General features: G+C 36.8%; 2 protein-coding genes and 6 pseudogenes across 5 annotated transcripts; 2 read left to right on the forward strand and 6 right to left on the reverse strand.

Moving 5' to 3' along the window:
* Positions 1-64,616: 64,616 nt before the first annotated feature.
* On the forward strand, positions 64,617-356,646 carry LOC137243728 (transient-receptor-potential-like protein). Of its 3 annotated transcripts, none has more exons than XM_067771751.1 (9): positions 64,617-64,904; positions 80,092-80,251; positions 86,152-86,282; positions 110,653-110,890; positions 130,946-131,088; positions 139,654-139,834; positions 139,906-140,097; positions 140,186-140,420; positions 356,409-356,646. In XM_067771751.1, the coding sequence occupies exons 2-9, from the start codon at positions 80,204-80,206 to the stop codon at positions 356,612-356,614; spliced, it is 1,374 nt and encodes a 457-aa protein (XP_067627852.1). In that variant the 5' UTR covers positions 64,617-64,904; positions 80,092-80,203; the 3' UTR covers positions 356,615-356,646. The 3 variants fall into 3 exon arrangements, with proteins under 3 accessions (XP_067627852.1, XP_067627854.1, XP_067627853.1); XM_067771753.1 differs by lacking the exon at positions 356,409-356,646 and adding an exon at positions 248,289-248,500; XM_067771752.1 differs by lacking the exon at positions 64,617-64,904 and adding an exon at positions 64,912-65,046.
* On the forward strand, positions 312,733-485,648 carry LOC137243727 (transient-receptor-potential-like protein). Of its 2 annotated transcripts, none has more exons than XM_067771750.1 (7): positions 312,733-312,882; positions 477,573-477,965; positions 480,351-480,546; positions 483,672-483,836; positions 483,897-484,116; positions 484,180-484,519; positions 484,579-485,648. In XM_067771750.1, exons 2-7 carry the CDS (start codon positions 477,622-477,624, stop codon positions 485,453-485,455), a joined length of 2,142 nt encoding a protein of 713 aa, XP_067627851.1. In that variant the 5' UTR covers positions 312,733-312,882; positions 477,573-477,621; the 3' UTR covers positions 485,456-485,648. The 2 variants fall into 2 exon arrangements, with proteins under 2 accessions (XP_067627851.1, XP_067627850.1); XM_067771749.1 differs by lacking the exon at positions 312,733-312,882 and adding an exon at positions 459,725-459,992.
* Positions 338,456-339,083, reverse strand: LOC137243730 (uncharacterized; annotated as a pseudogene).
* Positions 338,832-342,218, reverse strand: LOC137247260 (amino acid transporter heavy chain SLC3A2-like; annotated as a pseudogene).
* Positions 358,000-358,627, reverse strand: LOC137243731 (uncharacterized; annotated as a pseudogene).
* LOC137245888 (amino acid transporter heavy chain SLC3A2-like) lies at positions 358,369-361,685 on the reverse strand (annotated as a pseudogene).
* On the reverse strand, positions 406,737-407,364 carry LOC137243732 (uncharacterized; annotated as a pseudogene).
* LOC137245889 (amino acid transporter heavy chain SLC3A2-like) lies at positions 407,113-410,781 on the reverse strand (annotated as a pseudogene).
* Positions 485,649-487,587: the final 1,939 nt, after the last annotated feature.

Genomic DNA, 487,587 nt, shown 5'->3' on the forward strand with positions numbered 1-487,587 from the left:
GTGTTTTTATTGTTCAAATTCTTGGAATCTTGCAGGAAAGGTGCTTGCTTATTTTTTATTCACACGAGCCAACTATGTATAAATAAAACCCATTTTAAAAAGCTGTATAAATATTTTGTGTTTTTCAGTATTAAAGGCATTGCAATTTTAATTAAGCGCTTCTATCCAAAAATTTACTCAAGGTTAAATGGGTTGATTGGAAAAAAATAAAAACTTTCCGTTCTATAAACTGCTTCAATTCAAATGAGGAAGTGTTTTTTTGTTCAAATTCTTGGAATCTAGAAGGAAATGTCTTTGCTTATATTTTATTCACGCGCCCCAAGTATGTATAAATAACGCGTATTTTAAAAAGCTGTATAAATATTTTGTATTTTTCAGTATTAAAGGCATTGCAATTTTAATTAAGCGCTTCTATCCAAAAATTTACTCAAGTTTAAATGGATTGATTGGAAAAAAAAACTTTTCGTTCTATAAATCGATTTAATTCAAATGAGGAAGTGTTTTTATTGTTCAAATTCCTGGAATCTAGAAGGAAATGTCTTTGCTTATATTTTACTCACGCGCCCCAAATATGTTTAAATAACTCGCATTTTAAAAAGCTGTATAAATATATTGTGTTTTTCAGCATTAAGGGCATTGAAGTTTTAATTAGGCACTTCTAATCAAAAATCTACTCAAGGTTAAATGGGTTGATTGGAAAAAAAAAACTTTCCGTTCTATAAATCGATTTAATTCAAATGAGGAAGTGTTTTTATTGTTCAAATTCCTGGAATCTAGAAGGAAATGTCTTTGCTTATATTTTACTCACGCGCCCCAAGTATGTATAAATAACGCCCATTTTAAAAAGCTGTATAAATATATTGTGTTTTTCAGCATTAAGGGCATTGAAGTTTTAATTAGGCACTTCTAATCAAAAATCTACTCAAGGTTAAATGGGTTGATTGGAAAAAAAAAACTTTCCGTTCTATAAATCGATTTAATTCAAATGAGGAAGTGTTTTTATTGTTCAAATTCCTGGAATCTAGAAGGAAATGTCTTTGCTTATATTTTACTCACGCGCCCCAAGTATGTATAAATAACGCCCATTTTAAAAAGCTGTATAAATATATTGTGTTTTTCAGCATTAAGGGCATTGAAGTTTTAATTAGGCACTTCTAATCAAAAATCTACTCAAGGTTAAATGGGTTGATTGGAAAAAAAAAACTTTCCGTTCTATAAACTGCTTCAATTCAAATGAGGAAGTGTTTTTTTGTTCAAATTCTTGGAATCTAGAAGGAAATGTCTTTGCTTATATTTTATTCACGCGCCCCAAGTATGTATAAATAACGCCCATTTTAAAAAGCTGTATAAATATATTGTGTTTTTCAGCATTAAGGGCATTGAAGTTTTAATTAGGCACTTCTAATCAAAAATCTACTCAAGGTTAAATGGGTTGATTGGAAAAAAAAAACTTTCCGTTCTATAAATCGATTTAATTCAAATGAGGAAGTGTTTTTATTGTTCAAATTCCTGGAATCTAGAAGGAAATGTCTTTGCTTATATTTTACTCACGCGCCCCAAATATGTTTAAATAACTCGCATTTTAAAAAGCTGTATAAATATTTTGTATTTTTCAGCATTAAGGGCAGTGAAATTTTAATTAGGCACTTCTAACCAAAAAGTTACTCAAGGTTAAATGGGTTAGTTGGAAAAAAATAAAAACTTTCCGTTCTATAAATCGCTTTAATGCAAATGAGCAAGTGTTTTTATTGTTCAAATTCCTGGAATCTAGAAATAAATGTCTTTGCTTATATTTTATTCACGCGCCCCAAATATGTTTAAATAACTCGCATTTTAAAAAGCTGTATAAATAGTTTGTATTTTTCAGCATTAAGGGCAGTGAAATTTTAATTAGGCACTTCTAATCAAAAAGTTACTCAAGTTTAAATGGATTGATTGGAAAAAAAAACTTTCCGTTCTATAAATCGATTTAATTCAAATGAGCAAATGTTTTTATTGTTCAAATTCCTGGAATCTAGAAATAAATGTCTTTGCTTATATTTTATTCACGCGCCCCAAATATGTATAAATAACTCGCATTTTAAAAAGCTGTATAAATATTTTTTTAATTTTCTGCATTAAGGGCAGTGGAATTTTAATTAGGCACTTCTAACCAAAAAGTTACTCAAGGTTAAATGGGTTAATTGGAAAAAAATAAAAACTTTCCGTTCTATAAATCGCTTTAATGCAAATGAGCAAGTGTTTTTATTGTTCAAATTCCTGGAATCTAGAAATAAATGTCTTTGCTTATATTTTATTCACGCGCCCCAAATATGTTTAAATAACTCGCATTTTAAAAAGCTGTATACATATTTTGTATTTTTCAGCATTAAGGGCAGTGAAATTTTAATTAGGCACTTCTAATCAAAAAGTTACTCAAGTTTAAATGGATTGATTGGAAAAAAAAAACTTTCCGTTCTATAAATCGATTTAATTCAAATGAGCAAATGTTTTTATTGTTCAAATTCCTGGAATCTAGAAATAAATGTCTTTGCTTATATTTTATTCACGCGCCCCAAATATGTTTAAATAACTCGCATTTTAAAAAGCTGTATAAATATTTTGTATTTTTCAGCATTAAGGGCAGTGAAATTTTAATTAGGCACTTCTAATCAAAAAGTTACTCAAGTTTAAATGGATTGATTGGAAAAAAAAACTTTTCGTTCTATAAATCGATTTAATTCAAATGAGCAAATGTTTTTATTGTTCAAATTCCTGGAATCTAGAAGGAAATGTCTTTGCTTATATTTTATTCACGCGCCCCAAATATGTTTAAATAACTCGCATTTTAAAAAGCTGTATAAATATTTTGTATTTTTCAGCATTAAGGGCAGTGAAATTTTAATTAGGCACTTCTAACCAAAAAGTTACTCAAGGTTAAATGGGTTAATTGGAAAAAAATAAAAACTTTCCGTTCTATAAATCGCTTTAATGCAAATGAGCAAGTGTTTTTATTGTTCAAATTCCTGGAATCTAGAAATAAATGTCTTTGCTTATATTTTATTCACGCGCCCCAAATATGTTTAAATAACTCGCATTTTAAAAAGCTGTATAAATATTTTGTATTTTTCAGCATTAAGGGCAGTGAAATTTTAATTAGGCACTTCTAATCAAAAAGTTACTCAAGTTTAAATGGATTGATTGGAAAAAAAAACTTTTCGTTCTATAAATCGATTTAATTCAAATGAGCAAATGTTTTTATTGTTCAAATTCCTGGAATCTAGAAATAAATGTCTTTGCTTATATTTTATTCACGCGCCCCAAATATGTTTAAATAACTCGCATTTTAAAAAGCTGTATAAATATTTTGTATTTTTCAGCATTAAGGGCAGTGAAATTTTAATTAGGCACTTCTAATCAAAAAGTTACTCAAGTTTAAATGGATTGATTGGAAAAAAAAACTTTCCGTTCTATAAATCGATTTAATTCAAATGAGCAAATGTTTTTATTGTTCAAATTCCTGGAATCTAGAAATAAATGTCTTTGCTTATATTTTATTCACGCGCCCCAAATATGTATAAATAACTCGCATTTTAAAAAGCTGTATAAATATTTTTTTAATTTTCAGCATTAAGGGCAGTGAAATTTTAATTAGGCACTTCTAACCAAAAAGTTACTCAAGGTTAAATGGGTTAATTGGAAAAAAATAAAAACTTTCCGTTCTATAAATCGCTTTAATGCAAATGAGCAAGTGTTTTTATTGTTCAAATTCCTGGAATCTAGAAATAAATGTCTTTGCTTATATTTTATTCACGCGCCCCAAATATGTTTAAATAACTCGCATTTTAAAAAGCTGTATAAATATTTTGTATTTTTCAGCATTAAGGGCAGTGAAGTTTTAATTAGGCACTTCTAATCAAAAAGTTACTCAAGTTTAAATGGATTGATTGGAAAAAAAAACTTTCCGTTCTATAAATCGATTTAATTCAAATGAGCAAATGTTTTTATTGTTCAAATTCCTGGAATCTAGAAATAAATGTCTTTGCTTATATTTTATTCACGCGCCCCAAATATGTTTAAATAACTCGCATTTTAAAAAGCTGTATAAATATTTTGTATTTTTCAGCATTAAGGGCAGTGAAATTTTAATTAGGCATTTCTAACCAAAAAGTTACTCAAGGTTAAATGGGTTAATTGGAAAAAAATAAAAACTTTCCGTTCTATAAATCGCTTTAATGCAAATGAGCAAGTGTTTTTATTGTCCAAATTCCTGGAATCTAGAAATAAATGTCTTTGCTTATATCTTATTCACGCGCCCCAAATATGTTTAAATAACTCGCATTTTAAAAAGCTGTATAAATATTTTGTATTTTTCAGCATTAAGGGCAGTGAAATTTTAATTAGGCACTTCTAATCAAAAAGTTACTCAAGTTTAAATGGATTGATTGGAAAAAAAAACTTTCCGTTCTATAAATCGATTTAATTCAAATGAGCAAATGTTTTTATTGTTCAAATTCCTGGAATCTAGAAATAAATGTCTTTGCTTATATTTTATTCACGCGCCCCAAATATGTTTAAATAACTCGCATTTTAAAAAGCTGTATAAAAATTTTGTATTTTTCAGCATTAAGGGCAGTGAAATTTTAATTAGGCACTTCTAATCAAAAAGTTACTCAAGTTTAAATGGATTGATTGGAAAAAAAAACTTTCCGTTCTATAAATCGCTTTAATGGAAATGAGCAAATGTTTTTATTGTTCAAATTTCTGGAATCTAGAAATAAATGTCTTTGCTTATATTTTATTCACGCGCCCCAAATATGTTTAAATAACTCGCATTTTAAAAAGCTGTATAAATATTTTGTATTTTTCAGCATTAAGGGCAGTGAAATTTTAATTAGGCACTTCTAATCAAAAAGTTACTCAAGTTTAAATGGATTGATTGGAAAAAAAAACTTTCCGTTTTATAAATCGATTTAATTCAAATGAGCAAATGTTTTTATTGTTCAAATTCCTGGAATCTAGAAATAAATGTCTTTGCTTATATTTTATTCACGCGCCCCAAATATGTTTAAATAACTCGCATTTTAAAAAGCTGTATAAATATTTTGTATTTTTCAGCATTAAGGGCAGTGAAATTTTAATTAGGCACTTCTAACCAAAAAGTTACTCAAGGTTAAATGGGTTAATTGGAAAAAAATAAAAACTTTCCGTTCTATAAATCGCTTTAATGCAAATGAGCAAGTGTTTTTATTGTTCAAATTCCTGGAATCCAGAAATAAATGTCTTTGCTTATATTTTATTCACGCGCCCCAAATATGTTTAAATAACTCGCATTTTAAAAAGCTGTATAAATATTTTGTATTTTTCAGCATTAAGGGCAGTGAAGTTTTAATTAGGCACTTCTAATCAAAAATTTACTCAAGTTTAAATGGATTGATTGGAAAAAAAAACTTTCCGTTCTATAAATCACTTTAATGCAAATGAGCAAGTGTTTTTATTGTTCAAATTCCTCGAATCTAGAAGGAAATGTCTTTGCTTATATTTTATTCACGCGCCCCAAATATGTTTAAATAACTCGCATTTTAAAAAGCTGTATAAATATTTTGTATTTTTCAGCATTAAGGGCAGTGAAATTTTAATTAGGCACTTCTAACCAAAAAGTTACTCAAGGTTAAATGGGTTAATTGGAAAAAAATAAAAACTCCGTTCTATAAATCGCTTTAATGCAAATGAGCAAGTGCTTTTATTGTTCAAATTCCTGGAATCTAGAAGGAAATGTCTTTGCTTATATTTTATTCACGCGCCCCAACTATGTATAAATAACGCGCATTTTAAAAAGCTGTATAAATATTTTGTATTTTTCAGCAATAAGGGCATTGAAATTTTAACTAGTCACTTCTAATCAAAAATTTACACAAGTTTAAATGGATTGATTGGAAAAAAAAACTTTCCGTTCTATAAATCACTTTAATGCAAATGAGCAAGTGTTTTTATTGTTCAAATTCCTCGAATCTAGAAATAAATGTCTTTGCTTATATTTTATTCACGCGCCCCAAATATGTATAAATAACTCGCATTTTAAAAAGCTGTATAAAATTTTGTATTTTTCAGCATTAAGGGCAGTGAAATTTTAATTAGGCACTTCTAACCAAAAAGTTACTCAAGGTTAAATGGGTTGATTGGAAAAAAATAAAAACTTTCCGGTCTATAAATCGCTTTAATGCAAATGAGCAAGTGTTTTTATTGTTCAAATTCCTGGAATCTAGAAGGAAATGCCTTTGCTTATATTTTATTCACGCGCCCCAACTATGTATAAATAACGCGCATTTTAAAAAGCTGTATAAATATTTTGTATTTTTCAGCAATAAGGGCTTTGAAATTTTAATCAGGTATTTTTAACCAAAAACTTAGTCAAGGCTAAATGGGTTTCCGTTCTATAAGCTGCTTTAATTCAAATGAGGAAGTGTTTTTATTGTTCAAATTCTTGGAATCTAGAAGGAAATGTGTTTGCTTATTTATTATTCTTACGAACCAACTATGTATAAATAACGCCCATTTTAAAAAGCTGTATAAATATTTTGTATTTTTCAGCAATAAGGGCATTGAAATTTTAATTAGGCACTTCTAACCACAAATCTAGTCAAGGTTAAATGGGTTGATTGGAAAAAAATAAAAGCTTTCCGTTCTATAAACTGCTTTAATTCAAATGAGGAAGTGCTTTTATTGTTCAAATTCTTGGAATATAGAAAGAAAAGGTGTTTGCTTATTTATTATTCACACGAGCCAACTATGTATAAATAACGCCCATTTCAAAAAGCTGTATAAATATTTTGTGTTTTTCAGCATTAAGGGCATTGAAATTTTAATTAGGCACTTCTAACGAAAAATTTACTCAAGGCTAAATGGGTTGATTGGAAAAAAAAAAAACCTTTCCGTTCTATAAGCTGCTTTAATTCAAATGAGGAAGTGTTTTTATTGTTCAAATTCTTGGAATCTTGCAGGAAAGGTGCTTGCTTATTTTTTATTCACACGAGCCAACTATGTATAAATAAAGCCCATTTTAAAAAGCTGTATAAATATGTTGTGTTTTTCAGTATTAAAGGCATTGAAATTTTAATTAAACTTTACTCAAGGTTAAATGGGTTGATTGGAAAAAAAATAAAAGCTTTCAGTTCTATAAACTGCTTTAATTCAAATGAGGAAGTGTTTTTATTGTTCAAATTCTTGGAATCTAGAAGGAAATATGTTTGCTTATTTTTTATTTACACGAGCCAACTATGTATAAATAACGCCCATTTTAAAAAGCTGTATAAATATTTTGTGTTTTTCAGCATTAAGGGCATTGAAGTTTTAATTAGTGCAGTTCAGATACCTAACATATAAGCTCAGAAGAATTAAGCAAGGTATGACACAGGGCGGTGCCTTATCACCGCTTTGATTAACTTCAATATATCGAAGCTTCCTTCGTCACATGAAGGGGCTACCACTGTATTCAACGCCGCTGACTGCACGATATTGGCAACAGGTTCCTGCTCACTCATTGATGAATTACTTACTTAATTGGCGCTTAACTGTTTAAACGGTTATGGCCGTCCAACAAGTCGCACTAGTCACTTCTCCGCTCTATTAACTGGCGCCAATTGGTTACAAAAAGCGAATTTAAATCGTTTTCCACCTGATCCTTCCAGCTAAGTGGGGCCCGGCCTCTTTCTGTACTTCCTTAGGCCGAATACGACAAAAAAATACTTTCTTAGACGGAGCGTCATCTTTCATTCGCATAATACGGCCGAGAAAGCGTAGCTGCTCTGTTTTAATTCGTTGAACTGTGCCGATGTCTGCGTAAAGCTCGTAGAGCTCATCCTTAAATCATCTTTAGTGCACGCCGTCACCATAGCGTAGAGGTTCCTAAACCATTCGAAGAAATTTTCCCTCACCTATTAACGAGATATGCAATAAAACAAACGACTGTCTCCCTAGTCTCTCCAGTTTCTTCACCCCGCGAAAACTGACTTTGTTACCCACCAAATTTTCGGTGACCTGTGGACAAGACAAATATCAACCATATTAGACACCCACGTCGATGGCATTATGTTACAGACTATCTTACACCCAAAGATACTAAGTGGGACCTTCCATCAGGGTCCACATTTTCCCGAGTGTGCATCCATAATTGTACCAACAATTCAGAGCTGTAACAAAATTTTCAAATCTCTTGCCGTCAGCACATGGGGAACGATACAGAAACACCCATTGCCACTTACAAAGCTATTAGCCGACCGCTTGCATGCTACGCGTGCCAGAATTGGTCACCGAGCCTAAAGGATACATACTGGATGATACTACAGACCTGTCAAAGCACCGCTCTGGGCATCCGAACAGACATCTGACTGAAGAGGCCCAGAACCCCAGAGACCTAATAAGTCATCTTTGCAAGGATTATGAGAAAATACGGTACCTTAGAACTCATTCGTATGTAGAAAGCAAGCACAAAGAGGAACACAGAGACATCTACAAAGAAATCGTAAAATTACCGTGCCAACAATTTCCCGGTGAGCCCCGTTCTTAAACACAAATATTCCAAACTCGCAGTTGAGGGAAGCAGCCTCCGAGGATCTAACTAAACTTCGATCTGTATAACAAAACAATTTCACCGAAAGGTCAGGTTAGGTTGAACTCGCTGGTCAATTAAAACATCACATAGACTGTATGTGCCAAAGTGTTACCATCATTTGTTTGGCAACCTAACGTAAGAACCCCAATAAGGTTCCAGGACGTATGTTATGGAAAACCTTCTCTCTTCATAGATATGAGCCACTTTGTGAGTCTAATATCGCAGGCTTTTCACATCCTCTCGCTTTTGTCCACGCCTTTCCTGCTTAATGTATCATATGCAACTCCTGTCTTCTATTTGTTGGGATGCCTATCGTAGTTTCAGCGAGTTTTGCACCCTCATTTGCCAACAAATCGACCTTTTCGTAACTTTCTATCTCTTTATGACCGAAACCCCAGTATAAATGTATGATACAGCCTGAGTGAAATTTATCCAATGCTTTTTTGCATTTCAGGACAATGCTTGTTGTTGTTGTTGTAGCGATAAGAACCCTCCCCGAAAGTCTTGGGGAGTGTTATCGAGTTGATAGTACTGAGCCGGATGCAGTCCGATATGTTTCGGTACCAAGCCCGACCATCTCGAGAACGCAAGATTGTAGCCTAAGCGCGCTCATCCACAATTTCTGCTGCTTTCTTTACGGATATAATTTCCGCCTGATAGACACTGCAGTTATCTGGCAGCCTGTAGGATCTACCAATCTCTGAATCGAAATAGTGAACAGCAGACCTGACAACCTCCGTTCACTTGAATCCATTCGTGTAAACGTAAATTGTATGTTCTGCTGTTTCTGCACCGTAGCGTCAACCCTCTGGCTCAATTGTGGCCCCCAGAATCCTTTGAAGCTCAGACACGGGACAATATATTCCATTTGGCCGATTTTATAAGGCGCTATACTTCTATGACAATACGGGCTGCACTTAACCTACCCCGAGGCCTTAAGCGTTGTTGCAGTGGCTGAACGCGAAATTGTTGGCCATGAAGTCTGCAGGCTGGATGTGTAGAATGGCATGCAATTCTGCTGTCGTGGTAATTTTTAGGGCTCCCGTTATGCTAATCACTGATACTCTGCAACCCTTAAAGTATTTTAGCATACATATTTTTTTGAGAGGCTGCCCATCAAACAAGGACACCATAGGAAAGTATGGGTTTGACAATTGTCGTAAATATCAAATGACAGCGTTTGGGTGATAGGCCACATAGGGCGAGTTTTCAGAATAATTTACTATCTAGGTTCACTAATTTTTTTGCTACATTTTCATGTAGAATATCTGAGAACCTAATATGAGAGAATGTGCATGAAGCCAGTAAAGAGAGTATAACTTTAGAGCTATATGTATGTATGTAATTGTATGGATTTAATAACTTAAGACGTCCCAAGATTATTTCAAAAACGTTTGCTCAGAGACCATTTTAATGCTTATGTAAACATATGCTTCATATATATACGTAAAATTTCAAAGAAAATTGTTTATATATGTACATACAACAACATGTAGCATAGTAAATATTTAGGAAGCACCACAAAGCAAGCAGACAAGATTTGTTTATCCACCTGGCTGTGTGATTGGCATTGATGGTCTCGTGTGAATGTCATGATGATCCTTAAATGCTCATGTGCACATACATAAGCCTTAAAGACAAGAGATCTTTCTTGAAAACCCCCTACGCCCTACGCAGCTAAGCTGCACAAACACATGCATATACGAGTTCATAAGACTATTAAAGCGCTTGAGAATAGAAATTGTGTTAAAAGGTAAGAACTTTAAATCTTGAAGAATATTTAAATGAGCTTGTTACATGTGTATGTATGTGTGAGTGGCTTAGAAAGGTTATGCGATAAAATTATTTTAATATTTAAATATTTTTATTTATTTTATAGTAAAAAAAATTTCCCTTTTTTCGATAACAAATCATAAACAGCAACACTCGTGAAACGATTTAAACAACAACAATCACATACAAGGGAGTAGGAAAGAGTTTTAGCTTTTCTTTAGAGGTTTTCATATGAAATCCAGATTTATAGTTTTTTTTTATATTTCTTATACCATTGGGATAAAGTGCATAGACTTTTCAATTTAAAGGTGAGTGATTTATGAATTTGATTTTTGAGGCTACAATCAATTAAATAACAACAATAAATAACCTGAGTTAAAGACTTACATAATTGGTAGGAAAAGGTAAACGATTTTGGGAACTATTTAAAGTACTGACGTCATAATTTTATTGACATCCTTCTGGTAAGGAAGGGGAAGTTGAACTTGTAAGGACGGATTACTGCTAGAACGATCTCTTGTGATGCAGAATGTATGGTTTTATACTAGCCAGAACCGGGGGATATCTTTATACATCTGTGCTCACCCAGCGGCCGAGTTTATGGTGTAAAAGTAAGTGTAAGTGTAACCAAAGTGTTTGGAATTGGCGTAACGGCGTATTATCAATTTGTAATCGAAGTGCTAGCGATTTATAGGTATGTTTTCGATGTGTGTTGGCGACGAGATATAAAATGCTATGAGCTTAGGTTAGGTACCCTCACTAGGGTAGGCAACTTGTCGTTGGTGTGAGGGCTTAGCCGAACTCCATAGCACCCGACTATGAGGCGGAACTGTTCAGGACTGACATCTACGCCATTTCGCCTCATACGAGGGCGACGGGATGTCGGTGACCAAGAACTGCCAACCCCCTAATCCAGGGTGTTATGCGGACCGTGCCTATTGGACGATTTGCAGCCAGGGGATAAATTCGGCTGTATTCGAACGGAGCCTTCCCGATACCGGGCCACCTCGGGAAGTAATAATGGCCTTACCACAGTAAGGGGCGCTGCTGTGGCGGACGGTTCTTTCCCCGTATATAATACTGGACCGCTGAGCCCGCTTTGTCGGGCAGGTGGTCGTACGACCAAGATGAACGACTCATTACCTGATTGTAATAAGGATGATGTAAAGAGGAGGACTGAGTCGCAATCCGAGGACGAAAAATACGAATTAAGCGATGTGTCGGACTCGGGGAGCGAGAGTAGTGCTGATTCAATGAACTCCGTGTTGGAGAAGCACACAAATGAAAACGGAGTAGAGGAGTGGAGAAGGGTATGGAGCAGAGGAAGTAAAAGAGCTCTCTCGCAGTACCGTGCAGCACTAAGTGTACAACGCTTGGGAGCAGTGGTCGACCCAGCATAAGTGGAGATTGAGGGCATGGAATGGGCCCGTGAAGCGGTAGAAGTAGGTCCAAAGCAATTCAAAAGGTTTGCTGCGAGAAACCCTCGGTTCTGCAACCGGTACGAGCAGGAAGAAGCATCGAATAGCAGAATGAAGAGGCAACGTTCGGCGGAAGGCAACAAGCCTGCTTTCAAGAGACAGAAAAGACCCAGTCCTAGATCCGCGAGGCAGGGCAGTCGCATAGACAAGACAAGTAGGCCCAAAGCTGTAAGACAGATGGGCTCCAATAGCGAGGTAGCAACTACTACGAAAGCTGCGAGTCAGAGGAAGTTCCACTTAAGGAAGTGAGAGATAAGCCAAAGGGAGATAACGCTTAGACTCAGACTTTCCCGGAGGCGCTAAAGGGAGATAACGCTAAGAATCCGGCTTTCTCGGAGGTGCCAAAGGGAGATAACACTAAGACTCCTGCTTTTCCCTAGAAGATGAGTGATATGGCAAAGCAGTCACTGACTGTGGCGCTGGTTGATCGTAGCAGTCCTTTCGGACAAATGACTACTGAAAGGTGGAGATCTGTGGAAAGGGCGTATATTAGCTTAATGCTTAAGATGATGCGGGAACAACCAAGTAAGCCCCTTTCAACCTTTGATTCGGGGGATGGTATAATGGTGTGAAGATGATAGCGTGCGACAACATCGCGAGCTTGCGGTGGCTGAAGGAAGTGGTTCCAAACCTCCAAAGGCAAGGCACGAACGCGCGGTTTGAGGTGGTGGATAAAGCGCAAATCCCCACGGAACCAAAAGTTAAGGTATGGATACCATGCGTGATGAAGTCGGAGGATACACTGCGACTTCTGCAGAATCATAATCCGAACATACCGACACAGGATTGGAAGGTAATTACTGTATCTCGCCCTACCGAGGATGGTCAGTTCTACATCTTCCAAATAAACAAGTATGTGGAGGATATTTTGTACACGCAGCTTGGCAAAATGTCCTTTGGCACTGGCAAAATTTACATGCGACTCAGGAAAAGAAGTCCCGAGGATAAAAACCCTAACACGCTAGAGGTGGGCGATGTCGAAAAGGACCTCAAAAGCCTAAGGGCAAAAAGACAGGTGGAGGTCCGACGTCACCACAAACGTCCTAGAAGAGGCCATCCGCTAAATGGTGCTGTGACTCGCACAGAGGAACACCAGGCACAACAGTCACGAGAGGCTCAAGTGGGTCTCGAATATTCTAAACCAAAAGGGCAAGGGGAGGACGACGACGTCAAGACGAAAGTGCTGGAGGGGGACAAACAGCCCAATGGTGCTGCGAGTCCTACAGATAAACCTCCAACACAGTAAAGTGGCGTCGAGCGAACTCCTCCTAACCCTTGAGGAGGGTTCGTTTGACGCGGCGCCGATCCAGGGGCCGTGGCTCTCATCGGGTTGAAAAGTTTCTGGACTTAGCGCGTGGGTTTGGCGTTTATTATGCGCAAACGGAAGGAGGGGTGCGAGCTGTAGTAATGGTAAGGAAACAGCTGCATTCATATATGCTGCCTAATTGCACCACTGAGGATCTCGTAGCGGTGGCCGTTGAGCAAAAGAATAAGCAGGCATTTATTCTGGCGTCCTGCTACATGGCCCATGCTGCGGAGGTTCCAACGATGGAGTGCAAAAGGCTAGTACAGGAGGAAGGGCGCAAAGGCCGGTTGGTCATAGGCACAGATACAAATGCACACCACAATGAGTGGGGAGGAGCAGATACGAACGAGAGAGGCGAATTTCTGTTTTGGTACATCCTGCAAACCAATTTGCAGATAGCCAACAGGGGAAATGTCCCTACATACATTGGTCCAACATCCAGCAATGTTCTGGATATTACATTGAGCTCCGAGCGTGATATACCAAGGTATGATTGGATGGTTCTTGATAGACCATCCTTCTCCGACCATGCGTATATCAGTTTCAGCATCCCCCTAAAGAGGGTAGAGAAGATAGGAACCTTTAGAAACCCTAGGTCAACGAACTGGACTAAATTCCAGAAACATGTAGAAACAAAACTGGGACAACCCAAAGAGGTTGCTAATGTAGAGGAACTGGAGGAGTCGAATGAATTCCTAACAAGGACGCTTATGACCGCGTATAACAAAGCTTGCTCTCTAAGAAGATTCAGGGGAAAAGCAAAGCCGCCATGCTGGAGCAATGAGCTGAGTTTTCTAAGAAGACAGGTAAAAGAAATGTTTAAGCTCGCAAAGACCGCGGAAAGCGAAGCGTGTCGGGACAAGTACAGGGATCTACTGCGGATCTACAAGCGTGAAATTACCAGGGAGAAGAGAAACTCATGGAAAAGTTTCTGTACGGACATAGATTGCTCCAGCGAAACAGCACGGTTGAAAAAAGTCCTAGCAAAGGGAAACATAGTCCAGGGACTAATAAAGAAAGAGAACGGGGAATGGTCACGTAATAGTGAGGAATCCCTTGAGGTGCTTCTCGATACACATTTCCCATCGGGAGACGGTTTAGAAGAGCCAGCAGACACCACTTACACTTCGATCACGGAGCTAGTATTGCCGGGCTTGGTGACCGATACCAAGATCGAGTGGGCAGTGAAGACGTTTTCTAAGTTTAAATCGCCGGGGCCAGATGGTATATTCCCGGCCATGCTACAAGTCTCAAGTAGGGCGGTCGTAGAATGGCTCAAAATAATATCCGATGGGTGCATACGACTGAATCATGTACCGCACTCTTGGAGATCTGCTCGTGTAACTTTTCTACATAAGGCGGGGAAGATCGGCCACGTGTATCCCAAAAACTATAGACCCATTAGCTTAATATCATTTCTGCTCAAAACCTTTGAGAGGCTGATAGATGTGTACATAAAGTCCAACGTGGATGAAAAGCTGCTCTCCACAACACAGCATGCGTACACCAAAAGCAAGTCGGTAGACACCGCATTGCATAGGGTGGTAATAAGCATAGAGACAACCCTGAAATATAAGGAGTATGCTCTAGGTGTCTTCTGGGACATTGCCGGGGCTTTCAATAATGTTGCAAAATGGGCGATTATGGATGGTCTTAATTACATTAAAGTGCATCCTGCCTTAATCAGATGGATCGGCTGCATGTTAAATTGCAGAAATGTTACATCACAATGGGGATTGTACGAGGCCACGAAATCAGTGGACAGGGGCACGCCGCAGGGAGGGGTGCTATCACCTCTGCTGTGGACGCTGGTCATCAACCAACTGCTCAGGCAATTCGATGAGGGACCCGTAAAACTTACGGCTTACGCAGATGAAGTTGCAATTGTCATAAGTGGAAAGTGCCTTCCAACGATTAGTTCTTTGATGGATCGGGCGCTTCGGGATATTCATACATGGGCATCTAATGTCGGGTTGAAAATCAATGCAGAGAAGATGGATATGGTCTTGTTTACAAAGAGGTACAAGGTACTAAATTGGAACAGGGTTAAGTTAGGAGGGGTGACCTTACAGGAGAAACCTTGCACAAAATATCTAGGACTCATCCTAGACAGTAAGTTGTCATGGAAGCTCAGCGTGGAGGAGAGGGTCAAGAAGGCCCCAACGGCACTCTATGCATGTAAAAGAATGCTGGGGCGTACATGGGGCCTATCGCCCTCTTTTCTCATTGGGTTTTTACAGCGATTGTAAGCCCTATTCTATACTATGGAGTTCTTGTTTGGTGGAAAGCCACACAAAAAACAACATACCTCTAAAAATTAGAGGGGGTATGCAGACAATCGATGCTTAGCATTACGGTAGCCCTGAAAACAACCCCGACGGCTGCACTGTATACCGTTCTGCACATCCCATCTGTAGACTTGGTCGCAAAGAACAAAGCGTTAACGACCGCAACCAGGCTCAGTGCTTCGGGGCAGCTTGAGCGCCGACCATATAGCCATAGTAGTATAGCGTCATGAATCACAAGACGAACAGACTACATGATTCCCTATCTGCGCTTCGAGGGAGATCTTAAGGCCAAAATAGATGTGGACGGTTGGCGCAAGTGTGCGCAAATGGCGGACGAGGCGATACATGTGTACACCGATGGTTCCAAAGTGGTGGAAAGAGTAGGGTCTGCGGTATACTGCGCTGATCCGGAGATAAGCAGATCCTACAGGCTGCCGGATTACTATAGCGTTTACCAAGCGGAAATATTAGCTGCAATCAAAGCAGTAGAAACCCTGGACGAGAATAGGTTAAGCTGCAACCGCGTTAACTTTTATATTGACAGTCAATCAGCAATTAAGGCAATAATCTCGCATAGCACAGCATCCAAATGCGTGTTAGAGTGTAGGAAGTCTCTGCAGAGAATCGAAACAGGGAGAAGCATACATCTATATTGGGTCCCAGGGCATATGGGAATAGATAGGAATGAAAAAGCGGACGAATTAGCTAAAAAGGGCGCATCCCTTGAAGCTTGCTCCGTAGATGTCCCAATTAGATTGGGCGAGATTAAGCGAAGGCGAGAGGTGCACATGATCGACCAAGCGGGAAAGGCGTGGGTTGTAAAGTGTCGAAGATTATGTGTAGGTCTTACAACCTTTGACTAACACAGTGTGCTCCTATCATTAAAAAGAGAGTACTGGAGACTCATGACGGGTATTCTGACTGGACACTGCCTTCTGGCGTCACATGCCTTTAAATTAGGCTTGGTCAGTGATAGCAGATGCAGGAAGTGGGGGTTGGAGGAGGAAACGATCGAGCACGTTCTGTGCTCGTGTCTTACACTTGCCGGGCTAAGACTCCAGCTATTAGGAGTGATACAGCTGTCATATCTAGAAGCTATTTGCTGAAGTCCTAGGAAGCTTCTAGTATTTGCCAAGAGGACGGAGTTATTTTATAACATAGGTCCTGGTTTTTGATAGGCTTTTTCAGTTTGGTCGTTAAAACAAACTTCTGGTAACACTACGGACTCAATCAGTTTATGTGAGGTCCTCATGGACCGGCCAGTTCAACCTACCTACCTAGGTTAGGTAAGATTAAAGTAGCCGCCTCCGCTGCCCAGAGACTCACCTAGGCCACTGATGTCCCTTGTGATATACCACGAAGGAGCCCGTTTTTATCTTCTGTATAACGTGGTTTATACGCCCATGAAGCTAAACCAGATAGCTCCGCAATGCGCCCAAAAAAATGTCTGTACAGACATTGGTAGCTGGTTTTCGACAGGGCGGGATGGGTTAGGTTAGGTGGTAGATGCCCTGATAGGAGAAGCTCACTTGGACAACATGAAGGTCCGTTGTGATAACATATACAATAAAATAATGGTCGCGTAGCTATAGCTACTTAGAGAATCGTTGCTTAGCAACGATAAAGTTCCGAATGATACCGATCTCATTCTTGGATAAATCCTCCGGAGATTCAAGTGAGTCGCGACGGAAGTACTTTCGCCTAGTTCTGGCAAAAGCTGAGCAATCAAGCATTTGTGATTCGATGATTCCACCTCATCGTCCTCCATAAAGCTAGAGCAAGATGGAATTGCCAATATATTGAGACGTACTGCTTGGATTACCATAGGGCAGTGCCCTGTCAAAACCCCAATAACTATTCAGATTATGTTAATTGTAATTTAGTACGATGCAATCGCAAGCACGTTCAGGTACTCCAAGACCACCCTCGATCGCACTTTAGTTGAAATCATGGCCATGATAACCACTTGTCTATCGGAGTAGATATTAAATACTCTAACCGTAGTAACACTGGATAGGATTTCATCTACCGCATCCTTAATCGCTGAAACTTCCGCTTGGAAGACGCTGCTGTGATCAGCCAACTAAAACGTGCGGCTTACATTCAGATCTTGATAAAAGACGCCCCACCAACCTTTCCGTCTAACTTTGACCCATCCGTGAACAAGTTAAATAGCCCCCTGCCAGATGAGCCACGAAAGGGCGGGACAATGGTATAGATCGTCGATGTCTTTGCAAAACCATCTATCGACCAACTGAAAAACCGTCTATCTAACAGTGTTTCAATTTTACAGGAGAGAAGTAAAACTTATTTAGACCCTTTTTTTTTCAGGAAGTTTTTCCATGATAAATTAAAGTAAAACTTTTTTCTATACAGTTTGTATATACTTAAAAATGATTCTGTTTTTCACCCGTAAGGCGCTTCATATGGAGTGTTTAGTAATTGGTATAGGCTACGATTACGCTTAAGGCTTAGATTGTGGTTCTGGCTAAGATTCCAATTATGGTATCCGTTACTGTTAAGGATATTGTTACGAATATTAGCAAAACTAAGGGATGCTGCTATCTCTAGGCCAATGCTAAGCAGTGACGTGAATTCACATCAATAATTCAATCATTATGTATCTACATAAACGAATCAATAACTGCGTCTACATATATGTACCATGTACGTATACAAGCAGCGGAGAGTCAATGCAGAAACACATGCATATATCTGAGATACTCCTGAAAGTATGCAATGAGAAAAGCTATAAAATCGTGCAATTGTAGTTACAGCTGAGAAGTTTGAGAGCTGATGGCAACTAGTAGATCCTGGAAGCGCCTAGAAGATGCGAACGTTGAAATCAGAGAGTATATAAGGCAGCAAATGTAGAGGCGCTGGAATTCAGTTTGAGTTGAGCTATCAAGCAGTTATTGATTAAGCACGCAATCTGGCGGGCAATAGTAGAGTTTCATTTGAACTATCAATCAGTTTGGTTGTTAAGCAAGCTAGTTGCAAAGTATAAGTTTTATTTGAAGTACCTTAATAAAGGCCATTTTTCCACCATTCAATATTGGAGTTATTTATTCAACAGTTTAGCGATACGAACTTAGCAAAAGGGCAAATAAGAGGATTTGCAAGTAAATTCGTTACAATATGATTACGGTTAAGTCTAGGATTACGCTTAAGGCTACGATATGGTTCTGGAAAAGATTCCAATTACGATTACGCTTATGGTTATGGTTATGATTACAATTACGGTTATGCTTACACTGTAACGGTTATGGTTATGACTACGTTTAAGGCTACGATCACGTTTAAGTTTACGATTATGGTTCTGGCAAAGTTTCAAGTTTGTCACATGGTGATATTTGGTTTTTTTTGCAATTTGCCGATAGGTGGTTTTGCAAAGCCATCGACGAGATAATGCTCTATGCTTTCTATGTCTTCCTCGTACCTACAGCTGCGGCAGAAGTCATTTGTTTGCAGGCCCATATGAGTCCAATAGGCGCCTATAGGCTCAATAACCTGAAAGAATATCCACAAATGGGCTAATAGAGAGGCGATTCAGAAGTATGAACGATTCCTAACTCTTTTCGTTCAGCTTAGACCAGATTTGCCTCGCCCTCCTACATGCTTAATGAGCCTGGCACCGGCGCCTTTTTTGTCCAAGCAATATCTTCCGTTTTTGGGCCGCAACTGTTGTTGTTGTTGTGTTAACAATGCATCGCCCATTCCAATGGGCACGACCTCGCACAAATTGTCATCAAACACCTCTAATGGGAGTCCAAGGAAATTGGCGGTTTCAACAGGGGAGTACCGCGAGGAGATTGGTGTTAGAAGCGTAGGTTCCACCTTACAACAGAAAGCATGGTTGGTGTCATGCGGGCACAAATTGCATGCAGGACATTAAGTATGTCGGGGTGGGGCCGTAACTCAAAGTAAAGTTCGACATTTACATAAGTTGGTACATACATCCCTTACAAGAAAAATATTAGTTAATAGCCACACCCTTTTTATACTCAGATGAGCATAGCTCACAGAGTATATTAATTTTTTTCGCACAACGGTAATACGTAACGGCATAAACTAATGGAGATAGATATAGACTTATATATATCAAAATGATCTGGGCGTAAAAAGGAATTCATCTAGCCATGTCCGTCCGTCCGTCTGTCCGTTCGTCTGTCCGTTAACACGATAAATTGAGTAAATTTTGAGGTAACTTTATGAAATTTGGTATGTAGGTTCCTGGGCACTCATCCCAGACAGCTATTCAAAATGAACGAAATCGGACTATAACCACGCCCACTTTTTTGACATCGAAAATTTGGAAAAACCAAAAAGTGCGATAATTCACTACCAAAGACGGAAAAAGCGAATAGAAAACTAGTAAAAGTGTGGACAATGGGAGTGGCACCGCCCACTTTTAAAAGAAGGTAATTTAGAAGTTTTGCAAGCTGGAATTTGGCAGTCGTTGAAGATATCATGATGAAATTTGGCAAGAACGTTACTCCTATTACTATATGTATGCTTAATAAAAACTAGCAAAAACAGATGACGAACGCGCCCACTTTAAAAAAAAAAAATTTATGAAGTCAAATTATAACAAAAAATTTAATATATTTAACAGTATATAAATAAATTATGTCAACATTCAACTCCAGTAATGATATGGCGAAACAAAATACAAAAATAAAAGAAAATTTCAAAACGGGCGTGGCTCCGGCCTTTTTCATTTAATTTGTCTAGGATACTTTTAATGCCATAAGTCGAACAAAAATTTACCAATCCTTGTGAAATTTGGTAGAGGCTTAGATTCTAGGACGGTAACTGTTTTCTGTGAAAAAGGGCGAAATCGGTTGAAGCTCGCTCGGCCGTTAACATGATAACTTGAGCAAAAATCGTTATATCTTTACTAAACTTAGTTCACGTAGTTATCTGAACTCACTTTGTATTGGTGTAAAAAATGGCAGAAATCCGACCATGACCACGCCCACTTTTTCGATATCGAAAATTACGAAAAACGAAAAAAATGCCATAATTATATACCAAATACGAGAAAAGGGATGAAACATGGTAATTGTATTGGCCTATTGACGCAAAATATAACTTTAGAAAAAAACTTTGTAAAATGGGTGTGACACCTACCATATTAAGTAGAAGAAAATGAAAAAGTTCTGCAGGGCGAAATCAAAAGCCCTTGGAATATTGGAAGGAATACTGCTCGTAGTATTACATATATAAATAGATTAGCGGTACCCGACAGATGATGCTCTGGATCACCCTGGTCCACATTTTGGTCGATATATCGAAAACGCCTTCACATATACAACTAAGGCCACTCCCTTTTAAAACCCTCATTAATACCTTTAATTTGATGCCCATATCGTACAAAAAAATTCTAGAGTCACCCCTGGCCCACCTTTATGGCGATATCTCGAAAAGGCATCCACCTATAGAACTGAGGCCCACTCCCTTTAAAATACTCATTAACACCTTTCATTTGATACTGATATCGTACAAACAAATTCTAGAGTCACCCCTGGTCCACCTTTATGGCGACATCTCGAAAAGGCGTCCACCTATAGAACTAAGGCCCACGCCCTTTTAAAATACTTATTAACATCTTTCATGTATTACCCATATCTTACAAACAAATTCTAGAGTCACCCATGGTCCACCTGTATGGCGATATCTCGAAAAGGCGTCCACCTATAGAACTAAGGCCCACGCCCTTTTAAAATACTCATAAACACCTTTCATTTGATACCCATATTGTACAAACGAATTCTAGAGTCAACCCTGGTTCACTTTTATAACGATATTCCGAAAAGGCGTCCACCTATAGAACTAAGGCCCACTCCCTTATAAAATACTCATTAAGACCTTTCATTTGATACCCATATATTACAAACAAATTCTAGAGTCACCCCTGGTCCATCCTTATGGCGATATCTCGAAAAGGCGTCCGTCTATAGAACTAAGGCCCACGCCATCTTAAAATACCCATTAACACCTTTTATTTGATATCCATATCGTACAAACGCATTCTAGAGTCACCCCTGGTCCACCTTTATGGCGATATCTCGAAAAGTTGTCCACCTATAGAACTTAGGCCCACTCCCTTTTAAAATTATCATTAACACATTTCGTTTGATAACAATATCGTACAAACAAATTCTAGAGTCAGGCCTGGTCCACCTTTATGACGATATCCCTAAATGGCGTCCATCTATAGAACTATGGCCCACTACACATGTCATACAAACACATTCCAGGGTTACCCTAGGTTCTTTTTACAACATGGTGATTTTCCCTTACTTTGTCTCCACAGCGCTCAACTGAGTATGTAATTTTCGGTTACACCCGAACTTAGCCTTCCTTACTTGTTTTTATACTCAGTTGAGCAGAGCTCACAGAGTATATTAAGTTTGATTGGATAACGGTTGGTTGTACATATATAAAGGAATCGAGATAGATATAGACTTCCATATATCAAAATAATCAGGATCGAAAAAAAATTTGATTGAGCCATGTCCGTCCGTCCGTCCGTCCGTCCGTCCGTCCGCCCGTTAACACGATAACTTGAGTAAATTTTGAGATATCTTGATGAAATTTGGTATGTAGGTTCCTGAGCACTCATCTCAGATCGCTATTTAAAATGAACCAAATCGGACTGCAACCACGCCCACTTTTTCGATATCGAAAATTTCGAAAAACCGAAAAAGTGCGATAATTCATTATAAAAGACAGATAAAGCGACGAAACTGGGTAGATGAGTTGAACTTATGACGCAGAATAGAAAATTAGTAAAATTTTGGACAATGGGCGTGGCGCCGCCCACTTTTAAAAGAAGGTAATTTAAAATTTTGCAAGCTGTAATTTGGTAGTCGTTGAAGATATCATGATGAAATTTGGCAGGAACGTTACTCCTATTACTATATGTACGCTTAATAAAAATTAGCAAAATCGGAGAAGGACCACGCCCACTTAAAAAAAAAAATTTTTTTTAAAGTAAAATTTTAACAAAAAATTTAATATCTTTACAGTATATAAGTAAATTATGTCAACATTCAACTCCAGTAATGATGTGGTGCAACAAAATACAAAAATAAAAGAAAATTTCAAAATGGGCATGGCTCCGCCCTTTTTCATTTAATTTGACTAGGATACTTTTAACGCCATAAGTCGAACAAAAATCAACCAATCCTTTTGAAATTTGGTAGGGGCATAGATTTTATGACGTTAAATGTTTTCTGTGAAAATGGGCGGAATCGGTTGATGCCACGCCCAGTTTTTATACACAGTCGTCCGTCTGTCCTTCCGCATGGCCGTTAACACGATCACTTGAGCAAAAATCGACATATCTTTAACGAACTTAGTTCACGTGCTTACTTGAACTCACTTTATCTTGGTATGAAAAATGAACGAAATCCGACTATGACCACGCCCACTTTTTCGATATCGAAAATTACGAAAAATGAAAAAACTGCCATAATTCTATACCAAATACGAAAAAAGGGATGAAACATGGTAAGGTAATTGGATTGTTTTATTGAAGTGAAATATAACTTTGGAAAAAACTTTATAAAATGGTTGTGACACCTATCATATTATGTATAAGAAAATGAAAAAGTTCTGCAGGGCGAAATAAAAAACCCTTAAAATCTTGGTAGGTATTAGATATATAAATAAATTAGCGGTATCCCACAGATAATGTTCTGGGTCACCCTGGTCCACATTTTGGTCGATATCTGGAAAACGCCTTCACATATACAACTACCACCACTCCCTTTTAAAACTATCATTAATACTTTTAATTTGATACCAATATCGTAGAAACACATTCTAGAGTCACCCCTGGTCCACTTTTATGGCGATATCTCGAAAAGACGTCCACCTATAGAACTAAGCCCCACGCCCTTTTAAAATACTCATTAACACCTTTCATTTGATACCCATATTGTACAAACAAATTCTAGGGTCACCCCTGGTCCACCTTTATGGCGATATCTCGAAACGGCGTCCACCTATGGAACTAAGGATTACTCCCTTTTAAAATACTCATTAGCACCTTTCATTTGATACCCATATTGTACAAACAAATTCTAGGGTCACCCCTGGTCCACCTTTATGGCGATATCTCGAAACGGCGTCCACCTATGGAACTAAGGATTACTCCCTTTTAAAATACTCATTAACACCTTTCTTTTGATACCCATATTGTACAAACAAATTCTAGGGTCACCCTGGTCCACCTTTATGGCGATATCTCGAAACGGCGTCCACCTATGGAACTAAGGATTACTCCCTTTTAAAATACTCATTAGCACCTTTCTTTTGATACCCATATTGTACAAACAAATTCTAGAGTCACCCCTGGTCCACTTTTATGACGATATTTCGAAACGGCATCCACCTATAGAACTAAGGCCCACTCCCTTTTAAAATACTCATTAACACCATTCGTTTGATGCCCATATTGTACAAACAAATTCTAGGGTCACCCCTGGTCCACCTTTATGGCGATATCTCGAAACGGCGTCCACCTATGGAACTAAGGATTACTCCCTTTTAAAATACTCATTAACACCTTTCATTTGATACCCATATTGTACAAACAAATTCTAGGGTCACCCCTGGTCCAGAAAGGCCCACTCCCTCTTAAAATACTCATTAAATCCTTTTGTTTGATACCCATATTGCACAAACGAATTCTAGAGTCACCCCTGGCCCACCTTTATGGCGATATCTCGAAACGGCGTCCACCTATGGAACTAAGGATTACTCCCTTTTAAAATACTCATTAACACCTTTCATTTGATACCCATATCGTACAAACAAAGTCTAGAGTCACCCCTGGTCCACCTTTATTGCGATACCTCGAAAATGCGTCCACCTATCCACTCCCACTTAAAATACTCATTGACTCCTTTCGTTTGATACCCATATTGCACAAACGAATTCTAGAGTCACCCCTGGCCCACTTTTATGGCGATATCTCGAAACGGCGTCCACCTATAGAACTAAGGCTCACTCCCTTTTAAAATACTCATTAACACCTTTCGTTTGATGCCCATATTGTGCAAACAAATTCTAGGGTCACCCCTGGTCCACCTTTATGGCAATATCTCGAAACGGCGTCCACCTATGGAACTAAGGATTACTCCCTTTTAAAATACTCATTAACACCTTTCGTTTGATGCTCTTATTGCACAAACGAATTCTAGAGTCACCCCTGGCCCACCTTTATGGCGATATCTCGAAACGGCGTCCACCTATGGAACTAAGGATTACTCCCTTTTAAAATACTCATTAACACCTTTCGTTTGATACCCATATTGTACAAACAAATTCTAGGGTCACCCCTGGCCCACCTTTATGGCGATATCTCGAAACGGCGTCCACCTATGGAACTAAAAATTACTCCCTTTTAAAATACTCATTAACACCTTTCTTTTGATACCCATATTGTACAAACAAATTCTAGGGTCACCCCTGGTCCACCTTTATGGCGATATCTCGAAACGGCGTCCACCTATGGAACTAAGGATTACTCCCTTTTAAAATACTCATTAACACCTTTCTTTTGATACCCATATTGTACAAACGAATTCTAGAGTCACCCCTGGTCCACCTTTATGGCAATATCTCGAAACGGCGTCCACCTATGGAACTAAGGCTCACTCCCTTTTAAAATACTCATTAACACCTTTCGTTTGATACCCATATTGCACAAACGAATTCTAGAGTCACCCCTGGCCCACCTTTATGGCGATATCTCGAAACGGCGTCCACCTATGGAACTAAGGATTACTCCCTTTTAAAATACTCATTAACACCTTTCATTTGATACCCATATCATACAAACAAATTCTAAAGTCACCCCTGGTCCACCTTTATGGCGATATCTCGAAAAGGCGAACACCTATAAAACGAAGGCCCACTCCCTTTTAAAAATACTCATTAACACCTTTCGTTTGATGCCCATATTGTGCAAACAAATTCTAGGGTCACCCCTGGTCCACCTTTATGGCAATATCTCGAAACGGCGTCCACCTATGGAACTAAGGATTACTCCCTTTTAAAATACTCATTAACACCTTTCATTTGATACCCATATCGTACAAACGCATTCTAGAGTCACCCCTGGTCCATCTTTACGGCGATATCTCGAAAAGGCGTCCATCTATAGAACTTAGGTCGACGCCCTTTTAAAATACTCATTAATACCTTTCATTTGATACCCATATCGTACTAACGCATTCTAGAGTCAACCCTGATCCACCTTTATGGCTATATCCCTAAATGGCGTCCACCTATAGAACTATGGCCCACTCCCTCATAAAATACTTTTTAATGCCTTTCATTTGATACACATGTCATACAAACACATTCCAGGGTTTCCCTCGGTTCATTTTCCTACATGGTTATTTTCCCTTATGTTGTCACCATAGCTCTCAACTGAGTATGTAATTTTCGGTTACACCCGAACTTAGCCTTCCTTAATTGTTTTTTTTAATTTTAAGCGATGCAACTTTTTTGACCTAAAAAATCTATTTCTGGTAATTAAGTGGGATAGCCTGTTTCACAACTTAGACACTAACAGTTCTTTAGAGATATTTAAACTACTGTTGTGGAAATTTGTAAACGGTATATTCCTTTGGTGTCCAAAAAGAAGTATAAAGTTCTTTGGCATAACGCAGCCTTGATGAAAATCTGAAATTTGAGGAATACATTTTTTCGTAAGTTCAAAAATAGTAAAAATATGGTGTTCTTCGACAAGTATAAAGAGTTTGAAAGGAAGTTCACGTGCCTAGATAAATGTTTGCACAGAATTACATATTAGGTTTTGAAGAAAACTTAAAAACAAATCCACAATCCTTTTGGAAGTTTGTTAACCCGAAAAAATCTGTGTCGAATATTCCCTCCTCTCTCTTCCTTGGCGATAAAGCTTTGGATACTCCAGCTGATGCGGCAAATCTGTTCGCTGAGTTTGCCATGGCCAACTTCGCGTCCGACCCTGATACTAGGGATTACATTAGTTTCAACATACAACCATCGATACATTTTGGAAATCTTGCACTGCCTTTTGATGATGTCGTTTGTGGCATTTCTCGACTTAAACAGTCATCAAATACCGATGTTGATGGTCTGTCAGCAATTTTATTTAAGCAGTGCGAAGCTCTTGTTTATCCACTTTTATTAATATTTAATAGCTCCTTTTCCTCGGGTACTTTCATTGATGCGTGGAAACTGGCTTTTATTACACCTATTTTTAAGTGTGGCAATAAAAATGATATTAGTAACTATAGACCCTTGCATAATCCAAGAAAAATTACTTTTTTTTTCGTTAAGAATATTGCGTGTCCAGAGCAACATGGCCTTCTTCCCGGACACTCAACTTTGACTAACTTAGCTATTTTTTCTGATGACTGCATCGCAGCTTTTCTGTCTCGGTGGTAGGTTGACACAGTATATACGGCCTTTGCTAAAGCTTTTGATCGGGTTTCTCATGTAGTCCTGGTTAAGGAGCTGACCTGTATGGGTCTCCACTCAGTGTTTCTAAAATGGATTGAATCATACTTACAAAATCGCAGTTGTAGGGTTGTTGTGGACAATGTGTGGTTTTCCCTTTCGTTGCCTGTTCTGGTGTCCCACAAGGAAGCAACTTACGACCACTTTTCTTCATATTGTTCATTAATGACATTCGCTCTTGCTTCTCTGCAGTTAAGTTTCTACTATATGCTGATGATTCAAAAACTTATTCACTTATTCACAGTCAGTATGACTCTGAATTGATGCAATTAGATTTGGATAATTTAAGTACATGGTGTAATAGCAATCGGTTAACTATTAACTTAAAAAAATGTTTTCATATAAATTTACCAAAACGCGTTTATGTCATAGATACCTCATACCATTTACCTAACTCGCCCCTTACAAGGGTTAGTGAAATAAAAGATCTGGGAGTAACTTTTGACTCCAAATTTACTTTCGCGAAAATATATTAACTTTTGCATCTCAAAATCGTATGCTATGCTTGCATTTCTTAGGCGTCATAGCTCGGAGTTTACTGACCCTGTTGTTGTTGTTGTTGTAGCAATGCTAGCTACACCTAATAGCCGCGAACTATCACAAATTTTCATCAATATCCTCTAACGGGTGTCCAAGGAAACTTGCCGTTTCAACAGGGGTGAACCATAAGGAAAGGGGTGTTAGAGGCGTTGGTTCCACATTACAATTAAAGAGATGGTTGGTGTCATGTGGGGACACATTGCAAGCGGGGCATACATTTTGTATGTCGGGGTTGATTCTGGATAGGTAAGAGTTTAACCTGTTACAGTATCCAGAACGAAGTTGAGCAAGAGTGACACGCGTTTCCCTGGGGAGTATGCGTTCCTCTTCCGCGAGTTTTGGATAATTTTCTTTAAGTACTGGATTCACCGGGCAATTCCCGGCATAAAGGTCCGACGCCTGTTTATGGAGTTCACCAAGGACCTGCTTGTGTTTTTTCACTTCATACGTCTGGGTTCTCAAGTGCCATATTCCTCCAAATGCTTACGGAGAGGACTCCTTAAGCCCCTAGGCGGTGCTGGTTCATCAATAAGATGTCTGTTGGGCCTCATACGCTAAAGCTTTTGTATACAGCGTTTGTGCGCTTTAAACGTGAGTATGCCTGCTTCATTTGGTCACCGTATTATCAGTGCCATATTGCAAGAATCGAGCGGATCCAGAAAGTATTCTTATATTTTGCTTTACGCTTCTCTGAACCCATTCCGACCTATGAAGCTAGATGCCTATTGATTAATTTAAAGCCACTGCTGAACAGGAGAATAATTTTGTCGCTGTCGTTTATTTTTGACGTTTTTCGCGGTGTGACTGACTGCACAATACTCCTTGAGAGGATTTTCATAAACATTCCCGCCAGAGCGCTCAGGAACTCTGAATTCTTCAATGTTTGTCTTTTCATAGCTCTTTATGCTATCAATGCTCCAAAGAGCGCTTTTTAAGTACAATAAACCCTTTTATAAGTAAACCAATTATTTATACTAGAAATTTGCCTACTGTTACGACATATCTCTACTTAGCCTGTAAGGTTTTGTATTCTAATTGGCTTAAATAAATAAAATACAATAAAATCGAGCAAAATCGGATGATTAAAAAAAGTTTTAAAAGACAAATTTTAACAAAAAATTTCATATCTTTAGAGTATACTAGCAGACCCGACAGACGTTGTTCTGCCCTAAATTTGGCCTAACTGCATACATTTTAATAAGCTTTTTCCGTCTAACTTTGACCTGCCACTCTACACTTTTTCCCAATCTTTTTATTCACTCCTCCCTCCGTCTTTTTCGCTTCATCCTCATCTTCGTCCCATTCTATCTCTTTCTCAGTCTCCTTCTCTCTTTTCTCTTCTCTCAAGTTTTTCTCCCTCTTCTTCATCTCTTATTGCCAGTCCCAGAGGGTGGTATGTATTTTGTTCCAGTCCCATTTCGAGTCTCAGTGCCAGTCCCACTCCGAGTCTCAGTGTCAGTCCCATTCCTCGTCCAAATCCCAATCCCAGTCCCTTTCTGTAATACTTCCCGGAAAAAAGAATCGTAAATACTAATATAGGCAAATTTATATACGAAATTTCAGGCAAATCGAATAGGACGTATATAAGTAGGTATGTGGGTATTATTAATTCTTGTCTTTATTTCGGCTTCGCATGCATATTTATCAGTTTTGCCAGGTTGATGCGACTAAATCGAATATCACAATGAACTTTAGCCACTCAGCGGTGTAAAACCTACTCTGTATTATAGCACACATCAACAACTTCAATTTGATTCCATAATGTAAAAACACATTCTAGGTGTATCCGGGTCCACGTTTTGGGCTATATCTCGAGACCCTAGCCTCGCAGTTGTATGAAAATTATACTGTACTATAGCAATCATCAACAGCTTTCATTTATAAACACATTCTAGGGGTACCCGGGTCCACGTTTTAGGCTATATCTCGAGACCTTAGCCTCCCAGTTGTATGAAAATTATCCTGTACTATAGCACTCATCAACAGCTTTCATTTGATATTCATATTGTATAAACACATTCTATGAGTACCCGGGTCCACGTTTTTGGCTATATCTCGAGACCCTAGCCTCCCAGTTGTGTGAAAATTATCCTGTTATAGCACACATCAACAGCTTTCATTTGATATCCATATTGTATAAACAGATTCTAGGGGTACCCGGGTCAACGTTTTGGGCTATATCTCGAGACCCTAGCCTCACAGTTGTATGAAAATTATCCTGTACTATAGCACTCATCCATAGCTTTCATTTCATATCCATATTGTATAAACACATTCTAGGGGTATCTGGGTCCACGTTTTGGCCTATATCTCGAGACCCTAGTCACCCAGGGGTATGAAAATTATTCTGTACTATAGCACTCATCCATAGCTTTCATTTCATATCCATATTGTATAAACACATTCTAGGGGTACTCGGGTCCACGTTTTGGCCTATATCTCGAGACCCTAGTCACCCAGGGGTATGAAAATTATCCTGTACTATAGCACTCATCCATAGCTTTCATTTCATATCCATATTGTATAAACACATTCTAGGGGTACCCGGGTCCAACTTTTGGGCTATATTGAGACCCTAGTCTCCCAGTTGTATGAAAATTATCCTGTACTACAGCACTCATCAACAGCTTTCATTTGACATCCATATTGTATAAGCACATTCTAGGGGTATCTGGGTCCACGTTTTGGTCTATATCTCGAGACCCTAGTCACCCAGGGGCATGAAAATTATCCTGTACTATAGCACTCATCCATAGCTTTCATTTCATATCCATATTGTATAAACACATTCTAGGGGTACTCGGGTCCACGTTTTGATCTCAAGACCCTAGACACGTAGCGAAAAAAAGGTAGACGTGGGCTGATTCTCAGACCTACCCAATATGCTCACAAAATTTCATGAGAATCGGTTCAGGCGTTTCGGAGGAGTTCAGCCTCTAAAACCGTGACAGACAAATTTTATATATTAGATATGTAAATTGTGCCAACATTCATGGTGCAATAAAATACAAAAATAAAAGAAAATTTCAAAATGGGCGCGGCTCCGCCCTTTTTCATTTAATTTAATGCCATAAGTCGAACAAAAATTTACTAATCTTTGTGAAATTTGGTAGGAGCATAGATTTGTTGACGATACCTCTTTTTTGTTAAAATTGGCGAAATCGGTTGAAGCCATGCCCAGTTTTTATACACAGCCGACCGTCTGTACTTCCGCTCGGCCGTATAACGATAACTTGAGCAAAACTCGATATATCCTTACTAAGCTTAGTTCACATACTTATCTGAACTCACTTTATCTTGGTATAAAAAATGGCCGAAAGCCGACTATGACCACTCTCACTTTTCGATATCGAAAATTACGAAAAATTTAAAAAATGGCATAACTCTATACCAAATATGAAAAAAGGGATGAAACATGATAATTGGATTGGTTTGTTGACGCCAAATATAACTTTAGAAAAAACTTTGTATAATGGGTGTTACACCTGCCATATTAAGTAGAAGAAAATGAAAAAGTTCTGCAAGGCGAAATCAAAAGCCCTTGGAATCTTGGAAGGAATACTGTTCATGGTATTACATACATAAATAAATTAGCGGTACCCGACAGATCATGGTCTGGGTCACCCTGGTCCACATTTTGGTCGATATCTCAAAAACGCCTTCATATATTCAACTACCATTATTCCCTTTTAAAACCCTCATTAATACCTTTACTTTGATACCGATATCGTACAAACGTATTCCACAGTCACCCCTGCTCCACCTTTATGGCGATATCTCGAAAAGGCGTCCACCTATAGAACTAAGGCCAACTAACTTTTAAAATACTCATTAAAGGCTTCCACTTATAGAACTAAGACCCACTCCTTTTTATACCTTTCATGAAAATGAAATGGTATATTAATTTCGTCACGAAACCGAAAATTGTAAGTCCTTAAAGGAAAATAGACAGACCCACCATTAAGTATACCGAAATAATCAAGTTGAAGAGCTGAGTTGATTTAGCCATGTCCGTCTGTCCGTCTGTCTGTTTGTATGCAAACTAGTCCCCCAATTTTTGAGATATCTTGATAGAATTTGGTGGGCGGATGTATTTGGGTGTCCGATTAGACATTTGTCGGAACCGACCGGATCGGACCACTATAGCATATATCCTCCATACAACCGATTTTTCAGAAAAAGAGGATTTTTGTAATATCTTACCCAATTTAACAGATTGAAGCTTCAAACTTCACCATATACTTTCGTATATTGCACATATTGTTGCCTGAAAAAATTGATGAGATCGGTCGTATACATAGTATATATCCCCCACAACCGATTGTTCAGATAAGGAACTTTTCTTAATTACTGCCCTATTTTAAGAGCTAGAGGCTTCAAATTTCAACGAATGCTTACGTATATAGCATATATTGTTGTCTGAAAAAATCATAAAGATCTGTGGTATATACATAGTATATATATGGTGGTATATATAGTATATATATATATATTTTCGCAAATTTTAGCCCCATTTTAACAGCTAGAAGCTTCAAATTTCACCGAACACTTACGTATATAGCATATATTGTTGTCTGAAAAAATAATAGAGATCGGTTGTATATATAGTATATATCTCATACAACCGATTGTTCAGATAAGAAATTTTTCGCAATTTCTACCCCATTTTAACAGCTATAAGCTTCAAATTTCACCGATTGCTTACGTATATAGCATATATTGTTGTCTGCAAAAAGCATAGAGATCGGTTGTATATATAGTATATATCTCATACAACCGATTGTTCAGATAAGAAATTTTTCGCAATTTCTACCCCATTTCAATAGCTAGAAGCTTCAAATTTCACCGAACACTTACGTATATAGCATATATTGTTGTCTGAAAAAATCATAGAGATCGGTTGTATATATAGTATATATCTCATACAACCGATTGTTCAGATAAGAAACTTTGCGCAATTTCTTCCCCATTTTAACAGCTAGAAGCTTCAAATTTCACCAAATGCTTACGTATATAGCATATATTGTTGTTTGAAAAAATCATAGAGATCGGTGGTACATATATTATATACCCCATATAAACTGTATTTTTTTGCTCCTTTATTACGGCTAGAAGCTTCAAAATTCAAAACATTTCATCAAATAGTTACGTTTACGTCATATATTGTTGAAATACGTGATTCGTAGTCATAGTTTTTACACGCAGACTACAAGAAACCTGAAACTTTGCATCCCCACACAAAGTACCTACCTATTTTTTATTTTATATTTATCTTAAAAGTCGTTTAGGTATGTAGATCTGTTCACTATATATTTCTTATCTTATACATCCGATTATTTGGAGATTACGAACGGGATAAGATTATTGTTCAGCCCCATTCATGAAAGGTATGAAGTCTTCGGCATAGCCGAAGACAGTCCCGTCCTTACTTGTTAAAATACTCATCAACACCTTTCATTTGATACCCATATCGTACAAACACATTCTATAATCACCCCTGGTCCACCTTTATGGCGATATCTCGAAAAGGCATCCACCTATAGAACTAATTCCCACTCTATTTTAAAATAATCATCAACACCTTTCATTTGATACCCATATCGTACAAACAAATTCTAGAGTCAGCCCTGGTCCACCTTTATGGCGATATCCCAAAATGGCGTCCACCTATAGAAGTATGGCACACTCCCTCTTAAAATACTCTTTAATACCTTCCATTTGAAACCCATGTCATACAAACACATTCCAGGGTTACCCTAGGTTCATTTTCCTACATGGTGATTTCCCCTTATTTTGTCTCCATAGCTCTCAACTGAGTATGTAGTGTTCAGTTACACCCGAACTTATCCTTCCTTACTTATTTAAATTTTGAATAGCAAATGAACAGCTGTCAAAACAGAACAAAATATGCAAAGAAAAAATTTAAAACGAACAAAAGTTGTTCACGAACGACAGCTTTCATTTGCTATAACAACGTTTCCAACACCAAATACACAAAATTCTGAACTCCCTTAGTATTAAAAAAATTTATGAAATAAATTTAGTTTTTTATTGTGTTAAAATCGCGCTCTTAGGGTGTAAATATAAGCAACTGGTGCGTACAATTTTAGGCATAAAGTGTCTAAGGTATTACACATTTTTTGCGTAAAATTCAACAAGAAATTTGTAAAACTAAAGATGTGTAATATTACACATACATAGTGGTTAAAGTGTTTCTTACCATTTGGTAGTCAATTTACGATTTTCGCTTTAGAGTGTATAGAATGTTCGGTTACACCCGAACTAAGACACCTTTACTTCTTTTCGTTCTATTTATTTTTACTTTTCTATTATATTTTTCCAAAAACTACCTACATAAAGCAAATTTGTTATCATTTTGTTTCTAAATATAAAGCATATCGTTAGCTTTATGTGAAAATGTGCTAAGTCAACTTTTACGAATTCTACAGGAGACGAAAAAAAAAGAATAACTTTTGAAATAACCTTCTTTGTTCAAAACTGTGAATGAGGATACCTTAATTACAATGCTTTTGAGTATAGAAGCTTTGAAAAAGATAAATTAGCAATCATGTATTACAACCCAGCAGCTATTTTATGATTTAGCACAATTTCCTCACTCAAAACTAATTTTTTCTCCTGACTTAGCACTTTCTACTCAGTATGTTTCCCCATCAGTCCTCCCCTTTAATGTTTTAAATATAACACTAAAACTACATATTTCACAAAAAATACTATTTATTTGTCAAACTAACGGCTCTGATCTCGACTCTTTTGCCAGATGGTGCGCAGACAATCATTTATTTTTAAATTCAAACAAATTCTGTGTTGTGTCTTATTCCATAAAGACATATGCCACATACTTTATCTACAAACTAAATGCTAAATCTCTTAATCGTTGTCAAGAGAGTAAGGACTTGGGTGTAATTTTTGACTCCAAACTCTCGTTTTCTAGTCACATTGACTTCATTGTTTCAAAACTTGTTGCAATGGTTGGGTTCAGTAGACGTAACACCAATGACTTTAAGGACCCTATGACGTTGAAGGCACTTTATATATCCTTGGTCAGAAGTCGTCTTGAATATTGCTCAATAATATGGAATCCTTTCTATAAAATTGAGAGAGTTCAAAATTTTTTTACAAAAATTGCTTTACCTCTGTTTGTGCAAATTACTTGGTCTTCAGGCTTTGCTTGACAGAACAACTAGAATCTCAGTCATGATTGCCTATAATGTAATAAACGTTAGCACGAATTGCTCTGATTTATCTAATTTGTTCATTCCATATATTCCAATGCGTGATCTTCGGCATAATATATTATTTATCGAAATAACTCATAAAACGGATTAGGCTATGAATGGACCTATAACTAGGACTATACTAATATACTATAGCAAAAAAATAACAGCTTATATAGGATTAAGCTTGAATTGTTTTCTATTTTTAACTAGTCTGTAACCGCATGTAGTTATAGACATGTAAGAATTGAAGTAGATTATGGTCAGCGCAAAGCATTTATCATACACAAAAGGCATGTCTCAATTGGGTGAATCCAATTTCAAGGAGTTGTGTAGGCAACCCTCTTAAGGGGTTCCCAGCGCAATATATAGATTCCCCAACCCAATTGCCAACCTCACCTACCGGATGCGAATGTTTCATTGACAGCCGCGGCTCCGGCAACCCCAAATTCCTCATGGAACTAGCAGGGGGGGGGGGGACGGATGGCCTAAAATTCGCGCACAAACAAATGGCTAGTTATTCAGATTGATATTATTGACTGGTTGACTTAGCACATTTTTTTTTTGAATAGTTGACGACTTATCACATTTACACATCATTGCAAACAGCACGTAAAAACTAAAAATTTAAATATTTTTTTCTTGTGATCGATGTATTTTGAATACAGTTTTAAAACTGCATTAATATACAATTTAAAAAAAAAAGTGGCTTAGCACATTTTCACATTAAGCTAAAGATATATTCGCTAATATTTTTTGGAACTTTTTTAAAAATATCGCAGTTAAACTACTTAACGCTTGCGCACTCCAGGCGAATGACCTCCACTAAGCAAATTCTGCTTGAGCGTCCATTGAACGTTGTTGACGAGACCCATCACCTAACCATTGACCATAAATAACTCAAGTATTTGTAATGGAAAATTGAAAGAAAAAAAAACAATAATGTAAAAAAGCAACAAAGAACATAGCAACCAACTTGTCGCGACAACAAATTGTATTATTTTAGGTTCAACAAATCACAGTTATCGGCAAGCTCTTGGAATGCTTTTTACTGCTCGCTAAGTTTTCACAAGTGCACGGCCAATGTCCAGTGTTGCTTTCGTGTAATCGTTACGGATATTCATTTTTTTACTTTTCCTTTTGCTTTGAACTTTTCGTTTTTTATCTGTCTTGTAATTTGTTTTTATACCTTTCATGAAAATGAAATGGTATATTAATTTCGTTAAACCCAAAATTGTAAGTCCTTAAAGGAAAATAGATAGACCCACAATTAAGTATACCGAAATAATCAGGATGAAGAGCTGAGTTGATTTAGCCATGTCCGTCTTTCCGTCTGTCTGTATGCAAACTAGTCCCTCAATTTTTGAGATATCTTGATAAACTTTGGTGAGCGGGTATATTTGGGTGTCCGATTAGACATTTGTCGGAACCGGCCGGATCGGACCACTATAGCATATATTCTCCATACAACCGATTTTTTTGAAAATGAGGATTTTTGTCATAACTTACTCAATTTAACAGATTGAAGCTTCAAACTTCACCATATAATTTCGTATATTGCACATATTGTTGCCTGAAAAAAATGAGATCGGTCGTATATATAGTATATATCCCCCACAACCGGTTGATCAGATAAGAAACTTTTCGTAATTACTGCCCTATTTTAAGAGCTAGAGGCTTCAAATTTCAACGAATGCTTACGCATATAGCATATATTGTTGTCTGAAAAAATCATAAAGATCGGTGGTATATATAGTATATATATGGTGGTATATAGTATATATATATTAGGGCGGGTCGATTTAAAAATCGCTCATTGCCCTGTGAAAATCGTATTCTAGGGATCAAAATAAGAAACTTTGCCGAAGGAACCATACCTCTAAAACGAATTCTGATGTCCCCCCCCTTTGGGTCGAACTTTTGGGTAGGGGCAATTTCAATTCTATCTGCTGTGTCGTGTGGTGGCTTAAAAAAACAATACAAGCAATTTTACGATCTGCAATTGTGTCACAGTGATGCCTTGGTTTTAAAAGGGGGTTGTAAAAACGCTAATTTCTAATAATTTTTATTAATTTCTTTTCTATTACTAAGTTAAATTCATTTTTTCATTTACATATGTTCTGACTAAATAAATTTCTAAAGAGAAAAATAAACTCCAAAAAGAAAAACATAGGCATTTCAAAGTGGGATTTTTCAAAATTTGCCCCTACGACGCAAAGGGGGGAACATCAGAATTCGTTTTGGTTCCTTCGGCAAAGCTTCTTATTTTGATCCCTATAATATGATTTTCGCAGAGCAATGGGCGATTTTTTTGCCTCCCCACAAAACGACCCGGCCTAATATATATAGTATATATATATATTTTCGGAATTTTAGCCCCATTTTAACAGCTAGAAGCTTCAAATTTCACCGAATGCTTACGTATATAGTATATATTGTTGTGTCAAAAAATCATAGAAATCGGTGATATATATAATATATATATGATGGTATATATAATATATATATATAGTATATATATATTTTTTTTGCGATTTCGGCCCATTTTAACAGCTAGAAACTGCAAATTTCACCAAATGCTTACGTGTATAGCATATATTGTTGTCTCACAAACTCATAGAGACCGGTGGTATATATCTATCTATAAATCTTATAAAATAAAGTCGCTAAATGCCATGTATGCACATAACTTCACACAGAATGCTCCGATTTTAAAACGGTTTTTTGCATTTGAAGGCTTAGCTACGTGAGATGGTACAGTTAATATAATTTGAAGATATATATTATAGGGACGTGGCAAATTGCCAAAATGTAGTAAAAAATCATAACATTTTTGTTTGCACAGCTATAACTCATAAACGGATGGATAGATTTAAAAAATTCTACTTTTCCGTAAAACTTTGAAATATTTACTTTCGATCTGCATCAAAAAAAAAAAAAAATACTTGATTCCTTTCTTGTATCAGCCAAATTGTTTAAACAAAAGTAACATTTTTATCAAAAAATGCGTATATGTGTTTGTTCGCTGTGAACTGTCCGCGCTAATTGCTTTTGAGTGAGGATGATGCGACATATATATACGTACATATATAGCATTCGCTGCGTTATTTAACTTCGGGCGTAGGTTTATAGGTATGTATGGATGTACATCACTACATAGTATAAAACAAAGTCGCTTTTTCTGTCCCTATATCCATTTGAATGCTTAAACATTTAAAAATACGCAACGGATTTTGATGCGCTTTTTTAATGGATAGAGAGTGATTGAAGAGGAAGGAATGGATTAACATATTTGGCTGAAAATTGGTGGAGGGGTAGCTTAAAACCAGGAGACAGACATAGGATAATTTTTATCCAGTTCTGGCTAGGGTCTTGAGATCAAAATGTGCACCTGGGTAATCCTGGGATATGTTTGTACAATATGGGTATCAAATGGAAGCTGTTTATGAGTACTTTGATACGGGGTATTTTTCGTACCCGAGGGTGACTAGGGTCTCGATATATAAGCGAAAACGAAGATGTGGGTATCCCCAGAATAGGTTTATAGAATATGGATAACAAATGAAAGCTGTTGATGAGTGCTTTAGTAAAGGGTAGTTTTCATACCTATTTGTGAAGGGTCTCGAGATATAGGCCAAAACGTGGATCAGGGTAACTCTAGGATGTGTTTTTACATTATGGGTATCAAATTGAAGCAGTTGTTGAGTGCTTTAGTACAGAGTAATTTTTATTCCGCTGGGAAGGTCCCAAGATATAGGCCAAAACCTGGACCCGGATATCAAATAAAAGGTGTTGCTGAGAGCTTTAAAGTAATTTTCATTGTGATATTCGATTTAGTCGCATCAACCTGGTAAACCTGATAAATATCCATGCGAAGCCGAAACAAAGACATGAATTAATAATACCCACATAACTATTTATATACGTCCTATTCGATTTGCCTGGCAACAAGGAATGAAGAAGAATGGGAAAAACTTGAGAGAAGAGAAAAGAGGGAAGGAGACTGAGAAAGAGATAGAGTGAGACGAAGATAGATGAAGCGAAAAGATGGAGGGAGGGGTGAATAAAAGGATTAAGAAAAAGTGGGGAGGGGGCAGAGTTAAACGGAAAAAGCTTATTAAAATGTATGCGTATAGACCAAATTTAGGGCAGAACAACGTCTGGCGGGTATATATCTCATACAACCGATTGTTCAGATAAGAAACTTTGCGCAATTTCTGCCACGTTTTAACAGCTAGAAGTTTCAAATTTCACCAAATGCTTACGTATATAGCATATATTGTTGTCTGAAAAAATCATAGAGATCGGTGATATATATATTATATACTTCATATAAACTGTCATTTTTGCCCCTTTTTTACGGCTAGAAGCTTCAAAATTCATCAAATTTCATCAAATAGTTACGCTTACGTCATATATTTTTGAAATACGTGATTCGTAGTCATAGTTTTTACATGCAGACCACAAAAAACGTGAAGCTTTGCATCCTCACACAAAGTACCTACCTATTTTTATACTCATTTGAGCAGAGCTCACAGAGTATATTAAGTTTGATTGGATAACGGTTGGTTGTACATATATAAAGGAATCGAGATAGATATAGACTTCCATATATCAAAATAATCAGGATCGAAAAAAAATTTGATTCAGCCATGTCCGTCCGTCCGTCCGTCCGTCCATTAACACGATAACTTGAGTAAATTTTGAGGTATCTTGATGAAATTTGGTATGTAGGTTTCTGAGCACTCATCTCAGATCGCTATTTAAAATGAACGATATCGGACTATAACCACGCCCACTTTTTCGATATCGAAAATTTCGAAAAACCGAAAAAGTGCGATAATTCATTACAAAAACAGGTAAAGCGACGAAACTTGGTGGATGAGTTAAGCTTATGCCGCAGAATAGAAAACTAGTAAAATTTTGGACAATGGGTGTGGCGCTTTTAAAAGAAGGTAATTTAAAATTTTTGCAAGCTGTAATTTGGCAGTCGTTGAAGACATCATGATGAAATTTGGCAGGAACATTACTCTTATTATTATATGTCTGCTTAATAAAAATTGGAAAAGTCGGAGAACGACCACGCCCACTTTTTAAAAAAAAATTTTTTTTAATTCAAATTTTAAAAGAAAAGTTAATATCTTTACAGTATATAAGTATATTATGTCAACATTCATCTCCAGTAATGATATAGTGCAACAAAATACAAAAATAAAAGAAAATTTCAAAATGGGCGTGGCTCCGCCCTTTTTCATTTAATTTGTCTACGATACTTTTAACGCCATAAGTCGAACAAAAATTAACCAATCCTTTCAAAATTTGGTAGGGGCATAGATTTTATAACGTTAACTGTTTTCTGTGAAAATGGGCGAAATCGGTTGAAGTCACGCCCATTTTTTATACACAGTCATCCGTCTGTCTTTCCGCATGGCCGTTAACACGATAACTTGAGCAAAAATCGACATATCTTTAATGAAATTAGTTCACGTGCTTACTTGAACTCACTTTATCTTGGTATGAAAAATGAAGGAAATCCGACTATGACCACGCCCACTTTTTCGATATCGAAAATTACGAAAAATTAAAAAAATGCCATATTTCTATACCAAATACGAAAAAAGGGTTGAAACATGGTAAGGTAATTGGATTGTTTTATTGACGCGAAATATAACTTTAGAAAAAACTTTATAAAATGGTTGTGACACCCACCATATTAAGTAGAAGAAAATGAAAAGTTCTGCAGGGCGAAATAAAAACCCTTTAAATCTTGGCAGGTATTACATATATAAATAAATAAGCGGTATCCAACAGATGATGTTCTGGGTCACCCTGGTCCACATTTTGGTCGATATTTGGAAAACGCCTTCACATATATAACTACCACCACTCCCTTTTAAAACTCTCATTAATACCTTTCATTTGATATCCATATCGTACAAACATATTCTAAAGTCACCCCTGGTCCATCTTTATGGCGATATCTCGAAAAGGCGAACACCTATAGAACGAAGGCCCACTCCCTTTTAAAAATACTCACTAAAACCTTTAATTTGATACCCATATCGTACAAACACATTCTAGAGTCACCCCTGGTCCACCTTTATGGCGATATTTCGAAACGGCATCCACCTATGGAACTAAGGATTACTCCATTTTAAAATACTCATTAACACCTTTCATTTGATACTCATATCGTACAAACGCATTCTAGGGTCAACCCTGATCCACCTATATGGCTATATCCCTAAATGATATCCATCTATAGAACTATGGCCCACTCCCTCATAAAATACTCTTTAATGCCTTTCATTTGATACACATGTCATACAAACACATTCCAGGATTTCCCTCGGTTCATTTTCCTACATGGTTATTTTCCCTTGTGTTGTCACCATAGCTCTCAACTGAGTAAGTAATGTTCGGTTACACCCGAACTTAACCTTCCTTACTTGTTTATTTTGTATTTATCTTAAAAATAGTTTAGGTATGTAGATCTGTTCACTATATATTTCTTATATTATACATCCGATTATTCGGAGATTACGAACGGGATAAGATTATTGTTCAGCCCCATTCATGAAAGGTATGAAATCTTCGGCACAGCCGAAGACAGTCCCGTTCTTACTTGTTTATTTTTTGCACTTTTGCTTTTTTCTCACCTCGCAATGGTAATGGCATTAAATAATTTCAGCAGCAAGAACAAGAACTGCCTTTAAACAAACTGTTTACGTTAAGTCTTTTTTATTTATTTCAGCTCAATTCATGGCACAACAGACAATCGAAGCACAACAGACAATCGACGGGTCATTGACGAAAGTGACCATGAATGAAGGTGGAGGAAAATATAGGTATTGCGGCTTTATTCGTTCGAGACGTACTTTTGGTTGGTAGACATTTTTCCTCACGATGCATATTGCTTCATTATAAAATCTGAACTTATATTTCGTTTTTTGAATTAGTATTCTCAATTACAAAAGAAAAGAAGGAGAAGAAGAAGAAGATACCTACCCAGATAACTTCGATCTTCCTACACAGTTACATCGAAGATAGAGGATGACTGCATTGAAATCCTTAATGACTTGGGAGCCAAAAACAAAGTTTTGTTAGGATGGGTTTCCGGAAATCAGGGACATGACAGTAATGAATATGCAGATTACCTAGCAAAGCTGGTGTGTCTCTTATTTACTATGTGATATGGAGTAAAAAGCCTGAAGACGTACTTAGATAAATCAAAAGCCTCCACATACAAAATTAGGCTGAAAGGTCTTGAACAATAGATATGCATAAAGTTCGCAGTGCTTTCAGGCCTAGTAATAATAATAAAATATATGTACTATGGCTTTATTCGTTTGAGGCGTACTTTTGCTTGTATACATTTTTGGCCACGGTGCACAGTAGTTGATTTCTAAAGCTGAGCCTATATTTCATTTTTGAATAAGTATTCCCAAATACAACAGAAAACAAGAAGAAGAAGAAACTACCCAGATAGCTTTGATCAACGCAATGAGAAGAGTATAGAGTAAACAGGAAGTTTATGTGTTTGTTTCTTCTTCGCCGCTTAGGTCTTTTAACAACAGTGCGGCTTTCGGGCGGGGTCTACTAATTTTGCCTTTTATGTTATCATTGTCTCTATGTTTCGGTATGCTTGTAATGGCACAGCGTCTGACGTTGTAAACTGTAGGAAACACTACGAATATCGGCAAATGATGTTTGCGCATATTTTCGAGTCCAACAAAACTGTTTCGAATTTGAAATGCCCTTCACGACCCTCTAAGCTGTATGCTGTTGTTGTTGTTGTTGTCGTTGTTGTTATTGTTGTTGAAGAAGTGCTTCGCCCCATCCAATAGGTGCGACCATTCACAAATTATCATCAATGACCTCTAATGGGAGTCCAAGCAAACTTACTGTTTTAACAGGGGTGGACCGGCATAGCGGTCCGACGTCTGCCTCTGCATCGACGAACTAGCCGAAGACTTGCGTTTAAAAGGATGGAGGCAGAACGGTTTCCAACGTCTTCACTACTGACTAAAGGAATGAAAACTACTCACCATCGCTAGGTGTGTTTCTAGGCTGTGGTAGCTGGATTATCCGTTCGATTCTTCATTATTCTGCAATGGAAAAGGCAAACATGACAAGTAGATAACATGCGTCAGTTTGCTGATGTCCCTTATGCTCAGTGCTCTAGCATCAGCATAGCTATTCCGTCTGGCCCTATTGATTTAGAAGGTTGGGCCCTTTTAATGGCTTCATTAATCTGCAAAGGTAACGGAGAGGTATGCGCTGATCGTGTTTGTTTTTATGTTTCCGTTTATTTGTACGGCGCACGGTAGGGTATATGATCAATCTAGCTGGGCAAAATTAAAACAGCAGTTATTTCTGTTCAAAAGGTGGTTGTCTGACTTCACTGTTATGAAAGGAAATATCTGACAGTAAATACACGGTGTTCCGCGTATAATTACTATGGATCATGCTCCCGATTTCGGATGGACCCGGGGTAATTTTTTAGCACTACATGAGATATGTCAATATGGATATCAAACGAAAAGTATATTACTCCTCATTTCTATTGACATTTCTAAGAAGGGTTGCCACTTAGGGTTGCCATTTTTTATATTTCTTTGTATATCCGATTTGAATCAAATTTGGTACATCGATATATTATTACATTTAAAGACTTTTCACCTAGGTGTTGCCACTGAGGATTTTTCCACAAGGTTCCCACCTTTTGCCGAAAAGGGTATCATTCTCTTACAAAATGGATCACCACTCAAAAAATCGCGGCCGCTTTTGTTATTAAACTTTGAAACAAATACAAGCTTATATATTGCCCAAAAATTACTGACATGATATGCCATGAAAAAAGATATAACTTTTTGTTTGCAAAGTTTTTAAAAATTTTGATATTAAAAAGTAAAATAACTCAGTTAAAACATGCGATATAAAAAGTCTAAAATCTGAATTAAAAACACATTTACCTGTCCTAAAAGAAAATGTAACAAGTAGGGACGGGACTGTCTTCGGCTGCGCCGAAGACTTCACACCTTTCATGAATGGGGCTGAACAAAAATCTTATTCCGTTCGTAATCTCCAAATAATCGGATGTATAAGATAAGAAATATATAGTGAACAGATGTACATACCTAAACGATTTTTATGATTAATATAAAATAAAAAATGGCAAAAAACCCCCTTATCTGAACGATCGGTTGTATGGGATATATATTATATATAGCTCCGATCGAATTGATTTTTACAGAAAATCTTCTATGATATATTAGAATATATATCACCAAGTTTCACGTTTTTGTATTGGAAACTAAGGGAGAAATTGCCAAAAATCTTTCTATTTGAACGATCGGTTGTATGGGATAGGTATAAACTATATACGTATAGCTCCGATCAAAGTGATTTTTTCAGGAAATCTTCTATGATATATTGGAATAAATATCACCAAATTTAACGTTTTTATATTGGAAATTAAGGGAGAAATTGCCAAAAATCTTTCTATCTGAACGATAGGTTATATGGGATATATACTATATATAGCTCCGATCAAAGGGATTTTTTCAGAAAATCTTCTATTATATATTAAAATATATATCACCGAGTTTCACGTTTATACTTTCTAAATTGCGGCAGGAATGACCAAAATCGTCTTATCTGAACAATCGGTTGTATGGGAGATATATGTTATAGTGGTCCGATCCTACCGCATCCGACAAATGTGCCAAATTTCATTGAGATATCTCAAAATAATATTGAGGGACTAGTTTGCGTTCAAACAGACATACGGATAGACGGACGGACGGACAGACGGGCATGGCTATATCAACTCAGTTCGTCGCCCTGATAAATTCGGTATACATAATGGTGAGTCTATCTTCTATATTTCTCAACGTTACAAACATCGGACCAAAGTTAATATACCATTTCATATTCATGAAAGGTATAACTAGATTTGATTAAGGCTAAACAAGTGAACAAGTATTTAGGTTAGAAGGGTATATTGCTTTTTAATCCAAAATTACATCGAACAATTTTTATACAACTTTAGATGTACGCGGCTAGCTCCGTTGACATCGCAGATAGGTTTTGGGGTATGTGTACTCATTGGATATCTAGAAACGCCAGGGAGTATATTAAAAAAAATTGGAATATTTTTAAAAATCGACTTTTGGTCAGATAGATTGATGAAATACCCCACCGTACGACGTTTAGCCTTGTTAATTGAAGTATGCGTTGCAAAATATTCAAAAACTGACTAGTATGAATAACCCTACAAAATTCTAGTGAATAAACTAGAATGTTTCCTACTTTGGCTTTTGTCAGCAGGGGTGTAGTGAATTACTTTATTCGTGTATTGAAGTTGCTCATACGCACTGTCGCACCATATTCCCTTTAAAACTATACAGACATCAAATAATGAATTAAAAACAGCTTCATCTTACGCAAGCTTAAATTCTTATCAATTTTATTATCTTTCTAGCATGCAGAAAATTCTGTCCAAAACTTAAATCTGCTGTGCAAATATGGATTCATTGAACTCCTGTACATTTTATCCATCTGCCTTCAACCAAAATAAATTTGTTAATGTTGACAAACAATGAGCAAATTCAATTTAAAACAAGTAAGGAAGGTTAAGTTCGGGTGTAACCGAACATTACATACTCAGTTGAGAGCTATGGTGACAACATAAGGGAAAATAACCATGTAGGAAAATGAATCGAGGGAAACCCTGGAATGTATTTGTATGACATGTGTATCAAATGAAAGGCATTAAAGAGTATTTTATGAGGGAGTGGGCCATAGTTCTATAGGTGGACGCCAATTAGGGATATAGCCATAAAGGTGGAACAGGGTTGACTCTAGAATGCGTTTGTACGATATGGGTATCGAATTAAAGGTATTAATGAGAGTTTTAAAAGGGAGTGGTGGTAGTTGTATATGTGAAGGCGTTTTCCAGATATCGACCAAAATGTGGACCAGGGTGACCCAGAACATCATCTATTGGATACCGCTAATTTATTTATATATGTAATACCTGCCAAGATTTTAAGGGTTTTTTATTTCGCCCTGCAGAACTTTTCATTTTCTTCTACTTAATATGGTAGGTGTCACAACCATTTTATAAAGTTTTTTCTAAAGTTATATTTCGCGTCAATAAAAAAATCCAATTACCTTACCATATTTCATCCCTTTTTTCGTATTTGGTATAGAATTATGTAATTTTTTTCATTTTTCGTAATTTTCGATATCGAAAAAGTGGGCGTGGTCATAGTCGGATTTCGTTCATTTTTCATACCAAGATACAGTGAGTTCAGATAAGTACGTCAACTAAGTTTAGTAAAGATATATCGATTTTTGCTCAAGTTATCGTGTTAACGGCCATGCGGAAGGACAGACGGACGACTGTGTATAAAAACTGGGCGTGACATCAACCGATTCGCCCATTTTTACAGAAAACAGTTAACGCCATAAAATCTATGCCCCTACCAAATTTCAAAAGGATTGGTTAATTTTTGTTCGACTTATGGCGTTAAAAGTATCCTAGACAAATTAAATGAAAAAGGGCGGAGCCACGCCCATTTTTAAATTTTCTTTTATTTTTGTATTTTGTTGCACCATATCATTATTGGAGTTGTATCTTGACATAATTTACTTATATACTGTAAAGATATTAAATTTTTTGTTAAAATTTTACTTTAAAAAAAAAATTTTTTTAAAAGTGGGCGTGGTCCATCTCTGATTTTGCTAATTTTTATTAAGCGTACATATAGAAATAAGAGTAACGTTCCTGCCAAATTTCATTATGATATCTTCAACGACTGCCAAATTACAGCTTGCAAAAGTTTTAAATTACCTTCTTTTAAAAGTGGGCGGTGCCACGCCCATTGTCCAAAATTTTACTAATTTTCTATTTTGCGTCATAAGTTCAACTCATCTACCAAGTTTCGTCGCTTTATCGGTCTTTTGTAATGAATTATCGCACTTTTTCGGTTTTTCGAAATTTTCGATATCGAAAAAGTGGGCGTGGTTATAGTCCGATATGGTTCATTTTAAATAGCGGTCTGAGACGAGTGCTCAGGAACCTACATACCAAATTTCATCAAGATACCTCAAAATTTACTCAAGTTATCGTGTTAACGACGGACGGACGGACGGACGGACGGACGGACATGGCTCAATCAAATTTTTTTCGATCCTGATTATTTTGATATATGGAAGTCTATATCTATCTCGATTCCTTTATATATGTACAACCAACCGTTATCCAATCAAACTTAATATACTCTGTGAGCTCTGCTCAACTGAGTATAATTAACGCAAGTAAATAAACAAGGCAATCAGCTTCACTTACTGGTAATTCCATTCGGTGAGCATGATTAAATTACCATTCAACTGTAAAGTGGCTACGAATTTGAATTATTTGTATAAGATGTTGAATAATAAGTAAATAAATAAGTATGTATATTAGGGTGGTCCTTATTTGTATGGAGAAAATTTTATCATCAGATTTCCAAAGTCTCAGCCCCTAAATCGATAGTAATAAAACCGAAGATATCACACAAAAAATGTTATCCCGATTGGAGATGGTTTAGGCGTGTCACAGGGGGGCCAAGTTGAAATTGCTCTATGGAGATTCGCAAAATAAAAGTGATTTTTCTTTTTATCTAATACCCGAGATAGATAGCACTGTGGTCGTAGATATCACATACAAATATTGGTTTGGAAAAGCCTAAGGCGTGTCGCAAGGGGGTAAAAGATTAGATTACCCTATGGGGACTCGCAAAATAAAAGAGAAAGAGAAAAGAGAGGAATGGTCTATATATAGTAATTTATGGGTTTTTTGTCAATATTATAAGCAAATTAATTGCATAAAATAAATTACGTTTTCAAGTGGTCAAGAACTGGAGTTAATATTTCAATATGGTATCGCGACAAAAAATTAAGATTTATTTAGTGGGCCTCATTGAAAACCAAATTACGGGTGTCAAGTTGCCTTCTAATGGGCAAATGTTACGGTTTTTTCTGCAATATTAGAAAAATAAAATTAAGTGTTCGCGAGAGTGCATATCTTGTGATAAAAGAAACGGAAAGCACGCATCCCTCTCAAGCCTAAACATCATAGTGTTGTGAAGTTAGAAGCGTTATATATGAGATGATGTTCGCTTTTTAAAAGCAGTAAACTCCGTACTCCGCGGCCACCGTGGTGTGATGGTAGCGTGCTCCGCCTATCACACCGTATGCCCTGGGTTCAACTCCCGGGCAAAGCAACATCAAAATTTTAGAAATAAGATTTTTCAATTAGAAGAAAATTTTTCTAAGCGGGGTCGCCCCTCGGCAGTGTCTGGCAAGCGCTCCGATTGTATTTCTGCCATGAAAAGCTCTCAGTGAAAACTCATCTGCCTTGCAGATGCCGTTCGGAGTTGGCATAAAACATGTAGGTCCCGTCCGGCCAATTTGTAGGGAAAAATCAAGAGGAGCACGACGCAAATTGGAAGAGAAGCTCGGCCTTAGATCTCTTCGGAGGTTATCGCGCCTTACATTTATTTTTTTATTTTTTTTTAAACTCCATTCTGCACACCAAAAAGCGAAAGAGTCGAGATTTTGCGAAGAATTGGAAAATTTATTTGATATATCTCAAGAAAAAGCATTGAACATGATCAAAAACCAAACTGATAATGAGTTTCTTATCAATCAGAGGAAGAAAGGATGTTTAGGCGCATTTTCAAGAATAAATTGTACCGGAGATAATAAAGAAGTGCTTATAAAAAGCTGCGATGTAGACTCTCCTGGAGGTAATAAACATTCTTTGTTACTTTTTACAATTATGTAATTCCAAATATTATATCAATACTGCGTTAGAAGAAGCCGCTGAAGAAAGCGAAAATGAAGATTTTGATCGGGGAAGCAATTGCTCACTAGAACGATCAAGTCGAAAAGTGGCAAAAAACAAACGAGGGCAAACAAATTTTATTACACCCAAACTAGTATCAGTTCTTGACAGTTGTAAAGTAAGCGATCGAAATGCAGTCAGAATACTAATAGCAGTATCCGAAGCCCTTGGTGCAAATGTTAAAACTCTAACCGTAAACCGGAGTAGTATCCGATGATGTCGTCTACAAAAGCGCCGATACATAATGAAGTAGCTAAAACGATTGTTTGAATCCAAAGCAATTACGTTAGTTACCGTTCACTGGGATGGGAATTTGTTACCTGCAACAGAAGGAACAGGGAAAGTAGACAGGCTTCCAACAATTATTTCCTGGGAAGATGGAGAACAACTACTCGGTGCTCCAGCAATTTCGAACGGAAGTGGAAAAGCACAAGCTTCTGTAGTAAACGACTTACTTGTTAGGTGGAAAGTACACAACAAAGTTGAAGCGGTATGTTGTGATACAACGGCGTCGAACACGGGCAGGTTACAAGCAGCTTGCGTTTTCTAAAAGCTTGTTGCGTTTGCCGTGTCGTCACCATATATACGAAATAGTGTTACGCAGCGCTTTCGAAGCAAAAATACCCTTATCAAATGTTGAGATTTTTAAAAACTTTAGAGACGCCTGGTCCAATTTAGACAAACGTAATTTCAAAGCTGGAATTGAGGACGGCTTCGTCAGAACAGCAATACCTAATAAAGAAGAGCTTGTAGATAGCTTCCATCACATTTTAGTATCAAGACAGCCTCGTGAAGACTATAAAGAATTTGTAGAACTAGCACTTGTTTTTCTGGGTTGTTCTCCAAAGAGCTATACATTTTCAGCACCAGGCGCCTTCCACCACGCTCGGTGGATGGCAAAGGGTATTTATACTCTAAAATTATATATCTTTGGAGAGGAGTACATATTGAAAAAAATTTAGGAATAGCACTTCGGGATTTATGCATTTTTATAGTTAAAATGCACGCCTCATACAATTCTCTAAATAAATTTTAACTATAAAAATGCATAAATCCCGAAGTGCTATTCCTAAATTTTTTTTTCAATATGTACTCCTCTCCAAAGATATTTAATTTTAGATATAGTTTTAGATATAATTTTAGATATAGCCATAGCTGCGCCAGGCGCTGACTTCTGTTTTGTTAATGAGTTATACCAATACAAAAACTTTGACAAGGTGATAGGTGAAGCCACGTTCTCGAAGTTCAAAAATCATTTATGGTATCTCTCACCGGAAATAGTTTGTTTGGCACTATTTGATGGAAAATTTTTAAAAGAAACAAAGCAAAAATGGTTGCAGCTCTAGGAAGAGACAATTAGTTTGTAGGAAAAAAGTATGACTTTGTAATAGGAAGTGAAGAAAGGGTATTTGCCAATGATCTAGCTTAAATCAGCTTAGATTTTTTCGATAGGTTTTGCATAAATAAAGAGTTTCTTCATTCAGACCCAAATTGTTGGGCAACGAACGAAAATTATATTAAAGTTATTGATAGATTAAAAAATTTGAAAGTCGTAAATGATACGGCAGAGAGAGGAGTTAAACTTGTAGAAGAGTACAACAAAATCTTATCCAAAAACGAAAAGGACAAACAATATATATTGCAGGTAGTCAAATAATATAAAGAAAAATACCCAAACGCTACAAAGCAAGGCTTTTCCAATCATAGCCAAATTTTGTATGTGATATCTCCGACCATAGAGATATCTATTTCGGGTATTAGATAAAAAGAAAAATAACTTTTATTTTTCGAGACTCCATAGAGTAGTCTGAACTTCACGACACCCCTTAGGCGTTTCCAATCGGGACCAGAATTTGCACCTGATATTTTCTACCATAGTGCTACCGATTTCGAGTATTAGATAAAAGAAAAATCACTTTTATTTTTTGAGTCTCCATAGAGCAATTTCAAATTTGACCGCCCCTGCGACATGCCTAAACAATCTCCAATCGGGATAAACATTTTTGTGCGATATAGTTGACCGTGGTGCAACCGATCGAGGGGGTGAGACTGGAAAAAATACTACATTAGATTATAAGGACCACCCTAATGTATATATATGGTTAAGTAAATTGATATGAGTCTTATTGGCAGGTGAGTTGTGTTGGTCAATTTATTCGGAATTTCATTAATGTTGTTGTTACCTAATTTTCAAATTATGTATTCCACTTCAATGTAAGCCGTTGTATGGACTAAAGGAATACTTGTAGAAGATATCCACCAACATCTTTTGAATAAATTATTCTATATTTATGAATATGTACGTATATATGAATATATGTGATGGTTTTAAATAAGCTTGGAAGTTTATTTCTGTTCTTTGTATCTTATGTTGAACTGGCCGGCCAATAAAGACGGTATATAGACTGAATTTCTCCATAGTGTTAACAGAATTTGTTCGACAACCACACGAAAGAACCCCAATCAGGTGTCATGACATATGTTATAGAATAGCTTCGTCCTCTTGGCAAATACTAGCAATTTTCAAGCACCCAGCTTTATTGCTGCCTCGAGATCTGGCAACTCTGAAGCCCTAACAGCTGGAGACTAGCGTGCTCAGGACACGAAAACAGAACGTGCTCAACCGTTTCTAGCTGCCGCTCACACTGCACTAACTATTTCTGACGAGATCTAACTTATCTGCATGTGTAGCTTGTGACGCTAGAAGGCAGTGTTCAGTCAGTATGCCCATCGTGAGCCTTAGGTTTTCCCTCTTCAGAGATATGAGCCACTTTGTGAGTCTAACAGCGTAGGCTTTGCACATGATCTTAGACATTTTTTAGCGCACGGTCTTTGTCCACGCCTTTCCTGCTTGATAGATTATATGCAACTCCTGTGTCCTTTTGATTACTCCCAAATGAATTGGAACATCCATCGTCGATTCTGCGAGTGTTGAACCCTCCTTTGTCAACTTAACGGCCTTTTCGTTACCTACTATCACTTTGTGACCCGAGAACCCAGTAAAGATGTATTGCCTGAGCCAAGTTTTCCAATGCTTCTTTGCATTCGAGAACACTTATTGATGAAGTACTGTGTAAGATTATTGCCTTAATCGCAGCCTGACTATCAAAATATAGATATTTATGTACCCGACTGCAGCTAAAGCACGCTTCCTCCAGAGTTTCTGCTGCTTTCTTCACTGTTTTCGCCTGAAAAACGCTGCAGTAATCTGGAAGCCTGCAGGTTTCTCAAGATCAACTTATTTCTGGGTCAACACAATAAATAACAGACCCAACACCGTCCTTTAATTGGAAAATATTCGTATATCCGTGTATAGTATGTTCTGCAATTTCTACACCCTGGCACCACCCCTCCTTAATGTTCCTAAAGTAGGTATGCAAATTTGGGGATTAGGCTTGAATCATTTTATGGAAATATGTTATAGGGAGATATTTCAGTAGAATTCTTTTCCCCGAGATATATCTAGTTCCCCCTCTATGAACCGCATGCCAGCAAAACCACATTTAAGGATACCAAGCGCTCGAAATGGTACATATGTTGGAATTTTTTGATGGTCTTTTAGATGCTGTTCTTTTGGCAGGATTTAAATTTATCTTAAGCCGAGTGAAGCTTTGATTGACAATCTTACTTTAGCATGTAATAGTGCTAATCAATTCTTTTGCCCCCTGTAAACTCACAGTTGTAGGCGAAAACTTTCATGCGTGGACAGGTGTAATAAATGAACTAAGAACTTCCAGTAGGCGGCATTTCAAATAAGGCTGCGTGGAATAAACTACCATCAGACTGAGAAACCTACAAGGCTGGGATTTGTATCAATAAATTATAGCTGACAGAGTCAAGCCTCACTCAGGAAGTTGATTGGGAAAAATGATGCAATTAGTCCACAAGGCTTGGTTAATCTCTTTCTAGAAAGACGGCTCCGTTGTGTCCTATGAGAATAGTAAATGTTGGTTAGGTATTGCGCGTTGAGGAATCACTAAAGTTTCTCATGAACGATAACTTTCTCGGTAGCTCTGTTGTACAGGGTTGTGGCCTACAAAAGAATGAGAAGAGTTTCACAGCATATGTTATTTTGTGTGCACTTACTTTGGTATATGATTACACAATGCATCACTACAAGACCTCTTGTTATCGCTTCACCCTAGAAAAACACAACACACTACCCTAAGGCTAGGGAATATTACGAATACGGAATATTGGGATATGAGTTCGGTACGGCAAGTTACTAGCACCTTCTGGCATTAGCGCGGGTAACTTGAGAAAGTTTTTTCATACCTAAAAATTTCCGATATATAAAACTCAGTCGTCTCTTATGACGGGCAGGCCTACTGCGGTAAAAAAGCATTTTTTTTGGCAAACTGACAAACTTTAAAAAAGGTAAATTTCCAGACAGCCATTGAGACACCACAGGGCTCACGCCAAATTCGTCGCTATCAAGGATATGATGGGCGAGGGCCAGAACAGCCAGAAGTTGCACTCGTATCAAAGTTATCTGGGTGCTTGCGAATCAGAGAAGAATAGCAAGAATAACTCCAGAACAGCGCTGCACACTTGCAGGCACTGCCTATTGGGAGTATATGCGTTCCGGCGCAGTATTACGGATAACACTCGCTATGTTAATTGAATGGCAGATAACAATGTGGAATCGTGTGCTCTCTTTACGATAGACTAACTAAGTTTTCTAAGGATAATGCGTTAATATAACGGCGTGCATGCAAAAGAGGAGCCGTAGTACAGATAGGGTGTCGATGTTCACCCTATCCCGGGGTATATTGTTGCTATGCAGTGACTTACTTAAGTACGCTGTTTAAATCTGGTTGTGACAGTGGCCAACTTACCTAACGTTCTCTAAGCGGTTGAGTGACATAAGGTCAACGGCCATAAGACCAATTAATCTAATGATCCCTAAAAATGATTTAATGGGCACATTAAATGGCAAAAAGTAATCTAGCCGGTAGGTTGACAATAGGTCAAGGGCCATAAGGTCAGTGGATATACTAACCTTTTCAAATGTTCACAAGGTTAAATGGTTCAACCGCCACTTCAAATGGTCAAAAGCTCTACTTACTTTATGAATACTTAAATTGAATTTTAACTTTGATGTTATGAACATTTCGGGAAAAAGACCAAGTTTGGTTGAAAATAGTTTTCGCGGAATCAGTTTTTATACTCAGCTGAGCAGAGCTCACAGAGTATATTAATTAATTTTGTTCGCATAACGGTACCCCGTAACGGCGTAAACTAATCGAGATAGATATAGACTTCTATATATCAAAATGACCTGGGCGGAAAAAGAAATTCATATAAGTCCGTTCGTCCGTCTGTCCGTAAACACGATAACTTGAGTGAATTTTGAAATATCTTAATGAAATTTGGTATATAATTTCCTGTGCACTCATATCAGATCGCTATCTAAAATTAACGATATCATACTGTAACCACGCCCATTTTTTCGATATCGAAAATTTCGAAAAACCGAATAAGTGCGATAATTCATTACCAAATACCGACAAAGCGATGCAGCTTGGTAGGTGAGTTGACCTTATGACGAAGAATAGAAATATAGTAACATTTTGTACAATGGGCGTGACACCGCCCACTTTTAAAATAAGGTAATTTAAAAGTTTTTCAAGTTGTAATTTGGTAGCTGAGTATGTAATGTTCGGTTACACCCGAACTTAGCCTTCCTTACTTGTTAAGCCGATTCTTTACTGCGATGGAATACATAATCATCCTTAATTGGCGCTTAACCGCCTGATTTTTGGTGATTTCATAATAATTCGCGCCAGCTGTTCCTGTTTGGCGATTGCTGACGCCAATCGGGAGCACCAAGGGAGGTCAAGTCCTCCTCCATCTGACTTTCGAAACTCAGTTGAGGTCTTCCACTCGCTCTGCTTTCAAATTGCGGTGTCGACTGAAATATTTTCTTAGCGGGGGATTCTGTCCACTCGCATTACCTGATCCAGCCAGCGAAGCTTTTTGGATTTTATTTGCTGCATTATCATCATATCTCCGTAAAAGCGATGCAATGCAGGTATTGGAAAATAAGTGGCGTTGGTGAAAATTTGAATAAAAACGTTGCTCTTTATATTTGACAGAACATAGATATAGCAAAAAATTAAAAACGCGAGCATGTATAAATTTAACGATTGCTAACACATTAATACGTGGGGAGCGAAACGAAATAGTTGAATGACTTTAGACTCTTTCCGAAAAGTAGAATGGTCATAATATCAATATCGTTACATTGTAACCAATTGAAATTTAGTAGTATGAGCATTTCTTAGCGTGTCACAATTTCACTTAAACTTGTGGCTTTTTAATACGGCCATAAGGTCAAATGGTCGTTGCGCTTATGTCACACCTCTAATCTAACCAATAATAATCTTGTTATATACGTTCTGAAATCAGTCACCATATTGCAGCTGTAGAATAAATTGACATGACGTCAACAGTCGCTGAGCTTATTTCAATCTAATAAATATGGAAAAATATTCCTTAATGCGTTATTATTACTCTAATTCTCGAATTTAGGTAGAACCGTTGACGTTATATCATACCTCAAATCTAAACAATACATAAAAACATTACTTTGAGATATCATTATTCCTAATTGAAGTAATGTGGTTAGTTGACATTATAGCCATTGACCTTATATCACCCCTTAAATGTAAATAATATGAAAAACATTCCCCAATGCGTTGTGATATCAATTTGCAAATTGAATTTACTATGCCAATTGACGCAACGGCCGTTGACCTTATGTCACCCTCCAATCTAGCCAATATGAAAAAACATTCCTTTATGATATAAATTTCTATATTTCGTTTAGTAACTTTAAGTAGTACAAATTTAACTTAACAATAAGTTCGTTGTTCTTTATGACTTTTAGAGTGCTTGATTGCTGTCACAGCTCATTTTACTACTTTTGCTAAGAAAACAATAAATATTTTGTGTAAACAAATCAAATAAATTTTGGGTAAAATGTTTTGCATACAAATGCAATTTTAGCGATATTTGTAAGTTTTTGCTTATAAAGAACTAGAAAAGCCATTTGTCTTCAAAAGGTTTGCTGAGATATAAAAAAAAAACTCTATTGAAACAAGTAAGGAAGGCTAAGCTCGGGTGCAACCGAACACTACATACTAAGCTGCCAAATTACAGCTTGCAAAACTTTTAAATTACCTTCTTTTAAAAGTGGGCGGTGCCACGCCCGTTGTCCAAAATTTTACTAATTTTCTATTCTGCGTCATAAGATCAACCCACCTACCAAGCTTCATCGCTTTATCCTTCTTTGGTAATGAATTATCGCACTTTTTCGGTTTTTCGATATCGAAAAAGTGGGCGTGGTTATAGTCAGTCCGATTTCGTTCATTTTAAATAGCGATCTGAGATGAGTTCCCAGAAATTTACATACCAAATTTCATTAAGATACCTCAAAATTTACTCAAGCTATCGTGTTTACGGACAGAAGGACGAATGGACGGACGGACATTGGTAAACAAATATCTTTTTTCGCACAGATCGTTTTGATATATAGGAGTCTATATCTATCTCGATTGTTGCGGGGTACCGTGTGAGCTTGCTCAGCTGGGTATACAAATATATCAAATTATTTACATTTGCAACAAAGTTGAAGTGGATGTTCAGAAAGTTTTCATGGAAGCTCATTGAGAAGGATAATGTGCAGGAGGCGCTTTGTGCATGTAAAAGAATGCTGGGGTGTACGTTGGGGCTAGCGCCCTCTCTCTCTCACTAGGTATTTGCATCGTTTGTAAAGCCTATCCTTCACTATGGAGTCCTTGTTTGGTTGACAGCAACACAAAAAATTAGAAGGGGTATGCAGGCTAGCAATGCCTCAAATTACGGAAACCATCAGAACAACCCCGACTGTTGCACTGTTCTGCACATTCCAACTGTAGACTTGGTGGCAAAGAACATAACGTTAACACCTGCAATCACTGCCTAAGGGCAGCTTCAGCGTAGACCATATGTCTATAAGAGTATAGCGTCATCAATTACTAGACGAGCAGACTACCTTATTCTGTACCCACCCTCCTAAGGAGTTCTTGCAGCCAGAATAGAGGTGGATGATGAGGCGATACCCATGTACACAAATAGTTACAAAGTATTGGAAGCAGTAAGTTCTGTGTTTAACTGTGCTGATCTGAAAATAGACAAATCCTACAAGCTGCCAGATAGACCTTTTCAGGCGATAGTATTTGCCGAAACCATAGTAGTAAGAACACTAGAAGAAAATAGCGCTAACTTTTATATTGCCAGCCAAGCAGTAATTAAGGTAATAATATCGCATAGAATATCGCTCGAAGCTCGTTTCTTAGGTATCCCAATTTGATTGGGAGAGATTGAGAGAAGGCGAGAGGCGCTTAAGATCGGCCAAGAGGAAAGGCGGTGACCGAAGAGCGGGGTGTGTAAAGTGTCGTACAACTTTAGATTCACAGAGTTATTTCTATCATTCAAAAGATAGGACTTAAAACTTATGACGCATATTCAGACTGGACACTGCCTTCTTAGGCTTGGTCAGTGATAGCAGATATAGGAATTGCGGGTTTGAGAAGGAAACGATCGAACACGTTTTGTGCTTGCGTCCTTCGTTTACCATACTAAGACTTCTGTTATTAGGGGTAATAGAGCTGCCAGATTTAGAAGCAACAAGTGGTAGTTGTCTTAGAAATCATCTAGTATTTGCCAAGAAGACGGAGTTATTTTATAATGTAGGCCCTGGTTTTTGATAGGGTTTTAAACAAACTTCTGGTAGCACTATGGACTCATTCAGCCCATGTGGTGTTCACAGGGATCGGCCAGTTCAACCTTATTGTTACGTGCCTGATTGAATGGGTGGTGAGGGGCGGTGGTAAGTAGGTATATATGAATCCCAGGCTTGTTCGTTGTCTTGGGTGGGGTATTTCACCACCGTCCTCCCACTCAGCTATAGGAACAATAAGAGCGTTCATACCTCCAACATGCCCGTGCTATTTGGCTGACTAAATGGGTTGTGAGGTGCGGCGGAACTTAAGCTTACCTAACCTTCCGACCTCTGCCTACTTTAAAACGATTGTAGTGTAAATTTACCATACTCTTAACCATAGGAAAATAAAACACAAGATCAAGAACAACCATTGTATACAAACTAAAAAAGTATCAAAGCATTACTTGGCTAAGACTGCCATATTTCCAGCTTATAAACATAACAATAATAATAACAATAAAAGTATATAGCCAAAGCAACAACTAGCAGAGCACAAAATCCTGTAGCAGCAACGCGGACAAAACTTGTAGTAGAGCAACACACAAGCGTATGCGAAGAAGATAAAAAGTAGCCAATATAAGTAAATAGAAGCCAGCAAACCCTAGCAGTACCCTCAAGGCAATAACTCTGTAAGTGAATTTTGAAATTTTTAGCTGAAATCCATAGCAGCTCAGTAAAGTTAAGTCAAAGTCATAGAACCCATAACAATGTAATCCAACGCTAATACGAGGTTAAGAGCCGAGTTTGATATGCAATATATATTGCCATCAAACTCGTGATACAAACACACGTATGTATATGTCGCGATGTATGTATGTATAAAAAATATTGAGATATGTATGGTTGAATGGTTTGGTTGAAAATGGGGTTAAAAGGCTCATATGAAAAAATGCGATAAGAGGAAGCTGAAAGTTTTGTTGGGAAGAAATAAATTTGCAGTCTTCAACATCTGAATTCGAGTTGTCTGCAGAAGGCTTGGAAAATAATGTTGAGGAACATCATCACATCGGTAACAATTGTGGACAGATCGAGCCATTAGAAACCAATCGAGAGTTTAGAGAAGACGTTACAGGTAAATACTTAAAATGTCACTGGCTTTAGGTAGCTAGGTATAATGGTTGCGTCGCGACGTTGGTCACCGAAATAGTCAATGAAATGCCTTTTTGATACCGTTTGAACCTACTAAATACTACATCGGATATTTACAATAAGCACGATTTTTTATAAAATCAAAAATATTTGAGATCCCCGCTTCCGATATTCTACCCAGATTTTCCAAAAATGGCTTTCAAAGGATATTAGACGTGTTCTAGCTAGAGCCGGGCATTTACACCAAAAGCGCTCAACAGTCTTTTTAGGACTTAATCCAATTCGCAGCTCTTCGTTGTTATACTCAGCTGAGCAGAGATCACAGATTATATTAATTTTGTTCGCATAACGGTACTGCGTAACGGCATAAACTAATCGAGGTAGATATAGACTTGTATATATCAAAATGGGTGAAAAAATAAATTCATTTAGCCATCCGTCCGTCTGCCCGTAAACAAAACAAGTAAGAACGGGACTGTCTTCGGCTGTGCCGAAGACTTCATACCTTTCATGAATGGGGCTGAACAATAATCTTATCCCGTTCGTAATCTCCGAATAATCGGATGTATAAGATAAGAAATATATAGTGAACAGATCTACATACCTTAACGATTTTTAAGATAAATATAAAATAAAAAACGGGTAGGTACTTTATGTGAGGATGCAAAGTTTCAGGTTTTTTGTGGTCTGCGTGTAAAAACTATGACTACGAATCACGTATTTCAAAAACATATGACGAAAACGTAACTATTTGATGAAATTTGATGAATTTTGAAGATTCTAGCCGTAAAAAAGGGGTCAAAATGACAGTTTATATGAAGTATATAATATATATACGACCGATCTCTATGATTTTTTCAGACAACAATATATGCTATATACGAAAGCATTTTGTGAAATTTGAAGCTTCTAACTGTTAAAACGGGGCAAAAATTGCGCAAAGTTTCTTATCTGAACAATCGGTTGTATGAGATATATACTATGTATATCACCGATCTCAATGATTTTTTCAGACATCAATATATGCTATACACGTAAGCAGTTGGTGAAATTTGAAGCTTCTAGCTGTTAAAATGGGGTAGAAATTGCGAAAAGTTTCTTATCTGAACAATCGGTTGTATGAGATATATACTATATATAGAACCGATCTCTATGATTTTTTCAGACAACAATATATGCTATATACGTAAGCAATCAGTGAAATTTGAAGCTTATAGCTGTTAAAATGGGGTAGAAATTGCGAAAAGTTTCTTATCTGAACAATCGGTTGTATGAGATATATACTATATATACAACCGATCTCTATGATTTTTTCAGACAACAATATATGCTATATTCGTAAGCAATCGGTGAAATTTGAAGCTTATAGCTGTTAAAATGGGGTAGAAATTGCGAAAAGTTTCTTATCTGAACAATCGGTTGTATGAGATATATACTATATATACAACCGATCTCTATGATTTTTTCAGACAACAATATATGCTATATAAGTAAATATTCGGTGAAATTTTAAGCTTCTAGCTGTTAAAATGGGGCTAAAATTTGCGAAAATATATATATATATACTATATATATATACTATATATACCACCATATATATACTATATATACCACCGATCTTTATGATTTTTTCAGACAACAATATATGCTATATACGTAAGCATTCGCTGAAATTTGAAGCCTCTAGCTCTTAAAATAGGGCAGTAATTACGAAAAGTTCCTTATCTGAACAATCGGTTGTGGGGGATATATACTATATATACGACCGATCTCATAAATTTTTTCAGGCAACAATATGTTCAATATACGAAAGTATATGGTGAAGTTTGAAGCTTCAATCTGTTAAATTGGGTAAGATATTACAAAAATCCTCTTTTTCTGAAAAATCGGTTGTATGGAGGATATATGCTATAGTGGTCCGATCCGGTCGGTTCCCACAAATGTCTAATCGGACACCCAAATACACCTGCTCACCAAATTTTATCAAGATATCTCAAAAATTGAGGGACTAGTTTGCATACAAACAGACAGACGGACAGACGGGCATGGCTAAAACAACTCAGCTCTTCAACCTGATTATTTCGGTATACTTAATGGTGGGTCTATCTATTTTCCTTTAAGGACTTACAATTTTCGGTTTCGTGACGAAATTAATATACCATTTCATTTTCATGAAAGGTATAAAAACTTGAGTAAATTTTGAGGTATCTAAATGAAATTTGGTTTGTAAATTCCTGGATAGAGATATACGCCGCCGACAAACGCCTCCGCCGATTTTGGTCGTTTTTCGCGCGCCGCCGCCGAATGTCAAAAATATCGGCGCGGCGGCGACGGCGTCCGGCGCGGTACTATATTTTCTACTCATTTAAGACTGTCGAAAATTGGTCGGATATGGTCGAAAGTGGTATCAACGGATGCGCATCACTGCCAGTTATAAGAAACTAATTGCTAAATTTAACTCTTTCTAACTGTTCAAAAATTATTTAAAAAAACAGGCGCTTTGGATGTCAGCTTAACACGGACGTTGCATCACCCAATTCACCAAGTTATTAAAATAAAAGACTAAAAGAAAAGTTGTATAATAAATTTATATGCTCGCATTGCATATTTTTTTCAAAAAATGAATGAACAATGAATTCAAATAAAATGACCCAAGGCGAACATGTTTTCAAATTGTCCTCAAGTTTTTAAAAAAAGCAAGTTACCCAAAAAAGGTGCCGATTTTTAAAAAAATTTTGTATTGCGATTGGCTCAAAAAATAAGCGAAATCAGTGATGTAAAATCCCTTAATAGGTTCTAAGGGCATAAACACTCCTTTGAAATGTTTCTTACCTCAAACTTAAGTTAAGGATATATATACGTATGAGAAGGGTTTGAAAAATACTTGGGCTTACATTCAAACATCTTTTGTTTATATGCGAAACAATACAATAACGTCTGAAATGTTAATTTTGATTTTCACACTTCATCCTTCAACACACAAGTCTCTCGGTTTAACATTTCTTAAAGTTGGCGGCCCTATCCAAAACTAGTCCCTTGGAGTGAAACACATTGATTATAGCCTATCAACCAAGTTTAAATATCACCACACGTTACGGCTCCTTTTACAAATGTGAATACGTATTTACATATATTTACTAGGTGAGGCTTTGTCCTTCGCAAGAACACTCAAAGTGGTGAAGCAAAAGCTTTCCCAAGACAGTCGAACCAATGACCGTGTGTGCTACTTCCCTAATGTAGGTGACAGTCGAACTAGTCTGAAAACTGAATCTACGCGGTCATCGATAACGAGCTCTTATATCATAACGGCGGAAAACAGAAGTTTACATATTTCAACTTAAAATCGGTTGACTTTCATCCTAAAATATCGTTTTGATTTAAAAAAGACTATTGAAATAAATGATGTGAACACAGACGTCTGCAAAATTTGGTCTACATTTTAAAAATTTTATCCAGGGTTTTGGTAAAATTTTAATTATGTAGATGCGCCGAGGATTATAAGATTTTCACGATGAGTTACGCATTGACATCCACTTAGACTGCTTATGATTTCGAAGACGGCATCCTTGGCCGCATAGTCACTCCCTAACGTTTCAAGGTGTTTCTCTGGTGAAGTTCGGCAGCATAGCGCGACAAAAACATCCGTTAGAAATTCTTCGGAGCTACACCTAGATCTTGTAGGAAAGTGACGTCGACGAAGGTATGAGTCGCAGTCCTATATCTTCTGTGATGGCATATGGTATGAGGGTCAGGAGGCGTGGTAGCGACTGATGGTTGGGATTGCTATTGTTCGCACATGATTTAAAGAAATTGTGTTCGCGACGATTGTTAGGAGTTAACCCCAGGTGAAACCACGCTTTGCACGAGTTATATGTATCTCTATTTCTTTTCAGCAAACGCAGTAGTGCCAATTCCAAAGACCGGGGTTAGGTTCGAAGCCTCTCTGAAGTAAGTGAACTAGGCACGATCCCTCCGCAAGGAGCTACTCCTGAAAATTTTTAACCGATCTGTGAGATTTTGACGCAAAAACCCCGTATCTTTCCGAAACGGTCAAAACGTTGATTTCCTTAAATACATACAAACAAAACCTTGTAAAAGTCTAGTTGAGGGGTCGACTGCTGATACGCTACCAAAAATATCGAGAGAGGTGTCAAAAACGCGTATTGACCTCGAAAATAATAATCCTAAGGCGGAAAATAAAAATTTTAACTCTTTCAAAAGATATTAACGAAAAACCGAAAAATTACCATTGGGTCCCTCCGAAACCGGGGGTGGGATCCATAGTACTTTTGCGCAGAACACCTTCGGCCCTTCGGCCGTGCTTATAAAAAATTACCCTGGGTGGGTCCAACATAGATTTGGAAACCAAAACTATATCCGCGCAAAACACTTCTGTTCACAATTTTTTTTTTTGGTGTAATGTAGAACAACTACATGAAAATCGCCAACATCAACTGCAAATATCCCCGAACAGAGATACGTTTTTTCTTTTCCGCCTTCGGATTATTATTGTCGAGGTCAATACGCGTTTTTGACACCTCTCTCGATATTTTTGGTAGCGTATTAGCAGTCGACCCCTCAACTAGACTTTTACCCAAAACCTTTTTTTATTATTTTTCTAACTTTCCAATTTACACAGTTAGTATTATACTCCACGTTAAGCAGTACAAACGTGTAAATAAAGTTTGTCCTGAAGACGATTGCCGACGGTAATTCGAAATATATTGGCAGAACGAAAAACTTGTGTTTTATTAGTTTTTGCAAGAAAAAACATAGATTTCGAGCCAGAAAATTGGAAAGTTAAGAAGAAAAGGTCGATAATTCAGTTTTTTTTTTGTATTATTTTTTTTTTTTTAAATAGAAAATCAAGCTTTTTAAAGTCAGAATACCGGCGTATGCCGGCGCGCCGCCCACGCAGCCGCCGCCGGTTTATAACAGAGTCTACGCCGGCGCCGCCGATAAAGTGATCGGCGTAAACATCTATTCCTGGGCACTCATTTCAGATCGCTATTTGTTATGAACGAAATCGGACTATAACCACGCCCTCTTTTTCTATATCTGAAATTTCGAAAAACCGAAAAAGTGCGATAATGCATTACTAAGGACGGATAAAGCGCTGAAACTTGGTAGGTTGGTTGACGTTATGACGCAGAACAGAAAATTAGTTTAATTTTGCACAATGGGCGTGGCACCGCCCACTTTTAAAAGAAGGTAATTTAATAGCTTTTCAAGCTATAATTTGGCAGCTGAGTATGTAATGTTCGTTTACTCCCAAACTTAGCTTTCCTTACTTGTTAAAAATTACTTGTTGCGTTCTACCGCAGAGATATGAAGCCAAGTCGCTCCAGCTTGTGTATAAGCTAGGAGTGGGAAACTTTATCAAATGCTTTATTGAAATCAGTGTAAATAATATCGATGTGAAAATTGTCTCTAAATCCATTAGAAATATGAGTTGTGAATTCAAATAGGTTGGTAATGGTAGATTTGCCGTTACAGAATCCGTGTTGGGAATCTAAAATGTAGAAATGGAAAATGTTAGCTGATTGGTAACAACGGCTTGAAATATCTTTGGGATTGCAGACAATTTTGCAATTCCTCGACAATTTTCTCCACATGACATACTGGCGTTTTTGTGAAAGGGTACGAGAAAAGTTGCCTTTCAAGCACCATGTACATGTTGAATAAATCAGTTAGGGCTGGTAAATGTGTTAAAAAGTATTCCATTTTTCATATGTTGGTATATATATCAGATGCCACGCCCTCTTAACACAAAAAATACAAATTCGTGCATATATCATCCAACGAACGGTCGAACGGTGCGTTCAAAAAAGGAGTTGAAAAAATTTGCTTTTGGCATAACGAAATTGCTATATCTACGACAATTCATAATAAGCATTTATGTATGTATGTATTCGTGTGTGCATTTGAATGGAGGTACGCGTATTTACATTTTTACACCATCACTCTCTACGATAAATATTTAACGTTTTAGTCTAATTAAATTAGGCACATTCAATATGATACCTGCACTGTTTTGTTGTTATTGTTTCAACAAAGGTCGTAGTGTTGGTAATATTTGTGTCTATATAAATTACAGCGCACAATAGCCAAAGCATTTAAAAAGCAACGGTATTTGAGCGTAAATAGTAACGTTTAGCGGCTAAATTCATTAAATTTTACAAAAGTTTGTAAAAAGAATTTGTATTCGTTCTGAAAGCAGCGGAATTTCTTTGAATAAGAAAGTCGCGTATCGCGCGCTATACTTCAGTGGAACGTGAAAAATTCGTTAAAAAAAAAAATAAAAACAAAAAAAAAAAACCGGATAAAAACTGTCGCAGGTGTCCTCGTGAAAGGTTCACATTTGTTGTGGCTGATATATTGTGGTATATTAGTGCTTCAATTACAATAGAGAAAGGTGATCCCACAAAATATCTTAAAAAATATTATGCTGAAATTCTTAAAAAAAAATTTAATAAATAAAAATATAAGTACTTTATTGAGTGGACGAACAAGGACCAGAGCCTTCATAGGTATTCAAAGAGTATGGTATTAAAAAGGTGTGCATAACCAATAAGAGCTTAAATAACATTGAAAAGTGATATGACATGAAAGCAAAAATTACTGAGAATTGATTGAATTAGTTACGCTGAAACGAGTTATTTTTTGAAAAAATTTTGGTCAAATTAATTGAAACGAAAATCTGATCAAATATAAAAAATGTGTACGATAATGAATTTCTACAGTCATTACAATATTGTGTAATACCTACAAATTTACTAAATTACAAAAAAAAAATATATATATATATATATATATGTGGAATTCTTTGTCAAATCAGCCACCCCCCTTCCCATTTCAATTTGAGGAAAACATTTTTTTGAGCACACGAAAAAATTCGTTAAGGAGTGTGGTTTTTATGCCGTTAGGTGTTTTTATACTCAGTTGAGCAGAGCTCACAGAGTATATTAAGTTTGATTGGATAACGGTTGGTTGTACATATATAAAGGAATCGAGATAGATATAGACTTCCATATATCAAAATAATCAGGATCGAAAAAAAATTTGATTGAGCCATGTCCGTCCGTCCGTCCGTCCGTCCGTTAACACGATAACTTGAGTAAATTTTGAGGTATCTTGATGAAATTTGGTATGTAGGTTCCTGAGCACTCATCTCAGATCGCTATTTAAAATGAATGATATCGGACTATAACCACGCCCACTTTTTCGATATCGAAAATTTCGAAAAACCGAAAAAATGCGATAATTCATTGCCAAAGGCGGTTAAAGCGATGAAACTTGGTAGATGGGTTGAAGTTATGACGCAGAATAGAAAACTAGTAAGATTTTGGACAATGGGCGTGGCACCGCCCACTTTTACAAGAAGGTAATTTAAAAGTTTTGCAAGCTGTAATTTGGCAGTCGTTGAAGATATCATGATGAAGTTTGGCAGGAACGTTACAACTATTACTATATATGTGCTAAATAAAAATTAGCAAAATTGGATGAAGAACACGCCCACTTTTTTAAAAAATTTTTTTTTTAATTCAAATTTTAACAAAAAAGTTAATATCTTTACTGTATATAAGTAAATTAAGTCAAAATTCAACTCCAGTAATGATATGATGCAACAAAATCCAAAAATAAAAGAAAATTTCAAAATGGGCGTGGCTCCGCCCATTTTCATTTAGTTTGTCTAGAATACTTTTAATGCCATAAGTCGAACAAAAATTTACCAATCCTTCTCAAATTTGGTAGGAGCATAGATTCTGTGACGGTAACTGTTCTCTGTGAAAATGGGCGAAATCGGTGGAAGCCACGCCCAGTTTTTATACACAGTCCACCGTCTGTCCTTCCGCTCGGACGTTAACACAATAACTTGAGCAAAAACCGATATATCTTTACTAAACTTAGCCCACGTACTTATCTGAACTCACTTTATCTTGGTATAAAAAATGGCCGAAATCCGACCATAACCACGCCCACTTTATCGATATCGAAAATTACGAAAAATGAAAAAAATGCCATAATTCTATACCAACTACGAAAAAAGGGATGAAACATGGTAACTGGATTGGCTTATTGACGCAAAATATAACTTTGGAAAAAACTTTGTAAAATGGGTGTGACACCTACCATATTAAGTAGAAGAAAATGAAAAAGTTCTACAAGGCGAAATCAACAGCCCTTGGAATCTTGGCAGGAATACTGTTAGTGGTATTGCATATATAAATAAATTAGCAGTACCCGACAGATGATTTTCTGGATCACCTGGTCCACATTTTGGTCGATATCGCGAGAATGCCTTCACATATACATCTAAGGGCCACTCGCTTTTAAAACCCTCATTAATACTTTTAATTTGATATCCATATCGTACAAACACATTCTAGAATCACCCTGGCCCACCCGAATGGCGATATCTCGAAAAGGCGTCCACCTATAGACCTAATGCCCACTCCCTCTTAAAATGCTCAGTAATACCTTTCGTTTGATACCCATATCGTACAAACATTCTAGAGTCACCCCTGGCCCACCCTAATGGCGATATCTCGAAAAGGCGACCACCTATATACCTAATGTCCACTCCCTCTTAAAATGCTCAGTAACACCTTTCGTTTGATACCCATATCGTACAAACATTCTAGAGTCACCCCTGGCCCACCCTAATGGCGATATCTCGAAAAGGCGTCCACCTATAGACCTGATGCCCACTCCCTCTTAAAATGCTCAGTAACACCTTTCGTTTGATACCCATATCGTACAAACATTCTAGAGTCACCCCTGGCCCACCCTAATGGCGATATCTCGAAAAGGCGTCCACATATAGACCTAATGCCCACTCCCTCTTAAAATGCTCAGTAACACCTTTCGTTTGATACCCATATCGTACAAACATTGTAGAGTCACCCTTGGTCCACCTTTATGGCGATATCTCGAAAAGGCGTCCACCTATAGAACTAAGGATTGCTCCCTTTTAAAATACTCATTACCACCTTTCATTTGATACCCATATCGTACAAACACATTCTAGAGTCACCCTGGCCCACCCTAATGGCGATATCTCGAAAAGGCGTCCACCTATAGACCTAATACCCACTCCCTCTTAAAATGCTCAGTAACACCTTTCGTTTGATACCCATATCGTACAAACATTCTAGAGTCACCCCTGGCCCACCCTAATGGCGATATCTCGAAAAGGCGTCCACCTATAGACCTAACGCCCACTCCCTCTTAAAATGCTCAGTAACACCTTTCGTTTGATATCCATATCGTACAAACATTCTAGAGTCACCCTTGGTCCACGTTTATGGCGATATCTCGAAAAGGCGTCCACCTATAGAACTAAGGATTACTCCCTTTTAAAATACTCATTACCACCTTTCATTTGATACCCATATCGTACAAAAACATTCTAGAGTCACCCCTTTCCCACCCTAATGGCGATATCTCGAAAAGGCGTCCACCTATAGACCTAATGCCCACTCCCTCTTAAAATGCTCAGTAACACCTTTCGTTTGATACCCATATCGTACAAACATTCTAGAGTCACCCCTGGCTCACCCTAATGGCGATATCTCGAAAAGGCGTCCACCTATAGACCTAATGCCGACTCCATCTTAAAATGATCAGTAACACCTTTCGTTTGATACCCATATCGTACAAACACATTCTAGAGTCACCCCTGGCCCACCCTGATGACGATACCTCGAAAAGGCGTCCACCTATAGACCTCATGCCCACTTCCTCTTAAAATGCTCAGTAGCACCTTTCGTTTGATACCCATATCGTACAAACATTCTAGAGTCACCATTGGTCCACCTTTATGGCGATATCTCAAAAAGGCGTCCACCTATAGAACTAAGGATTACTCCCTTTTAAAATACTCATTATCATCTTTCATTTGATACCCATATCATACAAACACATTCTAGAGTCACCCCTGGCCCACCCTAATGGCGACATTTCGAAAAGGCGTGCACCTATAGACCTAATGCCCACTCCCTCTTAAAATTCTCAGTAACACCTTTCATTTGATTCCCATATCGTACAACTAGAGACACCCCTGTTCCACCTTTATGGCGATATCTCGAAACGGCGTCCACCTATGGAACTAAGGATCACTGCTTTTCAAAATACCCATATCGTACAAACATATTCTAGAGTCACCCCTGGTCCACCTTTATGGCGATTTCTCGAAAAGGCGTTCACCTATAGAACTAAAGCCCATTTCCTTTTAAAGTACTCATTATCACCTTTCATTTGATACCCATATCGTACAAACACATTCTAGAGTCAGCCCTGGTCCACCTTTATGGCGATATCCCTAAATGGCGTCCATCCATAGAACTATGGCCTACTCTCTCTTAAAATACTCTTTAATACCTTCCATTTTATACACATGTCATACAACCACATTCCAGGGTTACCCTAGGTTCATTTTCCTACATGGTGATTTTCCTTATCTTGTCTCCATAGCACTCAACTGAGTATGTAATGTTCGGTTACACCCGAACTTAGCCTTCCTTACTTGTTTTAAATAGAGTTTTTTTAACACTCCAGTAGGCGCGCGACTTTCATTAGTTGATTTGAATCCACTTGGAACTTTTAATAAAACTCCGATTTGAACTTACTCGTTTGAGGTTTCATCCAAGAAGAAGCTTTTTTATTGAAAGTAATGTTTATATACATATATAAAGCCTTACTTACTAACATTAAAGCTAGGATTAAGAGAGTATGTAAAAGAGAGTATTTTAAAGAGAAATGGTTTAAGTGGGTGGTGTATATTCGTATGTAACTCGCGTTCTACAATGGTAGAACGCTTGTGCATTTTGTTGAATATTCTCGCTTACCTTATGTCACTCACGCACACAGTCTTATTACTCTTCTATTACTAGACAATAAACTTTGCCAGTGTCATTGCGGCGACCGATGCGTACGCATCTTGGAGAAATTTTACGGCAAAGGTTCATTTCTACAATTGTAGAACGAGCGCCTAATCGTGTGACATTTTTTTATACATGTAAAGATACATGCTATACATGTAACAAATGGATTTGCCTTGATCAGCAGGTTCTTCTGTGTCCGGACTGCGCTAAATATGAAGAATCGGAGGTGGAATACATAACCGATTAAAAAAATGGGCCTTTTATTATTATAAGTTAAAATTTTGTGTTTTTTTTTTTTTGGTTATGTACAAGAAGTCTGATTTTTGGTTCCCAATGTGTTTAAATTGGTTATGTTTTATTTGCTTTAGTTTTACAATAAAATTTGTTTTATTATTACCAAAAAATTGTTTTCAATTTATAAAGATTTCCTTTGAAAACCTTGTATTAAAAATGTTCTACATAAGTAGAGCGCGCGACTACTAACGTCCCAAATAGGGGCGCGCCTACTGGAGTGTTAACCTGAAAAAACTGTCTAAAGTGAGGCATCTCGCAACAAGTGCCATTTTTTAGTAAAAAATGATCGAAAACAAGTAAGGGCGGGACTGTCTTCATACCTTTCATGAATGGGGCTGAACAATAATCTTATCCCGTTCATAATCTCCAAACAATCGGATGTATAAGATAAGAAATATATAGTGAACAGATGTATATAACTAAACGATATTTAAGATAAATATAAAATAAAAAATAGGCATGTACTTTTTGTGAGGATACAAAGCTTCACGTTTTTTGTGGGCTGCGTGTAAAAACTATGACTACGAATCACGTATTTCAAACATATGTGACGCAAACGTAACTGTTTGATGAAATTTAAAAAAGGGGCAAAAAGACAGTTTATATGGGGTATATATTATATATACCACCGATCTCTATGATTTTTTCAGACGTCATTATATGCTATACACGTAAGCGTTTGGTGAAATTTGAAGCTTCTAACTGTTAAAATGAGGCTGAAATTGCAAAAAAAAAAAATATATATATATATACTATATATATCCTATATACCATCATATATATATTCTATATATCACCGCTCTCTATGATTTTTTTACACAACAATATGTACTATACAGGTAAGCAATCGATGAAATTTGAAGCTTATAGCTGTTAAAATGGGGTAGAAATTGCGAAAATTTCTTATCTGAACAATCGGTTGTATGAGATATATACTATATATAAAACCGATCTCTGTGATTTTTTCAGACAACAATACATGCTATATACGTAAGCATTCGGTGAAATTTGAAGCTTCTAGCTGTTAAAATGGGGCTGAAATTGCGAAAATAATAAGTTAATAAGGTAGTCTTAAGCTAATGACTAATGATTGATTTGATTCTCAGAATTTGAACAACAATCTTTTACTTGATTTGTTAAAAATATCGTTTATAGCAAAAAAATATATGTCGCAGAATTAGGATCCTTTATTGCAATTTAAGTTAGTCATATGTCAGTATGTTATATCATATACATACGTGAGCATTTAGTGAAATGTGAAGCCTATAGCTTTTAAAATGGGGCAGTAATTACGAAAAGTTTCTTATCTGAACAATACGTGCAATATATGGAAGTATATGGTGAAGTTTGAAGCTTCAATCTGTTAAATTGAGGAAGATATGACAAAAATCCTCTTTTTGTGAAAAATCGGTTGTATGGAGGATATATGCTATAGTGGTCCGATCCGGCCGGTTCCGACAAATGTCTAATCGGACACCCAAATACACCCGCTCACCAAATTTTATCAAGATATCTCAAAAATTGAGGGACTAGTTTGCATACAAACAGACAGACGGACAGACGGACATGGCTAAATCAACTCAGCCCTTCATCCTGATTATTTCGGTATACTTAATGGTGGGTCTATCTATTTTCGTTTAAGGACCTACAATTTTGGGTTTCGTGACGAAACTAATATACCATTTCATTTTCATGAAATGTATAAAAATATAATTCCTCAATAATTATGGCCAAATTAATTATTAGAAATATTGTGAGGGTCGCTAAACAAGAATCCGATGTCAAACGTCAAATTCAAGATGGCGGACAGTATTTTTCTTACTGTTGACCCATTTCTACTAAATTCTGTATGTTGGGCGCCATTTTGAATTTGAAATTTGATATCGCATTCTTGTTTAGCGACCACCACAATATTTCTAATAATTTTGGTGATTATTATTGAGGAATTATAGTTTTTTCGATCATTTTTGACTAAAAAATGGCACTTTTTTGCGAGACGCCTCACTTTAGCCCTTTCGAACCTGAAAGCAACCAGCAAGAAAATTCCTGGTTTATTGATTATTTCAGCTTTACTGTAGGCCTTAAAAGTAGAAAATTTTGAAGTGGAGTATCTACCCCCTCCAGGGAGGTCTAGGTGGTGGGACATATGTGTCACATTCGGTGTTTTGAGCGGGACGTATAGGTCCCGTTGGGACAGGAACAGGCTTATAATACATTTTTTTTAATTACTAAAAGTTAGAGAATGTCGGCAAGCTCCAAACGGGACATATTTATACCAACAAATAAACCTACAGTTTTTTCTGGTGTGTAATGTAATTTTTAAAAAATACCTAATGGCATAAAAAACTGCACTTCTTGGTGAATTTTTTCGTGTGGTCAAAAATTTTTTTTTCCCAAAAATTGAAATGGGCAGGGTGCCTGATTTTACAAAGAATTCCCCATATATATATAGTTACTCAACAAAATAAATACACACTTGATTTATGCTGAAAAAACTGAAATGCAGTGGCTCATAGCTTAAATGATAATTTTCATTTAAAACATCGCAAATTCCCCAAAAGAAACCACATTCAAAAAAATGTCAAAGATTATTCAAAGGTAAGGAGAATTAATCAAAATTTCAAAAATGACCATCAAAATTTAAAAAAATTTTTTCAGACTTTCTAAAAAAATTTTGAGTATGTATTTTTGTAGCCCAATAAATTTTAGTATAATAATGTAAATAAAAAAAAATAAATGTAAGGCGCGATAACCTCCGAAGAGATCTAAGGCCGAGCTTCTCTTCCAATTTGCGTCGTGCTCCTCTTGATTCTTCCCTACAAATTGGCCGGACGGGACCTACATGTTTTATGCCGACTCCGAACGGCATCTGCAAGGCAGATGAGTTTTCACTGAGAGCTTTTCATGGCAGAAATACAATCGGAGCGCTTGCCAGACACTGCCGAGGGGCGACCCCGCTTAGAAAAATTTTCTTCTAATTGAAAAATCTTATTTCTAAAATTGATGTTGCTTTGGCCGGGAGTTGAACCCAGGGCATACGGTGTGATAGGCGGAGCACGCTACCATCACACCACGGGTGCTGAGCAATTTCCCACATACAAAATGCCTCATGCGATGTATGGAAGAAATTGCTCAACACCCTCGACGAAAAATATTCTGAAAATTCAGGAAAATTTTTGAGCTATTTCTATCTTGCACATTATTATATTAAAATTTATTGGGCTACAAAAATGCATACTCAGAATTTTTTTAGAAATTCTGAAAAAAAAAAAAAATTTGAAAATTTTGATGGTCATTTTGGAAATTTTGATTAATTCTCCCTCTGTGGTTTCTTTTAGGGAATTTGCGATATTTTAAATGAAAATTATCAATTAAGCTGTGAGCCACTGCATTTGAGTTTTTTTCAGCATAAACCAAGTGTGTATTTATTTTGTTGAGTAACGTATATATAAAACACTAGCAGACCCTGCAGACGTTATTCTGCCCTAAATTTGGTCTATCTGTATACATTTTAATAAGCTTTTCCATCTAACTCTGCTCTCGCCTCTCTACACTTTTTCCTAACCTTTGTACTCACTCCTCCCACCGTATTTTTCGCTTCATCTATCTCCATCTTCGTCTCATTCTATCTCTTTCTCTTTCTCAGTCTCCTTCTATCTTTTCTTCGTTTTTCTCATTCTTCTTCATCTCTTATTGTCAGTCCCAGAGGGTGGTATGTATTTTGTTCCAGTCCCATTCCGAGTCTCAGTCCCAGTCCCATTCCGAGTCTCAGTCTCAGTCTCTATCCCAGTCCTAGTCCTAATCCCAGTCCCAGTCCGTCTCTGATCTACTTCCCGAAAAAAGCATCGTAAATACTAATATAGGCAAATTTGTATACCAAATTTCAGGCAAATCGAATAGGACGTATGTAAATAGGTATGTGGGTATTATTAATTCATGTCTTTATTTCGGCTTCGCTTGCATATTTATCCGTTTTGCCACGTTGATGCGAATAAAACGAATATCACAATGAAAATTATTTTAAAGCTCTCAGCAAAAGCTTTCATTTGATATCCATAATATACACACATTCTAAGGGTATTCAGGTCCATGTTTTTGCCTATATCTCGTCACCCAGTGGTGTAAAACTTACTCTGTATTAAAGCATACAGCAACAGCTTCAATTTGATACCCATAATGTAAAAACATATTCTAGGTGTATCCGGGTCCACGTTTTGGCCTATACCTCGAGACCCTAGTCACCCAGCGGCATCCTAGTATTACTCTGATCCACGTTTTGGCCTATATCTCGAGACTCTAGTCACCCAGGGGTATGAAATTTACCCTCTACTTAAGCACTCATCAACAGCTTTAACTTGTTATCCATATTCTATAAACATATTCCAGGGGTACCCGGGTCCACGGTTTGACCTATATCTCGAGACCCTAGTCACCCAGGGGTATGAAAATTACCCTCTACTAAAGCACTCATCAACAGCTTTCATTTGATATCCATATTCTATAAACACATTCTACGGGTACCCGGGTTCACGTTTTGGCCTATGTCTATGTTTTGGCCTACGACCCTGTGCGTCGAACCTGAATTTACTTTGCTATAAACCTCACGGAGCCCGAAACCTTTCCAACTAATGCAAAATCGTGAAAATCGGTTGGTGCGTTCTGGAGTTATAAGGTCAAGAAAGAAAACCCGACTTATTTTTATATTATAGATTACAATAAAATGTAAAACATGTAAGGTTGTCTAAGTTCGAATGTAACCGAATATTATATACTCAGCGTGAGTTTCAATTATACAGTTTATTTCAGATAAATTAATTTCATAATCCTACTGAGGCATATTTTAAATACAAACTATACCCAAAAAAGTAAGGGAGTATAAGTTCGGGTGCAACTGAAATTGTATTTGCGCTGCTGTTTCTTTTAATTATTTATTTACATACCCACATTTTAAGGAAACATACCTGAATCTTGAAGCTTTCAATATGTTTCAATATTATTGACTTTCTTAACATAATTGTTGATCGTAACGGCATAAACGAATCGAGATAAATATAATTTTCCGTATAACATGTTCGTCCGTCCATTCATCTCTCTGTTATCACGATAACTTGAGTAAATATTGAGATATCTTGTTGAAATTTTGTATATGGGTTCCTTGGCACTCACTCCCAAAGATGCTACTTTTTTTAAACACCGAATATGGAAGGCATATGTATAAACACTCGCATATTTAAAGTACATTTTTTTAAGTTTTTTTTTAAGATTTCTTTAAAAAATGAAAATAATATAAGATCGCTTTGAAAAACTACAAGCTTTTCTTTGTAATAAAATTCAAAGGGTGAGTTCACGATCAAATATTCGTTAATTTGTATGTTTTTTTTTTTTGTGATACATGTACATTAGACTGGGTCGAAAAAAAAGTTGCTAATGTCCGCCCCTAAATTTGAAGATTATGTTGAGAGGGTTTCAGAAAAATTTTTTTAAATTTTTTTGATACTTCGAAATACAGCCGAAAAATATAATGCGTTTCAGGTCTAAGTATAATACGACTCAGGTAAAATAACTGTTGAAATAAATATTGAAAGTTCTATAACTTCTTTGTTTATTATTTTAGTAATATGGTTTGAAAGCAAAATTTTCTTGAATTTTTAAGTACTTTCGTTTGGTAAGGAAAAAAACATACATTAGGGGAGGGGGGTAAAATTTTGTTAGCTTAAAAGGACATTAAACGGAAATGTGAAGCTTCTCAAGGCCAAAATAATGACATATCAATTTTAAAAATCGGACGTCAAATAACCAAGTTACAACGAAAAAACCTTTTCGGCTGTATTTCGAAGTATAAAAAAAAATTAAAAGACATTTTTCCGAAACCCTCTCAACATAATCTTCAAATTTAGGGGCGGACATTAGCAACTCTTTTTTTTTTTTGTATGGGAGCCAACCCAGTCTAATGTAAATATTCCAATATCATGATTCAATTACTAAAGATTTGTTTTCTAATAACAGCAAAGTTTTAACACTCCCAAATTTAAAAGCCAGGACGGGATGCTCTTACGAAAGAAGGAAAGCGGAGAATAATTTAATCCACTTCAGCGAAAATTGTTGTAGAAAATACCTTAAGTAGTAAATTAGTAGTGATAGTATTTTGTAAATACCAACCCAATTCAATTTTTACTTATTATTTACTTAATATTTCGTGAATTGATAAAGAGTTATATTGCTTTTGTTATTGTTTATTTATTTTTTAGTTATTTGTTTTAAGCACAGCGACTTAAGAATTGTATTCAAAAATTCAATATTTCAGAATTTTTTCTGAAGTGCGTTTCAAAATATTGAAAAAGCGTGCTTCTGGAACAAATCCCGAGGTGGCGAATTTTTGAAAAATACTTGCGACCATTGATCTCCCTCACAGCTACTCATCCAAGCCTACTTCCCTGAAGAAGCCTAGAAATTCTTTTTGCTTAAGAGTTTCTACGTCGGAATGCTCCGGCCAGGGTGAGCCCACAAACTTTGTTCTAAATCTTGAGGTTTCGTCGCATTTCACTCCGCTGAACGATTACAGAACCGGTACGTGTCACTCGATTGTTTTACCCAGTTAATGCATGTGGCTTTTGAGTCTGTAATTTTTGGCAAGAACAGCTGTTAGCATTTTTAGGTATTTTTTCAAAGGCCAATGAATAACCTAAAGCGATTTGTACTATATTCTCCTAACAGTAGGATAAATTGTCTTTAACCTGGCGCAATGTGATAGTATCTTCCTCCTCTCTTCTAAAAATAAATGCCTCCTATATTCCTGTGGGCTTACTGACAGAAGCGGCTCAGCACCAATCAGTCATGCAGTCTCGGCCTCTCTGGCGCCTTGCACCAATATTCGCTCTTCAAGCACCTCATGCCTCCCTAATTCCCTGAAGGCCATTTGCCACATGCGGTTGAGACCCAATGGGCCGTGCAGTCGCTTCCACTTTCGCCGGTGTGCATATCCGCCTATTACCCTCCACTCTAATGTTGTCTGGTACCCAGGCCGGTAGTACTACATTCTTTGTACCTATTTCTTTAGATTTTCCACGCAATCGAAAACTAAAAAAAAAATAAATGTAAGGCGCGATAACCTCCGAAGAGATCTAAGGCCGAGCTTCTCTTCCAATTTGCGTCGTGCTCCTCTTGATTTTCCCTACAAATTGGCCGGAGGGGACCTACATGTTTTATGCCGACTCCGAACGGCATCTGCAAGGCAGATGAGTTTTCACTGAGAGCTTTTCATGGCAGAAATACACCAGGAGCGCTTGCCAAACACTGCCGAGGGGCGACCCCGCTTAGAAAAATTTTCTTCTAATTGAAAAACCTTATTTCTAAAATTTTGATGTTGCTTTGCCCGGGAGTTGAACCCAGGGCATACGGTGTGATAGGCGGAGCACGCTACCATCACACCACGGTGGCCGCCGAAAACTAGTCTTGATTTTATTTTGAACTCCGAAATTGCCTTGAGTGCGGATTGACTATCGCTGAATAGGGCGATGGTTTAGTCAGAGTATCCGCATTGAAGATTGAGCTTAGCACACTGACTGTAGCAGGATTAGGTTGAGAATAGTCTCTGGCGATTTATGCTGTAGTATGCATCCCAAAAACAATAAATACAATTTTGTGAACAAATCGCACCATTTTCTCTCTTCAAGCAATTTATGCCCCTTATTCCTTGCGGGCCAACTACCACAAGCGGTTCAGGCTCAATAGGTAGGGCGATGGTTTAGTCGGAATATCCACGTAGAAGGTTCAGCTCAGCACACTGACTTAAGGCGTAGACTTCTGCTTAAAATATGCTCGGGTATTCTTTCAAAGGCACTGACATTCTGGCTCTGGGTTCAAAGAAATCAGCCCGCATCTTCTTTGGAGTTTACCAGCCATTTGTATATCATATGATCTTACGTAGGCATTGGATACTCTCTTGTCTGGCTGCATTCCAAGTTATCTTGCCTCCCTGCTTCTACATTATATCTTTTCTAAAACACTACCTATCTTTTCTAAAAGACTACCTCCTGGGTGTTGCGAGATTGGTTTACTCCCTTTCATTTGCACGAGCGCATCTCTGCAATACTCAGGAGTGTTCGCTTGGCTAACTACTCTATCGTTACGCGTGGCGTGGTTAGGTTGGGAGTAGTCTCTAGCGCTGTATGCATCCCAGAAAACAATATAAAATTGTATTATGAAAAAATTATTTTTATTTAGTTATACTCTACTAAATCATTCCACTAATCTGCTCACAACAACTCGACCTTTTTTATTGTCTAAATAAAGAAATCTATTAATCCACCATTCTTTGTGCACAAAACTCTTTCCGCTTAATCAAAACGCACAAAATGTCATTTATTGTTGTTGCCTTTTGAAACTTTTTCTGAGGGGCATTCAACATGTTTATGGTATCCATAACTACCTATTAAACTATACAAAAACAATGGTCTTTTATGAAAATATGTTGTGAATTCATAACGATGCACTCTCAACTATGAACTTTATAAGCATCTCCATATGTATATATGTCTGCACACGTCTATGTTGTAAAAACAAAGTTCTCACACACCCTAAATACCACAGCGCGCATAAATAAAATATGTCAACGCTTCAGCAAAAAATGTTTTCAACGCCAAAGAGAGCAACAACAAACTGGGATTCATGCATTAAATATATGTGGGATTTGTCGTTAGCTTTGGTTCACCTGCGAGGCACTTTACACACTATTTTTGCCGCTCAACACCCTGTTGCCACAACGAACGCACAACTTTCGTACAACTTAATGAAATTGTACCGATGGGAATTTGGAAAACAAAAACTGAAGCCATAAAATCTGAATGCTTTATATAAAACAAAAACAATGTGCGCATTTTGCTATGATACTCACAAGACCGTTATTGAAATATGTACCTATTATAACTTAAATAAATTCTGAATGTAACTAGTATAAGTTTTTAGAGCTTGTGTTTGTGTGTGTGCACAGAAAATATGATTATTGCAATTTGTAAATATTTTTTATTAACATTTTATATTCTTCATGCAAAGTTACTATTTTTCCAAATATGAAATATGTAATTAAATTTAAAACAGGCGTGAGTACCAAGTACTCATAAAGTTCAATGTGTAAATATGCGTGGGTATGTTTGGAAAACTAATGTTTTAAGTTAAGTAAAGCTCATCTAGAGTACGAACTTTACCCGAAAAACTAATTTCGGGCGCTTTGAGAAGAGTTTCATCGGCTTCGCCTCATTAACTATCGGCAAAGAGTTATATGTTTGTTGTCACCGAGTCATTGGCCGATTATTGGTTTCTTCTTGGCTTTTTATCGATGATCTGTTGAAGTTTTATCGGTATTTGTACGATAACGCTCCGATCAGTCATTGCTAAAAAATCTATAACGCACCGATATCAAATTGGTTATACGCCGATGCGAAGTCGATAAATTTTCGTTACCAACTTTTTGATAATAAATAAAGAAAGCGCTTCTTATAAATAAGTAACACTCACATTACAAATCCATAGATTTTCGAAAATAAATTGATAACTTATCGATAAACATTCGATTAATAGTCGACAAATTTTCGATAACAAACCGAACATTTTTCGACAACGCTCCGATAACAAATGGGTAGATTATGTTAGGTTGTAAGCGCATGCGTGGGAGTTTCCCACACTTCCATTCGAAGTCATTTGTGTCCAGGGTGTGAGTGCCCTTAGTGAGTGCAAGGTGACGGCGTATTCGTTCTTCCCAGTAGTCCTCATCGAACCACTTGCTTTCTTAATTAGCCCAAGCACGGGTGAAATATCCTACTTCACAACATCTGCCAGACTCATACAAAGCTGTCCACCTCGCTGCAGGCACCAAGCACAGGGAGATATTCAGGTGGGATCTCAATGCCTTTACGGCGGCCTGGCTGTCGAAAAATTTGGTTACGTTGATATCTGGGAGCATACTATCCACACAACTTCTATACTGGAGCAGTGTAGCTGCTCTCTCCCTATTGCATATTACTCCGCCTCTAAGACACTGCGTTGGTCTGGAAGTCGGTGCAATTGGTTTACCTACAGATGTTTTGAGTCGAGTATAAAACCAAGATATTTCCTTTTGCAAAATATGGATAACTTTTCGAATAATAATCGATAACTTTTCGTTAATAAATCGATAATTTTTCGTTAAGAAATCGATAATTATTCGAGAAAAAAGCTATACATTAACGATGACAAATTCGCGCCAAGTTTTTATTTTTTTTTTTTGATCAACCGCGACTAAATTACTGGAAATAGTTTAAAAAAAATTTAAAAAATTGAATTCGATAGTATGAAAAAGTTATGCCCAAAAATTAATTCTTTTATACACATACATTTTTCGTTATCACTAAACACATAAAACATATTTCTTTTCCTTGTACTTATCAGGCTTTGCACAGCTTTTGATCACATCAAAACAGCTCCAGTGAAACTTTATAAAATGCGCATCGAGAATTGAAAATAAACTTCATTTGCTCATTGGAAAGCTTTTGTACTAAAAATGAGTCAACAAAGAAACCTAAGCATACAAAATAAGACGCAAACTGGTGTAAGTTTAGGCAAAGTTTTTTATGGCGACTTAAATAAAGTAATACATCCAAATTCAAAAAGTAATAAAAAGTAGTTATTTGCTAGTATTAATGTATTTGTCAGCGTCATAATATCGACAAATTTAAATAAAATGAAAATTTAACTTTAGTTACAGCTCAGCTGCAGACATTGAACTCCATTTATTTGTAACGTGCCGGTTGACATAACTACTGGAAATACAAAGTAAATAATGGCTTTTACATATCGCTTTTCATTTTCCTATTTCTTCTTGTACTCCGTCCCCCCTCATTTCCTCTCTTGTTCTATTTATTTTTCCCGTTCCTTCCATATCACATGCTTAATCATATTTTCACATACGCGGCAACTATATGAACATATTATAATTAATTTTGGCAAATTCCTGCTTAGTTTACACCTTCTGCTAACTTCGAATCGCTGAACTGTAGAATAAATATTTCAAATATTCAGTATTGCAAAATGGTCTTTATTTAGACTACTTTGGGTGTAGTACAATTATACTTCTCTAAAAGCATGTTTAAATCAAACTGATTACTGATTCGTCAGGTTACGCTGCTTTTATACTCTCAGTCGCCTCGTTTCGCTCATCCCAAGGTCTAGGTGTTACACGAACATGCCTTCTTGAACAGTTGTATCTCATGCTTGGTTATTTAGCTATATACATGTATATCAGTAGCTTATATTTTTCTTCTAACAATATGCGTGTGTATGTGTAAGAAACAAACTCTGCTCTTAGTTGACTGCTATATATGTGGATGTGAGATATCTCTTCACTTCGAGCTGCTGGTTATGTATGTAGAATTTTTTTTTTTTTTTTTTTTTTTTTGCGGGGAGGCTGAAAAATGCCTAATGCACCATAATTGCTGCCGTCGCAGCAACCGTGTGTCCGTAGGCTAAAAAAACAGCCCCGTTCCGCAACCGTCGCCCACCCCGGCACCACTTTCGCATTACTTCAGGGTGGCGTTCCATTTTTTAACCCATTATTGCCCAGAGAGATCCAGATGGGTTAGGAACATACAACTTTGAGACAAGAATTTATTTGCTCGTAGAAGCAAAATATGAAAAAATAAAGTTTCTACCTCTGCTGGTTTTGGAGTTATGAGCTGTAACATATGTGTAACGGTGGGCACTACTCAATACATTTTGACTGCCTTATTGGTAACTGACAATAAACGAAAATTGTTGAACTTTAAGTAACAGTTGACTGGTTTATTGTATTTCACTTATTTATGTAGAGAAAATAAAGAAATTCAGGCAACTTTCGAAACAAATATATAAAAACTTATAATAAATACATATGTATATGCTCCATTTAGGAATAAAGATTTAGTTAGTATTGAAATAATGATATTTCTCGAAACATTTTATACATAAACCAACGTTAAATTTTTTACACATAGAAGAAGGGTGAGCTGCACAATTCAGGCCAGTGCAGCGTCGCCTTTTTTGTCTATAGTTTCGACCACAAAATGATTTATGCTGTCAAAACGGCTAGAATATTGAGATTCATAAGTAGCAACTCTCCGGTAACTTTGAGGATGTTTTGTTACCCCGTAAGTTCTGCAATAACGATGTATAATCCAAGCGTTTTGTATTGAAACATCTATTAGCCAAGTAACAATTGAGCGCCACAATTTTCTACCACGTACTCCAATTCTATAGGCATTTACATTTTCGTCCATTCTATCCGTTCCACCCATGTGTTTGTTGTATTGTTGAATATAATTTGGCAAAGGTAACATAATACGTTTCCTTTCCAATCGCGAATACCTACCAATGGTGGTAACAGGTAGTTTGCCATGTATAGTAGAAGATACACTCACCACTGCATTGTCAACCCATTTAGTTATTTTAATATCGGTTGACTCCATCTTCGCGTTTTCCGTGTAACCACGTTCATTTTTCTCAATTCTTCTTTCGTCTGCAAAATACATGATTTTGGAATTATGTTTGGTCGAATGGTTCCGGTTCCATGATAACCACGTTGCTTAGTCCAACTAAGGCTGAGGGTGACGTGAATAAGTTGTCAAAGTAAAAACTGAATTCTAAACTCTTGATACTTTCGTCAAACGCGTCCAGCATGCAAAATAGCGGCGTTATGTTTTACCCGTATTGGAATGCATACTCCTCTTTCATACGAGGATTCCATTCTGGGTACATCTCGAAATTTACTAAATACCCTAAAGGAGTATTCAGGCTCAACATTTTGTATCCAAATCGTAATGGCTTACTAACTTTTCTATGCCTTACACATAAACAAAAACAATCGAAATATAAGTGCTGAGGAGTGCCCACTGTTACATATACGTAACGCTCCGATTGTCGGTTATCCCTAGAAGCCTACCGCTACCAAACATTTCATTTTTCATTTGCATAATTCTATGTATATATATATCTAAGTAAATAAACACAAAACTTTCACTGCTAAAATGTTTCTTTACTATTTTAATATTTGTTCTTACCTTCGTCTCGTTGTAGTTTTGCGTTTCGCCTCACTTTTAAAAAAGTCGTTTTCACACAACGACCAAGCGCGATGAAATAAAAAGTGCAACTGATTCAGTGCTTGATTGACAGGGTTATCTAAATTTTATTATATTTCTCGGAATGCAAAAATTTGAAATTTTACTAGCCTGCTATGACTAACGGGTGTTTCAAATTCAAACGGGCTGCGTTACGCATATGTAACAGTGGGCAGTATTGGGTTAAGAGCCTACTGTTGTCCCTGCGTCCAGGTTCCCGCTATTTGCTCTGAGTGTCCATTTAACCGCCACTGCTTCGCGTGCGCATTTCTCTGCGCTCCCTCTCAGCATCCATCAGGCGTATCATTACTATAAATGCCATTTTGCTCACTGCAGTCCAACACTCTTTCCTGTTGCACATATGTGATACTAAATTTCTCGTGGTAGGTTCCTCCCCAAAGACTCCATGCATGGTGAGTCTTTCTTCGTGGAAACGGGGGCAGTGGAATATGACGTGTTCTGCGTTTTCTAACTCCGTGGTACACATTGGGCAATGAGGATCTTCCTCTATCCTACGCTTCCATAAATAGTCTTTGAAACCGCCATATCCACTCATTATCTGCGTATGGTAATTCAGTTCGCCGTGCTTCCGCTCATTCCATTGAGCTACGTTCCAAACTAGTGTGAAAGTCCAACGCCCTTTACTCGAGGCCTCCCACCGTTCATGCCACTTAGCTATTGTTTGTGTCCTTGCTCTTTTCTTGTCTTCTTCAGATGGTCGCTCGATATTAGTGTTATACAGATCGGCCATTTCGCTTGCCAGTAAGGACACCGTCCGATAAGCACTTGCTATTCTTAAAGAAGCAAGTCAGTACGCTGCTAATATATATTTTTGATGGGTCTGTTTAAATCCATACCACACTGGTGCTGCGTATAGTATTATTGAGCTGGTTACTGTGGACAATAGCTGACGTGTAGCTTCGCTCGGACCACCAATGTTTGGCATTATTCGCATAAGTGATCCATTAAATTTGGTAATTTTCTCCCCCACCGCTCTGAAGTGCTCTTTGAAAGTTAACTTAGAGTCAATGTGCACTCCTAAGTATTTTAGGGAATCCTTTGGGGTGATTTGATTATCCCCGACAGTTAAGACTAACTCGTTCGCCGACCGATTGGAGCTTACTAATACCACTTCCGTCGTTTGGCTAGCCAACTCCAGTCCCGTATTGGTCAGCCATTCCTTTATTCTTGCTACGGCGTCATTACATAATGCTTGAAGCAGGTCCAGTTTCTTGGCCACTACTACCACTGCAATATCATCAGCATATCCCACAATTTGCGTGTTTTCTGGTAGATCAATCTTTAGCACCCCGTCATACATTACATTCCAAAGCGTTGGACCGAGAACAGATCCCTGTGGGACGCCTCCTGTGATTTTGTACTCTTTTGCTCCTTGATCCGTGTCAAAAAGAAGTACTCTGTCTTTAAGATAGCTACCTATTATTCTGCGTAAGTAAGCTGGAATGCCGAAGCTTTGCAGCGCTGCCATTATCTGCATCCAGTTCGCAGTGTTAAAAGCATTCTTGATGTCCAACATAATCAGTGCATGTAGAATATCTTCGTTGCCTTGTTCATAAGTAGGACTATTTACTTTGATATGCACAAGTGCATAAGTGTGGCTGGTTGCTGCTTTTGTTGTTGTGATTATTTACTAACAGCATAGCGATGCCAACATTCGCCACAATATATTAGTTAGCTCATACAAACAGTTAGGGAGATATAGAGAACTTAGCTTAATTTTTTTCCTGAAGGTTGTGTGAACCGAGCGTTCGTCAAACTATGGTCTAAAGAATTCGATGATACATATATAATACTAAAACTCTCTTTATATGTTTGGTGAGGCCAATATTGAAATACGCTTCGATAATCTTGAACCCTCGTTACCGGACCCACTGCGACAAATTAGAATCAGTTGGCTTCGAATCACACCCTTTCCAACCTCTCACTCTTATCACCAGATTGAGTTTCTTGGTATCAGAGCCATGAAGGTAATGACTACTAAACCATGTAGGCTACTACAGAAGCATTCCATTGTTCACAGGCAAATGGGGAACAAAGCACTTCAAACAATACGGGATTAAATATCCAGGTATAAGACAGGCCAAATAGTTTATACTCCCTGCAACGACTGTATTTGCCAAACTCATTAATCTTAGCAAAGAGGAATTATGAATCCTCACTGTGTATTATACGAAACACTGCAGTCTACAATATCATCTCAGTAAGTTTAATCTATCAGGTACATAAATCTGTAGCTTTTGTGAGCTTTAGGTTGAAACGCCACATTCTCTGCGGATGCAGCTTCCTTAACCATGCTCTATTACAAAAAAATATATATATACCTGAGATCTTGAATTGTTGTTGTTGTTGTAGAGATAGGGTCACTCTCCGAAGGCCCTGGGGATTGTTATCGCTATTGAAGGTCCTTTGCCGGATGCAGGTTCGGTACTTTCCTATAACAAGACCCACTCAGGTACTAGCCTTACCATCTAGGGAACAATTTGGTATGACCACATGAAACCTTCTAGGCCATAACGCACTTCCACCCCCTTAATCCATGAGAAACTTGGGGTCGCCAGAGCCTCGGCTGTTAAAGAAAGGATTCGCCAAGGGTAGGTGGGGTTGGCAATTGGGTTGGAGACGATATATATTGCGCTGTAAACCCCTTGAGAGGGGTTGCGCTACACAACCCCTTGAACCAATTTGGTAGTCACCTCTTACGACAGACATAGCTGCCGCGGGTATATTCTAAGCCTTCTAAAACACTGAGGGTTGTTCATTCTGTTAGAACTCCTTGCTACGCTCTCGACATTTTCCTAATTAAGTTCTTGACAAGCTAGTTCCATATTTTGAGATTTAAACGAAATTGTTACTCCTGATAATAACAAGAATCTCTTCATATATTTACTTTTTTTCAGCCTAAAAGCCCCTTAATAAAATAAAATAAAATATACCACAAAGCTTTTCCCACCCAAACTTTCACCACAAAAGAAAAAATAAATTGAGTTTACCCTTTATCCAATTTCACGTAATTTCTTTTATGCTTCTTTACTGCTCCCAAATATGCTTCTTGATAACCTTTGTAAATATATAAGCAACTTGCATTTCAGTTTGTTGTTGTTTGTTATATTTGCTTGTTGTTGTATTTTTGATTATTACACCCAAATAAACCTTAAACTTATTATATTGTCATTCTTATTACATTTAATCTTATATCAACACTTCTTTTCTGTTTTCTTTCCGAAAAAAAAAAAAACAATATATATCAACAATCACTTCCGCTTAACATACAAAAAATATTTGGTTACGTATCCGCCATGCCCTTCACTTGTATGCAAATGGATGTTCGTACGCAATGCAGGTGCCAGCACACGGCTTACCGGCTGGCGCACGTAAGGGCTGTTTACCATTGGGATTGCCACAACCACTTTTGTTGGAGGAGAAGAAATTTTTGTTGGCAGTCGAACGTGGCGATATTAGCAATGTACGCAGGTGAGTACTGAAACGGGTTAAGGGTGTGATGTAGAGGAAAACAAATTTTTGGTATAAACATAAAAGAGTGTGTTTATTACAAAAGCAAATGCTGATAGACTGCACTCCTTGTATCGAATGTTTTTTAATACGTTTTGGAAATTAAATTTGGTGCACTAAAGAGGCTGTGTTGTTAACTTTTATTATCAGCTCACTAAATCTTAAGAAAATCTGGTGGAGTATCTAAAACGGCCGCGAGGACATATAACAGAGATCGATTTACACTCGCTTGCGATGCGAAATACAAACCCCAGCGGGTTAGAGGGTTAGAATACACTCGCGGTAGGTATGGCTGACGTAAGAGATATGCCTGACGTAAGAGGAGGTAGATTAAAGGGGTTGTGTAGCGCAACCCTTTCAAAGTGTTGGTAGCGCAAAATATAGCTTCTCCAACTCAATTGTCAACCTCACCTATACGTGGCGAATCATGTTTCATTAACATCCGAGGCTCTGGCGACCCCGAATTCCTCATGTATCTAGGGGATGGGAGGGCGGAATAGCCTAGAAGGTCGTATGTGGTCATAACAAAACTTTCCCGAGATGGTCGGGCTTGGTACCGGAATGTACCGGCAAAGGACCAACACTCCCGAAGGCCTTCCGGGAAGTATCCTTATCGCTACGACAACAACAACATACGAAATCAAATTTATAAAGGGAAAAAAATACAGAAGCCGTCGGTAGAAGTCTTCGAAGGTGAGGAAATCTTCTGGCAGACGTTTTCTAGAGAATGGCCAAAGCGATTCTTTTGCATGCGGTTCAAGCAGCTCACTATTTTCGTTAACTTTTGGCCAAGTATACATTGAGTCGCCATCAACAAAACGCCTGGGACAAAAATACAACCCTTTACTGATAACGAACTATGCAAGAAATATTGAAGGACTATAATTTGAGGGCATGCTCCTCGAACGTTTGCTCCCTTAATGGGATTGGTGCAGATTCCCATCTCGTTGACGTCTTCGAGCAGGCAAAAGCTGACATCACCGTCACCGAAGAAATGCGTTGGACGAAGCAAGGAAGGAAGAAGATTAAAAATGGTGACAACTACTGGAGCGGCCACACAAACAAGCGCAGTTTCGGCGCAGGGATTGTGGTGGGAGTGAAACTTTGTCGCCAAACACTGACGTTCCCTCCTGTTGACGAACCTCCCGCGGCTATCTGAATAAAAGCGCAAATGTTTAATGCATCAGTTATTTATGCTCATGCACCAATAGAGAAGAAAACTATGAAGTGAATTGAGCCTTTATGAATGCTAAGAACGTATATTCAAGCGCGTTGGTCGGCTTCATGCACCACTCAACATGGAGGCTCCAGTGTTTTAGATGTGCGCACGAAACGATAACCTAAAATCGACTCTAATTACTATCACGTCGTAGCTTAAATACGTGCCCGCCTCTGCGCAGCTGAAAGAAAGGAAAGACCTCGAGAGAGAACAATTCAACCCAACGGAGTGAAGATGCAGTTTGAATAAAGCTCTACAGCATATCGTAACGCAGCCGAGGACAAAATTGGTTACTGTTGACCACCAAAAACAACTGGTGGGTTAGAGGATTAGAATAAACCCGCGGTAGGTATGTATGTCTTTAGAGGTGACTAAAATACCAAATGGCGCTGCGGCGGCGAGGAGTTGATAAGGCGCGTGCATAAATCAGCCTCTTTGAAAAATATGTTCGAAAAAGTGCACGCCTGACGATTGGAATCTAATCTTCTTTGCCAAGTCCTGCAAACTGTACCAACTATCGGGGAGTCGGCCTTCTTAGTATCGAATATAACGTCCTGTCAAGCAAATTGTCCAAGTTGGCTAACTATTAAAGCCAACCGTGAATCGGCTGATTGGAGCTTATAAGTGATGCTTCATAGCTGATAAATCTACCAACAATTAGATCTTCACAACGCGCCAAATCTTGGAAATATCTGCCTTCGAGAGCACGAAAAGGAGCTGGCTATACGCCGCTATGGCTGAATTTGGTTGTGTATTGGCTTCTTAACAAAGTTTTGTGTCGGTGTAATATTTATACCTACACTTTTGCACTAAAACGTCTACTTATTTGCTTATTGATATGTAAACTTATTATTTTTTAAACTGTTATTGTCATTGTTCTTTCTCTCTTTATGTTCGCGTTCTTTGTACTGGTTAGCTTTATTGTGCCGCGCCACTTACTTGGCTCCCTCTGACTTATAGCAACGAAATATTTTTCTTGTTTGAGGGCATTGACGACAGGCAATTTACTTGTGTCAGAACAACAACAATGCCAAACAACAAAAAAAGTTATTTAAAAACTTAACAAAGGAATGATTTTACAAACCCAATGGAGGGCTGCTTGAGTGTGATATTTTTCCGGCGCAGATCATTGTGCGAATTTCAAAAATATATGCGTATTTAAAAGGAATTATTGTTCGTAATTCTGGTTGGGATTTTCGTTAGATTAGAAAAGGTTGAACTGGCCGGTCCTTGCAGACTTCACATAGACTGAATAAGTCCATAATGTAACCAACCAAAAGTTTGTTCAGTATCCAAACTCATAAAACCTTACCTTGGCAAACACAAGAAGCTCTCTGGTACCAAGCCACGCCTTTTTGTTTTTTCGATCAACTACGGTGCTCATCTTCTTTCAATCTCCCGCAATCTAATTGGGATGTATAAGGAGCACGCTTCAAGGGATCTTGTTGTTTTAGCTAGCTCATCCGCTTTTTAATTTCCATCTATTCCCATGTGCCAAGGGACGCAATATTGACGTATATTTCTCACTAAACTGGCTCCATCCAGGAATTTCTTAAACTCCAACATACTTTTCAATGTTGTGCTATGCGATATTATTGCCTTAATGCTGCTTGGCTGTCAATATGAAAGTTAGCGCGTCTGCAGTTTATGCCATTTTCTGACAGTAGTAACACAAGTACTACCGCCACACTTTCCTGCACCCTTGCACCAACCATCCACCTCTAATTTGGCTCCAAGAGTCTTTTCGACGCGTAGGTACAGAACTATGTAGTCTGTTTGTATAGTAATTGATAACGCTATACCACTATGAACATATGGTCTGCGTTCAAACTGGTCCGTAGCACTGAAAGTGGCATACCGTGCAGCCGTCAAGGTTGCTTTCAGGGCTGTCGTAAAGCTGAGCATTGATAGCATGTATGTATACCCTTTTTAATTTTTTGAGATACGCTCTTCTTGGTTTGGCTGTACATCAAACAAGTACTCCACAGTATAGGATAAGCTTTACAATCGCTGAAAATACCTAATCAGAGAGCGAGCCCGTAGACTCCACGTATACTCCATAAAGTGTGGTCGATGCTTTCTTCCACCACTTTGAGCTTTCACGACTACTTATGGTCTAGAAAGATTCCTAGCAATTTTGTGGATATATAGTCCGCATTGGCAGTCAAAACAAAGGGCCCAATACTTTAAATACTTAGCTTATTACTGGAAGTAGAGCTTACGATTTCTTCTCGAACACAAACGAGATTTTCGAGACCCGAGATATGGAGAACTCAACTTCTCGCGAGATTCTCGTAACTCGAAATACTCGTAAATCTCTCGAGCTTTTCGACATGCAGTTATTCGCTGTATGGACAGTATTTATAAAGTTTTTTTCCTTTTGGTTTTTTTGTTGATTATATTGCTTTCCAATGATGCTTCACTCAAAGCATATTTATTTATATAATTTGGTTCAAAATATTTTTTTTTTTACGAGAATTCGAGAACTCGGCTTCTCGCGAGATTCCTGAATAATAATAATAACTAGTATCGCCTGTGGTCGAAATTCGACCAACTTGTTTTTTTTTTTTTCAAAAATTTTTTAAGGATTTTGGCACAGACCAATATAGATAAGTGGCAACAATGGGAAACAGTATTTTATTTGAACTGAAAATGAGTGAGACAGTAGTTCTTCCACCGTTTGGCGCGTACGAATATGTACATATGTAGAGATGAAACATTTTAGCAACGCGACAGTGAAGCTTTTGGAATTTCGAATTCAGGGGGTTTGTGAACATAATGGGTCCTACAGATGGCAATTTCGATATTTGCACAGATTTTCGAATTTACAGAAAACTTTTTCTATTAATTATAAACAAATGGAGTAATATTTGTTAACAAAAATAGGCCTATTCATATAACTTGTATATGATTTTACGTAAGCTAACTATGCGAAACAGTGCGTCAATTGATTGTATGGAAATTTTGTTAGCGTATTAATATATAGACACTCTACGGGTTAATACCCTCCAAAGCCCGCCCGACCGGCGCGAGGCGTGACGCACGTATTTGTTTTTGTTTTTGCCGAGTTGTTGACAGGCGGAGGTTTGTTAAGCGTCGAGATCTAAAACTGCTCAGCTACAGAATAAAAATCATCAGGTGAGTACTATACATAACAGTTACAAATTACATAAGTTAGAAATTATACTTATACATACTACATTGTTAACCATAGGACTTATACCCAAGTACAGGTTTGGCCAGTAGCTATTTTGGAGTGATGTAGCTCCTAAAACACTAAAGATATTGAAATGGAAAGAGAAAGAGAAAGAATTTTTTGATCTAGGAAAACGAAGTAAATCTACGTCGATTGGTGTCTTATTTGTCATGCTAGGTCCATGTATTGATGAGATATAAGCTTTTAAAGTTGACACCTACGACTTCTTATACCCGGGTGCAGGTGTGGCCAGTAGCTTTTTTTCTCGTTTTTTCTCATTTTTTGAAGGAAAAAAAAAATTTATTTATTATTTTCTTTATAAAATATTATTTTATTGATTATTTCTTATAACTAAATATGCAAAAAAATTTAAATTATTCAATTGTCTTCATTATTTTCACAAATATTACATGTAAATGTATATGAAAAATGCTGTATGCATATTGGGCGCTGACATATTCTGCACATGTTACGCGTTCGTCTTCTGTGTTGGTCATGGATGTAGCAGAGAAAACAGCTTCCAACCTGCTGTTTCTTTGGTTTTGCACTAGCAGCTGCAGATGTTGATGGCCTATTGTCAGCACTTCCTTGCAAGGCCGTACTTATGAAACTCGCAACTGAAGTTCCGCATCACTTGCTGATTCACCGACCGCTCTTCAATTATGCGCATAGACAGTCCCTTGGCGAGCTGGCGAAGAAATCTCTTACGCTTCGCATTGGTGCATCTGATGTTGGGATTATTCTCATAATATATGATGTACGCTGCCAATGCCGTCAAATCAATCATATTGAAGAATAGGGACAACAACCAACGCTTTGTCATCCTTTGGCAAGTATATTCTCCAAGCAATTGGTCCATCACGTCCACTCCTCCTTTTGTCTTGTTATAAAACTCGATCATTTCTGGTTTGCCGCTTTCGCCAATGTGATCATCGCCATGCATTGATGATAGTAATATAACTGCCTCGGCACATAGGAGCAAATGGATATGTTGGGCCCAAAACCGAATGTAGTTGACCTCTCTGCACGATCTTTCTGTGCCAACATCTCCTTTGGTATGTAGGGCTTATTTTTCCGCAGAGTTTCAACTGCCGTCAAATTCAAGGATGACAAGCTTTCCAGTAGATTTAGGGATGTAAAAAAATTGTCCATCGTTATATTTCGGCCGGTTCCATGAAAGCGGCTTACTAAATCCTTGACCACGCGTTCACCCTGGTTAGTTTTCCGTCCCGTAGGTGCTTGGCCAGTATATATTTGTCCATGCAGTGGATATGCGTTTTTGCCATCACATACCCACCACACTTTGATGCCATATTTTGCCGGTTTCGATGGGATGTATTGCGTGAAACGGGTGGGGCCACGATATGGAAAGAGCTGCTCGTCTACCGTTAGATATTCACTTGGCTAATATGACTGCTCAAAGTTGTAGTTCATCATGGTCCACAGCTCGGATATTGGTGCAGCTTTGTCAGTTACCAAACGTTGTGCCCGTGTGTTGCCATCGTCAAACCTTATAAACCGTAGTATGGCCTGAAAGCGGTTAATGCCCATTGACGCACGATATAATGGACAATTTTCCACCGACCACAAGTCCGGCGCACATTCGGCATTGCTGCGGTTAGCGCCAGTCATAACAAGCACTCCAATGAACGCATATATTTCGCTCAAAGTAACCTTCTTCCATGTTTTTGGTTCCGCCTCTGGATGTTTTGCGTTTAATTCCGCATATGTAGCTTCTGCTTTTTTGTTGGTGTAGCGTACTATAATACTCACCATTTCCGGAGTCAAAAAACTTTTATATATATTGTCTATTGACATCATAGTAGTTGATCTTGCGGGCCCACTTCGCTGTCGCAAAATATTTTGTTGCCTAGTTTGGCGTGCAAGTCGTGGCTGAGAGCTACATATGGTACTATCACGTGCTACGAATTCAGCTGCACGCAAATTAATCTCCTCAGAATCATCTGCAGCATCGAATTCATTGTCAGATTCTTCGTAATCAGCCTCATCTACCTGGGCATTGTCAATTGTGTAATCAGGGTCTTCTACATCCTTCTACTTGTTCGCTTTCATCCCCTTCAGGGTCGGAAAATAATTCATCATCTGAGATTTCGTCAAACAGGTTTTGTATGTACTGCCCTTTTTCAGCGTCAGATAATCTATATAAAAATAATTAATTTTTATTCCATTTATGAAATTATATTTGAGTTATTTGTATTTACCTCATATATTGATTCGAAGACAAATATTCCATGTTCCTTCTGCTATCCATGTTGTAATATTTTAAATTTTTTCTGACTTGTTATTTTCACAAATATAAATCAACTTCACACCTCAAAAGAACGCTTTACAATGAATATAAACTCGCAAAACTGCCGTTTATATAGCTGCAACCCTTAAGTTTCTGGAAGCATTTCTTACCTGCCAGGTAGCTGGATTATATCAAGCGTTGTTTGTCAGCAAATTCTAGCAAGGGTACAATATAATGTCTTTTTCTAAATAATTAAGAGTGCGCGAAAAAGTTGTATTCTAAAAATTCTTATTTTTTGAATTTATACAAAAAATTCTCTGGAAATAGGCATTAACTTGTTGTTTTCAGATATCAAAACGAAACATTTTTATACACAGCTGAGCTTAGCTCACAGAGAGTATTAATTTTGTTCGCATAACGGTACCCCGTAACGGTATAAACTAATCGAGATGGGTATAGACTTCTATATATCAAAATGATTTGGGCGAAAAAAGAAATTCATTTAGCCATGTCCGTCCGTCCGTCTGTCTGTTCGTGAAAACGATAACTTGAATAAATTTTGAGGTATCTTAATGAAATTTGGTATGTAAGTTTCTGGGCACTCATCTCAGATCGCTATTTAAAATGAACGAAATCGGACTATAACCACACCCACTTTGTCGATATCGAAAATTTCGAAAAATCGAAAAAGTGTGATAATTCATTACCAAAGACGGATAAAGCGATGAAACTTGGCAGGTCGGTTGACCTTATTAAGCAGAATAGAAAATTAGTAAAATTTGGACAATGGGCATGGCACTGCTCACTTTTAATACGAGTTGATTTTAAAGTTTTGCAAGCTGTAATTTGGCAGGCGTTGAAGATATCATGATGATATTTGGCAGGATCGTTACTCCGATTACTATATGTTTTCTAAATAAAAATTAACAAAATCGGATGACGAACACACCCAATTAAACACAAAATTTTCAAAGTCAAACAGTATATAAGTAAACTATGTCAAGATTAAACTCCAGTAATGATATGTTGCAACAAAATACAAAAATAAAAAAAAATTTTAAAATGGGCGTTGCTCCTCTCTTTTTCATTTAATTTGTCTAGAATACTTTTAATGTCATAAGTCGAACAAAAATTAGCCAATCCTTGTGAAATTTGGTAGAGGCTTAGACTCTAGGACGATAACTGTTTTCTGTGAAAATGGGCGAAATCTGTCAAAGTCACGCCCAGTTTTTATACACAGCCGGCCGTCTGTTTTTCCGCTCGGCCGTTAACACGATAACTTGAGCAAAAAGGATATACCTTTACTAAACTTAGTTCACGTATTTATCTGAACTTACTTTATCTTGGTGTACAAAATGGCCGAAATCCGACTATGATCACGCCCACTTTTTCGATATCGAAAATTACAAAAATGAAAAAAATGCCATAATTCTATACCAAATACGAAAAACGGATGAAACATTGCGATTTGATCGCTTTTTTGATGCAAAATATAACCTTAGAAAAAACTTTGTAAAATGGGTGTGACACCTACCATATTAAAGAAGATAATGAAAAAACTCTGCAGGGCGAAATCAAAAGCCCTTGGAATCATGACAGGAGTACTGTTCGTGGTATTACATATATAAATAAATTTGCGGTACCCGACAGATGATGTTCTGGGTCACCCTTGTCCACATTTGGGTCAATATCTCGAAACCGCCTACACATATACAACTATGGCCCACTCCCTTTTAAAACCCTCATTAATACCTTTAATTTGATACCAATATCATACAAACACATTCTAGAGTCAGCCCTGGTCCACCTTTATGGCGATATCCCGAAAAGGCGTCCACCTATATAACTAAGGACCACTCCCTTTTAAAATACTCATTAACACCTTTCATTTGATACCCATATCGTACAAACGCATTCTAGAGTCACCCCTAGGCCACATTTATGGCGATATCCCGAAGTGGCGTGCACCTATAGAACTATGACTCACTCCCTTTTAAAACACTCTTTAATACCTTCCATTTGATACACATGTTATATAAACACATTCCAGGTTTACCCTAGGTTCATTCTCCTATATGGTATTTTTCCCTTATTTTGTCTCCAAAGCTCCCAGCTGAGTATGTAATGTTAGGTTACACCCGAACTTAGCCTTCCGTATTTCTTTTTGTCTGAATTTTTGTTTTAAAGTTTCCAAAATAACTATAAAATATGTACGTTCTCTCTCTGCTAGGGTAAACTACTCATTCTCAAGCTTTCAACTAACACTTTTAATAGTTAGGAGCTTACATATCTTTGCTTTGTCTTACTACTTTAGCGTCATCATTGTCTATCAAATAAAGTTGGCTACAAGTTTCCTTACACACTTCCTGTTGTCCTGTGTGATTGTCGGTCATCCATTTTTTTTCTTGACCACAAGGCAAGTCGACTCAAACATTTTTTTTAGTTCTTTGTTATTTATAGCGCACTTGCCAGAGTTTTAATTCTTGACCCAGCAATGTTTTGTATTTTCTTATATTCCGTGAACCTCAAATGATGGGCGCTCACTTCCTATTTGTTTCCGTATGTTTTGCTAGAAACCAAAGACAACAAGAAGGCATAGCCTCCTCAACACAATTTCATTGTTTGCCTTTTCTGCTTCTCCACAACGTTCTTCTCTGCAAAGCTTCATCCTTCTTTTCTATATTCCAACCATTTCTTCTCTCCAAAAATTCTACAGTCAAGACAAAAGTTTGCATCGATTTGTTTTTTTGTGTGCCTTTTGCAGGTAGTTCTGTGTTGCTTGTTCTGACATATTCATTTGATTGTTAAACTAGAAACTCCAACTGTGCTAGGTCATCTGTATGCGGACTTCATTCATATATGCAGTTATTACTTACTTACTTACATACAGACGTACTTATTTAATAATGTAGCTGTAATTATTTCGCTGTTTGCTGGACTCACTTCGCATATCCTACTGAGTCATTGTACTCTTAGTACATACAAATTGTTTGCTTTTGGATCGAAGGTTATATGTATGTCAAAAGTTAAATATGTATTGCTTATGTTGTGGAAGGATTCAAGAGTGTATGCTTAGTTATTTGTTGGTGGATTGAGAGTTATAATTGTTCCGAAGTGAAAATTTCGACACAAGCTCAAGACACTTGCGACTTAGGAAACGAACGAATTGCCAACTGCAAGTTTTTATAAACGTTCAAGTCTCCCCTATTTCTATTTCTTCCTTTTCTCCATTCTCATCCTCTGTCGTTCCTACTTGGTTGTCTTCACTTTCTTCTACCTCTTTCTCTTTATATTCTCCTTTCTCTTTCCCATCCTCTTTGATTACCCCTTCACATCCCATTTCCCTTCCTCTCTCTCTTGCTTTCTTTCCTTGCTCTTCCTGTTTCTACTTCTATTCCAATTCCAATTCCTACTCCAATTCCAATTCCGATTTCTTTCCTAATGCAACTCCTATTCCTATTTCTATTCCTATTCCTGTTCCTATTTCTATGACTATTCCTACTCCCATTCCTATTGCTATTCCTATTACTATTTTTATTTTTACTCCTATTCATATTACTCTTCCTACTCCTTTTCTTATTCCTATTTCTTTTCTGTTCCTATTCCTATTATTAGGCCTGTTCGTATTCCTATACCTACTTCTATTCTCATTCCTATTCCTATTTTTATTCCTATTTGTATTCCTGTTCAAATTCGTAGTCCTATTCTTTTTGCTATTCCTATTTCTTTTCTTATTCCTATTCCTTTCCTTTGATTTTCCTATTCCTATTATTATTCCTGTTCCTATACCTATTCTTATTCCTATTTTGTATTCCTATTCCTATTCTTATCCCTCCCAGTCTCTCTCTGTCTCTATATATATTTCTCTCCCCATCTCTCCTATCCCTCCTATTGTGCTCCCTCTCACTACTCCATATTAAACTGTTTAGTCCTTATAATAGTTTCCAAAGACGCTTTTGCACTTGCTGGAGCCCAGATCTTGTTCTGAGGACTGACACCGAAACTTAATAACAAACGAACACTTCGCAGGTCATTTTCTGCAAAACCTACCACCATCCCTGTATGTGTGATATCACAAGTGAGTCATATTGAATGCATGCTGGAGCAATTACTCTCATCTAGCTTTTGGTCTTATCTCTCAGGTTTTCGGTGGCAAAGCCCTGATAACAGAACTGTTTACGACTTATTACTATAGTGAAAACCCTTGATCTAAATAAGGTTTCGTTTTAGGCTGCCTATTCTAGGCACCAAATGACTCGCAGTGAACAGTAAGGTATTTGGACACTTCCATTCAGGTTCAACAAGAAAAGTTTCGTTTGAAAGCGAGTGATATGAATCACGTCCGTTCCAACAAAAATAATATAAGTTTTATGTATAACAGGAATATTATGAGTAGATTAGGTTAGATTTAAAGGGATTTCGCGGGAACTTTCCGCACTTCCACTCGGAGAAATTTATGTCCATTGTGAGTGGCCTCAGTGGGTTCCGGTGGCTGCGAACCAGATTACTTTCTTGGTGGTTTTCAAGAAACCATTTGCTTTCTCTGATGCACCCAAGTAGGAGTTAAACATCTACATTTTCAACCTCTTCCAGACTGTCCAAAAATCAGAAATTTTAGTCACCTTTTTTGCAGTCCTGGACATCGGCAGAGAAAGTGATAAATCGATTCCTCTTTCTGTAATGATACCCGTAAATACTATCACTGCAGATTTGCTTGGCCTGAGGAAGGAAGCGAGTTTCCTTCTATCCAAACGTAGTCGTAAGTACCTTGAAAACTCTCAATCATCGTGGTTGGTGCACAGCGAGTCCGTTGCCTTAATCGCATTTCCTCAATTTGGGCTGGAGCTCAGTATAGGCAGAACTTTATGCGCCTTATAGACGCAAGCGAGGCTCGACACCTCTGCAAGGTATTCGATTTTATCGCGTGGGCCCCTAATACTCTTAAGGTGGCCTAGTTGATGACAAAGATCGTTACATTGATGTCTGGTTCTGCACTATGCTGGAGTAGTCTTATGGCTCTCTCTATTCTCCAACCTCCACATTGTATGTTCCCGGAATTAAGTACAATTGCAAACTGTATGTGTAGATTGTAGTACGTTTACCACTGTTATGGCCTTTCTCCCATTCCTCCCTTCAAAAATTATGTTTAATACTTCCTGAAGTGCACTGCCCACTGCGCCCGACATATCCAAGCATGTTGGCTTTTGCACCTTCCCAACCTTATGTTGATTGCCCTTTTTGTCCAGCACCTTCCACCAGACAAGCGCTCCATGCGTTAGTATCACTCGAATCACTATATTGTACATGGCGTGAACTATTTGCGTTGACAGTCTTCAGTCTTTTCCGAAAGCCCTTTTGTAGGTGCAGTTGTCAGAGCTTTTTTGGATCTTACCTCATAGTTCTTTTTTCAGCTTGATTAACATTATGAGTCACCTTGGCAGTGTATGATTAGGAGTAGGTTATTTTTTAACTTTGCATTAAGAAAGGATATGAAACGTTGCATCTAAAGCTTCCAGTGTTTCAGCTGGTTGGAATTGCATAAATTCTTTCACCTATTCTACATCTGCGGGGTGCGTCTATCATGTTAAGCACCAAATCAATAATTTGTATTTATGGGGGCACTAACGGGCATTGCCTTATAGGTAGGCATGCAGAAAGGTTAGGAGCGTCTTATCGTCGATGCTGCAGGAGCTTTAAAGAGGATGAGGAGGAGCAAATGGTGGTTCACCTCGTCCGCAACTGGGTACTCCATTTCTAGATAATCTGAGCTAGGTTGTAGAGCATGACGTCAATGCCCCAGTAGCTGTCATCAGGTCCTCGAAATGGTTCGAAGAGGAAATATAGTGATGATTTTTGTGGTATCATAACGGGCCTTATATCACTGGCCTAAGTTTGCAATCGGGCAGCCACTCCTACCTAACCTATTCCGAAAAACGTCTCGCTGGGGCTACTCGCTGTGCTCTTAATTCCTTGTAAGGGTTTTTATGATTCTATGATTCTTAATTGGCCACCGTGGTGTGATGGTAACGTGCTCCGCCTACCATACCGTATGCCCTGGGTTCAAACCCCGGGCAAAGCAACATCAAAATTTTAGAAATAATGTTTTTCAATTAGAAGACACTTTTTCTAAGCGGGGTCGCCCCTAGGCAGTGTCTGGCAAGCGCTCCGAGTATATTTATGCCATGAAAAGCTCTCAGTGAAAACTCATCTGCCTTGCAGATGCCGTTCGGAGTCGGTATAAAACAGGTAGGTCCCATCCGGCCAATTTGTAGGGAAAATCAAGAGGAGCACGATGCAAATTGGAAGAGAAGCTCGGCCTTAGATCCCTTCGGAGGTTATCGCGCCTTACATATATTATTTTTTTAATTGCCAATATGTTCGTAATTAATCAAAATACATACAAGGTTACACCTACAATCACATTATGTTTATGTGTCTATGTATATCTTCGCACCCACAAGTTGTGCTTTTGTATTCCGGCACCATTATTTATCTATTTGTTGTTGCTTCAATTGTACGCATGTCAACCATGTGTTGCTTCTGACAGCTACAACTCCGGTCGTTTGCGTGTCAAAAGTTGTCATACACTTACATATATCCTTTGGTTGGCTAGTTTAATGCAACAACAAATAGTGGTAGTGGAAATAATTTATTATTTGGTTTTGATGAACTTTAAACGAAAGCTTCAACTTTTTTATGAAACTTTTTGTGAAGGACTTTTTTGTCCCCATAAATTTTCTAAAAACAATTTAGAACTTTATATTAGTAAGTACAATACCAATTGTAAATTTAACTGCGGTGCGACTCCAGAAACTCTCTCTAGAGTTCACAGAAATGTAATGGTAATCCGAAAGACACTTAGAGACTTGTAAGTTCTGACCTAAGACTCACATTAAGAACTCCCATATAATGGGAGGCTTGCCAATCATAAGTAGAAGAGAAAAAAGCCTAGCAAAAAAAAGCTTACTTTTCCAACCGCATGCAATGAGCTTTGTCTACTTTCAGACCATCCAAGTCACAGCATCGGATAGGGTTTATCTCTGTCTGTTGCTGCATAGAATAAACAATAGAGCCCTAGCCTTATCCAACCTTTATAAGGCATATCTATTGCTCGGCTACATTCCAAAGAGTTGGAAAGTGTTTGAATTAGTATTCGTACCAAATCCAAGAAAACCCGAGCTATTTCTCTCCTCGTATAGACCAAATAGCCATAGTTTGTTTCTTCTAAACGGTATAGAGAAAATTTTGGATCATCATATTAGGGAGATCAGCTCTGTGTAGGAATCAATTTGCCTAATAGTCAGGAAAATCCGCTGAGACGGTCATTCATAGCGTCACAGAAAAAAATGAAAAGGCTTTAAAGTTTTTTATTGACACGTGGGTGGCTTTTGGTAACGTGACACATCAAGCTATCGAAAAAATACTATGATTGGCAATCATATGAGCCCAATGATCGGCCGCTGGTTGCTAAGGGGAACAAAAACTAGTTTTGAATTGGTGGAGACAACTGACTCCATTGCGGCCATCAGAGGATGCCTTCAAGGGAATCATAGTCGTAGATAACCTCCTTCAGCTACTTAAATCCATTGGATTTGATAAACAATTGTATAGAGATAAATTAGTATGTAAAAAGCCCTGCAAGTCATAGAAAGTTGGTGTGAAACGAAAGGCTTATCTATCAATCCTTACAAAACTTTCCTTGTGTCTTTTACCCGGAAAGGAAAACTGTCTATGTTAGAACATACTGGGTGGCACCAAAATCCGATTTTTAATGGAAGAAAAATACCTAGGGGGTTACATTGGACAGAGCTCTCAACTGGAATGCTCATCTGAATGCTATATTAAACAAAACAACATGAGCTTCCTTCGCCTGCTTTCGACTCAATCGAAAAACATGCAGTTATTTCCCAACACATTTGGTTTGTTGGTAGCTGTGCTGCCCGGCTATGGTAAGTAGCGCTCTAGGAGCCATTTTGATGCACTTAGTCCTGGAACCAATTATATTATGGCTGATGTACCCTGCGTATTGTTTTACTCAAACCACTTGGTTAAAACAATAAACCTACTGATGTCCTTGATGGGGCAATTTTACACCGTCGGGAAACACATAGTTGCCTATAGGTCAGGACCGAAAGTTTGCGGGGGCTAGGCACTCACAGAGGAAGTGAGTAACCGATTCCTCGGCACCCTCCTGTCTACAGCTCCTACACCTCTCATTGTGGGGATACCCATTCTACTCGCGTGCGGGCCAAACGGCCAGTGCCCTGTAATAATCGCCGTTATTCTGTATATTTCCTGCCTAGACCTATTTAGTAGATCATCGGTTCTTTTCTGGTTGTACTCTGGCCAGATTGTTTGGTGAGTAGTCGCTGTTTGGTGATTCTACAGGTGCCCGTAGAGTACCAATGACGGATTGCTATTTTCCTAAGATAGGAGAGAATATCTCTTTTAATTGATGCGAGTGGTCGATGAACCGCGACTGCTTCCATGATGTCTAATAATGCTCCTGCCTTTGCTATTTCATCCACTTTTTCGTTGCTGTCAATGCTCCTGTGGCCGGGTGCCCAGCTGAGTGTGATAGCTGCCTGGTTAGCTGCTTCAAGTAGCACCCTCTTACAGTTATCGACGGCTTTTGAGGATGTGTACGGTGATTCTAGCCCTTTTAGCGCCGCTTCACTGTCGGGGTATATGAATGCCTCACCGTCTATCCGGTTCTGCAGCAGAAAGATGCAGGCCCTCTCTATTCCTTGCAGCCCTGCTTGGAAGATGCTAGCTGTGTTTGGAAGGCGGATGGGGATTGCGACCTATAATTGGTTGGAGAAGACACCTGCGCCGACGCCGCAGTCCATTTTGGATCCGTCAGAGTGAGGTGACCCTATCCCTGCCAACTTTCTCGGCCGACCAATCAGTTCTCGAGGGTATCTGCACCATGTAATTTCTGTCGAAGATCCATTTACTGCACATTTAATTTTGTTTTGAAGCTACTGGTCACATATGCGTCCTTAGTTTGCATCGACTAATTTGTGATAGCATAACTGATGCGATGAAAATGTCCCCTGCTGCCGCCTTAGTGCTTTTGTGGGAATACCTCCCTTCCTTATTCTAAAAAGGAAACAGGAAACACTCGCTGACAGCACTTTAAAATATAACTGAGCTAAAGAGTGCTAATATTAAAGGTCATATTAAGGTAACAAGATAATAAATACGAAATTTCGTATTGCAACTACGTAATCCAATGGCCCTCCACTTATCCTGACTCAGAAGTCTGGTCACAATTAATCTTACACAATTGCTTCTAAACTAGTGTGTGAAACATTAAATTCCTAAATGATTTGGATAAAGTTGGTTTTGTTAGGACGGATTCCCGGAAAGTAGAGACATAAATGTAATGAACAGGCATACTACCTAGCCAAGCAGGTTGGTTATGCAAACTTTTATGGTAGAGCCTTTCTGTCGACTTACAATGGAACACCCTTGGAAAGCCATAAGTAAATTCGAAACAAAGCAGTTCAGACGTCACTTAGGCATTTTACTTAATTACAACTTTTATACTGCGTTTTCTCCGAATTTAAACTACTTTTCGACTACCCCTTCACTTCCGTTTTTTAAAAACTTCATTTTTTTCTTACATTAAAAAAAAAAAATAAATTTAAGGCGCGATAACCTCCGAAGAGATCTAAGGCCGAGCTTCTCTTCCAATTTGCGTCGTGCTCCTCTTGATTTTCCCTACAAATTGACCGGACGGGACCTACATGTTTTATGCCGACTCCGAACGGCATCTGCAAGGCAGATGAGTTTTCACTGAGAGCTTTTCATGGCAGAAATACACCCGGAGCGCTTGCCAAACACTGCCGAGGGGCGACCCCGCTTAGAAAAATTTTCTTCTAATTGAAAAACCTTATTTCTAAAATTTTGATGTTGCTTTGCCCGGGAGTTGAACCCAGGGCATACCGTGTGATAGGCGGAGCACGCTACCATCACACCACGGCAAAACTTTCAATTGCTTCCACTTCTACAGCTCCCTCTCTCTCTACCTCTACTTTTTTCTTTCACTGACATTTTTTCTTCCTCTCGTTATCTCCATTACTCCACTTTCCTTTCCTCTCCCTCTTCCTATATCTTTCCATGCGCTGCCCCTCTCTTCGTCCCTAACCACAACCTTGCCAAAATCTAACGATTTACAAAACTTGAAGCAGACATCACTATGAATAAGGTTTTTTGAAATAGGTGTATCCCTGGAACACTGCTCAGAAGAAAAAGTGTGCTAAATATATTCCAAGGCTAAAAGCTTTCGATGTATTAAGTTTCAAGAAAATCGTGACACTTTCGATTTTGTATAATAGGTTCGGTACTGATCCTCTTCCGAATCAAACAAACCGACTAATTTGTGAACCTTGACAATTTCAAATGCCCCTGCACATACGCAAGAAATTTCATCAACATCGGTCCAGTTGTTTAGAAGGGGTTTACTGATTTACACACGCACACAAGAAATATATTTTTATATAAAGACTATCAAACCCTCCTTTTTTGTGTAGTACATAAAACTCGGATAGCTCTCCATCTCCTTTCCCCTACTCTTTTTAATAGTTCTCTTGCTTTTACTTATGCTCGAGGTTCCCATTCTTCTTCCTCCTATACCTTTTCTAAGCCTTCTGTCTTGTTCACGCCCACCTTGTTTGGTCTTCACTTCCCATTCCCATATTTATTTTCTGCCGTTCCCTTTTTTCTCACTTTCTCTATCAGCCCAATTCTAAACGAAAATTCCGTGCGAGTTTTTTCCCTTCTCCCATTCTTCGTATTCTAAATAAAAATTCCTTGTGAGTTTTTTCACTTCTCCCTTTCCTCCTATTCTGAACAATGTTCGAAAAAGCGTAAACCGGTTATGGGAGAAAAGTAGGTATTATTAATGTGAGGGAGAGGGAGATTTCTCTGCCATTTCATAGGAGTTTTTTCACTAGTTAAATTAAAGGGCATATATCAAAATAGTTAAAGGAAATTGGTTATTTTAAGAAAGAACACTTATTTGTACAAATTTGTGCTAAAATATATATTTACATTCTACCACAATATTCTCACTGTTAATACAACAACAACTACAACCACGATATTCTTTATTTTAAGTCGAAAAGTATATCATAAGCAACGGTAGAGCTCTTGGTATACATATTTGATGCAGCCATCCAGAAATTGTGCAAGGATTTTTTAATAAGGCTTAAATAGATTTTGGCATATGACGAAGGACGAATTCAACTCAACTTGGCCGCCAGAAAATTGCTTTGCTGAATGTAAGCAGGCAACTCTGGCAGATTTGTGTTATGCGGCCGTCTTCTTCTTACGTTCCGTTGTTGATGTTGCTGTGGCACCAATTCATTACTCATTTCAGTGAATACATGAAATGCTATAAACACTGTGCATTGTTTATATTTTATTTCTTAATTTCCAACAAATTTGCAACAATAATTAAACTTTTAAATTTTTTAAACATAACAAGAAATGTGCAACGAAATTTCAATTGACAAAACAGCTGACTTCGAAAATTCGAAATTCCTATTCCCCAATTATTGTTCTCCCTAGCAGAACAGAATTGTAGGAATTTTTCCGCGGGAATAAAAAAATCCGCGAGAACAAAATTGGTCTGGTTGGTTTAGAATTGGTCTGTATATCATTAACTAATCCCCTTTTAAATTTCCTCCTTTTCTACTTCTTTCCCGATATATTTTTTTTTTACCTTTCTCTTTAAAGAACTTTTGCTTATTGCTCTCGCTTTTCCGGCTTCCTGCTCTTGCTGCCTTCATTTATTCTTTCCCGTATCTCAAACCCTTCCTCTTCGATTCCCCTGTCTCTTTTACTCATTAATGCTAATCGTTTCCAGTTGCCCCATTTCTTTAACTTTAAATCCTTGCTCTTTTACTCGTTCTCTACCTTTTTTGTTGTTGTAGCGATAAAGATACTCCCGAAGGTTTTTGGGAGTGTTATCGATGTTGATGGTCTTTTGCCGGTTATAGATCCGATACATTCTGGTAACAAGCACCTTTAAGGTAGAAGCCTGACCGTCTTGAGGACTATTAAATATGACCACATTGAACATTCTAGGCTATCCCTCCCCCATACAGTAGTTCAGTTAGGAAGTATGGGTCGCCAGGTTCCCGGCTGCTAAAGAAACAGGATTCGCCACGTGCAGGTGTAGTTGAAAACTGGGTTGGAGAAGTTGTAAATTTCGCTGGAAACCTGTTTAAGGGGTTGCTCTACACAACTCCCTAAATCATTTGAGTATTTGAGTCGCCTCTTAAGTCAGGCACTCTTGCCGCGTGTATATTCTAAGCTCCCTAACACTCCTCTCCCTACTTTCTCTCTTGCCTTCACAACTCACTGTTTCTGCTTTCCACTGCCTATTTTCTCGATATTCCTCGGTTCACTATCGAGCATCCCAAAACTTCACATAAGTTTTTTTTTGATATACCCGAATTTCAATTTCTTCCACCTCTGTTACTTTATATGACCCTCCATCTCATCACATTCATCACTGTCAATTTTACTTTTTACCATGCATTTTCATTTTATTCGCTAGATTTTCATTTAAATGTATCACCGTTTGATCTCTATCTTTTCCTTTTTTCAATTCAATTATTAATTAAATTGGATTGGATTCTTTTACCGTTCTTCTACTTTTATATAATTTAACTTTTCAAATTGTTATTCTAATTGTTATTGAGTTTGGCACTTTCGTGGTTATTGTTCATAGTTCATCCTATTGATTTGAATGGATTAGTTTTTTTTTTGAAACAGCAAAGAAAAAACATCGAATATAATCAGACATAATGGTTTGTGGTAAAGTTGGATATTATTGAAAGGCGGAAGCTTATGGCCACTAGCAAAGTAATAATGACAGCTAAAAGATAATTTTATGTTCATATTAATTGCTAAAGTTTTTAGTGTTTTGAGCTTTGAATTGATTTAGAAATTTCGGATTAATTTTAGCTAGGTTTTTTTGACTCATTCATGTTAGGGGTTGGTGGATGCAACTTAATGTAGCGTAACTTAACATTTATGTTTGGCGACACACAAACATACTAGAGTTTGGCAACTACAGTTTGATATTACAGTTTGGAGATTACAGTTTGTAGATTACAGTTTGTAGATTACAGTTTGGAGATAACAGTTTGGAGACTACAGTTTGGAGACTACAAATTGCAGACCACATTTTGCAGAGTGCATTTTGGATACTAAAATTTGGAGGCTCCAGTTTGGGGACTACTGTTTGGAATCTACAATTTGTAGACTTTAGTTTGTATACCACAGATTAAAAGTAACCGGTTAGAGACTACAGTTTGGAGATTAAAGTTTAAAGACTACAGTTTGGAGACTGCATCTTGTATACTAGTTTTTGAGGCTACATGTAGGACCCTAGAGTTTGAAGGCTTCAGTGTAGATGTTCAAGTTTTGCGATTACAGTTTCGAGATTACAGTTTGGAGATTACAGTTTGTAGATTATAGTTTGTAGATTACAGTTAGGAGATAACAGTTTGGATACTACATTTTGGAGACCAAAATTTGGAGAATCCAGTTTGAAGCATATCGTTTGGAAAATACAATTTGCAGACTTCAGTTTGCATACCAGAGATTAAAGGTTCTAAACGGCTACTTTTAATCTCTGGTATGCAACTAGCGTTTGAAGATTTCAGTTAGAACACTTTAGTTTGAAGAGTACTTTTGAATAGTGCAGTTTGGAGGCTACAGTTTGCAGGCTTAAGTTTAGAAGCTAGAGTTTGGTAACTTAAGTTTAGAGACTTATGATTAGAGACCAGAGTCTTGAGATGGGAGTTTGTTGACTTAAGTTTAGAGACTATAGCTTTAAGACTAAAACTGGTTCAGTGAAAAGTCTGGAGATTGAATTTTTCAGATTTGAAATAAATAGAGTTTGAGCTTGAGGCTTTATTTGAGAGCAGATTGTGTAGGTATATTGAAGCTTTACCAATGAAGCTGGGAGATAAGAAAATTAAACTAAAACATGGAGCGTTTTAGTCAACCTAGGAACACGGAAAATTATAGATGAAAACGTGGAGATTTTCGCAAAGCGATGATAAAAGTTTTCAGTCCTGATAAAAGGCTAGGGACTTTAGACTTAATGGATGCGGCTTTAAAATCAAAAGTCGGGAATCCTTATCAAAGCTGAGAGATTTGACATTGAAAGATAAACACTGGAGGCATTGAGAATGAAGTTTAGTTTTTCGAGATAAGGCTTATAGGCTGGAGCGTTTTAGATAGGGTTTAACGGAGTTTAAGGGCTTTAAGCACAATATAAGGCTTTATAGCTTCAGAGGTTCCGCAACTCAGTGGTCAGCCTCACCTAGGCGAGGGGAATACTGTTACAAATATGAATGTATAATACACATATTTGGCAGGTTGTGGTGATCCCAAATTCCTTATGGAACTAGGGGTGAGGGGCGGTATGGTTTAGAAGCTTTACGCGTTACCGAGATGGTCGGGATAGTATCTGAATTGTGCTGTTACCGGAACGTACCAGATCTATATCCGGCAAAGGACCATAACACTCATTAAACCTCAGGGTTGTCTTTATTGTTCATACGACAACAACAACATTAGTTATTAATAATTGGGCAAATGAAATTTCATAATTGAAAACTTAGCGTGTAGGAACAAATAACCGTATTCATGTTCTCAATGTAGGACTCAACGCCATATTATGTATGACACCGTAACACTTTGCATCGGAGTCATTGACTTTCGCGCTCACCACAATGTTTTTATATCGTATGAATTATGGTACACACGAGTAAAAATTACTCGTTGTGTTATACATAATTTGCCCCTAAAGACACTGAAAGCGTGGATCTTATGCTTCGCTTTTGAGTAAAATTTAAATGTTTGAAGCTTTAGAATATGGACTAAAACCTTTAGATGTGATAATATTGACCTAAAATTGAGTACACAAGGCTGAAGTGTTCACAGTCTATATGAGGTCAGCCCAGTTGAAGATATTTAAGAAGGAGTTTGCCGAGCAATGACGTGACACTGAATACTTAAGTACGGGGAGAGTTTGAGTAGGACTTGTTGATTGGAGATGAGAAAAAAACCAAGTGAATTGTAGATGCATAAAGGAAATTAACAGTTGAAGATATACTTAATTGACACGCATGGAGAAAGAAAAGCATCATCGAAATAATTTAGAAAAATGTTTTTCAATAATTCAACTGAAATTTTTTTCACAGATAGCCAATCGTAGGTAAGAATATATTTGGTATCTGGGAAAAGTAGATAAAATTCTATGGAATTTTAGAAAAGTGACCAGCGGCGTCGTGTTCTTTCCCCACCTCCTTCTATATAACAGTTTTTAAGAATAGTGATAACTTTACGTAACTTTATCCTACACCAATATTATTTGAACATATGAAACCGAGGCCAGGGAAGTTTTGGAAAATATAGCAGAAACACCTCACGATCTCCGTTCATGGAACATTTTAAAATAACTAATAATAATAATTCCTCACCTCTACTTGTCTTTGTCATATACCAATATTTGTATGGTATTTGGGTCCTTTAGATCATGGATATCCAAAAATTTTGAGTTTTTTCCCTATTGTATTTGCAATGTGCTATGGAATGCAGAAACCTGAATTAGACAGAATTTTATACAATGGTGAGCTGTGGCGTAGCTCTCGGGGTCATGTTCTTCGTGGGTTACCAATTTTTGGTAGCTAAGTAACTTAGATTTCTGGTTCCGGTTTATTTCCGGGCTATTTGCCGATCATTTTACGGCTTCTCCAAGATTCTTTCCAGGTTGCTTTGGGGGCTATTTCTACTTTACAACGGGACTATTTGGGTTCCTTTTTGAACCAGTTCGTATTGTTTTTGGAATCATATCGGGGGTCTTTCGGAATTATTTCGGGACTATTCGCGACTATTAAAACCAGTTCAGAACTGTGTCCTGAACAGTTTCGGGATTGTTTTGGGAACCTTTCAAGACTTTTTTGGCTGATTTCGGCACAGTTTTGGGATTGTGATCCAGATTTTCTTGCGACAGTTTTGGAGCAGCTTCTTGGTTACTTTCATAACAACATCACTAAAATTATTTTAGGACTATTTTGGTATCATTTGTTTATAATGCGAGATTGTTTTCGCGATCAAATTGGGACTATTTTGGACTATTTCGGGAATATTGTAATTTCAAAATATTGTTGGAACTGTTCATGGCGGTCGCCGTGGTCTGATGGTAGAGTGCTCCGCCATCCACACCGAAGATCCTGGGTTCACGCCCCGGGAAAAGCAACATCAAAATTTTAGAAACAAGTTTTTTCAATTAGAGGAAAATTTTTCTAAGCGGGGTAGTGTTTGGCTAGCACTCCGAGTGTATTTCTGCCATTAAAGCTGTCAGTGAAAACTCATCTGCTTTGCAGATGCCGTTCGAAGTCATAAAAACAAGTAGGCCCTGTCCCGCCAATTTGTAGGAAAAATTAAAAGGAACACGACGCAAATTGGAAGAGAAGCTCTGCCTAAAATCTCTTCGAGAGTTATCGTGCCTTACATTTATTTATTTTTATATTCATGATTATATTCAGAATCATATCGCGGTATATCGCAATCATTCGATGTTACTTTGTTCGGGATTGACCCAGGGTCCTAGGTGTGGTAGAAGAAGTACTCCACCACCACAATATAGCGGCCGCCTGGTAACACTATGAAATCATTCAGTCTACCCCTATTGGCTTTGGCTCTATCTACGAAAAAAATCCTTTCACAAATATTATAAGCCTGACGTAGACTTTTATCCCCATCATTATCTTTTTACCAACAATATAATTTCTTACGTTGGATACTGCTCTTGTCCCCATTTCCTAATCATTTGAATCAATAACTAACTTTTTTCCCATTTACAAACTTTTTTGCTTGCCATTCTATTGAACTTTGAACTAGGAATATATGCGCATTAGCAAAATATACTCAGCAAATGTGTCTGGCCAGTTGAGTGCGCTAAATTATCATGTGTGTGTGTGTATGTTTTAAGTAGCCATGGCAGCGGATGTATGCAAATAGCGCCTCAATTACTGCTACTTACCCACAAAAAGTTTTCTTTTCCTTTTTTTCACAAATAAATGTCAACATTGTTGACCAGCGACATCAATGTGCTGACATTTTGTTAGTACTCATAATGGCTTGACAACCTTCATGGGTTTGTTCCCATTTGGTAATGTCTTTGACAACGTCATAGACTAGCTTGTTTGCTTTAACTTTTCACTTTGCTGCTACTCAAGTAATTAAAAGTTTCTTTAAGTTTCTTTAAATATTTTGCTTTCCACTTGCAGTGATTTTCCAATTTTTTACTACATTTTGTCTACTTAAATGACATTGGCTTGGAAAAAGGGTATTATGCCAAGAAAAAAATGGATATCACATAAAAATGGTAGGAATATGAAAAAAAGTAGTATGAAAAAACGTTTACTGATTTGTTATTAAAAAGCGGTCAAGGATTAAATACTTTTATTTTCGGTTTTTTCATATTCTTTTTGTGATTTTTCAATTATATACTATTACTCTTTTCATTTAAAACTTACTGCTTATAATCGTTTTCATTTTTATTATACCAAGATTTTCAATTCCCTTTTTCATTACAATTATAAATATTTTACTTTTTTTTGCATTTTAGAATCCTTCAGAAAGCGCATCACAGTCGCCATGTCAACATCAATTGTATGGACCCGTTGGGTCGTCGCGCTCTCACTCTTGCCATTGACAATGAGAATCTTGAGATGGTTGAGTTATTGGTGATAATGGGCGTTGAAACGAAGGATGCTTTGCTGCATGCCATTAATGCGGAGTTCGTTGAAGCGGTTGAGCTGTTGTTGGAACATGAAGAGCTAATCCACAAAGAGGGTGAACCTTATGTGAGTATGAAAGACATTTTTAAGATTTTATAAAAGAAAAAGCGGCGAGGTGCACGCATAGTAAAGTTAACTATATATATAAAAATTATTTGCTAATAGGAGTGTGAGTTGGAGTTAGAGTGGGAATGACAGTTGGATTGGGAGTGGTAGTGAGAGTTGGAGTGGAAGTGAGAGCGAGAGTAAGAGTGAGATTCGGAGTGAGGATTGGAGTTAGAGTATGAGTTATAGTGGGAATGGGAGTGAGAGTTGGAGTGGGAGGGGGAGTGAGAGTGCCAGTGGGAGTGAGTTGGATTGGGAATGAGGATTGGAGTATGAGAGGGAGTGGGTGTGAGAGTGGCTGTAGACCTAGAGTTAAAGTGGAAGTGAAATGATAAATGGAATAAGAAATGGCCAGAGAAAGAAAAAAATGGAAGATAAAGTGAAGAGAATGGTATAGAAAGAAAAGAGAGGAAGCGAAGTTTTATTTTTGAATGTTGGCAGTGACAGTTCGATTGGGAGTGGTAGTGAGAGTGGGAGTGAGTGAGAGTTGGAGCGGGATTGACTACTATTTTCGTCGACTGCTTCTAGTCATATTTTCTAAATTACCGCGCTTTTCACACGTTTTATTAATTTTTCAACCGTTTGGCAATACCGACTAAACATTTCATTGACATACTTAACAGTTTTTGAGTTCTTCCTTGCATATGAGGATGTAAAATATATTTTTTATCAGTTGCAATTAGTACTTAATTTTTTGAAATTTTTGATGTTCCCAGTACCGCAATAAAAAGTTAAATGCATTTATTTATGAGTAATGCTGATAAAAAATTTGCATTTGCAGCCGCCAGTATAATAAAACATGAAAAAAAAAAATAAATCGCAGTAAATCGGCCGGTTTTAAGCAATATGCAAAAAATATTTGTGAGACAAGAATCTTGCCACCTACTTAGTTTGTTGTTGTTGTTGTTGTGTTAACAGTGTTTCGCGCGATTTGATGGGCCCGACCACTCATAAATTGTCGTCAAAGTCCTCTAACGGGAGTTCAAGGAAACTGACTGTTTCAACCCGGAGGACCGTAGGGAGATTGATGTTAGAGGCTTAGATTTCACATTACATTTGAAAAGATGGTTGGTGTCATGTGGGGACACAACGCATGCAGGGCATACATTACGTATATTGGGATTGATTCTGGACAAGTAATGCACCTATTACGGTATACAGCTCAACTTAGTTGGGTTGTAAGTAAAACAACTCAACTTTCAGACAACTCAACTCCCGCTTGTTATTACGAATTACAACTTATTTCAGTTAAAGTTGAATTGGTGTTGCCAACCTTAGAAAGTGATGATTTGACAGATAAATGAACAGCTGATCAATTTGTGACGAAAATTTAAAAATTTGCAAACGTGATTTTGTTATTAAAAGCAAAACGATTGTTATATGAAATCTATTTTATAATGGCGAAAATGTTGGTGGTCGATATGTCGCGAATACGAAAAACATTCGCGTGATCATTCCAATTCCTTGGAACTACCAAGCACCAAGTAAGAAAATGTTTAGGTGACAAATGATGAGCTTTATTTTGCAGATTTGAAGGGAAACATTTTGCTCATTACTAAACAAAATTAAGGACCATTTCCGCAAACGCTTTCGAGGGAAGGCCGTGCCCCTATTTTATAAGCTTTTATTTACTTTTTAAAATTATGCATCACACTCAGATTCCTTGTTGATGGCAGCTATCAAAAAATGCTGTGGAAATGATTTTGGTGTTGGACTGGTTTTATATATTATTGAGGAGCATATTTGGGCGAATTGGATTAAAACCCAAGCAGCAAAAATAGTATTTTACTCTAAAACAGGATTCCCAGGAGTAGTGATTAATATCAATGGGACTCGCGTTCGCATAATTTCACATATTTTGGTTGCATTCGAATTGCGCTCCATAAAGTCAAAAAGTTATTCAATGTAATCCTTTGTTTAAACGTTGTTTTTTCTATAAATGTGTACAAAATGGTTGATTATTGTTTGATTAAAAAAGGTCTAACTACCGGCTTTAAATTGTTTTTGTTTATTTTTTGGCAAGGTTTTATGAGCCCGTGCACCATCTAACTCTTATCAAAGGTTGTATCAAAAGACGCGTTTCGATCTCTGTGTTTAGGATTCGATAGCGGAAATTAAAAATTTTATTTCTGTCGCAAAATATTTAAAAAAAAACCTTCAACATGGCCCGAGAGGGTCTGAAATAGGAGGCCTGATCCCCAGGCTTTTTCCACAGAAGATCTTTCTGTGTTGGCGGCCCTTGGCCGCGATTTGTAAAAATAACCCTGGGTGGGTCCAACGCCTTTCTGCATTAGTGTGTACAAAAAATCTGGCAAAATACAACCACATGAAAATATGAACCGCAATGATATGACAGAAATTAAATTTTTAATTTTTGTTTTTGGATTCTTAAATCGGAGGTCGAAACGTGTCTTTTGATACCAACTTTGAGATTTTTTTTTTAAATTAGGTGGTGAACCGTCTTCTAAAACGTTAAATTTTTTCAAAACAACTGCAAACATGTATGAGACAACTGCTAGTAATCAGTTTTAAGATTTTGACGTCTTTGACAACTACACCAACACAAGGTTGTAAACGGTAATGCCACAAAAAGTTGTTACACTGGACAACTCAACCGACATTTTTTCTGACAGGTTGAGTTGTAATCAGCAATACCAAATTGCAAAATTTCAACCCAACCAGAGGTGAGTTTTAAACGGTAATAGGGGAATAATTGTTTAACCTGTTACAGTATCCAGAACGAAGTTGGGCAGGGTGATTGGTGTCTCCCTTGGTAATGTGCTTTCTTCTTCTGTAAGGGTGGGATGTTGCATACTAATTACAGGGTTCACTAGGCGCATCCCGGAAGAAGCGTTTACCGATTCTATGTGGAATTGGCGGTGGGGTGCAATAACACCATACAAAATAAGGTCATATGGCATTATTTCCAATTGGTTTCAAAAATAACAGCATTTTTATTTATTAGTTAATTCATTTATTTATTTATTACAGCTTATAAGCCTAGATTAATAACTCCATATCACATATTACATATTATATGAGATCTCTTCTATCTATCTTATTGCAGTTGTACGACAATATGATATTAATTTCTTTTTAAATACATTCAGCTCTTCACAGTTTCTTATATCTATAGGAAGTTCATTAAATCTTTTTAATCCTTTGTAAAATAAGTTGAGCTGTCCGCTTTCTGTGGAAAAGAGCGGAAGCCTAAAATTATTCTTATTTCTAGTATTAATATTGTGAATATCTTTTTGGTATGCAATATTATTGCTCAAATACTCCGGTAAATTCCCTTTTTTAATATTAAAAACAAAAATCATTACAAAATAAAGTATACGCTGTTTAACACTAAGCCATTGTAATATGTTCAGCATATCACTTGTCGGAGTATCACGTTCTTTATTTAATATAAATCTCATCGCCTTATTTTGCATTTTCTGTAAACTATCTATTATGTTATCTGCCACCAGAAACAGTATGGTAGGGCAGTAAGTAAAATGGGGCTCCACTATAGTTCTATATACTAAGATCTTGTGCTTCTTCGATACGTATTTACATGACCTGTACAGGAAACCTATTTTTTTAGCAATCTTTTGCTTAAGACCATTTATGTGGTCTTCAAATTTCAATCTATTATCAATAACTATACCTAAATAGTTTAGTTTTGACACTTCCATATGTACACTGTTGTCTATTTTTAGTTCATAACTGTTACTAACGGGGGTTCTACTCAGAATCATATACTTGGTCTTATCGGCATTTATCTTTAATTTGTTTTGGCACGTCAATAGGTATATATTATCTAGGTCTTATTTTATTTTTTGCATAGCTATATTAAAATTTTTATCGCTTTTCAAAATGAGAGTATCATCTGCAAACAACTTTAAGTTACAATGCTTTACTGATTTAATTATATCATTTATATATATTTTAAAAAATATTGGTGCAAGTACTGATCCTTGTGGAAGGCCAATATCGACTGGTGTTTCATTTGAGAGAAATGTTCCATTTACTAGTGTTCTTTGGCGGCGATTTGAGAAGTAACTTTTGAACCATGCAAGCGCTTTATCTCTAACTCCAATGCTGTAAAGTTTTTCTATCATAATTTGTTGAGATATTGTTTCGAACGCTCGTTTTAGGTCTAAGAATACCGCAATTACAGAATTTTTTCATAAAGTTGGTTTTTCCATTCAAAAACAATTAAGTTTAAAACAGACTCGCAAGAATATTTTTTTCGAAAACCAGATTGCTCTGGTATTACAATTTTGTTCAACTCCAGGTACTGTTCCAGCTGTTCTTTTACAATTGATTCAATGATTTTTTCATCGGCCGGCAAGGTATTTATGGGTCGCATTTCATTAGATTTTATAGTATTTTTAACTTTTTGAATAGGTATATCTGTTGTTAGCTTCCAAAAGTCTGGCATTGTACCAGTTCTGAAGCTTTCATTAATAATATTCGCATACAAGTATCCCGTGTACATAACAGAGTCTTTAATTATACCTTCCGCAATAAGATTATTTCCGCCTATCTTATGTTTAAACTTCTTAACAATTTGTGTCACTGTATCGACAGTCACTTCATCAAATTCGAAGTAGCTGGTCACGTTGTATTCGTGGTTAAAGCTAATTGTGACTATTTCAATGTCATTGTTTATATCTTTTATACTCTTAACGAAAAATATATTAAGATTATTAGATATATCTTTTCCATCTTCATATACTTTATTATCGATTTCGATCTTTTTAATTAGAGATTTTTCTTTTTTCAAATTTACAGTATCTTTTAGACATTTCCACATTTGTTTACTATTTTTGCTATTTATCGAATTTTATTTTCTAGGTATTTAGTCTTCTTAATTTTAATACATTTTTTGTATTGCCTCTTTATAGTTTTATACTGCACCCAGTCACCGTTTATTTGACAAATTTTATACAAGCTATTTTTACACTTATTTAAGTCTGTTAGCTCTCGATCATACCATTTGTTCATGAGTTTTACTTCAACTTGTTTTTCAAAGTTAAACATTTCATGGCTTGAGCCATAACATCATTTATTATTCGAACTTTTTCTTAGCATGATACCATATTCATTAAACTCAGGTTATAGTTTCGGAATATATTCCAAAAATTCTCAGCACTGTAGTATTCCCATGAGGTTATACACTTTTTTAAACGCATTTGGTATTCTTTCTCTGATATCAGATTAAACCTAATTGTTTCGTGGTCAGATATTTTATTATTTTCAAGTCTCTCACAATTAATGTTATCACTATTAGAGTATAATAAATCAATCCTTGTTTGGGAAGTTTCTGTGATTCGGGTATTGAAATCTATTTTTTGGGTCATGCATACATTTGCTAGAGTGTCATTTAAGCTATTTCGAATTGTAGTATTTCTGTTCATGTCTATATTGAAATCTCCTAAAAGAATATTACTCTCAGTTGGTACAAATTTCACTAAAATACTTTCATTTAAGTAATATATAAAATCAATGTCATTGCTATTGGGTGAATGATATAATACTCCGACACACCATTTTGTACCACTGTTCCTTATTTTAATAATTATACACCACACATTTTGGCTTATACTGCTGTTGTATATAACCTTATATTCTATTGTTTCATGCACGTATATATGTAAGTACACCGCCAGTATGTCTGCTGTGCGAGTCACATCTAACGATATTGTAATTATTCGTTTTCTTCTATATTACATGTAGTTCTAGATTCGGAACATAACACAATAAACGGATTTGTTTCATATATTAGCATTTCAAGTTCATATTTGTTAGCTAAGATGCTATTTATATTAAGATATATGCCTAATAGTTGCTATTTAAGATCGCGGGTTCGAATCGAGCTCAAGGCCTAACAATAATTTTTTATCATTATTATTGTTATGATAAATTTTTTCTTAATTGAAAAAAATTTTTTTTTTAAATTAGAATAGAAGAAAGAAAAAATTTTAGACAACTGCCAAAGCTCGTTGTATAGATCCATTTCGGGAACTGCTAAATTCCTTCATCGGCAACGTTTAGGCGCCGCTGCTATAACCATTCAGCCATCACAGCGGTTTTTTGTTTGTCTTCATTAATCCTACTTCTATTCTGTTTCGTGCCAATTGATATTCACAACACTGCGACATCTGTTCGCAGAAAAAATTTATCATAACAATAATAATGATAAAAAATTATTGTTAGGCCTTGAGCTCGATTCGAACCCGCGATCTTAAAATCAGTAGGCCGATATAACAACAAAAATTGTTAATACATCCCAGAGCACGGGGAAAAAAAGTGTCAATAAATTATGACACTATGGCGGTATTGCCAACAAACAAGTCCAATTTTCACAGCCATTCTGCAACAGATGTCGCAGTGTTGTGAATATCAATTGGCACGAAACAGAATAGAAGTAGGATTAATGAAGACAAACAAAAAACCGCTGTGATGGCTGAATGGTTATAGCAGCGGCGCCTAAACGTTGCCGATGAAGGAATTTAGCAGTTCCCGAAATGGATCTATACAACGAGCTTTGGCAGTTGTCTAAAATTTTTTCTTTCTTCTATTCTAATTTAAAAAAAAAAAAATTTTTTCAATTAAGAAAAAATTTATCATAACAATAATAATGATAAAAAATTATTGTTAGGCCTTGAGCTCGATTCGAACCCGCGATCTTAAAATCAGTAGGCCGATATAACAACAAAAGTTGCTATTTACGGTTTGGCTTTTTTTGTTGGCAGTATTTTGTATATGCCGGGCATTTAACACTAAATGCAGAATGATTCACGTCAACGTCTAATAACTTTTTTTGCATTAGTTCGTAGCAATTAACACATTTTATTACTTCAGACTTACAGTCTTTTTCTTCATGTGCATCACCGCACTTTACACAGGCAATTTTGTTCGTACATTCACTGGCTTTGTGTTGAAAGCCTAAACATTTAAAACATCTTAGTGCGTTGTAATATTCGAACACTCTGGCTTTATTTCAAATGCAGATTGGAAATAATCGTACTGATTGGAAATAAAGCCATATAAAAATGCTTTCAAATGAGTAATAAAGTCATAATTTATAATCATACCCGCTCAAAATCAAAACAGATGGTTGCGCATCCGGTCCAAACCGAACTCCTATCTGTAACAAATGATAGAAAGAGACGGGGGATGAATGCCATATAGTTACTTAGGTAGATAATCAGGTGATCACAGCTGTTTATAGTTTTGACGTTTAAGTCTCATATATCACGCTTTTCATATCCAAAATGCACGTGTTTTCCGTAAATTTTGAAGTATAATCTTTGATCTCGATTCAACAAAAATTTTGTGCAAATGGGAAATAATTTAATATTCGAAAATGTGCTAATACCCGGATTAAGAAAATCTTGTAAATTATAACAATAGCAGCAGAAAACCAAATTTTACAAGTACTCTCGTGAATTAGAGTGAGGCAATTTTTTACCAATAAATTAAAAGAATTATAGTTTTTATTTCCCGATTTTTTGGATAAACTAAAAAAATATTTTATATATGTACATATAAGCGTAACTTGGCAGATCAGCGTTAATTCGACTGCCGCGTGGCGCCGCTCGGCGCGAGTTTCGCGTCCCACGCCGTGCTATGTTGGCTGGTGCCATAGCTGGATCTCGTCATACTGCTTATGGCGATGTTCCCTTAACCCCGCGGAGGCGGCGCTAGATCAAGAAGTTGTTTGCTAGGATGTTCTGCTTTGTGAAAATTTAGCAAAACTGCTTATTAAGCATTTCGTTGTGCTCTTTAATGTTGAGCTCTTGCCTCACTATGTAGGTGGTGTTTGGGAGTCATAAGGAGTTTCTTGTTGCAGTAGCCTAAGGTGATAAAAATATCACTTTCTGTTTAGACAAGCTGTTAAGTAAACATTTAGTAACTGGAATATCTAACTGAGATCATGAAATATGTCTACCTAGCTTATAAGATATTCAAAATTTGTGTACAAATTATATCATGTAAAATACTTTTGTGAGCCACTGTATGTACATGCTTTGTAGTCTCAGACTTATACTAACAATATTATAATGTTAATTTATGTATGTAAATATGTACGTTACTAACAAGAGACAATTGACGTTGGCAGTCAATAAACTTTATTAATATAACACTTAAGTTTTAAGCTGATCGAGTATGTTGAAGAGGAAATAAAATGAGCTTTTTACACATACCATATGTAAACGTCAACGTATAAGCTGCATCTTGCATTGAAATTCATTTACAATCACTTAGACCTCCATATTTGCAACAAGAAACATTACTAACAAATGTGTTTGTCAAGAAATCGATATGTGTACAAGTACTCATTGTTTGTGGGTGTGTGTGTAAGTGCATGAACACTTATGTAACAGGAAATATTACCTACATTCAGTGCTTAGCGTACATTTGCCTCGTTAGTCACGTATTTATCACAGATTTTTTGACCAAAAGCATTTTATACTTACATGCATAGCTAAAGGCAATTAAAAGTGCTTACATACATAGTTATATGAGAAAATAGACTCAAATATGATATCACTTAACATGCGAGTGAAATATGTAGAAATTGAAATTATCACCTTTAACTTAATTAGCAAACGGTTTGGTTATGTTAGGTGTAACAAATAAATAAATAAATAAATAAATAAATAAATAAATAAATAACTTCGCCCTATTAGCAAGTACTAGTAGTTTTCTCGGACCCATCTTAATTGCTGCCCCCAGATCTGGCAACTCTGCCGCTCTTAATAGCTGGAGCCTTGGCCTGACGAGCGCAGGACACGAACACAGAACATGCTCAACCGTTTCTTCCTGCAGCTCACACTTCTTGCATTTGCTGTTACTGACGAGGCCTAACTTATAAGATGGCTAGGGCCAGTCAGTGTGCCCATCGTAAGCTTTAAGCCTTGATTGCACCAGTTCCTACAAACCTAGTTTTGGTTAGGCTACACTGGTTGCCCTCAAGCAAACAGAGGTGCACTTTTAGAAAGATTCGTCCATATTACTGGATGTGTTATAGGCATTACTTCCCTCAATTTCTATAAAACTGAACTAACTCGCCCGAAATTTATGTGCAGCAAAGATTGACATGACACCTTACATGTGGGTTTTAGTGTCTATCCGGCATTGGCTTTCTCGCAGCTTGAAGAGGAGTTATGCAAATATGTATATTTAACTCGGTCTTTTCAGTGGTCTTCATAGTTTTTAGGTACAGATATTTTATGAGACTTTGAAACCATTTAATCGTTATGACGAAGTGAGCGAGCTATTCGCTTGGCAACCGTCTGCACTCTATTGCTGCCTTTAAATGAAGTATACCTGCTCTAGAGCGATTTGATCGCTGCTTTATTGTCAGTGTAATAGATGTGGGATTCTTAGAAATCAGCCAATGAAAGGTTTTCTTTGTGGCTGTTTATTGCATCTTAAATACGCTACAAGAGCTCTGCAGTTCCACACTGCAACCCTACACTGCCCACAAAGCCATTAAGTTTGAAGCCTGCTATGTAGACGGTGAAGTGTTTCTATCGGAACCCGCCTATGGAAGCAGGCGGCCCCACTCCGTTGGGAGCGCTAGGTGGAAAACGATTTAAACTCCCTTGGTGTGACCAATTGGCGCCGGTTGGCGGAGCGAAGGAGCGACTGGCGCACCTTGTTGGACGGCCATAACCGTTTAGACGGCTAAGCGCCAATTAAGTAAGTAAGTATGAAGATGGTTATGGCATGAGTCTCTGAAGAAGAAGCTCCTCCATTTTCTTCACAGTTTCTTTAGAACAGCGTTCTGCAATCCATAACAAAATTCTGCTCTCATTGATTATGCTAAAGGTCAATCATTTTAAATTTTTGGACATCCATGCACAAGAAGCACATGACCCAGTTTTAGCCTTCTTGGTTCTTCCATTGACATTTTTGCTTCGGTTAAATTTATTGTACTGAGGAATGCGTAGTGCTTTACTGCCGGTGAGACTATGAGCCGCACTCCAAAAGCAAAAGCCCTGAAGATGGTACTTTCTAGCGTGCTATGAAATACGTTTTGGCAGGTATGACTTTGAGGAAGCTTTCGCGTGGTTAAATGCAGTAGATCTTCTAAGGTTTAGTGTTGCTGTTAAAGTGATGTAATTGGAATATCTAATGATTTGACAACCAGTAATTTTAGGCTGGTGGCCACCGTGGTGTGATGGTAGCGTGCTCCGCCTACCACACCGTATGCCCTGGGTTCACACCTCGGGCAAAGCAACATCAAAATTTTAGAAATAAGGTTTTTCAATTAGAAGAAAATTTTTCTAAGCGGGGTCGCCCCTCGGCAGTGTTTGGCAAGCGCTCCGGGTGTATTTCTGCCATGAAAAGCTCTCAGTGAAAACTCATCTGCCTTGCAGATGCCGTTCGGAGTCGGCATAAAACATGTAGGCCCCGTCCGGCCGATTTGTAGGGAAAATCAATAGGAGCACGACGCAAATTGGAAGAGAAGCTCGGCCTTAGATCTCTTCGGAGGTTATCGCGCCTTACATTTATTTTTTTTTTAATTTTAGGCTGGGTGTGAGTTCACCTAAAGTTTAGGTACCTAAACAATTGTTCCACTGGAACTTTCCAGCACTGCAACAATTTAGGAAAAAATTGTCAAAAACTGTGCGAGTTCATTTGACAGTCTAAATTGTTTGTTTATGCGGGGAAAAAATTTCAAATATTTAAATATCAAACTTTATGGTATTTGCAGTGGTTTTACATACTTAGAGAGGCCATAGGTCAAGGGACATCTATGGTTAGTATTACTGGATAGCAAGACAAAGGCAGCGGCTCCAGCTTATATGGGTATTTTCGGCTAACGTCGTGGCGTGGAGTAGATGCCAGGGACAGGGACATTTGCCAACATTTGTAGAGGATGTAGGTACGATTACATATGCATGCAACCAATAACCTACATATATTGGACCAATAAGTATACACGTCTGCCAAAAACTTAATACCGACTTACAAAATCCCGAAGCACTAAACCCCGAAACACATAATCCCGACATGATAAAATCCCGACATCTCATAATCCCGACATGATCAAATCCCGACAACATGTAAATTGGGGACTTTGATATTTTTTATATATTTTGTCAGTATTTTTGAATAAGCTGGATTTAGTTTTCACTCAGTGATAAAACGATGCCATAAAAAATAAACATCTTCGGTATTATTCTATTATTTTAGGCGCCCTTTTGCGGTTCATAAAAATAATCCTTAGCCGATCCAATCCGGCTGCGCCATGCACAGTATATCTGCGTAGAACACTTTACTGCGTAAGCGGGCTTCGGCCGCGCTTCATAAAAATAACCCTTAGCCGGCCCAAAACCGGCTACGCGATCTACAGTATTTCTGCGTAGTCGGCCCTCTTTGATTCCACTGGCGTTATTGCACTTCGCATAAATTGTTACTAGTGTTACTTACTTTCTTACTTACTTACTACTAGTGTTACACTTTGCCCTAAATCACTGTATATAACTTTGTAATTTTATTATACTCAGTTGAGCAGAGCTCACAGAGTATATTAACTTTGATTGGATAACGGTTGGTTGTACAGGTATAAAGGAATCGAGATAGATATACACTTCCATATATCAAAATCATCAGGATCGAAAAAAAATTTGATTCAGCCATGTCCGTCCGTCCGTCCGTCTGTCCGTTAACACGATAACTTGAGTAAATTTTGAGGTATCTTGATGAAATTTGGTATGCAGGTTCCTGAGTACTCATCTCAGATCGCTATTTAAAAGTGAACAATATCGGACTATAACAACGCCCACTTTTTCGATATCGAAAATTTCGAAAAACCGAAAAAGTGCGATAATTCATTACCAAAGACGGATAAAGCGACGAAACTTGGTAGGTGAGTTGAACTAATGACGCAGAATAGAAAATTAGTAAAATTTTGGACAATGGGCGTGGCACCGCCCACTTTTAAAAGAAGGTAATTTAAAAGTTTTGCAAGCTGTAATTTGGCAGTCGTTGAAGATATCATGATGAAATTTGGCAGGAACGTTACTCCCATTTCTATATGTATGCTTAATAAAAATTAGCCAAATCGGAGAACGACCACGCCCACCTTTAAAAAAAAATTTTTGTTTAAGTCAAATTTTAACAAACATTTTAATATCTTTACAGTATATAAGTAAATTATGTCATGTTATGGGTAATGATATGGTGCAACAAAATGCAAAAATAAAAGAAAATTTCAAAATGGGCGTGGCACCGCCCTTTTCATTTAATTTGTCTAGGATACTTTTAATGCCATTAATTTACCAATCCTTGTGAAATTTTGTAGGGGCTTAGATTCTAGGACAATAACTTATTTCTGTGAAAAAGGGCGAAATCGGTTGAAGCCACGCCCAGTTTTTATACACAGTCGGCCGTATGTCCTTCGGCTCGGCCGTTAACACGAGAACTTGAGCAAAAATCGATATATCTTTACTAAACTCAGTTCACGTACTTATCTGAACTCAGTATGTATTGGTATAAAAAATGGCTGAAATCCGACTATGACCACGCCCACTTTTTCGATATCGAAAATTACCGAAAATGAAAAAAATGCCATAATTCTATACCAAATACGAAAAAAGGGATGAAACATGGTATTTGGATTGGTTTATTGACGCAAAATATAACTTTAGATAAAAACTTTGTAAAATGGGTGTGACACCTACCATATTAAGTAGAATGAAATGAAAAAGTTCTGAAGGGCCAAATAAAAAACCCTTGAAATCTTAGCAGGAATACTGTTCGTGGTATTATGTATTTATATAAATAAATTAGCGGTATCCAACAGATGTTCTGGGTCACCCTGGTCCACATTTTGGTCGATATCTGGAAAACGCTTTCACATATACAACTACCACCACTCCCTTTTAAAAGCCTCATTAATACCTTTAATTTGATACACATATCGTACAAACACATTCTAGAGTCACCCCTGGTCCACCTTTGTGGCGATATATCGAAAAGGCGTCCACCTATAGAACTAAGGCCCACTATCTTTTAAAAGACTCATTATCACCTTTCATTTGATACCCATATCGTACAAACATATTCTAGAGTTACCCCTGGTCCATCTTTATGGCGATATCTCAAAAAGGCGACCACCTATACAACTACCACCACTCCCTTTTAAAACCCTCATTAATACCTTTAATTTGATACCGATTTCGAACAAACACATTCTAGAGTCACCCCTGGTCCACCTTTATGGCGATATCTCGAAAAGGCGTCCACCTATAGAACTAAGACCCACGCCCTTTTAAAATACTCACTAACACCTTTCGTTTGATACCCATATTGTACAAACGCATTCTAGAGTCACCCTTGGTCCACCTTAATGCCGATATCTCGAAAAGGCGACCACCTATACAACTACCACCAATCCCTTTTAAAACCCTCATTAATACCTTTAATTTGATACCCATATCGTACAAACACATTCTAGAGTCAACCCTGGTCCACTTTTATGGCGATATCTCGAAAAGGCGTCCACCTATAGAACTAAGACCCACGCCCTTTTAAAATACTCACTAACACCTTTCGTTTGATACCCATATTGTACAAACGCATTCTAGAGTCACCCTTGGTCCACCTTAATGCCGATATCTCGAAAAGGCGACCACCTATACAACTACCACCAATCCCTTTTAAAACCCTCATTAATGCCTTTAATTTGATACCCTTATCGTACAAACACATTCTAGAATCACCCCTGGTCCACCTTAATGCCGATATCTCGAAAAGGCGTCCACCTATAGAACTAAACCCCACGCCCTTTTAAAATACTCATTAACACCTTTCGTTTGATACCCATACTGTACAAAAAAAACAGCATACCTCAAAAAATTAGAGGGCGCCCTGAAAACAATCCCGACGGCTGCACTGTATGCCACGTTCCACCTGCAGAACTGGTAGCAAAGAACAAAGCGTTAACGACCGCAACCAGGCTCGGTGCTTCGGGGAAGCTTGAGCGCCGACCATATGGCCATAGCAGTATAGCGTCATCAATCACAAGACGAACATAATAAATTATTCCCTATCTGCGCTTCGAGGGAGGTCTTAAGGCTACAATAGAGGTGAACGGTTGGCGCAAGTGTGCGCAAATGGCGGACGAGGCGATACATGTGTACACCGATGGTTCCAAAGTAGTAGAAGTAGTAGGGTCTGCGGTATACTTCGCTGATTCCGAAATAAGCAGATCCTACAGGCTGCCGGAGTACTATAGCGTTTTCTAAGCGGATATAGTAGCCGTAACCAAAGCACTAGAAACCCTGGAAAAGAATAGCTTAAGCTGCAACCGTGTTAACTTTTGTATTGACAGTCAAGCAGCAATTAAGGCAATAATCTGGCATAGCACAGCATCTAAATGCGTGTGAGAGTGTAAGCAGTCTCTGGAGAGAATCAGGACAGGGAGAAGCATACATCTATATTGGGTCCCATGGCATATGGGAATAGATGGGAATGAAAAAGCGGGCGAACTAGCTAAAAAGGGCGCATCCCTTGAAGCTTGCTCCGTAAACGTCCCAATTATTTTGGGCGAGATTAAGCGAAGGCGAGAGGTACACTTGATCGACCATCGGGAAAGGCGTGGGTTCAATCGCGGGGCTGTAAAGTGTCGAAGATTGTGTGTAGGTCTTACAACCTTAGACTAACACAGTTGCTTCTATCATTAAAAAGAGAGGACTGTAGACTCATGACGGATATTCTGACTGGTCACTGCCTTCTGGCGTCACATGCCTTTAAATTAGGCTTGGTCAGTGATAGCAGATGTAGGAAGTGCAGGTTGGAGGAGGAAACGATCGAGCACATTCTGTGCTCGTGCCCTGCACTTGCCAGGCTACGACTCCAGCTATTAGGAGTGATACAGCTGTCAGATCTAGAAGCAGCAAGTGGCTTAAGTCCTAGGAAGCTTCTTGTATTTGCCAAGAGGACGGAGTTATTTTATAACATAGGTCCTGGTTTTTGATAGCGTTTCTCAGTATGGTCGTTAAAACAAACTTCTGGTAACACTACGGACTCAATCAGTCTATGTGAGGTCCTCGTGGACCGGCCAGTGCAACCTAACCTAACCTAATGGCAATTAGCGAGGTGGCTGTGCTATGTAATTTTCGGAAACCATGCTGATGATTGGCTAGCTGCAAATTTGCATTAGAATAAGGAAGCAGGATGGCTTCAAGTGTTTTAGCTACTGGCGATCGGAGTGATATCGGACTATAAGAATCTCTTATGTTAGCTGGTTTCCCAGGCTTTATTAGCGGGATCACCTTGGCCATTTTCCCTTTTTCGGGAATGAAAAATGTGACCCCATTTAATTTATTGCGTCCCTCCCTCAAATTGCTTCATCCCATCCTTGTGGTATGTGGGTGAGTCTTAGGTATGCGATATATATTTCCTTCAGAACTTGACAACGAATAATTTACAAATTGAAATGCAGAAGGTCTTAATAATCACAGCAATAAACTTTTTCAGTAATATACGTTCTTCATACATACTTTTACTTATAAATACGCTCACTATTATAAAAAACGGTTGATTAATCAATAAGTAGCTACCTATTAGTAACACCTGAGTGCGCCTTGCAGTCATGCGTGCTAGTGAAAATGAATTGAGCGAAAGTGTAAGGCGATATTCTTGGATATCAAATTGGACCATCTATATATATGGCGAATTTAAGAAACCAAGTCAAGGGCGATTCGTTGACATTTCACTGTTCCGACAGCCTTGACGCATCACTCAATCCAACACGTTTTGTATATAAATTTTCTCCAATAGGTGCGATGACCCACTTACTCGTGTTCTTATGTTTAATACCGAAACCGTAGGCCCATTAGCTATTTAATCAAGCGTAAAGTAGCACTTTTTTGCTTTAGCCAAATGAGAAGGATGTAAGGAATAAAGTAACAAATATGGTATACATTTGTAACTGAATACTTAGTCAACTTTTTGCATCTGAATTGATATATGAGTGCTTTTTGTTGTTGTTTTGCATAAGCAAATGAGCATATTTGTTTACACACCAAACAAAAAAGGGTTAATTTTGTCTTACATTCAATGAAATATGAATATATGTGTTTGTTTGTAATTTGGTCATTGAATTCTTGACTGCGTTTACATGAATGCATAAATGATTACTAAATGAGGCAGTGAAGTGCGTCTGAAGTGGGTATATAATCATTGTATATACTACTTATGAATTATGCATATATGAGTCTGAGTATTTAAATATTTTGTGAACTAGATCTTTAATTCAGTGAGCGCTAATTGTTTTAAAACACAATCATGCATTATATGTAAAGGATGCCTAGGCGTATGAGTAACATTCTTCCACCACCTAGTTGGAAATGTATGCATGCGACATCAATATTTGAGGCATGAATTTGAGCATGTATGCATGCTAGTATAAATGAACGTTCACTTAAATTTAACATATGTAGTTTTTCGGAAGCATGCATACTCTATTACTTCTTTTGTATTACTTCGGTATGTATATGGCTGCATTAATGACGAATACATACAAAAGCACAAGAAAAAGATGCATACATTCATTGAAGGACGCTATCCTTTCATTGATGAATAGGAATATATACTACATCCATACATACATATATAATAACAATAGCATTGATATGATGGTATATGACGTAACTTGGCTTATATAAACCATTAATACCACCACGATTCTTACCGGTTTGGTTGAACTCTACCATCCTGAAAATTGTTTTCGCAACAGTACAATGACGGTAAAGCATCGTGGGGCCAAATGAACGGCGGTCGTTATTAATCAACGATATATTACAAGTTTCTTTTGCCAAGATGCCAAATCTCTCATAATTTATTCAAATCCTCGAATTTCCTTCGAAAAAAAGCATTGTTTTGTACAAACATTTCATAAGCACGAATAAATTTTTGAAGACAATATATAAAAATTAAGGAGTCCTAAGTTATATAAGTGCGGACAAAATTTAGAATAGTTTATTTTAACAAGCATACGATCGTTGATATAATATGCATATTTCATGCATGCATGAAAGTTGTTTCCCCTCCGTTGCTAATGAATTGTTCATACATTATCACTAATGCAGCACGCATACTTTTGGTATGAATAAATATATTTTCAATTCAAAAAATATGAATGTTACATACTTTAGCACGCATTGAGCATACATACCTCCTGCATGCCTACAATTTATTTCCACTGGACAGTGTATGCCCAACGGAGGGCGAAGGTAAAATATGATTTATTATTTAACAACTTTTAGTTTTTTTTTTGGCTTTGATAAATCTAAATTGCATATATTTTATTTGTTTATAATAAAGTCAAAGACGTCTATCAGATGGGAGAGCTTTTGCTTCTAAAAATAAATAATTCCCTTTAAATTTAATTTCATTTGTAATTTGCTAACCTTTCAGGAGAATATGATATAAATAAGTGTATATTAATTATTATATGCAACTTGTGTACATTTTGGTGCAAATGGTTTCGAGAATTTACTCAAAAAGGTGACGTCTGTAAGTGACTTCTCTAAAGGGCTCATAAGCCACGACTCCAGAAAAGACTTCAGACTACATTTTTTTGGTCTTAAATCAAAAGCTGTGTTTGAAATTTGCAGTCATTGATTTCGGCCCAACTGAATTTCATTCGCATATTATGCATTCTTTTCCAACCCTATTTGGAGACAGTTTGGAGCTAAGAAAAATATCGTGGATTGACAAGCCAGTTCAAAAGCTCATGATATCATAGTGGCTAATAGTACTTTGAAGAAATTTGGCACACAAGAAGTCATCCGTATAAAGAAAAGGAGCACAACGTCATGCTCCACAATTTGGCTATCTAGAAATGGAGCCACCCAGAAAGCGCTGCCGTACGCCACTTAGTGTCGGGCATGCAGATGAGGTGAACCACCGTTTGCTCCTCCTCATTATCTTTACAACTCCTGCTTGATAAGGCGCTCCTAACTTTTCTGCATGCCTTCTTATAACGCAATGCCTAGTTAGTTTACAAGTGTCGAAATTGTATCCCTACTTAGGTTGTACACTTCACGGAATCTTTTAGGATCCCATTTTGGCCAGGTTGTCTTCGATGTCTGACACCCCGGTGTTAGTAGTCTAGCGAGTTCATTTGCAACTTTTTGAAATGGCAAGTCTCTTAGAACTCCCGTTGGAGGACATTGATGACAATCTGTAAGGGATAAAATAAAAGATATAGGTAAACATGCTGGTGATGTGATCCGAATCATGCGTGCTGGCTTGTACCCAAAAGAGAATGAAGCTGGTTTTATTAGCGACAATATAAAACATTGCCGAGCGCAGAAAATCTACAGTTTGGAATCAGATATTTTCCTACTTATTAAATATTACTATACGGCACTTGCCCTAAATATTTCTTACTCCTCTTATACATTTCATTAAAGCGAAATTGGTCCGATGCCCGAAAATGATTAATCCTTAAAAGAGATTAGATAAGTATGCCGAAATGATAATGATGAAAAATTAAGTTGACTTAGCCATGAAACTCGTTTGTTTGTCTGTCTGCATGAACGCGAACTTGAGATATCCTGAAGAAATTTAGTGAGCTGGTTTTTTTGAGCATCTGATTAATCATCGGTCCAATCTAACCCAAAAAACCTGATTGTGCAGATACGAGAAATTTGGCATAGCCGCAGACAGTCTCTTTCTATCTTGTTATACTTGAATTAGTCCGATACATCTGAGGCTGAAGAATATCGAACATCCTCACGAATATTAAAAAACCGAAATCCTTTTTACGTTATTCATCTGGCAGCAGGAAAGCATTCAAATGATGGCTCGGAGTCCAGCTAATTGAGCTCTTCCTACAATATCTATTCTAGAGTATGACACACAATATTAATGCTATGCTACCGCAGTTCGAATTTTGGATTAGGTTAGGTTAGATTAAAGTCTGTGGTCCGCAGAAGGAGGAGGGATAAACTTAGACTCACTGTGATTATAAACTCATAGTTATTCCCATGTATTCGCCTTGTACTCCAATCAGATACTCACCCCTTATGTGCGAGCTTCAGTTGCCATCTGGTATCGATAAAAGCATACACGATCCGATATTTACATGCTGCTAGAGGGGTAGCAATGCCACTCAGCGGATTTTATTCAGTAATAGTATGTTCATTGCCCTTCCTGGCTAGCTCATCGCTAGTATAGTCCGCAAGTACACCACTGTGACGCATCGAGACGTTTGACTCTCAGAGTAAATTGTCATGCATATGGGATTCTTAGATAGCAGCTAACGAGTGGCCTCTTCATTACATATGGTTGTTTAGAAATATATCCTGTGTGTGGTATGGCTTAGAGGAATTAATTTGTCATGTTAATCGTTCCCGAGACCGGAACTTACCGGATCTGTATTCAGCAAAGGACCATCAGCATCGACAAAGCTTCCCAAAACCTTCGGGGTTTGTCTTTATCGTTAATATAACAACAACAATAGTCCCCAGAATACTGACTGACCAAATAGTATATCGCTTCCGTGCAAAACTGCACTTCAACTTGATCCGTGGTTACATAATTGGTCTATAGGGAGCAGGTTGAGGATAAAATACGGAATCCCTGTAGATGTTGAGCGAAGTGCCCCTGATTTAAGCATTATGTCTGACCGCTCAACTCTTGCAACCATGCTGTTCCGTGGAATACCAGCCACCAAACCTTGATGTCATAGTTAAGCCATATGACCGCGGTCTACAGCCCCTAGAGTGAAAAATGAGCAACAAACGCTATACGGCAGGTTTGCCGATCATTGTCCTATCTGTTATACTAAGCTCAAATTTAGCTTTCGGAGAGAAGTAAATAGTCTTACATTAGAACATGGATGTGCGGGTGTAATTTCTGTAAATTGAAATGATTTTGAGTTATTCCATTATAAATTTGGTTCGCAGATAAATCGATTCATCATTGTGCTATCTTCAGTTTAATTTTTTTGTAATATACTTTTTTTCAAGTTGCTGCCCTTTTTCTTTACAGAGCTGGCAAAAGGTTGATATGAACACGGGACTGTTTTCATCGGATATAACGCCATTAATATTAGCAGCTCATAAGGATAATTTTGAAATTTTAAAAATCTTACTAGACCGTGGTGCAGCTGTACCGGTGCCTCATGATATACGGTAAGTATGAAAAGCATTCCAACTATAATGAATTCAAACAAAATTTTAGTGATATATTTGTACTAAAAGGTAAGCGAATATTTCAAGACAAAATAGATTTCATTCATAATAACTCATCCTAAAATAGTATCAAATTGCTTCCGAAATTATTCTGAAACCATGCTGTAATAAAACTTAAATAGTCCCGAATTGATCGCGAAGCCAATTTCCTTGTTTCTTGATATACAAAGAAGTAAAGACTGTATTAAAATGATCCTGAAAAAGTAAGAAAAGGATCCCATTGCGATACCTAGATGGCCCAAACTCTTTCTATTATAATCCCGAAATAGACCTGAAGCAATCCTCAAATGATCTCGAAATAGTCCGGAAATGATGGTGACAGTTCCAAAGTAGTTCCTGTTTAATCGAGCACGCCAACTCAAATGATTATTACATAGTGCCATATCGATCCCGAAAGCCATTCCGTTATGATTTTTAAAAAGTTTGGAATTGATCGCTGACGCAATCACGAAAAAAAATCCTGAACAAATCTGCAGTTTTTTTAAATAATTCCGGAATTGTCCTAAAATTAACAAAAAACAAGGAAGGAAGGCTAAGTTCGGGTGTAACCGAATATTACATACTCAGGTGAGAGCTTTGGAGACAAAATAAGGGAAAATCACCATGTACAACAACAAAATGAATATAGGGTAACCCTGGAATGTGTTTGTATGACATGGGTATCAAACGGAAGGTATTAAAGAGTATTTTAAAAGGAAGTGGGCCATACTTCTATAGGTGGACGCCTTTTCGAGAAATCGCCATAAAGGTGGACCAGGGGGACTCCAGAATGTGTTTGTATGATATGGGTATCAAATTGAAGGTATTAATGAGGGCTTTAAAAGGGAGTGGCCCTTAGTTGTATATGTGAAGTCGTTTTCGAGATATCGACCAAAAATTGTCATTCCATTTTCGTACTTGGTATAGCATTATGGCATTTTTTTCATTTTTCGAAATTTTCGATATCGAAAAAGTGGGCATGGTCATAGTCGGATTTCGCCCATTTTCAATACCAAGATAAAGTGAGTTCGGATAAGTACGTGAACTACGTTTAGTAAAGATATATATTTTTGCTCAAGTTATCGTGTTAAGGGCCGAGCGGATGGACAGACGGTCGACTGTGTATAAAAACTGGGCGTGCTGCAACCGATTTCGCCCTTTTTCACAGAAAACAGTTATCGTCATAGAAGCTACGCCCTTACCAAATTTCACTAGGATTGGTTTTGTTCGACTTATGGCATTAAAAGTATTCTAGACAAATTAAATGAAAAAGACGCCCATTTTGAAATTATCTTTTTTTTTTTTTGTATATTGTTGCACCATATCATTACTGGAGTCGAATGTTGACATGATTTACTTATATACTGTAAAGATATTAAATTTTTTGTTAAAATTTGACTTTAAAACATTTATTTTTTTAAGTGGGCGTGATCGTTCTCCGATTTGCTAATTTTTATTAAGCATACATATAGTAACAGGAGTAACGTTCCTGCTAAATTTCGCCATGATATCTTCAACGACTGCCAAATTACAGCTTGCAAAACTTTTAAATTACCTTCTTTTAAAAGTGGGCGGTGCCACGCCAATATTGTATATTCGCAATATGTTACTGATAAGGATAATTTTAAAGAGCTAACTGATCAAGTGAAAAGGTTTGTGATTGGAAACGGATATTGTAAATCTAAGGGCCCTTTCTTAAAAGATAGTGGCAATAGATCTAGCAAAACATTACTATATTGATTCCAAGTCTGGCGTGAAACTTGAACGTATATGGCTATCCTATTTTTGATACTTCAGAAAACGTATTGTGAACAATGTTGGTTATTCGTAGATCGGACATCTAAGAAAATACAAAATGTTTGGACTGAGGGCGATGACGACTGGAAACATGTTGCAAATGCCACACAATGACAAGAGACATCAAAAATTCGTCTGGATTCCTGTCTTACATATCAACAGTGGCGGCTACACACTAGAACACTCGATGAAGAGCAAGAGCCTATGATCAAAAAATAAAAATTGGTTCTAGGCTCCTTGATGTTACTCTGACACTTTCAACGTGTCATGTAGCCTTTCGTGGCCACAGAGAAAATGCAGATAGTAGTGATCCGAGCTTCAAAGGAAGCTTTATGAGTATTGTTGAGTTATAAGGAAAATGCGTCCCGGTTTTACAAGAATTGTTAAGTAAACCAAAGGGCCAGAAAAATACTCCAAATCCAAGAATACAAAATGAGATAATATCTATCATGGTTATAAAAGTAAAAAATGCACTTATAAATGAAATAAATCATATTCGATAAAGATGGTTATTGATATGCAAACTTTTTTTGAAACAACTCAACAAATTTATATTTTTTTTGGGCGTAGTTTCAAAGGATGGAATATGTTATCAAGTTTTATATATAATAAAGAAAGTGAGTCCTCAACTTCAATCACATTAAAAACATTAAACTCTACTAGATTGGCAGGACGTTATGATACCGTTTTTTGCTTTAAAAGTTCGGTTTGTTGAAGTGCAAAAAGCGCTAACGAAAAAATTCTGTTAAATTGCAAATCAAATGAAGGAAATAAAGCAGTTTCATTCAAAAAGAAAATCGATAACTACAATTTTGTTATGTTATTGGTTTTTCATTGCAAGATCCTACTTAGTATCGATGCAGCCCCCAAAGTACATCAGTATAAAGCCACCGATTTTTCAAATTCCTTAAAATGTTTGAAAATTTGTGTAGAAGAATTGAAAAGTTATCAAAATGAATTTGAAATTTTAAAAACTGAAGCAAAAAGTGAGCAGAAAAATGGCAGATCACCTCTGAATCTTCTAAAGACCGTCAGAAGAAGGTAAAACGCCATTTTGATGAGCTTTGCGAAGATGAGTCACTCCAAGATCTGAAAATTTTGTTCAAAGTGAACATATGTGATCGAGTATTGGAAATCATTATAAAACCAACCGAAATCGCGTTTGAATCCAATGAACTAAATTGTTTCAATTCCATTGTTTTGTAGTCTCCCAGCCTTTAAAATGGCACCGAAATAGAAAAGTCGTCGTGTGTTATAGACTTTTCTGATTTATCTAATATATAACATTCTTCTGTCACGGTGTTAGAGGCTTAACTCCTCCGAAACACTGAACCGATTCTTATGAAATTTTGTGAGCATATTGGGTAGGTCTGAGAATCGGCCAACGTTTACCTTTTTTTGCTACGCGCATAGGGTCTTGAGATCAAAACGTGGACCCGGATACCCCTAGAATGTGTGTGTATTATGGATATCAAATGAAAGCTGAGAGCTCTAAAGTTCATTGTGATATTCGATTTAGTCGCATCAACCTGGCAAAACTGATAAATATGCAAGCGAAGTCGAAATAAAGACAAGAATTAATAATACACACATACCTACTTATATACGTCCTATTCGATTTGCCTGAAATTTGTTATATAAATTTGCCTATATTAGTATTTACGATGTTTTTTCCGGGAAGTATACCAGAGATGGACTGGGACTGGGATTAGGACTAGGACTGGGACTGAGACTGAGACTCGGAGTGGGACTGGGACTGAGACTCGGAATGGGACTGGAACAAAATACATACCACGTTCTGGGATTGGCATAAAAGAGTTGAGGAAGAAGAAGGAAAACTTGAGAGAAGAGAAAAGAGAGAGGGAGACTGAGAAAGAGATAGAATGAGACGAAGATGGAGATGAACCAAAAAAGACGGAGGGAGGAGTGAGTAAAAAGATTAGGAAAAGTGCAGAGGGATAGGGCTGAGTTAGACGTAAAAACCTTATCAAAATGTATGCAGATATGCCAAATTTAGGGCAGAACAACGTCTGTCGGGTCTGCTAGTTTATAATAAAAAATCATTTTATATCTTTCCTGAAGTATGAGTTGCATTAATGTTACTTCTTACAATTCCCGTAACGTAGCAGCTAATGCTGAACGATCATTTTCTAAACTAAAATTGATAAAAACCCAATGAAGGAACTCTATCAGACAAGACAGGTTATGTAACTTAGCTATTCTCTCTATTGAACCGATCTCTAAATTTTGGTGATGTTTTAGACAATTTTGCGAAACATAAATCTGGAAAAAAAATATTTCTTCATAAATATTTTATTAAATTAAATTGTTATTTATATTTCATTGTAAATACATGCGGGTTCCCTTACGATGTTGTTTCTTCAGCGAATAGATGATTAATGCATTGAGATATTATGTTCTACGGATGAATGTGAAGTCTCCAACATGCATTGGGCTAGCATGGACCATTATTAATTGGCTAAGATAGGAGGCCCATGGCGACTTGTGGGACATATACAACGTATAATTGAGTACGCTGAAAACAGAGAATTAAATTGAGTACAATTTGACGGTTTTTATCGATAGGGCCCCATCAAAAGAATTTGCCACGTGCCCCAGATGGCATAGTTAAAACACTGAGATTAGTTATATTGATATAAAAAATTCAAGGGTTCTACGCATATTTCAGCGGCTTTGACAAAACATTTTGCTACACTTTTTCAAAAGTAAATATCCTTGTACTTGTTTCTTTATATTTCTGTTTGAATTGTGTTATCAAATTGACATGTGTACAATGACCGTATGTTTGAAGAATAAATATAGGGAAGAACAATTGGAACACCTAATTAGTTTTATTTGTTTCCAAACTGCTAATATGTTCCATTGTATACTGCCAGAAAGTCATAGTTGGAAACAGTGCACTAAATTCTGGGCAACAACAATGCTCGAACTTACGTGGCCCAGTAAATCGCAAAACATTTGCAGTTAAGTGTTATTGAGGCCTTAATTTGTTGTGGAATGAAACGTCTGTTCTTCTTTCACATATTCGTAAAACTAGCCTTATACCCGCGGCCCAGTCCACGAAGAAAATACAGCATAAAATAAATGAGGAAAGTTAATTTCAGGTGTAACCGAACATTACATACTCAGCTGCCAAATTACAGCTTGCTAAACTTTCAAATTACCTTCTTTTAAAAGTGGGCGGTGCCACGCCCATTGTCCATAATTTTACTAATTTTCTATTCTGCGTCATAAGGTTAACCCACCTACCAAGTTTGATCGCTTTATTCGTCTTTGGTAATGAATTATCGCACTTTTTCGGTTTTTCGAAATGTTCGATATCGAAAAAGTGGGCGTGGTCATATTCCGATTTCGTTCATCTTAAATAGCGACCTGAGATGAGTGCCCAGGAACTCACATAACAAATTTCAAGATAACTCAAAATTTACTCATGTTATCGTGTGTACGGACAGACGGACGGACGGACATGACTAAATGAATTTCTTTTATCGCCCAGATTATTTTGATATATAAAAGGCATCTATCTCGTTTATGCCGTACCCCGTTATGGGAAAAAAATTAATATACTCTGTGAGCTCTGCTCTACTGAGTATAATTATATTCATAACAGTCCCGAACTGATCTGCGAAATACCGAGAATAATATTGAACCCAAAATCAATGCCAACATGATCTGGAAGTATTCCTGAAGTGATTGAAGATTGAAGATATTTCGATTTGATCGATGGTTTGATAAGAATTCATCTCAAAAGGATTCCTGATTTAATGGTAAAATGGCTACGAATTGATTACGGAAACAATCCCGAAAAAAGTCCCGAACTGAGGTTCCAGTTTTCTTAAAATAGTTTCGAATAATAAAGATGTAATAGTACAATTTGAGAAATATCGATTGCGAAACAGTTCAGAAATGTTCACAAAATGATGCTAAAAAAACATCTCGCATTGATCTGCGAAATAGTCCCGAAATTAAGCGAAAATAATTTTGAAGCATCGCCTGTTTTTGTTGTATTCCACAACAATTTGAAGTCGGATGACTTATGCTCACTTGAGCTCATTTAGAAGTATGTAAAAAATTTATATTCTTTCTTGCGATGGTCGTCCGATATGAGCCTAATTTCATACATAATATGAGTCTAAAGAAGCCTCCGGTATGACTCGCAAAAGTTTCTTTAACACATTTTCCTCTTATTGGACACTTTTCGGAGCAATTTCTGACGCTTATTGTTATATCACTTTATATGTTATGAGTCTTTTATGAGCTCATGTTTTAATATTTTTTAAATCTCCCACATATTTGGGATTGCTATGGGACTCATATCTATGAACAATCCGTAAATGTTTGAGGAGAAATAAATTGGTGCCATTTGGAATAATTATTCCTTTGAAAAATCGCAAAACTCTGAGAGAGAAACAAAATTAAAAAAACCTGTTTGTATGAGTTTATCGGGGATTGTCCGTATTGCTCTAAATGTATGAAAACATTTATTTCAAGCAATTTTTATACTCAGCTGAGCAGAGCTCACAGAGTATATTAACTTTGTGCGCATACCGGTAACCCGTAACGGTATAAACTAATCGAGATTGATATAGACTTCTATATATCAAAATAATCTGGGCGAAAAAAGAAATTCATTTAGCCATGTCCGTTCGTCCGTCCCGGCTGTCCACCCGTCCGTAAACACGATAACTTGAGTAAATTTGGAGGTATCTTGATGAAATTTGGTATGCAGATTCCTGGGTGCTCGTCTCAGATCGCTATTTAAAATGAACGAAATCGGACTACAACCACGCCCACTTTTTCGATATCGAAAAATTCTAAAAACCGAAAAAGTGCGATAATTCATTACTAAAGACGGATAAAGCGTTGATACTTGGTAGGTGCGTTGACCTTATGACGCAAAATAGAAAACTAGTAAAATTTTGGACCATGGGCGTGGCACCGCCCACTTTTAAAAGAAGGTAATTTTTAAGTTTTGCAAGCTGTAATTTGGTAGTCGTTGAAGATATCATGATAAAATTTGGTATGCACGTTACTCCTATTGCTATATGTGTGCTAAATAAAAATTTTACTTAAGTAAAAAAAATTTTTTTTAAAGTCATATTTTAACAAAAAATTTAATATCTTTACAGTATATATGCAAATTATGTTAACATTCAACTCCAGTAATGATATGGTGCAACAAAATACAAAAATAAAAGAAAATTTCAAAATGGGCGTAACTCCGCCCCTTTTCATTTAATTCGTCTAGAATACTTTTAATGCTATAAATCGGACAAAAATTTACGAATCCTTGTGAAATTTGGTGGGGTCGTAGACTCTGTGACCATAACTGTTTTCTATGAAAATGGGCGAAATCGGTGTAAGCCGCGGCCAGTTTTTATACACAGTCGACCGTCTGTCCTTCCCTGTCCTTCCGTTCGGCTGTTGACACGATAACTTGAGCAAAAATCGATATATCTTTATTAAACTTAGTCCACGTAACTATCTGAACTCACTTTATCTTGGTATAAAAAATGGCCAAAATCCGACTATGACCACGCCCACTTTTTCGATATCGAAAATTACGAGAAAATGAAAAAAAATGACATAATTCTATACCAAATATGAAAAAAGAGATGAAACATGGTACTTGGATTGGTTTATTGAAGCAAAATATAACTTTAGAAAAAACTTTGTAAAATGGGTGTGACTCCTACCATATTAAGTAGAAGGAAATGAAAAAGTTCTGCAGGGCCGAAATCAAAAGCCATTGGAATCTTGGCAGGAATACTATTCGTGGTATTACATATATAAATAAATTAGCGGTACCCGACAGATGATGTTCTGGGTCACCCTGGTCCATTTTTTGGTCGATATATCGAAAACGCCTTCACATATACAACTAAGGGCCACTCCCTTTTAAAACCCTCATTAATGCCTTTAATGTGATATCCATATCGTACAAACATATTCTAGAGGCATCCCTGGTCCACCCTTATGGCGATATCTCGAAAAGGCGTCCACCTATAGAACTATGGCCCACTCCCTTTTAAGATACTCTTTAATACCCCCTATTTGAAACCCATGTCATACAAACACATTCCAGATTTTCCCTTATTTTGTCTCCAAAGTTCTCAGCTGAGTATGTAGTGTTCGGTTACACTCGAACTTAGCCTTCTTTACTTGTTAATTTTATAATTTATTTAATAATTTGGGAAAAATTTAAGCAACGTGACATCAGGACGGACAAGGTGACAGCTGTTTCGATTATACCTTGTAAATCTCTTCAAAGCCTTTTCTCCCGGGAGTGGGGTTCGAGCCCGTACTCCTACGATAGTTGAAATGGTTACAAACGCATTCGGCTACGGCATGCCTTAGTTGTTGTAAAGTTTTTCCCAATTGCCTTCTTTTGCATATATTAATCTTCTATACATCACACATTTCGTATGTAATTATGTGTTGAAGTTATGCATTTACAACAAGTAAGGCATGCCGTAGCTGAATGTGCTTGTAACCATTTCAACTATCGTAGGAGTACGGGTTCCCGGGAGAAAAGGCTTTGAAGAGATTTACAAGGCATAATCGAAACAGCTGTCGCCTTGTCCGTCCTGATGTCACGTTGTTTAAATTTTTCCCAAATTAAAAAACCTGTAATCGAACTAGAATTAGGAAATGTGTTTGAAAATTTTAAACATTTAAAAAAATCGCTTCACTTCTATTTTCATTTAGTTGCAGTTGTGATGAGTGCATGCGTCAGTGTAACGAAGACTCGCTACGCCACTCACTTGCACGGGTGAATATTTATAAGGCTTTGGCAAGTCCATCACTTATCTGCCTCACATCGAATGATCCCATACTCACTGCATTCCAATTGTCATGGGAGTTGCGTAATTTAGCTCTCACAGAGCAGGTAAGTACAATTCTAATTATGTCTACGTGTAGAAAAGTATCGATTCTGTAAAAAAATTTTTTAATTTTCAGGAATCTAAAGCTGAGTATATGGAACTGAGGCGTCAGTGCCAAAAATTTGCTGTTGATTTGCTCGATCAAACGCGCACTTCAAATGAGTTGGCTATCATACTGAACTATGATCCAGAGCTGTCCACTTATGAGAAAGGAGATCGCATGAGCCTGACGCGTTTATTGCAAGCCATTGAATACAAGCAAAAGAAGGTGAGTGTGTAGGTACAGTGCGAGTGGTTTTCGTCATAGCTGTAAGTATTTGTATGCTCAATCTCGCTCTTTCTCTTTTTTCTTTTAGTTCGTAGCCCATTCAAATATCCAGCAACTGCTCTCAACAATTTGGTATGATGGTTTACCCGGCTTTAGGCGTAAAACTTTATTCGAAAAGTTTATGTACATCGTACAAGTGGCAGTATTGTTTCCGATTTATTGTGTGGTCTATATGATTGCACCGAATTGTCGTACTGGCATATTGACGCGTAAACCATTTATGAAATTTCTTATTCATGCCTCGTCCTATTTGTTCTTCTTGTGTAAGTAAAAAAATAGTACGTAAGGTAAAAATAATCTTTATCGCTCTTTGATAATGAATCATTTATGAGTTATACTTTTTTCAGTTTGTAAAATTGGTCTTTGTTTTTGAAAGGCTCTTGAAATTTTGAAATTAATATGTAGTAGTGAGTCATATATGAGCTATACTTTTTTCTTCTCGTAGACTTGGTTTGTTTTATTGAAAGGCTCATGCACCTTCGAAATAAATATGCAGTTTTTATTATCGTTGTTTGATAGTGAGTCACATATGAGTTATACTTTTTTTCTCGTTAACTGAAAATCACCGGCTCGTAATAAAATCTAAAGCTAATACGTTCCAACATTTTAGAACAAGTCATTTTTTGTCAGACGTGATTGTTTTGGAACCAAAGACCAAAGACTTAGAGCCAGTTTTTTGGGCCTATTTTTATTTTTTAATCATCAAATAATAAAATACACAAATTCTGGAAAAATTCGCTGGTGTCGACTAAAAATTCATAAAAAAAATTCTTAGTTACTTTTTTGTCACGCATGATTTCTTTGAAACCAAAGTCTTTCTATAAATAACTTAACAAGTTTTTCAGACAAATTATTTTCTCAATTTGCATAGTAAAGTAAGTAACCCATTTTTATAAAAATCGCTGTTTTTGAGAAATGTCACTTGTACAAAGAGGTCTTAAAAATCACATACAACAAGCTTTCTTTTTAAAACCGTACACTGTTATATACTAAAAAATTTCTTTTTCCGCAACAATTTGCTTTTTAGTACAAATTAATTTTTTATCACTCTTGATTTCGAATAGTTACTTATTTCAACGCCTGTTAAATTTCTGGGGCTGTATATTTTCCGAACTTCAGGCATATATAAAAAACGCTCGTCTCGAATAATTTCACTTTTTAAAGAGTCACCAGCAACCCATCAGTGATATTTTCCTTTAGCTTTATTTTGAAGTACTGGATTTAAATTATTTAAAAAAAAAAAAAAAACATGTAAGGACGGGACAGTCTGTAAATAATCGGATGTATAAGATAAGAAATATATAGTGCACAGATGTACGTACCTACTACAGATGTACATACATACATAAAATAAAAAATGGCAAAAAACCCCCTTATCTGAACGATAGGTTGTATGGGATATAAATTATATATAGCTCCGATCGAAATGATTTTTACAGGAAATCTTCTATGATATATTAGAATATATATCACCAAGTGTGACGTTTTTATATCGGAAATTAAGGGAGAAATGGCTAAAAATCTTTCTATCTGAACGATCGCTTGTATGGGATAGGTATATACTATATACATATAGCTCCGATCAAAGTGATTTTTCAGGAAATCTTCTATTATATATTAGAATATATATCACCGAGTTTCTCGCTTATACTTTCTAAATTGCGGCAGGAATGACCAAAATCGTCTTAATTGAAGGATCGGTTGTGTGGGAGATATATGTTATAGTGATCCGATCCTACCGGATCCGAATAAATGTCTAATATAATACAAAAATACGTCCTTGTGCCAAATTTCATTGAGATATCTCAAAATTTGAGGGACTCGTTTGCTTTCAAACAGACAGACGGACGGACAGACGGACATGGCTATATCAACTCAGTTCGTCGCCCTGATAAATTCGGTATACTTAATGGTGAGTATATTTTCTATATTGCTCAACGTTACAAACATCGGACCAAAGTAAATATACCATTTCATGTTCATGAAAGATATAATTACTTTGGTTTAAGCCGGTTATTTTCCGAATTTTTGATAGTAAAATATATCACCAAATCTAAGAAAATTCGGTTATTGAAAAAAGTTACCCATTACAAAGCTTTCTTTTTGAAACTGCTACCTGTCATATAAAAAGCTTATTTTTTTGAACCTGTTAGCTTTTAGGAACAAGTTAATTTTTTGTCACCCGTTATTTATTTGGAGCCAAAAGCTTTGAGTCGGTGATTTATTTTACTGACAGTTACATTTTACGGAACCGGCTATTTTTTGAGGCATTTGTAAGTGTATTACAATAAGATATGCAAGTGAGCGTCGAAAATATTGCTGAAAATTTGCGAAATATTTTCTAAAAGACGTTAAAGTTGCCATTGATTCCAAAGTGAATTGATCGTAGAAAACTCGTTCTGAGCTCAAAATGGAATATTGAGTTGCTTAAAATCACTCCAAGCAAACTTCGAGAAAACTCAATTTGGGCCAGCATTTATTACGAACTGACATTACTTGCGAAGTCGCCATTGGTCCCAAAGTGAACTGATCGTTGTTGTTGTTGTTGTTGTAGCGATAAGGTCAGGTCCAAGGAGAGGGGGGGCAGCCAGGGAAAATGCCCTGGGGCCCGGCAAGGCAAAGCAGTATTGCCAGTACTCTAACTAGGATTTCATAAATACATACATATTTTGTTGCTACAAAAAATTGTTTTAAAATTGAAAATCACTTAACTAAAATCATAAGCATCCGATCAAATATTATGAGGCATAGTCATAGTCGAAATAAAATGTGATTTTAAGTTAGTTTAGCGTTTTTGACACGACTTTATAAGCGCTATCTGTGAAAAATGCTTCAACTAACTTAAAATCACATTTTATTTCGACTTCCCAACGAATTAAGTGGTCGCCATTTCCTTCAAAACATACTCAATACTACTCAAAAAAAACGGATAAAAAGTAAAGCGTTATTGGCTCATTTGGAGTGCAACAAAAGAAGCGCTTTTTTGTTTTGCCGGCTTTTCAGCAAAATTTCCGAAAATACCCGATCAACTTTGACAAAATCTTCGGGTTATTCTAAAGAAAAAGGTTGAAAGAGGTCGCACGACAAAATTCATAAACATGAAAATTGTCAAAACCATAAAACTTGCTATATAGAGACGCGCTAATATGAAATGAGAATTCGAAATTCTCTCTTAGCGGAAACCCTTAAAAATGAAGCAGCTCGCTGGGGAAAGAGACTTCGCAGAATTCTTGATGTTGTTTTATTTCATGGAGAAAAAGAATTGGCATTTAGAGGGGATAATTCATTGATCGGAAATCCAAAAAATGGAAACTTTCTTGGTATTTTGGAACTGATCAGCAATTATGACCCCCTATTGCATGAAAATTTGGAGAAGGTGAGGGAATCTCAAACGAAAAAGAATCGTCTCCAAGCACATTATTTGTCTGATGGAGTACAAAATAATTGCTCCTCGCACAGCATGTCACAAACACGATGGCCTGCTTGTGTGGATAGTGTGAAACCTTTCAGAACTAAAAAAAAAAAATATTGAAAGCTATTGATAAAATCAAGCTTTTGAATCTGAGTTCAGAAACAGTAACGGATTTGAAAGATATTGAAGTACATATGGGGAAATTTGAGTATATCCTCTTAGCCTCCATTTGGTTCAAAGTGTTGACGGTAATAAACCATCGAAATCTGGTATTGCAAGCTAGAAATGCCACACTGGACGTGGAAACAGAAAATATACGTAGCTTGATTGATGAGTTGAAGAAGTTCAGGCATCAATGGTCGATCATACTTCAAGAATGTAAGCTTCTGGCAGGGAGTATAGGAGTTGTGAATACCTTCGCAGAGAAAAGAAGAAAATAAGGAAGATAAGAAAGCGCCAGTTCGATGAATTACCTGGCGAATCACCCGGTGTGATTCCGAAACTCAATTCAAACAGCAAGTTTTTTGCGTTCTTTTGGACTGCTTGATTGATAACATAACAAGGCGTTTCGAAGCCGTAAATGACATTGCGAGTATATTTAGTTTTTTGTGGAAATATCAGGATCTGATGGAAGAAGAGCCCAGAGAAAAGGAAGCGGCATTCTGCACGATTTATGGTATCGATATTTCTACGGATCTAATAGATGAAATCATTCATCTTAAAGCTATCCACTTAGCAAATTTGGGGTGTGATTCGCTGCCACCATTTCAACTTCTGAACAAATTTCATGACTTGAAGATTGAAGTATTATTTCTGAACATCTGCATAGCATTAAGAATATTTTGCGCACTTCCAATCAGTGTGGCTGAAGGGGAGCGTTCTTTTAGTCTACTGTTTTGCGAAAAAAATTTTTACCTTCTACTTTGAGCCAAATCGCTTGACAAACCTTGGAACATTGGCGTTGGAGTCCAGCCTTGCTCGCAGCATTAGTTTTGAATCGGTAATTTCCATATTCGCAGACCAAAAAGCACGGAAGGTTTTCCTTGGCTGATTCAAGCTCTTAAAATGTACAAATTTAGAAAAAGTTAATGTAAGCAAATCAAACAATGAAATCTAACATTTCATTTATGTAAGTGCTCCAGTAAATCTTATTTTATATGAAATAAAACTGACAACGTGAATTGAAAAATTTATGTATGTTACGTTATTTTTTTTGCTGGATTGCGTTTATTTTTTAGGGGTGCCCGGCTCGGCTCTCTGCGGCCCTGGATAAGGTTACTCCCCGAAGGTTTCGGGGAGTGTTATCGATGTGATGGTCCTTTGCCGGATGCAGATCCGGTACGCTCCGGTAACACAGCATCATTAAGGTACTAGCCCGACCATCTCGGGAACGATTTATATGGATAGGGCCACATTAAACCTTCAGGCCATCCCTCCCTCCCCACCCCCAAGTTCCATGAGGAGCTTGGCATCGTCAGAGCCTCGGCTGTTAATGAAGCAGGATTCGCCACGGATAGGTGAGGTTGACAGTTGGGTTTGGAGAAAATATATATTGCGCTGGCAACCTGAAAAAGTTATTTTAGTCGCCTCTTACGACAGGCATACCTACCGTGGGTATATTCTAACCCCCTGACCCGCTGGGGGATGAATTGATCGTAGAAAACTCGTTCTGAGCTCGAAATAGAATATTGAGTTGCTTGAAATCACTCCAAGCGAACTTCGAGAAAACTCAATTTGGCCCAGCATTTATTACGAACTGACACAGCTTGCGAACTACCACCTTGTGATTTTGTGTATCCCTTCCCCACCTTCACCACATCAGCATCATTGGCAAGTCACTTGGTACTATTTCAAATACTCGTGCAGGGCTTTGGTGTGTAATTACTTGCAATAAACTTCCGGCTGGCTTCTTTTGTTTGTAGTAGTTTTGCGTAGTCACACTTCTATTGCTTACTAACTCGAGTTTCAGAAAGGGGTTTTTCGCTGGTGGGAAAACGCATGGTGCTATCGGCATAATCTAAGTTGATTGAAAATAAAAATCAGATAATAATGAACGAAATTAAAGAAGTTAAAATGGAAATCAGATTGCAGGTTAACCGCGAAGTCAATCAATATAACAATGAAGTATAGTCTGAAGGAGTATATGACATAACTAAAACTTAAAAAATCCCGAAATACATAACACTGATACGACCAAATTCCGGCCGCTCACAATTCAGGTACCAATAATTACCGAACAAACATACTCCGGGCCTGATAAAATATAAACATTATTTCTTTAAATTGCTCCAGTTTCTCGTATAGCCTTTACTTCTACGGACAATTTTTTGGGGCTCTTCCTTCTTTACATAAAGTTTTGACTGGGTATTGCATTTGCGGTATTTTATTATGGCTGTGTTTTGGTCTTTATGTTTTGTGTCTAGTCGGAATTTCCAAAAATTGTCCGCATTATTTCTTGTCAGATTAGGAAAATCATCTTTTGTCAAAAAATCATCCTTAACATTGTTGAACCTTTTATAGATAGCCCTTGGTCCCAACGTTAGTCTCTGTAAGATGGGAAGGATTTCCTTTAACCACTTCATTAATTTTTTTAAAAAAATCACGAACTCCCAAAACCAGTAATATTAAAATGAAGTGAAATGTAATAAGTTACTTTTTTACCACTCGTGTTTTCTTTAGAATCAAAAAATTTTAATCGGTGACTTATTTCAAACTCCACTACGTTTTGTGGAACCGGCTATTTTCCGAGCTATAAAAATAATAATAATATAATAATAATTGAAAAAAAAAAACAAAATGCCACTTGTTCAAATAAGTAAGTCACTAGTTCTTTAAAAATGTCACTATCAGAAAAAAACTGATATACTCGAAAAGCTCTGAAACAGTTTTATTTCATATAAAAACTCACTTTTTTCACGTGTGATTGCTCTGCAATCAAAAGCTCTTAATCGGTGATTTACTTCTAAATCTGTTTAGTTGCTCAAAACTGTTAATTTTACGAATTTTGTTTTAGAAAATTTGTCAAAAAGTCACCGCTTAATAAAAAAAATCATTACCAAAAAACTAAAAGTACATGTTCCAAAAAATTTCCATACAGTTGAAGTTTATATAAAAAGAAACCGATTAGTTGTTTTGAACAACTTACATTCTGTCACTCGTGATTTCTTTGGAATCAACAAATTTGAATATCTGGCTTTTTTTCAAACACAGTTGGTAACGTTTTTCGAAAACGGTTATTTTGCGAATTTCGGATAATAAAATATACAAAAAAAATTAAAAATGTCACTTTGTGTATTGTATAAAGTAAAGTATAACTAGTAAGGAAGGTTAAGTTCGGGTGTAACCGAACATTACATACTCAGCTGAGAGCTTTGGAGACAAAATAAGGGAAAATTACCACTTAGCAAAATGAACCTAGGGTAACCCTCGATTGTGTTTGTATGACATGGGTTTCAAACGGAATGTATTAAAGAGTATTTTAAAAGGGAGTGGGCTATAGTACTATAGGTGGGCGCCATTTTGGGATATCGCCATATAGGTCGACCAGGGGTGACTATAGAATGTGCTTGCACGATATGGGAATCAAATGAAAGGTATTAATGAGGGTTTTAAAAGGGAGTGGGCCTTAGTTGTAGGCGTTTTCGAGATATCGACCAAAATTTGGACCAGGGTGACCCAGAACATCATCTGTCAGGTACCGCTGATTTATTTATACATGTCATACCACGAGCAGTATTCCTGCCAAGATTTCAAGGGCTTTTGATTTCGCCCTGCAGAACTTTTTCATTTCCATCTACTTAATATGGTGGGTGTCACACCCATTTTACAAATTTTTTTCTAAAGTTAAATTTTGCGTCAATAAACCAATCCAACTACCATGTTTCGTCTCTTTTTTCATATTTGGTACAGAATTATGGCATTTTTTTCACTTTTCGTAATTTTCGATATCGAAAAAGTGGGCGTGGTCATAGTCGCATTTCGGCCATTTTTTATACCAATATAAAGTGAGTTCAGATAAGTACGCGAACTAAGTTTTGTAAAGATATATCGATTTTTGCTCAAGTTATCGTGTTAATGGCCGAGCGCAAGGACAGACGGTCGACTGTGTATAAAACCTGGGCGCGGCTTCAACCGATTTCGCCCATTTCACAGAAAACAGTTATCGTCATAGAATTTATACACCAGCCCAATTTCACAAGGATTGCTAAATTTTTGTTCGACTTATGGGCTTAAAAGTATTCTAGACGATATAAATGAAAAAGGGCGGAGCCACTCCCATTTTGAAAATGTCTTTTATTTTTATATTTTGTTGCACCATATCATTAATGGAGTTGACTTTTGAAATTTTTTTGTTTAAAGTGGGCGTGTTCGTCATCTTAATTTTTATTTAGCGCACATATAGTAATAGGGGGAACGTGCATGCCAAATTTCATCATGATATCTTCAACAACTGCGAAATTTCAGCTTGCAAAACTTTTAAATTACGTTCTTTTAAAAGTGGGCGGTGCCACGCCTATTGTCCAAAATTTTACCAATTTTCTATTTTGCGTCATCAGTTCAACTCACCTACCAAGCTTCATTGCTTTATCCGTTTTTGGTAATGAATTATCGTTCTTTTTCGGTTTTTCGAAATTTTCGATATCGAAAACGTGGGCGTGGTTGTAGTCCGATTTCGTTCATTTTAAATAGCGATCCGAGATGAGCACCTGGAAACCTATATACCAAATTTCATCAACATACCTCAAAATTTATTCAAGTTATCGTGTTTACGGACGGACGGGCATGGCTAAATGAATTTCTTTTTTCGCCCAGATCATTTTGATATATAGAAGTCTATATCTATCTAGATTAGTTTATGCCGTTACGGATTACCGTTATGCGAACAAAGTTAATATACTCTGTGAGCTCTGCTCAGCTGAGTATAAAAAGTCACCGTCTGCTCACGTGTGGTTGCTGGAATTAAAAAATTTGCGTCGGTGACTCATTTTCATTCAGTTACGTTGTTAAAAGCGATTAATTTTAATGGTTTCGAAAATTGCTACTTGCTCAAAAAAATTACAGCTCCCAAAAATAAATCACTTATATGTTCCAAAAAACCGTTGAATTATATATACAAGGTATGTTTTTTCGAATTGATTAGTTTTTTTTTTAACAAATTACTTTTTTGTCACTCTTTATTTCTTCGGAGTTCCTAGTAAGCCGAGACCGAAATACTTTCAGTATTTTGAGACATAGCGGATGGACTTCCATTAGACAGCGACCCGTCGAAACCCCAATCACTATTGATAGATGCGCCTTCGTGAACTCAATAATTTCAGCAGACTGCATGTTATCCAATTCTGTCCTTCGATAATGGATGCTGTTTTCATGAACAGTACTAAAAATATTCTCGAGAATTTTTCTATCACATATTTTAACATATATCCCATATTCTCTCTAAACCATAATTGAGTTATACACATTTGCCAGATATATATCAGAACAGTTATGATGATAAACGTGTACTCGTATAACCCTGATTTTTTTCGTCTTGAGATTATGTATTTTGTATCAAAAGTGATTCCCTTTTTATACTCAGAGTGCTTTGCACACAGAGTATATTAACTTTGATTGGGTAACGGTTGGTTGTACAGGTATAAAGGAATCGAGATAGATATAGACTTCCATATATAAAAATCATCAGTATCGAAAAAAAAAAATTGATTGAGCCATGTCCGTCCGTCCGTCCGTCCGTCTGTCCGTTAACACGATAACTTGAGTAAATATTGACATATCTTCACCAAATGTGGTACACGAGCTTATCTGGACCCAGAGTAGAAATGGAAATGAGCGAAATCGGATAATAACCACGCCCACTTTTTATATATATAACATTTTGGAAAACACAAAACACCTGATTATTTAGTAAATAAAACACCTAGAATGTTGAAATTTGACGTGTGGACTGATATTGAGACTCTTGAAAAAATTTGAAAATGTTTTTTTAAAATGGGCGTGGCACCGCCCACTTGTGATAAAATCAATTTTACAAATATTATTAATCATAAATCAAAAATCGTTAAACCTATCATAACAAAATTCGTCAGAGAGGTTGCCTTTACTATAAGGAATGCTTTGAAGAAAAATTAACGAAATCGGTTGAGGACCACGCTCACTTTTATACAAAAGATTTTTAAAAGGGTCGTGGACGAATAAAATAAGCCATATCCTTGCAAAAAAGAGCTTTATATCAATGGTATTTCATTTTCCAAGTGTATTTATAACAGTAATAAGGAAAAATTTCAAATTTAAAAAAATGGGTGTGGCACCGCCCCTTTTATGTCTAAGCAATTTTCTATGTTTCGGGAGCCATAACTCGAAGAAAAATTAACGGATAGTAAAAAAATTGGGTACACAAATTTTCCCTATAGGAGGAAATATTTCTAGAAAAAATGTACGAGATCCATTAAAGACCACAGCAACTTAGATATAAAATAAGGTTAAAAGGTTTAAAAGACTCGTAGACTAGAATAATAAGCTATAACTTAGCAAAAAATAGTTTTGAATCAATGCTAATTCACTTATCAAGTTTTATTGTACGAGGAAATGGAGAGAATTTTTTTTTAAAGGGCGGTGCTACATGTTATGTAGAAAAGTAATTTATCTGAAGTGAAATGTACAATTGAAGCTCACGCTGAGTATACAATGTTCGGTTACACCCGAACTTAGACACCTTTACTTTTTTAAATATCTCATTCCTTGCCCCACCAAGCGGAGAATTTTTTTGATAGATGGCTTTCTCTTTCTGATGTGTTACAAATATGATCAAAATCGGACCAAAAATACGATTTTTTGAAATATGTCGATGCATGCGCCACCTAGCGGAGTTTTTCTTCTTTTTACTGCATTGTCGTCGGATTCTGAACCATATTCCAAGTTTCAAGCTTGTAGCTTATCGGGAAGTTACTTAAATTTCAATTACAAATTTCGTAAACAACGCTCGCTACACAGAGTCAAGCTAAATAAAAGCGTTTATTAACTAAAAACACGCCGTAGCACAGAGCTTCGTGTTTCCGTTTTTAAGCACAACTCGTTTTGTAGCGAGTAATTTAACCACTGCCTTCTTCAATAATTTCCTAGATGGTTATCTTTGTCACGGTTGCCACTTAGGTTCATTTGGACCAAAAATGGACCTTTCGAACCTCATTTGATCCGCTGGTCCCTCTTTTTTTTATCAGTTGTAGTCCCTTTTAGGCTGGAACAAAATTTTGATACCTTTGTTTCTTTTTCACTAAGGTAAAAATGTACAACACTCCCAATATTTTCCGCACCTTCATTAACCCTTATATCGTTCTCAATTTACCTTAATGGATTTCTTCCCAAAAAAATTGCTGTCATTAAAATATAGCAGAACAATGGCATTTCACAAATCAGATAATTTAGGCAAGGCATTATTAAGAAAAGTGTCGGATTTTAAAGCAAACCAATTTTCGTTAATTGTTGGTGAAACAAGCGGCTGATCAGATATTTCGATCGGTTATCGCACACTTTTCGTGATAGATGTTTTCCACTATTTGAGCTTTAAAAAAGTTTCCTATGACGTTGCTGTTGCGTTGTAAACTAAGACCGTCGTAGAAAAGTTATTTGGATCAAGATAGATGTGAACGCCAAAATTATGCAAAACTTAAATGTAAGTCGGCGTTAACCCCTGAAACCGTTTAAGGTGGTTAAGCACATGGTACAAGGTCTCCAGGTCCCTTCCGCATTTGCGACAGCGCTTGTCTGCGTCTTTGGGGGCTAAGATACTTGGCTTGGATATCACAAGTGGTTCCAGGCTCTGGATCAGGAACTGTTATCAGTCTTAGACCGGCCATGATGACGAACTGTCACGCGTGATTAGTTATCGATTAGTTATCACGTCCTGCACGAGGTGCCCGTGCTTCTACTGATAATGGCGGATCTAGAGAGGAAAACTCGATAAAACCGGCACCCCCGAGTCATTTTGCCGAGCTCAGGGGAGGGAGGACTCTCTTTAGTGTCAAGATCGGTACACAACGGTGACGAAATGGATTGTTATGACTTTTGATTTTGACTTTGATTTTTGACTTGATTACTTTGGGCTGGTAGGTTCAGTATTCTACCACCTTAGTAGATCAAAATGGTTGGTAGGCTAATGCTGCACCTGCCCACGTCCCGTTAAAAACGTGACGGGCTTCAAGGTACGTTCTGGATCCGTCGCTGTTAAGTTGGTGATGTATGTGCGGTTGAAAATTTTCCCGCTTTGCGTCCGGTCTGGCTCTGAACGCATTACCCATAAGGTAACGCGTCAGCCCTCGCGTGGCCTCCCTGAGTAGCACATATAACCACGAGACCGTTGAAGGGCGACTATACAATCGGCTCCGGATAGCGGCCTTTTTTAGAATGGATACGAGTAACAAGAATCCGCCAAAGATGGGGTGCGGAAGAAGAGCGCTTTTGATGGAAAACCGTCAAATAAATCTTCAGCGCTCTAACGCGGCTTCCGCAAATTTGTTACTCTGCCACGCAGTAATGAAATGTGGGTGGTCTCAGCGTGGGGACGTAGTGGGACCACCACCCGCGATACTGGGCGAAATCACCGCTGAAGCAAGGCGGAGGGGTGTCGGCGTGATCATCGGTGCCGATGCTAATGCCCATTATAGGATCTGGGGAAGCTCGGTTACCAACACTAGAAGTGAGTTTACTTTTATTAGGGACTTTGTATATGTAATAGGGTGAATGACCCGACTTTTATTTATGCGGTAAGGGAGGAGGTCCTGAACCATACCATGGTTAGTAGAGAATTGGAAGATCAGATATCTGGCTGGAGGTTTCTCAACGAGCATTCCTTCTCTGATCACTGATATATTCAGTTCTTGGTGAACGAAGAACGTCCCGGTAAAATATCTTTTAGTAGTTCTAAAAGCACTAACTGGGATTTGTATTATAGGAAGCTGGGAGAGCTATTGCCTTCGGCGCCTACAGTTTGTTCGGACATGTCCGAATCTGAGATAGACGCTCTGGTGGAAAACTTCACCTCGGCAAACAATAGCGCCTTTCAACTGTCCTGTCCATTAAACACTTACAGGGGGGGCAAGCCGCCCTAGTGGTCTGGTTCTCTTGAAGGCCTTTGAACGTCCAGTAGGCGGCTCTTCAGCAGAGCCAGGAGGAGTAAGTTACCCTCGGACTGTGAGCTCTACAAGGTGAGTTTGGGGATTTATAAATATGAAATAAAGATTACCAAGCGAGATTCATGGCGAAGCTTCTGCGAAAACGTAGAAGGCTGAAAAGAATTCTGAGAGATGATGGTGGGGACTGGTCGATTAGTAGCGAGGAGTCCCTAAAGCTTTTAATGGACAATGATTTTTCCGATGTCCAAGTTGCGCAGGGATCTTTGGCCATGTGGAAATTCCCGCCGTTCCACTACTGGAAAGTCATATAACCTGGGCTATAGGTTCGTTCAAGCCCTATAAGTCTCTGGGCCCGAATGGCATCATTCCTGTGCAACTTAAAAAGTCTTTAGGGATTTCCTGCCACTGATTGGCCATCATCTACACTAACTGCCTCAGGCTTAATTATATCCCGAAGCCTTGGCACACGGTTAGGGTCATCTTCATTCCGAAGGCCGGCAAAAGCTCTCATGTATCACCTAAGGATATAACGCCAATCAGTTTCTCGTCGTTTCTTCTTAACACGTTTGAGCGGTTGATTTACCAGTACCTACGGGAAAGGATTCCTTACTGTCGCTTTCACAACATGCCTACTGCAAGGGTAAATCAACGGAAACGGCTCTCCATTCGATTGTAAAGCAAATAGAGGGGTCTCTAGAATACAAGGAGTTTGCTCTAGGTGGCTTTCTTGACATCTAGGGGGCTTTTAACAATGTCTTACCGGGGGCAATCGAAAGAGCTCTGGGAGTCGAGGGGGCTCTGGTTGAAATTATTAGCAAATTTCCATGCAGTACAGTTGCCGCATTGGAGTGGGGAGGGGCCATATTTGAGAGGAAGGTGTGCAGGGGCACGCCACAGCATGTTGTCATATCTCCTCTGCTCTGGGTTGTGGTAGTCAACGAACTTCTTGTGGAGCTGGAAGCCAATGGCTGTCGTTTGGTTGCCTATGCAGATGGTCTCGCTACCCTAGTTAGAGGCGAATTTCTGGGCACTTTGCGCGACGTTCTGCGCAGCTACCTGGATACTGTGGCTAGGTGGGCTGAATCATATGGATTGGCGGTCAACACGGGAAAAACGGAACTGGTTCTTTTTACAAGGAGATATAAGATGCCCGATTTCAGAACTCACTGTTTGGAGGGTTACTGTGGGTAATTTCTGGTTTGGGGATTGGTTTGGATAAGAAACTGTCCTGGAGACCCAATGTGGAAGATAGGAACAGTAAGGCCGCAGTTGCCTAGTACTGCTGCAGGGGCTATCGGTAAGAGATGGAGACTGTCGCCAAGAGTGGTACACTGGCTTTATGAGATGGTGGTCACACCGATTCTGCAATATGAGGTGCTGGTCTGGTGGAAAGCCCTGGACACGCCTAGCACCTCCAAAATGTTAGTGTCAGTGCAATGGAAGGCGCTGACAGGTATTAGCGGCACTCTCGGAACAACATATACCTTGGCTCTGAACGTCATGCTGGATATTTCCAGTAGGTATTACAGGAAAGGCGGCCGCGGCCCTGTTAGTCAGGCTCCGTGATATGGGCTATGTGCTTTCTGACTTCGGACTCTATAGCCTTCTTACCAGTTTCGAATTTATCCCGGACCAGTCGTTCCACCGAGAGAGGAGTGGGGAAGAGGAATTATCTGGGGCATGGGACCGATTAACTTGTACACGTATGGGTCGAAGTTGGACGGCAAGATTGGGGGGAGGGTCCTTTGACAAGAGCTAAATGTAGGCCACAATTTTACGTTGGCTGATCACAGCTGTGTATTCCAAGCGGAAGTTGCTGCGATTAAAGATGCCGTGGATGAAATTCTATCCAGTGCCATATACCCAGCTGAGCAGAGCTCACACCCCGTAACGGCATAAACTAACCGAGATAGATATAGACTTCTATATATCAAAATGATCTGGGCGAAAAAAGAAATTCATTTAGCTATATCAGTCCGTCCGTCCGTCCGTCTGTCTGTCCGTGAACACGATAATTTGGATACATTTTGAGGTATCTTAATGAAATTTGGTATGTAGGTTCCTGGGCACTCATCTCAGATCGCTATTTAAAATAACCGATATCGGACCACTTTTTCGATATCGAAAATTTAGAAAAACAGAAAAAGTGCGATAATTCAATACCAAAGACGGATAAAGCGATGAAACTTGGTATGTCGGATGATCTAACGACGCAGAATCAAAATTAGTAAAATTTTGGACAATGGGTGTGGCACCGCTCACTTTTAAAAGCAGGTAATTTAAAAGTTTTGCAAGTTGTAATTTGTCAGTCGTTGAAGATATTATGATGAAATTTGGCAGAAACGTTACACCTATTACTATGCGTGTGCTAAATAAAAATTCACAAAATCGGATGACTAACACGCTCACTTAAAAAAAAAAAATTTTAAAGTCAAATTTTACCAAAAAAATGTATATATATATATAAATAAATTAGCGGTACCCGACAGATGATGTTCTGGGTTACACTGGTCCACATTTTGGTCGATATCTCGAAAACGCCTTCACATATACAACTAAGGGCCACTCCCTTTTAAAGCCCCTTTTAATATCTTTAACTTGATACCCATATCGAACAAACACATTCTAGAGGCACCCCTGGTCCAACTTTATTGCGATATCTGGAAAAGGCATCCATCTATAGAAATATGGCGCACTCCCTTCTAAATTACTCTTTCATACCTTCCATTTGATAACAATGTCATACAAACACATTCCAAGGTTACCCTAGGTTCATTTTCCTACATGGTGATTTTCCTTTATTTTGTCTTCAAAGCTCTCAGCTGAGTATGTAATGTTCGGTTATGCCCGAACTTAGGCTTCCTTATTTGTTTTACAATTAAGATTTTCTAGGTCCCGGGCCATAGAGATATCTCGGGTAACTGTGCGGATGTCTTAGCCCGCATTGGTACAACACAACTCAATGAAGATGGCTGTAGGGATTTCGAGATTCCGCTGGCCACCTGTGGATCGCTCCTCCATAGCCGCAAGGTAGCAACATCTTTCTGGCCGAAAGTGGATAGCAGGAGGTCTGTTTAAATAATTGGGTTCACTTAGGCTCAACTATCTATGGTACCGTTGGGGTTTTGACAGGGCACATTCCCATGGGTGTCCATGCGGTACGTCTCAGTATACTTGAAACTCCATCCTGTTGCAGCTGTATGGGTGATGATGAGGTGGAATCACCAAATCACTTTATGCTTGATTGCCCAGCTTTCGCCAAAGTTGAGATCGGAATAATTCGGAGCTTTATCGTTGCTACCCAGCGCTTCTCTAAGTAGCTATATCTACGTCACCGTTAGGTTAGGTTAGGTTGAACTGGCCGGTCCTTGAGAACCTCACATAGACTGAATAAGTCCGTAGTGTTACCAGAAGTTTATTTTAACGACCAAACTGAAAACCCCTGTCAAAAACCAGGACCTATGTTATAAAATAACTCCGTCCTCTTGGCAAATACTAGAAGCTTCCTAGGATTTAAGCCACTTGCTGCTTCTAGATCTGACAGCTATATCACTCCTAATAGCTGGGAATTTAGCCTGGCAAGCGCAGGGCAAGAGCACAGAACGTGCTCGATCGATTCCTCCTCCAGACCGCACTTCCCACATCTGCTATCACTTACCAAGCCTAATTTAAAGGCATGTGCCGCCAGAAGGCAGTGTCCATTCATAATACCCATCATGAGTCTACAGTCCTCTCTTTTTAATGATAAAAGCAACTTTTGTTAGTCTAAGGTTGTAAGACCTACACATAATCATCGAACCTCCACAGCCCCGCGCTCGAACCCACGCCTTTCCCGCTTGGTCGATCATGTGCACCCCCCGCCTTCGCTTAATCTAAACCTGTCTAATTGGGACGTTTACGGAGCAAGCTTCAAGGGATGCACCCTTTTTAGCTAGTGCATCCGCTTTTTCATTCCCATCTATTCCCATATGCTTTGGGTCCCAATATAGATGTATGCTTCTGCCTGTCCTGATTCTCTCCAGGGACTGCTTACACTCTAACACGTATATAGGTGCTGTGCTATACGAGATTACTGCTTTAATTCCTGCTTGACTGTCAATATAAAAGTTAACACGATTGCAGCTTGGGCTATTTTTTTCCAGGGTTTCTACTACTTTGGTTATGGCTACTATTTCCGCTTGCAAAACGCTAGAGTAGTCCGGCAGCCTATAGGATCTGTTTATTTCCGGATCAACATAGTATACCGCAGACCCTACTCCTTCCGTCACCGTTATTTTATTGCATGTGGCATCACAACGCACCTTCATGTTGTCTAAGTGAGTTCCACTTATTAGGGCAGCTACCACCTAACCTAACCTATTTGAGTCTATAAGCCATCTTTTTTCAGTGTTCAGTGGGAGGACATTAGGGTGTGCCCGGTGTATAAAATGCCAGTCGCAAAAGTGGGTGAATTTTCCCGAGCGGAGAAGGGGGTTAGCCGGTGGTGTCTTGCCCGTCACTTCGAAGACCTTGCCTTGGTCGGGTTTGCTTACAAGCGTAGCTTAGTAGTGTTGTGTCACACACCGCCGCAGTGTCGAAATGATGCGTAATAATCTTAATTAAGCATTTTACTGATTTTTCATATGTGGAGCCAATTAACCATCACATATTTCAAAATTACGTAATTCACAAACATATTAAAATGCATTCTAAGTATAATACATTAGTTCCTGATGTATATTTTCTGGTAGGGGAAGCCTTTTTATACTCAGCTGAGAAGAGCTCAGAGAGTATATTAATTTTGTTCGCATAATGGTACCCCGTAACGGTATAAACTAATCGAGATAGATATAGACTTCTATATATCAAAATCATCTGGGCGAAAAAAGATATTCATTTAGCCAGGTCCGTCTGTTCGTCCGTCCAACCGGTCGTCCGTCCGTCTGCCCGTAAACACGATAACTTGAGTAAAAATTTAGCCATTTTAATGAAGTTTGGTATGTAAATTCATGGGCACTCATCTCAGATCGCTATTTAAAATGGACGAAATCGGACTATAACCACGCCCACCTTTTTGATATCGAAAATTTCTAAAAACCGAAAAACTGCGATAATTCATTAGCAAAGACGGATAAATCGCTGACACTTGGTAGATGGGTTGACCTTATGACGCAGAATAGGAATTTAGTAAAATTTTGGACAATGGGCGTGGCACTGCCCACTTTTAAAAGAGGGTAATTTAAAAGTTTTGCAAGCTGTAATTTGGCAGCTGAGTATGTAATGTTCGGTTACACCCGAACTCAGCATTCCTTACCTATTTTCACTTTCATTTTACGCGTTTAAATATCGAATTTTCGAATCACTCGAGACTTTTGACAGCAGGCCGCCAACCTAAAACCCTAATTTTAATTCGACTATGACTACGGGCAATTATATTCATATATATGGCCATGTAGATGAAGGTCTAGAAATTATGGTGAAGTGAACAGTTGCATCCCTTCTACCCCTAAAACCGTTTTCCTAAGTCATAATTACTTTGGTTCATCCCGGCATCCAACATCACAACTTTCACATTTATAATATACTAGCCTTTAAGAAAATAAAATATATTCACGTTAACCTGCTTATCAAGTTATCTGTTTAAAATTTTTTTTCTGTTTAATGCATTTTATTTTTGTAATTGAATACAAAAAAAGAACTAAATGAGCTGATAACCTGATAAGATCCCCAAATGATCCCAAAATTATCCAAAAAAAGCCATGTAATGACCCCAACGCTACCGCGGACGGATCCAGAAAACCATTCAGAAATGCCCCGGAAGGGTCTCCAAAAGTTCCCGGAATAGTCCCAAATGACAACGACATGATTCTAGATTTATCCAGAGAACCACACAGAAATGATCTCTGAAGGGTACCAAAATGATCCCGAAATAGTCCCGAAAAAGTTCCGAAATTACCCTGACGGGCTCTCGAACGGATCTAAAAATCATCCAGAAAATATCCAGATGGGAACTACGAGGGGTCCACGACGAATCGCGAAAACCATGCAGAAACGACTCCGGAAGGGTCCCATAATGATCCCGAAATAGTCCGGAAATAACCACGATGGGATCCCGCACGGATCCAGAAATGGTCCCGGAAGGGTCCCAAAACTATCCCGAAAAAGTAACAAACAAATCCCGAAAGGACCTCTACGCCATTACGGACGGATCCAAAAATGATCTCGGAAGGGTCCCCAAATGATCCCAAAATGGTCCCGAAATTACCCGATGGATCCGGAAAACCAGCAAGAAATGATGCCGGCAGGTTCCCCAAATGATCCCGAAATAATACAGAAAAACTCACGAAATGACCCCTAAAGGGTTCCCAAACGATCCCGTATTAGCCCCGAAAAAGTCCCGAAATGACCCCGACGGGATCCCGGACAGATCCCGAAATCCATCCAGAAATAATCTTGGGAGAGTCCCAAAATGATACCGAAATAGTTTCGGAAAAGTCCAGAAATTACTCTGACGGAATGGACGAATCCTGAAAACCAACCTTATGATCCCGAGAAAGTCCCGAAACGACCCTGAAGGAATAACGGACGTATCCCGAAAACCATCCGGAAATGATGGCGGAATGGTCCCCAAATGCATCCAAAAAATCCCGTAATTACCCTGGCGGGGTCCCGAAAACCATACCGTAATGATCCCGGAAGGATCCCGAAAAGATCCGAAATAGTCCCGACAAATGTCCCGAAGTGGCCCTGACGGGATGCCATACTGATCTCGAAAACCATCCAGATATGATGCCGGAAGAACCACAAATTATCTCGAAAAAGCGCCGAAATAACCCTGACGGTATCCCGAAAGCCACCCAGAAAGGATACAGGAAGGATCACGGAATAGTGCCACAAATGTTCCGAAATGACACTGAAATGATCTCATAATGGTCCCCAAATGATTTTGAAATAGTCCAGAAAAGGTCACGAAATGACCCCGACGGTATTTCGTAAACCGTCCAGAAACTTTAAATTAAAAAATTTAGATTAAGTACACATTGTTAATTAATGCAATCATATTTTTAAGTTTTGAACTAGGCTCTTAGAGCCGTAATAAATAAATAAAATAAAATAAATAAAAAAAACGATCACTGAAGTATCCCTAAATGACCCGCAATACTCCCGAAAAAGTCCCGAAATAACCCCGAAGGGATCCCGGACGGATCCCGAAAACTATCCAGAAATGATGACGGAATGGTCCCAAAATGATCCCGAAATAACCTTCACGGGACCCCGGACGGATCCCGAAAGTTATCCAGAAATGATGCCGGAAGGATCCCCAAATTATCCTGGAATAGTCCCGAAATATCCCTGACGCGATCCCGAAAGCTGTCCAGAAATGATGCCGGAAGGATCCTCAATGATCCCGGAATAGTGCCAAAAATGTTCCGAAATGACCCTGACGGGATCCCGGACGGATGCTGAAATGATCTCAGCAGGGTCCCCAAATGATTTTGAAATAGTGCAGAAAAAGTAACGAAATGATCCCGTCGGGATCCCGGACGGATTCCGAAAACCATCCAGAAATGATCCCGAACGAATCCCAGAAATCATCCAGATATGATCCTTAAAGAGTCCCCAAATGATCCCGAAATGACCGTGACGGGATCCCAGATTGCTCCCGAAAGCCATGCAGAACTGATGCTGGCAAACTCTCCAAATGATCCCGAAATAATCAGTCCAGAAAGGATCCCTGAAGGGTCCCCAAATTATACCGAAAAAGTTCCAAAAAAGTTCCGAAATAACCGCGACGAAATCCCGGACGGATCCCAAAAGCTATCCAGAAATTATCCCGTAAGGGTCCCAAAATGATCCAGAAATTACCCTGACGGGTACCCGGACAGATCCCGAAAATCATCTGGAAATTATACCGGAAGAGTCCCCAAAAAAAAAGGGTCCCCAAATGACCCCGGAACACCGAAAAAGTCCCGAAATAACCCTGACGGGATCCCGGACGGATCCCGAAAACCATCCAGAAATGGTCCCAGAAGGATCTCGATATTACCCTGACTGGATTACAAATAAGGTGAAGCTAATTATAAAAGTATATTAATAAGGCAGCAGGCGCGTTGAAGCGAATGAAGAGTTAGAAACAAACATACAGATAAAGCTAATAAAAGCGTGGTAATAAAAACAATTGAAGCTCCTTCCTTCAGGAGGAGACGGAGAGCACCACCGATCGTTTTTCCAAAATTGTTTAGATCTCGATCTCGATCTGTATGAGACAGATATCAAAAATTATTGATTTAGGAGAAAATTTACATTGAGTTATAACAATTTATAGATTTTGCACCAGAGGGGTGAGGAGGGTAGAGGGAGGGGGGTGCCACTGCTCACTTTGTAAGCCCTAGACTTATTTGACCCATTGAGTTTGTAATATTGGTGAAGGTCAGTATACGTAAAGTTATAATGTGTAAAAATTTTTAAAAACAAATTCTGTGGCCTCATGCAATAACCGCTTAAGTCAACTTAAGAAGAATTTGAGTTATCAGTGGTATGGTGTTCGCGAATTAAAGCTACATATTTGTATCCAACCAGTATCCTTCTAGGTAAACTAATAGCGAAATTATTGGAAAGTGCATAACCGCCGAACTTGAAACTGTACTAATTTATATTTGCATAAGTAGCTTATGTGTTATTAAGAAGAATTGTAAACATTTATTTGTATTGCATAATACGTCTATCTCGAGATAAGCGGTTATTTCAAACACATTTTCTTAACAAAGCGGCACATTTTAGTATAAGTAGAAATAGCTTAAGTCGTAGTAAGCAATTATTGTAAAATGGAAAACTTAAAAGGTGGAGCGATAACTAGAATTTGGTTTTTATTGTAAATTTGTTATGTCGCGAATAACGGACCTCTATCGAGATAAGCGATTATTGCACCCATTGTGTAACACGTTTGAGTTCTTAAGTCTACTTAAGTTTTTTTAGCACAAACAAATAGCACACATCCAGTGTACTTATCACAAACATTCATAGCAGATGTTTCGCAAAAAAAATAAAGATTAATAAAACTTAATAAAAAACCTATTCTTTCTCTGGTTTTGATCTCACAAGCTTCCGATCGCAAGTTAGTCACTTTACTTGTCCGCCAAAGGATGTTCGCTCAGCTTTAAAATTGCCGTTATTCGAACATGAAATCTCTAAATTTGTGGCAATTTGATTTCTTTAATATTAAAGTTACGCACTAAGTACGAACGCAACACTAAATTACATTCAAAAGTGTTCTATTGTTTTTAATTTGGCGAGATCCTTAAATTTTCGAAGCGATATAAACAGATATATAAGTTGGATTCGCCCAAATCGAAGTGTTTGCGTTTGATAATGAGGATCGCGAATCCATCCTGATTATCGAGCTACTGACTTTGAATATGAAATTAATAACCATGAAAATAATCAAATTAATATCATTGAGTCAGAAGTGGATCACCAAGAAATCGACGAAACTATTTGAAGCACTGAAAAAGGTTCCTTCCCATCCTTAAATTCCAAATTAAACGGAATAGTGGTAAAGGTTACATAAACTCCATAAAGGAGTTTCCACCTTATAAATTACGAATGCCGTAGAAAACGTAAGACTAAAATATCACCTTCTCTCCACAAAAAAGTATTTGCTAGCTTTTGCGCACTTCGTTCGCACAATGAACGAGTTTTATTTATTGGAACCCTTATAAATATTAATGGGAAAAAAATGCCTAAATTATATTATCACTCTAAAAAGCCCCGTCAACCTGACCGTACCATTGTGTGTAATGTGAATGAAAGCAGAACAAATATTCATGTATGTCAAAAAGTTTTTAAAATGCGTTGTTAAAAAAGTCGATAGTCCAAACTCAAGTATTCTTGATAGACGTGGCTCCGTAGCTGGATGAAGCATGCTCTTTAAAGATAGAATAAGCAAAATTAAAGAACAAATTAACAGATTTTCAAGCTATGAGAGGCACCACACAAGGAGAGACCTACCCTGCAAATACTTTCAATCCGAGTTATCGCTTTCGAAAATGTATGCACTATTTTGTGACAAATATCCATCCCAAGCCACTGCTCGTGTTTCATATTGGAAGGTTTTTAATGTACAGAATTTATTATATTTATCCGTAACTCGGTACGCTCATTTTTAGCAAAGAAAATTAAACTAGATACTTGTCAAATATGTGATAAATTGGAAGCAAAAATAGTTGTTGCTAATTAAGGCAACAGTCATTATCTAGTTCAGTAATTGCAGAATGAGCGGTCAGTGCACCAAGAAACAGCGGAGTTGGCTTGTAACTCTAAATGGGTAGAAAAAGGAACTACTGGCATAAGAAGTTTTACCTTCGACCTACAACAATCTTTGCTCCTTTCCTGCGCATCTCTTTACGTTTTTATAAAAGGTAATTGTGGACCAGATTTTCACAATGCGCCAAATCTTGGAAAAAACCCGCGAAAAAAGAATCGACACACATCACCTCTTCGTCGACTTTAAAGCCGCCTTCGACAGCACGAAAAGGAGCTGCCTATACGCCGCTATGTCTGAATTTGGTTTCCCCGCAAAACTTATACGGCTGTGCAAAATGACGTTGAGCAACACCATCAGCTCAGTCAGAATTGGGAAGAACCTCTCCGAGCCGTTCGAAACTAAACGAGGTTTCAGACAGGGTGACCCCTATCGTGCGATTTCTTTAATTTGATGCTGGAGAAAATTATACTAGCTGCAGAACTTAACCGCACTGGAACAATATACTATAAAAGCGTGCAAAATACTGGCATATGCTGATGACATTGATATCATCGGCCTAAGCACCCGCGCTGTTAGTTCTGCTTATTCCAAACTGGAAAAACAAGCTGTAAAGATGGGTTTGGTGGTGAATGAGGACAAGACGAAGTACCTGCTGTCATCCAGCAAAGAGTCAGCGCATACGCGCCTTGGCAACCACGCTACTGTTGGCAGCCATAATTTCGAAATAGTAAAAGACTTCGTTTGTTTGGGAACCAGCATCAACACTAGCAACAACATCCGCACTGAAATCCAGCGAAGAATCAATATTGCCAATAAATGCTACTATGGACTAGGTAGGCAATTGAGAAGTAGTCTTCTCTCGGCGAACGAAAATCATACTCTACAAATCACTTATCTTACCCGTCCTGCTATATGGGGCAGAAGCATGGACCATGACAACAGCAGATGAAGCGGCTTTGGGAGTGTTCGAGAGAAAAGTTCTTCGAAAGATTTATGGACCTCTACGCGTTGGCGATGGCGAGTACCGAAGAATATTTAAAGATGGGCTGTACGACCTATACGCAGACATCAACATAGTCCAGCGAATTAAAACGCAGCGGCTGCGCTGGCTAGGCCATGTTATGCGAATGAAAGATGATGCTCCAGCCAAGAAAGTGTTTCTATCGGAACCCGCCTCTGGAAGCAGAGGTAGAGGGCGGCCCCCACTCTTTTGGAAGGGCCAGGTGGAAAACGATTTAAACTCCCTTGGTGTGGCCAATTGGCGCCGGTTGGCGGAGCGAAGGAGCGACTGGCGCGCCTTGTTGGACGGCCATAACCGTTTAGACGATTAAGCGCCAATTAAGTAAGTAAGTAATTGTGGACTTTTAATTTAACGATTGCGCAACAATATCAACATATTGCTACATGTGGCACGAAGGAATATCAGGGTGCAGTGAAAATCAAATCACTTCTTTGCTATTCGAACATCTTAAGAACCTTCAGGGAGTGAACCATGTTGTGCTCCACAGTGATAATGGCGATCATTTGTGTCCGCAATGTTCATATCAGCAAATCATATTTCCAATACTATTTATATTATCCACCACAAGTTTATGGAACCAGGCCACACCTACATGGAGTGTGGCGTAGATGACGCGCTTATTGAAAGAAAGAAAAAAATCACAAATGCTAAAATACACAATCCACATGATTGGTATTATTTTATTGGGTGTACAGGTACAAAAAAACGTTTTTAATATTATATAAATGGATACAGTTAATTTCTATTTTCCAATATACTAAAATCAAAATATAATTGGAGGCTTAGTAAAGAAGATAGCGAAAGATTTCTTTGTAAAAATGTTAAATGGTTACTACATAAAAAAAAATTTTGCCAAAATTTACTATAAACTAGTCTTAATGAAAATGAGCCTCTCAAAGTTTTACATATTCTAAATAGAGGTTCACATACAATTTATTAAAAAAAAAAAAAAAATCCATTGCTTAATGAAAGGGTTATAATTAAACTTAACTCACTATATTAAATATAAACAGAGATATGAATGCAATGACCCCGAAGTTTTCCTTTTACTTTTTCTAATTTATTGAGTGAGTTTTCATGTTAAAAATTTTGTTTATTGTTAAATAAAACTAACAAATGAAATATCTAACTCGAGACTGTATATTTCCGTTTTGAGTTAAGTCGTAAGGTTTGTTTAGTTTACTGTTTGCAATAAAAACCTGTGTCAATATAAGTTAGACTGATATTAAAATCAAAATCTGCAATAAACGCTTAAGTCGATGTAAGATGTAAGTGTACATTTTTTAAAATTTGCAAAACCTACTAAGTTATTTAAGTGCAAAAATTTCTTGTAATACACATACGTTTTAAAAAAGATTTGGTGCCTTTATTAACCTTACTTTAGGTCATCTGATTCACGAACTTTTGATGGAGTACCTGTTTTAAATTATTTCAAATATGCATTTAAACTTTAAATACCAATTTGCGGCAAACTAAAATATAAGACTTAACCGGTAATTGCAACAAAGCACAGAATTGTTCGAATTGGTCGAGGGACCCCCACCCCCATTTCGATGTTCGAAAAAAGTTTCGCTAGTAGACTATTGTCTATCTGTGTCCCAAATTTCATCAAAATCCGTGTAGCCGTTCTGGCGTGATTGAGTCACAAAGACAACCGTCTGGACAAACACCCAAATTTCAAACATCTAAACATCCAAACATCCAAACTTTCCTATTTATAATATATATTAGATTAGATTAGATATATTAGATTAGATCAGATATTAGATAGATATTAGATTAGACTAGATGTATGCACGGTTCATGGTTTAAATAGATGTTAGTCTAAAAGATTGTGTCTTCTGGTTACTTACATGACAATTACGGCATCATTACGGGATCATTTCCGGACTCCCGATAATATATCAAAACTGTTCGGGATATTTTTCAAGATAAAATCGGAACTATTTGGGTCTGTTCGAAACCGCGTACGGAATCTTTTCGGGACTACTTTAAGAATACCTCGGGATTATTTCGGGATTGTGCTTGGAATCATTTCAGGACTGTCTGAGACTATTAAAGCACCATTTCGGGATTATTCGGGGAACATTTTCGGGATTATTTCAAGATATTCTAGGACTATTTCCGGACCGTTTAGAGACTGTGTTCGAGATATTTTCGGCGCTGTTTCGGATTCGTTTCGGGATTATTTTCGTAACAATATTGTCGAGATGTTTGAGGCTATCTCCATATAGTTTCAAGATGGTTTGTAAAAGTATTTCATACTCTTACGGGAATCATGTCGGAAAGACTGGTTCCGAATATTTTTTATCTATCGCCGATCTGTTCGTTGTTTTCGCACCTATTTCAAGATTATTTCAAAAAAAGGCATTTCAGGAAGTATTGGACCCTACGTTTTTAAGGAAACCAGTAAATCTTTTCTTCTGTTTAACTGTGTGCTTATCTGTGCGTCTGCAAATGTTTTACGATTTATTGGGCCACGTAAGTTCGAGCAGTGTTGTTGCTCAGAAATTAGTGCACTGGTCGCAACTATGACTTTCTGGCAGTATACAATAGAACATATTAGCAGTTTGGAAACAAATAAAACTATTTAAGTCTACTCTTTGTTTTTTTCTGTTTTTATTCATTAAAAATACGGTTATTGTACACATATCAATTTGACAACACAATTCAGCTGTGCAAACACATACTTATATAAAGAAACAAATATAAGGAAATTTTCTTTTGAAAAAGTATAGCAAAATATTTTGTCAAAGCAGCGTTCATTTTATTTCGCTGAAATATGCGTAAAAACCTTGAATCTGTTTAATAAGTAGAGCAAATCTGCTGGTTTAACTAATTAAAAACTGAAGAAAAACTTAAAGGAAATACGACGCAAATTGGGAGATAAGATAAGAGGTTATCGTGCCTTGCATTTATTTATTTTTTTTTTTTTTTATAACTAGCCGAATGAAAACAAACAAGATTTTTTATTGTATAGCTTTAACTTTAATTAGGATCTATTGTTGTTATTTAAAACTCCTGAAATTTTGACTGAAAAGTTTTTGCTTATTCTTTATTCCCACCACGCAATTGGGTATAAATAGCGCTCTCAAAATTAATCTCGAAGTATTTCATACCTAACAAGTAAGGAAGGTTAAGTTCGGGTGTAACCGAACATTACATACTCAGTTGAGAGCTATGGCGACAACATAGGGGAAAAAACCATGTAGGAAAATGAACTGAGGGAAACCCTGGAATGTGTTTGTATGACATGTCTTTCAAATGAAAGGCACTAAAGAGTATTTTATGAGGGAGTGGGCCATAGTGTTATAGGTGGACCACATTTAGGGATATCGCCATAAAGGTGGATCAGGGTTGACTCTAGAATTTGTTTGTACGATATGGGTATCAAATGAAAGGTGTTAATGAGTATTTTAAAAGGGCGTGGGGCTTAGTTCTATAGGTGGACGCCTTTTCGAGATATCGCCATAAAGGTGGACCAAGGGTAACTCTAGAATGTGCTTGTACGATATTGGTATCAAATTAAAGGTTTTAATGAGAGTTTTAAAAGGGAGTTGTTGTATTTGTATATGTGAAGGCGTTTTCCAGATATCGACCAAAATGTGGACCAAGGTGACACAGAACATCATCTGTTGGATAACGCTAATTTATTTATATATGTAATACCTGCCAAGATTTCAAGGGTTTTTTATTTCGCACTGCAGAACTTTTTCATTTTATTCTACCAAATATGGTAGGTGTCACAACCATTTTAGAAAGTTTTTTCTAAAGTTATATTTCGCGTCAATAAACCAATCCAATTGCCATGTTTCATCCCTTTTTTCTTATTTGGTATAGAATTATGGCATTTTTTTCATTTTTCGTAATTTTCGATATCGAAAAAGTGGGCGTCGGTAGTCGGATTTCGTTCATTTTTTATACCACGTGAACTAAGTACGTGAACTAAGTTCAGTTAAGATATGTCGATTTTTGCTCAAGTTATATGTGTTAAGGGCCATGCGAAGGACAGACGGATGACTGTGTATAAAAACTGGGCGTGACTTCAACCGATTTCGCCCATTTTCACAGAATCCAGTTAACGTCATAAAATCTATGCCCCTACCAAATTTCAAAAGGATTGGTAAATTTTTGTTCGACTTATTAAAAGTTTCCTAGACAAATTAAATGAAAAAGGGCGGATTTTTGTTGCACCATATCATTACTGGAGTTGAATGTTGACATAATTTACTTATATGCTGTAAGGATATTAAATTTTTTGTTAAAATTTTACTTTAAAAAAAATTTTTTTTTTAAAGTGGGCGTGGTCCTGCTCCGAATTTGCTAATTTTTATTAAGCGTACATATAGTAATAGGAGTAACGTTCCTGCCAAATTTCATCATGATGTCTTCAACGGCTGCCAAATTACAGCTTGCAAAAGTTTTAAATTACCTTCTTTTAAAAGTGGGAGGTGCCACGCCCATTGTCCAAAATGTTACTAATTTTCTATTCTGCGTCATAAGTTCAACCCACCTACCAAGTTGCATCGCTTTATCTGACTTTGGTAATGAATTATCGCACTTTTTCGGTTTTTCGAAATTTTCGATATCGAAAAAGTGGGCGTGGTTATAGTCCGATATCGTTCGTTTTAAATAGCGATCTGAGATGAGTGCTCAGGAAGATACATACCAAATTTGATCAAGATACCTCAAAATTTACTCAAGTTATCGTGTTAACGGACGACCGGACGGACGGACGGACGGACATGGCTCAATCAAATTTTTTTTCGATCCTGATGATTTTGATATATGGAAGTCTATATCTACCTCGATTCCTTTATACCTGTACAACCAACCGTTATGCAATCAAACTTAATATACTTTGTGAGCTCTGCTCAACTGAGTATAAAAAGTGTTGCGAAAGGTTTCTAAAACTAAAATGAATTCTCGAATTTATTTCATTATCCTGTTTGTCGGGCTAAGCTGTCTATTCACCTTTGCGGATGCGCAGCTCGCATTCGAAATGGTGTAAATATACACATAAAGGAGAGCCCGCATTCGGTTGCTATATTTCGTCGTAAGGTCTATCAGTGCGCTGGTAGCTTAGTCAGTATGAGATTGGTCGTTACAATTGCGCATTGCGCAGTAGAAGGGGATGTCGTACTTGCTGCTTCAGAGGATATACGTGACATGTTTGGGCAAAAACGCAATGTGAAATATATAATTTGCCCTCCTGGTTATAATGCAGAAAAAGACATGATGGACATAGCCGTGCTTAAAGTGCATAAGGAGTTTGATGAGATGGGGGCAAAGGGGGCTCGACAGCTGCAAATTATAAAACTCCTCATCTTATTCTCAAAAGAACTGAATTGCCAGTAATAGAAAAAAAATCCTGCCAGCATGTTTACTGGAATATAGAGAACAAGTAAGATTTACCAGATACAATAATTTGTGCTGGATGTAGTGGAAGTGGTGTGTGTCATGGAGATGCTAGAGCAGGGGCCCTTGTGCTCAAACGTCTTTGTGCGGTGTTACAAAGTGCTTGTGACTACCCCGGTGTTTCCGGTTTATATACAGATTTATCAACGAAAAGACTTAAAGACTTTTTAAGTTCCATTATACCAGTCCGGGCCCGGGACTAAACAATTTACGGGCCCCCTATAAAAAATCCACTAATACATTTCATTAATTTGAATTAATGACATCTTATTCATGATTCAGTATTGATGGATTACATCAAAAAAATTGTTGCCACATCAACTAAATATTTTTGGACTAAGAGTTGAAAATAAAATTAACACAGAATATTTAATATTTATACGGTTGGTTTTATTGTAACGTGGAAATAAAATTCTTTAACAGCCACATATTATTTCAAAGAATCTCTTCTAGGTATTTGGTAACATTTTAATACATTTCTGATAAATTTAATGATGATTATAAATTTTAATTATTCAATATAGAAGAAGGTGCGGATATCAAAGAGTGGCTTTTCTTGCTTTTTCCGCTGCAAAATTTCTGATAATAATATCAAAATTTAACTGTCTTGCCAAAACGGATTCAACACAAAGCGTGGCAAGTCCTGAAACCCGCTCTTGAGATGAACACGATCTATGAAAGTTTTGATTCTTGGAAGGATGCTGAAAGAACGTTCTGCACTAGCTACAGTGACAGGTATAGAGCAAAAGATACGTAAAGCAACACAAATGTTGGGGAAAATTGTATACATATTTTGAACATAGACTGCATTTAGCAATTCCAATGGTGACAGACCTTTATCAAAATTTGCTTCGTAAATGTGTTTCGAGTGAATTATTTCGCATTCGCTCTGAAAAACGTCCGACTTGTGTTTTACGACAAATTTTGCTGCACTCGCCCGAACCGTAGTTTCATCCATGTCTTCAAATTGCCATAAAAAGGAAAACGTCTCGTTCAAATTTCTCATGGCTGCAAATCGTTCAGTAATGCCAGTGATTACGAAATCGACGATCATCAAGAATGTATTGTTTTTAAAATCAGACTCTGGATCATCCGTAATCATCTCATTTCCATTATCTTCAAAGCGTCTATTGGGGTTTCTCTTTCGAAAGTCCGGAAACTTTGGCGAGATGTTCAACTGAATACCAACTGTTTTGCATTCGTTTAAAATTGTTTCCCTTTGGTTCCTGATCAACTTCAAATCAGCTAATAACGCATCTAGATGTCGGGGTGCCCCCCATAAATTCAGAAAACAAAAATTCACAAACACATTTTTTCAGAAAACATTAGTCAGAACCCTTTCTTCAGAAAGACAAAATTCAGAGGTCAAAACTCAGAAGTCAAATCTCAGAAGTCAAATTTCAGAAAGTAATCAGACGACAGAAAAAACATTAAATTTTTCTCAAAATTCAGAAACGTTCATTTATTTGGAAGGAATTATGTATAATGAAAAAGTAGTAAAATCTAAAATTTTAAATTGTGTGCAATAGCAAGCATGTATTTAATTAAATTTTTCGCGTTTACCTTTAACAAATGAATTTACAATGTTAAAAAAACGAAGTCTTTATATTTTATCTTGCGTTTCCGATATGGCTCGCGTCCAGCTGAAAATTGCTGCAGTTTTGTTTCTATTATTGCATGTTCGTTTTTTATTTTATTTGTGAAATTAAATATGTTAGCGTGTGTCCCAAACGCACTTCGAATGACGTTGTGCCACCTTTCGATAAAATTATTTGTATGGACTTCACCCAATTTGGTGATATTATACATATTCCATAACTCGATTCGATATAACGCCTTCTTTCGACGTTGCTGTGTTCCAGGCTGAAAAAAATTTCAGAAGTCAAAATTCAGAAAGTAATCAGACAGCAAAAAACATTAAATTTTAACATCTGAAATTTGACTTCTGAAATTTGACTTCTGAAATTTGGCTGCTGAAATTTGACTTCTGAATATTGGCTTCTGAATTTTGGCTTTCTGAAAAAAGTGTTTTGACTAATGTTTTCTGAAAAAATGTGTTTCCGATTTTTTTTTCTGAATTTATGGTGGGAACCAGTTGTCGGACCTTAACATCTAACGTGGCGTCTCTAGCTTGGAGTACGACGTTTCTTTCATTAATGGTAGTCAGTATTTTGAACCAAATTGAGGACAGGAAGATACATTCGAACTTGTTGATGTACTTGAGAATGCCGGTAATATCTCCGTTTGCTTGTGCAGTCAAATTTAGCTTAAGTAATGCGTTTAGTACTTGTGTTAATCCTGGAACATGGTTTGCGAATGGTCTGATTGCCTCAATTCTAGCCGACCACCTAGCGTCTGAAAGACTGTGAAGAGAGCTCGGTACATTTTTTTTTAAGGATGTCCCATTGTTGTGCACTGATGCTGAAAATAGTAAAACATTTTTATACAACTCCGAAGAAAGTAATTGCAGCCGTACAACATTCTGCAGCACAAAACACCACATAAATTGAGACTGTGGGTTGCACAAGGCGAGTAATCAGCATTCGAGTTTTTGTCGAGAATGTTACGTAGTGCGCCGCTGTAAGCTCCTTTCATATTGGCGCCGTTATCGTACCCTTTTGCACGACAATCTTTTAATGGGATTTCATGTTTACCTATAGTATGGCAAATTAAATCTGCGATTTCCTTACCAATTTTTTGGTTACTTTCGAGTTGAAATGGAGTCAGCGCAAAATGAACGTAGTCAACGTGACTAGCATCAACGATAATAGCAAAATACTTGGCTTTCTTGCGTTGATCTAATGTAGTTTCCCTCCGTACTTTGCACACATTTCTATAAACTCGTTCTGAATGTCTGGGGAAAGATAGTGAACTTGTAAACGTTTGTGCTGCTGTTGTGAAATCCTAACTTTCTCCAAATGATCTCTAAGTATCATATTGGCTTATGAGATCTTAGATGCCCAAAAATGTCCATTGTTTCGTGCACGAAGATATATACTTTCGCTTTTGAATGCTAGGCCTCTTTAACCCAAAAATAAAATAGTGTCCAAAATTCTATATAAAATTTCTTTCCACATTTGAGTTTCAGCAGTTATTAGCTGGTCATTGATAAGTGTATCAATTGTAGCCTACTTTTGAATTAGATTGTGTGATCTTTACAATTGAATATAACATTCAATGTGATCTTGAGTATTTTCGTGTGCTAGCAGTTTATCGCATAGCTTCTTCCATACCTGGAATTTCGAATATCAGCAGAACAAATTTTAGGTCGATTTAAAGTATTGGTGCTTAATAGACGGCATTCTAGGCAATAAAAAGCATTGCTACTGCACTAACCTGTCACGCTCCACTTTCTCTCCATTTGGCAAGATTCTGTTTAACAACGAGGTAGGAAATGCCTTGTCATGACAATCACGTGGAAAAATAACAGGACACTTTTTATGACCTCGACGAATTATTTCGTTGACTTCTTCAGATCGCAAAACCTCATTATCCACGGTACCGATATGGAAGTCGTTTAAATAATCTGGACTTTGATACAGAGTTGGTGGTATGGTTGGAAGAATTTTAGAAGATGAACCTGTCACCACGAAAACTTTACGAGTTAGGATTCATGTAAACATACATTTTTGTTTGATGTTTTTTTTGTCTCCTTAGGTCCAGGCAAAAAACCATAATCAATATTCGTTGCTTTTGAAATTCGGCTTAAAGTTTTCACATGGAACAACTAAAGACTCTCCTGAATTAAAAAAAATGTTTAGTACCTCTAAATCGCGGGCGCCCTGAGAAGCACATTTTTATACTCAGTTGAGCAGAGCTCACAGAGTATATTAAGTTTGATTGGATAACGGTTGGTTGTACATATATAAAGGTATCGAGATAGATATAGACTTCCATATATCAGGGTCGAAAAAAAATTTGATTGAGCCATGTCCGTCCGTCCGTCCGTCCGTCCGTTAGCACGATAACTTGAGTAAATTTTGAGGTATCTTGATGAAATTTGGTATGTAGGTTCCTGAGCTCTCATCTCAGATCGCTATTTAAAATGAACGATATCGGACTATAACCACGCCCACTTTTTCGATATCGAAAATTTCGAAAAACTGAAAAAGTGCGATAATGCATTACAAAAGACAGATAAAGCGACGAAACTTGGTAGATAAGTTGAACTTATGACGCAGAATAGAAAATTAGCAAAATTTTGGACAATAGGCGTGGCACCGCCCACTTTTAAAAGAAGGTAATTTAAAACTTTTGCAAGCTGTAATTTGGCAGTCGTTGAAGATATCATGATGAAATTTGGCAGGAACATTACTCCTATTACTATATGTACGCTTAATAAAAATTAGCGAAATCGGAGAAGGACCACGCCCACTTTTAACAAAAAATTTAATATCTTTACAGTATATAAGTAAATTATGTCAACATTCAACTCCAGTAATGACATGGTGCAACAAAATACAAAAATAAAAGAAAATTTCAAAATGGGCGTGGCTCCGCCCTTTTTCATTTAATTTGTCTAGGATACTTTTAACGCCATAAGTCGAACAAAAATTAACCAATCCTTTTGAAATTTGGTGGGGGCATAGATTTTATGACGCTAACTGTTTTCTGTGAAAATGGGCGGAATCGGTTGATGCCACGCCCAGTTTTTATACACAGTCGTCCGTCTGTCCTTCCGCATGGCCGTTAACACGATAACTTGAGCAAAAATCGACATATCTTTAATGAACTTTGTTCACGTGCTTACTTGAACTCACTTTATCTTAGTATAAAAAATGAACGAAATCCGACTATGACCACGCCCACTTTTTCGATATCGAAAATTACGAAAAATGAAAAATATTCCATAATTCTATACCAAATACGAAAAAAGGGATGAAACATGGTAAGGTAATTGAATTGTTTTATTGACGCGAAATATAACTTTAGAAAAAACTTTATAAAATGGTTGTGACACCTACCATATTAAATAGAAGAAAATGAAAAAGTTCTGCAGGGCGAAAAAAAAACCCTTAAAATCTCGGCAGGTATTACATATATAAATAAATTAGCGGTATCCAACAGATAATGTTCTGGGTCACCCTGGTCCACATTTTGGTCGATATCTGGAAAACGCCTTCACATATACAACTACCACCACTCCCTTTTAAAACTCTCATTAATACCTTTAATTTGATACCCATATCGTACAAACACATTCTAGAGTCACCCCTGGTTCACCTTTGTGGCGATATTTCGAAACGGCGTCCACCTATAGAACTAAGGCCCACTCCCTTTTAAAATACTCATTAACGCCTTTAATTTTATACCCATATCGTACAAACAAATTCTAGGGTCACCCCTGGTCCCCCTTTATGGCGATATCTCGAAACGGCGTCCACCTATGGAACTAAGGATAACTCCCTTTTAAAATACTCATTAACACCTTTCTTTTGATACCCATATTGTACAAACAAATTCTAGGGTCACCCCTGGTCCACCTTTATGGCGATATCTCGAAACGGCGTCCACCTATGGAACTAAGGATTACTCCCTTTTAAAATACTCATTAACACCTTTCATTTGATACCCATATCGTACAAACGCATTCTAGAGTCACCCCCGGTCCACCTTTATGGCGATATCTCGAAAAGGCGACCACCTATACAACAACCACCACTCCCTTTTAAAACCCTCATTAATACCTTTAATTTGATACCCATATCGTACAAACACATTCTAGAGTCACCCCTGGTCCACTTTTATGGCGATATTTAGAAACGGCATCCACCCATAGAACTAAGGCCCACTCCCTTTTAAAATACTCATTAACACCATTCGTTTGATGCCCATATTGTACAAACAAATTCTAGGGTCACCCCTGGTCCACCTTTATGGCGATATCTCGAAACGGCGTCCACCTATGGAGCTAAGGATTACTCCCTTTTAAAATACTCATTAACACCTTTCATTTGATACCCATATCGTACAAACGCATTCTAGAGTCACCCCTGGTCCACCTTTGTGGCGATATCTCGAAAAGGCGACCACCTATACAACAACCACCACTCCCTTTTAAACCCCTCATTAATACCTTTAATTTGATACCCATATCGTACAAACACATTCTAGAGTCACCCCTGGTCCACTTTTATGGCGATATTTAGAAACGGCATCCACCTATAGAACTAAGGCCCACTCCCTTTTAAAATACTCATTAACACCATTCGTTTGATGCCCATATTGTACAAACAAATTCTAGGGTCACCCCTGGTCCACCTTTATGGCGATATCTCGAAACGGCGTCCACCTATGGAGCTAAGGATTACTCCCTTTTAAAATACTCATTAACACCTTTCATTTGACACCCATATCGTACAAACGCATTCTAGAGTCACCCCTGGTCCACCTTTGTGGCGATATCTCGAAAAGGCGACCACCTATACAACAACCAACACTCCCTTTTAAACCCCTCATTAATACCTTTAATTTGATACCCATATCGTACAAACACATTCTAGAGTCACCCCTGGTCCACTTTTATGGCGATATTTAGAAACGGCATCCACCTATAGAACTAAGGCCCACTCCCTTTTAAAATACTCATTAACACCATTCGTTTGATGCCCATATTGTACAAACAAATTCTAGGGTCACCCCTGGTCCACCTTTATGGCGATATCTCGAAACGGCGTCCACCTATGGAGCTAAGGATTACTCCCTTTTAAAATACTCATTAACACCTTTCATTTGATACCCATATCGTACAAACGCATTCTAGAGTCACCCCTGGTCCACCTTTGTGGCGATATCTCCAAAGGCGACCACCTATACAACAACCACCACTCCCTTTTAAACCCCTCATTAATACCTTTAATTTGATACCCATATCGTACAAACACATTCTAGAGTCACCCCTGGTCCACTTTTATGGCAATATTTAGAAACGGCGTCCACCTATAGAACTAAGGCCCACTCCCTTTTAAAATACTCATTAACGCCATTCGTTTCATGCCCATATCGTACAAACGCATTCTAGAGTCACCCCTGGTCCACCTTTATGGCGATATCTCGAAAATGCGACCACCTATACAACAACCACCACTCCCTTTTAAAACTCTCATTAATACCTTTAATTTGATACCCATATCGTACAAACACATTCTAGAGTCACCCCTGGTCCACCTTTGAACTAAGGGCCACTCCCTTTTAAAATACTCATTAACACCTTTCGTTTGATACCCATATTGTACAAACAAATTCTAGGGTCACCTCTGGTCCACCTTTATGGCGATATCTCGAAACGGCGTCCACCTATGGAGCTAAGGATTACTCCCTTTTAAAATACTCATTAACACCTTTCTTTTGATACCCATATTGTACAAACAAATTCTAGGGTCACCTCTGGTCCACCTTTATGGCGATATCTCGAAACGGCGTCCACCTATGGAACTAAGGATTACTCCCTTTTAAAATACTCATTAACACCTTTCTTTTGATACCCATATTGTACAAACAAATTCTAGGGTCACCTCTGGTCCACCTTTATGGCGATATCTCGAAACGGCGTCCACCTATGGAACTAAGGATTACTCCCTTTTAAAATACTCATTAACACCTTTAATTTGATACCCATATCGTACAAACGCATTCTAGAGTCAACCCTGATCCACCTTTATGGCTATATCCCTAAATGGCGTCCACCTATAGAACTATGGCCCACTCCCTCATAAAATACTCTTTAATGCCTTTCATTTGATACGCATGTCATACAAACACATTCCAGGGTTTCGCTCGGTTCATTTTCCTACATGGTTATTTTCCCTTATGTTGTCACCATAGCTCTCAACTGAGTATGTAATGTTCGGTTACACCCGAACTTAACCTTTCTTACTTGTTGTTTGATGTTTTTGTTGTCTCCTCAGGTCCAGGCAAAAAACCATTATCAATATTCGTTGCTTTTGAAATTCGGATTAAAATTTGAACATGGAACAACTAAAGACTCCCCTGAATTAAAAAAAAAATATTTTAGTACCTCTAAATCGCGGGCCCCCTGAGAAAGCTCGGGCTCGGGGAATTCCCCCCATCCCCCCCCCCCCCTCTGGTCGGGCCTTCACTATATGTTAAGGGGTGTTGTTATAAAGGGACTGCTGAGTGATATATCACCCTTACTCGACTGAACACCGAATTTGGAAACATTTTGAGATAGGGCGTTTTCGAAACATTATTTGAGGTATGGTGATATTCCACTCAGGAGTCGAAATGGCGATATTTTTGTCTTTTATCATGTAAATATAACTACTTATGATGAATAAATAAATATTTTTGATTGTATGCAATTAAAGTGTGGCGCATATAAATTAATTAAGTTGTGAGACAAAACTTTGATCACGATTGTAAAGTTCCCGCGTTTAGGAAAAGATCATGATATAAAAGGAATAATTGCCGAATAACTACTTTGAGACCCTGCCAAACTCAATGTAACAGCTGATCCAACCAACTCCATCGAAGTCAACGTAATCGGGTTTTGAAGCCATAGAATAACGTTATTTTTGGTTTTTCCCCATACCCATAATCTATAAATTTTTTGCTTGGCAAATTTATTCACAAGTTAGAGATTCTATTTTTCGTATTGAAATTTTTTACATTTTTTAAAGTTATGACATTTTTAAACGATTTTATTTATCTTTACTCTGTGTAGCGAGCGTTGGTTTCGAAATTTGTAATTGAAAGTTGAGTAACTTCCCGATAAGCTACAAGCCTGAAACTTGGAATATAGTTCAGAATCCCACGACAATGCAATAAAAAGAAGAAAAAACTCCGCTAGGTTGTACATGGATCGACATATTTAAAAAAATCGTATTATTGGTCCGATTTGGCTCATATTTAGAACACATATTACATAGAGTCCGGTAGAAGTGCCATCAGCATACTTTGGAGTTCGTGGAGGGACAACCATACTTGGCGCTGAGTCGAGTAAAGTGTTTGGAAGGAGTATGTATTGAGGAGTTAGATTTTAGCAAATTGTCAGGAAAGATTCCTTGTAATAAAGAGCCACTAAATGAACTAAATAAATTGAGAAATAATAGCAATTAAATAAAAACTAAAATCTTGCAAGTATAATAATTAAAAAACGTGTCTAGGTCGTTGGTCAGACAAATAAATAAAAGCATTGTGCGCGTGAAATTTCTAAAAACTTGGTTAAAGTTTAGTTGGTCTTACTTATACATATACGAAAATATCATTTGTAAAGATATGAGCGGTTGACTATAGAAATAGAAATTTGACGCGACCCACACTTTTATTTATTTGCCTGATCAACGCCCTAGATTGATGAGGAGTGTGATGACAAGCACCTATGAACTTCCTAATTATTTTCGAGCTTTTAGTATTATTATAACTTAATGTAAATATTGTTTTCAATAAAACTGTTTAACTTAAACAGTTTTTTTTTAATTATTTTATTTACTTAAATTTCGCTTACACAATTTGAACTTATGTGCTCCAAAGTATTTTGAGGTCACTACTACTGGACTGTATGTAATATGTGTTCCAAATATGAGCCAAATCGGACCATAATTACGAGTATTTTGATTATCTTTTTCCTAGCGGCACCTGGCGGCAATTGATAAATGCCTGATGAACTGATGAAGCCATTATTAAATTGAAAACTAAATTGAATCATGAAAGCAATTTGTTTTATATTAAGTGCACTTGCTACTCCCTTAATGTATGTTCAAGTTATGCATGCAAGAGAGCTTGCGAAGCAATATATCGACGTGTCAAACAAAAAGTGAGCTTTAAAAATTTTTTACAAAGAAACTTTGAAAATGTGACCTTTCGTTTGGGATGTCGATATTTAAATTTTTCTCATACAGCCCAAAGCAAACTAACGAGTTTAAAAAGTTCTAAGACTATTGTAGTGTTAAGCCACTAAAGATCATAGCTTTTTATTTTATTCGTTGGATCACTCTGGAAATTGCCTCCTAGCGTACGCCGCACACTATGATGCGGCTGTATTTTTTATCCATGTGTCTGGAAGTTAATGGTGTTTCTGCTATACAACTGCCCAATTCAATGCCAGTTACAGAACTAAAAGTTTATATATTTCGGGCATGCATTAAAGAATTCAATCATAAATCGATTTTATGCCATCATTATGAAGCACATTTTGGGTAATTTTAGGTACAATAATTTTTTCAAAATATTGTATATTTAAAAACTTTTAGTATACAGTAAAAACCCGTAATTTTCTCCACTATCACCTTACGTTTCGCCAAGCTCCTTGGCATCCTCAGGGGTATATTCTTTATTTTCAACAAAAGTAACAAAAAGACAAAACAAAAACAAACAAAAAATTAATTTTTAAAAACACATAAATCACTAAAAAAACATTGGTAACAAACTTACATGAAAAGTATTAAATTAAAGTATAAACATCACACAACATAAAACAACAACACTTAAAACTAAAAACATCCATCAGTACCATGATCGTTGGGTACTATTGTCATACTAAAATGTCATAAAAAAGCCAAATAGCTAGCAGCAATAAACTTGGTGCCATCTGTTCATCGTTCTCTCCCTTCTTTGTAATATCTGTAAGCTTTCCATATGTATCTCGTCTTTTCTCTCTTCTCCACGTCTATTCTTGTTGCATTTTTTAGATCAGGTGTGTGTCCGTGCGTTATTGCGTGCTGAGCAAGTGCAGTGCTGGTGTTCTTCTCTCTTATATCGGCGTCGTGCTCTGCCAAACGGGTTCCTAGTGCCCTTTTCGTTTTTCCAACGTAGATTTTGTTACAGTTCTCGTTATCGGCACCTTTGCAATGAACTTCGTAAACCACGTTGTTTGGCTGGTGTGGTTCTATACGGCTTTTTGTACGTGTACGGCAAGGTGCACACGAGGCTATGCGTCATAGACGCGGATTAGATGCTGCAGGCGGAATCTGTACGCTTTGATGTCGAACACATGTACTTGAATGGTTAGCTGCACACAAGGCGTAAGCTGCATGAAAGCGACAAAGCATGAAAGCTTCATGTAGCTAAGCGTACAGCAATGTTGGTCGCTGAGCGTACGTACGCTTGAAAAAAAGGAGGAACAAGATGTTTTTTTTTTGTATGCAAATTTGTGTAATTAGTTAGAAAATATTCTTTTAGTTAATGAAAGTGCGTGAAAGGTATATTACAAAAGCGAAAAAAGTATTCAACACCATAGAAGCTTAGTTAGACATTGTTGAAGCGATTAAAAGGCTAAAAAGTGTTGGAAACTAGAAAATTTTTTCCCTAGTCCGCTTTGGTTTCGGGGACGGATGTACCTGAAGAAAATTAATTTCTTATTTTTTTCAATAATTGTTTGCGTTTTGTAGCGACGCTCGAAACTAGTTTCGTGTGCAGATCTTGAGGCGTAGAGAAATCGTAGCTACGTGTCATATCTTGTACGCGTCTATGAAGCTACGCATCGTGTGCATATTGCCTAAAAATGATAGAGAGTGTGCAGCAGTGTTGCCATTTCAGTGCTTTTGGAGCCAGATCTAGCCGTTTTTTTGCGTTTAGCTCCAAAAATTCCGGTTTAGCTCCTAGCTCTGTTTCTGGTCCTTTTTAAAATGTTTGCTCCTCTTTGGCTCCAAATCTATTTCGGCAATACGTAATCTGAAATTTGTAATGTGTTTTATGTGTGTCGAAGTTTTATTTTGTTTCGTTATGTATGATGTTGCACCTCGGTACTCAACTGATAACAAAAATTAATCGATAAACTGTGTAATGAGGTTGTACATTTGCTTTTCCAGCTTGTGCAACAGCACAGTGTCAGCTTCTAAGAGTTTCGACCCTTTAACTTCAGATTATAATAAATTTTTGTTTCCCGTACCTTATTTTCATTATACGTTTGAATTATATGAATTAAAAAGAAGATAAATGAATAGACGAATTTATTGAAAGAAAGATACGTAACATATGTCGCGAATTCATAATTAAATTAATAGAGCAATTAAGGCAACGCTTGCCGCAAAATATAGAAAAGCTTAGCAAAATTGATTTCTTTTCAGTTGAAAACATATCTATTGAGAATTGTGAAACCTCAATTGTTTTCATATTTCATAAATGAAAAACAAAAAAAAAAAAAACAAGTATAGCACTGATGAAATAACTAGGTTAGAAATGCAGTGGAAAAATATCTATCTCTAAAATTGGATAAATGTGACTTCAACTTAAAGTTTTTGGTTTGAGGTTAAAGAGTTTAAGAACGCGTTAAATGAAAACCCTTTCCAAGAGCTTTTCGATTTTGTGCTTACATTTCTTTTACTGCTAATAAGTAGTGCTGAAGTTGAAAGAACGTTTACAAACATGAGTTTAATTAAAAGCAAACACAGAAACAAAATGAATTTAATTATGTTGCATTCGCTTCTTACAATAAGAAGTTGTCTTAAACGGCTGAATAAATGCTGTCATAACTTTGAAATAAACAACGACCTCTTAAAATTAATGAATACAAAAAATATTTATGAATGTAGCAATAATAATAATTCATCCTCTGAGGACGAAATCATAGATTTTGAAGTCTAAGGCACTTCGTATATATCTCGCCCAAACATAAACTTAAATATCGCACGATACTTACCGCCAAATGGCAAAACAAAAGTTAAAAAATAAAACATATTTTTTTTTGTTAAAGAATATAAAATGAACTATAAAAACGGTATTATCTATATATACCTCTATTGTGCCTTATTTTATTTTTTTTTTTTTGGGAGTTTACTGTACCTTTTTTATAACTTTGTAACTTTGTTAAGTTTGAATTGAAATAAATGTGAAAACTTCCTTTTGTTTGTCACTGTGTGCTTATTTACGCGATATTTCGCCATTTTTTGGGACTATTTAAAGATTGTTTTCTGTTGGTTTCGGCACTGTTTTCAAGATCATATATTGGTATATCGCAGTACATAATATTATGTTGTATTTTCTTCGTGGGGACTGGGCCGCGGGCATAGGGCTAGTTTTACGAATAAGTGAAAGATGAACAGACGTTATATTCCGCAGCAAATTAACGCCTCATGCCCCGATTCTAGTGTGTTAACAACATTCTTTACCACGGTTAAGAAGTCATGTGGCAATTTTTACACCCTTTTGGTATTCAACCCGCAAAACTAGCCGGATAATTTTTTACCCACAAAAGTAGGTGGTTACGTCGAAATAACCACACAACAGCTGTTGTTTGGAAAAAGACAAAACTGAAAAATAAAGAATTGTAAGCGCAAATAAGTAAAGATAATAGTAACAAGTAAGGAAGGCTAAGTTCGGGTGTAACCGAATATTACATACTCAGCTGATACCTATGGATACAAAATAAGGGAAAATCACTATGTAGGAAAATTAACCTAGGGTAACCCTGGAATGGGTTTGTACGTTATGGGTATCAAATGAAAGTTGTTAATGAGTATTTTAAAAGACCGTGGGCCTTAGTTCTATAGGTGGACACCTTTTCGAGATATCGCCATAAAGGTGGACCAGGGGTGACTCTAGAATTTGTTTGTACGATATGGGTATCAATCGCAAGGTGTTAATGAGTATTTTAAAAGGGAATGATATTATTTCTATAGGTGGACACCTTTTCGAGATATCGCCATAAAGATGGACCAGGGGTGACTCTAGAATTTGTTTGTACGATATGGGTATCAAATGAAAGGTGTTAATGAGTATTTTAAAATGGAGTTACTCTAGAATGTGATTGTACGATATGGGTATCAAACTAAAGGTATTAATGAGGGTTTTAAAAAGGGAGTGGCCCTTAGTTGTATATGTGAAGGCGTTTTCGAGATATCGACCAAAATGTGGAACTGGGTGACCCAGAACATAATCTGTAGGATACCGCCAATTTATTTATATATGTAATACCTGCCAAGATTCCAAGGGCTTTTGATTTCGCACTGCAGAACTTTTTCATTTTCTTCTACTTAATATGGTAGGTGCGACACCCATTTTACAAAGTTTTTTTCTAAAGTTATATTTTGCGTCGATAACCCAATCCAATTACCATGTTTCATCCCTTTTTTCGTATTTGGTTTTTAATTTTTCGTAATTTTTGATATCGAAAAAGTGGGCGAGGTCATAGTCGGATTTCCACCACTTTTTATACCAATACAAAGTGAGTTCAGATAAGTGTGTGAACTGAGTTTAGTAAAGATATATCGATTTTTGCTCAAATTATATTGCTAGCGGCCGAGCAGAAGGACAGACGGTGGACTGTGTATAAAAACTGGGCGTGGCTTCAACCGCTTTCGCCCTTTTTCACAGAAAACAGTTATCATCAGAATCCAAGCCCCTACCGAATTTCACAAGGATTAGTAAATTTTTGTTCGAATTATGGCATTAAAAGTATCCTAGACAAAAATAAATGAAAAAGGGCGGACTCACGCCCATTTTGAAATTTTCTTTTATTTTTGTACTTTGTTGCACCATATCATTACTGGAGTTGAATGTTGACACAATTTACTTATATACTGTAAAGATATTAAATTTTTTGTTAAAATTTGACTTTAAAAAATATATTTTTAAAAGTGGGCGTGGTCTTTCTCCGATGTTGCTAATTTTTATTAAGCGTACATACAGTAATATGAGTAACGTTCTTGCCAAATTTCATCATGATATCTTCAACAGCTGCCAAATTATAACTTGCAAAACTTTTAAATTACTTTCTTTTAAAAGTGGGCGGTGCCACGCCCATTGTCCAAAATTTTACTAATTTTCTATTCTGCGTCATAGTTTCAACCCACCTACCAAGTTTGATCGCTTTATCCGTCTTTGGTAATGAATTAACGCACTTTTTCGTTTTTTAAAAATTTGCGATATCGAAAAAGTGGGCGTGGTTATAGTCCTATATCGTTAATTTTAAATAGCGATCCCAGGAACCTACGTACCAAATTTCATCAAGATACCTCAAAATTTACTCAAGTTATCGTGTTAACGGACAGACGGACGGACATGGCTCAATCAATTTTTTTTTCGATACTGATGATTTTGATATATGGAAATCTATATCTATCTCGATTCCTATATATATGTACAACCAACCGTTATCCAATCAAAGTTAATATGCTCTGTGAGCTCTGCTCAACTGAGTATAAAAAGTGTTGCCTCTTGCTATACATATTTGTTTACATTATGTACTTTCACAGAATAAATTACAATATACCTATGTAACAACTTATCATGCATATACACATCGTCCCGTTTATTCGTTAACCTCGTATCTACAAGTGAGACATTTTCCGTAAAGCGAATACGGGGTTGCCACACCATGTTTTCATTTGGTACCAAATTTCTACGAAAAAAAGGACCAAATTTTTGTTTTATTTTATTAGTATAAAATACAAAATTTTAGGATGTTTCCATATAAAATTTTACTAAACATAGTGAATACTTCACTTTAATTCAAGCTGAACAAACAAATATATGTGCATGCAACCAAAAATGGTACTATATTTTGACATAGGATAAGTCTATGTCTTTCACCAACCAAACGTTGTGAACCTAGTTTTGGTCACAAAGCTCTTGGTTCTAGCATTATGTTGTTGATTGCAATGAAATAAAATGTTTGGGCAGTTAGGTTTTAGTAAGAAACGGTTCAAAATTTGCGTTCTGGTTTCGCCGAACTATGTATGTGGAAAACTCAGTAAACCATAAATGAAACTAGGCAATTTTGTTAGTGCTATTTTTATAGATGCTTGCTTTTTCCCTTAACGTTTAAACTTCATATCAGAACCTAGATTCAGAAAGTGTGTGTTGTGATCCTAGGCCTCATAGGTTTTGCTACGGGAATAATTTTATACAAAACATTTCTTCCGAAATCAAATCTCTTTTGCATTTGCTTCCTTCTATCTTTGAGTTAAAATATTTCTTGTGCCAAGATACTTAGTTTTCAATTACTTTCCGTGACTTAACACCACAATAGTCCTGGAATTCCTTGAACTCATTGAGCTGGGTGAGAAAGATTTAAATATCAACGTGCCAAACAAGAAGTAATGCATAGAATTTCTTTGCATAAATTTTGAAAGTGTAAGGCTCACGGCAGAGTGCTCGCTATAAGATATGCTAGGCGAGAAGCAATTTTTATTTTCATATATTTTACATAGTGTTGTATAACCGTTCGAAATATCTAGCCGTTATTAGTATTATTATAAAACAAGATTTTTTTTTTTTTTGATTAGTCGCTTATTTCATCAACAATTAACGACAATGTGTTTGCCAACACTTTTCTTTTTAATGCATGGCATAAATTATATCCTAGGTGAAATGTTGTTGTTCTGGTACATTTTATTGACTGAGCAATTTTTTATGGTGAGAGTTCCATTGAAGTAAATTCAAAATTATATGGGGGCTAACGAAAGTGTGGCGAATTTTCGGGAAATATTGTGAATTTTACCTGAGTGAAAAAGAAAGAAAAGTACTACCAATCGTGGCTACTGCCTAAAAAGGACCAAAATTGAAGAAAAGGAACCAGCGGACCAAATGGGGTTGGAACGGACCATTTTTGGTCCAAATGGACCAAAGTGGCAACCGTGAAAGCGAAGAAAACTACCTTTCAAATTTCTCCACAGACACTGAGTTTTTCGGTGATGACAGCGTTACCACTTGGGCCAGAATCGTGGATAAAATAACTGGTAACGATATTCGGTTACATGATGTTCTGGGTACTATTTTACCGGTAACGCTCGGCACCGAGTCATTCACACTTAACTGCGAATGTTTTGTTATTTATTGGGCCACGTAAGTTCAAGCAGTGTTGTTGCTCAGAATTTAGTGCACCGTTTCCAACTATGGCTTTCTGGCAGTATACAATAAAATATATTAGCAATTTGGAAACAAATAAAACTAATTAAGTGTGCCGATTGTTCTTTTCTGTATTTATTCATTCACGCATTCACGGTCATTGTACACGAGTCAATTTGATAACACAATTCAGCTGTGCAAACTCATATAAAAACGAACAAGTACATGGAAATTTCCTAAAGCTTTTTAAGAATTAGTGAGCTTAACACGGGTAAATATTATTGTTATTCAATTATTATTAGGGTTTTATTGGGAAAAACTAAAAATATTTACTGGCATATTGCGATTTAAGTTTTGCTGGAGCATTTCCAGATAGATAAGTGGCTGGATACAGCCAGGGACAGTAAGATAGAAATTCATGGTTTTTCTCATACAATCAGAAAATCCAGAGCAGAAGGTAATGAGCAAGCTCGTGGTTTCCAGAACGCGAGTTGCCCCATTACGAACAGTTACGATTCCGTGACTAGAACCAGCAGCAGCAGAGCTGCTAGATAAACTTTTGTCAGAAATGAAACATTCAATGGAATGGAAATCAGTAAGGTACACTTTATCGGCTGATTCATTGGTCACATTGCCCTGGATACGTAAGCTTCCATTCAATCTAAGGCATTTGTGGGTAATCGGGTTTTGTCTGTGCAAACAAACACTGATATTAATTGTTGGAAGTACGTGAACACAATGGAAAATCTAGCTGACTTGTTGAGTCGAGGTTTAAAGCCGGGGGATCTGGTAGATAAAAGTTTGTGGATGCATAGTCCCAAGTGGTTGTGTATGCCAATGGAACAATGGCCAACGGCAGAGATGGGGAAAGATATTCCAAAATAAATTGACATAGAAATGAAAGTGCATGTGGCAATGTCTTTCAAGCCAGGCCTTTCAGTATTTGATGATAAATCTGGAAAGGAGAAAATCTGGAAAGGCTTATATAAGTAAATTAGAGAAAGTAATATATAATTTCAGTTATGTGATTAGATTCGTAGAGAAGGTGGAAATCAGGGCAAGAATGAGAAGATCGCAGAAGAGGAAGATGAATACATATGCACCCACAGCTGAAGAGAAAGCTTCCGCTTTAGAGTATATGCTGAGAAAGGCCCAACAGGAAATCTATGCGAAAGATTAAGCTGCACTGCAGTGTGACAAAGAGTTGCCTGAAAAAAGTAAGTTAGAGACATTGAAACCAATAATGGATAGGAATAGGCTTATTCGGGTTGGTGGCAGGATATCAGCAGCCGAGATAGATTATGAGATGAAGCACGCCGCAGTCATTCGAAATGGTTAGCGTGGCTTATGTTAGACTATGCTTATGGAAAGACAAAGAATGGCGCCACACAGATCATGATGCAGCACATCAAGCAGAAGTATTGCATTTCGAAGCTACGTAGTGAGATCAGAAATTACTTGCATAAGTTCATAGTAAGCGTCGGTATAATCATCAGTATGAGCAACAGCTCATGGCTGAGTTACCAAAAGATAGAGTGCAAGTAATTAACCATTTCTGCATAGAGTGATCGACAATGCAGGTCCCTTTGAGACAAGAGTGATATATAGAAATGACATGATTGAGAAAAGAAAGCACTGGGTAGCTATTTTTTTTGTTTCAAAACGAGAGCAATACATATTGATGCAGTCGAAGGGCTGACTTCAGTAGCATTTTTAGGCTATTATGACCGATTTATCAGCAGGCGAGGTGGATGTGAGAGGATGTGTAGGCTGCGTTTAAGTGGAGGCTGCGTTTAAGTTCATGAAACATCATCTGGTCAGAGTGATAGGGATTAAAATTATGGAGTACGAAGAGTTTATCAAACTGCTAACAGAGATAGAAGGCTGAGTTCTCAACCGCTCCATCACTCGAATGTCATCACAGAGTTACCCAACAGACTTTAGAGCATAGACCCCAGGTCATTTTTATGTCGAAGAACCAATCATTTTGCCTCCACCTTATGCGATAGAGAAACAGCCTGGTACGTATGGTGTTAAGTTGTGGAGAGATAGACAAAGGATGTTGGATCATTTTTGCAAGCGACGGAGTGAGCAGTATTTAATGACCTTACAAGAGAGAAAGAAATGCAGAAGAATTAGAGAGCCGATTAAGATAGGACAGTTCGTGTTAGAGAGGAGCGAGAATTTTCCGACAGCACAGTGGGCGATATCAATAGTGATAGAGGTCACTGCAAGTAAAGATGGACGTATCAGATCTGTGGTCGTGAAGACTGCAATCAAGAAACTCACAAGGCCTGTTCAGAAAATCTGCATATTACGAGTTGGAGTGACAGACCAAGAATAAATTAATAGAAAAGAACCGGCTTTCGTCGGCACTGTATCGTATCGGGATACGAGATGATGATGGCTGGCAACATTATCGGTATTATATTGGTTATTTCCAGATTGGAAATTGGCAGTGACATTAAAGATATTGATATGTGAAAGAGCTAAGGTTAGGTTAGGTTACCCTGCGGTTACATGAGGACCTCACATAGACTGCATGTGTCCGTGGTGTTACAAGCAGTTTGTTTTAACGACCAAGCTGAAAACCCCTATCAAAAACCAGGACCTATGTTGGGCGATTGATATCTGGCTTAGTTTTTATTCGTGATGTTCTCAATGGGACTATTGATTGTCCATTTTTATAGCGTTGTATTAAACTCAATGTTCCAGCTAGAAACTTACGACATCATGATTTATTTGCTATTGACCTCTGCAAACCAGGTGTGCTCAAAATGAACCAATTATCAGACTGCTATCGGAATTTAATTTGTTATGTAGAAAAATAAATTTAGATATATTTGTATATCGCAATGAATTTAAAGAAAAACTTTGTATGTACTATTTTTAATATAATTAATAACCTATGTACGTCTTAGTCTGTAAGGTCTCTAAACCATAGACTTAATAAATAAATCTAAATCTAAAAAAAACTCCGTCCTCTTGGCAAATACTAAAAGCTTCCTAGGACTTAAGCCACTTGCTGCTTCTAGATCTGACAGCTGTATCACTCCTAATAGCTGGAGTCTTAGCCTGGCAAGCGCAGGGCACGAGCATAGAACGTGCTCGATCGTTTCCTCATCCAACCCGCACTTCCTAAATCTGCTATCGCTGACCAAGCCTTATTTAAAAGCCTGTGACGCCAGGAGGCAGTGTCCAGTTAGAATACCCGTCATGAGTCTACAGTTCTCTCTTTATAATGATAGAAGCAACTTTGTTAGTCTAAGGTAGTAAGACCTGCACATAATCTTCGACACTTTACAGCCCCGCGCTTGAACCCACGCCTCTCCCGCTGGGACGATCATGTGCACCTCTCGCCTTCGCTTAATCTCGCCCTGTCTAATTGGGACGTCTATGGAGCAAGCTTCAAGGGATGCACCCTTTTTAGCTAGTGCATCCGCTATTTCATTCCCATCTATTCCCATATGTCCTGGGACCCAATATTGATGTATGCTTCTCCCTGTCCCGAATCTCTCCAGAGACTGTAACATGAATTAAATGCTGTTCTATGAGAGATTATTGCCTTAATTGCTGCTCCACTGTCAATATAAAACACAGTGGCACCTTAAGCTAATCTCTTCCAGGGTGTCTACTGCTTTGGTTACGGCTAACATTTCCGCTTGGAAAACGCTACAGTAAACCGGCAGACTGTAGGATCTGTTTGTTTCTGCGTCAGCTCAGTATACCGCAACCCTTTCTCCTTCCACTACTTTGGAACCAACTGTATGTATCGTCTCGTCCGTCATTTGAGCACCCTTGCGCCAACCGTCCACCTCTATTGTGGCCTTAAGATCTCCCTCGAAGCGCAGATAGGAAATCGGGTAGGCTGTTCGTCATGTGATTGATGACGCTATACTATTATGGCCGTATGGGCGGCTCTCAAGCTGCCCCGAGGCACCGAGCCTGGCTGCAGTTGTTAACGCTATGGTTTTTGCTACCATATCTACAGGTGGATTTGGGAATCAAAGGAATCATATCGGAAATATTTCAGGGAAGTATTGGACCCTACCATTTTAAGAAATCCATTAAATCTTTTCTTCTCTTTATCACTGTGCTTATCTCCGCGGCTGCGAATATTTTTTTTCGATTTATTGGGCCACGTAAGTTCGAGCAGTGTTTTTGCTCAAAATTTAATGCACTGTCCCCAACTATGGCTTTCTGGCATTATACAATAAAACATATTAGCAGTTTAGAAACAAATCAAACTAATTAAGTGTACCCTTTGTTCTTTTCTGTATTTTTTCCGTGACAATACTTTCATTGTACACATATGTATGTATGTATCAATTTGATAAAACAATTCAACTGTGCAAATATACATACATACATATATATAAACAAACAATTACGTGTTCATTTCATTTCGTTGGATCAAATCTGTTTTTTTTTTTAACTCATGGCGGAACCAAACAAGGTGGCAGCGCGGTGACAGCTGATTTGTACTTTTTTAATATGATTTGATGCATCAACTTCCGGGTCAGTACGATTTTGACATTAGTCCATCTATTTACAAAAACAAAGTACATGGAACTTTTATTTATATTTGTAGGTATATCACCGTGTTGCCACCTTGTATCGTTCCGCCATGGTTAACTAGTTAACAAAAAGTTTTTCTTTGTATAGCAATGTATTTTTGTTATATCAAGTTCCTGAAATTTTGAATGAAAAGTTTTTGCCTATTTTTTATTCACATGACTCAATTAGGTATAGTTTAGGTTAGGTTGAACTGGCCGGTCAATAAGGGCCTCACATAGACTGAATGTGTCAATAGTGTTACCAGAATTTGTTTGACGACCCAACGGAAGTACCTGAATGCCGGACATATGTTATAGAATAACTCCGTCCTCTTGGCAAATACTATAAGCTTTCTAGGACCCAGCCTAATTGCTTCTTCGAGATCTGGCAACTTTGACGCCCCAATAGCTGGAGCCTTGACCTTTCTTCCTGTAGCTCACACTTCCTACACTTGCTGTTACTGACGAGGCCTAACTTATAAGCATGTGACGCCAGAAGTCAGTGTGCATTCAGTATACACATCGTAAGTCTTAAATCTTCTCTATGTAGAGATACGGGCCACTTTGTGAGTCTAATATCGTAGGCTTTGCACATGATCTTAGAAATTTCCCAGCGCCGCGCTTGTGTCCACGCCTTTCCTGCTTGATGGATCATATGCAACTCCTGTCTTCTTTTGATTTATCTCAAACGGATTGGGTTGTCTACCGTCGACTCAGCTAGTGTTGCACCATCCCTTGTCAACTCATTGGGTTTTACGTTTCCTTCTATCCCTTTATGGCCGGGAGCCCAGTAAAGATGTATGGTCCGGCCTGAGCGAAGTTTTTCCAATGTTTATTTGCATTCCAGACACACAAACAAAAGAGTTGCTTGGCAACTATGGGCAAAGGAGCACAGACGCAACCCATGCTATAATTCTGCGGAACTTTTGTAAGCGCTTATCAGCTAACGAGATTGACAGTGCAATCGTGAGAGCGTACTCCAATCTAAAGCTTGTCGGCGCGTATTTTATAATCCCGGTACGTCTAGTACTAGGAGCAGACGTGTTCCCTAAGATATACAGGGGTTTTATTCCAGCAGGCACGATTGGTCTACTACTGGCCCAAGATACCATCTTTGGGTTTGTCCTATCAGGGGACTGTTAATTATTATTTGTTTTGTTTTGTTAAGTTCTTTTATTATACTCAGCGTTCTTTGCACAAAGAGTATATTAACTTTGATTCGATAACGGTTGGTTGTACAGGTATAAAGGAATCAAGATAGATATAGACTTCAATATATCAATATCATCAGTGTCGAAAAAAAATTTGATTGAGCCATGTCCGTCCAACCGTCCGTAAACACGATAACTTGAGTAAATTTTGAGGTATTTAAAATGAACGAAATCGGACTATAACCACACCCACTTTTTCGATATCGAAAATTTCGAAAAACCCAAAAAGTGCGATAATTCATTACCAAAGGCGGATAAAGCGACGAAACTTGGTAGGTGGGTTGACCTTATGACGCAGAATAGAAAATTATTAAAATATTGGACAATGGGCGCGGCACCGCCCACTACTGAAAGATGGTAATTTGAAAGTTTTGCAAGCTGTAATTTGGCAGTATTTGAAGATATCATGAGCATTACTCCCATTCCTATATGTGTGCTAAACAAAAATTTGCGAAATCGGATGACGAACACGCCCACTTTAAAAAAAATGTTTAAGTCAAATTATAACAAAAAATTGAATATCTTTACAGTATATGAGTAAATTATGTCAAAATTCAACTCCAGTAATGATATAAAAATAAAAAAATAAATGTAAGGCGCGACAACCTCCGAAGAGATCTAAGGCCGAGCTTCTCTTCCAATTTGAGTCGTGCTCCTCTTGATTTTCTCTACAAGTTGGCCGGACGGGACTTACATGTTTTATGCCGACTCCGAACGGCATCTGCAAGGCAGATGAGTTTTCACTGAGAGCTTTTCATGGCAGAAATACACCCGGAGCCCTTGCCAAACACTACCGAGGGGCGACCCCGCTTAGAAAAATTTTCTTCTAATTAAAAAACCTTATTTCTAAAATTTTGATGTTGCTTTGTACGGGGTGCGAACCCAGGGCATACGGTGTGGTAGGCGGAGCACGCTACCATCACACAACGGTGGCCGTGAGTAATGATATGGTGCAACAAAATACAAAAATAAAATTCCAAAATGAGCGTGGCTCCGCCCCTTTTCATTTAATTTGTCTAGAATACTTTTAATGCCATAAGTTGAGCAAAAATTTACCAATCCTTTTGAAATTTGTTAGGGGCATAGATTCTATGACCACAACTGGTATGTTGCGCTAAGTCGTACGTATTGCCTATCAGTAATAGTTTAGTTCTTGTGGAAGACATTCCAGAATTGTATATTGGTAATAGCGTCTTAATGTTTACCGAGATGATACGGAATTTGGGATTTGTAGTGAACTCCTCGCTAACTTGTTCATACCATATAAATAAAATTATTAGTAATGTGTATGTTGTTCTACGAAGATTAAGAATTTCAGCCTTATTTACGCCTCTAAACACCAGAAAAAATTTGCTGTTCAACTAATTTTTCCTCACTTTACGTACTTGGAGCTCGTATACAGCAAACTAGATTCTATTTCGTCTCACAAAATTGATGTTGCATTCAACAATGTAAAGCGATATGTTTATGGTATTAAAACGAGATATGTTTATGTTGAACATTAGGGGTGTGCCTGCATGCAAATTGGGAATTATATTCACGCAGGGTATGTTTTCCGAATTGATGGGTACAACTTCCTTTATATTAATTCAGGGTTTTTATTAACAATAACAACTTATGAACTAACAATGGAAGATGTAATGATTTAAATTTAAAGTAAATCAATTTCAATGATTAAAGTTAAACGAAGTAACTATCGACTTAAGGAAATGTTCGAATTCATGAATAGCTAACAATTTAGGTAAATGAAAAAATGTATAAACGATGATTTATGTTGTCGTATATCGCCATATATGTGCATGAGCGCACTTATGAACATATATATGTATATATCGGAGTCACAGGGATGGGACCGGGAGTTTTGGGAAAAATGTACAAAATATATAGATTTGAAATGAGATACTTATCGCGTTGGCTTAGATGTGCTGACGCTGAAGATGTATCCGCTTGCTTTTGTCGTCTTGATGTGACGGCGATGATTTGCTCAAAATAATACTTCGTTGACTGACTTTGATGTTTCCTCGAAGATGGTAGTTGATGAAAGAGAACGAAAATTAAGTGACAATAGACTATATACTATGCAACACTGGAAGCAATTCCAATATCGAATTCGAAGTTCCAATTACAAATGCATTAGAATCAATCTCGGAATGGGTTGTGCCTATATTGCCGTCTGCTATATCCCACCATCTTCTGATCCTTCGGTGTATATGGATCATATTTCCCTGCTCAAAATTGTTAATTCATTGTTGAAGCCCATTGATGCGATGATAGTCCTGGGTGACTTTAATCTCCCGCATGTATTGTGGACCATATCTGACCAGGATATTGTACCTATTTCTTCAAATCTGTCCAACAACGAATTTTTAGCCGAAATAACTGAACTTTGCCTTAAACAGATAAATATAATTCCTAACATGTTCGGGAGGACCCTTGATTTGGTATATTGTTGACGATACATCAAAATGTACTCTAAGCCGGGGTAAACCTCTTACTGTACCTGAAGACCCTTACCATCCTTCCCTGGAAATAGCATACGAATTCGAAAGAAATTCTCCCAGTAGCATTGCTACTAAATACGACTCTAGTTTCAGATTTCAATTTGCGAAGGCTAATTTTAGTAAACTTAATCAAACTTTATCTACAGTGGCTTGGCCCAAATATGATGTAGATATTGACAAAAATGTTTCTGACTTTTATACCACCATTTACGGTATTTTGGAAAAACACGTACCTAAGCGAAAACGAGTGTCTACCGAATCAGTCCAAATATGGTTCACTAAAGAGCTGAAGTCCTTAAAAAACAGAAAATCGCGCTTCTTCAAATTATACAAAAGGTCGGGCTCTCACTCCGATTACTTGCATTACTCTATTTTGCGTCATAAATATTTTGAATTAAACAAAAAGTGCTATAATACGTACATCTGTAAGATGAAAAGGAAACTAACTTGCAATCCGAAAGCTTTCTATGACTTCGTGAACTCTAAACGTAGGGTTAAAGGGTTTCCCTCTGATTTAAAATACCAGGGTGATTTGTCTAGCGACGATCAAGATATTGCTAACTTCTTTGCACAATTTTTCAAGTCCAACTATTCCACTGAATTTAATAATTTTTCAAATGAATATCCATTTCAGCTTAACTCACGGAACACAATTAATATTCCAGAAATATATCCGGATGAAGTTTTTTCATATTTAACGTCTTTGAAAGAATCTTACAAGTACGGTCCTGATTTAATTCCCACATGTTGTCTTTTCTGAACATATTTATCAGCCTCTAACTGATTTATTCAATATGTCCCTAAAAAGTGGAGTCTTTCCTTCTGCTTGGAAGGCATCTTTTCTCATACCCCTTCACAAAAGTGGTAGTAGGTCGTGTGTAGAGAACTATCGAGGAATAGCAAAGTTGTCGGCCATCCCAAAGTTGTTTGAAGCTATCGTTACCAATCAGCTAACATTTTCCATTTCTACTTTGATTGCAGAGTCGCAAGACGGATTCTGTAAAGGCAAATCTACCATTACTAATCTACTTGAATTCACAACTCATGTTTCTAAGGGATTTAGAGAAAATCTTCACACAGATGTTATTTATACTGATTTCAGTAAAGCATTTGACAATGTATCCCACTCCTTACTTATCTACAAGCTGGATCGGCTTGGCTTCCAACCTGGTCTCACCCAGTGGATCTCGTCGTATCTCTGCGGTCGAACGCAAAAAGTTATTTTTAAAAATACTTTTTCATATGTCATCGATGTTCCCCCTGGCGTCCCACAAGGCAGCCAACTTGGTTCAATTCTGTTCTTGCTATTTATTAATGATATCTGTACCACTATAAAATATTCCAAAATCTTAAAGTATGCTGATGAGGTAAAACTTTTTAGGTCTTTTGCGTCTATCGAAGAACGTCCCTTGCTCCAAGCGGATCTAAACTTCCTAGTTACTTGGTGCAACGTAAATTCAATGCCGCTGAACCTCAGTAAATGCAAATTCATGTGCCTATCTCGAAGAACTTTGCCAGCAGCCTCTTACGTAATTAATAATTTTTGTCTGCTTTCAGTAAACTATTTTGAGCACTTGGGAGTCACGATAAACTTAGTTTCAACCTTCATATTAATGCTACTGTCAATAAGGCTAGAGGTGTTCTTTCATTCGTGAAACGGTGGTCCAAAGAATTTAGTGACCCTTATGTAACTAAAGCCCTTTTCATCACTTTAGTTAGGCCGATACTAGAATACGCATCAATGGTCTGGAATCCACAATATCGAGTTCATGCAGATAGACTTGAATCAATACAAAAGCAATTTCTACTTTTCTCTTTAAGGAATTTTCAGTGGGACTCTGCGTAAAATCTTCCACCTTATACTAGTCGGTTGAAGCCGATCAATCTTCCAACTCTTGCAAGTCGTAGAGAAATGCTAGGCATTATATTTTTGGCTAAACTCCTGAATGGACTGATTTCTAGTCCAATTCTTTTGAACGAAGTAAATTTTAACGTCCCATCACTGGTGTCAAGACATTACAAACCTCTTCTTTTGAGGCAGTGTAGAACTAATTTCGAATCAATGAACCTTTTTGGTGTTTGTGTCATGACTTTAACACACATTCTGTTTCATGTGATATAACGGATTCACTTTTTACCATAAAGAAAACTGGCTTATCCTACCTTAACTCGTAACAAAAAAAAAAAAAAAAAAACAATCGAATAAACAAGAAATGTTCTCTAATTTAACAATGTAGTATGTATATGTATAATTTCTAACAGTTATGTAATTTCTAACTGTTAAGTATAGTATTCAGCTGATGATTTTTATTCAGTAGCTGAGCAGTTTTAGATCTCCACGCTTAACAAACCTCCGCCTATCAACGACTCGGCAATAACAAATCCGTGCGTCATGCGGGTGCGCCCCTCGCGCCGGTTGGGCGGGCCTTGGAGGGTATTAATCCGTTGGGTATTATTATTATTATTACAGCAGGGATGCTTGTAAAGGAATTTTTGCAGGGATACATGGGTGCATGAACGCAAGTCACGCGAAGACTTTAAGTTACGTAAGTCACTTAAACACGCCGGCCCCGTTGCACTGGTGCAAGTTGTGTTCGCATTTTCTGGAGCCGTGAGATGGCATGGTCTAGTTGGATCACAAGTCGTTGGTCCGGGATTGCTACACCTTGTTTAGCGGCTTCCTCTTCGGCAGTGGTGGGTCGATGCAAGATGGTGTGGCGCCATTGATTGCAGATCTTACATTTCATCACCGATGTACACTTCCGGACAGTATTTGAATTGGCATACTGTTCGATGAGCTGTACGAGCTTTACGCAGACAGAAATCAACTTACTGTTATGCGAATTGAAGATGACCAAAGGCCAAACACTGCCGAGGGGCGACCCCGCTTAGAAAAATTTTCTTCTAATTGAAAAACCTTATTTCTAAAGTTTTGATGTTGCTTTGCCCGGGGGGGGGGGGGGGGAGGAACCCTTTCTGAATTGGACCCTACCTTTTTAAGAAAACCAGCAAATCTTTGCTTCTGGTAAGTTCGAGCAGTGTTGTTGCTCAGAAATTAGTGCACTGCTTCCAAATATGGCTTTCTGGCAGTATACAATAGAACATATGAGCAGTTTGGAAACAAATAAAACTAATTAAGTCTACCGCTTGCACTTTTCTGTATTTATTCATTAAGAATATAGTGTCACGTGTCAATAATTTGATAACACAATTAAGCTGTTCAAACACAAATATAAAGAAACAAGTACAAGGAAATTTTCTTCTGAAAAAGTATAGGAAAATAATTTGTTAAACTCGCGTTCTTTTATTTCGCTGAAACGTGCGTAAACACCTTGAATTTTTTTAATTAATAGAGCAAATCTGCTTGTTTAACTAATTAAAAACTAAGTAAATATTAAAAGAAGCGTGACGCAAATTGGGAGATAAGCTCGGCATAAAATTTCTTCGGAGGTTACCACGCCGTCATTTATTTGTTTTATTTATAATGAACCGAATGAAGCTTTAACTTTAATTAACATGTATTGTTGTTATTTAAGATTCCTGGAATTTTGTATGAAAAGTTTTTTCTTATTATACTCAGCTGAGTAGACCTCACAGAGTATATTAATTTTGTTCGCATAACGGTACCCCGTAACGGCATAAACTAATCGAGATAGATATAGATTTCTGTATAGATATCAAAATGGTCAGGGCGAAAAAAAAAATTCGATCGTCCGTCCGTCCGTCCATATATATGATAACTTGAGTAAATTTTGAGGTATCATAATGAAATTTGCAGATTTGCAGATCGCAATTTAAAATGAACGAAATCGGACTATATCCACGACCACTTTTTCGATATCGAAAATTTCAAAAAACCGAAAAAGGGCGATGATTCATTACCAAAGACGATTAAAGCGATGAAACTTTGTAGGTGGGTTGCCCTTTTGACGCAGAATAGGAAATTAGTAAAATTTCGGAGTATGGGCGTTGCACCGCCTACTTATAAAATAAGGTAATTTAAAAGTTTTGCAAGCTGTAATTTCGCAGTCGTTGAAGATATCATGATGAAATTTGGCAGGAAGATTACTCCTATTACTATATGTGTTCTTAATGAAAATTAGCCGAATCGCAAGATGAACACGCCCACTTTAGAAAAAAAAAATTAAAAAGTAAAATTTTAACAAAAAATTTAATATCTTTACAGTATATAAGTAAATTGTGTCAACATTCAACCCCAGTAATGATATGGTGCAACAAAATACAAAAATAAAAGAAAATTAAAAATGACCGTGGCTCCGCCCTTTTTCATTTAATTTGTCTAGAATACTTCTATGACGGTAACTGTTTTCTGTGAAAATGGGCGAAATCGGTTGAAGCCACGACCAGGTTTTATACACAGTCGACTGTCTGTCCTTCCGCTCGGCCGTTAACACGATAACTTGTGCAAAAATCGATATATCTTTACTAAACTTAGTTCGGGTACTTATCTGAACTCACTTTATCTTGGTGTTAAAAATTGGCGAAATCCGACTATGATCACGTCCACTTTTTCGATATCGAAAATTTCGAAAAATGAAAAAAAAAAATGCCATAATTCCAAATACGAAAAAAAGGGATGAAATATGGTGATTGAATTCTAAGTAGAAGAAAATGAAAAATCAAAAGCCCTTGGAATCATGGCAGGAATATTGTTCGTGGTATTACATATATAAATAGATTAGCGGTACCCGACAGATGATGTCCTGGGTCTCCCTGGTGCACATTTTGGCCGATATCTGGAAAACCCCTTCACATATACAACTAAGGGCCGCTCCCTTTTAAACCCCTCATTAATACCTTTAATTTGATATCCATATCGTAAAAATACGTTCTAGCGTCACCCCTGCTCCACCTTTGTGGCAATATCTCGAAAAGGCGTCGACCTATAGAACTGTGGCCCACTCTCTTTTAAAATACCCTTTAATAGCTTTCATTTCATACCCGTGTCATACAAACACATTTCAGGGTTACCCTAGGTTCATTTTCCTACATGGTGTTTTCCTTTGTTTGACAAAGGATGAAGGAAAATCGTTCCATAAAACCTCACCTTTGGTCTACAATTTGGTCGATATTTCCCAAACGTGTGCGATATGGAATTAAAAACCACTTATAAACCATCTGCGAAACCCTACGAAACAAACGCAGCTAAGCTCTCAGCTGAGTATGTAATATTTAGTTACACCCGAACTTAGCCTTCCTTACTTATTCGTATTGAAATTTTTTACATTTTCTATTTTATGAAGTTATCACAGCGGTTTTATTTAGCTTGGCTCTGTGTAGCGGGCGTTGTTTACGAATTTTGTAATTGAAATTTATGCAACTTCCCGATAAGCGACAAGCTTGAAACTTTGAATATAGTTCGGAACCCAATGACAATGCAATAAAAAGAAGAAAAACCTCTGTTAGGTGGCGCATGGATCGATATATTACAAAAAATTATATTTTTGGTCCGATTTTGTCCATATTTAGAACACATATTACATTAATCGGCTTCGGATGAAATTTGGCACACATATAGCCAATGGTCTAGAAGGATATATTTACTTCCTATATGTTTTTGAAAAGGAGAGAGGTCTACGCCCCCTAGGAACAGTTATAATTTAATTATTGTATTATTTCGTCTTTGTGACTGAATCACGCCAGAACGGCTACTCGGTCTACTGGCAACCGTGGGGGCGGCCCACGACCATCGAACGCTTACTTTTTAATTAGCACGCTTTTATTAGGTTTACCTGTATATTTGTTTGTAACTCTTCATTCGTTTCAACGCGCCTGCTGCCCTAATAAGATGCTTTTATAATTAACATCACCATATTTGTAATCCCGTCAGTGACATATCTAGACCCTTGCGGGATCATGTGTGGATGGTTTTCGGGATCCCGTCGGCGTTATGTTGGGACTTTTACGGACCTATTCCGTGATCATTTGGGGATCCCTGAACATTTCTGGATGGTTTTCGGGATCCCGTCAGGGTAATTTAGGGATCATTTGGGGACCCTTCCGGCCTCATTTCTGGATAGGTTTCGGGATCCCTCCGGCATCTTGTCGGGGTAATTTCGGGAATTTTTCTGGACTATTTCGGGATAATTTGCGTACCCTTTAGAGACCAATTCTGTATGGTGATCGGGATCCATCCGGCATCCCGTCAGGATTATTTCGGGAACTTTTTGGGGAATATTTCGAGATCATTTTGGGATCTTTCCGGGATAATTTCCGAATGATTTTCGGGATACGTCCCGGATCCCGTCGGAGTTATTTCTTGACTATTCCGGGTTTATTTGGGGATCCTTCCGGTATCATCTCTGGATGGCTTCCGCGATCCCGTAAGGGTCATTTCGGGACTTTTTCGGGATAATTCTGGATGGCTTTCAGGATTCCGTTTGGCACTTTTTCAGGATTTTATAATTTAAGCACTTTTTTAGGATTATTTCGGGACCCTTCCGGCATCATTTCTGGATGGTTTTCGTAACTCTTCCGGGATTCCATCAGGATCGTTTCGGGACTATTTCGGAATCATTTGAGGACCCTTCAGGGATCATTTCTGGACGGTTTACGGAATCCCGTCGGGATCATTTCGTGACTTTTTCTAGATTATTTCGAATTCATTTGGGGAGCATTCCGCCTTCAGTTCTGGGTGGTTTTCGTGATCCATCTGGCATTCCGTTAGGATTCGGGATTCGTCCGGGATACCGTCAGGGTCATTTCGGAATTTTTTCGGAACTATCTCGGGATCATTTGGGGAACATTCCGGCATTATTTCTGGATAGTTTTTGGGATCCGTACGGAATACCGTCGGGTTTTCTTTTGTGACCTTTTCTGGACTATGTCGGGATCATTCTGAGACCCTTCCGTGATCGTTTCTGGATGGGTTTTGGGATCATTTCGGGATCCCCTCTGGGTCATTTCGTGGATTTTTCTGGATAATTTCGGGATTATTTGAAAACCCTTCCGAGATTATTTCTGGATGGTTTTCGGGATTTGTCCGGGATCCCGCCGGGATTATTTCGGGACTATTTTGGTATCATTTTTGGATCCTTCCGCGATCATTTAAGGACCCTCTGAAACCGGTAGTTCAGCACACAGGCCTTTTTAAATTATGAGCTTTTATGGCCTTGGATTTGCTGCAAATTATTCGTAATTAAAATTTGGTATGCTCTATCTTTAGTATCTAACACAGCTTTTTCGTTATATCTTTGATTTTTTAACCCTAGAAAGATAACCTACGTCTGAGAGACGTGTTCAAGTTTAAGGAACCTAAAGATATAAAAAAGAATTTATATTTTTTTGTTTTTTTTTTTTAATCATTTATTTAATATATATTCACTTGTTTTAAATATTTTTTAAAGAAACATATTGTTTTTTTAATATATTAAAAATAAAGTTTGACTTGTCTTGGCCTTGTCCTTACAAAAATCAACCTTTTTCCAAGGACCTCAGTTTATAGCAAAACAATTTAAATAAAATACATTTGTATGTACTTCAATTGAATGAATTAACTGTTTTAAACTATACTTAAAAAAATATTCAGACCTGTTCTGAATTCCGACTCAGAATGAAAAGTAAAACGACATTGATTTCGACTCGGTTTCTATTTGGTGTTCTCAATTCCGATTGTAAAAAATCGATTCGAAGTCGATTTCGAATCGTTTTCATTCCGATTCGGTAACCAGTTTAATCAGCTGTTTTTGTTTATGTGTTTTGGTTTAAGTATCATAAAATTTTATTTTAATTAAAAAATGCCTGCAGATATGGTTTTTGATGCGCAGACGCAAGAATACGTGCTATTGTGCGTGCGAATCGTAAAAATGCGCTGGATAGGAATTCAGAACAGGTCGACTTCATTTCGATCAGCATCGACTTGTTTGCCTAATAGATTTCTTGATAGAAGTTTTTAAAGAAAGATTTATTATGCCAATTTAACTCAAATTTAAACAAAAAATACACACAACTCTTCCAAATAAAATGAAGAATTAAAAAAAAAATATTTGAAAGACAAATATCGCAACATTTGTGTATAATCTGCCAATTAATTTTCATTCCGACTGCTCAGAGGCAATACTTTTCAAACCGATAATTTTTGGTCGGAATCGAAATTGAGAACACCAATCCATTTCGATTCCGAAAAAATTGATCGGAATCGGAATTCAGAACAGGCCTGATTATCTAAAATTACCATTTTAGGCAAAAATTACATGTCAAATTTGTAGTCACGTAAAAAATAACGATACGTCTCTTAGACATATTTTTAAAAAACAACCGTATATATTTCAGCAAACAAAAAGCTACTTCTAAAAAACACCCCCACTGGCAAGTTGGTTAGGGTGGCTGAGAAAACTGAGAATGAGAATGTTCTCTCTTTACGATTGTGGGAGACTGAGAGCAAAATTAAAACGACGTACGTTATCTCACTAGGGTTAAATGCGTCCTGTAACGAAGAGTTGTAACTATAATTACACCTTTTATAACATTTTAACCGGCTAAATACCCGAAAAAGCAACACAACTTTCGTCTAAAAAATTATCTTTGGTTTTAGCTAAGTGTAGTTTCAATCCTTTGTTCCATGAACAGTAATTCCTTCACCCCTGTCATATCAATTCATTTAACTTAAGAACAAGTAAAGGTGTCTAAGTTCGGGTGTAACCGATCATTATATACTCAGCGCGAGCTTCAATTGTACATTTCATTTCAGATAAATTACTTTCTTATATAACACGTGGCTCCGCCAGTTTAAAAGAAAAATGTCTCCCCATTTCCTCTAACAATAAAACTTGATAAGTGACATATCATTGATTCAAAACAATTTTTTGCTAAGTTATAGCTTATTATTCTAACACAAAGTTTTAGCTTATTATTCTAATTCAAATTTTTACCAAGAGTCGCAATATCAGTCCACACGTCGAATTTCAACATGCTAGGTGTGTTATTTACTAAATAATCAGGTCTTTTGTATTTTCAAAAATTGTATATATATAAAAGGTGGGCATGGTTATGATCCGATTTCGCTCATTTTCAATACCAATCTATTCTGTGTCCAGATAAGCTCGTGTACCAAATTTGGTGAAGATAGCTCAATATTCACTCAAGTTATCGTGTTAACGGACAGACGGACGGACGGACGGATATCGCTCAATCAAATTTTTTTCGATACTGATGATTTTGATATATGGAAGTCTTTATCTATCTCGATTCCTTTATACCTGTACAACCAACCGTTATTCAATCAAAGTTAGTGCAAGGCCCGCTGAGTATAACAAAATGTATTTTTTTAATTCGAAAAAACTGTATTGTACTATTCACGTAAGCGTGCCTATCAGGTTATCAGCTCATTTAGTTCATTTTTTTTTACTCTATTGCAAAAATAAAATACATTAGACAGAAATAATTTTTAAACAGATAACTTGATAAGCAGGCCAGCGTGAATAGCCCATATATTTCATCTTCTTCCCATTGTGGACGGAGCCGCAGGTAAAGGCTAGTAGGTAATATTTAGAACATTTTTTTTCTGGGAAGTGGACCAGGAGCCAACCTACTCAAATAAAGATGGGTGCGATTACTTATGTAGAATCTTGTACTTCTTTGGCATTAAATAATATTTTTTGATTGCATGCAAATAATTAACTACAATAAAATAATAAAAGGGCTGAAAAGAAATAGTCAACAAAGTCTATAAAGCTCAGTTTAAATTTGAAAAATTAAAAAGATATTTATTATTTACACTGAGTGTAACAATATTAATGAATTAATCTTCCGGTAATGACTGAATCGGAACTTCAGTTATCAGTGGCTTATGATAAAAAGATAGAAATTTCAAGCAAATTGAACCATTAATAGAATTTGTTCGAATAGATCGATTGTTGGTCCACATCTCGGAAAGAAAACTTTTCAAAAGCACTCTTCGCATCGCTGTTAAGCTTTTCTGAAAATTTTAATACATATGTACACACATATGTATGCATCCCATGCAAAGCAAGTTTCCTCGCAGAATTCACTGCAAACATACACACGAATGGCATATTCAACCTGTGACTTTTGTGTCACATTTTTTTTTTAAATTAACTCTCATATTTTTTTTCATGACGCGCCTTAAGAAATATAATTTTAAACAAGTAACGAAGGTTAAGTTCGGGTGTAACCGAACATTACATACTCAGTTGAGAGCTATGGTGAAAACATAAGGGAAAATAACCATGTAGGAAAATGAACCGAAGGTAACATTGGAATGTGTTTGTATGACATGTGTATCAAATGAAAGGCATTAAAGAGCATTTTATGAGGGAGTGGGCCATAGTTCTATAGGTGGACGCCATTTAGAGATATAGCCATAAAGGTGGATCAGGGTTGACTCTAGAATGCGTTTGTACGATATGGGTATCAAATGAAAGGTGTTAATGAGTATTTTAAAAGGGAGTAATTCTTAGTTCCATAGGTGGACCCCGTTTCGAGATATCGCCATAAAGGTGGACCAGGGGTGACCCTAGAATTTGTTTGCACAATATGGGCATCAAACGAAAGATGTTAATGAGTATTTTAAAAGGGAATAATCCTTAGTTCCATAGGTGGACGCCGTTTCGAGATATCGCCATAAAGGTGGAGCAGGGGTGACCCTAGAATTTGTTTGTACAATATGGGTATCAAAAGAAAGGTGTTAGTGAGTATTTTAAGAGGGAGTAATCCCTAGTTCCATAGGTGGACGCCGTTTCGAAATATCGCCATAAAGGTGGACCAGGGGTGACTGTAGAATGTGTTTGTACGATATGGGTATCAAATTAAAGGTATTAATTAGGGTTTTAAAAGGGAGTGGTGGTTGTTGTATAGGTGGTCGCATTTTCGAGATATCGCCATAAAGGTGGACCAGGGGTGACCCTAGAATTTGTTTGTACAATCTGGGTATCAAACGAAAGGTGTTAATGATTATTTTAAGAGGGAGTCATCCCTAGTTCCATAGGTGGACGCCGTTTCGAGATATCGCCATAAAGGTGGGCCAGGGGTGACTCTAGAATGAGTTTGTACGATGTGGGTATCAAATTAAAGGTATTAATGAGAGTTTTAAAAGGGAGTGGTGGTAGTTGTATATATGAAGGCGTTTTCCAGAAATCGGCCAAAATGTGGACCAGGGTGACCCAGAACATCATCTGTTGGATACCGCTAATTTATTTATATATGTAGTACCTGCCAAGATTTTAAGGGTTTTTTATTTCGCCCTGCAGAACTTTTTCATTTTCTTCTAATTAATATGGTAGGTGTCACAACCATTTTATAAAGTTTTTCAAAAGTTATATTTCGCGTCAATAAAACAATCCAATTACCTTACCATGTTTCATCCCTTTTTTCGTTTTTGGTATAGAATTATGGCATTTTTTTTTGATTTTTCGTAATTTTCGATATCGAAAAAGTGGGCGTGGTCATAGTCGGATTTCGTTCATTTTTCATACCAATTGATGGTGTTTTTATTTTTAATTTTATACATAGAAAAATTTATTTTTTACTGCCCTGAAGATGATTTTTAGTTGAAATCGAAATATCGACAAAATAAATAAATACAACATATATGGTATAATTAATTGATTTTTTATTATTAATATATATGTGTGGCCTAGAGCTCGGAAATTCTTCTAGATATAATTTTCATACCAAGATAAAGTGAGTTCAAGTAAGCACGTGAACTAAGTTCATTAAAGATATGTCGATTTTTGCTCAAGTTATCGTGTTAACGGCCATGCGGAAGGACAGACGGACGACTGTGTATAAAAACTGGGCGTGGCATCAACCGATTTCGCCCATTTTCACAGAAAACAGTTACCGTCATAAAATCTATACCCCTACCAAATTTCAAAAGGATTGGTTAATTTTTGTTCGACTTATGGCGTTAAAAGTATCCTAGACAAATTAAATGAGAAAGGGCGCAGCCGCGCCCTTTTTGAAATTTTCTTTTATTTTTGTATTTTGTTGCCTCATATCATTACTGGAGTTGAATGTTGACATAATTTACATATATATACTGTAAAGATATAAAATTTTTTGTTAAAATTTTACTTTAAAAAAATTTTTTTTTTAAAGTGGCCGTGGTCCTTCTCCGATTCTGCTAATTTTTATTAAACGTACATACAGTAATAGGAGTAACGTTCCTGCCAAATTTCATCATGATATCTTCAACGACTGCCAAATTACAGCTTGCAAAATTTTAAATTACCTTCTTTTAAAAGTGGGCGGTGCCACACCAATTGTCCATAATTTTACTAGTTTTCTATTCTGCGTCATAAGTTCAACACATCTACCAAGTTTCGTCGCTGTATCTGTCTTTTGTAATGAATTATCGCACTTTTTCGGTTTTTCGAAATTTGCGATACCGAAAAAGTGGGCGTGGTTATATTCATTTTAAATAGCGATCTGAGATGAGTGCTCAGGAACCTGCGTACCAAATTTCATCAAGATACCTCAAAATTTACTCAAGTTATCGTGTTAACGGACGAACGGACGGACATGGCTCAATCAAATTTTTTTTCGATCCTGATTATTTTGATATATGGAATTCTATATCTATCTCGATTCCTTTATATATGTACAACCAACCGTTATCCAATCAAACTTAATATACTCTGTGAGCTCTGCTCAACTGAGTATAAAAAGTCTATAAATTTTGAGCGCGGCAGCTTCTAAAAATGTTTCATTGCAAAAAATGAGTTATATATTTCATCTTCGTCGCCAATTTTTACATTTTTAAATAGAAAGGCAGGTGCTTGTGTCAATGGTGCGTTCTCTGTGTGTGTTAAATTTAGTTTAGAAATGGTGGGAAATATTCTACCCTTTGTACGGATATTAGACAAAAATTCTTATATGAAAAGTTAAAGAGAAACTGCTTAGAACTTAAATCAAAATCGAGTCACTTTGGATTGACCTCTGCTAAGTAATGATAAAAATATTTGCTAGTAAACCTCCATCGGCATTTAATTGTAGGTCAGAAAGAGTAGAATGTATGATGGAACACGCTGTCTTTGCTAAAACCTGGGTTGCAGGAATATCAAAAATAACTTTATATTTGGGGAGTTTTTCTAAGAGTGCAATAAATCTAAAGGGGACTTCAAGATTTTGTGCAAATGGTCTAGCATCACTGTATTTGTAAACTGTTTTAGTACTTTTACACAAAACGCCAACAAATTATATGGCTATGCATTTGCTACGTCATGTCAAATACGCAAAATTAAAAACCGTAGGTTATTTTTTGAACATTGAATAGGAATTCAATACAAAACAAATCTTGGAAAAAAACATTAAAAAAAAAAAAAACATTTTCACAATCCGTAGCTTACATTTGCTATTGCAACGCTTCCAATATCAAATGCACAAAACTTTGATCTGCCTTAATTTTATTCGGAAATGGCTTTTTAATATCAATAATTAGTTTCATTCTTCTGTATTTCTTTTAAAGTCTCATTAAATTCCACATCGAGATTAACAGTGCCATACTTACATATCTATCGAAATTTTATATGATTGGATTCGGTTATGTTAAACAGGTTGGGCAAAAAGACCTCACATAGACTAAATGTGTCCAAAGAGTTGCCAGAATTTGTTTGACAACCAAAGGGAAGAACCAGAATCGGGTGTCAGGACTGATGTTATAGAATAAGTTCGTCCTCTTGGCAAATTCTAGAAGGTTTCTAGGAATCAGCTTAATTGCTGCCTCAAGATCTGGCAACTCTGCCGCCCTTAATAGCTGGAGTCTTGGCCTGACGAGCGCAGGACACCTCACACTTCCTACACTTGCTGTTACTGACGAGGGTTAACTTATAAGCATGTGACGCCAGTAGGCAGTGTCCAGTCAGTATGCCCATCGTGAGCCTTAAGTCTTCTCTCTTGAGAGATATGAGACACTTTGTGAGTCTAACATCGTAGGCTTTGCACATGATTTTTTCTGCTTAATGGATCATATGCAACTCCTGTCTTCTTTTGATTTCTCTTTTATCTCAAACGGATTGGGACGTCTATCGTCGACTCGGCGAGTGTTGCACCCTCCTTTGACAATTGATCGGGCTTTTCGTTTCCTTCTATCCCTTTATAACCGGGAGCCCAGTAAAGATGGATGGTCCGGCCTGAGCGAAGTTTTTCCAATGTTTATTTACATTCCAGACAAACAAAGGGGTTGCTTGACTAAAATTCGAGGCAACTACGGGCAAACGAGCACAGACAGAACCCACGCTATATTTCTGTAGAACTTTTGTAAGTACTCACCGGCTAAAGAGATTGACAGTGCAATGGTGAGAGCGTACTCTAGTACTAGGAGAAGACGTGTTCCCTAAGATATACAGGGGCACAATTCCAGCAGGCGGGATTGGTCCACTACTGGCCACCATCTTTGGGTTTTTTCCTATCAGGGGCCTGTTAATTATTACACTTATATGTATTAAAATTTTAAGCCTTTATACTCAATTTTTGAATTTACATATATGAACTGTTGAACTTTAGAGAATAAACTTGTTGAATTTATAAATGCATTTTGTATACGCTAACCAAATGAATTTAAAATACTCTAACGAATTTAGTGAAATTCCGCTTATTCCAAATCTTCTACGAACGTTGGACGTAAACTGTTGACTAAATAAAGCCAATATTGAATAAAGCAAAACTGGTCTTTATTAGACTACTTGAAAGTACTTCACAATAATACTTATACTTCGCAACTGATAGCTTGCTTAAATCAATGTGATTGGTCGTGCCTCAGCTGGTGCTGCTTTTATACTGTTCGGTTTCCTCGTGGGCATATTTCTAGGCGCTTCTATTTCTAGAATTTACTAGTTAGTTACCAGCTATAAACTATGTTTATAGCTTCCCATATGCGCGTATATATGTGAGTGATACTTGCACAAGGTATTGCCTACTTTTGTGAGCATCTCAGATAAGATATATTCATGTTTTTTCCGTTGCTCTCCGCTGTGTAAATGCATAATGATTCATTTGTTGATGTGCATACAAGTCATTGCTTAGTATTGGCTTAGAGATGATAGTATCCCTTAGTGTTGCTATTATTCGGCACAATGCCCTCTACTTAAGTCTGATCGTACGGATCAGACAAATTTCCTGTTCTAAACGCCGCTATATCCTATCCAAATGAACCACCCTTCTATTTCGTGGTTTCGCAATTATTTTTATGCGGTAGATGACATCACTGATCCTCTTCAGAACTCTGTACGGGCCTTCCGAACTGCATCAAAATTTAGACGGAACACCTTTCCGCTGGTGAGGTTTGTATAGCAGTACCAAATCTCCCTCCCGGAAATCTTCCGAATTATTGTTTTTGTCCTACCTGTGTTTAATCTTACTACTCATTACCCTGGGCCGTTCGCTCACACTCTGATCTTTGGCCAATGAAGAACTATTTCGCAGAGCTTGATCTTGACGGATTGACTTTGCATCATCAGTATCGTCTTGATGTTTCACAACAGTAGTTCGCGCTGGCTTGAATCCACCCTTGCATTCTTTCTGGGAAATTCTTTCGTTCGCTATACTGCATCTATTAGGGTTTCTACTGCCAGTGTTTTTGTCGCAGGTACTTTTTATTTCGCTTTATTTAGCCCATTCGATCCATCAACCTTTACCTTGGACTTTCGTGGTCTTTGTCTAGTCTTCTCCACCATTACTTGATTACTGCTGAACCGTTTCTCCAAACTGAAGTTAAGTGACACATCCTGGTTCTCATAGCGCACAATCCTTCTCCGCATATCGATCCAGATGTCATGGTCAATTAAGAAGTCCACTCCTAATATGACTTCATCAACGATCTCCGCCACAACGAATTTGTGTAGAACCATGACCTTCCCAATTAAGACTCCACATATCACTTCTCCCTGGCCTTGGTTATACTCGCCTGCGGCCGTACACAACCTTGCTCCAGGTAACGGTTTTACTCTCCTGTTGAACAAGTCAAATCGGATTTAGTAATGAGATGCGCCCGTATCTACAGTCAGTAAACGTTCTTTGCCATCGACGTTCCCTCTGACGGTAGGACTGCTTAATTTACTTTCAATTTGAGAGATAGATATCACAGGACATTCAACAGCTTGAGTTAGCTCTCGATTTTTACATCTGGCATGCTCTTAGTCATCTTCTCCAGTTTTGCGTTTACGGCCACCTAAATTGGAACTACCGGGACCGGTGCTACAATGACGTGCAATGCGGAATTGGTTACCGCACTTGAAACACTTCATAACTCCAGCATTTTTCTGTTGTGATTCCTTCAGCGCCTCCAATATTGTGTTCACCCAGTCTGGCCTTTCTACGTCCACACGGCGTGCTTTGAATGCTGGCTTACACAGAAGCGATGCTGTTTCCTGAATCAGAGCACGTGATACCATTTCTTCGAATGTTGGCTTTAGGTTTGCGTATGTCGCTCGCTTCGTTTCGACGTCCCGTATGTCATTTATAAAACTCTGGATTTTTACCCTCTCGGTATATTCCACGGGTGCATCCGCATTCGCTAAATGTGCCAGCCTTTCAACATCTTACGCAAACTCTTGCAATGTTTCACCAGGCCTCTGGAAGCGGTTCAGTAACTCCATTTGTTATACCTGTCTCCTATGCTCGCTTCCATAACGTCTCTCGACAGCGGCCATCAATGCTTCATAACTGTTCCGTTCGTACTCTGGAATCGTCTGTAAGATTTCCGCTGGAGGCCCTTTCAATTCCACGAACAGTGCAGCAACTTTATCTTCCACATTCCAGTTGTTCACTGCTGCGGTCTTTTCAAACTGTACCTTAAAGACCTGGAAAGGAACAGAAGCGTCAAAAGATGGAGTTTTGCCTTCCGATTTCTCGCTGGAACAGCCGGGCGATTTAGTTGTAATTGCTCCATATGACCTTTTAAATCATCGACTTCTGCCTGGAATTGTGCGATTTTTGCATCCTGTTATTCAAGTTTTAATGATACCCTTGCTTCCTGTGCCTCCAGCTGCGAGGATATATGGGCCTCTTGTGCTTTCAATTGCTCAGCCAACTGAGATTTCACATATGTCTTCTGTTCTTCCAGTTGAGTTTCCATCTTTGATGTTATACGGTTATCCTGGGATTCTAGTTGGGATGCTATACTTGTCTTCTGTTTTGCCAGTTGAGATGTTATATTTGTCTTTTATTCTTCCAGTTGAGATGACATTTCGGTTGATATTTGTTTGAAAACTGCTAGCATCGCGTTAATGTTAACACTTGCCAATGGATTCGCAGTCTCTATCCTCTCCTCCATTTTAGTTGCTGGCCCTTCCACATCAGGATAAAAGCCAAACTTGTCCACATCAATTCCTTCCAACTCCATTTTCTCTCGTAGCTGTGTTTGAAGTTCGATCTTATTGCCGGTTGTATTCAATCCACGGGCTTCCAACTCCTTTTTCAGTTGCTGGATCCTTAATTCACTTAACTTCGCCATGTCCTTGTTGTGCTTTGCAACTCTGGAATTTATTCAACAATTCCTCTTCTGACACCACTTGTAACCAATTTAGTGAAATTCCGCTTATTCCAAATCTTCTGCTAACATTCGAATCATTAAACTGTTGAATAAATAACTGCAATATTGAATAATGCAAAAATGGTCTTTATTAGACTACTTGAAAGTACTTCACAATGATACTTATACTTCGCAACTGATAGCTTGCTTAAATCAAACTGATTGGTTGTGCCTCAGTTGGTGCTGCTTTTATACTGTTCGGTTTCCTCGTTGGCATATTTCTAGGCGTTTCTATTTCTAGAATTCACTAGTTAGTTACCAGCTATAAAATTATCAGCTATAAACTATGTATTTTTTTTTTTTTGTGAGCATCTCAGATAAGATATATGCATGTTTTTGTGCGTTGCTCTCCGCTATATGGACATATGTATATAAATAATGATTCATTTGTTGATGTGCATACAAGTCACTGGTTAGTATTGGCTTAGAGATGTTTGTATCCCTTAGTGTTGCTAATATTAGTCACAATACAGTAAGTGCAACTGAAATTTTGAATACACGTATATAATTTTGTTTATTTCTTAAATTGTTCCTGCAGGGGAAGGCTACTGAACTTTTAGCTCTGAATCTAGGTGGATGCCTGCTGTTCTTCTAGGGGATTACTTATTGCAAGGGGCCGGCATGTTTATGCCCACGGTCCAAAACATAAATATTTTAAGTAGCCCACGTATGCGAGATGTTAACATTATGTTAACGTCAACTTTTCCACCACTTTTTTCAAACAATTAAGTACAAGAATGGAACGATCTTACTGTTGTCAAGGGTTGGCAAAATTTTTGAAAACGGTGGCTCTTCCACTTCTTTTGCGATCATAGGAGGTACAAGCGGCACCACGATTCACGTAAGTGGAACTAAAATATATTCATATTAATATACCACAAACACGTATATACTCGTACATATATATATATATACATACTAATAATTGTTAATAAATATTATAACGTAATAGTTATACCATATCTTCAATTTTTATTTATCTCGTCGGACAAGCCCAAGGTCTCGTGCTCCCTCGATCACTCTTTTACACTATACAATCTCTGAATTCAAGAGAGTACGCTTCCACAGCCATAGATTTTGATCGCCCGATACGGGTCGTAATTGTACGATTAAAATAAAGACATATATTTTGATGAGCGTGTGTACATTTCAACCGATCACCGAATTGTTGTCGGCCGTTGTCGTTTTTCACTGCCGGTAAATTCGCGCATATTCCGTTTCATCGTCCTATTCTGTTTGTTAAATTGCGTGCATTTACTGTTAAAAATTAATTATTTGTGCAATGGACTGAATTGAAAAGTATAGTCCTCTCTCGACTCAGGGAGTGTTCGAGAGAAAAGTTGTTCGAAAGATTTATGGATCTCTACGCGTTGGCGATGGCGAGTACCGAAGAAGGTTTAAAGATGAGCTGTACAAGCTTTACGCTAACATTCACTTAGTCCAGCGAATTAAAACGCAGCGGCTGCGCTGGCTTGGCCATGTTATGCGAATGAAAGACGACGCTCCGGCTAAGAAAGTGTTTCTATCGGAACCCGCCTATGGGAGCAGAGGAAGAGGGCGGTCCCCACTTCTCTGGAATGACCAGGTGGAAAACAATTTAAACTCCCGTGGTGTGGCCAATTGGCGCCAGTTGGGAGTGAGACGAGGCGACATGCGCGCCTTGTTGGACGGTCATAACCGTTTAAACAGTTAAGGGTAAATTATGTAAGTAACGGACTGAAAAACTAATTAAAACATAAAAGCAATCAAATTTTTTCGCGAAAAATAAAATATAATAAAAAAAGCTGCAAGTATATAATCAGTTGCAATTTTAGCACCAGCGCGGCTAATTTCATCGGGCGGTTGCTATTTTTAGGTTTAACGGTGCCTACGTAAGCGTATCCTAAGGACATGATAACAGAGGGGAACAGTACAACAATGTCTGAAAAAATACCCCCAAATCGCTGGGAATTTGCCCAGAACACCTTTCTGAACAGGCGGCCTTCGCCCGCGCTGAAAAAATGAAGATATAAATTGTATTCGCGCAAAACGCCTTTATAGTTAATTCTTTTCTATGCACAACAAAATCATCAAAATTACAACAACCACATGAAAATGTTTACGTTTTATTTTGCAAAAATCTCTTGACAGGGTAAAAATATATCTTTCCCGCCTTAGTATTATTGCTTCCGAGGTAAAACCGCGTCTTTTGACACCTCTCCCGACATTTTTGGGCATGTATTAGCATCGACCCCCGTGGTAAATTATTACTTCCATTGAATATTTATTTCTATATTTAATGCTTAAATGAATATGGATAGGACGATACTTTTTACTCAAAAGATACTAAAATATTAAAACACACACAAAAATCTATCAATGCGTAATAATCTTAATTAAATATTTTACTGCTAACCATCGCACAATAAAAAAATTACGTAATTTTCGTCACAAACATATTAATATGCTTTCTAAGGATAACACATTAGTTCCTGACGTAAATTTTCTTGTAGGGGAAGTCGTTTTATACTCAGCGTGCTTTGCATACAGAGTATATTAACTCTGATTGGATAACGATTGGTTGTCCGTTTCTGGATTGTTTTCGTAATAATATCGTCGAGATATTTGAGGGTATCTACATATAGTTTCAAGATGGTTTTAATAAGTAGTTCATACTATTTCGGAAATCTTATCGGAACATTTTTTATCTATCCCAGATCTGTTCGTTGTTTTGGCACCTATATCAAAATTATTTCAAAAACGGTAGTTCAGAGGAGTATTGGACCCTACCTTTTTAAGGAAAGCAGTAAATCTTTTCTTCTGTCTCACTATGTGCTTATATGGGCGTCTGCGAATGTTTTGCGGTTTATTGGGCCACGTAAGTTCGAGCAGTGTCGTTGCTCACAATTTAGTGCACTGCCCCCAACTATGGTTTTCTGGCAGTATACAATAGAACATACTAGCAGCTTGGGAACAAATCAAACTAATTAAGTAGTTCTTTTCTGTATTTATTCATTAAAAATACGGTCATTGTACGTATATCAATTTGATAACACAATTCAGCTGTGCAAACGCATATATACATACATATATAAAGAAACAAGTAAAAGGGAATTTTCTTTTGAAAAAGTGTTACAAAACAATTCGTCAAAGCCGCGTTCATTTTATTTCGCTGCAGTATGCGTAAAACCTTGAATTTGTTTAATTAATAGAGGAAGTCTTCTTGTTTAACTAATTTAAAAACTGAGGAAAAATTAAAAGAAGTACGACGCAAATTGCGAGATAAGCTCGGCTTAAAATGTCTTCGGAGGTTATTGCGCCTTGCATTTATTATACTCAGTTGAGCAGAGCTCACAGAGTATATTAAGTTTGATTGGATAACGGTTGGTTGTACATATATAAAGGAATCGAGATAGATATAGACTTCCATATATCAAAATAATCAGGATCGAAAAAAAATTTGATCGAGCCATGTCCGTCCGTCCGTCCGTCCGTCCGTTAACACGATAACTTGAGTAAATTTTGAGGTATCTTGATGAAATTTGGTATGTAGGTTCCTGAGCACTCATCTCAGATCGCTATTTAAAATGAACGATATCGGACTATAACCACGCCCACTTTTTCGATATCGAAAATTTCGAAAAACCGAAAAAGTGCGATAATTCATTACAAAAGACAGATAAAGCGACGAAACTTGGTAGATGAGTTGAACCTATGACGCAGAATAGAAAATTAGTAAAATTTTGGACAATGGGCGTGGCACCGCCCACTTTTAAAAGAAGGTAATATAAAACTTTTGCAAGCTGTAACTTGGCAGTCGTTGAAGGTATCATGATGAAATTCGGCAGGAACGTTACTCCTATTACTATATGTACGCTTAATAAAAATTAGCAAAATCAATCAAATTTTAAAAGACAAGTTAATATCTTTACATTATATAAGTAAATTATGTCAACATTCAACTCCAGTAATGATATGTTGCCACAAAATACAAAAATAAAAGAAAATTTCAAAATGGGCGTGGCTCCGCCCTTTTTCAGTTAATTTGTCTAGGATACTTTTAATGCCATAAGTCGAACAAAAATTTACCAATCCTTGTGAAATTTGGTAGGGGCTTAGATTCTCTTTTCTGTGAAAAAGGGCGAAATCAGTTGAAGCCACGCCCAATTTTTATACACAGTCGACCGTCTGTCCTTCCGCTCAGCCTTTGACACGATAACTTGAGCAAAAATCGATATATGTTTACTAAACTCAGTTCACGTACTTATCTGAACTCACCCTGTATTGGCGTAAAAAATGGCCGAAATCCGACTATGACCACGCCCACTTTTTCGATATCGAAAATTACGAAAAATGAAAAAAATACCATAATTATATACCAAATACGAAAAAAGGGATGCAACATGGTAATTTTATTGGTCTATTGACGCAAAATATGACTTTAGAAAAAAACTTGGTAAAATGGGTGTGACACCTACCAAATTAAGTAGAAGAAAATGAAAAAGTTTTGCAGGGCGAAATCAAAAGCCCTTGGAATCTTGGAAGGTATACTGTTCGTGATATTACATATATAAATAAATTAGCGGTACCCGACAGATGATGTTCTGGAATCACCCTGGTCCACATTTTGGTCGATATCTCGAAAACGCCTTCACATATACAACTAAGGGCCACTCCCTTTTAAAACCCTCATTAATACCTTTAATTTGATACCCATATCGTACAAACACATTCTAGAGTCACCCCTGGTCCACGTTTATGGCGATATCTCGAAAACGCGTCCACATATAGAACTAAGGTCCACTTGTTTTCAAATACTTATCAACACCTTTCATTTGATACCCATATCGTACAAAAAAGTTCTAGAGTCACCCCTGGCCCACCTTTATGGCGATATCTCGAAAAGGCATCCACCTATAGAACTAAGGCCCACTCCCTTTTAAAATACTCATTAACACCTTTCTTTTGATACCCATATCGTACAAACAAATTCTAGAGTCACCCCTGGTCCACCTTTATGGCGATATCTTGAAAAGGCGTCCACCTATAGAACTAAGGCCCACGCGCTTTTAAAATACTCATTAACACCTTTCATTTGATACCCATATCGTACAAAATAAATTCTAGAGTCACCCCTGGCCAACCTTTATGGCGATATCTCGAAAAGGCGTCCACCTATAGAACTTAGGGCCACTCCCTTTTAAAATTATCATTAACACATTTCATTTGATACCCATATCGTACAAAGAAATTCTAGAGTCAGGCCTGGTCCACCTTTATGGCGATATCCCTAAATGGCGTCCATCTATAGAACTATGGCCCACTTCCTCTTAAAATACTCTTTAATACCTTCCATTTGATACACATGTCATACAAACACATTCCAGGGTTACCCTAGGTTCTTTTTACAACATGGTGATTTTCCCTTACTTTGTCTCCACAGCGCTCAAATGAGTATGTAATGTTCGGTTACACCCGAACTTAGCCTTCCTTACTTGTTTTTGGTTAATATTACATGCCTTTTAATAAAAATATACTAAAACATATAACATAAAAGCCTTTTTTCTTGGTTCGGTAAACAAGGGGTTAATTAAGATTTATTGTTGTTGTTTAAAATTCCTGAAATTTTGACAGAAAAGTTTTTGCTTATTCTTTACTCACACCACGCAATTGGGTATAAATAGCGTTCACAAAATTAATCCCGTTGTATTTCATACTTAAAAAGTGTTGCGAAAGGTTTCTAAAACTAAAATGTATTCTCGCATTTATTTCGTTATGCTGTTTGTCGGAGTAAGCTGTCATTTCGCCCTTGCAGATGCGCAGTTTCGCATTCGAAGTGGTGAAGATATAGAAATAGAGCATAGCCCGCATGCGGTTGCTGTATTTCGTAGTAATGTCTATCAGTGTGCTGGTACCTTAGTCGGTAAGAAATCGGTCGTTACAGTTGCGCATTGTGGCGGAGGAATGGGGGTACACCTTGTACGAGCTGGTATAACCAATTTACGTGAAACAAACAGAGAAATAGGGCAACATCTCTTGGTGGACGAAATGATTCCCCACTCTGAATATGATGAAAACACAGGCAAAATGGATATAGCTATGCTTATATTGGAGAGGGAAGTTGACGAGAATTATGCCGTAAAACCAATCGAGCTTTGCAATGTTAAATTATCACCGGGTACAAAGATGCTAATTAGTGGATGGGGCTCGATAGATGCAAATGATAACACTCCTCATCTTATTCTCCAAAGAACTGAATTGCCTGTAATAGAAAAAAAATCCTGCCAGAAAGTTTATTTGAATATAGCGAACCCGCAATATTTACCAAAAACAACAATTTGTGCTGGATGTAGTGGAAGCGGTGTGTGTCATGGAGATTCTGGAGCAGGGGCCCTTGTGGAAGGCCGACTTTGTGCGGTGCTACAAAGTGATTGTGACTACCTCGGTGTTCCCGGTTTATATGCAGATGTTTCAAATTCCAAAGTTAAACGCTTTATAAAAGACAACATGTGTTAAGGGGTGTTGATAGAAATTAACTGTTGAGTGGAATATCATCCTTACTCGACCGAACACCGAATTTCGAAAGTTTTTGAGATAGTGCGTTTTCGAAACAATATTTGAGATATGGTGATATTCCACTCATCAGTCGAAATGGCGATATTTTTATTGTATCACGTAAAAATAAAGAGCTATGACGTGTAAATAAATATTTTTCTGATTTTATGCAATTGGAGAGTGGCGCATTTAAATTACTTAAGTAAATAAGTGAAACCAAACTTTGATCACGATTGTAAAGTTCCCTCGTGCATGAATAGATCTTAAGATAAAAGGGATAATTGCGGAATAACTATTTTGAGGACCTGGCAAACTCAATGTAAAATAGCTGATCCAGCCAACTCTATGGAAATCAACATACTCGGTTATTGAAGTCATAGAATAACTTCTTAGTCATAACTATACCATAGCCAGAGCTGGGTAAATTCAATTCCATTACATTACCCATTACATTCCTCAGTAATTAGAAAAAGTAATCAATTCCTTTCCTCCACAGCAAAGGAATTGATTACATTTCAACTACTAAAAAAATACCAAAAGTAATTTCGTTTTTTGAGGCTCAAGTACAACAACTTTTTTGTTTGTAATTGAAAAAAAAAAAAATACTTTGTTCAAATGTTATTTCTGCCCCAGTACTTTCGGAAGGAATTGCAAATGTAATAGAAAACTTTCCAATTACATTACAAGGAATGGAAAAAGTACTTTCGAATTTCGCATTCCATTCTTCAAAGGAATTGCGAAAGTAATTGAAAAACTACAAGTTAGTTTGTGTATAGGAACTTACTCCGGTTAATGTGGGTGACTTTTCTTATTTCATCAGAGTTTTCTTGTGAGTGGTAACTGAAAGCATTTGGAAACACCAATCAATATAAAATCATTATCCTCTTAAAGTTCACAGCTAAGAAAGGGCATCTCCTTTCCTTCCTCTGCTATCAAAGGGGGTGGCTATAGGAAAGCAGCATTCTTTTTAATTTTCTTTGATACATTCTGCGGACATAACGTAAACACCATTAATTATTTAAAATCCGGTTTCTTTTGTTGTTACATATTTCACAAATGAAATATAGAAAACAGGATTCCGGCACAGATGTAAAATGTAATCCAATAAAAAACCATTTGTGTTGATGAAATTGTAAATTTTTGGCATGAATTATCTGGCTTTATATGGAAACAAGTAAGGAAGGCTAAGTTCGGGTGTAACCGAACATTACATACTCAGTTGAGAGCTGTGGAGACAAAGTAAGGATAATCACCATGTTGTAAAAAGAACCCAGGGTAACCCTGGAATGTGTTTGTATGACATGTGCATCAAATGAAAGGCATTAAAGGATATTTTATGAGGGATTGGGCCATAGTATATAGGTGGGCGCTATTTAGGGACATAGCCATAAAGGTGGACCAGGCCTGACATTAGAATTTGTTTGTACAATATGGGTATCAAACGAAAGGTGTTAATAAGTGTTTTAAAAGGGAGTGGGCCTTAGTTCTATGGGTGGACGTCTTTTCGGCATATCGCCATACACGTGGGCCAGGGGTGAATCTAAAATGGGTTTGTACAATATGGGTATCAAATGAAAGGTGTTAATGAGTATTTTAAAAGGGCGTGGGCCTTAGTTCTATAGGTGGACGCCTTTTCGAGATATCGCCATAAAGGTGGACCAAGGGTGACTCTAGAATTTGTTTGTACGATATGAGTATCAAATGAAAGGTGTTGTGAGTATTTTAAGAGGGCGTGGGCCTTAGTTCTATATGTGGACGCCTTTTCGAGATATCGCCATTAAGATGGACCAGGGGTGACTCTAGAATTTGTTTGTACTATATGGGTATCAAATGAAAGGTGTTAGTGAGTATTTTAAAAGGGTGTGGGCCTTAGTTCTATGGATGGACCCCTTTTCGGGATATCGCCATAAACGTGGACCAGGGGTGACTCTAGAATTTGTTTGTACGATATGGGTATCAAATGAAAGGTGTTACTGAGTATTTTAAAAGGGCGTGGGCCTTAGTTCTATGGGTGGACGTCTTTTCGGCATATCGCCATACACGTGGGCCAGGGGTGACTCTAAAATGGGTTTGTACAATATGGGTATCAAATGAAAGGTGTTAATGAGTATTTTAAAAGGGTGTGGGCCTTAGTTCTATGGATGGACCCCTTTTCGGGATATCGCCATAAACGTGGACCAGGGGTGACTCTAGAATTTGTTTGTACGATATGGGTATCAAATGAAAGGTGTTACTGAGTATTTTAAAAGGGCGTGGGCCTTGGTTATATAGGTGGACGCCTTTTCGAAATATCGCCATAAAGGTGGACCAGGGGTGACTCTAGAATGTGATTGTACGATATGGGTATCAAACTAAAGGTATTAATGAGGGTTTTAAAAAGGGAGTGGCCCTTACTTGTATATGTGAAGGCGTTTTCGAGATATCGACAAAAATGTGAAACAGGGTGACCCAGAACATAATCTGTAGGATACCGTCAATTTATTTATATATGTAATACCTGCCAAGATTCCAAGGGCTTTTGATTTCGCACTGCAGAACTTTTTCATTTTCTTCTACTTAATATGGTAGGTGCGACACCCATTTTACAAAGTTTTTTTCTAAAGTTATATTTTGCGTCAATAACCCAATCCAATTACCATGTTTCATCCCTTTTTTCGTATTTGGTATAGAATTATGGCATTTTTTTAATTTTTCGTAATTTTCGATATCGAAAAAGTGGGCGAGGTCATAGTCGGATTTCCACCACTTTTTATACCAACACAAAGTGAGTTCAGATAAGTGTGTGAACTGAGTTTAGTAAAGATATATCGATTTTTGCTCAAGTTATCTTGCTAGCGGCCGAGCAGAAGGACAGACGGTGGACTGTGTATAAAAACTGGGCGTGGCTTCAACCGCTTTCACCCTTTTTCACAGAAAACAGTTATCATCCTAGAATCCAAGCCCCTACCGAATTTCACAAGGATTAGTAAATTTTTGTTCGGATTATGGCATTAAAAGTATCCTAGACAAAAATAAATGAAAAAGGGCGGAGCCACGCCCATTTTGAAATTTTCTTTTATTTTTGTACTTTGTTGCACCATATCATTACTGGAGTTGAATGTTGACACAATTTACTTATATACTGTAAAGATATTAAATTTTTTGTTAAAATTTGACTTTAAAAAATATTTTTTTAAAAGTGGGCGTAGTCGTTCTCCGATGTTGCTAATTTTTATTAAGCGTACATACAGTAATAGGAGTAACGTTCTTGCCAAATTTCATCATGATATCTTCAACAGCTGCCAAATTACAACTTGCAAAACTTTTAAATTACTTTCTTTTAAAAGTGGGCGGTGCCACGACCATTGTCCAAAATTTTACAAATTTTCTATTCTGCGTCATAGTTTCAACCCACCTACCAAGTTTGATCGCTTTATCCGTCTTTGGTAATGAATTAACGCACTTTTTCGGTTTTTAAAAATTTGCGATATCGAAAAAGTGGGCGTGGTTATAGTCCTATATCGTTAATTTTAAATAGCGATCCCAGGAACCTACGTACCAAATTTCATCAAGATACCTCAAAATTTACTCAAGTTATCGTGTTAACGGACAGACGGACGGACATGGCTCAATAAATTTTTTTTCGATACTGATGATTTTGATATATGGAAATCTATATCTATCTCGATTCCTATATATATGTACAACCAACCGTTATTCAATCAAAGTTAATATGCTCTGTGAGCTCTGCTCAACTGAGTATAAAAAAGTGTTGCCTCTTGCTATACATATTTGTTTACATTATGTACTTTCACAGAATAAATTACAATATACCTATGTAACAACTTATCATGCATATACACATCGTCCCGTTTATTTGTTAACCTCGTATCTACAAGTGAGACATTTTCCGTAAAGCGAATACGGGGCTTCCACACCATGTTTTCATTTGGGACCAAATTTCATCGAAAAAAAATACCAAATTTTTGTTTTATTTTATTAGTATAAAATACAAAATTTTAGGATGTTTCCATATAAAATTTTACTAAACATAGTGAATACTTCACTTTAATTCAAGCTGAACAAACAAATATATGTGCATGCAACCAAAAATGGTACTATATTTTGACATAGGATAAGTCTATGTCTTTCACCAACCAAAAGTTGTGAACCTAGTTTTGGTCACAAAGCTCTTGGTTCTAGCATTATGTTGTTGATTGCAATGAAATAAAATATTTAGGCAGTTAGGTTTTAGTAAGAAACGGTTCAAAATTTACGTTCTGGTTTCGCCGAACTATGTATGTGGAAAACTCAGTAAACGATAAATGAAATTAAGCAATTTTGTTAGTGCTATTTTTATAGATGCTTACTTTTTCCCTTAACGTTTAAACTTCATATCAGAACCTAGATTCAGAAAGTGTGTGTTGTGATCCTAGGCCTCAGGGGTTCTGCTACGGGAATAATTTTATACAAAACATTTCTTCCGAAATCAAATCTCTTTTGCATTTGCTTCCTTCTATCTTTGAGTTAAAATAGTTCTTGTGCCAAGATACTTAGTTTTCAATAACTTTCCGTGACTTAACACCACAATAGTCCTGGAATTCCTTGAACTCATTGAGCTGGGTGAGAAAGATTTAAATATCAACGTGCCAAACAAGAAGTAATGCATAGAATTTCTTTGCATAAATTTTGAAAGTGTAAGGCTCACGGCAGAGTGCTCGCTATAAGCTTTGCTAGACGAGAAGCAATTTTTATTTTCATATATTTTACATAGTGTTGTATAACCGATCGAAATATCTAGCCGTTATTAGTATTATTATAAAACAAGATTTTTTTTTTTTATTAGTCGGTTATTTCATCAACAATTAACGACAATGTGTTTGCCAACACTTTTCTTTTTAATGCCTGGCATAAATTATATCCTAGGTGAAATGTTTTTGTTCTGGTACATTTTATTGAATGAGCAATTTTTTATGGTGAGAGTTCCATTGAAGTAAATTCAAAATTATATGGGGGCTAACGAAAGTGTGGCGAATTTTCGGGAAATATTGTGAATTTTACCTGAGTGAAAAAGAAAGAAAAGTACTACCAATCGTGGCTACTGCCTAAAAAGGACCAAAATTGAAGAAAAGGAACCAGCGGACCAAATGGGGTTGGAACGGACCATTTTTGGTCCAAATGGACCAAAGTGGCAACCGTGAAAGCGAAGAAAACTACCTTTCAAATTTCTCCACAGACACTGAGTTTTTCGGTGATGACAGCGTTACCACTTGGGCCAGAATCGTGGATAAAATAACTGGTAACGATATTCGGTTACATGATGTTCTGGGTACTATTTTACCGGTAACGCTCGGCACCGAGTCATTCACACTTAACTGCGAATGTTTTGTTATTTATTGGGCCACGTAAGTTCAAGCAGTGTTGTTGCTCAGAATTTAGTGCACCGTTTCCAACTATGGCTTTCTGGCAGTATACAATAAAATATATTAGCAATTTGGAAACAAATAAAACTAATTAAGTGTGCCGATTGTTCTTTTCTGTATTTATTCATTCACGCATTCACGGTCATTGTACACGAGTCAATTTGATAACACAATTCAGCTGTGCAAACTCATATAAAAACGAACAAGTACATGGAAATTTCCTAAAGCTTTTTAAGAATTAGTGAGCTTAACACGGGTAAATATTATTGTTATTCAATTATTATTAGGGTTTTATTGGGAAAAACTAAAAATATTTACTGGCATATTGCGATTTAAGTTTTGCTGGAGCATTTCCAGATAGATAAGTGGCTGGATACAGCCAGGGACAGTAAGATAGAAATTCATGGTTTTTCTCATACAATCAGAAAATCCAGAGCAGAAGGTAATGAGCAAGCTCGTGGTTTCCAGAACGCGAGTTGCCCCATTACGAACAGTTACGATTCCGTGACTAGAACCAGCAGCAGCAGAGCTGCTAGATAAACTTTTGTCAGAAATGAAACATTCAATGGAATGGAAATCAGTAAGGTACACTTTATCGGCTGATTCATTGGTCACATTGCCCTGGATACGTAAGCTTCCATTCAATCTAAGGCATTTGTGGGTAATCGGGTTTTGTCTGTGCAAACAAACACTGATATTAATTGTTGGAAGTACGTGAACACAATGGAAAATCTAGCTGACTTGTTGAGTCGAGGTTTAAAGCCGGGGGATCTGGTAGATAAAAGTTTGTGGATGCATAGTCCCAAGTGGTTGTGTATGCCAATGGAACAATGGCCAACGGCAGAGATGGGGAAAGATATTCCAAAATAAATTGACATAGAAATGAAAGTGCATGTGGCAATGTCTTTCAAGCCAGGCCTTTCAGTATTTGATGATAAATCTGGAAAGGAGAAAATCTGGAAAGGCTTATATAAGTAAATTAGAGAAAGTAATATATAATTTCAGTTATGTGATTAGATTCGTAGAGAAGGTGAAAATCAGGGCAAGAATGAGAAGATCGCAGAAGAGGAAGATGAATACATATGCACCCACAGCTGAAGAGAAAGCTTCCGCTTTAGAGTATATGCTGAGAAAGGCCCAACAGGAAATCTATGCGAAAGATTAAGCTGCACTGCAGTGTGACAAAGAGTTGTCTGAAAAAAGTAAGCTAGAGGCATTGAAACCAATAATGGATAGGAATGGGCTTATTCGGGTTGGTGGCAGGATATCAGCAGCCGAGATAGACTATGAGATGAAGCACGCCGCAGTCATTCGAAATGGTTAGCGTGGCTTATGTTAGACTATGCTCATGGAAAGACAAAGAATGGCGCCACACAGATCATGATGCAGCACATCAAGCAGAAGTATTGAATTTCGAAGCTACGTAGTGAGATCAGAAATTACTTGCATAAATTCGTAGTAAGCGTCGGTATAATCATCAGTATGAGCAACAGCTCATGTCTGGGTTACCAAAAGATAGAGTGCAAGTAATTAACCATTTCTGCATAGAGTGATCGACAATGCAGGTCCCTGAGACAAGAGTGATGTATAGAAATGGCATGATTGAGAAAAGAAAGCACTGGGTAGCTATTTTTGTTTGTTTCAAAACGAGAGCAATACATATTGATGCAGTCGAAGGGCTGACTTCAGTAGGATTTTTAGGCTATTATGACCGATTTATCAGCAGGCGAGGTCGATGTGAGAGGATGTGTAGTGATAATGGCACAAAATTTGTCGGAGCTGTGGAAAAATTGAGAAAGGCCACAGAATCATGGCGAACAAAAAAGGTGACCATCAGAATGTGGGGCGGTCTTAAAGGAATTTCATGCTGCCGGCAGCACCTCACCAAGGAGGTATATATGAGTCTGCGTTTAAGTTCATGAAACATCATCTGGTCAGAGTGATGGGGATTAAAATTATGGAGTACGAAGAGTTTATCACACTGCTAACAGAGATAAAAGGCTGAGTTCTCAACCGCTGCATCACTCGAATGTCATCACTGAGTTATGGAGTACGAAGAGTTTATCACACTGCTAACAGAGATAAAAGGCTGAGTTCTCAACCGCTCCATCACTCGAATGTCATCACTGAGTTACCCAACAGACTTTCGAGCATTGACCCCAGGTCATTTTCTTGTCGGAGAACCAATCATTTTGCCTCCACCTTATGCGATAGAGAAACAGCCTGGTATGCTCGATCGTTTCCTCTTCCAACCCGCACTTCCTAAATCTGCTATCGCTGACCAAGCCTTATTTAAAAGCCTTTGAAGACAGAAGGCAGTGTCCAGTTAGAATACCTGTCATGAGTCTACAGTTCTCTCTTTCTAATGATAGAAGCAACTTTGTTAGTCTAAGGTAGTAAGACCTGCACATAATCTTCGACACTTTACAGCCCCGCGCTTGAACCCACGCCTCTCCCGCTGGGACGATCATGTGCACCTCTCGCCTTCGCTTAATCTCGCCCTGTACGTCTACGGAGCAAGCTTCAAGGGATGCACCCTTTTTAGCTAGTGCATCCGCTATTTCATTCCCATCTATTCCCATATGCCCTGGGACCCAATATTGATGTATGCTTCTCCCTGTCCCGAATCTCTCCAGAGACTGTAACATGAATTTAGATGCTGTTCTATGCGAGAATATTGCCTTAATTGCTGCTTCACTGTCAATATAAAACACGGTTGCACCTTAAGCTAATCTCTTCCAGGGTGCCTACTGCTTTGGTTACGGCTAACATTTCCGCTTGGGAAACGCTAAACAAAAAGTTTTTCTTTGTATAGCAATGTATTTTTGTTATATCAAGTTCCTGAAATTTTGAATGAAAAGTTTTTGCATATTTTTTATTCACATGACTCAATTAGGTATAGTTTAGGTTAGGTTGAACTGGCCGGTCAATAAGGGCCTCACATAGACTGAACGTGTCAATAGTGTTACCAGAACTTGTTTGACGACCAAACGGAAGAACCTGAATGCCGGACATATGTTATAGAATAACTCCGTCCTCTTGGCAAATACTATAAGCTTTCTAGGACCCAGCCTAATTGCTTCTTCGAGATCTGGAAACTTTGACGCCCCTAATAATTGGAGCCTTGACTTTTCTTCCTGTAGCTCACACTTCCTACACTTGCTGTTACTGACGAGGCCTAACTTATAAGCATGTGACGCCAGAAGTCAGTGTGCATTCAGTATACACATCGTAAGCCTTAAATCTTCTCTATGTATAGATACGGGCCACTTTGTGAGTCTAATATCGTAGGCTTTACACATGATCTTAGAAATTTCCCAGCGCCGCGCTTGTGTCCACGCCTTTCCTGCTTGATGGATCATATGCAACTCCTGTCTTCTTTTGATTTATCTCAAAGGGATTGGGTTGTCTACCGTCGACTCAGCTAGTGTTGCACCCTCCCTTGTCAACTCATTGGGTTTTTCGTTTCCTTCTATCCCTTTATGGCCGGGAGCCCAGTAAAGATGTATGGTCCGGCCTGAGCGAAGTTTTTCCAATGTTTATTTGCATTCCAGACACACAAACAAAAGAGTTGCTTGGCAACTATGGGCAAAGGAGCACAGACGCAACCCATGCTATAATTCTGCGGAACTTTTGTAAGCGCTTATCGGCTAACGAGATTGACAGTGCAATCGTGAGAGCGTACTCCAGTCTAAAGCTTGTCGGCGCGTATTTTATAATCCCGGTACGTCTAGTACTAGGAGCAGACGTGTTCCCTAAGATATACAGGGGTTTTATTCCAGCAGGCACGATTGGTCTACTACTGGCCCAAGATACCATCTTTGGGTTTGTCCTATCAGGGGACTGTTAATTATTATTTGTTTTGTTTTATTAAGTTCTTTTATTATACTCAGCGTTCTTTGCACAAAGAGTATATTAACTTTGATTGGATAACGGTTGGTTGTACAGGTATAAAGGAATCAAGATAGATATAGACTTCAATATATCAATATCATCAGTGTCGAAAAAAAATTTGATTGAGCCATGTCCGTCCAACCGTCCGTAAACACGATAACTTGAGTAAATTTTGAGGTATTTAAAATGAACGAAATCGGACTATAACCACGCCCACTTTTTCGATATCGAAAATTTCGAAAAACCCAAAAAGTGCGATAATTCATTACCAAAGGCGGATAAAGCGACGAAACTTGGTAGGTGGGTTGACCTTATGACGCAGAATAGAAAATTATTAAAATATTGGACAATGGGCGCGGCACCGCCCACTACTGAAAGATGGTAATTTGAAAGTTTTGCAAGCTGTAATTTGGCAGTATTTGAAGATATCATGAGCATTACTCCCATTCCTATATGTGTGCTAAACAAAAATTTGCGAAATCGGATGACGAACACGCCCACTTTAAAAAAAATGTTTAAGTCAAATTATAACAAAAAATTGAATATCTTTACAGTATATGAGTAAATTATGTCAAAATTCAACTCCAGTAATGATATAAAAATAAAAAAATAAATGTAAGGCGCGACAACCTCCGAAGAGATCTAAGGCCGAGCTTCTCTTCCAATTTGAGTCGTGCTCCTCTTGATTTTCTCTACAAGTTGGCCGGACGGGACTTACATGTTTTATGCCGACTCCGAACGGCATCTGCAAGGCAGATGAGTTTTCACTGAGAGCTTTTCATGGCAGAAATACACCCGGAGCCCTTGCCAAACACTACCGAGGGGCGACCCCGCTTAGAAAAATTTTCTTCTAATTAAAAAACCTTATTTCTAAAATTTTGATGTTGCTTTGTACGGGGTGCGAACCCAGGGCATACGGTGTGGTAGGCGGAGCACGCTACCATCACACAACGGTGGCCGTGAGTAATGATATGGTGCAACAAAATACAAAAATAAAATTCCAAAATGAGCGTGGCTCCGCCCCTTTTCATTTAATTTGTCTAGAATACTTTTAATGCCATAAGTTGAGCAAAAATTTACCAATCCTTTTGAAATTTGTTAGGGGCATAGATTCTATGACCACAACTGGTATGTTGCGCTAAGTCGTACGTATTGCCTATCAGTAATAGTTTAGTTCTTGTGGAAGACATTCCAGAATTGTATATTGGTAATAGCGTCTTAATGTTTACCGAGATGATACGGAATTTGGGATTTGTAGTGAACTCCTCGCTAACTTGTTCATACCATATAAATAAAATTATTAGTAATGTGTATGTTGTTCTACGAAGATTAAGAATTTCAGCCTTATTTACGCCTCTAAACACCAGAAAAAATTTGCTGTTCAACTAATTTTTCCTCACTTTACGTACTTGGAGCTCGTATACAGCAAACTAGATTCTATTTCGTCTCACAAAATTGATGTTGCATTCAGCAATGTAACGCGATATGTTTATGGTATTAAAACGAGATATGTTTATGTTGAACATTAGGGGTGTGCCTGCATGCAAATTGGGAATTATATTCACGCAGGGTATGTTTTCCGAATTGATGGGTACAACTTCCTTTATATTAATTCAGGGTTTTTATTAACAATAACAACTTATGAACTAACAATGGAAGATGTAATGATTTAAATTTAAAGTAAATCAATTTCAATGATTAAAGTTAAACGAAGTAACTATCGACTTAAGGAAATGTTCGAATTCATGAATAGCTAACAATTTAGGTAAATGAAAAAATGTATAAACGATGATTTATGTTGTCGTATATCGCCGTATATGTGCATGAGCGCACTTATGAACATATATATGTATATATCGGAGTCACAGGGATGGGACCGGGAGTTTTGGGAAAAATGTACAAAATATATAGATTTGAAATGAGATACTTATCGCGTTGGCTTAGATGTGCTGACGCTGAAGATGTATCCGCTTGCTTTTGTCGTCTTGATGTGACGGCGATGATTTGCTCAAAATAATACTTCGTTGACTGACTTTGATGTTTCCTCGAAGATGGTAGTTGATGAAAGAGAACGAAAATTAAGTGACAATAGACTATATACTATGCAACACTGGAAGCAATTCCAATATCGAATTCGAAGTTCCAATTACAAATGCATTAGAATCAATCTCGGAATGGGTTGTGCCTATATTGCCGTCTGCTATATCCCACCATCTTCTGATCCTTCGGTGTATATGGATCATATTTCCCTGCTCAAAATTGTTAATTCATTGTTGAAGCCCATTGATGCGATGATAGTCCTGGGTGACTTTAATCTCCCGCATGTATTGTGGACCATATCTGACCAGGATATTGTACCTATTTCTTCAAATCTGTCCAACAACGAATTTTTAGCCGAAATAACTGAACTTTGCCTTAAACAGATAAATATAATTCCTAACATGTTCGGGAGGACCCTTGATTTGGTATATTGTTGACGATACATCAAAATGTACTCTAAGCCGGGGTAAACCTCTTACTGTACCTGAAGACCCTTACCATCCTTCCCTGGAAATAGCATACGAATTCGAAAGAAATTCTCCCAGTAGCATTGCTACTAAATACGACTCTAGTTTCAGATTTCAATTTGCGAAGGCTAATTTTAGTAAACTTAATCAAACTTTATCTACAGTGGCTTGGCCCAAATATGATGTAGATATTGACAAAAATGTTTCTGACTTTTATACCACCATTTACGGTATTTTGGAAAAACACGTACCTAAGCGAAAACGAGTGTCTACCGAATCAGTCCAAATATGGTTCACTAAAGAGCTGAAGTCCTTAAAAAACAGAAAATCGCGCTTCTTCAAATTATACAAAAGGTCGGGCTCTCACTCCGATTACTTGCATTACTCTATTTTGCATCATAAATATTTTGAATTAAACAAAAAGTGCTATAATACGTACATCTGTAAGATGAAAAGGAAACTAACTTGCAATCCGAAAGCTTTCTATGACTTCGTGAACTCTAAACGTAGGGTTAAAGGGTTTCCCTCTGATTTAAAATACCAGGGTGATTTGTCTAGCGACGATCAAGATATTGCTAACTTCTTTGCACAATTTTTCAAGTCCAACTATTCCACTGAATTTAATAATTTTTCAAATGAATATCCATTTCAGCTTAACTCACGGAACACAATTAATATTCCAGAAATATATCCGGATGAAGTTTTTTCATATTTAACGTCTTTGAAAGAATCTTACAAGTACGGTCCTGATTTAATTCCCACATGTTGTCTTTTCTGAACATATTTATCAGCCTCTAACTGATTTATTCAATATGTCCCTAAAAAGTGGAGTCTTTCCTTCTGCTTGGAAGGAATCTTTTCTCATACCCCTCCACAAAAGTGGTAGTAGGTCGTGTGTAGAGAACTATCGAGGAATAGCAAAGTTGTCGGCCATCCCAAAGTTGTTTGAAGCTATCGTTACCAATCAGCTAACATTTTCCATTTCTACTTTGATTGCAGAGTCGCAAGACGGATTCTGTAAAGGCAAATCTACCATTACTAATCTACTTGAATTCACAACTCATGTTTCTAAGGGATTTAGAGAAAATCTTCACACAGATGTTATTTATACTGATTTCAGTAAAGCATTTGACAATGTATCCCACTCCTTACTTATCTACAAGCTGGATCGGCTTGGCTTCCAACCTGGTCTCACCCAGTGGATCTCGTCGTATCTCTGCGGTCGAACGCAAAAAGTTATTTTTAAAAATACTTTTTCATATGTCATCGATGTTCCCCCTGGCGTCCCACAAGGCAGCCAACTTGGTTCAATTCTGTTCTTGCTATTTATTAATGATATCTGTACCACTATAAAATATTCCAAAATCTTAATGTATGCTGATGAGGTAAAACTTTTTAGGTCTTTTGCGTCTATCGAAGAACGTCCCTTGCTCCAAGCGGATCTAAACTGCCTAGTTACTTGGTGCAACGTAAATTCAATGCCGCTGAACCTCAGTAAATGCAAATTCATGTGCCTATCTCGAAGAACTTTGCCAGCAGCCTCTTACGTAATTAATAATTTTTGTCTGCTTTCAGTAAACTATTTTGAGCACTTGGGAGTCACGATAAACTTAGTTTCAACCTTCATATTAATGCTACTGTCAATAAGGCTAGAGGTGTTCTTTCATTCGTGAAACGGTGGTCCAAAGAATTTAGTGACCCTTATGTAACTAAAGCCCTTTTCATCACTTTAGTTAGGCCGATACTAGAATACGCATCAATGGTCTGGAATCCACAATATCGAGTTCATGCAGATAGACTTGAATCAATACAAAAGCAATTTCTACTTTTCTCTTTAAGGAATTTTCAGTGGGACTCTGCGTAAAATCTTCCACCTTATACTAGTCGGTTGAAGCCGATCAATCTTCCAACTCTTGCAAGTCGTAGAGAAATGCTAGGCATTATATTTTTGGCTAAACTCCTGAATGGACTGATTTCTAGTCCAATTCTTTTGAACGAAGTAAATTTTAACGTCCCATCACTGGTGTCAAGACATTACAAACCTCTTCTTTTGAGGCAGTGTAGAACTAATTTCGAATCAATGAACCTTTTTGGTGTTTGTGTCATGACTTTAACACACATTCTGTTTCATGTGATATAACGGATTCACTTTTTACCATAAAGAAAACTGGCTTATCCTACCTTAACTCGTAACAAAAAAAAAAAAAAAAAAAACAATCGAATAAACAAGAAATGTTCTCTAATTTAACAATGTAGTATGTATATGTATAATTTCTAACAGTTATGTAATTTCTAACTGTTAAGTATAGTATTCAGCTGATGATTTTTATTCAGTAGCTGAGCAGTTTTAGATCTCCACGCTTAACAAACCTCCGCCTATCAACGACTCGGCAATAACAAATCCGTGCGTCATGCGGGTGCGCCCCTCGCGCCGGTTGGGCGGGCCTTGGAGGGTATTAATCCGTTGGGTATTATTATTATTATTACAGCAGGGATGCTTGTAAAGGAATTTTTGCAGGGATACATGGGTGCATGAACGCAAGTCACGCGAAGACTTTAAGTTACGTAAGTCACTTAAACACGCCGGCCCCGTTGCACTGGTGCAAGTTGTGTTCGCATTTTCTGGAGCCGTGAGATGGCATGGTCTAGTTGGATCACAAGTCGTTGGTCCGGGATTGCTACACCTTGTTTAGCGGCTTCCTCTTCGGCAGTGGTGGGTCGATGCAAGATGGTGTGGCGCCATTGATTGCAGATCTTACATTTCATCACCGATGTACACTTCCGGACAGTATTTGAATTGGCATACTATTCGATGAGCTGTACGAGCTTTACGCAGACAGAAATCAACTTACTGTTATGCGAATTGAAGATGACCAAAGGCCAAACACTGCCGAGGGGCGACCCCGCTTAGAAAAATTTTCTTCTAATTGAAAAACCTTATTTCTAAAATTTTGATGTTGCTTTGCCCGGGGTGGGAACCCTTTCTGAATTGGACCCTACATTTTTAAGAAAACCAGCAAATCGTTGCTTCTGGTAAGTTCGAGAAGTGTTGTTGCTCAGAAATTAGTGCACTGCTTCCAAATATGGCTTTCTGGCAGTATACAATAGAACATATGAGCAGTTTGGAAACAAATAAAACTAATTAAGTCTACCGCTTGCACTTTTCTGTATTTATTCATTAAGAATATAGTGTCACGTGTCAATAATTTGATAACACAATTAAGCTGTTCAAACACAAATATAAAGAAACAAGTACAAGGAAATTTTCTTCTGAAAAAGTATAGGAAAATAATTTGTTAAACTCGCGTTCTTTTATTTCGCTGAAACGTGCGTAAACACCTTGAATTTTTTTAATTAATAGAGCAAATCTGCTTGTTTAACTAATTAAAAACTAAGTAAATATTAAAAGAAGCGTGACGCAAATTGGGAGATAAGCTCGGCATAAAATTTCTTCGGAGGTTACCACGCCGTCATTTATTTGTTTTATTTATAATGAACCGAATGAAGCTTTAACTTTAATTAACATGTATTGTTGTTATTTAAGATTCCTGGAATTTTGTATGAAAAGTTTTTTCTTATTATACTCAGCTGAGTAGACCTCACAGAGTATATTAATTTTGTTCGCATAACGGTACCCCGTAACGGCATAAACTAATCGAGATAGATATAGATTTCTGTATAGATATCAAAATGGTCAGGGCGAAAAAAAAAATTCGATCGTCCGTCCGTCCGTCCATATATATGATAACTTGAGTAAATTTTGAGGTATCATAATGAAATTTGCAGATTTGCAGATCGCAATTTAAAATGAACGAAATCGGACTATATCCACGACCACTTTTTCGATATCGAAAATTTCAAAAAACCGAAAAAGGGCGATGATTCATTACCAAAGACGATTAAAGCGATGAAACTTTGTAGGTGGGTTGCCCTTTTGACGCAGAATAGGAAATTAGTAAAATTTCGGAGTATGGGCGTTGCACCGCCTACTTATAAAATAAGGTAATTTAAAAGTTTTGCAAGCTGTAATTTCGCAGTCGTTGAAGATATCATGATGAAATTTGGCAGGAAGATTACTCCTATTACTATATGTGTTCTTAATGAAAATTAGCCGAATCGCAAGATGAACACGCCCACTTTAGAAAAAAAAAATGAAAAAGTAAAATTTTAACAAAAAATTTAATATCTTTACAGTATATAAGTAAATTGTGTCAACATTCAACCCCAGTAATGATATGGTGCAACAAAATACAAAAATAAAAGAAAATTAAAAATGACCGTGGCTCCGCCCTTTTTCATTTAATTTGTCTAGAATACTTCTATGACGGTAACTGTTTTCTGTGAAAATGGGCGAAATCGGTTGAAGCCACGACCAGGTTTTATACACAGTCGACTGTCTGTCCTTCCGCTCGGCCGTTAACACGATAACTTGTGCAAAAATCGATATATCTTTACTAAACTTAGTTCGGGTACTTATCTGAACTCACTTTATCTTGGTGTTAAAAATTGGCGAAATCCGACTATGATCACGTCCACTTTTTCGATATCGAAAATTTCGAAAAATGAAAAAAAAAAATGCCATAATTCCAAATACGAAAAAAAGGGATGAAATATGGTGATTGAATTCTAAGTAGAAGAAAATGAAAAATCAAAAGCCCTTGGAATCATGGCAGGAATATTGTTCGTGGTATTACATATATAAATAGATTAGCGGTACCCGACAGATGATGTCCTGGGTCTCCCTGGTGCACATTTTGGCCGATATCTTGAAAACCCCTTCACATATACAACTAAGGGCCGCTCCCTTTTAAACCCCTCATTAATACCTTTAATTTGATATCCATATCGTAAAAATACGTTCTAGCGTCACCCCTGCTCCACCTTTGTGGCAATATCTCGAAAAGGCGTCGACCTATAGAACTGTGGCCCACTCTCTTTTAAAATACCCTTTAATAGCTTTCATTTCATACCCGTGTCATACAAACACATTTCAGGGTTACCCTAGGTTCATTTTCCTACATGGTGTTTTCCTTTGTTTGACAAAGGATGAAGGAAAATCGTTCCATAAAACCTCACCTTTGGTCTACAATTTGGTCGATATTTCCCAAACGTGTGTGATATGGAATTAAAAACCACTTATAAACCATCTGCGAAACCCTACGAAACAAACGCAGCTAAGCTCTCAGCTGAGTATGTAATATTTAGTTACACCCGAACTTAGCCTTCCTTACTTATTCGTATTGAAATTTTTTACATTTTCTATTTTATGAAGTTATCACAGCGGTTTTATTTAGCTTGGCTCTGTGTAGCGGGCGTTGTTTACGAATTTTGTAATTGAAATTTATGCAACTTCCCGATAAGCGACAAGCTTGAAACTTTGAATATAGTTCGGAACCCAATGACAATGCAATAAAAAGAAGAAAAACCTCTGTTAGGTGGCGCATGGATCGATATATTACAAAAAATTATATTTTTGGTCCGATTTTGTCCATATTTAGAACACATATTACATTAATCGGCTTCGGATGAAATTTGGCACACATATAGCCAATGGTCTAGAAGGATATATTTACTTCCTATATGTTTTTGAAAAGGAGAGAGGTCTACGCCCCCTAGGAACAGTTATAATTTAATTATTGTATTATTTCGTCTTTGTGACTGAATCACGCCAGAACGGCTACTCGGTCTACTGGCAACCGTGGGGGCGGCCCACGACCATCGAACGCTTACTTTTTAATTAGCACGCTTTTATTAGGTTTACCTGTATATTTGTTTGTAACTCTTCATTCGTTTCAACGCGCCTGCTGCCCTAATAAGATGCTTTTATAATTAACATCACCATATTTGTAATCCCGTCAGTGACATATCGAGACCCTTGCGGGATCATGTGTGGATGGTTTTCGGGATCCCGTCGGCGTTATGTTGGGACTTTTACGGACCTATTCCGTGATCATTTGGGGATCCCGGAACATTTCTGGATGGTTTTCGGGATCCCGTCAGGGTAATTTAGGGATCATTTGGGGACCCTTCCGGCCTCATTTCTGGATAGGTTTCGGGATCCCTCCGGCATCTTGTCGGGGTAATTTCGGGAATTTTTCTGGACTATTTCGGGATAATTTGCGTACCCTTTAGAGACCAATTCTGTATGGTTTTCGGGATCCATCCGGCATCCCGTCAGGATTATTTCGGGAACTTTTTGGGGAATATTTCGAGATCATTTTGGGATCTTTCCGGGATAATTTCCGAATGATTTTCGGGATACGTCCCGGATCCCGTCGGAGTTATTTCTTGACTATTCCGGGTTTATTTGGGGATCCTTCCGGTATCATCTCTGGATGGCTTCCGCGATCCCGTAAGGGTCATTTCGGGACTTTTTCGGGATAATTCTGGATGGCTTTCAGGATTCCGTTTGGCACTTTTTCAGGATTTTTTCATTTAAGCACTTTTTTAGGATTATTTCGGGACCCTTCCGGCATCATTTCTGGATGGTTTTCGTAACTCTTCCGGGATTCCATCAGGATCGTTTCGGGACTATTTCGGAATCATTTGAGGACCCTTCAGGGATCATTTCTGGACGGTTTACGGAATCCCGTCGGGATCATTTCGTGACTTTTTCTAGATTATTTCGAATTCATTTGGGGAGCATTCCGCCTTCAGTTCTGGGTGGTTTTCGTGATCCATCTGGCATTCCGTTAGGATTCGGGATTCGTCCGGGATACCGTCAGGGTCATTTCGGAATTTTTTCGGAACTATCTCGGGATCATTTGGGGAACATTCCGGCATTATTTCTGGATAGTTTTTGGGATCCGTACGGAATACCGTCGGGTTTTCTTTTGTGACCTTTTCTGGACTATGTCGGGATCATTCTGAGACCCTTCCGTGATCGTTTCTGGATGGGTTTTGGGATCATTTCGGGATCCCCTCTGGGTCATTTCGTGGATTTTTCTGGATAATTTCGGGATTATTTGAAAACCCTTCCGAGATTATTTCTGGATGGTTTTCGGGATTTGTCCGGGATCCCGCCGGGATTATTTCGGGACTATTTTGGTATCATTTTTGGATCCTTCCGCGATCATTTAAGGACCCTCTGAAACCGGTAGTTCAGCACACAGGCCTTTTTAAATTATGAGCTTTTATGGCCTTGGATTTGCTGCAAATTATTCGTAATTAAAATTTGGTATGCTCTATCTTTAGTATCTAACACAGCTTTTTCGTTATATCTTTGATTTTTTAACCCTAGAAAGATAACCTACGTCTGAGAGACGTGTTCAAGTTTAAGGAACCTAAAGATATAAAAAAGAAATTATATTTTTTTCTTTTTTTTTTTTAATCATTTATTTAATATATATTCACTTGTTTTAAATATTTTTTAAAGAAACATATTGTTTTTTTAATATATTAAAAATAAAGTTTGACTTGTCTTGGCCTTGTCCTTACAAAAATCAACCTTTTTCCAAGGACCTCAGTTTATAGCAAAACAATTTAAATAAAATACATTTGTATGTACTTCAATTGAATGAATTAACTGTTTTAAACTATACTTAAAAAAATATTCAGACCTGTTCTGAATTCCGACTCGGAATGAAAAGTAAAACGACATTGATTTCGACTCGGTTTCTATTTGGTGTTCTCAATTCCGATTGTAAAAAATCGATTCGAAGTCGATTTCGAATCGTTTTCATTCCGATTCGGTAACCAGTTTAATCAGCTGTTTTTGTTTATGTGTTTTGGTTTAAGTATCATAAAATTTTATTTTAATTAAAAAATGCCTGCAGATATGGTTTTTGATGCGCAGACGCAAGAATACGTGCTATTGTGCGTGCGAATCGTAAAAATGCGCTGGATAGGAATTCAGAACAGGTCGACTTCATTTCGATCAGCATCGACTTGTTTGCCTAATAGATTTCTTGATAGAAGTTTTTAAAGAAAGATTTATTATGCCAATTTAACTCAAATTTAAACAAAAAATACACACAACTCTTCCAAATAAAATGAAGAATTAAAAAAAAAATATTTGAAAGACAAATATCGCAACAGTTGTGTATAATCTGCCAATTAATTTTCATTCCGACTGCTCAGAGGCAATACTTTTCAAACCGATAATTTTTGGTCGGAATCGAAATTGAGAACACCAATCCATTTCGATTCCGAAAAAATTGATCGGAATCGGAATCCAGAACAGGCCTGATTATCTAAAATTACCATTTTAGGCAAAAATTACATGTCAAATTTGTAGTCACGTAAAAAATAACGATACGTCTCTTAGACATATTTTTAAAAAACAATCGTATATATTTCAGCAAACAAAAAGCTACTTCTAAAAAACACCCCCACTGGCAAGTTGGTTAGGGTGGCTGAGAAAACTGAGAATGAGAATGTTCTCTCTTTACGATTGTGGGAGACTGAGAGCAAAATTAAAACGACGTACGTTATCTCACTAGGGTTAAATGCGTCCTGTAACGAACAGTTGTAACTATAATTACACCTTTTATAACATTTTAACCGGCTAAATACCCGAAAAAGCAACACAACTTTCGTCTAAAAAATTATCTTTGGTTTTAGCTAAGTGTAGTTTCAATCCTTTGTTCCATGAATAGTAATTCCTTCACCCCTGTCATATCAATTCATTTAACTTAAGAACAAGTAAAGGTGTCTAAGTTCGGGTGTAACCGATCATTATATACTCAGCGCGAGCTTCAATTGTACATTTCATTTCAGATAAATTACTTTCTTATATAACACGTGGCTCCGCCAGTTTAAAAGAAAAATGTCTCCCCATTTCCTCTAACAATAAAACTTGATAAGTGACATATCATCGATTCAAAACAATTTTTTGCTAAGTTATAGCTTATTATTCTAACACAAAGTTTTAGCTTATTATTCTAATTCAAATTTTTACCAAGAGTCGCAATATCAGTCCACACGTCGAATTTCAACATGCTAGGTGTGTTATTTACTAAATAATCAGGTCTTTTGTATTTTCAAAAATTGTATATATATAAAAGGTGGGCATGGTTATGATCCGATTTCGCTCATTTTCAATACCAATCTATTCTGTGTCCAGATAAGCTCGTGTACCAAATTTGGTGAAGATAGCTCAATATTTACTCAAGCTATCGTGTTAACGGACAGACGGACGGACGGACGGATATCGCTCAATCAAATTTTTTTCGATACTGATGATTTTGATATATGGAAGTCTTTACCTATCTCGATTCCTTTATACCTGTACAACCAACCGTTATTCAATCAAAGTTAGTGCAAGGCCCGCTGAGTATAACAAAATGTATTTTTTTAATTCGAAAAAACTGTATTGTACTATTCACGTAAGCGTGCCTATCAGGTTATCAGCTCATTTAGTTCATTTTTTTTTACTCTATTGCAAAAATAAAATACATTAGACAGAAATAATTTTTAAACAGATAACTTGATAAGCAGGCCAGCGTGAATAGCCCATATATTTCATCTTCTTCCCATTGTGGACGGAGCCGCAGGTAAAGGCTAGTAGGTAATATTTAGAACATTTTTTTTCTGGGAAGTGGACCAGGAGCCAACCTACTCAAATAAAGATGGGTGCGATTACTTATGTAGAATCTTGTACTTCTTTGGCATTAAATAATATTTTTTGATTGCATGCAAATAATTAACTACAATAAAATAATAAAAGGGCTGAAAAGAAATAGTCAACAAAGTCTATAAAGCTCAGTTTAAATTTGAAAAATTAAAAAGATATTTATTATTTACACTGAGTGTAACAATATTAATGAATTAAGCTTCCGGTAATGACTGAATCGGAACTTCAGTTATCAGTGGCTTATGATAAAAAGATAGAAATTTCAAGCAAATTGAACCATTAATAGAATTTGTTCGAATAGATCGATTGTTGGTCCACATCTCGGAAAGAAAACTTTTCAAAAGCACTCTTCGCATCGCTGTTAAGCTTTTCTGAAAATTTTAATACATATGTACACACATATGTATGCATCCCATTCAAAGCAAGTTTGCTCGCACAATTCACAGCAAACATACACACGAATGGCATATTCAACCTGTGACTTTTGTGTCACATTTTTTTTTTAAATTAACTCTCATATTTTTTTTCATGACGCGCCTTAAGAAATATAATTTTAAACAAGTAACGAAGGTTAAGTTCGGGTGTAACCGAACATTACATACTCAGTTGAGAGCTATGGTGAAAACATAAGGGAAAATAACCATGTAGGAAAATGAACCGAAGGTAACATTGGAATGTGTTTGTATGACATGTGTATCAAATGAAAGGCATTAAAGAGCATTTTATGAGGGAGTGGGTCATAGTTCTATAGGTGGACGCCATTTAGAGATATAGCCATAAAGGTGGATCAGGGTTGACTCTAGAATGCGTTTGTACGATATGGGTATCAAATGAAAGGTGTTAATGAGTATTTTAAAAGGGAGTAATTCTTAGTTCCATAGGTGGACCCCGTTTCGAGATATCGCCATAAAGGTGGACCAGGGGTGACCCTAGAATTTGTTTGCACAATATGGGCATCAAACGAAAGGTGTTAATGAGTATTTTAAAAGGGAATAATCCTTAGTTCCATAGGTGGACGCCGTTTCGAGATATCGCCATAAAGGTGGAGCAGGGGTGACCCTAGAATTTGTTTGTACAATATGGGTATCAAAAGAAAGGTGTTAGTGAGTATTTTAAGAGGGAGTAATCCCTAGTTCCATAGGTGGACGCCGTTTCGAAATATCGCCATAAAGGTGGACCAGGGGTGACTCTAGAATGTGTTTGTACGATATGGGTATCAAATTAAAGGTATTAATTAGGGTTTTAAAAGGGAGTGGTGGTTGTTGTATAGGTGGTCGCATTTTCGAGATATCGCCATAAAGGTGGACCAGGGGTGACCCTAGAATTTGTTTGTACAATCTGGGTATCAAACGAAAGGTGTTAATGATTATTTTAAGAGGGAGTCATCCCTAGTTCCATAGGTGGACGCCGTTTCGAGATATCGCCATAAAGGTGGGCCAGGGGTGACTCTAGAATGAGTTTGTACGATGTGGGTATCAAATTAAAGGTATTAATGAGAGTTTTAAAAGGGAGTGGTGGTAGTTGTATATATGAAGGCGTTTTCCAGAAATCGGCCAAAATGTGGACCAGGGTGACCCAGAACATCATCTGTTGGATACCGCTAATTTATTTATATATGTAGTACCTGCCAAGATTTTAAGGGTTTTTTATTTCGCCCTGCAGAACTTTTTCATTTTCTTCTACTTAATATGGTAGGTGTCACAACCATTTTATAAAGTTTTTCAAAAGTTATATTTCGCGTCAATAAAACAATCCAATTACCTTACCATGTTTCATCCCTTTTTTCGTTTTTGGTATAGAATTATGGCATTTTTTTTTGATTTTTCGTAATTTTCGATATCGAAAAAGTGGGCGTGGTCATAGTCGGATTTCGTTCATTTTTCATACCAATTGATGGTGTTTTTATTTTTAATTTTATACATAGAAAAATTTATTTTTTACTGCCCTGAAGATGATTTTTAGTTGAAATCGAAATATCGACAAAATAAATAAATACAACATATATGGTATAATTAATTGATTTTTTATTATTAATATATATGTGTGGCCTAGAGCTCGGAAATTCTTCTAGATATAATTTTCATACCAAGATAAAGTGAGTTCAAGTAAGCACGTGAACTAAGTTCATTAAAGATATGTCGATTTTTGCTCAAGTTATCGTGTTAACGGCCATGCGGAAGGACAGACGGACGACTGTGTATAAAAACTGGGCGTGGCATCAACCGATTTCGCCCATTTTCACAGAAAACAGTTACCGTCATAAAATCTATACCCCTACCAAATTTCAAAAGGATTGGTTAATTTTTGTTCGACTTATGGCGTTAAAAGTATCCTAGACAAATTAAATGAGAAAGGGCGCAGCCGCGCCCTTTTTGAAATTTTCTTTTATTTTTGTATTTTGTTGCCTCATATCATTACTGGAGTTGAATGTTGACATAATTTACATATATATACAGTAAAGATATAAAATTTTTTGTTAAAATTTTACTTTAAAAAAATTTTTTTTTTAAAGTGGCCGTGGTCCTTCTCCGATTCTGCTAATTTTTATTAAACGTACATACAGTAATAGGAGTAACGTTCCTGCCAAATTTCATCATGATATCTTCAACGACTGCCAAATTACAGCTTGCAAAATTTTAAATTACCTTCTTTTAAAAGTGGGCGGTGCCACACCAATTGTCCATAATTTTACTAGTTTTCTATTCTGCGTCATAAGTTCAACACATCTACCAAGTTTCGTCGCTGTATCTGTCTTTTGTAATGAATTATCGCACTTTTTCGGTTTTTCGAAATTTGCGATACCGAAAAAGTGGGCGTGGTTATATTCATTTTAAATAGCGATCTGAGATGAGTGCTCAGGAACCTGCGTACCAAATTTCATCAAGATACCTCAAAATTTACTCAAGTTATCGTGTTAACGGACGAACGGACGGACATGGCTCAATCAAATTTTTTTTCGATCCTGATTATTTTGATATATGGAATTCTATATCTATCTCGATTCCTTTATATATGTACAACCAACCGTTATCCAATCAAACTTAATATACTCTGTGAGCTCTGCTCAACTGAGTATAAAAAGTCTATAAATTTTGAGCGCGGCAGCTTCTAAAAATGTTTCATTGCAAAAAATGAGTTATATATTTCATCTTCGTCACCAATTTTTACATTTTTAAATAGAAAGGCAGGTGCTTGTGTCAATGGTGCGTTCTCTGTGTGTGTTAAATTTAGTTTAGAAATGGTGGGAAATATTCTACCCTTTGTACGGATATTAGACAAAAATTCTTATATGAAAAGTTAAAGAGAAACTGCTTAGAACTTAAATCAAAATCGAGTCACTTTGGATTGACCTCTGCTAAGTAATGATAAAAATATTTGCTAGTAAACCTCCATCGGCATTTAATTGTAGGTCAGAAAGAGTAGAATGTATGATGGAACACGCTGTCTTTGCTAAAACCTGGGTTGCAGGAATATCAAAAATAACTTTATATTTGGGGAGTTTTTCTAAGAGTGCAATAAATCTAAAGGGGACTTCAAGATTTTGTGCAAATGGTCTAGCATCACTGTATTTGTAAACTGTTTTAGTATTTTTACACAAAACGCCAACAAATTATATGGCTATGCATTTGCTACGTCATGTCAAATACGCAAAATCAAAAACCGTAGGTTATTTTTTGAACATTGAATAGGAATTCAATACAAAACAAATCTTGGAAAAAACCATTAAAAAAAAAAAACATTTTCACAATCCGTAGCTTACATTTGCTATTGCAACGCTTCCAATATCAAATGCACAAAACTTTGATCTGCCTTAATTTTATTCGGAAATGGCTTTTTAATATCAATAATTAGTTTCATTCTTCTGTATTTCTTTTAAAGTCTCATTAAATTCCACATCGAGATTAACAGTGCCATACTTACATATCTATCGAAATTTTATATGATTGGATTCGGTTATGTTAAACAGGTTGGGCAAAAAGACCTCACATAGACTAAATGTGTCCAAAGAGTTGCCAGAATTTGTTTGACAACCAAAGGGAAGAACCAGAATCGGGTGTCAGGACTGATGTTATAGAATAAGTTCGTCCTCTTGGCAAATTCTAGAAGGTTTCTAGGAATCAGCTTAATTGCTGCCTCAAGATCTGGCAACTCTGCCGCCCTTAATAGCTGGAGTCTTGGCCTGACGAGCGCAGGACACCTCACACTTCCTACACTTGCTGTTACTGACGAGGGTTAACTTATAAGCATGTGACGCCAGTAGGCAGTGTCCAGTCAGTATGCCCATCGTGAGCCTTAAGTCTTTTCTCTTGAGAGATATGAGACACTTTGTGAGTCTAACATCGTAGGCTTTGCACATGATTTTTTCTGCTTAATGGATCATATGCAACTCCTGTCTTCTTTTGATTTCTCTTTTATCTCAAACGGATTGGGACGTCTATCGTCGACTCGGCGAGTGTTGCACCCTGCTTTGACAATTGATCGGGCTTTTCGTTTCCTTCTATCCCTTTATAACCGGGAGCCCAGTAAAGATGGATGGTCCGGCCTGAGCGAAGTTTTTCCAATGTTTATTTACATTCCAGACAAACAAAGGGGTTGCTTGACTAAAATTCGAGGCAACTACGGGCAAACGAGCACAGACACAACCCACGCTATATTTCTGTAGAACTTTTGTAAGTACTCACCGGCTAAAGAGATTGACAGTGCAATGGTGAGAGCGTACTCTAGTACTAGGAGCAGACGTGTTCCCTAAGATATACAGGGGCACAATTCCAGCAGGCGGGATTGGTCCACTACTGGCCACCATCTTTGGGTTTTTTCCTATCAGGGGCCTGTTAATTATTACACTTATATGTATTAAAATTTTAAGCCTTTATACTCAATTTTTGAATTTACATATATGAACTGTTGAACTTTAGAGAATAAACTTGTTGAATTTATAAATGCATTTTGTATACGCTAACCAAATGAATTTAAAATACTGTAACGAATTTAGTGAAATTCCGCTTATTCCAAATCTTCTACGAACGTTGGACGTAAACTGTTGACTAAATAAAGCCAATATTGAATAAAGCAAAACTGGTCTTTATTAGACTACTTGAAAGTACTTCACAATAATACTTATACTTCGCAACTGATAGCTTGCTTAAATCAATGTGATTGGTCGTGCCTCAGCTGGTGCTGCTTTTATACTGTTCGGTTTCCTCGTGGGCATATTTCTAGGCGCTTCTATTTCTAGAATTTACTAGTTTGTTACCAGCTATAAACTATGTTTATAGCTTCCCATATGCGCGTATATATGTGAGTGATACTTGCACAAGGTATTGCCTACTTTTGTGAGCATCTCAGATAAGATATATTCATGTTTTATCCGTTGCTCTCCGCTGTGTAAATGCATAATGATTCATTTGTTGATGTGCATACAAGTCATTGCTTAGTATTGGCTTAGAGATGATAGTATCCCTTAGTGTTGCTATTATTCGGCACAATACCCTCTACTTAAGTCTGATCGTACGGATCAGACAAATTTCCTGTTCTAAACGCCGCTATATCCTATCCAAATGAACCACCCTTCTATTTCGTGGTTTCGCAATTATTTTTATGCGGTAGATGACGTCACTGATCCTCTTCAGAACTCTGTACGGGCCTTCCGAACTGCATCAAAATTTAGACGGAACACCTTTCCGCTGGTGAGGTTTGTATAGCAGTACCAAATCTCCCTCCCGGAAATCTTCCGAATTATTGTTTTTGTCCTACCTGTGTTTAATCTTACTACTCATTACCCTGGGCCGTTCGCTCACACTCTGATCTTTGGCCAATGAAGAACTATTTCGCAGAGCTTGATCTTGACGGATTGACTTTGCATCATCAGTATCGTCTTGATGTTTCACAACAGTAGTTCGCGCTGGCTTGAATCCACCCTTGCATTCTTTCTGGGAAATTCTTTCGTTCGCTATACTGCATCTATTAGGGTTTCTACTGCCAGTGTTTTTGTCGCAGGTACTTTTTATTTCGCTTTATTTGGCCCATTCGATCCATCAACCTTTACCTTGGACTTTCGTGGTCTTTGTCGAGTCTTCTCCACCATTACTTGATTACTGCTGAACCCTTTCTCCAAACTTAAGTTAAGTGAAACATCCTGGTTCTGGCGCATAATACTTCTCCGCATATCGATCTTGATGTCATGGTCAATTAAGAAGTCCACTCCTAATATGACTTCATCAACGATCTCCGTCACAACGAATTTGTGTAGAACCATGACCTTCCCAATTAAGACTCCACATATCACTTCTCCCTGGCCTTGGTTATACTCGACTGCGGCCGTACACAACCTTGCTCCAGGTAACGGTTTTACTCTCCTGTGAACAAGTCAAATCGGATTAAGTAATGAGATGCGCCCCTATCTACAGTCAGTAAACGTTCTATGCCATCCACGTTCCCTATGACGGTAGGACTGCTTAATTTCCTTTCAATTTGAGAGATAGATATCACAGGACATTCAACAGCTGGAGTTAGCTCTCGATTTTTACATCTGGCATGCTCTTAGTCATCTTCTCCAGTTTTGCGTTTACGGCCAGCTAAATTGGAACTACCGGGACCGGTGCTACAATGACGTGCAATGTGGACTTGGTTACCGCACTTGAAACACTTCATAACTCCAGCATTTTTCTGTTGTGATTCCTTCAGCGCCTCCAATATTGTGTTCACCCAGTCTGGCCTTTCTACGTCCGCACGGCGTGCTTTGAACGCTCGCTTACACAGAAGCGATGCTGTTTCCTGAATCAGAGCACGTTATACCATTTCTGCGAATGTTGGCTTTGGGTTTGCGTATGTCGCTCGCTTCGTTTCGACGTCCCGTATGTCATTTATAAAACTCTGGATTTTTACCCTCTCGGTATATTCCACGGGTGCATCCGCATTCGCTAAATGTGCCAGCCTTTCAACATCTGACGCAAACTCTTGCAATGTTTCACCAGGCCTCTGGAAGCGGTTCAGTAACTCCATTTGTTATACCTGTCTCCTATGCTCGCTTCCATAACGTCTCTCGACAGCGGCCATCAATGCTTCATAACTGTTCCGTTCGTACTCTGGAATCGTCTGTAAGATTTCCGCTGGAGGCCCTTTCAATTCCACGAACAGTGCAGTAACTTTATCTTCCACATTCCAGTTGTTCACTGCTGCGGTCTTTTCAAACTGTACCTTAAAGACCTGGAAAGGAACAGAAGCGTCAAAAGATGGAGTTTTGCCTTCCGATTTCTCGCTGGAACAGCCGGGCGATTTAGTTGTAATTGCTCCATATGACCTTTTAAATCATCGACTTCTGCCTGGAATTGTGCGATTTTTGCATCCTGTTATTCAAGTTTTAATGATACCCTTGCTTCCTGTGCCTCCAGCTGCGAGGATATATGGGCCTCTTGTGCTTTCAATTGCTCGGCCAACTGAGATTTCACATATGTCTTCTGTTCTTCCAGTTGAGTTTCCATCTTTGATGTTATACGGTTATCCTGGGATTCTAGTTGGGATGCTATACTTGTCTTCTGTTTTGCCAGTTGAGATGTTATATTTGTCTTTTGTTCTTCCAGTTGAGATGACATTTCGGTTGATATTTGTTTGAAAACTGCTAGTATCGCGTTAGTGTTAACACTTGCCAATGGATTCGCAGTCTCTATCCTCTCCTCCATTTTAGTTGCTGGCCCTTCCACATCAGGATAAAAGCCAAACTTGTCCACATCAATTCCTTCCAACTCCATTTTCTCTCGTAGCTGTGTTTGAAGTTCGATCTTATTGCCGGTTGTATTCAATCCACGGGCTTCCAACTCCTTTTTCAGCTGCTGGATCCTTAATTCACTTAACTTCGCCATGTCCTTGTTGTGCTTTGCAACTCTGGAATTTATTCAACAATTCCTCTTCTGACACCACTTGTAACCAATTTAGTGAAATTCCGCTTATTCCAAATCTTCTGCTAACATTCGAATCATTAAACTGTTGAATAAATAACTGCAATATTGAATAATGCAAAAATGGTCTTTATTAGACTATTTGAAAGTACTTCACAATGATACTTATACTTCGCAACTGATAGCTTGCTTAAATCAAACTGATTGGTTGTGCCTCAGTTGGTGCTGCTTTTATACTGTTCGGTTTCCTCGTTGGCATATTTCTAGGCGTTTCTATTTCTAGAATTCACTAGTTAGTTACCAGCTATAAAATTATCAGCTATAAACTATGTATTTTTTTTTTTTTGTGAGCATCTCAGATAAGATATATGCATGTTTTTGTGCGTTGCTCTCCGCTATATGGACATATGTATATAAATAATGATTCATTTGTTGATGTGCATACAAGTCACTGGTTAGTATTGGCTAAGAGATGTTTGTATCCCTTAGTGTTGCTAATATTAGTCACAATACAGTAAGTGCAACTGAAATTTTGAATACACGTATATAATTTTGTTTATTTCTTAAATTGTTCCTGCAGGGGAAGACTACTGAACTTTTAGCTCTGAATCTAGGTGGATGCCTGCTGTTCTTCTAGGGGATTACTTATTGCAAGGGGCCGGCATGTTTATGCCCACGGTCCAAAACATAAATATTTTAAGTAGCCCACGTATGCGAGATGTTAACATTATGTTAACGTCAACTTTTCCACCACTTTTTTCAAATAATTAAGTACAAGAATGGAACGATCTTACTGTTGTCAAGGGTTGGCAAAATTTTTGAAAACGGTGGCTCTTCCACTTCTTTTGCGATCATAGGAGGTACAAGCGGCACCACGATTCACGTAAGTGGAACTAAAATATATTCATATTAATATACCACAAACACGTATATACTCGTACATATATATATATATACATACTAATAATTGTTAATAAATATTATAACGTAATAGTTATACCATATCTTCAATTTTTATTTATCTCGTCGGACAAGCCCAAGGTCTCGTGCTCCCTCGATCACTCTTTTACACTATACAATCTCTGAATTCAAGAGAGTACGCTTCCACAGCCATAGATTTTGATCGCCCGATACGGGTCGTAATTGTACGATTAAAATAAAGACATATATTTTGATGAGCGTGTGTACATTTCAACCGATCACCGAATTGTTGTCGGCCGTTGTCGTTTTTCACTGCCGGTAAATTCGCGCATATTCCGTTTCATCGTCCTATTCTGTTTGTTAAATTGCGTGCATTTACTGTTAAAAATTAATTATTTGTGCAATGGACTGAATTGAAAAGTATAGTCCTCTCTCGACTCAGGGAGTGTTCGAGGGAAAAGTTGTTCGAAAGATTTATGGATCTCTACGCGTTGGCGATGGCGAGTACCGAAGAAGGTTTAAAGATGAGCTGTACAAGCTTTACGCTAACATTCACTTAGTCCAGCGAATTAAAACGCAGCGGCTGCGCTGGCTTGGCCATGTTATGCGAATGAAAGACGACGCTCCGGCTAAGAAAGTGTTTCTATCGGAACCCGCCTATGGGAGCAGAGGAAGAGGGCGGTCCCCACTTCTCTGGAATGACCAGGTGGAAAACAATTTAAACTCCCGTGGTGTGGCCAATTGGCGCCAGTTGGGAGTGAGACGAGGCGACATGCGCGCCTTGTTGGACGGTCATAACCGTTTAAACGGTTAAGGGTAAATTATGTAAGTAACGGACTGAAAAACTAATTAAAACATAAAAGCAATCAAATTTTTTCGCGAAAAATAAAATATAATAAAAAAAGCTGCAAGTATATAATCAGTTGCAATTTTAGCACCAGCGCGGCTAATTTCATCGGGCGGTTGCTATTTTTAGGTTTAACGGTGCCTACGTAAGCGTATCCTAAGGACATGATAACAGAGGGGAACAGTACAACAATGTCTGAAAAAATACCCCCAAATCGCTGGGAATTTGCCCAGAACACCTTTCTGAACAGGCGGCCTTCGCCCGCGCTGAAAAAATGAAGATATAAATTGTATTCGCGCAAAACGCCTTTATAGTTAATTCTTTTCTATGCACAACAAAATCATCAAAATTACAACAACCACATGAAAATGTTTACGTTTTATTTTGCAAAAATCTCTTGACAGGGTAAAAATATATCTTTCCCGCCTTCGTATTATTGCTTCCGAGGTAAAACCGCGTCTTTTGACACCTCTCCCGACATTTTTGGGCATGTATTAGCATCGACCCCCGTGGTAAATTATTACTTCCATTGAATATTTATTTCTATATTTAATGCTTAAATGAATATGGATAGGATGATACTTTTTACTCAAAAGATACTAAAATATTAAAACACACACAAGAATCTATCAATGCGTAATAATCTTAATTAAATATTTTACTGCTAACCATCGCACATTTAAAAATTACGTCATTTTCGTCACAAACATATTAATATGCTTTCTAAGGATAACACATTAGTTCCTGACGTAAATTTTCTTGTAGGGGAAGTCGTTTTATACTCAGCGTGCTTTGCATACAGAGTATATTAACTCTGATTGGATAACGATTGGTTGTCCGTTTCTGGATTGTTTCGTAATAATATCGTCGAGATGTTTGAGGGTATCTACATATAGTTTCAAGATGGTTTTAATAAGTAGTTCATACTGTTTCGGAAATCTTATCGGAACATTTTTTATCTATCCCAGATCTGTTCGTTGTTTTGGCACCTATATCAAAATTATTTCAAAAACGGTAGTTCAGAGGAGTATTGGACCCTACCTTTTTAAGGAAAGCAGTAAATCTTTTCTTCTGTCTCACTATGTGCTTATATGGGCGTCTGCGAATGTTTTGCGGTTTATTGGGCCACGTAAGTTCGAGCAGTGTCGTTGCTCACAATTTAGTGCACTGCCCCCAACTATGGTTTTCTGGCAGTATACAATAGAACATACTAGCAGCTTGGGAACAAATCAAACTAATTAAGTAGTTCTTTTCTGTATTTATTCATTAAAAATACGGTCATTGTACGTATATCAATTTGGTAACACAATTCAGCTGTGCAAACGCATATATACATACATATATAAAGAAACAAGTAAAAGGAAATTTTCTTTTGAAAAAGTGTTACAAAACAATTCGCAAAGCCGCGTTCATTTTCTTTCGCTGCAGTATGCGTAAAACCTTGAATTTGTTTAATTAGTAGAGGAAGTCTCCTTGTTTAACTAATTAAAAAACTGAGGAAAAATTAAAAGAAGTACGACGCAAATTGCGAGATAAACTCGGCTTAAAATGTCTTCGGAGGTTATTGCGCCTTGCATTTATTATACTCAGTTGAGCAGAGCTCACAGAGTATATTAAGTTTGATTGGATAACGGTTGGTTGTACATATATAAAGGAATCGAGATAGATATAGACTTCCATATATCAAAATAATCAGGATCGAAAAAAAATTTGATCGAGCCATGTCCGTCCGTCCGTCCGTTAACACGATAACTTGAGTAAATTTTGAGGTATCTTGATGAAATTTGGTATGTAGGTTCCCGAGCACTCATCTCAGATTGCTATTTAAAATGAACGATATCGGAATATAACCACGCCCACTTTTTCGATATCGAAAATTTCGAAAAACCGAAAAAGTGCGATAATTCATTACAAAAGACAGATAAAGCGACGAAACTTGGTAGATGAGTTGAACCTATGACGCAGAATAGAAAATTAGTAAAATTTTGGACAATGGGCGTGGCACCTCCCACTTTTAAAAGAAGGTAATTTAAAACTTTTGCAAGCTGTAATTTGGCAGTCGTTCAAGGTATCATGATGAAATTTGGCAGGAACGTTACTCGTATTACTATATGTACGCTTAATAAAAATTAGCAAAATCAATCAAATTTTAAAAGACAAGTTAATATCTTTACAGTATATAAGTAAATTATGTCAACATTCAAGTCCAGTAATGATATGTTGCCACAAAATACAAAAATAAAAGAAAATTACAAAATGGGCGTGGCTCCGCCCTTTTTCAGTTAATTTGTCTACGATACTTTTAATGCCATAAGTCGAACAAAAATTTACCAATCCTTGTGAAATTTGGTAGGGGCTTAGATTCTCTTTTCTGTGAAAAAGGGCGAAATCGGTTGAAGCCACGCCCAGTTTTTATACACAGTCGACCGTCTGTCCTTCCGCTCGGCCTTTAACACGATAACTTGAGCAAAAATCGATATATGTTTACTAAACTCAGTTCACGTACTTACCTGAACTCACCCTGTATTGGTGTAAAAAATGGCTGAAATCCGACTATGACCACGCCCACTTTTTTGATATCGAAAATTACGAAAAATGAAAAAAATATCATAATTATATACCAAATACGAAAAAAGGGATGCAACATGGTAATTGTATTGGTCTATTGACGTAAAATATGACTTTAGAAAAAAACTTGGTAAAATGGGTGTGACACCTACCAAATTAAGTAGAAGAAAATGAAAAAGTTTTGCAGGGCGAAATCAAAAGCCCTTGGAATCTTGGAAGGTATACTGTTCGTGGTATTACATATATAAATACATTAGCGGTACCCGACAGATGATGTTCTGGAATCACCCTGGTCCACATTTTGGTCGATATCTCGAAAACGCCTTCACATATACAACTAAGGGCCACTCCCTTTTAAAACCCTCATTAATACCTTTAATTTCATACCCATATCGTACAAACACATTCTAGAGTCACCCCTGGTCCACGTTTATGGCGATATCTCGAAAACGCGTCCACATATAGAACTAAGGTCCACTTTTTTTCAAATACTCATTAACACCTTTCATTTGATACCCATATCGTACAAAAAAATTCTAGAGTCACCCCTGGCCCACCTTTATGGCGATATCTCGAAAAGGCATCTACCTATAGAACTAAGGCCCACGCCCTTTTAAAATACTCATTAACACCTTTCATTTGATACCCATATCGTACAAACAAATTCTAGAGTCACCCCTGGTCCACCTTTATGGCGATATCTTGAAAAGGCATCCACCTATAGAACTAAGGCCCACGCCCTTTTAAAATACTCATTAACACCTTTCATTTGATACCCATATCGTACAAACAAATTCTAGAGTCACCCCTGGTCCACCTTTATGGCGATATCTTGAAAAGGCATCCACCTATAGAACTAAGGCCCACTCCCTTTTAAAATACTCATTAACACCTTTCATTTGATACCCATATCGTACAAACAAATTCTAGAGTCACCCCTGGTCCACCTTTATGGCGATATCTTGAAAAGGCATCCACCTATAGAACTAAGGCCCACGCCCTTTTAAAATACTCATTAACACCTTTCATTTGATACCCATATTGTACAAACAAATTCTAGAGTCAGCCCTGGTCCATCTTTATGGTGATATCTCGAAAAGGCGTCCATCTATAGAACTTAGGCCCACGCCCTTTTAAAATACTCATTAGTACCTTTCATTTGATACCCATATCGTACAAAATAAATTCTAGAGTCACCCCTGGCCAACCTTTATGGCGAAATCTCGAAAAGGCGTCCACCTATAGAACTTAGGCCCACTCCCTTTTAAAATTATCATTAACACATTTCATTTGATACCCATATCGTACAAAGAAATTCTAGAGTCAGGCCTGATCCACCTTTATGGCGATATCCCTAAATGGCGTCCATCTATAGAACTATGGCCCACTTCCTCTTAAAATACTCTTTAATACCTTCCCTTTGATACCCATCTCATACAAGCACTTTCCAGCGTTACCCTAGGTTCATTTTCCTACATGGTGATTTTCCCTTACTTTGTCTCCACAGCGCTCAACTGAGTATGTAATGTTCGGTTACACCCGAACTTAGCCTTCCTTACTTGTTTTTGGTTAATATTACATGCCTTTTAATAAAAATATACTAAAACATATAACATAAAAGCCTTTTTTCTTGGTTCGGTCAACAAGGGGTTAATTAAGATTTATTGTTGTTATTTAAAATTCCTGAAATTTTGACAGAAAAGTTTTTGCTTATTCTTTACTCACACCACGCAATTGGGTATAAATAGCGCTCACAAAATTAATCCCGTTGTATTTCATACTTAAAAAGTGTTGCGAAAGGTTCCTAAAACTAAAATGTATTCTCGCATTTATTTCGTTATGCTGTTTGTCGGACTAAGCTGTCATTTCGCCCTTGCAGATGCGCAGTTTCGCATTCGAAGTGGTGAAGATATAGAAATAGAGCATAGCCCGCATGCGGTTGCTGTATTTCGTAGTAATGTCTATCAGTGTGCTGGTACCTTAGTCGGTAAGAAATCGGTCGTTACAGTTGCGCATTGTGGCGGAGGAATGGGGGTACACCTTGTACGAGCTGGTATAACCAATTTACGTGAAACAAACAGAGAAATAGGGCAACATCTCTTGGTGGACGAAATGATTCCCCACTCTGAATATGATGAAAACACAGGCAAAATGGATATAGCTATGCTTATATTGGAGAGGGAAGTTGACGAGAATTATGCCGTAAAACCAATCGAGCTTTGCAATGTTAAATTATCACCGGGTACAAGAATGCTAGTTAGTGGATGGGGCTCGATAGATGCAAATGATAACACTCCTCATCTTATTCTCCAAAGAACTGAATTGCCTGTAATAGAAAAAAAATCCTGCCAGAAAGTTTATTTGAATATAGCGAACCCGAAATATTTACCAAAAACAACAATTTGTGCTGGATGTAGTGAAAGCGGTGTGTGTCATGGAGATTCTGGAGCAGGGGCCCTTGTGGAAGGCCGACTTTGTGCGGTGCTACAAAGTGACTGTGACTACCTCGGTGTTCCCGGTTTATATGCAGATGTTTCAAATTCCAAAGTTAAACGCTTTATAAAAGACAACATGTGTTAAGGGGTGTTGATAGAAATTGACTGTTGAGTGGAATATCATCCTTACTCGACTGAACACCGAATTTCGAAAGATTTTGAGATAGTACGTTTTCGAAACAATAGTTGAGATATGGTGATATTCCACTCATCAGTCGAAATGGCGATATTTTTATTGTATCACGTAAAAATAAAGAGCTATGACGTGTAAATAAATATTTTTCTGATTTTATGCAATTGGACAGTGGCGCATTTAAATTACTTAAGTAAGTGAAACCAAACTTTGATCATGATTGTAAAGTTCCCTCGTGCATGAATAGATCTTGATATAAAAGGGTTATTACGGAATAACTATTTTGAGGCAAACTCAGTGTAAAACAGCTGATCCAACCAACTCTATGGAAGTCAACGTAATCGGTTATTGAAGTCATAGAATAACTTCTTAGTCATAACGATACCATAGCCAATTACATTACAAGGAATGGAAAAAGTACTTTCAAATTTCCCATTCCAATCATCAAAGGAATTGCAAAAGTAATTGAAAAACTACAAGTTAGTTTGTGTATAGGAACTTACTCCGGTTGATGTGGGTGACTTTTCGGGTAACACTTTTCATTATTTCATCAGATTTTTCTTGTGAGTGGTAACTGAAAGCATTTGGAAACACCAATCAATATAAAATCATTATTCTCTTAAAGTTCACATCTAAGTAAGGGCATCTCCTTTCCTTCCTCCGCTATCAAAGGGGGTGGCTATAGGAAAGCAGCATTCTTTTTAATTTTCTTTGATACATTTTGCTGGCATAACGTAAACAGCATTAATTATTTAAAATGCGTTTTCTATTGTTGTTACATATTTCACAAATGAAATATAGAAAGCAGGATTCCGGCACAGATGTAAAATGTATTCCAATAAAAAACCATTTGTGTTGATGAAATTGTAAATTTTTGGCATGAATTATCTGGCTTTATATGGAAAAAAGGTTTGGAGGTATGCTTCTAATATCCCTCACTAAGGTAGGCACCTTGTCGTTTGTATGAGGGCTTAGCCGAACACCATAGCGCCCGACTATGAGGCGCAGCGGTTTAGGACTGGCATCTACGCCGTTTCGCCTCATAGGAGGGCGGCGGAATGTCGGTGACCAAGAACTGCCAACCCCCCAATTCACGGCGTTATTCGGACCGTGCCTATTGGACGATTTGCACCCAGGGGATAAATTCGAACGAAGCCTTCTCGATACCGGACCACTCGGGAAGTATTGATGGCATTACCGCAGTAAGGGGTGCTGCTATGGAGGACGGTTCTTTCCCCGTATATAATACTGAACCGCTGCGCACGCCCTGTTGGGCTGGTGGTCATACGACGAAGATGAACAACTCATTATCTAATTCTAATAAGGTCGGTGATAATGGGAGGCCTGTGTCACAAGCCAAAAATGACAAAAACGCATTAAGCGATGCGTCGGACCCGGTGAGCGAGAGTAGTGCTGATTCAATGCGCTCCGTATTGGAAAAGCATAAAACTGAAAACGAAGTAGAAGAGTGGAGAAGGGTACTGGGCAGAGGAAGTAAGAGAGCCCTGTTGCATTACCGATCAGCACTAAGAATTGCAAAACGCCTGGGAGCAGTGATTGACCCAACAGAAGCGGAGATCGAGCGCGTGGAATCGGCTCATGCGGCAGTAGAAGTAGGTCGAAAGCAGTTCAAAAGGTTTGCTGCGAGAAACGCTCGGCACTGCAACCAATACAAGTAGGAAGAAGTGTCGAATGGCAGAATGAAGAGGCAACGTTCGGCGGAAGGCGAAAAGTCTGCTTTCAAGAGTATGAAAAGACCCCGTCCCAGAGTAGTAGATAAGTAGGCCTAAAGCTGTAGGACAGGTGGCCCCAATAGCGAACTACCTCGAAAGCTGCAAGTCAAAGAGAAGACTACTGAAAGGTGGAGATCTGTATAAAAGGAGCTTATTTACTTAATGCTTAAGATGATACGGGAACAACCACGTAAGACCCTGGTGTGAAGATGATAGCGTCCGCGAGCTTGCTGTGGCTGGAGGAAGTGGTTCAAAACCTCCAAAGCCAAGCCGCGAACGCGAAGTTCGCGGTGATGGATAAATCGCAAATCCCCACGGTACCAAAAGTTAAAGTATGGATACCATGCGTAATGTAGTCGAAGGATACACTGCGACTTCTGCAGAATCAGAATCCGATTGTGATGCAATATATCCAGGCTCAGCGCTATGATTAGAGCTCACGTGATGTATGTTTAAAAATTAATTAAAAGATTCTTTAAAGTCCTTATCTAACCCAAAAGTCATAATGATAACACAGGCCGACAGCATCTCAGACCCAGAAACCGGACTGTATATTTTTGAAGGATTTTGATGCTATGAATCGAAATCTGGCCTCAAAATGTCTCTATCATCTCTGGTTTCGATATATTCTAACCTAAAAGTGTGTAACCCCTAGAAACCACCGCTACCACCCCACAAATGCGATATCTCAGCGAAAAAATAGTTAAGCAAACTCAACGCCATTTGAAAGAAGAAGATTTGTGTTTAAAGATGCCATCGTTTGATTTGGGTGAAATAAAACAACTGCAAGACTACATAATCTCAAATATGGGCAAAATTGTTGTTTTTCAACCAGAGCTGATAGAGCAATTCTGAGGCCAGATTTGGATTTAGCGCATCATAAACCTTCGAAAATATATAGTCCGGTATCTGGGTCTGAATGTTGGTTAAATTTTGTCGGCCTGTGTAACTTATCCATCGCCTTTGGCGATATAATTCTGGTGACTCGAGGACATGCGTGAGCGGTTTTTGGCGGAAATTTTTAATGACCGGAATTTTTAATTCTCCGGATGAGGGGAACATAGACACAAACACGACGTGTTACCCATTTCCATAACCCCACAGAAGTTGAAGAAGCAATGAAAAAAGCCAAACCTTCTAAATCAATAGGTCCAAATGGAGTAGTCATGCCAATGCTAAAACATCTTGGCGCCGAGGGAGAAAGCTACCTGACGCACGTTTTTAAGCCTGGGAAACCGGCTAACAAAGGTGAGTAATAACGACCGGTATCAATGCGTTCGCGAGTAGCGAAGACATTGGAAACCTTCCTGCCCCGTCAGTTTAGTGCAAATATTCGCCTAGTCACTCATCAGCATGATGATCAGCACAGTGAAAAGCTTTTGACACAGTCAACCACGGTACTATACTCCAATATATAGAAGATGCACCCTTTCCCATTTGTATAAAAAGATAAACTCCAATTATCTGAACTTAGCCAGCCAAATCCACGGTCACTGTTTTGCGACGTGGAATATTGGACGTTCACGTCGATGGTGCTACGCTACCGATTGTCAGCCATTCAAATATCTTAGGAGTAACATTCGATCACACTCTCACCTTCAAAACGTATGCCATCGAAGTTGTATCTAAAGTACAAATCCGCAAAAAAATCCACAAGTCGCTTGCACTTGGGGAAAAGATGAAGAAATGTTGCTAGCCACGTACAAAGAAATTGGCCGGCCACTCAACAGCAAATCTAAACTAATTTGATACAATCCTACCATAACCTTCCTTATATATGACGAGAAGAAATGAATTGCAAGTCATTGAAGGATTGTGTTGTGTTTTAAAAACATTTTCTTATGGTCCAAAAAGTTACTATGGCCTTATAAAATCAACGCTTGAATCGCAAAAATATTTTTTATACTAAGAATTTTTCAATTACTTTTGCAATTCCTCTGAGGAATGGGAAATTCGAAAGTACTTTTTCCATTCCTTGTAAGGTAATTGGAAAATTTTCATTTACATTTGCAATTCCTTTCGAAAGTACTGGGGCAGAAATTACATTTGAACAAAGTATTTTTTTTTTTTTCAATTACAAACAAAAAATTTGTTGTACTTGAGCCTCAAAAAACGAAATTACTTTTGGTATTTTTCTATTTTTTGAGGAATTGAAATGCAAAATAATCATTACTACCCAGCCCTGACCATAGCCTACCAATTAGTTTTTTGTTTTCTCCCATACACCCATCTTATCTTATCTTAATCTTAATCTTATTAATATTTTAAATGCGAAAGTTTGGATGTTTGGATTTTTGATGAAATTTGGCACACATATAGGCAATAGTCTAGAAGGATATACTAGCCATATGTTTATGAAAAGGGGGAGCTCCCCTTCCCCTAGGAATATTTATAATTTAATTATTGTATTTTTTTGTCTTTGTGACTGAATCACCCCAGAATGGCTACACGGATTTTGATGAAATTTGGGACACAGATAGACAATAGTATATATTGATGGAAAAGGCGGGGGGGGGGGGGGCGTTTTGGTTGTAGTTTTATTAACGATAAAGGCACTCTCCGAAGGCTTTGGGGAATGTTAGCGATGTTGATGGTCCTTTGCCGGATATAGATCCGGTACGTTCCGTTAACAAAGTACCATTTAAGTACTAGCCCGACCATCTTGGGAACGATTTATATGACCACATTAAACCTTCTAGGCCATCCCGCCCTAGTTCAGGATTCGCCACGGAGAGCTGAGGTTGACAATTGTGTTGGGGAAGCTATATATTGCGCTCGCAACCACTTGAGAGGGTTGCGCTACACAACCCATTGAATCAATGCCTCTTATGGCAGACATACCTACGGCGGATATATTGTAAGCCCCCAAACCGGCGGGGGTGCGGGGGTTGCGTCCCACGACTATTCGAACAATTACTTTTTAATAATTTTGACACATTATAACTTTACCTTTACTCCCCTTCACCAATATTACCAACTCAATGGGTCGAGGACTTACAGAGTGAGCAGCGGAGAAAGCCGAATTTGGTTCAGAAATTAAAATATACACTTATTGAAATCATTCTACGTTCGGCAATTATTCATGACTATTATCTATTTTCAAACTGTTTGATTACGATGATTTGACAAACAAAACGAGAAAATCACGAAACATCATACTGTGATTTCCCCGTCTCCATGTACATTCCTCTTCTGGAAAATATTATAGAAGATTTGAAAATTCGATTTTCTCCAGAAGTTCTGTCTGGCTTTCAGATATGTTCATTGCTCCCGAAGAACATAGAATATACAACAACGAGTGAAACTACAAATATAATCGAAAGTTTAACACAGCGGTTCTCCACACTTTTGAAGGAATCCGATAAGCTTCTTTACTTAAGACTTCAAGGAGAAATTACTCATTGGCAATATTTTTGGAAGCAAAAGACAGCCGAAAATTCTCAAACAACCTCTGGTATACCAACTAACGCTGTGGAAACTTTGGAATTTTGTGACAAAAATGTATACCCAACCATCCATGCTTTGCTCAAAATTTTATGTACGATGTGTGTCACGAATGCAAATGCCGAAAGGTCTTTTTCAACATTACGTCTGTTGAAAACGTGGCTCAGAACGACTATGCTTCAGCAAAGATTGGTCGGTCTGGCGTTGCTGAATATACATTCTGACATTGAAGTGAAACTAGAAGATATCGTCGAACGATTCGCGAATCAGGGAGGACATAGAATGGTTTTATAGTGCGTGTTTCATTTTGAGTGAAAATTTCTAAAACAGATCTAAAAACGTGATAATTTATTTTTGAGCAACAGAAGTATTATTTGATAGCTGTCGACAATAAACAAAAAGGATTATCTTCGATTTTTCCAAAAAAATTGTGTCCTTATAATTGCCATTTGAGTTTTTTGTCCTCTTTTTTTGCAGTTGAGTAGCAGCCTATAGGCTTCACAGATTTTGACAATTCAAACACCAATTTGCTTGTAATTAAAAACTCTTTTAAAGCACAATTTTATTTCTGTGAAATAAATTTCTATTTTTAAAATTGTTGCAAAAACCGTGCAAAAGAATTGTTCTGGAGCACATTTTTGCAAGCAAGGAAGACCACATACGCAAAATTTGCTCTCTGTGATATTCCGTTGAGAAAAAAAAATGGCCCGCAGCATTGTTGCTAGATATTTTCATTTAAACACATTGGATTTGAAGAATTTCCATACAAAATTTTATTTTTCAAATACGTAACTAAAAACAAATTGGTGTTTGAATTGTCAAAATCGGTGGAGCCTATCGGCTGATATTCAACTTTAAAAGAAAAAGGACAAAGAAAATTCAAATGGCGATAATTAACGATACAGTTTTTTTTGGAAAAAACGAAGACGAGCATTTTATTGTATTATCGATAGCTATCAAATAATACCTTTGTTGCTCAAAAATAAATTATGACGTTTTTCGGTGATCACTTTCCGAAATTTTCACTCTGTGTCTTTAAACATAACAAGTCAAGATAAATGCAAATCCTTTCAAAACGGGCGGAATCTTGCGATCGATTTTCGACTAACTTCCTGATGAGCTAGAGACATGAGACTTGGGCCGTAAGTCAGAACCCGGTGAAAATGCAATATTTTATCAAACAAATTCCGCTAGGTGGCGCATGGATCGAGATATTGAGAAATCTAGTTTTAAACTGGGAATCGTGCAATCGATTTTTAACTAACTTCCTGGATATCTAGAGACTTGAAACCTAAAATGTAGTTTAAAACGGGGTGACAGTGCAATGTTTGATCTAAAAATTCAGCTACGTAACACACAAGTCTAACTATTTAGAAGATTAGGCCATACCTACTGTAGTGTTACCACAATACGCTTTACCCACAATTCATTCTTATGCATATACCAGAATACGCTTTTACACATAATGCAGTCTTATGCATGTAGTGAACTTGGCTGTTCAATATATTTTCGTATAATATTTTTTCATTCACTGACAATAAGTACAATTCATATTTTTATAACAATATCTAATATATAAAATTCTTCTGTCACGGTTCTAGAGGCTGAACTCCTCCGAAACGGCTGAACCGATTCTCATGAAATTTTGTGAGCATATTGGGTAGGTCTGAGAATCGGCCACCGTCTACCTTTTTTTTCGCTACGTGCCTAGGGTCTTGAGATCAAAACGTGGACCCGGGTACCCCTAGAATGTATTTATACAATATGGATACCAAATGAAAGCTGTTGATGAGTGCTATAGTACAGGATAATTTTCATACCCCTGGGTGACTAGGGTCTCGATATATAGGCCAAAACTTGGACCCGGGTACCCCTAGAATGTGTTTATATAATATGGATATCAAATGAAAGCTGTTGATGAGTGCTATAGTACAGGATAATTTTCATACAACTGGAAGGCTAGGGTCTCGAGATATAGCCCAAAACGTGGATCAGGGTACCCTTAAAATGTGTTTATACAATATGGATATCAAATGAAAGCTGTTGATGAGTGCTATAGTAAAGGATAATTTTCATACAACTGGAAGGCTAGGGTCTCGAGATATAGCCCAAAACGTGGACCAGGGTACTCCTAGAATGTGTTTATACAATATGGATACCAAATGAAAGCTGTTGATGAGTGCTATAGTACAGGATAATTTTCATACAACTGGAAGGCTAGGGTCTCGAGATATAGCTCAAAACGTGGACCAGGGTACCCCTAGAATGTGTTTATACAATATGGATACGAAACGAAAGCTGTTGATGAGTGCTATAGTACCGGATAATTTTCATACAACTGGGAGGCTAGGGTCTCGAGATATAGCCCAAAACGTGGATACGGGTACCCCTAGAATGTGTTTATACAATATGGATATCAAATGAAAACTGTTGATGAGTGCTATAGTACAGGATAATTTTCATACAACTGGCAGGCTCTGGTCTCGAGATATAGCCCAAAACGTGGACCTGTGTACCCCTAGAATGTGTTTATACAATATGGATATCAAATGAAAGCTGTTGATGAGTGCTATAGTACAGGATAATTTTCATACAACTGGGAGGCTAGGGTCTCGAGATATAGCCCAAAACGTGGACCAGGGTACCCCTAGAATGTGTTTATACAATATAGATACCAAATGAAAGCTGTTGATGAGTGCTATAGTACAGGATAATTTTCATACAACTGGGAGGCTTAGGTCTCGAGATATAGCCCAAAAGTGGACCAGGGTACCCCTGTTGTTGTTGTTGTAGCGATAAGGTTGCTCCTCGAAGGCTTTGGGGAGTGTTATCGATGTGATGGTCCTTTGCCGGATGCAGATCCGGTACGCTCCGGTACCACAGCACCATTAAGGTGCTAGCCCGACCATCTCGGGAACGATTTATGTGGCCACATTAAACCTTCAGGCCATCCCCTCCCTCCCCACCCCCAAGATCCATGAGGAACTTGGGGTCGCCAGAGCCTCGTCTGTTAGTGAAACAGGATTCGCCGCGGATAGGTGAGGTTGACAATTGGATTTGGAGAAGCTATATATTGCGCTGGCAACCTGAAGGGTTGCACTACACACCCCTTGAATCTGGTATTTTAGTCGCCTCTTACGACAGGCATACCTACCGCGAGTATATTCTGACCCCCTTACCCGCTGGGGTACCCAGGGTACCCCTAAAATGTGTTTATACAATATGGATATCAAATGAAAGCTGTTGATGAGTGCTATAGTACAGGATAATTTTCATACAACTGGAAGGCTAGGGTCTCGAGATATAGCCCAAAACGTGGACCAGGGTACCCCTAGAATGTGTTTATACAATATGGATACCAAATGAAAGCTGTTGATGAGTGCTATAGTACAGGATAATTTTCATACAACTGGGAGGCTTGGGTCTCGAGATATAGCCCAAAACGTGGACCCGGGTACCCCTAGAATGTGTTTATACCATATGGATATCAATTGAAAGCTGTTGATGAGTGCTATAGTACAGGATAATTTTAATACAACTGGGAGGCTAGGGTCTCGGGATATAGCCCAAAACGTGGATCCGGGTACCCCTAGAATGTGTTTATACAATATGGATATCAAATGAAAACTGTTGATGAGTGCTATAGTACAGGATAATTTTCATACAACTGGGAGGCTATGGTCTCGAGATATAGCCCAAAACGTGGACCCGGGTACCCCTAGAATGTGTTTATACAATACGGATATCAAATGAAAGCTGTCGAGGAGTGCTATAGTACAGGATAATTTTCATACAACTGGGAGGCTAGGATACACCTAGAATGTGTGTGGATTATGGATATCAAATGAAAGCTGTTGCTGAGAGCTATAAAGTTCATTGTGATATTCGATTTAGTCGCATCAAGCTGGCAAAACTGATAAATATGCATGCGAAGCCGAAATAAAGACAAGAATTAATAATACCCACATACCTATTTACGTATATCCTATTCAATTTGACTGAAATTTCGTATATATATTTGCCTATATCAGTATTTACGATGCTTTTTTCCGGGAAGTATACCAGAGACGGACTGGGACTGGGATTAGGACCAGGACTGGGACGGAGACTCGCTGTGGGACTGGAACAAAATACATACCACCCTCTGGGACTGGCAATAAGAGATGAAGAAGAAGGAGAAAAACTTGAGAGAAGAGAAAAGAGAGAATGAGACTGAGAAAGAGATAGAATGAGACGAAGATGGAGATGAAGCGAAAAAGACGGAGGGAGGAGTGAATAAAAAGATTAGGAAAAAGTGTAGAGGGGTAGGGCAGAGTTAGACGGAAAAAGCTTATTAAAATGTATGCATATAGGCCAAATTTAGGGCAGAACAACGTCTGCCGGGTCTGCTAGTTTCTGTATAAATTCAAAGTTAAAATTCATTAAAGTTAAATATTTTGTATTTTGAATTGAGTTGAACTGTTAATCTGGCAAATGATAAGAGTTTAATTTATATGAATTTAAATTAACTAATTCAGGATGGACACCGATCTCTTATTGGTCTCAATGTTGTTATCCTGTTACTCTCTTGCATAGTTTCCTGATTGTCCATTCCCACATGCATATACAAATGCATATTCAAATCGACCACACGCATTCAAGTCATAGCGATCTCAATAAATTATATTGACCTCGGTATGAGGTTAACATCATACAGACATGCCGACATACAATGCACATATCTATATACATTCGTCAACTCTATTTGACTGGCACATTGATCAATTCACTAACGGCATGACTGAACGTCATTAACAGTTTGTCGATGTGCCTGCCAATATAGTTATATGTACATAATAACAAATATCTAAAATTAGGTCAAAGTAATATGCTGACACAGAATGTATGTATTAAGAATGTAGATACCCTTAAGTTTGTAAGTATTAGTGTAATTACGTATGTGTAAAATAAGAAATTTTGTACAAAAAGAAATGTATTTCTTCAATAAACTCAATGATATTCTAACGCTACACTTCAGCGTTTCTTTTTATTAATTGTTAATATTACACTACAAGGCTCCCCTTCAATGTTGGTCGCCTTGTCGTGGACAAGGGGCTTAAGTATCATGTTGGAATCTCCTATGCGGAGGGGTCCCAACACGAGACGAACTAAGAGGAAAGCCTCATATGTCCTACAGCGTCAACGGCGTGATCAGAAGAACGCATCACTTGTCCTGCAGGAGATGTGAGGATTGCCCCACCAACAACACCCAAGCCATGGTGTTGAGGTACCCGTGCCGATGGCTGTGTGGTCAGCGGGTGTATAATGAAAGGCTGATCGCGAATGTTCCCCTCCGATACTCGAGCAAGGTCGGTTGTATAAGTGCCTTACCCCCGGTATGCTGGCTCTGCCGGGGGTTGACTAACCATTCCATGCAAACTAGTGGGAACTGCATGTTTAAAATAAACAAAAAGGAGGGGAAGAAAGGGAGCGTTCTGGGAACGCTCTCTGAAGATGATCTTTTGGCTAGCAGCCTGGAGAGCGTCAAAGAGGTCGACTAGGGTACCAGCCATAGTACCCCTGTCGCACCCAGCCAAATCAATGTCCAAAATGAAGATAGAAAGGGGAGTATATCAGCCAAAGTGGCTCCCAAGAGGTCGAAGAAGTCCTCAGGCACTCCTCAAAAAGATAGCCAGTAATGAGGAAAAAGGTGAGGCTCACGGGCGGGACCGAAGATAAGGTGTGGTGCGAGGCAGTGGTCAAGGAGTACGAGAGCGCCCTCGCGCAGAAGCCCGCAGTGATGCCCCAAACAAGCAAACAACAACCAGCTCAAAAACAGTCGGCGAAGCGCAACGGGTCACAAGAGGGGAACGAGCGCGACGTCAAAAAAGGGAAGTACTCTAGGCAGACTGACGGTGCTTCTACCAGTGCTGCGGTATCGGGCAGACACACTCACAGAGAGGTGGTCAGGGACCACCTCCAAGTGGCTCTGGTCGATGCTGATAGGAGGGAAGTTCTGGCGGCTTGGAGCTCCATCGAGGGACGGCTATCGGAGATGGTCGTCGAGTATCTGATGGAGGTACAAATCCCAGTTCCCGCCTTCAACTGCGAGGAGGTATGCCGCGGCTGCAGAGTAATCAAATGCGCGGATGGTTTCTCAAGGTAGTTGGCCTTACGTTAAAGGTCATCCCAGCTTCGGAAACTCCCAAGAGGCCCCGGGCGCGCATCTGGCTTCCCAAAATGACAAAGCTGAAACTGGATGCACAGAAGGTAATACAGTGCCTAAAGCTCCAGAACTCGGACGTCCCGATGGACGACTGGGCTCTGATGAAGTTAGAGCAATCACAAAAAAATAGCCAGCCTTTTCTGCTGCTGATGAGCAGTGAGTCCCTGGGGGTACTCGAGCGAAGGGGAAACCGCCTGAAATTTGGCCTGAGGGAAGCCAAAGTGAAGGTTTTCCCGGCGGCAGTGGCAAAAGACAATAATCTGGTGGAGATTGACGACCCCAACAAACTCATGGGGAGCTCAACCTGGCGGAGCTGGGTGAGGATGGGTCTTCAATCCTCGGAAGGCGAGCAGGTGGGTCTCAACACAATGCTCAGGGTGGCTCAAATTAACCTGCAGCACTCAAAACTTGCCTCGGATAACCTGCTGGTCCTCCTCAGGGAGGAGGACATTGCTGTCTGCCTAGTGCAGGAACCATGGGCCTGGCGGTCACAGGTTATGGGCCTAAAGACCCGAAACTATAACCTCTTTTACACACATGGATAATGTAAACCGAGGGCTTGTATCCTCGTTAGGAATACTATCAATGCTTTCTTTTTACCTAATTTCAGTTTTTACTACATTGCTGTGGTCAAGGTCGAGTCAAGAAACGGCCGCCTCGGCTTATATGGCCCACGATCGACCCGCTCCTCCAGAGGAGGTCGCACAAATGATAGCACAAACAATCAAGAAGGAGACCATCGTGATGGTTTGCGACGCCAACGCAAGGCACGCGGTTTGGGGTAGCAGCGAGATAAACGAACGGGGTGAGTCTCTGTTTGAATTTATATTAGCTAACAACCTTTATATATGTAACAAGGCAGCTCTCCCACTTTTAGTTTTCCGAGTACGGCGAACTACCCAGGGTGGGAGGAAGTCCTTGATATAACACTAACATCTGACTCCCAGGAGCTTACGATAAGAAACTGGGAGGTGTCGAAAAAAACTTTCCCTGTCGGATCACCGGTTGATCCTTTTCAACATAGACTGGGAAAAAGGAATAAGTCAGCCGCACAGAAACCCTAAACGGACGTCCTGGAGCCTATTTGACAAGATAGTCAGCGATAGGCTCCATAGAATTAGGACGCCTATACAATCTACAGACAGTCTTTACCACCGAGTTCGGTCTCTGGAGAAAAGTTTTCAGGTGGCCTTTAAAGTCGCCTGTCTAATTTCGAGGAGCAAAAAGACCTTCCCACCGTGGTGGGACAAAAATCTCAGCGACCTGAGGTCAAAGCTGAGGAGGGTCTTCAAGGACTGTCACTTCAGGAACGATTTCCAGGAGTACAAGTTAACAGTACACTTCCCACAGTGCCCTTATGGCAATCATAAACAAATATTCCATTTCTCAAGCCACTGGCATTTCAGTAAGCAGACTAAATAAAGATTATACTTCTCAAGCCACTGGCATTTCAGTAAGCAGACTAAATAAAGATTATACTTCTCAAGCCACTGGCATTTCATTGAATAAATATTCCATTTCTCACGCATCGGTTTTCATTAGTAAATCCGATGCAACGCTTATATTGTAAATATTAAATTAAGTTATAAATAAGAGCAATTGTGGAAAATAAAGGCAGTTTAGTTTCTGAGTTTGGTGTCAATGTTAAATTCTGTAACTAACCATACAAAATTCTTATTATTTTTTAAAAACCCCTCCTAAAGTAGGAGGACGATAACTGGCGCCCGGCGTGTGGGGTACGCGTTGTAAAAAATAAGTATCGTCAAAGGACGAGAAAGAACAAAAAAAACACAAAAGTTAAACAACAAAATTTTTTAAATAAGTATCGTCACTGGATGAGAAAGAACAAGAAAACACAAAAGTAAAACAACAAAAAATTGTTTTCAAAACTTTAACTAACTACCATTGTGAATTCATACAAGTGGTTTGGAAGAAACATTGACAATAGTAAACAGCTTCAATCATCTGTTGAATCGCTGTTCGAATACTTAAATCATTTAATGTGAAGTTCGTGGCTTGAAATTTGAAAATTGACAAGAAAAATACAAGTGAGCAGCTAACAGCAAAATAAGTCCATGGAGAAATAAATTTAATAAAGTGTGCAAAAACAAAAACAAATTTAAAAACCTAATTCTTAAATTACTCGTATCACAACAACAACAACAAAACAAACCTACAACCATAACGTTAAATAAGAGGAAGAAGTAAATGAGAGGAGAAGAGCAGTTCAAAAAAGAGCAGAGGAAAAAAAAGGAAGCTGTATATAAATTTGATGTTACAGGACCAGTGAGAGCAGAAGTACGGCAGTGAAGTACGATTAATTTTTATGCTATTTAGTGACTAAGAATTCATTCTTGTACTTAAGCTATTTAAAAACAATTACTAAAAATATTTAAGTGTGGATTTGTTGATACAAGTATTTAGAAGTATGTCGTTAGAAAGTGAAAATGAAGCCCTAGTGGCTAGGTTAATAGCCGCGACTAACGCTTCATTAAAATTAGAGGTAGCGGAATTGCGCAGGCAAATCGAGGGGATGACTAAGGCAGCTACCATTGCGGAGTACAGGCCTGAGATTATCGACCAGCAAATAAAATGCGAGGAGTCTTTAGAGATAATAAAGTCGTTGCCCGAATTCTCGGGAAAGCAAAATAAATATGTTAGTTGGAGGGAATCCGCTAATAACACAATGAGCTTATACGTTAGAGGCAGCCGTAGGTAGTTCGCTGCACTAACGATATTAAGAAATAAAATCACCCAGGAAGCCAATGACTTGCTACCAAACCATGGGACAGTGCTTAATTTTGATGCCATTTTGGCACGATTAAATTTCGCATATGCCGGCAAGAGGCCAGCCCACATTATTGAACAAGAGATGAGCATTTTGAGACAGGGATCTATCTCAATAATTGATTATTATAATAAGGTTAACGAGAAATTAACGTTGTTGATAAATAAAACGATCATGACCTACGGTACTGACAGTTCAGTCACTAGGGAACTTAATGCCAAGAATAGGCGAGATGCTTTACGCATATTTATAACCGGACTGAATGGGAATTTATCAAATATCCTGTTTTCATTGTCGCCAAGTGATCTGCCGAACGCTTTGGCAAAGGCCCAAAAATTGGAGTCTAATAATATGCGAGCAAATTTTGCTTTACAGTTCGGTAGGCCGACCCATTTTTCGCCTTCAGCAAATAATGGGCTAAATAACTATAACGATAGAAGAAACTTCAATAATAATCTGAGGTTTGCACAAGAACAGCCTCAAAGAAATTTTAACCAAAGAATTGAAAGAGTGCAACCACGACCGACTACAATGCATGTTGATTACAGCATCAGGGTACAAAATCGGCCGCTGCTAAAACCTGCTTATAATTACCAAAGTAATAACAATTAAAGTGGTAATATAGAAATAAAATTAAAGAAAAAAAAACTTTTTAAAAATAAGCTTTTATTATTTTGGTTAATAAAATTAACTAAAAAGTAAACAATAAATTGACTCTAAAGAAATATAACACTTTATAAGTTCATTGTAAGCTTAAACGATAATTAGGCTTTTTCGTCTGCGACAAAAAAAATCTATATTGTACATAATTATATATTTTTAACATTAAAACTTTACACCTAAATTATTAAAGCTTACAGTTTATATCACAGTCCTAATTGTTCTAATAAAAGCGTGTTACATTGCGATAGCAAGAAAATGAGATCCTAAATGTTCTTAATTATACCATCAAAATTTAACATGTTTTTTATTAGAACGTTTTGGACTGTGATATAAACTGTAAGATTTAATAATTTAGGTGTAAAGTTTTAATGTTAAAAATATATAATTATGTACAATATAGATTTTTTTTGTCGCAGACGAAAAAGCCTAATTATCGTTTAAGCTTACAATGAACCTATAAAGTGTTATATTTCTTTAGAGTCAATTTATTGTTTACTTTTTAGTTAATTTTATTAACCAAAATAATAAAAGCTTATTTTTAAAAAAGTTTTTTTTTCTTTAATTTTTAGACCAAAATTAGCTTTGCCATACATTTTCTTCTATGACAGGGCAATACGTAAAAATTTTAAAATCTTAGTTGACACAGGAGCAACTAGCTGCTATATAAAGTCAGGTATTTACTAGAATATAAATGAATTGGCTATACAAAAAAGAGTTAAAACAATTAACGGCTATTCAATGATACGTTACTATAATTTTATAACTTTTTTCGGTAAAAAGCAAGTTTTTTATGAAATTGAAAATTTGGAAGCAGAATTGCTAATCAGATATAAGTTCTTGAGAGATATAAAAGCGGTAATTAATCTTGAAAAGAAGAGGTTGATAATAAATAACGATAAAGAAGAAGAAATATTTAGCTTGGGAAGTGAATCCGAGCGACAGGAAAATTTAGAAAATGAAAATACTTTGGGAGCAAGGACTTCTAAAGTGCCAGCCGATGGTAATACCGGCAAAAGAAAGGAAGATAAAAAGGAAAACACTCGGGACAAAGAAATACTGAGACGCCAGCCGAAGAGAATTCTGGCAAGTTTTAAAATAATAATAATTTGAATACAAAAAATTCGGGAGAAGATCCTGAAAAGCCAGTCGTTGAATTATCCGACAAGATAAATAGTGAAAAGGGAGCGTTGAATACAATTACTTTGGAGGAAGAATCCTGTGGAGCACCAGCCGATGTATGTTCCGGCAATGCAGAAGATAATTACAAACCTTGTAGTAGCAAAGGGTCAAATACATTTATTGTTATGGAAAAGGAAAAGAAATAATAGCGGAAATTAAGAAAATTCATTCTGGAATATATATGAATTTACCGTTTAGGACAGATGTTAGAGCGGAGATTCGTACTACGACTAATACTCCGGTTTGGAGTAAGCAGTATCAATGTCCGCTAGGTGCAAATAGCTTTGTTAATGAGGAGATCAGGGTTTTGTTGCAATATGGTGTGGTTCGTCCAATTAAAAGCCCATACAATTCACCCATCTGGGTTGTGCCAAAAAAAGGCATAAATGAAGATGGTACACAATATTTGAGGATGGTTGTGGACTTCAAAAATTAAATGAAGTAACCGTTTCGGATAAATATCCAATTCCAGACAGCAATGTCATACTATCTAATTTGGGGGTTCTAAATACTTTTCTACAATTGACCTTGAGTCGGGATTTCATCAAATTTTAATGAAGGATAGTGATGTTGAAAAGACAGCATTTTCAGTTAATAACGGCAAGTATGAATTTCTAAGAATGCCTTTTGGACTGAAAAACGCACCTAGTATTTTTCAAAGAGCTATGGATAACGTTCTTAGGGATTACATTGGCAAATTTTGTCACGTATATATAGATGATATCATTGTGTTTTCCAAAACATTTACGGAGCACACGGAGCATTTGAAGACAGTTGTTGATACGTTGAAGAAAGCAAATATGAAAATTTCATTGGAAAAATCGAAATTTTACAGAAAGGAAGTAGAATTTTTAGGGTATATTGTGGCTGGCAATATTATTAAAACCGATCCAGAAAAGATTGAAGTGATTTCTAGATATCCATTACCTAAAACAGTGAGACAACTTCGTAGTTGTCTGGGGATGACAGGTTATTATAGAAAATTTATTAAAGATTATGCAGCGATAGCGAAACCATTGACGAAGGATTTATCAGAGTAAAATGGATATGTGTCACAGCATATGTCTAAAAAAATTGAGGTTAGATTAGAACAAGACGCAATAATGGCTTTTGAAAGATTAAAGAAGTTACTCGCAAACCAAGTCAAACTAACTCAGCCGGATTTTACAAAAAATTTATAGTGGCAACAGATGCCTCAAATGACGCATTGGGAGGAGTATTAAGTCAGGAAGGAAATCCCATTATCCCAAATTCAACAGAAAGAAATTATGCGACAAACGAAAAGGAGTTTTATGCCATATTTTGGGCATTAAAAACTTAAAGAAATTACCTTTATGGGGTATCAGATCTGGAGATTCACATAGATCATCAGCCATTATCTTTTTCGGTTTCTCCAAGAAACCCTAATATTAAAATGAAAAGATGGCATACTATAATCAAGGAATATGCTCCAAAAATAATTTATAAGCCAGTAAAGTGAATATAGTACGGATGCGTTGTCTAGGCAATATTTAAATCAGGTATCTGAAGACTCATCGGATCGTGCTACGCAGCATTCTGCGGAAAGCTCAGATAATGTGGAAATTCCGGAGACAAAAAAACCGTTGAATCAGTTTAAACAGAAGATATTGCTGAGTAAAGGACGTTTTACCATACATGAGTCAGTGATAAACTTTGGTAGGACAAAACATCTTATTGAATACGATACGGTGGAAAATTTGATAACAATTTTAAAGGAATTTATACAACCCAGTCTTGTGACTGCAATTCACTGTACACCAGAAGATCTCTATGATATTAAAACTAAGTTAAAGGAAACGTTTACAAATAAATTTTTGTATGCCAGGAATTTTCCTCTAGATGTAACAAACAGGGAGGACCAAGGTGCGATAATAGAACAAACACATAACAGAGCACACAGAAGTTTTGAAGAAAATATAAAGCAAATTTGTAAGATGTACTATTGGCCTGAAATGCATAAGCAATTCAGAGAGTATATTAGAAGCTGCGATATTTGTAATGGAAATAAATATGATAGGCACCCGAAGAAAACACCGATTTGAGAGGCTCCTATACCTGATGAGGAAGGAATACAGATTCATATGGATATATTTTATGCTCAATCTTTGAAATTTATTACATGTATTGACGCGTATTCAAAGTTTTTGATTAATAAACGAATTGAGGATAAGACTGAGTTGGAAGATAAAGTATTGGAGATATTACAGGGTTTCCCTAATGTAAAGATATGATAATGAACCAGGATTTACTACTGTGCAATTTAAAATTTTGATGGAGAGACTTCGTATTGAGGTTTATTTTTGTAACCCAAATCACAGTACTACAAATGGGCAGGTTGAGAGAGTTCATTCAACGATAATTGAGATTGCGAGATGTATGAAGCGGGAATATGATTTGATCATTTTTTCTGAATCAGTATATAAAACGGTTCATCAATATTGTAACGAATTTGCTGCAAATCCTCTTATTTGCCCTTTTGCTAAGTTCGAATCGCTAAACTATTGAATAAATAACTCCAATTTGTAATAATGCAAAATGGCCTTTATTAAAGTACTTCACAATAACAAACTGTGCAACGAGTAGCTTGCTTAATAACCACACTGATTGATAGCTCAATGAAACTCTACTATTCAAAATAACACTGCTATTGCTCGCTAGATATCGTCTTAATCAAACTGCTTGATAACTCAAATCAAACTGAATTACTTCTTACTCGCCTGCCCCGCTTTTATAGTTTACGCTGCATACTTCTAGGCTCTTCGATTTCCAGAAGTTACTAGTTAGTTCGGCTACAAAATCGCCAGCCACAACTACGTGCACAAATTATTGCTCTCTCTTGTGACAACTCAAATAAGATATATGCATGTGTTTGTGCATTGCCGCTCCGCTGCTCGTTTACGTACATATGTGTAGACGCAATTATTTATTCGTTTATGTAGATACATAATGATTGAATTATTGATGTGCATTCACGTCACTGGTTAGCATCGGCTTAGAGACGATAGCATCGCTCAGTGCTGCTAACATTCGTTACACTGCCCTCCACCTAAGTCTGATCGTCCCGATCAGATAAATCTCTCGATCTAAACGCCGCTAGCATCTCCAAATGAACCACCTTTCTATTTCGTGGCTTCCCAATGGTTTGTATGCGGTAGATGGAATTACTGATCTTCTTCACAACCTTGTACGGGCCTTCCCAAATGCACCGAATTTTGGCTGGAACACCTTTCCGCCGGTGAGGGTTGTTTAACAGTACCAAATCTCCCTCCAAGAACCCTTCCGAATGATTGTTCTCATTGTACCTGCGTTTGATCTTACTACTCATTATCCTTAGTCGTTTCCTCGCACTCTGTTGTTTGACCAATGAACTACTTCGCAGAGCTTGCGCTTGACGGATTGGCTTGACAGTATCTTTCCGCCGTTTCCCAACAGAAGTGCGCGATGGCTTGAAACCACCCTTGCATGCTTCCTGCAAAATTCTTGCAGTCGTTTTAGTGCGTCCATTAGGGTTTGTCAATGCCGGTGTTTTTCTCGCAGGTACTTTTGATTTCGCTTTGTTTGGCCCATTCGTTTCATCAACCTTTACCTTTGACTTTCGTGGCCTTTGTCGACTTTTCTCCACCAGTACTTGATTACTGCTGAACCCATTCTCCAACTTGAAGTTAAGTGGTATATCCTGATTCTCATAACGCATCATGCTTCTCTGCATATCGATCTTGATGTCATGGTCAACCAAGAAGTCCACTCCCAATATGACTTCTTCAACGATCTTCGCCACAACGAATTTGTGTAGAACCGTGACCTTTCCAATCAAGACTTCACATATCACTTCTCCCTGAACTTGGTTATACTCGCCAGTGACCGTACGCAACTTTTCTCCAGGTAACGGTTTTACTATCCTGTTGACCAAGTCAGATCGGATCAAGGAATGAGAGGCGCCCGTATCTACAGTCAGTACTCGTTCTTTGCCATCCACATTCCCTCTGACGTTAAGACTGCTCGATTTTCTACCAATTTGCGACAAAGATATCACAGTACATTCAATAGCCGGGTAAATTTTTCGTTCTTTACATCCGACACGCTCTGGCTCATTTCCTCCAGCTTTGCGTTTACGGCCACCCCCATTGTTGGAACTATTAGGACCAAAATCGCAATTACGTGCAATGTGACCGGACTTCCCGCATTTGAAGCATTTGATAACTTTTTCACTCCGCTTTTGCGATCCTTTCAACGCCTCCAATATTGCGTCTACCCACTCTGGTCTTTCTACTTCCACACGGCGTGCTTTGAAAACTGGCTTACACAGAAGCGACGCTGTTACCTGAATCAGAGCATGTGATACCGTTTCTGCGAATGTTGGCTTTGGGTTTGCGTATGTAGCTCGCTTTGTTTCGACATCCCGTATGCCATTTATAAAGCTTTGAATCTTTACCCTTTCAGTGTATTCCACGGGTGCGTCCGCATTCGCTAAATGTGCTAGCCTTTCAATATCCGACGCAAACTCTTGCAATGTTTCACCAGGCCTCTGGAAGCGGTTCAGCAACTCCATTTGGTATATCTGTCTCCTATGCTCAATTCCGTATCGTCTCTCTAGAGCGTCCATCAATGCTTCATAACAGTTCCGTTCGCCCTCTGGAATGATTTGTAAAATCTCAGCTGCAGGCCCTTTCAACGCCATAAACAATGCAGCAACTTTATCTTCAGCATTCCATTGGTTCACTGCTGCGGTCTTCTAAAACTGTAGCTTAAAGACCTGAAAAGGAACAGAACCGTCAAAGGATGGTGTCTTTACCTTTGGATTACTCGCTGAAACTGTTGGGCGATTTAATTGCAACTCCTGTATACGACCTCTCAAAGCTTCTATCTCAGCATCAATTTTGTCCTCGAGCTGCACAATTTTTGTATCCTGTGCTTCCAGCTTTGATGTTACCCTTGCTTCCTGTGCTTCCAACTGCGAAGACATTTGCGCCACCTGCAATGATAAGCGCTCCTCTTCTGCTTCCATCTTAGAAGTTATACGTGTCTCTTGCGACTCCAGTTGGGATGCCAGTTGAGATGTTATATCTGTCTTTTGCGATTCCAGTTGAGAAGCCACTGTCGATGTTTGAGCAGATATTGCAGCCCAAATCATGTTCAAGTCTGTGCTCGTAACTGTTTGCGTAACTGTCTCTTCCATTTTTGTTGTTTCCTCGCCTTCAAGATGAAAGTCATACTCTTCCGTGTCAATTCCTTCTAATTCCATTGCCTCTCGTAGCCGTGCCTGAAGTTCGAGCTTAACGCCGCTTGTATTCGATCCACGGGCTTCCAACTCCTTCTTTAGTTGCTGGATCTTCAATTCACTGAACTTTGCCATGTCCTTGTTGTCCTCTGGAATTTATTCAACAATTCCTCTTCTGACACCAATTGTAACGAATTTGCTGCAAATCCTCTTATTTGCCCTTTTGCTAAGTTCGAATCACTAAACTGTTGAATAAATAACTCCAATTTGTAATAATGCAAAATGGCCTTTATTAAAGTACTTCACAATAACAAACTGTGCAACGAATAGCTTGCTTAATAACCACACTGATTGATAGCTCAATGAAACTCTACTATTCAAAATAACACTGCTATTGCTTGCTAGATATCGTCTTAATCAAACTGCTTGATAACTCAAATCAAACTGAATTACTTCTTACTCGCCTGCCCCGCTTTTATAGTTTACGCTGCATACTTCTAGGCTCTTCGATTTCCAGAAGTTACTAGTTAGTTCGGCTACAAAATCGCCAGCCACAACTACGTGCACAAATTATTGCTCTCTCTTGTGACAACTCAAATAAGATATATGCATGTGTTTGTGCATTGCCGCTCCGCTGCTCGTTTACGTACATATGTGTAGACGCAATTATTTATTCGTTTATGTAGATACATAATGATTGAATTATTGATGTGCATTCACGTCACTGGTTAGCATCGGCTTAGAGACGATAGCATCGCTCAGTGCTGCTAACATTCGTTACAATATAATAAAACTATACACTCCGTAATTGAAAATAAACCTTTTGAGGTACTTTATAATAAGATTAAACATGATACTCTGCCACAAAAATTAGAACTGGTGCAAGAAAAGATGCTAGATAGACAAAACAAAAACAGAAAAATGAAAACTTATTCATATGGTGATATTATATACGAAAAAATCATAGGAGAGAGAAATAAATTAAGACCTAGGTATAGGAAACAGATAGTAAAGGAAGATTTAGGCAATAATGTTAGGTTTAATCAAAGAAATAGAATAGTGCACAAAGATAATATAAAATCTTAATTATACATTTTCTTAGATGATACCAGTAATAACTGTATCACTAATTGCTCTAGCGATATCAGACATGGTAGACTATACACGGGACGATTATGTACTAATAGAAGATGGTGATGTTGCTTTATACCGCAGCTTTGGAACAATTTTTCACAAACCAATTTGACTTATTTTGAAATTCTCATAGTAGCAGATAAAAAATTGTACAACAAAAAATTCAGATACAATAATTTAGAGGAAACGTCTGAATTACCAGATATTAAGAACTCACACATAGAATTTGAAACTGGTTTAATAGAAACCTTATTGGGCCAACTACAAAGAAAGAGTGGAAGAAATAAAAGGGGTATTAATGAATTAGGGACAATATGGAAATGGATAGCGGGATCACCAGACCATGATGATCTGGTGTTAGTAAATAACAAATTTAACGAATTAACGGATAATAATAATAAACAGTACACTTCAAACTCGGAAATTTTTAAAGAAATTTATAGATAAACTGAAACAATAAGAAGCTTAAATGGAGATGAATATGTTAAATTACTTGTAAAACGAAGAATGAATTTTTAATGTCGGAATTACAAAATCTCGTTAATACTATAGCAATGGCAAAAGTAGGAATTTTAAATCCAGTAATTTTACATTTTGATGAAATAGAGAAGATAACCGAAAATGAGCACGGACGAATGTCTATATCAGATATAATAGACGTATCTACTTTTAAAATATTGCAAAATGAAGATGTAATACTTATTGACATAAAATATCCAAAAATTATATTTGATTGTAAATTGTTTGAAGTAAGGCCAATTGCCCAAATAGATGGTAAGCTATTTATTGCAAAAGAAATTGCAAAATGTAACGACAAATACGTTAATGTTGAAAGTTGTAAAAAAGAATTGATAAATAACGCTAAATGTAAAAAAATTAAAGAAGGCAATAAACAAATAGATGAAATAAAACAAGGTACTATATTAGTTTCAGGGAAGCATATTATCAATAATCAGGAAGTAGATGGAATTTATTTAGTTACATTTGAACCTCAAACAAATATTGATAATGTTACATATGAAAATATAGATTCAAAAATATGGCAGTATGTCAGGAATAGTAATGTAAGTAATTTTGAAATTGTAGATTACATTGAGTCAAAAGACTATAATTTGAAATTTGAAAACATTAATTTGATCAAATATGTAAGAAATGAAATACATATTGGATCATATTGGATTGTCATTGTATTAACATGTATTAAAATTATAATATATATATTTTTTAAGATCAACAAAGTGGTTGAGAGATGGAACACAAATAGACAGTCAATAAAACAAGAGGAAATTTTTAATGAATTAACCGTTAAAATTAATCAACTTACAAACAAAATTACAGAATCGGGGCGATTCTCTTAAAGAAAGGGGGAGTTAACAGTACACTTCCCAGCTTGCCCTTATGGCAATCATAAACAAATATTCCATTTCTCAAACTGGCATTTCAGTAAGCAGACTAAACTAAGATTATATTTCTCAAGCCACTGGCATTTTATTGAATAAATATTCAATTCCTCACACATCGGTTTTCATTAGCAAATCCGATGCAACGCTTATGTTGTAAATATTAAATTAAGTTATAAATAAGAGCAATTGTGTAAAATAAAGGCAGTTTAGTTTCTGAGTTTGGTGTCAATGTTACATTCTGTAACTAACCATACAAAATTCTTACTATTTTTTAAAAACCCCTCCTAAAGTAGGAGGAGGATAATTTACAGGACGGCTCTGAGGCAGTATAAGAAAGTCCTATGGACAGCAAAATCAAACTCCTGGCGAGAACACTGCGAGTCGATTGAGTCCACGGAGGACTCAGCCAGGCTGGGAAAGATTCTTGCCAAGAGTTATTCATACAAGACATTTGTCAAGCGCGCCGATGGAACATGGGCAGAATCGGCGGCTGAGACTCTAAACATCCTTGTAGATGCTCACTTCCTCGATGGATCGGGGGAGGGAGTACGCGATACAAAAACGGCTCATCAGGAATTACCTGTTGGTCTCATAAACAACCTTTTAGCGGAGAAGAACATTGCCTGGGCAATAGATAGCTTCTCTCCATATAAATCACCGGGGGTGGATGGTATTTTACCTATTATGCTGCAGAAGACTCAGAAATCTTTGGTTAAGGAACTATAGGAGGTCTTCGAGGTATGCATTCGCCTCAACCACATTCCTGTCTCGTGGACGAAACAAGGGTGGGTTTCATCCCTATGGCCGGCAGATGGAGGCATGAAGTAGCCAAAGACTTTCTGCCAATAAGTCTCACGTCCTTTGTTCTGAAAGCATTCGAAAGACTACTAGATATACATATACGGGAGCTTCTAGGCGAGTCTCCACTTTCCATGGCACAACACGCGTACCTGAGAGGGAAATCCACAGAAACCGCGATACATGAGGTAGTTCGAACGGTGGAAAAGTCCCTTCATCACAAGCAGTTCACTCTGGCTGCGTTTGTTGATGTGGAAGGCGCGTTTAGCAATGTAAGAGCTGAAGCGATTGAGGCTGCCCTCGGTAGGGCAGGGGTTGAAGAACCACTACGGCTTTGGATTTCAACCCTGCTTCGCAACTGCGAAATAACAGCAGAGCTGGACGGAGCTAGTGAAGATCTTGGCGTATGCTGACGACGTGGCGATTTTGGTCTCTGGTCCTTTCCCCTCCGTAATGAGCGAAATCAATGAAAGGGCCTTGGCTAAACTCAGCAGGAGGGCACAGGGATGTAGCCTTAGTTTAAATCCCTACAATACGGACCTGCTTCTCTTCACGAGGAGTACAAGCCACCTGCCTGGAGACTACCATTTTTAAATGGCCAGCAACTAACCCTGTCATCGAGTACCAAGTATCTGGGACTAACAATTGACTGCAAGTTGAATTGGAAAGTATGCATCGAAGAGCGGGTACGGAAGGCCTGCATCGCCTTCTATGCTTGCAAATCAATGTTTGGTAAGAAATGGGGACTCAAGCCAAGCATGGTACTTTGGATGTACGAGGCGGTAGTGCGACCGGTGCTTACCTAAGGTTCCATAGTCTGGTGGGAAGCTCTAAGTAACAGCTACAATCTCACCAGCCTGCAAAAAGTCCAGCGCACTGCGTGTGCTGGTGCCATAGGGGCCGGACGCACTTGCCCCACAGCTGCTTATTCCCCATTTTGCACCTGCTTCCGATCGACTTGCATATACTTTGTACATCGTCACAAACCGCGTTTATGATATGGGTACCAAATGAAAGGTGTTAGCAATTATTTAAAAGTGAGTGGGCTTTATTTCCACAGGTGGACGCCTTTTCGAGATATCGCCATAAATATGGACCGGGGTGACTCTAGAATGTGTTTATACGATATGGGTAGCAAACGAAAGGTGTTAATGAGTATTTTAAAAGGGAATGTGCCTTAGTTCTATAGGTGGACGCCTTTTCGAGATATCGCCATAAAGGTGGACCAGGGGTGACTCTAGAATGTGTTTGTACGATATGGGTACCCAATGAAAGGTGTTAATGAGTATTTTAAAAGGGAATGTGCCTTAGTTCTATAGGTGGACGCCTTTTCGAGATATCGCCATAAAGGTGGACCAGGGGTGACTCTAGAATGTGTTTGTACGATATGGGTACCCAATGAAAGGTGTTAATGAGTATTTTAAAAGGGAATGTGCCTTAGTTCTATAGGTGGACGCCTTTTCGAGATATCGCCATAAAGGTGGACCAGGGGTGACTCTAGAATGTGTTTGTACGATATGGGTACCCAATGAAAGGTGTTAATGAGTATTTTAAAAGGGAATGTGCCTTAGTTCTATAGGTGGACGCCTTTTCGAGATATCGCCATAAAGGTGGACCAGGCGTGACTCTAGAATGTGTTTGTACGATATGGGTACCCAATGAAAGGTGTTAATGAGTATTTTAAAAGGGAATGTGCCTTAGTTCTATAGGTGGACGCCTTTTCGAGATATCGCCATAAAGGTGGACCAGGCGTGACTCTAGAATGCGTTTGTATGATATGGGTATTATTAATTAAAGGTGCTAATGAGGGTTCTAAAAGGGAGTGGCCCTTAGTTGTATATGTGAAGGCGTTTTCGAGATATCGACCAAAATGTGGACCAGGGTGACCCAGAACATCACCTGTTGGAACCGCCAATTTATTTATATATTTCATACTACGAACAGTATTCCTGCCAAGATTCCAAGGGCTTTTGATTTCGTTCTGCAGAACTTTTTCATTTTCTTCTACTTAATATGGTAGATGCCACACCCGTTTTACAAAGTTTTTTCTAAAGTTATATATTGCGGCAATAAACCAATCCAATTACCATGTTTCATCCCTTTTTTCGTATTTGGTATAGAATTATGGCATTTTTTTTCATTTTTCGTAATTTTCGATATCCAAAATTGGGCATGGTTATAGTCCGATTTCGGCCATTTTCATACCAAGATAAAGTGAGTTCATATAAGTACGTGAACTAAGTTTAGTAAAGATATACCGATTTTTGCTCACGTTATCGTGTTAACGGCCAAGCGGAAGGACCGGCGGTCGACAGTGTATAAAAACTGGGCGTGGCTTCAACCAATTTTGCCCGTTTTCACATAAAACAGTTACCGTCATAGAATCTATGCCCCTACCAAATTTCACAAGGATTGGTATATTTTTGTTCGTCTAATGGCATTAAAAGTTTTCTAGACGAATTAAATGAAAAAGGGCATAGCCACGCCCATTTTGAAATTTTCTTCTATTTTTGTATTTTGCTGCATCATATCATTACTGGAGTTGAATTTTGGCATAATTTACTTATATATTGTAAATATATCAATTTTTTTGTTAAAATTTGATTTAAAAAAAAAAAATTCTAAAAGTGGGCGTGTTCGCCATCCGATTTTGCTAATTTTTATTTAGCACACAAATAGTAATATGAGTAACGTTTCTGCCAAATTTCATCATGATATATTCAACGACTGCCAAATTACAGCTTGCAAAGCCTTTAAACTACCTTATTTTAAAAGTGGGCGGTGCCACGGCCATTGTCCAAAATTTTACCAATTTTCTATTCTGCGTCATAAGGTCAACCCATCTACCAAGTTTCATCGCTTTATCCGTCTTTGGTAATGAATTATGCACTTTTTCTGTATTTCGAAATTTTCGATATCGAAAAAGTGGGCGTGGTTGCAGTCCGATTTCGTTCATTTTAAATTGCGATCTGAGATGAGGGCCCAGGAACCCACATACCAAATTCCATCAAGATACCTCAAAATTTTCTCAAGGTATCGTGTTTACGGACGGACGGACATGGCTAAATGAATTTCTTTTCTCGCCCAGATCATTTTGATATATAGAAGTCTATATCTATCTCCATTAGTTTATGCCGTTACGGATTGCCGTTACGCGAACAAAGTTAATATACTCTGTGAGCTCTGCTCAGCTGAGTATAAATATCGATATTAATGGAAATATTTCAAGAAATTTTCAAAAAAAGCATTTCAGGGGAGTATGGGAGCCTACCTTTAAGAAATTCAGTAAATCATTCTCTATCTGTTATCTGTTTATCACTGTGTGCTTATCTCTGCGCCTGCGGATATTTCGCCAGTTGTTGGGGTTATTTAAATATTGTTTTCTGGTAGGTCTCGGTACTGTTTTCAAGATTATATCTTGGTATATCGCATTACATGATTTTACGCTGTATTTTCTTCATGGGGACTGTGCTGCGGGTATAGGGTTAGTTTTACGAATATATGAAAGGTGAACAAACGTTTCAATCCATATTAAATTAACATCTCATTCACACTTAACTGCAAATTTTTTGCGATTTATTGGGCCACGTAAGTTCGAGCAGTGTTGTTGCTCAGAATTTAGTGCACTGTTACCAACTATGGCTTTCTCGCAGTATACAATATAATATATGAGCAGTTGGAAACAAATAAAACTAATTAAGTTACCATTTGTTCTTGTTTTCACGCATTCTTGGTCATTATACACATGTCAATTTGATAACACAATTCAGTTGTGCAAACGCATACATATATAAGGAAACAAGTACAGGGATATTTTCTAAAGATTTTTTAAGAATTAATCATACAAGGCTTATGTCGATTAAGCCTCGGTTGGTATGAAAAGATCACTGACGTTTTAGAAGGCACATGTTTTGTTTGCTGGAGCATTTCCAGATAGATTGGTGGCTGGGCAGAGTCAGGGACAGTAAGATAGAAATTCATGGTTTTTCTGACGCGTCCTCCACAGAATATGGCGCTGTCATTTATGTACGATCAGAAAACCCGGAGGGGAAGGTAACGAGCAAGCTTGTGATTTCTAGAACGCGGGCTGCCCCATTAAGAACAGTTATTCGGAGACTAGAACCAGCAGTAGCAGAGCTGCTAGGCAGGTTTTTGTCAGAAGTGAAGAATTCAATGGATTGGAAATCAGTAAAGTACACTCTATGGACTGACTCATTGGTCACATTGCACTGGTTACGTAAGTTCCATGCAATCTAAGGCATTTGTGCTTAATCGGGATTCGTCTGTGCAAACAAACACTGATATTAATTGTTGGAAGTACGTGAACATAAAGGAAAATTAATTAAAGCCGGGGGATCTGGTGGAGAACAGTTTGTGGATACATGGCCCCAAGTGGTTGTGGAAAGATGTGCCAAAAGAAATGGAGATAGAAATGAAAGTGCACGTGGTAATGTATTTCAAACCAGGTCTTTCAATATTTGATGATAAATCTGGAAAGGAGATTCCACTAGTTGCTTATGTGAGTAAATTAGAGAAAGTAACAAATAATCTCAGCTATGTGATTAGATTCGTAAAGAAGGTAAAAAGCAGGTCAATAATGAGAAGATCACAGAGGAGGAGGATGAATACATATGCATCTACAGCTGAAGAGAAATCTTCCGCTTTAGGGTATATGTTGAGAAAGGCCCAACAGGAAATCTATGCGAAAGATTACGCTGCACTGCAGTGTGGCAAAGAGTTGCCTGAAAAAGGTAAGCTAGAGGCATTGAAACCAATAATGGATAGGAATGGGCTTATTCGGGTTGGTGACAGGATATCAGCAGCCGAGACAAATTATGAGATGAAGCACCCCGCAATCAAGCCAAATGGTTCTAGGTTAGCGTGACTTATGTTAGACTATGCTCAGAGGAAGACAAATCATGGTGCCACACAGATCATGATGCAGCACATCAGGTAGAAGTGTTGGGTTTCGAAGCTACGTAGTGAGATTAGAAATTACTTGCATAAATGCGTATTAGTTATGCGTACTGTATAATCATCGGTATGAGCAATAGCTCATGTCCAGGAGATAGAGTGCAAGTAGGTAACCATTTCTGCATACACGGGTCGACTACGCAGGTTCCTTTGAGATAAGGGTGCTAGATAGAGAGGGCATGATTGAGAAGAGAAAGCACCGGGTAGCTATTTGCAGCTATTGTCTCAAAACGAGAGCGGTACACATTCATGCAGTCGGAGGGCTGACTTCAGTAGCATTTTTAGCCTATTATGACCGATTTATCAGCAGGCGAGGTAGATGTGAGAGGATGTACAGTGATAATGGCACAACATTTTTCGGAGCTGCGAAAGAGTTGAGAAAGGCGATAGAATCAGACCGGTTCAGAAAATCTGCATATTACCAGTTGAAGCGACGGACCAAGAAAACTGAGATCTGCCATGAGAGCGAATCAATCAAGAAGGCGAATGAGCGAAAGGAGAGGAATATCATATATTAATAGAACACATCCCGTTTTCGTCGGCGCTCTATCGTATCGGGATACGAGTTCATGATGGCTGGCAACCTTATCTGCATTATATTTCTTATTAAAACTAGCCTGGCAATACTGCGCTTGCCGGATTGGAAATTGGCATGTGACATTAGAGATATTGATATGTGAAAGAGGTTACGTTATGTTAGGTATATAGATTCACATAGACTGAATGAGTCCGTAGTGTTAGCAGAAGTTTATTTAAACGACCAAACTGAAAAACCCCACCAAAAATAAGGACCTATGTTATAAAATAACTCCGTTCTCTTGGCAATTACTAGAAGCTTCCTAGGACTTAGGCCACTTGCTGCTTCTAGATCTGACAGCTGTATCACTCCTAATAGCTGGAGTCTTAATCTGGCAAGCGCAGGGCACGAGCGCAGAACGTGCTCGATCATTTTCTCTTCCGAACCCATACTTCCTACATCTGCTATCACTGACCAAGCTAATTTAAAGGCATGTGACGCCGGAAGGCAGTGTCCAGTCAGAATACCTGCCATCAGTCTACAGTTCTCTCTTTTTATTGATAGAAGCAACTTTGTTAGTCTAAGGGTGTAAGACCCACACATAAACACCTTGTTTGTTGATTAAATAAATAAATATAAATATAAATAAAAAAATATTAATAATCGCCGACACTTTACAGCTCCGCGCTTGAACCCACACCTTTCTCGCTGGGTCGATCATGTGCACCTATCGCCTTTGCTTAATCTCGCCCAATCTAATTGGGACGTCTGTGGTGCAAGCTTCAAGGGATGCGCCCTATTTAGCTAGCTCATCCGCTTTTTCGTTCCCATCTATTCCCATATGCCCTGGGATATAGATGTATGCTTCTCTCTGTCGTGATTCTCTCCAGAGACTGCTTATACTTTAAGACGCATTTAGATGCTGTCCTATGCGAGATTATTGCCTTAATTGCTGCTTTACTGTCAATATAATAGTTAACAGGGTTGCACCTTAAGCTATTCTTTTCCAGGGTTTCTACTACTTTGGTTAGGGCTAATATTTCCGCTTGAAAAATGCTACAGTAAACCGGGAGCCTGTAGGATCTGTTTGTTTCTGGATCAGCTCAGTATACCGCAGACCCTTTCCTTCAACTATTTTGGAACCAACTATGTACACATGTATCGTCTTCCGCGATTTGAGCATCCTTGCGCCAACCGTCCACCTCCATTGTGGCCTTAAGATCTCCCTCGAATCAAAGATAGGGAATCAGGAAGTCTGTTCGTTTTGCGATTGATGACGCTATACTACTATGGCCGTATGGTCGGCGCTGAAGCTGCCCGGAGAAAACGAGCCTGGTCGCAGTTGTTAACGCTATATTCTTTGCTACCCGGTCTACAGGTGGAATGTGCAGAATGTCATACAATGCAGCCGTCGGGGGTTGCTTTCAGGGCTACCGTAATGCTAAGCATTGATAGTCTTCATACGCGCTCTAATTCTTTGAAGTAGGTTATTTTTTGTGTGGCTTTCCACCAAACAAGAACTCCACAGTATAGATCAGAGCTTACAATCGGTGTAAAAAACCCAATGAGAAAGAGAGGGTGATAAGCCCCACGTACACCCCAACATTCTTTTACATGCATAAAGTAACGTTGAAGCCTTCTTCACTATCTCCTTCACATTGAGCTTCCATGACAGCTTACTGCCTAGGATGATTCCTAGATATTTGGGCAAGGTTTCTTCTGTAGGTTCACCCTTCCTAACTTAGGCCTGGTCTAATTTGGGACCTTGTACCTCTTTGTAAACAAGACCATATCCGTCTTCTCCACATTGGCTTTCAACCTGAAATTAGACGCCCAGTTATGAATATCACGAAACGCCCGATTCGTGAAAGAGCTACTCGCTGGAAGGCACTTTCCACTTATGACAACTGCAACGCCATATGCGTAAGCCGTAAGTTTTACGGGTCCCTCATCGAATCGCCTGAGCAGTTGGTTGATGACCAGCATCCACAGTAGAGGTCATAGCACCCCTCCCTGCAGCGTGCCCTTGTCAACTGATTTACTGACACGTACAATCCCCATTGTGATGTAATCTTCCTGAAATTTAATATGCAGCCAATTCAACTGGTTAAGGCTGGATGTACTTTAATGTAATTAAGACCATCCATAATCTCCCATTTAGAAACATTGTTGAAAGCCCCGGCAATATCTAAGAAGACTCCTAGAGCATCCTCCATGTGAAAGAGTTTAGTTGAGACGAGTGTGGTAAGATGAATAAAAAGTCGAGTTTTTAATAACCATTTTTCCCAACTATAAATGTGGCGTTAATTCTATTCACTATGAGAAAGGGGTAAAAGAGAATTATACACATAGTTTTCTGGCAATATACAATAGAACATATTAACAGTTTGGAACAAATAAAACTAGTTAAGTTTACAATTTGTACTTTTCTGTATGTATTCATTCAAGCATTCACGGTCATTGTACATATGTCAATTTGATAACACAATTCAGCTGTGCAAACACATGTGTACATACGTATATAAAGAAACAAGTACAGGGAAATTTCCTAAAGATGTTTAAGAACTAATGAGCTTAACAAGGGTAAATATTTTACTTTTAATTAAATTTTAATTTATTTATCAGTCTACAAATTAAACAATTATACAGACCAAATACACAGACACTTAATTTAAAGATATAATGTACGATATAAATAGGTTAGGTTAGGTTAGGGTGGCTGCCCGAGGGCACACTTAGGCCAGTAGTACTAGGCCCGTTGTGATACCACGAAAAACACCGTTACCTTTCCTCTTCGAACCATTTTGAGGACGTGATGAAAGCTACCAGGTCCTTGACGTCATGCTCCACAACCTGACTCATAGTATCAAGAAATGGAGCTCCCAGAAAGCGCTGCCGTGCTCCGCTTAGCGCTGGGCAGTTGCAAATGAGGTGAACCACCGTTTCCTCCTCCACATCTTCTTTACAACTCCTACAGCAACGACGATAAGGCGCTCCTAGCCTTTCTGCATGCCTACCTATGAGGCAATGACCCGTTAGTGTTCCTACAAGTGTGGAAATTGTATCCCTTCTTAGGTTATACACGTGACGGGACCTTTTAGGATCCCATTTAGGCCAGGTTTCTTTCGATGTTCGACATCCCGGTGTTTGTAGCCATCTTTCGTCGGCTCGACGGTAGATGTGCTCTTTTAGCATTAGCTTGCATGTGGACAGGGGCATACCTAAGCGTTCTTGTCCAGGAAGAACCTGCTTGGTTGTACCCTGCCTAGCGAGTTCATATGCAATGTAGTTTCGCTCGATGTCCCTATGTCCAGGGACCCATGTGAGGTGTACACGGTTCTATTGAGCCATCTCTTGAAGAGATCGGCGACAGTTTAGTGCTAGTTCAGAATTGAACGAGTGGGAGCCCAGAGATTTTATGGCAGCTTGGCTGTCGCTGAAGATAAAATTTCTTTGCCGACAATGTGTGTCCCTATCCTAGCTGCGTCTTCCATTATGGCTGCAACTTCTGCCTGGAATACACTGCAGTGGTCAGGTAGTCTGAATGAGAGCTGGAGGTCAAGGTCCCTTGAGTATACTCCACCCCCAACTCTCCCGTTTAGCTTGGAGCCCTCCGTGTATATAGAAATGCTGTTGCTCATAGCAAGGCACTTATCCGACTCCGTCCAGTCATCCCTGCTGGGTATGTTTATCTTAAAGTTGGTTTCCGCAACTGTTGTGGTCGCACAGCGATCCGTGCTAGGAGGGAGAAAACTGTATTTGTTTAGTATACTTGAGTGTCCTGTGGTCCTGTTGTTCCAGCACGACAACTCCCTTAGACGCAGGGCTGACGTTGCCGCTGCTCGATGACCAGCCAGATCCAATGGAAAGATGTCAAGAATCACCTGAAGAGCTTCGCTAGGCGTTGTTCTTAGAGCCCCGCTTATGCTTATCATGCTGGATCTGTGGACTTTACCCAACAAGTTTAGGTTTGACGCCTTGCTCAAGGCTGGCCACCATACGACTACCCCATACAGCAGTATGGGTCTGATAATCGCGGTATAAATCCATCTGCATATGTTGGGGGTGATTCCCCATTTCTTGCCAATGGCTCTTTTACACGTATATAATGCAGTGTACGCTTTCTTTTGTCGCTGGATAACGTTGTCCTCCCAGTTCAGCTTTTTGCCTAAAACTACGCCTAGAAATTTGGCTTTATCTGCCAGGCTTAGGCGCACCCCATTTAGTTCTGGTAGGTTCAACGATGGTATTTTGTATCGTTTGGTATATAAGACAAGCTCTACTTTATCGGAGTTGACGCTGAGTCCACATCGGGAAGCCCACAAGGAAACCTCTCGCAATGCTACCTGCATCAAGTCGCATAAAGTTTGAGGGAAGTTGCTTCTGTAGATAATCGCTAGGTCATCAGCATATGCCACGACCTTCCCGCTCCCCCAACTAGTATCTCTTAATAGCGAGTTTACCGCTAGGTTCCATAGTAAAGGGAAAAGGACACCACCCTGGGGCGTGCCCCTTGTGACAAGTCGTGTTATCTCAACCTTCCCCAGTGAGGAAAGCTCTTTCCTTCCCCTGAGCAGTGGATCAATTAGTCCCACTAGGGGTCTAGTTACGTCCAGATCAGTTAAAGCATTGTTAACGGCGTCTGGACTTATATTGTTGAATACTCCTTCAATATCTAGGAAGGCCACAATACAATAATCCTTTTCGAACAAGGATGTTTCTATAGTAGAGACTAGGCTGTGTAGCGCAGTCTCCGCAGATTTACCTTTGGTGTACGCGTGTTGATAGTCCGAAATGAGATTCCTATCAATGCTTGTAGTGAGAAAATCACTAACTATTCTCTCTAGGGTATAGAGTACGAAGATGAAAGACTGATAGGTCTATAGTCCTTCGGCTCGTAGTGAGAGGCTTTGCCTGCCTTAGGAATGAATATGACCGTGGCGCTCCTCCATGCACACGGAATATAGTTCATAGCCAAACAAGCGGTATATATGTGCCGCAGCCAGTTGGCTGATAACTCCAAAGAGTAGATATGTTGAACGGGTACAATCCCGTCTGGTCCAGCAGCCTTAAAAGCTTTAAAACTTTTGACTGCCCATCTCACTCTCTTCTCAGTGATGGGTATATTCACAGCTTGGTTTGCTGCAGGTATTTCCGGTGCGTTGGTCATATTTCCCGGGAAATGTGTGTCCAGGAACAGCTCTAGAGTTTCCCCTTCTGTGCTGGTCCAGGTACCATTAGGTCTCCGCAGAAAGCTAATAGCTGTTTGCGTCTTAGAAAGCACGCACCGTAGCCTGGATGTGTCCACGACACTTTCGACTCCAGTGCAGAAATTTCTCCATGAAGTTCTCATCGCTTGTCTCAGGACTTTTTTGTAGGTCCTTAGTTTGTACTTGTATTCTAGCCATTGTGACCCGTTATCAAAGAATTTGGCTTTGTTAAACTGTTCTCTACAGGATTTACGAAGTAGGTCCAGATCATGGGACCACCAGTGAGGTTTACGCTTACCGCGCGGTTTTGGCAATGGACAGGCCTGTTCTAAGGCATTTGAGAATGCCGATGTGAAGGTTTCTACCAGACCCTCTAGCTCCATCGTTGATGAGGGACTTTTTGGGGGCAGTTCTGGTAGTTCTCTTGCTAACAGCTCATTATGTAGTTCCCAGTTTGTATTACGTGGGTTACGTCTCGCAATGGACTGATCGACGAAGAACTCTAACATTACTTCAATATACCGGTGGTCTGAAAAGGAATGTTCCTCAAGAACACGCCATTTTTTAACCAACCCATAAACGCTTTCGCTACAAATAGTGAGGTCAATAACTTCTCTACGGTTTTTAGTAATAAAAGTTGGTTCATTACCTACATTGCAAACTACAAGGTTAGTTGTTAAAAGGTACTCAAAAAGTGACTCACCACGAGTGTTTATGTCGGAACTACCCCACTGCACGTGGTGGGCGTTTGCGTCTGTCTCGATTAGCAGATGGCCTTTGCTTGAGTCGGCCACCAGATCCTTTACCGTCTTTTGCGGAGGAGGTTCCTCTGCGTCGTACGGCATATAAACGGAGGCTAGCGTTAATTGGGTGCCTCCGCTTGCCAAGCTGGCCGCTGTAACGTCACCATTGCTATAATTAGGTAAGAGAAAGATATTTAGCTCAGACTTTACTAAAATGCATGTTCTCACTTTACCTTCATCTGCAGCTCGGATGAGCTTAAACCCAATGGCCTCCAATCCGCAAATCCTTGAGTTGTTTCTTGGATAAGGACCACTTCGACGTCGCCTTTAGAAAGGCGACTGATGAGAGTAGCCGAGGCTGCCTTACTTTTGAGCATGTTTATCTGGAGCAACCTCAGCATGAGCTTGCTCAGACTCCCCTGCCTCCATCACCGTGGTGTTGGGATCCTCTCTGTCGTTATCCAGCAGAGCATCCTCCATCGACCAATTGCCCAGAGCCCCTGCGCAATTTGACATGGCGGAAACCAGGCTTTCGGCATCGGAGATTTCCGCTTCCACTTCGGGTGCCTCAATGTCCGTGTCCAAAGAGGCACTCGAAAGGGATGCGCGCTGTGCGTCCCCACGGTATACGTGAATTACGACCTCGCCGAGGCCGTAAAACACTCTTCCTTTGCTCCGTCTAAAAGGGCTGAGAGCTTCCTTATTCAGGGCTAACACGACCTGTCTCCTAGATTCTACAGCGTCCTCGATTTGGATGACACTCCAGTCCTGCGTTGGGAGAGCCGGGTTCATCAGTTGCAGCATCCTGAGAATTCTCCCAGGTTCTGCTGGAACAGCTGGAACCCATTCCCTGGCCCTTGGCCGAGCCGGAATGTCCTTCCAGTCGACGACCTCGATAATCGCCCCGGGATAGACTTGTCCCAGCTTTGCGGCTGCTGCCTTGTACATCGCAACAGACCTTGCGTCCTCGCAAGCGAGTACCTTGATTTGGCCCTGGTACCATCCTGCATCAGAACCTCGCGGCGGACTACCCGGAGACTCCATCAGCACGTCGAGAACGGCGAAACCGATTTCATTCCGGACGTACGGCCACTGGTCTTTAGAGATTGCACCACGGTAATTCCCTCGGTCCAGGATTCCTATAAGGATCCGGCCCTTGGCTACCTCGGCAAAGCTGGGTTTGGCTACCGCGGGGTGATTCTGGTGCCTTTTCGGCGGTGGTTTGATGTCCTCATCGCACCTTTGACGCTTATATGGGGTTGCGCTTGTTGGCAGAGAACCCCGAAAATTCGGCAGTAGAGCTCGCGCCCTTTCCACCAAATTCCTGGCGTTCTCTGACAGCGTTTCCAGCGGAACACCCTCATACCTTGACAGCACTTTTGCAACCCTTCTCTTGTTCCTGTGGAACGATCCCTTGTGGGACTCTTCTTGAGAAGGGGTCCGACCCGTAGTTGCCCTCTCGGTCGTACCCCCGGATGATGTCTTCATTATGGCTCAGCGTACATCAACGGCTTGCAGTGCTTCAAAACACTTGGAAGGTCGTTAATGAACAGCAGGAACAAAACTGGGCCAAGGTGGCTGCCTTGTGGAACCCCAGCAGATACGTTTATCAACCGAGACTAGCAATTATTGAATATAACTGTTTGTTTTCTTTACTTTAAAAAGGAAGAAACCCAAGAGAGGAACAATGGAGGAAATATTAACCGATCACGTTTGAATAAAATTATGGAATGAGAAACTTTATCAAAGGCCTTACTAAAATCAGTATAAATAACATCATCTTCACAATTAGTCTTAAAACTCTTGGATACAAAGGTTGTAAACTCAAGCAAGTTGTTGTTCAATTATTATTTGGCTTTTGTTGGGAAAAATTTAAAAGAAGGAAACATTTACTGGCATATTGCGATTGTGCCATTTCGAAAACCGCGACGTCAATTTTCTTTTGAAAAAGTACAGCAAAATGTTTTGTCAAAGCCGGGTTGATTTTATTTCGCTGAAAATGTTGAATTTGTTGTTTGAATTTATTTATATATTTTATCTATAATAGTCCGAGTGAAAACAAAGAACAATTTTTTTTGTATAGCTTTTTTACCTTCAATTAAAATATATGGGGTATTCCATCCCATTTCGACCAATTTTGAACTCGACCCCTTTAGAATTGGCTGAAAGTTTTTCTTCTTTTTCTAGCTTACGAAAGACGTTTTTCAGAAGTTTTTCAAATTTTTTCATCCAAACTCAAAAAAAGTTATGAATTTTGAAAAAACACCGTTTTTGTTTTCAAAATGCTATAACTTTTTCAAAAATTGACCATTTGGGATCTTTTTTTTTTTTTAATTTGTTTTTAAATGTACTTTTCGGATAAAATTCAAAAAAATTTTGAAAGTTTTTTTTTGTAATTTTTAGTTTTTCGAAATTTTTCGAATTTCGCCCTTTTTTTTTTGTCATAAAAAACTTCAATCAATTCTGCAATCATCCCCACTAATCCCGGAGTGGGCCGAGAATTTTTTTTTTATTTAATTGAAAAAAAAACTAAAATTTTTTTTGAATTTTTTCCGAAAAGTACATTTAAAAACAAATCTAAAAAAAAAAAAAAGATCCCAAACGGTCAATTTTTGAAAAAGTTAGAGCATTTTGAAAACAAAAACGGTGTTTTTTTTTTAATTCATAACTTTTTTTGAGTTGGATGAAAAAATTTTAAAAACTTCTGAAAAACGTCTTTCGTAAGCTAGAAAAAGAAGAAAAACTTTCAGCCAATTCTAAAGGGTCGGGTTCAAAATTGGCCGAAATAGGATGGAATACCCCATATTGTTGTTAGACTAGTGTTTGTTTATTTTTATAAACGGTTTTATTTATATTCACACCACTCAATTGGGTATAAATAGCGCTCACAAAATCAATCTCGGTTGTATTCTATACTTAAAAAGTGGTGGGAAAGGTTTTAAAATAATAAAATGAATTCTCTCATTCACTTCACGATACTGTTTGTCGGGCTAAGCTGCCATTTAACTTCTACGGGGGCGCAGTTTCGTGTAATAAATGGCATAAATATAGAAATAGAGCGGAGCCCACATTCGGTTGCAATATTATTTGATAACCGCTATGCTTGCGTTGGTTCGTTAGTCAACATGAAATCGGAGGTTACTGCTGCGCATTGCGTAGTAGGGCGAGAGGAGCAGAGACTCGTCGTACTAGCTGGTCTTTCCGATATACGTGACATAAACAGAGGAATAGGGCAACAACAAAATGTGGAGCGTATACTTAACGATTGTAATTTTAATATAGAAACAGGCTTTATGGACATAGCTGTGGTTAGAGTGGTTAGGAGCTTTGACCGGAATAATGCCGTGAAACCAATACTTCTTTGCAATGTTGGATTGCCACCGGGCACAAAGATGGAAGTTAGTGGATGGGGTTCGATAGTTGCAGGTAGTAGTATTCCTCCTCTTCTTCTCCAAACTACTGAATTGACTACAATAAAAAATAAATACTGCAAGCGTGAGTATGCGAATTTACCAAATACAATCATTTGTGCTGGATGTAGTCGAAGTGGTGTGGCTTATGGAGATTCTGGAGCAGCGGCCCTTGTGAACGGAAAACTTTGTGCAGTGGTGCGCGGTGGTTGTGCCGACCCCGGAGCTCCGGGTTTATTTACAGATGTAACAAATACAAGAGTTAAAAACTTTTTAAGAGCCAATATATATTAAAGGGTGTTGTTATAAATTAACTGTTGAGTGGAATATCACCCTTACTCGACACAACACCGTATTTCGAAACATTTTGTGATATGACATTTTTAAAACATTAGTTGAGATATGGTGATATTCCACCCAGCAATTGAAATGGCGATATTTTTGTGTTATATCATGTGAACATAAATTGTTATGATGATTAAATAAATATTTTTGATTGTATCCATAAACGCAACCACAAACGAAACTACCTTCACTTCGGTCTTGGCCCTAACAAGATGAATAAAATATTTTGCACACTATCAACTAACAAAGTGAAACAACAAAACAAAAAAAAAAACCAACTTTTCCACACACCTCCCTTACCCTTTTGCAACGCTTCTATGTATGTGTTGGCTGCTCTTCAGCCACCCTACCATGGCTCTGTTGTTGTTGTTAGAGCCACAAAACTTTCAGACTACGTTTCGAGAAATGACCAAAGATTATGGTTTACATAGTCATATTAGATAAATCGTTATTACAATTCAGAACATAATAACTACATATCTAAAGGTTAGGTTGGAGACAAAAAAAACTTAACCTAACAAACTTAACAAATCCTTATGAAAGCAGATAATTACTAACAATATTTTTTGTGGGCTAAATTTACTAAACACACAGAAAAAACTTGAATCAAATGGCACTTAAGAAATTTTTTCCTCTTCGCATGCCAGAAACTTCTTCAAAATGAGGAAAAAATTCCTCAAATTGAGGAATATGGCCATGCGAATGAGGAAAATATTTCTTAAGTGCCATTTCATTCCCATTTTTCTTCTGATATAGATACTGGCCTACCTCAACACCTGATTTTACTTGCAGTCATTGACCTACATTTTAAGAAAAAATATATGTACATATATGTAAAAGAAAATAACATAACTTATTTATATACATATATAAAATTCTTGTGTCACGGTGTTAGAGGCATAACTCCTCCGAAACGGCTAAACCAGCTCTCATGAAATTTTGTGAGCATATTGGGTAGTATGAGAATCGGCCAACGTCTACCTTTTTTCACTAGGTAGCTACGATCTTGAGAAAAAACGCGGACCTGGGTAATCCTGGGATGTATTTGTACACTATGGGTATCAGATAGAAGCTGTTTATGAGTACTTTGATACGGGGTCATCCCAGGTTTTTAGTTTTAGGCCAAAATGTGGGCCCGTGTACCCCTATACAGTGTGTAGTTTTCATACCTATTGGTGACTAGGGTCTCGAAATATAAGCCAAAAGGTGGATCAGGGTAATAATAGGATGTGTTTTTACATTATGGATATCAAATTGAAGCTGTTGATGTGTGCCTTTGTACAGAGTATTTTTTATGCCGCTGGGCGACTAGGGTCTCGAGATATAGGTAACTCTTGGATGTGTTTGTAAAATATGGGTATCAAATGGAAGCTGTTAGCTTAAGGGCCGTTTTCTCATCTAGCTTTTAATTTTAGCGCTCACTTTATTCTGCCTATATGTGAATTTTCGTTTGCTCAACTTCTTTTTAAATTACGGGCAGCTCATCTACCCTTTAAAATTAATTTTTAGGTTTAAACGTAAATAAAAAAAAAAAATTATAAAAGCAGGTGCCAGTGAGATTCAAACCGCTGCACTTTGCATTTTTTGTTGTGCAAAATGACGTTGAGCAGCACCATCAGCTCAGTCAGAATTGGGAAGGAAATCTCCGAGCCGTTCGAAACTAAACGAGGTTTCAGACAGGGTGACCCCCTATCGTGCGATTTCTTTAACTTGATGCTGGTGAAAATCATACTAGCTGCAGAACTTAACCGCACTGGAACAATATACTATAAAAGCGTGCAATTACTGGCATATGGTGATGACATTGATATCATCGGCCTAAACACCCGCGCTGTTAGTTCTGCTTACTCCAAACTGGAAAAAGAAGCGGTAAAGATGGGTTTGATGTTGAATGAGGATAAAACGAAGTAAATGCCGTCATCGAGCAAAGAGTCAGCGCATACGCGCTTTGGCAACCACGCTACTGTTGGCAGCCATAATTTCGAAATATTAAAAGACTTCGTTTATTTGGGAACCAGCACCAACACTAACAATAACATCAGCACTGAAATTCAGCGAAGAATCAATCATGCCAATAAATTCTACTTTGGACTAAGTAGGCAATTGAAAAGTAAAGCCCTCTCTCGGCGAACAAAAATCATACTCTACAAGTCACTTATCGTACCCGTCCTGCTATATGGGGCAGAAGCATGGACCATGAAAACAGCAGATGAAGCGGCTTTGGGAGTGTTCGAGAGAAAAGTTCTTGGAGAGATTTATGGACCTCTACGCGTTGGCGATGGCGAGTACCGAAGAAGATTTAATGATGAGCTGTACGAGCTATACGCAGATATCTACATAGTCCAGCGAATTAAATCGCAACGGCTGCGCTGGCTAGGCCATGTTATGCGAATGAAAGATGATGCTGCGGCAAAGAAAGTGTTTCTATCGGAACCCGCTATGGAAGCAGAGGTAGAGAGCGTTTGTAACACTTCAAGCACCGTAGGAGTGCGGGTTCAAATCCCACTTCCGGGAGAATAGGCTTTGAATAGATTTACAAGGTATAATCACTAAGTATTAAAGAAAATCGTTAAAGTTTACTTTAAAGTGAGGAATAGCTTATTATGTTAATTGAACTTTATTGAGTGGATGACATCTCAATCCGTTTCCGATATATAGACCTAAATATTGGCTAGGGCTACCAGTGGATGGGTGTTCACGATATGGGTGTCAAATGAAAGGGGTGTCATATCGGATAGGTCTGATAATCGGCTACCATATATCTTGGTATCTTATAACTTTAAACGAGCAATTCTTGTATATTTGTATATGTGACCCGGTCTATGAAAAGGTGGCTTATGACTCAAAAAAATTTTTTCACTTTTTTTCTGGTTTCGATAGTTTTTGAGACGCTCTTTCACGGGGGAAAATTAGAAAGTCCTAACTTTCTTAGAATTGTACTAAAAATGTACAGAAGGAAGAGCACAAATGAAAGACGATGAAGCCTTTGGTTCCTTCGATGCCTCTTTGGTGGCTAGTGAAGCATCCTAAGATTCTTTTGATAGCATTTTTTTCGATGGCAATGGAGCAAAATATCGGTCATAGTGCATAAGAAAAACTACCAAGAAACTAAAAAAATGCATTGTTTATCTTTAACAGCTGTTTCTCGCAATTTCTTTCTTGAGTCATAAGCCACATTTTCATAGCCCGGGTCACATATTTGTAAGTTTGTATAGCCGAACGATCTCGGGAACGGCTCAACCGATTTAAATGAAATTTGTCACAGACATAATGTATCACCTTCTAAAACTTTCTACCTAGGTGCTGCCACTCAGAATATTTCACAAAGTTGCCACCTATTGGAAATTAAAAAAAAATTGCATGAGATATGCCGATATGGGTATCAAACGAAAGGTATTTCACTTCGCATTACAATAGCGACATTTTTGAGTAGGGTTGCCACCAATTCGAAATTAAAACAAGAAAGGAAGGTTAAGTTCGGGTGTAACCGAACATTACATACTCAGTTGAGAGCTATGGTGGTAACATAAGGGAAAAAAACCATGTAGGAAAATGAACCGAGGGTAACCCTGGAATGTGTTTGTATGACATGTATATCAAATGAAAGGTATTAAATATTATTTTAAGAGGGAGTGGGTCATAGTTCTATAGGTGGACGCCATTAAGGGATATCGCCATAAAGGTGGATCAGGGTTGACTCTAGAATTTGTTTGTACGACATGGGTATCAAATGAAAGGTGTTAATGAGTATTTTAAAAGGGAGTGGGCCTCAGTTCCACAGGTGGATGCCTTTTCGAGATATCGCCATAAACGTGGACCAGGGGTGACTCTAGAATGCGGTTGTACAATATGGGTATCAAATGAAAGGTGTTAATGAGTATTTTAAAAGGGCGTGGGCCTTAGTTCTATAGGTGGACGCCTTTTCGAGATATCGCCATTAAGGTGGACCAGGGGTGACTCTAGAATTTGTTTGTACGATATGGGTATCAAATGAAAGGTGTTAATGAGTATTTTAAAAGGGAGTGGGCCTTAGTTCTATAGGTGGACGCCTTTTCGAGATACCACCATAAAGGTGGACCAGGGGTGACTCTAGAATTTGTTTGTACGATATGGGTATCAAATGAAAGGTGTTAATGATTATTTTAAAAGGGAGTGAGCCTCAGTTCCATAGGTGGATGGCTTTTCGAGATATCGCCATAAACGTGGACCAGGGGTGACTCTAGAATGCGTTTGTACAATATGGGTATCAAATGAAAGGTGTTAATGAGTATTTTAAAAGGGCGTGGGCCTTAGTTCTATAGGTGGACGCCTTTTCGAGATATCGCCATAAAGGTGGACCAGGGGTGACTCTAGAATTCGTTTGTACGATATGGGTTTCAAATGAAAGGTGTTAATGAATATTTTAAAATAGCGTGGGCCTTAGTTCTATAGGTATGAGCCTTTTCGAGATACCGCCATAAAGGTGGACCAGGGGTGACTCTAGAATTCGTTTGTACGATATGGATTTCAAATGAAAGGTGTTAATGAGTATTTTAAAAGAGCGTGGGTCTTAGTTCTATAGGTGGACGCCTTTTCGAGATACCGCCATAAGGGTGGACCAGGGGTGACTCTAGAATTTGCTTGTACGATATGGGTATCAAATGAAAGGTGTTAATGAGTATTTTAAAAAGGAGTGGGCCTTAGTTCTATAGGTGGACGCCTTTTCGAGATACCGCCATAAAGGTGGACCAGGGGTGACTCTAGAATTTGTTTGTACGATATGGGTATCAAATGAAAGGTGTTAATGAGTATTTTAAAAGGGAGTGAGCCTCAGTTCCATAGGTGGATGACTTTTCGAGATATCGCCATAAACGTGGACCAGGGGTGACTCTAGAATGCGTTTGTACAATATGGGTATCAAATGAAAGGTGCTAATGAGTATTTAAAAGGGCGTGGGCCTTAGTTCTATAGGTGGACGCCTTTTCGAGATATCGCCATAAAGGTGGACCAGGGGTGACTCTAGAATTCGTTTGTACGATATGGGTTTCAAATGAAAGGTGTTAATGAATATTTTAAAATAGCGTGGGCCTTAGTTCTATAGGTATGAGCCTTTTCGAGATATCGCCATAACCGTGGACCAGGGGTGACTCTAGAATGTGTTTGTACGATATGGGTATCAAATTAAAGGTATTAATGAGGGTTTTAAAAGGGAGTGGCCCTTAGTTGTATATGTGAAGGCGTTTTCGAGATATCGACCAAAATGTGGACCAGGGTGACCTAGAACTTCATCTGTCGGGTACCGCTAATTTATTTATATATGTAATACCACGAACAGTATTCCTTCCAAGATTCCAAGGGCTTTTGATTTCGCCCTGAAAAACTTTTTCAATTTCTTCTACTTAATATGGTAGGTGTCCACCCATTTTACCAAGCTTTTTTCTAAAGTTATATTTTGCATCAATAGACCAATACAATTACCATGTTTCATCCCATTTTTCTTATTTGGTATAGAATTATGGCATTTTTTTCATTTTTCGTAATTTTCGATATCGAAAAAGTGGGCGTGGTCATAGTCGGATTTCGGCCATTTTTTACATCAATACAAAGTGAGTTCAGATAAGTACGTGAACTGAGTTTAGTAAAGATATATCGATTTTTGCTCAAGTTATCGTGTTAAAGGCCGAGCGGAAGGACAGACGGTCGAATGTGTATAAAAACTGGGCGCGGCTTCAACCGATTTCGCCCTTTTTCACAGAAAACAGTTACCGTCCTAGAGTCTAAGCCTCTACCAAATTTCACAAGGATTGGTAAATTTTTGTTCGACTTATGGCATTAAAAGTATCCTAGACAAATTAAATAAAAAAGGGCGGAGCCACGCCCATTTTGAAATTTTCTTTTATTTTTGTATTTTGTTGCACCATATCATTACTGGAGTTGAATGTTGGCATAATTTACTTATATACTGTAAAGGTATTAACTTTTCTTTTAAAATTTGAATTAAAAAAAAAGTTTTTTAAAAAGTGGGCGTGGTCGTTCTCCGATTTTGCTTGTTTTTAGTAAGCGGACATATAGTAATAAGGGTAACGTTCCTGCCAAATTTCATCATGATATCTTCAACGACTGCCAAATAACAGCTTGCAAAACTTCTAAATTACCTTCTTTTAAAAGTGGGCGGTCCACGCCCATTGTACAAAATTTTACCATTTTTCTATTCTGCGTCATAAGCCCAACTAACTTACCAAGTTTCATCGCTTAATCCGTATTTGGTAATGAATTATCGCACTTTTTCGATTTTTCGAAATTTCGATATCGAAAAAGTGGGCGTGGTTATTATCCGATATCGTTCATTTTAAATAGCGATCTGAGATGAGTGCCCTGGAACCTACATACCAAATTTCATCAAGATACCTCAAAATTTACTCAAGTTATCGTGTTAACGGACAGACGGACGGACGGACGGACGGACGGACATGGCTCAATCGAATTTTTTTTCGATACTGATGATTTTGATATATGGAAGTCTATATCTATCTCGATTCCTTTATACCTGTACAACCAACCGTTATTCAATCAAATTTAATATACTCTGTGAGCTCTGCTCAACTGAGTATAAAAATTGCATGAGACATGCCGATATGGGTATCAAACGAAAGGTATATCACTCCGCATTACATACAGTAGGGACATTTTTGAGTAGGGTTGCCATTTAGTGTAGCCACCTATTCGAAAAAATATTGTCGATATGGGTATCAAACGAAAGGTATTTCACTTGTGTGCGTGACTTATGAAACCGTAAAAGTCCACTCTAAAACTTAGTATTATTCTATGCATTTGATATTAACCCTAATAGCGATACTGCATTAATTGTGAATTTTGTCAACTTGACATTGGAGAGATGTCAAACCACCGGCACGAGAAAGAGCAACCTCAAACTTCCGCTGGCGAGAGCCTTTTCCTTTTTAAGTTGGCGTGGAAGCAGATCGGTTTGTGAAAAACTAATTAAAGCAGTGTAAAGTGGTAGCAAAGTGCAAGTAACTTAAAGACTATCTTATCATCATTTAACATACATATAACCAAGAATCAAAAACGAAAAAATTATGTATGTAATTTCTAAGTTAATTTTGTGTATAATATAACTGCAGTTACCCTTGAGAACGGTTACCGATGTGCACCGAAATATATTCATTAACATTAACAAATGTGTGGTCTTTCTTCGCAACACTTAACACTTCCAATTAAAAGGGTCAATAGTTTTTCTTTAAAAACGTTATAAATTCACTTTATTTATAATTTAGTAACTAAGTAATTAACTTGTTAAAAACTTGACTTTAAAAATTCAAATTCAAAGTATTAATATGTTTGCGTATTTTAAATAAATACCGAAAAGGATCGCGTCCGCGGTTTCCGGTTTATAGTGCTAGACTGGCTCGTTGCAATTATTGTTGGTGACGATGGTAGTGAATGCGTGTTGACCCCTTTCCACTCGCCGCGCACGTCTGCGCATAGGATTTTCGCCGCCGTCTGAATATTATTGGAGGCGGCTTAAACATCCTGCCCGCCCTGCAGGGAGGTGCTTGTAAGGACCTTCTGCAGCTCCTGCAAGGCGCGGATGGTGATATTTGAGGCGCGACTGGCTATATTACGTCGTTGGCAGGTCTTGTGGGGTGCGCGTGATCATGCGCTTTGCCATATGTTCCGGTTTGGGGGTTGTCGCTGGTTTCTTCGATCGGTACGCTGCGCGTGGTAGTGGAGGCAGAGCCGGCACTGAAGGCAGCTGTCGGTCTCTGCCGTGAGAGCCAGATGGGTGTCTTCCTGGAAGTATAAGAGCAGACAGAGAAACGAGAAGTAGTTGGATACAGCGGATGATAAACGGAAATTTAATTATACAGGGGAAACGTATATAAGTTAGAGCGCTGTGCTCCAAGAGTGCTCCATTGGAAGGAAGCACAGTTTAACTAAGGGGCTGTGACGGCGATCAAAAAGTCCGTAGTATTAATGCATCTCAGAGGGAGCACTCTACTACGTAAGTCAAATTCACCACGGATTACATACGGCTGATAGAAGTTATCAATTTCCTTCTTCTTTTGAGATTCCTAACACTGTAGTATGAGAGAGAAAAACCGGAACTGACTGCTCGCCGTCTGACTTTTAGATTTGCTCTGCCATTTCATTTTGTGATCGAGAGTGAGCTACAAGTGTAACTTGAAAAGAAAAAAAAAAACCCTTAAAAATGTGTCCGTAATTACATCCTCGTGGAAGACCTTAAATCGGAAAATATAACTGAAATGCGTAAAAGTTTTTATTAAAAATGTACGCGGTTCTAGCTTGAAAACAATTTCGTGACGAATTTAATGGTTATCTCTGAACGCGACATATTTGCGCAGAAACAATTTTAACTTAAATCATCTTACGATTCCACGTGGTTGAACAACCAGCCCAAGGATTAGCTGACCTTCGTAGCCTACCATAGGCCTCACACCCGCTTAACATAGCATGTCGAAACCAGCGTTTGCAAGAAATCCCGAAGTCTACAAAAGTTCCCAGCGAAGTGGAGGTTACCTGGCCAAAATAGAACGTCCGGCAGAGTTCCCAAATTAAGTCGAGAATCTCAACGCGTCACAAGATTTCGACCATTGCATCAGGGAATATAATTCTTTTTTCCCAAAATTACGTTGATCACTGTTTTTGGATAGCATTCCTATGCTTAAGCGCGCGAGTAAATGCCAGACTTATATATATAAGTATACATACATATAAATGCATATGCATTAATTTTCATATGTATATATAAATATATATACCTATGCATCCGGCAGAAGACCTAGTAAAGTAAAGTTAAATAACCAAAAAAAAAAGGAATATAAAATTAAAAGAAATATTGAATTAATGTTTATAATTTAAATCAAACAAAGTACTAGTAAAATGTTTTCGCTTGAAGTAAAGAGAACCATGTGAATGTTTTTTTTTAATTCGCGTAACGTAAGAGAAAAAAAGACCTTTCAGGGATTATATAAGTTAAATTTATTTGTATGAAGAGGTGAAAACTAAATTTCCCTAAATATTAAACAAACTAATATGTATGCACAACCATAAGAAATGGAAAATTGTCAATCGAAATCACCTGCGTTCTCCGCTGTTTGCGCAAACATCGTTGGACACCCTATTGAAATGTGAGTAACTTCCCTGCACTTTTCTTTATTATAGTATTTTATTAAATTATATCATATATAAGAATGTATACGTTCACGCAGAATATTTTTGCTATTATTTTTTGTTGTTGTTAAATTTTCTTTCATAAATATGAGCATTATGTAAAAAGCTAAACACGCTCAATTATCCATTCATAAAAAAAAGAAAGCGAATAAGAGCATACTATGCTCTCTTATATTTGAAATGGAATTGTTGTACTTATAACAATGAATAGAGTTTAAAGTAATTAATAAAATCTTGTTAGCTATATGAAGTGATGGGTTCATTTTGGTTGGGTATGGGAGAGAGCTTAATTTAGACTCTCGAATACTAATGGTAGGAACGGGAACGAGAGCGACATGGAGATATAAAACCAGCAATATTCTCCACTTATAGTAACGTTCATTAGTTGTTATCATATGCTTGTTGGTTGTCACGCGGAATAAAGAGATTATGATGATCATTAATAGATCTTTGAAGAGATTATGTTCTTATTTTACTCGTTTTGTTTGTCAATGAAGTCCGTCCGCCTCATACTGCGGAATACCCATATTCGTATGTCCGTCCGAGCACGTATAAGAATAGCAATTGGTGCAGCCACGAATTTATTCTTTTGAATATTAGATCCGGTTTCGGTTTCGGTCTAGTGCAATTTATTATAAGCTTTTATTTAGTTTCACTTTTGTTGTCTGTAATGGAATCTTGCAAGTTAAATTTGATACACTTCCCGGTGTCCGATTGAGCTGAAATTTTGCACACATGTATAACTCCGATAACAATGCAATATTACTTTGTTAGAATTCGATAAATTAATCGATAACACAGTTATCGGTAAAGATTTGTATTTACTTTGGCAAAACAGCCTAAGTCCCATACAAACCCGCCGGTACCTATCCGTGGATTGTGATATTTGGACGTGGTGAATCACGCGTGTCACGCGTGGTGAATCTCAACGCTTGCGAAAAGCGGAGACACAACCCTCTGTTGTATTTCTGTGTATAACCAACATAGCTGAATTTTTAAGGCTGTTTAACTCTGTAATCTTTTCTGTAATTTATGTTGCTTTTGGAAAAATTACCTATTTGAAAAAAGCTGGCTGAAAAATATTGGCATAACAGCTTAAGTTAAATCAAGAATGGAAAATCTTGGAAAATTTGAGCAGATGTGGCAATTTCGCGCGTCCCTTGAACGAAATATTGACAATCTGCTGATCATCGCTAGGAAATTAGCGACATTCCATCAACTAAGCAGCACTTTAGCAATACTACTGTTATTATTTGGCCGCTCAAACACACATATATTAATTGTGCATTAAATCTAAAATATACAAATACACCATAATAATTTACACGGCCAAAGCCATAATAATTTACACGGGTCATCAATTCTTTCACTGATTCAAAATCTGAACTACCAGCGCTACCGTCAACAGCTCAGTGTCATCATTGCCAGTAGCGCCAATAACACCAAACTCGTGCCTGACACACAAAAGTCGTTTCACTCAATAGCGCAAGTAAAATGTACTACGCACTCACTACTAAGTAGCGTCAAAAATTCGCTTGGAGTCATTTCGTCAATGAGCTACCATTGAGCTGGCACCGCATTGGCGCTGGCGCCATGCAATTTACATCACTAAAATTGCGCGAATGCCCAGGCTCATGACTTCAATACTTATATTTACTATGCTTTAAACTTTGAATACACCGCTGAAGTTGCTGCGCATAAAATGTGTACTAATAAATTCCAATCCGCATTATACGCAGATGTAACTGAAATATGTGTTTTTGTTTCACCTCCTTTACTTATATTTAAAGCTTTTCTAAGAACAAGCTTCTATTACTTGTTAATAAAACGAACTAAAAAATAAAAAATAAAATTAAAGAAAAAAAAACTTTTTTAAAAATAAGCTTTTATTATTTTGGTTAATAAAATTAACTAAAAAGTAAACAATAAATTGACTCTAAAGAAATATAACACTTTATAAGTTCATTGTAAGCTTGAACGATAATTAGGCTTTTTCGTCTGCGACAAAAAAATTCTATATTGTACGTAATTATATATTTTTAACATTAAAACTTTACACCTAAATTATTAAAGCTTACAGTTTATATCACAGTCCTAATTGTTCTAATAAAAAACGTGTTAAATTTTGATGGTATAATTGAGAACATTTAGGATCTCATTTTCTTGCTATCGCAATGTAACACGCTTTTATTAGAACAATTAGGACTGTGATATAAAATGTAAGCTTTAATAATTTAGGTGTAAAGTTTTAATGTTAAAAATATATAATTATGTACAATATAGAATTTTTTTGTCGCAGACGAAAAAGCCTAATTATCGTTTAAGCTTACAATGAACTTATAAAGTGTTATATTTCTTTAGAGTCAATTTATTGTTTACTTTTTAGTTAATTTTATTAACCAAAATAATAAAAGCTTATTTTTAAAAAAGTTTTTTTTCTTTAATTTTATTTTTATTTGTTGATACAGTGCATGAATTTTGTTTTATGTAGATGTACCATAACTAGGGTGCAAGGAGCAAGAACCACGACATTTCCGACTGGCATAGCCTGGATAATGCTAGCATGCACGCCCGCTCCGAACTCCCCAGAAAGTCTATTGGTCCATGACATAAAAATGGCGCCCAAAACGTGGGGCCACGACAATTCAGATATTTGTTGTGAGCCTCTTATTATTTTTGTTGTATTCACATGCCAATTTATAAGTGACGGAATTAGTTTGGATGCGGGAAGTCGTACAGCTAACCAGCTTACATAAATTGTGCATATACACCCTTTTATTATGTATGCCTTCATGCATATAGTTACTTGGAATAGATGTTACTAAGCTTGTAGTATACTCTACCAGTATCTTGACTTGAAGAATTTATAAGCAATATGTTTCACCCTTTTCATTATCTTCAGGCGTATAATAGAATGCATTGAAATGAAATAGTGAGACTTACAATAATTGTTTGCACCAGCTACATATCGTCCATTCAGAAAGCGTGAACAACGAAAGAATGTTACTTTATTATATAAACCCATCACTTATATGCAGTTACAAGATTTTAAAAACATACATTATTATACTTTTTCGAATTTTTTTTGTGAAAATTTATAAAACTAACAATGTCTGTTCGACACAGCGAAGAAAATTTGGCTAACCTCGCTGCTCCTGGAAACATTTGTTCTATCTGTAGTGAGGAAACAACCAATTTTAATTTTGATGCTACACCGTGTATGCATGGCTTTCACAGGTCTTGTCTTACAATTTGGTTGACAGGAAATGAGTCGTGTCCTTTATGTCGGAGAACGATCGACTCTCAGTCTTTAAGAAGCTTTTCGGAACAAGACCTTCAACCAACTATTGGAAACGCTCCTTCACATGGCGCTGTCCCAAGAACTAACAACAATAGTTCTACAGGTCCCATAACTCGATCTCGAGCTGCTTTTAATAATGTCCACGATAGGTTCAACACTGATGAAACGAGGTCTCCAGCTAACACCCGCCGCGGTCGAAATCATCGACAAAATAGAGTTGATAATCGCCAAACTAACACTGATATTCAACGGGTTCAACAAATGATGGACGAAACCACGTTACACCACCGAGTAGCTATGGCACGAGAGATATCAGATGTTATAAGCCAATTAGTACCCCAATCGATAGAAACTTATTTCCAAAGACTCAACATTCATGAAAGGAATAGGCAAGATTTGACAGGCCAACACAATACACTAGATTTTCCAAATCCAATCGATAGGAGACGTGCTGGCGATCAGCAAGTACCCAATTTGAACGATAGTAGAAACCAAATTGTAACAAACGTTAGCAACAATCAAAGTAGTAATCGAGATGCACAAAACCTATCAGCAGAGGCCATGTCGAAAATAATAACTAATTGGAAATTAACATTCGATGGCTCATTAGATAGCGTCTCCGTGGACGAATTTATATATAGAATTAACGCATTGACAATGACATCCTTGCGAGGTAATTTTAATGTACTCTGCCGAAACGCTCATGTCCTTTTCGAAGGAAAGGCCAAAAACTGGTACTGGAGATATCACCATACAGTACATGCCAGTGATTGGTTCGCCTTGTGCGATGCATTAAAAAGTAATTTTAAAGATGTTCGTACTGACTATGATATAAAAGAAAGAATAAGAAATAGAAAGCAGAAACTCGGCGAATCATTCGAACAATTTTTAGAATCAGTTAGGACAATGAGTGACAGTTTGAGGACACCATTGTCTGAAGAAGAATTAAATGAAATCTTAGTGCGTAATATACTTCCGGAAATCCGCTTGAAGCTTCTTGATTTGGATATCACGTCCATTTCCGCTCTACGACGTGCCTGTAGGCGACGTGAAAATTTTTTTGAAACAGTTAAAACAAGCCCTGGGCGACCTCAGTTGCCACAAAAGCGAAATGTAGCCGAAGTCGCTCAAACAGATCAGAATTCATTTTCTGGTGTTCCTCATGAGGTGGAAGCTTCAACTGTGGAAGCCTCGGAGAAGAAATGCTGGAACTGTGACACTCCTGGTCATAGTTATAAGTTGTGCGTTAAACCACGAAGAGTTTTCTGCTACGGTTGTGGACTATTGGCGTACTTCTTACCAAATTGTCCCAGTTGCAATATTCAGGAAAACAGGCAGAGGGGTGCCTACAACACCACCAGCAGACACCCCAAGCCAACTTCCAACTGAAACAACGGCCAATTGTACCTTCAACGACTAACACGTAAAATGCACCTACTTTACAAGTTCACCCTATCCGTCCTCTACATGTACGTTTGCAAGAATATAATGCAAAACGTGAGAAAATTTTCGGTGAATCCCGATCGGCTATGAGAGCTAAAACGTATTGGAAAAACATTAAGTCAAAACGCGAACACTTATCAGCAACTGCGCTATACGACCAGGCCAGGCGATATACGACCTTATCTGCTATAGAAATCTTAGGAGAGAAGGTGTTAGGATTATTAGACTCAGGTGCCTCGATTAGTTGTTTAGGAGCCAAATTGGATGCAGATATTCTTAAACGAAACCTAAAAATTAAGAAACTTAATACAAATCTATCCACCGCGGACGGATCAAAACAATCCGTTCTGGGGGTTGTTACATTGGTTGTCGTGCATCAAAAGAAAAGGTCTCCAATCGAATTTTTTATTGTTCCAACTCTACGGCAAGATATATATTTGGGTGTAAATTTTTGGAAGGCCTTTAAAATTGCTCCAAATATAGTGAGCGAGATAAATATTTCAGAAACTGATGAAAATGTTCATGTATTATCGGAAATCCAGAAAGAGAAGCTTGCTGCTGCGGTTCGCTGTTTCCCGTCTTTTGAGGAAAGAGGACTTGGCAAGACAACGCTAGTTAAACACGTTATTGACGTTGGTGAAGCGAAGCCTATTAAACAACGCCATTATCCGGTATCTGCGGCAATAGAACAGTTAATGGGACAAGAAATCGATAGAATGATATCTTTAGGTATAATTGAAGAGTCGAATAGCCCCTGGTCTTCCCCAGTCGTATTGGTAAGGAAACCAGGGAAAATACGTCTTTGTCTGGACAGTCGTAAGGTGAATTCCTTAACAGTGAAAGACGCATATCCATTACCCCACATTGAAGGCATATTGAGTAGATTGCCTCGCGCAGAGTTTATTTCGAGCCTGGATTTTAAGGATGCCTTTTGGCAAATCCCTCTAGGAGTAACCTCGCGTGAGAAGACAGCATTTACGATACCGAATAGGCCACTTTATCAGTTCAAAGTAATGCCTTTCGGACTGTGCAATGCACCGCAGACTATGTGCAGTTTGATGGATAAGGTCATTCCTTACTATCTAAAAGAACGTGTTTTTGTATACCTTGACGATCTCCTTTTAGTGTCAGAAAACTTCGACTCGCACATTCAATTGTTACAAGAAGTGGCTTTACATATTAAGAAGGCTGGCCTCACTATTAATATTTCCAAAAGTAAATTCTGTCTGAAACAAGTACGATACTTGGGGTATGTCGTGGGATACGGTAACCTAAAGACCGATCCTGAAAAAGTTTCTGCAATTACCGACTTTCCTTCACCCAAGTCAGTAAGGCAATTAAGACGCTTCTTGGGAATGGCTGGATGGTATAGGCGTTTCATTGCAAACTTTGCTAGCATTACCCATCCTTTAACAGAACTTCTGAAGAAGGGTTGCAAATTTGAATGGAATGATGAAGCTCAAGAAGCTTTTGAACTGCTTAAGCATCTCCTAACACCAGCACCTATATTGAAAAATCCCGATTTCAACAGACCGTTTATAATACAGTGTGATGCAAGTCAGAGTGGAGTAGGGGCTGTGCTCGCGCAAACTGATGAAAATGGCGTAGTAATTCCAGTTTCTTACATGAGCCAAAAGCTTAACAAAGCCCAACGAAACTACTCTGTAACTGAACAAGAGTGTCCGCATCTGTTCTTGCTGTTAAAAAATTCAGGCCGTAAATCGAAGGGCAAACGTTTACAATCGTTACAGATCACGCCAGCCTACGGTGGCTGATGAAGCAAAAAGATCTTAGTGGTCGATTGGCGCGATGGGCACTCAAGTTACAAGCATTCCTTTTTACCATCGAACATCGGAAAGGAACAGCTAATGTTGTGCCAGAGGCTCTATCACGTGCTTCATGCGACGCAAACGATGAAATAACCTTGCCGTGCGAAAACGTTCCAGACATTGACTTACAGTCACCAGAGTTCGACAGTACGGAGTACAATGAGTTGCGAGAAAAACTCAACAACGGAGACGGGCTTTTTCCTGACTTTAAGGTTATAGATAAATTTATTTATCACCGCAGCGAATTCTACTCTGGTGAGGCGGACCAGCAGGATTCGGCATGGAAACTCGTAGTACCAAAGGCGTTACGATCTCAGGCTCTCGCGAATGCACATAATGTTGACACTGCTGCTCATGGCGGAGTTGCAAAAACGGTAGAAAGAATAAGAAGATATCTTTATTGGCCAGGTCTTTATCAGGACGTAAGAGATTATGTATCTAGGTGTGAAACGTGTAAAACAGCAAAACATCCCACCAAAGTATTAAGGCCTCTTATGGGGAAGTTCACGAAAACGGAAAGGATTTTCCAAAGGCTATACATCGACCTTATTGGACCGTTTCCGCGATCCAAAGCAGGCAATATCGGCATATTAAGTGTTCTTGACAATATGTCAAAATTTACTTTCTTATGGCCTCTGAAGAAGTTTACCACTTCTCCTATAATTGCCTTTCTAAAGCAACAGGTTTTTGATGTATTCGGTGTTCCAGAATTCATGGTTAGCGACAACGGTAGTCAATTTCGGTCGAAGGAGTTTGAAACATTCCTTAAACAGCTCAGCGTAAAACATATTTGTACAGCGATATATTCGCCACAAAGCAACAGTTCTGAATGAATAAATCGCTCAGTCAATGCTGCGATTCGCGCATATATAAAAAGCGATCAGAGAGATTAGGATTTACACCTGATCAGCATCAACTGCGCGCTAAGGAACTCCTTACATCAAACCTTAACCCAAACCCCGTACTATGTGGTGTTTTGGCAACACATGGTAACACACGGACACCAGTATGAGTTCTTGCGTGGTATAGGAATGATTGAGCAAGGTGTTGTTGAAACCCAGACAGATAGGTACGACAAATTGACCATGATAAGGAATTCAGTACGTGAAAACATTCAAAAGGCTTATGAAGTAAATTCTCGACGATATAACCTCCGTTCTAGACCCATTTCTTTCAACATCGGTGAAGAAGTCTTTAGAAGAAACTTCACTCAAAGCGATGCTTCCAAGAAGTTCAGTGGTAAATTAGCTAAAACTTTCGCCAAAGCAAGAGGTAGTGAAAAGGTGGGAAACTCATGTTATGTTCTCGAGGATATGTCAGGAAAGGTTATAGGAACATTACATGCAAAGGACATACAAGCAATTAAATAATAGTCTTTTACGATAATTCGGTTATTTAGTTTTTCTCAGATTTTAAAAAAAAGTGCGTAGGCACGCATTCTTTTAAAACCTGTGGTGTGACGGCGATCAAAAAGTCCATAGTATTAATGCATCTCAGAGGGAGCACTCTACTACGTAAGTCAAATTCACCACGGATTACATACAGCTGATACAAGTTTTCAATTTTCTTCTTCTTTTGAGATTCCTAACACTGTAGTATGAGAGAGAAAAACTGGAACTGACTGCTCGCCGCCTGACTTTTAGATTTGCTCTGCCATTTCATTTTTGGGATCGAGAGTGAGCTACTAGTGTAACTTGAAAAGAAAAAAAAACCCTTAAAAATGTGTCCGTAATTACATCCTCGTGGAAGACCTTAAATCGGAAAATATAATTGAAATCCGTAAAAGTTGTTATTAAAAATGTACGCGGTTCTAGCTTGAAAACAATTTCGTGACGAATTTAATGGTTATCTCTGAACGCGACATATTTGCGCAGAAACAATTTTAACTTAAATCATCTTACGATTCCACGTGGTTGAACAACCAGCCCACGGATTAGCTGACCTTCGTAGCCTACCATAGGCTCCACGCCCGCTTAACATAGCATGTCGAAACCAGCGTTTGCAAGAAGTCCCGAAGTCTACAAAAGTTCCCAGCGAAGCGGAGGTTACCTGGCCAAAGTAGAACGTCCGGCAGAGTTCCCAAATTAAGTCGAGAATCTCAACGCGTCACAAGATTTCGACCATTGCATCAGAGAATATAATTCTTTTTTTCCCAAAATTACATTGATCACTGTTTTTGGATAGCATTCCTATGCTTAAGCGCGCGAGTAAATGCCAGACTTATATATATAAGTATACATACATATAAATGCATATGCATTAATTTACATATGTATATATAAATATATATACCTATGCATCCGGCAGAAGACCTAGTAAAGTAAAGTTAAATAACCAAAAAAAAAGGAACATAAAATTAAAAGAAATATTGAATTAATGTTTATAATTTAAATCAAACAAAGTACTAGTAAAATGTTTTCGCTTGAAGTAAAGAGAACCATGTGAATGTCTTTTTTTAATTCGCGTAACGTAAGAGAAAAAAAGACCTTTGAGGCATTATATAAGTTAAATTTATTTGTATGAAGAGGTGAAAACTAAATTTCCCTAAATATTAAACAAACTAATATGTATGCACAACCATAAGAAATGGAAAATTGTTAATCGAAATCACCTGCGTTCTCAGCTGTTTGCGCAAACATCGTTGGACACCCTATTGAAATGTGAGTAACTTCCCTGCACTTTTCTTTATTATAGTATTTTATTAAATTATATCATATATAAGAATGTATACGTTCACGCAGAATATTTTTGCTATTATTTTTTGTTGTTGTTAAATTTGCTTTCATAAATATGAGCATTATGTAAAAAGCTAAACACGCTCAATTATTCATCCATAAAAAAAAAAGAAAGCGAATAAGAGCATACTATGCTCTCTTATATTTGAAATGGAATTGTTGTACTTATAACAATGAATAGAGTTTAAAGTAATTAATAAAATCTTGTTAGCTATATGAAGTGATGGGTTCATTTTGGTTGGGTATGGGAGAGCTTAAGTTAGACTCTCGAATACTAATGGTAGGGACGGGAACGAGAGCGACATGGAGATATAACACCAACAATATTCTCCACTTATAGTAACGTTCATTAGTTGTTATCATATGCTTGTTGGTTGTCACGCGGTATAAAGAGATTATGATGATCATTAGTAGATCTTTGAAGAGATTATGTTCTTATTTTACTCGTTTTGTTTGACAATGAAGTCCGTCCGCCTCATACTGCGGAATACCCATATTCGTATGTCCGTCCGAGCACGTATAAGAATAGCAATTGGTGCAGCCACGAATTTATTCTTTTGAATATTAGATCCGGTTTCGGTTTCGGTCTAGTGCAATTTATTTTTATTTGTTGATACAGTGCATGAATTTTGTTTTATGTAGATGTACCATAACTAGGGTGCAAGGAGCAAGAACCACGACATTTCCGACTGGCATAGCCTGGATAATGCTAGCATGAACGCCCGCTCCGATCTCCCCAGAGAGTCTATTGGTCCATGACAGGGCGCATGACAAGCCCATTTTGGGTGCGAACCTGTACAATCCGAACATGGTTGTCAGGCCCGAGGCGAACGTTCTCGATTCGTCCCAGACGCCACTCGGTGGGTAGGAGCGAATCTTCTTTAATTACGACGAGGTCGCCTGGTTGAGTATTTCGCTGTGGCGTTTGCCATTTATAGCGCTTCTGAAGGTCCTTCAGATAATCCTCTTTCCTGCGTCGACTGAATTGGTGATGAAGCGATTTGAGTTTTTCCCATCGATTTATCCAAGAGAGGTCTGCCGCGTTTGGCTCAGGAATGGCTAATAGCGGTGCACCTCGAAGGAAGTGACCCGGAGTGAGAGCTGTGAAGTCAGCTGGGTCCTGGGATAGTGAGGTTAGAGGCCTTGAATTGAGAACTGCTTCAATACGCACCAACAGCGTCGTGAATTCTTCGAATGTAAACTTGTGGGATGCAGCGGTTTTTTTTTAAGTTGGTTTTAAAACTTTTTACTGCGAATTCCCACAAGCCGCCCATATGAGGGGCGCTGGGTGGAATATACTGCCAGTTTATTCCCTGGGGGGCATATTTCTGCATAATGTCCGCAGAGCATTCGTTAAGAAATTTAACGAAGTCGCGTTCGAGTGCGCGCTGAGCGCTGGTCGACCTCAGAACCGAAGCTTTTATTTGGAATGGACCTGCAAAGTCTACTCCTGTTGTGGAAAAGGGGAGTGAGAAATTGCAGCGCTCAGGTGGTAGAGCTGCCATTATTTGCGTGCCCGTTTTCTGTTTGAAAAGCGTGCAAGATTTGCACTGAAATGCATTTCTTTATAAGAGGCTTTAGTTTTGGTACGTAGTACTCTTGCCTCACCATTTGGAGCATTAACCGCATTTCTGCATGAAGAAGCAGGCGGTGTAAAAACTCCAGATACAACTGGCAGAGCCTTGAATCCGGAGGAAGGAATACTGGATGCTTCTCGTTGTATTGCATTGTAGAATGTTCCAATCTTCCACCGATACGTAGGAGCTCGTATCCATCCAGAAATAGGCCAAGAGCCAGAAGGGAACTCCTTTTGCTTATTGGCATATTGTTTTGTAAGGCGCTCTTTTCCGCCCCGAAATGGCGAGATTGTGCCATTGCCACAAGCCGCGTTTTCGCATGTTGCAACTCTTTGTACGTCAGATGGGGATTATGTGTTGTTGCCACCGATTTGGATTTGTTGCAGGCATTGTTCGCAAAGCGGAACACGTATGCAATCACACGGAGTGCTCGAGAGTATGAGGAGAAAGGCTGAAGAATATCGTCCTCTTCCTCGAGTGCGTGATATGCTTCTACCTTGCGTTTCTCGGGTGCAGAAGCGCTACCTGCTTTTGGCTTTGGCCATGCCGAAATGCGGCAAGAAAGCCATTATAGAGCCTATCAAATCATGCGGCTTGCAACCACGTGTGCCAAGATCAGCAGGGTTGTCTTGGCTAGATACATGGCGCCAGGTGCCACTGGGAAGATATTCTCGAATTTGAGAGGTACGGTTGGCCACATAAGTCTTCCAGGTCGATGGAGATTTCTCTAGCCAGGCTAGTACAATCTCAGAATCTGACCATAAGAATGTGTTGCATGCTTGTAAGTCGAGCTGTTTTCGAACAGTTGAAGCCAGTTTGGCGAGTAGGACTGCACCACATAGCTCTAAGTGGTGTAAGCTTACAGTTTTTATGGGGGCAACTTTGCCTTTCGCAACCAAAAGTGAAGATTTTATTTGGTTGCCCACATGTGTGCGGATGTAAATCGCTGCGCAATATGCTTTTTCCGAGGCATCAGAGAACCCCAGGGGTTGGGTGTCTTGCCCTGGAACGACATTAACCCATCGAGGGATTTCGATGTGGCAAATGGCTGGCAGGTTTTCTGCGAAATGTTGCCATTTTGATAATGTTGTGGGCTTGACGCTTTCATCCCAATCGCTGCCATCCAGCCAGATTTCTTGGAGAAGCATCTTGGCCTGGATCATAACTGGCGACAGCCATTCTGCCGGGTCAGAAAGTTTTGCAACAGAGGATAAAATTTGTCGCTTTGTGACCGCATTTTGGATGTGTTCCAGCAGAATGGTGTATGAAAATTTGTCCGTGAGCGCGTTCCATCGAATGCCAAGAGTTTTGGTATTGGAAGTGCTCTCAAATTTCAAGAAGTTGGAGTCTAGAAGATCCTCCTTCGGAAACTGTTCTAATATGGCCGGGTGATTAGCCGTTAATTTCTTTATTATGAAACCAGCTGATTTTAGGGCGTTTATCACTTGAACGAGTGATTCAGTGGTGTTCTCAATGGTATGACTTCCGGATAGGATGTCGTCGACATGCGTTTGCGTCTTGAGAATTTTTGCAGCCAACGGGAATGTCGCTTTCGTGTCATCGGATAGTTGATGCAACGTACGAATAGCGAGATATCGTGCACAATTGACGCCGAATGTAACCGTTTTCAGATTGCAATCGCTAACAATGGAGTTGGCCGATTTGCGAAATAGGATTCGCTGAAAATCTTTGTCGTCCTCGTGTATAAGGATTTGACGGTACATTTTTTCAATGTCTCCATTGAACACATACTTATGCATGCGCCACTGTAGAATGAGTGGCATGAGATCTGGTTGGAGAGTTGGACCAGTGTATAGCACGTCATTCAGGGATTTTCCTGACCCAGATTTTTTAGAGGCGTTGAAAACCGCACGAAATTTGGTGGTGACCTTATGTGGTTAGACTACCGCATGATGTGGCAAGTAAAATGAGAAGACCTTGCCATTCGAATTTATTTCGCATGGATCGGTAGATTCCATGTGATCAAGGCCGAGATATTCTTGCAGCACATTGTTGTACATTGTACCTAACTCCCCCTTTTTCTGAAGCGATCGCCCCATGGTGAAAAACTGCTGCAGAGCAGCCGGGCGGGATTTGCCGAGGGAGATTTTTCCGGGAACCTCTTCCTTGAATGGAAGTGGAACAATGTATCGACCGTTTGGTGCACGTGTCGTGGTTGTTGCGTATATCTGCTCACACGCTTGATCCTCGGGGGATATCTGTGGAGGTTGTGGAATTTCCTCCTCTTCCCAAAATTTTCTCAGTTGAGAACTGAGTGTCTCGTTTGACGCTTGGACTTGCGTCCAGAATAACACATTATTTTCAGTTATTGGACCACTGAGAATCCAATCAAAAATGGTTTGTTGCGCAAATATGCTACCGCCCACCTTTTTTATACCTTCCAGCAGAATTTGCTGAAGTATGTCGCTGCCAATGACCATGTCAGTCTGACCCGGTATGTGGCAACTGCGATCAGCGAGCTCAAGGAGTTTGAACTGCTGCCAGATTTTGCGACTAATGGTGGATGTTGGCAGATTACTTGTCAGTTGCGGCAACACAATGGCATGAGCTTTTATCCTTTTCATGGCCTTGGATGCAACCAGTGTCAAAGGACAAAGCTTGAAGGACTTTTGTACGACTTGTCCACCCATGCCAGAGATTTCGAACTTTGAATGTTCGAATGGAAGTTTCAACCGTTTTTGCACTTTCGAGGAAATTAAAGTTCTTTCCGAGCCCTGATCAATAAGAGCTCTCAGTTGAAATAATTCCCCTTCGTGTTCGACTGCGACCATAGCAGTAGGAAGGAGAATTTGGTTATCATTGCAATGATTGAACCGGTGCGTGTTTTGAACAACACGGTAGCTCGCTAGAATCGGAGCTATTCTGCGTTTGTCGAAAGGGAGGTGTTGACTCAGCAGTTGTGTGCTGCACGTTTGATGGATTCGTTCGCGTGGGGGGGGGGGGGGGGGGGGACGTGGAGCTTGTGGGCTCGCATGCAACAGCGTGTGATGCCGTTGATGACATGTCGAACATGACCACTTGCTCGTGCACTCATTGATGATATGAGTGCTGTTAAGGCAGTTTGTGCACAGCTTAGCTTGTTTTACGAATTGTGTCCGGTTTTACACAGACATTCATTTGAAACGTGGGCAGAATCTAATAAGGTGCGGGGAGATACAACATTGGCAAGTTTCCTTTTTAGATTCTGCCACAAGGGTTTGCGTCCTGTTGAAGGACCTGTTTTGCGCAGAATTTTGATGAGCGACTGGTTTTTGTTTGCTTGGTTGAAGCCTATTGACTCTTTCAACGACTTCATATCTCGAGGTGAGAAAGTCGTTCATTTGTGACCATGAGGGTAGATCTGTTCGAGAAGAGAGAGATTGTTCCCAAAGTGACAGGGTTGTTTCGGGGAGCTTTGATGAACAAATGCACACCAGAATCGGATCCCAACTGTCTGTCGTGAAGGACGGATAGGCAGTTGTTGATTGTATTTTGCAATTTCTGAAGTTGCTCACTGTTTTCGGATTGAATAGTGGCAAGAGTCAGTAAGGATTTGATCTGTTTGTCAACCAAGATACGCTTGTTTTCGTATCGTGACCGTAAAGCTTCCCAGGCAAGGTCAAAGTTATCATCGCTCAACGCATAATGCTTGACGATGGAGCCGGCTTTGCCTTGCGTTTTGTACCGGAGATCGTACAATTTCTGAGCACGGGAAAGCCTTGGGTGGTTAATGTACACCGCTGTGAACATGTCACGAAAAGCGGGCCATTCTTCATAGCCACAATAAAAGGTCTCCGTGTCGCATGCTGGGACCTTGAGGTAAATATTTGCCTCAGCCGGGAGTTGTTCCACGCGGAGTGGTGGACTCCGCGTTGGCATCATTTTGATCAACGAAAGTTGATCGGCAATCTTTGCTTTTGTCACTTCATACGTATCAAGGCAGGCGCATTGTTTGCCTTGTACTGAACTCTTGAAGTCTTCAGGGAAACTTTCGTCTGGTTTCGAAAATACCAGATCGTAAACCGATTGAAGCCGTGCCCAATAATCATCTAGTGATTTGTCCTTTATCATGAGATACGATTCAATGTGATCTTGAATCGGTGCTTCGTTAAATTTTGCACAGTATCTCATCAGATTGTCACTTTCCGCAATGAACTTTTGTGCGGATGGGTCAACTGATTTGGATTTCCGGCGGAAGGATGTTGACCTTTCCTTGGCCGTTCTTCCTTTGGGCCATCTTTTGGTTTTGTCCCGGTTTCGGATGCTTTTGGGGAACTGAGAGGCATTTTAAGCAAACTTTTGGGTTTTCACCAAAAAAACCGAATAAAATATTTGTCCGCTCAGAGAACGTTCGCAAAATTCGAAGATGGAAAACTCTTCGTGCCACAGAATTTAAATTGGTGGCGGTGTTTGTGTTTTTTTTTTTTTTTGGTAAATAGAGTCAAGCACGGACAACGGGATGTTCCTTAAATTATTTAAATCCGCGAAATTCGGAATTTAATAGTATGTATAATGTTTTGTAAAAGCAAAAAATGTAAAATTAAAAATTATATATACGTGTAAATATACGTGTGGAAATAAACGGGTATTTGTAAATTACTGGTATATATAGGTATGTATACATATATTAGAAAATAATAATACTTCGAGGTTTGTAGGGATATTTTTTGAAAAGTTCCTATAGGGACGAAAATATCTCAAACTTAGGTTTGTACGACAGAATAAGTACAAATGTACGTGCGCAATATACAAACGAATGTGTGTATATATGTTTGTTTGTGCGAACGTATGCACGTGAATCAGATGATCTTCTCTGTTTATGTTTACAAACAGAAGAGTTTGTCTTGATTCGTTTCTTCGTCGCTTCAGTGTCGCGTTTCTTTTGTGAAGCTGAGTGCGCTTGATTGCACTGTTGGGAGAGTACAGCAAAGAAAGATGAAAAAATTGCAAATTAGAGAGAGGCTGAGAAATTTGATCAGCAGTACACAACTCTCGTTGCTAATGTAGCTATACGTGCTGGGAGAATGTCGCTGGGAAGAGCTACTTGAACGTGTGAGTAAACACGTATGATGTTCTCAGAGTGGAAAAATAGGAATGTTGGAAAAGCAACTTGAAATTATTTGTACGTATGTACATACGTATGAATATTATACTTTTCTATATGCTGCGAAGCAGAAAAAATGATTTGGAAGTGGAACTGTATCGCCAAGTTCAACGCTCTGTGCGAACAACGGGGTAAACTCAGCTGTAGAAGAAATTTTTGCTGATGTTGTTCTTGCACAGTGGGTTTGAGTAGGCAAGTAAACCGCAATTTTTGTTGGTTGAATACCGCTGAAAATTTTTTACATATATTATGGCGGATTTTGCCTATTGGTATAGCGGAATATTTTCTACCAATTTTTGGTTGCAAAAAAGTTGCAGTAAAACCAACGGTAAGAAAATTTCGGCAATATTCATATATATACGTGGATATATATATGTATATATGTTTTGCAGTTTACAAAAAATAATATAACTTTTGCGGAAAAAAGTTGTATTATTTTCTGGTATTTTTTTAATGGAAATTAAAAAAACTGCCTACTCACCAATTCTTGTATGTACTGCTTCTTATTGTGTTGTTGTTGCCTGGTCTGCTTATTGTTGATGATAAGCTGGCTGTTGTTGCTGCTGCTTGGTTGCTTAGGTAAAGATGATTTTTAATTTTTTATTTTTTGAGTTTCAAAATTTCCTTTTCTCTTTTAAAAAACAAATTTTCTGTGCATTTAAGTGTTTGTATTAATATATGTTTGTATGATGAGTGCGCCCACAATTTTCAAAAACTTTTTTTTCTTTTGTGTTTTAAAGATCTTAAAATTTTTTTCGCAATTTTTTTTTTTGTTTTTTTGAATATGTTCAATTCTCTATTTGATATATGTATATAAGCAGCTTTTAAACTTTGTGTTGTTTTTTTCCACACTTCCTTCACTCAGTTTTTATTCACTGTGTCTCCACTTTTGTATGTTTTGTTTTAAAAATTTTTAATTTATTTTTCAAACGAACGAAAATTCGATTTTAATTTAATTTTTGTTTTAATTATAATTTTAGGGGTTGGGCCAAAGATGGCTGCGAAGGACCATTAACAACTTTGGTCTTTCTTCGCTACACTTAACACTTCCAATTAAAAGGGTCAATAGTTTTTCTTTAAAAACGTTATAAATTCACTTTATTTATAATTTAATAACTAAGTAATTAACTCGTTAAAAACTTGACTTTAAAAATTCAAATTCAAAGTATTAATATGTTTGCGTATTTTAAATAAATATCCAAAAGGATCGCATCCGCCGTTGCCGGTTTATAGTGCTAGACTGGCTCGTTGCAATTATTGTTGATGACGATGGTAGTGAATGCCTGTTGGCACCTTTCCACTCGCCGCGCACGGCTGCGCATAGGATTTTCGCCGCCGTCTGAATATTATTGGAGGCGGCTTAAACAGGGGAAAAACTTAAAAAAACGTGTGTTTTTATTCCTAATGGCCTAGAGCCAGCCAAAAGTGAATAAATATAATTCATAGCAAAGATCGCAGTAATATTAGTATTACAATCAACGGATGGCACGCCGTATGCATAACACAACAAGAATAGGATATGCAAAAATAAAGAAAAACAAGTAAGGAAGGTTAAGTTCGGGTGTAACCGAACATTACATACTCAGTTGAGAGCTATGGTGACAACATAAGGGAAAATAACCATGTAGGAAAATGAACCGAGGGAAACCCTGGAATGTGTTTCTATGACATGTGTATCAAATGAAAAGCATTAAAGAGTATTTTATGAGGGAGTGGGCCATAGTTCTATAGGTGGACGCCATTTAGGGATATAGCCATAAAGGTGGATCAGGGTTGACTCTAGAATGCGTTTGTACGATATGGGTATCAAATTGAAGGTGTTAATTAGTATTTTAAAAGGGAGTAATCCTTAGTTCCATAGGTGGACGCCGTTTCGAGATATCGCCAGGGAACAGGGGTGACCCTAGAATTTGTTTGTACAATATGGGCATCAAACGAATGGTGTTAATGAGTATTTGAAAAGGGAGTGGGCCTTAGTTCTATAGGTGGTTGCCGTTTCGAAATATCGCCATAAAGGTGGACCAGGGTTGACTCTATAATGCGTTTGTACGATATGGGTATCAAATTAAAGGTATTAATGAGGGTTTTAAAAGGGAGTGGTGGTTGTTGTATAGGTGGTCGCATTTTCGAAATATCGCCATAAAGGTGGAACAGGGGTGACTCTAGCATTTGTTTTTACAATATGGGTATCAAAAGAAAGGTATTAATGAGTATTTTAAAAGGGAGGAATCCTTAGTTCCATAGGTGGACGCCATTTCGAGATATCGCCATAAAGGTGGACCAGGGGTGACTCTAGACTTTGTTAGTACGATATGGGTATCAAATGAAAGGTGTTAATGAGTATTTTTAAAAGGGAGTGGGCCTTCGTTCATAGGTGTTCGCCTTTTCGAGATATCGCCATAAACGTGGACCAGGGGGACTCTAGACTTTGTTAGTACGATATGGGTATCAAATGAAAGGTGTTAATGAGTATTTTTAAAAGGGAGTGGGCCTTCGTTCATAGGTGTTCGTCTTTTCGAGATATCGCCATAAACGTGGACCAGGGGTGACTCTAGACTTTGTTAGTACGATATGGGTATCAAATGAAAGGTGTTAATGAGTATTTTTAAAAGGGAGTGGGCCTTCGTTCATAGGTGTACGCCTTTTCGAGATATCGCCATAAAGGTGGACCAGGAGTGACTTTAGAATATGTTTGTACGATATGGGTATCAAATGAAAGGTGTTAATGAGTATTTTAAAAGGGAGTGGGCCTTAATTCTATAGGTGGACGCCGTTTCGAAATATCGCCATAAAGGTGGACCAGGGGTGACTATAGAATGTGTTTGTACGATATGGGTATCAAATTAAAGGTATTAATGAGAGTTTTAAAATGGAGTGGTGGTTTTTGTATATGTAAAGGCGTTTTCCAGATATCGACCAAAATGTGGACCAGGGTGACCCAAAACATCATCTGTTGGATACCGCTAATTTATTTATATATGTAATACCTGCCGAGATTTTAAGGGTTTTTTATTTCGCCCTGCAGAACTTTTTCATTTTCTTCTACTTAATATGGTAGGTGTCACAACAATTTTATAAAGTTTTTTCTAAAGTTATATTTCGCTTCAATAAAACAATCCAATTACCTTACCATGTTTCATCCCTTTTTTCGTATTTGGTATAGAATTATGGCATTTTTTTCATTTTTCGTAATTTTCGATATCGAAAAAGTGGGCGTGGTCATTGTCGGATTTCGTTCATTTTTCATACCAAGATAAAGTGAGTTAAAGTAAGCACGTGAACTAAGCTTAGTAAAGATATACCGATTTTTGCTCAAGTTATCGTGTTAACGGCCATGCGGAAGGACAGACGGACGACTGTGTATAAATACTGGGCGTGGCATCAACCGATTTCGCCCATTTTCCCAGAAAAGAGTTATCGTCATAAAATTTATGCCCCTACCAAATTTCAAAAGGATTGGTTAATTTTTGTTCGACTTATGGCGTTAAAAGTATCCTAGACAAATTAAATGAAAAAGGGCGGAGCCACGCCCATTTTGAAATTTTATTTTATTTTTGTATTTTGTTGCACTATATCATTACTGGAGTTGAATGTTGACATAATTTACTTATATACTGTAAAGATATTAAATTTTTTGTTAAAATTTTATTAAAAAAAAATTTTTTTTTTAAAGTGGGCGTGGTCTTTCTCCGATTTTGCTAATTTTTATTAAACGTACATATAGTAATAGTAGTAACGTTCCTGCCAAATTTCATTATGATATCTTCAACGACTGCCAAATTACAGCTTGCAAAAAAATTTTAAATTACTTTCTTTTAAAAGTGGGCGGTGCCACACCCATTGTCCAAAATTTTACTAATTTTCTATTCTGCGTCAGAATTTCAACTCATCTACCAAGGTTCGTCCCTTTATCTCTCTTTTGTAATGAATTATCGCAATTTTTCGGTTTTTCGAAATTTTCGATATCGAAAAAGTGGGCGTGGTTATAGTCCGATATCGTTCATTTTAAATAGCGATCTGAGATGAGTGCTCAGGAACCTACATACCAAATTTCATCAAGATACCTCAAAATTTACTCAAGTTATCGGGTTAACGGACGGACGGACGGACGGACGGACATGGCTCAATCAAATTTTTTTTTCGATCCTGATTATTTTGTTATATGGAAGTCTATATCTATCTCGATTCCTTTATATATGTACAACCAACTGTTATCCAATCAAACTTAATATACTCTGTGAGCTCTGCTCAACTGAGTATAACAACTGAAACTCCAAAGCGTTAATAAATAAATTTCAAGCCACATTAAAGAATTTGGTAAAAAGTAAATCTGCTATAAAATTTTTAATGAAATGTAGACAATGTAAATTTATACCTAATTTTATTAAGAATTCAACAAAACGTCATAAATTATTTGCATTTGACAAAGACTTACAACAAAACATAGACATACTTTTAAAAAAATATACATACCGATACCATAGAAAAATACTAAGTCTACTTATCAAACACAAACACACTTAAGAAACAAAATAGACAAATAGAATATGCAACAAAAAACTTAAAGAAAAGTTCAGCACAGATGAGTTAAACGAATTTATGGAGAGGCAGGAAAACATCACGAGCAAATCAACAACAACATTGAGGAAACGGCAAGATTCTAAATTCGAGAAACTTAGAAATAAACGCAATGATATTTTCACCCACAACTATCAAGAAGATTGGTTTGGCAACAGCACAAACATAGACATCCCGCGCACCAAATTGCTGATAAGTGATCACATAAAAACCAACAAAGGAAGTGAAATAGACCGTGCAATATTAGATACAGTGGAGCGGACATGGATATTTCTAAGGAAAAATGACAACATAAAAATATTAACATCTGACAAAGGAAACAAAACCGTAGCTATGGAGATAAAGGACTATAACAGCAAAATGGGTGATATTTTAAATGACTTGCCTACATACAGAATTCACAGACAGGATCCCACATCCAGATTACAGACCAAAAACAACAATTTAGTCGAAAAACTTTTTAAAATAGGATGTATTTCCAAAGCCGAGAAACACAAACTGATCACAAATACGGCGCCCAAGAATTTATGGTCTCCCAAAAACGCACAAAGCAGGAACTCCACTCAGACCTATATGTTCAGCGATTGGTGCACGATCCTACGGACTGTGTAAATATATTATTAATATATTAAAAAACTTAACTGCCAAATCCAACTACAATATAAGAAACACATTGGAATTCAAAGAGAAGATAAATAACACTTTTATATATGAAGACGAAAAACTCATTTCTTTTGACGTAGTCTCACTGTTTCCCAGTATCCCGACAAATTTAGCACTTGACATCATACAAAGAAAATGGACGCCTACCAGCATGCCGAAACAAATATTTATGGACATATTACGATATTGCATAGAAGAAAGTAGATATTTTAAATTTAAGGACACGGTATACGTCCAATTGAAAGGAATGCCGATGGGATCCCCTGCTTCACCAGTTATTGCAGATATTATAATAGAGGAACTAATTAACAAGACGATGGAGGAACTAGCTCAGAAGCCCAGATTAATACGTATATACGTCGATGACATTTTTGCAATTATACGCGAAGATGAGATACATAATACACTAAATGCGCTGAATTCGTCTAACAGACACATAAAATTAACAATAGAATTAGAAGAAGAAGGTAAACTACCTTACCTTGATTCTACAGTAATCAGACGAGGAAATAAATTAAAACTGCGGTGGTATAAGAAACCAACAGATGGTAAACTTTCCGCAAATTGGCAATCACAACTTCTTGATATTGAATTATCAACCGTTGTAAAGTGTTGGCTAAATTTATTTGCTAACTCTACTGTATCTGAAATCTATTGATTTCCAGCACGTAATACAACTGGATCATTGTCCTCAATACCGCTTCGATTTAGAAAATTGTTGACAACGCCCCATTATTTTCTAGTATTGCCAACTGCTGAATTAAACTTGCCTCGTCAAACGAATACGTCATTTTGAGCTAAGACATTCGACCAACTTTCGAAGCGTATTTTTTGGTTTAGCATAACAGGTCCTTTTATCAGTAAACCGGTCATCGTGTGATCAGTTACTTGCCAATCTTTATTAAGACTGGTACAATTAATTTAACTATGGCTTTGGAGCGGCAAAAAACATGGTCTATGCAGGTAGCTGACAACAATCTTGTGGGTTCTTTAACATACGATGTCAAACCATTTTCAGCCATTAATGTCAAATAGCTATCAGTAGAATAGCCATTGTGAATCAAGCTAAGTGTGATATCTTCTGCATAGAAGTCAAAATTCCTAAGTGATTGGATCACCGGATTTGTAATTGACTATCGAGCTCTCATTCTGTATCTCTTTCTATCACCCGCTGAAGATAGCCGGCCCTATGCGCCGCCATATTGAACAGCCTGTCAGGCAGTTGACGATCTTATCCGTCATCACACTTAGTTCGATTCACAATGAGAATAGCAGTCATGCAAAAGGTCTAAATTGAAATCACCTAAAATAAAGAAATTTGCAGCTTTTTCATTCACCACGAAACAGGAATATTCATCAAGAAATAAAGAAATTTATTTACATACGAACACTCTCACAAGAACTTTATACATAAGTACACTCTATAATGTTTATAAAACCACAAACAATTATTTTCTTTTGTTTAAATTTACGTTTTGTTGTACAATTTAATAACTTATTTGTTTACTTTCTGCGACCACAAGCATACATCCAGTATATCTAATTTACTGCTTGCCTTGTGCTACCAGATGCTTTAAAATGTACCAAAGAATGAAAAATGTTTTAAACACTACCAACGAGGAAAACGTACCTTTTTCATTCAACTCCGTATTTTTATTACTCGAAAAAAATAGAAAATTTTTCGCCTCCGGCGCTTTTTAATTTTTTTTATTATTTACGTATATTTTATAAAAAAATTTTAATTTTCGCCTGCGGCGCCTTTTAATTTCTTAAATTATTTACATATATCTTAATGTATAAAAATCACGTGTCACTATGTTTGTTCCCGATGGACTCCTAAACTACTGAACCGATTTTGAATTTGTTTTGCACCCTGTATGTAGTTCAATCTAACTGAAATATAGGATAGGTTATATTTCAGTTTATAGTCGCAATATTATTTTATTGCAAATTTTTGTATTTGTTTATACGTAATAACAAAATGTTACGTAAACGCGCCGGCACTTACATTTTCAGGTGGTGCGGATATACTTTCGTGTAATTGGTTGGTGTTTAAGTAAACAACTTGCTTATCAATAAAAAATATTATAGCGAATGATATCAAGTATAGCACATCACCAGGCCCGCCGAGAACGTGGTGGGAGGGGATTAGCCCCGGGCCCGGTGTTTCTGAGGGGGCCCGCGATTTAGAGGTACTATGACATTTTTTTTTATTCAGGAGAGTCTTCAGCTGTTCTATGTGCAATTTTTAAGCCGAATTTCAAAAGCAACGAAAATCTGCATTTCGTTTTAATATTATAGTGAAATGTGAAAAATAAAAATCTATATCGTCCGTCGATTTTGTTCAAACTTTCACAAAAGTTGCGTAAACCTCACGCGGTGGTTACTACATAGGTTTGGTTGCGATCGACGTACAGGATCTCGAGATATAGGCCGAAACGTGGACCCGAGTACCCCTAGAATGTGTTCATAGAATATGAATAATAAATGAAAGTTGTTGATGAGTGCTTTAGTACAGAGTAATATATTATCCAGAGACGGACTGGGGCTGGGATTAGGACTAGGACTAGGACTGAGACTCGGAGTGGGACTAGGACTGGGACTGGAATTAAATACCTACCACCATCTGGGACTGGCAATAAGGGATGCAGAAGAATGAGAAGAAATTGAGAGAAGAGAAAAGAGAGAAGGAGATTGAGAAAGAGATAGAATGAGACGAAGATGGACATAGATGAAGCGAAATAGACGGATGGTGGAGTGAATAAAAGGATTAGGAAAAATTGAAGAGGGGGGGGGGGGGGGGGGGACAGAGTCTGACGAAAAAGCTTATTAAAATGTATGCAGATAGGCCAAATTTAGGGCAGAACAACGTCTGCCGGGTCTTCTAGTTTTATATAAAATTTAAAACTTGGAATAAAAAATTGCGAGATCTTTTATTCCACATTTTCGCCTGCGAAGATTTTTATTTATTATTATTTTTTTTAGTAAATAACGTTTATTTGATAAAAAAAAAATAGAAAATTTGTGATTAAAAATCGCGATTTTTTAAAATAAATTAAGTTTACTTCATAAAAACAAAAATGGAAAATCTGGAATAAAAATGGCGCGATTAAAATAGATTGAGTCGTTTTTTTATTTATACATAAATTGAAGTCTGGTAGCACTATATTTGCTCAATTCACTGCGTTTTCTTACATTTTTTGGTAACTTTAATATAAAATTGTGATGGAATTATAAGCATCCTATGGGTGGGGGTGGTGTTTTGGAAAGGATGAGTCACCCCCTCCTCCCATCAACCCAATCCCCTCCCCTGGTCCCTTAATGTATAGTCTACACAATTTTAGTGTATGTACATAATTAAGAATACTGAGTATATTGACGAAAAAAATTTGTTTGGGAGTAAGGCAGAAAAAAGCGATAACTTTACAAATCCTCAACGTAGAACTGATATAAATGCTTTGTGTCAAATTATTCCCTGTGGAGAGCAGAGCCTCAGAAACTTTAAAAATAATATTGTTAACTACTTTCTCGTACCTGGTAAAATGTGATCGAAATTCTATTACTGCACACAGGGCCGCAGAGAGCCGAGCCGGGTCCCTGGGAAAGTTCGCGTTTACGGCCCCCAAAAAAATATACTCAATCCTCTCAATCTCCTTCTCCTACTCTCTTTTCCCTTCGCTCAATTTCTTCTCATTCTTTTGCATCCCTTATTGCCTGTCCCAGAGGGTGGTATGTATTTTATTCCAGTCCCAGTCCCAGTCCCAGTCCCACTCCGAGTCTCAAAAAACGGGGTGCAAAATAAATTCAAAATCGGTTCAGTAGTTTAGGAGTCCATCGCGCCCGAAAATATTGTGACACGTATTTTTTATATATTATGATAAAATAAGATTTACTGGAGCACTTAAATGAAATGTTAGATTTCATTGTTTGATTGCTTACATTAACTTTTTCTAAATATGTATATTTTAAGAGCTTGAATCAGCCATGGAAAACCTTCCGTGCTTTTTGATCTGCGTATATTATTACCGATTCAAAACTAATACTGCGAGCAAGGCTGGACTCCAACGCCAATGTTCCAAGGCTTGTCAAGTGATTTTGGCTCATAGTACAACGTAAAAAATTTTTCACGCGAGACAATAGCATAAAAGAACGCTCCCCTTCAGCCACACTTGCTGGAAGTGTGCAAAATATTCTTAATGATAGGCAGATGTTAGGAAATAATAATTCCATCTTCAAGTCATGAAATTTGTTCAGAAGTTGAAATGGTGGCAGCGAATCACATCCCAAATTTGCTAAGTGGATGGCTTTGAGATGAATGATTTCATCTATCAGATCCGTAGAAATATCGATGCTATAAATCGTGCAGAATGCCGCTGTCTCTTCTCTGAGCTCTTCTTCCGTCAGATCCTGATACTTCTACAACAAACTAAATTTAATCGCAATGTCATTCACGGCTTCGAAACGTCTTGTCATGTTACCAATCAAGCAGTCCAAAAGAACGTAAAAAACTTGCTGTTTGAATTGAGTTTCGGAATGACAGTCAGGTGACTCGCCAGGTAATTCATCGAACTGGCGCTTTCTTATCTTCCTTCCTTTATCTGCGAAGGTATTCACAATTCCTATACTCCCTGCCAGAACCTTACATTCTTGAAGTATGATCGACCATTGATCCCTGAACTTCTTCAACTCATCAATGACCTATGTAAGCTTATCCACGGCATACTCATATGTTTGCACAAATTTGCGTTTCGCAGAACAAGTCAAGTGTACTAATTTTTTCAAATTAAAGCTTTAGTTTATTATCAGCCTGTATTAACAGATGTCGCTGGCTTTTACAAAAATGAAAAAGCAATACGACCAAACCGATAGGGGCATAGTTATAATCGAAATAAAATGTGATTTTAAGTTAGTTGAAGCACTTTTGACAGATAGCGCTTATAAAATTGTGTCAAAAACGTTTATCTAACTTAAAATAACATTTTATTTCAACTATGACTATGCCCCAGAGTATTTGATTGGATGCTTATGATTTTAGTATAGTGATTTTCAATAAAAAAAATTTTCGTAGCAACAAAATATGTATGTATCTATGAAATCCTAGTTAGAGTACTGTCAATACTGCTTTGCCTTGCCGGGCCCCCAAAAACCTTCCGGGCCCTGGCTGTCCCCCCGTATCCGCGGCCCTGAATACACAGCTGAAATTTTTAAGATTTTTCAATGGTTAATTTAAGGATTGTGGCTAGATTCAATAAATGTGAGTTTTTAAATGTATATTTTTCTCTAAAATAAATTATATGGAAACAATGTGTACATTTCGAAACTCGCTCTTACTGAATCTAAGCCATAGATGGTAAAATTGAGGCGTAAGGGTGTTTTGGTAAACGGAGGAATTAAGATAAAATTTGCTCATCATTAAACAAAAAATCGATACACTGAGCTATTGGAATTTTTTCGTTTAAGAATTGAACTAGTTGGCTTGTCACATTTGTTTTTCTCTAAGGTTTTTCGTTAAAACCTATATTTATATAAGGGTTTTTGTTAAGACGAAAGTATGTGTGACATTGTACCCAAAAATCCACTTTATTTTCGTTTGTGCAACCGTTTGTTATTTTTATCATATACATACATATTTAGGCAATTGACAAAGTCTTATATTCGTTTTATCAAAAAATTTTGTAGGAAATTCTATGGTTTCCAAACAGAAATTTAAGATTTTACAACGAACTCGACGCATTTGTGAATTGCCGAATTGTTTGTATAAAAATTAAAAAATACAAAAATTTGTCAATTTCTTTGATATTTGAGGATTCTTTTGGTGAATCTGGGTTCCAAATGCAAACATGGTGTGGCAACCGTGCTCTTAGCCCCTAGCCTAGAAAGTTACAATCATACAAGTGAAGCTATTATAAGCGTGTTAAAAAACAAATCAAGTCTCTCGCTTCTTGTTCGTCTCTCCACGCTGCTACCTGTTTGCCTCGTTAGTTGCTAACTAACAGAGATGCCATACTCCTTCCCACAGGAGTAGGGTATGCGGTATGCTGTGCTGATCCGGAAATAAACAGCCGGATCCGGAATAAAAGCCTACAAGCTTCTAGCTCTCTATAGCGTTTTTTAAGCAGTAGAAACACTAGAAGAAAATAAGCGCTTTTATATTGACAGCTAATTAGCAAATAAGGCAATCACCTTGCATTGCACAGCATCTAAAAGTAAGCAACCCCTCGAAAGAATCGGGATAGCTAGTGTAAAAGTTACGAGGGTTCCTTTCACGGATGACCCAACACCACGGTATACTTAACCCTCCGATGAGTGAGAAGGTCCCTAGGGACCTTTTTGCCTTTTCAAACTGAAATTACTCCTACTTCGGCCACTACAACCTCCCCCCCCCCCCCCCCCCCCCCAAAGTTACTCTGTATTCCAAGAGTATTTTGTTGCGAATCTTTTGAAAAAAAATGAAGCCGATTGGATCATTACTTTAGGAGTTATTGAGGTTTTAGTGAGAATAGTACGCGGACGTGTGAATAGGTCCTTATGGACCTTGTACTGAATTTCACTAATAAATGCATGTTTTTGGACATCATTATAATTTTTTTATTGTTTCAACACATAATTTACTTGTTCTGAACACAAATACCTAAACTCAAAGACATTAGGGATGATGATAAAAACAAAAAATTCTAAGAAAAATTCGAAGACACGAACTTTATTGCTTTCAAGGAAAGGCACAATATTCTAATTTTATACTACTAGCAATAAACCAGTTCTTAGAATTTTTTGTTTTTATCATCATCCCTAATGTCTTTGAGTTCAGGTAGACGTACGAAAGAGTATAAAAGAAGTTGTAGATTCGTAAACCAAATCCGTCAAAGTTTAGACAGCGAAGAGTAAAATCGTGTGTGATAGAATCAAAAATATAAATATGGTAGATGCAAGTAATTTGGACGTTGCTGAAATGGTTGTACGCCGTAGTAGACGTTACCAGCAAATGACTGCGGATGAAAGGCGTGTAGTTGATAGTAGATTTGCTGATTTTATGGATGAAGAAATTGATATTGCTGCAATTGATAATTATGAAGTTGAGGATGATGAAGATCGCACATACCAACCTGCTGAAGAGTCAGATGCCGAAACTGAAGGATACGTCGAGCTAAATGAAGATACTGATGACGAAGATGATGAAGAGGAAGAAAATGACGGACAGGAAACGAATGAAAGTTACTATATTGGTAAAGATGGTACCCAGTGGAGTAAAAAAGCACCACCAACATAACGCGCTCGTAATCATAACGTGGTCGACTTCACAAGAAAGAAACCAGGACCAACAGGAAATATACATGACCCCTATACAATAACGCGTTCAATCATGACACAGAAAATAATACACTTAGTCGTACGTGAAACGAATCGTAAAGGAAGGGAGGTTACAGTTGCATGGAATCCCACGAAGAAAAAGGAGTGGAAGCCAGTGGCAGTGAAAGAGTTTGACGCCTTGTACCAGCTATGGAATTTATGGGGCGCGACGCGTTGCCCAATATACAAAGCTGCATTGTGGTATGATCGCTTCATGTGTATAAAGCAATTTATTCGATTCGACAATGGAAATACGACAACAGCGAGTCATCAACAGCAAAACTGCGGCTATTGACGATATTTGGCAAATGTTGCAAAATAACTTGGCAGCAGCTGACACTCCTCATGAAGCACTGACAGTTGATGAGCAGTTGTTCCCTTACAGAGGCCGCACCCGCTTTACACAATATATTCCGTCAAAGCCAGCTAAGTATGGTTTGCAAGTATGGTGGTTATGCGACTCACAGAGTTATTATCCTGTGAAGGGAATGATATATTCTGGAAAACTGCCAAACCAACAACGGGAGATAAACCAAGGGCAGAACGTAGTGCAGGATCTTGTGGAAAAATATTTAGATGCTGGCCGTACTATATACGCGGATAATTTCTTTACCACTCTTGATTTGGCGCGTATTTTGATGAGAAGGAAGACCACATATGTTGGTACAGTGCGCTACAAAAAAACATTCATTCCACAGGAGTTCAAGAAGTACCCGAAGCGCACCATCAATAGTACATTATTTAGGTTCAACGAAGGGGATAAAACGTTATTCTCATACGTGCCGAAAAAAATAAAGTGGTGAACGTGATCTCCACAATGCACTACACCTGCCGCGTTGACGAGCAAACCGAGAATCAGAAGCCCTATGCCATATTAGATTACAATGCCAACAAATGCGGCGTTGATACCATAGATCAAATGCTAGGCACTTACAGCTGCAAAATGCAACACAACGATGGCCGTTGGTAATGTTTTATAATATGCTGAACGTTGCTGCATTGGCTGCTTTTACGATTTACAACGAAATGTAGGAGTGACGGACGGCGGTCGTTCTTGTTACTGCTAACGAATCAATTGGCCACACCAAATATCGAAGAACGTGTCCTGAACAACCATATAACCTCATATCCAAGGATACGCAATGCATTCGATGTCAGGGTAAGAAAAACATCTTCAAATTCAAGAATAGAATATATATTTATTTATTTTTTATTTTTCTTTTCATTTCAGGTATTACCAAGACCGATGGAAGGCAATTCACCGTCGTTTGCGGCTAGGTCAAGTAGACCGTCATGTCGCCTTTGCCGTTCTGAGTACGGGTGGCAGCGGAAAACGCGGGCATACTGCTTCGGCTGCGGCAGCGCTGTTTGCGGAGAACATAGCACACTTTTACATCGCTGCAACACTTGCGCACAGGGCGGGGGACAAGAAGTACACGCTCAACCACAATAATTTTTAAAATTCTTATAATAGTCTTAAGAAAATTCGAGCAAAAAAAAAAACTTTTTTAAATTGAAAAAATTATTGTTGTATGTAGAATTTCGTTATAAACAATAAAAACAAAAAAAAAATTAAAAAAAAAAAATTTTTATATGATAAAAACATGATTTACAAAAAAAGGTCCGTAGGGAAATGAAGTTCAGAACTGTCACTCATCGGAGGGTTAAACAAGGATCTATATCCGTTGATCACCGGCCCAAAAAGTTGGTACCAATGGGCTGAATTTGGGCGCTCAAGTCAACCATCCTTGGTGAAATCGGGGACCTATATATACCCCGCCGTCTTCTTTCTAGCTAAATGGCATCCGGTTGCTCGGCAAATGCACCGCGAGTTCCGAGCTTGTCTCAGTATCCCCCTTGTATTGATTTTGTTTTATCTCAATATCTGATTAAAGTATTAATCAGTATAAAATATGTATTTGTCTATCACAACTTAGGAATGTGATCAACCTCTTCTGCCCAGGCGTTGCAACAATGTGTGATACGTTGTTGACGAAAAACTGCCTTTTGCTTAAAACTGTACTTCCTTTGCCCAATGCTATGCACCTTCTTGCTTTATTATCTCGATGCATCTTGCTCAAATTCTCAACCCTTTGACAAAGCGATAAGATACAAGATACATCTTCATTACGATTTATCTTCGCTTCCAATTTTTAACCCAATTATCAATGCAATTTTCTATCCAAATTCCACTCAAATTTCAACCACAATTAAGGGCTGTGGTCAGCCTTTTGTTGTCATAGACCTGTTTGCAATGCGCACATGCCTCAACAATATCTTCGCAAAAGCAGTGCGCCAACTGCTGTCAACCAACATACTAAGCCGATTTATCAACATGTTCTGTCAATTGCCGCCACAATTTTGAATGTGGCCATCCATTCTTCGAAAGCATCTTTTCAGGCATCCTTTCTTAACGTAGCCTAAGGCAGCTTCAAACATCTGACAAGACAAGATGAGCACTGGCCCACTCGTGCAATTATCGATTGTTTTCAGCTGACGATAGGCACGAGTTTCTCCATTTCAGCAGCATTTTTTTCCGATTGTCACAATTATGAGATGTGGCCACCCTTTTCGTCTGCCCTTCAAGATCAGTTTTCAATGATTGAGGTTTACTGAGAGAAGCAAAGGGCCGAATTCCCCTGGGTTGCACTCCAAGGGAAAAACTTTATTGTCCCGACCCAGGGAAAGGAGGTGATGCAGTATGTCAGGTCATAACTGGATTTTCCTGCTTCCAGCGAATACAGTTATTAACGACAGTGGTAGGGTCGCGGAAGTGATACGCAGCGTCAACTCTGCTCCCTTTCGAGTAAAGATACCTTACTCATGGATTGGTTAGCCATGTTTATCACTGTGTGCTTATCTCCGCGATATTTCGCCATTTTTTGGGACCATTTAATGATTGTTTTCTGGTTGGTCTCGGTACTCGGTCGCAAAAATTGTATGTTGTATTTTCTTCATGGGGACCGGCCCCGGGTATAGGGCTAGTTATACGAACATATGTATGAAAGATGAACAGACGTTACATTCCACAGCAAATTAACGCTTCATTAACACTTAACTGTGAATGTTTTGCGATTTACTGGGCCACGCAAGTTCGAACAGTGTTGTTGCTCAGAAATTTGTGCACTATTACCAACTATGGTTTTCTGGTAGTATACAATAGAACAAAATACATATACTTTTCTGTATTTATTCATTAAAAATACGGTTATTCTACACATAACAATTTGAAACACAATTCAGCTGTGCAAACACATATATAAAGAAACAAGTACAGGGAAATTTTCTATTGAAAAAGTATAGCAAAATATTTTGTCAAAGCCACGTTCTTTTTATGTCGCCAAAATATGCGTGAGTTTGATGGTGAATGAGGACAAAACGAAGTACCTGCTGTCATAGAGCAAAGAGCCAGCGCATACGCGCCTTGGCAATCGCGCTACTGTTGGCAGCCATAATTTCGAAATAGTAAAAGACGTCGTTTATTTGGGAACCAGCACCAACACTAGCAACAACATCAGCACTGAAATCCAGCGAAGAATCAATCTTGCCAGCAAATGCGACTTGGACTAGGGAGGGAATTGAAAAGTAGAGTCATCTCTCGGCGAACGAAAATCAAACTCTACTAGTCACTTATCGTACCCGTCCTGCTAAATGGGGCAGAAGCATGAACCATGACAACTGCAGATGAAGCGGCTTTGGGAGTTTTCGAGAGAAAAGTTCTTCGAAAGATTTATGGACCTATACGCGTTGTCGATGGCGAGTACCGAAGAAGATTTAATGATGAGCTGTACCAGCTATACGCAGACATCAACACATTCAAACGAATTAAAGCGCAGCGGCTGCGCTGGCTAGGCCATGTTATGCGAATGAAGGATGATTCTCCAGCCAAGAAAGTGTTTCTATCGGAACCCGCCTATGGAAGCAGAGGTAGAGGGCGGCCCCACTTCGTGGGAAGGACCAGGTGGAAAACGATTTAAACTCCCTTGGTGTGACCAATTGGCGCCAGTTGGCGGAGCGACTGGCGCGCTTTGTTGGACGGCCATAACCGTTTAGACGGCTAAGTGCCAATTAAGTAAGTAAGTAACAAATATGCGTAAAAACCTTGAGTTTATTATATTAATAGAGCAAATCTCAGTGCCGTAACTATGACATCTGGGACCGTCACGTTTTACTCAATTTAATTTTAATAAACTTCGAAATTTTCAGCGTTCTCAATTACACGTTGTATTTGTCCCACAAATAGCCATAGGCCTCCTCTCTCAGACAATTATGAATGGTCTGTACTCGATGCTAGCCCAATGCGTATTGGAGACTTCACGTTCATCCATAGAACATAATATCTCAATGCATTAATCATTTATTCGCTGGCTTCTCAGTGATAAAACAACATCGTAAGTGAACCTGCATGCATTTACAATGAAATATATGTAAATAACAATTTAATTTAATAATATATTTATTAAAAGTGTCTATAACATTGCCAAAGTTTAAAGATCGGGCCATAAAATTTTCAATAGAGAGAATAGCCAAGTTACATAACTCATAGGGTTTCTTTATTGGGTTTTTATCAATTTTAGTTTAGAAAATGATCGTTTAGCACTAGCTGTTACGTTACGGGAATTGTAAGAAGGAACATTAACGCATTGTATACTTCAGGAGAAACATAAAATGATTCTTTATTATAAATAAATCAACAAGGTCTCTAATATAGGACAATTTTTCTATTTCGATGCCATTTAAAACGCTGGAAAGCTGGAAAACACTAAATTTGAAATAATTTAATTTATTGGAAAGAAACGCGATTTCGGCTGGTTTAAACTGCTACCCAATACTCAATAAAATATGTTCACTATCCGGATCTTGGAGTCACTAATCTTCGCAAAACTCATCAGAATGGCGTTTTACCTTCCTCTATCGAATTTTGGAAAACTAAGGGGTGATGGACCATTTTTCTGCTACACTATTTGCTTCCATTTTTTAATTTTCAAATTCATGTCGATATCTTTTCAATTCTTCTTCAAACGTTTTAAGGCATTTGAAAGATCGGTGGCTTCAGACTGAAGTGCTTTAGAGGCTGCATCGATTGTAAGTAAGATTTTGCAATGAAAAACCAATAACATAACAAAATTGTAGTTTTCAATCTTCTTTTTGAATGAAACAGCTTTATTTCCTTCATTTGATTTGCAATTTAACAGAATGTATTTGTTAGCGCGTTTTGCAATTTAACAAACCGAACTTTTAAAGCAAAAAACAGCATCATAACGTCCTGCACATCTATTAGGTTTTAATGTTTTTAATGTTTTTGAAGTTGAAGACTCAATTTCTTTATAAGATACAAAACTTGATAAAGTATTCCATCTTTTGATAATACGCCCAAAAAAATTATAAATTTGTTGAATTGTTTCGAAAAAAATTTTACATATCAATAACCACTCTCACTGCATTATTGAGTACAAGATTTAAATTATGAGCAGCACAGTGAACATATGGAGGAATATTTTTGTCATTTAATTTGCTTCGTCATTGCTAAGGCAGTTTGAGTCTTAACTTCATGAAATCCTAAAAATTTTTCTTTAATGAAACGCGATTTTGCGATCCCATTGCCATATTTTTATATCATACAATAACGGTATGGTTCACACATTTGATAATTTTTTTGAAACATCTTGAGTTTTATCGAATATGATAAAGTAAAATGGTGCGGAATTTATTTCATTTATAGTTAAGTGCAATTTTTATTTTTAGCACCAAGACAGATATTAACTCAATTTGTATTCTTGGATTTAGTATGTCCCTGACCCTTTGGTTTACTTAACAATTCTTTTAAAACCAGCACGCATTTTCCTTGTAACTCAACAATACTCAGAAAACTTCCTTTGAAGCTCGGATCACTACAATCTGCGGTTTCTCTGTAGCCACGAAAGGCTAAATGACACGTTGAAAATTGCAGAGTAACATTAAGGAGCCTAGCCAAATTTAACGCCAAAAAGGGTTTTCTTTTTATAATTTTGATCCTAGACTCTTGCTCTTCATTGAGCGTTCGAGTGTGTATGTTAAATACGTGTGATGATAAATACACATCAATCCAATTTATACAACGAATTGTGCTGTTGACAGAAGTATATACGTATATACATAGTATGTAATGGCGACGACAGGCTGCTTATCTTTTCTCGATTTGGTAAGCTTAAAGGTGTTGCCAACCCATTTACTCTGAATTTACAGCCACTTAAGTTAATATAACTGTAGCACCAGGTGTAACTCCCAACGATTTGGTATCCACCTTTGATTTCACTACAATATCTGAGTTGTTGTAGCTGTCACTTAAAGCATACACCGACATTTTATCGGGTAAAGATGGATGAGTGAAATCATCTTTCACAATCACGCTGAATGGGTTGTAAGCAACGAAGTAACCGGGATTTTACAGACTTGATTCTGGAATAAGCAAATAATTGGTCCGAATCATATAAATGATATCCTCCATGCATATAAGGTGACAAACGCAGCTGCTTTATTCCATCAAATACATCCACACGCATATCCTTGAAGAGTGAAGAATTTCCATCAGAAACTATCGGAACACCAGGCAATAATGATACAAATAACGCAACAACTGTTGGGTCGCAGCACCAAAGTTCCAATGTAGCCATGTTTCAGTTCCAACAGCATTCATTGTATTTGTAAATTAATTTTGTAATTTTTGCCCGCTTAAATTTGTACGCAAAGCGTGTACAAATTGCCCATAAGTTGGCATATCGATGCCCCATTCACCATTTTTTTGTGCGATAAACATCTGGATGTAGAATATCATCAGCCACCGATAGGAATGCATCAGCTGTGATATTCTGTACAAATATTTTAACTTCACTCCCTCTTGGAACGTGCTATGTATGTTTTTTCAAAATCCCTATTCAAGTGAACGCCAATTGTTTGGTGTTTTTGCATCTTCTTTCCAAATCAAAGCGGAATGTTTAATTTACCTACCAAGGCTTCATTTAAGAGTGTTGAATAGCGTGGTACATAGTTTGGTGTTATATCTAATATAACATTAACTCCCCTCGTATCGTAGCTATCAACAACATCTTTGATCTTTTGTTCTATATCTGGTTCTTGGACTAAATATGTATGTGCAGGTGGCAATTCATATGACACCGGATGCTTTAATACGTTTGGCTATATCAATATCACTGGCGCTTGCCTGAAGGTCATTAAATTTGGCGAGAAGACCACCCTTATACCATGGTAATGGTTCAGGTGCTGCACATTTCGAGCATCAATGATCCTGAATATAGCACATACAAGCATGGCTACCCAGATAGCCCAAAACCAATACAGAAAATCCAACGTAAACGTACCCAAAATGGAATGTTGGCATACTTGGTTAACAAATTCTATGTAATTCATTACCATCCACCTGAAAAAATAAGAAAAGAAATCAAAAGTTGTCAATGAAATAAAAGAAATAAAAATTTACATAAATGAAACTGAAAGGAAAATCTAACCTACGACATACTTACCGCGTGCGTTTTTCAATGGAAATGTCATATTTTTTTTCACGTCACGTACCGGTTTGCTATTCCACCACAGCAATCACTACACACAATGCAACGAGAACGGCAGAGTTGCCATGTTACCTAACGCGACCACCAAATGGTCCATTTCACAACGCCTCTGTCAGGGTTCAGACACTTACTTTCCCTTTACCCAGGAATACCACGATCCAAATAAGAATATCGAGTATTATTTGTGAGCATTAAATTTTATTCCATAAATAATAATACAATTCATGAATACAAAAACCACAATCCTACATTAATGTATCCTGGAAATTTCCTGTTACGGGAAAACAACTGGATGGCAACCCGCAACATACCAACGGCAGCCTCATTAGTGCTGTCAGACTAAGGGCGGATACCGAACATTAAAGAGACAAAATCAGTACCGAAAACCACAAAACATCGCAATCGGGACTGACGCGTTTTTTGTATTTTTACCAATACGGGCATCTACTGCAGTACCAAGCAGTCATACACAACAAAGGAATTCAAAAAAAAAAAAGGAAAACAAAACAAAAACAAACCTCTCCTTGCACAAAAAATTTAACAATTTTTTTTTACAAAGAAATTTTTTTGTTGTTTTTTACCCTTTCCGTTTTTTGGGTACTGTTTTCTGGCTGGGGGGCAGGACTTGTTGTTTTTCAACAGCCAATGTCACAAAAGGTCATTATAAGGGCTCGGTACAAAAACAATCCGGGTCCCGAAATAAAAGAATCCCGACACGACAAAATCCCGAAATGGGAAAAAGTCAACTGTTTCTACCGGCCTAGTGTGCTACTGCCCCAGTGACCTAGTTTTTTTTCAAGGGCAAGCAAATATATATATGTATATATATATATATACTCGCACACTACAATTTCACCATACCAGCTGTCAGCTAACCAAGAAATACACGACAGGGTTGCATGCAATCTCAGAATGGTACGTGCAGATAGAACGCGTCGTGGAGAACGCATCGCCAATCTGCATGCAAGCACCGGCAGTTGGTACACTTTCCGAGTTTAGTTACGATTTTCGCTATTCGTCATGAGCTGTCGCACAAAATTAAATCCATACCTTCGTCAGCCTCTACGCTTCGTTTTAAACTCGGTTTATTCATCTATTTTAACGTACGCTTGTTAATAAAACAACACGCGTATCACGAAAACAAGTAATTTTGCGCGGGTGGCTTGGAATCACGTCCGTTCCAACCTCCCACATACCGCAATCTTGCTGGTTTTGTTGAAATGCATAAGCTGCTCGAAATCACAGCACTAATCACAGCACCTTGCAAAAACGCTCTCGTCATTCCACGTCATTTGACTAGTCATTTTACGGTGATAGGTTATATTCGTAGTCACATTTGCATGGGCGTGGGTAAGTTTTGTGACCAAGTGTTTTGCAGGGTAATAATATAATACACAACTTACGAAATACATGCGCTGCAGCGAAAACGCGAATCACCCAACCAACCTCACGGCCACTCGCCCTGGAACATCCATAAAATGCCACAGTCGACCTGAGAGCGACACGACACGTTATACGCTGGAACGGAGACCTCGGCCTCTTCGTCCAGCCCAGAGAAACCTCAAAACTTTCGAGTCTGGAACGGAGACCTCTGCCTCTTCGTCCAACCAACAAAAAAACCGCAAATCTGGAATGGAGACTTCGGCCTCTCGTTTCAGCGGAGGTCATTGGCGGAAAACGATGTTGCGTATCGCAAGGGGGCCGGCATGTTTAGGCAAGATGCCTAACTTTTTCCGCATCTGTCTGCGATCCTCCCAATGCAACCCTGCGAATCGATATTCGATACTCGAATTAATTTGTAACCACACACACCATCACCGCCACATGCATGTGCATGCATGTACATGTACGTGTATGTGTGTTTTTTTGTCAGCACTCATGCATATGCATGTCGGGGTTGATGTGTGGGTGCCTTTCCCCTCCAAAACGGAGGATTTTGCAGGTCAACGGTTGTAGCTTGCTATACAACCGGCCTCTTGGATTTCAACCGCCGTACCATACGCATCTGCCGCCAACGATCTCTGCCGTGTTTCTACATACAGTCAGGTAATATTGTCACCAAGTTAATTTACGTCCGCCCAATAAAACAGTCTTATTATAACGAGAAATTCTCGTCTATTTGTTTATTTCATTATTCCACACGCCATATACCCACGGAGATCGACCCTGGTGCGCCCACCTACCTCCAGGCAAGTTTGTCAGCGGGTTTGCAATCATTGCCAAGCGGCTTACTGAATTAACAAAGACAAATATCGATTTTAAATGGAGTCCCCTATGCGATGATGCGTTTCCAAAATTGAATAGACTTATTGCTAGCTCGTCGATACTTACCATTTGTGATGTTGGAAAATAGCATGAATTGCATACAGATGCTTCAAGTGTAGGACTCGCTGCTATTCTAATGCAGCGTGATGACGATGGAGGCATGAGACCAGTAGCTTATTATAGCAGGGGCTGCTGGCGAAATGATCATGCAGATGAGCTGGAAGTATTGGCAGTTGTCGACGCCTGCCAACGATTGCGAATATTTTTGTTAGGTAAGTATTTCACCATCGTAACCGACTGTCAGGCGATATCGAGCCCCAAAGCAACTAAACGTATTTTACAGCGAGTTGCGCGCTGGCTACTCAAGCTCCTCGAATACGATTGTGACATTGTGTATCGCGCTGGGACATCAATGGCGCATGTCGACGCTATGTGTCGCGCCCCACCAGAGGCAGCAAGAGAGGGCGGGGATGATATACAAACGTTTTCAGTTGAGGATTGGGTGTCAGTCATGCAGCACAAGATGAAAAGCTTAAAACGATTATATATATTTTGAGGGGAGCAGAGCAATCCAAACATAAGGTGAAAATAAAATCAGAGTATAAATTGACAAATCATCGGCTGTACAAGTTAAATGGCACTAACGAAATTCAGCTGGTAGTGCCAAAAGGTATGAGGTGGCGCCTGATGAAACTATGCCACGACGATTGTGGTCATCCAGGGGTAGATGGGACAATAAATAAGTTGGTAAACAACTTTTGGTTTCCCCGTTTACGAAATTTTGTGAAAGGCTACATTTAATCCTGCATCGAGTGTTGCTACCACCATCACACGACTCGAAAACAATGCGAGCTGTATGGAATGGGCATTCCGAAATTACTGTTCCAAGTCCTGCACTAGGATCACCTGGGACCATTTGTGAAGAGCAAACACGAACACGAAGACGCGTTGGTCATCGTTGATGCTCTCACCAGGTATGTGGTTGTTGTCCCAACGAGATCGACGGAAACAAAGCCGATGGTTGTCGCACTGAATGAACTCACGTTATTTTTCGGCTTACCTCAGAAAATGGTGACAGATGATGGTACGGCCTTTACGTCGACAGCTTTTACTACGTTTTGTGAAACAAATAGTATTCAACACATTAAAGTAGCAATGCGTACACCGCGATCAAATGTGTTGGCCGACCGAGTTAACCAGGCGATCTTGGCATATTTGAAGCCATCAACTAGTAATCCGAAAGATTGGGTTGCCCACTTACGCTCATTGCAGCGGACACTCAACACAAAGAAGAATGCCACCACAAAGGTCGCTGCATTAGACCTTGTGTACGACTTTCCTCTTCGTGACATTATCGGAAATAAAGTATTGGCAGCGGTTCATGATGACGAAGTTCAATTTGTGATGAATAGTAGGCGCAATGATGCAAATATGGCATGAAAGATGATACCAACTAATTCCAAACTCGGGACGAGTTAGGCAGCAGGGAAGGCCGAGCTATCACCCTTAAATAAATCATATACTTATATACATTCATAGTCTTACTCTCTTTAGTTTCTCTTATTTCTCATTTATACACGCACAGACTCTCTCATATTGTATTACACACCAGCATTGTACTCTTTTGTTTTGTTTGAGTTAGTTCTTGTTCGATATTCAATAAAGTTAGTTATCGTGACAATATATATATATACCATCATTTCCTTGTCCTTGACACTTATTAAGAGGAATATTTTTGTCATTTATGGTTTTAATAATTTGCTTGGACATTGCTAAGACAGTTTGATCCATACTTTCATCAAATCCTAAAAATGTTTCTTTAATGACAAGTGCCTTTGGGATTCCATTTCCATCTTTTTAGATCATAAAATAATAGAGTAAAATGGTGCGGCATTTATTTCATTTATGAGTGTTTTTTTTTACTTTTCCACCAGGACAGATATTAACTTATTTTTTATTCTTGGACTTCTCTGGCCCTTTGGTATACTTAACAAATCTTGTAAAATCCTTATAACTCAACAATACTCAAAAAGCTTCCTTTGAAGCTCGGATCACTACTATCTGCGTTTTCCTCTGTGGCCACGAAAGGCTAGATGACACGTTGACAGTGTCAGAATAACATTAAGGAGCCTTGCCAAATTTGGCGCCAAAAAGGTTTTTTTTTTTGATCATAGACTCTTGCTCTTCATTGATCAGTCAAGTGTGTAGCCGCCACTGTTGATACATAAGATAGGAATCCAGATGAATTTTTGATGTCTCGGGTCATTGTATGGCATTTGCAATATGTTTCCAGTCGTCATCGCCCTCAGTCCACACATTTTGTATTTTCTTAGATGCCTGATTTGCGAATACCCACAATACGTTTTCTGAAGTATTAAAAATAGGATAGCCATATACGTTCAAGTTTCACGGTAGACTTGGAAACAATATAGTAATGTTTTTCTAGACCTCTTGTCACTATCTTTTAAGAAAGGGCCCTTAGGTTTACAATATCCGTTTTCAATCACGAACCTTTTCACTTGATCAGATAGCTCTTTAAAAATACCCTTATCAGTAACATATGGCGAAGATACAATATTGTTCATACTAAAATATAATTATCTTTGATCTTTGCTAGTACACTATTGTGGTTGTTGTGGATCTGGATAGTCACTGGTGTTGGGTGTTGCATTTGCCAATTCTGGTGTAACTGAATTTTGACTGAAAAGTGTTCGCTTATTTTTTTTTCATACCACTCAATTGGGTATAAATAGCGCTCACAAAATGAATCTCGATGGATTTTATATTTAAAAAGTGGTGCGAAAGATCCTCAACTAAAATGAATTCTCTAATTCATTTGACTATCCTTTTTGTCGGTCTAAACTGCCATTTCAAATTTACGGATACGCAGTTTCGTGTTATAAATGACGCAAATATAGGAATAGAGCAGAGCCCGCATTCAGTTGCAATATCTGTTAATAACGTCTATGGTTGCGCTGGTACCTTAGTCAACATGAAATCGGTGGCTACTGCTGCGCATTGCGTAGTAGGGCAAGAAGCGCTGAAACTCGCCGTACTAGCTGGTGTAACCGATATACGTATGTGAAATAAATATAGGAACAGGCCAACAACGCAATGTGGAGCGTATATTTTCCGATCTTAATTTTAATGCATAAACAGGCATGATGGATATACATAGCTGTGATTAAAGTGGATAGGAACTTTGACCGGAATAATGCCGTAAAACCAATACTTCTTTGCAATGCTGGATTACAACCGGGCACAATGATGCAATTTAGTGGATGGGATTCGATGGCTGCAAGTGCTAAGTTTCCTCATCTTCTTCTCCAAATGACCAAATCGAACAATGAGGCTGTCACAACTACTTCCCAACACACATCACTTTCACTACATCCAGCACACATTTTTGGGTTTCGTAAAATTTTCGGGTTCGCTATACTCGAATAGAGAATATGGCAGAGTGCTTTTGGATTTATGGGCACTACAGTAGTTTGGAGAATAGGAAAATGAGTCCTATCACCTGTAACTCTCGAACGCCATTCACTAGCTTGCATTTTTGTGTCCGGTGGTAATTCAACATTGCAAAGAAGTATTGGTTTTACGGCATTATTCCGGTCAAAGTTCCTACCCACTTTAACCACAGCTATATCCAGCAAGCTTGTTTCTGAATTATAATTACAATCGGAAATTATACGCTCCACAAAGCGCTGTGGCCATTCTCCTGAGTTTATTTCACGTGTATCGCTTACACCAGCTAGTACGACGGGTCTTCGCGCTTCTTGCCCTACTACGCAATGCGCAGCAGTAACCACCGATTTCATGTTGACTAAGGTACCAGCGCAACCATAGACGTCATTATCAAATATTATTGAAACTGAATGTGGGCTCTTCTATATTCCAATATTTGCGCAATTTATTATACGAAACTGCGCATCCGTAAAGGTGAAATGGCAGCTTAGACCGACAAAAAGGATCGTCAAATAAATGAGAGAATTCATTTAAGTTGAAGACCTTTCGCACCACTTTTTAAGTATAAAATATATCGAGATTAATCTTGTGAGCGCTATTTATACCCAATTGAGTGGTGTGAATAAAAAATAAGCAAACACATTTTCGTCAAAATTTCAGGAAATTTAAATAACACCAATACATCTTAATTAAAGTTAAACTTATACAATAAATAATCTTGTTTATTTTCACTCAGTACATTATAAAAAAAAAAATAAATAAGGCGCGGTAAACTCCGAAGAGATTTTATGCCGAGCTTATCTCCCAATTTGCGTCATGCTTATTTTATTTTTCCCTTGGTTTTTAATTAGTTAAACAAACAGATTTGCTAGTGGCGTAACAATAGGAATGAAGGTTTGTCAAAAAGACACGGGCCGCCGACCCAAGTGGGCCTCGGGCCAAGAGGCCGAGAGTTCAAAAATATTTTATTAATTGTATCTGAATATTTTATTTTTTTGAAAAGTATATTTTTATAAGTTTTGCTTAAAAACCGAAGTGAGACAACTGAAGACTACAATACAATTTCAAGCTAAACATTAAATATTTCAACCAAACTAAAAAAAACAAGTAAGGAACGTTAAGTTCGGGTGTAAACGAACATTACATACTCAGTTGATAGCTATGGTGACAACATAAGGGAAAATGAAAGCCATCAAAGAGTATTTTATGAGGGAGTGGGCCATAGTTCTACAGGTGGACGCCATTTAGGGATATCGCCATAAAGGTGGATCAGGGTTGACTCTAGAATTTGTTTGTACAATATGGGTATCAAAAGAAAGGTGTTAATGAGTATTTTAAAAGGGAGTGATCCTTAGTTCCATAGGTGGACGCCGTTTCGAGATATCGCCATAAAGGTGGACCAGGGGTGACCCTAGAATTTGTTTGTACGATATGGGTATCAAAATAAAGGTATTAATGGGGGTTTTAAAACGGAGTGGTGGTAGTTGTATAGGTGGTGGCCTTTTCGAGATATCGCCATAAAGGTGGACCAGGGGTGACTCTAGAATACGTTTGTACAATATGGGTATCAAATGAAAGGTGTTAATGAGGCTTTTAAAAGGGAGTGGTGGTAGTTGTATATGTGAAGGCGTTTTCCAGATATCGACCAAAATGTGGACCAGGGTGACCCAGAACATCATCTGTTGGATACCGCTAATTTATTTGTATATGTAATACCTGCCAAGATTTCAAGGTTTTTTTATTTCGCCCTGCAGAACTTTTTCATTTTCTTCTACTTAATATGGTAGGTGTCACAACCATTTTATAAAGTTTTTTCTAAAGTTATATTTCGCGTCAATAATCCAATCCAATTACCATGTTTCATCCCTTCTTCCGTATTTGGTATAGAATTATGGCATTTTATTCATTTTTCGTAATTTTCGATATCGAAAAAGTGGGCGTGGTCATAGTCGGATTTCATTCATTTTTTATACCAAGATAAAGTGAGCTCAGATAAGTACGTGAACTAAGTTCAGTGAAGATATGTCGATTTTTGCTCAAGTTATCGTGTTAACGGCCATGCGGAAGGACAGACTGACGACTGTGTATAAAAACTGGGCGTGGCTTCAACCGATTTCGCCCATTTTCACAAAAAAAAGTTAACGTTAAAAAATCTATGCCCCTACCAAATTTCAAAAGGATTGGTAAATTTTTGTTCGTTTTATGGCATTAAAAGTATCCTAGACAAATTATATGAAAAAGGGCGGAGCCACGCCCATTTTGAAATTTTCTTTTATTTTTGTATTTTGTTGCACCATATCATTACTGGAGTTGAATGTTGACATAATTTGCTTATATACTGTAAAGATATTAAATTTTTTGTTAAAATTTTACTTAAACTAATTTTTATTTTAAGTGGGCGTGGTCCTTCTCCGATTTTGCTAATTTTTATTAAGCGTACATATAGTAATAGGAGTAACGTTCCTGCCAAATTTCATCATGATATCTTCAACGACTGCCAAATCACAGCTTGGAAAATTTTTAAATTACCTTCTTTTAAAAGTGGGCGGTGCCACGCCCATTGTCCAAAATTTTACTAATTTTCTATTCTGCGTCATAAATTCAACTCACCTACGAAGTTTCATCGCTTTGTCTGTCTTTGGTTATGAATTATTGCACTTTTTCGGTTTTTCGAAATTTTCGATATCGAAAAAGTGGGCGTGGTTATAGTCCGATATCATTCATTTTAAATAGCGATCTGAGATGAGTGCTCAGGAACCTACATACCAAATTTTATCAAGATACCTTAAAATGTACTCCAGTTATCGTGTTAACGGACGGACGGACGGACGGACATAGCTCAATCAAATTTTTTTTCGATCCTGATAATTTTGATATATGGAAGTCTATATCTATCTCGATTCCTTTATACCTGTACAATAGGCCGGGTCGATTTGTGGGGAGGCAAAAAAATCGCCCATTGCTCTGTGAAAATCATAAGCTAGGGATCAAAATAAGAAACTTTGCCGAAGGAACCATACCTCTAAAACGAATTCTGATGTCCCCCCCTTTGGGTCGTAGGGGCAAATTTTGAAAAATCCCACTTTGAAATGCCTATGTTTTTTCTTTTTGGAGTATATTTTTCTCTTTAGAAATTTATTTAGTCAGAACATATGTAAATGAAAAAATGAATTTAACTCAGTAATAGAAAAGAAATTAAAAAAAATTATTAGAAATTAGCGTTTTTACAACCCCCTTTTAAAACCAAGGCATCACTGTGATGCATTTGCATGTCGTAAACATAGTTGTGAGGGTTTTTTATTCAACCGTTTTAAAAAATGAAGGTATCACTGTGACACAATTGCAGATCGTAAAATTGCTTGTGTTGTTTTTTTTAAGCCACCACAAGACACAGCGCTACCCAAAAGTTCGACCCAAAGGTATGGTTCCTTCGGTAAAGTTTCTTATTTTGATCCCTAGAATACAATTTTCACAGAGCAATGAGCGATTTTTAAATCGACCCGCCCTACTGTACAACCAACCGTTATCCAATCAAACTTAATATACTCTGTGAGCTCTGCTCAACTGAGTATAAAAAGATGTTGATTCATTTATAGAATTGTACACGTTAACCGTGAAGAGTGATTTTACGTACCTACATATGATCGTCAAATTACCGATAACTGCAAAATGCATCCATTGACTGACTGCGTGTTCTTTGTTCGATTATTATTAAAATGTCTAGTTCCAGAAAATATTTAAACGGAAGCGAAAAACGAAAGAGAAAGAGGGAGACTGAAGAAAAAAATAAAAAGCTACCTAAAATTAGTCAGTACTTGAAAAATTATGACTTAAAGTGAAGAATTGGACCTTACTAAAATTATACCGGAATTAGCAGATGCAACACCCAACTTCAGGGACTATCCAGATCCAGAATAACCACAATAACGTACTAGCAAAAATCAAAGACAATTATATTTTAGCATGAACAATATTGTATCTTCGCCATATGCTACTGATAAGGGTATTTTTAAAGAGCTACCTGATCAAGTGAAAAGGTTCTTGATTGAAAACGGATATTGTAAACCTAAGGGCCCTTTCTTAAAAGAAAGAAAAAAAAAACGAGATCTAGAAAAACATTACTATATTGTTTCCAAGTCTGGCGTGAAACTTGAACGTATATGGCTATCCTATTTTTAATACTTCAGAAAACGTATTGTGAACAATGTTGGTTATTCGAAGATCGGACATCTAAGAAAATACAAAATGTTTGGACTGAGGGCGATGACGACTGTAAACATGTTGCAAATGCCACACAATGACACGAGACATCAAGAATTCGTCTGGATTCCTGTCTTACATATCAACAGTGGCGGCTACACACTCGAACGCTCAATGAAGAGCAAGAGTCTATGATCAAAAAAGAAAAACCTTTTTGGCGTCAAATTTTGTCTAGGCTCCTTAATGTTACTCTGACACTTTCAACGTGTCATTTCGCCTTTCGTGGCCACAGAGAAAACGCAGATAGTAGTGATCCGAGCTTCAAAGGAAGCTTTCTCAGTATTGTTGAGTTACAAAGAAAATGGGTGCTGATTTTACAAGTAAACCAAAGGGCCAGGGAAGTACTTAAGTCCAAGAATACAAAATGAGTTAATATCTGGCTTGGTGCTAAAAATAAAAAAATGCACTTAACTATAAATGAAATAAATGCCGCAACTTTACTTTATCATATCCGATAAAACTCAAGATGTTTCAAAAAAATGATCAACTGTGTGAACTTTATCGTTATTGCATGATATAAAAATATGACAATGGGATCGCAAAATCGCTTTTCATTAAAGAAACATTTTTAGGATTTCATGAAGTTAAGGCTCAAACTGCCTTCGCAATGACGAAGCAAATTAAATGACAAAAGTAGTCCTCTTAAAAGCGTCAAGGACAAGGGTACAATGGTATATATATATATATATATATATATATATATATATATATGTTCACTTTGCTGCTCATAATTTAAATCTAGTACTCAATAATGCAGTGAGAGTGGTTATTGATATGTAAAATTTTTTTCGAAAAAATTCAACCAATTTGTAATTTTTTTGGGCGAAGTATCAAAAGATGGAATACTTTATCGAGTTTTGTATATTATAAAGAAATTGAGTCTTCAACTTCAATAATATTAAAACCATTAAAACCTAATAGTTGTGCAGGACGTTATGATGCCGTTTTTTGCTTTAAAAGTTCGGTTTGTTGAAGTGCAAAAAGCGCTAACGAAAACATTCTGTTAAATTGCAAATCAGATGAAGGAAATGAAGCTGTTTCATTCAAAAAGAAGATCGATAACTACAATTTTGTTATGTTATTGGTTTTTCATTGCAAGATCCTACTTACAATCGATGCAGTCTCTAAAGTACATAAGCCTCAAGCCACCAATCTTACATATGCCTTAAAACGTTTGAAGAAGAATTGAAAAGGTATCGACATGAATTTCAAAATTTAAAAATGGCAGCAAATAGTGTAGCAGAAAAATGGTCCATCAGCCCTGAATTTTCTAAAACTCGTCAGAGGAAGGTAAAACGCCTGTTGTTGAGCTTTGCGAAAATGAGTGACCCCAAGATCCGAAAATTTTGTTCAAGCTGAACATATTTTATCGAGCATTGGGCATCATTATAAACAAGCCAAAATCGCGTTTTATTTCAATGAATTAAATTGTTTCAATTTTAGTGTTTTGCAGCTTCCCAGCCTTTTAAAGTGCACCGAAATAGAAAAGTCTCGTGTATTAGAGACCTTGATGATTTAATTATAATAAAAAATCATTTTATGTTTTTCCATTGCGTTAATGTTACTTCTTACAATTCCCGTTACGTAACAGCTAGTGCTGAATGATCATTTTCTAAACTAAAATTGATAAAAACCCAATGAAGAAACTCTATGAGACAAGAGAGGTTATGTAACTTGGCTATTCTCTCTGTTGAAAATTGTATGGCCCGATCTCTAAAATTTGATGATGTTATAGACAATTTTGCTGAACGTAAATCTCGAAAAAAAAAATTGTTTTTCTTCATAAATATTTTATTAAATTAAATTGTTATTTATATTTCATTGTAAATGCATGGGGATTCCCTTACGATGTTGTTTCTTCAGCGAATAGATGATTAATGCATTGAGATATTATGTTCTATGGATGAATGTGTAGTCTCCAATACGCATTGGGCTAGTATCGAGTAGAGACCATTCGTAATTGCCTGAGAGAGGAGGCCTATGGCTATTTGTGGGACATATACAACGTGTAATTGAGAACGCTGTAAACTTCGAAGTTTATTAAAATTAAATTGAGTAAAACGTGACTGTTGTATTTGATAGGGCCCCTTCAAAAGGATTTGCCACGGGCCCCAGATGGCATAGTTACGCCACTGAGATTTGTTCTATTGATATAACAAAGGTAACATAAGGTTTTTACGCATAGCGGCTTTGACAAAACATTTTGCTATACTTTTTCAAAAACCAATTGCCTTGTACTTGTTTCTTTATATTTGTGTTTGCACAGCTGGATTGTGTTATCAAATTGTTATGTTTATAATGACCGTGTTTTTAATGAATAAATACAGAAAAGTACAACATGTGCACTTAAATAGTTTTTACTGTTTCCAAACTGCTAATATGTTCTATTGTATATTGCCAGAAAACCACAGTTGGTAACAGTGCACTAAATTCTGAGCAACAACACTGCTCGAACTTACGTGGCCCAATAAATCGCAAAATATTTGCAGTTAAGTGTTAATGAGGGGTTAATTTGTTGTGAATTGAAACGTTTGTTCATCTTTCATATATTCGTAAAACTAGCACTATGCCCGCGGGCCAGTCCCCACGAAGAAAAAAGAACATAAAATTATTGCGATATATCAAGATATGATCTTGAAAACAGTAACGAGACCTACCAGAAAACAATCTTTAAATAGTCCCAACAAATGGCAAATATCGCTGAGATAAGCACACAGTGATAAATAGAAGGAAGGAATTACTGGATTTCTTAAAGAGGTAGACTCCCATACTCCCCTGAAATGCTTTTTTTGAAATGTTCTTGGAATAGTTCCATTAATACCCATATTATTTATTTGTTAATATAAAAACCGGAGCGTTTAGATTAAATTGTGTAAAACAAACAACATTGCATTGAAGTTCATGAGCGTGCTAGTTGGCATGCGCCCTTAGCTAGTTGATCCGCTTTCTCATTCGCAACTATTGGCTTATGCCCTGGAACTCAATATAGATGTAGCCTTCTCCCTATCCAGGTTTTTCAAGGGGTTGCTTACATCTAGATGCTGTGCTATGCGAGATTATTGCCTTATTTGCTGCTTGGATATCAATATAAAATTTGACGTGGCTGTATTTTAAGCTATTTTCTTCTAAAAATTTTAGGCGTAGCATAACCTGATTAAGGTTCAGTTGGTCTTACTTATAGGTTAGGTTAGGTAAGGTTGCAAGGGCTGAGCTGGACACTATGGTAACAGCTCACTACTTAGGCTATCAATGGACCCATTGTAATACCCTATAGGGTCTCAGAGAGGACCCCTACCCCGCCTAAGGCGGGTCTAACTACCTCGTTGAAATTATAAATTTTGCTAGAGCCTTTACTTCATAGCTAGAGACCTCAGCGAGGTCATGTAGAAAAGGTTTACCAAGGATGGCCAGCCTACGCCTACTAAGCGTTGGACAATGACAGAGAAGGTGCTTCCTATTCTGTATATCTGCAGCTGCGATAATAGTCGAAGGTCGTTACCCCCATTCTAGCACCATGCGTGCCTATTAAGCAATGGCCTGTTAGAACCCTTATCAGGGCCGATAGAACTGATTTATTTAAAATCAGACGCGCTTCTGTGCGCCCCTTGTCACATGAGGGCCAGAATTGCCTGGATGTCTCACACGATGATATGGCTGACCATAGTCCATTTGCAATTCTTATAGTGCTTGTGTTCACATGAAGCCTGGAAGTGGCCATGGGTATACCTACGGAATCATTTCCCGGAAGGATATGGTCGGTGGTGCCTCTTCTGGCCAGCTCGTCTGCCCTTGACCCTAGAGCCGGCACCCCCACACCCCTGGAGCCCCCAGCAGCCAAACCGCCAGACGCTTGACGCCGAGTGGCAGCCGTGCTGGTGGCTACGAGATTGGCGGCAGCCGCCCCAAAGGCCTCCCGGTCGGTGGCCCCTCCCCGAGAGGTGCCGGCCTTTGGAATATCCAGGCTGGATTTTCCCTCAGCCCACCCCCATCTCCCTGAGGCCCCAGAAGTCAACCCACCAGATGCTTGTCGCTGGGCGGATGGCCTGCTGGTGGGGGCCAATGGAGGGGCGGTAGTAGCACTGATGGCCTCCCGGTCAGTACCCCCTCCATGAGAGGTACTGTCTCTCGGACTACTCGAACCGGATAATCTCTCGGCTCTTTTCTGTCTGTCTGCCGCTGCAGCCGCGAACCTCTGAGGAATTCTCTCATCTAACTTGAGGCCCAGCTGAACCGTAGCCTTTGCGGAGCAAGCTCCTGTCGGCTTCTTATTTGTAGAGCCGCCCTCCTTAATATTATTATTTTTTAATATTTCCTCCATGCTAAATTACATCCCACGAGTAGCGGAGAAGGGGAAAGGTCCACCCGGACAGAGATCCGCGATGTCCGGGTAAGGATTAATAGCATCGAAGGTCGCCCGGTGTTCGATGCACTGCGTAAGCGACTGTCGACGATTTGGGGTGACGCCGGAGAGTGCAAGGCGCAACACCCCCCTGAAAGGTACCGTCGCGTCCAATGCTTTAATTTATTTGTCTGATCAACGCCCTAGATTGATGAGGATTGTAATTACTAGTACCTAGGAACTACCTAATTATTTTTCAGCTTTTAGTATTATTATTACTTAATGTAAGTATTGTTTTCAATAAAACTGTTTAACTTAAATTTTTTTTTTAATTATTATTTCGTCTCATCTTAAGGCCAATAATTTCTGTCAATACAATCACATCTACATTTTTGTCAGTATAAGTTGAAGTTAAGTGGCAACTGAAGTTCAGAAAACTATAATTCGAGTTCAGAATTTTCAATTTAAATTCAGAAAGCTACAGTTTAACTCCAGAAAATTATAATTCATTTGCAATTTTCTAAATAAAGTTGCTATTTTTTGGACTTGAATTGAAAGGTTCTGAATTTAAATTGAAAATCTGGAATTGAGCTGTAAATCTCTGAATTTTAGTTATAATTTTTTATATATGAGTTAATACTTTCCTAACTTAAAATGGAAAAGTTGTAGACATGATTGACGTTATATAAGTTTTTTGCATGATTATTTTCTGTCCGAATATTAAAAACAACAGACCAAAGTGCGGCTTAAGCCTATCTCACCAAGGACCTGCAAAAAATGCGATTAGTAAAGGATGAATGTGGAATAGGTCGCATATGAATATGCGACTATAGTCCGTTGAGATTTCTTTGTATAAGTTGGTGTGATCCCTTTTATTTGCGGTTACACTGAAGTGACAGCCCTTGGTCTAGAAAAATCTCGAGTCGCTCCGGTACATGGAATCGGCTGTCTTGGGAAGCAACAACCGGCTGTTCAAAATGCAGTTTTCCTAGGACTCCTGTTAGAGGATATTGATGACAATTTGTGATCGTTCGCGCCTATTGGATATGGCGAAGCACTGCTACAAGAAGAAAAACAAAAAACATCCCTTTTATTTGATCTCGTCTAATGGAGAGATTCTCTTCGTACTCCTAATCGTACTGCCGGAGGCATCTTCTCTGTTCGTTTATGGGTGCAGTCGGACAGAACTTTCTAGCGGGGGCTTTACCTAGCTGTTGGAAAACTGCGATTGTCAGTAGGCATTGTAAAAAATGGTGCTTTTATCTTCTTATTGCTAACATTTTAAGTTATTTCCTTTTCAAATTTTATCACTTGCGAGCGGATATTAATGAATCAGCTAATACTTTCTAACAGTTGGGACATGTAAGTTCCGCCCATTAATAACAATTCAGACATATTAATACAAAGACATTTTTTAAACTGGGGTTCCACCTGTGCTTGTGAAAAACCAGGATCCAAGACAAAATAAAATTTAGGAATTCTAGCATGTGAGGGATGGGGCAACTCACATACATATGTGAATAACTTTCAGCTGGCTGATTCAGTGTCATACTTTTTTTTTTGATTTGGTGATCTCTTCTACGTTAAAATGAGCCAGCACAAAGCAAGTAACAAATAAGTACGCAAATTGCTTCGCAGTAGTTGTCAAACATTTAGAAATAGATTTATTAACATTATCTCATTGGGTACAAGAGACAGTGATTCTAATACTTTAGTAGTCAAAATTAAACTCTTTGAAATTGTGAGGGCAAATGTTAAGGAAAGCCAACACCCAATACCGCGGAAGAAGGGGCAATGAAAGGGGAATGACAAAAAAGAAAAGATAAAAATGCGCAACGAATCGTTCGACACTGAAAGAGCGAATATTAGCTGGCATAAACGTCAAGAGTAATACGACTGCTTTTTTTAATGTTGTTTGTATGAAGGTGACATCTGTGGACTGCTTTAAGTATAAAGACTAAAAGAGTAGTTGAAAGTCGTTACAAATAACCAGTGATCAAATCGATGCTACGCTCAGGCACGTTGGCTGCATGAACTTTGCAACTTTGTTTTTTTTTTTCAGTTTCTGTAAAACACATTTTGCACTTTGTTATTTTTTATGCCACATTCTTAAAAGTTCTTTATTTTTGTTTGTGCTTACATGCTTACATGCTGACTGTTGCATTTTGCTTTCATATCCACCGCCACGTTGTCCTTGAATCCTGCATGTCAATGGAATTTTATTTCAAATACGCGCGCTATACAACCTCGCACCATGCCCCACTGCCATCTTTGACACCCCACAGGGTTATTAATTCTTGTCTCGCAGCGCGCTGACGACGTTGCTATACGCCTTTTTGGTACAGAACGCATGAAAAAGGAATTGGCCGCAGAAGAATTGCGTCAACGCGGCAAACCACCAACAAAACTAGAGTTGCTTGTTGTGCTTTATGTGTTCGGTTTAATGTTTGAGGAAGTGCAGGAAATATTTGCACTGGGCATGAAGTGTTAGTTGCGTAATATGTGGAATTTTATCACTAATCTTCGCAAAACTCATCAGAATGGCGTTTTACCTTCCTCTATCGAATTTTGGAAAACTAAGGGGTGATGGACCATTTTTCTGCTACACTATTTGCTTCCATTTTTTAATTTTCAAATTCATGTCGATATCTTTTCAATTCTTCTTCAAACGTTTTAAGGCATTTGAAAGATCGGTGGCTTCAGACTGAAGTGCTTTAGAGGCTGCATCGATTGTAAGTAAGATTTTGCAATGAAAAACCAATAACATAACAAAATTGTAGTTTTCAATCTTCTTTTTGAATGAAACAGCTTTATTTCCTTCATTTGATTTGCAATTTAACAGAATGTATTTGTTAGCGCGTTTTGCAATTTAACAAACCGAACTTTTAAAGCAAAAAACAGCATCATAACGTCCTGCACATCTATTAGGTTTTAATGTTTTTAATGTTTTTGAAGTTGAAGACTCAATTTCTTTATAAGATACAAAACTTGATAAAGTATTCCATCTTTTGATAATACGCCCAAAAAAATTATAAATTTGTTGAATTGTTTCGAAAAAAATTTTACATATCAATAACCACTCTCACTGCATTATTGAGTACAAGATTTAAATTATGAGCAGCACAGTGAACATATGGAGGAATATTTTTGTCATTTAATTTGCTTCGTCATTGCTAAGGCAGTTTGAGTCTTAACTTCATGAAATCCTAAAAATTTTTCTTTAATGAAACGCGATTTTGCGATCCCATTGCCATATTTTTATATCATACAATAACGGTATGGTTCACACATTTGATAATTTTTTTGAAACATCTTGAGTTTTATCGAATATGATAAAGTAAAATGGTGCGGAATTTATTTCATTTATAGTTAAGTGCAATTTTTATTTTTAGCACCAAGACAGATATTAACTCAATTTGTATTCTTGGATTTAGTATGTCCCTGACCCTTTGGTTTACTTAACAATTCTTTTAAAACCAGCACGCATTTTCCTTGTAACTCAACAATACTCAGAAAACTTCCTTTGAAGCTCGAATCACTACAATCTGCGGTTTCTCTGTAGCCACGAAAGGCTAAATGACACGTTGAAAATTGCAGAGTAACATTAAGGAGCCTAGCCAAATTTAACGCCAAAAAGGGTTTTCTTTTTATAATTTTGATCCTAGACTCTTGCTCTTCATTGAGCGTTCGAGTGTGTATGTTAAATACGTGTGATGATAAATACACATCAATCCAATTTATACAACGAATTGTGCTGTTGACAGAAGTATATACGTATATACATAGTATGTAATGGCGACGACAGGCTGCTTATCTTTTCTCGATTTGGTAAGCTTAAAGGTGTTGCCAACCCATTTACTCTGAATTTACAGCCACTTAAGTTAATATAACTGTAGCACCAGGTGTAACTTCCAACGATTTGGTATCCACCTTTGATTTCACTACAATATCTGAGTTGTTGTAGCTGTCACTTAAAGCATACACCGACATTTTATCGGGTAAAGATGGATGAGTGAAATCATCTTTCACAATCACGCTGAATGGGTTGTAAGCAACGAAGTAACCGGGATTTTACAGACTTGATTCTGGAATAAGCAAATAATTGGTCCGAATCATATAAATGATATCCTCCATGCATATAAGGTGACAAACGCAGCTGCTTTATTCCATCAAATACATCCACACGCATATCCTTGAAGAGTGAAGAATTTCCATCAGAAACTATCGGAACACCAGGCAATAATGATACAAATAACGCAACAACTGTTGGGTCGCAGCACCAAAGTTCCAATGTAGCCATGTTTCAGTTCCAGCAGCATTCATTGTATTTGTAAATTAATTTTGTAATTTTTGCCCGCTTAAATTTGTACGCAAAGCGTGTACAAATTGCCCATAAGTTGGCATATCGATGCCCCATTCACCATTTTTTTGTGCGATAAACATCTGGATGTAGAATATCATCAGCCACCGATAGGAATGCATCAGCTGTGATATTCTGTACAAATATTTTAACTTCACTCCCTCTTGGAACGTGCTATGTATGTTTTTTCAAAATCCCTATTCAAGTGAACGCCAATTGTTTGGTGTTTTTGCATCTTCTTTCCAAATCAAAGCGGAATGTTTAATTTATCTACCAAGGCTTCATTTAAGAGTGTTGAATAGCGTGGTACATAGTTTGGTGTTATATCTAATATAACATTAACTCCCCTCGTATCGTAGCTATCAACAACATCTTTGATCTTTTGTTCTATATCTGGTTCTTGGACTAAATATGTATGTGCAGGTGGCAATTCATATGACACCGGATGCTTTAATACGTTTGGCTATATCAATATCACTGGCGCTTGCCTGAAGGTCATTAAATTTGGCGAGAAGACCACCCTTATACCATGGTAATGGTTCAGGTGCTGCACATTTCGAGCATCAATGATCCTGAATATAGCACATACAAGCATGGCTACCCAGATAGCCTAAAACCAATACAGAAAATCCAACGTAAACGTACCCAAAGTGGAATGTTGGCATACTTGGTTAACAAATTCTATGTAATTCATTACCATCCACCTGAAAAAATAAGAAAATAAATCAAAAGTTGTCAATGAAATAAAAGAAATAAAAATTTACATAAATGAAACTGAAAGGAAAATCTAACCTACGACATACTTACCGCGTGCGTTTTTCAATGGAAATGTCATATTTTTTTTCACGTCACGTACCGGTTTGCTATTCCACCACAGCAATCACTACACACAATGCAACGAGAACGGCAGAGTTGCCACGTTACCTAACGCGACCACCAAATGGTCCATTTCACAACGCCTCTGTCAGGGTTCAGACACTTACTTTCCCTTTACCCAAGAAAACCACGATCCAAATAAGAATATCGAGTATTATTTGTGAGCATTAAATTTTATTCCATAAATAACAATACAATTCATGAATACAAAAACCACAATCCTACATTAATGTATCCTGGAAAATTCCTGTTACGGGAAAACAACTGGATGGCAACCCGCAACATACCAACGGCAGCCTCATTAGTGCTGTCAGACTAAGGGCGGATACCGAACATTAAAGAGACAAAATCAGTACCGAAAACCGCAAAACATCGCAATCGGGACTGACGCGTTTTTTGTATTTTTACCAATACGGGCATCTACTGCAGTACCAAGCAGTCATACACAACAAAGAAATTTTTTTTGTTGTTTTTTACCCTTTCCGTTTTTTGGGTACTGTTTTCTGGCTGGGGGGGGGGCAGGACTTGTTGTTTTTCAACAGCCAATGTCACAAAAGGTCATTATAAGGGCTCGGTACAAAAACAATCCGGGTCCCGAAATAAAAGAATCCCGACACGACAAAATCCCGAAATGGGAAAAAGTCAACTGTTTCTACCGGCCTAGTGTGCTACTGCCCCAGTGACCTAGTTTTTTTCAAGGGCAAGCAAATATATATATGTATATATATATATATACTCGCACACTACAATTTCACCATACCAGCTGTCAGCTAACCAAGAAATACACGACAGGGTTGCATGAAATCTCAGAATGGTACGTGCAGATAGAACGCGTCGTGGAGAACGCATCGCCAATCTGCATGCAAGCACCGGCAGTTGGTACACTTTCCGAGTTTAGTTACGATTTTCGCTATTCGTCATGAGCTGTCGCACAAAATTAAATCCATACCTTCGTCAGCCTCTACGCTTCGTTTTAAACTCGGTTTATTCATCTATTTTAACGTACGCTTGTTAATAAAACAACACGCGTATCACGAAAACAAGTAATTTTGCGCGGGTGGCTTGGAATCACGTCCGTTCCAACCTCCCACATACCGCAATCTTGCTGGTTTTGTTGAAATGCATAAGCTGCTCGAAATCACAGCACTAATCACAGCACCTTGCAAAAACGCTCTCGTCATTCCACGTCATTTGACTAGTCATTTTACGGTGATAGGTTATATTCGTAGTCACATTTGCATGGGCGTGGGTAAGTTTTGTGACCAAGTGTTTTGCAGGGTAATAATATAATACACAACTTACGAAATACATGCGCTGCAGCGAAAACGCGAATCACCCAACCAACCTCACGGCCACTCGCCCTGGAACATCCATAAAATGCCACAGTCGACCTGAGAGCGACACGACACGTTATACGCTGGAACGGAGACCTCGGCCTCTTCGTCCAGCCCAGAGAAACCTCAAAACTTTCGAGTCTGGAACGGAGACCTCTGCCTCTTCGTCCAACCAACAAAAAAACCGCAAATCTGGAATGGAGACTTCGGCCTCTCGTTTCAGCGGAGGTCATTGGCGGAAAACGATGTTGCGTATCGCAAGGGGGCCGGCATGTTTAGGCAGGATGCCTAACTTTTTCCGCATCTGTCTGCGATCCTCCCAATGCAACCCTGCGAATCGATACTCGATACTCGAATTAATTTGTAACCACACACACCATCACCGCCACATGCATGTGCATGCATGTACATGTACGTGTATGTGTGTTTTTTTGTCAGCACTCATGCATATGCATGTCGGGGTTGATGTGTGGGTGCCTTTCCCCTTCAAAACGGAGGATTTTGCAGGTCAACGGTTGTAGCTTGCTATACAACCGGCCTCTTGGATTTCAACCGCCGTACCATACGCATCTGCCGCTAACGATCTCTGCCGTGTTTCTACATACAGTCAGGTAATATTGTCACCAAGTTAATTTACGTCCGCCCAATAAAACAGTCTTATTATAACGAGAAATTCTCGTCTATTTGTTTATTTCATTATTCCACACGCCATATACCCACGGAGATCGACCCTGGTGCGCCCACCTACCTCCAGGCAATTTTGTCAGCGGGTTTGCAATCATTGCCAAGCGGCTTACTGAATTAACAAAGACAAATATCGATTTTAAATGGAGTCCCCTATGCGATGATGCGTTTCCAAAATTGAATAGACTTATTGCTAGCTCGTCGATACTTACCATTTGTGATGTTGGAAAATAGCATGAATTGCATACAGATGCTTCAAGTGTAGGACTCGCTGCTATTCTAATGCAGCGTGATGACGATGGAAGCATGAGACCAGTAGCTTATTATAGCAGGGGCTGCTGGCGAAATTATCATGCAGATGAGCTGGAAGTATTGGCAGTTGTTGACGCCTGCCAACGATTGCGAATGTTTTTGTTAGGTAAGTATTTCACCATCGTAACCGACTGTCAGGCGATATCGAGCCCCAAAGCAACTAAACGTATTTTACAGCGAGTTGCGCGCTGGCTACTCAAGCTCCTCGAATACGATTGTGACATTGTGTATCGCGCTGGGACATCAATGGCGCATGTCGACGCTATGTGTCGCGCCCCACCAGAGGCAGCAAGAGAGGGCGGGGATGATATACAAACGTTTTCAGTTGAGGATTGGGTGTCAGTCATGCAGCACAAGATGAAAAGCTTAAAACGATTATATATATTTTGAGGGGAGCAGAGCAATCCAAACATAAGGTGAAAATAAAATCAGAGTATAAATTGACAAATCATCGGCTGTACAAGTTAAATGGCACTAACGAAATTCAGCTGGTAGTGCCAAAAGGTATGAGGTGGCGCCTGATGAAACTATGCCACGACGATTGTGGTCATCCAGGGGTAGATGGGACAATAAATAAGTTGGTAAACAACTTTTGGTTTCCCCGTTTACGAAATTTTGTGAAAGGCTACATTTAATCCTGCATCGAGTGTTGCTACCACCATCACACGACTCGAAAACAATGCGAGCTGTATGGAATGGGCATTCCGAAATTACCGTTCCAAGTCCTGCACTAGGATCACCTGGGACCATTTGTGAAGAGCAAACACGAACACGAAGACGCGTTGGTCATCGTTGATGCTCTCACCAGGTATGTGGTTGTTGTCCCAACGAGATCGACGGAAACAAAGCCGATGGTTGTCGCACTGAATGAACTCACGTTATTTTTCGGCTTACCTCAGAAAATGGTGACAGATGATGGTACGGCCTTTACGTCGACAGCTTTTACTACGTTTTGTGAAACAAATAGTATTCAACACATTAAAGTAGCAATGCGTACACCGCGATCAAATGTGTTGGCCGACCGAGTTAACCAGGCGATCTTGGCATATTTGAAGCCATCAACTAGTAATCCGAAAGATTGGGTTGCCCACTTACGCTCATTGCAGCGGACACTCAACACAAAGAAGAATGCCACCACAAAGGTCGCTGCATTAGACCTTGTGTACGACTTTCCTCTTCGTGACATTAGCGGAAATAAAGTATTGGCAGCGGTTCATGATGACGAGGTTCAATTTGTGATGAATAGTAGGCGCAATGATGCAAATATGGCATGAAAGATGATACCAACTAATTCCAAACTCGGGACGAGTTAGGCAGCAGGGAAGGCCGAGCTATCACCCTTAAATAAATCATATACTTATATACATTCATAGTCTTACTCTCTTTAGTTTCTCTTATTTCTCATTTATACACGCACACACTCTCTCATATTGTATTACACACCAGCATTGTACTCTTTTGTTTTGTTTGAGTTAGTTCTTGTTCGATATTCAATAAAGTTAGTTATCGTGACAATATATATATATACCATCATTTCCTTGTCCTTGACACTTATTAAGAGGAATATTTTTGTCATTTATGGTTTTAATAATTTGCTTGGACATTGCTAAGACAGTTTGATCCATACTTTCATCAAATCCTAAAAATGTTTCTTTAATGACAAGTGCCTTTGGGATTCCATTTCCATCTTTTTAGATCATAAAATAATAGAGTAAAATGGTGCGGCATTTATTTCATTTATGAGTGTTTTTTTTACTTTTCCACCAGGACAGATATTAACTTATTTTTTATTCTTGGACTTCTCTGGCCCTTTGGTTTACTTAACAAATCTTGTAAAATCCTTATAACTCAACAATACTCAAAAAGCTTCCTTTGAAGCTCGGATCACTACTATCTGCGTTTTCTCTGTGGCCACGAAAGGCTAGATGACACGTTGAAAGTGTCAGAATAACATTAAGGAGCCTTGCCAAATTTGGCGCCAAAAAGGTTTTTCTTTTTTGATCATAGACTCTTGCTCTTCATTGATCATTCAAGTGTGTAGCCGCCACTGTTGATACATAAGATAGGAATCCAGATGAAATTTTGATGTCTCGGGTCATTGTATGGCATTTGCAATATGTTTCCAGTCGTCATCGCCCTCAGTCCACACATTTTGTATTTTCTTAGATGCCTGATTTGCGAATACCCACAATACGTTTTCTGAAGTATTAAAAATAGGATAGCCATATACGTTCAAGTTTCGCGGCAGACTTGGAAACAATATAGTAATGTTTTTCTAGACCTCTTGTCACTATCTTTTAAGAAAGGGCCCTTAGGTTTACAATATCCGTTTTCAATCACGAACCTTTTCACTTGATCAGATAGCTCTTTAAAAATACCCTTATCAGTAACATATGGCGAAGATACAATATTGTTCATACTATAATATAATTATCTTTAACTTTTGCTAGTACATTATTGTGGTTGTTGTGGATCTGGATAGTCACTGGTGTTGGGTGTTGCATTTGCCAATTCTGGTGTAACTTTGTAAGGCCCAATTCTTCACTTTAAGTCATAATTTTTCAAGTACTGACTAACGTTAGCTAGCTTTTTATTTTTTTCTTCAGTCTCCCTCTTTCTCTTTCGTTTTTCGCTTCCTTTTAAATATTTTCTGGAACTAGGCATTTTAGAATCTAAGTTTCACCTATTTAACTGACACCATTTTCATTCAATAAAGAACAAACAACAACGAAATATCATAGAAACAAATCACCAATTTATTTAATAATTCCCAAATTATTAAATAAATTATAAAATTAAAAAATTGCTTCAAATAAATGTTTTCATACATTTATAAAAAAAAAAAGCAATATGGGCAATCCCCAGCTGCATCACGCTGGAACCCGCTTTGAAAAAATCCAAATTTTTTTTGTGATTTCTATAACTACAAACGAAGCAATTGATTGTAGTGAAGTTCATTTTTTTGTAGTTCTTATAGTTACTCCGAAAATATAATACATTGTGCGGAAACCAAGCAATTTAAGCAGATTTGGTTTTTTTCTTTTTGAAATACGTTTTAAATCGTTTGTAGTTTTTCATACGAAAAATAAATTTTTTTTTGGTCCACAGGTTTCGGAGATATCGCTAACGCATCTCAAAAAAACCAAGAACGCAGCAATTTGGAAGCACTAAAAGTACTTTTCCTATAACTACAAACGATGAAATTGATTGTAGTGAAATTCATTTTTTTGTAGTTTTTATAGTTACTCCGAAAATATAATACATTGTGCGGAAACCAAGCAATTTAAGGAAATTTGGGTTTTTTCTTTTTGAAATACGTTTTAAATCGTTTGTAGTTTTTCATACGAAAAAAAATTTTTTTTTTGGTCGACAGGTTTCGGAGATATTGCTAACGCATCTCAAAAAAACCAAGAACGCAGCAATTTGGAAGCACTAAGAGTACTTTTCCTATAACTACAAACGATGAAATTGATTGTAGTGAAATTCATTTTTTTGTAGTTTTTATAGTTACTCCGAAAATATAATACATTGTGCGGAAACCAAGCAATTTAAGTAAATTTGGTTTTTTTGTTTTTGAAATACGTTTTAAATCGTTTGTAGTTTTTCATACGAAAAATAAATTTTTTTTTGGTCCACAGGTTTCGGAGATATCGCTAACGCATCTCAAAAAAACCAAGAACGCAGCAATTTGGAAGCACTAAAAGTACTTTTCCTATAACTACAAACGATGAAATTGATTGTAGTGAAATTCATTTTTTTGTAGTTTTTATAGTTACTCCGAAAATATAATACATTGTGCGGAAACCAAGCAATTTAAGGAAATTTGGGTTTTTTCTTTTTGAAATACGTTTTAAATCGTTTGTAGTTTTTCATACGAAAAAAAAATTTTTTTTTGGTCGACAGGTTTCGGAGATATCGCTAACACATCTCAAAAAAACCAAGAACGCAGCAATTTGGAAGCACTAAAAGTACTTTTCCTATAACTACAAACGATGAAATTGATTGTAGTGAAATTCATTTTTTTGTAGTTTTTATAGTTACTCCGAAAATATAATACATTGTGCGGAAACCAAGCAATTTAAGTAAATTTGGTTTTTTTGTTTTTGAAATACGTTTTAAATCGTTTGTAGTTTTTCATACGAAAAAAAATTTTTTTTTGGTCCACAGGTTTCGGAGATATCGCTAACGCATCTCAAAAAAACCAAGAACGCAGCAATTTGGAAGCACTAAAAGTACTTTTCCTATAACTACAAACGATGAAATTGATTGTAGTGAAATTCATTTTTTTGTAGTTCTTATAGTTACTCCGAAAATATAATACATTGTGCGGAAACCAAGCAATTTAAGTAAATTTGGTTTTTTTGTTTTTGAAATACGTTTTAAATCGTTTGTAGTTTTTCATAGGAAAAAAAATTTTTTTTTTGGTCCACAGGTTTCGGAGATATCGCTAACGCATCTCAAAAAAACCAAGAACGCAGCAATTTGGAAGCACTAAAGGTACTTTTCCTATAACTACAAACGATGAAATTGATTGTAGTAAAATTCATTTTTGTGTAGTTCTTATAGTTACTCCGAAAATATAATACATTGTGCGGAAACCAAGCAATTTAAGTAAATTTGGGTTTTTTCTTTTTGAAATACGTTTTAAATCGTTTGTAGTTTTTCATACGAAAAAAAATTTTTTTTTTGGCCCACAGGTTTCGGAGATATCGCTAACGCATCTCAAAAAAACCAAGAACGCAGCAATTTGGAAGCACTAAAAGTACTTTTCCTATAACTACAAACGATGAAATTGATTGTAGTGAAATTCATTTTTTTGTAGTTTTTATAGTTACTCCGAAAATAAAATACATTGTGCGGAAACCAAGCAATTTAAGCAAATTTGGGTTTTTTCTTTCTGAAATACGTTTTAAATCGTTTGTAGTTTTTCATACGAAAAATAAATTTTTTTTTGGTCCACAGGTTTCGGAGATATCGCTAAGGCATCTCAAAAAAACCAAGAACGCAGCAATTTGGAAGCACTAAAAGTACTTTTCCTATAACTACAAACGATGAAATTGATTGTAGTGAAATTCATTTTTTTGTAGTTTTTATAGTTACTCCGAAAATATAATACATTGTGCGGAAACCAAGCAATTTAAGGAAATTTGGGTTTTTTCTTTTGAAATACGTTTTAAATCGTTTGTAGTTTTTCATACGAAAAAAAAATTTTTTTTTTGGTCGACAGGTTTCGGAGATATCGCTAACGCATCTCAAAAAAACCAAGAACGCAGCAATTTGGAAGCACTAAAAGTACTTTTCCTATAACTACAAACGATGAAATTGATTGTAGTGAAATTCATTTTTTTGTAGTTTTTATAGTTACTCCGAAAATATAATACATTGTGCGGAAAGCAAGCAATTTAAGTAAATTTGGTTTTTTTGTTTTTGAAATACGTTTTAAATCGTTTGTAGTTTTTCATACGAAAAAAAATTTTTTTTTGGTCCACAGGTTTCGGAGATATCGCTAACGCATCTCAAAAAAACCAAGAACGCAGCAATTTGGAAGCACTAAAAGTACTTTTCCTATAACTACAAACGATGAAATTGATTGTAGTGAAATTCATTTTTTTGTAGTTCTTATAGTTACTCCGAAAATATAATACATTGTGCGGAAACCAAGCAATTTAAGTAAATTTGGTTTTTTTGTTTTTGAAATACGTTTTAAATCGTTTGTAGTTTTTCATAGGAAAACAAATTTTTTTTTTGGTCCACAGGTTTCGGAGATATCGCTAACGCATCTCAAAAAAACCAAGAACGCAGCAATTTGGAAGCACTAAAAGTACTTTTCCTATAACTACAAACGATGAAATTGATTGTAGTAAAATTCATTTTTTTGTAGTTCTTATAGTTACTCCGAAAATATAATACATTGTGCGGAAACCAAGCAATTTAAGTAAATTTGGGTTTTTTCTTTTTGAAATACGTTTTAAATCGTTTGTAGTTTTTCATACGAAAAAAAATTTTTTTTTTGGTCGACAGGTTTCGGAGATACCGCTAACGCATCTCAAAAAAACCAAGAACGCAGCAATTTGGAAGCACTAAAAGTACTTTTCCTATAACTACAAACGATGAAATTGATTGTAGTGAAATTCATTTTTTTGTAGTTTTTATAGTTACTCCGAAAATATAATACATTGTGCGGAAACCAAACAATTTAAGGAAATTTGGGTTTTTTCTTTTTGAAATACGTTTTAAATCGTTTGTAGTTTTTCATTCGAAAAAAAATTTTTTTTTTGGTAGACAGGTTTCGGAGATATCGCTAACGCATCTCAAAAAAACCAAGAACGCAGCAATTTGGAAGCACTAAAAGTACTTTTCCTATAACTACAAACGATGAAATTGATTGTAGTGAAATTCATTTTTTTGTAAATCTTATAGTTACTCCGAAAATATAATACATTGTGCGGAAACCAAGCAATTTAAGCAAATTTGGTGAAATACGTTTTAAATCGTTTGTAGTTTTTCATACGAAAAATAAATTTTTTTTTGGTCCACAGGTTTCGGAGATATCGCTAACGCATCTAAAAAAAACCAAGAACGCAGCAATTTGGAAGCACTAAAAGTACTTTTCCTATAACTACAAACGATGAGATTGATTGTAGTGAAATTCATTTTTTTGTAGTTCTTATAGTTACTCCGAAAATATAATACATTGTGCGGAAACCAAGCAATTTAAGTAAATTTGGGTTTTTTGTTTTTGAAATACGTTTTAAATCGTTTGTAGTTTTTCATACGAAAAAAAAATTTTTTTTGGTCCACAGGTTTCGGAGATATCGCTAACGCATCTCAAAAAAACCAAGAACGCAGCAATTTGGAAGCACTAAAAGTACTTTTCCTATAACTACAAACGATGAAATTGATTGTAGTGAAATTCATTTTTTTGTAGTTCTTATAGTTACTACGAAAATATAATACATTGCAAAATTGGGAAATTCGAATACACCCGGTTGGGTATTCCAAACAATGATTTTTGCACAGCAAATGGGTTCTTTGTATAATTCTCTCGATTTAAATTACAAGCATATTAAAGTTTTTGAATATGCAAGTAAATATTGTTGCTTACAATTCATATGTTCAAAAATAAAACAAACTTCATTTCAGCATACCCCTTCTAACAAAAATTATTCTTGCGCTCAAGCAAATGTACGTACATACATATGTATGTATGCTCATATGTAAGCTAAGAAATGTATGAACATGGTAATGTATCTGCTATGACGATCGTAGCATATAAACAAACTTAGATATATATGCAAACACATACATATGTATATTCTTAAACTAAAGATCAACCAACACCCCACTTCACTCCACTTCACACCCACCTCATTGATACCAATATATCTAAGCATAAGCTAACATATGTATGTTTGTACATTCACATGTTCAAAAAAAAAAAAACTTCTATTCAACCAACCACTTCCAACAATAATTATTCTTACGCACAAGCATGTGTACATACATACATATGTATGTTCAAATGTAAATCACAAAATCCTGAAAACTAGCTTCCTCTTTTTCATTCATAATGCTTCTTCTTAAGTTGTCCAAATTGGTGATGCAATTTGGCAATATGGCATTTGATAAAATCGTCAAAAGAAAAATGTTTGTGATTTTATAAATACCAACTTCGATGCATATTGAGGGCTTTCATTATAACGCGCATAACTACTTCCATAACTAGGCACTTTTCCTATGAAATAATACCAAACTATTTATATGCCCTAATCGAAGTAATAAAATGGTAGTAAAAAATGCAAATAAAGATGCGAGTATATTGCCCAATAAATGCCCAGTAACGTATTAGCAATATAATCTAAATATTTTCATGCATTGTTCATATACATTTTTGCAAATAATTTTCCAATATGCCGAATTGCCGAGTTGGCAGAGCTTATGGAAATTTTAATTTGCTATTTGAAAAACCTGATCTTATTCTGTCGAAAAATTGTTCGCGCAGTCGAACAACCAAGTTTTCAGCAGCTGTGTTGCAGTTAATACATAAAAGTCGAGTTTTACCCGTTTCTGGCCCGAATTCGCACTGTGACGTCATATTGTATATGCTGACTTGTTTATCACATGTCAGTACAAAGTAAGAATTATACACTATTTTCATAGATAAATATAGTAATAAATGGGAGGGGCGAAATGAATTAAAGTAATTTTGCCAAGAAAAATAACATTATGTCGCAAAAGAGCAATAAATTCCTTTATTTTAGTATTAATAATAAATTCCCCTTTTAGCTGTCAGTTGATTAAAGCTGCAAACGGCAACACTTTTAACCACCGACGACACATAATTTGGCTCGTGCCTATTGTATTTCGTTGGCTAATTGCTACGAGCATTCATATGTATATATATATATCTGTATACGCGGATTTACAAAAAGTCTTTGGTCGCTTTAGAACGTAGCAAGCGGCAAGTTTTTTTTATATCTGCCTTTACTTTGGAGTATTATTGAATATGTATGTATGTACATTTCTAATTTGGTTCATATTTTCATACATATATATTCAATGATACAATGCTCAAAAGCTGATCGACAGGCACAGGCTTCTGTGTACATATGCACATACGTATTTAAGGGTAGAATTGATGCTAGTCAAGTGCTCTTTGACTTGGCTTATCAAACTACAAATGATGAAATTAATTGTAGTGAAATTCATTTTTTTGTAGTTTTTATAGTTACTCCGAAAATATAATACATTCTGCGGAAACCAAGCAATTTAAGTAAATTTGTTTTTTTTCTTTTTGAAATACGTTTTAAATCGTTTGTAGTTTTTCATACGAAAAAAAATTTTTTTTTTGGTCCACAGGTTTCGGAGATATCGCTAACGCATCTCAAAAAAACCAAGAACGCAGCAATTTGGAAGCACTAAAAGTACTTTTCCTATAACTACAAACGATGAAATTGATTGTAGTGAAATTCATTTTTTTGTAGTTTTTATAGTTACTCCGAAAATATAATACATTGTGCGGAAACCAAGCAATTTAAGTAAATTTGGTTTTTTTCTTTTTGAAATACGTTTTAAATCGTTTGTAGTTTTTCATACGAAAAAAAATTTTTCTTTTGGTCCACAGGTTTCGGAGATATCGCTAACGCATCTCAAAAAAACCAAGAACGCAGCAATTTGGAAGCACTAAAAGTACTTTTCCTATAACTACAAACGATGAAATTGATTGTAGTGAAATTCATTTTTTTGTAGTTTTTATAGTTACTCCGAAAATATAATACATTGTGCGGAAACCAAGCAATTTAAGTAAATTTGGTTTTTTTGTTTTTGAAATACGTTTTAAATCGTTTGTAGTTTTTCATACGAAAAAAAATTTTTTTTTTTGGTCCACAGGTTTCGGAGATATCGCTAACGCATCTCAAAAAAACCAAGAACGCAGCAATTTGGAAGCACTAAAAGTACTTTTCCTATAACTACAAACGATGAAATTGATTGTAGTGAAATTCATTTTTTTGTAGTTTTTATAGTTACTCCGAAAATATAATACATTGTGCGGAAACCAAGCAATTTAAGCAAATTTGGGTTTTTTCTTTTTGAAATACGTTTTAAATCGTTTGTAGTTTTTCATACGAAAAATAAATTTTTTTTTGGTCCACAGGTTTCGGAGATATCGCTAACGCATCTCAAAAAAACCAAGAACGCAGCAATTTGGAAGCACTAAAAGTACTTTTCCTATAACTACAAACGATGAAATTGATTGTAGTGAAATTCATTTTTTTGTAGTTTTTATAGTTACTCCGAAAATATAATACATTGTGCGGAAACCAAGCAATTTAAGGAAATTTGGGTTTTTTCTTTTTGAAATACGTTTTAAATCGTTTGTAGTTTTTCATACGAAAAAAAATTTTTTTTTTGGTCGACAGGTTTCGGAGATATCGCTAACGCATCTCAAAAAAACCAAGAACGCAGCAATTTGGAAGCACTAAAATTACTTTTCCTATAACTACAAACGATGAAATTGATTGTAGTGAAATTCATTTTTTTGTAGTTTTTATAGTTACTCCGAAAATATAATACATTGTGCGGAAACCAAGCAATTTAAGTAAATTTGGTTTTTTTGTTTTTGAAATACGTTTTAAATCATTTGTAGTTTTTCATACGAAAAAAAATTTTTTTTTGGTCCACAGGTTTCGGAGATATCGCTAACGCATCTCAAAAAAACCAAGAACACAGCAATTTGGAAGCACTAAAAGTACTTTTCCTATAACTACAAACGATGAAATTGATTGTAGTGAAATTCATTTTTTTGTAGTTCTTATAGTTACTCCGAAAATATAATACATTGTGCGGAAACCAAGCAATTTAAGTAAATTTGGTTTTTTTGGTTTTGAAATACGTTTTAAATCGTTTGTAGTTTTTCATAGGAAAAACAATTTTTTTTTTGGTCCACAGGTTTCGGAGATATCGCTAACGCATCTCAAAAAAACCAAGAACGCAGCAATTTGGAAGCACTAAAAGTACTTTTCCTATAACTACAAACGATGAAATTGATTGTAGTAAAATTCATTTTTTTGTAGTTCTTATAGTTACTCCGAAAATATAATACATTGTGCGGAAACCAAGCAATTTAAGTAAATTTGGGTTTTTTCTTTTTGAAATACGTTTTAAATCGTTTGTAGTTTTTCATACGAAAAAAAATTTTTTTTTTGGTCCACAGGTTTCGGAGATATCGCTAACGCATCTCAAAAAAACCAAGAACGCAGCAATTTGGAAGCACTAAAAGTACTTTTCCTATAACTACAAACGATGGAATTGATTGTAGTGAAATTCATTTTTTTGTAGTTTTTATAGTTACTCCGAAAATATAATACATTGTGCGGAAACCAAGCAATTTAAGTAAATTTGGGTTTTTTGTTTTTGAAATACGTTTTAAATCGTTTGTAGTTTTTCATACGAAAAAAATTTTTTTTTTGGTCCACAGGTTTCGGAGATATCGCTAACGCATCTCAAAAAAACCAAGAACGCAGCAATTTGGAAGCACTAAAAGTACTTTTCCTATAACTACAAACGATGAAATTGATTGTAGTGAAATTCATTTTTTTGTAGTTCTTATAGTTACTACGAAAATATAATACATTGCAAAATTGGGAAATTCGAATACTCCCGGTTGGGTATTCCAAACAATGATTTTTGCACAGCAAATGGGTTCTTTGTATAATTCTCTCGATTTAAATTACAAGCATATTAAAGTTTTTGAATGTGCAAGTAAATATTGTTGCTTACAATTCATATGTTCAAAAATAAAACAAACTTCATTTCAGCATACCCCTTCTAACAAAAATTATTCTTACGCTCAAGCAAATGTACGTACATACATATGTATGTATGCTCATATGTAAGCTAAGAAATGTATGAACATGGTAATGTATCTGCTCTGACGATCGTAGCGTATAAACAAACTTAGATATATATGCAAACACATACATATGTATGTATATTCTTAAACTAAAGATCAACACCCCACTTCACTCCACTTCACAACCACCTCATTGATACCAATATATCCAAGCATAAGCTAACATATGTATGTTTGTACATTCACATGTTCAAAAAAAAAAAAAACTTCTATTCAACCAACCACTTCCAACAATAATTATTCTTACGCACAAGCATGTGTACATACATACATATGTATGTTCAAATGTAAATCACAAAATCCTGAAAACTAGCTTCCTCTTTTTCATTCATAATGCTTCTTCTTAAGTTGTCCAAATTGGTGATGCAATTTGGCAATATGGCATTTGATAAAATCGTCAAAAGAAAAATGTTTGTGATTTTATAAATACCAACTTCGATGCATATTGAGGGCTTTCATTATAACGCGCATAACTACTTCCATAACTAGGCACTTTTCCTATGAAATAATACCAAACTATTTATATGCCCTAATCGAAGTAATAATATGGTAGTAAAAAATGCAAATAAAGATGCGAGTATATTGCCCAATAAATGCCCAGTAACGTATTAGCAATATAATCTAAATATTTTCATGCATTGTTCATATACATTTTTGCAAATAATTTTCCAATATGCCGAATTGCCGAGTTGGCAGAGCTTATGGAAATTTTAATTTGCTATTTGAAAAACCTGATCTTATTCTGTCGAAAAATTGTTCGCGCAGTCGAACAACCAAGTTTTCAGCAGCTGTGTTGCAGTTAATACATAAAAGTCGAGTTTTACCCGTTTCTGGCCCGAATTCGCACTGTGACGTCATATTGTATATGCTGACTTGTTTATCACATGTCAGTACAAAGTAAGAATTTTACACTATTTTCATAGATAAATAAAGTAATAAATGGGAGGGGCGAAATGAATTAAAGTAATTTTGCCAAGAAAAATAACATTATGTCGCAAAAGAGAAATAAATTCCTTTATTTTAGTATTAATAATAAATTCCCCTTTTAGCTGTCAGTTGATTAAAGCTGCAAACGGCAACACTTTTAACCACCGACGACACATAATTTGGCTCGTGCCTATTGTATTTCGTTGGCTAATTGCTACGAGCATTCATATGTATATATATATATCTGTATACGCGGATTTACATAAAGTCTTTGGTCGCTTTAGAACGTAGCAAGCGGCAAGTTTTTTTTTGTATCTGCCTTTACTTTGGAGTATTATTGAATATGTATGTATATACATTTCTAATTTGGTTCATATTTGCATACATATATATTCAATGATACAATGCTCAAAAGCTGATCGACAGGCACAGGCTTCTGTGTACATATGCACATACGTATTTAAGGGTGGAATTGATGCTAGTCAAGTGCTCTTTGACTTGGCTTATCAAACTACAAATGATGAAATTAATTGTAGTGAAATTCATTTTTTTGTAGTTTTTATAGTTTCTCCGAAAATATAATACATTCTGCGGAAACCAAGCAATTTAAGTAAATTTGTTTTTTTTCTTTTTGAAATACGTTTTAAATCGTTTGTAGTTTTTCATACGAAAAAAAATATTTTTTTTTGGTTCACAGGTTTCGGAGATATCGCTAACGCATCTCAAAAAAACCAAGAACGCAGCAATTTGGAAGCACTAAAAGTACTTTTCCTATAACTACAAACGATGAAATTGATTGTAGTGAAATTCATTTTTTTGTAGTTTTTATAGTTACTCCGAAAATATAATACATTGTGTGGAAACCAAGCAGTTTAAGTAAATTTGGTTTTTTTCTTTTTGAAATACGTTTTAAATCGTTTGTAGTTTTTCATACGAAAAAAAATTTTTCTTTTGGTCCACAGGTTTCGGAGATATCGCTAACGCATCTCAAAAAAACCAAGAACGCAGCAATTTGGAAGCACTAAAAGTACTTTTCCTATAACTACAAACGATGAAATTGATTGTAGTGAAATTCATTTTTTTGTAGTTTTTATAGTTACTCCGAAAATATAATACATTGTGCGGAAACCAAGCAATTTAAGCAAATTTGGGTTTTTTCTTTCTGAAATACGTTTTAAATCGTTTGTAGTTTTTCATACGAAAAATAAATTTTTTTTTGGTCCACAGGTTTCGGAGATATCGCTAACGCATTTCAAAAAAACCAAGAACGCAGCAATTTGGAAGCACTAAAAGTACTTTTCCTATAACTACAAACGATGAAATTGATTGTAGTGAAATTAATTTTTTTGTAGTTCTTATAGTTACTGCGAAAATATAATACATTGTGCGGAAACCAAGCAATTTAAGGAAATTTGGGTTTTTTCTTTTTGAAATACGTTTTAAATCGTTTGTAGTTTTTCATACGAAAAAAAATATTTTTTTTTGGTCGACAGGTTTGGGAGATATCGCTAACGCATCTCAAAAAAACCAAGAACGCAGCAATTTGGAAGCACTAAAAGTACTTTTCCTATAACTACAAACGATGAAATTGATTGTAGTGAAATTCATTTTTTTGTAGTTTTTATAGTTACTCCGAAAATATAATACATTGTGCGGAAACCAAGCAATTTAAGTAAATTTGGTTTTTTTGTTTTTGAAATACGTTTTAAATCGTTTGTAGTTTTTCATACGAAAAAAAATTTTTTTTTTGGTCCACAGGTTTCGGAGATATCGCTAACGCATCTCAAAAAAACCAAGAACGCAGCAATTTGGAAGCACTAAAAGTACTTTTCCTATAACTACAAACGATGAAATTGATTGTAGTGAAATTCATTTTTTTGTAGTTTTTATAGTTACTCCGAAAATATAATACATTGTGCGGAAACCAAGCAATTTAAGCAAATTTGGGTTTTTTCTTTCTGAAATACGTTTTAAATCGTTTGTAGTTTTTCATACGAAAAATAAATTTTTTTTTGGTCCACAGGTTTCGGAGATATCGCTAACGCATCTCAAAAAAACCAAGAACGCAGCAATTTGGAAGCACTAAAAGTACTTTTCCTATAACTACAAACGATGAAATTGATTGTAGTGAAATTCATTTTTTTGTAGTTCTTATAGTTACTGCGAAAATATAATACATTGTGCGGAAACCAAGCAATTTAAAGAAATTTGGGTTTTTTCTTTTTGAAATACGTTTTAAATCGTTTGTAGTTTTTCATACGAAAAAAAAATTTTTTTTTTGGTCGACAGGTTTGGGAGATATCGCTAACGCATCTCAAAAAAACCAAGAACGCAGCAATTTGGAAGCACTAAAAGTACTTTTCCTATAACTACAAACGATGAAATTGATTGTAGTGAAATTCATTTTTTTGTAGTTTTTATAGTTACTCCGAAAATATAATACATTGTGCGGAAACCAAGCAATTTAAGTAAATTTGGTTTTTTTGTTTTTGAAATACGTTTTAAATCGTTTGTAGTTTTTCATACGAAAAAAAATTTTTTTTTTGGTCCACAGGTTTCGGAGATATCGCTAACGCATCTCAAAAAAACCAAGAACGCAGCAATTTGGAAGCACTAAAAGTACTTTTCCTATAACTACAAACGATGAAATTGATTGTAGTGAAATTCATTTTTTTGTAGTTCTTATAGTTACTCCGAAAATATAATACATTGTGCGGAAACCAAGCAATTTAAGTAAATTTGGTTTTTTTTGTTTTTGAAATACGTTTTAAATTGTTTGTAGTTTTTCATAGGAAAAAAAATTTTTTTTTTGGTCCACAGGTTTCGGAGATATCGCTAACGCATCTCAAAAAAACCAAGAACGCAGCAATTTGGAAGCACTAAAAGTACTTTTCCTATAACTACAAACGATGAAATTGATTGTAGTGAAATTCATTTTTTTGTAGTTCTTATAGTTACTCCGAAAATATAATACATTGTGCGGAAACCAAGCAATTTAAGTAAATTTGTGTTTTTTCTTTTTGAAATACGTTTTAAATCGTTTGTAGTTTTTCATACGAAAAAAAATTTTTTTTTGGTCCACAGGTTTCGGAGATATCGCTAACGCATCTCAAAAAAACCAAGAACGCAGCAATTTGGAAGCACTAAAAGTACTTTTCCTATAACTACAAACGATGAAATTGATTGTAGTGAAATTCATTTTTTTGTAGTTCTTATAGTTACTCCGAAAATATAATACATTGTGCGGAAACCAAGCAATTTAAGTAAATTTGATTTTTTTGTTTTTGAAATACGTTTTAAATCGTTTGTAGTTTTTCATAGGAAAAACAATTTTTTTTTTGGTCTACAGGTTTCGGAGATATCGCTAACGCATCTCAAAAAAACCAAGAACGCAGCAATTTGGAAGCACTAAAAGTACTTTTCCTATAACTACAAACGATGAAATTGATTGTAGTGAAATTCATTTTTTTGTAGTTTTTATAGTTACTCCGAAAATATAATACATTGTGCGGAAACCAAGCAATTTAAGGAAATTTTGGTTTTTTCTTTTTGAAATACGTTTTAAATCGTTTGTAGTTTTTCATACGAAAAAAAAATTTTTTTTTTGGTCGACAGGTTTCGGAGATATCGCTAACGCATCTCAAAAAAACCAAGAACGCAGCAATTTGGAAGCACTAAAAGTACTTTTTCTATAACTACAAACGATGAAATTGATTGTAGTGAAATTCATTTTTTTGTAGTTCTTATAGTTACTCCGAAAATATAATACATTGTGCGGAAGCCAAGCAATTTAAGCAAATTTGGGTTTTTTCTTTCTGAAATACGTTTTAAATCGTTTGTAGTTTTTCATACGAAAAATAAATTTTTTTTTTGGTCCACAGGTTTCGGAGATATCGCTAACGCATCTCAAAAAAACCAAGAACGCAGCAATTTAAAAGCACTAAAAGTACTTTTCCTATAACTACAAACGATGAAATTGATTGTAGTGAAATTCATTTTTTTGTAGTTTTTATAGTTACTCCGAAAATATAATACATTGTGCGGAAACCAAGCAATTTAAGGAAATTTGGGTTTTTCTTTTTGAAATACGTTTTAAATCGTTTGTAGTTTTTCATACGAAAAATAAATTTTTTTTTGGTCCACAGGTTTCGGAGATATCGCTAACGCATCTCAAAAAAACCAAGAACGCAGCAATTTGGAAGCACTAAAAGTACTTTTCCTATAACTACAAACGATGAAATTGATTGTAGTGAAATTCATTTTTTTGTAGTTTTTATAGTTACTCCGAAAATATAATACATTGTGCGGAAACTAAGCAATTTAAGGAAATTTGGGTTTTTTCTTTTTGAAATACGTTTTAAATCGTTTGTAGTTTTTCATACGAAAAAAAAATTTTTTTTTTGGTCGACAGGTTTCGGAGATATCGCTAACGCATCTCAAAAAAACCAAGAACGCAGCAATTTGGAAGCACTAAAAGTACTTTTCCTATAACTACAAACGATGAAATTGATTGTAGTGAAATTCATTTTTTTGTAGTTCTTATAGTGTTTGGAATACCCAACCGGGTGTATTCGAATTTCCCAATTTTGCAATGTATTATATTTTCGTAGTAACTAAAAGAACTACAAAAAAATGAATTTCACTACAATCAATTTCATCGTTTGTAGTTATAGGAAAAGTACTTTTAGTGCTTCCAAATAGCTGCGTTCTTGGTTTTTTGAGATTCGTTAGCGATATCTCCGAAACCTGTCGACCAAAAAAAAAATTTTTTTTCCTATGAAAACTACAAACGATTTAAAACGTATTTCAAAAAGAAAAAACCCAAATTTCCTTAAATTGCTTGGTTTCCGCACAATGTATTATATTTTCGGAGTAACTATAAAAACAACAAAAAAATGAATTTCACTACAATCAATTTCATCGTTTGTAGTTATAGGAAAAGTACTTTTAGTGCTTCCAAATTGCTGCGTTCTTGGTTTTTTTGAGATGCGTTAGCGATATCTCCGAAACCTGTGGACCAAAAGAAAAATTTTTTTTCGTATGAAAAACTACAAACGATTTAAAACGTATTTCAAAAAGAAAAAAACCAAATTTACTTAAATTGCTTGGTTTCCGCACAATGTATTATATTTTCGGAGTAACTATAAAAACTACAAAAAAATGAATTTCACTACAATCAATTTCATCGTTTGTAGTTATAGGAAAAGTACTTTTAGTGTTTCCAAATTGCTGCGTTCTTGGTTTTTTTGAGATGCGTTAGCGATATCTCCGAAACCTGTGGACCAAAAAAAAAATTTTTTTTCGTATGAAAAACTACAAACCATTTAAAACGTATTTCAAAAAGAAAAAAAAACAAATTTACTTAAATTGCTTGGTTTCCGCAGAATGTATTATATTTTCGGAGTAACAATAAAAACTACAAAAAAATGAATTTCCTACAATTAATTTCATCATTTGTAGTTTGATAAGCCAAGTCAAAGAGCACTTGACTAGCATCAATTCCACCCTTAAATACGTATGTGCATATGTACACAGAAGCCTGTGCCTGTCGATCAGCTTTTGAGCATTGTATCATTGAATATATATGTATGAAAATATGAACCAAATTAGAAATGTACATACATACATATTCAATAATACTCCAAAGTAAAGGCAGATATAAAAAAAACTTGCCGCTTGCTACGTTCTAAAGCGACCAAAGACTTTTTGTAAATCCGCGTATACAGATATATATATATACATATGAATGCTCGTAGCAATTAGCCAACGAAATACAATAGGCACGAGCCAAATTATGTGTCGTCGGTGGTTAAAAGTGTTGCCGTTTGCAGCTTTAATCAACTGACAACTAAAAGGGGAATTTATTATTAATACTAAAATAAAGGAATTTATTGCTCTTTTGCGACATAATGTTATTTTTCTTGGCAAAATTACTTTAATTCATTTCGCCCCTCCCATTTATTACTATATTTATCTATGAAAATAGTGTAAAATTCTTACTTTGTACTGACATGTGATAAACAAGTCAGCATATACAATATGACGTCACAGTGCGAATTCGGGCCAGAAACGGGTAAAACTCGACTTTTATGTATTAACTGCAACACAGCTGCTGAAAACTTGGTTGTTCGACTGCGCGAACAATTTTTCGACAGAATAAGATCAGGTTTTTCAAATAGCAAATTAAAATTTCCATAAGCTCTGCCAACTCGGCAATTCGGCATATTGGAAAATTATTTGCAAAAATGTATATGAACAATGCATGAAAATATTTAGATTATATTGCTAATACGTTACTGGGCATTTATTGGGCAATATACTCGCATCTTTATTTGCATTTTTTACTACCATATTATTACTTCGATTAGGGCATATAAATAGTTTGGTATTATTTCATAGGAAAAGTGCCTAGTTATGGAAGTAGTTATGCGCGTTATAATGAAAGCCCTCAATATGCATCGAAGTTGGTATTTATAAAATCACAAACATTTTTCTTTTGACGATTTTATCAAATGCCATATTGCCAAATTGCATCACCAATTTGGACAACTTAAGAAGAAGCATTATGAATGAAAAAGAGGAAGCTAGTTTTCAGGATTTTGTGATTTACATTTGAACATACATATGTATGTATGTACACATGCTTGTGCGTAAGAATAATTATTGTTGGAAGTGGTTGGTTGAATAGAAGTTTTTTTTTTTTTTGAACATGTGAATGTACAAACATACATATGTTAGCTTATGCTTAGATATATTGGTATCAATGAGGTGGGTGTGAAGTGGAGTGAAGTGGGGTGTTGGTTGATCTTTAGTTTAAGAATATACATATGTATGTGTTTGCATATATATCTAAGTTTGTTTATATGCTACGATCGTCATAGCAGATACATTACCATGTTCATACATTTCTTAGCTTACATATGAGCATACATACATATGTATGTACGTACATTTGCTTGAGCGTAAGAATAATTTTTGTTAGAAGGGGTATGCTGAAATGAAGTTTGTTTTATTTTTGAACATATGAATTGTAAGCAAGAATATTTACTTGCACATTCAAAAACTTTAATATGCTTGTAATTTAAATCGAGAGAATTATACAAAGAACCCATTTGCTGTGCAAAAATCATTGTTTGGAATACCCAACCGGGAGTATTCGAATTTCCCAATTTTGCAAAGTATTATATTTTCGTAGTAACTATAAGAACTACAAAAAAATGAATTTCACTACAATCAATCTCATCGTTTGTAGTTATAGGAAAAGTACTTTTAGTGCTTCCAAATTGCTGCGTTCTTGGTTTTTTTGAGATGCGTTAGCGATATCTCCGAAACCTGTGGACCAAAAAAAAATTTATTTTTCGTATGAAAAACTACAAACGATTTAAAACGTATTTCAAAAAGAAAAAACCCAAATTTCCTTAAATTGCTTGGTTTCCGCACAATGTATTATATTTTCGGAGTAACTATAAGAACTACAAAAAAATGAATTTCACTACAATCAATTTCATCGTTTGTAGTTATAGGAAAAGTACTTTTAGTGCTTCCAAATTGCTGCGTTCGGAGATGCGTTAGCGATATCTCCGAAACCTGTCTACCAAAAAAAAAATTTTTTTTCGTATGAAAAACTACAAACGATTTAAAACGTATTTCAAAAAGAAAAAACCCAAATTTCCTTAAATTGCTTGGTTTCCGCACAATGTATTATATTTTCGGAGTAACTATAAGAACTACAAAAAAATGAATTTCACTACAATCAATTTCATCGTTTGTAGTTATAGGAAAAGTACTTTTCGTGCTTCCAAATTGCTGCGTTCTTGGTTTTTTGAGATGCGTTAGCGATATCTCCGAAACCTGTCTACCAAAAAAAAATTTTTTTTTCGTATGAAAAACTACAAACGATTTAAAACGTATTTCAAAAAGAAAAAACACAAATTTCTTTAAATTGCTTGGTTTCCGCACAATGTATTATATTTTCGGAGTAACTATAAAAACTACAAAAAAATGAATTTCACTACAATCAATTTCATCGTTTGTAGTTATAGGAAAAGTACTTTTAGTGCTTCCAAATTGCTGCATTCTTGGTTTTTTTGAGATGCGTTAGCGATATCTCCGAAACCTGTCTACCAAAAAAAAATTTTTTTTTCGTATGAAAAACTACAAACGATTTAAAACGTATTTCAAAAAGAAAAAACACAAATTTCTTTAAATTGCTTGGTTTCCGCACAATGTATTATATTTTCGGAGTAACTATAAAAACTACAAAAAAATGAATTTCACTACAATCAATTTCATCGTTTGTAGTTATAGGAAAAGTACTTTTAGTGCTTCCAAATTGCTGCGTTCTTGGTTTTTTGAGATGCGTTAGCGATATCTCCGAAACCTGTGGACCAAAAAAAAAAATTTTTTTCGTATGAAAAACTACAAACCATTTAAAACGTATTTCAAAAAGAAAAAAAACAAATTTACTTAAATTGCTTGGTTTCCGCAGAATGTATTATATTTTCGGAGTAACTATAAAAACTACAAAAAAATGAATTTCCTACAATTAATTTCATCATTTATAGTTTGATAACCCAAGTCAAAGAGCACTTGACTAGCATCAATTCCACCCTTAAATACGTATGTGCATATGTACACAGAAGCCTGTGCCTGTCGATCAGCTTTTGAGCATTGTATCATTGAATATATATGTATGAAAATATGAACCAAATTAGAAATGTACATACATACATATTCAATAATACTCCAAAGTAAAGGCAGATATAAAAAAAACTTGCCGCTTGCTACGTTCTAAAGCGACCAAAGACTTTTTGTAAATCCGCGTATACAGATATATATATATACATATGAATGCTCGTAGCAATTAGCCAACGAAATACAATAGGCACGAGCCAAATTATGTGTCGTCGGTGGTTAAAAGTGTTGCCGTTTGCAGCTTTAATCAACTGACAACTAAAAGGGGAATTTATTATTAATACTAAAATAAAGGAATTTGCGACATAATGTTATTTTTCTTGGCAAAATTACTTTAATTCATTTCGCCCCTCCCATTTATTACTATATTTATCTATGAAAATAGTGTAAAATTCTTACTTTGTACTGACATGTGATAAACAAGTCAGCATATACAATATGACGTCACAGTGCGAATTCGGGCCAGAAACGGGTAAAACTCGACTTTTATGTATTAACTGCAACACAGCTGCTGAAAACTTGGTTGTTCGACTGCGCGAACAATTTTTCGACAGAATAAGATCAGGTTTTTCAAATAGCAAATTAAATTTTCCATAAGCTCTGCCAACTCGGCAATTCGGCATATTGGCAAATTATTTGCAAAAATGTATATGAACAATGCATGAAAATATTTAGATTATATTGCTAATACGTTACTGGGCATTTATTGGGCAATATACTCGCATCTTTATTTGCATTTTTTACTACCATATTATTACTTCGATTAGGGCATATAAATAGTTTGGTATTATTTCATAGGAAAAGTGCCTAGTTATGGAAGTAGTTATGCGCGTTATAATGAAAGCCCTCAATATGCATCGAAGTTGGTATTTATAAAATCACAAACATTTTTCTTTTAACGATTTTATCAAATGCCATATTGCCAAATTGCATCACCAATTTGGACAACTTAAGAAGAAGCATTATGAATGAAAAAGAGGAAGCTAGTTTTCAGGATTTTGTGATTTACATTTGAACATACATATGTATGTATGTACACATGCTTGTGCGTAAGAATAATTATTGTTGGAAGTGGTTGGTTGAATAGAAGTTTTTTTTTTTTTTGAACATGTGAATGTACAAACATACTTATGTTAGCTTATGCTTAGATATATTGGTATCAATGAGGTGGGTGTGAAGTGGAGTGAAGTGGGGTGTTGGTTGATCTTTAGTTTAAGAATATACATATGTATGTGTTTGCATATATATCTAAGTTTGTTTATATGCTACGATCGTCAGAGCAGATACATTACCATGTTCATACATTTCTTAGCTTACATATGAACATACATACATATGTATGTACGTACATTTGCTTGAGCGTAAGAATAATTTTTGTTAGAAGGGGTATGCTGAAATGAAGTTTGTTTTATTTTTGAACATATGAATTGTAAGCAACAATATTTACTTGCACATTCAAAAACTTTAATATGCTTGTAATTTAAATCGAGAGAATTATACAAAGAACCCATTTGCTGTGCAAAAATCATTGTTTGGAATACCCAACCGGGAGTATTCGAATTTCCCAATTTTGCAATGTATTATATTTTCGTAGTAACTATAAGAACTACAAAAAAATGAATTTCACTACAATCAATTTCATCGTTTGTAGTTATAGGAAAAGTACTTTTAGTGCTTCCAAATTGCTGCGTTCTTGGTTTTTTTGAGATGCGTTAGCGATATCTCCGAAACCTGTGGACCAAAAAAAAATTTATTTTTCGTATGAAAAACTACAAACGATTTAAAACGTATTTCAAAAAGAAAAAACCCAAATTTCCTTAAATTGCTTGGTTTCCGCACAATGTATTATATTTTCGGAGTAACTATAAGAACTACAAAAAAATGAATTTCACTACAATCAATTTCATCGTTTGTAGTTATAGGAAAGGTACTTTTAGTGCTTCCAAATTGCTGCGTTCTTGGTTTTTTTGAGATGCGTTAGCGATATCTCCGAAACCTGTGGACCACAAAAAAATTTATTTTTCGTATAAAAAACTACAAACGATTTAAAACGTATTTCAGAAAGAAAAAACCCAAATTTGCTTAAATTGCTTGGTTTCCGCACAATGTATTATATTTTCGTTGTAACTATAAGATTTACAAAAAAATGAATTTCACTACAATCAATTTCGTCGTTTGTAGTTATAGGAAAAGTACTTTTAGTGCTTCCAAATTGCTGCGTTCTTGGTTTTTTTGAGATGCGTTAGCGATATCTCCGAAACCTGTCTACCAAAAAAAAAAATTTTTTTTCGTATGAAAAACTACAAACGATTTAAAACGTATTTCAAAAAGAAAAAACCCAAATTTCCTTAAATTGCTTGGTTTCCGCACAATGTATTATATTTTCGGAGTAACTATAAGAACTACAAAAAAATGAATTTCACTACAATCAATTTCATCGTTTGTAGTTATAGGAAAAGTACTTTTAGTGCTTCCAAATTGCTACGTTCTTGGTTTTTTTGAGATGCGTTAGCGATATCTCCGAAACCTGTGGACCAAAAAAAAAATTATTTTTCGTATGAAAAACTACAAACGATTTAAAACGTATTTCAGAAAGAAAAAACCCAAATTTGCTTAAATTGCTTGGTTTCCGCACAATGTATTATATTTTCGGAGTAACTATAAGATTTACAAAAAAATGAATTTCACTACAATCAATTTCATCGTTTGTAGTTATAGGAAAAGTACTTTTAGTGCTTCCAAATTGCTGCGTTCTTGGTTTTTTTGAGATGCGTTAGCGATATCTCCGAAACCTGTCTACCAAAAAAAAATTTTTTTTTCGTATGAAAAACTACAAACGATTTAAAACGTATTTCAAAAAGAAAAAACCCAAATTTCCTTAAATTGCTTGGTTTCCGCACAATGTATTATATTTTCGGAGTAACTATAAAAACTACAAAAAAATGAATTTCACTACAATCAATTTCATCGTTTGTAGTTATAGGAAAAGTACTTTTAGTGCTTCCAAATTGCTGCGTTCTTGGTTTTTTTGAGATGCGTTAGCGATATCTCCGAAACCTGTCGACCAAAAAAAAAATTTTTTTTCGTATGAAAAACTACAAACGATTTAAAACGTATTTCAAAAAGAAAAAACACAAATTTATTTAAATTGCTTGGTTTCCGCACAATGTATTATATTTTCGGAGTAACTATAAGAACTACAAAAAAATGAATTTTACTACAATCAATTTCATCGTTTGTAGTTATAGGAAAAGTACTTTTAGTGCTTCCAAATTGCTGCGTTCTTGGTTTTTTTGAGATGCGTTAGCGATATCTCCGAAACCTGTGGACCAAAAAAAAAATTTTTTTTCCTATGAAAAACTACAAACGATTTAAAACGTATTTCAAAAACAAAAAAACCAAATTTACTTAAATTGCTTGGTTTCCGCACAATGTATTATATTTTCGGAGTAACTATAAGAACTACAAAAAAATGAATTTCACTACAATCAATTTCATCGTTTGTAGTTATAGGAAAAGTACTTTTAGTGCTTCCAAATTGCTGCGTTCTTGGTTTTTTTGAGATGCGTTAGCGATATCTCCGAAACCTGTCGACCAAAAAAAAAATTTTTTTTCGTATGAAAAACTACAAACGATTTAAAACGTATTTCAAAAAGAAAAAACCCAAATTTCCTTAAATTGCTTGGTTTCCGCACAATGTATTATATTTTCGGAGTAACTATAAAAACTACAAAAAAATGAATTTCACTGCAATCAATTTCATCGTTTGTAGTTATAGGAAAAGTACTTTTAGTGCTTCCAAATTGCTGCGTTCTTGGTTTTTTTGAGATGCGTTAGCGATATCTCCGAAACCTGTGGACCAAAAAAAAATTTATTTTTCGTATGAAAAACTACAAACGATTTAAAACGTATTTCAGAAAGAAAAAACCCAAATTTGCTTAAATTGCTTGGTTTCCGCACAATGTATTATATTTTCGGAGTAACTATAAAAACTACAAAAAAATGAATTTCACTACAATCAATTTCATCGTTTGTAGTTATAGGAAAAGTACTTTTAGTGCTTCCAAATTGCTGCGTTCTTGGTTTTTTTGAGATGCGTTAGCGATATCTCCGAAACCTGTGGACAAAAAAAAAAAATTTTTTTTCGTATGAAAAACTACAAACGATTTAAAACGTATTTCAAAAACAAAAAAACCAAATTTACTTAAATTGCTTGGTTTCCGCACAATGTATTATATTTTCGGAGTAACTATAAAAACTACAAAAAAATGAATTTCACTACAATCAATTTCATCGTTTGTAGTTATAGGAAAAGTACTTTTAGTGCTTCCAAATTGCTGCGTTCTTGGTTTTTTTGAGATGCGTTAGCGATATCTCCGAAACCTGTGGACCAAAAGAAAAATTTTTTTTCGTATGAAAAACTACAAACGATTTAAAACGTATTTCAAAAAGAAAAAAACCAAATTTACTTAAATTGCTTGGTTTCCGCACAATGTATTATATTTTCGGAGTAACTATAAAAACTACAAAAAAATGAATTTCACTACAATCAATTTCATCGTTTGTAGTTATAGGAAAAGTACTTTTAGTGCTTCCAAATTGCTGCGTTCTTGGTTTTTTTGAGATGCGTTAGCGATATCTCCGAAACCTGTGGACCAAAAAAAAAATTTTTTTTCGTATGAAAAACTACAAACGATTTAAAACGTATTTCAAAAAGAAAAAAAACAAATTTACTTAAATTGCTTGGTTTCCGCAGAATGTATTATATTTTCGGAGTAACTATAAAAACTACAAAAAAATGAATTTCACTACAATTAATTTCATCATTTGTAGTTTGATAAGCCAAGTCAAAGAGCACTTGACTAGCATCAATTCCACCCTTAAATACGTATGTGCATATGTACACAGAAGCCTGTGCCTGTCGATCAGCTTTTGAGCATTGTATCATTGAATATATATGTATGAAAATATGAACCAAATTAGAAATGTACATACATACATATTCAATAATACTCCAAAGTAAAGGCAGATATAAAAAAAACTTGCCGCTTGCTACGTTCTAAAGCGACCAAAGACTTTATGTAAATCCGCGTATACAGATATATATATATACATATGAATGCTCGTAGCAATTAGCCAACGAAATACAATAGGCACGAGCCAAATTATGTGTCGTCGGTGGTTAAAAGTGTTGCCGTTTGCAGCTTTAATCAACTGACAGCTAAAAGGGGAATTTATTATTAATACTAAAATAAAGGAATTTATTGCTCTTTTGCGACATAATGTTATTTTTCTTGGCAAAATTACTTTAATTCATTTCGCCCCTCCCATTTATTACTATATTTATCTATGAAAATAGTGTAAAATTCTTACTTTGTACTGACGTGATAAACAAGTCAGCATATACAATATGACGTCACAGTGCGAATTCGGGCCAGAAACGGGTAAAACTCGACTTTTATGTATTAACTGCAACACAGCTGCTGAAAACTTGGTTGTTCGACTGCGCGAACAATTTTTCGACAGAATAAGATCAGGTTTTTCAAATAGCAAATTAAAATTTCCATAAGCTCTGCCAACTCGGCAATTCGGCATATTGGAAAATTATTTGCAAAAATGTATATGAACAATGCATGAAAATATTTAGATTATATTGCTAATACGTTACTGGGCATTTATTGGGCAATATACTCGCATCTTTATTTGCATTTTTTACTACCATTTTATTACTTCGATTAGGGCATATAAATAGTTTGGTATTATTTCATAGGAAAAGTGCCTAGTTATGGAAGTAGTTATGCGCGTTATAATGAAAGCCCTCAATATGCATCGAAGTTGGTATTTATAAAATCACAAACATTTTTCTTTTGACGATTTTATCAAATGCCATATTGCCAAATTGCATCACCAATTTGGACAACTTAAGAAGAAGCATTATGAATGAAAAAGAGGAAGCTAGTTTTCAGGATTTTGTGATTTACATTTGAACATACATATGTATGTATGTACACATGCTTGTGCGTAAGAATAATTATTGTTGGAAGTGGTTGGTTGAATAGAAGTTTTTTTTTTTTTTGAACATGTGAATGTACAAACATACATATGTTAGCTTATGCTTAGATATATTGGTATCAATGAGGTGGGTGTGAAGTGGAGTGAAGTGGGGCGTTGGTTGATCTTTAGTTTAAGAATATACATATGTATGTGTTTGCATATATATCTAAGTTTGTTTATATGCTACGATCGTCATAGCAGATACATTACCATGTTCATACATTTCTTAGCTTACATATGAGCATACATACATATGTATGTACGTACATTTGCTTGAGCGCAAGAATAATTTTTGTTAGAAGGGGTATGCTGAAATGAAGTTTGTTTTATTTTTGAACATATGAATTGTAAGCAACAATATTTACTTGCACATTCAAAAACTTTAATATGCTTGTAATTTAAATCGAGAGAATTATACAAAGAACCCATTTGCTGTGCAAAAATCATTGTTTGGAATACCCAACCGGGTGTATTCGAATTTCCCAATTTTGCAATGTATTATATTTTCGTAGTAACTATAAGAACTACAAAAAAATGAATTTCACTACAATCAATTTCATCGTTTGTAGTTATAGGAAAAGTACTTTTAGTGCTTCCAAATTGCTGCGTTCTTGGTTTTTTTGAGATGCGTTAGCGATATCTCCGAAACCTGTGGACCAAAAAAAAATTTTTTTTTCGTATGAAAAACTACAAACGATTTAAAACGTATTTCAAAAACAAAAAACCCAAATTTACTTAAATTGCTTGGTTTCCGCACAATGTATTATATTTTCGGAGTAACTATAAGAACTACAAAAAAATGAATTTCACTACAATCAATTTCATCGTTTGTAGTTATAGGAAAAGTACTTTTAGTGCTTCCAAATTGCTGCGTTCTTGGTTTTTTTGAGATGTGTTAGCGATATCTCCGAAACCTGTGGACCAAAAAAAAATTTATTTTTCGTATGAAAAACTACAAACGATTTAAAACGTATTTCAGAAAGAAAAAACCCAAATTTGCTTAAATTGCTTGGTTTCCGCACAATGTATTATATTTGCGGAGTAACTATAAGATTTACAAAAAAATGAATTTCACTACAATCAATTTCATCGTTTGTAGTTATAGGAAAAGTACTTTTAGTGCTTCCAAATTGCTGCGTTCTTGGTTTTTTTGAGATGCGTTAGCGATATCTCCGAAACCTGTCTACCAAAAAAAAAATTTTTTTTCGAATGAAAAACTACAAACGATTTAAAACGTATTTCAAAAAGAAAAAACCCAAATTTCCTTAAATTGTTTGGTTTCCGCAAAATGTATTATATTTTCGGAGTAACTATAAAAACTACAAAAAAATGAATTTCACCACAATCAATTTCATCGTTTGTAGTTATAGGAAAAGTACTTTTAGTGCTTCCAAATTGCTGCGTTCTTGGTTTTTTTGAGATGCGTTAGCGATATCTCCGAAACCTGTCGACCAAAAAAAAAATTTTTTTTCGTATGAAAAACTATAAACGATTTAAAACGTATTTCAAAAAGAAAAAACCCAAATTTACTTAAATTGCTTGGTTTCCGCACAATGTATTATATTTTCGGAGTAACTATAAGAACTACAAAAAAATGAATTTTACTACAATCAATTTCACCGTTTGTAGTTATAGGAAAAGTACTTTTAGTGCTTCCAAATTGCTGCGTTCTTGGTTTTTTTGAGATGCGTTAGCGATATCTCCGAAACCTGTGGACCAAAAAAAAAATTTTTTTTCCTATGAAAAACTACAAACGATTTAAAACGTATTTCAAAAACAAAAAAACCAAATTTACTTAAATTGCTTGGTTTCCGCACAATGTATTATATTTTCGGAGTAACTATAAGAACTACAAAAAAATGAATTTCACTACAATCAATTTCATCGTTTGTAGTTATAGGAAAAGTACTTTTAGTGCTTCCAAATTGCTGCGTTCTTGGTTTTTTTGAGATGCGTTAGCGATATCTCCGAAACCTGTGGACCAAAAAAAATTTTTTTTCGTATGAAAAACTACAAACGATTTAAAACGTATTTCAAAAACAAAAAACCAAATTTACTTAAATTGCTTGCTTTCCGCACAATGTATTATATTTTCGGAGTAACTATAAAAACTACAAAAAAATGAATTTCACTACAATCAATTTCATCGTTTGTAGTTATAGGAAAAGTACTTTTAGTGCTTCCAAATTGCTGCGTTCTTGGTTTTTTTGAGATGCGTTAGCGATATCTCCGAAACCTGTCGACAAAAAAAAAAATTTTTTTTTCGTATGAAAAACTACAAACGATTTAAAACGTATTTCAAAAAGAAAAAACCCAAATTTCCTTAAATTGCTTGGTTTCCGCACAATGTATTATATTTTCGGAGTAACTATAAAAACTACAAAAAAATGAATTTCACTACAATCAATTTCATCGTTTGTAGTTATAGGAAAAGTACTTTTAGTGCTTCCAAATTGCTGCGTTCTTGGTTTTTTTGAGATGCCTTAGCGATATCTCCGAAACCTGTGGACCAAAAAAAAATTTATTTTTCGTATGAAAAACTACAAACGATTTAAAACGTATTTCAGAAAGAAAAAACCCAAATTTGCTTAAATTGCTTGGTTTACGCACAATGTATTATATTTTCGGAGTAACTATAAAAACTACAAAAAAATGAATTTCACTACAATCAATTTCATCGTTTGTAGTTATAGGAAAAGTACTTTTAGTGCTTCCAAATTGCTGCGTTCTTGGTTTTTTTGAGATGCGTTAGCGATATCTCCGAAACCTGTGGACCAAAAAAAAAATTTTTTTTCGTATGAAAAACTACAAACGATTTAAAACGTATTTCAAAAAGAAAAAACCCAAATTTACTTAAATTGCTTGGTTTCCGCACAATGTATTATATTTTCGGAGTAACTATAAGAACTACACAAAAATGAATTTTACTACAATCAATTTCATCGTTTGTAGTTATAGGAAAAGTACCTTTAGTGCTTCCAAATTGCTGCGTTCTTGGTTTTTTTGAGATGCGTTAGCGATATCTCCGAAACCTGTGGACCAAAAAAAAAATTTTTTTTCCTATGAAAAACTACAAACGATTTAAAACGTATTTCAAAAACAAAAAAACCAAATTTACTTAAATTGCTTGGTTTCCGCACAATGTATTATATTTTCGGAGTAACTATAAGAACTACAAAAAAATGAATTTCACTACAATCAATTTCATCGTTTGTAGTTATAGGAAAAGTACTTTTAGTGCTTCCAAATTGCTGCGTTCTTGGTTTTTTTGAGATGCGTTAGCGATATCTCCGAAACCTGTGGACCAAAAAAAAATTTTTTTTCGTATGAAAAACTACAAACGATTTAAAACGTATTTCAAAAACAAAAAAACCAAATTTACTTAAATTGCTTGGTTTCCGCACAATGTATTATATTTTCGGAGTAACTATAAAAACTACAAAAAAATGAATTTCACTACAATCAATTTCATCGTTTGTAGTTATAGGAAAAGTACTTTTAGTGCTTCCAAATTGCTGCGTTCTTGTTTTTTTTGAGATGTGTTAGCGATATCTCCGAAACCTGTCGACCAAAAAAAAATTTTTTTTTCGTATGAAAAACTACAAACGATTTAAAACGTATTTCAAAAAGAAAAAACCCAAATTTCCTTAAATTGCTTGGTTTCCGCACAATGTATTATATTTTCGGAGTAACTATAAAAACTACAAAAAAATGAATTTCACTACAATCAATTTCATCGTTTGTAGTTATAGGAAAAGTACTTTTAGTGCTTCCAAATTGCTGCGTTCTTGGTTTTTTTGAGATGCGTTAGCGATATCTCCGAAACCTGTGGACCAAAAAAAAATTTATTTTTCGTATGAAAAACTACAAACGATTTAAAACGTATTTCAGAAAGAAAAAACCCAAATTTGCTTAAATTGCTTGGTTTCCGCACAATGTATTATATTTTCGGAGTAACTATAAAAACTACAAAAAAATGAATTTCACTACAATCAATTTCATCGTTTGTAGTTATAGGAAAAGTACTTTTAGTGCTTCCAAATTGCTGCGTTCTTGGTTTTTTTGAGATGCGTTAGCGATATCTCCGAAACCTGTGGACCAAAAAAAAAATTTTTTTTCGTATGAAAAACTACAAATGATTTAAAACGTATCTCAAAAACAAAAAAACCAAATTTACTTAAATTGCTTGGTTTCCGCACAATGTATTATATTTTCGGAGTAACTATAAAAACTACAAAAAAATTAATTTCACTACAATCAATTTCATCGTTTGTAGTTATAGGCAAAGTACTCTTAGTGCTTCCAAATTGCTGCGTTCTTGGTTTTTTTGAGATGCGTTAGCAATATCTCCGAAACCTGTCGACCAAAAAAAAAATTTTTTTTCGTATGAAAAACTACAAACGATTTAAAACGTATTTCAAAAAGAAAAAACCCAAATTTCCTTAAATTGCTTGGTTTCCGCACAATGTATTATATTTTCGGAGTAACTATAAAAACTACAAAAAAATGAATTTCACTACAATCAATTTCATCGTTTGTAGTTATAGGAAAGGTGCTTTTAGTGCTTCCAAATTGCTGCGTTCTTGGTTTTTTTGAGATGCGTTAGCGATATCTCCGAAACCTGTGGATCAAAAAAAAATTTATTTTTCGTATGAAAAACTACAAACGATTTAAAACGTATTTCAAAAAGAAAAAAACCAAATCTGCTTAAATTGCTTGGTTTCCGCACAATGTATTATATTTTCGGAGTAACTATAAGAACTACAAAAAAATGAACTTCACTACAATCAATTGCATCGTTTGTAGTTATAGAAATCACAAAAAAAATTTGGATTTTTTCAAAGCGGGTTCCAGCGTGATGCAGCTGCAATCCCCGATTATTAAAAATCATACAAATCACCAATTGTTAAAATAATCGAACAAAGAATACGCAGTCAGTCAATGGATGCATTTTATGATTAATAGAGATGTGCAATTATCGGTAATTTGGCGATCATATGTAAGTACGTAAATTTTCTCTTCACGGGTGACGTGTTGTTGTTATTTAAAATTCCTGGAATTTTGACTGAAAATTGTTCGCTTATTTTTTTCATACCACTCAATTGCGTATAAATAGCGCTCACAAAATGAATCTCGATGGATTTTATATTTAAAAAGTGGTGCGAAAGATCCTCAACTAAAATGAATTCTCTAATTCAATTGACGATTCTTTTTGTCGGTCTAAACTGCCATGTCAAATTTATGGATGCGCAGTTTCGTGTTATAAATGACGCAAATATAGGAATAGAGCAGAGCCCTCATTCAGTTGCAATATCTGTTAATAACGTCTATGGTTGCGCTGGTACCTTAGTCAACATGAAATCGGTGGTTACTGCTGCGCATTGCGTAGTAGGGCAATAAGCGCTGAAACTCGCCGTACTAGCTGGTGTAACTGATATATGTGAAATAAATATAGGAACAGGGAAACAACGCAATATGGAGCGTATATTTTTATTTATATTATTTTTAATGCATAAACAGGCATGATGGATATACATAGCTGTGATTAAAGTGGATAGGAACTTTGACCGGAATAATGCCTTAAAACCACTACTTCTTTGCAATGTTGGATTACAACCGGGCACAATGATGCAATTTAGTGGATGGGATTCGATGGCTGCAAGTGCTAAGTTTCCTCATCTTCTTCTCCAAATGACCAAATCGAACAATGAGGCTGTCACAACTACTTCCCAACACACATCACTTTCATTACATCCAGCACACATTTTTGTGTTTCGTAAAATTTTCGGGTTCGCTATACTCGAATAGAGAATATGGCAGAGTGCCTTTGGATTTATGGGCACTACAGTAGTTTGGAGAATAGGAAAATGAGTCCTATCACCTGTAACTCTCGAACGCCATTCACTAGCTTGCATTTTTGTGTCCGGTGGTAATTCAACCTTGCAAAGAAGTATTGGTTTTACGGCATTATTCCGGTCAAAGTTCCTACCCACTTTAACCACAGCTATATCCAGCAAGCTTGTTTCTGAATTATAATTACAATCGGAAATTATACGCTCCACAAAGCGCTGTGGCCATTCTCCTGAGTTTATTTCACGTGTATCGCTTACACCAGCTAGTACGACGGGTCTTCGCGCTTCTTGCCCTAATACGCAATGCGCAGCAGTAACCACCGATTTCATGTTGACTAAGGTACCAGCGCAACCATAGACGTCATTATCAAATATTATTGAAACTGAATGTGGGCTCTTCTATATTCCAATATTTGCGCAATTTATTATACGAAACTGCGCATCCGTAAAGGTGAAATGGCAGCTTAGACCGACAAAAAGGATCGTCAAATAAATGAGAGAATTCATTTAAGTTGAAGACTTTTCGCACCACTTTTTAAGTATAAAATATATCGAGATTAATCTTGTGAGCGCTATTTATACCCAATTAAGTGGTGTGAATAAAAAATAAGCAAACACATTTCCGTCAAAATTTCAGGAAATTTAAATAACACCAATACATCTTAATTGAAGTTAAACTTATACAATAAATAATCTTGTTTATTTTCACTCAGTACATTATAAAAAAAAAATAAATAAGGCGCGGTAAACTCCGAAGAGATTTTATGCCGAGCTTATCTCCAAATTTGCGTCATGCTTATTTTATTTTTCCCTTGGTTTTTAATTAGTTAAACAAACAGATTTGCTAGTGGCGTAACAATAGGAATGAAGGTTTGTCAAAAAGACACGGGCCGCCGACCCAAGTGGGCCCCGGGCCAAGAGGCCGAGAGTTCAAAAATATTTTATTAATTGTATCTGAATATTTTATTTTTTTGAAAAGTATATTTTTATAAGTTTTGCTTAAAAACCGAAGTGAGACAACTGAAGACTACAATACAATTTCAAGCTAAACATTAAATATTTCAACCAAACTAAAAAAAACAAGTAAGGAACGTTAAGTTCGGGTGTAAACGAACATTACATACTCAGTTGATAGCTATGGTGACAACATAAGGGAAAATGAAAGCCATCAAAGAGTATTTTATGAGGGAGTGGGCCATAGTTCTACAGGTGGACGCCATTTAGGGATATCGCCATAAAGGTGGATCAGGGTTGACTCTAGAATTTGTTTGTACGATATGGGTATCAAATGAAAGGTATTAATGAGGGTTTTAAAAGGGAGTGGTGGTAGTTGTATTGTGAAGGCGTTTTCCAGATATCGACCAAAATGTGGACAAGGGTGACCCAGAACATCATCTGTTGGATACCGCTAATTTATTTATATATGTAATACCTGCCAAGATTTCAAGGGTTTTTTATTTCGCCTGCAGAACTTTTTCATTTTCTTCTACTTAATATGGTAGGTGTCACAACCACTTTACAAAGTTTTTTCTAAAGTTATATTCCGCGTCAATAAACCAATCCAATTACCATGTTTCATCCCTTCTTCCGTATTTGGTATAGAATTATGGCATTTTTTTCATTTTTCGTAATTTTCGATATCGAAAAAGTGGGCGTGGTCATAGTCGGATTTCATTCATTTTTTATACCAAGATAAAGTGAGCTGAGATAAGTACGTGAACTAAGTTCAGTAAAGATATGTCGATTTTGCTCAAGTTAGTGTGTTAACGGCCATGCGGAAGGACAGACTGATGACTGTGTATAAAAACTGGGCGTGGCTTCAACCGAAAAACAGTTAACGTTAAAAAATCTATGCCCCTACCAAATTTCAAAAGGATTGGTAAATTTTGGTCGATTTATGGCATTAAAAGTATCCTAGACAAATTATATGAAAAAGGGCGGAGCCACGCATATTTTGAAATTTTCTTTTATTTTTGTATTTTGTTGCACCATATCATTACTGGAGTTGAATGTTGGCATAATTTGCTTATATACTGTAAAGATATTAAATTTTTTGTTAAAATTTTACTTAAACAAATTTTTTTTTTAAAGTGGGCGTGGTCCTTCTCCGATTTTGCTAATTTTTATTAAGCGTACATATAGTAATAGGAGTAACGTTCCTGCCAAATTTCATCATGATATCTTCAACGACTGCCAAATTACAGATTGCAAAATTTTTAAATTACCTTCATTTAAAAGTGGGCGGTGCCACGCCCATTGTCCAAAATTTTACTAATTTACTATTCTGAGTCATAAATTCAACTCACCTACGAAGTTTCATCGCTTTATCTGTCTTTGGTTATGAATTATTGCACTTTTTCGGTTTTTCGAAATTTTCGATATCGAAAAAGTGGGCGTGGTTATAGTCCGATATCATTCATTTTAAATAGCGATCTGAGATGAGTGCTCAGGAACCTACATACCAAATTTTATCAAGATACCTCAAAATGTACTCCAGTTATCGTGTTAACGGACGGACGGACGGACGGACATAGCTCAATCAAATTTTTTTTCGATCCTGATAATTTTGATATATGGAAGTCTATATCTATCTCGATTCCTTTATACCTGTACAATAGGCCGGGTCGATTTGTGGGGAGGCAAAAAAATCGCCCATTGCTCTGTGAAAATCATAAGCTAGGGATCAAAATAAGAAACTTTGCCGAAGGAACCATACCGCTAAAACGAATTCTGATGTCCCCCCCCCTTTGGGTCGTAGGGGCAAATTTTGAAAAATTCCACTTTGAAATGCCTATGTTTTTTCTTTTTGGAGTATATTTTTCTCTTTAGAAATTTATTTAGTCAGAACATATGTAAATGAAAAAATGAATTTAACTTAGTAATAGAAAAGAAATTAAAAAAAATTATTAGAAATTAGCGTTTTTACAACCCCCTTTTAAAACCAAGGCATCACTGTGATGCATTTGCAGATCGTAAAATTGCTTGTGTTGTTTTTTTTAAGCCACCACAAGACACAGCCCTACCCAAAAGTTCGACCCAAAGGTATGGTTCCTTCGGTAAAGTTTCTTATTTTGATCCCTAGAATACAATTTTCACAGAGCAATGAGCGATTTTTAAATCAACCCGCCCTACTGTACAACCAACCGTTATCCAATCAAACTTAATATACTCTGTGAGCTCTGCTCAACTGAGTATAAAAAGATGTTGATTCATTTATAGAATTGTACACGTTAACCGTGAAGGGTAATTTTACGTACCTACATATGATCGTCAAATTACTGATAACTGCAAAAGGCATCCATTGACTGACTGCGTGTTCTTTGTTCGATTATTATTAAAATGTCTAGTTCCAGAAAATATTTAAACGGAAGCGAAAAACGAAAGAGAAAGAGGGAGACTGAAGCAAAAAATAAAAAGCTACCTAAAATTAGTCAGTACTTGAAAAATTATGACTTATAGTGAAGAATTGGACCTTACTAAAATTATACCGGAATTAGCAGATGCAACACCCAACTTCAGTGACTATCCAGATCCAGAATAACCACAATAACGTACTAGCAAAACTCAAAGATAATTATATTTTAGCATGAACAATATTGTATCTTCGCCATATGCTACTGATAAGGGTATTTTTAAAGAGCTACCTGATCAAGTGAAAAGGTTCTTGATTGAAAACGGATATTGTAAACCTAAGGGCCCTTTTTTAAAAGAAAGAAAAAAAAAACGAGATCTAGAAAAACATTACTATATTGTTTCCAAGTCTGGCGTGAAACTTGAACGTATATGGCTATCCTATTTTTAATACTTCAGAAAACGTATTGTGAACAATGTTGGTTATTCGAAGATCGGACATCTAAGAAAATACAAAATGTTTGGACTGAGGGCGATGACGACTGTAAACATGTTGCAAATGCCACACAATGACACGAGACATCAAGAATTCGTCTGGATTCCTGTCTTACATATCAACAGTGGCGGCTACACACTCGAACGCTCAATGAAGAGCAAGAGTCTATGATCAAAAAAGAAAAACCTTTTTGGCGTCAAATTTTGTCTAGGCTCCTTAATGTTACTCTGACACTTTCAACGTGTCATTTCGCCTTTCGTGGCCACAGAGAAAACGCAGATAGTAGTGATCCGAGCTTCAAAGGAAGCTTTCTGAGTATTGTTGAGTTACAAGGAAAATGGGTGCTGATTTTACAAGATTTGTTAAGTAAACCAAAGGGCCAGGGAAGTACTTAAGTCCAAGAATACAAAATGAGTTAATATCTGGCTTGGTGCTAAAAATAAAAAAATGCACTTAACTATAAATGAAATAAATGCCGCAACTTTACTTTATCATATCCGATAAAACTCAAGATGTTTCAAAAAAATGATCAACTGTGTGAACTTTATCGTTATTGCATGATATAAAAATATGACAATGGGATCGCAAAATCGCTTTTCATTAAAGAAACATTTTTAGGATTTCATGAAGTTAAGGCTCAAACTGCCTTCGCAATGACGAAGCAAATTAAATGACAAAAGTAGTCCTCTTAAAAGCGTCAAGGACAAGGATACAATGGTATATATATATATATATATATATATATATATATATATGTTCACTTTGCTGCTCATAATTTAAATCTAGTACTCAATAATGCAGTGAGAGTGGTTATTGATATGTAAAATTTTTTTCGAAAAAATTCAACCAATTTGTAATTTTTTTGGGCGTAGTATCAAAAGATGGAATACTTTATCGAGTTTTGTATATTATAAAGAAATTGAGTCTTCAACTTCAATAATATTAAAACCATTAAAACCTAATAGTTGTGCAGGACGTTATGATGCCGTTTTTTGCTTTAAAAGTTCGGTTTGTTGAAGTGCAAAAAGCGCTAACGAAAACATTCTGTTAAATTGCAAATCAGATGAAGGAAATGAAGCTGTTTCATTCAAAAAGAAGATCGATAACTACAATTTTGTTATGTTATTGGTTTTTCATTGCAAGATCCTACTTACAATCGATGCAGTCTCTAAAGTACATAAGCCTCAAGCCACCAATCTTACATATGCCTTAAAACGTTTGAAGAAGAATTGAAAAGGTATCGACATGAATTTCAAAATTTAAAAATGGCAGCAAATAGTGTAGCAGAAAAATGGTCCATCAGCCCTGAATTTTCTAAAACTCGTCAGAGGAAGGTAAAACGCCATTTTGTTGAGCTTTGCGAAAATGAGTGACCCCAAGATCCGAAAATTTTGTTCAAGCTGAACATATTTTATCGAGCATTGGGCATCATTATAAACAAGCCAAAATCGCGTTTTATTTCAATGAATTAAATTGTTTCAATTTTAGTGTTTTGCAGCTTCCCAGCCTTTTAAAGTGCACCGAAATAGAAAAGTCTCGTGTATTAGAGACCTTGATGATTTAATTATAATAAAAAATCATTTTATGTTTTTCCATTGCGTTAATGTTACTTCTTACAATTCCCGTTACGTAACAGCTAGTGCTGAATGATCATTTTCTAAACTAAAATTGATAAAAACCCAATGAAGAAACTCTATGAGACAAGAGAGGTTATGTAACTTGGCTATTCTCTCTGTTGAAAATTGTATGGCCCGATCTCTAAAATTTGATGATGTTATAGACAATTTTGCTGAACGTAAATCTCGAAAAAAAAAATTGTTTTTCTTCATAAATATTTTATTAAATTAAATTGTTATTTATATTTCATTGTAAATGCATGGGGATTCCCTTACGATGTTGTTTCTTCAGCGAATAGATGATTAATGCATTGAGATATTATGTTCTATGGATGAATGTGTAGTCTCCAATACGCATTGGGCTAGTATCGAGTAGAGACCATTCGTAATTGCCTGAGAGAGGAGGCCTATGGCTATTTGTGGGACATATACAACGTGTAATTGAGAACGCTGTAAACTTCGAAGTTTATTAAAATTAAATTGAGTAAAACGTGACTGTTGTATTTGATAGGGCCCCTTCAAAAGGATTTGCCACGGGCCCCAGATGGCATAGTTACGCCACTGAGATTTGTTCTATTGATATAACAAAGGTAACATAAGGTTTTTACGCATAGCGGCTTTGACAAAACATTTTGCTATACTTTTTCAAAAACCAATTGCCTTGTACTTGTTTCTTTATATTTGTGTTTGCACAGCTGGATTGTGTTATCAAATTGTTATGTTTATAATGACCGTGTTTTTAATGAATAAATACAGAAAAGTACAACATGTGCACTTAAATAGTTTTTACTGTTTCCAAACTGCTAATATGTTCTATTGTATATTGCCAGAAAACCACAGTTGGTAACAGTGCACTAAATTCTGAGCAACAACACTGCTCGAACTTACGTGGCCCAATAAATCGCAAAATATTTGCAGTTAAGTGTTAATGAGGGGTTAATTTGTTGTGAATTAAAACGTTTGTTCATCTTTCATATATTCGTAAAACTAGCACTATGCCCGCGGGCCAGTCCCCACGAAGAAAAAAGAACATAAAATTATTGCGATATATCAAGATATGATCTTGAAAACAGTAACGAGACCTACCAGAAAACAATCTTTAAATAGTCCCAACAAATGGCAAATATCGCTGAGATAAGCACACAGTGATAAATAGAAGGAAGGAATTACTGGATTTCTTAAAGAGGTAGACTCCCATACTCCCCTGAAATGCTTTTTTTGAAATGTTCTTGGAATAGTTCCATTAATACCCATATTATTTATTTGTTAATATAAAAACCGGAGCGTTTAGATTAAATTGTGTAAAACAAACAACATTGCATTGAAGTTCATGAGCGTGCTAGTTGGCATGCGCCCTTAGCTAGTTGATCCGCTTTCTCATTCGCAACTATTGGCTTATGCCCTGGAACTCAATATAGATGTAGCCTTCTCCCTATCCAGGTTTTTCAAGGGGTTGCTTACATCTAGATGCTGTGCTATGCGAGATTATTGCCTTATTTGCTGCTTGGATATCAATATAAAATTTGACGTGGCTGTATTTTAAGCTATTTTCTTCTAAAAATTTTAGGCGTAGCATAACCTGATTAAGGTTCAGTTGGTCTTACTTATAGGTTAGGTTAGGTAAGGTTGCAAGGGCTGAGCTGGACACTATGGTAACAGCTCACTACTTAGGCTATCAATGGGCCCATTGTAATACCCTATAGGGTCTCAGAGAGGACCCCTACCCCGCCTAAGGCGGGTCTAACTACCTCGTTGAAATTATAAATTTTGCTAGAGCCTTTACTTCATAGCTAGAGACCTCAGCGAGGTCATGTAGAAAAGGTTTACCAAGGATGGCCAGCCTACGCCTACTAAGCGTTGGACAATGACAGAGAAGGTGCTTCCTATTCTGTATATCTGCAGCTGCGATAATAGTCGAAGGTCGTTACCCCCATTCTAGCACCATGCGTGCCTATTAAGCAATGGCCTGTTAGAACCCTTATCAGGGCCGATAGAACTGATTTATTTAAAATCAGACGCGCTTCTGTGCGCCCCTTGTCACATGAGGGCCAGAATTGCCTGGATGTCTCACACGATGATATGGCTGACCATAGTCCATTTGCAATTCTTATAGTGCTTGTGTTCACATGAAGCCTGGAAGTGGCCATGGGTATACCTACGGAATCATTTCCCGGAAGGATATGGTCGGTGGTGCCTCTTCTGGCCAGCTCGTCTGCCCTTGACCCTAGAGCCGGCACCCCCACACCCCTGGAGCCCCCAGCAGCCAAACCGCCAGACGCTTGACGCCGAGTGGCAGCCGTGCTGGTGGCTACGAGATTGGCGGCAGCCGCCCCAAAGGCCTCCCGGTCGGTGGCCCCTCCCCGAGAGGTGCCGGCCTTTGGAATATCCAGGCTGGATTTTCCCTCAGCCCACCCCCATCTCCCTGAGGCCCCAGAAGTCAACCCACCAGATGCTTGTCGCTGGGCGGAGGGCCTGCTGGTGGGGGCCAATGGAGGGGCGGTAGTAGCACTGATGGCCTCCCGGTCAGTACCCCCTCCATGAGAGGTACTGTCTCTCGGACTACTCGAACCGGATAATCTCTCGGCTCTTTTCTGTCTGTCTGCCGCTGCAGCCGCGAACCTCTGAGGAATTCTCTCATCTAACTTGAGGCCCAGCTGAACCGTAGCCTTTGCGGAGCAAGCTCCTGTCGGCTTCTTATTTGTAGAGCCGCCCTCCTTAATATTATTATTTTTTAATATTTCCTCCATGCTAAATTACATCCCACGAGTAGCGGAGAAGGGGAAAGGTCCACCCGGACAGAGATCCGCGATGTCCGGGTAAGGATTAATAGCATCGAAGGTCGCCCGGTGTTCGATGCACTGCGTAAGCGACTGTCGACGATTTGGGGTGACGCCGGAGAGTGCAAGGCGCAACACCCCCCTGAAAGGTACCGTCGCGTCCAATGCTTTAATTTATTTGTCTGATCAACGCCCTAGATTGATGAGGATTGTAATTACTAGTACCTAGGAACTACCTAATTATTTTTCAGCTTTTAGTATTATTATTACTTAATGTAAGTATTGTTTTCAATAAAACTGTTTAACTTAAATTTTTTTTTTAATTATTATTTCGTCTCATCTTAAGGCCAATAATTTCTGTCAATACAATCACATCTACATTTTTGTCAGTATAAGTTGAAGTTAAGTGGCAACTGAAGTTCAGAAAACTATAATTCGAGTTCAGAATTTTCAATTTAAATTCAGAAAGCTACAGTTTAACTCCAGAAAATTATAATTCATTTGCAATTTTCTAAATAAAGTTGCTATTTTTTGGACTTGAATTGAAAGGTTCTGAATTTAAATTGAAAATCTGGAATTGAGCTGTAAATCTCTGAATTTTAGTTATAATTTTTTATATATGAGTTAATACTTTCCTAACTTAAAATGGAAAAGTTGTAGACATGATTGACGTTATATAAGTTTTTTGCATGATTATTTTCTGTCCGAATATTAAAAACAACAGACCAAAGTGCGGCTTAAGCCTATCTCACCAAGGACCTGCAAAAAATGCGATTAGTAAAGGATGAATGTGGAATAGGTCGCATATGAATATGCGACTATAGTCCGTTGAGATTTCTTTGTATAAGTTGGTGTGATCCCTTTTATTTGCGGTTACACTGAAGTGACAGCCCTTGGTCTAGAAAAATCTCGAGTCGCTCCGGTACATGGAATCGGCTGTCTTGGGAAGCAACAACCGGCTGTTCAAAATGCAGTTTTCCTAGGACTCCTGTTAGAGGATATTGATGACAATTTGTGATCGTTCGCGCCTATTGGATATGGCGAAGCACTGCTACAAGAAGAAAAACAAAAAACATCCCTTTTATTTGATCTCGTCTAATGGAGAGATTCTCTTCGTACTCCTAATCGTACTGCCGGAGGCATCTTCTCTGTTCGTTTATGGGTGCAGTCGGACAGAACTTTCTAGCGGGGGCTTTACCTAGCTGTTGGAAAACTGCGATTGTCAGTAGGCATTGTAAAAAATGGTGCTTTTATCTTCTTATTGCTAACATTTTAAGTTATTTCCTTTTCAAATTTTATCACTTGCGAGCGGATATTAATGAATCAGCTAATACTTTCTAACAGTTGGGACATGTAAGTTCCGCCCATTAATAACAATTCAGACATATTAATACAAAGACATTTTTTAAACTGGGGTTCCACCTGTGCTTGTGAAAAACCAGGATCCAAGACAAAATAAAATTTAGGAATTCTAGCATGTGAGGGATGGGGCAACTCACATACATATGTGAATAACTTTCAGCTGGCTGATTCAGTGTCATACTTTTTTTTTTGATTTGGTGATCTCTTCTACGTTAAAATGAGCCAGCACAAAGCAAGTAACAAATAAGTACGCAAATTGCTTCGCAGTAGTTGTCAAACATTTAGAAATAGATTTATTAACATTATCTCATTGGGTACAAGAGACAGTGATTCTAATACTTTAGTAGTCAAAATTAAACTCTTTGAAATTGTGAGGGCAAATGTTAAGGAAAGCCAACACCCAATACCGCGGAAGAAGGGGCAATGAAAGGGGAATGACAAAAAAGAAAAGATAAAAATGCGCAACGAATCGTTCGACACTGAAAGAGCGAATATTAGCTGGCATAAACGTCAAGAGTAATACGACTGCTTTTTTTAATGTTGTTTGTATGAAGGTGACATCTGTGGACTGCTTTAAGTATAAAGACTAAAAGAGTAGTTGAAAGTCGTTACAAATAACCAGTGATCAAATCGATGCTACGCTCAGGCACGTTGGCTGCATGAACTTTGCAACTTTGTTTTTTTTTTTCAGTTTCTGTAAAACACATTTTGCACTTTGTTATTTTTTATGCCACATTCTTAAAAGTTCTTTATTTTTGTTTGTGCTTACATGCTTACATGCTGACTGTTGCATTTTGCTTTCATATCCACCGCCACGTTGTCCTTGAATCCTGCATGTCAATGGAATTTTATTTCAAATACGCGCGCTATACAACCTCGCACCATGCCCCACTGCCATCTTTGACACCCCACAGGGTTATTAATTCTTGTCTCGCAGCGCGCTGACGACGTTGCTATACGCCTTTTTGGTACAGAACGCATGAAAAAGGAATTGGCCGCAGAAGAATTGCGTCAACGCGGCAAACCACCAACAAAACTAGAGTTGCTTGTTGTGCTTTATGTGTTCGGTTTAATGTTTGAGGAAGTGCAGGAAATATTTGCACTGGGCATGAAGTGTTAGTTGCGTAATATGTGGAATTTTATCACTAATCTTCGCAAAACTCATCAGAATGGCGTTTTACCTTCCTCTATCGAATTTTGGAAAACTAAGGGGTGATGGACCATTTTTCTGCTACACTATTTGCTTCCATTTTTTAATTTTCAAATTCATGTCGATATCTTTTCAATTCTTCTTCAAACGTTTTAAGGCATTTGAAAGATCGGTGGCTTCAGACTGAAGTGCTTTAGAGGCTGCATCGATTGTAAGTAAGATTTTGCAATGAAAAACCAATAACATAACAAAATTGTAGTTTTCAATCTTCTTTTTGAATGAAACAGCTTTATTTCCTTCATTTGATTTGCAATTTAACAGAATGTATTTGTTAGCGCGTTTTGCAATTTAACAAACCGAACTTTTAAAGCAAAAAACAGCATCATAACGTCCTGCACATCTATTAGGTTTTAATGTTTTTAATGTTTTTGAAGTTGAAGACTCAATTTCTTTATAAGATACAAAACTTGATAAAGTATTCCATCTTTTGATAATACGCCCAAAAAAATTATAAATTTGTTGAATTGTTTCGAAAAAAATTTTACATATCAATAACCACTCTCACTGCATTATTGAGTACAAGATTTAAATTATGAGCAGCACAGTGAACATATGGAGGAATATTTTTGTCATTTAATTTGCTTCGTCATTGCTAAGGCAGTTTGAGTCTTAACTTCATGAAATCCTAAAAATTTTTCTTTAATGAAACGCGATTTTGCGATCCCATTGCCATATTTTTATATCATACAATAACGGTATGGTTCACACATTTGATAATTTTTTTGAAACATCTTGAGTTTTATCGAATATGATAAAGTAAAATGGTGCGGAATTTATTTCATTTATAGTTAAGTGCAATTTTTATTTTTAGCACCAAGACAGATATTAACTCAATTTGTATTCTTGGATTTAGTATGTCCCTGACCCTTTGGTTTACTTAACAATTCTTTTAAAACCAGCACGCATTTTCCTTGTAACTCAACAATACTCAGAAAACTTCCTTTGAAGCTCGAATCACTACAATCTGCGGTTTCTCTGTAGCCACGAAAGGCTAAATGACACGTTGAAAATTGCAGAGTAACATTAAGGAGCCTAGCCAAATTTAACGCCAAAAAGGGTTTTCTTTTTATAATTTTGATCCTAGACTCTTGCTCTTCATTGAGCGTTCGAGTGTGTATGTTAAATACGTGTGATGATAAATACACATCAATCCAATTTATACAACGAATTGTGCTGTTGACAGAAGTATATACGTATATACATAGTATGTAATGGCGACGACAGGCTGCTTATCTTTTCTCGATTTGGTAAGCTTAAAGGTGTTGCCAACCCATTTACTCTGAATTTACAGCCACTTAAGTTAATATAACTGTAGCACCAGGTGTAACTTCCAACGATTTGGTATCCACCTTTGATTTCACTACAATATCTGAGTTGTTGTAGCTGTCACTTAAAGCATACACCGACATTTTATCGGGTAAAGATGGATGAGTGAAATCATCTTTCACAATCACGCTGAATGGGTTGTAAGCAACGAAGTAACCGGGATTTTACAGACTTGATTCTGGAATAAGCAAATAATTGGTCCGAATCATATAAATGATATCCTCCATGCATATAAGGTGACAAACGCAGCTGCTTTATTCCATCAAATACATCCACACGCATATCCTTGAAGAGTGAAGAATTTCCATCAGAAACTATCGGAACACCAGGCAATAATGATACAAATAACGCAACAACTGTTGGGTCGCAGCACCAAAGTTCCAATGTAGCCATGTTTCAGTTCCAACAGCATTCATTGTATTTGTAAATTAATTTTGTAATTTTTGCCCGCTTAAATTTGTACGCAAAGCGTGTACAAATTGCCCATAAGTTGGCATATCGATGCCCCATTCACCATTTTTTTGTGCGATAAACATCTGGATGTAGAATATCATCAGCCACCGATAGGAATGCATCAGCTGTGATATTCTGTACAAATATTTTAACTTCACTCCCTCTTGGAACGTGCTATGTATGTTTTTTCAAAATCCCTATTCAAGTGAACGCCAATTGTTTGGTGTTTTTGCATCTTCTTTCCAAATCAAAGCGGAATGTTTAATTTATCTACCAAGGCTTCATTTAAGAGTGTTGAATAGCGTGGTACATAGTTTGGTGTTATATCTAATATAACATTAACTCCCCTCGTATCGTAGCTATCAACAACATCTTTGATCTTTTGTTCTATATCTGGTTCTTGGACTAAATATGTATGTGCAGGTGGCAATTCATATGACACCGGATGCTTTAATACGTTTGGCTATATCAATATCACTGGCGCTTGCCTGAAGGTCATTAAATTTGGCGAGAAGACCACCCTTATACCATGGTAATGGTTCAGGTGCTGCACATTTCGAGCATCAATGATCCTGAATATAGCACATACAAGCATGGCTACCCAGATAGCCTAAAACCAATACAGAAAATCCAACGTAAACGTACCCAAAGTGGAATGTTGGCATACTTGGTTAACAAATTCTATGTAATTCATTACCATCCACCTGAAAAAATAAGAAAATAAATCAAAAGTTGTCAATGAATTAAAAGAAATAAAAATTTACATAAATGAAACTGAAAGGAAAATCTAACCTACGACATACTTACCGCGTGCGTTTTTCAATGGAAATCATTGTTTACTATATAGTTTGGCAGCTTAAGTAGAGGTTATGTTGCGAATAGAGTGGAAGGCAGTGGACTAGGCAGTCGAATGTCATATAATGAAGGAATGGTGTTCGGAGATTTTTCAAAGTTAAAAAAAAAAATGATAAAAGCTTTAATATAAATAAAACTATTGTTTCAATAACAACAAAAACGCCATATACATTCTGTATACATAAATCTGTAAGGATTATCTCACTTTAAAATTTGAATTAAATAATCTAAAGTTTTTTTTTGAAACTGAGTCGAGAATTGTGCGTGTGAATGTGCGAATTTTCACCGATCAGCTGTTAGTTGCGCTACTTGGTAAAATTTACAATGATGGAAATGTCATATTTTTTTTCACGTCACGTACCGGTTTGCTATTCCACCACAGCAATCACTACACACAATGCAACGAGAACGGCAGAGTTGCCACGTTACCTAACGCGACCACCAAATGGTCCATTTCACAACGCCTCTGTCAGGGTTCAGACACTTACTTTCCCTTTACCCAAGAAAACCACGATCCAAATAAGAATATCGAGTATTATTTGTGAGCATTAAATTTTATTCCATAAATAACAATACAATTCATGAATACAAAAACCACAATCCTACATTAATGTATCCTGGAAAATTCCTGTTACGGGAAAACAACTGGATGGCAACCCGCAACATACCAACGGCAGCCTCATTAGTGCTGTCAGACTAAGGGCGGATACCGAACATTAAAGAGACAAAATCAGTACCGAAAACCGCAAAACATCGCAATCGGGACTGACGCGTTTTTTGTATTTTTACCAATACGGGCATCTACTGCAGTACCAAGCAGTCATACACAACAAAGAAATTTTTTTTGTTGTTTTTTACCCTTTCCGTTTTTTGGGTACTGTTTTCTGGCTGGGGGGGGGCAGGACTTGTTGTTTTTCAACAGCCAATGTCACAAAAGGTCATTATAAGGGCTCGGTACAAAAACAATCCGGGTCCCGAAATAAAAGAATCCCGACACGACAAAATCCCGAAATGGGAAAAAGTCAACTGTTTCTACCGGCCTAGTGTGCTACTGCCCCAGTGACCTAGTTTTTTTCAAGGGCAAGCAAATATATATATGTATATATATATATATACTCGCACACTACAATTTCACCATACCAGCTGTCAGCTAACCAAGAAATACACGACAGGGTTGCATGCAATCTCAGAATGGTACGTGCAGATAGAACGCGTCGTGGAGAACGCATCGCCAATCTGCATGCAAGCACCGGCAGTTGGTACACTTTCCGAGTTTAGTTACGATTTTCGCTATTCGTCATGAGCTGTCGCACAAAATTAAATCCATACCTTCGTCAGCCTCTACGCTTCGTTTTAAACTCGGTTTATTCATCTATTTTAACGTACGCTTGTTAATAAAACAACACGCGTATCACGAAAACAAGTAATTTTGCGCGGGTGGCTTGGAATCACGTCCGTTCCAACCTCCCACATACCGCAATCTTGCTGGTTTTGTTGAAATGCATAAGCTGCTCGAAATCACAGCACTAATCACAGCGCCTTGCAAAAACGCTCTCGTCATTCCACGTCATTTGACTAGTCATTTTACGGTGATAGGTTATATTCGTAGTCACATTTGCATGGGCGTGGGTAAGTTTTGTGACCAAGTGTTTTGCAGGGTAATAATATAATACACAACTTACGAAATACATGCGCTGCAGCGAAAACGCGAATCACCCAACCAACCTCACGGCCACTCGCCCTGGAACATCCATAAAATGCCACAGTCGACCTGAGAGCGACACGACACGTTATACGCTGGAACGGAGACCTCGGCCTCTTCGTCCAGCCCAGAGAAACCTCAAAACTTTCGAGTCTGGAACGGAGACCTCTGCCTCTTCGTCCAACCAACAAAAAAACCGCAAATCTGGAATGGAGACTTCGGCCTCTCGTTTCAGCGGAGGTCATTGGCGGAAAACGATGTTGCGTATCGCAAGGGGGCCGGCATGTTTAGGCAGGATGCCTAACTTTTTCCGCATCTGTCTGCGATCCTCCCAATGCAACCCTGCGAATCGATACTCGATACTCGAATTAATTTGTAACCACACACACCATCACCGCCACATGCATGTGCATGCATGTACATGTACGTGTATGTGTGTTTTTTTGTCAGCACTCATGCATATGCATGTCGGGGTTGATGTGTGGGTGCCTTTCCCCTTCAAAACGGAGGATTTTGCAGGTCAACGGTTGTAGCTTGCTATACAACCGGCCTCTTGGATTTCAACCGCCGTACCATACGCATCTGCCGCTAACGATCTCTGCCGTGTTTCTACATACAGTCAGGTAATATTGTCACCAAGTTAATTTACGTCCGCCCAATAAAACAGTCTTATTATAACGAGAAATTCTCGTCTATTTGTTTATTTCATTATTCCACACGCCATATACCCACGGAGATCGACCCTGGTGCGCCCACCTACCTCCAGGCAAGTTTGTCAGCGGGTTTGCAATCATTGCCAAGCGGCTTACTGAATTAACAAAGACAAATATCGATTTTAAATGGAGTCCCCTATGCGATGATGCGTTTCCAAAATTGAATAGACTTATTGCTAGCTCGTCGATACTTACCATTTGTGATGTTGGAAAATAGCATGAATTGCATACAGATGCTTCAAGTGTAGGACTCGCTGCTATTCTAATGCAGCGTGATGACGATGGAAGCATGAGACCAGTAGCTTATTATAGCAGGGGCTGCTGGCGAAATTATCATGCAGATGAGCTGGAAGTATTGGCAGTTGTTGACGCCTGCCAACGATTGCGAATGTTTTTGTTAGGTAAGTATTTCACCATCGTAACCGACTGTCAGGCGATATCGAGCCCCAAAGCAACTAAACGTATTTTACAGCGAGTTGCGCGCTGGCTACTCAAGCTCCTCGAATACGATTGTGACATTGTGTATCGCGCTGGGACATCAATGGCGCATGTCGACGCTATGTGTCGCGCCCCACCAGAGGCAGCAAGAGAGGGCGGGGATGATATACAAACGTTTTCAGTTGAGGATTGGGTGTCAGTCATGCAGCACAAGATGAAAAGCTTAAAACGATTATATATATTTTGAGGGGAGCAGAACAATCCAAACATAAGGTGAAAATAAAATCAGAGTATAAATTGACAAATCATCGGCTGTACAAGTTAAATGGCACTAACGAAATTCAGCTGGTAGTGCCAAAAGGTATGAGGTGGCGCCTGATGAAACTATGCCACGACGATTGTGGTCATCCAGGGGTAGATGGGACAATAAATAAGTTGGTAAACAACTTTTGGTTTCCCCGTTTACGAAATTTTGTGAAAGGCTACATTTAATCCTGCATCGAGTGTTGCTACCACCATCACACGACTCGAAAACAATGCGAGCTGTATGGAATGGGCATTCCGAAATTACCGTTCCAAGTCCTGCACTAGGATCACCTGGGACCATTTGTGAAGAGCAAACACGAACACGAAGACGCGTTGGTCATCGTTGATGCTCTCACCAGGTATGTGGTTGTTGTCCCAACGAGATCGACGGAAACAAAGCCGATGGTTGTCGCACTGAATGAACTCACGTTATTTTTCGGCTTACCTCAGAAAATGGTGACAGATGATGGTACGGCCTTTACGTCGACAGCTTTTACTACGTTTTGTGAAACAAATAGTATTCAACACATTAAAGTAGCAATGCGTACACCGCGATCAAATGTGTTGGCCGACCGAGTTAACCAGGCGATCTTGGCATATTTGAAGCCATCAACTAGTAATCCGAAAGATTGGGTTGCCCACTTACGCTCATTGCAGCGGACACTCAACACAAAGAAGAATGCCACCACAAAGGTCGCTGCATTAGACCTTGTGTACGACTTTCCTCTTCGTGACATTAGCGGAAATAAAGTATTGGCAGCGGTTCATGATGACGAGGTTCAATTTGTGATGAATAGTAGGCGCAATGATGCAAATATGGCATGAAAGATGATACCAACTAATTCCAAACTCGGGACGAGTTAGGCAGCAGGGAAGGCCGAGCTATCACCCTTAAATAAATCATATACTTATATACATTCATAGTCTTACTCTCTTTAGTTTCTCTTATTTCTCATTTATACACGCACACACTCTCTCATATTGTATTACACACCAGCATTGTACTCTTTTGTTTTGTTTGAGTTAGTTCTTGTTCGATATTCAATAAAGTTAGTTATCGTGACAATATATATATATACCATCATTTCCTTGTCCTTGACACTTATTAAGAGGAATATTTTTGTCATTTATGGTTTTAATAATTTGCTTGGACATTGCTAAGACAGTTTGATCCATACTTTCATCAAATCCTAAAAATGTTTCTTTAATGACAAGTGCCTTTGGGATTCCATTTCCATCTTTTTAGATCATAAAATAATAGAGTAAAATGGTGCGGCATTTATTTCATTTATGAGTGTTTTTTTTACTTTTCCACCAGGACAGATATTAACTTATTTTTTATTCTTGGACTTCTCTGGCCCTTTGGTTTACTTAACAAATCTTGTAAAATCCTTATAACTCAACAATACTCAAAAAGCTTCCTTTGAAGCTCGGATCACTACTATCTGCGTTTTCTCTGTGGCCACGAAAGGCTAGATGACACGTTGAAAGTGTCAGAATAACATTAAGGAGCCTTGCCAAATTTGGCGCCAAAAAGGTTTTTCTTTTTTGATCATAGACTCTTGCTCTTCATTGATCATTCAAGTGTGTAGCCGCCACTGTTGATACATAAGATAGGAATCCAGATGAAATTTTGATGTCTCGGGTCATTGTATGGCATTTGCAATATGTTTCCAGTCGTCATCGCCCTCAGTCCACACATTTTGTATTTTCTTAGATGCCTGATTTGCGAATACCCACAATACGTTTTCTGAAGTATTAAAAATAGGATAGCCATATACGTTCAAGTTTCGCGGCAGACTTGGAAACAATATAGTAATGTTTTTCTAGACCTCTTGTCACTATCTTTTAAGAAAGGGCCCTTAGGTTTACAATATCCGTTTTCAATCACGAACCTTTTCACTTGATCAGATAGCTCTTTAAAAATACCCTTATCAGTAACATATGGCGAAGATACAATATTGTTCATACTATAATATAATTATCTTTAACTTTTGCTAGTACATTATTGTGGTTGTTGTGGATCTGGATAGTCACTGGTGTTGGGTGTTGCATTTGCCAATTCTGGTGTAACTTTGTAAGGCCCAATTCTTCACTTTAAGTCATAATTTTTCAAGTACTGACTAACGTTAGCTAGCTTTTTATTTTTTTCTTCAGTCTCCCTCTTTCTCTTTCGTTTTTCGCTTCCTTTTAAATATTTTCTGGAACTAGGCATTTTAGAATCTAAGTTTCACCTATTTAACTGACACCATTTTCATTCAATAAAGAACAAACAACAACGAAATATCATAGAAACAAATCACCAATTTATTTAATAATTCCCAAATTATTAAATAAATTATAAAATTAAAAAATTGCTTCAAATAAATGTTTTCATACATTTATAAAAAAAAAAAGCAATATGGGCAATCCCCAGCTGCATCACGCTGGAACCCGCTTTGAAAAAATCCAAATTTTTTTTGTGATTTCTATAACTACAAACGAAGCAATTGATTGTAGTGAAGTTCATTTTTTTGTAGTTCTTATAGTTACTCCGAAAATATAATACATTGTGCGGAAACCAAGCAATTTAAGCAGATTTGGTTTTTTTCTTTTTGAAATACGTTTTAAATCGTTTGTAGTTTTTCATACGAAAAATAAATTTTTTTTTGGTCCACAGGTTTCGGAGATATCGCTAACGCATCTCAAAAAAACCAAGAACGCAGCAATTTGGAAGCACTAAAAGTACTTTTCCTATAACTACAAACGATGAAATTGATTGTAGTGAAATTCATTTTTTTGTAGTTTTTATAGTTACTCCGAAAATATAATACATTGTGCGGAAACCAAGCAATTTAAGGAAATTTGGGTTTTTTCTTTTTGAAATACGTTTTAAATCGTTTGTAGTTTTTCATACGAAAAAAAATTTTTTTTTTGGTCGACAGGTTTCGGAGATATTGCTAACGCATCTCAAAAAAACCAAGAACGCAGCAATTTGGAAGCACTAAGAGTACTTTTCCTATAACTACAAACGATGAAATTGATTGTAGTGAAATTCATTTTTTTGTAGTTTTTATAGTTACTCCGAAAATGTAATACATTGTGCGGAAACCAAGCAATTTAAGTAAATTTGGTTTTTTTGTTTTTGAAATACGTTTTAAATCATTTGTAGTTTTTCATACGAAAAAAAATTTTTTTTTTGGTCCACAGGTTTCGGAGATATCGCTAACGCATCTCAAAAAAACCAAGAACGCAGCAATTTGGAAGCACTAAAAGTACTTTTCCTATAACTACAAACGATGAAATTGATTGTAGTGAAATTCATTTTTTTGTAGTTTTTATAGTTACTCCGAAAATATAATACATTGTGCGGAAACCAAGCAATTTAAGCAAATTTGGGTTTTTTCTTTCCGAAATACGTTTTAAATCGTTTGTAGTTTTTCATACGAAAAATAAATTTTTTTTTGGTCCACAGGTTTCGGAGATATCGCTAACGCATCTCAAAAAAACCAAGAACGCAGCAATTTGGAAGCACTAAAAGTACTTTTCCTATAACTACAAACGATGAAATTGATTGTAGTGAAATTCATTTTTTTGTAGTTTTTATAGTTACTCCGAAAATATAATACATTGTGCGGAAACCAAGCAATTTAAGGAAATTTGGGTTTTTTCTTTTTGAAATACGTTTTAAATCGTTTGTAGTTTTTCATACGAAAAAAAAATTTTTTTTTGGTCGACAGGTTTCGGAGATATCGCTAACACATCTCAAAAAAACCAAGAACGCAGCAATTTGGAAGCACTAAAAGTACTTTTCCTATAACTACAAACGATGAAATTGATTGTAGTGAAATTCATTTTTTTGTAGTTTTTATAGTTACTCCGAAAATATAATACATTGTGCGGAAACCAAGCAATTTAAGTAAATTTGGTTTTTTTGTTTTTGAAATACGTTTTAAATCGTTTGTAGTTTTTCATACGAAAAAAAATTTTTTTTTGGTCCACAGGTTTCGGAGATATCGCTAACGCATCTCAAAAAAACCAAGAACGCAGCAATTTGGAAGCACTAAAAGTACTTTTCCTATAACTACAAACGATGAAATTGATTGTAGTGAAATTCATTTTTTTGTAGTTCTTATAGTTACTCCGAAAATATAATACATTGTGCGGAAACCAAGCAATTTAAGTAAATTTGGTTTTTTTGTTTTTGAAATACGTTTTAAATCGTTTGTAGTTTTTCATAGGAAAAAAAATTTTTTTTTTGGTCCACAGGTTTCGGAGATATCGCTAACGCATCTCAAAAAAACCAAGAACGCAGCAATTTGGAAGCACTAAAGGTACTTTTCCTATAACTACAAACGATGAAATTGATTGTAGTAAAATTCATTTTTGTGTAGTTCTTATAGTTACTCCGAAAATATAATACATTGTGCGGAAACCAAGCAATTTAAGTAAATTTGGGTTTTTTCTTTTTGAAATACGTTTTAAATCGTTTGTAGTTTTTCATACGAAAAAAAATTTTTTTTTTGGCCCACAGGTTTCGGAGATATCGCTAACGCATCTCAAAAAAACCAAGAACGCAGCAATTTGGAAGCACTAAAAGTACTTTTCCTATAACTACAAACGATGAAATTGATTGTAGTGAAATTCATTTTTTTGTAGTTTTTATAGTTACTCCGAAAATATAATACATTGTGCGGAAACCAAGCAATTTAAGCAAATTTGGGTTTTTTCTTTCTGAAATACGTTTTAAATCGTTTGTAGTTTTTCATACGAAAAATAAATTTTTTTTTGGTCCACAGGTTTCGGAGATATCGCTAAGGCATCTCAAAAAAACCAAGAACGCAGCAATTTGGAAGCACTAAAAGTACTTTTCCTATAACTACAAACGATGAAATTGATTGTAGTGAAATTCATTTTTTTGTAGTTTTTATAGTTACTCCGAAAATATAATACATTGTGCGGAAACCAAGCAATTTAAGGAAATTTGGGTTTTTTCTTTTGAAATACGTTTTAAATCGTTTGTAGTTTTTCATACGAAAAAAAAATTTTTTTTTTGGTCGACAGGTTTCGGAGATATCGCTAACGCATCTCAAAAAAACCAAGAACGCAGCAATTTGGAAGCACTAAAAGTACTTTTCCTATAACTACAAACGATGAAATTGATTGTAGTGAAATTCATTTTTTTGTAGTTTTTATAGTTACTCCGAAAATATAATACATTGTGCGGAAAGCAAGCAATTTAAGTAAATTTGGTTTTTTTGTTTTTGAAATACGTTTTAAATCGTTTGTAGTTTTTCATACGAAAAAAAATTTTTTTTTGGTCCACAGGTTTCGGAGATATCGCTAACGCATCTCAAAAAAACCAAGAACGCAGCAATTTGGAAGCACTAAAAGTACTTTTCCTATAACTACAAACGATGAAATAGATTGTAGTGAAATTCATTTTTTTGTAGTTCTTATAGTTACTCCGAAAATATAATACATTGTGCGGAAACCAAGCAATTTAAGTAAATTTGGTTTTTTTGTTTTTGAAATACGTTTTAAATCGTTTGTAGTTTTTCATACGAAAACAAATTTTTTTTTGGTCCACAGGTTTCGGAGATATCGCTAACGCATCTCAAAAAAACCAAGAACGCAGCAATTTGGAAGCACTAAAAGTACTTTTCCTATAACTACAAACGATGAAATTGATTGTAGTAAAATTCATTTTTTTGTAGTTCTTATAGTTACTCCGAAAATATAATACATTGTGCGGAAACCAAGCAATTTAAGTAAATTTGGGTTTTTTCTTTTTGAAATACGTTTTAAATCGTTTGTAGTTTTTCATACGAAAAAAAATTTTTTTTTTGGTCGACAGGTTTCGGAGATACCGCTAACGCATCTCAAAAAAACCAAGAACGCAGCAATTTGGAAGCACTAAAAGTACTTTTCCTATAACTACAAACGATGAAATTGATTGTAGTGAAATTCATTTTTTTGTAGTTTTTATAGTTACTCCGAAAATATAATACATTGTGCGGAAACCAAACAATTTAAGGAAATTTGGGTTTTTTCTTTTTGAAATACGTTTTAAATCGTTTGTAGTTTTTCATTCGAAAAAAAATTTTTTTTTTGGTAGACAGGTTTCGGAGATATCGCTAACGCATCTCAAAAAAACCAAGAACGCAGCAATTTGGAAGCACTAAAAGTACTTTTCCTATAACTACAAACGATGAAATTGATTGTAGTGAAATTCATTTTTTTGTAAATCTTATAGTTACTCCGAAAATATAATACATTGTGCGGAAACCAAGCAATTTAAGCAAATTTGGGTTTTTTCTTTCTGAAATACGTTTTAAATCGTTTGTAGTTTTTCATACGAAAAATAAATTTTTTTTTGGTCCACAGGTTTCGGAGATATCGCTAACGCATCTAAAAAAAACCAAGAACGCAGCAATTTGGAAGCACTAAAAGTACTTTTCCTATAACTACAAACGATGAGATTGATTGTAGTGAAATTCATTTTTTTGTAGTTCTTATAGTTACTCCGAAAATATAATACATTGTGCGGAAACCAAGCAATTTAAGTAAATTTGGGTTTTTTGTTTTTGAAATACGTTTTAAATCGTTTGTAGTTTTTCATACGAAAAAAAAATTTTTTTTGGTCCACAGGTTTCGGAGATATCGCTAACGCATCTCAAAAAAACCAAGAACGCAGCAATTTGGAAGCACTAAAAGTACTTTTCCTATAACTACAAACGATGAAATTGATTGTAGTGAAATTCATTTTTTTGTAGTTCTTATAGTTACTACGAAAATATAATACATTGCAAAATTGGGAAATTCGAATACACCCGGTTGGGTATTCCAAACAATGATTTTTGCACAGCAAATGGGTTCTTTGTATAATTCTCTCGATTTAAATTACAAGCATATTAAAGTTTTTGAATGTGCAAGTAAATATTGTTGCTTACAATTCATATGTTCAAAAATAAAACAAACTTCATTTCAGCATACCCCTTCTAACAAAAATTATTCTTGCGCTCAAGCAAATGTACGTACATACATATGTATGTATGCTCATATGTAAGCTAAGAAATGTATGAACATGGTAATGTATCTGCTATGACGATCGTAGCATATAAACAAACTTAGATATATATGCAAACACATACATATGTATATTCTTAAACTAAAGATCAACCAACACCCCACTTCACTCCACTTCACACCCACCTCATTGATACCAATATATCTAAGCATAAGCTAACATATGTATGTTTGTACATTCACATGTTCAAAAAAAAAAAAACTTCTATTCAACCAACCACTTCCAACAATAATTATTCTTACGCACAAGCATGTGTACATACATACATATGTATGTTCAAATGTAAATCACAAAATCCTGAAAACTAGCTTCCTCTTTTTCATTCATAATGCTTCTTCTTAAGTTGTCCAAATTGGTGATGCAATTTGGCAATATGGCATTTGATAAAATCGTCAAAAGAAAAATGTTTGTGATTTTATAAATACCAACTTCGATGCATATTGAGGGCTTTCATTATAACGCGCATAACTACTTCCATAACTAGGCACTTTTCCTATGAAATAATACCAAACTATTTATATGCCCTAATCGAAGTAATAAAATGGTAGTAAAAAATGCAAATAAAGATGCGAGTATATTGCCCAATAAATGCCCAGTAACGTATTAGCAATATAATCTAAATATTTTCATGCATTGTTCATATACATTTTTGCAAATAATTTTCCAATATGCCGAATTGCCGAGTTGGCAGAGCTTATGGAAATTTTAATTTGCTATTTGAAAAACCTGATCTTATTCTGTCGAAAAATTGTTCGCGCAGTCGAACAACCAAGTTTTCAGCAGCTGTGTTGCAGTTAATACATAAAAGTCGAGTTTTACCCGTTTCTGGCCCGAATTCGCACTGTGACGTCATATTGTATATGCTGACTTGTTTATCACATGTCAGTACAAAGTAAGAATTATACACTATTTTCATAGATAAATATAGTAATAAATGGGAGGGGCGAAATGAATTAAAGTAATTTTGCCAAGAAAAATAACATTATGTCGCAAAAGAGCAATAAATTCCTTTATTTTAGTATTAATAATAAATTCCCCTTTTAGCTGTCAGTTGATTAAAGCTGCAAACGGCAACACTTTTAACCACCGACGACACATAATTTGGCTCGTGCCTATTGTATTTCGTTGGCTAATTGCTACGAGCATTCATATGTATATATATATATCTGTATACGCGGATTTACAAAAAGTCTTTGGTCGCTTTAGAACGTAGCAAGCGGCAAGTTTTTTTTATATCTGCCTTTACTTTGGAGTATTATTGAATATGTATGTATGTACATTTCTAATTTGGTTCATATTTTCATACATATATATTCAATGATACAATGCTCAAAAGCTGATCGACAGGCACAGGCTTCTGTGTACATATGCACATACGTATTTAAGGGTAGAATTGATGCTAGTCAAGTGCTCTTTGACTTGGCTTATCAAACTACAAATGATGAAATTAATTGTAGTGAAATTCATTTTTTTGTAGTTTTTATAGTTACTCCGAAAATATAATACATTCTGCGGAAACCAAGCAATTTAAGTAAATTTGTTTTTTTTCTTTTTGAAATACGTTTTAAATCGTTTGTAGTTTTTCATACGAAAAAAAATTTTTTTTTTGGTCCACAGGTTTCGGAGATATCGCTAACGCATCTCAAAAAAACCAAGAACGCAGCAATTTGGAAGCACTAAAAGTACTTTTCCTATAACTACAAACGATGAAATTGATTGTAGTGAAATTCATTTTTTTGTAGTTTTTATAGTTACTCCGAAAATATAATACATTGTGCGGAAACCAAGCAATTTAAGTAAATTTGGTTTTTTTCTTTTTGAAATACGTTTTAAATCGTTTGTAGTTTTTCATACGAAAAAAAATTTTTCTTTTGGTCCACAGGTTTCGGAGATATCGCTAACGCATCTCAAAAAAACCAAGAACGCAGCAATTTGGAAGCACTAAAAGTACTTTTCCTATAACTACAAACGATGAAATTGATTGTAGTGAAATTCATTTTTTTGTAGTTTTTATAGTTACTCCGAAAATATAATACATTGTGCGGAAACCAAGCAATTTAAGTAAATTTGGTTTTTTTGTTTTTGAAATACGTTTTAAATCGTTTGTAGTTTTTCATACGAAAAAAAATTTTTTTTTTTGGTCCACAGGTTTCGGAGATATCGCTAACGCATCTCAAAAAAACCAAGAACGCAGCAATTTGGAAGCACTAAAAGTACTTTTCCTATAACTACAAACGATGATATTGATTGTAGTGAAATTCATTTTTTTGTAGTTTTTATAGTTACTCCGAAAATATAATACATTGTGCGGAAACCAAGCAATTTAAGCAAATTTGGGTTTTTTCTTTTTGAAATACGTTTTAAATCGTTTGTAGTTTTTCATACGAAAAATAAATTTTTTTTTGGTCCACAGGTTTCGGAGATATCGCTAACGCATCTCAAAAAAACCAAGAACGCAGCAATTTGGAAGCACTAAAAGTACTTTTCCTATACTACAAACGATGAAATTGATTGTAGTGAAATTCATTTTTTTGTAGTTTTTATAGTTACTCCGAAAATATAATACATTGTGCGGAAACCAAGCAATTTAAGGAAATTTGGGTTTTTTCTTTTTGAAATACGTTTTAAATCGTTTGTAGTTTTTCATACGAAAAAAAATTTTTTTTTTGGTCGACAGGTTTCGGAGATATCGCTAACGCATCTCAAAAAAACCAAGAACGCAGCAATTTGGAAGCACTAAAATTACTTTTCCTATAACTACAAACGATGAAATTGATTGTAGTGAAATTCATTTTTTTGTAGTTTTTATAGTTACTCCGAAAATATAATACATTGTGCGGAAACCAAGCAATTTAAGTAAATTTGGTTTTTTTGTTTTTGAAATACGTTTTAAATCATTTGTAGTTTTTCATACGAAAAAAAATTTTTTTTTGGTCCACAGGTTTCGGAGATATCGCTAACGCATCTCAAAAAAACCAAGAACACAGCAATTTGGAAGCACTAAAAGTACTTTTCCTATAACTACAAACGATGAAATTGATTGTAGTGAAATTCATTTTTTTGTAGTTCTTATAGTTACTCCGAAAATATAATACATTGTGCGGAAACCAAGCAATTTAAGTAAATTTGGTTTTTTTGGTTTTGAAATACGTTTTAAATCGTTTGTAGTTTTTCATAGGAAAAACAATTTTTTTTTTGGTCCACAGGTTTCGGAGATATCGCTAACGCATCTCAAAAAAACCAAGAACGCAGCAATTTGGAAGCACTAAAAGTACTTTTCCTATAACTACAAACGATGAAATTGATTGTAGTAAAATTCATTTTTTTGTAGTTCTTATAGTTACTCCGAAAATATAATACATTGTGCGGAAACCAAGCAATTTAAGTAAATTTGGGTTTTTTCTTTTTGAAATACGTTTTAAATCGTTTGTAGTTTTTCATACGAAAAAAAATTTTTTTTTTGGTCCACAGGTTTCGGAGATATCGCTAACGCATCTCAAAAAAACCAAGAACGCAGCAATTTGGAAGCACTAAAAGTACTTTTCCTATAACTACGAACGATGGAATTGATTGTAGTGAAATTCATTTTTTTGTAGTTTTTATAGTTACTCCGAAAATATAATACATTGTGCGGAAACCAAGCAATTTAAGTAAATTTGGGTTTTTTGTTTTTGAAATACGTTTTAAATCGTTTGTAGTTTTTCATACGAAAAAAATTTTTTTTTTGGTCCACAGGTTTCGGAGATATCGCTAACGCATCTCAAAAAAACCAAGAACGCAGCAATTTGGAAGCACTAAAAGTACTTTTCCTATAACTACAAACGATGAAATTGATTGTAGTGAAATTCATTTTTTTGTAGTTCTTATAGTTACTACGAAAATATAATACATTGTGCGGAAACCAAGCAATTTAAGTAAATTTGGGTTTTTTGTTTTTGAAATACGTTTTAAATCGTTTGTAGTTTTTCATACGAAAAATAAATTTTTTTTTGGTCCACAGGTTTCGGAGATATCGCTAACGCATCTCAAAAAAACCAAGAACGCAGCAATTTGGAAGCACTAAAAGTACTTTTCCTATAACTACAAACGATGAAATTGATTGTAGTGAAATTCATTTTTTTGTAGTTCTTATAGTTACTACGAAAATATAATACATTGCAAAATTGGGAAATTCGAATACTCCCGGTTGGGTATTCCAAACAATGATTTTTGCACAGCAAATGGGTTCTTTGTATAATTCTCTCGATTTAAATTACAAGCATATTAAAGTTTTTGAATGTGCAAGTAAATATTGTTGCTTACAATTCATATGTTCAAAAATAAAACAAACTTCATTTCAGCATACCCCTTCTAACAAAAATTATTCTTACGCTCAAGCAAATGTACGTACATACATATGTATGTTTGCTCATATGTAAGCTAAGAAATGTATGAACATGGTAATGTATCTGCTATGACGATCGTAGCGTATAAACAAACTTAGATATATATGCAAACACATACATATGTATGTATATTCTTAAACTAAAGATCAACCAACACCCCACTTCACTCCACTTCACAACCACCTCATTGATACCAATATATCCAAGCATAAGCTAACATATGTATGTTTGTACATTCACATGTTCAAAAAAAAAAAAAAACTTCTATTCAACCAACCACTTCCAACAATAATTATTCTTACGCACAAGCATGTGTACATACATACATATGTATGTTCAAATGTAAATCACAAAATCCTGAAAACTAGCTTCCTCTTTTTCATTCATAATGCTTCTTCTTAAGTTGTCCAAATTGGTGATGCAATTTGGCAATATGGCATTTGATAAAATCGTCAAAAGAAAAATGTTTGTGATTTTATAAATACCAACTTCGATGCATATTGAGGGCTTTCATTATAACGCGCATAACTACTTCCATAACTAGGCACTTTTCCTATGAAATAATACCAAACTATTTATATGCCCTAATCGAAGTAATAATATGGTAGTAAAAAATGCAAATAAAGATGCGAGTATATTGCCCAATAAATGCCCAGTAACGTATTAGCAATATAATCTAAATATTTTCATGCATTGTTCATATACATTTTTGCAAATAATTTTCCAATATGCCGAATTGCCGAGTTGGCAGAGCTTATGGAAATTTTAATTTGCTATTTGAAAAACCTGATCTTATTCTGTCGAAAAATTGTTCGCGCAGTCGAACAACCAAGTTTTCAGCAGCTGTGTTGCAGTTAATACATAAAAGTCGAGTTTTACCCGTTTCTGGCCCGAATTCGCACTGTGACGTCATATTGTATATGCTGACTTGTTTATCACATGTCAGTACAAAGTAAGAATTTTACACTATTTTCATAGATAAATAAAGTAATAAATGGGAGGGGCGAAATGAATTAAAGTAATTTTGCCAAGAAAAATAACATTATGTCGCAAAAGAGAAATAAATTCCTTTATTTTAGTATTAATAATAAATTCCCCTTTTAGCTGTCAGTTGATTAAAGCTGCAAACGGCAACACTTTTAACCACCGACGACACATAATTTGGCTCGTGCCTATTGTATTTCGTTGGCTAATTGCTACGAGCATTCATATGTATATATATATATCTGTATACGCGGATTTACATAAAGTCTTTGGTCGCTTTAGAACGTAGCAAGCGGCAAGTTTTTTTTTGTATCTGCCTTTACTTTGGAGTATTATTGAATATGTATGTATATACATTTCTAATTTGGTTCATATTTGCATACATATATATTCAATGATACAATGCTCAAAAGCTGATCGACAGGCACAGGCTTCTGTGTACATATGCACATACGTATTTAAGGGTGGAATTGATGCTAGTCAAGTGCTCTTTGACTTGGCTTATCAAACTACAAATGATGAAATTAATTGTAGTGAAATTCATTTTTTTGTAGTTTTTATAGTTTCTCCGAAAATATAATACATTCTGCGGAAACCAAGCAATTTAAGTAAATTTGTTTTTTTTCTTTTTGAAATACGTTTTAAATCGTTTGTAGTTTTTCATACGAAAAAAAATATTTTTTTTTGGTTCACAGGTTTCGGAGATATCGCTAACGCATCTCAAAAAAACCAAGAACGCAGCAATTTGGAAGCACTAAAAGTACTTTTCCTATAACTACAAACGATGAAATTGATTGTAGTGAAATTCATTTTTTTGTAGTTTTTATAGTTACTCCGAAAATATAATACATTGTGTGGAAACCAAGCAGTTTAAGTAAATTTGGTTTTTTTCTTTTTGAAATACGTTTTAAATCGTTTGTAGTTTTTCATACGAAAAAAAATTTTTCTTTTGGTCCACAGGTTTCGGAGATATCGCTAACGCATCTCAAAAAAACCAAGAACGCAGCAATTTGGAAGCACTAAAAGTACTTTTCCTATAACTACAAACGATGAAATTGATTGTAGTGAAATTCATTTTTTTGTAGTTTTTATAGTTACTCCGAAAATATAATACATTGTGCGGAAACCAAGCAATTTAAGCAAATTTGGGTTTTTTCTTTCTGAAATACGTTTTAAATCGTTTGTAGTTTTTCATACGAAAAATAAATTTTTTTTTGGTCCACAGGTTTCGGAGATATCGCTAACGCATTTCAAAAAAACCAAGAACGCAGCAATTTGGAAGCACTAAAAGTACTTTTCCTATAACTACAAACGATGAAATTGATTGTAGTGAAATTAATTTTTTTGTAGTTCTTATAGTTACTGCGAAAATATAATACATTGTGCGGAAACCAAGCAATTTAAGGAAATTTGGGTTTTTTCTTTTTGAAATACGTTTTAAATCGTTTGTAGTTTTTCATACGAAAAAAAATATTTTTTTTTGGTCGACAGGTTTGGGAGATATCGCTAACGCATCTCAAAAAAACCAAGAACGCAGCAATTTGGAAGCACTAAAAGTACTTTTCCTATAACTACAAACGATGAAATTGATTGTAGTGAAATTCATTTTTTTGTAGTTTTTATAGTTACTCCGAAAATATAATACATTGTGCGGAAACCAAGCAATTTAAGTAAATTTGGTTTTTTTGTTTTTGAAATACGTTTTAAATCGTTTGTAGTTTTTCATACGAAAAAAAATTTTTTTTTTGGTCCACAGGTTTCGGAGATATCGCTAACGCATCTCAAAAAAACCAAGAACGCAGCAATTTGGAAGCACTAAAAGTACTTTTCCTATAACTACAAACGATGAAATTGATTGTAGTGAAATTCATTTTTTTGTAGTTTTTATAGTTACTCCGAAAATATAATACATTGTGCGGAAACCAAGCAATTTAAGCAAATTTGGGTTTTTTCTTTCTGAAATACGTTTTAAATCGTTTGTAGTTTTTCATACGAAAAATAAATTTTTTTTTGGTCCACAGGTTTCGGAGATATCGCTAACGCATCTCAAAAAAACCAAGAACGCAGCAATTTGGAAGCACTAAAAGTACTTTTCCTATAACTACAAACGATGAAATTGATTGTAGTGAAATTCATTTTTTTGTAGTTCTTATAGTTACTGCGAAAATATAATACATTGTGCGGAAACCAAGCAATTTAAAGAAATTTGGGTTTTTTCTTTTTGAAATACGTTTTAAATCGTTTGTAGTTTTTCATACGAAAAAAAAATTTTTTTTTTGGTCGACAGGTTTGGGAGATATCGCTAACGCATCTCAAAAAAACCAAGAACGCAGCAATTTGGAAGCACTAAAAGTACTTTTCCTATAACTACAAACGATGAAATTGATTGTAGTGAAATTCATTTTTTTGTAGTTTTTATAGTTACTCCGAAAATATAATACATTGTGCGGAAACCAAGCAATTTAAGTAAATTTGGTTTTTTTGTTTTTGAAATACGTTTTAAATCGTTTGTAGTTTTTCATACGAAAAAAAATTTTTTTTTTGGTCCACAGGTTTCGGAGATATCGCTAACGCATCTCAAAAAAACCAAGAACGCAGCAATTTGGAAGCACTAAAAGTACTTTTCCTATAACTACAAACGATGAAATTGATTGTAGTGAAATTCATTTTTTTGTAGTTCTTATAGTTACTCCGAAAATATAATACATTGTGCGGAAACCAAGCAATTTAAGTAAATTTGGTTTTTTTGTTTTTGAAATACGTTTTAAATTGTTTGTAGTTTTTCATAGGAAAAAAAATTTTTTTTTTGGTCCACAGGTTTCGGAGATATCGCTAACGCATCTCAAAAAAACCAAGAACGCAGCAATTTGGAAGCACTAAAAGTACTTTTCCTATAACTACAAACGATGAAATTGATTGTAGTGAAATTCATTTTTTTGTAGTTCTTATAGTTACTCCGAAAATATAATACATTTTGCGGAAACCAAGCAATTTAAGTAAATTTGTGTTTTTTCTTTTTGAAATACGTTTTAAATCGTTTGTAGTTTTTCATACGAAAAAAAATTTTTTTTTGGTCCACAGGTTTCGGAGATATCGCTAACGCATCTCAAAAAAACCAAGAACGCAGCAATTTGGAAGCACTAAAAGTACTTTTCCTATAACTACAAACGATGAAATTGATTGTAGTGAAATTCATTTTTTTGTAGTTCTTATAGTTACTCCGAAAATATAATACATTGTGCGGAAACCAAGCAATTTAAGTAAATTTGGTTTTTTTGTTTTTGAAATACGTTTTAAATCGTTTGTAGTTTTTCATAGGAAAAACAATTTTTTTTTTGGTCTACAGGTTTCGGAGATATCGCTAACGCATCTCAAAAAAACCAAGAACGCAGCAATTTGGAAGCACTAAAAGTACTTTTCCTATAACTACAAACGATGAAATTGATTGTAGTGAAATTCATTTTTTTGTAGTTTTTATAGTTACTCCGAAAATATAATACATTGTGCGGAAACCAAGCAATTTAAGGAAATTTTGGTTTTTTCTTTTTGAAATACGTTTTAAATCGTTTGTAGTTTTTCATACGAAAAAAAAATTTTTTTTTTGGTCGACAGGTTTCGGAGATATCGCTAACGCATCTCAAAAAAACCAAGAACGCAGCAATTTGGAAGCACTAAAAGTACTTTTCCTATAACTACAAACGATGAAATTGATTGTAGTGAAATTCATTTTTTTGTAGTTCTTATAGTTACTCCGAAAATATAATACATTGTGCGGAAGCCAAGCAATTTAAGCAAATTTGGGTTTTTTCTTTCTGAAATACGTTTTAAATCGTTTGTAGTTTTTCATACGAAAAATAAATTTTTTTTTTGGTCCACAGGTTTCGGAGATATCGCTAACGCATCTCAAAAAAACCAAGAACGCAGCAATTTAAAAGCACTAAAAGTACTTTTCCTATAACTACAAACGATGAAATTGATTGTAGTGAAATTCATTTTTTTGTAGTTTTTATAGTTACTCCGAAAATATAATACATTGTGCGGAAACCAAGCAATTTAAGGAAATTTGGGTTTTTCTTTTTGAAATACGTTTTAAATCGTTTGTAGTTTTTCATACGAAAAATAAATTTTTTTTTGGTCCACAGGTTTCGGAGATATCGCTAACGCATCTCAAAAAAACCAAGAACGCAGCAATTTGGAAGCACTAAAAGTACTTTTCCTATAACTACAAACGATGAAATTGATTGTAGTGAAATTCATTTTTTTGTAGTTTTTATAGTTACTCCGAAAATATAATACATTGTGCGGAAACTAAGCAATTTAAGGAAATTTGGGTTTTTTCTTTTTGAAATACGTTTTAAATCGTTTGTAGTTTTTCATACGAAAAAAAAATTTTTTTTTTGGTCGACAGGTTTCGGAGATATCGCTAACGCATCTCAAAAAAACCAAGAACGCAGCAATTTGGAAGCACTAAAAGTACTTTTCCTATAACTACAAACGATGAAATTGATTGTAGTGAAATTCATTTTTTTGTAGTTCTTATAGTGTTTGGAATACCCAACCGGGTGTATTCGAATTTCCCAATTTTGCAATGTATTATATTTTCGTAGTAACTAAAAGAACTACAAAAAAATGAATTTCACTACAATCAATTTCATCGTTTGTAGTTATAGGAAAAGTACTTTTAGTGCTTCCAAATAGCTGCGTTCTTGGTTTTTTGAGATGCGTTAGCGATATCTCCGAAACCTGTCGACCAAAAAAAAAATTTTTTTTCCTATGAAAACTACAAACGATTTAAAACGTATTTCAAAAAGAAAAAACCCAAATTTCCTTAAATTGCTTGGTTTCCGCACAATGTATTATATTTTCGGAGTAACTATAAAAACAACAAAAAAATGAATTTCACTACAATCAATTTCATCGTTTGTAGTTATAGGAAAAGTACTTTTAGTGCTTCCAAATTGCTGCGTTCTTGGTTTTTTTGAGATGCGTTAGCGATATCTCCGAAACCTGTGGACCAAAAGAAAAATTTTTTTTCGTATGAAAAACTACAAACGATTTAAAACGTATTTCAAAAAGAAAAAAACCAAATTTACTTAAATTGCTTGGTTTCCGCACAATGTATTATATTTTCGGAGTAACTATAAAAACTACAAAAAAATGAATTTCACTACAATCAATTTCATCGTTTGTAGTTATAGGAAAAGTACTTTTAGTGTTTCCAAATTGCTGCGTTCTTGGTTTTTTTGAGATGCGTTAGCGATATCTCCGAAACCTGTGGACCAAAAAAAAAATTTTTTTTCGTATGAAAAACTACAAACCATTTAAAACGTATTTCAAAAAGAAAAAAAAACAAATTTACTTAAATTGCTTGGTTTCCGCAGAATGTATTATATTTTCGGAGTAACAATAAAAACTACAAAAAAATGAATTTCCTACAATTAATTTCATCATTTGTAGTTTGATAAGCCAAGTCAAAGAGCACTTGACTAGCATCAATTCCACCCTTAAATACGTATGTGCATATGTACACAGAAGCCTGTGCCTGTCGATCAGCTTTTGAGCATTGTATCATTGAATATATATGTATGAAAATATGAACCAAATTAGAAATGTACATACATACATATTCAATAATACTCCAAAGTAAAGGCAGATATAAAAAAAACTTGCCGCTTGCTACGTTCTAAAGCGACCAAAGACTTTTTGTAAATCCGCGTATACAGATATATATATATACATATGAATGCTCGTAGCAATTAGCCAACGAAATACAATAGGCACGAGCCAAATTATGTGTCGTCGGTGGTTAAAAGTGTTGCCGTTTGCAGCTTTAATCAACTGACAACTAAAAGGGGAATTTATTATTAATACTAAAATAAAGGAATTTATTGCTCTTTTGCGACATAATGTTATTTTTCTTGGCAAAATTACTTTAATTCATTTCGCCCCTCCCATTTATTACTATATTTATCTATGAAAATAGTGTAAAATTCTTACTTTGTACTGACATGTGATAAACAAGTCAGCATATACAATATGACGTCACAGTGCGAATTCGGGCCAGAAACGGGTAAAACTCGACTTTTATGTATTAACTGCAACACAGCTGCTGAAAACTTGGTTGTTCGACTGCGCGAACAATTTTTCGACAGAATAAGATCAGGTTTTTCAAATAGCAAATTAAAATTTCCATAAGCTCTGCCAACTCGGCAATTCGGCATATTGGAAAATTATTTGCAAAAATGTATATGAACAATGCATGAAAATATTTAGATTATATTGCTAATACGTTACTGGGCATTTATTGGGCAATATACTCGCATCTTTATTTGCATTTTTTACTACCATATTATTACTTCGATTAGGGCATATAAATAGTTTGGTATTATTTCATAGGAAAAGTGCCTAGTTATGGAAGTAGTTATGCGCGTTATAATGAAAGCCCTCAATATGCATCGAAGTTGGTATTTATAAAATCACAAACATTTTTCTTTTGACGATTTTATCAAATGCCATATTGCCAAATTGCATCACCAATTTGGACAACTTAAGAAGAAGCATTATGAATGAAAAAGAGGAAGCTAGTTTTCAGGATTTTGTGATTTACATTTGAACATACATATGTATGTATGTACACATGCTTGTGCGTAAGAATAATTATTGTTGGAAGTGGTTGGTTGAATAGAAGTTTTTTTTTTTTTTGAACATGTGAATGTACAAACATACATATGTTAGCTTATGCTTAGATATATTGGTATCAATGAGGTGGGTGTGAAGTGGAGTGAAGTGGGGTGTTGGTTGATCTTTAGTTTAAGAATATACATATGTATGTGTTTGCATATATATCTAAGTTTGTTTATATGCTACGATCGTCATAGCAGATACATTACCATGTTCATACATTTCTTAGCTTACATATGAGCATACATACATATGTATGTACGTACATTTGCTTGAGCGTAAGAATAATTTTTGTTAGAAGGGGTATGCTGAAATGAAGTTTGTTTTATTTTTGAACATATGAATTGTAAGCAAGAATATTTACTTGCACATTCAAAAACTTTAATATGCTTGTAATTTAAATCGAGAGAATTATACAAAGAACCCATTTGCTGTGCAAAAATCATTGTTTGGAATACCCAACCGGGAGTATTCGAATTTCCCAATTTTGCAAAGTATTATATTTTCGTAGTAACTATAAGAACTACAAAAAAATGAATTTCACTACAATCAATTTCATCGTTTGTAGTTATAGGAAAAGTACTTTTAGTGCTTCCAAATTGCTGCGTTCTTGGTTTTTTTGAGATGCGTTAGCGATATCTCCGAAACCTGTGGACCAAAAAAAAATTTATTTTTCGTATGAAAAACTACAAACGATTTAAAACGTATTTCAAAAAGAAAAAACCCAAATTTCCTTAAATTGCTTGGTTTCCGCACAATGTATTATATTTTCGGAGTAACTATAAGAACTACAAAAAAATGAATTTCACTACAATCAATTTCATCGTTTGTAGTTATAGGAAAAGTACTTTTAGTGCTTCCAAATTGCTGCGTTCGGAGATGCGTTAGCGATATCTCCGAAACCTGTCTACCAAAAAAAAAATTTTTTTTCGTATGAAAAACTACAAACGATTTAAAACGTATTTCAAAAAGAAAAAACCCAAATTTCCTTAAATTGCTTGGTTTCCGCACAATGTATTATATTTTCGGAGTAACTATAAGAACTACAAAAAAATGAATTTCACTACAATCAATTTCATCGTTTGTAGTTATAGGAAAAGTACTTTTAGTGCTTCCAAATTGCTGCGTTCTTGGTTTTTTGAGATGCGTTAGCGATATCTCCGAAACCTGTCTACCAAAAAAAATTTTTTTTTTCGTATGAAAAACTACAAACGATTTAAAACGTATTTCAAAAAGAAAAAACACAAATTTCTTTAAATTGCTTGGTTTCCGCACAATGTATTATATTTTCGGAGTAACTATAAAAACTACAAAAAAATGAATTTCACTACAATCAATTTCATCGTTTGTAGTTATAGGAAAAGTACTTTTAGTGCTTCCAAATTGCTGCATTCTTGGTTTTTTTGAGATGCGTTAGCGATATCTCCGAAACCTGTCTACCAAAAAAAAATTTTTTTTTCGTATGAAAAACTACAAACGATTTAAAACGTATTTCAAAAAGAAAAAACACAAATTTCTTTAAATTGCTTGGTTTCCGCACAATGTATTATATTTTCGGAGTAACTATAAAAACTACAAAAAAATGAATTTCACTACAATCAATTTCATCGTTTGTAGTTATAGGAAAAGTACTTTTAGTGCTTCCAAATTGCTGCGTTCTTGGTTTTTTGAGATGCGTTAGCGATATCTCCGAAACCTGTGGACCAAAAAAAAAAATTTTTTTCGTATGAAAAACTACAAACCATTTAAAACGTATTTCAAAAAGAAAAAAAACAAATTTACTTAAATTGCTTGGTTTCCGCAGAATGTATTATATTTTCGGAGTAACTATAAAAACTACAAAAAAATGAATTTCCTACAATTAATTTCATCATTTATAGTTTGATAACCCAAGTCAAAGAGCACTTGACTAGCATCAATTCCACCCTTAAATACGTATGTGCATATGTACACAGAAGCCTGTGCCTGTCGATCAGCTTTTGAGCATTGTATCATTGAATATATATGTATGAAAATATGAACCAAATTAGAAATGTACATACATACATATTCAATAATACTCCAAAGTAAAGGCAGATATAAAAAAAACTTGCCGCTTGCTACGTTCTAAAGCGACCAAAGACTTTTTGTAAATCCGCGTATACAGATATATATATATACATATGAATGCTCGTAGCAATTAGCCAACGAAATACAATAGGCACGAGCCAAATTATGTGTCGTCGGTGGTTAAAAGTGTTGCCGTTTGCAGCTTTAATCAACTGACAACTAAAAGGGGAATTTATTATTAATACTAAAATAAAGGAATTTGCGACATAATGTTATTTTTCTTGGCAAAATTACTTTAATTCATTTCGCCCCTCCCATTTATTACTTTATTTATCTATGAAAATAGTGTAAAATTCTTACTTTGTACTGACATGTGATAAACAAGTCAGCATATACAATATGACGTCACAGTGCGAATTCGGGCCAGAAACGGGTAAAACTCGACTTTTATGTATTAACTGCAACACAGCTGCTGAAAACTTGGTTGTTCGACTGCGCGAACAATTTTTCGACAGAATAAGATCAGGTTTTTCAAATAGCAAATTAAATTTTCCATAAGCTCTGCCAACTCGGCAATTCGGCATATTGGCAAATTATTTGCAAAAATGTATATGAACAATGCATGAAAATATTTAGATTATATTGCTAATACGTTACTGGGCATTTATTGGGCAATATACTCGCATCTTTATTTGCATTTTTTACTACCATATTATTACTTCGATTAGGGCATATAAATAGTTTGGTATTATTTCATAGGAAAAGTGCCTAGTTATGGAAGTAGTTATGCGCGTTATAATGAAAGCCCTCAATATGCATCGAAGTTGGTATTTATAAAATCACAAACATTTTTCTTTTAACGATTTTATCAAATGCCATATTGCCAAATTGCATCACCAATTTGGACAACTTAAGAAGAAGCATTATGAATGAAAAAGAGGAAGCTAGTTTTCAGGATTTTGTGATTTACATTTGAACATACATATGTATGTATGTACACATGCTTGTGCGTAAGAATAATTATTGTTGGAAGTGGTTGGTTGAATAGAAGTTTTTTTTTTTTTGAACATGTGAATGTACAAACATACTTATGTTAGCTTATGCTTAGATATATTGGTATCAATGAGGTGGGTGTGAAGTGGAGTGAAGTGGGGTGTTGGTTGATCTTTAGTTTAAGAATATACATATGTATGTGTTTGCATATATATCTAAGTTTGTTTATATGCTACGATCGTCAGAGCAGATACATTACCATGTTCATACATTTCTTAGCTTACATATGAACATACATACATATGTATGTACGTACATTTGCTTGAGCGTAAGAATAATTTTTGTTAGAAGGGGTATGCTGAAATGAAGTTTGTTTTATTTTTGAACATATGAATTGTAAGCAACAATATTTACTTGCACATTCAAAAACTTTAATATGCTTGTAATTTAAATCGAGAGAATTATACAAAGAACCCATTTGCTGTGCAAAAATCATTGTTTGGAATACCCAACCGGGAGTATTCGAATTTCCCAATTTTGCAATGTATTATATTTTCGTAGTAACTATAAGAACTACAAAAAAATGAATTTCACTACAATCAATTTCATCGTTTGTAGTTATAGGAAAAGTACTTTTAGTGCTTCCAAATTGCTGCGTTCTTGGTTTTTTTGAGATGCGTTAGCGATATCTCCGAAACCTGTGGACCAAAAAAAAATTTATTTTTCGTATGAAAAACTACAAACGATTTAAAACGTATTTCAAAAAGAAAAAACCCAAATTTCCTTAAATTGCTTGGTTTCCGCACAATGTATTATATTTTCGGAGTAACTATAAGAACTACAAAAAAATGAATTTCACTACAATCAATTTCATCGTTTGTAGTTATAGGAAAGGTACTTTTAGTGCTTCCAAATTGCTGCGTTCTTGGTTTTTTTGAGATGCGTTAGCGATATCTCCGAAACCTGTGGACCACAAAAAAATTTATTTTTCGTATAAAAAACTACAAACGATTTAAAACGTATTTCAGAAAGAAAAAACCCAAATTTGCTTAAATTGCTTGGTTTCCGCACAATGTATTATATTTTCGTTGTAACTATAAGATTTACAAAAAAATGAATTTCACTACAATCAATTTCGTCGTTTGTAGTTATAGGAAAAGTACTTTTAGTGCTTCCAAATTGCTGCGTTCTTGTTTTTTTTGAGATGCGTTAGCGATATCTCCGAAACCTGTCTACCAAAAAAAAAAATTTTTTTTCGTATGAAAAACTACAAACGATTTAAAACGTATTTCAAAAAGAAAAAACCCAAATTTCCTTAAATTGCTTGGTTTCCGCACAATGTATTATATTTTCGGAGTAACTATAAGAACTACAAAAAAATGAATTTCACTACAATCAATTTCATCGTTTGTAGTTATAGGAAAAGTACTTTTAGTGCTTCCAAATTGCTACGTTCTTGGTTTTTTTGAGATGCGTTAGCGATATCTCCGAAACCTGTGGACCAAAAAAAAAATTATTTTTCGTATGAAAAACTACAAACGATTTAAAACGTATTTCAGAAAGAAAAAACCCAAATTTGCTTAAATTGCTTGGTTTCCGCACAATGTATTATATTTTCGGAGTAACTATAAGATTTACAAAAAAATGAATTTCACTACAATCAATTTCATCGTTTGTAGTTATAGGAAAAGTACTTTTAGTGCTTCCAAATTGCTGCGTTCTTGGTTTTTTTGAGATGCGTTAGCAATATCTCCGAAACCTGTCTACCAAAAAAAAATTTTTTTTTCGTATGAAAAACTACAAACGATTTAAAACGTATTTCAAAAAGAAAAAACCCAAATTTCCTTAAATTGCTTGGTTTCCGCACAATGTATTATATTTTCGGAGTAACTATAAAAACTACAAAAAAATGAATTTCACTACAATCAATTTCATCGTTTGTAGTTATAGGAAAAGTACTTTTAGTGCTTCCAAATTGCTGCGTTCTTGGTTTTTTTGAGATGCGTTAGCGATATCTCCGAAACCTGTCGACCAAAAAAAAAATTTTTTTTCGTATGAAAAACTACAAACGATTTAAAACGTATTTCAAAAAGAAAAAACACAAATTTATTTAAATTGCTTGGTTTCCGCACAATGTATTATATTTTCGGAGTAACTATAAGAACTACAAAAAAATGAATTTTACTACAATCAATTTCATCGTTTGTAGTTATAGGAAAAGTACTTTTAGTGCTTCCAAATTGCTGCGTTCTTGGTTTTTTTGAGATGCGTTAGCGATATCTCCGAAACCTGTGGACCAAAAAAAAAATTTTTTTTCCTATGAAAAACTACAAACGATTTAAAACGTATTTCAAAAACAAAAAAACCAAATTTACTTAAATTGCTTGGTTTCCGCACAATGTATTATATTTTCGGAGTAACTATAAGAACTACAAAAAAATGAATTTCACTACAATCAATTTCATCGTTTGTAGTTATAGGAAAAGTACTTTTAGTGCTTCCAAATTGCTGCGTTCTTGGTTTTTTTGAGATGCGTTAGCGATATCTCCGAAACCTGTCGACCAAAAAAAAAATTTTTTTTTCGTATGAAAAACTACAAACGATTTAAAACGTATTTCAAAAAGAAAAAACCCAAATTTCCTTAAATTGCTTGGTTTCCGCACAATGTATTATATTTTCGGAGTAACTATAAAAACTACAAAAAAATGAATTTCACTACAATCAATTTCATCGTTTGTAGTTATAGGAAAAGTACTTTTAGTGCTTCCAAATTGCTGCGTTCTTGGTTTTTTTGAGATGCGTTAGCGATATCTCCGAAACCTGTGGACCAAAAAAAAATTTATTTTTCGTATGAAAAACTACAAACGATTTAAAACGTATTTCAGAAAGAAAAAACCCAAATTTGCTTAAATTGCTTGGTTTCCGCACAATGTATTATATTTTCGGAGTAACTATAAAAACTACAAAAAAATGAATTTCACTACAATCAATTTCATCGTTTGTAGTTATAGGAAAAGTACTTTTAGTGCTTCCAAATTGCTGCGTTCTTGGTTTTTTTGAGATGCGTTAGCGATATCTCCGAAACCTGTGGACCAAAAAAAAAAATTTTTTTTCGTATGAAAAACTACAAACGATTTAAAACGTATTTCAAAAACAAAAAAACCAAATTTACTTAAATTGCTTGGTTTCCGCACAATGTATTATATTTTCGGAGTAACTATAAAAACTACAAAAAAATGAATTTCACTACAATCAATTTCATCGTTTGTAGTTATAGGAAAAGTACTTTTAGTGCTTCCAAATTGCTGCGTTCTTGGTTTTTTTGAGATGCGTTAGCGATATCTCCGAAACCTGTGGACCAAAAGAAAAATTTTTTTTCGTATGAAAAACTACAAACGATTTAAAACGTATTTCAAAAAGAAAAAAACCAAATTTACTTAAATTGCTTGGTTTCCGCACAATGTATTATATTTTCGGAGTAACTATAAAAACTACAAAAAAATGAATTTCACTACAATCAATTTCATCGTTTGTAGTTATAGGAAAAGTACTTTTAGTGCTTCCAAATTGCTGCGTTCTTGGTTTTTTTGAGATGCGTTAGCGATATCTCCGAAACCTGTGGACCAAAAAAAAAATTTTTTTTCGTATGAAAAACTACAAACGATTTAAAACGTATTTCAAAAAGAAAAAAAACAAATTTACTTAAATTGCTTGGTTTCCGCAGAATGTATTATATTTTCGGAGTAACTATAAAAACTACAAAAAAATGAATTTCACTACAATTAATTTCATCATTTGTAGTTTGATAAGCCAACTCAAAGAGCACTTGACTAGCATCAATTCCACCCTTAAATACGTATGTGCATATGTACACAGAAGCCTGTGCCTGTCGATCAGCTTTTGAGCATTGTATCATTGAATATATATGTATGAAAATATGAACCAAATTAGAAATGTACATACATACATATTCAATAATACTCCAAAGTAAAGGCAGATATAAAAAAAACTTGCCGCTTGCTACTTTCTAAAGCGACCAAAGACTTTATGTAAATCCGCGTATACAGATATATATATATACATATGAATGCTCGTAGCAATTAGCCAACGAAATACAATAGGCACGAGCGAAATTATGTGTCGTCGGTGGTTAAAAGTGTTGCCGTTTGCAGCTTTAATCAACTGACAGCTAAAAGGGGAATTTATTATTAATACTAAAATAAAGGAATTTATTGCTCTTTTGCGACATAATGTTATTTTTCTTGGCAAAATTACTTTAATTCATTTCGCCCCTCCCATTTATTACTATATTTATCTATGAAAATAGTGTAAAATTCTTACTTTGTACTGACGTGATAAACAAGTCAGCATATACAATATGACGTCACAGTGCGAATTCGGGCCAGAAACGGGTAAAACTCGACTTTTATGTATTAACTGCAACACAGCTGCTGAAAACTTGGTTGTTCGACTGCGCGAACAATTTTTCGACAGAATAAGATCAGGTTTTTCAAATAGCAAATTAAAATTTCCATAAGCTCTGCCAACTCGGCAATTCGGCATATTGGAAAATTATTTGCAAAAATGTATATGAACAATGCATGAAAATATTTAGATTATATTGCTAATACGTTACTGGGCATTTATTGGGCAATATACTCGCATCTTTATTTGCATTTTTTACTACCATTTTATTACTTCGATTAGGGCATATAAATAGTTTGGTATTATTTCATAGGAAAAGTGCCTAGTTATGGAAGTAGTTATGCGCGTTATAATGAAAGCCCTCAATATGCATCGAAGTTGGTATTTATAAAATCACAAACATTTTTCTTTTGACGATTTTATCAAATGCCATATTGCCAAATTGCATCACCAATTTGGACAACTTAAGAAGAAGCATTATGAATGAAAAAGAGGAAGCTAGTTTTCAGGATTTTGTGATTTACATTTGAACATACATATGTATGTATGTACACATGCTTGTGCGTAAGAATAATTATTGTTGGAAGTGGTTGGTTGAATAGAAGTTTTTTTTTTTTTGAACATGTGAATGTACAAACATACATATGTTAGCTTATGCTTAGATATATTGGTATCAATGAGGTGGGTGTGAAGTGGAGTGAAGTGGGGCGTTGGTTGATCTTTAGTTTAAGAATATACATATGTATGTGTTTGCATATATATCTAAGTTTGTTTATATGCTACGATCGTCATAGCAGATACATTACCATGTTCATACATTTCTTAGCTTACATATGAGCATACATACATATGTATGTACGTACATTTGCTTGAGCGCAAGAATAATTTTTGTTAGAAGGGGTATGCTGAAATGAAGTTTGTTTTATTTTTGAACATATGAATTGTAAGCAACAATATTTACTTGCACATTCAAAAACTTTAATATGCTTGTAATTTAAATCGAGAGAATTATACAAAGAACCCATTTGCTGTGCAAAAATCATTGTTTGGAATACCCAACCGGGTGTATTCGAATTTCCCAATTTTGCAATGTATTATATTTTCGTAGTAACTATAAGAACTACAAAAAAATGAATTTCACTACAATCAATTTCATCGTTTGTAGTTATAGGAAAAGTACTTTTAGTGCTTCCAAATTGCTGCGTTCTTGGTTTTTTTGAGATGCGTTAGCGATATCTCCGAAACCTGTGGACCAAAAAAAATTTTTTTTTCGTATGAAAAACTACAAACGATTTAAAACGTATTTCAAAAACAAAAAACCCAAATTTACTTAAATTGCTTGGTTTCCGCACAATGTATTATATTTTCGGAGTAACTATAAGAACTACAAAAAAATGAATTTCACTACAATCAATTTCATCGTTTGTAGTTATAGGAAAAGTACTTTTAGTGCTTCCAAATTGCTGCGTTCTTGGTTTTTTTGAGATGTGTTAGCGATATCTCCGAAACCTGTGGACCAAAAAAAAATTTATTTTTCGTATGAAAAACTACAAACGATTTAAAACGTATTTCAGAAAGAAAAAACCCAAATTTGCTTAAATTGCTTGGTTTCCGCACAATGTATTATATTTGCGGAGTAACTATAAGATTTACAAAAAAATGAATTTCACTACAATCAATTTCATCGTTTGTAGTTATAGGAAAAGTACTTTTAGTGCTTCCAAATTGCTGCGTTCTTGGTTTTTTTGAGATGCGTTAGCGATATCTCCGAAACCTGTCTACCAAAAAAAAAATTTTTTTTCGAATGAAAAACTACAAACGATTTAAAACGTATTTCAAAAAGAAAAAACCCAAATTTCCTTAAATTGTTTGGTTTCCGCAAAATGTATTATATTTTCGGAGTAACTATAAAAACTACAAAAAAATGAATTTCACTACAATCAATTTCATCGTTTGTAGTTATAGGAAAAGTACTTTTAGTGCTTCCAAATTGCTGCGTTCTTGGTTTTTTTGAGATGCGTTAGCGATATCTCCGAAACCTGTCGACCAAAAAAAAAATTTTTTTTTCGTATGAAAAACTACAAACGATTTAAAACGTATTTCAGAAAGAAAAAACCCAAATTTGCTTAAATTGCTTGGTTTCCGCACAATGTATTATATTTGCGGAGTAACTATAAGATTTACAAAAAAATGAATTTCACTACAATCAATTTCATCGTTTGTAGTTATAGGAAAAGTACTTTTAGTGCTTCCAAATTGCTGCGTTCTTGGTTTTTTTGAGATGTGTTAGCGATATCTCCGAAACCTGTGGACCAAAAAAAAATTTATTTTTCGTATGAAAAACTACAAACGATTTAAAACGTATTTCAGAAAGAAAAAACCCAAATTTGCTTAAATTGCTTGGTTTCCGCACAATGTATTATATTTGCGGAGTAACTATAAGATTTACAAAAAAATGAATTTCACTACAATCAATTTCATCGTTTGTAGTTATAGGAAAAGTACTTTTAGTGCTTCCAAATTGCTGCGTTCTTGGTTTTTTTGAGATGCGTTAGCGATATCTCCGAAACCTGTCGACCAAAAAAAAAATTTTTTTTCGTATGAAAAACTACAAACGATTTAAAACGTATTTCAAAAAGAAAAAACACAAATTTATTTAAATTGCTTGGTTTCCGCACAATGTATTATATTTTCGGAGTAACTATAAGAACTACAAAAAAATGAATTTTACTACAATCAATTTCATCGTTTGTAGTTATAGGAAAAGTACTTTTAGTGCTTCCAAATTGCTGCGTTCTTGGTTTTTTTGAGATGCGTTAGCGATATCTCCGAAACCTGTGGACCAAAAAAAAAATTTTTTTTCCTATGAAAAACTACAAACGATTTAAAACGTATTTCAAAAACAAAAAAACCAAATTTACTTAAATTGCTTGGTTTCCGCACAATGTATTATATTTTCGGAGTAACTATAAGAACTACAAAAAAATGAATTTCACTACAATCAATTTCATCGTTTGTAGTTATAGGAAAAGTACTTTTAGTGCTTCCAAATTGCTGCGTTCTTGGTTTTTTTGAGATGCGTTAGCGATATCTCCGAAACCTGTCGACCAAAAAAAAAATTTTTTTTTCGTATGAAAAACTACAAACGATTTAAAACGTATTTCAAAAAGAAGAAACCCAAATTTCCTTAAATTGCTTGGTTTCCGCACAATGTATTATATTTTCGGAGTAACTATAAAAACTACAAAAAAATGAATTTCACTACAATCAATTTCATCGTTTGTAGTTATAGGAAAAGTACTTTTAGTGCTTCCAAATTGCTGCGTTCTTGGTTTTTTTGAGATGCGTTAGCGATATCTCCGAAACCTGTGGACCAAAAAAAAATTTATTTTTCGTATGAAAAACTACAAACGATTTAAAACGTATTTCAGAAAGAAAAAACCCAAATTTGCTTAAATTGCTTGGTTTCCGCACAATGTATTATATTTTCGGAGTAACTATAAAAACTACAAAAAAATGAATTTCACTACAATCAATTTCATCGTTTGTAGTTATAGGAAAAGTACTTTTAGTGCTTCCAAATTGCTGCGTTCTTGGTTTTTTTGAGATGCGTTAGCGATATCTCCGAAACCTGTGGACCAAAAAAAAAAATTTTTTTTCGTATGAAAAACTACAAACGATTTAAAACGTATTTCAAAAACAAAAAAACCAAATTTACTTAAATTGCTTGGTTTCCGCACAATGTATTATATTTTCGGAGTAACTATAAAAACTACAAAAAAATGAATTTCACTACAATCAATTTCATCGTTTGTAGTTATAGGAAAAGTACTTTTAGTGCTTCCAAATTGCTGCGTTCTTGGTTTTTTTGAGATGCGTTAGCGATATCTCCGAAACCTGTGGACCAAAAGAAAAATTTTTTTTCGTATGAAAAACTACAAACGATTTAAAACGTATTTCAAAAAGAAAAAAACCAAATTTACTTAAATTGCTTGGTTTCCGCACAATGTATTATATTTTCGGAGTAACTATAAAAACTACAAAAAAATGAATTTCACTACAATCAATTTCATCGTTTGTAGTTATAGGAAAAGTACTTTTAGTGCTTCCAAATTGCTGCGTTCTTGGTTTTTTTGAGATGCGTTAGCGATATCTCCGAAACCTGTGGACCAAAAAAAAAATTTTTTTTCGTATGAAAAACTACAAACGATTTAAAACGTATTTCAAAAAGAAAAAAAACAAATTTACTTAAATTGCTTGGTTTCCGCAGAATGTATTATATTTTCGGAGTAACTATAAAAACTACAAAAAAATGAATTTCACTACAATTAATTTCATCATTTGTAGTTTGATAAGCCAAGTCAAAGAGCACTTGACTAGCATCAATTCCACCCTTAAATACGTATGTGCATATGTACACAGAAGCCTGTGCCTGTCGATCAGCTTTTGAGCATTGTATCATTGAATATATATGTATGAAAATATGAACCAAATTAGAAATGTACATACATACATATTCAATAATACTCCAAAGTAAAGGCAGATATAAAAAAAACTTGCCGCTTGCTACGTTCTAAAGCGACCAAAGACTTTATGTAAATCCGCGTATACAGATATATATATATACATATGAATGCTCGTAGCAATTAGCCAACGAAATACAATAGGCACGAGCCAAATTATGTGTCGTCGGTGGTTAAAAGTGTTGCCGTTTGCAGCTTTAATCAACTGACAGCTAAAAGGGGAATTTATTATTAATACTAAAATAAAGGAATTTATTGCTCTTTTGCGACATAATGTTATTTTTCTTGGCAAAATTACTTTAATTCATTTCGCCCCTCCCATTTATTACTATATTTATCTATGAAAATAGTGTAAAATTCTTACTTTGTACTGACGTGATAAACAAGTCAGCATATACAATATGACGTCACAGTGCGAATTCGGGCCAGAAACGGGTAAAACTCGACTTTTATGTATTAACTGCAACACAGCTGCTGAAAACTTGGTTGTTCGACTGCGCGAACAATTTTTCGACAGAATAAGATCAGGTTTTTCAAATAGCAAATTAAAATTTCCATAAGCTCTGCCAACTCGGCAATTCGGCATATTGGAAAATTATTTGCAAAAATGTATATGAACAATGCATGAAAATATTTAGATTATATTGCTAATACGTTACTGGGCATTTATTGGGCAATATACTCGCATCTTTATTTGCATTTTTTACTACCATTTTATTACTTCGATTAGGGCATATAAATAGTTTGGTATTATTTCATAGGAAAAGTGCCTAGTTATGGAAGTAGTTATGCGCGTTATAATGAAAGCCCTCAATATGCATCGAAGTTGGTATTTATAAAATCACAAACATTTTTCTTTTGACGATTTTATCAAATGCCATATTGCCAAATTGCATCACCAATTTGGACAACTTAAGAAGAAGCATTATGAATGAAAAAGAGGAAGCTAGTTTTCAGGATTTTGTGATTTACATTTGAACATACATATGTATGTATGTACACATGCTTGTGCGTAAGAATAATTATTGTTGGAAGTGGTTGGTTGAATAGAAGTTTTTTTTTTTTTTGAACATGTGAATGTACAAACATACATATGTTAGCTTATGCTTAGATATATTGGTATCAATGAGGTGGGTGTGAAGTGGAGTGAAGTGGGGCGTTGGTTGATCTTTAGTTTAAGAATATACATATGTATGTGTTTGCATATATATCTAAGTTTGTTTATATGCTACGATCGTCATAGCAGATACATTACCATGTTCATACATTTCTTAGCTTACATATGAGCATACATACATATGTATGTACGTACATTTGCTTGAGCGCAAGAATAATTTTTGTTAGAAGGGGTATGCTGAAATGAAGTTTGTTTTATTTTTGAACATATGAATTGTAAGCAACAATATTTACTTGCACATTCAAAAACTTTAATATGCTTGTAATTTAAATCGAGAGAATTATACAAAGAACCCATTTGCTGTGCAAAAATCATTGTTTGGAATACCCAACCGGGTGTATTCGAATTTCCCAATTTTGCAATGTATTATATTTTCGTAGTAACTATAAGAACTACAAAAAAATGAATTTCACTACAATCAATTTCATCGTTTGTAGTTATAGGAAAAGTACTTTTAGTGCTTCCAAATTGCTGCGTTCTTGGTTTTTTTGAGATGCGTTAGCGATATCTCCGAAACCTGTGGACCAAAAAAAATTTTTTTTTCGTATGAAAAACTACAAACGATTTAAAACGTATTTCAAAAACAAAAAACCCAAATTTACTTAAATTGCTTGGTTTCCGCACAATGTATTATATTTTCGGAGTAACTATAAGAACTACAAAAAAATGAATTTCACTACAATCAATTTCATCGTTTGTAGTTATAGGAAAAGTACTTTTAGTGCTTCCAAATTGCTGCGTTCTTGGTTTTTTTGAGATGTGTTAGCGATATCTCCGAAACCTGTGGACCAAAAAAAAATTTATTTTTCGTATGAAAAACTACAAACGATTTAAAACGTATTTCAGAAAGAAAAAACCCAAATTTGCTTAAATTGCTTGGTTTCCGCACAATGTATTATATTTGCGGAGTAACTATAAGATTTACAAAAAAATGAATTTCACTACAATCAATTTCATCGTTTGTAGTTATAGGAAAAGTACTTTTAGTGCTTCCAAATTGCTGCGTTCTTGGTTTTTTTGAGATGCGTTAGCGATATCTCCGAAACCTGTCTACCAAAAAAAAAATTTTTTTTCGAATGAAAAACTACAAACGATTTAAAACGTATTTCAAAAAGAAAAAACCCAAATTTCCTTAAATTGTTTGGTTTCCGCAAAATGTATTATATTTTCGGAGTAACTATAAAAACTACAAAAAAATGAATTTCACTACAATCAATTTCATCGTTTGTAGTTATAGGAAAAGTACTTTTAGTGCTTCCAAATTGCTGCGTTCTTGGTTTTTTTGAGATGCGTTAGCGATATCTCCGAAACCTGTCGACCAAAAAAAAAATTTTTTTTCGTATGAAAAACTATAAACGATTTAAAACGTATTTCAAAAAGAAAAAACCCAAATTTACTTAAATTGCTTGGTTTCCGCACAATGTATTATATTTTCGGAGTAACTATAAGAACTACAAAAAAATGAATTTTACTACAATCAATTTCACCGTTTGTAGTTATAGGAAAAGTACTTTTAGTGCTTCCAAATTGCTGCGTTCTTGGTTTTTTTGAGATGCGTTAGCGATATCTCCGAAACCTGTGGACCAAAAAAAAAATTTTTTTTCCTATGAAAAACTACAAACGATTTAAAACGTATTTCAAAAACAAAAAAACCAAATTTACTTAAATTGCTTGGTTTCCGCACAATGTATTATATTTTCGGAGTAACTATAAGAACTACAAAAAAATGAATTTCACTACAATCAATTTCATCGTTTGTAGTTATAGGAAAAGTACTTTTAGTGCTTCCAAATTGCTGCGTTCTTGGTTTTTTTGAGATGCGTTAGCGATATCTCCGAAACCTGTGGACCAAAAAAAAATTTTTTTTCGTATGAAAAACTATAAACGATTTAAAACGTATTTCAAAAACAAAAAACCAAATTTACTTAAATTGCTTGCTTTCCGCACAATGTATTATATTTTCGGAGTAACTATAAAAACTACAAAAAAATGAATTTCACTACAATCAATTTCATCGTTTGTAGTTATAGGAAAAGTACTTTTAGTGCTTCCAAATTGCTGCGTTCTTGGTTTTTTTGAGATGCGTTAGCGATATCTCCGAAACCTGTCGACAAAAAAAAAAATTTTTTTTTCGTATGAAAAACTACAAACGATTTAAAACGTATTTCAAAAAGAAAAAACCCAAATTTCCTTAAATTGCTTGGTTTCCGCACAATGTATTATATTTTCGGAGTAACTATAAAAACTACAAAAAAATGAATTTCACTACAATCAATTTCATCGTTTGTAGTTATAGGAAAAGTACTTTTAGTGCTTCCAAATTGCTGCGTTCTTGGTTTTTTTGAGATGCCTTAGCGATATCTCCGAAACCTGTGGACCAAAAAAAAATTTATTTTTCGTATGAAAAACTACAAACGATTTAAAACGTATTTCAGAAAGAAAAAACCCAAATTTGCTTAAATTGCTTGGTTTCCGCACAATGTATTATATTTTCGGAGTAACTATAAAAACTACAAAAAAATGAATTTCACTACAATCAATTTCATCGTTTGTAGTTATAGGAAAAGTACTTTTAGTGCTTCCAAATTGCTGCGTTCTTGGTTTTTTTGAGATGCGTTAGCGATATCTCCGAAACCTGTGGACCAAAAAAAAAATTTTTTTTCGTATGAAAAACTACAAACGATTTAAAACGTATTTCAAAAAGAAAAAACCCAAATTTACTTAAATTGCTTGGTTTCCGCACAATGTATTATATTTTCGGAGTAACTATAAGAACTACACAAAAATGAATTTTACTACAATCAATTTCATCGTTTGTAGTTATAGGAAAAGTACCTTTAGTGCTTCCAAATTGCTGCGTTCTTGGTTTTTTTGAGATGCGTTAGCGATATCTCCGAAACCTGTGGACCAAAAAAAAAATTTTTTTTCCTATGAAAAACTACAAACGATTTAAAACGTATTTCAAAAACAAAAAAACCAAATTTACTTAAATTGCTTGGTTTCCGCACAATGTATTATATTTTCGGAGTAACTATAAGAACTACAAAAAAATGAATTTCACTACAATCAATTTCATCGTTTGTAGTTATAGGAAAAGTACTTTTAGTGCTTCCAAATTGCTGCGTTCTTGGTTTTTTTGAGATGCGTTAGCGATATCTCCGAAACCTGTGGACCAAAAAAAAATTTTTTTTCGTATGAAAAACTACAAACGATTTAAAACGTATTTCAAAAACAAAAAAACCAAATTTACTTAAATTGCTTGGTTTCCGCACAATGAATTATATTTTCGGAGTAACTATAAAAACTACAAAAAAATGAATTTCACTACAATCAATTTCATCGTTTGTAGTTATAGGAAAAGTACTTTTAGTGCTTCCAAATTGCTGCGTTCTTGGTTTTTTTGAGATGTGTTAGCGATATCTCCGAAACCTGTCGACCAAAAAAAAATTTTTTTTTCGTATGAAAAACTACAAACGATTTAAAACGTATTTCAAAAAGAAAAAACCCAAATTTCCTTAAATTGCTTGGTTTCCGCACAATGTATTATATTTTCGGAGTAACTATAAAAACTACAAAAAAATGAATTTCACTACAATCAATTTCATCGTTTGTAGTTATAGGAAAAGTACTTTTAGTGCTTCCAAATTGCTGCGTTCTTGGTTTTTTTGAGATGCGTTAGCGATATCTCCGAAACCTGTGGACCAAAAAAAAATTTATTTTTCGTATGAAAAACTACAAACGATTTAAAACGTATTTCAGAAAGAAAAAACCCAAATTTGCTTAAATTGCTTGGTTTCCGCACAATGTATTATATTTTCGGAGTAACTATAAAAACTACAAAAAAATGAATTTCACTACAATCAATTTCATCGTTTGTAGTTATAGGAAAAGTACTTTTAGTGCTTCCAAATTGCTGCGTTCTTGGTTTTTTTGAGATGCGTTAGCGATATCTCCGAAACCTGTGGACCAAAAAAAAAATTTTTTTTCGTATGAAAAACTACAAATGATTTAAAACGTATCTCAAAAACAAAAAAACCAAATTTACTTAAATTGCTTGGTTTCCGCACAATGTATTATATTTTCGGAGTAACTATAAAAACTACAAAAAAATTAATTTCACTACAATCAATTTCATCGTTTGTAGTTATAGGAAAAGTACTCTTAGTGCTTCCAAATTGCTGCGTTCTTGGTTTTTTTGAGATGCGTTAGCAATATCTCCGAAACCTGTCGACCAAAAAAAAAATTTTTTTTCGTATGAAAAACTACAAACGATTTAAAACGTATTTCAAAAAGAAAAAACCCAAATTTCCTTAAATTGCTTGGTTTCCGCACAATGTATTATATTTTCGGAGTAACTATAAAAACTACAAAAAAATGAATTTCACTACAATCAATTTCATCGTTTGTAGTTATAGGAAAGGTGCTTTTAGTGCTTCCAAATTGCTGCGTTCTTGGTTTTTTTGAGATGCGTTAGCGATATCTCCGAAACCTGTGGATCAAAAAAAAATTTATTTTTCGTATGAAAAACTACAAACGATTTAAAACGTATTTCAAAAAGAAAAAAACCAAATCTGCTTAAATTGCTTGGTTTCCGCACAATGTATTATATTTTCGGAGTAACTATAAGAACTACAAAAAAATGAACTTCACTACAATCAATTGCATCGTTTGTAGTTATAGAAATCACAAAAAAAATTTGGATTTTTTCAAAGCGGGTTCCAGCGTGATGCAGCTGCAATCCCCGATTATTAAAAATCATACAAATCACCAATTGTTAAAATAATCGAACAAAGAATACGCAGTCAGTCAATGGATGCATTTTATGATTAATAGAGATGTGCAATTATCGGTAATTTGGCGATCATATGTAAGTACGTAAATTTTCTCTTCACGGGTGACGTGTTGTTGTTATTTAAAATTCCTGGAATTTTGACTGAAAATTGTTCGCTTATTTTTTTCATACCACTCAATTGCGTATAAATAGCGCTCACAAAATGAATCTCGATGGATTTTATATTTAAAAAGTGGTGCGAAAGATCCTCAACTAAAATGAATTCTCTAATTCAATTGACGATTCTTTTTGTCGGTCTAAACTGCCATGTCAAATTTATGGATGCGCAGTTTCGTGTTATAAATGACGCAAATATAGGAATAGAGCAGAGCCCTCATTCAGTTGCAATATCTGTTAATAACGTCTATGGTTGCGCTGGTACCTTAGTCAACATGAAATCGGTGGTTACTGCTGCGCATTGCGTAGTAGGGCAATAAGCGCTGAAACTCGCCGTACTAGCTGGTGTAACTGATATATGTGAAATAAATATAGGAACAGGGAAACAACGCAATATGGAGCGTATATTTTTATTTATATTATTTTTAATGCATAAACAGGCATGATGGATATACATAGCTGTGATTAAAGTGGATAGGAACTTTGACCGGAATAATGCCTTAAAACCACTACTTCTTTGCAATGTTGGATTACAACCGGGCACAATGATGCAATTTAGTGGATGGGATTCGATGGCTGCAAGTGCTAAGTTTCCTCATCTTCTTCTCCAAATGACCAAATCGAACAATGAGGCTGTCACAACTACTTCCCAACACACATCACTTTCATTACATCCAGCACACATTTTTGTGTTTCGTAAAATTTTCGGGTTCGCTATACTCGAATAGAGAATATGGCAGAGTGCCTTTGGATTTATGGGCACTACAGTAGTTTGGAGAATAGGAAAATGAGTCCTATCACCTGTAACTCTCGAACGCCATTCACTAGCTTGCATTTTTGTGTCCGGTGGTAATTCAACCTTGCAAAGAAGTATTGGTTTTACGGCATTATTCCGGTCAAAGTTCCTACCCACTTTAACCACAGCTATATCCAGCAAGCTTGTTTCTGAATTATAATTACAATCGGAAATTATACGCTCCACAAAGCGCTGTGGCCATTCTCCTGAGTTTATTTCACGTGTATCGCTTACACCAGCTAGTACGACGGGTCTTCGCGCTTCTTGCCCTAATACGCAATGCGCAGCAGTAACCACCGATTTCATGTTGACTAAGGTACCAGCGCAACCATAGACGTCATTATCAAATATTATTGAAACTGAATGTGGGCTCTTCTATATTCCAATATTTGCGCAATTTATTATACGAAACTGCGCATCCGTAAAGGTGAAATGGCAGCTTAGACCGACAAAAAGGATCGTCAAATAAATGAGAGAATTCATTTAAGTTGAAGACTTTTCGCACCACTTTTTAAGTATAAAATATATCGAGATTAATCTTGTGAGCGCTATTTATACCCAATTAAGTGGTGTGAATAAAAAATAAGCAAACACATTTCCGTCAAAATTTCAGGAAATTTAAATAACACCAATACATCTTAATTGAAGTTAAACTTATACAATAAATAATCTTGTTTATTTTCACTCAGTACATTATAAAAAAAAAAATAAATAAGGCGCGGTAAACTCCGAAGAGATTTTATGCCGAGCTTATCTCCAAATTTGCGTCATGCTTATTTTATTTTTCCCTTGGTTTTTAATTAGTTAAACAAACAGATTTGCTAGTGGCGTAACAATAGGAATGAAGGTTTGTCAAAAAGACACGGGCCGCCGACCCAAGTGGGCCCCGGGCCAAGAGGCCGAGAGTTCAAAAATATTTTATTAATTGTATCTGAATATTTTATTTTTTTGAAAAGTATATTTTTATAAGTTTTGCTTAAAAACCGAAGTGAGACAACTGAAGACTACAATACAATTTCAAGCTAAACATTAAATATTTCAACCAAACTAAAAAAAACAAGTAAGGAACGTTAAGTTCGGGTGTAAACGAACATTACATACTCAGTTGATAGCTATGGTGACAACATAAGGGAAAATGAAAGCCATCAAAGAGTATTTTATGAGGGAGTGGGCCATAGTTCTACAGGTGGACGCCATTTAGGGATATCGCCATAAAGGTGGATCAGGGTTGACTCTAGAATTTGTTTGTACGATATGGGTATCAAATGAAAGGTATTAATGAGGGTTTTAAAAGGGAGTGGTGGTAGTTGTATATGTGAAGGCGTTTTCCAGATATCGACCAAAATGTGGACAAGGGTGACCCAGAACATCATCTGTTGGATACCGCTAATTTATTTATATATGTAATACCTGCCAAGATTTCAAGGGTTTTTTATTTCGCCTGCAGAACTTTTTCATTTTCTTCTACTTAATATGGTAGGTGTCACAACCACTTTACAAAGTTTTTTCTAAAGTTATATTCCGCGTCAATAAACCAATCCAATTACCATGTTTCATCCCTTCTTCCGTATTTGGTATAGAATTATGGCATTTTTTTCATTTTTCGTAATTTTCGATATCGAAAAAGTGGGCGTGGTCATAGTCGGATTTCATTCATTTTTTATACCAAGATAAAGTGAGCTGAGATAAGTACGTGAACTAAGTTCAGTAAAGATATGTCGATTTTTGCTCAAGTTAGTGTGTTAACGGCCATGCGGAAGGACAGACTGATGACTGTGTATAAAAACTGGGCGTGGCTTCAACCGAAAAACAGTTAACGTTAAAAAATCTATGCCCCTACCAAATTTCAAAAGGATTGGTAAATTTTGGTCGATTTATGGCATTAAAAGTATCCTAGACAAATTATATGAAAAAGGGCGGAGCCACGCATATTTTGAAATTTTCTTTTATTTTTGTATTTTGTTGCACCATATCATTACTGGAGTTGAATGTTGGCATAATTTGCTTATATACTGTAAAGATATTAAATTTTTTGTTAAAATTTTACTTAAACAAATTTTTTTTTTTAAGTGGGCGTGGTCCTTCTCCGATTTTGCTAATTTTTATTAAGCGTACATATAGTAATAGGAGTAACGTTCCTGCCAAATTTCATCATGATATCTTCAACGACTGCCAAATTACAGATTGCAAAATTTTTAAATTACCTTCATTTAAAAGTGGGCGGTGCCACGCCCATTGTCCAAAATTTTACTAATTTACTATTCTGAGTCATAAATTCAACTCACCTACGAAGTTTCATCGCTTTATCTGTCTTTGGTTATGAATTATTGCACTTTTTCGGTTTTTCGAAATTTTCGATATCGAAAAAGTGGGCGTGGTTATAGTCCGATATCATTCATTTTAAATAGCGATCTGAGATGAGTGCTCAGGAACCTACATACCAAATTTTATCAAGATACCTCAAAATGTACTCCAGTTATCGTGTTAACGGACGGACGGACGGACGGACATAGCTCAATCAAATTTTTTTTCGATCCTGATAATTTTGATATATGGAAGTCTATATCTATCTCGATTCCTTTATACCTGTACAATAGGCCGGGTCGATTTGTGGGGAGGCAAAAAAATCGCCCATTGCTCTGTGAAAATCATAAGCTAGGGATCAAAATAAGAAACTTTGCCGAAGGAACCATACCGCTAAAACGAATTCTGATGTCCCCCCCCTTTGGGTCGTAGGGGCAAATTTTGAAAAATTCCACTTTGAAATGCCTATGTTTTTTCTTTTTGGAGTATATTTTTCTCTTTAGAAATTTATTTAGTCAGAACATATGTAAATGAAAAAATGAATTTAACTTAGTAATAGAAAAGAAATTAAAAAAAATTATTAGAAATTAGCGTTTTTACAACCCCCTTTTAAAACCAAGGCATCACTGTGATGCATTTGCAGATCGTAAAATTGCTTGTGTTGTTTTTTTTAAGCCACCACAAGACACAGCCCTACCCAAAAGTTCGACCCAAAGGTATGGTTCCTTCGGTAAAGTTTCTTATTTTGATCCCTAGAATACAATTTTCACAGAGCAATGAGCGATTTTTAAATCAACCCGCCCTACTGTACAACCAACCGTTATCCAATCAAACTTAATATACTCTGTGAGCTCTGCTCAACTGAGTATAAAAAGATGTTGATTCATTTATAGAATTGTACACGTTAACCGTGAAGGGTAATTTTACGTACCTACATATGATCGTCAAATTACTGATAACTGCAAAAGGCATCCATTGACTGACTGCGTGTTCTTTGTTCGATTATTATTAAAATGTCTAGTTCCAGAAAATATTTAAACGGAAGCGAAAAACGAAAGAGAAAGAGGGAGACTGAAGCAAAAAATAAAAAGCTACCTAAAATTAGTCAGTACTTGAAAAATTATGACTTATAGTGAAGAATTGGACCTTACTAAAATTATACCGGAATTAGCAGATGCAACACCCAACTTCAGTGACTATCCAGATCCAGAATAACCACAATAACGTACTAGCAAAACTCAAAGATAATTATATTTTAGCATGAACAATATTGTATCTTCGCCATATGCTACTGATAAGGGTATTTTTAAAGAGCTACCTGATCAAGTGAAAAGGTTCTTGATTGAAAACGGATATTGTAAACCTAAGGGCCCTTTTTTAAAAGAAAGAAAAAAAAAACGAGATCTAGAAAAACATTACTATATTGTTTCCAAGTCTGGCGTGAAACTTGAACGTATATGGCTATCCTATTTTTAATACTTCAGAAAACGTATTGTGAACAATGTTGGTTATTCGAAGATCGGACATCTAAGAAAATACAAAATGTTTGGACTGAGGGCGATGACGACTGTAAACATGTTGCAAATGCCACACAATGACACGAGACATCAAGAATTCGTCTGGATTCCTGTCTTACATATCAACAGTGGCGGCTACACACTCGAACGCTCAATGAAGAGCAAGAGTCTATGATCAAAAAAGAAAAACCTTTTTGGCGTCAAATTTTGTCTAGGCTCCTTAATGTTACTCTGACACTTTCAACGTGTCATTTCGCCTTTCGTGGCCACAGAGAAAACGCAGATAGTAGTGATCCGAGCTTCAAAGGAAGCTTTCTCAGTATTGTTGAGTTACAAAGAAAATGGGTGCTGATTTTACAAGTAAACCAAAGGGCCAGGGAAGTACTTAAGTCCAAGAATACAAAATGAGTTAATATCTGGCTTGGTGCTAAAAATAAAAAAATGCACTTAACTATAAATGAAATAAATGCCGCAACTTTACTTTATCATATCCGATAAAACTCAAGATGTTTCAAAAAAATGATCAACTGTGTGAACTTTATCGTTATTGCATGATATAAAAATATGACAATGGGATCGCAAAATCGCTTTTCATTAAAGAAACATTTTTAGGATTTCATGAAGTTAAGGCTCAAACTGCTTTCGCAATGACGAAGCAAATTAAATGACAAAAGTAGTCCTCTTAAAAGCGTCAAGGACAAGGATACAATGGTATATATATATATATATATATATATATATATATATATATATATGTTCACTTTGCTGCTCATAATTTAAATCTAGTACTCAATAATGCAGTGAGAGTGGTTATTGATATGTAAAATTTTTTTCGAAAAAATTCAACCAATTTGTAATTTTTTTGGGCGTAGTATCAAAAGATGGAATACTTTATCGAGTTTTGTATATTATAAAGAAATTGAGTCTTCAACTTCAATAATATTAAAACCATTAAAACCTAATAGTTGTGCAGGACGTTATGATGCCGTTTTTTGCTTTAAAAGTTCGGTTTGTTGAAATGCAAAAAGCGCTAACGAAAACATTCTGTTAAATTGCAAATCAGATGAAGGAAATGAAGCTGTTTCATTCAAAAAGAAGATCGATAACTACAATTTTGTTATGTTATTGGTTTTTCATTGCAAGATCCTACTTACAATCGATGCAGTCTCTAAAGTACATAAGCCTCAAGCCACCAATCTTACATATGCCTTAAAACGTTTGAAGAAGAATTGAAAAGGTATCGACATGAATTTCAAAATTTAAAAATGGCAGCAAATAGTGTAGCAGAAAAATGGTCCATCAGCCCTGAATTTTCTAAAACTCGTCAGAGGAAGGTAAAACGCCATTTTGTTGAGCTTTGCGAAAATGAGTGACCCCAAGATCCGAAAATTTTGTTCAAGCTGAACATATTTTATCGAGCATTGGGCATCATTATAAACAAGCCAAAATCGCGTTTTATTTCAATGAATTAAATTGTTTCAATTTTAGTGTTTTGCAGCTTCCCAGCCTTTTAAAGTGCACCGAAATAGAAAAGTCTCGTGTATTAGAGACCTTGATGATTTAATTATAATAAAAAATCATTTTATGTTTTTCCATTGCGTTAATGTTACTTCTTACAATTCCCGTTACGTAACAGCTAGTGCTGAATGATCATTTTCGAAACTAAAATTGATAAAAACCCAATGAAGAAACTCTATGAGACAAGAGAGGTTATGTAACTTGGCTATTCTCTCTGTTGAAAATTGTATGGCCCGATCTCTAAAATTTGATGATGTTATAGACAATTTTGCTGAACGTAAATCTCGAAAAAAAAAATTGTTTTTCTTCATAAATATTTTATTAAATTAAATTGTTATTTATATTTCATTGTAAATGCATGGGGATTCCCTTACGATGTTGTTTCTTCAGCGAATAGATGATTAATGCATTGAGATATTATGTTCTATGGATGAATGTGTAGTCTCCAATACGCATTGGGCTAGTATCGAGAAGAGACCATTCGTAATTGCCTGAGAGAGGAGGCCTATGGCTATTTGTGGGACATATACAACGTGTAATTGAGAACGCTGTAAACTTCGAAGTTTATTAAAATTAAATTGAGTAAAACGTGACTGTTGTATTTGATAGGGCCCCTTCAAAAGGATTTGCCACGGGCCCCAGATGGCATAGTTACGCCACTGAGATTTGTTCTATTGATATAACAAAGGTAACATAAGGTTTTTACGCATAGCGGCTTTGACAAAACATTTTGCTATACTTTTTCAAAAACCAATTGCCTTGTACTTGTTTCTTTATATTTGTGTTTGCACAGCTGGATTGTGTTATCAAATTGTTATGTTTATAATGACCGTGTTTTTAATGAATAAATACAGAAAAGTACAACATGTGCACTTAAATAGTTTTTACTGTTTCCAAACTGCTAATATGTTCTATTGTATATTGCCAGAAAACCACAGTTGGTAACAGTGCACTAAATTCTGAGCAACAACACTGCTCGAACTTACGTGGCCCAATAAATCGCAAAATATTTGCAGTTAAGTGTTAATGAGGCGTTAATTTGTTGTGAATTGAAACGTTTGTTCATCTTTCATATATTCGTAAAACTAGCACTATGCCCGCGGGCCAGTCCCCACGAAGAAAAAAGAACATAAAATTATTGCGATATATCAAGATATGATCTTGAAAACAGTAACGAGACCTACCAGAAAACAATCTTTAAATAGTCCCAACAAATGGCAAATATCGCTGAGATAAGCACACAGTGATAAATAGAAGGAAGGATTTACTGGATTTCTTAAAGAGGTAGACTCCCATACTCCCCTGAAATGCTTTTTTTGAAATGTTCTTGGAATAGTTCCATTAATACCCATATTATTTATTTGTTAATATAAAAACCGGAGCGTTTAGATTAAATTGTGTAAAACAAACAACATTGCATTGAAGTTCATGAGCGTGCTAGTTGGCATGCGCCCTTAGCTAGTTGATCCGCTTTCTCATTCGCAACTATTGGCTTATGCCCTGGAACTCAATATAGATGTAGCCTTCTCCCTATCCAGGTTTTTCAAGGGGTTGCTTACATCTAGATGCTGTGCTTTGCGAGATTATTGCCTTATTTGCTGCTTGGATGTCAATATAAAATTTGACGTGGCTGTATTTTAAGCTATTTTCTTCTAAAAATTTTAGGCGTAGCATAACCTGATTAAGGTTCAGTTGGTCTTACTTATAGGTTAGGTTAGGTTACAGCTCACTACTTAGGCCATCAATGGGCCCATTGTAATACCCTATAGGATCTCAAAGAGTACCCCTAACCCGCCTAAGGCGGGTCTAACTACCTCGTTGAAATTATAAATTTTGCTAGAGCCTTTACTTCATAGCTAGAGACCTCAGCGAGGTCATGTAGAAAAGGTTTACCAAGGATGGCCAACCTACGCCTACAGAGCACTGGACAATGACAGAGAAGGTGCTTCCTATTCTGTATATCTGCAGCTGCGACAATAGTCGAAGGTCGTTACCCCCATTCTAGCACCATGCGTGCCTTTTAAGCAATGGCCTGTTAGAACCCTTATCAGGGCCGATAGAACTGATTTATTTAAAATCAGAAGCGCTTCTGTGCGCCCCTTGTCACATGAGGGCCAGAATTGCCTGGATGTCTCACACGATGATATGGCTGACCATAGTCCATTTGCAATTCTTATAGTGCTTGTGTTCACACGAAGCCTGAAAGTGGCCATGGGTATACCTACGGAATCATTTCCCGGAAGGATATGGTCGGTGGTGCCTCTTCTGGCCAGCTCGCCTGCCCTTGACCCTAGAGCCGGCCACCCCCACACCCCTGGAGCCCCCAGCAGCCAAACCGCCAGACGCTTGACGCCGAGTGGCAGCCGTGCTGGTGGCTACGAGATTGGCGGCAGCCGCCCCAAAGGCCTCCCGGTCGGTGGCCCCTCCCCGAGAGGTGCCGGCCTTTGGAATATCCAGGCTGGATTTTCCCTCAGCCCACCCCCATCTCCCTGAGGCCCCAGAAGTCAACCTACCAGATGCATGTCGCTGGGAGGAGGGCCTGCTGGTGGGGGCCAATGGAGGGGCGGAGCACTGATGGCCTCCCGGTCAGTACCCCCTCCATGAGAGGTACTGGCCCTCGGACTACTCGAACCGGATAATCTCTCGGCTCTTTTCTGTCTGTCTGCCGCTGCAGCCGCGAACCTCTGAGGAATTCTCTCATCTAACTTGAGGCCCAGCTGAGCCGTAGCCTTTGCGGAGCAAGATCCTGTCTGCTTCTTATTTGTAGAGCCGCCCTCCTTAATATTATTATTTTTTAATATTTCCTCCATGCTAAATTACATCCCACGAGTAGCGGAGAAGGGGAAAGGTCCACCCGGACAGAGATCCGCGATGTCCGGGTAAGGATTAATAGCATCGAAGGTCGCCCGGTGTTCGATGCACTGCGTAAGCGACTGTCGACGATTTGGGGTGACGCCGGAGAGTGCAAGGCGCAACACCCCCCTGAAAGGTACCGTCGCGTCCAATGCTTTAATTTATTTGTCTGATCAACGCCCTAGATTGATGAGGATTGTAATTACTAGTACCTAGGAACTACCTAATTATTTTTCAGCTTTTAGTATTATTATTACTTAATGTAAGTATTGTTTTCAATAAAACTGTTTAACTTAAATTTTTTTTTTTAATTATTATTTCGTCTCATCTTAAGGCCAATAATTTCTGTCAATACAATCACATCTACATTTTTGTCAGTATAAGTTGAAGTTAAGTGGCAACTGAAGTTCAGAAAACTATAATTCGAGTTCAGAATTTTCAATTTAAATTCAGAAAGCTACAGTTCAACTCCAGAAAATTATAATTCATTTGCAATTTTCTAAATAAAGTTGTTATTTTTTGGACTTGAATTGAAAGTTTCTGAATTTAAATTGAAAATCTGGAATTGAGCTGTAAATCTCTGAATTTTAGTTATAATTTTTTGTATTTGAGTTAATATTTTCTTAATTTAAAATGGAAAAGTTGTAGACAAGGTTGACGTTATATAAGTTTTTTGCATGATTATTTTCTGTCCGAATATTAAAAACAACAGACCAAAGTGCGGCTTAAGCCTATCTGACCAAGGACCTGCAAAAAATGCGATTAGTAAAGAATGAATGTGGAGTAGGTCGCATTTGAATATGCGACTATAGTCCGTTGAGATTTCTTTGTATAAGTTGGTGTGATCCCTTTTATTTGCGGTTACACTGAAGTGACAGCCCTTGGTCTAGAAAAATCTCGAGTCGCTCCGGTACATAGAATCGGCTGTCTTGGGAAGCAACAACCGGCTTTTCAAACTGCAGGTTTCCTAGGACTCCTGTTAGAGGATATTGATGACAATTTGTGATCGTTCGCGCCTATTGGATATGGCGAAGCACTGCTACAAGAAGAAAAACAAAAAACATCCCTTTTATTTGATCTCGTCTAATGGAGAGATTCTCTTCGTACTCCTAATCGTACTGCCGGAGGCATCTTCTCTGTTTGTTTATGGGTGCAGTCGGACAGAACTTTCTAGCGGGAGCTTTACCTAGCTGTTGGAAAACTGCGATTGTCAGTAGGCATTGTAAAAATGGTGCTTTTATCTTCTTATTGCTAACATTTTAAGTTATTTCCTTTTCAAATTTTATCACTTGCGAGCGGATATTAATGAATCAGCTAATACTTTCTAACAGTTGGGACATGTAAGTTCCGCCCATTAATAACAATTCAGACATATTAATACAAAGACATTTTTTAAACTGGGGTTCCACCTGTGCTTGTGAAAAACCAGGATCCAAGACAAAATAAAATTTAGGAATTCTAGCATGTGAGGGATGGGGCAACTCACATACATATGTGAATAACTTTCAGCTGGCTGATTCAGTGTCATACTTTTTTTTTTGATTTGGTGATCTCTTCTACGTTAAAATGAGCCAGCACAAAGCAAGTAACAAATAAGTACGCAAATTGCTTCGCAGTAGTTGTCAAACATTTAGAAATAGATTTATTAACATTATCTCATTGGGTACAAGAGACAGTGATTCTAATACTTTAGTAGTCAAAATTAAACTCTTTGAAATTGTGAGGGCAAATGTTAAGGAAAGCCAACACCCAATACCGCGGAAGAAGGGGCAATGAAAGGGGAATGACAAAAAAGAAAAGATAAAAATGCGCAACGAATCGTTCGACACTGAAAGAGCGAATATTAGCTGGCATAAACGTCAAGAGTAATACGACTGCTTTTTTTAATGTTGTTTGTATGAAGGTGACATCTGTGGACTGCTTTAAGTATAAAGACTAAAAGAGTAGTTGAAAGTCGTTACAAATAACCAGTGATCAAATCGATGCTACGCTCAGGCACGTTGGCTGCATGAACTTTGCAACTTTGTTTTTTTTTTTCAGTTTCTGTAAAACACATTTTGCACTTTGTTATTTTTTATGCCACATTCTTAAAAGTTCTTTATTTTTGTTTGTGCTTACATGCTTACATGCTGACTGTTGCATTTTGCTTTCATATCCACCGCCACGTTGTCCTTGAATCCTGCATGTCAATGGAATTTTATTTCAAATACGCGCGCTATAAACCTCGCACCATGCCCCACCGCCATCTTTTACACCCCACAGGGTTATTAATTCTTGTCTCGCAGCGCGCTGACGACGTTGCTATACGCCTTTTTGGTACAGAACGCATGAAAAAGGAATTGGCCGCAGAAGAATTGCGTCAACGCGGCAAACCACCAACAAAATTAGAGTTGCTTGTTGTGCTTTATGTGTTCGGTTTAATGTTTGAGGAAGTGCAGGAAATATTTGCACTGGGCATGAAGTGTTATTTGCGTAATATGTGGAATTTTATCGATTTTCTGCGCAACAGTTTGTATGTCGGTGTGATATGTTTGAGGTAAGTGAAGAAGAAGGACGTGAAATTTAACATTAAATAAAAAATTTTAAAACGACCTTTTAAAAGTATCATTAAAACCTGCTTATAATTGAAGAAAAAATATTAATCTTATTTTCCAAAATGAAATAAAAAATTTAAAAAAAATTTAATTTTTGTCAATAAAAATTTTAGTGCTAGAAAAATACAAGTACTGCAGGTAGATAATATAATTTGATAATGAAAAAAAGTCTTTTGAAATAAATATTTGAAATAATTTTTTTCATTCAAGGTTCAATAGGTCGATAAAAACAAAAACAATTTTTTTTTTTCGAAAAAAAAAATCAAAAATATTTAATGCAAAATTACAAAGTCGTAACTTTCATATTATTAAAATTTTTTTATTTGTTAGCAGCAATAAAATTCTGTACTGGTTTTCCTTTTCGACAATAATTTTTTTTGTTTGCTGGGTTGGAGCTGTTTTGGTCGATATGTATAAAGAAAAAACCAAGAGTTTTTACTTTTCTCTTCTATGCATTTCGACAAACAGAAGCAAACACAAACAAAACTGATATAAGAGTTACCTACATACCCGGACTAACAAGTAATCAATCGCTCAGGAGAATTATGAAAAAAGACAACATAACCACACAATACACTTAATCGTTTCTTTACAAAAACAAAAGACTTGTATAGGTGGTCGCCTTTTCGAGATATCGCCATAAAGGTGGACCAAGGGTGACTCTAGAATGCGTTTGTACAATATGGGTATCAAATGAAAGGTGTTAATGAGTATTTTAAAAGGGAGTGGGCCTTAGTTCTATAGGTGGACGCCGTTTCGAAATATCGATATAAAGGTGGACCAGGGGTGACCCTAGAATTTGTTTGTGCAATATGGGTATCAAATTAAAGGTATTAATGAGGCTTTTAAAAGGGAGTGGTGGTAGTTGTATAGGTGGTCGCCTTTTCGAGATATCGCCATAAAGGTGGACCAGGGGTGACTCTAGAATACGTTTGTACAATATGGGTATCAAACGAAAGGTCTTAATGAGTATTTTAAAAGGGAGTGGGCCTTATTTCTATTGGTGGACGCCGTTTCGAAATATCGATATAAAGGTGGACCAGGGGTGACCCTAGAATTTGTTTGTGCAATATGGGTATCAAATTAAAGGTATTAATGAGGCTTTTAAAAGGGAGTGGTGGTAGTTGTATAGGTGGTCGCCTTTTCGAGATATCGCCATAAAGGTGGACCAGGGGTGACTCTAGAATACGTTTGTACAATATGGGTATCAAACGAAAGGTGTTAATGAGTATTTTAAAAGGGAGTGGGCCTTAGTTCTATAGGTGGACGCCGTTTCGAAATATCGCCATAAAGGTGGACCAGGGGTGACTCTAGAATGTGTTTATACGATATGGGTATCAATTTAAAGGTATTAATGAGGGTTTTAAAAGGGAGTGGTGGTAGTTGTATAGGTGGTCGCCTTTTCGAGATATCGCCATAAGAGTGGACCAGGGGTGACTCTAAACTTTGTTTGTACGATATGGGTATCAAATGAAAGGTGTTAATGAATATTTTTAAAAGGGAGTGGGCCTTCGTTCTAAGGTGGTCGCCTTTTCGAGATATCGCCATAAAGGTGGACCAGGGGTGACTCTAGAATATGTTTGTACGATATGGGTATCAAATGAAAGGTGTTAATGAGCATTTTAAAAGGGCGTGGGGCTTATTTCTATAGGTGGACGCTTTTTCGAGATATCGCCATAAAGGTGGACCAGGGGTTACTCTAGAATGTGTTTGTACGATATTGGTATCAAATGAAAGGTATTAATGAGAGTTTTAAAAGGGAGTGGTGGCAGTTGTACATGTGAAGTCGTTTTACAGATATCGACCAAAATGCGGACCAGGGTGACCCAGAACATCATCTGTTAGATACCGCTAATTTATTTGTATATGTAATACCTGCCAAGATTTCAAGGGTGTTTTATTTCGCCCTGCAGAACTTTTTCATTTTCTTCTACTTAATATGGTAGGTGTCACAACCATTTTACAAAGTTTTTTCTAAAGTTATATTTCGCGTCAATAAACCAATCAAATTACCATGTTTCATCGCTTATTTCGTATTTGGTATAGAATTATGGCATTTTTTAATTTTTTGTATTTTTCGATATCGAAAAAGTGGGCGTGATCATAGTCGGATTTCGTTCATTTTTTATACCAAGATAAAGTGAGCTCAGATAAGTACGTGAACTAAGTTCAGTAAAGATATGTCGATTTTTGCTCAAGTTATCGTTTTAACGGCCATGCGGAAGGACAGACGGACGACTGTGTATAAAAACTGGGCGCGACTTCCACCGATTTCGCCCATTTTCACAGAAAACAGTTAACGTCATAAAATCTATGCCCGTAACAAATTTCAAAAGGATTGGGAAATTTTTGTTCAACTTATGGCATTAAAAGTATCCTAGACAAACTAAAAGAAAAAGGGCGGAGCCACGCCCATTTTGAAATTTTCTTTATTTTTTCTATTTTGTTACACCATATCATTACTAGAGTTGAATGTTGACATTATTTACTTATATACTGTAAAGATATTAAATTTTTTGTTAAAATTTTACTTAAAAAAATTTTTTAAAAGTGGGCGTGGTCCTTCTCCGAATTTGCTAATTTTTATTAAGCGTACATGTAGTAATAGGAGTAACGTTCCCGCCAAATTTCATCATGATATCTTCAACGACTGCCAAATTACAGCTTGCAAAAGTATTAAATTACCTTCTTTTAAAAGTAGGCGGTGCCACGCCCGTTGTCCAAAATTTTACTAATTTTCTATTCTTCGTCATAAGTTTAACTCACCTACCAAGTCTCATCGCTTTATCTGTCTTTGGTAATGAATTATTGCACTTTTTCGGTTTTTCGAAATTTTCGATATCGAAAAAGTGGGCGTGGTTATAGTCTGATATCGTTCATTTTAAACAGCGATCTAAGATGAGTGCTCAGGAAGCTACGTACCAAATTTCATCAAGATACCTCAAAATTTACTCAAGTTATCGTGTTAACGGACGAACGGACGGACGGACGGACGGACATGGCTCAATCAAATTTTTTTTTACACAATTTTTCAGGAGAACCATTCAAAGATTTTAACTGCCATATGTTGCGCATATAAAGGCATATTTTCATTTTTATACCACGTGCTAAATCTTTAATTGACAACGAAGATTTTTTTATACAACATAGACTATGATATTGGGTACGTTTATATGTTATTAACTCAAAAGTCATGTTTTTTGAGTTATGACGACGTTGCAGCAAATGAGCGATATAGTGCAACAAAATACAAAAATAAAAGAAAATTTCAAAATGGGCGTGGCTCCGCCCATTTTCATTTACTTTGTCTAGGATAATTTTAATGCCATAAGTCGAACAAAAATTTACCAATCCTTGTGAAATTTGGTAGGGGACAGATTCTATGACGATAACTGTTTTCTGTGAAAATGGGCGAAATCGGTTGAAGCCACGCACAGTTTTATAGTCGACATTCTGTCCTTCCGCTCGGCCGTTAACACGACAACTTGAACAAAAATCGATATATGTTTACTAAACTCAGTTCACGTACTTATCTGAACTCACTTTGTATTGATATAAAAAATGGCTGAAATTCGACAATGACCACGTCCACTTTTTTGATATCGAAAATTACGAAAAATGAAAAAAAAAAATGCCATAATTCTATACAAAATACGAAAAAAGGGATGAATCATGGTAATTGGATTGGTTTATTAACGCAAAATATAACTTTAGAAAAAAACTTTGTAAAATTGGTGTGACACCTACCATATTAAGTAGAAGAAAATGAAAAAGTTCTAAAGGGCGAAATTAAAATCCCTTAGAATCTTGGTATGAATACTTTTCGTGGTATTACATATATAAATAAATTAGCGGCACCCGACAAATGATGTTCTGGGTCACCCTGGTCCACATTTTGGTCGATATTTCGAAATCGCCTTCACATATACAACTACCAATAGACCTAACGCCCACTCCCTTTTAAAATACTCATTAACACCTTTCATTTGATACCTATATCGTACAAAACAAATTATAGAGTCAGCCCTGGTCCACCTTTATGGCGATATCCCTAAATGGCGTCCACCTATAGAACTATGGCCCACTCCCTCTTAAAATACTCTTTAATACCTTCCATTTGATACACATGTCATACAAACACATTCCAGGGTTACCCTAGGTTCATTTTCCTACATGGTGATTTTCCCTTATTTTGTCTCCATAGCTCTCAGCTGAGTATCTAATATTCGTTTACACCCGAATTTAGCCTTCCATACTTGTTACATTATATGTTCGATGTGTAATTTTTTTTTATTTATATGACCTCGAGCCAGCAAATAAAAAGGTAAATTTTTTTACCCAAATAAAAATTGTAATTCAAGAATTTTTTAATTTTAAATTTTCAAAGTAAACTTTTGAAAAAAAAAAAATTTTTTTATTTTTTTTTTTTATTAAACGCACTTTCACCAAATTTTATTTTTTATAATTTATTTAATTTATAGTTTTGAACTTCGTCGCGCGTCACTTTACTGCTTATTCTCAATTTCTTCTCTCGCATGTAAAGTTGCCGCACGTGATTTTTTCGAAAAAAAAAAAAATTTAGTATAAATGTTTGAAATAACATTTTAAATAGAGAACTTGTAAGCTATAGAAAAGTAAAGAATGAAATCACTGGAAGTTTAGTTCTCGTAACACTTTATTTTGAAACGATTCCAAAACAACTCAAACTTTTTTGCTGTCGGAAACATCAACATTAAAAAATGATGTTTTTTATTATCTTAATAGATTCGTTCGCGTGAGTGAAAATTCGTAAAAACTTGAACAAAATATTACTAACTTTGGAAAAATCCTCTTCGTTTAAAGAAAACTTTTGCAACAAGAAGGCGCAATTTTGCATTTCGCTTGGAGGAGAAATTGCAAAATTGTACCCGATAAATAGGTGTCCTGGTATTGCATAATTTTTTGCAGTGTTATGCACAGTAAATTTAAAAAAGGGTTTTTTCGTTTTGTACTGATAACTGAAAAACTATTTTTTTTTTGTTTTCCCAATTTGTGATGTTTTTTCGATTTGGTGGTTTTCTTATTTTGGTATTTTTTTTTTTAACAAATGGCACCATGGTCATAAATGCAAAGTAGAGAGCGCAGTGAGCGTAAAATTCTCTTTGAAATTTGCTCATATACATTGAATGTTGTTCGCTGTTGAAATGACCTGTGAGATCAGTTGTGTTAACAGAAAAATCGGTTAGATTGATTAGGAATCTGTAAATTTTACAGAATTTTGTTCACTTAAGAGCGAACATTTCTCTTCTGTTTAAATAACTAAACTAATTTGTTCGCTTGACAAAGAACTCGGTCGAATTAACCATAATTCGATCAATTTCACCGAATCTCCGTTAAGTCAAGAACAACAGAACAGATTTGTTTATTTTACTAGCACCACTTCTTTCAGTGTAACATGACACATAAATTGGTCCAAATGAACCCTTCGGCTCCTATACAGATTGCGCTACCAAAAATCCACAAGCCGGACACGCCAATGAGGCCCCCATTAATTTTAAATCGGCAACATGTTACAAACTGTCCAAATATTTAAAAACGATATTGAAAGATACTCTGGAGGTAAGGAACGAATACGCAGTAGCTAACAAAACAGAGCTAAAAGAAAAACTTGAGACCGTAGAGCTAACAAAGAACAGAAAATTGGTATCTTTTAACATGAAAGATTTATACCCATCAAAACCATTATCGGAGACTTTGGACATAGTTAGCTCAACAATAGTTCATAATACAAAAACCAAAGTAATCACAATGCGCTAAGAACCACTTTACGTCAAAACTATTTTTAATTCAACAATGAAATATATAGACAAACAAACGGTCTTGGAATGGGAAGCCCCATATCAGCAATTCTAATGGAAGTGTTCATGCAAAATCTGGAAGAAAAGTACATACAGGAGATGAAGTCCAAATTAGGGATGACATAATATGCGTTTTAACTACTAATAACGAAGAGCTTGTACTGGAGTACCTCAACAAGCAGCACGGAAATATAAAAATTAAAATGGAAACCGAAACGACGGAGGACTCAACTATCTAGACCTCACGACGCCTTTTCGAGATATCGCCATAAAGGTGGACCAGGGGTGACTCTAGAATGTGTTTCTACGATATTGGTATCAAATTAAAGGTATTAATGAGAGTTTTAAAAGGGAGTGGTGGTAATTGTATATGTGAAGTCGTTTTCCAGATATCGACCAAAATGCGAAGCTGGGCGACCCAGAACATCATCTGTTGGATACCGCTAATTTATTTATATATGTAATACCTGCCAAGATTTCAAGGGTGTTTTATTTCGCCCTGTAGAACTTTTTGATTTTCTTCTACTTAATATGGTAGGTGACACAACCATTTTACAAAGTTTTTTCTAAAGTTATATTTCGCGTCAATAAACCAATCCAATTACCATGTTTCATCCCTTGTTTCGTATTTGGTATAGAATTATGGCATTTTTTTCATTTTTCGTAACTTTCGATATCGAAAAAGTTGGCGTGTTCATAGTCGGATTTCGTTCATTTTTTATACCAAGATAAAGTGAGTTCAGATAAGTACGTGCACTAAGTTGAGTAAAGATATGTCGATTTTTGCTCAAGTTATCGTGTTAACGGCCATGCGGAAGGACAGACGGACGACTGTGTATAAAAACTGGGCGTGGCTTCCACCGATTTCGCCCATTTTAACAGAAAACAGTTAACGTGATAAAATCTATGCCCGTACCAAATTTCAAAAGGATTGGGAAATTTTTGTTCGACTTATGGCATTAAAAGTATCCTAGACAAACTAACTGAAAAAGGGCGGAGCCACGCCCATTTTGAATTTTCTTTTTTTTTTTGTATTTTGTTGCACCGTATCATTACTAGAGTTGAATGTTGACATAATTTACTTATATACTGTAAAGATATCACATTTTTTGTTAAAATATTACTTAAAAAAAAAAATTTTTTTTAAAAGTGGGCGTGGTCCTTCTCCGATTTTGCTAATTTTCATTAAGCGTATATATAGTACTAGGAGTAACGTTCCTGCCAAATTTGATCACGATATCTTCAACGACTGCCAAATTACAGCTTGCAAAAGTTTTAAATTACCTTCTTTTAAAAGTGGGCGGCGCCACGCCCATTGTCCAAAATTTTACTAATTTTCTATTCTTCGTCATATGTTCAACTCACCAACCAAGTTTCATGGCTTTATCTGTCTTTGGTAATGAATTATTGCACTTTTTCCGTTTTTCGAAATTTTCGATATCGAAAAAGTGGGCGTTCGTTTTAAACAGCGATCTGAGATGAGTGCTCAGGAACCTACGTACCAAATTTCATCAAGATACCTCAAAATTTACTCAAGATATCGTGTTAACGGGCGGACGGACGGACGGACGCACATGGCTCAATCAAATTTTTTTTCGATCCTGATGATTTTGATATATGGACGTCTATATCTATCTCGATTCCTTTATACCTGTACAACCAACCGTTATCCAATCAAACTTAATATACTCTGTGAGCTCTGCTCAACTGAGTATAAACAAGTAAGGAAGGTTAAGTTCGGGTGTAACCGAACATTACATACTCAGTTGAGAGCTATGGTGACAACATAAGGGAAAATAACTATGTAGGAAAATGAACCTAGGGTAATCCTGGAATGTGGTTGTATGACATGTGTATCAAATGGAAGGTATTAAAGAGTATTTTAAGAGAGAGTAGGTCATAGTTCTATGGATGGACTCCATTTAGGGATATCGCCATAAAGGTGGACCAGGGCTGATTCTAGAATTTGTTTGTACGATATGGGTATCAAATGAAAGGTGTTACTGAGCATTTTAAGAGGGAGTGGGCCTTAGTTATATCGGTGGACGCCTTTCCGAGATATCGCCATTAAGGTGGACCACGGGTGACTCTAGAATGTGTTTGTACGATATGGGTATCAAATGAAAGGTGGTAATGAGTATTTTAAAAGGGAATGGGCTTTAGTTCTATAGGTGAACGCTTTTTCGAGAAATCGCCATAAAGGTGGACCAGTGGTGACTCTAGAATATGTTTGTACGATATGGGTATCAAATGAAAGCTGTTAATGAGCATTTTAAGAGGGAGTGGGCATTAGGTCTATAGGTGGACGCCTTTTCGAGATATCGCCATTAGGGTGGGCCAGGGGTGACTGTAGAATGTTTGTACGATATGGGTATCAAACGAAAAGTGTTAATGAGTATTTTAAAAGCGAGTAATCCTTAGTTCCATAGGTTGACGCCGTTTCGAGATATCGCCATAAAGGTGGACCAGGGGTGACCCTAGAATTTGTTTGTACAATATGGGTATCAAAAGATAGGTGTTAATGAGTATTTTAAAAGGGAGTAATCCTTAGTTCCATAGGTGGACGCTGTTTCGAGATATCGCCATAAAGGTGGACCAGGGGTGACCCTAGAATTTGTTTGTACAATATGGGTATCAAACGAAAGGTGTTAATGAGTATTTTAAAAGGGAGTGGGCCTTAGTTCTATAGGTGGACGCCGTTTCGAAATATCGCCATAAAGGTGGACCAGGGGTGACTCTAGAATGTGTTTGTACGATATGGGTATCAAATTAAAGGTATTAATGAGAGTTTTAAAAGGGAGTGGTGGTAGTTTTATATGTGAAGGCGTTTTCCAGATATCGACCAAAATGTGGACCAGGGTGACCCAGAACATCATCTGTTGGATACCGCTAATTTATTTATATATGTAATACCTGCCAAGATTTTAAGGGTTTTTTATTTCGCCCTGCAGAACTTTTTCATTTTCTTCTACTTAATATGGTAGGTGTCACAACCATTTTATAAAGTTTTTTCTAAAGTTATATTTCGCGTCAATAAACCAATCCTCACCATGTTTCATCCCTTTTTTCGTATTTGGTATAGAATTATGGCATTTTTTCATTTTTCGTAATTTTCGATATCGAAAAAGTGGGCGTGGTCATCGTCGGATTTCGTTCTTTTTTCATACCAAGATAAAGTGAGTTCAAGTAAGTACGTAAACTAAGTTCATTAAAGATATGTCGATTTTTGCTCAAGTTATCGTGTTAACGGCCATGCGGAAGGACGGACGAACGACTGTGTATAAAAACTGGGCGTGGCGTCAACCGATTTCGCTCGTTTTCACAGAAAACAGTTATCATCATAAACCCTAAGCCCCTACCAAATTTCAAAAGGATTGGTTAATTTTTGTTCGACTTATGGCGTTAAAAGTATCCTAGACAAATTAAATGAAAAAGGGCGGAGCCACGCCCATTTGGAATTTTCTTTTATTTTTGTATTTTGTTGCACCATATCATTACTGGAGTTGAATGTTGACATAATTTACTTATATACTGTAAAGATATTAAATTTTTTGTTAAAATTTTACTTAAAAGAAATTTTTTTTTAAAAGTGGGCGTGGTCCTTCTCCGATTTTGCTAAATTTTGTTAGGCGTACATATAGTAATAGGAGTAACGTTCGTGCCAAATTTCATCATGATATCTTCAACGACTGACAAATTACAGCTTGCAAAATTTTAAATTACCTTCTTTTAAAAGAAGGCGGTGCCACGCCCATTGACCAAAATTTTACTAATTTTCTATTCTGCATCATAAATTCAACTCATCTACCAAGTTTCGTCGCTTTATCTGTCTTTGGTAATGAATTATAGCACTTTTTCGGTTTTTCGAAATTTTCGATATCGAAAAAGTGGGCGTGGTTATAGTCCGTGTTAACGGACGGACGGACGAACGGACATGGCTCAATCAAATTTTTTTTCGATCCTGATTATTTTGATATATGGAAGTCTATATCTATCTCGATTCCTTTATATATGTACAACCCACCGTTATCCAATCAAACTTAATATACTCTGTGAGCTCTGCTCAACTGAGTATAAAGACATTTAAAAATAAATTTCATATTTTATAAAATAAGATACAAGGTTCGATTCGAGCTCAAGGCCAGAACAATAATTTTTTTCTGATGATAATTATTGTTATTTTTTAATTTTTCTAAATTTGAAAAATTGTATTTTGTTTTTGGAATAGTAAGTAGAAAACTATTATATATATTACTATTCCAAAACAAAATACAATTTTTCAAATTTAGAAAAATTAAAAAATAACAATAATTATCATTAGAAAAAAATTATTGTTCTGGCCTTGTGCTCGGATCCGAGCTTGAATCATTAATCAATAGGCCGATAAAAACAAAATCAATTGTTAATAAACCATGAGCACTTGGGAATGTCAAACAAAGTAATTGACAATAAACAAAAATCCAGCATTATCAGTGATTTGCACCAGATGGCGCAACACTGAATAAATATAGTTGGTAAAAAAGAAATAGAAGTAGCAAATTTGCCAGTCAAACAAACCACCGCTGTATAGCTAACTGGTTAGCGTAGCATGCCTAAAGCGTACAGATGATGAAGGCTTAGCACCCTTCGAAATGGCTCTATCTGCGCTATCCCTGCAGCAAAGGCAGTTTTCTTATGTGAACTTTAAAAATTTCTTTGCCCTTTAAAATTAAAATTTTGTTCACTCAAGTGTTTACTTCAGAAAACGGCCCTTTGTGAATTTGATTAAATTAGTTTTCGAAAATTTTCGGAGCTAAATTTTATAACTTTAAACGAGCAATTCTTGTTTGTTTGTATAGCCGAACGGTCTCGGCAGCGGCTCAACCGATTTAAATGAAATTTGGTACAGAGATAATGCATCACCTTCTAATACTGTTTTCACACAGAAACTTAATGATCTCATTTCACCTGCTAATGAAATCGTAAATTTTTTGCTTTCACACAGAAGTAACTGCTCGATTAGTATGAAGGATGAGACAGACAATCATGGCGGAACGATACAAGGTGGGAGCATGGTGACATACCTACAAACAAAAAAAATTCCATGTACTTGTAAATTCGATGGACAAATGTCAAAATCGTACTGCGCCGGTAGTTGATGTATCAAATCAAATAAAAAAGTTTATAATCAGCTATTCGATGCGGCCAGCTTGTATCGTTCCGCCATGCAGACAATGACATTTGCTTTGACAAATGACATTTTTAAGCACTGAGCACACCAAAAACTAAGAAGCGGAAACGGATGTGGAACGCTGCCAACAGAGTTTCATTGTGCTTTTGACTTCATTGGGCATTCGATTAGCTACTAATGAAATAATAATAGATTCGAATTTTGTAGGGAAGATTGAGCTCAATAAGCGTCTTAATGTAGAAAATTGCCTTTATTATTCAATAAGCCGTCGGTGTGAAAATAGTATAAGACTTTCTACCCAGGTCATGCCACTCAGAATGTTTCACAAGGTTGCTACCTAATCGAAATAAAAAAAAATTGCATGAGATATGCCGATATGGGTATCAAACGAAAGGTATTTCACTCCGCATTACAATAGGAAAATTTTTGAATAGGGTTGCCACCTATTCGAAATAAAAAAAATTGCATGGAATATACCGATATGGGTATCAAAGGAAAGGTATTTCACACCGCATTACAATAGGGATATTTTTGTTGAGTAGGGTTGCAATTTGGGGTTGCCACCTATTCGAAATTAAAAAAAATTGCATAAGATATACCGATATGGGTATCAAAGGAAATGTATTTCACTCAGCATTACAATAGGGACATTTTTGAGTAGGGTTGCCATATAAGTTTTCCCCCTATTCGAAATTAAAAAAAAAAGAAACTTGCCAGCACAACGAAACGTTGCCGAGCAAAGCTCGTTCGCCCAGGTAATATATTATTAAGAAAGTGTAATTTTTTTTTCTAAACCGGAAAAATTGAGTTAAGAATATTATAAAGAAAATGCAAATTTTTTGCTGAAACTAAATTTTGAAAAGTTTTGGGGTTAAAAAGATTATTGAGAAAATTACATTTTTTTTTGCTAACAAGGGATTTTAAAAAATTTCGTTGTTGAAAAAATGTAATTTTTTTGTTTACTTAGATTACTTATATTTTTTTATCATATCTAATAAAAACTTAATAAGCAATTTTTTGCTAAAACAGATTTTTGAAAAAATTTCAAAATTAAGAAGATTTTTACAAAATGTCATTTTTTTTGCTTGAACTGAACTTTTAAAATTTTCGCAGTCAAACAAATTATTCAGAAAACTTTAAATTCAATTTCCGATTTTGTTAAAACTGGATTTCGAAAAATTTCATAGTTAAAAATATTATTTAGAAAATATATTTCTTTTGCCAAAAATTATTAGCTGCACTTCGAAAAATTTCGGAATTAAGAAAATTATTAAAAAAATGTAATTTTTCTGCTCACACTAATTTTCGAATAATTCGGGAGATTAGATATTTATTAAGAAAATCTATTTTTTTTTTTTTTTTTGCTAAAGCTGAATTTCAAAAAATTTCGAGGTGGAAAATATTATTAAGAAAATGTAATTTTTTTGCTGATATTGGTTTTCGAAAAATTTGGGAGCTAAAAACTTTATTAAGAAAGTTTAATTGTTATGCCAAAACTGGATTTCTATAAATTTGGGATTTAAAAAGATTATTAAGAAAAATTTATTTTCTTGCCTATTTCTATTTCGAAAATTTATGAAGTTCAAAAATTTGAAGAAATTTTTTCAGAACACATAATTTCTATATGACGCAGCATGCGAAGTCATTATCAAAAGTCTAAGAGGAATTGACGCGCACGCACTTTCAACCAATAATAATTTTACTCTTCCTCACATTTTTTACTACTCCAATATTTTCATTATTGTTTTTCTCGCCTACTAATTTTTAGTATGTAAACTTACAACAAGTGTTTTATGAAACAGTGCGCGTCACTTCATTAAAGTATGTCCCAATACTTTAAACTTATTGACAGATCCGACACGGCCATACTGACAAGTCACACGTCCCCGTGTGATATACTTCAAAGAGTCTCCCACTCGGCCATTACTAACTCAAAGTCTTACCTTCAGTTTTCCTTTTATTTATTTTATAATAAGAACTACACTTTTCTTTCAACATAAATAAAAAAATTTAAATTCATTACAAATATCGCTCCGTTAAGCCACGTTATCATTTTTCTCCACTTACACCAGTGGTTATATCTCCAATCTTACCACTTACACCAGTGGTCAAAATTTCATTCTCCACCACTTACACCAGTGGTTACATTTCATTATCCACCACTTACACCAGTGGTTAAACTTAATTTTTCGTTAAAAATAAACTAAATAGATAACTCGAGTATGTTCAGTTTTCGCAAATTGTGTTCTTACATTTCTATGTCATTTCTTTCAGTTTCTTCATCTTCGCCATCTATAAATATAGTACCATCAGGCATTTTACGCAAACGATCATGTGAATACTTATAAGTACGGATAGACTTTGGAGCGGATAGTGTGTATCTATCTCCATCCAAAACTTCAATAATTTTAAAAGGTCCTTTATATTTAGGATCAAGCTTTGTCTGGTTGCGTTCTTCATTTTGCAGCAAAACAAAATCTCCTGCCGAGAACCTATTTACCGGAGCTTTATTTTTATCAAACCTCCTTTTATTGTATTTAGCATTTTTGTCAATATCTTCCAAGGCGTTTTGCCTCACATTATCGATGTCAATGTTAAATTCGGTTTCATCAAAACGAATCAATTCAAGTGGTCTTGCAACCTTTCCTATCTATAATTCCAGAGGGCTGTATTTAGTCGCTTTGCTAAACGTACAATTTAAAGCCAACTGTACATCGGGAAGGGCATCCTGCCACGAACGACCCTTGCTTGTCTCTACAGCGGTAAACATATTCTTAAGAGTACTCATTATTCGTTCTACCTGACCATTCGCACGCGAGCTGCCAGTAGCAATAAGATGCAATTCAATGCCATTAGATTTGCAAAAATCTCGAAACACAGAACTAGAAAAATACCTATCCTGATCAGCAGTTATGCGTTTATGAGCACCAAAAAGTGATAAACTGAATTTTACTGTCTGAATACTATTCTTTGAATCAATATGTAAGGTATGGTGCAGAATTACGAATTTTGTGAATGCGTCTATTAACACAAAAACATATTCCTTTTGGTCACACTTACCGCTAAGCTTACCGGTTGCATCAATATGCACTGTGTGCCACGGAGTTGAGATCTTTGGAATGGAATGTAGCTCTGCCTGAACTTAACCAGAATGAGATATAGAAACTTTACATGTAATACAATTGTCTATAAATTTTTTGACATACTTTGCCATGTTCTCAAACCAGTACATATCATAAAGTTTTTCGAGAGTCTTTTCCCATCCGAGATGAATTAAAGATTCATGAACGCAATTTATAACCGACCATCTTAGGGTGCGAGAAAGGATTGGCAAACACTTCGTTCTGCCGTTGCGTTGTATAGTGCGATGTAGCACACCTGACCGCAGCTCAAAGGTTTTGGATAAATTGTCGCTAAATTTTCAATTTTTTAAATCAGAAACTATTTTCTGAATTTCCTCATCGCGATGCTGTTCAGCAATTAGCCAATTTCCGGAAATATACGCAATGTTAACTTCTTTTCTTTCGAGTACGTTGTGGGTTTCTTGAAAAAAAATCAACGTGGGACATACGATCTCCATTCCTATGTATAATATCAAAATTAAATGACTGCAGAAATGCCCACCATCTGTGTACCCTAGGTGTCAAGTCGAGCTTTCATCGTGCCGATTTCAGGGAATTATTTTCATGTGATGTCCTCCAAATAAGATTTCCTTTACTTAAACTCGTTAGGGCATATAAGGGCGACATTACTTGGAAAAATTTTGGAACGAATTGCCGAAAATATGAAGCTAAACCAATGAATTGACGTAGTTGAGTCACCGTTTTTGGTGGAGGAAGAGTTACCAAAGCTTCTATTTTTTTTTGGATTGGGTTTAATTTGACCATCACTCACTTCATACCCAAGGTATTCAACCTTTCGCTACAAAAATGTACACTTCTTAACATTAAGCGAAAATGCAGCGTCAGTAAGTATTTGTAAAACAATGCCAATCCTTTTATACTTTCCTCAACATCTTCTGTTCCTAATACCAAAATGTCATCCATGTAAACTACCACATAAGAATGAACTAGCTCCCCAAGAACTTTCATAACAGCCCGTTGAAAGACTGCTGGAGCGTTTCGCAATCCAAACGGCATGGGCAGGTACTCAAAGTGACCTTCTGGTGTTATGAAAGCCGTTTTTTCTACAGAATCGGAATGCACCGGTATTTGATGATAACCGCTAACCATATCCAAAGTAGTAAAATAATAGCTTCCATGAAGTCTATTAATTTGGTCTGATATTAAAGGCAAAGGAAATCTATCAGGAATAGTATTATAATTTAATTGGCGATAATCTACGCACATACGATCTGAACCATCTTTCTTTTTGACGAGTAAAATGGGGCTAGAAAAAGGAGAGCAGCTGGACCGAATTACTCCCACCCTTAATAGTTCATTAATTTTTTCGCGAACAATGCCCTGTTCTTCAAAACTTAGTCTGTAAGGCCGTCTACAAACGGTCTTATTCGGATCTTTAAGGCGTATAGGTACAAGGCGTGCCTTCCGTAAAACTTTCTTTGAACCTGTTCAAAATATTCACCAATTTCGATTGAGATTGCAATGGAATATCAGTATTAAGATCTTTAATACTGAAGATTTTTATTTACTTCTTACAATTATTTACTGAAATTTCGACTTTACTAAAAACTAATTCTTTACAACTCATTTTGACGCACACGCCTGGTTTAAAATCTCACGCCCTATCATGATATTGTATGACAAATTATCATCTGGTAATAGGTGAAAAAGTATTTCCGTCACAATTGAATTTATTTCAATTGTGGCTAAAATCTGCAATGTACTGGTAACACTCGCGTGACCAATACCTGACATATTCGCTACATTGTTAAAACGCTTACCGCAAAACTTTGAACCTATAGATTCTTTCATAAGTGAACACTCGCTCCAGAATCGTAATAAAAAGTGTATTGCTCACCTGACTCTCGTAAAATACCTGATGGCGAATTAACAGCACAAATATCGACTTTACGATTAGCAATACCGCTCGATGTTTTGTTTTTTAAATTTTCGGTTGCATTTGGACATCGGGAGGCGTAATGCCCCAAACCCTGATAACGATAACACTTGACTAGTGCCCTGTTTGTATTAAAAGAACTTCTATTTGGTAATTCCTTCTTGGGTGTTAATTGTGTGGCTTTATCCAATTTATATTTGCACATCACCGCTTTGTGTCCTGTTTTACCACAGATGAAACATTTGACAGCAAATTTAACTGGGGAATGCTTCTGACGTTTGGTGCCAATTCGTTCACATCCACTGCTCATTGTTGAAATTTTCCTCTTGATAAACGACATCGAATTTAGTTCTTGCTGTAAAAGCTTTCTTGTTCCCACGTTTGATGTGAAAGCCAATCGGTGAATACGAGGGTCGAACTGAGCCACATGTGCCAGCACTGTTAAAATGACTATCTCTTCCGTGGACAAATTTTTTTCCATTTGGTCGATAATGACGTCATTATTGTTGCTGCATAAGATGCAAGGCACTTATCTTTTTTTGGTTTTTTATTGCTTAAATTGATAAGGAAAGGAGCATTTGTCTCCGAAAAGTCGAATCTTGAAACTAAAATATCTCTGAACTCATTCCAATTCATATCGGGGTACGAAATGTGTGTTAGCCAATTTGCAGCTTGTCCTTTTAAAGCACGACTAAGAACCAACATTAAAGATGCACCCTTTAAGGGCTTCCATGCACATGTCTGCGCTGGCTATCCAGGCTCGTGCACTTACATTAAATCCATCTGTACCAAATTCCGGTAGATGCACATCACTATTTGGACTGAAAGTCGAACCAAATGTTTTTAACAGCGAAACAAACTCTTTATTTTGTTGTTCGTATAATTTTTTCCATACACTAATTTCACTATTTAACTCTTCTGGCTCATTGCCCACTGCTGATGATGCAAGATGCGAAGTCATTATCAAAAGTCTAAGAGGAATTGACGTGCACGCACTTTCAACCAATAATAATTTTACTCTGCCTCACATTTTTTACTACTCCAATATTTTCATTATTGTTTTTCTCGCCTACTAATTTTTAGTATGTAAACTTACAACAAGTGTTTTATGAAACAGTGTGCGTCACTTCATCAAAGTATGTCCCAATACTTTAAACTTATTGACAGATCCGACATATAGCATAAAATTTCGGTCCGGAAATGTTTATTTTTATCAAACACTTCGAGAATAAAATACAAAAATATTTTTCCCAAAACTTTTAACTCCGAAAGAAATCTGCGTACTAAACAAATAAATATAAGATATATATATAAATGTACTCAAACATATTACCTCTGTGTAGACTAAACATATTCGAAACATTTATTTTCGAAAAAGTTTTAAGAGAACGTAAATTTGATTAAGGAATATTAATTTTCGTTTTTTTAAAAAGATCATATTGGTAATTCAAAAGTATGAATCACTGCTTAATTTAATTTCTTTACAATCCCCACAGATTTATTGCCTACATCCAACAAATCAGCGAAATCGCTAACGATGCGAAAATGGCGTATGTGCCACGCGAAAAATGGGATGACTATGATCCGCAATTGATTGCCGAGGGCTTGCTTGCTGCTGCAAATATTTTCTCAGCCATCAAGCTGGTGCATCTCTTTTCGATTAATCCACATTTGGGACCATTACAAATTTCCCTCGGACGTATGGTTATCGATATTGTGAAATTCTTCTTCATCTATTCTTTGGTTTTGTTCGCATTTGCTTGTGGTCTCAATCAATTGCTATGGTATTTCGCCGATTTGGAGAAAGCTAAGTGCTACAGTCTAGCAGATGGCTCCGCAGATTGGGCGGGTAATGGAGATTCGTGCATGAAATGGCGTCGCTTTGGAAAGTGAGTATGGGAGAAGGGGTTATTTTTATGACTTAAAATTTATGAAGAAGTCTAATTGGAGTTAGGTTAGGTTGAACTAGACGGTCCGTGGCGACATTACATGGGATGATTGAGTTCAAATGAGCGTCGAGAAGCGATTTAAGGAATTCTTCATTACCACGTAACCAATCTACGTTCTCTTTCCTTATGAGTCCCTGGACTTTATCTCCCAAGCTAGGACTTTACTCAACCGCGCGATTTTGCTGAAACACTCAATGTCCGCAAATAAATTTCCCTCTCTCCTTGCCCTGTTTTGCTTTCCGCTTGTAGGTACTCAACGAATCTCTATACCCGTCCCTGCACGATGGCTTTTCGCGTTCTTTCCCAGCTTAAACAATTCTTTTATCTGTCTTCTAAGAAGACTTATATCTCTTTTAATGAAACTTAACTCCACTTACTTAATTTCTGTTTTTACGTCCTTTATAATAGTTTCATTTGATGGTTTTCCGCCAATTTCCATACAAAATTGAAGACTGTTGCAATCCATTTTTGAGTAACGGAGAGCTACAGTCTTGAAACTTGGAACACACATCGCAAACCCGATGAAAATTTATTGTGACTTTGCTAGATGGTCCAGAGATCGTGACAACTCCAAAAAACGTCTGAACTTGGACATTTTGTTTTCCAGTTTTAAGAAACTTCCCGATAGCTCTGGAACCTGAAACTTTGAACTGAGCTTTGGGCTCTATCAGGTTACATAAATAGGATAAAAGAGTTTTCTATATTGGACAGGGATCGAGATATTTACAGATATTTAGAAATTAGCTATTTATTAATTTCGCGTAGAGATAGATTTTCCAGACCAAGAACTAACCACCCCGTGACAATGCGATATTAAGGAAAAATAAATTTTCTAGGCCATCCAGGGATCGTGCAAAAAATTATTTATGATTAGTGTATTAAGGAACCTTAAGGTTGCCCACAGACCTGAAATTTTGAGAACAATTTTGGGTTCTGTTAGTTTATAATAATTTGAATTTAAGAGTTTTCTATATTGGACCGGGGTCGACATATTTAGAAATTGGCTATTTAAGTAGCTTCGCGTAGAGCTAGATTTTCCAGACCAAGAACTAACCACCCCGTGACAATGCGATATTAAGAAAAAATAAATTTGCCATGCCGTCCATATACCGTGAAAATAAAAAAATAATCCGGACTTGGAAATTTTGCTTTGGTGAATTAAGAAACTTTCCGATAGTCCAGAGATCTAAAACTTTGAGAAAAACTTTGGGTTCTATTAGTTTATAATAACTAGAATTTAAGAGTTTCTATATTGGGCAGGCATCGAGATATTTAGAGATATTAAAAAGTTCATTTACAACATGTGGAATATGGCGAACGCTATTTGAGAAAGTTCCCGTAGAGCTAGATTCTTGCAACTAAGAGTTTATTTCATTACGTCTTAAGGAAAAAAGCTTTTCGCTAGATGGTCCAAAGATCGAGGGAATTGAAAAAATCGTCCGAACTTGGAAAATTTGCTTTCGATTTTTAAGAAACTTCCCGATAATACAGAGACCCAAAAACCTTGGCCTTTTGGCTCTATAAAGCTGTGGTACTCTGGACAAAAAAATTTTCTAGATGCGACAGGGGTTTAGATATTCAAAAAAAAAACATCTACAAAATGTAGAGTCTTGCGACCGCTAATTGAGTAACTTCCCGTAGGACTAGATTATTGAAACTAAGAAAGCACTCCAGATTCCCATGACTTTGCAACATCAGGCAAAAATGTTTCGCTAGTTGGTCCAGCAATCGTAAAAAATTAAAAAATCATCCGAACTTGGAAATTTTGCTTCGAGTTTTAAGAAACTTCCCATTAACCCAGAGACCTGAAACTTTGAACGAAACTTTGGGCTTTATAAGCTTATAATATTTAGAACAAAAGAGTTTTTAGATGGGACAGGGATCGAGATATTTATTGCATCAATAAGATTTTGCCTTTTTCTTTTTAAAGAAATTTTTTGTGTCTTTTGGACCATTGATATAAAGGAAGTACTTGAAAATTGTTTATCAGCTTTTTATTCTCAGTTCAAATATTCTCTTTCTCCTACGATATACAATTACTAAATCCACTTACTTTCATTGTTTTGCAAACAATCAAATCTAAAAACACCAATCCAATTTTCCTCTTAGACTAACCCTTTCCGCTTTCAACAAGTTCAATATTACACCGCGCATATTGTTCCCATCAACACTTTTGCCTGCAACTGGTCATCTTTCATTTGTTCAGCATGCGCCCACTCCCATTGCAACTTCCATACATTTATCCTTTTACTCCTTCATTACAAACATGCACACATACATACATTCCATGCAATTTGTCAAAGTATTGTTTTTTTTTGCTTGCAGCCTCTTTGAATCATCACAATCACTCTTTTGGGCGAGTTTCGGTATGGTTGGCCTTTCCGATTTCGAACTGAAGGGCATTAAATCATATACACGCTTCTGGGGTTTGCTGATGTTCGGCTCATATAGTGTTATCAATGTGATTGTATTGCTGAATCTGCTCATCGCGATGATGTCCAATTCATATGCAATGATTGATGTAAGTTGAAATTGCTTAAGTGAATGAATGAAAGAATAAATGTACGAGTGTAAAGTCACAAAGAACATGTGTAAGAAAGGACGTGAGCTACAGCAAACACATAAGGGAACGACAACAGAAATAGACTTTTTATTGGGTAGCATTTGAGTGTTTATAAACATGTGTGAGCGTATGACTTTTAATGCTTTTGGGCGTTTGTGGTTGGGGGCGCTATGACGACTCAATGAATGTACAATTTTAGGTTGACATCTCAACAGGCTGGAATGTCCCAGAGCATGACATCATTTTATATTTATTGAATTGTTGACATTAGTAGAAAAAACAACAAAAAAAAGTCGCAGAAATGAAGTGTTGGCAAAGATATTTGTAATGACCGGAATAATTGTGCTTTCAAATCTACTTAAATTGACCTACAAGGAATGTGTCGTTAAGGCGTGTTAAAAGGGAAGTAACCTGAAACGTATGATCCACAAAATTGTCTACTGATTGATTATAACAGTCCATCTGGTCGCCTAACATACATTAAAACTAACCAAATGAGGTGAGAGAAAATAATCGAAAATGGCTGTCGGGGTCCCTAATAAGATAGCAAAGTGATATGCATAAATAAGTAACGTTAGGTGTAACAAACGTAAAAACCTGCTTATTTAATGGGGGGATTTGAAGATCTTTCTTATCTTTCGTTCATATTAGCTAGTTGGCTACCGTTCACTCCAAATATCTGAGACTGTTTTAAGTTCACGGGTCTTAGCACATGATCAAATCCATCATTGTCGGCGGACGCAAACTCTCATTTATCTTGCAAATATCTAAGATCATTTAATCTGTCCTCGTTTCTTTAAAAATGTTCAAGAAGCTCGATTCTACACTCTCGTAGAACTTTCTGCATCTCTGCACGTCCGTTATATGGAAAACGGCTCTTCATTTGGTGGACAAACGGAGAGAGAGGTTCCGCGAGAGCAAAGACTTTGTGTGGGGGGCCTTTTTGGATATCGAATCAGGCTTCAAAAATGTCCTATTAAACTCAGAGGAGGAGAGAAGAGGTATGCCACATGGGGTGTTCTTTGCGCACTTCTTTGGTTGTGATTTTAAACGACCTGCTTCAGGACGTTGAGAGCAGGGTTTGAGCTTATTATACTCAGCTCAGCGGAGCTCACAAAAAATATATATATCAAAATGATCTGGCGAAGAAAGAAATTCATTTAGCCATGTCCGTCCGTCCGTCCGTCCGTAAAAACGATAACTTGAGTAAATTTTGAGGTATCTTAATGAAATTTGGTATGTAAGTTTCTGGACACTCATCTCAGATCGCTATTTAAAATGAACGAAATCGGACCATAACCACGCCCACTTTTTCGATATCGAAAATTTTGAAAAAAAAAGTGCGATAATTCATTACCAAAGACGGACAAAGCGACGAAACTTCGTAGGTGGGTTGACCTTATGATGCAGAATAGAAAACTAGTAATATTTTGGACAATGAGCGTGGCACCGCCCGCTTTTAAAAGAAGGTAATTTAAAAGTTTTGCAAGCTGTAATTTGGCAGCTGAGTACGTAATTCTCGGTTACACCCGAACTTAGCCTTCCTTACTTGTTTTTGTTGTTGTTGTAGTGATAAAGATACTCCCCGAAAGTGTTGAGGAGTGTTATCGATGTTGATGGTCCTTTACCGAATATAGATCCGGTACGTTTCGGTAACAAGCACCATTAAAATACTAGCCTGACCATCTTGACAACGATTTGATGTGACCACATTGAAGCTTCTGGGCCATCCAAACCTCCTCCCCCAAACTTCATCGAATTTGGGGTCGTCCGAAACTCGGCTGCTAAGGAAACTAGGTTCGCCACGGATAGGTGATGTTGGAAATTGGGTTGGAGAAGCTATAAATTGCCCTACACAACCCCTTGAATCATTTGAGTATTTTAGTCGCCTCTTACGATAGGCTTACCTGCGGTGGGTATATACTAAGCCCCTAACCCGGTGGACCGGTTCTCCTGGTGCTGAGCTGGTTGTTTTTACTCTGAAGTACACGATTTCAGAATTTACACCACCCTCTTTAGGTGAAGATTTGCTGCTCCTATTTCCATGGGCGCTTAACATAGAGAAGAGCCAAGGAAGGCTTTAGTTGCCTTGTACTGCTACAATGTGGTATACTGGCCATTTTGTATGGTGGCCAAGAGAAACTATTCCATGGCGTTCCGGTCTGTATAAAATTTTAAGACACTTCTTTGGTTTGATTCTTTCCGAAGCCCGGCATTAGCGGGAATTTTGGCTGACCGATCACTGCAGAAGCTCGGTCTAAATCTCCTTGAAGGTAAATCATGCCACATATTATTTTTATCAAAGCAATGCAGCGATTCGTTATACTATAAGCCAGTTTTACCGTTAGAGTAAATGGCTACAAAGGACCAAAAAAGTGTCTAAGTGAACTGCCTTTTGCCTGAGCAGCTGCACTAATAACCAAAAGCTAAAACCTAAAGACCAAAGAACAAAGACCAGAAACCGAAGCCTAAAACCAAAGACCAAAGACCAGAGACCAAATTCCAAAGGCCAAAGTCCAAAGAGCAAAGATCAAAACCAAATATTAAAAACCAAATATCTAAGACCAAAGAGCATGGACCAAAGATCTAAGACTAAAGACCAAAGACTAAGGACTAAGGACCAAGGCCCAAAGACTAAAGACTAAAAACCAAAAATCAAAAGATAAAGCCTAAAGACTAAAGACCAAAGATCAACACCAAATAATTAATATCAAATACCTTAGACCAAATACCATGGACCAAAGATCGAAGACTAAAGACCAAGGACCAAAAACCAAAAATCAAATATCAGACCGAGTACAAAAAGTAAGGAGTAAAAACCGAAGACTAAATACCAAAAACAAATGAATAACGCCCGATGACCAAAGACCAAAGGTCTAAAACGAAGGAGAAACACAAAAGACGAGACACCAAAGTTAAAAAACCAAAGAAGATAGATTGACCATAGGCCAAGGATTACCCAAAGACCAAACTCTAAAAAGAATTAATACTACTTCAAGGCAAATTTAAAAGCCTACCATCTCTCTTATGCCATTTGATTTCTATTACCTTTTACAATTTTATATCATTTTCTTCTTCTCTAGGAACATTCCGATACCGAATGGAAATTTGCGCGGACGAAACTTTGGTTGACCTATTTCGAGGATAGCGCTACTTTGCCACCACCATTTAATATAATCCCATCGGCTAAATGGCTTATCAGAGTATTCCGCAAATCAAGCAAGCAACTGGATAAGAAGCGTTCAAAGGTAAGCCAGCTTTGAGCGATCTATATGATAACTAATTCTCTATTCCAATTCCGACAACAGAAACGTCAGCAAAAGGATCAAGAAAATACCTACGATAACATCATGCGTGCGTTAGTTTGGCGTTTCATATCCGCGCAACATCGCAAATTCGAAGTCAATCCAGTCACTGAAGATGACGTTAACGAACTGAAATGTGAAATATCAGCGATGCGCTATGAGATATTGGATGTGTTTGAGAGCAATGGATTGGATTGTTCGGGGGCGAGTAAACGCGAAAAACGTAAGTAGGAGGTAAGGTGGGATTTCTATGCAGATAAAGAAAAATTTGTTTTACTTCCTAAAGCTGCGCGAGCTAAACGCAATAAAGTGTGGGAGCGTCGTCTCATGAAGGGATTCCAGGTAGGACCGGTTAATGTGGTCTACGAGGAGCCAAACTACAATGTCAATGGCGAAGGTGATATGAGTGAAATAAGAATCGAAAAGGAACCATCACGTGATCCTAACGAAACACCGCTCGAACGCTTCCGACGTGTGGCACATACTGTCGCTACACAATCGGCAACACACAAATGGACTGTGGTGCTGCGCGGTGTAACTAAGAATTCACAAATAGGACGCTGTAGCAATTATCACGATGCATATAATTTACAACACCTTGGCAAAGCTATCGAGGAAGCTAAGAGGTGAGTGCGGATATAGAAGAGGCAAGTCTACTTTCAACTAATGTCTACACTATTTTTAGGCTTATTCTACTCAGTCCGCCACATAGACGTTCCGGCGCTGAATCACCCATACCAATTGAATTCGAAGATGAACAAACCTCTACGCTGTTAGATTTGCTCAACAAGATCAGTGCAGAGATTGATGATCGTCAGGACATACCGAATGCGCGTAGTGCTGCAATAAAAAAACGCGATCTCTTGCACGCTTATCATCAAAACCAACAACAAAAAGCCAATTATAGAGAACAACTTTTTTTAAAACAAAATAAGGCCGACTTGGCGCGCTCTAAAACTGAGCCTGAAATGGAACTCAACAAGCGTGGAAAGACTGCAGCTGCGACGGCGCAAAGTAGTAAGCAAGCTACATATAAGACAAGCAATGAATTGCAGCTTTCAGCTGGAGCTTTGGCTAAAACTCAACAGTCGTCTACGATAACTCAAGCCCCTGGTAAAGCGCTGTGCAATGTAAGCAGCGGGTCGGTGAAGAAGGCCATTGCTCCACAAGCACCACGCAGCTATCAGCAAAGCAATTCCAGTAATGGCAACAACAATGCTAAAGCAACAGGCAGCACGCATACACCATTTTCAGTGGAGTATGGTTATCTTGGCCGACTTCCAGGTTACACCGGACGGCCTATTACTAATATCTTTGATATCGATGTAGTTGACTTAGATGATTCAGCTGGTGTTGTTAGTGGACGTTATTACTATGAACAAGATGATAATTTCTCTGATGCCAGTTCTGTTGTCGAAATGAGTTCAGAGCCGTTGGAAAGTGGTACTAAACCGAAGGAAAATCGCCATAATAACAACAATAATTACAATCGAAATGTCGATCTCGAAAGCAATCGGCAGAATGTGGCTCACATTGATCGCAATGTTAAACGGCGTATGTAAGCAATTGGAAAAATAGTCCAAATGGTATCTCGATCACAGTTCGAGCCTTTTGATGTTAATGTGTGCCTTATTTGCAGCTAAATAAACCAAACTATTTTGAAAATGGTTTAAATATTAAACTTTAATTCTTTGTTGTTGCAATTTTGAAAAACTTTGTTTCCTACTGAAATGCTCTGATAAACTGTTAATGAAATTTATTTGCAGTTATTTTTTTTTATTGTATATGCCTGCTACTTGTCCGTTATGTGTCTTGGTAGGTTGCTTGCTGTGCTGCACGCCGGAATAGACCGGATCCATGTAGCGCCCTATGCGCCATTTTGATGCACATTCTCCTCGAACCAATTGTACAATGTACTCAAACAATTTGGTTAGATCAATAAACCTTCTGATGGAGAATTTCGACACCGCCATTGTGCGTGACAGTCAAAGAGCCACAATTGATTTAAAAAAATTGTGTTCGCGACGATTATTAGGAGTTAACCTCAGGTGAAACTACGCTTTGCACGAGATATACAAACAAAAGTGCGACCATTTTATGTATCTCTATATCTTTTCAGCAACTGCAGCAGTACCAATTCCAAAGACCGGGTTAGGTTCGAAACTTCTCTGGCGTAAGTGTAGGAAGGACAATCCCTCAGCAAGGAGCTACTCCTGAAAATTTTTGAACGGTCTGCGAGATTTTGAGGCAAAAACCCCACATCTTTCCGAATTGGCCAAAACATTCATTTCCTTAAACACATACAAACAAGCCTTTCCTAAATATTATTTTTTTCAAATAGAAAGATCAAGCTTTTTTAAGTCAGAATACCGGCGTACGCCGGCGCCGCCGATAAATTGATCGGCATAAACGTCTAGTGTGCATAGAAGTAAAAGAAAAGTCAATAAGCCGCGATAGTTCAGCGAGCAAGTGCTGAAAAGAGAACATTCGAAAAGTGTTGAGAAAATATATATAGATATGAGTGTGAGTTAGGTAACCTAACCTATGCGTGTGAGTGATTGCCTACTTTCACTTTTCAAATATTAATATTGCAACAAATTTAATGAAATTCCGCCTATTTGCAACCTTCTGCTAACGTTCGAATCGCTAAACTGTCGAACAAATAAATCCAATATTCAATAATGCAAAATGGTCTTTATTAGAGTACTTCACAATAACACTTATACTTCAAAACCAATTGCGTGTTTAAATCATACTCTCTTTTATACTCTCTGTTGTCTCGTCCACCCATTTATCCTAAGGTCTAGTAACTTCTCGAAATTCATGCTTGGTTACAATCCATATATGTACATGTATATTTGTAGTTTATAGTCTCTCGCATAGCCATGTGCGCGTGTATATGTGAGTACTACTTCGACTGATGACTACACCTGTGTGTTAGTTATCTCTTCGTTGCCTTGTATGTATCTGGGTAAATGATGATTAATGTGTTTATGTAGCTTGCTTTAATGTTTTTGTTGTTGTGCATTTACTTGTTAACAGCTTAGAGATGGTAATATTCGTCACAATATCTATCTCTCACGAGAAAAAAGTCCTACAAACGTTTTGCATCAACTTATGTAAGTATGTATGTATTTATATCATTGCTCAGCTGTCTACTTTTTTAAATACTTATTTGGAGCCACCTTTAACTTCATTGTGTTTTTTCCTTTTTTTATTCAAAGCAGATTATTTATGGTTGGCGATTTCAATTAGCCAAAGAAAGCTTTGAATTAATTTCGCTTTCTATAGGCATATCATTTTTGATTGTGGGACAAGACAAGGACTTTTACCATAAATTTAATATTCTAAATGCATGGTTGAGTTTGAATTGTTTGCAGGCTTCCTGAGGAATGTTAGTAGAAAAACGTGCGACAGCATTAAATTAATTTATACAGCTAAATGCTGTTGTTTCTATTATTTGCAAAAATATGGTTTGCGGTCGGTTGTATATAAGCAAGGCAAGCAATTAAACTAAAAAAAAGTCATATGGGGGAAGCCCCCAAGCCTCCAAACTTCTAACCATCACTAAATCTAAAACGTCATTGCCAAAAATATCTAAAATAGTACGAAGTGCGCAGAAAAGTATGCAACATTTAGTAGGATGTGTTTGCAAGGAATAACAGCCCAACTCAAAAACTCTTACATGGGACTT

Source organism: Eurosta solidaginis, chromosome 3, assembly GCF_040869045.1.
Source record: "Eurosta solidaginis isolate ZX-2024a chromosome 3, ASM4086904v1, whole genome shotgun sequence".
Lineage (NCBI taxonomy): Eukaryota > Metazoa > Arthropoda > Insecta > Diptera > Tephritidae > Eurosta > Eurosta solidaginis.

Excerpts from the sequence above, each read along its gene's own strand:
- LOC137243728 (XM_067771751.1), top strand. The coding sequence starts at position 80,204 with ATGAGTCAACAAAGAAACCTAAGCATACAAAATAAGACGCAAACTGGT. Across the intron at positions 131,089-139,653 it reads CCGGTGCCTCATGATATACG|TTGCAGTTGTGATGAGTGCA; the intron begins GTAAGTATGAAA and ends ATTTTCATTTAG. Across the intron at positions 140,421-356,408 it reads GTCCTATTTGTTCTTCTTGT|GGTTATTAATTCTTGTCTCG; the intron begins GTAAGTAAAAAA and ends GACACCCCACAG.
- LOC137243727 (XM_067771749.1), top strand. The coding sequence starts at position 459,784 with ATGAAAAAGGAATTGGCCGCAGAAGAATTGCGTCAACGCGGCAAACCA. Across the intron at positions 480,547-483,671 it reads ATTCATATGCAATGATTGAT|GAACATTCCGATACCGAATG; the intron begins GTAAGTTGAAAT and ends CTTCTTCTCTAG. Across the intron at positions 484,117-484,179 it reads GGCGAGTAAACGCGAAAAAC|CTGCGCGAGCTAAACGCAAT; the intron begins GTAAGTAGGAGG and ends TACTTCCTAAAG.